Source organism: Oncorhynchus gorbuscha, linkage group LG06, assembly GCF_021184085.1.
Source record: "Oncorhynchus gorbuscha isolate QuinsamMale2020 ecotype Even-year linkage group LG06, OgorEven_v1.0, whole genome shotgun sequence".
Classification (NCBI taxonomy): domain Eukaryota; kingdom Metazoa; phylum Chordata; class Actinopteri; order Salmoniformes; family Salmonidae; genus Oncorhynchus; species Oncorhynchus gorbuscha.
Genome location: NC_060178.1, coordinates 73,403,558 through 73,898,759, shown reverse-complemented (window position 1 = coordinate 73,898,759; position 495,202 = coordinate 73,403,558). Strand labels below are relative to the sequence as shown.

The following is a 495,202-nucleotide window of genomic DNA, read 5'->3' as shown; positions in this document are numbered from 1 at the left end:
AGACACACAGGTATGACATTCTGTATTATCTGCAGACACAGACATACACATGTATGACATCATGTATGATCTACAGTAACCTCTGTTGACCTCAGCCCATCAAACACCACACAGGCAATAGAGCTTGACGTCTAATTACCCAGGCAGAACCTGCTTTCCCAGAGCTACAGTCAGAGCTCCTTAATTTGGACACATTGTAGCATGAAGGGCTGCCTTCTTGACAATCAATGAGATAACAATGTCTTATTTTCACCTATGCTACCCTTTTGTTTGTTGGGAGTTTGTTGGGACCCACACATTTGTAGGTGGATAACTCAGCTTGACTCTTCAACTTTCACCATTGTTATAGCTACTGTAGGTGTTACGTAACTTGAAGAAATGACTTTGTAAAAAAGGCAGGTTATGGGAGATTGTTCATCCAGCCCATCAATGATAGCTGTGTCTAGCTGCTTTACATTTGGGAGCAATGGTTCATAAAGCAACCATAAATTCCATCTTTCTGTCTTGGATAATCCACGTGTATGGATCTCCAATCCTCTTGTCTGTGATCTACGGCGCCTCGAAAAGGACACAAGGTGGGAGTAGTGTGGCAACAGCTATTTAATATGGTCAGCCGCAGCACTACCCAGTACATGGGATTAAGAACTTTGTGGCTGTGGTAACTAGTGATGACTGCACTGTAACTTCGGTCAGGGATGGTGGGATGGTTTTGCTGAATGAAATCATGGGAATTTCTATAGGTATATAATGCTATAGATTTTTGAGAGTCTATTTAAAATATTTACAGATGTTATTAGACAAAGTCAACCAGAGCAACATATAGCAGGGAGTTCCAATATGATCAGAAAACTACAGGAGGTTTATATTGCGGTTCTTGTCACAAACCGGTGCGCCTGGCACCTACTACCATACCCTGTTCAAAGGCACTTACATTTTATATCATGTCCATTCACCTTCTGAATGCCACAAATACACAATCCATGTCTCAATTGTCTTCTTTATTAACCTGCCTCCTTCCCTTCATCTACACTGATTGAAGTGGATTTAACAATAAGTGATCATAGCTATCATCTGGATTCATCTGTTCAGCCTATGTCATGGGAAGAGTAGGTTTTCCTAATGTTTTGTACACTCAGTGTGTATTCTGATTGAAGCCTCCACATTACTCTGTCAATATATGCACTGCATTAAACATCAAGTGAAGCTGAGTCATGTCTGTATCATTGCAAGGAGAGGTGGGTGTTGTACCCTCCTGCTGGTTCTTGGTTTGCAAGGAGAGGTGGGTGTTGTACCCTCCTGCTGGTTCTTGGTTTGCAAGGAGAGGTGGGTGTTGTACCCTCCTGCTGGTTCTTGGTTTGTAAGGTGATGTGGGTTGCTGTCCATCACCTTTATATTCCAATCACATTCTCTATCAGAAAGCCTATCATAGAATTATCAGGAGTCCATCCAGCATAGAGAATACTGAACACTGGCCAACACTATAACTCTACCTCAAGGCCAACATTCTGGCTCTAGTTCAGAGACTAAAATATAATTGATGTTGATCTGACAGAGTATTATGCTATACAAACTTAAAAACTAGAATTTAAAATACTTGGGTTCACTGACATTTTATTGTGTTGTAATTAATTATTAAAACTAATGTCAGTATGACTGAAATGTTTCCAAGGCGGTTTACCCTGAACAAATAAAGTAGTGTGTGGAATAAGTCATTTAAACAGTTATGTGGATGACATTATCCAATCTTATTGTCCAATCTCACCCAGTAGCATTTAAATGAGCCATGAAATGACATAGTTATCTCATCAGTGGGGCTGAAACCAATCTAGCCACGTATGGGTTACAAAAATACGTGCAAAACTAAAAGTGTAAAAATGGTCAATGCAGATAGTTAAGTAGTCTGGGTAGCTATTGATGAGTTATTTAGCAGTCTTATGGCTTGGGGGTAGACGCTGTTCAGGGTCCTGTTGGTTCCAAACTTGGTGCATCGGGACCGCTTGCCATGCGGTAGCAGAGAGAACAGTCCATGACTTGAGTGACTGGTCTTTAACCATTTTTATGGCCTTCTTCTGACACCGCCTGGTATAGACGTCCTGGATTGCAGGGAGCTTTGGCCCCAGTGATGTACTGGAACATACACACTACCCTCTGCAGCGCCTTGTGGTCGGATGCCATGCAGTTGCCATACCAAGTGGTGATGCAGCCAGTCAATATGCTCTCAGGTGTAGAACTTTTTGAGGATCTGCTGGCCTATGCTGAATCTTTTCAGCCTCCTGAAAATATTAAAGCCTATGTCATTTTGTCCTCTGTCCCTGGAATTGGGCCTGAATAGTAATTGACTTTGTGACAATCACTGTATGAACCAGATGCATAATTAGTATTCACAGTGCATGAAATTGAGGATAAAGTTTGGTAATTCGTTGAGTCTGTCGGCTGCTTAAAATTCCAGCCTAGAAAGGGAAAAGGAAAAGGGGAGACCTAGTCAGTTGTACAGCTGAATGCCTTCAACCAAAATATTTCTTCCCTCATTTAACCCAACCCCTCTGAATCAGAGAGGTGCGGGGGGCTGCCTTAATTGACACATACCATTATATTGTTTGAGCTAAGAAAACATATAACTTGCAGTGAATTAACTCAGCAATGTCATATGCATTGCATCTAATGATTACTCAGCATATGCCTCAGCCAAGGTTTATCTCAAAAAACGATTTAGTTGAGAAGTTTAAAAGGACATTATCTGCATGCAGCTTTTTATCAACTGCCAGTCTCTTTGTTTTGGGATTAATTAGTCATTTAACATTGGCTGCATTTACACTGGCAGACCAATTACATTTGAGTCATTTAGCAGACACTTGCCCACAGCAAATTACAGTAGTGAGTGCATACTTTGTCATACTTTTTTTGTACTGGTCCCCCGTGGGAATCAAACCCACATCTCTGGTATTGCAAGCGCCATGCTCTAAAAACAGATCCACACAAGACCCCAATTTTGATATTTTTTTCTCCGCTATTGGTCTTTTGACCAATCACCGATTTTTTCACAAATCTTTATCAAAGCTGATTGGTCAAAAAATATCAGAAGTGGGCTGCCTGTGTAAACTCAGCCAAAGTGTCCCATACCTTCAGTAACTATTCATACCTCTTGGATTATTCCACATTTTGTTGCGTTGCAGCCTGATTTCAAAATGTATTAAATTATTTATTTTTCCTCACCCATCTACACACAGTACTCCAGAATGGCAAAGTGAAAACATGTTTAGAATAGTTATTGAAAATGAAATAAAGAAATATTTAATTTACATAAGTATATTCATGTTAGAAACACCGTTGTGAATCTTTCTGGGTAAGTCTATAAGAGCTTTACGCACTTGGAACTCTTTGAGCTCTGTCAAGCTGGTGGTTGATCATTGCTCGACAGCCATTTTAAAGTCAAAACTGTAACTAGGCCACTCAGGAACTTTCAATGTTGTCTTGGTAAGCAACTCCATTGTATATTTGGCCTTTTAGGTGTTGTCTCCCAATGTCTGTTGGAAAGCAGACAAGCAAGTTTTCCTCTAGTATTTCACCTGTGCTTAGCTCTATTCCGTTTATTTTAATTTTAAAAACTCACTAGTCCTTGTCGATGACAAGCATACCCATAACATGATGCATCTATCACCATGCTTGAAAATATGAAGAGTGGTACTTTCAGTAATGTGTTGGATTTGCCCCAAACATAACACCTTGTTTTCAGGACAAAGTTAATTTCTTTGCCATTCTTTTTTTCAGTTTTACTTTAGTGGAATATTTTTTATTCTGTACAGACTTCCTAGTTTTCACTCTGTCATTTAGGTTACTATTGTGGAGTAACTACATTGTTTATCTATCCGCAGTTCTACTATCACAGCCATTAAACTCTGTAAGTGTTTTAAAGTCACCATTGGCCTCATGGATAAATCCCTGAGCTGTTTCCTTCCTTACCGGCGACTGAGTTAGGAAGGACTCTTGTATCTTTGTAGTGACTAGGTGTATTGATACACCATACAAAGTGCAATAAATAAATTCAGCATGCTGAAAGGGATATTCCATTTCTGCTTTTTTGTTTTACCCATCTACCAATAGGTACCCTTCTTTGCGAGGCATTGGAAAACCTCCCTGGACTTTGTGGTTGAATCTGTTTGAAATTCACTGCTCAACTGAGGGACCTCACAGATACTGTAATTGTACTGTATGTGTGGGGTACATAGATGAGGTAGTCATTCAAAAATCATGTTAAACACTATTATTGCACATAGTGAGTCCATGCAACTTATGTGACTTGTTGAGCAATCTTTTCTCCTGATCCTATTTAGGCTTCCCATAACAAAAGAGGTTAAATACTTAGACTCATGACATTTAATTTTTAAATTTTTAATACATTTGTAAAAATGTCAAAAAACATACACTTTGACATTATGGGGTATTGTGTGTAGGCCAGTGACAACATCTCAATTTAATACATTTTAAATTCAGAATGTAACACAACAGAATGTGGAAAAAGTCAAGGGGTATGAATACCGTATCTGGTCAGCCCAATGCTAACTCTGAATTAAAGGTTAATTGACATTGTGCTTTGCAGAAATGCTTAACAGACTCATGTCCTCGGTGGACAATAAGGAGAGTAATGTAGCGGAAAAGTTTATAACGTCGATTGATGTTACGGTTGCCCTTTCCATGTCATTTTAAGTGAATATACTTTTTGTTTGCTACCATTTTGGGGGATGGTCAGACATTTACCCATGACCCTTTGAGGTGTCAGATACTTTATTTTGTCATTCCATGCACTTAAGTTTTCTTCCGCCGATTTGGCGTGATTGTTGGAAGATGACTTTTTGGGTTTAGCACAATGAATAATGAATGATGAATGTGATTGAATAATGAATAATGAATGTGATTCAGTGCCTGTGTGAGTTGTCTGTGCTTCTCCTATAAAGTCCACTGGATCATGGGAAGCACCTCATGCCTTTAAAGCCCACTGCGGATAGACTGTGCAGCTCTGAGTATCAAGGAAATGAAACAATAGCTTCTGATACTTCATTAACTGGGTTCTTCTGAGACACCCTGTGCCAATAGAGTGAAATTATTCATGTTAAAAGTGTGTCATTGTGTTACATTTTGGACATGGTCACCTTGACAACACTACCCAGACTTACAATAGAAAATGACTGTCAGCATCAAAAGATTATCATATTTTCTCTCTTGTATTTCCTGCAATTCTTATAAATCATAGCAACTTCTATCCTACATGGCTCCATAGTAGTACTGTACTGGTGATTTAAGATGGCCAGTTACTGTAGGTTTTTTAATAGGGCACGTCTCAGGCGCCCACCAAAGTTCTCAAATAACCTCAAATGAGAGCAGCTGAGACCCAGGAGACTGATGAAGAAGCAGTGGTGGAAAAAGTACCCAATTGTCATACTTGAGTAAAAGTAAAAATACCTTAATAGAAAATGCCTCAAGTAAAAGTGAAAGTCACCCAGTAAATTACTACTTGAGTAAAAGTGCAAAAGTATTTGGTTTTAAATATACTTAAGTATCAAAAGTAAAAGTATGAATAATTTAAAATACCTTATATTGAGGAAACCAGACGGCACAATTTTCTTGTTTTTTAAAGTTACGGATTACGCATTTGTGTTTAGTGAGTCTGCCATATCAGAGGTATCAGAGATGACCAGGGAGGTTTTGTTGATAATTGTGTGAATTGGACCCTTTTCTGTCCTGCTAAGCATTCAAAATGTAACATGTACTTTTGGGTGTTAGGGAAAATGTATTATTTTCTTTAGGAATGTAGTGACGTAAAAGTAAAAGTTGCCAAAAATATAAATAGTAAAGTACAGATACCCCAGAAAACTACTTAAGTAGTACTTTAAAGTATTTTTACTTAAGTACTTTACACCACCGTGAAGAGCTCTAATGAAACCAAAGTAAAGACTACGTAGCTGCCACAGAGCTCACCATACTGTTGTAGGAAGGCTCTCCCTTTCATGCTAGGAGCTCTGTTTACTGCAAAAACTGTCACTGGGCTGACACAATTAGTTAAGTGGGCTTTTTCGCCACTCTGTAACATTTGCTAATAAGCAAAAATGTGTAAGTAACTTTTCTGGAGTTAAATATTCAAATTAGGTAACAACTGATTGGCTAGCCCTGAAAGGTTGGTGCTAACCCTGCTCCAGAGCAGTGCCAGCTAGACCTGAAAGGTTGGTGCTAACCCTGCTCCAGAGCAGTGCCAGCTAGACCTGAAAGGTTGGTGCTAACCCTGCTCCAGAGCAGTGCCAGCTAAGGTTGGTGCTAGCCCACTTTATGCACAAGAGTGTCTTAGCTCTGGCCCAAAAGCTCCCATAGCCCAGGGCATTGTGCATGGCTACTTATTCAATTTCTGAGTTCACCATATTTTGTTGCCATCTAGTGGATGTTTGTGTGGCTCAAAAGCTCAGCACTTCAGAAGCTGGTCTTAAATTATGTCAGTTTGACTTGAAATAAATAATATTAGCAATAATATTTTAGAAAAAAAGTGTATTTGCATTAAAGCTGCAGTGGACTATACAACTTAGTCTGGTCATGTAAACATCCATGCTATATCAAAGGACCATGCCTAATGTAAGAACAGTTTCATATATTATCCATTATTTTTGACTGATTCTATTAATCCATTAATTGATGTTATTGAATAATTGGGAAATAGAGACCTTCAGTCCATTGTATAAGTTGAATTTATGTGCTCTTTTCATTCAGTGCCACAGAAGAGCCATTGTCAATATAGTGATTTGACCTACTGGACTGTGGTCACAAGAAATACAACAAGCCGATACTACTTTACCTCTTTGTTTATACAGGAACAAAGAGGAGCTCCCAAATAAGGCTAAGGCTACATGACACAGGCAATTCAATTAATGATAATAAGCACTATGCAGTTCAAAAAAGTGGAATAGTTTATTTTCCCGTAAGTACGTTTCTCAATTGCTTGAACATTTCTCGAAACAGATTTCAGTCAACGTAGCCCACTAAACTGAAGTGCATTTACCAAACGCCACATTTCTCTTGTTAAATGCTCGAACACCATCAGAATTTAAAATACCTGTCACAAAATTGGAAATCAAATGATATTGATAAAAATCACCTTGTCCTAGAGAGATTTACACAATTATCAAAACATCACACCAGGGTAAGCCTACACGAAACACGGCCCTTATTTTAAGCATTTCTAATATCCCCTTTGGGAAAAATTAATGGTGGAAAAAACGATTGAACCATTTCCCTTTTTGACCAGTGGGTTTTATGAGTATTATGACTCATACTGTGGTACTCTATTGTGGGGGACATCTAAATGGCCCCTCCCATTACATGTTAATGCTGTGCTCATAACCAAGTGGGAAGGTGGTAATTTCCAGTTGTTACGAAGTAAATACTGGTTGGATGCACCGATTGGCTCATGGCAAATAAGATGCATCAAACATAAATTAAAATTACAGCTTGTTACAACTCTCGTTGGTAGAAGGAGACCAAGGCGCAGCGTGGTAGACGTACATCGTAACTTTATTGATGACACCAAACAAAATAACAAAATCAAAAAACTAAAGCGCCCAGTTCTGTCAGGCTCAGACACTAAACACATAACAAGATCCCACAACCTAATGGTGGGAAAAAGGGCTGCCTAAGTATGATCCCCAATCAGAGACAACGATAGACAGCTGCTTCTGACTGGGAACCACACTCGGCCAAAAACAAAGAAACACAGAAGACATAGAATTTCCCACCCGAGTCACACCCTGACCTAACCAAACATAGAGAGTAATAAGGATCTCTAAGGTCAGGGTGTGACACAGCTATTGTGCTCGCAAACAAATTATAGTGTTCAATACTATATGGGAGAAGTCAGACCTCAGAGATGTTAGATGAGTTTCGCACTAGTAATTACCGGTTGGAGGGGCGTTCAAGTGGATTTTTCCCAGTTGTATGTGGTAAATATCAACTTCTCACTTGGTTATGAACGCAGGATTATGCTCCACTATAGTGAGGCATGTAAAGACTGGTGACGTTCCTGCCAGAACTCACAATGCCTGGAAATGTGGTTAACATATCAGTTAACCATACCATGTGATATTGCAATCTGCCCGAGTGCTGCCTAGTCGACCATGTAGCACACAACAATTGGTTGATGCAATGCAATGTCTGCAATGTAGTCGGACAGGAACACGACCACTGTGTTGGTACACCTAATAGTCATCCATACATGAAAGACTCCCTGATCTTACCATAGACTTTGATTGACAGCTTTAGTACCACAAAGCCTGTTTTAGCATGGACTGCACCATTAAGGACATTCACGATTTTGAAGAAGTCAACTGGGTGGGATTTCCTTTTAAGGTTAAGGAAATATCACATAATTTAATCCAGGTCATCAGGAGGGATCTGCCAATTATTATACTGAGCAAATATTCCATGACTGCAGAAGGCAGAAAATCACCAACATTGCCTTTATACCCGTTCTGACGACACACTCCAGGTGGTAGTATGCACCTTTTCAGTTTGTTTACCGTCTCAGAAGTAGAAAAATATACTACTTTAAAATGGAGAAAGCCCTCAGTGGCGCTGCCCATGCTTTTACAGAATCCATAAAAGCACAGGTGCCATGAAGGGCCCTCTATCCACCTCTATGGATTTTACCATTTAGAAACAGGATGTCTCTAACCATTTAATATTGTGTTAGTGAGTTTGAAATGTTTTATATTGCTGTCAACATCTTTATCTCTCTCTCTCTCTTTCTCTCTCTGTCTGTCTTTCTCTCTCTCGCACACATGCACTCATGCATACACGCACAAATGCATGTACACGTGCACACTTTCCCTCACTCTGTCCATTGTGTGTTGGTGTCTCCCATCAGCAACTTCTCTTGTTCTCTTTTATGAATGGATAAATGGTCATATTCCAAGTATCAGGATCCCCAACAATGTATAGTGTGGAGACTCTACACTATACAATGAGCTAGACTAGGCTACATCTCAGGGCCTTCTCTGTTGTGGGGAGGTGCAGATAATTTGTGTAGAACCTGTGTTTCTTATTCATTTGCTGTATATAGTACTCTAATTATACTACATTTCATATAATTCAATGTTTGATTGTACAGTATGGTAGACATCTTCATCCAATCATTTTTTACTTTTCCTGACGCGACAGCAAAATAATTAATTGTGCTGTCACAAGAAAAATCATATGTGATAGGGAAAATATTCATTTAACTCATTCTATCGTTATAATTTCAACCACCCAAAAGAGAAACAACAAGAAAAAAATGATCTGGATATTATTAAACCGTGCCATGCTTTTGGTGTGAGGAAATTAGATTTGTGCTTTATCAAGGATCATTAGCCTCCAATTACTGCGGAGGCTTCTATCTGCAGACTAAGCTATGTCCTTATTTCACTGTGTCTCTCAAACAGGCAAACACTGAAGCAAAACACAAAAACTGTCTCTGAAGCCAAGGGTCTGTGGGGTCTGTTAACATGGCCATATCACTCACACGGACAAGTCATGCCCTCCTAGCCTCAGTTCTTTTAGGCCTAAATATAATTATCTGGTTGGTGATTGCAGTCTTTTGTGTTATTGCAACCATAACCAGGTCATACTGGAATGCTCATTCTTATCTTGATAACATTATACATAGACAAATATTTTCTGCAGAGAGACTGCAGGAATGTTAGTCCGCACTGGATAGAGGAGGCAGACTCAATGCTGCAGGATTGTTTTGAGAATACTGATTGGAATATGTTCAAAGATTCATCCATCAACATTGAGGAATTCACATCATTAGTCACAGGCTTCATTAGGTAATGTGTTGACGATGTTGTACCCACAAAAACAATCAGGACATACCCCAACCAAAAACCCTGGATGAAAGGAGATATCCGTACAATGCTGCGAGTCTGTACTGCAGCAATCAATGTCAGCAGAACGAATCGTGATGACTCAGTGGTGCGCATCGTGTACAAGGAAAGCAAGTATGAGCTCCGCAAATCCATTAGGGATGTAAAAAGACAATAGAGACAGAATCTTGAATTGATGTTCAACAACTCAGACTTGCGTCGCATTTGGCAAGGACTACAGACTCACAGAATACAAAGGCAAATCCCGCTGTGTGGAGCCCACTGAAGCCTCCCTCCCAGACGAGCTTAACACATTCTATGCTCGCTTCAAGGCAGACAATAATGAGCCATCCGGGAAGACTCTCGTTGCTCTGGACGACCGGTTGCTTTTGCTCTCTGAGGCTGACGTGGGGAAAACTATCAAAAGAGTGAATTCTCACAAAGCCTCTGGCCCAGATGGGATCCCTGGCCACATACTCAGAGTGTGTGATGGCCAGCTGGCAGGTGTCTTCTCAGACATCTTCAACCTGTCCATGTCCCAGGCTGTAGTCCCCACCTGCTTTAAGGAGACCACCATCGTTCTAGTGCCCAAGAAAAACAAGATGACATGCCCAAACGATTATCGCCCCGTCGTGATGACATCGGTCATCATGAAGTGTTTCGAGAGGCTGGTCATCGCTCACATCAAGGCCAGCATGCCAGGTACAGTGGACCCACTCCAATTTGCCTACCGCTCCAACAGATCCACGGAAGATGCCATATCCATTGCTAATCACACAGCTGTAACACATCTGGACGAGAGGAACACCTACGTGAGAATGCAAAACAAAGGAGTTGATTGTTGACTTCAGGAAGCAGAGGAGGGAGGGGTTATTGTCATGGACCAACAACACCACCACTCTTGTCAAGAGGGCGCAACAGTGTCTCTACTTTCTAAGGCGGCTGAAGAAATTAGGTATGGACCATCCCAGGTCCTCTCCAAATACTACCGCTACACCATTGAGACCGTTCTGACTGGTTGCATCACGGCCTGGTAGGTTAATTGCTCCGTCCACAACCTAAAAAACCTCCTCCAGCAGATGGTATATCACTGGGACCGTGCTCCCACTCATTCAGGACACCTACTAGAAGCAGTGCCTGGGGAAGGCACACAGCATCATCAAGGACCACACACACTCCAGCCACGAGCTGTTCCTTCGCTTACCGTCGGGTAGAAGTTATCGAAAGTGAGGTCTGATACCAACAGGCTCAGAGACAGTTTCTATTTACAAGCCATCAGACTGCTGAACAGCTGAACTGGACTGACCAGCTGCTCTGATTCTCCGCACCTTAGCACACAAACACTCACTCATACACACACACACACACACACATACACACACACACACTAAACACACATCACAACTGCTGCAGCCAAACTCTCATTATACTGCTCAGTTTATACACTGCCCCCCCCATTCCCCCTTCCCTAACACTTGTAAATATTGGACTATAAATTGTCTCTTCCTGTATTATACTTATGCTGTAATATTTATTCTACTGAGCCATTTATTTTATGTTCGTATTATCTTTTATTATTTGTTATTATTGTTGCATTTTCAAGAAGGAGCCTGCAAGTAAGCATTTCGTTGGACGATGTATACCATACCTACAGTATCCCGTGCATACGACTAATGTCAAGGTCCTAATATACACTACCATTCAAAAGTTTGGGATCACTTAGAAATGTCCTTGTTTTTGAAAGAAAAGAACACATTTTTGTCCATTAAAATAACATAAAATTGATCAGAAATACAGTGTAGACATTGTTAATGTTGTAAATGACTATTGTAGCTGGAAACGGCAGATTTTTTTATGGAATATCTACATAGGCGTACAGAGGCCTATTATCAGCAACCATCACTCCTGTGTTCCAATGGCACGTTGTGTTAGCTAATCCAAGTTTATCATTTTAAAAAGCTAATTGATCATTAGAAAACCCTATTGCAATTATGTTAACACAGCTGAGAACTGTCGTGCTGATTAAAGAAGCAATAGACCTGGCCTTCTTTAGACTAGTTGAGTATCTGGAGCATCAGCATTTGTGGTTTTGATTGCAGGCTCAAAATGGCCAGAAACAAAGAACTTTCTTCTGAAACATTATTCTTGTTCTGAGAAATTAAGGCTATTACATGTGAGAAATTGCCAAGAAACTGAAGATCTCAAACAATGCTGTGTACTAATCCCTTCACAGAACAGCACAAACTGTCTCTAATCAGAATGGAAAGAGGAGTGGGAGGCCCTGGTGCACAACTGAGCAAGAGGACAAGTACATTAGAGTGACAGCTTCATTAAACTGGAAGCTTCATTAAATAGTACCCGCAAAACACCAGTCTCAACGTCAATAGTGAAGAGGAGACTCCGGAATGCTGGCCTTCTAGGCAAAGTTGCAAAGAAAAAGCCACATCTCAGACTGGCCAATAAAAAGAAAAGATTAAGATGGGCATAAGAACACAGACACTGGACAGAGGAACTCTGCCTAGAAGGCCAGCATCCCGGAGTCGCCTCTTCACTGTTGACGTTGAGACTGGTGTTTTGTGGCTAACAACAGACCTCCATCCTATGCTAGCTTGCTACCGATGTCCTGGCTAGCTGTCTAAATCGCCGTGACCCCCAAACCAACCACTCCACTCACTGGACTCTTTTGATCACTCGACTAAGGATGCCTCTCCTTAATGTCAATATGTCTTGTCCATTGCTGTTCTGGTTAGTGTTTGTTGGCTTATTTCACTGTAGAGCCTCTTGTCCTGCTCACTATACCTTATCCAATTTATTAGTTCCACCACCCACACATGCAATGACATCTCCTGGTTTCAATGATGTTTCTAGAGACAATATCTCTCTCTTCATCACTCAATACCTAGGTTTACCTCCACTGTATTCACATCCTACCATACCTTTGTCTGTACATTATACCTTGATGCTATTTTATCGCCCCCAGAAACCTCCTTTTACTCTCTGTTCCAGACGTTCTAGACGACCAATTCTTATTGCTTTTAGCCGTACCCTTATTCTTCTCCTCCTATGTTCCTCTGGCGATGTAGAGGTGAATCCAGGCCCTGCAGTGCCTAGCTCCACTCCTATTCCCCAGGCGCTCTCTTTTGATGACTTCTGTAACCGTAATAGCCTTGGTTTCATGCATGTTAACATTAGAAGCCTCCTCCCTAAGTTTGTTCTATTCACTGCTTTAGCACACTCTGCCAACCCGGATGTTCTAGCTGTGTCTGAATCCTGGCTTAGGAAGACCACCAAAAATTCTGAAATTTTAATTCCAAATTACAACATTTTCAGACAAGATAGAACTGCCAAAGGGGGCGGTGTTGCAATCTACTGCAAAGATAGCCTGCAGAGTTCTGTCCTACTATCCAGGTCTGTACCCAAACAATTTGAACTTCTACTTTTAAAAATCCACCTCTCTAAAAACAAGTCTCTCACTGTTGCCGCCTGCTATAGACCACCCTCTGCCCCCAGCTGTGCTCTGGACACCATATGTGAACTGATTGCCCCCCATCTATCTTCAGAGCTCGGGCTGCTAGGCGACCTAAACTGGAACATGCTTAACACCCCAGCCATCCTACAATCTAAACTTGATGCCCTCAATCTCACTCAAATTATCAATGAACCTACCAGGTACCCCCCCAAAGCCTTAAACACGGGCACCCTCATAGATATCATCCTAACCAACTTCCCCTCTAAATAAAGCAGAAATTTGCTTCCTGCAACACTAACTCAAAAAAGTTCTGGGACACTGTAAAGTCCATGGAGAATAAGAACACCTCCTCCCAGCTGCCCACTGCACTGACGATAGGAAACACTGTCACCACTGATAAATCCACCATAATTGAGAATTTCAATAAGCATTTTTCTACGGCTGGCCATGCTTTCCACCTGGCTACTCCTACCCCGGTCAACAGCACTGCACCCCCAACAGCAACTCGCTCAAACCTTCCCCATTTCTCCTTCTCCCAAATCCATTCAGCTGATGTTCTGAAAGAGCTGAAAAATCTGGACCCCTACAAATCAGCCGGGCTAGACAATCTGGACCCTTTCTTTCTAAAATTATCTTCTGAAATTGTTGCCACCCCTATTACTAGCCTGTTCAACCTCTCATTTGTGTCGTCTGAGATTCCCAAAGATTGGAAAGCAGCTGCGGTCATCCCCCTCTTCAAAGGGGGGGACACTCTTGACCCAAACTGCTACAGACTTATATCTATCCTACCATTTCTTTCTAAGGTCTTCGAAAGCAAAGTCAACAAACAGATTACCGACCATTTCGAATCTCACCATACCTTCTCTGCTACGCAATCTGGTTTCAGAGCTGGTCATGGGTGCACCTCAGCCACGCTCAAGGTCCTAAACAATATCTTAACCGCCATCGATAAGAAACATTACTGTGCAGCCGTATTCATTGATCTGGCCAAGGCTTTCGACTCTGTCAACCACCACATCCTCACCGGCAGACTCGACAGCCTTGGTTTCTCAAATGATTGCCTCGCCTGGTTCACCAACTACTTCTCTGATAGAGTTCAGTGTGTCAATTCGGAGGGTCTGCTGTCCGGACCTCTGGCAGTCTCTATGGGGGTGCCACAGGGTTCAATTCTTGGACCGACTCTCTTCTCTGTATACATCAATGAGGTCGCTCTTGCTGCTGGTGAGTCCCTGATCCACCTCTACGCAGACGACACCATTCTGTATACTTCCGGCCCTTCTTTGGACACTGTGTTAACAACCCTCCAGGCAAGCTTCAATGCCATACAACTCTCCTTCCGTGGCCTCCAATTGCTCTTAAATACAAGTAAAACTAAATGCATGCTCTTCAACCGATCGCTACCTGCACCTACCCGCCTGTCCAACATCACTACTCTGGACGGCTCTGACTTAGAATACGTGGACAACTACAAATACTTAGGTGTCTGGTTAGACTGTAAACTCTCCTTCCAGACCCATATCAAACATCTCCAATCCAAAGTTAAATCTAGAATTGGCTTCCCATTTCGCAACAAAGCATCCTTCACTCATGCTGCCAAACATACCCTTGTAAAACTGACCATCCTACCAATCCTCGACTTTGGCGATGTCATTTACAAAATAGCCTCCAATACCCTACTCAACAAATTAGATGCAGTCTATCACAGTGCAATCCGTTTTGTCACCAAAGCCCCATATACTACCCACCATTGCGACCTGTACGCTCTCGTTGGCTGGCCCTTGCTTCATACTCGTCGCCAAACCCACTGGCTCCATGTCATCTACAAGACCCTGCTAGGTAAAGTCCCCCCTTATCTCAGCTCGCTGGTCACCATAGCATCTCCCACCTGTAGCACACGCTCCAGCAGGTATATCTCTCTAGTCACCCCCAAAACCAATTCTTTCTTTGGCCGCCTCTCCTTCCAGTTCTCTGCTGCCAATGACTGGAACGAACTACAAAAATCTCTGAAACTGGAAACACTTATCTCCCTCACTAGCTTTAAGCACCAACTGTCAGAGCATCTTACAGATTACTGCACCTGTACATAGCCCACCTATAATTTAGCCCAAACAACTACCTCTTTCCCAACTGTATTTAATTAATTTATTTATTTTGCTCCTTTGCACCCCATTATTTTTATTTCTACTTTGCACATTCTTCCATTGCAAAACTACCATTCCAGTGTTTTACTTGCTATATTGTATTTACTTTGCCACCATGGCCTTTTTTTGCCTTTACCTCCCTTCTCACCTAATTTGCTCACATTGTATATAGACTTGTTTATACTGTATTATTGACTGTATGTTTGTTTTACTCCATGTGTAACTCTGTGTCGTTGTATCTGTCGAACTGCTTTGCTTTATCTTGGCCAGGTCGCAATTGTAAATGAGAACTTGTTCTCAACTTGCCTACCTGGTTAAATAAAGGTGAAAAAAAATAAAAATGAAGCTGCCGGTTGAGGACTTGTGAGCATCTGCTTGAGTGTGATCGTATTTAATGCCCAGTAGTACTCATGAGCACATTTTATACATTCAGCTTTCTGTAGTTGCCCTACATAGGGACCGTATTGATAGACACAGCTTTCAACAAAGTCCTAACAAATTAACTATCTGCATGTTCTTACCCTAATCTGTACGGATCTGATACAAAAATCACAAGGAAAACCAAAATACTATATATAGAAATGACAAGTAGAATATATTGTAAAACCATGTCCCTAACATGAAAACAATGGGACGTTTGGGCTATACAGACCTAACACAAGCATCACAGAGAGAGGGATAGGGACAGCAGAGAGAGAGAGAGACAGAGTGAGGGGACCTGATTTAAACCCAGACTGCAGAGAGTGTTTGACCCTGGGGAATATACGTCATTGAAGAAGAGGGGGTCATCGGCACAAGTTCTCATTCTCATGACATAACAAGACGGATGATCCTGTGAGTGCTTTAGCTTAGCCCAGGCCAGCCTCAGACCTCCCTGTTTAGACACACTGCAAATTGAAGGCAGGACAGATGGCAGTGTTTCATAAACCCTCTCTGGCATGAGCTGCTCAGAGGATACGAAATCACATTTTCATCCTCATCGATGATCTCCCTCATGGTTGGCTCACAGAAGCTATATGACAGGATTTGTCTGAAATGGGTCTGACCTTGATTTGGTTTTGCTCTCTGCCTTCAATCACTAGGACTGAATGATTCTCTTTGGACTATCTGTCACGCCTTGGTCATTGTATTTTGTGTTTTCGTTATATATTTGGTCAGGCCAGGGTGTGACATGGGTTTATGTTGTTGTATTTCGTATTGGGGTTTTTGTATTATTGGGATTGCGGCTGAGTAGGGGTGTTGTATGGGCTTGGCTGCCTGAGGCGGTTCTCAATCAGAGTCAGGTGATTCTCGTTGTCTCTGATTGGGAACCGTATTTAGGTAGCCTGGTTTCGCTTTGTATTTTGTGGGTGATTGTTCCTGTCTCTGTGTAGTTTCACCAGATAGGCTGTAATTAGGTTTCACGTTCCGTTTGTTGTTTTGTATTTTGTATCGTTATTTCATGTATCGCAATCTCTTTATTAAAGACATGAGTAACCACTACGCTGCATTTCGGTCCGACTCTCTTTCCACAAACGAAGAACACTGTTACACTATCGTTATTCAGTAACATGCTTTTTGTTTGTCTACTGAACCTGGGTGAACATTTTGGTGTTTGCTAATATTTCAAAGGCCAGTGACTGATAATTCCCTAAGTGTTCATTTGCTTACATCTTTAAGCCTTTATATATGTGTTATGAATGACCAAAGGTGTCTGACTGTATAATAAGTACAGCGTCATAATATATACCTTAAGGCATTTATGTATGCGTTATAGTGACCAAATGGGTCTGACTTTATACTAAGTGTAATGTCATATGATACAAGGCATTTATGTATATGTTATAAATGACCAAAGGGGTCTGACTTTAAATGAAGTACAGAGTCATGCGATATAGAGTCTTTATGGATGTGTTATGAATGACCGAAGGTGTCTCAATTCAAACTAAAGATTACAGGACACTACACCAAGTGACAATAGATTATTAATATTCTGCTGATTTATGAAGGTTCTCTCATGATCCACAGGCTACTGTAGGGTGTGAGATGTATTTAAATTGGTTGCTGACCTGCAAAGCTTGTGTGTGTGTGTGTCAGAACCAAGATGTTTTGGAATAGTCCAACCTGAGACTGCCGCACCAGGTATTCCTCTTCTTTTTCCATGCTGGAGAGCAAGACTTGATTACAACCTGTTACATTTGTGCCAACATTTGATGGATGATCTTCCACCGGGGGAGTTGGTGAATGTGTCAAAAACCTGATTGTGCCCAGAACCTTGCGGCATGGATCGTTTTTGTTGTGTGCATGTTCGTGTACTGAGGAACATGTAACTTGGCTCCAGAAGAAAATACACTTTCATTGTCTTTAGGTTGGGGCTTTCATCAAGGTACAGTTGAAATCGGAAGTTTAGGTTGGAGTCATTAAAACTTGTTTTTCAACCACTCCACAAATTTCTTGTTAACAAACTATATTTTTGGGAAGTCGGTTAGGACATCTACTTTGTGAATGACAAAAGTCATTTTTCCAACATTTGTTTACAGACAGATTATGTCCCTTATAATTCACTGTATCAGAATTCCAGTAGGACGTTTACATACACTAAGTTGACTGTGCCTTTAAACAGCTTGTACAATTCCAGAAAATGATGTCATGGCTTTAGAAGCTTCTGATAGGTTAAATTACATCATTTAAGTCAATTGGAGGTGTACCTGTGGATGTATTTCAAGGCCTACCTTCAAAATCAGTGCCTCTTTGCTTGACATAATGGGAAAATCAAATTAAATCAGCCAACACCTCAGAAAAACAATTGTAGACCTCCACAAGTCTGGTTCATCCTTGGGAGCAATATCCAAACACCTGAAGGTACCACATTCATCTGTACAAACAATAGTACGCAAATATAAACACCATGGAACCACACAGCCGTCATACCGCTCAGGAAGGAGACACATCTCAAGACATCAGTCAGGCAGTTAAAGCTTGGTTGCAAATGGTTCTTCCAAATGGACAATGACCCCAAGCATACTTCCAAAGTTGTGGCAAAATGGTTTAAGGACAACAAAGTCAAGGTATTAGAATGGCATCACAAAGCCCTGACCTCAATCCTATAGAAAATGTGTGAGCAGAACTGAAAAAGCGTGTGTGAGCAAGAAGGCCAACAAACCTGACTCAGTTACCATGTGTTCCAGGAGGAATGGGCCAAAATTCACCCAAAATTCACCCAATTTATTGTGGGAAGCTTGTGGAAGGCTATCCGAAACATTTGACCCAAGTTAAACAATTTAAAGGCAATGCTATCAAATAGTAATTGAGTGCATGTAAACTTCTGACCCACTGGGAATGTGATGAAAGAAATAAAAGCTGAAATAAGTCATTCTCTCTGCTATTATTCTGACATTTCACATTCTTAAAATAAAGTGGTGAACCTAACTGACCTAAAACAGGGAATTCTTACTAGGATTAAATGTCAGGAATTGTGAAAAACTGAGATTAAATGTATTTGGCTCCAACTGTAAGTGTTCCTTGGTGTAATGTCGTCTCCAGCCTATTGCACACACAGCACATATAAGCCTGGGATATTAACCATTCAAAGTTGGCCTAAGTGGGAGTGATCATATAATTTTATAGGAGTGACCTTACTGAGTAAAGTATTTGTCATCGTTACTACTTAAGAGTCAAAAAGTGATTTTAAACCTAAACCTCGCAAATGAAGGCCAAGTTTGATGCATTTATCCACCAGACCTTCCGCATATTTGGGCAGAAGTGTCTGGGAACGAGATTAGGTGTAATGTGACTAACATGACATAATTTAAGAGCGCATACCATCCTTCAACACAACATGTCACTCTTTATAAAGCACATGTTTAATTCATATTCAACCTAGTGGGTTATGTCACATTTTACATGGTGATTATGTCACACAGTTATGTCACTTTTATGAACCCTTTATAAAGCATGACATACGGTTGTAAATGCTTTGTAACATGTTTAAAATGTGCTTATGTCATTACGTCACTTCACAGGTCTTTGAAATATTTTGCAGGAATTCTAAATATTTTGCAGCTTTTTAACAAACTTCTCAGGCCAAAATATTTCTCTGGACAAAATATTTTGTGGCCTTTTACCAAATTTCGCAGGCTTTTACCAAACTTTGAAGCCTTTTAAAAAACTTCACAGCCTATTATTTTGAAAGCTAGTTTGCCTCTTAGGGCCACAGTATTGAATACTTGCAGTAACAGTTTGTGGACGCATGAGGGAACCAGCGAGTAGGCAAACAGACTCTGTTATACTAACCAATGATTCATATATTATCTGGCTATGGTAGGGACAGATGGCAGAGCTGAGGGGTATACAACAAAGCAGCATAAAGGAGTTCGCCAGCTAACTTGCCTAAATATTCTGAAATACTTTTTATTTTAAATAAAGATAAGCTTGAAATGGGAATGGTCTAATAGACTCAACAAACAGAAACACATATATACAGTACCAGTCAAAACTTTGGACACAGCTACTCATTGCAGGGTTTTTCTTTATTTTTACTATTTTTTACATTGTAGAATAATAGTGAAGACATCAAAACTATGAAATAGTACATATGGAATCATGTGGTAATGAAGAAAGTGTTAAACAAATCAAAATATATTTTATATTTGAGATTCTTCAAAGTAGCCACCCTTCTCTTGATGACAGCTTTGCACACTCTTGGCAGTCTCTCAACCATCTTCATGAGGTAGTAACCTGGAATGCATTTCAATTCACAGGTGTACCTTGTTAAACGTTTATTTATGGAATTTCTTTCCTTGTAAGGAATAACGCTGGAGAATAGAAGCAGGTAAGGGGAGTTGACATTTAATTAGGAACGGACAAGCAACAGGACAGGAACAGCGAAACACAAAGACAGACAACAAACAATGCAGCAGCGGGGAACAGAGCTGACAAATATAGGGGAGGAAATAAACAGGTGATTGAGTGAGTCCAGGTAAGTCCAATATCGCTGAAGCACATGACAAAGGAAGACAGGTGTGCGTAAATGATGGTGGCAGGAGTGCGTAATGCAGGGCAGCCTGGCGCAGAGCGAGAACAGGCGTGACATTCCTTCTTAATGCATTTGAGCCAATCAGTTGTGTTGTGACAAGGTGTCAAGCCTGTTCCCGCTCTGCCTCTCCGGCACTCAAGGGTGCCAGACTACCTTCATTACATACACATGTCACTATCATTATACGCACCTGCGCTTCATCACCGGTCACCATCACACGCAGCAGTGCTTCATTGAACTCACCTGGACTCCTTTAAATTGTTGATTGCCTTTCCCCATGTGTTCCCATGTGTTCCTTGTATCAGTATTGTTGTTGTTTCCGTTGCCCTTGTCCAGACGCTGTCCGTATTCTGTTTCATGTCCGTAATTCATTAAATGTTCACTCCCTGTAGCTGCTTCTCGTCCCCAGCGTCTGTCCTCACACAAGGTAGGGGTTGTATACAGAAGATAGCCCTATTTGGTGAAAGAACAAGTCCATATTATGGCAAGAACAGCTCAAATAAGCAAAGAGAAACGACAGTCCATCATTACTTTAAGACAGAAATTGCAGCCCAAATAAATGCTTCACAGAGTTCAAGTAACAGACACATCTCAACATCAACTGTTCAGAGGAGACTCGAATTGCTGCAAAGAAACCACTACTTAAGGACACCAATAATAAGAAAAGACTTCATTGGGCCAAGAAACACGAACAAGGGACATTATACCGGTGGAAATCTGTACTTTGGTCTGATGAGCCCAAATTTGAGTTTGTTGGTTCCAACCGCCATTTCTTTGTGAGACGCGGAGTAGGTGAATGGATGACCTCCACATGTGTGGTTCCCACCGTGAAGCATGGAGGAGGAGGTGTAATGGTGTGAGGGACTTTAATTTGTTTTCAACAGGACAATGATGTAACACACCTCCAGATTGTATAAGGGCTATTTGACAGATAAGAAAAGTGATGGAGTGCTGCATCAGATGATCTGGCCTCCACAATCATCCGACCTCAACCCAATTGAGATGGTTTGTGATGAGTTGGACCGCAGTGAAGGAAAAGCAGCCAGCAAGTGCCCAGCATATGTGGGAACTCCTTCAAGACTGTTGGAAAAGCATTCCAGGTGAAGCTGTTCGAGAGAATGACGAGAGTATGCAAAATTGTCATCAAGGCAAAGGGTCGCTACTTTGTAGAATAATAGTGAATACATCAAAACTACAATTCTTCATTGTAGAAAATTGTAAAAATAAAGAAAACCCTTGAATGGTGTGTCCAAACTTGTGACTGGTACTGTATGTTTAGCTTTCTTAATTTATGCGAAAATCAACAGTTATTTCTTGTTGATTATCAAAATTAGCTGGCTAACTCATTGATCCTGTTTTGTAGTATACCCCTTAGATGATGATCTAGAAATGTATGTTCTGTACATCATGTGATGCTCTTATCTCAGCCCAGTGTCTAAAGAAAGGATCAGTGTCCACTGTGTAATTTTATACAAAACCATTGTCTTTTCATCACCATTCTAGGAAATACAGACATGTAAACACAAAGATACAATAGGCGGAAATATCATCTAGGAATATTTAGGATGAATGTAAGCTTACCTTTTTAGTAGCTGATTAATAGATAACTTTCCAAGTCTAATTTGCTCTCTTTCAGTGCTGGATGGTCCTGCCAGTAAAACAAACAGTTACACATGTTTTTTATTTGTATTTTTATGTTGAGGCTATACTCAGACATGGAAAACTGTACTTTTTTCCAGTCAAAGGTTCCTCTGTGGATTTTATATGTTCAGCCCCTACTCTTGCAATTACGTTAGCGGGCATCCATAATGATGTCCACAATCCAATATGGCTGCCACAATACCATTCAATTGTGGTTTAATCACCTGTATAACCGCTCTACATGTTTTAAAAGAGAGACAATTATTCAGATTTGTGTACTGTACTCATGACCTATAATCAAGACAATTTGTATGTAATTGAAGTGAGCTTTGATTCATTGCTAATCCAAAACGGCAGCCTAAATCTAACATGAGCTTCCACTGGCTCAGTGCATTCGTGATGCATATTGGTATGTTCTGGTGCACTCTTATGCTGTTTGGGTTGTGCTGGCACATTGTGTCTTCTAGAAAATCATGTCCACCATCCTGGCTGTCAGCCCTGGAGCTGCAATATACTGTATGTTGACTTGGTGACATTATGGTGTATGGGGAGGATGCAACCACACATAATGACAAGCGCATAAGGCAGGTGTTCACCACAATGAACAAACACAACCTGAGACTCTTAGACAAGAAATGCCATCAACTTAATGTGCCTTCACATGTCATAGGAATTGCAAATCTCCAATGTAATGTCAATGCCATCCTGAATCTCCCAAAACTGTCATTTATAAGCCCAATTCACCATCAATCCTCCCTTCTGGCAGTTACTAACAATTTTGATTTAAATGTTTGAGCCCACTTCTTTTCCTTGGAGACAATTATAATAACCACAACATTAAAAAACATGTAACTATGTATTTTTTGTCATGCAGGACCATACAGCACTGAATGCGAACAAAGTTGTCTAATCCTCAACTACCAAAAGTAAAGCTTAAATTCATCATAAATATTCATAGTTGATATTTCTGCCTATTGTATTTCTATGTTTACAGGTCTATATTTCCAAGGTTAATTAAGATATCCTTACACTAATTGTTTGTGTATGTATGGCAAACAACTGACTACTTGTTTTTAGTTATTTCAGAGCTTGCAATGTTGGGTAACATACATTTATGTGGCCCATGAGTTTAGAGGGTGTGTCACAATATCTATCACTTTAACCACTTTTGCAGTAAAACATTTTTACACCACCATCCATTTAATAAACTAGAGAAATCATAGATTTGAAAAAAACATTGTTGTGTTTTGTTATACCTCGGGTAGGTGCATCTACAATGGGCCTTTGCCACTAGCCAATATCGTCAAGGTCTTTCCAGCTAGGATGGCTCTTTTCCCCGATGTTACTTCAGCCCCACTCACAGCTGTTGGACAAAGAGGAACATTTTGGGATTAATTGAATTCAAAGTTCAAAGTTCTCTCTAATGTTCTCTCTAATGTTTTTTCTGGGCCTGCAATAAACATGCAATATAATGCAATTATCTCTGTGTTGCTCTGTTTCTAGCAACAGAGATACATTCCTCTCCTCCAAAGTACATTCACTTAGTGGAAAGTAATCCCCCCCAAACTAAATTGAACATGACCTCTTCAACATTTCCCAAGAGAATCTTAATCTTTTGTGTTTTATGGAAACAAATACTCATGTTTTTTTTACTAAAGCAATAAGTGACTTTTTACCATTGGCATGTGTAAGCAGCTTAATTATATCACCCAGAATAGCAATCGGAGGACAGGGCCTAATGATGATGACCATTTAGACTGATAATGCTACTGAAGGTGATGATGAACAAGGTCAGACCTGAATCCTCATTACAACTCTGAAAAATTATTCAAATACCACAGTGAACCATTTATGCTGGCTTTGTATTCTTGTTGCTTGGGTAAATTCCATTATGCAGCTTAGAATTTTTCTCACCCTGGTGTCAATGCAGAAATATTGATTGGGTCGCATAGACCCATCGCGAGGAAAATTAAAAAGAAAAATGTATATTGATTCTTGACAATTCGATTGAAACCAAAACAACAAATTTCATTTATAATTATAAAACTCACTCAACACATGTAGGCCTAGGCAATTTTATGGCAAACCAGTTACATTTTTATAATGATAGCTTATTTTCTTGGTCGAGTAGAAAAGGCTGAATCCATGGTAGGTTATTGTACTTGTTCAACAGCATCTATAATCAATCATCTTCCTGGCCTCAAGTCAAGTGTGTGCCATTTAAAACAAATTGAGATGAAATATATTAGCAGAGCCAAGGGAACTTGAGGTCAGTAACAAAGACAGGAAAACATTTATGCCACAATGGTTTGAAATTGCCCATGGGAAAATGATGTGATGTGATTGTGGTAAGGTTCTGTATAGGGACCATAGAGATCCTATTAAATCACTATAGTGGTATGTCATAAACCCACAAAGTTCCAGAATGGAGGTGAAAATGGCAGCCATGAAGGTCATGAAGAAATCTAAACCAGTCTAATCAGAATGAATGGCAGTAGAGGCATAATCCTGTAGGCATGTGATACATAAAAAATGTTGCAATAGAATTATTGTCAACCTAAAATGTGTCATATAATTATAAATACAGTTTATACGGGTTTTAAATACATTTTCTGCATATAGCCTCTAAAATATATGTAAACAGACCATAAATGTCAACATTTTTGTTTTCTTGGAAAGCTGTGAGTTCTATTATATGATACAACATAAGTAATTGTTGCATTTACAACCTGTCTAAATCCTATCACATCAACAGATTTCAGCCAGCTGTGAATTGACTGCATTTTTTAAAGATACACAATGCGGAAATCACCCCGCCATTTCCTAGTTGCTTAAATTCTCATTTTAGTTTGTGACAAAACAAGCAAGTATAGTGTAGAAAATCATTATACCATCTAAATCACTGTGAAATATTGTATTCTCAGCTGTTTGAAGCTAGTGTACAAAACGGAAAGTATAGAAATAGCACACATAGAACAGGTCTACCTCTTCTTAGACTTGCTTTCAATGCTTACATTTCTATGTGAAATTAGTCTTCACCCAGAAAGTTACATATTGCAGCTTAAAATGTAATGTTGGCATATTGTCAGTTCATTTGAAAAATGTTTGGAATCAATACTCTAAAACTGCCTGGCTAGCTATCTATCAAACTGTGCTGATAAATTCTTCAAATACATTATTTTACACAATATCTTATCACAGCACTGGTTAACCATGGTTGACCAACTCCCTGACCAAAATGGCTGACATTCATCCCAACATTAGCAGGTTTTTCGCAGTTCTAGTATTGTAATTCCCAGGTATACGTCAGGAACACTATCGCTCCATACAGCTGAATCGTGTAGCTACTGTCTCTTTAAATGCGTAATTTTGCACTGCTCATGCTCGGAGCTTTGTCCAGGAGTTTCACCGTTGAAAAACCAGCTGTGCGAGCATCTTCACGTAGGGTACTCGTGTTGTTATTCATCGGTGAATATCGCTCTCTCTGACAAGGATTAAAAGGATTTTAATGCAAATAACTCGTTATCTTCGGTGAATGCGCCTAACCTGGACGTGGGAAAAAGCGGAACGGAGAACGGTCAACTTGATCTATTTGTCCGGGTTGCTGCATTCTCCACCGCAGCGAACAACATCCAAAACCGACTCTTGCAATGGAAATAGGAATCCAGAACTAACATCAATCCTGTGACAAACTCTTTTCTTCCAGTTTTTCTGGAAACATTAGAATGGCGAACTTGAAAATTGCTTGGAAAATACTTCATTTAGAATAGGCCTACAACTTATACACAACAAATTTCTTTGGTTTTTTAAAATGGCTTCTTAGCCTGAGGGAATAACGGTGTGTGCATTCATTAGTTCAAGAAAGTTTAATAGGAGTGCATTAAAGTCAGTGCAAATTTGCAGGCTTCGTTGTCCGATGATGCTCTAACGGTAGTTGCCTGAGATGACTCTAGCAATATGCTCAGCTTTCAGAGTTATGTTTCTATAGCCTATAAATAAGCCTATTTGGACGTTGAGTGTAGTATGTATTATTAAGCTTTATGGCTATCCCATGCATACGCCCATGCTTTGTTTACAAATGATGTATTACCAATAAGTGACGTATAGTCGGTCACTCCAGCTGTTTAAGTGTGAATAAGGGAATCTTCACCAGAAAAGTAGACCTTTACCTGTTTCTAAAGTAGAATGGGTGGGGACTGCCGAGGAATGCGTCGACGCACATGGACTAAATATTCAAATACGAGACCCCAGGACATACAAATATATTTTGCGGCATTTCTTATGCTGTACTTGGTGTTTTACACCGAAGCATCAGTCTCCAAGTCCTGTGATAAAAATTGCTTCTCTGGGAAATGCACCAATGGGACTTGCGTCTGTGACCAAGGATGGGTTGGAGACCTGTGTCAACACTGTCAGGGAAGATTCAAGTAAGTATCCACAAATATAATGTTTCAAAGTAACATTCTAATGGAGTATTGGTTGGTTGTATCTAGACTACTATCTAGACTACTTTGTAACCTTTGGTCAAAGACAAATTCAACTAGACATTATTACAACCTCGGTCTGAAGTAGACAATTATTGGTATGCCGCTGATGCTTCAAAATCTTCAACCAATATCGAGAGCCATGACTCCATAACCCGGCACATTCCTTTGTTATTGCTCCCTGGCCACGCCACAATATAAAGTCTTTACATTTCCCGCAAGGGTGGTTTTTGTCCAAATAATTATCTCAGGGGAATCTTATCGATTTCCCAATCAAATAGGCCTAGCAGCAGTCACCTGTAGACTCAACAGATAAAGCCATGTTTTTTTGATCTTGTGATTGGGGCTTGCAATTGCTGTCATTTCATGGCAAACCTAACTGGAAGCTAGGTTGAAGATACTGTATCCCTGAAAACTGGATGCATCTAGGTGTTGCACACACCACTAAGGGTGATTCCTGGGACACACTATTTAAAGGAGAAGTTTACCCAAAGTCCAGAAACTCCCAAGTGATTCCACACATTGAAACTAGTTCAGTGGAGTTTGTTCTCTCCCTGTAGTGCTGTACTGAAACAACTGTCAAAAAAACGGGTTACGTTGCCGCATGTACACCCCAATACAATTGCAATCAGTCTATAACCGTCAACGATAATCAGAAATCAACCGATATGAATCAGACAGTGGGGCGGCGCCTGAAGCTAGGTTGAAGATAAACGGGTCACGTGACTCATGACGTTGCCGGATGTACACCCAATACAATTGAAATTGTTTCATAGTTATGGTGTGATGTACTGTAGATCGAATTGCACTCAAAAAAAAAACTTCCCTACTATGTGTCATATTAGCGTGCTATCCCGGGGTTAAAACACTTTTTAAAATCCATTAAGTACCTTTGACGAAGGGAAAGGACATCAGAAGATCTTCTAGTTTCAGTTACAGCACAATAAAAAATATCATTACAGCCTACTTGGAAATTACGATATGAAACGTTGATTTGAAGCTTCCGACCAACTAGTAGGTCAGGCGATGCCCCACTGTCTAATTCATATCGCGTGATTTCTGATGATTGTTCTCGACGATATCGACTGATTGGTTCTGTAAGGGGTGGGATGTAGGCCTAGCTCTGCTACACTGGCATTGAATTCACGATTCAGAAAGTGTGGGCAAATTCGCTGTTTTATTGAGCTACTTTTGTCAAAAGTACTATCTGATTTCAAATCTAATTTTATTGGTCACACACACATGGTTAGCAGATGTTAATGTGAGTGTAACGAAATGCTTGTGCTTCTAGTTCTGCCCGTGCAGTAATATCTAACAAGAAATCTAACAATTTCACAACAACTACCTTATACACACAAGTGTAAATTAATAAATAAGAATATGTACATTTACATTACATTTTACATTTAAGTCATTTAGCAGACGCTCTTATCCAGAGCGACTTACAAATTGGTGCATTCACCTTATGACATCCAGTAGAACAGTCACTTTACAATAGTGCAACTAAATCTTAAAGGGGGGGGGTGAGAAGGATTACTTATCCTATCCTAGGTATTCCTTAAAGAGGTGGGGTTTCAGGTGTCTCCGGAAGGTGGTGATTGACTCCGCTGTCCTGGCGTCGTGAGGGAGTTTGTTCCACCATTGGGGGGCCAGAGCAGCGAACAGTTTTGACTGGGCTGAGCGGGAACTGTACTTCCTCAGTGGTAGGGAGGCGAGCAGGCCAGAGGTGGATGAACGCAGTGCCCTTGTTTGGGTGTTTGGGTGTAGGGCCTGATCAGAGCCCTGTACATATAAATATATGGATGAGCGATGAACGAGCGGCATAGGCAAGATGCAGTAGATGGTATAGAGTACAGTATATACATATGAGATGAGTAATGTAGGGTATGTAAACATTATATTAAGTAGCATTGTTTAAAGTGTCTAGTGATACATTTATTGCATCCAATTTTTAATTATTAAAGTGGCTAGAGATTTGAGTCAGTATGTTGGCAGCAGCCACTCAATGTTAGCCACTCAGTCTGATCGCCTTGAGATAGTAGCTGTTTTTCAGTCTCTCCAGGTGTCCTGGAGGGCAGGTAGTTTGCCCCCGGTGATGCGTTGTGCAGACCTCACTACCCTCTGGAGAGCCTTACGGTTGTGGGCAGAGCAGTTGCCGTACCAGGCGGTGATACAGCCCGACAAGATGCTCTCGATCTGTTAGTTTGAGTGTTTTCGGTGACAAGCCGAATTTCTTCAGCCTCCTGAGGTTGAAGAGGCGCCTTCTTGACCACGCTGTTTGTGTGGCTGGACCATTTCAGTTTGTCCGTGATGTGTACGCCGAGGAACTTAAAACTTTCCACATTCTCAACTACTGTCCCGTCGATGTGGAAAGGGGGGTGCTCCCTCTGCTGTTTCCTGAAGTCCACAATCATCTCCTTTGTTTTTTTGACGTTGAGTCCGAGGTTATTTTACTGACACCACACTCCGAGGGCCCTCACTTCCTTCCTCCCTGTAGCCGTCTCGTCGTTGTTGGAAATCAAGCCTACCACTGTAGTGTCGTCTGCAAACTTGATGACTGAGTTGGAGGCGTGCATGGCCACGCAGTCATGGGTGAACACGGAGTACAGGGCTGAGAACGCATCCTTGTGGGGCCCCAGTGTTGAGGATCAGAGGGTTGGAGATGTTGTTACCTACCCTCACCACCTGGGGGTGGCCTGTCAGAAAGTCCAGGACCCAGTTGCACAGGGCGGGGTCGAGACCCAGGGTCGAGTTTGGAGGGTACTTTGGTGTTAAATGCTGAGCTGTAATCGATAAACAGCATTCTTGCATAGGTATTCCTCTTGTCCAGATGGGTTAGGGCAGTGTGCAGTGTGATTGTGATTGCGTCGTCTGTGGACCTATTGGGGCGGTAAGCAAATTGGAGTGGGTCTAGAGTGTCAGGTAGGGTGGAGGTGATATGATCCTTGACTAGTCTCTCAAAGCACTTCATGATGACTGAAGTGAGTGGTATGGGGCAATAGTCATTTAGCTCAGTTACCTTAGCGTTCTTGGGAACAGGGACAATGGTGACCCTTTTGAAGTATGTAGGAAGAGCAGACTGGGATAGGGATTGATTGAATATGTCCGTAAACACTCCAGCCAACTGGTCTACGAATGCTCTGAGGACGCGGCTAGGGATGCCGTCTGGGTCGGCAGCCTTGCTATTGTTAACACGTTGAAATGTTTTACTCACATTGGCTGCGGTGAAGGAGAGCCCGCAGGTTTTGGTAGCGGGCCGTGTCAGTGGCACTGTATTGTCCTCAAAGCAAGCAAAGAAGTTGTTTATTTTGTCTGGGAGCAAGACGTCGTTGTCCACGACCGGGCTGGTTTTCTTTTTGTAATCCATGATTGACTGTAGACCCTGCCACATATATCTTGTGTCTGAGCCGCTGAATTGCGACTCTACTTTGTCTCTATACTGACACTTAATTCTTGCCTCAATTCTTTGAGTCAAGAAATGTGTACTTTTTCACCTAAAACATTTGAGATGATTTTATATCATTATTTTATGAAGCTGACTGCCACAGCAGCGGAGATGGGTAACAACTGCACGTGTGCTCTCAGGGGAATCCCTTCTATGTAGAAACTGCACGTTATGCCCTTATCCAAAGATGCACATTTTCGTTGGCGGACAAGTGAAGACAGCGTTACACGTTAGTTATACAAATGAATCAAACAACCTACAAATATGTCTGACTATGACATACTCATGAGTGATGAAGAAAACAACTGGAGGTGCACAGATCGAACCTTATTTATTTGAGCCTGAGTATTCGGGTGAAGAATTGAGGCAAAGTAAGCTTCAGATGGCCCGCTGCTGCTCTTGCCACCTAAGACGCAACCCATCCCCAGGATCAAGACCGACTGGTCATGCAGTTGTGGCAATTGCGCTCCAATTCCTCAAAGGAGGAATATTTGTGCTGTGGAGAATTTGAATACGTGACTACAATTCTTACAAAAAGGGAGGATGATGATGAGGAGCAGTTCGTTTGCTTTTGCGACCACTGGGATTTTGCTGCAAACAAACTCTGGTGTCCTGAAAAAAACGAATGGGAGACGCACCCCTGTTCCAGCTGCCAAATGGACAGTTATCTAATGAGTAAGTAGCCAAACGTTATTGAATGATCGCTTATCGTAAACCTCTATGAGCGGGATCATTAGTGGGTCCATGTTTTCACATTAGCCCAAAACTCTATAGCCTATGTTTTATTTAACACCATGATTTTTGGGATATTCTATTCTGCAATGTAAGGTTACAGTGTCTATCTCTCTTACACTGATGTTCAGGATAACATGGTTTCATATTAGTTGATAACTGATATTGAAAGGTGATATGATACAGTCTAACTAGATAAGGCGGCCTAGGCTACTTCATCCTAATGTAAGCTAAATGCATTGGCTACAAATACTGGCATGTGATGAAGGATAACATGTCCAATATAATTATATAAATGCATATCAAACATATACAGTACCAGTCAAAAGTTTGGACACACCTACTCATTGCAGTGTTTCAGTTTCTACTCTTTCAAGGCACACCTGTTAATTGAAATGCATTCCAGGTGACTCTCAAAAAGCTGGTTGAGAGAATGTCAAGATTGTGCAAAGCTGTCATTAAGGCAAAGGGTGGCTACTTTGAAGAATCTCGAATATAAAATATTTTTTGATTTGTTTATCACTTTTTTGGTTACTACATGATTCCGTATGTGTTATTTCATAGTTTTGATGTCTTCACTATTATTCTACAATGTTGAAAATAGTTAAACTAAAGAAAAACACTTGAATGAGTAGGTGTCCAAACTTTTGAAATTAATACAGCATTGTAATATTATTAATGCATATTCAATTAAATTAATACAGCATTGTAATATTATTAATGCATTTCAATCTCCTTGCAGGGGATTAGACAGATTAACTGCAGGCACCAGATGCCCAAACTTCAACACTTGTCATTTTGAATAAATATTAACACTTAAAATAAATAACACAGTGCAATCCCCTGGGACAGAAAATCACATCTGAATAAGAAGAATGAGCTTCATAAGTTACAATGTCCTGACAAATCTGCACGATAAACAATAACATGGGTGAATCTATTTCTATATAACACTGTGATGTTGCACACTCCATAATAAGAACCTGGGATATGGTGACTATCCTAGTGGCTGGGAGGTTCCCAACAAGTTCTTTACATCTGCAGGGTGTCAGGGTGATATGTCCTTCAAGCAGAGACAAGGGGGGCGAAATTAACCTCTGCAATTGGTCCAATCTTTTTGTTAACAGGTTTGCATATTTTTAGGCTTGTTCAGTTGTTTACAGAAGAGTAAAATAACTCAGCCTCTAATTTTAACTAGTAACACCAAACCTAAAGTTAGGTAAACAGACACTGCATGCAGCTAGTTAGCAAGCTAGCTAAACAGACTCATCAACAGAATAAACAAATAACTTGGCTGGCTAGCAAGCCTAGAATGAACAGAACACAGCTGTCTGTTAAAAAAAATTGAGTTGGGCAGAACTCTTTTCTCCTGCCAAGCCAATGCAATGGAGTGCAATGTGATCAGGTTTCCCACTTCTTTCCTTTAAAACAAATGGGGAAAAAATATTTGCTACATGTCTTTAGCTGGCTAGCAAGTTCATTACTTCATGATATAAAAACACATTGCAATTTACACATTGCTGAATCTACGATTAGGCCTCGTTTGTTTAGTTGTTCATCTCTAAGCAGCCAATAAGCAGGACATTTAAGTCATTACATTACATTTACATTTAAGTCATTTAGCAGATGCTCTTATCCAGAGCGACTTACAAATAGGTGCATTCACCTTATGACATCCAGTGGGACAGTCACTTAACAATAGTGCATCTAAAACTTAGGGGGGGGTGAGAGGGATTACTTATCCTATCCTAGGTATTCCTTAAAGAGGTGGGGTTTCAGGTGTCTCCGGAAGGTGGTGATTGACTCCGCTGTCCTGGCGTCGTGAGGGAGTTTGTTCCACCATTGGGGGGCCAGGGCAGCGAACAGTTTTGACTGGGCTGAGCGGGAGCTGTACTTCCTCAGTGGTAGGGAGGCGAGCAGGCCAGAGGTGGATGAACGCAGTGCCCTTGTTTGGGTGTAGGGCCTGATCAGAGCCTGGAGGTACTGAGGTGCCGTTCCCCTCACAGCTCCGTAGGCAAGCACCATGGTCTTGTAGCGGATGCGAGCTTCAACTGGAAGCCAGTGGAGAGAACGGAGGAGCGGGGTGACGTGAGAGAACTTGGGAAGGTTGAACACCAGACGGGCTGCGGCGTTCTGGATGAGTTGAAGGGGTTTAATGGCACAGGCAGGGAGCCCAGCCAACAGCGAGTTGCAGTAATCCAGACGGGAGATGACAAGTGCCTGGATTAGGACCTGCGCCGCTTCCTGTGTGAGGCAGGGTCGTACTCTGCGGATGTTGTAGAGCATGAACCTACAGGAACGGGCCACCGCCTTGATGTTGGTTGAGAACGACAGGGTGTTGTCCAGGATCACGCCAAGGTTCTTGGCGCTCTGGGAGGAGGACACAATGGAGTTGTCAACCGTGATGGCGAGATCATGGAACGGGCAGTCCTTCCCCGGGAGGAAGAGCAGCTCCGTCTTGCCGAGGTTCAGCATGAGGTGGTGATCCGTCATCCACACTGATATGTCTGCCAGACATGCAGAGATGCAGACAGATTCTCGCCACGCCACCTGGTAGGAGCGACCTGTCAGGTAGGACGCAATCCAAGCGTGGGCCGCGCCGGAGATGCCCAACTCAGAGAGGGTGGAGAGGAGGATCTGATGGTTCACAGTATCGAAGGCAGCCGACAGATCTAGAAGGATGAGAGCAGAGGAGAGAGAGTTAGCTTTAGCAGTGTGGAGCGCCTCCGTGATACAGAGGAGAGCAGTCTCAGTTGAATGACTAGTCTTGAAACCTGACTGATTTGGATCAAGAAGGTCATTCAGAGAGAGATAGCGGGAGAGCTGGCCAAGGACGGCACGTTCAAGAGTTTTGGAGAGAAAAGAAAGAAGGGATACTGGTCTGTAATTGTTGACATCGGAGGGATCGAGTGTAGGTTTTTTCAGAAGGGGTGCAACTCTCGCTCTCTTGAAGACGGAAGGGACGTAGCCAGCGGTCAGGGATGAGTTGATGAGCGAGGTGAGGTAAGGGAGAAGGTCTCCGGAAATGGTCTGGAGAAGAGAGGAGGGGATAGGGTCAAGCGGGCAGGTTGTTGGGCGGCCGGCCGTCACAAGACGCAAGATTTCATCTGGAGAGAGAGGGGAGAAAGAGGTCAGAGCACAGGGTAGGGCAGTGTGAGCAGAACCAGCGGTGTCGTTTGACTTAGCAAACGAGGATCGGATGTCGTCGACCTTCTTTTCAAAATGGTTGACGAAGTCATCTGCAGAGAGGGAGGAGGGGGGGGGAGGGGGCGGAGGATTCAGGAGGGAGGAAAAGGTGGCAAAGAGCTTCCTAGGGTTAGAGGCAGATGCTTGGAATTTAGCGTGGTAGAAAGTGGCTTTAGCAGCAGAGACAGAGGAGGAAAATGTAGAGAGGAGGGAGTGAAAGGATGCCAGGTCCTATGGAGGCGAGTTTTCCTCCATTTCCGCTCGGCTGCCCGGAGCCCTGTTCTGTGAGCTCGCAATGAGTCATCGAGCCACGGAGCGGGAGGGGAGGACCGAGCCGGCCTGGAGGATAGGGGACATAGAGAGTCAAGGGATGCAGAGAGGGAGGAGAGGAGGGTTGAGGAGGCAGAATCAGGAGATAGGTGGGAGAAGGTTTGAGCGGAGGGAAGAGATGATAGGATGGAAGAGGAGAGAGTAGCGGGGGAGAGAGAGCGAAGGTTGGGACGGCGCGATACCATCCGAGTAGGGGCAGTGTGGGAGGTGTTGGATGAGAGCGAGAGGGAAAAGGATACAAGGCAGTGGTCGGAGACTTGGAGGGGAGTTGCAATGAGGTTAGTGGAGGAACAGCATCTAGTAAAGATGAGGTCGAGCATATTGCCTGCCTTGTGAGTAGGGGGGGAAGGTGAGAGGGTGAGGTCAAAAGAGGAGAGGAGTGGAAAGAAGGAGGCAGAGAGGAAAGAGTCAAAGGTAGACGTGGGGAGGTTAAAGTCGCCCAGAACTGTGAGAGGTGAGCCGTCCTCAGGAAAGGAGCTTATCAAGGCATCAAGCTCATTGATGAACTCTCCGAGGGAACCTGGAGGGCGATAAATGATAAGGATGTTAAGCTTGAAAGGGCTAGTAACTGTGACAGCATGGAATTCAAAGGAGGCGATAGACAGATGGGTAAGGGGAGAAAGAGAGAATGACCACTTGGGAGAGATGAGGATCCCGGTGCCACCACCCCGCTGACCAGACGCTCTCGGGGTGTGCGAGAACACGTGGGCGGACGAAGAGAGAGCAGTAGGAGTAGCAGTGTTGTCTGTGGTGATCCATGTTTCCGTCAGTGCCAAGAAGTCGAGGGACTGGAGGGAGGCATAGGCTGAGATGAACTCTGCCTTGTTGACCGCAGATTGGCAGTTCCAGAGGCTACCGGAGACCTGGAACTCCACGTGGGTCGTGCGCGCTGGGACCACCAGAGTAGGGTGGCCGCGGCCACGCGGTGAGGAGCGTTTGTATGGTCTGTGCAGAGAGGAGAGAACAGGGATAAACAGACACATAGTTGACAGGCTACAGAAGAGGCTACGCTAATGCAAAGGAGATTGAATGACAAGTGGACTACACGTCTCGAATGTTCAGAAAGTTAAGCTACGTAGCAAGAATCTTATTGACTAAAATGATTAAAATGATACAGTACTGCTGAAGTAGGCCAGCTGGCAGTGGGTGCGTTGTTGACACTACACTAATCAAGTCGTTCCGTTGAGTGTAATAGTTTCTGCAGTGTTGCTATTCGGGGCTAGCTGGCTAGCTAGCAGTGTTGTTTACGTTACGTTGCGTTAAAAGAACGACAATAGCTGGCTAGCGAACCTAGAAAATCGCTCTAGACTACACAATTATCTTTGATACAAAGACGGCTATGTAGCTAGCTACGATCAAACAAATCAAACCGTTGTACTGTAATGAAATGAAGTGAAAATGTGATACTACCTGTGAATGCGACCGGGTAGTTGAGTTCTATACAGAAGACGTTGGCTAGCGTTGGCTAGCTAGCAGAGTCACCTACGTTAAGGACGACAAATAGCTGGCTAGCTAACCTCGGTAAATTAAGATAATCACTCTAAGACTACACACTCTAAACCTAAACAACACAATTATCTTGGATACGATGATACGAAGACAGCAAAGGCAGCTATGTAGCTAGCTAACACTACACTAATCAAGTCGTTCAGTTGAGTGTAATAGTTTCTCCAGTGCAGCTAATCAGTGGACGTTAGCTAGCTGGCTAGTGAAGACTACGTTAGGACGGCGAAATACGATAATTACGCAATTATCTTTGATACAAAGACGGCTATGTAGCTAGCTGAGAAGAAATTGCTAAGATTAGACAAATCAAACCGTTGTGATATAATGAAATATAATGAAAAAGTTATACTACCCTCGGGAGCGAAGTGCAGATGCGACCACTCGCTCCAACCGGAACCGGAACCGACGATAGTTCACCTACTAACGTTAGCTAGCGATCACGTCCAACGTGTTAGCTAGCTAGCTAGTTTGGCAATGGGCTGATAAACAACATATGAAAGTAATTTGTTGAACATTTTAACATCATTTGGTGAATAAATAACTTTCTAGTTACATTTCGCGAAGTTCTCCTCATTATTTTTCTCCCAAGCGGGGACTTTGGTCCGTCATTATTTTGCAAGGTGTTATGGGATAGCCTTCCTAGCGAAGGATACATGGGATGCTGCCTTCATAATCGCCCGAAAGAAGGCACCTTAGAAGGCAGCATTTTAAGGTACCTTGGGATTGGGACAGGACAATTTTTACGTCCTGCCTAGAAGTGCTGCCTTTATCCTTGTCGATTGGGACACAGTCCATATCTCGTTCATATGCATGCTACACGCGCAGTGATGCAAGGTTGGCTGCAGGAGTATTTACTATTTCAAATTGCTACTAACCATCTTCTGCATCTCTCTGTATCTTTTATCGGAGAACAGTCAAATTTGGTGCCTTCTTCCCTTGATTTCCTGTGCAAAGTGCAGCCAGGGACCGAACACTAGCTTGCTCTTGCTGCCATCTCTTTTTCAACTTTGCGTAACTAACTTTACCTGTGATATGCCTAACTCTGTCAAGTTTCTCACCAGCGTCTTCTCCCCCCACCCCCAAAGCTCCATAAAAGGGCATATACATATTTCATGTAGCAGGGTCTCCCCCACAAGGGCGCACATATGTGGTTGCTACCCATCTCTGCTGTGGCAGTCAACGACATAAAATAATGATATAAAAATGTTTTATAACTCATTCTGCCAGGCGCTTCCAATAAAATAAGGAATTTGTCCACACTTTTTTGAACTTCTGAATCATGATTTCGCTGGCAACGGAGCTAGGCCGACATCTAGCAACGTCATCACGTGACCCGTTTTTTTTTGCAGCCGTTTCAGTACAGCACTAAAGGGAGAGAGAGAAGGAGGAGAGGGCAAACTCCCCCAAACAAGTTTCAATGTATGGAATCTCTTGGGAGTTTCTGGAATTTGGGTAAACCTGGGTACATTTTGGCATCCACATGCTTTCTATCCAAATCAGTTTGTGCATATATTATGATGACATTGTCACGTTTTGGTCTTCGGCACGGGATTTTTCATCTGCTTTTGCGAAAGTATTCGGCACCCTTGAACTTTGCGACCTTTTGCCACATTTCAGGCTCCAAACATAAAGATATAAAACTGTATTTTTTTGTGAAGAATCAACAACAAGTGGGACACAATCATGAAGTGGAACAACATTTATTGGATATTTCAAACTTTTTTAACAAATCAAAAACTGAAAAATTGGGCGTGCAAAATTATTCAGCCCCCTTAAGTTAATAGTAATATGCAAACGACTTAACACTCCCCATCTCTCTTTTTCCGAGAGCCCATCTGAAGTAGGATCCATGTCTTGTTTCAAACCACATATGATTAGAGGTTTAATCATGTTGTGGTAATGTTTTTGCTTGACTGGATGTTTCATCAAGGTCTGATCTCTTCTTTTTTATGCCTTGTGTTTTATAATGTGATATTAAGTAGTCATCAAATATACATTGTCAGTATTCATAATGACATGGCCATATCCATATTTGGTGTCAGAATGCTGAATGGACAGCGATACAGACGTCAAGTGCAATATGCTCATAAGCTAGGTCACAAGGTACTGATACTACTGATACTGAGTTAAGCTAAGCTACTGATACGGTTCTGCAGTGGCATCACTAAACAGCACTGCATTGACTCTGGTGCTCAATGCAGTTCTATCTCTGAGTCCACCATAATAGTCCACTTAGAATGATCTGCCAAGTCTAGTTCTGTAGTTTGGAAAAATTCTCAATTTCTGTAGACATCCATTTTATCGATCATGACGTTGGGCTTGCAGTGGGGCTTTTGGCAAGGCAAGTATTTAGACCCCACACCATTTCGTCGAGAAGGGGGTAGCTGCCGCTCAATATGACGGCCGGAGTATGGGCGAGTGGGTGTGTCGAAATGAAAGTAGTGGGCGTGTGGAAAGGAGTGGGTGTGTCAAGCGCTCTGCTATAGGTAAGACGATTTTGATAAAGTAGTGTTTTTTTTTTGTTTCTTACCATGCAACTAATGTACCTCGAAGGTTTGGACTTCTGTTTTGAAGCCAGAGGCTGAGTCGGAGTTATATTTCACTGTTAGTTTTACACAAATAATGGTAAATGTTCAGTTGTAAAACTGACAAGTGTTTTTATTTTTTATTAAAAGTACTGATGGTGTACTGTTGCTTCATGCGTTGTATACGTGTTCTTATACGTGAATGTCACCCTGATATTAGCCACTAGGTAGCTACTACCTACGCTGTTGCTGAAGAACACTATCTCGGTGTTGTTGCCATTCATGCCCTCCACATGCAGTAGTAGATTGTAGGCCTATGCAGTAGTAGATTGTAGGCCTATGCATGTATCAAGGTGACATGTAGATGGTTATCAATATTAGTTATTTCTTGTGTAGGTTGCTATCCTACTTTTAATAAAATTATGGGAGGGAAACTTGCCACGTCAGCTCTCGCCAGCGACACAGCTGTGATAGTCGCCCAGTAGGAACCACCTCAGGTCAGCAGGCACGTCGATACAACACCGGTGCACTGGTCGCCAGCTTATCGACTCATTGTGCAGCACAATCAGCCACACAAAATGGTCTAGATTGGCAACAAATCTGCCCAATTTGCTGATTTGCTTTCAATACACCGACTCCTTTCAACACACATCTGGTCAACATAATTGGGTTGCCACTAACCATAGTTCATTTTGCTCGGTGTGCGGTGCTATACCTAACAGTGGGCTTGGGTTTCAAAGTGCAAAGACAGTCCGAAGCGCATCCAGGTTCAACCGAGAACCCACCCCCTGGGTCCTCATTCATAAATTAAGCTATGGTGGGTTTTATGCATTTATAGTTTACAGTTGCACTTTCATATTAGTACATACTTTTCGTCATTTGAACTAACAATAGTTAGCTACCAATTGTCTGGACCAATTTTCTCAAAAGTGAACAATGTGTCATGCCAAGTTTTGCTTGCTAGCCAACCAACAACATCAATGCCATATTAAGCCAATCTACTAAATTTACATGAATCAAATATATAAACTGATCATGACTAGATTGAATCTAGTTCATTGTGATTGGTTAGTCAACATGCAATAATACCTGTATACTGTCAATCACTAGCTAGGCTTCCATCCAATTCATTTTCATGCAGATATTCTAGCATCTGCATAAAGAAAATATGTGCTTTTTCCCACCAGTGGAATGTTTCCACAAGATAGACTTAATGTGGATAAAAATCAGTGCGTGATGATGTAGTGTACACAAAATGTACTTTTTTGCTTAAAGGGAGACTTTAGGATTTTATCATTGAAGCCCTTTATTTACTTCTCCAGAGTCAGATGAACTCATGGATACCATTTCTATTAGAGCCCGACCGATAAATCAGTTGACCGATATTGTCGTCCAATATTGGCCTTTCACATAAATATTTGTATCGGCCTTTATTCAACAGATAAAGCACCGATATTATATACATAGAATAAACAAATGAGTATGCTCATTTTGTTAACATTTTCAATGCTTGCCTGTAGAGGGCGCTCTAAGAGCAGCTCATTGAACATCACTCAGCCCGAGGTCACAAAGTGAGAGAGATTTGCATGGTGGTTTGACGGTGATTAGCTTGCCACAGCCAGCATATTTAAAAAGTAAATAATCAAAGTACACTTCACCAAGCAAGCAGCCCTGTCCTCATAACATTCCCACTTAGTTAATTTTAAATGGCTAGCTAGCCAGCAAGATAGTTAGCTTAGCTATCTAGTGAGCAAGGTAGTTAGCTTAGCGAGCTAGCAATCTGTACTACTTATGTGCCAACACTCGACTGGCACCAAAGTGAACGCAAGTCCTTAATACAAAAATAACACTGTTACTGTCTGGGGATACTATGATAGCTAGGGTGCTTATTTAGTTCGTTTTCTGAAATATGCAATCTGCAAAAAGCAAGACAATTGACTCAGACCTATTAAGTCATGGGGCGGCAGGTAGCCTGGCGGGTAGGAGCATTGGGCCAGTAACCGAAAGGTTGCTGGATCAATCCCCGAGCTGACAAGGCAGGTAATTTTCTTAGGGCTGAGATCCCGCTAACAGGATCGATATGACAACAGCCAGTGAAAGTGCAGGGCACCAAATTCAAAACAACAGAAATCTCATAGTTAAAATTCCCTAGACATACAAGTTTTTCACACCATTTTAAAGATACACTTCTTGTTAATCTCACCACAGTGTCCGATTTCAAATAGGCTTTATGGCGAAAGCACCACAAACAATTATGTTAGGTCAGAGCCAAGTCACAGAAAAACACAGTCATTTTTCCAGCCAAAGAGAGGAGTCACAAAAATCAGAAATAGAGATAGAATGAATCACTAACCTTTGATGATCCTCATCAGATGACACTCATAGGACTTCATATTACACAATACATGTATGTTTTGTTCAATAAAGTTCATATTTATATCAATAAATCTCAGTATACATTAGCGCATTATGTTCAGTAGTTCCAAAAACATCTAGTGATTTTGCAGAGAGCCACATCATTATAAATGTTGATGAAAATACAAGTGTTATACATGGAACTTTAGATACACTTCTCCTTAATGCAACCGCTGTGTCAGATTTCAAAAAATCTTTACCGAAAAAGCAAACCATTCAATAATCTGAGTACGGCGCTCAGAGACCAAACAAGCCAAAAAGATATCCGCCATATTGTGCAGTCAACAGAAGTCAGAAATAACATTATAAATATTCACTTACCTTTGATGATCTTCATCAGAATGCACTCCCAGGAATCCCAGTTCCACAATAAATGTTTGTTTTGTTCGATAATGTCCATCATTTATGTCCAAATTCCTCCTTGTTGTTACCGCGTTCAGCCCAGTAATCCAACTTCATGACGCACGAGCAGACGAAAAGTCCAAAAGTTCCGTTACAGTCTGTAGAAACATGCCAAACGAAGTATAGAATTAATCTTTAGGATGTTTTTAACATAAATCTTCAAGGCATTCTGACAGACCTCTGACTCATTCACGTCTCATTCGCCCCCACTTCACAGTAGAAGCATCAAACAAGGTTCTAAAGACTGTTGACATCTAGTGGAAGCCCTAGGAAGTGCAACATGACCAATATCCCAATGTATCTTCAATAGGGAATGAGTTGAAAAATGACCAACTTCAGATTTCCCACCTTCCTGGTTCGATTTTTTTCTCAAGTTTTTGCCTGCCATATGAGTTATGTTATACTCAGACATCATTCAAACAGTTTTAGAAACTTCAGAGTGTTTTCTATCCTGATATACTAATAATATGCATATATTAGCAACTGGGACTGAGTAGCAGGCAGTTTACTCTGGGCACCTTATTCATCCAAGCTACTCAATACTGCCCCCAGCCATAAAAGTTAACCCACTGTTCGCCGATGACGTGGATGTGGATTTAAGGCAACCCACCACACCTCCTACATTTCAGTTGAAGGCATTCATTTGTACAACTGACTGGGTATCCCCCTTTCCCCATGTTCTTGTATTCATGATGAGATAAGTAGCTAACGTGAGTTGGCTTACATTAGAATGTATGACCAGTGCGGCAAGTATTTGCCTGCATAAATGTTTGCAATCATCAGTGCATGCCCTTTGCAGTTTAAATGTATAGCCGATACATTTTGTATTGGATAACAGTAAGGAACATGGGTTCTGTAAGAAAACATTGTCGTAAGGAAGTTAGCTTGTGTTTGTCACAATGTACTGTCATGGTTTGTGCTATCTGGAATCGTTATGACGTGCCTACCCCCATTGAAGTTGATGTTTAAAATAGTTAAGGGTTAAGGTCAGGGTTAGGTTAAAAACCCATATAGGTCAGGCTCTAATTTTTATGTCTCTGTCCAGTATGAAAGAAGTTAGAGGTAGTTTGATGAACCAATGCTAACTAGTGTTAGCACAAGCAATGGTATTCATTGGCTATCTGCTAGCACGCTAGTCAGCAATTATATTAGCGCTAGTTAGCAACATCCTTCAAACCGCACGCAGAGACATAGAAATGGTATCCCAGAGTTCATCTGACTCTGGGGAAGTTGATAAAGGGTCTCATTGCCAAGATCCTGAAGTACCCCTTCAAGATTTCATGTACCGAATAAAAAATCAAAAGTTCAATGTGTTTCCATTGCATTTTCAACTCTACTGATAGTTGTCACAGAAACTGGTGCATTAAATAGCAAATGTGCACCTGCACTCTAGCCAACAACTCACAGATAGTGCAGGTTGGCTAGTCTACATAATGAGATTAGGGATAAATAAATATTTTTATTTGTCAAACAGCAGTCAAGCATCGATCATCATGTCACCAGAATAAGACCCTCAATATTTATTGGAAAGCAGCATCAAGCTCATCCAATTTCCATCACAGTTGTTGTGTTTTTTTGTATGCAATTAAAACTGTGGATGGAAAAGTGGTTACTCAGGCGAATTATTTGTGTTTCTGGCTTCTTTAATTCTTATGGGCAGGTTGGACGGTAGCGTCCCACCTGGCCAACATCCGGTGAAATTGCAGAGTGCGAAATTAAAAAATACTAAATTCAAATATTTAACCTTCTTGAAAATGTATGTGTTATACATCAAAATAAAGCTAATCTAGCCGCTGTGTCAGATTTTAAAAAGGCTTTACGGTGAAAGCACACCATGCAATTATCTGAGGACAGCACCCCGCATACAAACACATGAAAATAATTTTTCAACCAGGCAGGTGCGACACAAAAGTCAGAAACAGTGATATAATGAATGCCTTACCTTTGAAGATCTTCTTCTGTTGGCACTCCAAAATGTCCCAGAAACATCACAAATGGTCCTTTTGTTCGATTATGTCCTTCTTTATGTCCCAAAAATGTCAATTTATTTGGAGCGTTTGATTCAGAAATTCAACTCGCCCAACATGCCTACAAAGTATCTAATAAGTTACCTGTAAACGTATTCTAAACATTTCAAACAACATTCCTAATCCAACCTCAGGTACCCTAAAACATAAATAATCGATACAAGTTAAGACGGAATAAACTGTTTCTAATACCGGATAAAAACAACGTGGAGCGTGCTCCTGTTCACGCTCACCAAAACACTAGAGTCCACTTGGAGTGACACTTACAATGAATAGGACTACTTCTTAATTTCTCAAAAGAAAAACATAGAACATTTTCTAAAGACTGTTGACATCTAATGGAAGCCATTGGAACTGCAACCAGGATCCTAATAATAAGGGTATCCCATAGAAACCTATTGGAAAATCCTATGACCTCAAATAATTTCCACCCTGGATGGTTTGTCATCGGGATTTCGCCTGCCAAATCAGTTCTGTTATACTCACAGACATTATTTTAACAGTTTTAGAAACTTTAGACATATCCTCGCTTCTGTGCCTGAGTAACAGGCAGTTTACTTTGGGCAAGCTTTCATCCGGATGACAAAATACTGCCCCCTACCCAAGAGAGGTTAAAGGCCCGGTGCAGTCAAACTAGATTTTCCTGTGTTTTTATATTTCCACACTATGAGGTTGGAATAATACTGTGAAATTATGAAAATAACGATAATGCCCTTTTAGTGTGTGAGTTGTTTAAAAATACGTAAAGCGTAAAAATCGTCTGTCCTTGGTTGCAACACTCACTACCGAGTTCCAAACTGCCTCTGGAAGCAAGGTCAGCACAATAACTGTTAGTCGGGAGCTTCATGAAATGGGTTTCCATTGCCGATTAGCAGCACACAAGTATAACAGGCTGACTACACCAATCGCGTCATGTGTGCGAGCGCGAGCGTTGCAAAAATAAATGTAGAAATCTATATTATTCAATTATTGCACCCACACTGCAAACCAATGAGCGTCTGCGTTGCCAAGGGCTTAAATAGAAGTCAGTTCTATTTGTAACGCAGATTGCGCTGCAAGTCCTCCCGCTCCCATCTCCTCATTGGTTTATAGAAGCAGGTACCCACTTGTCATCTCCTCATTGGTTATATCCACGTGAGTGACTGAAAGAAGAAATAGGTTGGTGGCGGTAATGCACCTAATTTATGAAAGTTGCCAATCACAATATAAAGTCAAGAGAAGAAAAAGCTAGGAAGGAGGAGAGAGGACTAGAAACGAGTCGGTTGACCGTTTTATGTGTGGATTAATTGGTGGAGTACAGGACCTTGTGCATTTCAGGTAAAATAACAACTCAATATTTATATCCCAGGACAAATTAGCTAGCAACAGCAAGCTAGCTAAATAGGACAAATTTGATAGCAAGTGCAAGCTAGCTAGCTAAATTGCCATAAATGTTTAATGCTTTTCAAACCTGTCCCCAAATGAATATAATTGGCTCAGAGTTTGTTTTGATATTTTAACCTGCGTGTCGTGATCGCGTTTGGTGTGGGGGAACAAAATACATTTATGCACAATGGCGCACGCTCGCAGCCGGTTTGGGTTCCGTGTAAGATCACCATGTGCAATGCCAAGCGTTTGCTGGAGTGTTGTAAAGCTCGCTGCCATTGGGACTCTGGAGCAGTGGAAACGTGTTCTCTGGAGTGATGAATCATGCTTCACCATCTGGATGTCCGACGTACAAATCTGGGTTTGGTGGATGCCAGGAGAACTCTACCTGCCTGAATGCATAGTGGCAACTGTACAATTTGGTGGAGGAGGATTAATGGTATGGGTCTGTTTTTCATAGTTCGGGCTAGGCCCCTTAGTTCCAATGAAGGGAAATCTTAACGCTACAGCATACAATGACATTCTAGACGATTCTGTGCTTCTAACTTTGTGGCAACAGTTTTGGAAAGTCCCTTTCCTGTTTCAGCATGTCGAGATCGGTTTGGAAGAACTTGATTGGCCTGCACAGAGCCCTGATCTCAACCCCATTGAACATCTTTGGGAAGAATTGGACTGCCGACTGCGAGCCAGGCCTAATCGCCCAACATCAGTGCCCGACCGCACTAATGCTCTTGTGGCTGAATGGAAGCAAGTCCCTGCAGCAATGTTCCAACATCTAGTGGAAAGCCTTCCCAGAGGAGTGGAGGTTGTTATAGCAGCAAATGAGAGACCAACTCCATATTAATGCCCATGATTTTGGAATGAGATGTTCGGCGAGCAGGTGTCCACATACTTTTGGTCATGTAGTGAACAAATTATTTTGGTCAGTTCAGAACAAATTCTTATTTACAATGACAGCTTACCCGGGAACAGTAGGTTCACGGCCTTGTTCAGGGGAAGATTTTTTTTAAACCTTTTTTACCCTCAGCTCGAGGATTCAATCTAGCAACCTTTCGGTTACTGTCCAAACGCTCTAACCTACCTGTCGCCCCAATTGATGGCTATACATTTTTTGTTGTTGCAGCAATTAGACCTACGGTAGATTACAAAACGTTCTCTGATATTGATCATCAATATCTACAGTGCCTTCAGAAAGTATTCACACCCGTGGACGTTTTCCAAATGTTGTTGTATAATAATAGTGTTTAACATGATTTTTGAATGACTACCTCACCTGTGTACCCCACACATTAAATATCTGTCAGGTCCCTCAGTCGAACATTGAATTTCAATCACAGATTCAACCACAAAGACTAGGGAGGTTTTCCAATGCCTCACAAAGAAGGACACCTATTGGTAGAACAAAAACATACACTGAATATCCCTTTGAGTATGTTGAAGTTATTAATTACACTTTGGATGGTGTATTTATACACCCAGTCCCTATAAAGATACAGGTGTCCTTCTTAAATCAGTTGCCAGAGAGGAAGGAAACCTCTTAGGAATTTCACAGTGAGGTCAATGGTGACTTTAAAATAGAGTTTAATGGCTGTGATAGGAAACACTGAGAATGGTTCAACAACATTGTAGTTATTCTACAAAACTAACCTAAATGACAGAGTGAAGAGAAGGAAGCCTGTACAGAATTCAAATATTCACAAACATGCATCCCATTTTCAACAATGTACTAAATAAAGTAAAACTGCAAACAATGTGTCAAAGAAATTAACTTTATGTTCTGAATACAAAGCTTTATGTTAGGGGAAAATCCATCACAACACACCACTGAGTACCACTCTTCATATTTTCAAGCATGTTGGTGGCTGCATCATGTTATGGGTATGCTTGTCATTGGCAGGGACTAGGGAGTTTTTGGGGGATAAAAAAAAACAGAACAGAGCTAAGCACAGGCAAAGTCCTAGAGGAAAACCTGGTTCAGTCTGCTTTCCAACAGACACTGGGAGACAAATTAACCTTTCAGCAGGACAATAACCTAAAACATGGCCAAATATGCACTGGAGTTGTTTACCAAGACAACATTACATTTTCCTGAGTGGCATAATAACGGCTTCGACTTAAATCGGCATGAAAATCAATGGCAGGACTTGAAAATGGCTGTGTAGCAATGATCAGCAACCAACATGACAGAGCTTGAATAATTAAAAAAAATAATCATCTGTAAATATTGTACAATCAAAGTGTTCAAAGCTCTTAGAAACGTACCCAGAAAGACTCACGGCTGTATTTTCAAGACATTTTCTACAATTTCTAAAAACATATTTTCACTTCGTTGTAATGGGTATTGCATGTAGATGGGTGAGAAAATATAATATATAATCAATTTTGAATTCAGGCTGTAACACAACAAAATGTGGAATAAGTCAATGGGTATGATTACTTTCTGACGGCACTGTATATTTCCCAAAAGGCATAATCGTGGAGATGGGTGATTAGAGGTTCCTAGACAAAATGAAGAAATCGCACATACATTATCCCAAAATGGTGTCAATTTGTCACAGGACCACGTCATATGTAATAGGGTTCTTTTGTGCTTTTTGCATCTCCCAACGAGATGTGACATTTCTGTGTGCATTACATGCATTCTGGGAGGAGTGTAGTAAGTCCTATGAATTATCTTAAATTGCAGTATTTTATGTATTTGGTTGTAAGTGTCACGCCTTGGTCACCGTATTTTGTGTTTTCGTTATATATTTGGTCAGGCCAGGGTGTGACATGGGTTTAAAATGTTGTGTTTCGTATTGGGGTTTTGTAGGCATTGAGATTGCGGCTGAGTAGGGGTGTAGCATAGGTTTGGCTGCCTGAGGCGGTTCTCAATCAGAGTCAGGTGATTCTCGTTATCTCTGATTGGGAACCATATTTAGGTAGCCGGGGTTTCACTGTGTATTTCGTGGGTGATTGTTTCTGTCTCTGTGTAGTTGTTCACCAGACAGGCTGTATTAGGTTTTCACGTTCCGTTTGTTGTTTTGTATTTATTTAGTTATTTCATGTATTGCGATTATTCATTAAAGAACATGAGTAACCACCACGCTGCATTTTGGTCCGACTCTCCTTCAACAAACGAACGCCGTTACAGTAAGAGCAGGTATGAGCATTTTCATATCTGTAACCAATGGTTCTCCTCAATTTCTTCCTTTTAGCTCTGTTTCCCATGTTTCCCTTATGGGTTCTGAACCATCAGGTATTTTTGACAAAGGGTACTTAATTGTTACCCAGAAAGGATTTGATATTGAGATAAATTTAAAAAAACGGCTGCTTTGGACCTTTAAAAAACGATTAATCCAATCGGTGTCCTTGGTCTTAGTGATTTGCTCAAGGGCTTATACATGAGACCAACTTTACCATATTATCCTGGAGGCATACATACACACCCAGTCTCATTACTCTGCGTGAATGATATCAACTTTAAACAATGAGAAATTAAAATAGACAATAATTTGTTTAGCTTCTTTATATTCTGTGGCAGTATGAAATAGCAAACATAAGATGAATTCGGTGATTACATTTGTTTACTTCTTCTTTGTGGCTCTCTGGTGAAACAGTAACATCCATTACTGTCGTTAGGTTTAGCCAACCTGTACTCTATGGCTTAGCGGTGTGTTGAGTAGATTCCATGATCTGGACATGAGCAAGTCCTCGTCTCGTTCTCAACACTTTGTGTACTCGTATGCGTGCTGAAATCTTCGCCCACCGTGGCGTATAGCACCGACCACCGGGCGAAAGGGTGTGAAAAGCGTGTGTCCCGTGGTTCATGGCTGACTACCTGTATAGATTGAGTGGAAAATAGTCAATTCCTACTCACACGTAAAGTGCTGTGATTGATAATGAACACATTACTTATTGCTGGCAGATTGAGTGTGAAAGCCTCTTAAAACTGGTCAACGTGATTGGAAATAGTGAATATTTAGGCTTATTTGATTATGAACATTGATCAACCATCCCTGAGTGTAGAGTTGGCTTAGGGGAGGGTCTGCAGATTTTTCCTTTAGTACAGGCCTTGATTGATGGGCTGTATTGGCCTAATGTGAGGAGTTGAGGGAATCAGCACCTTTGCATCATCCAGCAACTTTCACACTTGGACCATTTGTCATCATCCTCTGGACTCTATTTAAAAGGAAGGGTAGACACTACTGGGTCACACTTGTCAGATATTGTTGAATAGATTTGGATTGGGTTAAAACCTGCATGTCTATCATCAGGATGCAAATGACAGCACATTTGATATTTAAAATTAAACGGCCCAGGCAGATGATGTGGTCCTTCTGTAGCTCAGTTGGTAGAGCATGGCGCTTGTAACGCCAGGGTAGTGGGTTCGATCCCCGGGACCACCCATACGTAGAATGTATGCACACATGACTGTAAGTCGCTTTGGATAAAAGCGTCTGCTAAATGGCATATATTATTATTATTATTATTATGTGGTTACAATGAATTAAGGTATTTGCTGCACTAAATACATTTTTTTTATAAAAAGAATTGTGGAACTATTTTAGTGCTGTAATGTTACTTAGGCCTATTTGCATTATTTACCTTGAAACTACTGTGAAATAACTGTAATTACTGTCATATTTCTAAATACCAACCGTTTATTATCTAAGGACAACTAAATTGAGTAATCTTAATCTAATTTAAATGTAATCCATTTTCAGCAGAGGATGCTCTTTACCTCAATCTTTTAGGATTTAGGGGTCACTGGTCCAGTTTTATGTGGGACTAGTACTGTTTGTGGAGGGTAATGCCAATTCATGTGAGAAAGGGATACTGAATCTAACCTGAGTGTGGGGCGCTGAAGAGGGATTCTAGGCAGCACATTGATTTAATGAAGTGCCACCATCTATATCCAGATGAAAGCTGGTCATTTCATCCCATTCAAACCATTGAGTTTGTTCATGCTCTCAATCAAAAATGTTTTGTCCTTACATTTGCCCTGGCTGATTCTATGTCCACACTGTCTGTATTCAAGTTTTTTTGTTTGTTTTGTAAATCTCCAGATTTTAATGTCAGAAATGGCAAGTGTATAGTTCCTATCTGGGGTGAATCTCTATTGGACAGACGAACGTAACATCATCTGACGCAATAATGCAATATTTTTGTTCTGGGATTCCGAGAGCATCTGATTCATTAGGGTGAATCAAATAGTTTAGTGGATTACAACAAGTTCATTATCAGTGGCAAATAGGGAAGTTGGAACTGCACAGATGCTGTGTGAGGTTCATAAAAGCTTAAGTGCCAATCAATGAGAGACAGACAGATGCATGAAAAAAACATGTGGTTCATCCTTACATTGACTGTGCTTGACGTTAGAGTGGTTCTATTGTAAATCAGTAAAATATGTGAGTTATCAGAGTGGAAACGGCTTGCTTTGTTTTGTCTATTGATTTTGATATCTGTGCTTTTTATGGCACTGCAGCCCTCTCTAGTCTGTTTCCCTGAGTGTGACTGTCTGACTGTCCCACAGGCTGGATGCTGCAAACAGATCTTGCAACTTGCAGCAAACCCATACATGAATTATTTCCACAAACAAACATAGTTTCAACCGAGATGCTGCCAAAAACAAAATTCAGGCTACGAGCACTCGGTGGCATCCTAAATTTAAAAAATGCAAGCTCATACTCTTACAGCCTGATAAAGAGGTTGAATTAAGTGTATGTATGGTTTTGAATGCAGGACAAAAAAAATGTCTCTGCCAGTTTTGCACATCTGGCAATGAAGCACTTTTGTTATTTTATTCTCTGTCCTCTTATACATTTGAAGTTGGAAGTTTACATACACCTTAGCCAAATACATTTAAACTCAGTTTTTAACAATTCCTGACATTTCATCCTAATAAAAATCCCCTGTTTTAGGTCAGTTAGGATCACCACTTTATTTTAAGAATGTGAAATGTCAGAATAATAGCAGAGATAATGACTTATTTCAGCTTTTATTTCTTTCATCACATTCCCAGTGGGTCAGAAGTTTACATGCACTCAATTAGTATTTGGTAGCATTGCCTTTAAATTGTTTACCTTGTGTCAAACATTTGGGTAGCCTTCCACAAGCTTCTCACAATAAGTTGGGTGAATTTTGGCCCATTCCTCCTGACAGAGCTGGTGTAACTGAGTCAGGTTTGTAGGCCTCCTTGCTCGCACACACTTTTTCAGTTCTGCCCACACACATTTTCTATAGGATTGAGGTCAGGGCTTTGTGATAACCACTACAATACGTTGACTTTGTTGTATTCAAGCAATTTTGCCACAACTTTGGAAGTGTGCTTGGAGTCATTGTCGTTTGGAAAACCCATTTGCGACCATGACTGATGTCTTGAGATGTTGCTTCAATATAACCACACAATTTTCCTACCTCGTGGTGCCATTTATTTTGTGAAGTGCACCAGTCCCTCCTGCAGCAATGTACCCCCCCACAACATGATGCTGCCACCCCCGTGCTTCATGGTTGGGATGGTGTTCTTCGGCCTGCAAGCCTTCCCCTTTTTCCTCCAAACATAATAATGGTCATTACGGCCAAACAGTTCTATTTTTGTTTCATGAGACCAGAGGACATTTCTCCAAAAAGTATGATCTTTGTCCCCATGTGCAGTTGCAAACCGTATTCTGGCTTTTTAATGGTGGTTTTAGAGCAGTGGTTTCTTCCTTGCTGAGCGGCCTTTCAGGTTATGTCGATATAGGACTCGTTTAAATGTGGATATAGATACTTTTGTACCTGTTTCCTCCAGCATCTTCACAAGGTCCTTTGCTGTTGTTCTGGGATTGATTTGCACTTTTTGCACCAAAGTACGTTCACCTCTAGGAGACAGAACACGTCTCCTTCCTGAGCGGTATGATGGCTGCGTGGTCCCATGGTGTTTATACTTGCAAACTATTGTTTGTTCAGATGAATGTGGTACCTTCAGGCATTTGGAAATTGCTCCCAAGGATGAACCAGACTTGTGGAGGTCGACAATTTCTTTCTGAGGTCTTGGCTGATTTCTATTGATTTTCCCATGATGCACTGAGTTTGAAGGTAGGCCTTGAAATACATCCACAGGTACACCTCCAACTTACTCAAATGATGTCAATTAGCCTATCAGAAGCTTCTAAAGCCATGACATACTTTTCTGGAATTTTCCAAGCTATTTACAGGAACAGTCAACTTAGTGTATGTATACTTCTGACCCACTGGAATTGTGATACAGTGAATTATAAGTGAAATAATCTGTCTGTAAACAATTGTTGGAGAAATTACTTGTGTCATGCACAAAGTAGATGCCCTAACCGACTTGCCAAAACTATAGTTTGTTAACAAGATATTGGTGGAGTTGTTGAAAAACAAGTTTTAATGACTCCAGCCTAAGTGTATGTAAACTTCCGACTTCAACTGTAGGAAAATGTGAGGTTTACGAGTGGACATATATTTGAGGCGATTGCCTCCTGCTTGGCCCATGTTTGCCTATACTCTTTACACACTTTACTTTTCCCTCCTTTTATCTAATCTCTTCTTTCTCTCTCTCTTTTTCTCTTTCTTTCTTGACTCTACCCTGGTGATCAAACGGTTAGTTTCACCAAAAACCTATTGCTCATATTTTAAAGTGGTATAGTTTGAAAATAAATAATTGCTACAGAACCAGTAAATGTGTTTCCTTTTCCTCTAGTGAATCTGCAGTACATTGTGCACTTAGCGAGGGATAATAATATTATGATCTTTCAAAGGAAACTTCTGATATGGGGGATTCTAGGCCTCTGGTCATTTAAACTTGCCTTTTCAAGACTTTCCTAATTAGATTTTTATTTCCTGAATCTCATCTCACTACAAACATGCTGAGTGCATTCATTTAGTTCATTTATTTGTCAAGCAGCACTTGCTGGTGTCACGTGCACTGAATTTATCAAACATTGTACAAGCCGTTGAACTCGGAACACTGAACTCAGAAGGGAAGATTCAAGTAGTTATACATCTCTATAGTAGCTGTACTAATTATAACATCATTCCCACAGAAATCAAATTCCTTTTTGACAAGAATATGGGAATCATAAAGATATGGACACAATGTTAATCAGAGAGCATCCTGGTGAGGGGGAACGCACAGTATCTTAATTAATGAATCTAGATAGCCGGTCTGCTTGTTACTTTCCCCTCACCATGCCTCTCTCCATTCCCTCGCCCCCCTCTCTCCATTCCCTCGCCCCCCTCTCTCCATTCCCTTATCCCCTTCCCTCCATTTCTTATCTGCATTTCTAGAAGTTGTTGTAAGCTCTGAGGAGCACCATAGAATCTCTGTGATGTAAATAGCCAAAACGAAACGGATATTACAATCTGTATTCTTTGCTGCACCCCCCCCCCCCTTATCTACTCTATTTGCATTTGTTCCTCCTCAGTCCCTCCAGTCCTGATGTGCTTCTCTAACTTAGCTCGGGACGTGGAATTTGGAAACGGATCAGAGTGTGAAAACTGCTAGAGACCTCATGCATATGTAGCCAAGGAGGGGTGAAGTATCCAAAACATGAAGGCCTTCTTTCCTGCACGGACAGCCTGAACAGCTCTGAGAGGAGGGATTGTAAAAGTTGTTTTGAGAACACGACACTGTATTTATAGAGCAAAGAACATCAAGCACTTCTTTTTACACAGCCTCTCAGTTTCCTCAGCATCCAAACCCTCTGGGGGCTTTCTGAAAATGGTGTCACATACTGTATACAGGCGAGGTGGTGAGAAACATCCCTGCACAACATAACTACTGTACAGGGAGTGTGCACGCAAATAGTACAAGAACATTGCACATGACCCTGCTCGCACCACATCAGGATGTGGCCTCTGAATATGAACACAGTTAGGGCCTTTCTAGATTCATACATACCTCTGAGACTTCTAAATGAGAATGGGCTTCTCTTCTACATCCTGGCTTACTGACAAGCCCCTCAGAGCTCCTTCCACTAGACCACATTTCATAAATGCACTGTATTGTATCGGGCTGCTGTGCGTGTCTTATAAATACTGGAATATACTGAATTGAATGTTGTTTTTGTACAATGCTCATGACATTACAAACAGAGTTCCCTCGTGGTCATTTAGACACGGCTATGATGTGGGGGACTGAACCATTTGATGACTGAGATACTAGAGACTCAACATCGAAACCACAAACACCTGGTTCGCCCCTCCAGGATTACCTGTAAAACGGCATGATATTAAAGAGCATGTCTGGTATGAATATAGCCATTTTGGTTTTTGATCCCTGTGGATCAAGATAATCGTCTCTCCCAATGGCATCCACAGTGATGAAGCAAATGAAAAGAGACACATTTCATTTGAAATAAACCTAAATGTCTGACCAGATCTACTGTAGAAATGGCTTGCCTGTCCTAGGAACAGTTAATGTTTCCCAAACTTCTGTTAAATGGTTGATGGGCAATGGCTGTCCTGGTGTTCATGTGCATACTTTAGGGAGAGCAGGCGTAGGAGTCTAGTTTTCACAGGCGTATCCTACATATTTTAGTTGTCTGAGAACACAGGAGTGACCTCTTACATCACCAAACATGTGTTTCTCATACACAATGTGTGTGTGTGTTGTGATTACTGTTATGCATGTTTAAGCCTCAGGCGGGGTACAGTGATGACGCAGCTGATAGTGGGTATTTTTCTGTGCACAGTGAACTGAAATTGCCACTGTGTTAAGCTGAGCTGTGTGTTTGAAGGGTGGGGTGGGGGAGAGCTGGATGGCCATCTGTCCAGAGAGTGAGGTAGCCCTTTCCTGTAGTTGAATGACTGAGTGCCCTCTAGTGGCCTTATGGGTGGAAAGTTATTAATATATTTCATAATTAATAAATGTGATATGTTTTTTTAATTTCAGAAAATCTGGTATTTCTATGTCAAACGCCTTTGTTATATTTCAGTCTTTTGAGATGTACACTACCGTTCAAAAGTTTGGGGTCACTTAGACATTTCCTTGTTTTTGAAAGGAAAGCTATATTTTTTGTCTATTAAAATAACAACAAATTGATCACAAATACAGTGTAGACATTGTTAATGTTGTAAATGACTATTGTAGCTGGAAACAGCAGATTTTTTAAATGGAATATTTACATAGGCGTACAGAGGCCTATTTATCAGCAACCATCACTCCTGTGTTCCAATGGCATGTTGTGTTATCTGATCCAAGTTTATCATTTTAAAAGGCCCCTTTTGCAATTATGTTAGCACAGCTGAGAACTGTTGTACTGATTAAAGAAGCAATAAAACTGGCCTAAAGACTAGTTGAGTATCTGGAGCATCAGCATTTGTAGGTTCAATTACAGGCTCAAAATTGCCAGTTTCTTCTGAAACTTGTCAGTGTATTCTTGTTCTGAGAAATTAAGGCTATTCCATGCGAGAAATTGACAAGAAACTGAAGATCTCATACAACGCTGTGTACTACTCCCTTCACAGAACAGCGCAAACTATCTCTAACCAGAATAGAAAGAGGAGTGAGAGGCCCCGGTGCACAACTGAGCAAGAGGACAAGTAATTTAGAGTGTCTAGTTTGAGAAACAGATGCCTCACAAGTCCTCAACTGGCAGTTTCATGAAAGAGTACTCGCAAAAAACAAGTCTCCACGTCAACATGGGGCGGCAGGGTAGCCTAGTGGTTAGAGCGTTGGACTAGTAACCGGAAGGTTGCAAGATCAAGCTGACAAGGTACAAATCTGTTCTGCCCCTGAACAGGCAGTTAACCCACGGTTCCTAGGCTGTCATTGAAAATAAGAATTTGTTCTTAACTGACTTGCCTAGTTAAATAAAGGTAAATAGAGAACAGTGAATAGGCGACTCCAGGATGCTGGCCTTCTAGGCAGAGTTGCAAAGAAAAAGCCATATCTCAGAATGGCCAATAAAAATGTAATATTAAGATGGGCAAAAGAACACAGACACTGGACAGAGGAACTCTGGCCAGCATCCCGGAGTTGTCTCTTCACTGTTGACGTTGAGACTGGTGAGGGTTGCTGATAATAGGCCTCTCTAGGCCTATGTAGATATTCCATAAAAAAATCAGCTGTTTCCAGCTACAATAGTAATTTACAACATTAACAATGTCTGCACTGTATTTCTGATCAATTTGATGTTATTTTAATGCACAACATTTTGATTTTCTTTCAAAAACAAGGACATGTCTAAGTGACCCCAAACTTTTGAAAGGTAGTGTATATAAAGTGTAATATTGGGATGCATAACCATGCGTGCAAGGTCTATACTTTTGTTTCAAAGTAGATTTGTTTAAGACTGCCAAGAAACACTGTGTGACCCTGATTTATCCCACTGCAGTAAAAGGTTAATCCTGCTATGATGAGAGAGAGGGCCATCCCTCATGTAAGAATAGACACACACACACACACACATACTTGGAACTGTGTAACTTATGATTCATGCTCTCCCTATTTTCCCAGAGACTAGAAGGCCAGGAGGCTCCAACGATGTCACTATGTTTTCTATGACCGTCACCATCACAATGGGATTACCATGAAGAATGAGAGAATGCTTGTTGTGATTTGAAAAGTGGAACAATGTGGTCTGCTTTCTTTGTAAGATGTTTGTGTCATGCAGGTGAAAGAGGACCCAAACGCGACTTAACAGAAACAGAGTTTATTAATGTTCAAAACGGAATAACTGAAATCCTCTAGATTTGTAGAGGGGAAAACAACTGGAGAAGCGGCCACAGACTGCAGGTCGCTTCGGGTAGGCGCAGGCCGTAGTCGACTGAGACACCTGCTCACACGCAGCGTCTGATGAAGGCACAAAACACGACAGGACAGGGTGATACACAATCACGGCAAAAAACACGACAGGACAGGGCGAAACGCAATCACAGCATGGTGAATACAAAACAAGGAACCGACGGAACAGGAACGGATCACAAAGGAATAAATAGGGAGTCTAATCAGGGGAAAGGATCGGGAACAGGTGTGGGAAGACTAAATGATGATTAGGGGAATAGGAACAGCTGGGAGCAGGAACGGAACGACAGAGAGAAGAGAGAGCGAGAGAGTGAGAGAGGGAGGGGAGAGAGAAGGATAGAACCAAACAAGACCAGCAGAGGGAAACGAATAGCATGGGGAGCACAGGGACAAGACATGACAATAAATGACAAACATGACAGTACCCCCCCACTCACCGAGCGCCTCCTGGCGCTCTCGAGGAGGAACACTGGCGGCAACGGAGGAAATCATAGATCAAACGGTCCAGCACGTCCCGAGAAAGAACCCAACTCCTCTCCTCAGGACCGTAACGAAAAACGATAAAAAGGGAAACTAGGGTACTACTCTAAAAAAAAATGAGAACTAGGGACAGACTGAGACACAGCAAGGGCAGGGACAAGAACAGGAGAGATGCGATGGCAGGGAACAGACTGAGACCCAGCAAGACCAGGAGCAGAAGCAGAAAAAAATTACCAGACTTCTTCTGCGCGCAGTCTGAACACGCAGCCACGAAACGGCGCGTGTCACGCTCCTGAGTCGGCCACCAAAAGCGCTGGCGAATAGACGCAAGAGTGCCTCGAACACCGGGATGACCAGCTAACTTGGCAGAGTGAGCCCACTGAAGAACAGCCAGACGAGTGGAAACAGGAACGAAAGGAGGTTACTAGGACAAGCGCGCGGCGACGCAGTGTGCGTGAGTGCTTGCTTAACCTGTCTTTCAATTCCCCAGACTGTCAACCCGACGACACGCCCATAAGGAAGAATCCCCTCGGGATCAGTAGAAGCCACAGAAGAACTAAACAGACGGGATAAGGCATCAGGCTTGGTGTTCTTGCTACCCGGACGGTAAGAAATCACAAACTCGAAACGAGCGAAAAACAACGCCCAACGAGCTTGACGGGCATTAAGTCGTTTGGCAGAACGGATGTACTCAAGGTTCTTATGGTCTGTCCAAACGACAAAAGGAACGGTCGCCCCCTCCAACCACTGTCGCCATTCGCCTAGGGCTAAGCGGATGGCGAGCAGTTCACGGTTACCCACATCATAGTTGCGCTCAGATGGCGACAGGCGATGAGAAAAATAAGCGCACGGATGAACCTTATCGTCAGACTGGAAGCGCTGGGATAGAATGGCTCCCACGCCTACCTCTGAAGCCAACCTCGACAATGAATTGTCTAGTGACGTCAGGAGTAACGAGGATAGGAGCGGACGTAAAACGTTCTTTTAGAAGATCAAAAGCTCCCTGGGCGGAACCGGACCACTTAAAACACGTCTTGACAGAAGTAAGAGCTGTGAGAGGGGCAGCAACTTGACCGAAATTACGAATGAAACGCCGATAGAAATTAGCGAAACCTAAAAAGCGCTGCAACTCGACACGTGACCTTGGAACGGGCCAATCACTGACAGCTTGGACCTTAGCGGAATCCATCTGAATGCCTTCAGCGGAAATAACGGAACCGAGAAAAGTAACGGAGGAGACATGAAAAGAGCACTTCTCAGCCTTTACGTAGAGACAATTCTCTAAAGGCGCTGTAGAACACGTCGAACGTGCTGAACATGAATCTCGAGTGACGGAGAAAAAATCAGGATATCGTCAAGATAGACAAAAACAAAAATGTTCAGCATGTCTCTCAGAACATCATTAACTAATGCCTGAAAAACAGCTGGCGCATTGGCGAGACCGAACGGCAGAACCCGGTACTCAAAATGCCCTAACGGAGTGTTAAACGCCGTTTTCCACTCGTCCCCCTCTCTGATGCGCACGAGATGGTAAGCGTTACGAAGGTCCAACTTAGTAAAGCACCTGGCTCCCTGCAGAATCTCGAAGGCTGATGACATAAGGGGAAGCGGATAACGATTCTTAACCGTTATGTCATTCAGCCCTCGATAATCCACGCAGGGGCAGGACATTGCAGAGTACCGTCCTTCTTCTTAACAAAAAAGAACCCCGCCCCGGCCGGAGAAGAAGAAGGCACTATGGTACCGGCGTCAAGAGACACAGACAAATAATCCTCGAGAGCCTTACGTTCGGGAGCCGACAGAGAGTATAGTCTACCTCGAGGAGCGTGGTCCCTGGAAGGAGATCAATACTACAATCATACGACCGGTGAGGAGGAAGGGAGTTGGCTCGGGACCGACTGAAGACCGTGCGCAGATCATGATATTCCTCCGGCACTCCTGTCAAATCGCCAGGTTCCTCCTGAGAAGTAGGGAGAGAAGAAACGGGAGGGATGGCAGACATTAAACACTTCACATGACAAGAAACGTTCCAGGATAGGATAGAATTACTAGACCAATTAATAGAAGGATTATGACATACTAGCCAGGGATGACCCAAAACAACAGGTGTAAACGGTGAACGGAAAATCAAAAAGAAATAGTCTCACTGTGGTTACCAGATACTGTGAGAGTTAAAGGTAGTGTCTCAAATTTGATACTGGGAAGATGACTACCATCTAAGGCAAACATGGGCGTAGGCTTGTCTAACGGTCTGAAAGGAATGTTATGTTTCCGAACCCATGCTTCGTCCATGAAACAACCCTCAGCCCCAGAGTCAATCAAGGCACTGCATGTAGCACCGAACCGGTCCAGCGTAGATGGACCGACATAGTAGTACAAGATCTAGATGAAGGGACCTGAGTAGTAGCGCTCACCAGTAGCCCTCCGCTTACTGATGGGCTCTGGCCTCTTACTGGACATGAATTAACAAAATGTCCAGCAACTCCCGCAATAGAGGCACAGGCGGTTGGTGATCCTCCGTTCCTCTCTCCTTAGTCGAGATGCGAATCCCTCCCAGCTGCATGGGCTCAGTCTCAAAGCCAGAGGAGGGAGATGGTTGCGATGCGGAGCAGGGAAACACCGTTGATGCGAGCTCTCTTCCACGAGCCCGGTGACGAAGATCTACCCGTCGTTCTATGCGGATGGCGAGAGCAATCAAAGAGTCCACATCTGAAGGAACCTCCCGGGAGAGAATCTCATCCTTAACCACTGCGTGGAGTCCCTCCAGAAAACGAGCGAGCAGCGCCGGCTCGTTCCACTCACTAGAGGCAGCAAGAGTGCGAAACTCAATGGAATAATCCGTTATGGACCGTTCACCTTGGCATAAGGAAGCCAGGGCCCTAGAAGCCTCCCCACCAAAAACTGAACGGTCAAAAACCCGAATCATCTCCTCTTTAAAGTTCTGGAATTTGTTAGAGCAATCAGCCCTTGCCTCCCAGATAGCTGTGCCCCATTCTCGAGCCCGGCCAGTAAGGAGTGAAATGACGTAAGCAACCCGAGCTCTCTCTCTAGAGTATGTGTTGGGTTGGAGAGAGAACACAATCTCACACTGCGTGAGAAAGGAGCGGCACTCAGTGGGCTGCCCGGAGTAGCAAGGTGGGTTATTAACCCTAGGTTCTGGAGGCTCGGCAGGCCAGGAAGTAACAGGTGGCACGAGACGTAGACTCTGGAACTGTCCAGAGGTCGGAAACCTGAGCAGCCAGGTTTTCCACGGCATGGCGAGCAGCAGACAATTCCTGCTCGTGTCTGCCGAGCATGGCTCCTTGGATCTTGACGGCAGTGTAAACAGCGTCTGAAGTCGCTGGGTCCATTCCTTGGTCGGTTCCTTCTGTCATGCAGGTGAAAGAGGACCCAAACGCGACTTAACAGAAACAGAGTTTATTAATGTTCAAAACGGAATAACTGAAATCCTCTAGATTTGTAGAGGGAAAACAACTGGAGAAGCGGCCACAGACTGCAGGTCGCTTTTTTCGGGTAGGCGCAGGCCGTAGTCGACTGAGACACCTGCTCACACGCAGCGTCTGATGAAGGCACAAAACACGACAGGACAGGGTGATACACAATCACGGCAAAAAACACGACAGGACAGGGCGAAACGCAATCACAGCATGGTGAATACAAAACAAGGAACCGACGGAACAGGAACGGATCACAAAGGAATAAATAGGGAGTCTAATCAGGGGAAAGGATCGGGAACAGGTGTGGGAAGACTAAATGATGATTAGGGGAATAGGAACAGCTGGGAGCAGGAACGGAACGACAGAGAGAAGAGAGAGCGAGAGAGTGAGAGAGGGAGGGGGAGAGAGAAGGATAGAACCAAACAAGACCAGCAGAGGGAAACGAATAGCATGGGGAGCACAGGGACAAGACATGACAATAAATGACAAACATGACAGTTTGTAAACACTGTATGTATCCATCTCTGTTCAGTGTACCCACTGCTTATGTAGACATATAAATCAAATTAGTACATTAGTTTATTTCTCTGCCTTGTGTGAGTATAGCCATGGTGAAATCTCTTTCTGACAGACGCCTTCCGTCTCTGAAGGAGGTATTAGTCTTCTCTGATGGTGGTCTGTCTTGAGCTCATCAATTGAATAGCTATTACAATGTGGGCATTCAACATGTAAATGTTGGCATTCCTTTCTCTTCCTAAATGGGAGTTTGACAGTGGTTCTGCCTACCATTCTCTGGTCTGTCAGTGTCTGTGTCAGTCAGTCTTTGTTAGTCGTGAAAGAGCGTCTGCTTCAGTGTGGAGTCGCTTCCATCAACAGGGAATTAGAACCATAGAACCCTGCACCTCACAATGGTTTTCTCCCCCAGTCGATGATGTCATGCCAGTTTTGGCATGCTCCACAAAAGCAGAGCGATCAATGATAATTTGTCCCAATCGTAGCAATCCCAGTCCCCCTGCTCTTTATGCTATTCACCAAGAACAATAGGCTGAGCAGATCAATTAAGTGCCAGGTGCAATTGTGGTGTGAGATTGTCAAGTAAGATGAATTGTTATCCTTCTTTAATGGACCAGGCCAATTATTAAGATGCAGAGGGGGAAAATAATCAATTTAAATAAATGTCTGCTACAAATTGGGGTCATTTGGTTTGCCCTTCCCTCTTGCACAAATGATTATATTCTGAGCCAGTGAAGTATCCGTGGAGGTGCTAAGAATTGTCAGCAATTTGTATTGAATTAATTTGTCTATCTGTAGTTATAGGTTTCATTGTGTATTTTATGTCAATGTCATGTGTGTGTGTGGGAGAAATTGTTGAATCTGTGTGGGACTGTGTGTAGGATGTGAGGGACACTTTGGGATTTTGGCAATGAGGCCCTTTATCTACTTCTCCAGCATGATAGCAGATACCCATAGACTTCCAGTCATTGCGCTAAGCCTAGTTAGCAGTGGCTCGGAAACTAGCTCTAACTTCCATCATACCGGACATAAAATGGTATCCACGAGTGCATCTGACTCTGGGGAAGGAGATAAAGGGCCTCATTGCCAAGTATCCCTTTCATTTTGTGTGTGTGTGCGTGTGTGTGTGTGCGTCTATTTGTCGAATCAGCATCTGTTTGTACATGTACTGAGTTAGGTTTAGTCAGTTGAACTGTAGTTTGATAGATTGCACAGCATTGCTGTAAATGTCTCCCCGTGTGACGTCTCTAAGGGAGGTATTACGCACTTCAACTCCTTGACCGTTGGCGTTGTCAAGCTGTGTCTCAGTGGTGTCTAGGGCAGAATGTTCACTCAGTGTTATGGATTCTGTGTGTCCCTGCTGGAGTTGTTATGGTTTGCCTGGCTGAGTGCATCTCTCTCTCTAGGAACACATGGGAACACCAGGGAGTGGAGTGATGGTTCATGTAGGGTTCACAACAAAACCTGTGATTGAACCGAGTGCGCTGTGATTACTTCAGCTTTTTTGGGGATTTTCTTCCTTCACCCCCATGCCCTGTCTGTCATTTGATCTCTCTCTCTCTCTTTCTTACTCTCCCCATCTTTCTCTCTCTCTCTCACCCTCTATTTCTGTCTTTCTCTCCCTGCTGGATGCGTTTAGTTGTTCCTTTTCTGTCAAGCTGCACTAATGACCACTCATGAATGCACCCTGGAAAGCAGAGTCCACACCCCCATTTCAAAATGGCTCTTTTCATAACTGATTTCATAACCCAAGCATTTGCTGGGTGGCGGTGTGTGGGTGTGGTGGTTTAAACTACACAGTGTGGTTTGATTATTTTACTTAATTTGGGTTATTTGGCCGTGTTCTTTCCTGGGTCTGCTCATGTGGTTTATTTTTCTTAGCTGCCTCTAGCTATGTTCTGACTGCTTAGTTAAGCTGTGGGAAGAGTTAAGTCACCAACACCAACATTGTGTGAGAGAGGCTTCATGGCTATGATCCTTTCCATATAAAAGGACCCATGAGCACCAACAAATTCATATTGCTCTTAATCTCTCACAACCTATAATTTCAAACATTGTGTGACAAGATGACAAGAGGAAAAGGCACCAGAAAAGGGGGCGCTAAGCAAGATCATTTGGATGAGACAGACAACAGACCAATGCCAACATCGCTGACCCACAGGGAGTTAGCTGAAGATGCTAGCTCCCAAGAGCTCCTTACAGAACCCACTCAGAGTGACCTACTGGCTGCTATAAACTCACGAAGGTGGACACAAGGTTGGCTGATATCTCAGACTATTGGGACTTTGACAGAAACTGTGAAGGCAATCAAGGTCAGGGTGCATGAGGTCGAGCAGACGACAGTTGATCAGGAGGCCAGGCTACAGGACATTGAGAAACAGTGCAAAATGTTCAAAAATGACGACAAAGCCCTGAAAGCCCAACTGGAAATGCTCGAATCGCATTCAAATCAAAGTTTATTTGTCACGTTTGCCGAATACAACAGGCGTAGTAGACCTTACAGTGAAATTCTTACTTACAGGCTCAAACCAATAGTGCAATAAAGGTATTAGGTGAACAATAGGTAAGTAAAGAAATAAAACAACAGTAAAAAGACAGTGAAAAATAACAGTAGCGAGGCTACATACAGACACCAGTTAGTCAGGCTGTTTAAGGTAGTATGTACATGTAGATATGGTTAAGGTGACTATGCATATATGATGAACAGATAGTAGCAGTAGTGTAAAAGAGGGGTTGGTGGGTGGCGGGACACAATGCAGATAGCCCGGTTAGCCAATGTGTGGGAGCACTGGTTGGTTGGGCCAATTGAGGTAGTATGTACATGAATGTATAATTAAAGTGACTATGCATATATGATAAACAGAGAGTAGCAGCAGCGTAAAAGAGGGGTTGGGGGGGACAAACAATGCAAATAGTCCGAGTAGCCATTTGATTACCTGTTCAGGTGTCTTATGGCTTGGGGGTAGAAACTGTTGAGAAGCCTTTTTTCCCTAGACTTGGCACTCCGGTACCACTTGCCATGCAGTAGTAGAGAGAACAGTCTATGACTGGGGTGGCTGGGGTCTTTGACAATTTTTAGGGCCTTCCTCTGACACCGCCTGGTGTAGAGGTCCTGGATGACAGGCAACTTAGCCCCAGTGATGTACAGGGCCGTACGCTCTACCCTCTGTAGTGCCTTGTGGTCGGATGCAATCCAGGATGCTCTAGATGTTGTAGCTGTAGAACCTTTTCAGGATCTCAGGACCCATGCCAAATCTTTTTCATTTCCTGAGGAGGAATAAGCGTTGTCGTTCCCTCTTCATGACTGTCTTGGTGTGTTTGGACCATTCTAGTTTGTTGTTGATGTGGACACCAAGGAACTTGAAGCTCTCAACCTGCTCCACTACAGCTCCATCGATGAGAATGGGGGCGTGCTCGGTCCTCCTTTTCCTGTAGTCCACAATCATCTCCTTAGTCTTGGTTACGTTGAGGGATAGGTTGTTATTCTGCCACCATTAGTATTGGAGCTGATACCGACACTGCTGGGGATATAACACTTCAAAACGCCCTTCCTGATCGGCCGCACAAATAGATCACAAGCTACGAAGCCGGCCTAGTGTGCGCGACACCAAGGCCATTCATCGCACAGCTGCACTACCCACATACCTGGGATCTCATCCTCAAACTGGCGAGTCAACATTTCCCCCTTAACTACAAAGGAGCAAGGGTGTCTTTCTACCCAGATCTTACTTTAGAGGTAAGGAACCAACGGAAAGAGTATGATGAGTTGCACAATTAATGCAGGGCGGCCAGCATCCGATATGGATTGCTCTTCCCAGCCCGGTCCAAGGTGACTGGCGAGGGATCAACACGTATGTTTTACACCCCAAAATATGCCGAACTGTTCTTGGCAAGCAAGCGCCCTGTCTAAGAATCCAGAACTGCTGAAGTCAGCCGCCTAAGAGGCCAAATACAGGCCAGAACTGTGTTTGAATATCCTGCCAATGTCTTTTCCATCAGAAGATCAGACATTGGGAATTACAATGATGGGTGAAATGTTATTGTTTATTTAGCACTGTTTAGCCTATCATGTTTTATTCCCACTCCCCCTCTAATGTGAGAGTGAAGTGTTATTTTTATGTTTTATACAGTACCAGTCAAAAGTTTGGACACTTACTCATTCAAGGCTTTTTTCTTTATTTGTACTATTTTCTACGTTGTAGAATAGTAGTGAAGACATAAACTATGAAATAACACATACAGTTGAAGTCGGAAGTTTACATACACCTTAGCCAAATATATTTAAACTGAGTTTTTCCTGACATTTAATCCTAGTAGAAATTCCATGTTTTAGGTCAGTTAGGATCACCACTTTATTTTAAGAACGTAAAATATCAGAATAATAGTAGAGAGAATGATTTATTTCAGCTTTTATTTCTTTCATCACATTCCCAGTGGGTCATACGTTTACATGCACTCAATTAGTATTTGGTAGCATTGCCTTTAAATGGTTTACCTTGTGTCAAACATTTGGGTAGCCTTCCACAAGCTTCTCACAATAAGTTGGGTGAATTTTGGCCCATTCCTCCTGACAGAGCTGGTGTAACTGAGTCAGGTTTGAAGGCCTCCTTGCTCCTACACACTTTTTCAGTTCTGTCCCCCCCCCCCCCCCCTCAATTGTCTATAGGATTGAGGTCAGGGCTTTGTGATGGCCACTCCAATACCTTGACTTTGTTGTACTTAAGCCATTTTGCCACAACTGTGGGAGTATGCTTGGGGTCATAGTCCATTTGGAAGACCCATTTGTGACCAAGCTTTAACTTCCTGACTGATATCAATATATCCACATAATTTCCCTCCCTTACGATGCCATCTATTTTGTGAAGTGCTCCAGTCCTTCCTGCAGCAAAGCACCCCGACAACATGATGCTGCCACCCCCGTGCTTCACGGTTGGGATGGTGTTCGTCAGCTTGCAAGCCTCCCCCCTTTTTCCTCCAAACATAATGATGGTCATTATGGCCAAACAGTTCTATTTTTGTTTCATCAGACCAGACATTTCTCCAAAAAGTACAATCTTTGTCCACATGTGCAGTTGCAATGGTGGTTTTAGATAGAGGTCGACAGATTAATCGGAATGGCAGATTAACAATCGGAAATCGGTATATATATTTTTTATACCTTTATTTAACTAGGCAAGTCAGTTAAGAACACATTCTTATTTTCAATGACGGCCTAGGAATGGTGGGTTAACTGCCTCGTTCAAGGGCAGAACGACAGATTTTCACATTGTCAGCTCGGGGGATCCAACCTTGCAACCTTACAGTTAACTTGTCCAACGCAATAACGACCTGCCTTTCTCTCGTTGCACTCCACAAGGAGACTGCCTGTTACGCGAATGCAGTAAGCTGCTAGCTAGCATTAAACGTATCTTATAAAAAACAATCAATCATAATCACTAGTTAACTACACATGGTTGATGATATTACTAGATATTATCTAGCGTGTGCTGCGTTGCATATAATCTGACTGAGCATACAAGCATACAAGTATCTAAGTATCTGACTGAGCGGTGGTAGGCAGAAGCAGGCGCATAAACATTCATCCAAACAGCACTTTCGTGCGTTTTGCCAGCAGCTCTTTGTTGTGCGTCAAGCATTGCGCTGTTTGACTTCAAGCCTATCAACTCCCGAGATGAGGCAAGTTTAATTGAAGTGAAATGGCTAGCTAGTTTGCGCACGCTAATAGTGTTATAGTCCTATAATTCCTATAATAACTACAACCTAAAACTTCTTACCTGGGAATATTGAAGACTCATTAAAAGGAACCAACAGCTTTCACATGTTCTCATGTTCAGAGCAAGGGACTGAAACGTTAGCTTTCTTACATAGCACATATTGCACTTGTACTTTCTTCTCCAACACTTTGTTTTTGCATTATTTAAACCAAATTGAACATGTTTCATTATTTACTTGAGGCTAAATAGATTTTATTTATGTATTATATGAAGTTAAAATCGGACGATTAATATCGGCTTTTATGGTCTTAAAATAATCGGTATCGGCTTGGAAAAATCATAATTGGTCGACCTCTAGTTTTAGAGCAGTGGCTTCTTCCTTCCTGAGTGGCGGTTATGTCGATATACGACTAGTTTTACTGTGAATATAGATTATTTTGTGCCTGTTTTCTCCAGCATCTTCACAAGATCCTTTGCTGTTGTTCTAGGATTGATTTTCACTTTTCGCACCAAAGTACGTTCATCTCTAGGAGACAGGACGCGTCTCTTTCCTGAGCGGTATGACAGCTGTGTTGTCCGATAGTGTTTATACTTGCGTACTATTGTTTGTACAGATTAACGTGGGACCTTCAGGTGTTTGGAAATTGCTCCCAAGGATGAACCAGACTTGTGGAGATCTACAATTCTGGCTGATTTCTTTTGATTTTCCCATGATGTCCATCAAAGAGGCACCGAGTTTGAATGTAGGCCTTTAAATACATCCACAGGTACACCTCCAATTGACTCAATTAGCCTATCATGTCAATTAGCCTATCAGAAGCTTCTAAAGCCTGGAATTTTAAAAGCTGTTTAAAGGCACTTAGTGTACAGTGGGGCAAAAAAGTATTTAGTCAGCCACCAATTTTGCAAGTTCTCCCACTTAAGAAGATGAGAGAGGCCTGTATTTTCATCATAGGTACACTTCAACTATGACAGAGAAATTGAGAAGAAAAAAAGATCCAGAAAATCACATTGTAGGATTTTTAATGAATTTATTTGCAAATTATGGTGGAAAATAAGTATTTGGTCAATAACAAAAGTTTCTCAATACTTTGTTATATACCCTTTGTTGGCAATGACAGAGGTCAAACATGTTCTGTAAGTCTTCTCAAGGTTTTCACACACTGTTGCTGGTATTTTGGCCCATTCCTCCATGCAGATCTCCTCTAGAGCAGTGATATTTTGGGGCTGTTGCTGGGCAACACAGACTTTCATCTCCCTCCAAAGATTTTCTATGGGGTTGAGATCTGGAGACTGGCTAGGCCACTCCAGGACCTTGAAATGCTTCTTACGAAGCCACTCCTTTGTTGCCCGGGTGGTGTGTTTGGGATCATTGTCATGCTGAAAGACCCAGCCACGTTTCATCTTCAATGCCCTTGCTGATGGAAGGAGGTTTTCACTCAAAATCTCACGATACATGGCCCCATTCATTCTTTCCTTTACACAGATCAGTCGTCCTGGTCCCTTTGCAGAAAAACAGCCCCAAAGCATGATGTTTCCACCCCCATGCTTCACAGTAGGTATGGTGTTCTTTGGATGCAACTCAGCATTCTTTGTCCTCCAAACACGACGAGTTGAGTTTTACCAAAAAGTTATATTTGGGGTTTCATCTGACCATATAACATTCTCCCAATCTTTTTCTGGATCATCCAAATGCTCTCTAGCAAACTTCAGACGGGCCTGGACATGTACTGGCTTAAGCAGGGGGACACGTCTGGCACTGCAGGATTTGAGTCCCTGGCGGCATAGTGTGTTACTGATGGTAGGCTTTCCTAATAATTGCTCCCACGGTTGATTTCTTCAAACCAAGCTGCTTACCTATTGCAGATTCAGTCTTCCCAGCCTGGTGCAGGTCTACAATTTTGTTTCTGGTGTTCTTTGACAGCTCTTTGGTCTTGGCCATAGTGGAGTTTAGAGTGTGACTGTTTGAGGTTGTGGACAGGTGTCTTTTATACTGATAACAAGTTCAAACAGGTGCCATTAATACAGGTAACGAGTGGAGGACAGAGGAGCCTCTTAAAGAAGAAGTTACAGGTCTGTGAGAGCCAGAAGTCTTGCCTGTTTGTAGGTGACCAAATAGTTATTTTCCACAATAATTTAAAAAATAAATTCATCAAAAATCATACAATGTGATTTTCTGGATTTTTTTTCTCATTTTGTCTGTCATAGTTTTTTTTTTCTTTTTTTTTTCTTTATTTAACCAGGCAAGTCAGTTAAGAACACATTCTTATTTTCAATGACGGCCTGGGAACAGTGGGTTAACTGCCTGTTCAGGGGCAGAACGACAGATTTTGTACCTTGTCAGCTCGGGGGTTTGAACTCGCAACCTTCCGGTTACTAGTCCAACGCTCTAACCACTAGTGTATCTATGATGGAAATTACAGGCCTCAAATCAAATCAAATCAAATTTTATTTGTCACATACACATGGTTAGCAGATGTTAATGCGAGTGTAGCGAAATGCTTGTGCTTCTAGTTCCGACAATGCAGTGATAACCAACAAGTAATCTAACTAACAATTCCAAAACTACTGTCTTATACACTGTGTATAAGGGGATAAGGAACATGTACATAAGGATATATGAATGAGTGATGGTACAGAGCAGCATACAGTAGATGGTATCGAGTACAGTATATACATATGAGATGAGTGTGTAGACAAAGTAAACAAAGTGGCATAGTTAAAGTGGCTAGTGATACATGTGTTACATAAGGATGCAGTCGATGATGTAGAGTACAGTATATACATATGCATATGAGATTAATAATGTAGGGTAAGTAACATTATATAAGGTAGCATTGTTTAAAGTGGCTAGTGATATATTTATATCATTTCCCATCAATTCCCATTATTAAAATGGCTGGAGTTGGGTCAGTGTCAATGACAGTGTGTTGGCAGCAGCCACTCAGTGTTAGTGGTGGCTGTTTAACAGTCTGATGGCCTTGAGATAGAAGCTGTTTTTCAGTCTCTCGGTCCCAGCTTTGATGCACCTGTACTGACCTCGCCTTCTGGATGATAGCGGGGTGAACAGGCAGTTGAGGTGAAAGGAACACCACACACTTTCCCTCTTTCTCACTTTTTCAATTCAGTGGATTAAAAGGATTAAGTGGGAGAACTTGCACAATTGGTGGCTGACTAAATACTTTTTTGCCCCACTGTATGTAACCTTCTGACCCACTGGAATTGTGATAGAGTGAATGATAAGTGAAATAATCTGTCTGTAAACTATTTTTGGAAGAATGACTTGTGTCATGCACACAGTAGATGTCCTAACCGACTTGCCAAAACTATATTTTGTTAACAATACATTTTTGGAGTGGTTGAAAAACTAGTTTTAATGACTCCAACCTAAGTGTATGTAAACTTCCGACTTCATATAGTAACCTAAACTTCCGAATCATATAGTAACCAAAAAAGTGTTCAACAAATAAAAATATATTTTATATTTGAGATTTTTCAAGGTTTTTTGAACTGTTCTCAAATTAATGAACCAATGACGTTAATTTGGGAACACATTTCTTGTTAACAAAATATAGTTTTGGCAAGTTTGTTTTGATATTTTAACCTGCGTGTCCTGATTGCGTTTGGTGTAGGGGGACAAAATAAATTCATGCACGATTTCGCACGCGCACAGCCGGTTTGGTTTCCGTGTTAAGCTGGATGCCACTATAGAGGTGAAAGGAACACCACACACTTTCCCTCTTTCTCACTTTTTCAATTCAGTGGATTAAAAGGGGTATGCTAGGTGTTCTCTCTGCCTGAAAGAGATCAATTAAGCCAACAAAGGGTATCATGCTCTGCTGGCACATTGTAGAACAGATGTCCACAGGCAGAAAGTGTATAATGTGCAGTGTAGCCCAAAGATATTGCTTTTGTTGTGTTGAACTTGACAGTAACACGTGAGTGAGGGGGGGATTATTACATTTTTACTCAGTGAATGTTATTTTTGCACACGTAGCCTTGTGCATAGTGGCCACTATAGAGTATAATAGAGCAAAAATAGAATGCCTGTTTGTTTTATTCTATTTCTACGTAAGATGTTTTTTTTTCCCAAGTGCACTATTTAGATGTGTGTGTGGTCACACGCGTTCTATTGTAAAGGCTGTCCATGGCTAACTGCAATATTAGTGTATTGTTTTTTCTCAAGACTTGAGTGTCATTTGCATTAAAGTCTAGGCAACAAATACAATTTTTTAGCTGTGAGTTAGGTTCACTTTAACCACTTTTTTTTAACCACTTTTTATTTTACACACACGGACTGATCATATTATTTGTTTAATTAGTTAAAACCTGCATTTCCCCCTGGCAGGGATTTTTTTTTTTCATGTTTCAGTGCAGAAAAAAAAGTGTTTCCTTTTTGTGCCCTACCCAGTTTCCATCGCTGATCTATATACACTTGAGTGTACATGTCACACAGCCAGGAATGGTGGGTGTAGAGTCAAGTGCAGAGAGCAGAGGATAATGTGGGAAACCGAACTTTATTGCGGTATCCAAAATAAGCGGCCAAAACAACAGGCGATAATCAAAACTGGGCAAAAAAAGACAGGGACCACAACACGCAACAAACCTCAACCAACAGAAAACAAGCCCGCACAAAAGCAGGCAGGCCTAACAGGCTTAATAGTCCTGAATCAAAAACTCAAACACGAAACAGGTGCAACCAATAAGACATAACAAACAGAAAAGGAAAAGGGGATCTGTGGCAGCTAGAAGAACATGCAGGGGAGCCACCTTCGGTGGTAGTCGTGACAATACAAAACATTAGGAACTACTCTTTCCATGAAATGGACTAACCAGGTGAAAGCTATGATCCCTAATTGATGTCACTTGTTAAATCCACTTAAATCAGTGTAGATGCATGGGAGGAGACGGGTTAAATAAGGATTTTTAATGGATTGTGAATGTGCACCATTCAGAGGGTGAATGGGCAAGACAAAATATTTCACTGCCTTTGAACGGGGTATGGTAGTAGGTGTCAGGCGCACCAGTTTGAGTGTGTCAAGATCTGCAACGCTGTTGGGTTTTCACGCTCAACAGTTTCCCGTGTGTATCAAGAATGGTCCACTACCCAAAACGACATCCAGACAACTTTTTAAGGTTTAATGTCACATGCAGTACAGTGAAATGCCTTTCTTGCCAACTCAAAACACACAATGCTATAATAATGTATAACTAGAAAAAAACATGAGAAATAAGAGTAAGAAATATGAAATACACAAATAAGTAAGTAAGCATACTATATACAGAAATCAGTTCCAATACCATATTTACATGTGCAGGGATACTGGAGTGATTGCGATAGATATGCATATGGTTAAGGAGACTGGGCGTCAGGATATAAGATCAACAGAGTAGCAGCAGCTTGCATGTGAGTGGGTGTGCGGATGTGTAGAGTCAGTATAAATTTATTTGCATATTATGTGTGACTGAGTAAATTATGGAGTTTGTGTGTGTGCTGGAGTGACTGTGTGTGAGTGTGTAGGGCCCTGTGGGTGTCCATAGAGACAGTGCAAATATTGAAATAAAAGGTCAATGAAGATACAAGGTAAACTCAGCTATTTTGTTAGCTATTTATCAGTCGTATTGCTTAGGGATCGAAGCTGTTCAAGTGCCTGTTGGTGTCAGACTTGATGCACCGTTACCTCTTGCCTTGCGGCAGCAGAGTAAATAGTCTATAGGTTGGGTGGTTGGGGGACCATTTTAACTTGACACAAATGTGGGAAGCATTGGAGTCAACATGGTCCAGTATCCCTGTGGAATGCTTTCAACAACTTGTAGAGTCCATGCCCTGACAAATTGAGGCTGTTCTAAGGGCAAAAGGGGGTGCAACTCAATATTAAGAAGTTTTATATGTAGAAGCATGGAAATGTAGGCTAATATGAGGAGGAGAGTCTCATGCATGTAAATGGTTTACTCCATGTCAACAGTGGAGTGGTCAAATGACCTATGACCCTATTTAAAATACCCCTTTCCTCAGTTGACTGATCACTGAGGGTAGTGCAGACACACTTGTTAATTGTGTGTGTGTGTGTGTGTGTGTGTGTGTGTGTGTGTGTGTGTGTGTGTGTGTGTGTGTGTGTGTGTGTGTGTGTGTGTGTGTGTGTGTGTGTGTGTGTGTGTGTGTGTGTGTGTGTGTGTGTGTGTGTGTAATGCATGTGAGTGTCAAATTATTCTGTATTTACATTTGACAATGTCATGGTATTCCTTTTTGGCTTTGATGATTTGCAAACGCTTGCCTAGTTTCAGACCTTGAATGAGCTTAAAGTACCAATTAAATCACTTTGACATGTTTGCCCAAGTCTCAGCCTTTGTTTGCCTGGAATTGCTGACACCAGTGGTCAACGTTTCTCTTTCCACGGAAACCATGCGTTACTCTTTTTTATTCCAGTGTCTTGTTTTCTCAGTTCAGGACTTGATTGAGATAAATTATAATTTTACTGAAAATTCTATGAATTATATTGTATGAAGACAGTGTTGGTTTTCCTGCCTGAGTTCCTTTTCTAAAGGGTCTGCAGTGATCTAAGGAGTGTGTGGGGCATACAGTACAGTATGGGACGCCAACCCTTTAATGAAATCAGGAGGAGGCTGACGACAGCGGATAGTGATTTCAGTTGGCATGAATTCCCCATGCAGCTCTAAGAGGCCTAAACACGATTGAGTCCTAATGAGGAGCATATGTGATGGGGCCTACCAGCAGGACTGAGTTAGGAGGAGATGCCTATTAGTCTGGCATTGCTTTCACAGACCCTCCCTCCAATCTTAGCTCTCCTCTCTAAGTCTAAACAGATGTCTAACATTCTGATCCGGAGTCAGTAGTTGTTTAGCACATAATGGATTGGGTCAGGTTTGGGTTAGGAAGAACTGATCCTATATCAGTGGTGTGCTCAGCTCTGGTGAAACTGAATGCAGTTCTCCATCATAGTCCCAGGACACATTGATTTATCTGGCTCTGTAAATGAAACTATTAACTGACTGACCAGGTTGTCTCTCTCTCTTTCTCTTTCTAGTGACACACGCGCACACATGTGCACGCACACACTTTTTGAAGAGTATGTCTTTCTGTGGTATACACATGTGCGTTTTTATACACCTCACCAGATGCTAGACGTGTGTTTAAAAAAAAAACTTTATTTAACCAGATAGGCTAGTTGAGAACAAGTTCTCATTTGCAACTGCGACCTGGCCAAGATAAAGCAAAGCAGTTCGACACAAACAACAACACAGAGTTACACATGGAATAAACAAACATACAATCAATAATACAATAGAAAATCTATATATAGCATGTGCAAATGAGGTAGGATAAGAGAGGTAAGGCAATAAATAGGCCATGGTGGCAAAGTAATTACAATAACAATTAAACACTGGAATGGTAGGATGTGCAGAAGATGAATGTGCAAGTAGAGATACTGGGGTGCAAAGGAGCAAGATAAATAAATACAGTATGGGGATGAGGTAGATTAGATGGGCTATTTACAGATAAGCTATGTACAGGTGCAGTGATCTGTGAGCTGCTCTGACAGCTGGTGCTTAAAGCTAGAGAGGGAGATATGAGTCTCTAGCTTCAGATATTTTTGCAGTTTGTACCAGTCATTGGCAGTAGAGCACTGGAAGGAAGGAAATCGGCCAAAGGAAGAATTGGCTTTGGGGGTGACCAGTGAGATATACCTGCTGGAGCGTGTGCTACGGGTGGGTGCTGCTATGATGACCAGTGAACTGAGATAAGGCGGGGCTTTACCTAGCAGAGACTTGTAGATGACCTGGAGCCAGTGGGTTTGGCGACGAGTATGAAGCGAGGGCCAGCCAACGAGAGCATATAGGTCGCAGTGGTGGGTAGTATATGGGGCTTTGGTGACAAAACGGATGGCACTGTGATAGACAGCATCCAATTTGTTGAGGAGAGTGTTGAAGGCTATTTTGTAAATTACATCTTCAAGGATCGGTAGGATGGTCAGTTTTACGAGGGTATGTTTGGCAGCATGAGTGAAGGATGCTTTGTTGCGAAATAAGGAATCCGATTCAATTAGATTTCATTTTGGATTGGAGATGTTTAATGTGAGTCTGGAAGGAGAGTTTACAGTCTAACCAGACACCTAGGTATTTGTAGTTGTCCACGTATTCTAAGTCAGAGCCGTTCAGAGTAGTGATGCTAGACGGGCGGGCAGGTGCGGTCAGCGATCGGTTGAAGGGCATGCATTTAGTTTTACTTGCATTTAAGAGCAGTTGGAGGCCATGGAAGGAGAGTTGTATGGCATTGAAGCTCATCTGGAGGTTAGTTAACACAGTGTCCAACGAAAGGCCAGAGGTATACAGAATGGTGTCGTCTGCATAGAGCTGGATCAAAGAATCACCAGCAGCGAGAGCAAAATCATTGATGTATACAGAGAAGAGAGTCGACCCGAGAATTGAACCCTGTGGCACAGAGAAGTAGTTGATGAACCAAGCGAGACAATCATTTGAGAAATCAAGGCTGTTGAGTCTGCCAATAAGGATGTTGTGATTGACAGAGTCAAAAGCTTTAGCCAGGTCGATGAATACGGGTGCACGGTAATGTTTCTTATTGATGGCGGTTATGATATCGTTTAGAACCTTGAGTGTGGCTGAGTGTGCCATGACCAGTTCTGAAACCAGATTGCATAGCGGAGAAGGTATGGTGAGATTCAAAATGCTCGGTAATCTGTTTGTTAACTTGGCTTTCAAAGACCTTAGAAAGGCAGGGTAGTATAGATATAGGTCTGTATCAGTTTGGGTCTAGACTGTCTCCCCCTTTGAAGAGGGGGATGACTGAGGCAGCTTTCCAGTCTATGGGAATCTCAGACGATACGAAAGAGGTTGAACAGACTACTAATAGGGGTTGCAACCATTTCTGCAGATACTTTTAGAAAGAGAGGGTCCAGATTGTCTAGCCCGTTCAGATTTTGCCGCTCTTTCAGAACATCAGCTATCTGGATTTGGGTGAAGGAGAAGTGGGGGAGGTTTGGGTGAGTTGCTGTGGGGAGCGCAGGGCTGTTGACCAGGTTAGGGGTAGCCAGGTGAAAAGTATGGCCAGCCGTAGAAAAATGCTTACTGAAATTCTCAATTATTGTGGATTCATCGGTCGTGACAATGTGTTCTAGCCTCAGTGCAGTGGGCAGCTGGGAGGAGGTGCTCTTATTCTCCATGGACTTTAGTGTCCCAGAACTGTTTTGAGTTTGTACTACAGGATGTACATTTCTGCTTGAAAAAGATAGGAAAGCTAAGGCTAACTGCCTGTGTATATTGGTTCCTAACTTCCCTGAAAATTTGCATTTCATGTATTCGATGCTAATGCAGAACGCCACAGGATGTTTTTGTGCTGGTCAAGGGTAGACAGGTCTGGAGTGAACCAAGGGCTATATCTATTCCTGGTTCAAAGTTTTTTGAATGGAGCATGCTTATTTAAGATGGTGAGGAAGGCACTTTTAAAGAATTACCAGGCATCCTCTATAGAGGTCGACCGATTATTATTTTTCAACACCGATACCGATTATTGGAGGACCGAAAAGCCGATACCGATTAATCGGCCGGTTTTAAAAAAATGTATTTGTAATAATGACAATTACAACAATACTGAATGAACAGTTATTTTAACATAATATAATACACCAATACAATCAATTTAGCCTTAAGTAAATAATGAAACATGTTCAATTTGGTTTAAAAAATGCAAAAACAAAGTTTTGGAGAAGAAATTAAAAGTGCAATATGTGCTATGTAAGAAAGCTAACGTTTCAGTTCCTTGCTCAGAACATGAGAACATATGAAAGCTGGTGGTTCCTTTTAACATGAGTCTTCAATATTCCCAGTTAAGACGTTTTAGGTTGTAGTTATTATAGGAATTATAGGACTATTTCCCTCTATACCATTTGTATTTCATTAACCTTTGACTATTGGATGTTCTTATAGGCACTTTAGTATTGCCAGTGTAACAGTATAGCTTCCATCCCTCTCCTCGCTCCTCCCTGGGCTCCAACCAGCAACACAATGACAATTGGCGCACGCTAACTAGCTAGCCATTTCACTTCGGTTACACGAGCCTAATCTCGGGAGTTGATAAGCTTGAAGTCATAAACAGTGCAATGCTTGACGCACAACGTAGAGCTGCTGTCAAAACGCACAAAAGTGCTGTTTGAATGAATGTTTACGTGCCTGCTTCTGCTTACCACCACTCAGTCAGATACTTAGATACTTGTATGCTTGTATGCTCAGTCAGATTATATGCAACGCAGGACACACTAGATAATATCTAGTAATATAATCAACCATGTGTAATTAACTAGTGATTATGATTTTTTACAAGATAAGTTTAATGCTAGCTAGCAACTTACCTTGGCTTACTGCATTCGCGTAACAGGCAGTCTCCTTGTGGAGTGCAACGAGAGAGAGGCAGGTCGTTATTGCTTTGGACTAGTTAACTGTAAGGTTTTAAGATTGGATCCCCTGAGCTGACAAGGTGAAAATCTGTCGTTCTGCCCCTGAACAAGGCAGTTAACCCACAGTTCCTAGGCCGTCATTGAAAATAAGAATATGTTCTTAACTGACTTGCCTAGTTAAATAAAGGTATATAAAAAAAAGACAGATTCCGATTGTTATGAAAACTTGAAATCGGCCCTAATTAATCGGCCATTCCGATTAATCGGTCAACCTCTAATCCTCTACTGACGGGATGAGGTCAATGTCATTCCAGGATACCCCGGCCAGGTCGATTAGAAAGGCCTGTTCGCTGAAGTGTTTTAGGGAGCATTTGACAGTGATGAGGGGTGGTCGTCTGACCTTGGACCCATTACGGATGCAGGCAATGAGGCAGTGATCGCTGAGATCTTGGTTGAAAACAGCAGAGGTGTATTTGGAGGGCATGTTGGTTAGAATAATATCTATGAGGGTGCCCGTATTTACAGATTTGGGGTTGATCATTTGTGTGAGATTGCGGGCATCAAGCTTAGATTGTAGGATGGCCGGGGTGTTTCTAGGTCACCTATAAGCACGAACTCAGAAGATAGATGGGGGGGAAATCAATTCACATATGGTGTCCAGGGCACAGCTGGGGCAGAGGGTGTTCTATAGCAAGCGGCAACAGTGAGAGACTTGTTTCTGGAAAGGTGAATTTGTAGAAGCTTGAATTGTTTTGTTACAGACCTGGATAGTAAGACAGAACTCTGCAGGCTATCTCTGCAGTAGATTGCAACGCCGCCCCCTTTGGCAATTCTATCTTGGCGGAAAATATTATAGTTAGGGATGGAAATTTCAGGGTTTTTGTAGGTTTTCCCAAGCCAGGATTCAGACACGGCAAAGACATTGGCAGAATGTGCTAAAGCAGTGAATAAAGTAAAATTAGGGAGTAGGCTTCGAATGTTAACATGCCTTAAACCAAGACTTTTACGGTTAATGAAGTCAACAAATGAGAGCACCAGGGGAGTAGGAGTGGAGCTAGGCACTGCAGGTCCTGGATTAACCTCTACATCACCAGAGGAACAGAGGAGAAGTAGGGTAAGGGTATGGCTAAAGGCTATACGAACTGGTCGTCTAGCAGTTAGCAGAGAGTAAAGGGAGCAGGTTTCTGGGCCCGATAGCATAGATTCAAGGCATAATGTGCAGACAAAGGTATGGTAGGAAGAGAGTACATTGGAGGTAAACCTAGGCATTGAGTAATGATGAGAGAGATATAGTCTCTAGAGACGTTTAACCTGTTAAGACTCTAGGGGCAGTATTTCATTTTTGGATAAAAAGACATGCCCGTTTTAAGCGCAATATTTTGTCACGAAAAGATGCTCGACTATGCTTGGAATTTATAGTTTTGGAAAGAAGACACTCTGACGTTTCCAGAACTGTAAAGATTTTCACTGTGAGTGCCATAGAACAGAATCTACAGGCAAAACCAAGATGTTTGAGTGACCAGGAAATCAACAGGATTTCTGGAGGCACGTTTTCCATGATCTCCTTATATGGCTGTGAATGCGACAGGAATGAACGGACACTTCCTATCGTTTCCCCCAGGTGTCTGCAGCATTGTGACGTATTTGTAGGCATATCATTGGAAGATTGACCATAAGAGCCTACAATTACCAAGTGTCCCGCACGGTGTCTGCGTGGAAATTGGTGCGCAAAAGTCAGGTACCAGTATTTTTCCATCCGAATCAGAGAAGAATGCACGCTTCCAGGGAAGGGATTTCAATGAAGAGATATATGACAAAACACCTTGAGGATTGATTCAAACAACGTTTTCCATGTTTCAGTCGATATTATGGAGTTAATTCGGAAAAAAGTTTGACGTTTAGGTGACTGAATTTTCGGTTAGTTTCGGTAGCCAAATGCATAGTAACAAAACAGAACGTTGTGTCCTACACAAGCATCTTTCAGGAAAAACTGGACATCTGCTATGTAACTGAGAGTCTCCTCATTGAAACATCTGAAGTTCTTCAAAGGTAAATTATTTTATTTGATCCCTTTGCTGGTTTTTGTGAATGTTGCGTGCTAAATGCTAACGCTAAATGCTAAGCTAGCTATCACCACTCTTACACAAATTATTGATTTTCTCTGGTTCTAAAGCATATTTTGAAAATCTGAGACGACAGGATTGTTAAGAAAAGGATAAGCTTGAGGATAGGCATATTTATTTCATTTAATTTGCAATTTTCAGAAATCGCTAATTTTGCATTATGGTAATGAGCTTGAGGTTGTAGTCACGATCCCGGATCCGGGATGGGGCGGACTAAGGTGATTTCATCACATATATGGGAGGTGGAACAACATGGTTGGTTAAGGCATATTGAGCAGGGCTAGAGGCTCTACAGTGAAATAAGACAATCACTAACCAGGACAGTAATGGACAACGTACTGTATATTGGTATTAGGGAGAGGCATGCGTAGCCAAGTAAACGTATGAGTCCAGTGAGGGGTTGGGCTGGCTGGGGACACGGAGATTCTGACAGTTAGCAGGCAGGGGCTAGCATGCTAGCATAAGGGCCTTAAATGGATGTTGCGATGGGGGGGAAGTCTGTTTTTGCCTCCTCGTGCGGTGACGTCGATAGACCAGTCGTGGAATTAGTAGGGTTCCAAATAGCAGAGGGGTCCATGTCCAATTGGCAAAATGGGTATAGTGGTCCAAGAAACTGGCTGATGGTTCAGCTAACAGTCCAATATGCTCTAGATAGCTAGCAGGTCGTGGTTATCAGAATGGGCCTTTAGTGGACGTCGCGCCTCGGGCAGATTATGTCGGTATTCCAGTCGTGAAGGATCGGCGGGTTTCTGTGCTTCAGGAGTAGCCCAGGAGCCCTAGCCGGGAGATGGGTCTAGCATGGGCTAGCTCCAGGCTAGTTGGTGCTTGCTCCGGGACGGAAACGTTAGCCAGGAGTAGTCAACCCGGGTTGCGGTTAGCTTGCTGCTATGATCCAAATGAAAAGGTTCAGAGTTTGCGGTAGTTATCCGGGGATATGGAGAGAGAAATAGGTCCGGTATGCTCTGGTTTGAAACGCGTTGTACGAACTGGCGAGAGCTTTCCGAGCTGAAGGTTAGCTGATGACCGCTAGCAGTGGTTAGCTGACTGATAGCTGTTAGCTAGTTAGCTAGCTAGCTTCAGTTGAGGTATTCCAGTTCGGAGGTAAATAGAAATACTTTAGGAAAAAAACAGATCCTCAACACATTGGGTGAGGCGGGTTGCAGGAGACTATTTTGAAGTTGAGGTTTTGGAAAAATATTAAAAAGAATGTGAAGACAAAGATATATACATGGGACAAGACAAAGACAAAGATGTCTAACTGCTACGCCATCTTGGAATCAGAAGTATGTGTTAATGAGGATTTCGACGTCTCACACGTGTTTGTTGTTTTGTTGCATCTGCTTTGTGTTCAATTACTATTGCAGTCTTCCTCCCTCATCATAATCCCTAGTGTGTTTAGGATTTTACAATAATATCAGTGTAAAATATATGTAATTGTGGGAATATTTTTAGCACAAGGTACTGTTAAACTACACAAGGCTTTTAAGTTAAACCTCCCTATGTAATTTTCCTTCTGTGGGCTGCGTGTACACTGTGGGTAATAATAGTAGTAGTACTATAATGAAGGGTCTTTCTGTTCTCACATACCATCCAACGTCATCACACACACACACTGCTGCAATGAGGATTATTTCTGTCTTCACAGTCATGCCTGCATCAACAGCAAAGTGGTAGACCAGCATTTAAAGGCTGGTAGACTCTTTCTCACCCACACTAATGCAAGTTTGTGCACTGGTGGACACACATACACAAGCATGAGACTCCAGTATGTTTTTTGTCTTTCAGTTAATTTTGGACCGATTTCACTGTTCAGAAAAGAGTGGGTTACTCTGTATGCTGAGTTGGGTGGTGGTTCTTTAAGTGGGTTATTTTCACCTGAGCAGAGGCTATATACAGTTGAAGTTGGAAGTTTACATACAGTACGTCTTAGCCAAATACATTTAAACTCAGTTTCACAATAAAAATTCCCTGTGTTAGTTAGGATCACCACTTTATTTTAAGAATGTGAAACGTCAGAATAATAGTAGAGTGGACTATTTATTTCAGCTTTGATTTCTTTCATCACATTCCCAGTGTGTCAGAAGTTCACATACACTCAATTAGTATTTGGTAGCATTGTCTTTAAATTGTTTTACTTGGGTCAAACATTTCGGGTAGCATTCCACAAGCTTCCCACAATAAGTTGGGTGAATTCTGGCCCATTCCTCCTGACAGAGCTGGTGTAACTGAGTCAGGTTTGTAGGCTTCCTTGCTCGCACATGCTTTTTCAGTTCTGCCCACACATTTTCTATAGGATTGAGGTCAGGGCTTTGTGATGGCCACTCAAATACCTTGACTTTGTTGTCCTTACGCCATTTTGCCACAACTTTGGAAGTATGCTTGGGGTCATTGTCCATTTGGAAGACCCATTTGCGATCAAGCTTTAACTTCCTGACTGATGTCTTGAGATGTTGCTTCAATATAACCAATCCTACCTCATGATGCCACCGATTTTGTGAAGTGCACCAGTCCCTTCTGCACCAAGTACCTCCACAACATGATGCTGCCACCCCCGTGCTCGACGGTTGGGATGGTTTTCTTCGGCTTGCAGGCCTCCCCCTTTTTCCTCCAAACATAACGATGGTCATTATGGCAAAACAGTTCTGTGTTTGTTTCCTCCGACCAGAGGACATTTCTCCAAAAAGCACGATCTTTGTCTCCATGTGCAGTTGCAAACCGTAATCTGGCTTTTTAATGGCGGTTTTGGAGCAGTGGCTTCTTCCTTGCTGAGCGGCCTTTTCACAATGTCCTCCTTTACTGTTGTTCTGGGATTGATTTGCACTTTTCACACTAAAGTACGTTCATCTCTAGGAGAATGCATCTCCTTCCTGAGCGGTATGACAGCTGCATGGTCCCATTGTGTTTATACTTGCATACTATTGTTTGTACAGATGAACGTGGTACCTTCAGGCGTTTGGAAATTGTTCCCAAGGATGAACCAGACTTGTGGAGGTCTACACATTTTTTTTCTGAGGTCTTGGCTGATTTCTTTTGATTTTCCCATGATGTCAAGCAAGGAGGCACTGATTTTGAAGGTAGGCCTTGAAATCCATCCACAGGTACACCTCCAATTGACTCAAATGATGTAAATTAGCCTATCAGAAGCTTCTAAAGCCATGACATCATTTTCTTGAATTTTCCAAGCTTTTTAAAGGCACAGTCAACTTAGTGTATGTAAACTTCTGACCCACTGAAATTGTGATACAGTGAATTATAAGTGAAATAATCTGTCTATAAACAATTGTTGAAAAAATGGCTTGTCATGCACAAAGTAGATGTCCTAACCGACTTCCCAAAACAATAGTTTGTTAACAAGAAATTTGTGTAGAGGTTGAAAAACGAGTTTTAATGACTCCAACCTAAGTGTATATAAACTTATGACTTCAATTGTACCTAAACTGGTATGCCATCCAGCCCTGGAGTTTCCTCTGGCCTAAAGGCTTTAATTGCATCAAGAAGTTCCTCCTCTGCAATTTGGCCCTCACACATGATATTTGTAATTTCCCTAAGTGCACGAGGGCAATTATTTGTAGTGTGACTTCCTTTTTACGACCCATTGGGGTACATTATATTATAATCTCCCTCTCTGAGGTAGAGCTCGATAGATTAGTATATATAATTTCGAAGAAGTGTGGATCATCATTATTTGGACCATATAGATGAGTTATTCAAAACTGTTTATTCTCCAAAAGCATATTTAAAATCAGCAACCTTCCTTTCGGATCTGTTTGAACAGTTTGCACTTTGGGAGTGAAATTGTTATTAATTAATATCATCACCCCTATTGAGTCTCTTTGCTCATGACAAAAATATATTTCTCCCTCCCAGTCCTTTTTCAATACAACCTCATCTGTGATTGTAGAGTGAGTTTCCTGTAAACAATAGATATTATATTTCCTCTCTTAGCCAAGTAAAGACTGATCGTCTTTTTTTACAAGTCATTACAATTATATCTAGCAATACTTATTTCACCACTTACCATAATTTAAATTATAGTTACCAAAATATGTGCCTGTAAACTCACTACCAAAAAGTACCATGATGATCAAGCTGCTAGACACCCTGAATTTATCAATTTATCCAATACTACCAGAATCAATGTCTGACATTATCCATGTAGCTGCACCATAATATATGCACTGCTAAACATATTATAGCTGCAACTAACTCTAAGTAAACTGTCTTCCAATATCCTTCCCACGAAAGACTTCCCAAAATCCCAGAAGGGGGTGTTGTCCCTGATGCTATCATACAATCTCCATGCCCATAACGCACCTTTAGCATCCTAAAACACACCTTCAACTGCCGATTGGCGTGGCCCAGGTAAAACATACCTTCAACCGGCGAATGGCGTGTGTTTAACCGCCGATTTGCGTGGCCCAGGTAAAACACATCTTCAACCGCTCACAAACGAACTGTTTGCAGACAGTAAGATACACAAACGAATAGTGTAATTATAGAACACTTGTGGATTTATATTAAGAAGCAAAGTGGAAAGCAGCATTGACCATGAAGACTCGCTGTGAGTGAATGTGACATGAGTGGTTGTTGTGAGTTGTGGATGAGCAAAAATGTCTCTTTGAGTGACATGCGGTGGGGCTTGTGTGTGTGTGTGTGTGTGAGGGAGGAAGGAAGGAAGGAAGGAAGGAAGGAAGGAAGGAAGGAAGGAAGGAAGGAAGGAGAGAGACGATTCAAGTAGCAAATGGAGTAAACAATAAAAACTGACATTACACTTGGTGGAGGGGTGTATAGTGACGAGAAGTTTGGCTCTTTTTACTAACTCTGATCCCCCCCCCCCCCTACTTGTTCAGTAAAAACAACGAATGTTTCGACTAATTTTATTGATTTGAGCCAGTAATGCCCAGAGCATGCAGGACCCCCTAACGGCGAACGGTGAACTTAAAACTGATTCTACAAGCCTCCAGTTCATCATGAGGTGTTTATTGGAGATATCATTTGTGACTGAGACTTGTAAAAGTGTGCTTTAAACAATGTACATGTGTTGATTGCTAGGCATACAAATAACACACATTTTTGATACATTTGAAACAAGGACTAGTTGTGGCTGCAACTGGTCTTGATTGTGAACGACTCTTGGTGGAATGCATTACTTGACAGCCGTGAGGGTGATAAGCACAATATCGTTTGCGAACTGCAGCACCCCAAATGATTTGTTCTTGGGTTCGAGTTTGTTGAGCAGAGACAGTGTGTATGTTTTGGTTCTACAAAGCTGTGTCCATCGTAACATTCAATAATTAATGAATTGCATTTATTCTTGCACCATGCAATCAATTGACAGTGCTAAACATATATGTTTCTTCTCTATGCTGTTATTGCTGCCTGCAGCATGATCTATTTTACAATTGTTGGTTGGAGCATGTCTCCGGAGCTGCTGAGCCAGAGGAATGCATATTAATCCAGCTGTAGTCATTGCGGCGAGCAGGGTCATCACAAGTTACCACAGCCACAAAGTCTTAAACCCTGCCTGTTTCTACAATTTATGTTATTGAAATCTGATTTTAAATCTAACCTAATCTTAACCCTAACCTCTGCTAACATTTGGTCTAACCCTTACCTTCAATTAAATTAAGACCAAAAAGTGAACTTTGTGGCTGTGGTAATTCATGAAAACCGGCCAGTAGGTCAAAGAAACAACAAAATGAACAAGTCACACAGAAAAAAAATCATCATGACTTTCGAGTCAAAAAGAACAACTCGTTCACGAACTGCACATGACTAGTGGTGTAACACATATAACAAACAAAACATTTAAATACTTTTATACAAGGTCAGATAAAACCCCAAACAGGTCCCTGCATCAATACCGGTATACTGTAAAATATGTAAAATAGTAAAATAATCTATCCTGCCTAGCCCTAGGGAAAATACTTATTTTCCACCATAATTTGCAAATAAATTCATAAAAAATCCTACAATGTGATTTTCTGGATTTTTTTTCTCATTTTGTCTGTCATAGTTGAAGTGTACCTATGATGAAAATTACAGGCCTCTCTCTTCTTTTTAAGTGGGAGAACTTGCACTATTGGCGGCTGACTAAATACTTTTTTGCCCCACTGTATTGGTTGAGGGTGAATGGAGGGGCTGGTCAGATTCGATTCTATTAACTTAAGCCTGACCTTATTTTTGAAAAGAATGTCAAAGCTATGCCGTTTCTCTTCCTGGGGTCTGCAGATGAATGAATTGCTGCTGTAATGCTGCTGGACCATGACAAGATGTTTGAGACCTACAAACATCAATCTATCCTCTTACTGCCCCATTTACACTATTTTTCATGATTTTAATAAGGATGCCTGGACGGATGGTCAAGGTTATTTACACAACGGGTCATCCATCATCCCTTTGTCTGTCTCTACTACATGCACTCACATGCATGTACACTCACACACTTGCATGCACACTCAAAATCATGCAGTGATTATGATAATACCTTCACTGAATCTTCACCCTCTTACACTGCTGATCAAATAAAATACATCTGTATTTGACACATGCACCGAATACACATGCATGCTTACGAGCCCCTCCCAATGCTGCAGAGTAAAAAAAAATGTAAAACAGAGGAATAAAATTAACAAGAATGAAGCTACTGTATATACAGGGAGTACCTGTACCAGATCAATGTGCATGGGTACGAGGTATTTGAGGTAGATATGTACAGTGCCAGTCAAAAGGTTGGACACACCTACTCATTCAAGGGTTTTTCTATATTTTTTATTATTTTCTACATAGACAATAGAATAGTGAAGACATCAAAACTATGAAATAACACAAATGGAATCATGTAGTAACCAAAAAAGTGTTAAACAAATCTAAATATATTTTATTTGAGATTCTTCAAAGTAGCCACCCTTTGCCTTATTGACAGCTTTGGACACTCTTGGCATTCTCTCAACCAGCTTCATGAGGTTGTCACCTGGAATGCATTTCAATTAACAGGTGTGCCTTGTCAAAAATTCCTTTGTGGAATTTCTTTCCTTCTTAATGCATTTTAGCCAATCAGTTGTGTTGTGACAAGGTAGGAGTGGTACACAGAAGATAGCCCTATTTGGTAAAAGACCAAGTCCATATTATGGCAAGAACAGCTCAAATAAGCAAAGAGAAATTACAGTCCAGCATTACTTTAAGACATGAAGGTCAGCGAAAACAGAACATTTCAAGAACTTTGAAAGTTTCTTCAAGTGCAGTCGCAAAACCATCAAGTGCTATGATGAAACTGGCTCCCATAAGGACCGCCATGGGAAAGGAAGACCCAGAGTTACCTCTGCTGCAGAGGATAAGTTCATTAGTTACCAGCCTCAGAAATTGCAGCCCAAATAAATGTTTCACAGAGTTCAAGTAACAGACACATCTCAACATCAACTGTTCAGAGGAGACTGAGTGAATCGGGCCTTCATGGTCGAATTGCTGCAAAGAAACCACTACTAAAGGACACCAATGAGAATAAGAGACTTGCTTGGGCCAAGAAACACAAGCAATGGACATTAGACCGGTGGAAATCTGTCCTTTAGTCTGATGTTGTCAGGACCCGGTTACGAACCCGGGTCTCCGGAGTGAGAAACAGTTCCTTAACCAACTGAGCCACGAATAGTCAGCAGAACCCAGAAGATGAGGCAGATACAGCAGTACTTGAGACGGTGTATTTAATGAAGTAAAAAGTGAAGTTCTTCAGGAAAACATGTAACTCCACAACCTCAAAAGGAATCCTACAAGAACAAAGGTAATCCTCCAAGACAAAGGTAAATCCACAAGGTGGAAGGTAAAGCACAAAAAGCCTCAAAAGATACTCAAAAAACAACCAAACAAGAACAAAAAACAGAATTCCACAAGAGAGTCCACCGGGATCAACAAGAGTTCTCAGAGTACTAGGGCTGGGTGCTAACATACAAACACAGAGCAAAGAACTGAGGAAAACAAAGGGTTTAAATACAATCAGGGGAAACGAGGCACAGGTGCAAATAATAATGGGGATCAAGGGAAAACAAAAGGTCAAAAGGCACAATGGGGGCATCTAGTGACCAAAAACCGGAACAACCCTGGCCAAATCCTGACAGATGTGTCCAAATTTGAGATGTTTGGTTCCAACACCCATGTCTTTGTGAGACGCAAAGTAGGTGAACGGATGATCTCAGCATGTGTGATTCTCACCGTGAAGCATGGAGGAGGTGGTGTGATGTTGTGGGGGTGCTTTGCTGGTGACACTGTCAGTGATTTATTTAGAATTCAAGGCACACTTAACCAGCATGCCTACCACAGCATTTTGCAGCGATACGCCATCCCATCTGGTTTGCACTTAGTAGGACTATCATTTGTTTTTCAGCAGGACAATGACTCAAAACACACCTCCAGGATGTGTAAGGGCTATTTTGACAAAGGAGAATGATGGAGTGCTGCATCAGATGACCTGGCCTCAACCCAATTGAGATGGTTTGGGATGAGTTGGACCGCAGAGTGAAGGAAAAGCAGCCAACAAGTGCTCGGCATATGTGGGAACTCCTTCAAGACTGTTGTGGGAACTCCTTCAAGTTATTTAGGCAAGTTACCTTGGTGTTTTTGGGAACAGGGACATTGGTGAACAACTTGAAACATGTTGGGATTACCAACTGGAACAAGGAGAGATTGAAAATGTCAGTGAATACACTTGCCAGCTGATCTGCACATGCTCTGAGAATGCGCCATGTTATTCCGTTTGACTTTCATGCAGGACTCAGTGTTTCCCTCGAAGCGAGCATAAAAGGCATTTTGCTCGATTGGGAGTTCTGCTTTACTGGGCATCTCACGGCTGGGTTTCCCTTTGTAGTCCGTTATCATCTGCAAGCCCTGCCACATCCGACGAGCGTCAGAGCCGGTGTAATAGTTTTTCACCTTCCTTTTATATTGTCCTTTTGCATGTTTAATGTCTCGTCTGAGGTCTTGGCGGGCTTTCTTGCGCTTATAAGCGGTAGCTCTAGCCATTAGCCCAGCATAGATAATGTTTTTTGGTTTGGGTACGTTCGTATAGTCACTGTGGAGACAACATCGTCTGTGCACTTATTAATGAAGCCCGTAACTGATGTGGTAAAATGATAAATACTATCGGATGAATCCCGGAATATAAACCGGTCTACTAGCAAAACAGTCTTGTAGCCTCGAGAAAGGGGCCTCGTATGTGTGGTCTAGAATTGTTGTGCCCCTAGTGGCACAGGAGACATATTGGTAGAAGTGAGGTAGAATGATTTTAAGTCTCCCCATGTTAAAGTCTCCACCTACCAGAACTGCTGCTTCTGGGTGTGCTTCTGGGTGTTTGTTTATGGGCCCATACAGTTCGATGAGTGGGGTTGGCTTGTGATGGGATGTAGACAGCAGTGATAATTATGGACGAGAACTCTCTTGACAGATAAAAAGGTCTACAGCTTATCAAGAGGTATTCTATATCAGGTGTGCAAAAGCTCTAGATTTTCTTCACACTGGAAGCAGGGCAACAGTTGTTGATTATGAAGGCACACCCCTCCCCCTTTGGACTTGCCTGAGGCTGCCATCGTCCGATCATCTGATGTATCATACAATACACACACGCACACACACGCATACACACTCTCAGCGGGAGCGCGATTAACATATCTCTCCATCTTCACTAGCAGACACAGCTATGGGACCCTGCTACTGTACATGTGTGTATTAAGTGAACAATGTAGCAGTCACCCATGATTCATTTATCATTGTCTATTCACAGGACTGCAATAGCCTGGAGGAGACGGGTGTTTGTGTACAATGTATGCAAGTACAGTACCATATCTCTATTAGATAACAACCGTTATGGAGTTTTTATGGCCGATGCTGATACCGATTATTGGGGGTCAAGGAGGCCGTTGGCTGCTATTTTATGTCGATATTAAATGTCATTCAATTTGAAAATGTTGATGACAACATTTCCCAGAGACAGCCATGTATGAAATAAATGTGACTTTGGTAAAAAAAAACAATCTTAACAACATAATGGTAATAATTGTATTTGAATGGTACATCTCTTGATAAACATGATAAATTAAGATGGTATAGGCATACTCACAACACAGCTGAATGCATATTCAATAGGAGTGTGTGCATGGGTTGCGTTATAGAGTTTTATTTTGGCTAATCAGTGGAGTCTATTGTGGTACAGATGACAAAAATATATTTTGTCAGGGCGCATCTCTAAACAAGTCAGCTGCCAGGACGGAACTCTAGTTCAGCTATCTGTCAAGAAAGGGGCGGGTTGTAATTTGATTCTACTGATACAATTGGATAGAGCTAGGCTGTAACTCCTCTCCCCTTCACATCTCCTCACATCTCTCTCCATCGCTCATATCACTTGCTGCTGTTTACTGCTACTATGATAACTAGCTCAACGGTGAAGATATTTGTTACCAAGCAATAACATGCAAAATATCTAGTAAGGAGTGCGACGGTAGGAATAAATCTGAAACGACGATGCACGTTCTGTCTGAATTCCTCAAATCTGCCCATAGTTTGAGAAGTGAGAACGCACGCACACGCTGATCTACAGCTTACTTGGTCCATAAAAATGCAAGAAGATTCTTAGGTAGCTGAACCTATTGACAACCTTTTTTTCTTATTATGACAATCTAATCCAACTATCCACCGTCAATTTACAGATACGATTGTGGCTGGTCAGATCAGCACATCATTAACTAACTGCCCTGTATCATTAGGATGCGCCTTGGCTGCTAACTGTACTGTATCTTAATGATACGGGACAGTTAGCAGCCGATGTGTAGCCTGGTGGTACGGGACGGTTAGCAGCCGATGTGTGACCTGGTGATGCAGAACAGTTAGCAGCCGATGTGTAACTTAGTTATACAGGACAGTTAGCAGCCGATGTGTAACCTAGTGATACAGGACAGTTAGCAGCCGATGTGTAACTTATTTATACCGGACAGTTAGCAGCCGATGTGTAACCTAGTGATACAGAACAGTTAGCAGCCGCGGCGTAACCTAGTGATACAGGACAGTTAGCAGCTGCGGCGTAACCTAGTGATACAGGACAGTTAGCAGCCGATGTGTAACTTATTTATACCGGACTGTTAGCAGCCGATGTGTAACCTAGTGATACAGAACAGTTAGCAGCCGCGGCGTAACCTAGTGATACAGGACAGTTAGCAGCCGCGGCGTAACCTAGTGATACAGGACAGTTAGCAGCCGCCGCGTAACCTAGTGATACAGGACAGTTAGCAGCCGCCGCGTAACCTAGTGATACAGGACAGTTAGCAGCCGCCATGTAACCTAGTGATACAGGACAGTTAGCAGCCGCCGCGTAACCTAGTGATACAGAACAGTTAGCAGCCGATGTGTAACCTAGTGATACAGGACAGTTAGCAGCCGCCGCGTAACCTAGTGATACAGGACAGTTAGCAGCCGCCGCGTAACCTAGTGATACAGGACAGTTAGCAGCCGCCGCGTAACCTAGTGATACAGGACAGTTAGCAGCCGATGTGTAACCTAGTGATACAGGACAGTTAGCAGCCGATGTGTAACCTAGTGATACAGGACAGTTAGCAGCCGATGAGTAACCTGGTGATACAGGACAGTTAGCAGCCGAGGTGTATCTTAGTGAAACAGGACAGGTAGCAGCCGATGTGTAACCTGGTGATACAGGACAGTTAGCAGCCGAGGTGTATCTTAGTGATACAGGACAGTTAGCAGCCGAGGTGTATCTTAGTGATACAGGACAGTTAGCAGCCGATGTGTAACCTAGTGATACAGGACAGTTAGCAGCCGATGTGTAACCTAGTGATACAGGACAGTTAGCAGCCGAGGTGTATTTTAGTGATACAGGACAGTTAGCAGCCGATGTGTAACCTGGTGATACAGGACAGTTAGCAGCCGATGTGTAACCTGGTGATACAGGACAGTTAGCAGCCGAGGTGTATCTTAGTGATACAGGAGAGTTAGCAGCCGATGTGTAACCTGGTGATACAGGACAGTTAGCAGCCGAGGTGTATCTTAGTGATACAGGACAGTTAGCAGCCGAGGTGTATCTTAGTGATACAGGACAGTTAGCAGCCGATGTGTAACCTAGTGATACAGGACAGTTAGCAGCCGATGTGTAACCTAGTGATACAGGACAGTTAGCAGCCGAGGTGTATTTTAGTGATACAGGACAGTTAGCAGCCGATGTGTAACCTGGTGATACAGGACAGTTAGCAGCCGATGTGTAACCTGGTGATACAGGACAGTTAGCAGCCGAGGTGTATCTTAGTGATACAGGAGAGTTAGCAGCCGATGTGTAACCTGGTGATACAGTACAGTTAGCAGCCGAGGTGTATCTTAGTGATACAGGACAGTTAGCAGCCGATGTGTAACATGGTGATACAGGACAGTTAGCAGCCGAGGTGGATCTTAGTGATACAGGACAGTTAGCAGCCGATGTGTAACTTATTTATACCGGACAGTTAGCAGCCGATGTGTAACTTAATGATACAGGACAGTTAGCAGCCGATGTGTAACCTAGTGATACAGGACAGTTAGCAGCCGATGTGTAACTTATTTATACCGGACAGTTAGCAGCCGATGTGTAACCTAGTGATACAGGACAGTTAGCAGCCGATGTGTAACCTGGTGATACAGGACAGTTAGCAGCCGATGTGTAACTTATTTATACCGGACAGTTAGCAGCCGATGTGTAACCTAGTGATACAGAACAGTTAGCAGCCGATGTGTAACTTAGTTATACAGGACAGTTAGCAGCCGATGTGTAACCTAGTGATACAGAACAGTTAGCAGCTGATGTGTAACCTAGTGATACAGAACAATTAGCAGCCGATGTGTAACTTAATGATACCGGACAGTTAGCAGCCGATGTGTAACCTGGTGATACAGGACAGTTAGCAGCCGATGTGTAACTTATTTATACCGGACAGTTAGCAGCCGATGTGTAACCTGGTGATACAGGACAGTTAGCAGCCGCGGCGTAACCTAGTGATACAGGACCGTAGAAACTATTACACTCAACTGAACGACTTGATTAGTGTAGTGTTAGCTAGCTACATAGTTGTCTTTGCTGTCTTCGTATCCAAGATAATTGTGTAGTTTAGAGTGTGTAGTCTTAGAGTGATTATCTTAATTTACCGAGGTTAGCTAGCCAGCTATTTGTCGTCCTTAACGTAGGAGATACTGCTAGCTAGCCAACAGCTAGCCAACGTCTACCGAATAGAACTCAACAACCCGGTCGCATTCCGCTTCGCTCCACAGGTAGTATCACATTTTCATTTCATTTCATTACAGTACAACGGTTTGATTTGTTTGATCGTAGCTAGCTACATAGCTAGCTACATAGCCGTCTTTGTATCAAAGATAATTGTGTAGTCTAGAGGGATTTTCTAGGTTAGCTAGCCAGCTATTGTCGTTCTTTTAACGCAGCGTAACGTTAACAACACTGCTAGCTAGCCAGCTAGCCTCCGAATAGCAGCACTGTAGAAACTATTACACTCAACGGAACGACTTGATTAGTGTAGTGTCAACAACGCAGCCACTGCCAGCTAGCCTACAAAGTCAACAATGCAGCCACTGCCAGCTAGCCTACTTCAGCAGTACTGTATCATTTTAATAATTTTAGTCAATAAGATTCTTGCTACGTAAGCTTAACTTTCTGAACATTCGAGACGTGTAGTCCACTTGTCATTCTAATCTCCTTTGCATTAGCGTAGCCTCTTCTGTAGCCTGTCAACTATGTGTCTGTCTATCCCTGTTCTCTCCTCTCTGCACAGACCATACAAACGCTCCACAACGTGTGGCCGCGGACACCCTAATCTGGTGGTCCCAGCGCACACGACCCACGTGGAGTTCCAGGTCTCCGGTAGCCTCTGGAACTGCCGATCTGCGGCCAACAAGGCAGAGTTCATCTCAGCCTATGCCTCCCTCCAGTCCCTCGACTTCTTGGCACTGACTGAAACATGGATCACCACAGATAACACTGCTACTCCGACTGCTCTCTCTTCGTCCGCCCACGTGTTCTCGCACACCCCGAGAGCTTCTGGTCAGCGGGGTGGTGGCACCGGGATCCTCATCTCTCCCAAGTGGTCATTCTCTCTTTCTCCCCTTACCCATCTGTCTATCGCCTCCTTTGAATTCCTTGCTGTCACAGTTACCAGCCCTTTCAAGCTTAACATCCTTATCATTTATCGCCCTCCAGGTTCCCTCGGAGAGTTCATCAATGAGCTTGATGCCTTGATAAGCTCCTTTCCTGAGGACGGCTCACCTCTCACAGTTCTGGGCGACTTTAACCTCCCCACGTCTACCTTTGACTCATTCCTCTCTGCCTCCTTCTTTCCACTCCTCTCCTCTTTTGACCTCACCCTCTCAACTCCCCCCCCCTACTCACAAGGCAGGCAATACGCTCGACCTCATCTTTACTAGATGCTGTTCTTCCACTAACCTCATTGCAACTCCCCTCCAAGTCTCCGACCACTACCTTGTATCCTTTTCCCTCGCTCTCATCCAACACTTCCCACACTGCCCCTACTCGGATGGTATCGCGCCGTCCCAACCTTCGCTCTCTCTCCCCCGCTACTCTCTCCTCTTCCATCCTATCATCTCTTCCCTCTGCTCAAACCTTCTCCAACCTATCTCCTGATTCTGCCTCCTCAACCCTCCTCTCCTCCCTTTCTGCATCCTTTGACTCTCTATGCCCCCTATCCTCCAGGCCGGCTTGGTCCTCCCCTCCCGCTCCATGGCTCGACGACTCATTGCGAGCTCACAGAACAGGGCTCCAGGCAGCCGAGCGGAAATGGAGGAAAACTCGCCTCCCTGCGGACCTGGCATCCTTTCGCTCCCTCCTCTCTACATTTTCCTCTTCTGTCTCTGCTGCTAAAGCCACTTTCTACCACTCTAAATTCCAAGCTTCTGCCTCTAACCCTAGGAAGCTCTTTGCCACCTTCTCCTCCCTCCTGAATCCCCCCCCCCCCCCCTCCTACCTCTCTGCAGATGACTTCGTCAACCATTTTGAAAAGAAGGTCGACGACATCCGATCCTCGTTTGCTAAGTCAAACGACACCGCTGGCTCTGCTCACACTGCCCTACCCTGTGCTCTGACCTCTTTCTCCCCTCTCTCTCCAGATGAAATCTCGCGTCTTGTGACGGCCGGCCGCCCAACAACCTGCCCGCTTGACCCTATCCCCTCCTCTCTTCTCCAGACCATTTCCGGAGACCTTCTCCCTTACCTCACCTCGCTCATCAACTCATCCCTGACCGCTGGCTACGTCCCTTCCGTCTTCAAGAGAGCGAGAGTTGCACCCCTTCTGAAAAAACCTACACTCGATCCCTCCGATGTCAACAACTACAGACCAGTATCCCTTCTTTCTTTTCTCTCAAACTCTTGAACGTGCCGTCCTTGGCCAGCTCTCCCGCTATCTCTCTCAGAATGACCTTCTTGATCCAAATCAGTCAGGTTTCAAGACTAGTCATTCAACTGAGACTGCTCTTCTATGTATCACGGAGGCGCTCCGCACCGCTAAAGCTAACTCTCTCTCCTCTGCTCTCATCCTTCTAGATCTATCGGCTGCCTTCGATACTGTGAACCATCAGATCCTCCTCTCCACCCTCTCCGAGTTGGGCATCTCCGGCGCGGCCCACGCTTGGATTGCGTCTCCTCACCACATCTCCTCACCACACGCTCTCACCACTGGTGTCCCCCAGGGCTCTGTTCTAGGCCCTCTCCTATTCTCGCTATACACCAAGTCACTTGGCTCTGTCATAACCTCACATGGACTCTCCTATCATTGCTATGCAGACGACACACAATTAATCTTCTCCTTTCCCCCTTCTGATGACCAGGTGGCGAATCGCATCTCTGCATGTCTGGCAGACATATCAGTGTGGATGACGGATCACCACCTCAAGCTGAACCTCGGCAAGACGGAGCTGCTCTTCCTCCCGGGGAAGGACTGCCCGTTCCATGATCTCGCCATCACGGTTGACAACTCCATTGTGTCCTCCTCCCTGAGCGCTAAGAACCTTGGCGTGATCCTGAACAACACCCTGTCGTTCTCAACTAACATCAAGGCGGTGGCCCGTTCCTGTAGGTTAATGCTCTACAACATCCGCAGAGTACGACCCTGCCTCACACAGGAAGCGGCGCAGGTCCTAATCCAGGCACTTGTCATCTCCCGTCTGGATTACTGCAACTCGCTGTTGGCTGGGCTCCCTGCCTTTGCCATTAAACCCCTACAACTCATCCAGAACGCCGCAGCCCATCTGGTGTTCAACCTTCCCAAGTTCTCTCACGTCACCCCGCTCCTCCGCTCTCTCCACTGGCTTCCAGTTGAAGCTCGCATCAGCTACAAGACCATGGTGCTTGCCTACGGAGCTGTGAGGGGAACGGCACCTCAGTACCTCCAGGCTCTGATCAGGCCCTACACCCAAACAAGGGCACTGCGTTCATCCACCTCTGGCCTGCTCGCCTCCCTACCACTGAGGAAGTACAGTTCCCGCTCAGCCCAGTCAAAACTGTTTGCTGCTCTGGCCCCCCAATGGTGGAACAAACTCCCTCACGACGCCAGGACAGCGGAGTCAATCACCACCTTCCGGAGACACCTGAAACCCCACCTCTTTAAGGAATACCTAGGATAGGATAAAGTAATCCTTCTCACCCCCCCCCCTTTAAGATTTAGATGCACTATTGTAAAGTGGCTGTTCCACTGGATGTCATAAGGTGAATGCACCAATCTGTAAGTCGCTCTGGATAAGAGCGTCTGCTAAATGACTTAAATGTAAAAATTAAGAAGCTAACATTACACTGCAAATCATATGGCTCGTTGGTGCATGTTCAAAATGATAACCAACTAACATTAGCGAGCTACAGTGCCTTCGGAAAGTATTCAGACCCCTTGATATTTTTCTACATTTTATTACGTTACAGCCTTATTCTAAAATGGATTAAATTAAATAAAACATACTCAGTAATCTACACACAATACCCCATAATGTAACGTCTGCTTCCAACTCACACTCTCAATCCCCTGAACGCAGCTCACTTTCCAGCCCACTTTCTAGCTCCCACTCTCAAACACATAGATCCCCTGAATGCAGCTCACACTCCAGATCCCAATCACCTGAATTCTGATCACCTGTTCACACACCTGTATGTCATTACCACACACTATTTAGTTAAGTTCTTTGCACCCCATCATTGTGAGGTATTGTTTGTTTTGATACACATTCTATTTGGAGCTTTGTTTATTTTCGTATTAGTCTTCACTAACAACGCTTTTTTGCCTATACCCTGCCTGTACTTTGGCCGATCAGATTTCCTGTCATCAACCTCTTGCCTGATCTCCCGGACTACGCTATTAGCCTTTTCCTTCCCTGTTACCTTTTGGGAGTAAAATACCTTATTTACATAAGTATTCAGACCCTATGCTATGAGACTTGAAATTGAGCTCAGGTGCATCCTGTTTCCATTGATCATCCTTGAGACGTTTCTACAACTTGATTGGAGTCCATCTGTGGTAAATTCAATTGACTGGGCATGATTTGGAAAGGCACACACCTGTCTATATAAGGTCCCACAGTAAACAGTGCATGTCAGAGAAAAACCAAGCCATGAGATCGAATAAATTGTCCGTAGAGCTCTGAGACAGGATTGTGTCGAGGCAGAAATCTGGGGAAGGGTACCAAAACATTTCTGCAGCATTGTAGGTCCCCAAGAACACAGTGGCCTCCATTCTTAAATGAAAGAGATTTGGAACCACCAAGACTCTTCCTAGTGCTGGCCGCCCGGCAAAACTGAGCAATCGGGGGAGAAGGGCCTTGGTCAGGGAGGTGACCAAGAACCTGATGGTCAGTCTGACAAAGCTCTAGTTCCTCTGTGGAGATGGGAGAACCTTCCAGAAGGCCAACCATCTCTGCAGCACTCCAACAATCAGGTCTTTGTGGCAGAGTGGCCAGACAGAAGCCATTCATTAAAGGCACATTGGAGTCTGCCAAAATGTACCTGAAGACTCACAGACCATGAGAAACAAGATTCTCTGGTCGGATGAAACTAAGATTGAACTATTTGGCCTGATATGCCAAGCATCACTTCCAGAGGAAACATGTCACCATCCCTACAGTGAAGCATGGTGGTGGCAGCATCATGCTGTGGGGATTTTTCAGCGACTGGAAGACCAGAATCGAGGCAAAGATGAATGCAACAAAGTACGGAGAGATCCTCGTTTAAAACCTGCTCCAGAGCGCTCAGGACCTCAGACTGGGGTGAAGGTTCACCTTCCAACAGGACAACGACCCTAAGCACACAGCCAATACAACGCAGGAGTGGCTTCGGGACAAGTCTCTGAATGACGTTGACTGGCCCAGCCAGAGCCCGGACTTGAACCTGATCGAGCATCTCTGGGGAAACCTGAAATAAGCTGTGCAGCGACGCTCCCCATCCAACCTGACAAAGCTTGAGAGGATCTGCAGAGAAGACTGGGAGAAATTCCCCAAATAAAGGTGTGCCAAGCTTGTAGCGACATACCTAAGACGACTCAAGGCTGTAATCACTGCCAAAGGTGATTACAACACTGAGTAAAGGGTTTGAATACTTATGTAAATGTGATATTTCAGTCAAATAAATCCTGTTTTTGCTTTGTCATTATGGGTTATTGTGTGTAGACTAATGGGGGGGGGGGGAAACGATTTAATCAGTTATAGTATAAGGCTGTAACGTTTAGAAAAAGTCAAGGGGTCTGGATATTTTCCGTAGGCACTGTATGTTGGCTATTAGATCTTATCTGATATCTTTGCACCATGTTTATCGAGCCAGCTATCTAGCATAGTAGCTAATATAGCTAGCTAGTTAACACCACAGATAAAAGGGTTATCGCAATCTTTGCTAACAGGTAACATAGCAAGTTAGCTTGCTTATTGCATGCATGTCACGGCATGTTGACATAAGCCTTATTATTAGTGAATTAAACAAAACTAATATTTGCGACAGGAGTTGTATTTTGGACACTGTGTCAATTCATCCGTTTCTCAATACTGCACCTTTCAGTTGGAGAATGAGCTAGCTTGCTGCTGCTGCAACTTCCCCCAGCTCCTCTGCATTGTGCAGTGCTCGTGGCTCAGGCAGTGAGTGGCGGCTGGCATAGCAGCAGTTTTGCAATGTAGAGGGACTATCGGCAATGCCGATAGAGAAGGGCTGATGGCCGTTAGACTTGAAAAGGTCAATATCCTCCCAATATATCAGCTCGGTCGTTCTCTAATCTCTATAGATGCTATGTGACAGTAAGGGAGCTGTCCTGTGACAGTAAGGGAGCTGTCCTGTGACAGTAAGGGAGCTGTCCTGCTCCGTCCCCAGAGAAAGCAGTTGTCTTGAACAGGGGAGTATTTTTTATTGTTTTTTTTTAACAGGGGACGACGTTGTATAACACTTGAGATGAGGTCACTATCAGCTGACTGGACACTCACTAAGCTCTTTGTCCACAAGCTAGATCTGTCTTTGTGTGTCTGTTTGTGTGTGTATGCGTGTATGTATACTTACCCTTGGGTGAAAGTTTTCACAAACTTGGACTCTCTATATGTTGAACAATATAATGCATTTCTGTTTTCCTGATTTTTTAAGTGTTTTTATTGGTTGAAAAATAGAGAGGGAAGCATGACTGTGCTTTATTGACACTCATGATAACGACAGAGTGACCAGATATTTAACTATAGGGATTTGCATATCAGTCTTCTGTATCATTCATTGTTTCAGAGACATTTGAGGAATTTTATAAATCTAAGTAATGGTTGATTTTACTCCTGTTTATCCATACTGTACACCTCTCCAGCTACTGCTTACAGAAATCAAAAGAACAAAAAGTTCCCACATAGACTCATTTCACACTCTGTATATCTTCCTCACGTGAACCTGAACTATGGGCATGCTCTTCCTCCATGTGATCAGACTAGGTCTAGATAGTGTCAGTATGCATGAGGCCTCTCTTAATACCATTTCCCTCTAGTGCCAGGCTGTATTAATGAGGTTATCTAACTGGTCCTGTTCACCACTTCTCTCCGCTTCTGCCATGTAGTCTCTCTGGACTCATGAATTAGTACAAGAGCCCTTGTGCAGTGTGGGAGCAAGTCTTTGATCTGCTTCTGACAGAGAGACAGGTCAGTCAGAGCTCCCTGAGTGGGACAGGTATGCTCAGAACACTGAACACAGCCCAGGAGAGAAGAAACATGGAGTGTTGCTACCAAGTAACAAGCAGAAAGTACTGTAGCTGATTGAAAATCTGTGCATCATGAACAATTTGCTATAATTGTGCAGTGAGGAAAGTTGAAGGAGGAGAAGTGGTAGGGGAGAACGCAGCTGTGAAGAGAGTCTGACTCAGCGAGAGCAGAGAGTTGGGAGTAAACTAATGGTGAGGTCACAGGATGATGTCTTCTCTCCAAGGAACCAGAACCTTTTAAATTAGTCACGTGTGGACTAGAGGTCAGAGGTCATATAGATCAGCACATGCTTCCTGTGGTGTCACTAGGTTAGCGGGCTGTGATAGGCTACTGTATGTTACAGTATATCCTTCCCTGTTCTCCTCTGCAATAGATATTTGTCACAGTCTCTTCTGCTCCCCCTCCCAGTCTGTCGGTGTGTCCTTAGGGAAGTGAAACCAACAGGGATTTTCCACTTCTTTTCCAGGTCAGAATGTGTGTGACAGGATCTGTTTCCCAGAAAGCAAGTGTGTGTGAGAGAGAGATAGAGGAAGGAAGAGAGTGACAGTGAGCGAAGAAGAGAGCATAGCAGGGGGGATGATGAAAAGAGATAGTTACTTTACCCACACCACCTGAGGAACTTGCATTTCTAGTCTGAAGTGTCAAGGGATTCACACCGGCCGCTGTGCATCTATCTGCTACACACAATCAATTATTCACTCAGAGGAGATTAATATTTCATAACGGTTGACTCGCCTCCCATACCTCCACTCCTCTGCCTTTTTTATGTGTCTCTGTTCTTGTGGAATTCTAAAAGGAGGAGGAGAAGCACTTTGGTTAAAGCCTCCTCGTCTTCCTGCGTTCTGTGGGAGAGTCTGCTGCTGGTCTAATCTTCTAAAGCTACCTCGCTGTGAGAACTCTGTGTTGGGTGTTGTGGAATTTTGCGTTTGCATTTTGAGTGGCTCAGGTTCTCAGGCGTTTTTCAAAGACATTCCAGGTCCACATTAAAGATGTATGGGCCTCCACACTTCACTCCAATTTGAGATGCACTCGTTAAGTCCTAGTAGCATTTCATGCTTATAAGGCTCAGCCTTAGACCCCTCTTGACAATAGGCCTGAATGTGGTCAGATTGGCACATGATTGAAGTCTAAAAAGTCTGACCATTTATCCTCATGTCCTTCAAATGCTCTTTAGAAAAACGATCAATGTGCTTGTCCAGGTTAAGGGTTTAACACTAAAGGAAAGAGCATAGGACTATTAATGTACTGCTATCTGTATCATTATACTCTCCACGATGTCTGTTACCTGCATGGAATACAGTATGAATTGTGCCTTTGATGTCTCCATCATGACTGCAGGCGGTCAGTAATATATTCCTCCCAGGCTCAGAGTAGAAAACACTCACCTACACAATATCTCTCTCTCGCAAACTGACATTACACCAATAACATAAGAGTTTCATCTGAATATTTGAGCTTGTTGGTTGTAGTCTGTTTGGATTGGATAAGAACTGTGTAGTACAGCAATCTGAGCTCTGCCTTCGAGATAGATGAATAGTTCTATTCCAATCCCTGGGATTAAAGTGAGATAGAGTGTGAGAGAGATAGATAGAGAGTGAGTGTGAATGAGCGGTAATGAGAGTGAAAGAGAGCTAGAGTGAGAGAGACCCAAACATAACCAGGTGGAAGCTCACTCACTTGGCGGTATTTGTAAGTATGCCGCCTTGGAGTCAGGCTGCGCTGCAATCTGTCTGTTTTACAGGGAGACATCACATTTGCCCCTCAAGGGCCTTGATCCAACTCCTGTCATGAGTGGTATAATGTAGCGTTGTTTGGCCTATCTTGGCTTAGACAGCGCCTGTTTATAGTCTGTCTGTCTGTCTGTCCGTCCGTCCGTCCGTCCGTCCGTCCATGTGTGTGTGTTCCTCATCCTACCCCTGCCACAGGCCCTGAACTGGTTGTCCTGGATGACCTCTGCCAGATGGGTTGTACTGTCAGTACTAGCTCCTAGCTCAGACACGCAACGCAATGCAGCTTAGTTTGGGTTTTTGCTAGTCTAGTCGCTCTGCTGGCTCTCGGCCACTTTCTCTCTCTTTCTATCTCTCTCTCTGACTCTCTTTAACTTTCTTTCTGTATAATTCCCTGGAGATGCCTTTGAAAATGTAACTGTGTAAAGTGCAGTTGTCGTTCTGTCTCCGTCATGCCACTCAGTAGGGGGTTCGCTAAATTCACTCCATGCTGAATGTACTCTCTGCATGATTCCAGACGTGTGTGATTTCTGTCAGTTTGCAGAGCGGTTCCATTAATGCATATTCTGCTGTGCATCAAGGTTGTTGAGAAGTCATTGGTGTTGTGTCTTCTACATGATATGTTGTGACATAAGGTCATTGTGATAAGGTCTCGGCTCTGCTGATATGTGAATATGAGAGTCACTGCTCAACCTTAGATCCCCTACAACGCACCCCCTAGACACACACACACACACACACACGCACACGCACACGCACACGCACACGCACACGCACACGCACACGCACACGCACACGCACACGCACACACACACACACACACACACACACCGTGTAGTTGGAGGGTTTGTGTTCTAGGCTGATGCCAGGGAGTGATGTGGCTAGGTGCCAGATGACCACAGTGTCCCAGGTTCCCAGCAGTGAGAATGCTATGTCAAATACTGGGGACATGTCAATGTCCTGAAGACATCAGCTCCTGGCTCTCCTTCAATAGTCTTCTGTTTTGTCCCATTACATCAGGGTGAACTGAAAATAGCATTGTCTAATAATCTCTATAGGGATGTGTGGCTGAAGATGGAGGTAATGTCCGTTAAACAGGGTAGATGCTTTCTGAATGTGAAAGCTAAAGATTTTCTTTTACACTCTTGTATTTTATCTTGTGGTTTCAGTCAGGGATGGTTTAATGCAGGGGCTTAGCAGGGCTGAAGCCCCTGGGCCCAGGCCCGTGGGGGGCCCAGGCCCGTGGGGGGCCCAGGCCCGTGGGGGGCCCAAGAGGAAGCAACATTTAAAATACATGTACATTGGGGCAAAAAAGTATTTAGTCAGCCACCAATTGTGCAAGTTCTCCCACTTAATTTTCATCATAGGTACACTTCAACTATGACAGACAAAATGAGAAAACAAATCCAGAAAATCACATTGTAGGATCTTTTATGAATTTATTTGCAAATTATGGTGGAAAATAAATATTTTCTCATTTTGTCTGTCATAGTTGAAGTGTACCTATGATGAAAATTACAGGCCTCTCATCTTTTTAAGAACTTGCACAATTGGTGGCTGTCTAAATATTTTTTTGCCCCACTGTATGTTATTATGGCTTTAGTATAACGGGGCTTTTTCTTCAACAGTAAATTTACCACGCTTCAAATTGCATCTTGCGCACAGATTTGTTTACAGAAAATTATGGCCCTGGTTTCAGTGTAATTGGTTGAGATGGTTGTTGGGATTGTTGTTCAGTTAAGGACTCCTTAAAGCAGACCCATATCTGTCCCGTAATTCCCCATTTGAAATGAGGAAGGGCCTCAATGTGATCACATGTAGAGAACGCCAACGCACAAACAGACACTCAAACACACACCTTAGACGATACTTAATCACAGGAAATGTACTGTAGCTGCACCACATTGATGGGCTCATATGATAGATAGGTTGGAGTAGTTTTTCATTTATATGCACATAAAATGCAGCAGGCAAAACCACGGCTGACAAGTTTGTCTCCCTCCCCGTCTCTCACCATGCTGAGTGCCATTCTATTATGTGTTCCTACTCAGCCAAGAGATGCAGGTGTTTTTCCTGGTGATGTTTATTGGCCTCATATAATAGATTTGATATGCTGGCCAGTTTTCTTATTCATGATGTATAAGGTGTAGTGTATGATTGTTGTGCAGAGGGAAAGGAGTATAATAACAGAGTGTCTTATTAGTAGGCCTAATTGGGACAGTCCATGTTGCAAATGGGACAACATTTCTTCATTCTCGCCTATTTGGAGTTTGAATTAAGCTTATAGCCTCTAGTGACTGAGGGAATAAGGGATAGTTAGTGTTAGCTATCTCTAGTCGGCTGTACCCCTGGCATTTTTCATCCTATAGCTTATTCTCCATCTTCTTTTTAAATAGTGACCCAACTGTGAACCTATCTATCCATCCCTCTCTCCATGTAGTAATTGCTGCTTTTCACTCTTTGCTAGGTTAACAGAGCCATCGGGTTCCCTCACCGATGGACCAATCAACTACAAGTACAAGACCAAGTGCACCTGGCTGATCGAGGGCTAGTAAGTAGCTCTTTCTCTCTTTCCTCCTCCCGCCTATCGCTATTCATACCCCCTTTTCTCTACATTCCGTGCAGTACGAATTCATTCTTAGACTGATTAACGTCATTGGTCAATGGTCTTAGTGTTAAATTCTTTGTCTAATGTAAAGAATCCTGGTCAGATGTGGGCATTTGTGAAGTTCTAGGCACCTCTGCGGCCCGTTTTAAACCATGTTCTATGTTCTGTCCTCCAGCCCAAACGCTGTGCTCAGGTTGCGCTTCAACCATTTTGCCACGGAATGTAGCTGGGACCACACGTACGTCTATGACGGAGACTCCATCTATGCACCTCTGGTCGCAGTATTCAGGTCTGTGATCATACTCTACGTAGATACATGTTTACTCTCTAGTATGCGCGTCACTGTGCATGCATGAACACCAAATACTGTATACCTCCAAAGCCTAATTTGTGCAGAACACATGCAGCTAAATCATACAGAGGATTGTAGAATCTACACGTACTGCAACACCCACAGAAGGGATTCAGAATGCTGGCTAGCTGAAGAGGAATTGTTCTCTTTCTGCAATATACTGTAGGTAACGAGTGGGTGTTATCCATGAATCAATTGATTCATATTCTACATTTAGCTTGTAGGTGTTCCTCCTCTCCAGTTTTGAGAAGCAATGTTCTCCACCCACCTAGCCACCCTCTCCCCCCTTCCCTTTGAACAATAGGTCCACAATGTAATTTTATCCACTGGGGGTCCTTCACCATTGACTCTCCCCTGGTCCATCAGTATTGGCTGTGTGGTTTTTGTGTTGCGCCTAGGAGCCTGGGTGTGGTCCTCCCAGTGGGGACTCTGTCTGACTGCTGGTAAACAGATTATCTCCGATAACCTTGATGTGGCTTTGCTGTGTGTACTGTGTGTGCTGTGCTGTTCAGGCCTGAGCCTGATCCTCCATGCGATAGAAGGATCGATCCCAAGGAGAGAAAGGAATCACTTTCTCCCAATGATGTAGTGAGGGAAGGGGGGGTTGTCATGGTGACAGCAATCCCAGCTCAGCAGTCAAGGGTGACTGGGTGATCATTTACCCAGCATGCTTTTGGAGCTTAGTATGCATTTGTGTTTTGTGTGTGTGTGAATACTCCATCATTAATGTACTTTTCTTCTTCTCCCACAGCGGTCTCGTTGTCCCGGAAACGAGAGGGAACGAGACTGTTCCGGAAGTGGTAGCCACCTCTGGATATGCACTGTTGCACTTTTTCAGTGACGCTGCCTACAACCTGACTGGATTCCACATCTCCTACTCGTGAGTGGCCCCAGCCAATAAACACACTTTACATTTACAAAGTCCTCACCTCTACAGTACATCACCATTGGGGAAGTCTCTGTCTCAGTAGCAGACAGTGGGATGATTAAGAGCCATATCCCCTTTAAATTGTCTTTCCTCTCTATGTGTTCCTGCACACATAAAACCTCAGACCACATCCCAACCTCTCTAGGGTCTACAATGTCTGTCACAGGAGTCGCTGGGGAACACCATTACAGCTAAGGAGATAACACCCATTGAGACACGAGAGACGTGTGTGTGTGTGAGATTCTGAAAAAGTATTTATTGGGTTGCCTCACAAAGCAGCAGACTAGAGTCTAGCACAGCCTCAAGGCCTCCAGCACAGACATACTCCATGTGGCCATAAAGGTGTTGCCATAGCAACGCTGCTGTCACAGCCCTAAACATTATCGTCCCCCTGTTGCTGAAAAGCCCATGCATTATCCTGAATCCTTGACTTCTGTCTCTCTGTCTACTGTACCCTCCCTTTTTCTCAATTATTTTGTCTGTATCTCTTTCACGCTTCTTTCTAATTCTCTCTGGATTCCTCTGTATCTCACTCAATCTGTTCTGCTCCCAGAAAAATAATGCTTCAATGGATGTCAATCACCTCTGTTAATCAATCATTCTGTCAGCTATTTGTCTTTCGTCAATTATTACAATGATGACCTTTCCAAATGTACATCCCCCCCCACCTCTCTCTTTTCTGTGTCTGCAGGGTCAACTCGTGCCCCAATAACTGCTCAGGCCATGGGAAATGCAGCACAGGGAACTCCATCGCCAGCCGGGTGTACTGTGAGTGTGAGAAGTATTGGAAGGGCGAGGCCTGTGACATCCCCTACTGCAGGAACAACTGTGGCAGCCCCGACCATGGCTACTGTGACCTCACTGGGGAGAAAAGCTGTGTCTGTAACGACAGCTGGCAAGGTGGGGCTAGGGCCATGGTTATTCTAACATTGTGTCAAGGTTGTCACCATGGTGTGGTATCTTCATGGTGATTTATAGGGTTCATTCATTCTTTCTTCAATGACAAAGGTAAGTTCTTTGTGTTCTTGTAGATTGAGTCACACGGCTATTTTCTGGCTGACAAGAGAACTGCGAACATAGGTGCACAGAGACCATGTCTCATTTGCTACAGTAATACAAGCTGACACCCGGTGTGTTCAGCAGACACTCTATGACAGTCTTTGTTTATATGAAGAGAATGGGGTCATGTTGACACGTTTTAGGATCCACGCGAGCTGTTGGATAATGTCCAACACTCTTTCGACAGTTTGACAGCTGGAGCCTTTGATGTTGAGTATCCCATGCTCTAACAATCTAACCTTGAGGTGATGATGGAAGACCATAGGTTTCTTCATTCTCTCTGAACTATAATCCAACCGCCTTATTCATACATGCTACACTAAAAATATAATACTTGCTATATATAGTCTACCACAGTATGAGTCATAATACCCAATAAACCTAGCGGTCAAACAGAAATGGTTCCAATTGTTTTTCCACCATTCATTTTATCCATCGTGGATTTTGGAAACACTTCAAATAAGAGTTGCGTTTCATGTCGGCTTATCTTGGCGTGAAGTTTTGATAATCATATGAATCTCTCTCGGACAAGGTGACTTTTATCAGTATATTCACCTCTATTTACTCCTCAAAAATGTAATGCTAATTAGCTGCTAATGTGGCTATCATACAGAATGACAAATGCCTGTCTCAAGCTTCACGTCACTCACCAGGGCCATGATGATCTGGAAAAGACTGCCGAATCGAGGCAAAGGTAAGAATCTCTGGATCTTATGTGAGCTACATTTTGTAATTAATAAATTGGCTAAAGTTGATTAAATTGACAATTCTGTTAACTGTCTTGGGCAAGTTTGACATTGAAAATGCCTGTTATCTAGCTAGCTACAGTAGATCATGGTCAGCTAGTTAGCAACATTAGCCTGGCTAGATGGCTGCAGATTGTCTAGCCATTTTAAATGCATGAGAAATTCATAAAAACGAGTTTAGCTTTCTTTAGCTAGACTGTTGGTTTATAAAAGCCATCTAGTTAACTAACTAGCTAACTTAGATGATGAAGCTAGGGCTAGGCGTTCTTGATGATAATGTGTGTTTGTGTCTATGGGTGAGGGGTGGGTAGCCTAATACCGAGGTGTATCCTAGCTATCTACATGATTTAAGTCTGGCTTTTTGACAGGTTTCAGAGATGGACTGATCTCTAGCATCCTCTCGAGTCAACAGTGTGTGCTTACTTTACTGCAGGAAAACATTGATATGTTAGCTGTTTCCCTCTGGACAGCAGATCATTAGTATAGCTTGTAGGCAAGGTTATGTAACCTTATTTAGTCCTACCTGCTGTGGTGGGTTTTAAATGATTGTTTTTGAGGTAGAATTACTGTCATGTTATTGATGCCAAATTGCTAACCTTACTTGCACCTTCTCTATTCCAGAACCAATGGGTGTGCCTGAGTCTTATCACCTCTCAACTAGGTTAGCTGTTTCAACCTGGAACAGTATTCCAGGTTTATATATAGCACATGCTCCACTCTCAAGTTGAACTTGTTGACTGATGCCATGGTGGCGGCTGCTAAAAAGAAGGTAGCAGCTGCGAACCAGAAGACTGCATCCTGGGCAGCCCTGTTCCACACCTGCCCTGTTTGTCAGGTGAGTAGGATTGTTTTGTATTGTATGTGCCTTTTTAGGTTCCTCTCCATGTGTAGACTATTGTACTGGCCTGTGTGGGACAGTCTTTCATGTGTAGTAGTTTGTTGTATCGTATTGCTTAGTTTATCATTTGTGTCAACTTTGAATTCAAACTAAAGCCACAGATTGTTAACTTCCTCCATGTTGTACTTGACCTTTATAGAGGCAGACCCGAAGACATTCAAGCAGCACTTTGAGAGGAACGATTCCAAGTCTCCAATGGCCCCGGTACTGGTTGATGTGCAGGCCTATGTAACCACACACTCAAATGGACCTACAGCTGGGGCAAGATAGTGTAAACCACCATGTTGTCAACTAAATGCTGTCCTCAATGCTTAAGTTGTATTGTCAATGGCTCAATTTGTGGAATTCTGTGATCACTCGTCGTCTTTAATGTTATGATTATCAGACACACGATGACCAGGATTTGAGCGCTGCAACTGAGACGGAATGACGTCAAGGGACACGCTGAGACCCTGAGTATGACAGGAGGTGGGCCGGATATTTGTAACAACGATTTCAAAGGGGTGCAGGCACACTAGCACTCCATTTTTATCTCTATTCCATGACCAACCTTCTCTCTAGCTACCCCTTATTCCACACTATGCCTTTTATGGCCCAAGGTGCCTCAACTTTGGGCACTTTGGAACTTTCCATCTTATCTCTATAAACGCAGCCTACCTTCACCCATTTTCCCTATGCTGCTTTCTTCCCTTGTTGTGCTTCTGATTTGATAACATCTAGACTCAGTAACATGTTTAAAAGTTTTGTGGTGTACTGTTTCGCTACCCTTTTCTCCTGTGTAGTGCTGTCCTCCTGCTTTTTCCTGGGGTTCAGACTGAATGCAGCTCACAAATGACAGCAGCAACATGTACCTGTTCAATTGACAAGCAGGGTGTTGATATAGCTGTGTTTAGAGATGGCTTCCTTGTTTTGAGTGTTAATTGTGTTTCTCACTCTGCTGGAGTTGATCTAGTGTTTTCTATAAAACCTACCTTACGCATGACATTTGTCCATTTGTAACTCGCCCATCGCAATCACAATATGCTGTTTTATATTTTGTGCTGGTGTCAGCTAGGGATGACGTGCAGGAGTTTGCAGGGATTTGTAGTCTTGTATGATGTCGACTTTGATGCTAATTAGCCTTTTCGAACCTGAGAGTAAACAGAGCTGAATATATTGATGAAAGTCACCTTGTCCGAGGTTTACATGGTTATCGAAACATCACGCCAGGGTACGTCTGCACGAAACACAACCCTTATTTGAAGTGTTTCTAAAATCCACAATGGATCAAATGAATGCTGGTAAAAACAATTGGGACCATTTCAATGTTTGACCGCGAAGTTTTCTGGGTATTATGACGCATCCCCTGTGGGGCTCAATTGTCTGTTCACCAAGAGGAGAGACCTTTATATTCCATGTCTGCCATCTAGTGGTAATGGAGGTTTTGTTCTCACTTGAATACTGTATGTTTTGGTGATGTATTCATACACATATTTACTCTACTTTGTTCATGAGTTTTCATCTAACCTCATGACCGAAAACAGGCATTGTTCTTAATGTCATAACCCTCTGGAGTCTTCAGTGGTGTTATGTGGACTGTGTCCATGTGCATTCCATAGGAAGTGCATCCCTATTGATAAAACTAACACAAATGTGGTTGTATTGGACATGTGAGGCATGCACTTCTATGTTTCCGTTCCACTCCCTGTATGATCTGGATGATTCCGACTGTGTATCTCTTAGTTGGGCAGGATATCAACCCTGATAACATGGTATTTAACCCATTAGATATCAATGACGCGAACAATCAATATAATGATTGGGTTGATCCTGGCATAAATGTCCTGACTATTACCAGAAATGTTAAGCAATTTAACAACCTGTAAAGAGGCCACCCGATTCTGACATTGGTAGTTTGTTTCATTGATATCCTTGTGTCAACCTTGGATTGAATTAATATTGAAGATAAACGTGTTTTATATTGGGTGATTTACGAGAAATGTATTTAAAAGTGAGAACCACTCACTGCTTCTGATTTCAGCTATCTGTATCCCCTCATTTATGATCCCACAAGAGTGACCAGTTCATTTTCTCATGCTTATTGATCATAGGTCAGTAAAAAAAAAAGTTGTATAAAGTTTTTCCTGAATTCTGCAAATTACAAAAAGTATCAGAACAAATGTACTCACCTACTTCGGATATCCCCAAAAATATATTTTACAAACAAATTCCAAGAGTCCTAAAATAATATGAAGTCATCTTGGAAAATCGTCAATCAACTGTTGAGTAAGAAAATGCATCTCCAGCTATCCCATCTTCATTTATTGTTGGAAATAAGATCTATAGTGATCCTGATGGTATTTCATGTGAATAACTTCTTTATGAATGTGGGTTCCTCTGTCAAAGAAATGGAAAAAACTGATGGAAATCCCTTCGATAACATTAAGGGACATTTCCCTTCTCTGCTTCAGTTTGATCCTCCTGATGTAATGGAGGTAATTGGTAACTTAAAGATATCAGCATTGGTGCCTCTTTGGTGAAATCAGTGTCTTCCTTGATTACAGAACCTCAAAAGTATATCTTCACCAAATCTGGTATTGTACCTAACGATTAGGAAATTGCCAAAGTTATTCCCCGGTATAAATCTGAGGATCCAATAACTTTGACAAATTAAAAATATCTATATATCTGGACTACCATGTTTTTTTAAATCCTAGAAAAATAGCTGTATAAGAGAATGTTCAAATATTTAATTCAACACTATTGAACACCAATATGGTTTTTGTAAAAACTACGCCACATATGGCCCTTTTGCAACTTGTGGATAAAATCTGTACAGACCTTAACAATGAATACACTCTTGGCATCTTTTTAGATTTATCCAAATTGTTTGACACGGTTGATCATGAAATATTACTTTCTAAAAAAAATATTGGACACACTTACTCATTCAAGTTTATTTATTTTTTAATATTTTTATTTGTACTATTTTCGACATTGTAGAATAGTGACGACATCAAAACTATGAAATAACACATATTGAATCATGTAACAAAAAAAGTGTTAAAATCAAATATTTTATATTTGAGATTCTTCAAAGTAGCCAGCCTTTATCTTGACGACACCTTTGCACACTCTTGGCATTCTCTCGGCATTCTCCCATCTCCAGAGTTTCTCTGTGGAGATGGGAGAACCTTCCAGAAGAACAACCATCTCTGCAGCACTCCACCAATCAGGCCTTTATGGTAGAGTGGCCAGACAAAAGCCAGTAAAAAGGCACATGACAGCCTGCTTGATGTTTGCCAAAAGGCACCTAAAGGACTCAGACCATACGAAACAAGATTCTCTGGTCTGATTGAACTCTTTGGCTTGAATGCCAAGCATTGGGGCAGCAGGGTAGCCTAGTGGTTATAGCGTCAGACTAGTAACCGAAAGGTCGCAAGATCAAATCGCCAAGCTGACAAGGTAAAAATATGTCGTTCTGCCCCTGACCAAGGCAGTTAACCCACTCTTCCTAGGCCATCATTTAAAATTCTGAATTAAACACTGAATGGAAAAACAACAAAAGAGAATGACCGAAACAGTTCTGTCTGGTACAGAATACAAAAACAGAAAACAACTACCCACAAACACAGGTGGGAACAGGCTATCTAAGTATGGTTCTCAATCAGAGACAACGATTGACAGCTGCCTCTGATTGGGAACTATACCAGGCAAAACACATAGAAATACAACACACAGAACAAAACAGAATGAAAAACATAGAATGCCCACCCCAACTCACGCCCTGACCAAAGCAAAATAGAGACATAAAAAAGGAACTAAGGTCAGGACGTGACAGCAGCAAAGTGATGAAATCTGTTGTTATCATCAGAAAGATTTGTGGTTTGGTTCATCAGGCTTACATCCTAACTCTATACCGATATCTCATTTACTGTAGTATTGCCTGGGCCAGTACATATGCCTCCTTCCTACACAATTTACTCATCATACAAAAGACTAGCCACCTCACTAATTACCTGGCTCCATCTGCACCTTTGTTTAAGAAACTCACTATATTGTCTAATTATGACATTAATGTACCCCAATTATGCACTTTCATCTACTTTCATCTTCAAACACTCATACTTCCCAGACAGTTTACCTAAACCCTTCAATGGATTCTTCCAGGTTCTTTCTGAAATCCATCTATATGACACAAGACACTGCGATAACTTTCACCCTCCCCACCTGCGCACCTCACATAGTCAATTCTCTATCAGATACAGAGGTACCACACTCTGGAATTCTTATCTTTACTTTGCCAAAACCTCATCATCCCTCAATCTGGGGGTCAGCCTGATGAACCAAACTACCCAATAATCCCCTCCATGTATCCTATCTCTCTCTATCTCTTTCTCATACAAACTCAATCAATCAAACATGGTATACTGAGTATATAATATACAATTATAATTCATATGCTTTGTTTAACTGATTGAACACACTTTTGTACTTTTACCTGTGGTGTGGCTCATCACAAGCCTTTTGGGCTTACAACCTCACCTGTATTATCTGTACTGTTTTGTCTTTCACTTATTTTCCTTGGTGCAAATAAATACAACATACAACATAATACTTCATCCTTACAGTAGAACCAACCAAGCACCTCTCAATGAGACAGAGCCGGTGCCACTGCTGTTTTACTAGTTGCTGGTCATTGATTATAATACACTAATGAGGTTTTCTCCACTGATGTATTGGGTTAGACAGCGTGCTGGCCCATAGACCCGATCACATCCACCCATTCCACTGTCTGTCCCCCACTCTAATAGAGGCCAACAGAGGCCAATATCATCGGTACTTCTCAAAATTGGGTTTGTTGAATCAGTCCCTCCCTCCTGATTAAAACCCCTAATGGTTCTGCCACCAGTTGGCCTCTGGGTGGTGGGGTCCTGTTAGCATTTGAGGTCTTCACCATCATGGCTGACCCCCCTCATGACATAGGCTGTGTTATCAGGCCCTTCACCAGCAGGTGGTGCTGTGGTGCTGTGTATTGAAGTATTTTTGATGACTCTTTCGCTACAAACACACCTCATGTATTTGTAGGTATTTGTCATGTGTTTGAGTCATGTGTTGTCATCCTCTCCAGGTCCAGACTGTGCTCTGTCAGTACCATCCACAGAGTCTTTTTGGGTGATGCCCAACGTCAAGCCCTTCGGACAGTCTCTGGGCAGGGCCTCCCATAAGACTGTGGTCCACGGGAAACTCATGTGGGTCGTTGGAGGATACACCTTCAACTACAGCTCCTTCCACATGGTGCTCAAGTAAGGCACTGACTGAAGAGAGGCCTGGAACTGTCTGTCTTTCTGGCTGTGTGCCTGTCTTTCCCCCTCTTTCTCTTCATCTCTCTGTGTCTGTTATGCAGGTGAATGAGGACCCAAAAGCGACTTGGCGAAAACAGAGTCTTTAATCCAGTAAAGTAAATCTACAATCATAAAGCATAATTCCACTCGTAATGACGAGAACAGACTGGAGACTCGATCATGAACTGCAGGTTGCCTCGGGAAGGCACTTGAACGTAGCAGACTCAGACACCTGCTCACCACGCAGCATCTGAGGGAAACACGACACGACAGGGCGATACACAGACACAGCACGGTGAACAATAGACAAGGATCCGACAGGGCAGAAACGGAAAACAAGGGGAGAAATAGGGACTCTAATCAGGGAAAAAGATAGGGAACAGGTGTGGGAAGACTAAATGATTGATTAGGGGAATAGGAACAGCTGGGAGCAGGAACTGAACGGTAGAGAGAAGAGAGAGAGGAAGGGAGAGAGAAAAAGGGGAACGAACCTAAAAAGACCAGCAGGGGGAAAGCGAACAGAGGGAAAAGCAAAATGACAAGACAATATAAGACAAAACATGACAGTGTCTATTTACCTCATATATTTGTCTCTCTCCTTCCTGTCTTTTGCCTTCTCTCTGTGGGTCTTTTGCTCCAAAACTCTCTGTCTCTCTCTCTCATCTCGATTACTTCATCTCTCTTTGTCTCCCTTTCCCTGTAATATCTCTCTGTATCACTAACTTCTCCCTCCACTCTATCTATCTATTTGTTGAATGTTCCCAGGCCTGACTCTTTTTTCCCCTCTCTGCAGTTATAATATGGAGAGCAGCACTTGGGATGTGGTGCCAATCAATAGTGGTCCTCTGCAGAGATATGGCCATTCTCTGGCTCTCTACCAGGTAAAGCAGCTAATGGTCACAGCCCACTATCAGGGTGGATGTGTTCCTTCCATTTAGCTTTCTGTCATCAACTGGTACCATACACCTATATAGGGCTCTATACATCTATATACTGTAGGGTTCTCTCTCCGACTCTTTCTGTTTCTCTGGGGTTTTCTCTCTCCTTCACACATAAACTGTGTACATTTTATATAGGGTTCTCTCTGTCTGTATGTCTGTCTCTCTCTCTCTCTCTCTCTCTCTCTCTCTCTCTCTCTCTCTCTCTCTCTCTCTCTCTCTCTCTCTCTCTCTCTCTCTCTCTCTCTCTCTCTCTGTGTGTTGGGTGAGGGAGCTAAGAGGATTGCCTCCCTGGGTCTGAGTAGAGATAACATTGCAGTAAGATTTATGTGGGGACCTCAGGGTTTGTCAGAGAGCAGAAGGGCTGCAGGCTTTGCTTCGGCTAACTGACACTTTGTCTCACTAGGGGAAACAAGCATGACCACGTTTAAAAGGCCTGCTCTGCCTCTTCTCCCCTTGAAACTATAGGAGTCTGTCTGAATGACCCTCCCTGTTAAATAGAAAGGCTGCCTCTGGCATGTATGCGTGACATTAAACTCTTCCTTTACTACTAAACTTGATTTTATATTTGATGTCTTACTATGATTGCTGACCTAAGGCGATTCAGCTTTGCTTACGTGAGTTGATTGGGAGTAGTATTTACAGCTCAAAGGTTATGGCTAGAAAGACTGAGAAGTTTATTTTGGAACGACTCACTACATTACTTGCAGTTTAGAATGCTTTAAAATGGTACCTCCAAGGAAGACCTCACTAATTGTTTTGTCGTTAAAAAAAGCTGCACATACTAAAGGTTCCACATATTAACATACTTCCACTTACCGGTTTTAGAGCCTAAGCTGCAGTCTGTGTTTGGGACAGAGGTTGATATTTTTATTGTAGAGTAAAACAGCCATGAGTTCAGACAGAGGAAGGCGCGAAGCGAGAGAGATAACTGGGCCCAAATTCTGTCTTCTCCAGCAAGCGGCATTCTTTCAATTTTTTTTCTCGCTTACCCAGCGTGGAATTTTTGTATGGAGGTCAATGAGAAGACCTGTTATGGCTTATTTGATTGAATAGAAGTTACGTACCGATTATGTTGTTACGAGTGTGTTGATATAAGTAGGAATGGATGAAATATATTTGTGTGTTCACCCATCTACACACAATGCCCCATCATGGAAAAGTGAGAATATGTTTTGAGACATTTTTTTAAATGTATTGAAAATTAAAAACTTAAATATCTCATTGACATATGTATCCCTGAGTCAATCATTTGTTGAATCACCTTTGGCTGCGATTACAGCTGTGAGTCTTTCCACACCTGGATCAACATTTTCCCATTAATCTTTAATAGCAACTCCAGTATAGATTTGGCCTTTTATTTTAGGTTATTGACCAGCTGAAAGGTTAATTAATCTCCCAGTGTCTGGTGGAAAGCATACTTTTTTATTCTGTCACTCTGTCAATTAGGTTAGTATTGTACAGTAACTACAATGTGGTTGATCCATCCTGTTTTCTCCTATCACAGCCATTAAACTCTGTAACTGTTTTAAAGTCACCATTGGCCTCATGGTGAAATCCCTGAGCGGTTTCCTTCCTCTCCAGCAACTGAGTTAGGAAGGACGTCTGTATCTTTGTAGTAACTGGGTGTATTGATACACCATCCAAAGTCTAATGAATAACTTCCCCATGCTCAAAGAGATATTCATTGTCTGTTTTTAAATGATTTGTTTTACCAATCTACCAATAGGTGCAAGGCATTGGAAAGCCTACCTGGTCTTTGTGGTTAAATCTGTCTTTGAAATTCACTGCTCGACTGAGGTACCTTACAGATAATTGTACACTCAGAGGCCAGTTTATTAAGTACACCAACCCGTGACCAATCCTATCCAAAACTGCAAATGAATGGCGCTGATGGGTAGACTACCAAACTTGCTAACGGCCCCCGCTAATGGCCTGGTACTCAGTGCTCTCTGGAATTAGAATAATATGAATGATGAGGACAAATGGTGATTGCTCCAAAAGGGAGCCTCGGACCCAATATGCATGAATTCATTTTAAAAAACCCCTTTGAATGTACCTAAAGAACAACCGGTCGGATCCCCGTAAGGGAAGATCTGAAAGCCAATTGTTTTTGCTACTTTATTAAATTGAAGCCAGAAAGAGAGAGCGAGAGAGCGAGGCACAGAGGGAGGATCTGTAGGTTATTAGGGAGTGGAGGCATAGCGGTGTCGGTGTGTAACCTGTTTGCTTTTGGTCCCTGTAGCCTTTCTTTATCATTTCATTTTGAATTCTGTCATTTTAATTCCATTGTCCACTGATTAGATATTGCTAACTTGCTAGCCACACAAGCTGAGCGGCAATGCATTTGAGCGCATGCCTTTTTTTTTGCAACCTTTTCAAGGTTGCAACATATAGTCCCATCATGAAACCCATATGTTTTGATTTCGAAGACATTCCCAGGTTTATAGGCCTTTTCACAAATACATAAATAGTGGATACTATTCTGATAGTTGAGGCTGTATTAAATTGATGTATTAGACCTCTTTAAATGTAGATGTGCCGAAGGCGCACATCATCAGCTTATATAGAAGTCCGGAGATGATAAACATGTTGATGTTAATTAACGGTCTATTACCATGAGACCGGCAGTCATTTGCGTGACAATTACCGGCTGACAAAATGTCATGACTGCCCCTCCGTAGGTATGATTGTTGGTGCCAGGCACGCCGTATCCAGTTGCTCAGAAATGGCTGTTTAATGCCTCACAAATTATCGAAAGGACAGGCTACTTTGACACTGACAAACTAAGAATCTGAGATCAATAAAAACAATATTGTCTCTTGAATCCATCAATAGCCTAGGCCTAGTCGTGTGGAGACACACATATTATAGTCCTAAAAAAGCTTTCCAGATTCACTGACTCACCCAATGGTGCGCAGCTCACTCACCGGCGATGGCCAATGCGCTCTTGCCAAAAGCTTATCTCTCTTGTTTTACTTTGTAAAACAATGCTGTTCGCTCAATAGGCCTATTTAATAGGCCTATAACCGTCAAAGTTTTGACTCTGGTGTGAATACTATTTCTGGATTTGTGCAAACATTTCTAAAAGCATGTTTTCACTTTGTCATTATTGGTTATTGGGTGTAGATGGTTGTGAAAGAACATATATTCTATCCATTTTGAATTCAGGCTGTAACACAACATTTGGAATAAGTAAAGGGGTATGACTACTCCTTGAAAGCTGTGAGTGTGTGCATGTGTGGACAGTCATGGCTGTGTGCCCACTTCTTCACTATACCCCTATCTTTCACATGTTCCATTCATGTGCTTGCTTTGAACACACTTAGCCCATCAAGTGTTCCTTTCTTAGTCACAGTGGTGTACCTGCACCACTGGTGTCTCCAGGTGTCAATTCATCAAAAACAGAAAACTTTCCGGGAAATGGAGGAAACGTCTCTATATTAGACATTATGGCAGTAGAGACGTATTTAGTTGTACCTGTCTAACTCCCTCTCCTTCACTCTATTCATTTCCTCTGTGGGTGTGAAGAGCCCTGTTTGACCGCTGTTCTTCAGCCACCGGCCCCAAATACGGAAAGGAGCAATCCACAATTAGCATATAAATGGACACCTACGAGCTAGTGCAGCACAGAAATCAAGCCAACAAACCACATACACACACACACACACCCCTACTCTCTCCCCTCCATACACACCATCCCCCTCACGTCTATAATTCAAGAGTCCTCCATCTACCCTGAAATATGTCATTCTTTTCTATCTCCCCTCTAAGGATTGAGAGATTACCGTAAGCATCTGTCGCTGCTAGGAATATAGGCCGTCGCTCTTGCCCATTATCGATTTTATAATACCGACCGAAGCAATAGCTCATCATTACGCGTGCATTCAGATCATATCGTTTATATAACATCCCCTGCTTGGCATTCACATTTTGTATTCACAAATAAAAAATGTCACCTTCAATAAAAGTCCCACTTTGTCGGGAATCGAGCTTCTGAGGGAGGCGTGGTAGAAACAGAAGCGTGGTGGTTGCTGCTCAGTGTGTGTTTGGTACTGTGTTTTGTGCACTCCTCTTCCTCCCCCTCTGCTTCTACTACAGAACTCAGACCTTGAGAGTGTGAGAGAGTAATCTCTCGTGGACAGAGGCATGTAAAATGAATGGTATTGAATGGTATTAGGCTCTGTCAACAGGCTGTGGGAATGCGACGACTAACGAGGAACTTCGTTCCGGTACGCTGATTCTTCGGCACTGATCATTTGGACAAATCACGATTTCGCAGGTGCTCGCATCTTTCGAGTTTCGGAAGGGGAGGGGACGTTTGGCTCATAGACTAGCCTGAAACTTGCATAGTATCTTTCGTGTTAATATCTTTCTCCTCACATCTCTCCCCAGAACTTACTTAAGCATTTTACACAATTATGCAAGATTTTACTTCTGTTTTTCCGAGATTAGTGAAACGTGATTCAGGTGGGTGCTGCAGTGCGTGCTGAGGTAATTTACAAGTAAGATAAGCAGATTTCCTTGACAGAAAATACATTGAGGCGCTTAAGGCAGTTGGTTCCCTGGTGGGATGTGTTTGTGGCCAGGGATACGGTATAATTGGCCCCGTGCTGTGTAGCAACACAGTGTATCACCTGTGCTAGGATGTTCCCTTCTATGTTTCTGTGATGGTGGAGCTCCTCTAGGTTGACTGTACAGTACAATATGTTGCTTTATGGTTAGGAAATGGAGAGTTGCAGTAGCGTAGTAGTCTGCACTGTAAAAACAGCATGCCATAGCATGTATGACTGTATTGCTATCTTAGATCACTGCAATGGCTGTAGTAGGTTTTTAGTTGCATATACTCTAAAAGCCTTTAGTTGCATAACTATCAGGTTAAGGTAGTTGATTGTTATCTGTAGTATCAGGTGATTCAGTGGTTGACTGCCATGTGAGGCTATAGCAGCCGTCTTTCTTATTGATTGTTGGTGTTCACGGTGCAACGTAGCTATACCAAGTGTGTGTATTTGGGGGTGTATTTGGGGTCCAGCTCCCACTCTGGCAGAACCGATACACACTATGGAGAAGCTCAAGGTCCTGCAGCTCAATTAGACACACACACACACACACACACACACACACACACACACACACACACACACACACACACACACACACACACACACACACACACACACACACACACACACACACACACACACACACACACACACACACACACACACACACACACTGTCGCGCATACTGAACACAAGCATGCACAGAGCAGACATATTGTCGAGGGCAGTCGGTGATAGAAACCCCTTTAATCTAGTCTGTCTTTACAAATATAAACACAATCTCTAACACATATTCTCTGTCATCTCATGTCTGATGTTTGCCCCCCTCCTCAGGACGACATCTACATGTATGGGGGGAAGCTGGAGGCCGGTTCAGGCAACGTGACAGATGAGCTGTGGGTCTTTAACATCCCCAGTCGAACTTGGTCCCTGAGGACCCCGAGCAGCCTGGTCCAGGGACAGCCCTACGCCGTGGAGGGACACTCCGCCCACCTGGCTGAGCTGACCAATGGGGACCTGGTGATGATGATCATTTTCGGCTACTCACCCGTCTACAGCTACATCAGCAAAGTGCAGGAGTACAACATCAGTAGGTCCAATAATGGATGTATGGATGAATCAAATGAAGGAGTGAATGAAGTCTGTCCCTCCATCTATTCATCCATTGATCTCTCTTGTATGTCTTCTTAACCAATTGATTTGTCTCAGTCTGACGTTAATCAATCAGTCCACCCTCCATTAGCCTGCTATATATCTGAGCCAAGAGAATCAGAGAATTGGGTTGTTAAGTGGGGTTAACAGCCATGATGAATATTCCCCATTTTTATTTTATCTTTAACCATGCAAGTCATTTAAGAACAAATTCTTATTTTCAATGACGGCCTAGGAACAGTGTGTTAACTGCCTGTTCAGGGGCAGAATGGCAGATTTGTACCTTGTCAGCTCGGGGGTTTGAACTTGCGGTTACTAGTCCAACGCTCTAACCACTAGGCTACCATGAATGATTTACATTCCACATGTACCCGATGGCAGATTTCGGAGCATTCCAAAATAGGCAAGGAGACATCAACATCCGCAGATGACCTCAACAACGTTGTATTCATTTCATGGTGCTCAACGATTAGTACATTGTTGTTGGGGTCATCTTTGGGTGCTGCTGTCACTCATCTATTTATGGAAGGCTCAGGGTCTTTAATGTTTACCAAGATAACTCTCTTTTCCCATTAAAAAAACTTTTGTAGCACCATTACCTGCATAGTACTCTGTGGCAGTCTTATTCTTATGATGGCAAGTACACTTACTGTCTATATACAGACACGTATACACCCCACAGTATCTCACAGTATCTTTTTGATATTTTTTGTAAGATTGAATTTGAAAATTTATTAACAATACACAACATACACATACAAATGACAACATCATACAAACATCAACTACATCGCACCTGCCCAGACCCACTAGCTCACACCCCCATCTCCAGCTCACGCATCACTTTCCTCCATATGGCCTGAAACGGAACCATTTTGTTTCTCTCCGTAGCCCATGCATTTTCAATATTTAAATAATAAATCATTCGATTTTTTTTCCATTTTTGCTAATGATGGCTTATGATTGATTTCCAAGTTTTTAGTATACGTTTTTTCAAGACGATTGATAAGTAGAGAATCGTCTAACCAATCGGGTGTCTCACTACACCCCCAAATGCCATGTCTCCAAATACTTAGACAGACGGATTAAAAGTATGTTTACATTGTAATACTTCTGACAGCCAACTTTCTAGCTCCGCCCACAACTTCTGGAATTTATAGCATTCCCAGAAAGCATGGATTATTGAGTCATTATTAGTTTTACACTTAAGACACGACTCTGCTGTTGTGCTGTAGAATGTGTGAATGTTGTCTCTTGTATAATAAATTATATACATTAGCTTATAGTGGATTAAGTTTACATTTCCGTTAACTGTAATTTTGTTAGTTACGCTCCAACTTTCCCTCCATCATGTGCCAGCATCAGTTACTTTTAAGTCTTGGTTAGTTTATATTAGTTTATATTATTTTCTAAGAGATTGTCAGTTGGATATGTTCTCTGCAAGGTTTTGTAGATCTTCCGTATCATATGAACATCCTTTTCTGACTCAAATAAGGTTTTATCCGCTTGACTGCGTTAGAGTCAAGGTCCTTTGACCAGAGCTGGTGACCACTGTTGAACGCCTAGGTTTTCATACCAGCAGATGGCGCTAAGCTACAGTGTTTTGAGGAGTAACAATCAGGTGAATGCCTGCATTACGAAGCATTTCAGCCTATAGGAGATTCAAAGGCTGGACTGGGCTCACTGCAGCCCAGTCACATTAAATACTGTGGAGAGAGTTTAAGAGGGAGGGAGGGGACATCTACAGTGTTGGGTACTCCAGTCCTCGAGTACCTCCAATAGCACACAAAAAACACCTGATGGCTCTCTGGTCATTAAGAGGAGGTGGCACCTAGGCAAGACCTTCTAGGAGAAGATAATTAATGTGCCTGAGTTCTACAGGAAACTCACTTTATTACCTCCCTCTCTCCCTGCTCCTCATCTCTCTCCCCTCCCCTTACCTCTCCCTCCCTCATATATCTCTCCCCTATCCCTCCCTCTCCATCTCAAACTAGTCCCCCCCCTCAAACAGTTTTTTTCCGATAATTAGTTTTATTTGGAGCACTATGGATATTGTGATATTTCATTAAATTTAAAGAGTTGTGTCACCATTTAGAAAGTTGAGTCTACCTTTTAAGTGACTTTCTATAAGTGAAAGGAAGAAGGAAATAGTTTGTAAAAAGAGCTCACCTGACAAACTGTCAGTAAACTGTTTGACCTTCCCTCATTATCTACTTCTCACTTTCTCTATTTCCCTTCACTTGTGGGATTTGGGAGGTCTGCTTCTCAGTGTACCACATGCTCTGTGGCCTCCCCCTCTCTCCAGCTCTCCCTCCATCTGTCACAAGGGGACTTGAAGTACATGGTGGAGCAGCCCGCTGGCTTGGTTTGGCTCCCAGAGTCAGCCTTTTACACACACTCTCACTTGACACACCCAGCCACGCACACTCACGAGCATGGACGCTTATTTTCCATACCGTATGTCTCAAAGCTGATCCAATCATGTTGTCCCACTCACACTAAGATGTACTTCTCCTCTGCCTCTCTGTCACACAGGGACAAACTCCTGGCAGGTCCCTGAGACCAACGGGGCCATCGTCCAGGGTGGCTATGGCCACAGCAGTGCGTATGACAGCTCCGGCAGGTGCGTGTACGTCCACGGGGGCTACAAGGCCCTGCCTGCCAACAAGTATGGCCTGGTGGATGAGCTGTATCGCTATGAGGTGCAGACCCGGACCTGGTGAGTGCTATTAGGTTGGCAGAACGTGTCTGTCTGTCTGTCTGTCTGTCTGTCAGCATGTCTGTCTGTCTCTCTCTGTGTTTGTGCTTGTATCAGCAGATGCATTATCACTTGAAAGTTCACAGGCTGTAACAATTTACCAGTCCTGAGAAAACTGTGTAAAATAAGCCTATTTTCCCCAGTGCCCCAGTAACATTTATTTGCTAAATGTCGAGTGTACAGACGTTTGGCGTCTTACATTAGGTAGATGTTTAACACAGAGATGCTTGTCTTGCCTGTGTTCAGACACTGTGTCTAGACGCTCAGTGCTGGACAGCTGAAAGGCAGATTTGTCAAAGCACACTAATGCAATAGTCAGCATTGTGTTGCGAGGGGGTACTCATTATGTCCACATACCTAGACATTCAGCGCCAAGCACATGAAAGATACAGAAGGATGAGCTAGAGAGATTCACAGTGAAGCAGAGATTGTATACACAGTGTGATATGAAAGGAGGCCTCCGCTCAACCTTGACGGATGGATGAGCGACAGGGGAGGGTACGCCCTTTCAATCTTCCCCCGCTCTCTCACTGTCTCTCTGTTTCCCATCATCCAGACTGTCACATATCCCTTGGGTTTGACAGTGACCAGTGTCTGTCTGCATGGCCAGTGTCTGTCTGCATGGCCAGTGTCTGTCTGTCTCTGTTGATCCTCAACTGGAGTTCTGTCTGTCTGCCTTTCATGTCTCATGTCAGTTGTATATTCACTGTTAACTTATTGAGGCAGTTGATGTGCCCTCTTGACAAAGCCTGCTGACACATAGCACACAGTTTATTGCAATCGGTCCATTTATTTACAGTCGGTAGGTTGAATATACACTGAGGCTACTTAGGCAGAAATGGAATTTGGAGTTGTCAAACCCTCTCAGAACTAGGAAGTCTGTAAACCCCTACATACTCTATCTGTATCTATGGATAGTACAGTTGACACTTAGGCAGACGGTGGGGACTGTGCACTTTGACCCTTGCAGAGGAGATGGGAGAGGATGAAATATTCCTGTAGAGTTTTGTGTGTGTGTGTGTGTCCATGGTGCCACATTATGGATGACGTCTGTCTGGGTATTTGACCTGGCCTATGGAGTGTGACCTTCAGACCAACTGTTCACTTGCATAAACCACATGACCCAGGCTAGCCCACACACTGCTGTAATCAACACCCAGGGATGGGCACACACGCACGCACACACTTATGCATGCACGCAAATACATGCTCATAATTGACACGTTAAAACATTAGCATGGTGACTGTGTATGTGTGTTTGTGTGTTTGTGTTGACAGGATGATCCTGAGAGAGAGTGGTCTGGCACGGTACCTCCACACTGCAGTGCTGAGCAATGGGGCTCTGCTGGTGTTTGGAGGAAACACCCACAATGACACGTCCCTCAGTAACGGAGCCAAGTGCTTCTCGGCTGACTTCCTGGCCTACGACATAGGTAAGGACCAATCATATGCATTCAGACAAATCATAGGTAATAACCATCCCCTCCTCAACTGTTTTTGGTATGATGCAATCCTCATGTTTTGAACTGACTATATTTGACACCTTTGTGCTGAAAATACAAGTTACCGGTTTCAACCTCCAGGCATATGGTACATGTATAAATGTTACACACTCAATACATATACATACATAGTCAAGTATAATCAACCCCAACCCCCTACCATACAATACCACACATTCCTCCATGCGGACATCATACATGTGATCTTCATTGTCACCAGCATGCGCCCACCCACCAACTCCCATCAGAGTTGACCCCTGACCCCTAAAGCCACAGTTGTCATTTGTAATTTTCCACTGTTAGTTGCCTCCCAGGCCTGGACCCACACAGTGAGTGTAACCAAAGAAGAACTGGCAGGTGACATTCTGCAGCCTAAGGGAAAGTGTGTTCACTGACCTTTGACCTCAACAAACAACAGCATTAGCCTTAGGCTGTTATGAAAGTCAAGTGGAAGTGTAAAGCTAAGATAACTTTCCATAGGGGTGAATGCACAGCCCCAATTACCTGAGATAGAAGATCACGTTCTATTGTAACAGTGACAGTAGACATCCTTTAAAAAGTGGAACTAGCTCAAAAACCAAAAGTTATTCATAACCACTCATGATTAGGGCTGTGGCGGTAATGGCATTTTGTCAGCCGGTTATTGTCATGCAATAACCGGTTATTGTCATACTGCCGGTTTCACGGTAATTGACCTTTAATTAACATAAACCCGTTTAGCATCTCCAGGCCTCCACACATACAAGCCACTGATGCTCACCTTCGGAACATCTACATTTTTTTTTAAAGTACAAAAAATCTATTGAATAAAACGTAAAATAAATCCATTATTTATTTTTAGACCGGTCTAAAGAAACATTATGATATGGAGAAAGTGTATTTCAGAAGAACCAAATGTCAGTCGGCCTACTATATGTTATTTGGCTATGCGCCATGCCATTGGCTAGTTCATTTAGCAGACAAGATATGCTTATGAGTCCCGTGCCATTATTTTATACTGTATGATTTTATTGTAAGAATAATATAATTGAACATAGCTGAATAAAATAGAAAAATGATATTTTTCTCATTCCCGAGTGAGTGCGCATATGAAGTGGCTATGTTGAGCTCATCACACTCTAGCGACTCCTTGTGGAGGACCGGGCACATGCAGGCTGACTTTGGTTGTCAGTTGAACAGTGTTAAGGTTAAGCGGGCGGGCGGGTGTTAAGAAGCGCGGCTTTGGGATAAAAAAGGGGGTAGAAATTAAAATTAAAATAAAGCTCACCCTGTTCTTTCATCAAGTGATCATATTTTCACCCATCAGACTATTCTCAATTTAATATTGTCTCTATTAATATGTACAATTTGTTTCGATATAGAATGGCCCATTATCAAATGGGTGGGAACAGGGGCAGGGAAAAAATACATTAAACTAAATCATGCCAGGTAGACTACTCTGGTTTTATAGGGGAGCAGAAATAGGCCTAAATATAGTAGCATCTGGGATCCTCATATTTTTATTGGCAACCCTCAAAACTCTTCTTTCACACAGGATTGCATATAGAAATGTCTGGGCTTATAAGAACAGTTGTTTCACTCACATATTTCACCCAAACTCTGTATTGCCATGGGCTCTCCAACCATGTTTCTGCAACTACCCAGCACCTAATTTGGGAAACCAAGTGAAATCTGTTCGGGAACATCGAAACGTACTGTTTATTGGCATATGGATGTTCTACATGCAACGTCTTAAATGTTTTGAATGAATTGTCACCTTAGAAAGCGCTGTCCAATTCGTTGTGTTTGGCTTTGCCCATGTTTTCCACAGTTTCAACCTGTTGTTGAACTTCTTTCTTCAAATTGATCGATCACAGTGAAGTCAAAACATTTAGCCTGATGATGAGTTTTAAAAGCATGATGCTGTTTTGATGATAAGTGTTTGATGTGATTTTCCATTGCATTTGCATTGATGTCAGAGTGGTTAGAGGGACAATAGAACCATGAGTACCAGGCCATTAGTGACCTGATGGTCGTTATGGAGTTGTGTACCACCAACGCATGTCCAGAGTGCATAAAAGGAGATAACCGTGACTCAACTGTCACGTGGAATTTGACTGTGGTCATGACTTATGACTGCCGGTGTGGCGGTAATACGGTCATGATAGATTATTCATTACCCCCTGGTCAAATAAAGTTATTTTGCCCTCTTTGATGTTAGTAAGCTATCCTCTGCAAGATATGAAAGGGCGGTTTAGTACTAAAGGTTTAGAGTTATGTGTGGGTGTGTACATGTGCGTGCCTTCCTGTGTGTGTGTGTTTGGACTACTTGGGGTTTTACTCGAAATCTCGGGATGTGAGTTACAGCTCACCTTTCAGTGCTGACAGTAATACAGTGGGGATCATTAACGCCCCATAAAGAGCTGCAGAATGGGAGCCGGCCAGATGGCGTCTGCTCTTTTATGAATATTTGTTTTGAATACAGTGACTCTGCAGGGGCATTACAGGACATTCAGCACAGGGGGGGAGGCAAGGGAGGAGGAGAGGGATGCGTCCTCAAATCTCGACAGCCAGCCCTTCCCTGACTCTGTTCACCAGCCACCCTTCAAGTTTTACTGCACTGAGAGAGCAGGGGATGGTTGATGGAGAATTCAAATAGAGCGATGGAGACAAAAGAAATAGCAAGATTGGTACGAGCAAGAGAGAAAGAGGAGACAACATTAAGTCAATGAGTCATTAAGGTAGTAGATGTAGCAATGCATTCAAAGAAAGAAAATGCATTAAAGCGGAATGTTTATCCGCTAATTAGAAGATGTAGCAAATCCAGATAAGGACGAGATGTTTGAAGAACTTGACTGTAGCTTTCTCCAGCAGTCATGGAGGGTCACTGCTCAACTTTCATTCTTAGTCATTTTAATCGCCAGTCCAATCACCTTGAGTAGGCCACTCCCAATGGATACAAAGTCCAATGTCACTTTTATGATCCGAAAGCAACTGATTGTTTTATGTTCAAGGTGTTAGGCTAGACTGATGCTTGGCTTGGGGAATGTGGTCTAGACTCTTCACTCAAGCCCAGGCAAAACCAATCTATGTGATTGGAGCTCCGTTATATAGGCCAGTGTTTGGCCAGACATGGCCTCTTGGCGACCTGTCATTCATTATAGTCCCTGAGGACTGGGTTGTCAATGGACATTGTTGACTCATTTCATTACAGAGCCAAATTAACAATCTCCATTATCAGCCTCTTATAGAGAGAACAGGTTTGCGGAAGGCATTTTCTCTGTATTGCTTTTATAATAATTGAGCAATTTTTCTTATAAAACATGTCTGAACCTACTATAGACCAAAACATAGCTATAGTGAAGGTTGCTTCTTACTCAAGTATTGCTGAAAGACATTGTAGCCTACTACAGTACATATGAGATGTGTCAACAGGTTTCTCTAGTTGAATGTGTTAAAAGTCTCATTTATTAGTTAATGGACTGATATGACTTCCTCTCGTCTCCGCTCGTCTCTCTGTGAGCTAATTAATTAGTTCCACCTGTGGAAGAGGCCTCACTCTACCGCTCCCTCTCTCTATCGGCCCCGCCACGCACGCTGAGAGACGGTTTTAAGCGCTAATTTGTTTTTGTTTTTCTCTGCTAACCTTGGAGGGGGAGAGCGTTATTAGCTTTTTGTGTTTTTCTTCTGCGAGAGATTTAATTCAGGTCGACACAGATGGCAGTTTTAATTTGCGTTTAACCCGCCCCCCCCCTCATTACCCCATCTTCATACTTCTAATTAGATTTGGGGGAAATGAACTCTAATTAAAAATGTTTTGTCCCCACACCCCCTGAAAGGCAACTGGCAGCGCTGTCTTCAACAAAAGTGACCTGTTTATATTGGAGCTCCAGACAGTGTCTCTCAAAGCAGCCCCCGACCACAAAAACACATTTCATTAAGTTTGCCATTTGAATGAGTTTGATTTCCCCATCACTCTCGACTCTGGTGCAGATTTGGTCTGCTGATTCTCCTGTCATCTCCCCCGTTCTACGTGTACATTATTCATGGTTCCTCTGCCAATATCCTGGGAGGAAATGAAAAAGGGAGACCGTTGTGATAAGTATCAGTGAGTTTCATTATAGAGAGTCATCTCCAGCCATCTCTAGTACACCTCAGGTGGTTGGAAGACCCAATGGGCTGTCTGTCAGTGCATGTCTGGGGTATGGATTCACTCTAGCTCCAGGCTTCAGGATAGGTAGTAGGCCTCAGATAGTGTTAACGTCAGGATTCCAATTTAACCACTGGTGGTCTGTCACAAAAACCTATTTTGGTCTGTCCCTTTAGCCACTGCATCACCTATGCACATCTCTATCTTATGCGACTATCAAAAAGTACCGTCGGTCTGACCAGCTGAGAGACAGTGTTAGAATGATTGATGTTTAAATGCGATCACACCATGACCCTGTCAGAGAGCAACTTGGTCTTACGGAAGTGATTACAGCGCCTTCTGATCTGGACTGGTGTTGTTGACTTGTCTTTCCCTTTAAACACGGTCCCAATTAGCCAAGCACTTGCGTGGTCGTTTGCAACCTGGCTGCACAATTAACTCCCAAGCACAGTTTATATTGGACAACTAATCTGGGTAAATGGCACATTTACATATTAATGCAATAGTGGACGTGTGGGTTGTAAAGCATCAGAAAGCTGTAAAATGAAATGCTAAAATACACGATCGTGATTGCTCTTAGAGCCATTACTCTGAACCACAGCCTAGAATCCCCAACAGACAAGATCAATGGATGGTTAAACTGGTTTGTGAAGTCATATTCAGAGGCAGCCACATAATAAACAATTCAAAGACATTATGTTAAGAGGTTGGCGTTTATACTCTCCGAGGATCCCACTAACAGCGAGGAAACTGAACGTTGTATCTCTCTCAATTTAACATGATTTGGCTCGTGATATTAACAAAGTGAAGAAATCGGCTTTGCCTACTATCATTTTCTCTCTGTTATTATTTGTTTGCTCTGAGCAGAATGGTAGATAATCACTGACAGACAAATTGTCTAGCTGTATTGTGGGCTGTGTTGTCAGAGCTGCTCCAGGTAGACTTGTTGTAGCCTACCCACGGATCAGTGCGGTACCTGACCGGGGTCCTAGGAGATTGGTAATCAAACTACCATTAAGGCTCTGTGTGCCCACCACCACCACCCCAGGATTGTCTAATAGCAGCTGCAGTGGATTCAACTTTAATTATGGTTATTTATGCAATCGTAAAAGGCATCTTTTCTAGCTGCAGTTAGTTGTTTATGATGGCCCTGTTTCTAGGGTATGGCCCCTAGTGCTCTGCTATGCTCACACACAGTGTTAATCACTGCTGGGCTTGACACACCCAGCCCTATAGGGGACCATGATATTCATACAGGCCATTCTCCACAGCCTCTGTTCAAAGGATTCTCATACGTGTTAATAATGTAGAGTTGACACTTCCATTGTAGATTATGTGTGTGTGTGTGTGCAACAGTGCAGACGTGGTGTGTGTGTACCCAGTCTCAGGTCTCACAGATATTCTGTCTCAGTGGCTCTGGTACTTACTGTATTCTGTGTTTCAATGTGTGCAGTAGGGTGGTATGGTACAGACCTACTGAAATGAAATCCAAGCAGGAAAGGAACACAACTCTTCCCCCTCAATCTGGAGTCCAGAGGGTTGCCTGTCACAGTTGCTTGAGTGATAGTATGAGTATGGTGTGGAGGGAGAGTCGCAGTAAATAACCAGAACAGCTCATAGGGCAGAAGCCTATCTCCCTTTTCTGTAGCATGAGGCAGCTTGATGTACAAGTACAACCCTCGGTAAAGGATGCTAGTCTATTGTAGGGCCTTCACCCCAATCTTTCTGCTCTGCTTAGCACTGCTTCGCTGAGTGCTAAGCAGAGACACATTAGGACCCATTTTTACAGTCTTTGGTATGACTCACAACCTTCCAATCTCAGGGCGGACACTCTAACCACAAGGACACTGAGTTGGTCTAGAGTCGCAGTGGAGGTATCAATTTTGGGTATTGCGGTTGTTTGCTTGATACACGTTTCTACTGAAGCAAAAACGGATCATGTGCATGTTTGTTCTTTTCAGCTTGTGATGAATGGAAAGTCCTGCCCAGGCCAGATCTCCACCGTGATGTCAACCGCTTTGGCCACACCTCTGTTGTCAGCAATGGGTCAGTCACTCACATCCACTATATTGCCCCTCCGTTACTTTGTTTGTTTGTTTTATCTCACAATTTCATGACATCAGTTTCCTCAGTGTTACCTGGTAATGATGTGTACTCTGAGTATTTCCTGCGTTGTGTTCTCGGTAACACTTCATTTGGATAGTTCATCTGTAGATACAGACTAGCAGTAACATTTCAACTATCTACTAACCCTAAACATAACCCTTGCCCTAACTCTATAACCTTAACCCTTACCCTTATTCTTAGCCTAATGCAAACCCTTACCATGACCTTAACAAGCAGTTGCTTATCAACAGCTTGTTTGTTGATGGTATGACCATTTGCAGAGCATCTATAGATGGATTATCAAAATAAAGTGTGATCGTGTTCTCTCCCCAGGTCCATGTATGTGTTTGGAGGCTTCTCTGGTGTGCTGCTGAATGACGTGCTGGTCTACACCCCTCCCAGCTGCCAGGCCTTCGATGAGGAGCAGCGCTGTGCCAACGCTGGCCCTGGTATCCGCTGTGTCTGGTTTAGGGACCACTGTGTCCCTTGGGACACCGGCCATGCCAACGGCAGCGTGCCCGCTCCCTTCTGCCCACCACGCACCAGTACGTGTTGCATGACATTGCTCTGTATTCTGTATTCATAGGATACATGTGTTGACACATTTTTATCGGCATATTTGTCATGGGGGAGGGTCGGTTTCGCTTCCCCCTCTGGTAGTTAGCTGACTAATGGATACATGTAGGGCTGTTGCGGTGACCGTATTACCGACACACCGGCGGTCACGAGTGATGAAGGCAGTCAAATGCCACGTGAACCTTTAGTCACGGTAATTAGGCTTCTCCAAGCTCTGATGCTGCTGATGGTCATTAGTAGTCTACCAAACTTGCTAACTGCCTGGTACTCAGCACTCTATTGTCCTTCTAATCACTCTGACATCAATGCAACAAAAAAATCTGCTGCCCCTGCTTCGGTACAGGTGCATGATAATGGTCCATTCTAAATCAAAACAAATTTCACACATGTATTATTTAGTATATGTAACGACAAGATTAAATCAAGAATAGTCTGATGGATGACAAAATTAACCTATCACTTGTGAATTATATATTATCTGTTGTGAATGATGCCCAGCATAAGAAAAAATTATAAAAATTATAAATCATATTCGCACACATCATGTAGTCTAGCCCATAGGCCTATATATTTTAATAAGGTTTGTATCAAAACTAAAGTGTCCAAATAACTTCAAATTAAGCACATAATCCGCTTTACAAGGGTTGTAGAGCCTAACTGGCATACATAAGCAGCGCCTGTTTGGGGAAGATAATTTTCACCATAAAAATGCACCTTTATAATAAAAGCATCACATGCATAATTGCATTTGTGGTCACTTTTGATAATGGTGTTTTCTGCTAATGGAACATTCGCGCTTATAGCCTACTAACATGTGCGCATTTCTGCATTTATAATGTGAAGAAATAGCCTCATAGTTTATCAACATTTTAAGCTAAACATTCTTATTCTATTGGTATTCATTTGGGATCTATCGAATCCCAAAACTATCTTTGGTATATTTATTTCTCACACAAAATAGAATGTGGACCTTTGTACTATGGGGGATAGTAGATTGACATAGGCTAGTGCTTTTGCTGTTCGTTAGGCCTACTGATCTTGTTGGCTGACAAAAAAGTAAATGTGGACATTTCTTCCAATATCTTCAACATGCACCTCGGAATTGGATAAGGACACGCTCAGTTGCATCTCTGATGTGTGGATCTTCACTTGTAGCCTGTGAGAAAGACCCGATCACGTGATGGAGCACGCAGCACTCAGGGTGAAGGGCACAGTGGCCACTGGCCATAAAACGGCATGTTGTTTTTTAAGGTACATTATGGCCACACCAATGGAATGTCGCCGTGAAATTCTAGGCATTATCAAGTGCTCGTCAAATTGTGAATGAGTGACTGATGTGTAGTGTGTACAGTTTGCGCACACAATTTCAAGCTACTTTTTTCAAATCATCATTAGTCGCATCATGTAGCCTTACAATGTATTAAAAATCAAAACATATAGCCCAACGTTTGTAGAACAACTAAAGTTACATTCATAACTCTAAATTAACCATATAGGAATACCTATTTCTTTGTTTCATGTGCGCACTCCCTCAAATTGTTTGGAGAAAATATTATTTATATTTTATTCAGCTTTATTAAATTGTATTCGTCATACTATAAAATAATGGCATGGAATTTTAAGCAAATCTTGTCTGCTAAATGAACTAGTGTAGCCCACAGCCATTTGGCATAGCCAGATCAGGACCGAACATAAGGACAACTCAGAGTATGCTATTCTGTTCTTCTGAAATAGACATTTTCTTCATATCATGCTTCTTTAGACCTGTCTAAAATAAATTATGGATTTATTGTGAAGGTGTAGGCTACATTACATGGATTTATTACTTTTTCAAATGTAGATGTTCCCAAGGTCTGCATCAGTAGCTTGTAGGCTATTTGTGGAAGGCAGGAGATGCTAATTGTGTTTATGGTAATTAACGGTCAATTACCGTGAGACCCACAGTTATTTGCTTGATAATCACTGGCTGACAAAATTTTGTGAACCCCACAGCCCTAGATACATGTTCTATAGTTGAGCCGTCCATGATGGAACCAATCCTCATTTCACATCAAACTCTCTTGTTCCTACCTGCCTCTTATACTGTGCTGTATGAATCATTACCCTTTTTGAGAGTAATAATAATTCTGATTCCTCGTAAGGCCTGTGTACATAGTGGTGGGAACAAAAGGTCAGGACCAACACAATTATCCCATTCGGAGGCAAATACAATTATGTTGGAAATACATTCACAAGGTTGCAGAAACACCTGTATTGTGTTTTAGAGTGTTATCGGAGGTGAATTGGACCGGTGATTAACTAATTAAATGACTAATTGATGACAGATTATCACACTGTTTATCCTCTGTCCTTCTCTATCCGTTCATTTGTCAGTGGCTGCTGGCATGGAGGGTGAGTTGAAATTGGCTCCACAGGGCAAATAGAAATGAAAGGCATATTGAGCTAGACCCATCTACCTTTTTGTTTTCCTACTGAGAAGGTGGTGTTGCAGGTGGCATTTTCATGTCAACCCTGTTGGTTTTTCACATTGTTTGTACCTCATTTTGTACATAATGTTGCTGCTACCATCTCTTATGACCGAAAATAGCTTTTGGACATCAGAACAGCGATTACTCACCTCGAACTGGATAAAGATTATTTCTTTAATGAGTCCAATGCAAAGGATACACTGCTTTGTCCGATCTACGATTAAGACTATCCTACCAATGGATGCTACGCTACAGGACTGTTTTGCTAGCACAGACTGGATGTGTTCTGGGATTCATCCAATGGCAGTCGCTCTGGATAAGAGGAGTATACCACCTCAGTCACTTGCTTCACCATTAAGTACATCCACGACATCATCCCCACAGTGACCGTACGTACATATTCCAACCAGAAGCCATGGATTACAGGCAACATCCGCACCGAGCTAAAGGCTCAAGCTGCCTCTTTCAAGGAGCAGGACGCTTATAAGAAATCCTGCTATGCCCTCAGACGAAACATCAAACAGGCAAAGCTTCAATACAGGACTAAGATTGAATCCTACTACACCGACTCTGACGCTCGTCGCTTGTGGCATGGCTTGCAAACTATTGCTGACTACAAAGGGAAACCCAGCCACGAGCTGATGCGAGCCTACCAGACAAGCTAACTGGAAAGTGTCTTCACTGACATTCTCAACCTCTCTTTGGCCAAGTCTGTAATACCTACATGTTTCATAGTCCATGTTCCCAAGAAAGCAAAGATAACCTGCCTAAATGATTACACCCCTCCCCCCTGTCGGTAGCCATGAAGTGCTTTGAAAGGCTTATCATGGCTCACATAAACACCGTCATGCCGGAAACCCTAGACCCTCTCCATTTAATATACCGCCCCAATAGATCCACAGATGATGCAATCTCAATCGCACTCTACCATGCCCTTTCCCACCTGGAAAAAAGGAACACCGATGTGAGAATGCTGTTCATTGACTTCAGCTCGGCGTTCAACACCATAGTACCCAGAAAGCTCATCACTAAGCTAAGGACACTTGGACTAAATACCTCCCTCTGCAACTGGATCCTGAAGGGCCGCCCCCAGGTGGTGAGTGTATGCAACAACAACATCTGCCACGCTGATCCACAACACGGGGGCCCCTCAGGGGGGTGTGATTAGTCCCCTCCTGTACTCCCTGTTCACCCACAACTGTGTGGAAAAGCACGACTCCAACACTATCATTCAGTTTTCTGACGACACAACAGCGTCAGCAAACTAGTAGGCCTGATCACCGACAACGATGAGACAGCCTATAGGGAGTAGGTCAGAGACCTGGCAGTGTGGTGCCAGGACAACAACCTCTCCCTTAATGTGAGCAAGACAAAGGAGCTTATCATGGACTATAGGAAAATGAGGGCCAAACAGGCCCCTATTAACATCGACGGGGCTGTAGTGGAGCGGGTTGTGAGTTTCAAGTTCTTTGCTGTCCACATCACCAACAAACTATCATGGTCCAAACACACCAAGACAGTTGTGAAGATGGCATGACAACACCTTTCCCCCTCAGGAGACTGAAAAGATTTGGCATGGGTCCCCAGATCCTCAAAAAGTTTTACAGCTGCACCATCGAGAGCATCCTGACCAATTGCATCACTGCCTGGTATGGCAACTGCTCGGTTTCTGACCATAAGGCGCGACAGCGGGTAGTGCATATGGCCCAGTACATCACTGGGGCCAAGCTTCCTGCCATCCAGGACTTACATACTAGGAGGTGTCAGCAGAAGGCCCAAAGATTGTCAAAGACTCCAGTCACCCAAGTTGTAGACTGATCTCTGCTACCAACAGCTTCTACCCCCAAGCCATAATAATTGCCCGAGATGGCATAGCAGTTCAGACGTCTTTTGTCCTCGTCTTGTCGTGTCCTGTATATATATATTTACAACTTTTTTTCACATACATTTTATTTTTATTTTCCATCAACTCATCTTCAAAACACTCTCCTGCAACCCGCCTCACCAATTTATATTTATAAATAAGTATTATTTACCTCAAATCTGCAATCCTCCAAGAAGCTAGCCAGAAGCTAGCCAGAAACTCCAAGAAGCTAGCCAGAAACTAGCCAGAAACTAACCAGAAGCTAGCAAGGAGCTAGCTAGAAGCTAATCAGAAGCTAGTTAGCTTCTTTACTGGCAAATCGTTAGTATTCAGCTAACCACGGTTTGTGGTCATCAGCTATCCTTTAGCTCAAATCTATCGCCAGTTTTGTACGGCGCAGCTCGGAACGGAACATACCGGACCAATTTTTCTCTCCATGTCCTTGGATTTCAACTGCTCTCTGGACATTCATTCCCGGATCTCACAGCTAGCTAGCTGCTATCCGTGTGTATCTGCTCTCGTCGATTCCGGAGCAAACATCAATTACTCCGGAGCTAGCCAGCTCCGTCAATGACTCCTGAGCTCCGTCAATCACTCCTGGGCTGCAGTCACCTATCCGGACCCGTTTTTACTGCCTACGCGGAGCCCCACCGGGCTTTCACAACTGGACTGCCGATGTTATCTACCCGAAGGAGATCCGGCTGGCTCCTCCGTCGCGACGTTACCTGAACGCCCATCTGCGGCCTGCTAACCGTTAGCTGTCTTACCGGCTGCTCTCAGAATAGACAATCGGACAATTTATTTATTTTTATTATTATTATGTTTCTTCTTGGGCTTCTATAACTATATATTGTTTTTATTTTATTTTTTGTTGTTGTGTGATTTGGACTAATCCCCTCTACCACACGGAACCCCACTAATCTACTGACGGAACGCAAGAGGTGGCTAACAACAGACCTCCATCCTATGCTAGCTTGCTACCGATGTCCTGGCTAGCTGTCTAAATCGCCGTGACCCCCAAACCAACCACTCCACTCACTGGACTCTTTTGATCACTCGACTAAGGATGCCTCTCCTTAATGTCAATATGTCTTGTCCATTGCTGTTCTGGTTAGTGTTTATTGGCTTATTTCACTGTAGAGCCTCTAGTCCTGCTCACTATACCTTATCCAATTTATTAGTTCCACCACCCACACATGCAATGACATCTCCTGGTTTCAATGATGTTTCTAGAGACAATATCTCTCTCTTCATCACTCAATACCTAGGTTTACCTCCACTGTATCCACATCCTACCATACCTTTGTCTGTACATTATACCTTGATGCTATTTTATCGCCCCCAGAAACCTCCTTTTACTCTCTGTTCCAGACGTTCTAGACGACCAATTCTTATTGCTTTTAGCCGTACCCTTATTCTTCTCCTCCTATATTCCTCTGGCGATGTAGAGGTGAATCCAGGCCCTGCAGTGCCTAGCTCCACTCCTATTCCCCAGGCGCTCTCTTTTGATGACTTCTGTAACCGTAATAGCCTTGGTTTCATGCATGTTAACATAAGAAGCCTCCTCCCTAAGTTTGTTCTATTCACTGCTTTAGCACACTCTGCCAACCCGGATGTTCTAGCTGTGTCTTTTTCCTGGCTTAGGAAGACCACCAAAAATTCTGAAATTTTAATTACAAATTACAACATTTTCAGACAAGATAGAACTGCCAAAGGGGGAGGTGTTGCAATCTACTGCAAAGATAGCCTGCAGAGTTCTGTCCTACTATCCAGGTCTGTACCCAAACAATTTGAACTTCTACTTTTCAAAATCCACCTCTCTAAAAACAAGTCTCTCACCGTTGCCGCCTGCTATAGACCACCCTCTGCCCACAGCTGTGCTCTGGACACCATATGTGAACTGATTGCCCCCCATCTATCTTCAGAGCTTGTGCTGCTAGGCGACCTAAACTAGAACACCCCAGCCATCCTACAATCTAAACTTGATGCCCTCAATCTCACTCAAATTATCAATGAACCTACCAGGTACCCCCCCAAAGCCTTAAACACGGGCACCCTCATAGATATCATCCTAACCAACTTCCCCTCTAAATACACCTCTGCTGTCTTCAACCAAGATCTCAGCGATCACTGCCTTATTGCCTGCATCCGTAATGGGTCAGCGGTCAAACGACCTCCACTCATCACTGTAAAACGCTCCCTGAAACACTTCAGCGAGCAGGCCTTTCTAATCGACCTGGCCGGGGTATCCTGGAAGGATATTGATCTCATCCCGTCAGTAGAGGATGCCTGGATATTTTTTTAAATGCCTTCCTAACCATCTTAAATAAACATGCCCCATTCAAGAAATTTAGAACCAGGAACAGATATAGCCCTTGGTTCTCCCCAGACCTGACTGCCCTTAACCAACACAAAAACATCCTATGGCGTTCTGCATTAGCATCGAACAGCCCACGTGATATGCAGCTGTTCAGGGAAGCTAGAAACCGTTATACACAGGCAGTTAGAAAAGCCAAGGCTAGCTTTTTCAAGCAGAAATTTGCTTCCTGCAACACTAACTCAAAAAAGTTCTGGGACACTGTAAAGTCCATGGAGAATAAGAACACCTCCTCCCAGCTGCCCACTGCACTGAAGATAGGAAACACTGTCACCACTGATAAATCCACCATAATTGAGAATTTCAATAAGCATTTTTCTACGGCTGGCCATGCTTTCCACCTGGCTACTCCTACCCCGGTCAACAGCACTGCACCCCCAACAGCAACTCGCCCAAGGTTTCCCCATTTCGCCTTCTCCCAAATCCATTCAGCTGATGTTCTGAAAGAGCTGAAAAATCTGGACCCCTACAAATCAGCCGGGCTAGACAATCTGGACCCTTTCTTTCTAAAATTATCTGCCAAAATTGTTGCCACCCCTATTACTAGCCTGTTCAACCTCTCTTTCGTGTCGTCTGAGATTCCCAAAGATTGGAAAGCAGCTGCGGTCATCCCCCTCTTCAAAGGGGGGGACACTCTTGACCCAAACTGCTACAGACCTATATCTATCCTACCATGCCTTTCTAAGATCTTCGAAAGCCAAGTCAACAAACAGATTACCGACCATTTCGAATCTCACCATACCTTCTCTGCTATGCAATCTGGTTTCAGAGCTGGTCATGGGTGCACCTCAGCCACGCTCAAGGTCCTAAACAATATCCTAACCGCCATCGATAAGAAACATTACTGTGCAGCCGTATTCATTGATCTGGTCAAGGCTTTCGACTCTGTCAACCACCACATCCAAATCGGCAGACTCGACAGCCTTGGTTTCTCAAATGATTGCCTCGCCTGGTTCACCAACTACTTATCTGATAGAGTTCAGTGTGTCAAATCGGAGGGTCTGCTGTCCGGACCTCTGGCAGTCTCTATGGGGGTGCCACAGGGTTCAATTCTTGGACCGACTCTCTTCTCTGTATACATCAATGAGGTCGCTCTTGCTGCTGGTGAGTCCCTGATCCACCTCTACGCAGACGACACCATTCTGTATACTTCCGGCCCTTCTTTGGACACTGTGTTAACTACCCTCCAGGCAAGCTTCAATGCCATACAACTCTCCTTCCGTGGCCTCCAATTGCTCTTAAATACAAGTAAAACTAAATGCATGCTCTTCAACCGATCGCTACCTGCACCTACCCGCCTGTCCAACATCACTACTCTGGACGGCTCTGACTTAGAATACGTGGACAACTACAAATACTTAGGTGTCTGGTTAGACTGTAAACTCTCCTTCCAGACCCATATCAAACATCTCCAATCCAAAGTTAAATCTAGAATTGGCTTCCTATTTCGCAACAAAGCATCCTTCACTCATGCTGCCAAACATACCCTTGTAAAACTGACCAATCCTCGACTTTGGCGATGTCATTTACAAAATAGCCTCCAATACCCTACTCAACAAATTAGATGCAGTCTATCACAGTGCAATCCGTTTTGTCACCAAAGCCCCATATACTACCCACCATTGCGACCTGTACACTCTCGTTGGCTGGCCCTCGCTTCATACTCGTCGCCAAAAACACTGGCTCCATGTCATCTACAAGACCCTGCTAGGTAAAGTCCCCCCTTATCTCAGCTTGCTGGTCACCATAGCATCTCCCACCTGTAGCACACGCTCCAGCAGGTATATCTCTCTAGTCACCCCCAAAACCAATTCTTTCTTTGGCCGCCTCTCCTTCCAGTTCTCTGTTGCCAATGACTGGAACGAACTACAAAAATCTCTGAAACTGGAAACACTTATCTCCCTCACTAGCTTTAAGCACCAACTGTCAGAGCATCTTACAGATTACTGCACCTGTACATAGCCCACTTATAATTTAGCCCAAACAACTACCTCTTTCCCAACTGTATTTAATTTATTTATTTTGCTCCTTTGCACCCCATTATTTTTATTTCTACTTTGCACATTCTTCCATTGCAAAACTATCATTCCAGTGTTTTACTTGCTATATTGTATTTACTTTGCCACCATGGCCTTTTTTTGCCTTTACCTCCCTTCTCACCTAATTTGCTCACATTGTATATAGACTTGTTTATACTGTATTATTGACTGTATGTTTGTTTTACTCCATGTGTAACTCTGTGTCGTTGTATCTGTCGAACTGCTTTGCTTTATCTTGGCCAGGTCGCAATTGTAAATGAGAACTTGTTCTCAACTTGCCTACCTGGTTAAGTAAAGGTGAAATAAATAAAATAAATAAAATTAAGAATGGCCACCCGGACTATTTACATTGATAACCCCCCTTTGTTTTTACTCTGCTGCTACTCGCTGTTTATTATCTATACAAAGTCACTTTACCCCTAATGACAGTTGAAGTGGAAGTTTACATACACCTTAGACAAATACATTTAAACTCAGTTTTTCACAATTCCTGACATTTAATCTTCGGTCAGTTAGGATCTCCACTTTATTTTAAGAATGTGAAATGTCAGAATAATAGTAGAGAGAATGATTTATTTCAGCTTTTATTTCTTTCATCACATCTCCAGTGGGTCAGAAGTTTACATCCACTCAAATAGAATTTGGTAGCATTTCCTTTAAATTGTTTAACTTGGGTCAAACATTTTGGTTAGCGTACCACAAGCTTCCCACAATAAGTTGGGTGAATTTTGGCCCATTCCTCTTGACAGAGCTAGAGTAACTGAGTCATGTTTAGTGGCCTCCTTGCTCGCACACACCTTTTCAGTTCTGCCCACACATTTTCTATGGGATTGAGGTCAGGGCTTTGTGATGGCCACTCCAATACCTTGACTTTTTTGTCCTTAAGCCATTTTGCCACAACTTTGAAGTATGCTTGGTGTCGTTGTTCATTTGGAAGACCCATTTGGGACCAAGCTTTAAAGTCCTGACTGATGTCTTGAGATGTTCAATATATCCACATAATTTTATTTCCTTATGATGCCATCTATTTTGTGAAGTGCACCAGTCCCTCCTGCAGCAAAGCACCCCTACAACATGATGCTGCCACCCCTGTGCTTAATGTTTGGGATGGTTATCTTCATCTTGCAAGCCTCCCCCTTTTTCCTCCAAACATAATGATGATCATTATGGCCAGCACAGTTCGATCTTTGACCCAATGTGCAGTTGTAAACTTTAGTCTGGCTTTTTTATGGATGTTTTGGAGCAGTGGCTTCTTCCTTGTTTTACTGTGGATATAGATACTTTTAAAACTTTTTCCTCCAGCATCTTCACAAGGTCATTTGCTGCTGTTCTGAGATTGGTGCGAAAAGTGTGAATCAAAGTACGTCCATCTCTAGTAGACAGAATGCGTCTTCTTCCTGAGCGGTATGACGGCTATGTGGTCCCATTGTGTTCATACTTGCGTACTACTGTTTGTACAGAATATGGTACCTTCAGGAGTTTGGAAATTGCTCCCAAGGATGAATCAGACTTGTGGTCTACAATTTTCTTTCTGAGGTCTTGGCTGATTTCTTTAGATTTTCCCATGATGTCAATTAAAGAGGCACTGAGTTTGAAGATAGGCCTTGAAATACATCCACAGGTACACCTCCAACTTACAGAAGCTTCTAAAGACATGACATCATTTTCTGGAATTTTCTAAGCTGTTTAAAGGCACAGTCAACAGAGTGTATGTAAACTTCTGACCCACTGGTTACTTTGACTAACCTGTACCCCCCACATATTGACTCGTTATTGTTATGTAATTTTCTTGTGTTACTTTTTGATTGTATTTTTTTACTTTATTTTTTATTTTGTAAATATTTTCTTGAACTACATTGTTGGTTGAGGGCTTGTAAGTAAGCATTTCACGCTAAGGTCTACAGCTTTGTATTCGGCGGATGTGACAAATACAATTTCATTTGATTGTGTCTCTTGACCTGCTGTTCTCCAGTATTGTTTCTCTCACTAGACTTATATTATGTACACAGCATCCTGATAGAGAGGACAATGTTGGACAATGTCTCTGGCATTCTCTGTTCTGCTACAGTTACTACTGATCCTGAACTTGACCTCTATTTTTGACTGGGTTCTCTACCTCTGTTCCCTTTATAAAACTGTCTGTGTCGAGTGTTCCGTTTTTCTTTTTAAGCTGTTTTTTTTAACCCCACACCCAGACGGTGCAGACTAGACTAACTGTGTTCTGCTGTTAAACTGTGTCGTCCCCCATCCAGATAGTGAAGACGAGAGGTGCTTCAGGTTCTCTGACTGTGTCAGCTGCACTGCCAACACCAACGGCTGCCAGTGGTGTGAAGACAAGAAGTGCATCTCTGCTTCCAGTAACTGCACTGTGGTGAGTCTGCCTACAGGGGGCAGTAGTGAGATAAAACAGTCACAGCTAGGATTTTATTAGCAACAATTGTCAATTCATTACGTAGCATGAATAGTCAGGCAGCTTGAAGCTTGCCTTCTACTGAGTCACTACTTAACTCGTTGTTGTAGTGTACTAAGTCGCTATTATCTCACCTGCTTGGCTAGCAGTGTCAATCAGCCTAATGCTTGGCCCTGCTGGCTCCTCTGTGTGTGTCTATAGCTGACCCTGGAACTTGCGCAGCAGCATAGAGGTCCTCTGTCCCTGGCCCCTCCCCCGTCCATGCTGTCTGAACAACAGCTCTCTGTGTGGAAGCAAGGGGCAAAGAGGATGGGGCATGTGGGTATTCCATACTGTTGCAGGGGCTAATGCCAAACCATACTTTTCGGGTTCTGCCAGTGTACAAATTTCAGATTTATATGACACCAATACTATGAAGTAAATTCACCATAATAATAACTATGTAGATGTTTGATGTTTGTATACTTTCTTTGCAGTCTGTAAAGAACTTTGTCAAATGCCATGTGAGAAATGAACACATCTGCAGCAAGCTGGTCAACTGTAAGAGCTGCTCCCTCAACCTCCACTGTCAATGGGAGCTTCAGCAACAGGAGTGCCATGCCATTCCTGGTGAGACACACACACACACACACACACACACACACACACACACACACACACACACACACACACACACACACACACACACACACACACACACACACACACACACACACACACACACACACACACACACACTTCCAAAAACTCCAAACACACACACACACGTCTTCCAAAAACTCCAAACACACACACACACACACACACGTCTTCCAAAAACTCCAAACAAGCAAGAACTCTGCTTAGCTGACTACCTGTTTGATAGCTACAAGCAAGTTTGAATGCTTGGAGAACTTATGCTAATGTTTGATTCATTATAAACACTCTTGTAGCGTTTCCCCAGGGAAAACATGTTTTTCCCCTGTCTCTAAAGTGGATTTATTGCTCTCATTTTTCAAAGCTCCAGAAGGAGTTCAACACAAAAACACTCACAAACAAACACATACCCATGCACGCAGGCGTAAGCAGATGTGTGTACACACACACACACACACACACACACACACACACACACACACACACACACACACACACACACACACACACACACACACACACACACACACACACACACACACACACACACACACACACACACACACACACACACACACGTCTACATACCTCCAAATACAGTACATCCACAAATACACTCTCCTCTCCAGAGTGGTGACGGGATGTAGGCCAATTATAATTGTTTACTTGATGTTATGAAAATGGAGCCTCAGCTGACTCACAAATGAGAACCCAGTAAGTACAGCGCCTTCAGAAAGTATTCACACCCCTTTACTTTTTCCACATTTTGTTGTGTAACAATTTGGGATTGAAATGAATTTAATTGTCTTTTTGTTTTGTCAACGATCTACACAAATTATTAGTAAAAAAAAAATATTGAAAAAACCCCCCCACTAATATATTTGTATTTATTTTATTTCACCTTTATTTAACCAGGTTGGCAAGTTAAGAATAAGTTCTCATTTACAACTGCGACCTGGCCAAGATAAAGCAAAGTAGTGGGACACATACAACAGAGGTCCACATGGAGTAAAACAAACATACAGTCAATAATACAATGTGAACAAATGAGGTGAGATAAGGGAGGTAAAGTAAAAAATAAAAAGCCAGCGTGGCGAAGTAAATACAATACAGCAAGTAGAACACTGGACACATATACAGTGTATCTTGATTAAGTATTCAACCCCCTGAGTCAATACATGTTAGAATCACCTTTGGCAGAGATTACAGCTCTGAGTCTTTCTGGATACGTCTCTAAGAGCTTTGTACAACTGGATTATACAATATTTGCACATCATTATTTTTTAAATGTTTTCAAGCTCTGTCAAATTGGTTGTTTATTATTGCTAGACAGACATTTTCAAGTCTTGCCATAGATCTTCAAGCCGATTTAAGTCCAAATTGTAACTATGCCACTCAGGAACATTCATTGTCGTCTTGGTAAGCAACTCCAGTGTATATTTGGCCTTGTGTTTTAGGTTATTGTCCTGCTGAAAGGTGCATTTGTCTTCCAGTGTATAATGGAAAGCAGACAGAACCAGGTTTGACTAAAACCAAATCAAAATTGTGTCGAAATGATAATGGACCTATGTTCATACAGTTTATTGACTGTCCAGCTGGCTAATAATCCCTAGACAGTTAGGGACCATAGACATTCCCAAAACTATGAATGGAGGACACATTTTTTCAATTTTGACAGCAAGGAAATATAACACATTTCTAGTGTGGCCCTCCGGACCTCATTGAAGACCGAATGCGGCCTCCGGGGCACAATGTGTTTGACACCCCTGTTCTAAAGACTTTAACTCTAGCCACGTGTTTGTTACTGTTCATGTCAGTACTGCTCTGGTTGGACATCTTTTCAGCAGCCTTTTATGCTTGAAAAAAAGGGTTTCTTTCTTAGTCTGACGAAAATAATTTGATGGTGGTAACCATTATCCAACATTCATTGTAATCAGCGCAAGTCCCCAAAATATGCAGAGAAATTCCTGAGATGAAACTGGAGTTGTTTCTCCCTTATTCTCTGCAATTTGTTGCTTATTAACTAAGGTCTCGTCCCTCATCTGTGTAGTTTTTCCCACTGTTTGATGTGTCTGTCAGTCAGAGCACAACTGTATACTTGTGCTTGACAAACACTTACTTGTGTATTCAATCAGGGTACCCTGTAAGTCGCTCTGGATAAGAGCGTCTGCTAAATGACTTAAATGTAAATGTTTGATGCATAATCCATCATTTTCAATCTATATCTCAACTGATTGACTGACTGTTCTTCAATTCACACCATGAGGTCAGGGCCGGTCTGAGCGAGATTTGGTTTGGTGGCTCTCCACCTCATGGGCAAAACAGCGCTAGAGTTATTTTCCTGAAATTGTACACATTTTGCGTTGAGGCATAGAGAAAATGTTGCAGTTTTAAAAGACATCACATGCAATTCTACTCATTTTTCCATGGGGCGAAGAAGAAGATGTGCCATTTTAAAGATAATTTTCTGCAATTCTACACATTTCCAATGAAATATGCCATGTTCATATGATATCCGAGTGAGAGTGACTAACACAATCAACGGGGGGCCCCCTGAGAAAAAAACTGCTGATGCTCTACCACATTTTTTGTTAGTTAGAATGTGTTTTACTATTCCAATTCTGAACAGTAAGTTGAGATGCCGACTGAGTTCCTAATTTTTTACCAATCGACTGCTTTTATATTAGCGACATACTTGCTTATGTGTGAGAAGTGAGATGCATATCAAATGTAGTTGAGATCCTTGAGGGGTGTTGAGTCTTCCAGTTGTGTGAAGTCTGTTCACCATCCAATTGTGTGGCCCAACCCAGTCAGAAGCCTGGGTCTAAATTACTGTTCTCTCCCTGTCCACAGCTCAGCTCTGTGGGGAAGGCTGGCATCATGTTGGGGAGGCTTGCCTCAGGATCAACTCCAGCAGGGAGAGCTATGACAATGCCCAGCACTACTGTAAGAACCTGGATGGGAACATAGCCTCCCTCACCACCGCCAAGCAGGTGGACTTTGTACTGGACGAGCTGCAGAAGTACCAGCTACAAGAGAAGGTAAGGGAAACGCCTCTGTTTAAAATAGTGTGTTGTTTTAAACATTGTACTTTATCAAGGACTATCATATGGAATGTACTTTTCCATGTCGAAGGCCTGAGGAATGGCCATGCCAGACCTCATGAAACTTACCCCATGATAATCTGAAACCAAACATGTTGAACACATGTTGAAGTCTTAGCTTATTTACTGCTGAATCAGCCCACATCTGATCCAGTGTTTACATGTACATCTAGACTAGATTTCCATGATCCCAACCAAACTTAAATTTGTTTTTGCAAGAGTCACACTCCCTGTTTATATCCCCACCACACATGCTGACTTTTCCAGTGATTGCGCTGTCAGGAGGATATGCAGGAGCAAATATTTGACTGGTGTTTGACTGGTGCCATTCATTTAAAAAAATCGAGCAAGACGATCTCTCGCTATGGTTTTGGGGTGGAGTGTTTAAGCAGCTTCTGTTTGTTCTTTGAAGATTAACACTATTCTTAATAATAAAGCTCACCTTGGTTGTTTTAGGATGCAGAGGCAACAGTTTTCCCTCTCAGCTTTTTTTTCTGACAGTTATTTGGAAGTAGCTGATGCTCTCATTGGCTACAATAATCAGTTTGCTTTTTCCCCCAAGGAATTGATTATTTTCCATCCCAGTTGCGGCCTGTAATAGGAATTTTGAATTAAAGTGCATTTTAGTGTGCAGCAACACGTTTTTCAGGACTTGAATCACGGCAGTCTCCTTCGATTACTCAAATGTTATGCTCTCATAAATTTTTACTGTGTGATAGATCATAGCCGGTGTTAGCTGGCTAATTAACAATTTATTACAGGTAAAACTTTTGAGACATTATTGCCCATTTAAGAAATAACTCAAACACACAGACATTTTTAAAAGTCAAAATAAATACCTTAGTTTAATGACTCTGGCCTGCCTTGGTTTTATGGATTGGTGTTGGCTATAAGTCTGAGGTCGAGAACTTTCACTGTAATTATAGCAATTTTCCCAATGGTTTGATTTAAGATTTCACATAACCATTGCATGAATCAAATATGTATGATTTATGTTGAGAAAGGAATAACATGTTTTCATACTCTTAGTGTCCCCACATACTATGGAGAATTAGAAAGAATTCTTATCTTAGATTTCAGGATTTTAACCTCCCTTGCTCCCTTTTCTCTCTCTCTCTCTCTCTCTCTCTCTCTCTCTCTCATATTTCTTCATTCTTTCATCTTTCTCTTCCCCTCTTTCTCCATCCATTTTCTCCTCCCCCTCTCGCAACCTCTTTCTCTCCCCTCTCTGTCCTGTAGAAGTTAGCACCGTGGGTGGGCCTAAGGAAGATCAACATCTCGTACTGGGGCTGGGAGGACATGTCTTCCTTCACCAACTCCTCTCTGCAGTGGCTGCCCGGGGAGCCCAGTGACTCAGGCTTCTGTGCTTACCTGGAGAGGGTAGAGGTGGCAGGGCTCAAGGCCAACCCCTGCACCGCCACAACTGATGGACTCATCTGTGAAAAACCAGTCGGTGAGAGAGGGACTGGGAGAAAAAGGGATAGGGAGGGAGGGAAAGGGAAGGAGAGCTGAAGAATAATTAAGGTGATGGTGATTGAATAATAGAGACTAATTCTCAAAGGCACCTGTAACCCTTGTGAATTCCATGAGGCCTCCCTTGAACATGATTATCAAATTGTATTTGTCACACACATGGTTAGCAGATATTAATGCGAGTGTAGCAAAATGCTTGTGCTTCTAGTTCCGACAATGCAGTAATAACCAACAAGTAATCTAACCTAACAATTCCACAACTACTACCTTATACACACAAGTGTAAAGGGATAAAAAATATGTACATAAAGATATATGAATGAGTGATGTACAGAACAGCATAGGCAAGATGCAGTAGATGGTATCGAGTACAGTATATACATATGAGATGAGTAATGTGGGGTATGTAAACATAAGTGGCATAGTTTAAAGTGGCTAGTGATACATGTATTACATAAAGATGGCAAGATGTAGTAGATGATATAGAGTACAGTATATACATATGAGATGAGTAATGTAGGGTATATTATATTAAGAGGCATTGTTTAAAGTGGCTAGTGATACATTTTTTTACATCAATTTCCATTATTAAAGTGAGCTGGATTTGAGTCAGTATGTTGGCAGCAGCCACTCAATGTTAGTGGTGGCTGTTTAACAGTCTGATGGCCTTGAGATAGAAGCTGTCTTTCAGTCTCTGGGTCCCTGCTTTAATGCACCTGTACCGACCTCTCCTTCTGGATGATAGCGGTGTGAACAGGCAGTGGCTCGGGTGGTTGTTGTCCTTGATGATCTTTATGGCCTTCCTGTGACATCAGGTGGTGTAGGTGTCCTGGAAGGCAGGTAGTTTGCCCCTGGTGATGCGTTGTGCAGACCTCACTACCCTCTGGAGAGCCTTACGGTTGTGGGTGGAGCAGTTGCCGTACCAGGCGGTGATACAGCCCGACAAGATGCTCTCATTATTCTAAAGCTCAATCAGGCACTTCTGAATTAGAGAGAAAAGTTTACAATCATCATCATCATCATTAACAATGAGCCAAATTCACTAGAGAATTTAAAAGGGGACAGAGTGTTAGTGGAGAGATATTGTTTTAGGAAGAGCATCCTTATGACTGGAGAAGATCATAGCCTGGAGTGTTTGACAGCAGCGGTGTAAAGTACTTAAGTACAAATACTTTAAAGTACTACTTAAGTCGTTTTTTGGGGTATCTGTACTTTACTTTACTATTTATATGTTTGACAACTTTTACTTCACTACATTCCTAAAGAAAATATGTACGTTTTACTCCATACATTTTACTTGACAATCAAAGGTACTCGTTACATTTCAAATGTTTAGCAGGACAGGAAAATAGTCCAATTCACACACTTATTAAGAGAACATCCCTGGTCATCCCCATTGCCTCTCATCTGGCTAACTCACTAAACACAAATGCTTTGTTTGTAAATGATGTCTGAGTGTTGGAGTGTGCTATCCATACATTTTAAAACAAGAAAACTGCGCCGTCTGGTTTGCTTAATATAAGGAATGTGAAAAGATGTATACTTTTACTTTTGATACTTAATTATATTTAAAACCAAATACTGTACTTTTATACTTTTACTCAAGTAGTATTTCACTGGGTGGCTTTCACTTTTACTTGAATCATTTTCTATTAAGGCGTCTTTACTTTTACTCAAGTATTATAATTGGTTACTTTTTCTACCACTGTTTGACAGTGGCTGACCTTCCTTCCCATCATGGCCCCTCAGTGACCGACTGTCCCTCTCACGCATTCAAGGAAACTGGAAACACGAGCAGGCCCGTCTGACTCACCGTCTTATTTTGTCTGCTTTTAGCCGCACTGAACCGTGCTTGGACTCATTTAGGAGCCCAGAATAGCTGGGGAGCCGAAGAAAATGAGGCCTCAAATGTGCAGTTTTGGCCGCCGTACTTCCCATAGCGCGACTTTGCACTGACAGAGAGTGGAAATGGGTAACCAAAGACATCCTGCTGTTTCTTATTACTTTTCTGTTTCCTCCACCACTGAGGAGTTGTCTTCCACTTCGATACAACCTGCCGAAATCAGCTCAAATGATGGGGTCGGACTGAGGGAGGAAATTACTATTGTTTACCGTCTGCTCTTGGGTTAAATGACTCATTTAATATAATAAATGGTACATGAATGGTTATGGGTATACCTGCTGCAAAAATACTCTGTCCAAGGTTGAGATAAGATGTCTATATTTTAGAGGCAGTGCAAATGTACATAAACTCCCACAGATTATTTTTAGCATGACTTTTAGGCTGGGCACATACGTTATTTAAATATTATTTTATTTTCACCTTTCCACAGTGAGCCCCAATCAGAGTGCCCGCCCGTGTAAGGTGCCCTGCTCCCTGCGTACCACCTGTGCCAACTGCACCAGCCAGGCCATGGAGTGTATGTGGTGCAGCAGCACCCAGCGCTGTGTGGACTCCAACGCCTACGTCATCTCCTTCCCCTACGGACAGTGTCTGGAGTGGCAGACTGGAGACTGCGTCTGTGAGTATACAGGTCAAAATGTTCAGCTTCCACTGTGTGCGTATCTTCAACACAACCGCCAAAGGTATGCGGGCAAATAGATTATTGCAAAAAGTCTCTCGCTCTCTCTCACGCTCATGCTCACACTCACTCACACACACACTCTGTTCAAAAGAGTCACAGCTCCTGTGTGTTAGTAGTGAATTCCTCAGGGTTATTGTTGCTCCGTGAGATCAGACTCTTTTGGATGTTTGCGGACTCATTGTGCTCTACAGTCAGTCAGGTGCTTCCACTTCCCTAGACCCTTCGGTGTATTCCACCCTGGTCCCTGTCCCTGGGTACTCTGGGAACAATCAATAACGTATCGACGTGCATCCAACTCCATGAAAACCCTCGCTGTTAGTGTTTCCTTTGCTCTAAAAGCCCTCCGTTAAAAGGTCTGATCTTGATGTATAGATCCTGTTGTGTCAGATAACCCCCAGACTTTGCTGAGAGAGATAGGTGCACATAAACAGGATATGTGTTTTTCGCAGTGGCACTTTTGAAACTCCTGTCAAGCAGATGTTGGTACCAACAATAACACGTTGCGAGTTTCTGTTCTTATAGTCCGACGCAAGGAGCAAGATGCTGTCAGCAGTCTATGGATTCTGTTTTTACCACTTTTCGTCATGTGAACAATTAAACAAATAGGGAAAGAGCTTTCACCACATTTTGCCATGGTCACATAATTTGCTTGAACAACCCCCTCATTATACCACAGCAGCGACAGTATTCACAGTGCGTGACATTATGTAAAACAACAATGGTATGCACAATTAGGCCACATCCTCTCAGTGCCATTTCACTAGGGGAGTTTGAAGTCATTAGCATTCAGCTGCTAAGTGATGGTCAGTGTGCTTGTGGAGTATTCATATTATGGCCTGACATTTCTGATTCCACTAAACTCTCTATACAAACATCTATCGGTTCTGAGATTTGGGGAATGTAATTAGGCAAATTGTACTATTGTTTTTATTGTCCTCCAGAGTAATGCAACTCACGGAAGCCTGACAATATGGATCCAATCAAAATGTAAATCAGTTGATGTAGCGTCGGTGTGTATGCTAAGCCCATATCAGGCTTTTGGCTTCAGAACGTAGAGATAAAGAAATGTAGTGTAACAGAAAAACACAATGTGGCATTGTGCTAATGTGTTTTTGTTTTCAACATGTTAATTTAAAGGAATGTCATAGTTCGCCTTTGGATTATTTTATCAAGTTTAGGGGTTTTGTAGGGAGATAACAAATATACAAAATGTAATTATTATTCAACTCCATTTGTGTATGTTCTTTGCCTGTTCACTTCAACTGAAAATCCTTGCCAAGATTTTCCCCTCAAGGTTGCCATTTCCCCATCCACAGTATCTTTCCATATCTTTTTAGGTAGGTGGCTACTTGTGTTTTGGTTTTGAGGGGATATTGGGTGAAACAGGAAGCAAGATTAACTTTTTGGTGTACTAGCCAGTAGCCACAGGATGTATTTATCTTGAAAGGCCCGGGGGAGGTCAGCGACTCCAATCTGGCTGTGCTCCTGAAAGAATGTCCCCCTGAACACAATGTGATTCTGCTGCTGCTCCTGGAAATGGTCTTTCTCCGTGTTGAGGTCATATTTCAGCAGGTAATTAGAACACAGCCCGGCCCCTGCTCTCTTTAGTTAGGTTCAACACACACACACACACACACACACACACACACACACACACACACACACACACACACACACACACACACACACACACACACACACACACACACACACACACACACACACACACACACACACACACACACACACACACACACACACACACACACACACACACACACACACAGGCATCCGATGAGGGCAGAGCTCACTTACTTGCATCTCAGAGTGATTTTCCATCCCCATCCATCTGCCTGGCACACCACCCCACCCGAATCTCCAGCAGCATTAACCTGACCAACACTTGCATATGTCCATTTAGCAATCAACCATCTTCCGCCTTGCGCCTTTGAGCTCACACAGAATGCTATGTAGCAATGGAAAGAAATGTGGACCCAAATGCACTTCAGCTCAGCATGAACATAAAGGGAATCAGGTGCTCGACTGAGGGACTTGAAAACCCCCAAAACATTCCTTACTCAAGGACATTTCAACAAGTGACTATCCACGTAGCTTATGTTTTGGCGTAGCAATAGAACATCACTCTAGTTTCCCTACAGATGCTTCATTCAGAGATCTGTCACAGAGCAGGAGAAAATTCGTTAACAGTTTTTTAAAGATAAGCTGTTCCAAAGACAAGCCCAGATGCTTCATTCAGAGATCTGTCACAGAGCTGGGTTATGTTTATTTAAATAGTTCTCAACACACAATGGAAAAATACAGAATATTAACGAGGACAGGGTATGAACCTCCTGAAATATGAAGTAGATGTCAGAATGATGAAATATTTTGAGTTTGTAGCCCCATATGATCGCGTATTGAACTATAGTCTCTGGTATGAGTAAACCTTTAAAATGAGGGATTATGCTATTTGGTTCTTGCTACTTGGACTGGCATTTTCGCTTGAACTTTAAACAAATACAAGAGCCCTTTAGAAAGCCTTAAAAGCTGTTAGAGTTTAGGAAGATAATATTTCCACACTGTGCAAACTCTGCCTCTCTGAGGCTGGGAGAGGGAAGAGGAGAGCCTCTGTGTTTGTAATTGTGAAGCACAAGATTGTGGTTGGAGAAAAAGACAGGAGAACCTAGAAATGAATCAGCACCATGGTTGAATAATGCAACAGGGATAGACTCTGAAGCACAGCATTTGGGGAGAAAATTCAACAAACACTTTTTCTGCTTATGGAAATAGTAGCAAGCAGTTAAAAAACTCAAACTTCTGGCAAAAATGCAAATTCTACCATTCACTCAGCAAACTCCACACGGCAATGGAAGAGAACATCTTGGAACTTTCTCATACCTTTTGGTCTCTTATGGGTTCTTGTTGAGTTATCTTGTGTTTCCTACTTCAACGTGCTTCACAGCTATTTGTTCATTTCTTGTGCTCACAACCAGTTGACTTGTTTAGCTACTCCATGATGGCCAAACCTGAATAAACTATCTGAAAGGCCCCAGTCAGTCATTTAGATGTATGATGTATTATTATAACCAGGCTCTAACTATTGGATCACAAACAAATGTTTCCCTCTTATGCTCGACAACAAGTTAAAAGAAGGAAACTAACAAGTTCAATCTCTCAGATGTTGTCAAAGAAAACAGATTTAACTGACCCACCAAGCTCACCTCTGCTTCTGAATCCATACGTTATGGATGGAACATTTCTTTGTAAGCATTGAATGCAGTAAAACATGTCATTTCACATGGTTTGCTTGAATGTCAGAAGCACGAATACCAATGCATCCTCAATAGAGACTATGTTTCTGGAAAGGAACTCAATTTATTTAGGAAAGAAGCGGTCAAGCTAACATTTCAAGTTTTAAATCTTGTTGGTCGTACGTACAGGATACACATGGTATAAACCGCCCAACGAAATGCTTACTTGCAGGTTCCTTGTCGGCAATGCAACAAGAAGTAGTAATAATGTTAAGGACACAGACATAAAGTAAATGGATTAGTAGAATAGAATAAACATTTTAGCCTAGGTATAATACAAGAATGCATCATTTATAGTACAATATTTAAGATTGGGGGGGGGGGCGACAAGTGTTTGAATTGTGCAGATTCAGCCATAGTATAAAATAAAATAAAATAAAAAAATGACTTATAAAATAGTATTAGCAATAGTATAAACATATAAGAGTATAAGCTTATAAAGGAGGATGCAGGTGGTACTAATGACATAGCATTTATTGTGATGTGACTACTATGCTTCATCAAGGACAGGCGGTGGAGATTATATTTAGTCACTTTAACTAAATTGGTACTCTATGTACAGTGGGGCAAAAAAGTATTTAGTCAGCCACCAATTGTGCAAGTTCTCCCATTTAAAAAGATGAGGCCTGTAATTTTCATCATAGGTACACTTCAACTATGACATATAAAATGAGTTAAAAAAATGAGTTAAAAAAAATCCAGAAAATCACATTGTAGGATTATTAATGAATTTATTTGCAAATTATGGTGGAAAATAAGTATTTGGTCAATAACAAGTTTCTCAATACTTTGTTATATAGTCTTTGTTGGCAATGACAGAGGTCAAACATTTTCTGTAAGTCTTCACAAGGTTTTCACACACTGTTGCTGGTATTTTGGCCCATTCCTCCATGCAGTTCTCCTCTAGAGCTGTGATGTTTTGGGGCTGTTGCTGGGCAACACGTACTTTCAACTCCCTCCAAAGATTTTCTATGGGGTTGAGATCTGGAGACTGGCTAGGCCACTCCAGGATCTTGAAATGCTTCTTACGAAGCCACTCCTTCGTTGCCCGGGCGGTGTGTTTGGGATCATTGTCATGCTGAAAGACCCAGCCACATTTCATCTTCAATGCCCTTGCTGATGAAAGGAGGTTTTCACTCAACATCTCACGATACATGGCCCCATTCATTCTTTCCTTTACATGGATCAGTCATCCTGGTCCCTTTGCAGAAGAACAGCCCCAAAGCATGATGTTTCCACCCCCATGCTTCACAGTAGGTATGGTGTTCTTTGGATGCAACTCAGCATTCTTTGTCCTCCAAACACAACGAGTTGAGTTTTTACCAAAAAGTTATATTTTGGTTTGATCTGACCATATGACATTCTCCCAATCTTCTTCTGGATCATCCAAATGCTCTCTAGCAAACTTCAGACGGGCCTGGACATGTACTGGCTTAAGCAGGGGGACACGTCTGGCACTGCAGGATTTGAGTCCCTGGCGGCGTAGTGTGTTACTGATGGTAGGCTTTGTTACTTTGGTCCCAGCTGTCTGCAGGTCATTCACTAGGTCCCCCCGTGTGGTTCTGTGATTTTTGCTCACTGTTCTTGTGATCATTTTGACCCCACGGGGTGAGATCTTGCGTGGAGCCCCAGATGGAGGGAGATTATCTGTGGTCTTGTATGTCTTCCATTTCCTAATAATTGCTCCCACAGATGATTTCTTCAAACCAAGCTGCTTAGCTATTGCAGATTCAGTCTTCTCAGCCTGGTGCAGGTCTACAATTTTGTTTCTGGTGTCCTTTGACAGCTCTTTGGTCTTGGCCATAGTGGAGTTTGGAGTGTGACTGTTTAAGGTTGTGGACAGGTGTCTTTTATACTGATAACAAGTTCAAACAGGTGTCATTAATATAGGTAAAGAGTGAAGGACAAAGGAGCCTTTTAAAGAAGAAGTTACATGTCTGTGAGAGCCAGAAATCCTGCTTGTTTGTAGGTGACAAAATACTTATTTTCCACCATAATTTGTAAATAAATTCATAAAATAAATCCTACAAATGTCATTTTCCGGATTTTTCTTTTTCATTTTGTCTGTCATGGTGGAAGTGTACCTATGATGAAAATTACAGGCCTCTCTCATCTTTTTAAGTGGGAGAACTTGCACAATTGGTGGCTGACTAAATGCTTTTTTGCCCCACTGTATATGTACGTCAGAAGTGTCTTTGAAAGCATGGACATCTTAAAGCTTACTTACAGTACATAAATGTTTATATGGAGAGTAAATGCACCTCCATAGAGGCTTTTTGAGCTAACTTTGTCCTCTAAACTGACCAAACGCCCTCACCTTCTTGTTAAAGTGCCTATGCTGCACATGTTAGTGTTCAGTGAATGCATTAAGCGGACATAAATTGTGTTTGGCCCTGTGGGCTTTGATGTTGGGGCTATGGGATGAACAGACGTTTGCCTCTCCTTAGGCTTCGGGGCTTTACTCTTTGTCGTCAGCCAACCACCTGCTTTTTCACTTTTGTCAGACAGTCCGACGGGTTCCAATATGGCTGCCACCCGCAGCCCTCTCCCATCTCTGATAGACTGAACAAAGGCACGTTTGCTAAAATGTAATGCTTTCAAAATGTCACTCTTTGGTTGGAAGGCCTGAGTCAGAGTGCAGCTTTCAATAGATGACGTGAAGAGTGTGTACATGATAAAGGCTTACAGCACCATGATAAACACACTTTTTCAACTCAAGCCTTGAGAACATTTAGCAGCTCTTGATAACCTTGGCAGCTCTTGATAACCTTGGCAGCTCTTGATAACCTTGGCAGCTCTTGATAACCCCGGCAGCTCTTGATAACCTTGGCTCAATAACACTAATTTTCAATCCAAAAATACCCCATTGTCCTAAAGTTGGGAATCATTTCTCTCTAAATGAAAAACCGTAAATGAATCCCCACCCTCTAATCCATTAAATAATGAATAAGCTGGCTATTAGATTAAGAGTCAGTGGCTGTCTAAGAAAGTGTTGGAGAGCATTACCTCCCACTGCCAAGAGAATGAATTAAGTAATGAGTAACAAATGTCTACTTTATTTATGTGTTGTTTAGGTGGATGGATGTAACAGTGCTTACTTATACGACTGATTAATGTTATCAATAGCAGCCAAGTATTCTATAAGGGACTTTACAATGTGTCTAAATACGCTGAACAAAAGTATAAACAAAACGTGAAACAATTTCAAAGATTTACCGTTCATGTAAGGAAATCAGTCTATTGGAGAAAAAAAAATCCATTAGGCCATAATCTATGGATTTCACATGAATACATATATGCATCTGTTGGTCACAAATACCTTAACAAAAAATATAGGGGCATAGATCAGAAAAACAGTCGGTATCTGGTGTGACCACCATTTGCCTCATGCAGCGCGACACATCTCCTTTGCATAGAGTTGATCGGGCTGTTGATTTTGGCCTGTGGAATGTTGTCCCACTCCTCTTCAATGGCTGGGTGAAGATGCTGGATATTGGCGGGAACTGGAACACACAGTCTTACACCTCAACCCAGAGCATCCCGAACATGCTCAATGGGTGGTGAGTATGTAGGCCATGGAAGAACTGGGCCATTTTCAGGTTCCAGGAATTGTGTACAGATCCTTGCGACATGGGGCCGTGCATTACCACGCTGAAACATGAGGTGATGGCAGCAGATGCAATTGTGTTTGTTGTCTGTAGCTTATGCCTGCCCATACCATAACCCCAACGCCACCTTGGAACGCTCTGCTCACAATGTTGACACCAGCAAACCTATCGCCCACACAACGCCATCAGCACAGAACAGTTGAAACCAGGATTCATCCATGAAGAGCTCACTTCTCCAGCGTGCCAGTGGCCATCCAAGACTTCAGTTACGAAGTCGAACCGCAGTCAGGTTAAGACCCTGGTGAGGACGACAAGCTTCCCTGAGACGGTTTGTGACAGTTTGTGCAGATATTGTTCGGATGTGCAAACCCACAGTTTCATCAGCTGTCGTCTCAGACGATCTAGCAGGTGAAGAAGCCTGATGTGGACATTCCTGCAGTCAGCATGCCAATTACAAGCTCCCTCAAAACTTGAGACATCTGTGGCATTGTGTTGTGTGACAAAACTGCACATTTTAGAGTGGCCTTTTATTGTCCCCAGCACAAGTTGCACCTGTGTAATGATCCTACTGTTTAATCAGATTCTTGATATGCCACACCTGTCAGGTGGATGGATTTTCTTGGCTAAGGAGAAATGCTCACTATCAAGGATGTAAACACATTTTCTGTGTGTATGGAACATTTCTGAGATCTTTTATTTCAGCTCATGAAACGTGGGACCAACACTTTACATGTTTCATTTATATTTTTGTTCAGTGTAAATGTGTCTAAATATATTTTTCTCGGTCTCATTCTCCCCTTCTAGCTCAGAACTGTTCGGGCCTGAGGACATGTGGCCAGTGTTTGGATCAGGCAGAATGTGGCTGGTGTGGAGACCCCACTAACACAGGGAAAGGCCAGTGTATGGAGGGTTCATACCGCGGGCCCATGAAGAGCCCCTCCAGACAGACCAGAGAAAGGGAGAGTTCCCGAGACATGTTACTGGAGCCTGGTCTTTGCCCCAGAGATAAAGGGTTCGACTGGGCCTACATCCACTGCCCTGGTGAGTCAACACACACCCACACAGAGAAAAACGCATGCATGCATACACCTAGGTACGTCGACCCATGTAACTACGCTCACACAAAAACTCATTACAACTCCCATCATGTAGCACCTCAATGCAACCATAAATAAACATAAATACATTCACATGTTTATTTTATTCCTTTGGCTTCGGACATAAAGCTATACACCCCCTCCACATAACAACACTCATTGTTAATCTCTCTCTTTCCCAGCCTGCCAGTGTAATGGCCACAGTACCTGTGTCAATGGCAGTGCTTGTGAGCAGTGCAGGAACTTGACCACTGGACTGCAGTGCCAGACCTGCATGCCTGGTTACCATGGAGACCCCACTAACGGTGGGAAGTGCCAGGGTAAGTACAGTGATGGGTGCAGTGCAGCAGAGTGGAATGGAGGGGGCAGTGTGTAAAGGTTTTGGCTCAGATCTGTGCATCCTCCGTGAAGGACACTGTTTGAATGTTTTTGAACAACAGTAGAGCCAGAAACGACACATGTATTTCTGACTGTGTTGAAAGGTGTAGTAGACAGGCGCTTGAGCAGCTCTGTGTTTAATCAGAGTTCTATCAACTCCTACAGTATTTCAATCCTGTCCAGTGGTCACAATCGTTTTGAAATCTCTCAGTATGAAATGGAAAGAAGAGCAAGGTGAATAACGGAGAGGGCCAGAAAGAGGGATGGGAAGAAAGAGGATGGAAAGAGGAAACATATCTGTAGACTAATAGTGAGATAGAAAGTGAGTGAGCGTGAGAGAGAGGAAGGTGTAATAACATCATTCTCCGGCTGACAGATGTGCTTTTTCCCCGCGTGGCGCGTGACATTAAATCACATTTAATCATTTTCTTATTTCCTGAAGTTGACTGCAGCCCCCGCCGCTGGCGACGAGCACAGAGCCGTGTGCGTTTGATAGATGCGCACCCCTCTGCGTCTCCCGGGGATACGCTCACCCTCTCTCATACTCCCTCTCTCCTCCCTTCTGTCTTTCCTCCCTCCATCACCCTCCCTCCCTCCAACAGATTTAACGCTGTCATGATTAAATGCAATTTATTAACTCCCGTCCGTCAGTTGTATACCTCCCCACCACGGCCGCTTGTTTAACAGGCTGACTCTTGAGGAGGCTGTTTCACTCCTCAGTCTTGCAGGATAGAAAGATTTACCTGGGCATTAATGGCTCTAAGTCACTGATCTGTACTGGATTAGGCTCCAAATGGGATTTCTCTCCTCATGTCTTTACATTGTGGAGGGGCATGGGAGTTGGAGGAGTAGACATCAGACCGAGAGCGATTTGAGGGGGGGTGAGACAGCACGTCAACAAGGCATCAAGCTAAAATATGAGGAATGCGGAGCTGCCCTTGGAGTGAGAATGGAAGATAGAATGATAACGGGAGATGGCGGATAGACATGAGGAAGAGATTGCCTGGTCTGGTGTCCCCGGCCGTGATAGATGAAGACATTGTGCAATGTGAGAGGGGGAAGTGTGTGTGTTTGAAGGAGTGTGTGTGTATGCAGCACTTACATGGTGAGGACAATAGCCCTCCAAGACTCACTGACAGGTTCACCTTGTGGAGACACTGAAACCGTCTGCTCACCCTGTCCAGCCTAGCCCAGTCTAGCACCGCACAGTACGGTGTGGCTTGACTCGCTGCAACACACCTCTCTCTGGGGCTGAGAGTACTTTGAGTGGGAGAGAGAGAAACTCTTAACACTAGCCTGTGGTGGGCTGTGCATATGAATGGGCTTTTGAAAGAGACCAGCATGGTGACATAACATGTTGTGCTGTGGTTGTAGAGATTTGATAGAGCTTGGTGAGGGAATTTACTGTACAATAGCAAAACTTACAATACCAGACACTTTCTGTTGACTACAATACCAAAATGTCCAATACCAGACACATTCTGTTGACTGCAATACCAGACACATTCTGTTGACTGCAGTACCAAAATGTACAATACCAGACACATTCTGTTGACTGCAGTACCAAAATGTACAATACCAGACACATTCTGTTGACTGCAATACCAAAATGTACAATACCAGACACATTCTGTTGACTGCAATACCAAAATGTACAATACCAGACACATTCTGTTGACTACAATACCAAAATGTACAATACCAGACACATTCTGTTGACTACAATACCAAAATGTACAATACCAGACACATTCTGTTGACTACAATACCAAAATGTACAATACCAGACACATTATGTTGACTACAATACCAAAATGTACAATACCAGACACATTCTGTTGACTACAATACCAAAATGTACAATACCAGACACATTCTGTTAACTGCAATACCAAAATGTACAATACCAAACCCTTTCTGTTGACTACAATACCAAAAATGTACAATACCAGACACTTTCTGTTGACTACAATACCAACATGTACAAGTAAGGCATCCAGTGTTGCCTGACCCACTGTAAACCTGGTTGATGCAATGTGCCAAGGTTAGCATTTGCTCTTGTGTTATGGTAGCCATGACTAAATCTGTTTCTCCTTAACTACAGCTGTAGTAGTACTTCTGGTTGCCCTACTTAGTTCTCTGTGCCAGCGTAATAAGTCTGACTTCCAGTGTGTTTTTGTACGCTAACTGCACTGTAGGTACACAGTCACACAGAAGACACACAGGGAGCCCCAGCAAGCTGTTGGTGGTTGTTCTTTTAGTCTGCCTCTCTCCCCTTCTCTCCATATCTTTATTCCTCCCTCTCCTTGCATGAAGCCAGCACTGCAGAGTTCAAATCAAATGTTTTTTTATTGCTTTTGGATATGGCACACTGTGCAAGCCTGGTAAATGCCATTACAGACCGTAGTAGAGCCCCTTTAGCCAACTCGTCCTCCACAGGCCCGGAGTCTCTACATGTGATGTAGAGACATGTCTGTCTGTCGGTTGGTTGGGTGGTCTGTCTGTCAGTCTCTCGCTTTCTGTCGGTCTTTCTGTGTGTGTCCGTTTGTCTGTCTGTCTTTTTGTTTTTCTCTCTCCCTGCCTGTTTAATGGTCTCCAACCGTGAATGGCTTGTTGTTTTTCTGTTGTGGTTTTGTGCTTTCATTGACGCCTAAATTGCTCTTGAGGGGATTCATAAATTCATATTGTGTTGTTTGCCCGCGAACCTTTCTGTGTAATGGTATTCAAATCTTGCAGTGTTCCCCAAACCACTAAGATCTCATGCAGAATTATCTTGTTATTGCCTTTCATTAATCTTGCATGCAGGAGTAGCCTACTTCAACATCCTTTCCCCTTTTTTCTAGACTTTTTGGTTCACCCTCTCTCTTCTGCTTTCTCTTTCTCTCTTCATCTCTGTCGAAACACATGGGTTGTTCCATGTCATTTCAGCAAGCCATGGCCCCCACCATCTGATTGTTCTGAAATAGTTTCTGCAGTTAGAAACATTATTAGCATTATTAGATTAGCATTCCTGCACATTAGCTTTAGCACTTATTGGCGAAACAGAGAGGACACGTGTTATGTACCAAAAACAAGTATCATCTGATACCCATAGACTTCCAGTCACTGCGCTAACGCCAGTTAGCATTGGCTCTCGAAACTACCTCTAAATTCCTTCATACTGGACACAGAGACATCTCACTTGGACTCTTGCCAAAATTCAGAGGTATCCCATAAGGCACCAACCACTGCAAGTGGTCACCAATATCTTTTGAAGCTTGTAGCGTCATCACTGCAATAGAAAATGCGCTGAAAAAAGAAAATAAAGTGAAAGGAGGAATGAGTAGTGCTCCAGCGTTTTTCTAATTATTTTTATTTGAGATGTATTTAGGCAAATGCATTGTTCTAACAGTAAACTTTAACTATACATTTATAAATCCTTATCATTTAAAGGTTCAGTCATGAATTAACATTGAAGGGGGTCAAAATGATTCACACTTTTTTTACCTAATAGCAGGAACAGCACCATCTAGTGGTCAGCCTCTGGTAATATCAGGTTGTATGACAACTTCAATAACACATTTCGCTAAAAAGGGGAAAATAACCATCACCAAATTCACTGAGAATAGATACATAGTATGAAGAAGCAATACTCTTAGCCGCAGCTTCACACTAGTGAACTGATACTGTATACTGGCCATTGGGGTGGGCTTGGTGTGTGGTTTGGGTGGGTCCGTGGGTTGCTTTTGACCATTGCTTAATCATTATTAAGAAGAGGTTTGGTCCAAATTGCATGCTGGGTACTATATTAACTGACTATTATATGAATGAAACATATTGAAATGGCCAATTTTGGTGCAATCAATTAGCTTAATTTCTATAGAGTTCATATGTTCTTTCAACAAAATAATGTTGCAGGGATGCTTATCTTATCTGTTTCTAACCACAGAAAGGATTTCAGAACAATCTAAGATAGTGGATGTTGAAATCCTCTTTCTTGTGCTTTTTGAGATGGAACGACCCACATAGTACACACACACACACACCCTTTGGCAGTGGCGGGGTATAAATTAGTGGCTGTCATGTTGAGTGTGGAAGGACGCTGTTGTGTGTGAACCCATGCGGAATGTGAACGCTTGAGTCAGTGACTGTACATTTGTATTAATGCCTACATCATGTGAAAAAAAATGTGTGTATGCGTACCAGGGCCATGAAGGCGCATAACGGTAGAGCACCCTTCCCAGCAGCCTCATGCTGTCCAGTCAATCCCACTCCAGCGGCCGTATTTCTGGCCACTACACACACACACACACACACACACACACACACACACACACACACACACACACACACACACACACACACACACACACACACACACACACACACACACACACACACACACACACACACACACACACACACACACACACACACACACACACACACACACACACACAGCGCTCTGATCTGGAAAAGTAATCTACTGCTGTAGGATTGCATACCTGTTAGCCAACCTGATGTCGAGTGGTGGAAGTTGAATTATTATGCGTCTCGTTACCATGTCAAAACCGCAGGTCAAGTTTAACAGAAACATCAACCTGAGAGTGATGCCCTCCTATTATACACTAATCTGCTGAGTGTGGAGAGTAGGCCTGTCTCTCACTCTTTCCCTCTATATTCAAGACCTTATTGATGTCAGGAAGGTCATGAGCCTTTATCTGCCTTCATAGCCCTTGACCTTACATGATCATTAAAACCAGAATAGCAAGTCCCTTTTATCTCAACAAACTGCCGACTCCTCACAATCTAACAAAGGCAAGATAGAAGACCAAACCCAAACCCTCTTTACCAGAAAATGATTAGTTCTCAGAAGAGTTGGTTTCACGCTAAGCATTAAATAGCTATAGTCTACACCAGGCCCTCCCTAGCGGCACGTTTAGTTCTTGCCCTAGCAATACACAGCTAATAAATAATCAAAGCTTGATGATGAATTGGTTATTTGAATCAGCTGTGTAGTGCTAGTGCAAAAACCAAAACTTCCATCCAGGGGGGCCCCAGGACCGAGTTTGAGAAACCGTGGTCTATACAACCGGGTCATAGAGAGACATGTACGGGCTAAATCTGTCCGAGTGAGAAAAAAAGCTTTGCTGATATTTAGCACCATTCCTGTCTGGTTCTAACTTTGTTGAAGATGTTTAATTAGATGGAGATCCTCAATTGAAACACCAACAATCCCATCGGTGCCACCTCCCAAACAGGAGAATCTGGAGCTGTAATTCCACCATATGCTAGAGACACATACAGATCTCTTCTCAGGGCCAGGGGAGAAGCCTACTCGCTCACAGTGGAAATTCATGGATTCTAAAGTGCTTATGGTAGAAAACAGAGCCCGGAACGTTGTGTGGGTGTACAGTCACTTATTGAGGTTGCCATGTCCATTTAGTTTTTTTATCTAGACAATGTGAAAAAACTATTTAGGAAAGTATCTGGCGGGGGGCCATGTGTGCTTATTCATGATAATATATCATAGGTGTGTTACACTGGATGTGCGTACTTGTCCGGTTTCATGTAGCGTTTTAGGAACTAAATGCTAAATCACAGTGTTCAGATAGGCTATCTTAATCCTGCAACAGGAAATGTGAATTATGTAGATTATAATTAATGGACATTTTTTTAGGGGTTGATACTAGGGCAAATCAATAAATATTTTGTGGAAATTACAAACTTTAGATACCTTTTTCAACTTGAATACACCACTATTTGCATTTCCTGCTGCGCAGGACAATTTTCTGCAACAACAAAGTGATCAAATGACGATAGATCTGGTTTAGATTTATGAAGTAGGTAGAAAATATCCTTCCAAAAGTTATAGGATTAGACATAGCTTGATTAAAAACAGACATCGTTCAAAAAACAATGTAATTGTCTTCAAACAAAGATCAACATGCTCTATCAGAGAAGGATCAGAACAGCTTGCCCCTCCTCACTTCTCCATTCCTGCCCATCATTGCCTCCATTTAGTCTTTCTGGCATCTCCATTAGGGCTCACTGGACATCTTGCTGCCCCCCTCCTTATGTCATAGGCAATGCTCAGTGACACTTAATCATGTTTAGCCGGGCATCGTTTGTGATCCACATGGGTTATTAGGTTTACCTTCATTACTGAAGGATTTGTGAAGGTCGTGCTCTTTACAGACAGACCGCTCTACAATTACCTGTGTGTCGTCTGCCTAGAAGTCCTTTGTCAACCGGAGATAGAGATTTGGTAGGTCTATTTTAAATCCAGAATTTACCCTCAATTTCAGAGAAGATGGTTTATTGCGTCAGTGTCTCTGTTTGCAACGTGTGAGACCTGCACATACAGTGTTGCTGGTTTAGATTCCATGATATCAGAGGAAGGCCCAAAAAATTCTCAGGAGGACTCCAGTCACCCCAGTCACACTCAGACTGTTCTGTCTGGTACTGCACGGCAAGCGGTACCGGAGCACCAAATCTAGGTCCAAAAGGCTCCTCCAGCTTCTACCCTCAAGCCATAAGACTGATGAACAATTAATCAAATGCTCCATCCCCCTTTGTTTTTACACTGCTGCTACTCGCTGTTTATTATCTATGCATAGACACTTTACCCCTACCTACATGTACTAATGACCTCGACTAACCAGTACCCCGCACATTGACTGAGTACCAGTACCCCCTGTATATTATTACCAGTACCCCCTGTATATTATTTTATTTATTTTATTTTATTTAGTAAATATTTTCTTAACTCTTTTCTAAAAACTGCATTGTTGTTTACGGGCTTGTAAGTAAGCATTTCACGGTAAGGTCTACACCTGTTGTATTCGGAGCATGTGACAAAATACAATTTTATTTTATTTTATATTTTTACATTATATTTGAAGTGTGTTAATGCTGTTGTGCCAATACATCTCTTCAGCAGCACAGAGGAGGCTTAACTCAGGCGATCCTGAACACTAGGCACACCATGCTGCCTGCCAACATCAGTCAGTACAGTATAATCTCGCTCCTTTGACTGCTTCGAAGGACAGGAGAAAGGAACTGTAAAATGCTGGAACATTTACATTTCTGTGCCTGGTTCCAATTCAATTATTTTATTCATGACATGATTATTTGAACTTGTCATTTGCTGGCAGGCCTATGGAGATTAATGGAGAGGAGGTTGAAAGGCTGGCCGGGGAGATGAACAGTCAGAGGAGAGAACCAAACAGGCCTGCTGTGTCTTCAAAGACCTGCAAAGCTTTATGTTTACTAGGAACACACATGTACACTGAGTATACCAAACATTAGGAACACCATCCTAATATTGAGTGTCAAAAGTGTTCCACAGGGATGCTGGTCCATGTAGACTCCAATGCTTCCCACTGTCCTTTGGGTGCTGGACCATACCCAGGGAAAATTGTTGATCGTGAACAATCCAGCAGCGTTGCAATTCACCCTCCGTATGGCACACATACACAATCCATTTCTCAATTATCTCAAGACTTACAAATCCTTCTTTAATCTGTCTCCTCCCCTTCATGTACACTCATTTGAAATTGATTTAACAAGTGACATCAAGACGGGATCATACCTTTCATCTGGATTCACCTGGTCAGTCTGTGTCATGGAAAGAGCAGGTGTCCTTAATGTTTTGTACACTCAGTGTAGAAAGACCTCTGTCCCCCTCCTCACCCATACTCCAGATATAGTTACGGCAGGGGTGGAAGGCAAGCTCACCTGCTCTCCTGGCTAGTAAAAACAACTCAAATACCATTCCTGTTCTGATGGAACTCTGAGTGTTAGCAGGCCGAACCCTTCTAATGTTGCACAGTGGTGGGTGCTACATGCCACTACCGTTGTTTCAACTCCTCTTCAAATCAAAGAGATCAGTCAATAATGTTGATGCCTGGCTTTTGACACCTCAACAGATCAAGTAGGATATAATTCATGTTGAACCTCTGTCTCAGTGAGCCATTGTCCTGTCACGCCCCCTTATTAAACTCCTCTACCCTGATGTGTAGAAGTCTCAGCCTATAGGTTTTAAGGTGTAGTGGGTGTAGCTGAGGGTATATCAGCCTGGTGGTTCCTATAGAAACCTCCTGCAGTATTATTTTCCACTGTGGAGCTCCAGCTAAACAGAGGAAGATTTAAGTGTCAATTAGAGCGCTGACAAGCAGTGACGGCTGGCAGGGGTCAGCTCCTCACAATTTAAAAGAGACATGGAAAGGGAGGAGATGGGAGGTGGAGGGGATTGGGGAGAACAGAAAAGTGAGATGGGGGGGGGGTAGATGGTTAAGCGAGGCGTGCTCAGTGTAGTGCAAGGAAAATGATTTATTCCTTTGGATTGAGGTTATGTTGCTTTAACTTTTTGTCTTGTGAGGTGAATAGTAAATTGTCAATTAGAAGAAGTGCATTTATTACCATGGTCATCCATGAAATCAACTTGCCGACCAAGTACTAGGATCAAGATTTCAGTCAATGCTTTGGTCTCTATAGCTAGCTTTTCATCCTATTGATGACAGATGTTCATGCTAATATTCTTATTCCGCATAATGTTTCAGATAATTTTTTACTTATCAAATGTCAGCCAAGCATCGATCATTATGTCACCAGATTAAGACCCTAGATATTTATTGGAAAGGAGCATCAAGCTCATCAGGGGTGCAGGCTTATTCTCCTCCTGTACTCCCTGTTCACCCACGACTGCGTGCCCAAGCACAACTTCAACAGCCTGACAACACAACAGTGGTAGGCCTGATCACCGACAACAATGAGACCGCCTATAGGGAGGAGGTCAGAGACCTGGCAGTGTGGTGCCAGGACAACAATCTCTCCCTTAATGTGAGAAAGACAAAGGAGCTGTTCGTGGACTACAGGAAAAGGAGGGCAGAACAGGCCCCCATTAACATCAACAGGGCTGAAGTGGAGAGGTTCCAGAGTATCAAGTTCTTTGGTGTCCACATCACCAACAAACTATATCATGGTCCAAACACACCAAGACAGTTGTGAGATGGCACGACAACACCTTTTCCCCCTCAGGAGACTGAAACGATTTGGCATGGGTCCCCATTTACACCATCGAGAGCATCTTGACCGGTTGCATCACCGCCTGGTATGGCAACTGCTAGGCATCTGACCGTAAGGCGCTACAGAGGGTAGTGTGTACGGCCCAGTACCCAGTACATCACTGGGGCCAAGCTTCCTGCCATCCAGGACCTATATAACAGGCAGTGTCAGAGGAAGGCCCACAAATTGTGAAAGACTCCAGTCACCAAAGTCATAGACTGTTCTCTCCGCTACCCCCCCCTCTCTCGGTTTTTACACTGCTGCTACTCTGTCACGCCCTGGTCGAAGTATTTTGTGTTTATCTTTATGTATTGGGTCAGGCCAGGGTGTGGCATGGGGTTTTTGTATTGTGGTGTGTTTTGTCTTGGGGCTTTGGTGTGTATATATTGGGATTGTAGCTAGTGGGGTGATCTAGCAAAATCTATGGCTCTCTGGAGTGGTTCTCAATCAGAGGCAGGTGTTTATCGTTGTCTCTGATTGGGAACCATATTTAGGCAGCCATATTCTTTGAGTTTGTCGTGGGTGATTGTCCTTAGTGTCTTTGTTCCTGTCGCTGTGTTAGTTGACAAGTATAGGCTGTTTCGTTACGTTTATTGTTTTGTAGTGTTTGTTTATTCGTGTTTACGTTTGTTTCATTAAACATGGATCGCAATCTACACGCTGCGTTTTGGTCCGACTCTCCTTCACCACACCTAGAAAACCGTTACATACTCGCTGTTTATTATCTATGCATATTCATTTTACAAATGACCTCGACCAACTTGTACCCCACATTGACTCTGTACCGGTACCCCCTGTATATCGCCTCATTCTTGTCATTTTCTTGTATTACTTTGTGATTGGATAAGATTTTTTTTATTTAGTAAATATTTTCTTAACTCTATTTCTTGAACTGTGGTGTTGGTTAAGGGCTTGTAAGTAAGCATTTCATGGTAAGGTCTACACCTGTTGTATTCGTCTGTAACGACATTCTTCCTCCTCTTCTGAGGAGGTGTATAGCAGGGATCGGACCAAAACGCAGCGTGGTAAGTGTCCATAATGATTTATTACAAAAACAACTGAACACTCGAACAAAACAAAAAATAACGTGCATCAACGAAACAGTTCCATGTGGTGACAAACACTGACTCGGAAAACAAACACCCACAACTCAAAAGTGAAACCCAGGCTACCTAAGTATGATTCTCAGAGACAACTAACGACACCTGCCTCTGATTGAGAACCATACTAGGTTGAACTCAAAACCCCAAAATTGTGTGTTTCTCTGACTGCCCACCCCAACTCACGCCCTGACCATACTAAATAAAGACAAAACAAAGGAAATAAAGGTCAGAACGTGACATCGGCGCATGTGACAAATACAATTAGATTTGATATTTTATTTGTGCACTTTCACCACCCTGTGAAGTTTACCATAACTTATTTCATTTGTAGCCTAATGAACTGCATGCTTTCTTGATTCCTAGTGGGAGTACCACACAACATATCATCGCGTGACTCCAAGTTTACTCCTATATGATGGTTAGATGGTTATTATATCAATATTTGCACATAAAGGCGTTTCCACCACCATTTCTCCCATAATTAGTTTTACTGATACAAAAAGATCTCACTTTGTCTATTGTATTTTTCGGGGGTACATTTGCAAAGTTTACAGACACATTTGCTGTTTCTATCAGGCCTGTCATGACATTTTTTACCAACATGTAGGTTGGATGGAAACCTGGTTTATGTAACACAATAATTAAAACAACCACACAACACACATGGGGACCTAAAATGGATTTAGATTCAAAATCCTATTTTCCCTAACCCTAAAGGTGCGCTATGCAGAAATTGCTCCACCATTTCCCACCGCCAGTTGCTAAAATTCTAATAGATTGCCTAATTTTAGTTTGTGAAAAACAAGCAAGTATAGTGAAGAGGATCATTGTACCATCTAAACTGCTGTGAAATATATGTTCCATAACGTTAAATAATGTTTTGCTGTTTGAAGCTGGTGTACAAAACCGAAGGTAAATGACGCAAAAACGAAACTTAAGAATGGTAAGCATAGAAATAGAGCACATAGAACAGATCTACCACTTCTTAGACTTGCGTTCAATGAGAATGAAAGATCTATAACCTTTCTATATGAATTTGGTCAGGTAGCCCAAAAAGTTGCATATTGCAGGTTTAACCTGTAATCAAAATCCTAAACCCAATTTCTAACCTTAACCCTTATCCCCAAAGGTTAAAATAGCCCTTGTTCTAATGGGGACAAGGGAGCATTTTCCTTGTTTTACTGTCCTTCTGGGGCCTTTTTGTGATTTTTGGTTCCCACAAGGGTAGAAGAACCAACCAACACACACGCACACACCATTGTAGTGTACGTGCATTAGATCTGCTGTCTCTTACGCACAGATGCAGGATGCAGTGGGGTGAGAAATTGTAGGCTCTGCAGAGGCTTGCACGAGGAATGGGAAATATGATTTATATCAAATCCGCTCGTCGGTTAGAAGATTCTTTTTTTTGGTATCTTATTTTTGTGTTGTCAGCAGAAAATATGGTGTGTGATGCTTTTTCACATCCAATCCCCTCCCACGCATCAGAGTTTAGTGGCTCCTAATGCAATACTGTTTTCAAGGCATACTCAATCAAAAGAGGTTTTAGTGTGGTAAATAACTAGCAGTGACACATGCCATGTTGAATGAATGGATGAGCAGCCAAATGCAGGCATACCCACTGTAAATGTAATTGATCTAGCCAGGGAGCATAAGGGGTTAGGGTACTGTTCCACCTTGTTCGAAATCAATCCGTTTCCAGCAGGTGGCTTCAACTAGTCCTAGATGACTAGGAGTCTTAGGCTAGTTTCTCCCTGGCGCTTAATTGTGTAATTTATTATATTGAGTCCACTCAACCGGATTCTCTGGCCTGAATCAATGGCTGATTTTAACAGGCAAGGTTTTAAACAGGCAAACACTGAAGCCCTGTGAGCTGGTTACAGTGTTGAAATTAAATCTGCTAAATTGGCACTAAACTATTTTGAATCACATCAATGGGTTCTGCAATTACTTCTTAGTCCAGGATTTCTGCCCCGCAAAGCTACCTCGAAGACACTTTTTTTTCCTCCTTTCATTTTTAGAACTTAGTCATATGTGTTAACCTCAGCAAAAGGAGGGCCCTAGAGGGACTGACAGTGAATGTCATGAGACACCACTGCTACCTGTATGCCACCGTGCACCACACAGTGTTACACTATAGGGACACACAATCTAAGATGTGTCAAGTCTCACAGGACCAGAGTGTGCAGTATGGGAGGCTCAGGTGTGTCAGACCAGCCTTTGTAGCCAATCAGCTAGCTATCACAGCTTGTTGTCTCAGAACTTGGCTCAGAAGTGTGAGCTGCATTGTGTCTCCGCATTCTCAGAGATACATTGTGGTTTCTTCTGCTGGTATGTATAGATGTGTCAGTTGTTGAGAACTTTAGAAGCAGTCCCTGTAGACAACCACCGTTATGAAATAACAAGAGTAAAGTGAGGGTCAGGGCTGTGAGTCTGCTCACATGCATTCGTGTATGTACTGCACACTATATTTATGTTTCTGCAAGCATAGGCACAATAGTGTGCTTGTTTGTTCCTTGTCCGTTTAGGTTCATGTATATAGTTCCGTATGTATGTATGTATGTATGTATGTATGTATGTATGTATGTATGTATGTATGTATGTATGTATGTATGTATGTATGTATGTATGTATGTATGTATGTATGTATGTATGTATGTATGTATGTATGTATGTATGTATGTATGTATGTATGTATGTATGCATGTCTGCAGTAGACCCTGTTGTAGTGGTATTGAGTCAGTCCATACTCCCCACATCTTCCTGTCTAAGTGCTTATACAGCAGCTCCTGAAGCACACTGCTCTGCTCCTATTATGATAGTACATTTTATACAGATCCTAATTTAACCATAAATCATATCAGTGTCTGCCTGCACAGAGAGGAGAGGAGCTCTACAGCTGCAGGCCCTGTCTCTACAGCACAGCCTACAATAGCTAACCCCCTGTTAATACTATGCATACTAGACACTTTGGGAGTTTGACAATGTAGTCACAGAGCTATACATGCACCGGGCCAATGATCATTCATTCTATTTATCCAATTTCTATTTTCATTGTGACTGCTATCAGATTTTCCTTGCATATTGGCAATGTATCATACATCATCTACACTAAGCCGGAATGTTAGAACATTCTTAATGCTTACATTGAGCCAGAGTACTATATACAGTATTACATTAGTCCTAAACTGTCTGTGTAGCTAGGCATAATTCCAACTGAGTAAATCCCTTGTCTTACTGTTCTCAAAAACTTAAAATGCAAATATGGTATAGCTGAATCACAAAAATATATTTATACTTTTTTGTTTTTGGTATGACTGTGTGAGAGGAGGCATTTCATCTTGTGTCTGTGTGTGTGAACAAGTATCTGGTTATGGAAGTGTGGGATGTGTTTGAGTATGTTTGATAGCGTCTTTATGTTATGCTGTAGTACAGATACCACTAGGGCTGTGAGAGAGGGCAGTGTATCCTAATAAAATACCAAAACATCTCATTGTACAGAAAATACTAACTTTGCTGTCAAGGAAATAGTACCATGAAAAAAATATTTACTGAGAGCTATCTTACATGGTCTCTGTGTCAGCTTCTTTAATTGGGTCAGTTACATCTGATTAAAGATGAAAAAATACAATACATCTCTTTGTCAAACTTCTATATTTGGCTTTGTTCAAAAGAGGGAGGGAGAGATGGAGGGGGAGAGCTCCATTTGGGAATTTGCGCTGGGATGCACAGAGAGAGCTACCGCTCGTAAAGCATATGCCCCAAAGATAAAAAGCTAACAAGCTGCACTGCCTTCCAACACAGAATCCTCATTGTATTTTCCATGTTAATTCCATTATTTTGATCTCTCTGTGTTTCTCTGAAAATAGGACAGACAGTGGAAGTGAAGTGGCATGTCTCTACTGCTGCAGTAGTTAGTTAGTGGTGCCTCCTACAGAACAGCAGTATGGAGAAGGACGAGGATGGTCTAGTTTTTCTTTCCAGTGTCAGGGACATCACAGTGGACCCTAAGGGTCTGTCTATACTTTATGTATGAAAGTCGAGTTTTAATGGGATATTTCAATGTGTTGTTTTTGTCCTGATGATTCGTCACTGGAACTGTTTGTTGTTGGTTTTGGCAACGTTTCTGAGAGAGTGAAAGTATTTGCCTATGTATTTTAAGAACAGACTGTTAGATCTGGAGTAATACCTGCCAAACTTCTGTAAGGAGCTGGATGAGTCAGAGATCATGCTACATTCACAGATTCTCACTCTCGCTCTTGTGATTGCTCATATTTTTTCCTCATATTTTATCCATAGAAGGGTGCTTTGGATGAAGGATTATTGACATTTATTTGACATGGCATAATTGAGAAATACTTAATTAAAGTTAGACGATTTGTGATATTTTGGCTTACCCAGGCCTCATTTAAGACTCATAATGTTTCACAAATATTCCATCAATAAATTATTTCTCTCTTATGATTTAAGATACATGTAAAATACACTACATGGCATAAGGTATGTGGACACCTGAGCGTCGAACATCTCATTCCAAAATCATGGGCATTAACATGGAGTTGATCTGGGAAGGATTTCCACTATATGTTGGAACATTGCTGCAGGGACTTGCTTCCATTCATCCACAAGAGCATTAGTGAGGTCAGGCACCGATGTTGGTCGATTAGGCCTGGCTTGCAGTCGGCGTTCCAATTCATCCCAAAGGTGTTCGATGGGTTTGACATCAGGGCTCTGTGCACTCCAGTCAAGTTTTTCCACACGGATCTCGACAAACCATTTCTATATGGACCTCGCTTTGTTCATGGAGGCATTGTCATGCTGAAACAGAAAAGGGTCTTCCCCAAACTGTTACCACAAAGTTGGAAGCACAGCATTGTCTAGAATGTCATTGAATGCTGTGGTGTTAAAATTTCCCTTCACTGGAACTAAGGGGCCTAACCTGAACCATGAAAAACAACCCCAGACCATTATTCCTCATCCACCAAACTTTACAGTTGACACTATGCAGTCGGGCAGGTAGTGGTCTTCTGGCATCCACCAAACCCAGATTTGTCCATCGGACTGTCAGTTGGTGAAGCGTGATTCATCACCCCAGAGAACGCGTTCCCATTGCTCCAGAGTCCAATGGCGGCGAGCTTTACACCAATCCAGCCGATGCTTGGCATTGCACATGGTGATCTTAGGCTTGTGTGCGGCTTCTCTGCCATGGAAACCCATCTCAGGAAGCTCCCGACAAACATTTTTTGTGCTGACATGGCTTCCAGAGGCAGGTTGGAACTCTGTAGTGAGTGTTGCAACCGAGGACAGATCATTTTTACACGCTACACACTTTAGTACCAAGCAGTCCCATTCTGTGAGCTTGAATGTTCTAACACTTGGTGGCGGAGCCGTTGTTGCTCCTAGACATTTCCACTTCACAATAACAGCACTTACGGGCAGCTCTAGCAGGGCAGAATTTTGACGAACTGACTTGTTGGAAGAGTGGCATCCTATGACGGTGTCACGTTGAAAATCCCTGAGCTCTTCAGTAAGGCCATTCTACTTCCAAAGTTTGTCTATGAAGATTGCATGGCTGTGTGCTAGATTTTATACACCTGTCAGTAACGGGTGTGGCTGAAATAGCCGAATCCACTAATTCTAAGGGGTGTCCACATACTTTTGTGTAGTGTATATGTCAACAGCCCTTCCTCCAAAGGACCCTTCTATGGAATCATGTACTCACTCATATAATGGCTTGAGAGTATTTTGGTCTCATTATGCCCTCTCTGCCCCAGGTTACCTTGACCTCATTTCTCTGAAACAGCGTTCTATCCATTTCCTGTGCATTCTCTCGATCAGACCACTCAGAATGAGTAACTATAAACACACTCCCCAGTCCCATCATTTTTTGACATACACATGCAATTTCAACGGATAATTTTATCCCCAAGGTTTCGGGTCAGCATATATACAGAAGCTAACAGTCATGATTTAAACATTGACTTGCTGTAAACATTCAAACTGTATCTGCCTAATGTTGCTCTTGAGTGTGCAATATGTTTATATTCAATGCTGTTTTGTCCTCTGCAACTATCACATTGTGACTCACTGCCACTCCCCTCTGGCTAACCCAAGGTCACTGATTTTAAGGTTAGGTGAGGACAACAGTGTTGATCCCTTTGCCACCAGATAGTGGTGTTTAGACATGAACAGAACAGTCCAGGAAGATGTCAGATTCGCCCGAGAGCTCAGGCCCATGTTCAGCCCTGTCACTCTCCTGTCTGACTCACTGACTCATAGGTTTGACTCACAGGTTTGTGTTGTGCATCATTGTGAGAAGACTGACAGTGTTTTCCTCTTTCTCCTCTCTCCCCTGCTCTCCTCTTTCTTTCTCCTCCCTTTTGTTTTATTTGATCATGGCAGCTTGCAAGTGCAACGGACATGCCAATCTATGTCAGGTGTCGTCAGGGAAATGTTACTGTCAAACCAAGGGGATCAAGGGAGACCAGTGCCAGCTGTAAGTATGATGTATTTTGTCTTGGCACACTTCATTATCAACCCTTTTGCATCATTCCACCACAACAGCAATACATAGGATGATTTTAGCTCCAACCATGTTAATGGTATATCCCACTACTACTGTTTTGACCTGGTCGTCTCTAGCTGTGGATGAGATGTGGGGCTGTACGCACTCTGACCCTTTGAGTCTCACAGTGTCAGCAATTTGTCTCTATGTTAATTTGCGTTTAGGGCCTTAAATCCCAGGCTTTAGTACCAGTAATAGAGGTTGGCACAGGGGCCACAGCACCCACTGTGTTTGTGCCATCAGAGTGCCAGGCTGGCCTTCTGCAGCACTATAATACCCCAAAGTGCCTTCACTGGCGCAGTAAAGGCAGGGTGAAAAATGCTGCATCAATAAATCTGGGAGTAGAGGAGTGCACTGCTGCCACTGGCACTGTGGTGTTCTAATGAGGCCTACTCAACACTGGAAGGTGCCTGTGTGCGTGCGTGTGCGCACGTGCATGTGTGTGAGTTTGCATGCACGTGTCTTTGAGGGATTGAGAGATTGATGAAGAAAGTAAGTGTGCATGCATATATCGTGTAGAATAGTCTCTCTTAATCAAATCATGTGTGCATGTGTATTTTATAGCGGTGCTTTGAATGCGAGTGAATAGGTTTTGTTTTGCAAATGGGACATCTCTCATCATTACCATCTGACCTTTGCTCCCTTTACAGGACTGACATGCTGTGCAGTCTCCTGCATTGCTCACACGTGCATGCACACTCTCTATTAACCCTCTATAGTCTAAGCTGGCGGATGGGGGGGGGGGGTTGGTTCCAACATATGGAATTGTTTTAAGATGGTCATACCAACAATCATTTAGCCATTTGATTTAGAATTTTAAGTCCCTTTAAGTTATAAAAATATACAATATATACAAAAATCGGATGAAACATTGAATTTGGCATTAGTGCTGTTAGCCAATAGAAATAGTCCCCCCAAAAATCTAAAGGAACTTTGTTCTGCAGTGTCTGTCCTATATCTGAGAGAGATAAGAAAGATCAGGAAATTTTTGACATGTATTTATCCCCTTATTTTAGTCATTCAACCATCTCCATATATACTTCCATTCATTTTTTTAAACTGGTTCCCGGGGACCTTCAGATGCGTCTTGTGAGGCTTGAGGGCGTCCAATGGCAACACGGAGAACGCCATTGTGTTCATGAGAGTCTCAGATTTCCACAGAGTGGTCATAATGTACTGAACAAAAATATAAATGAAACATGTAAAGTGTTCCGTTTCATGAGCTGAAATAAAAGATCCCAGAAATTTTCCACATTTTTTTACATCCCTGTTAGTGAGCATTTCTCCTTTGCCAAGATAATCCATCCACCTGACAGGTGTGGCATATCAATGAACTGATTAAACAGCATGATCATTACACATGTGCACCTTGTGCTGGGGACAATAACTGGCCACTCGAAAATGTGCAGTTTTGTCACACAACACAATGCCACAGATGTCTCAAGTTGAGGGAGCGTGCAATTGGCATGCATGAAGGAACATCCACCAGACCTGTTGCCAGATAATTGAATGGGAATTTCTCTACCATAAGCTGCCTCCAACGTCGTTTTAGAGAATTTGGCAGTACGCTCAACTGCCCTCACAACCACATGTAACCACACCAGTCCAGGACTTCCCCATCCAGCTTCTTCACCTATGGGATGGTTTGAGACGAGCGACCAGGACAGCTGGTGAGACTGTGGGTTTGCACAACCGAAGAATTTCTGCACAAACTGTCAGAAATCGTCTCAGGGAAGCTCATTTGCGTGCTCATCATCCTCACCAGGGTCTTGACCTGACTGCAGTTGTAAAGCTCATCACAATTTGACTCTGGAGCAGTGGAAACGCATTCTCTGGATTGATGAATCTGGGTTTGGCGGATGCCAGGAGAACGCTACATGCCCAAATGCATAGTGCCAACTGTAAAGTTTGTTGGAGGAGTAATAATGGTCTGGAGCTGTTTTTCATGGTTCGGGCTAGGCCCCTTAGTTCCAGTGAAGAGAAATCTTAATGCTACAGCACACAATGACACTCTAGACGATTCTGTGCTTTCAAGTTTGTGGCAACAGTTTGGGGAAGGGCCATTCCTGTTTCAGCATAACAATGCTTCCATCCACAAAGCGAAGTCCATACAGAAATGGTTTCTCGAGATCGGTGTGGAAGAACTTGACCGGCCTGCACAGAGCCCTGACCTCAACCCGATCATACACCTTTGGGATGAATTGGAACTCGGACTGCAAACCAGGCCTAATCTTTCAACATTAGTGCCCAACCTCACTAATGCCCTTGTCCCAACAGCAATGTTCCAACATCTATTGGAAAGCCTTCCAAGTCCTAGTTTTTCCACCCATTTCAATGTAAACCAAATTGGATGTTTACAGTAGATTCATGACTCCTCAAATATGTTAACCTGTACAGTATCAAACTCGGCTACAGAAAAAGAGATTCAACGTGATATGATTAAACCATGCACGGAAGAAATTTTGTTTTTAATCCGCAAAACTGTTGGCGAATGGTGAACGGTCAGTAACTTGGAAAAATAATTCCTATTTTTCAGTCGTCCTTCACTTAGATACTTGAAGTGTCATGAGTGAGAGCAGTTGGCTTCCCGCATTGATTTATATTTGTTCTCTCGGTTGCCGGCACTGTGCGCGACTGCTTAATGTCAATTTCCAATCAAATGCTTTTGCCGTCAAAACGCTGTTTGTTTATCTGAGAGTTCTCAAAATGGCTGTGTGTAATGGAAGGCATTTATTTATTTGCCATTTTGATTATGAACGAGCAATTTCCCCTGGGCTGCCGGTAAGCGCCCCCATCCCCCTGCTTCAGCAGGTGTGCACGCTCTGGCGGGCTGCAATAAAGGAACCATTAGCAAGAGCAGGATGCCTGTGTCTGTGCGTGGGTGGTTTTGTTTTGTGCGCTTGTGGCATGCATGTATATGAGTTTATGTTTTTGTGACCAACTCTTGTTAAGTTATATAGTTCTATATATTTGTAGATATAATAAGTATAGTGAATGTATATTTATGTGTCAGTCATATCAGTGTGCCTGTTTGTGTTTTTACATGTGTGTGTGTGTGTCCAGAATGTGTGTGTTTATTGGTGTGTATGTGTATCAAGGTTTTGCGCCGGGTCCCGGGAAGAAATATTTTTTTTTATCGGACATTTCAGAAATTTACCGGTCATCCATATGCGTTGCGTGTGTAACCCATTAGGGTGTCCACCCACTCACTCAACGCCATCAATAAACAAAGGATATTGGCCAAATGAGCCACATTTACATGTGCTTAGAATCATCCTTTAACAAATGACAAAACACCATTCCTTGTGTTTTGATTTGTAGCATATGCGAAACTTCATAGCCTATTGTGTTTTACTTTCCTAAAACAAATGTCCAGCTCACGGTTCAGCGGTCTGAGATTTGAGCACTAAATGCATCAGGGCATTGCATACATAGGCTTAGGCGTCCACTGTATGATATAAACATAGACATATACACTACCTGTAACGTTCTTCGTCTGGAGATAGAGAGGAGGACCAAAATGCAGCGTGATGATTATCCATTTTAATAGAATACTTTAACAACGAACAAAAACAATAAACCGACAAAATTAACGAAGCTGAAACAGTCCCGTAACGTAAACACAGGAAACAGGAACAATCACCCACATCCCACAATACAAAACAGGCTACCTAAATATGGTTCCCAATCAGAGACAATGACTAACACCTGCCTCTAATTGAGAACCATATCAGGCCAAACACATCGAAACAGATATACAACATAGAATGCCCACTCATATCACACCCTGACCAAACAAAACATAGAAACAAACAACGCAAACTATGGTCAGGGCGTGACACTACCGTTCAAAAGTTTTGGTTCACTTAGAAATGTCCTTGTTTTTGAAAGAAAAGCAATTTTTTGTCCATTTAAAATAACATCAAATTTATCAGAAATACAGTGTAGACACTGTTAATGTTGTAAATGACTATTGTAGTTCAAACGGCAGATTTTTTTTATGGATATCTACATAGGCGTACAGAGGCCCATTATCAGCAACCATCACTTCTGTGTTCATTTCTAATCAAATCAAATTTATTCATATAGCCCTTCTTACATCAGCTGATATCTCAAAGTGCTGTACAGACATCCAGCCTAAAACCCAAAACAGCATGCAATGCTAGAAGCATGGTGGCTAGGAAAAACTCCCTAGAAAGGCCAAAACCTAGGAAGAAACCTAGAGAGGAACAAGGCTATGAGGGGTGGCCAGTCCTCTTCTGGCTGGGCCGGGTGGAGATTATAACAGAACATGGCCATGGTGTTCAAATGTTCATAAATGACCAGCATGGTCAAATAATAATAGTCACAGTAGTTGTCGAGTGTGTAACAAGTCAGCACCTCAGGAGAAAATGTCAGTTGGCTTTTCATAGACTATCATTAAGAGTATCTCTACCGCTCCTGTTGTCTCTAAAGAGTTAAACAGCAGGTCTGGGACAGGTAGCACGTCCGGTGAACAGGTCAGGGTTCCATAGCTGCAGGTAGAACATTTGAAACTGGAGCAGCAGCACGGCCAGGTGGACTGGGGACAGCAAGGAGTCATCATGCCAGGTCGTAATTTTTTATATTTTCTGGGTCAAGGTTTGGCTTTTTCAAGAGAGGCTTTATTACTGCAACTTTTAGTGAGTTTGGTAGAGAGCCGTTTGTTATGTTCAACAAGGAGGGCCAAGCACAGGAAGCAGCTCTTTCAGTAGTTTAGTTGGAATAGGGTCCAGAATGCAGCTTGAAGGTTTAGAGGCCATGATTATGTTCATCATTGTGTCAACACTTGAGTGTCTCTCTTGATCCTAGGTCCTGGCAGAGTTGTGCGACTCAGGACAACTGAGCTTTGGAGGAATACGCAGATTTAAAGAGGAGTCCGTAATTCGCTTTCAAATGATCACGATCTTTCCCTCAAGCCATCCTCTCTTGGGGAATGCTGCTTTTTAATTAGATTTTCGACAGTTTCAAAAAGGAATTTCAGATTGTTCCTATTGAAAAAGCAATAAAACTGGCCTTCTTTAGACTAGACTAGTTGAGTATCTGGAGTATCAACATTTGTGGGTTTGATTACATGCTCAAAATGGCCAGAAACAAAGTACTTTCTTCTGAAACTCGTCAGCCTATTCTTGTTCTGAGAAATGAAGGCTATTCCATGAGAGAAATTGCCAAGAAACTGAAGATCTCTTACAATGCTGTGTACTACTCCCTTCACAGAACAGCGCAAACTGGCTATAACCAGAATAGAAAGATGAGTGGGAGGCCCCAGTGCACAACTGAGCACGAGGACAAGTACATTAGAGTGTCTAGTTTGAGAAACGGACACCTCACAAGTCCTCAACTGGCAGCTTCATTAACCTCTCTGGGATATGTGGGACGGTAGCGTTTCACCAGGCCAACAGCCAGTGAAATTGCAGGGCGCCAAAATCAAAACAACAAAAGTCTCATAATTAAAATTCCTCAAGCATACAAGTATTCTACACCATTTTAAAGATACAAATCTCATTAATCCAGCAACAGTGTCTGATTTCAAAAAGGCTTTACCGCGATAACACCACAAACAATTGTTAGGTCACCACCAAGTCACAGAAAAACACAGCCATTTTTCCAGCCAAAGAGAGGAGTCACAAATAGAGATAAAATGAATTACTAACCTTTGATGATCTTCATCAGATGACACTCATAGAACTTCATGTTACACAATATATGTGTGTTTTGTTCGCTAAGGTGCATATTTCTATCAAAAAATCTCATTTCACATTGGAGCGTTACGTTCAGTATTTCTAAAACATGCGGTGATTGTGCAGAGAGCCACATCAATTTACAGAAAAACTCATCATAAATGTTGATGAAAATACAAGTGTTATACATGGAATTAGAGAGATACTTCTCCTTAATGCAACCCCTGTGAGAAAAAAACGTTACGGAAAAAGCAAACCATGCAATAATCTGAGTACAGCGTTCAGACAACAAAGCAGCCAAAAGGATATCCGCCATATTGTGTAGTCAACATTAGTCAGAAATAGCATTATAAATATTCACTTACCTTTGATGATCTTCATCAGAATGCACTCCCAGGAATTCCAGTGCCACCATAAATGTTTGATTTGTTCTATAAAGTTAATAATTTATGTCCAAATAGCTTCTTTTGTTAGGGTGAATCCAAACGCACGTTCAGGTCCAGCCGAACGTCGGACAATAATTCATAAAGTTATATTACAGGCCGTAGAAACTTATCAAACTAAGTATAGAATCAATCTTTAGGATGTTTTTATCATAAATCTTCAATAATGTTCCAACCGGAGAATTCCATTGTCTGTAGAAAAGCAAAGGAACGAGCGCTAAATCTCTCGTGACCGCGCCTCACGAGCCTGTGGCACTCTGCCAGACACCTGGCTCAATCCTCTCTCATTTTCTCCCGATTCATAGTAGAAGCCTGAAACAAAGTTCTAAAGACTGTTTCCATCTAGTGGAAGCCGTAGGAAGTGCAATTTGACCCCAATTACACTGTATATCGGAATGGCAAAGAGTTGAAAAACTACAAACCTCAGATTTCCCACTTCCTGGTTGGATTTTTCTCAGGTTTTCGTCTGCGTCTGCCATATGAGTTCTCTTATACTCACAGACATCATACAAACAGTTTTAGAAACTTCAGAGTGTTTTCTATCCAATACTACTAATAATATGTATATATTAGCATCTGGGACAGAGTAGCAGGCAGTTTACTCTGGGCACCTTATTCATCCAAGCTAATCAATGCTGCCCCTGTCACCAAGAAGTTAAATAGTACCCGCAAACACCAGTCTCAACGCCAACGACTTTCTGGGCTAACAATGTAAGAAATAATACATAAAAAACAAAATACTGCATATTTTCCTAAGGACTCGAAGCGAGGCGATCATCTCTGTCGGCGCCATCTTGCAATGGCCTTTTGCCACTCTGTATCTCAAATCCATATCAAATATCTTGTTTAAAAAAAAATAGTTAGTATTGAGCTCAAAATGGAGAGTTGAGAAAAAAAGCTGAAAGCTGAGAACATCCTTTCTCCACCCAAGTTGTTTTCCCCGCATTTGGATTTGAACATTTTATATACTATCAGAACACTTATTTTTCTCTCCCGGAGCATTTTCTTTCCTTGGGAAAGGAGAGAGTGGCTCGCTCAACACAGAAACAGGCCCCAACAAAACAGGCATAGTGGCAGGCAGAAAGACACTTTGATTACAAGAATCATGAGGATAATGTACTTTACTATTTGATCAAATCATGGTTTTAGCCTCTTAAACAAAATGGTCGCAGTCTGTATTCCTTTCTTGTGGGCTTTTCAGTACAGACATACTCTCTAACTTTCATTTTACTTCAATGAGGCCTCATCTTTTTTGGGGGGTTATTTTTTACCCCTTTTTCTCCCTAATTTCATGATGTCCAATTGGTAGTTAGTCTTGTCCCATTGCTGCAACTCCCATACGGACTCGGGAGAGGCGAAGGTCGAGAGCCGTGTATCCTCCGAAACACAACCCTGCCAAGCCACACTGCTTCTTGACACACTGCTCGCTTCACCTGGAAACCAGCCGCACCAATGTGTCAGAGGAAACACCATACAGCTGGCGGCCGCTACAAGGAGTCACTAGAGCGGGATGGGACAAGGGTATCCCAGCCGGCCAAACTCTCCCGTATCCCGGATGATGCTGAGCAAATTGTGCGCCGTCACATGGGTCTCCCCGTCGTGGCCGGCTGCAACACAGCCCGGGATCGTACCCGGATCTGTTGCCTCTAGCACTGTGATGCAGTGCTCTCTTGCTCTCTCATTCTCCTCAGCAGAGGCGAGGAGCAAGAGAATTGTGCTCGAAATCGGGGCTACAATTTGGCCAGCTGCAAAGTTATTTATCGGCTTTTCATTTATTGTATCGCCCAAAAGCCGGCGATGTGGTTGGGTTGTTCATTCTCTGAGGGGGCCTTTTGTCCTTTGCTCTAGAGTTGTCTCACAGTGCCTTTGTCTGCTTAGATCTGCAGTGTGGACATCAAGCTCACTGGTCCACTCTATGTAGGCTACAAACAAGCATGCACACAGGCACACACACGTGAGCTGGTGTACAATACATCTGATATATGTAGAAGGAAGTGTCCTTCCTGAATTTCCATTTACAAGATGAAAAGAGAGAAAAAAGGACCAATGCAGACCCACTCGCTAACAAATTACTTTTTTTTTTTTACACACAACAAAACAAACTGTTATGCAGACAGAAATACACTGGTATGGAGTGTTGTCTCTTCACCATTGCCTATGTATGTATGTATGATTGCCTGTTACAGCCCAAGAGCTGGGGACATGGTGCGTGGTGGGACGCTCGATTGGTTTCCAGTCACACATTGAGCAGGGAAATAGTCCTGGCTAGTCCTGGCCAGGGTCATGGGGTGAGCTCAGTGGGTTAGGGAGTTACTGTAGGGTCATTAGATCTAGGCCATAGAGCCAAATTTAACCAAGAAGGAAACAAAAACCAATTCCAGGACTTATCTCTACACCTGTCACGCAGCTGATGCTTTTCAAAATCTGGTGTGCTACACTGTTTAAAATTGTATTCATTCATGTGTGTCTGTTCAGATGTGTGTGTGTGTACAGTGTGTGTGTGTGTGTTTTGGGGTGGCAGATAGCAAAGAGGTTAAGACCGTTGGGCCAGTAACAGAACGGTTGCTGGTTTGATGCCTCTCGCCAACTAGGTTAAAAATATGTCGATGTGCCCTTAAGCAAGGCACTTTTCCCCAATTGCTCTTGTAAGTCGCTCTGGATAAGAGTGTCTGCTAAATGACTCAAATGTAAATGTGTTCAAATACAGTATGTGTGTGTTTGCGAGTATACCATGTATTCCTGTGAGCTTCTGCCTGCGTGCCCATGGACCAGCGAGGCAGAGCAATGTTTGATGGAGGGAGATGTGAGCCTTAAGTGGTGGACAAGGGAAATTTGCACTGAGCAAATAAATGTCAAGTTAAGTGCCTGTTGAAATTGCCTCCATGTGGGAAGCAGGCTGCATCCAAGCGTTGCTGTCGGGGAGAAAATAGGAAATAAAAGGCAGAAGAACAGCAGCCATGACAGATTTCAGAAAACACTATGATAATCTCTTCAGTTTTGGATCTACTGGATTGTCTCCATATAGAGCCAGCCTGAGGGCCAGAGTCCTTCCTACAGTAACACCTTAACCTGTTTAGCTAAGGTCTGTCCTTGTTTGAGCTTTGCTGCTAATTATCTTTTTCTTGTGTGTTTGTTTCGATTAGGATCGAGTACTCTGTGAATGTGTGTGTGCGTGCATTCAGCTGTATGATTGTGCATCCTAATACATGTCAGACATGCTTTTAAGTTATGTACCCAGTAGATCCCTTAGGTCCTCTGGCACTGGCCTTTTAAGTATCCCAAAGCCTAGGACCAAGAGTCATGGAGAGGCAGCCTTGAGTTACTATGCCCCCAGCCTCTGGAATAGCCTGCCAGAGAACCTGAGGGGGGTCAAAACTGTGGACATTTTTAAAATACAGTTGAAGTCGGAAGTTTACACACACCTGAGCCTAATACATTTAAACTCAGTTTTTCACAATTCCTGACATTGAATCCGAATAAAAATTCCCTGTCTTAGGTCAGTTAGTATCACCACTTTATTTTAAGAATGTGAAATGTCAGAATAATAGTAGAGAGAATGATATATTTCAGCTTTTATTTATTTTACCACATTCCCAGTGGGTCAGAAGTTTGCATACACTCAATTAGTATTTGGTAGCTTTGCCTTTAAATTGTTTAACTTGGGTCAAACGTTTCGGGTAGCCTTCCACAAGCTTCCCACAATAAGTTGGGTGAAATTTGGCCCATTCCTCCTGACAGAGCTAGTGTAACTGAGTCAGGTTTGTAGGCCTCCTTACTCTCACACGCTTTTTCAGTTCCGCCCACACATTGTCTATGGGATTGAGGTCAGGGCTTTGTGATGGCCACTCCAATACCTTGACTTTGTTGTCCTTAAGCCATTTTGCCACAACTTTGGAAGTATGCTTGGGGTCATTGTCCATTTGGAAGACCCATTTGAGACCAAGCTTTAACTTCCTGACTGATATCTTGAGATGTTGCTTCAATATATCCACATAGTTCTCCGTCCTCATGATGCCATCTATTTGTGAAGTGCACCAGTCGCTCCTGCAGCAATGCAACCCCACAACATGATGCTGCCACCCCCGTGCTTCACGGTTGGGATGGTGTTCTTTGCCTTGCAAGCCTCCCCCTTTTCCTCCAAACATAACAATGGTCATTATGGCCAAACAGTTCTATTTTTGTTTCATCAGACCAGAGGACATTTCTCCAAAAAGTATGATGTTTGGTCCAATGTGCAGTTTCAAACCATAGTCTGGCTTTTTATATGGTGGGTTTTGGAGCATGGGCTACTTCCTTTCTGAGCGGCCTTTCAGGTTATGTCGATATAGGACTCATTTTACTGTGGATATAGAAACTTTAGTACCTGTTTTCTCCAGCATCTTCACAGGGTCCTTTGCTGTTGTTCTGGGATTGATTTGCACTTTTCGCACCAAAGTGCGTTCATCTCTAGGAGACAGAACGCGTCTCCTTCCTTTTCTGAGGTCTTGGCTGATTTATTTGGATTCTTCCATGATGTCAAGCAAAGAGGCACTGAGTTTCAAGATAGGCCTTGAAATACATCCACAGGTACACCTCCAATTGACTCAAATGATGTCAATTAGCCTATCAGAAGCTTCTAAAGCCATGACATAATTTTCTGGAATTGTCCAAGCTGTTTAAAGGCAGACTTGCCAAAACTATAGTTTGTTAACAAGACATTTGTTGAGTGTTTGAAAAAACCATTCCAACCAGTGTATCTAAACTTCCAACTTCAACTGTTGATCTTAAAACACACCTTTTTCACTATGCTTTTTCTTCGGGTTCTTTTTAGTGTTTCAATTTTATTGCAATTTTTTTGTTATTTGTCCTCATGTTTCTGTTTTTATTTTAAGTGTTTTTATTCATTTTCCCCCCTATGAAGCATTGAGCAAAGGTAATCAAAGGTAGATACCTCTTCTTACGTGGTGAGTCTAATTAAGACTCCTTCCTATCAGACAGACAGACTGAAACTCAACAGTCTCCCCTTCCTTTCCTGCTTCTCCTGACACCTAGGTTATATCCGTGCTCCCCTAGAACCTTGGTCCCAGAGGAGAGCGAAGTAAACAGGCTCAGTTTCAGAGGTTTATTTTGGCACGGCTGTCGCCACCCTGCCATGCACGCTGTGTGGCCCAATGGGGTCATGGCATAGGTGGGTTTGTGCGAGTGAGAGGGGGAAGTTGGCTTTTTAAATAGATCCAATCTCCCATCTCAGCATTTACCTCAGCATGCTGCTCCTGTTACTGACATCAACTGATGCATGAACAGGCAAACCACACTCTCTCACACACACACACACACACACACACACACACACACACACACACACACACACACACACACACACACACACACACACACACACACACACACACACACACACACACACACACACACACACACACACACACACACACACACACACACACACACACACACACACACACACACACACACACACACACACACACAGGGCGATGGCACGCACCCACAGCGACCTTTAATCTTCAGACCTTCTGCCCTCTGTCACGGCTCACAGACAAAGCCGTGTTGTGGGTTCACAGAGAGTCGAACACTCTTCACACATCCTGTGTGTGTGTGTTCTGTTGTCTGGGGAAAAGCTGAGATTGTGGCAGCCTAATAGCAGATTAAGGGTCCCGAAGGACAGTGGTGCTTTTCTCTATGTCATCCCAGTCTGTGAGCGTAGGAGTGAAAGGCAGCCAAACAGACAGAAGAGAGACTGGGGAAGGAAGCCAGTGTGCTACACCCATCTTGGCACCATTACCACTTAAGCTACTTAACCAGCCAGCCCTAGCTGAGTGTTAAGTGTTCTCTGGGGAGATGGCGAGTGAGGCTGGGGGCCCCTTCTAAAGTCCCCGTGGTGCATCTTAAAATTGCTGTCATGTTCTTAAGATTAGCTGAGGAAAATATTTTTGCCTTGCCCTTGTGTAAGGGAAATACAATCGGTTCCACACTCGTATCCTCACAAGGCCTTCAACAAATAGAGGGACTGAGGCGTACAAACCAGATAACACCGCTGCGGCCTTTGTGTTTGAATTGAAGTCTTCTTGAGCTGTTTTGTGGGGTTATTGTTTACAACGCCCTCTATAAGAACAAATACAGAATGATAAAGCTCCGTCCTTGGCTGTGAAATATTCATTACTGCTACTTTATGACCCTCATACCAAGGGTTGGCCAGCCACTGAATGAAATCTGTTTTGTTATGTATAAGCACAGGACAGTGAGCATTGCCTACCTTATTTCGCTGTAACCACTGCCTGACTAGCCTTGCAAACCCTAGCAATTACGTTCTGAATCCATTTATTGACTCAAGGGGCAGATTTAACGATATATCACATCTGTTTCGATAGGCTTGTCAAAATAGTGGAGTATGTATTTACAAAGTGGCGGTTTTCCACACGCTTGCCCTTTCCAAGGTCTCCTCCTGGGTTTTGTAGAAGTTGAGTATTGGTAATAAACATGGGTCTTTGGACTGCAGTAATGACCCCTGCTTCGTAAACCAGACCATATGATCAAATGCCACCTACCACAATAATCATCACACCTGGTACTCCTGATTCCCCTCAGTCTAGTCTGCTTTCAATTCTCTTCCTGCATTTTGAGGACCTTGTCTTAGTATTTGAGTCAAGGCTGCCTGATTGTCTTGACAAACAGGGTCAAATTAAGGGTTGATGGAGTCATCCACACACCTGACTATTGTTTAATAGCACTTATTCAGTTTAGCGTATTTTTCAAGCCTCTGTAAAGTCCTACTGTAGCTGTCCTCTCTGTCTTTCAGTAGCGTTCAAGGTGTTCTCTAGCTGGGCTGTCTGTAGCCGTCTAACTCCCCTGCTGTTCAGAACACAGACAGACGGACACAAGGCCCCTGAGCAGAGAGGTATCGTCAGATAGGGCTATCTGGGGAAATCACCTCATCATATCAAGGGAGGGGACAGCACCAGAAGCAGCACACAGTACTGTCACCCCTGATACTACCTCTACAAACAGCCTCTCAGGACACTTTTCCCTGACACGCCCAAAATAACCCTCAGTGATGATGTTATTAACAGTCTGTGATGGCTTTGGCAAAGTGACAGATACCTTGTTAAGCTCATTGTTCTATGTCTTCTATTCTTCTTCCCCTTCTCTCTTATTGTTGCAGTTGCGACTCCGAGAACCGTTACCTTGGCAACCCCCTCAGAGGGACGTGCTACTGTAAGTATCCCGCCGCTGCAGTCACACCTGAGTCTCCATTGCATCTTTGTCCTCCAGATGTTGCCGTGGTCCTGATCAGTTGCAGCATACCACACATCTGCACATCTCTCTGACCTTTGCCGCGAAGTGAGTTGGCTAAGCAGATGGAAGCTTTTAGTCTGTGCCAGGCAGTATGGCAGCAATCGACTGTAAATTTGTCTGGTTCTAAACTTGATTTGAAAGATTTGTAGCTGGAGATGGTAGCAGGGTTTAGAGGGGCTTCTGTCTCCAGATGTCCGTGTCAGATCACTGGCCTCATATTGATTTTACTCATTTGCAGCAAATTGGTGGTTTTTCAAGTTAAAGTACATGGGGGAATATTTTACTCAAAACAGATGCTGGCATCAGCCGGTGGAATTTGGTCCACTGACCAGGGTTGTAAGGGTAGCTGATTTGGACAAAGTTCAAGTACTGTCACTTCCAATAGTAATCCTGTTGAGTGTAGTCATGCATGAATGTAGTTCTATGAGAGATGTTGTCAATTAAATACTAAATACACCTCTGCTGTTTTCAACCAAAATCTCAGCGATCACTGCCTCATTGCCTGCATCCGTAATGGGTCAGCGCTCAAGCGACCTCCATTCATCACTGTCAAACGCTCCCTGAAACCCTTCAGCAAGCAGGCCTTTCTAATCGACCTGGCCGGGGTATCCTGGAAGGATATTGACCTCATCCCGGCAGTAGAGGATGCCTGGTTGTTTAAAAAAAATGCCTTCCTCACCATCTTAAATAAGCATGCCCCATTCAAGAAATGTAGAACCAGGAACAGATATAGCCCATGGTTCTCTCCAGACCTGAATGCCCTTAACCAACACAAAACCATCCTATGGTGTTCTGCATTAGCATCGAACAGCCCCCGTGATATGCAACTTTTCAGGGAAGTTAGAAACCAGGCAGTTAGAAAAGCCATGTTTCCTGTAACACAAACTCGAAAAAGGTACAGTAAAGTCCATGGAGAATAAGAACACCTCCTCCCAGCTTCCCACTGCACTGAGGATAGGAAACTCTGTCACCACCGATAAATCCACTATAATTGAGAATTTCAATATGCATTTTTACGGCTGGCCGTGCTTTCCACCTGGCTACCCCTATCCCGGTCAACCGCACTGTACCCCCCCCACAGCAACTCGCCCAAGCCTTCCCCATTTCTCCTTCTCCCAAATCCAGTCAGCTGACGTTCTGAAAGAGCTGCAAAATCTGGACCCCTACAAATCAGCCAGGCTAGACAATCTGGACCCTTTCTTTCTAAAAATGATCTGCCGAAATTGTTGCAACCCCTATTACTAGCCTGTTCAACCTTTCTTTCGTGTCGTCTGAGATTTCCAAAGATTGGAAAGACAGTCTAGACCCAAACTGCTACATACCTATATCTATCCTACCCTGCCTTTCTAAGGTCTTCGAAAGCAAAGTCAACAAACACATTACCCACCATTTTGAATCCCACCGCATCTTCTCCGCTATGCAATCTGGTTTCAGAGCTGGTCATGGGTGCACCTCAGCCACGCTCAAGGTCCTAAACAATATCTTAACCTCCATCGATAAGAAACAATACTGTGCAGCCGTATTCATTGACCTGGCCAAGGCTTTCGACTCTTGTCAATCACCATATCCTCATCGGCAGACTCGATAGCCTTGGTTTCTCAAATGATTGCCTCGCCTGGTTCACCAACTACTTCACTGATAGAGTTCAGTGTGTCAAATCGGAGGGCCTGTAGTCCGGGCCTCTGGCAGTCTCTATGGGGGTGCCACAGGGTTCAATTCTTGGGCCGCCTCTCTTCTCTGTATACATGAATGATGTCGCTCTTGCTGCTGGTGAATCTCTGATCCACCTTTACGCAGGCGACGCCATTCTTTATACTTCTGGCCCTTCTTTGGACACTGTGTTAACAACCCTCCAGACGAGCTTCAATGCCATACAACTCTCCTTCCGTGGCCTCCAACTGCTCTCAAATACAAGTAAAACTAAATGCATGCTCTTCAACCGATCGCTGCCTGCAACTGCCCGCCCGTCCAGCATCACTACTCTGGACGATTCTGACTTAGAATATGTGGACAACTACAAATACCTAGGTATCTGGTTAGACTGTAAACTCTCCTTCCAGACTCACATCAAACATCTCCAATCCAAAGTTAAATCTGGAATTGGCTTCCTATTTCGCAAACAAAGCATCCTTCACTCATGCTGCCAAACATACCCTCGTAAAACGGACCATCCTACAGATCCTCGACTTCGGCGATGTCATTTACAAAATAGCCTCCAATACCCTACTCAATAAATCAGATGCAGTCTGTCATAGTGCCATCCGTTTTGTCACCAAAGGCCCTGCGACCTGTACTCTCTCGTTGGCTGGCCCTCGCTTCATACTCGTCGCCAAACCCACTGGCTCCAGGTCATCTACAAGACCCTGCTCGGTAAAGTTCCCCCTTATCTCAGCTCGCTGGTCACCATAGCAGCACCCACCTGTAGCACGCGCTCCAGCAGGTTTATCTCTCTGGTCACCCCCAAAACCAATTCTTCCTTTGGCCGCCTCTTCTTCCATTTCTCTGCTGCCAATGACTGGAACGAACTGCAAACATCTCTGAAACTGGAAACACTTATCTCCCTCACTAGCTTTAATAAGCACCAGCTGTCAGAGCAGCTCACAGATTACTGCACCTGTACATAGCCCATCTATAATTTATCCCAAACAACTACCTCATCCTCTACTGTATTCATTTATTTATTTTGCTCCTTTGCACCCCATTATTTCTATTTCTACTTTGCACATTCTTCCACTGCAAATCTACCATTCAAGTGTTTTACTTGCTATATTGTATTTACTTCGCCACCATAGCCTTTTTTTGCCTTTAACTCCCTTATCTCACCTAATTTTCTCACATCGTATATAGACTTATTTTTCTACTATATTATTGACTGTATGTTTGTTTTACTCCATGTGTAACTCTGTGTTGTTGTATGTGTCGAACTGCTTTGCTTTATCTTGGCCAGGTCGCAAATGTAAATTTGTAAATGAGAACTTGTTCTCAACTTGCCAACCTGGTTAAATAAAGGTGAAATAAATAAATAAATAAAAAATATTTTTTTTTAATGTTGATGCTAGTAGTCAGAATTGCTTAGGTCAGGAAATCATCAACTATCCCTTTGTTCAGAACAATTTGTTCATCAAAGTATCCCTTTGTTCAAAGCAATGCTTTCACTTACCTAGTTCAAAACTAACCATGTACTTTACATATACCACACACTACATGTAATTTTAACATTTGTTTCAATAGTTGATATTCAGAGCTATTAAAAAACACGAAACACCCACCATAAAAAAAACTGTGGACTGTCCTTTAAGTTCTTTAAAGGAAGAAGAGCAACCAGAGCTCTAGAACAACACAACCCTTCACAACATCAAAACACATCCAGATATATAGAAAACAAATCTCTATCTAAAAACACCAATCGGTACTGTCAACTATTGTTCTGTATTTGTATTGTCAGATTCTAACCAGGTTTAGAAAGGTTAAGTACATGCACCGGCATCACTCACTGTCGCCCCCACTGTCTTCTGTTACTCATGATAGATTGTCTGTTCAGCTGACTGGCATTATGTCTGAGTAAGGAGGGCACTAGGTGGCACCCTCGCTGTACAGTGTACCCACAGTTACCAGGAGGCAGTGGAGGACGTGGCTGTGGAGATCACTCCCAATCACTATGGTCACTCTGAGAGGTGTCTATCCGCCTATCTCTGTTTGGCTACGGACTGTGTCCCCTGAGGGACATGTCATATCCTGATCGTTCCCCTGCATCGGTTGAGAGGGTTCAAAGTCATTAGGGAGCAAATGGACAAGCTATCTGCTCGGTCTGTTTGAACATGGCCAAACAAGCACACGAATACTCTAAATGGCGCATTAGAAATACATTTGTTTCCTGTGTTCCTTTATCATACGCTTTTCTATCAAATAGAAAAGTGGCTGTAAATCATCTATTAGCATGCTGTTCAGATCTCACGGTGGACATGGAGGACAAATAAGAGCTCTATTTGAGGTCTGTGAGAAAGTGGGACTGAATTTTCCTCCTACATGGCATTTCAAATCTCCATAACAGGCAGGGTCATCAGCAAAGCTGTCGTTCACCTCAGAGGACTGAAAGGTCAGCCATGTTTGATGACTGATAGTGTTTTCCATTATGTCACAAGCGCAAAAACTTAGGCTCAAAGGTTAAGCCCCACTTAAGTGCTACAATTATGTCATAACCAATCAAGATTCAAAGCTTTTATCATGCTGTTTAGCTAATGGCTAGCTATTGTGAGTCAAGCCCTGCCTTTCCTAGAAGCATTACCAGTGCAGATGTGTAGGATTTGTTGGACATATAGGATGTGCGGATGTCTAAGCTGGGATGTGGATGTGAAGGTTAAAGAGACTAATTGGGCCAATTATGCCTAATGAATCAGGGCGACTGAAGGGTAGCACACACGTCCTTCTGGGAACTGAGTGTGACATCCTCTATTTGAAGGGATTGATGTTTACTTTGCACGTTCATTACATACTAATTATTTAACCAATTGTGACAAGGCAGAAATCTAGCACAATGACACGAATAATGATAGTGAGAGTAATGATGATGAGGAATGACATTTTATTAATGGAGATGTTGCTACTGTACTATTCTAACTACTAGTACTTCTACAACTACTTTATGTCTTCAATATGTACTTCTAATAATAGAACTTAGTAATTACTAATGGTAGGCCTAATACTACCTACCATTGGAAACTGATCTAGGTCATTCTTCCAATCAACGTGAAAATACATTGGATTTGAAAAAAGTATGAAGGGAAAGGGGGATACCTCATCAGTTGTATAACTGAATGCCTTCAACTGAAATGTGTCTTCCACATTTAACCCCTCATGTGACCAGTACTGTTTTCATCTCATTTCAACCAGAGTGGTAAACATTGAAATTAGGGTAAAACTTCAACTTAAATTCTTTGACTTAACCTGACTAACAGGTAGTTACATCAATCTAATATCAACATAATCATCAGAACTATGTATATGTAGAAATTGCGTAGACAAATTTGACATAGAAATGTTAAAAATATTTTTCATCCTATATTTAATATACTGTATGGTGGTCTGTGGAATGGCATATACAATGTCGACCACTACTCAACCTCATCATAAATTGATTAATTTACTTAAGTCCAAGTATTTAAGTAGAAATGTGTACAATTCTGGTTGAAATGAGTTGAAAACATGTCACCATACGTTGACAAATTACAATGAAACAACGTTGATTCAACCAGTGTGTGCCCAGTGGGTCCCCACTGGAATGTAATCATGGCTGATGCTAATGAGGAAGCTGGTCGTCAGTGGCTGACCAGGTTAGTGTGGGTAATGAGTTGCCCTCACAGTGGATCAGTGTCAGCTAGAAGGCCCTAATAAGAAGGAGCCACCAAGTGTGTCCCACCAGCCCCGTCACCCGCCATTACCAGCCTCAAACCCTCAAGCCCCTTATCATGAGAGGATCAGGCACTCTGCACTAAACACTATCTGACAGGCACTCTGCGCAGACGCCTAACCAGTGTCAGATAGATACCGTGAGAGAGATACTCTCCCCAGACGCAAGCACGGAGGCTTCTCTGTGCTGATAATCTCTACTTGCTAATTGTAGACTGGCTGTGTAGACTATGGTCTTGAACCTCGGTGTTGTCACGAAGAGTGTCTGTTCGACTCGACTAAGGGAATAAACTCCATTTAAACTAATTTTAGTTATACTGAGAAGACAACTTAATTGTACAATAGATGTCTGAGCATTGTCAGTCAAGCAGTTGGCACAGACAGCTGAGTAGTACCATCAGACAAGCTGAGTATTACCATCAGACAAGCACATGTTCATAGCTATTTTACAGAAGATACCTCCATTATAGGTGTCACTTTACCTGGGGGTCCAGAATAATCAAGGAAACCACTTCTTCTGAGCAAGTGTCCCGAGTGTAAATTCTCAATAGCTCGGTTTCCATGCGAATATTCTAAAATCTGCATAAAAACGATATGCGCATTTTCCCACCGGAGCTATGTTTCATGTTGCAGATAAAAAGGGTGTGTATGATGATGGTGCATATGAACAGAACGTTTGTGGTTAAATTCCCACGTACCAAATAAAATCAGTAAGTCAAGTTAAAAGGGTTTCCAGCGGGTTTTCAACTCTACTGATGGTTTTGTCACAAAACATGTTGCGTTATATAGCGAATGTGCCTCCTCTGGTCTTGGCATGTGCGCTAAAGTCAGCAGCTCACATATACAATGCAGGTAGGTTAGCCCACATGATGAGATTAATATGGACAAAAGAGTAAGATCAATTTTTTATTAGTCAAACGGCAGCCAAGCATTGATCATCGTGTCATCAGAATAAGACCCTCAATGTTAATTGGATGGGAGCATCAAGCTCATCACTGTGCACTTGTCACCACCCTGTGAAGTAGCCTGATAAACTGCATGCTTTCCCAAGTCGTAGTGGGAGGACTACACAACATATCATTGCGATTCTCCAAGTTTACCGCATGATGGTTATTTTTTCAGTATTTGCGCATAAAGGCATTCCCACCACCATTTCTGGCAGAATTAATTAGACATAAAGAAGGGGAAAGGGAATACCTAGTCAGTTGTACTGAAACAATTCATTCAGCTGAAATGTTTCTTCCACATTTAACCAACCACTCAAACGTGCAGGTTGACATCTATTGTCTTGTCCTGGAGGCAGAACTGAACAATTTCCCCTTAGATAGGCAAGCTGCAAAGTCTAAATAGGCTATACTGTAAAAATTCATGAAAACAAAAATGTGCTTTTTGGTCTTAATTTAATTTAGGCATTTGGGTTAGCAGGGTGGTTAAGGTAAGGTTGTAGGACTTTGTGACGGTGCCAGCTAATGACCACAATGCAGAGCTGCCTCCAGAACAAGATTCATGACGAAAAACTCTAACGTACACAAAAAGAACCCACCTTATCGTTACATTTTCTTTAATGTACTTTACTTGCGTAAAAAGGTTGGATGGAAACCTGGTTATTGGTGTTTTTTAACTAATTGCTTTCCCTCTGTACTAAGGCTATACATGCATTTATTTGTCTTTGAAGAAAGTGTTTCAAATGCAAGGTAATGAATAGTAACAGGCATTAAATTAAATCTCCAAGAGCATCCTGTATCACTTATATTGAATAGGGCATCATGCTGTTTCAACTTACCGGATGCAGACTTCTAAATATGAAATGACTTTACAGGTGAGATTTTGCTCTTTCTTTTAGATTCTGAATGAAGTTACAGTATGCTAAAACCATGACTTGTCTATAGCAACTTTAGTCTTGTGTAGCTCATTTGATGCTTACATTACCTTATTTAAGTTATATTTGTAAGGTCAAATGTGTGCCCAATGAACATGTACACATTTATGTAATGTATGCAAATAATTTAGATTATCCGAGGAGAAATTGTTTTGTTATTTCTCTGATGGGAGTTTTAATTTGCACTTGTTGCTTTTGCGTCACAGTGGCAAATATTATATCAGGCATGAAATCTAACATATTGAGACATGTTAGATGTTGAAAAGGATTGTGCAACTTGACAAGTCTTCCACTTTGTCCACTAATGTCATTGTTTTCAGCAGGGATTCTTTGAGTGGACACGGCATTTGTCTAAGTTTACTGTACATTAATAAGCACCATACACTGGTACCAAACACCCTAGAAACCTCACAATGTACTTTTTGAATTTCTCTGCACTTCTGTGTCCTCTTTACAGAGCATGTAGAACTGTTTGAAGTTTACAGAAGACCCTTATGGGATAAACAACACACAGCAACGTGTGTGCCCGAAGCGGGAGGGAGAAAGAGTCACGCATTGGCTTTGATCTGATATCTGCTAATTCCTTTAATTCGGCATGGCGACTAAACAAAATGCAACTGTTTGTCGAACATAATTTCCTTTCGTCTCGCTAAGGCTTGAAATGTGCGTTCTGAAAGGAAGTCAAATGAAGTCCTCTCTGAACTCAGCAGGAGTATTATTTTGTCGAGTTAGAACGATGATAAACAATTGTTTGTTCTTCTCACGTGGCTGATAAACAGCAGTTCATAGAAGCCGTGAAATGGGGAAGTGAATGGCACAGTGTGAGCTTCTGAGACATGTAGTGCATTCAGATGTCATTGACTAACTATGAAAATGGCATTTCCTCATAGTGAGTGGGGTTTGGTTGTGATGGTCATTGTGTTTATAGGCTTCGCAGGATGCACAACTCCAGTCCACAAGGACTGTATCCCTGCATTTTCAAATGGTCCCTGGCACTGAATTGATGAGTTCATATCATTGAATGCCCAGAGAGTGCACATACCTGGCCTCCTATGTCTGATCAAATTGCAAAAAAGGAAAACCAGCAGGACCTGCAACCACTTGAGGACCAGAGTTGGGTGCACATTTTGGGGAATATTCAGAGGTGGAAACTTGCCGTGGGAATTAACAGGAATATGTGGGATTAACTGGAATAAATGCAAATTAATATCATTTAAATGTAGATGTTTTTTTTATATTGGATATATTTACTATATCATCTTTTTTTTTACCTAGGCAAGTCAGTTAAGAACAAATTCTTATTTTCAATGACAGCCTAGGAACAGTGGGTTAACTGCCTGTTCAGGGGCAGAACGACAGATTTATACCTTGTCAGCTCAGGGATTTGAACTTGCAACCTGTGGGTTATTAGTCCAACGCTCTAACCACTAGGCTACCCTGCCACCCCAATATGTAGACAGAAACAGAAACATTTTACCTTAAAAGAAGTAGACATAATTGCAAATGATTAAATCCTTCCAATAGAAAAAAACAAAAACATTTTAGTTACGAATTTAACTTTAATTAAATGAGTTGACTCTTCACATGTGATGATTTCACTGAACAACAAAAGAAAAGGAATATAGAATGATCCCCAATGATCCATCACATCTCCCCAAAATGTTTTCAACATACATCTGTAAAATTATAGTCTAGAAACTAAAGCTTTGGTTGTCGTCCTCTCAGGCTTCCATGTCTTCTCCCTGGACCTCCTCAATGTCCACCTCTTGAACATTAGACTCTGAGGCCTCATCTTCACTGTCACTTTCCAACCTTGTTGAGGATGTCTCGTTGTCGGGCTCAAAAAGCCCAAAATTTGCCTGGATGGCCACCAAATTTTCAACCCTTGTATTGGTCAGCCTGTTGCGTGCTTTGGTGTGTGCGTTCCCAAACAAGGGCCAATTGCACTCTGAGGCGGCTGATGTTGGTGGGATTTGGAGGATGATGGAGGCAACCGGGGAAAAAGCCTCAGATCCACACAGTCCCTTCCACCAGGTGGCTGATGAGATATGTTGGCACGGCTGCGATATTACATCTCCATCCCAAAGCCCTTGCTTGGAAGTGTACTTCGCCATACTGCCAAGAAACTTGTCCTCATCCAGGCCAAGTTGGCGAGACACGGTAGTGATGACACCATAGGTCTTGCTGATCTCTGCACCAGAGAGGATGCTCTTGCCAGCATACTTAGGGTCCAACATGTACGCTGCGGCATGTATGGTCTTCAGGCAGATATCTTCATGTTTTTCAGAACTGCAGTTTCTTCTTCTGCAGTACGGATTTCTTCTCTTACATCTGCAAGCAGAGTATGATCATCAGACAGGATGGCATTGTCTACATCAATCCATGCAATGGCTACTGCTATAGGTTTCAGGAGTTTCAGGCTGCTTATCACACTCTCCCAAAATACATAATCCAGGAGGATCCTCTTGATGGGGCTGTCCATATCTGCAGACTGCGATATGACCATTTCTTGGAGACACCTTCCCCTCCAGGAGACTGTCAAACATGATGACAACACCACCACAACAGGTGTTGCTGGGCAGCTTCAATGTGGTGCTCTTATTCTTCTCACTTTGCTTGATGAGGTAGATTGCTGCTATAACTTGATGACCCTTCACATACCTAACCATTTCCTTGGCTCTCTTGTAGTGTATCCATTGTTTTCAGTGCCACAATGTCCTTGAGGAGCAGATTCAATGAATGAGCAGCACAGCCAATGGGTGTGAAGTGAGGGTAGGACTCCTCCACTTTAGACCAAGCAGCCTTCATGTTCACCTCATTATCTGTCACCAGTGAAAATACCTTCTGTGGTCCAAGGTCATGGATAACTGCCTTTGGCTCATCTGCAATGTAGAGACCGGTGTCTGTTGTCCCTTGTGTCTGTGCTCTTGTAGAATACTGGTTGAGGGGTGGAGATGATGTACTTAATTATTCCTTGCCCACGAACATTCGACCACCCATCAGAGATGATTGCAATACAGTCTGCTTTCTCTATGATTTGCTTGACCTTCACTTGAACTCCATTGAGCTCTGCATCCACCAAATGCTACGCCATCCACGATGGCGTAGCAGTAAGACGTGTGTTGTTTTGGCTCATGTAATATTCATTTTGTTTCTTTTTTTTGTTGTATATATTTCAATCTCTTTTTTCCATTTTCAAATCAAATATACCTTCCTGCAACCGTCCTCACCCAATGTGGTACGGATCTGCAATTTTTTCAAACTTTATAACTGGAACCTCCATCAGAAGCTAGCCATCAGCAGCTAGCCAGCTAATTAGCTGCTAGCTATTTAGTCATTGTTAGCCACTGCTAGCGGTCTTTACCTTTAGCTCAGATACCAGCCGCTTTAGCCCGGATAATACCTGCCAGTCTGCACAGTGCGATATCTGCCCTGAGCATATCGGACTGCTTTTCTCCACTATATCACCGGATTCCTGCCGCAAGCTCTGGACCATTACACTGGATCATCGCAGCTAACTAGCAGCTACTGAGTGGCTATTGTGGCTAACGCCCTTGGCCAGAAGCAAGCACCAGTTAGCCTCGAGCTAGCCTCCTGCTAGACCCATCTCCCGGCTAGCCAACGAAGTACTCCAACTACAATACATCTCTTGCCAAATGGCCTGGACCCTTTGTCGACACGGAGCCCCGCTGATCCATCACGACTGCTCTGCTGACGTAATTCGGCCGATGTGCTCTCAACTGGCCTCTGCGTCATGGATGTCGTTGAAGACCCACCTGCTTGCCCTGGCCCGCTAGCTTTCTGAACACCGTGTCTCCCACTCGCCTAGCGTAGTAACGGCTCCCTGTTTCATCTATTGCTGCTCATTGGACGCTATGATCACTCGGCTACAGAGCTGATGCCTGCTGGACTGTTCATTAACACGGTACTTAATTTTGTTTATCTGTTGGCCCCAGCCTCGAACTCAGGCCCTGTGTGTAGCTAACTGACCCGCTCTGCCCATTCATCGCCATTTATCCATTGTTTTTGTCTTAGCCGTTTACCTGTTGCTGTCTTACCTGTTGTCTTAGCTCTCCCAATCAACACATGATTGCTTTATGCCTCTTTCTTATGTCAATATGCCTTGTATACTGTTGTTAAGGGTAGCTCTCATTGTTTTGTTTACTGCGGAGCCCCTAGTCCCGCTCAACATGCTGTAGATAGATAGATAGCTCCTTTGTCCCACCCCCCACACATGCGAGACCTCACCTAACTTAACTGGTGCCTCCAGAGATGGAACCTCTCTCATCGTCACTCAATCCCTAGGTTTACCTCCTCTGTTCTCGCACCCTACCATACCCTTGTCTGTACGTTATGCCCTTAATCTACGTACACAGCTTTTCCTTCTGCATTTGCTGTAGTGAAATGTCTCCACACATCAGGTAGTGCCTTGTCATTTTCCTGTAAGGATTATAGAAAAATGAGTAAAAAAAACATACAATTCCATGTAAATAGTTAAGCAGTGAGATTAAACAACTCCTTTGTAAGATACATGTTTTAAAATGAAACATGGAAACAAATTAATTAACACTCCTCAGTTAGCAGGCTCAAGCAAGCTAAAACCCACATGGTAGCAAAAACTAACTATCAGAAATTGTTAACAAGTTAGAAATGATTTAAACACACTTTGCTGTAGGCTACTATTTACTAGTTAACAAAAAATAATGTATGTTGTATAAAATATATTCACACCACCCAGTATTGTAATCAAGACTAGAAATCATGTAGTCCTTGGCTCAGACAGTGTAGTAGTGTGTGCTCAATCTCATTAGTGTGCAAGATCTTGAGAATCAGCTGTACATGTGATGGAAGAATGCACTGTGTATGCAGAGGGTTGGAATTCCATTGAATTGGGGATAGTTTAACCAAAATATGCCATAAGAACTTGAATTGCCTTATGTGTATCCCACAAAAAAGGTTCACTATTGTAAGCAAATTCCAGGGCTTAACATCCCATGGCAAATTTCCAGTGAAAAAAGTTTCTGACCCTTTGCAACCCTAGTTGTGCACCCCTGGTGGAACCTGAACTCCTCTGAATAGTTAATAACAGTGATCTGAAGGGGTTAGTGAACCGTCCTGCTGAGCATATTGACAATCCAATAGAGACCGTCTCCCACATGGCTCCTCCTGGACTGTACCCTTTGAATCAAGGGCTGTCTTCTGAATGGAATCAGACAAGGTGACCTTCCTAGAGTCCTGCTGTGGTCCAGATGGTAAATGTTCCAAATCCCAGCATTACAGCCCATTGTGGCTCAGACAATGAGGCCCTGTCATTGAATAGGACAAACGTTTATAAAAATAGAACGGGCATTGAATCCCAGTGAATACTTTCTATTAGCCGTACACCCATGTCATATTGATCTTCCTCTACTCTTGTTTCCTAGTACAGCTTGTGCCGATTGAAATACTGCGTTATTGATATGAAATGGAAGGCAGTCACTTGCACTTGTTGTGGTCTGATTCCTGGGCAACTCTTCCGACGGGAGTTGTTCTGACTCTGTATCCCTGCACTTTAAGAATACATCCCTAATCTTCTGTTTGTCTCCCTGTCCCTGCAGACAACCTGCTGATTGACTACCAGTTCACCTTCAGCCTTCTCCAGGAGGATGACCACCACTACACCGCCATCAACTTCATGGCCACCCCTGAACAGGTCAGTAACCACACAGAGGGCTCCCTCAGTCATCCTGCGGGACGGTCTCATGTAGCCTTTCTGTTATATATGTTATGCATCGATTATGTAAAGAAGAGAAAACCCACATAAGTATTATTCCAAGTCATCATAATGTTGGTGTGGAATACACGTGTTCGACCTCGTTTTGTGGTCATATTTTACAGAGCAACAAGAACTTGGACATGTCGATCAATGCATCCAACAACTTCAACCTCAACATCACCTGGTCTATTGGATCAACAGGTAACTTGTCTTAGCTGATCATTTCGCCATAGTTTGGATCGGTATGTACTGTAGTAAATGTCAGCGTTTATTTGACTGTTTGACAACATTGATTGTGACTGACCACCTAGCTATAGTCACTAAGGTGGATATAACCCATTCAGCATCATACAGTGTACACCCCCGTGCACTACAGAATCCATTATAGGACATTTTAATACTGTACTAGTCACCTGAGATGGTAAAAATAAAATGTACAATCTCTGATGTACAGGATCTCACTCTATTTGTCATCTTACCCAGAGGGAATGGTGCCTTTGTTGTTCTGCTCAGTGTCTCTCATTAGACAATAATGTCTGTAGAGGAATGCCCCTTTTGAAAAATGCAGTGGAGATATTTTTAATTATGGTATTAGGGCATTTTTTAAGTGTTTTTGTGTGATTTCAATTAAGATAAAAACTTGCCCAGACTGTTCCCATGTTAAGGGCCCAGAACTCTTTTTTTTTTTACATTTAATTTTAAAATGTTTTACTTAATTTGAGAGGAAACTTCAGGGCTTCAGAATATATGTGCTGAACAATTACAGTGAGTCTGTGTTATGGCACTGATAAAGTAGTTGGGGTAATCTTTTATTAAAGCTGTCCCAAAGTCTGCCCTATTAGTGCAGTATTCTTGATAATGTCTTCAATTTGGACTACTTAAAATATACATGCATGTCTCTTTTTTGTAAAGGAAGTAGAATGACACTTTCCTTACATTTTTTAAAGCTTTATTTGAACAGATCAAGTCTCTGGATGGGAGTTACATGTGTGTTGACAGGTTACACCCACTCTCGCTGCTGGAATCTGTGCATCTTTCTTCTAAAACATCACTGTCAGTAGCCTGGCTACCCATTTCTACTCTCGACTGTCATCACTAAACGTGGTTTTGTTTGACTGGCGGAACTGTCACAGCGGTACCTATGCCCTCTGTACCTATACAGTTGAAGACGGAAGTTTAAAGTTTGCACTTAGGTTGGAGTGCAAATCAATCCTAGAACAACAGCAAAGGACCTTGTGAAGATGCTGGAGCAAACAGGTACAAAAGTATATTTATATCCACAGTAAAAACGAGTCCAATATCGACATAACCTGAAAGGCCGCTCAGCAAGGAAGAAGCCACTGCTCCAAAACCACCATAAAAAAGCCAGACTTCGGCTTGCAACTGCAAATGGGGACAAAGATCGTACTTTTTTAGAGAAATGTCCTCTTGTCTGATGAAACAAAAAATAGAACTGTTTGGCCATAATGACCATTGTTATGTTTGGAGGAAAATGGGGGAGGCTTGCAAGCCAAAGAACACCATCCCAACCGTGAAGCACGGGGGTGGCAGCATCATGTTGTGGGGGTGCTTTGCTGCTGGAGGGACTGGTGCACTTCACAAAATAGATGGCATTATGAGAGAGGAAAATGATGTGGATATATTGAAGCAACATCTCAAGACATCAGTCAGGAAGTTAAAGCTTGGTCTCAAATGGGTCTTCCAAATGGACAATGACCCCAAGCATACTTCCAAAGTTGTGGCAAAATGGCTTAAGGACAACAAAGTCAAGGTATTGGAGTGGCCATCACCAAGCACCAACTTCAATCCCATAGAACATTTGTGGGCAGAACTGAAAAGCATGTGCGAGCAAGGAGGCCTACAAACCTGACCCAGTTACACCAGCTCTGTCAGGAGGAATGGGCCAAAAATCACCCAACTTATTGTGGGAAGCTTGTGGAAGGCTACACGAAAAGTTTGACCCAAGTAAAAATAAATAAAGGCAATGCTACCAAATGCTAATTGGGTGTATGTAAACTTCCGACTTCAACTGTATGTGTGCTTGACCTTGACCGACTGTATTATCCTCTGTGTCCTTTCCACACTTCTCCCCCCTAGCTGGCACCATCTCTGGTGAAGAGGTGCCCATTGTGTCCAAGACCAATATCCAGGAACACAGAGACAGCTTCTCCTGTGAGAAGTTCAACTTCCGGGTCAACTCCAACATCACCTTCTATGTCTACGTCAGCAACTTCTCCTGGCCAATCAAGATCCAGGTGAGGTTCTGTCAGTAGTGATCTCACAATCCACAACTGCGTTACACCCCCACCCAGGGAGATACATTAAATTAGGTTTAAAAATATTTACACTATCGTTGAAAAGTTTTGGGTCACTTAGAGATGTCCTTGTTTTTGAAAGAAAAGACAATTTTGTCCATTTAAAATGACATCAAATTGATCAGAAATACAGTGTAGACATTGTTAATGTTGTAAATGACTATTGTAGCTGGAAATAGCAGATTCTTTATGGAATATCTACATCGGTGTACAGAGGCCCATTATCAGCAACCATCACTCCTGTGTTCCAATGGCACGTTGTGTTAGCTAATCCAAGTTGATCTATTGTAAACGCTAATTGATCATTAGAAAACCCTTATGCAATTATGTTAGCACAGCTGAAAACTGTTGTTCTGATTAAAGAAGCAATAAAACTGGCCTTCTTCAGACTAGTTGAGTATCTGGAGCATCAGCATTTGTGGGTTGGCCAGAAACAAAGTACTTTCTTCTGATACTTGTCAGTCTATTCTTGTTCTGTTCTGAGAAATTAATGCTATTCCATGCGAGAAATTGCCAAGAAACTGAAGTTCTCGTACAACGCTGTGTACTACTCCCTTCACAGAACAACGCAAACTGGCTATAACCAGCTGAGCAAGAGGACAAGTACATTAGAGTATCTAGTTTGAGAAACGGATGCTTCATACGTCCTCAACTGGCAGCTTCATTAAATAGTACTCGCAAAACACCAGTCTCAATGTCAACTGTGAAGAGGCCACTCCGAGATGCCGGCCTTCTAGGCAGAGTTCCTCTTCATTTTGTTATTTTATTGGCCAGTCTGAGATATGGCTTTTTCTTTGCAACTCTGCCTAGAAGGCCAGCATCCTGGAGTCGCCTCTTCACTGTTGACGGCTCAGGATATTGGGGCTCAGGATATTGAACTACCTGGACGAATGGCTGGTGGTAGCCGAGTTGAGGGTGCAGGTGCTGTTACACACATTCAGGCTGGTTTCCCATGTTCCGTCTCTGGGTTTCATAGTGAATCAAGAGAAGAGCTGTTTGACTACATCTCAACGCATTCTGTTTCTGGATCTTGAGTTAGAATCGTGCGTTCTTGTCCCTGCAGAGGGTGGCCGGTTTCCTGCTTTGCTTCGCCCCATTTTTACCTATTTGGGATGATGGTTTCTATGATCGCTGTGGTTCCCCTCGGGCTGTTGCAAACTTTCCAGCAGCGGGTGGTAGACACTGGCTTGGACACATCATTGCACCACCTAAACCCCTAGTCACTGTGGGTGTCATACCTATGTCATACCTATGTCATACCTATCATCTCAGCTCGATAGAGGGACCCGCGGTCGTTGTCGCTGGGGAACCCCATGGGTCGAGCTATTTCCCGCAAGGTGATCATGACAGACCTATCCCCCTGAGGGTGGGGTGCACTGTGCATGGGCCGCTCAATTCAGGGTTGTGGACACAGAGCGTGCCACACATCAATTACGTGGAGATTTTGGGAAAGGAGATACAACACCTGGTGAAGAGGGGTGAAAATGTATGGTGAAGAGGGGTGAAAATGTATGTAATTAATCAGTGCCTCTGGTTTATCACCTGTGGAAAGGAGGGCTTCTGGTGAGGCATGGTGTTCATTGGCCTTGTCAGGATTCCAATGTTCTTCAGTAGAGTAACGCTTAAAGTCACCATAGCTGTGCTGTACCTCATTTTCCTCCTTCAGGGAACAGTAGTTATAGTCATAACTGTTCAATCTCAGAGAACAATTGCTCCCTACAAAAATATGTGGGTTTTATACTTCCTGCAATGGATTTGATCGCTTGAGAGGACTGTTGGAAAACAATATCTGATTTAAACAATATCCGTCTCTCCAGAACATATAAATATGTGAAATGGCTCTAGAACTCTCGGTCTGTCTCTTTAAGGCATAAAGCCATGATAGGACCTTGAGCATAAACTATAATAAAACGTGTTTGGCAAAAATATAATCTTTAATGATCCGTGAGTTTTGTAGTGTCGCCATCAATTATTTAGGATTGCCTTAATACTGAGACAGCCATACAAAATATTCATGGTTTAATCTTATGATCCATAAAATTGAAGTAGACTTTGGCGGTGATATTTTAAGATATCTGTCACACCCAATGTTGTGATAAAACGAGCTGAAATCTGATTGAATGGACTGACTGCAAGTAGCATGCTTAGTTAATCAACACTGAGACACTCAAATAGTCCTGAGCAAAAAAGAAAGAAAATGGAGGTATTGGATATGCGATTATTTTCCATGGAGGGCCACATTAGAATACATTTGTGCCATCGCGGGACAGAATTATACATCATGTGTATGACTGTGTTGACAGATGTATCTACTGTAAATCACATCCAGATATGCTACTTATTTAACTTTTTTTAACATGCACAAAAATAAACCACATTCATGCTCTCCTTTTGGTAGGCATTTTCATTATTAAACATGCAATGCAGGTATAGTTTCTGACGTTGCAATGTGCAGGATTGCTGAGAGGTGAGAGTCGGTAAGAGCTGATCTATGCTGTGACTTGTTATATTTCATTACTGAAAATGTCTGTTCACATACATAGGTTGACCCAAACAGTACAGACATCTTCTGAGCATGACTCCTAATCTTAGGCAAGTTTTGTTCATCGAGAGATGCATAGAACCTCGTCAGTGACATTGTTTTGAATAGTTCTCCAATCACGGCATCAGACTGAAGATGGATAAGCTCAGGTTGAAGGTCTTTGGACACATTATCCACATTGAAGGTGAAAGGAGAGGAATCCAACAGCATGTCATTTTCCACCACTTTGAACTCCTCAGAACGACAAGAAAACTCACCGTTCAAAGCACGCAGCAGCGATGTATACTTCTCCCGCTGGTCATCTGATAGGGAACAGACTAGTAGTGTCGGAAGGTGGGTGAGATTGTTGGCTTCTACTTGGCGGGTCAGGTTGAGTAAATTTCCCTTGACGGCTTTGACAAGGCTGTACATCTGATGTGCAAAAAGGCCCTTCCCTAGTGTGGAATCCAGTTCATTCACGGGGGCCATGATGTTCACATTAAAAGCAAAATCAGCCAACTATTCTTTATCTTGCAGTTGAGGGAAATCCACATATTTTCCTTTCATTTGCAATCTCCGACTTCAGGTCCCGCACCCTTTTAAGCACCTTCCCCAAACTCAGCCATCTCACGTTTGTGTGGTAGGGGGAGATCTGCATTCCCCGACTCGGTCTCTTCCAACAGTGAGACAAACTGCCTGTGGTTTAAAGATTTCGCTCTTATGAAGTTTACCACTTTAGTGACTGGATCCACAACATGGCTCATTTCCAGAACACATTTCCAGAGCACCTCCTGATAAATAATGCAATGCAGGAAAATCATTTTCTGATCTGGGTTCAGCTCAGCTACTTGATCTTGTATCCTTTTCAAAAGGCCAATGTTTTGGCCATCAACGGTCACACTGGATAACGTTTTAAAACTCAGTCCCAGCTTTTCCACACACTTATTAACCTCCTCCGATAAATATTTCCCTGTGGTTGTGCTCTTCATTGACTGCACTGAAGCGAACTCCTCTGTAATTTCAAAGTCTGGGGTTATGCCTCGTAAGAATATCAACAACTGCGCCGTGTCACGTGCATCACTGCTCTCATTCAGAGCCAAAGAGAAATAGGTGCAATCCTTTACCTTGTCTTTCAACTCTTTTTTTTTCCATATTCTCTGTGATGTCATCAACACGCTGTGTCACTGTTTGTCTTGACAGGGAAACATTTTAAAACGGCTCTGTCTTGTCGGGGCAAAGTATTGCTGCAGAGTCAATTAAACATTCTTTTATGAATTCGCCCTCAGCAAATGACTTGCTATGTTTAGCAATTTTGTGGGACGATATATATATACTGTAGCTAGCTCTCGCAATTCCGTCGTTTGCTGAATGCAGTTTTGTGAAATGTTCTTGCTGCTTTTGCAACTGAGAAAAAAAACTATTTTGATGCACTTGCCCTTTGCTCAGAAGAAAAATTCCTATATTTCTCTGCATGCTTCGTCTTGTGCGGGACAAGTGCTCTCTTTGCACACTAAGCACACATCTTTCCCTGATACCTCAATAAATAAATATTTCAATGTCCACTCTTGCTGGAACACCCTACATTCATTGTCTACTTGCCTTTTCTTTGAACTCATTTTTGCGCAATTTCTAGCTTGCTACTATTTGTAACTGTGTCGTGTGTGTGTGTGTGTCAGCCTGTCAGTCACTGTCTGTCCTCGTGCAGTTGTTATTTATACGTGACTTCAAAATACATGTCCCACGAGCAGCGGGAGTTAAATCATTACACAAGTATTCATTGGACTTTTAGTTCGAATAGCAAATACGTTTTTCAAAAACTTTGAGCATGAGCATTATTCCGCGGGCTGTATTGAATCAGGCGAGCCGGCATTTGCCCAGACCTGTGCTAGACATATGTTGCAATGCAATATCTGAAAGAGGAGCTGCACATCTTCTGGGACTGTCACACACTCTGTAGCTCATATTTGGGATTTCTCTCCCGGTCCCCACTGCTTTTCTAGGTAATTAAATGTTTTCTTATTTTAACGTCTTAGCTTTCGGGGAGAGAACAACAGAGCAGCACCAGCTGGTTTTAGATGCAGCAACCAAACAGACAATCAAACAGATAAACATCACATAAAGGGGAATATCACATAAAGAATGTTAAAGGTGCTCTGGTAGTATTCCGATATGAATGTAGCAGTTGATTGCAGACTGTCCTGCAGCATGTGTTAAGGTAATCCGTCCATTGATCGGGGCTCATAAGTATTTCCCATAAATGTTGTTTTATCAGAGCTCTATACAGATGAGATGGTAACGTGAGAAGTTAATTATCATGATTATCATGAGCACTATCCCACAGCCGTATATAGAGCCATCTCAGTCGGACGCATTTTCGTCAGTAACACGAGACCAGGCCCCGCCGCTCTTATGACCTTGGTGGCTTCCGACACGGACACGGTAATGATGGGGAATTGTCCAGAGGATTTCTAATGGCCAGTCTCAATTATTAGTTATATATTGTTTTGCTCTGAAGTTTGGTTTAGTATGTAATGCAAATCCGATTTATATGAAATATAGTGATGTCTCACCCTCAGTGAATGGCACCACCAACATCTGTCATTTTATCTGACTGACTCTTTGTAACTGCGTTCGTTTGTTGAAGGAGAGTCGGACCAAAATGCAGCGTGGTGGTTACTCATGATCTTTAATAAAGAAATAGCGAATACATGAAATAACTATACAAATACAAAAACAACAAAATGGAACGTGAAAACCTATACAGCCTGTCTGGTGAAACAACTACACAGAGACCGGAACAATCACCCACGAAATAATAATAATAATAATATATGCCATTTAGCAGACGCTTTTATCCAAAGCGACTTACAGTCATGTGTGCATACATTCTACGTATGGGTGGTCCCGGGAATCGAACCCACTACCCTGCGTACACAGTGAAACCCCGGCTACCTAAACATGGTTCCCAATCAGAGACAACGAGAATCACCTGACTCTGATTGAGAACCGCCTCAGGCAGCCAAACCTATGCTACACCCCTACTCAGCCGCAATCCCAATGCCTACAAAACCCCAATACGAAACACAACATTAGGGGAATCCCGGGACTGAGGGGAAGCCCGGGACTGAGGGGAAGCCCGGGACTGAGGGGAAGCCCGGGACTGAGGGGAAGCCCGGGACTGAGGGGAAGCCCGGGACTGAGGGGAAGCCCGGGACTGAGGGGAAGCCCGGGACTGAGGGGAAGCCCGGTACTGAGGGGAAGCCCGGTACTGAGAGGAAGCCCGGTACTGAGAGGAAGCCCAGTACTGAGATGAAGCTCAGGCAGGTAGTTGGCTCCGGTAGATCCTGGCTGGCTGGCGGATCTGGAAGATTCTGGTTGACTGGCAGATCTGGAAGATCATGGCTGACTGGCGGATCTAGCTTCTCTGGCTGCTCCATGCAGACTGACAGCTCTGGCTGCTCCATGCAGACTGGCAGCTTTGTGCAGACTGACAGCTCTGGCTGCTCCATGTAGATTGGCAGCTCTGGCTGCTCCATGCAGACTGACAGCTCTGGCTGCTCCATGCAGGCTGACATCTCTGGCTGCTCCATGCAGACTGGCAGCTCTGGCTGCTCCATGCAGACCGGCTCTGGCTGCTCCATGCAGACTGGCAGCTCTGGCTGCTCCATGCAGACCGGCTCTGGCTGCTCCATGCAGACTGGCAGCTCAGGCTGCTCCATGCAGTCTGGCAGCTCAGGCTGCTCCGAACAGGCGGGAGACTCCGACAGCGCAGGAGGGAAGGAAGGCTCTGGCTGTGCTGAACAGGCGAGGCGCACTGAAGGCCTGGTGCGTGGTGCTGGAACTGGTGGTACTGGATCGAGGACACGCACAGGGGAGCTGCGGGGAGCTGCTACCGGAGGACTGCTATGTGGAGGTGGCTCTGGATAGACCGGACCGTGCAGGCGCACTGGAGCTCTTGAGCACCGAGCCTGCCCAACCTTACCTGGCTCGATGCCCACTCTAGCCCGGCCAATACGAAGAGCTGGTATGAACCGCACCGGGCTATGCAACCGCACTGGAAACACCGTGCGCTCCATAGCATAACACGGTGCCTGCCCGGTCTCTCTAGCCCCCCGGTAAGCACAGGGAGTTTGCGCAGGTCTCCTACCTGGCATAGCCATACTCCCTGTAAGCCCCCTGAGCCTCCCCAATACATTTTTGGGGCTGCTTTTCGGGCTTCCTTGCCAACTGTGTTCCCTCGTATCGTCGGCTCCTATCTCCTGCTGCCTCTGCTCTCCTACGTGCCTCCACCTGTTTCCATGGGAGGCGATCTCTTCCGGCCAGTATCTCCTCCCAAGTTTAACAACCTTTGCCATCCAACACGTCTTCCCATGTCCATTCTCCGAATAATTGATCCTCCTTTCGCTGCTCCTGCTGTCGCTGGCTGTTACCACGCCGCTCGGTCCGTGTGTGGTGGGTGATTCTGTAACGGCGTTCGTTTGTTGAAGGAGAGTCGGACCAAAATGCGGCGTGGTGGTTACTCATGATCTTTAATGAAGAAATAGCGAATACATGAAATAACTATACAAATACAAAAATAACAAAACGGAACGTGAAAACCTATACAGCCTGTCTGGTGAAACAACTACACAGAGACAGGAACAATCACCCACGAAATACACAGTGAAACCCCGGCTACCTAAATATGGTTCCCAATCAGAGACAACGAGAATCACCTGACTCTGATTGAGAACCGCCTCAGGCAGCCAAACCTATGCTACACCCCTACTCAGCCGCAATCCCAATGCCTACAAAACCCCAATACGAAACACAACATTAAAACCCATGTCACACCCTGGCCTGACCAAATATATATAACGAAAACACAAAATACTATGACCAAGGCGTGACACTCTTCTGTATCTATTATCATATAAAGACTTCCAGACCAGTCATATTGTTTTTCATTCTGGGATGTGGAGCCCAGGTCAGACTAGCTGTGTCCGCTTCAAAGTGTGTCAGATGGAAGCAGAGTTAGGCTGGTGAGATGTGTTGCCTTGGGTTTCTCTGGCTGGACTGATCTAATGACAAGAGAGAGATAACTTTCGCCACCAGGGCTATGATCCCTGTCCTCCTCTTTCTCTATTTCTCTTTCACATCCACTCTGGAAGGATTTTACTTGCTCTCTCTATCTTTTTTCTTTCTTGGACTCTCCTACACGGATACATACGGATTAATACACACTCTGAATTGAACTGAGACTCTCTCTTTGTGTCCTGCAGATATGGGGGCACACCAGTTGATTGAAAATAGTCTACAGTTTCAGAGAGAAGGGGTGGCTCAATTTCTGCTCTGAGGCACTCTATCTAAGAACTTAGATCAAAGTTTCCTAACAGTGTTTTATATGAACAATTCTAAACCTTCCCCCGTATATAGTGTGTGTCCTAGACATGTGTATGTCTCTGAAATACATTAGTTATGTGTTCGCTTATCTATTCTCCAAAGATGTTAACAAGTCCACTGGTCTCTTCCTCTTATGGTAGGAACTAGGTTGACCGTGACCATTTCAGTCCTCATTAACATTGCGAGTGTAGCCGTGTGCTCTTGTACCTGACGTGATGTTATTCACTGTGGCAGTGAGACTGGGTGTAAAGATGGATCCTCCTCCACTCTCCCGGTCATTGTCTTCTTTTTGGGCCATCACCATCCCAGAGGACCCCCTGAGCTATCCAACACACTGCCTGACTTACTGAGCACTATCCAACACACTGCCTGACTTACTGAGCACTATCCAACACACTGCCTGACTGACTGAGCACTGTCCAACACACTGCCTGACTGATCACTGTCCAACACACTGCCTGACTGCCTGAGCATTGTACAACACACTGCCTGACTGACTGAGCACTGTCCAACACATTGCCTGACTGCCTGAGCACTGTACAATACATTGCCTGACTGCCTGAGCACTGTACAACACACTGCCTGACTGCCTGATCGCTTTACAACAAACTGCCTGACTGCCTGAGCACTGTACAACACATTGCGTGACTGCCTGAGCACTGTACAACACATTGCCTGACTGCCTGAGCACTGTACAACACACTGCCTGACTGCCTGATCGCTTTACAACACACTGCCTGACTGCCTGAACACTGTACAACACATTGCGTGACTGCCTGAGCGCTGTACAACACACTGCCTGACTGCCTGAGCGCTGTACAACACACTGCCTGACTGCCTGAGCGCTTTACAACACACTGCCTGACTGCCTGAGCGCTGTACAACACACTGCCTGACTGCCTGAGCTCTTTACAACACACTGCCTGACTGCCTGAGCACTGTACAACACACTGCCTGACTGCCTGAGCGTTGTACAACACACTGCCTGACTGCCTGAGCGCTGTACAACACACTGCTTGACTGACGGTGCAATGAACAACACACTGCCTGACTGCCTGAGCGCTTTACAACACACTGCCTGACTGCCTGAGCGCTTTACAACACACTGCCTGACTGACGGTGCGATGTACAACACACTGCCTGACTGCCTGAGCGCTTTACAACACACTGCCTGACTGCCTGAGCGCTGTACAACACACTGCCTAATTGACGGTGCGATGTACAACACACTGCCTGAGTGCTTGAGCGCTGTACAACACACTGCCTGACTGCCTGAGCGCTTTACAACACACTGCCTGACTGCCTGAGCACTGTACAACACACTGACTGAGTGCCTGAGCACTGTACAACACACTGCCTGAGTGCCTGAGCACTGTACAACACACTGCCTGACTGCCTGAGCGCTTTACAACACACTGCCTGAGTGCCTGAGCACTGTACAACACAGTGCCTGAGCACTGTACAACACACTGCCTGACTGCCTGAGCGCTGTACAACACACTGCCTGACTGCCTGAGCGATTTACAACACACTGCCTGACTGCCTGAGCGCTTTACAACACACTGCCTGACTGCCTGAGCACTGTACAACACACTGCTTGACTGCCTGTGCGATGTACAACACACTGCCTGACTGCCTGAGCGCTGTACAACACACTGCCTGACTGCCTGAGCGCTGTACAACACACTGCCTGACTGCCTGGGCGCTTTACAACACACTGCCTGACTGACGGTGCGATGTACAACACACTGCCTGAGTACTGTACAACACACTGCCTGACTGCCTGATTGCTTTACAACACACTGCCTGACTGCCTGATTGCTTTACAACACACTGCCTGACTGCCTGAGCGCTTTACAACACACTGCCTGACTGCCTGAGCGCTTTACAACACACTGCCTGACTGCCTGAGCGCTGTACAACACACTGCCTGACTGCCGGTGCGATGTACAACACACTGCCTGACTGACGGTGCGATGTACAACACACTGCCTAACTGATGGTGCGATGTACAACACACTGCCTGACTGCCTGAGCGCTGTACAACACACTGCCTGACTGAAGGTGAGATGTACAACACACTGCCTGACTGACGGTGCGATGTACAACACACTGCCTGACTGCCTGAGCGCTTTACAACACACTGCCTGACTGACGGTGCGATGTACAACACACTGCCTGAGTACTGTACAACACACTGCCTGACTGCCTGAGCGCTGTACAACACACTGCCTGAATGCCTGAGCACTGTACAACACACTGCCTGACTGCCTGATTGCTTTACAACACACTGCCTGACTGCCTGAGCACTGTACAACACACTGCCTGACTGCCTGTGCGATGTACAACACACTGCCTGACTGCCTGAGCGCTGTACAACACACTGCCTGACTGCCTGAGCGCTGTACAACACACTGCCTGACTGCCTGTGCGATGTACAACACACTGCCTGACTGCCTGAGCGCTGTACAACACACTGCCTGACTGCCTGAGCGCTGTACAACACACTGCCTGACTGCCTGAGCGCTGTACAACACACTGCCTGACTGCCTGCGCGCTGTACAACACACTGCCTGACTGCCTAAGCGCTTTACAACACACTGCCTGACTGCCTGAGCGCTGTACAACACACTGCCTGACTGACGGTGCGATGTACAACACACTGCCTGAGTACTGTACAACACACTGCCTGACTGACTGAGCGCTGTACAACACACTGCCTGAGCGCTGTACAACACACTGCCTGACTGCCTGAGCGCTTTACAACACACTGCCTGACCGACGGTGTGATGTACACCACACTGCCTGCCTGGCTGACTGAGCGCTTTACAACACTGCCTGCCTGGCTGACTGAGCGCAGTAAAACACACTGTCTGATTGCCTGAGTGCTGTACAACACACTGCCTGACTGACTAAGAGCTGTCACTCACACTCTGACTGACTCTGACTCTGACGGACGGTGTCAGTAGTTACAATGACCGAAGGCTTGTTACACACTCCCCAACTAAGTGATCGCTCTCCCTCTCTCTCTCACACATGCACATACTTACAGACAGAGTAATACATACCTTTCACATTCACTTCACAGAGCGTAATCAGATCTGAAAGGAAACAACCTCCTAATTAAACACTCCTGAACACAGGGAATATGAAGTCGCTTAGTGTGACAGATGTCTGTGTAGCAATGTCACTTTCTCTTCACTAACATCTGGAGGAAGATGTGATAGGTAGAATATGTGTGGGTGTATACTATACTTGTTATTGTCTTTATACTATGTACTGTATATTGACATGTTGATATGTTTTTCACTACATATTTGTTTTTCAAAAAAATCCTGTTTGCATGCTGTGCTCTAGTCCTCCTCCACCTTCTCTCACATGAAACATTTCATTATTCATATGCCAATTAGTCACGAGGACAAATTACAGTGGTGACGACGGGATACATCAGAACACTATTTCTGTGATGTATCGCTGAGCAACAGCGGGAAGTATTTCTGTCCCAATTCTCTTAGGCGGGAAAGACTACTCTGGATGATGGACGCACCCAGCCCCCCTGTTAGTATGAGTGTGGCCCCTGTAGCCATATGACCTCACCCCTGCTCTCAGGGCTGGTTGGAGGGCAGAGTGAGCTGCTGATCGTATGTCCTTGTGGAACAGATTTAGATTGAATCTGTCAAGCTGACCTTGCACCTTCTGCCATGACATCACACTTTACAGAAATGTATTTTTTTTATTTTTTTTTATCTCCGATTTGTAGAGCCAGTCAATGGTAACTCAACTGGTCAAGGCAGTCTGAGATTCTTTGTTGCAAATTTTATTGGGACAGCCTCCATCTCTCTTATTTTTCTGTTTCTCCCTTTCTCTCTCTGATTGCCTGACCTACAGGCTACTCAAGTCATCTGTCTTATATCATCGAATCAAATCACATTGTATTGGTCACACACACATGGTTAGCAGATGTTATTGTGAGTGTAGCGAAGTGCTTATGCTTCTAGATCCGACAGTGCAGCAATATCTAACAATTCCACAACAAAACCTAATACACACAAGTATAAAATATATGGATGAGCAGTGACAGAGCGGCTAAAATACAATAGATAGTAAATAAAAGATAATGTAGGATACAGTATACATTAAAAACATATGAGGTGAGTAATGCGTGATGTAGACATTCTTAAAGTGGCGTTATTAAAGTGACTAGTGTTCCATTTATTAAAGTGGCCAATGATATCAAGTCTGTAGGTAGGCAGCCACCTCTCTGTGCTAGTGATGGCTGTTTAACAATCTAATGGCCTTGAGATAGAAGCTGTTTTTCTATCTCTTGGTCCCAACTTTGATGCACCTGTACTGACCCCGCCTTTTGGATGGTAGCGGGGTGAACAGGCATTGGCTCGGGTGGTTGTTGTCCTTGATGATCTTTTTGGACTTCCTGTGACATCTGGTGCTCTAGGTGTCCTGTATGGCAGGTAGTTTGCCCCCGGTGATGTGTTGGGCAGACCGCACCACCCTCTGGAGAGCCCTGTGGTTGTGGGCGGTGCAGTTGCCGTACCAGGCGGTGATACAGCCCGACAGGAAGCTCTCAATTGTGCACCCTTGCGAGGGTTAACACGTTTAAATGTTTTACTCACGTCGGCCACGGAGAAGGAGAGCCCACAGTCTTTGGGAGCGGGCCTGTGTTGGAGGCACTGTATTATCCTCAAAGCGTGCAAAGAAGTTGTTTAATTTGTCTGGGAGAAAGACATTGCTGTCCGCGACGGGGCTGGTTTTCTTTTTGTAATCTGTGATTGTCTGTGGACCCTGCCACATACGTCTCGTGTTTGAGTCGTTGAATTGTGACTCCACTTTGTCTCTATACTGACACTTTGGTGGTTTGATTGCCTTACGGAGGGAATAACTACACTGTTTGTATTCAGTCATGTTTCGAGTCGCCTTGCCATGTTTAAATGCGGTGGTACGTTTCAGTTTTGCGCAAATGCTGCCATCAATCCAAGGTTTATGGTTAAGGAAGGTTTTAATGGTAACAGTGGGTAAAACACCTCCTATACACTTCCTTATAAACTCGCTCACCAAGTCAGCGTATACGTCAATATTATTGTCTGAGGCTACCCAAAACATATCCCGGTCCGCGTGATCAAAACATTCTTGAAGCGTGGAATCCATTTCTATCTGCGCCATCTTATTCTAATCCACAGCTATTCATTTGAACGGTGTACTGTAGTACTGTACTTGCTACCTTCATGCATTTACTGCTGTGTATTCTCTGTTTTAACCTTTTTGACAGAAGATGAGTTCCCTATTACCAATTATTAGTTCTCAGCAGAACTACTCTAATCTTCTATATGGTTAGTTTGGTGTGAGTGAAGATAAACCTGTCAGGATTGTTAGTTTTTTTCTCTGTTTATTTAGAACCTAACGGATAACTAGGAAAAGCTCAAACCAAGTGTATTCATCCAATGGGTCAGACAGCTGAACACACAAAGACATGATCGCACCAGTATATGTGTATATATACCCCACTTTAGGTGGAGTTTCCTCCTTTCCTCTAAACATTACAACTTTGTTGCTAGGCAGGAAGTTAAGTGATGCGGGTAATAAACCGCTCCTTCTCCCTTCATTTGACCTGACCTCGTCCCCCATTCCTCACTAATCCACAGCTATCCACCCTTATCAGTGACCACAACCATGTGATTGCCGTTTCCCTTGCTTAGTAACATATCCCAAAATCCATTGACCCCACCATATGCATTGCTCCTACATATAACCCTTAACTTCTGGTGCTTTTCAAATTACAACCCAACAATTGTAACCAGACTGTGGCCCTTCTCCTTTCCATAGGATACCCGATGTCTAACAAAAACATGTTCTGACAGAATAGAAATGTTCTGCGTTCCCTTCTCTCATTCATTAACATGAATAGGAATATTTCATATTTCAAGTGTATAAGTTAGAACCCATCGAGGTGAACTCGGTATTCTCAGTGAACTGATGCCCTGGGCTGTAACATGACACCTGCTCACGTGTAGCACATTTTCTCCATCTCCCCCCGGCACCTCCAGAGTGTCTCCAGTGTCTGTTTAATGAAGGCTGTGTGTGTGAAGTCCTGGCCCTATCAATCGCCTACCCGGCCACCCCACAGAAATAAAGGCTGTATGAATCCTACCCTCTCATCGATTTGCGTCTTTCCACTGACTCCTGCATGGCCAGGCCTAATTCAGCTGATTAAATGGGTTTCAGTGAGGCGGCCATGTTGTTTCCCCGGCTCTGGGCACACTATTGGTCCGTGATTAGATTTTCTCCCAACACAGAGTCACTTATTTAGCCTCTCAGAGGACATCATTAAATAGAATGCCTTTCATAATGTAATTGCTGACAGGCACTGTGCGGTGTACCTCAACAGCCGCTCGCCTCCCGACAATGGGAGTGACAAAGTGTCCTTTATTGGATAAAAGGGAAATTGAAACGGCACATAAAACATAGCAGCATCTCTATCTGATGATGGTCTTATCAGGAGGAGATCCTCTTTCCTATGGATGTAAGAGGAGAGGCCAGGTTAAGTGCTGCCTGTTTAAAAATATGGGAAACAGAGAGATGTCACGTGGGCTATTAGTTCATGGATGTTGATTGGGTTATATGTGACTCAGTCATTAACATATCAACCGGAATGTAGAGGAATTATTTTGTAAGGAATTTTAATTATGATCTTGCAACTGGAACTCAAATTTGAACAATAGGGCTGTTTCTTTTCACTTAATTCTCAAATGTAGAACAAACCTTGAGGCTGGCATGTAAGATTGGTGAAATTGATTAGTTCACAGGGAAACTGTTTACATTCAAACACTGTTCACTTTACCAAAATAAATGTCTAACTGTAAAATTAACAGACAGACAAACAAATGAATTATAAAGGACACAGTCAGTCATAGGCCACTCAATGCATTTCTCTTCACCACAATCCCCGAGCTGACAAGGTACAAATCTGTCGTTCTGCCCCTGAACAGGCAGTTAACCCACTGTTCCTAGGCCGTCATTGAAAATAAGAATTTGTTCTTAACTGACTTGCCTGGTTAAATAAAAATAAACACTCAATATAAACAATATAATCCCTACATTGGTTTGGAGTTTATACAAGTCACAGCGGTCACTAAAGCTGCTACTGATTGTTTTGTCATTGGTGAGTGTTTTTGGGGAACCCTGTAGCTGTTGCTAGCTGCTGGGTAGCTCTCTTCCTGATACTCTGGACCCATTTGGGTCTGTTTTCGACCCGCCCCCTTGCAGTCATGTCAGTTCCCAGGGACAGGAACATGCACAAGCCTCTGGTGATGGCTGTTAGCGCGCAACAGGCTCTATTTGATATCAATGATGCTGCCATCACATTGGGAGAAGAGGGAGAAGTGAGTTTAGATCGGGGCTTTTTAATGTTGGAAGGCTGAAACACTTCTATTTTTCATCTTCTTCTAATAAAGATTTCAGACTTGGTATACCAGGTGAATGCAATTAACTACCAGGTAGAAATAACAAACAGAAGTGTTTCCTCCCTCCTGGACCGGACTTGAACAGCCCTGGTCTATATCCTGAGGATGCATTTATTGTAGCTGGGGATTTTAACAAAGCAAATTTGATGAAAACTCTACCGAAGTTCTATCAACACATTGACTGTAGTACTTGCGCAGCTCAATCACTCAAACACTGCTACTCCAAATTCCGGGACGCCAACAAGGCCCTGATCACAAATCTGATCACAACTCCATTTTGCTCCTCCCGTCCTATAGGCAGAAACTCCAACAGGACGTACCCATGCTAAGGACTATTCAACACTGGTCTGACCAATCTGAATCCACGCTTCAAGATTGTTTTGATCACGCCCACTGGGATATGTTCCGGGTAGCCTCTGAGAATAACATTGACAAATATACTGATATGGTGACTGAGTTTATCAGTAAGTGTATAGGAGATGTTGTACCCACAGTGACTATTAAAACCTACCCTAACCATAAACCATGAATAGATGGCGGAATTCGCGCAAAACTGAAAGCGCGAACCACCACATTTAAACATGGCAAGGTGTAACGCTTCTCGTTGGTGGAAGGAGAGGAGGACCAAAATGCAGCGTTGTAAGTGTTCGTCATGTTTTAATTGAACAAACTGAACACTATACAAAATAATAACGAAGAGAAAACGAAACAGTTCTGCCCGGTGAACAGACACAAAACAGAAAATAAACACCCACAACAAAAATGGGGAAAACAGGCTACCTAAGTATGATTCTCAATCAGAGACAACGAACAACACCTGCCTCTGATTGAGAACCATACAAGGCCAAACACATAGAAATATAACAACATAGAAAAAGGACATAGATTACCCACCCCAACTCACGCCCTGACCAACCTAACACAAAGACATAAAAAAGGAACTAAGGTCAGAACGTGACACAAGGTGACTGGGAATATGGCTGAATATAAAACAGTGTAGATATTGCCTCTGTAAGGCATTCAAACAGACAAAACGTCAGTATAGAGACAAAGTGGAGCTGCAATTCAACAGCTCAGACACGAGACGTATGTGGCAGGGTCTACAGACAATCACAGACTACAAAGGGAAAACCAGCCACGTCGCGAACACCGACAGCTAAACACCTTATTTGCCTGCTTTGAGGATAATACAGTGCCACCGACGCAGCCTGCTACCAAGGACTGTGGGCTCTCGTTCTCCGTGGTCGACGTGAGTAAGACATTTAAGCGTGTTAACCCTTGCAAGGCTGCCGGCCCATACGGCATCCCTAGTCACGTCCTCAGAGCATGCGCAGACCAGCTGGCTGCAGTGTTTAAGGACATATTCAATCTCTCCATATCCCAATCTGCTGTCCCCACATGCTTCAAGATCTCCACCATTGTTCCTGTACCCAAGAAAGCAAAGGTAACTGAACTAAATGACTATCGCCCCGTAGCACTCACTTCTGTCATCATGAAGTGCTTTGAGAGACTAGTCCAGGATCATATCACCTCTACCTGACCTGCCACCCTAGACTCACTTCAATTTGCCTACCGCCCCAATAGACCCACAGATAATGCAATCGCCATCGCACTGCACACTTCCTTATCCCATCTGGACAAGAGGAATACCTATGTTAGAATGCTGTTCATTGACTATAGCTCAGCATTCAACACCATAGTACCATACAAGCTCATTATTAAGCTTTGGGCCCTGGGTCTGAACTCTGCCCTGTGCAACTGGGTTCTGGACTTCCTGATGGGCTGCCCCCAGGTGGTGAAGGTAGGAAACAACACCACTTCTCTGATCCTCAGCACAGGGGCCCCACAAGGGTGCATGCTCATCACCTTGCTGTACTCCCTGTTCCATCACGACTGCGTGGCCACGCACGCCTCCAACTCAATCATCAAGTTTGCAGATGACACAACAGTAGTAGGCCTGATTACCAACAAAGATGAGACCGTTTACAGGGAGGAGGTGAGGGCCCTGGGTGTGTGATGCCAGGGGAATTACCTCTCCCTCAATGTCAATGAAACAAAGGAGCTGATTGTGGACTAGCAGAGGGAGCAGCCCCCCTATGCACATCGACGGGACCGCAGTGGAGAAGGTAGAAAGCTTCAGGTTCCTCTGCGTACACATCACTGACAAACTGAAATGATCCAATGACATAGACAGTGTGGTGAAGAAGGGGTGACAACCTCAGGGCGCTGAAGAAATTAGTGGCACCTAAAACCCTCACAAACTTTTACAGATGCACAATTGTGAGCATCCTATCGGGCTGTATCACTGCCTCGTACGGCAACTGCACTACCCGCTACCGCAGGGCTCTCCAGAGGGTGGTGCGGTCTGCCCAACGCATCACCGGGGGCAAACTACCTGCCCTACAGGACACCTAGAGCACCAGCTCTTTCAACCTTTCTCTCTCTCGCTCTCTTTTGATTTTTCTTTCTTGGACACACACACTCTTAATTTCACAGACTCACATTCACACAGTTACCCTCCTTTCCCCTCCCCTGTGTGATCCCCTGAACCCCTTTGCCTATCTCTCCCATCTCTTGTTGATAAGTTGAAATCTCTCTTTTACTGTAGTTTTAAACAAGCGGTTATTCGCCAGGCTTTGGGAATTGACAACAGCACAGTTACTTCACTCCCTCTCTGACCATCACATGAGGGCCACCGTAGGCCTGCAGTAATGACTCTTCTGTCTTAATCTGGGCCTCTGAGCCTTGGAGTCATATCATTCACTTCAGAGGCCTGTGACTTTCTCTTCCCTGTCCTCTCTTTCTTGGTTTGGTCTCACTCGTAGTAATTGCAACTCAAATAGGTTACTATTGAGCTTTAGAGGGCACTGTCACTCAATACATTCTTAGCCTCTGATCTCCAAACAGTTTGATTCTAGTAGAGAGAGATTGGAGCTGGAACACAGGCCTATGTTATGGGACTGAGTGTGTGTGGGAGAATTATCTTATTTATCATCTTATGTGATCTTTTGACAGTCCGCTATTCATTATTAATATAGCTGGCCTGCTATTTACAGAGGTGTGGACTCAAGTCTGACTTGAGTCACACATTTGATGACTTGAGGCTCGACTTAATAGAAAATAAAATAACTTGAGACTTGACTTGGACTTGGAGCCTCGACTCTCAGGACTCGACTTTGACTTCAGTCTAATGACTTGAAATTATCTGGCCAAATTACAATCACTAGCGTAGGCCTGCTGGTATTTGGGTATGCAATTGCTTGAAATTGATAATTTACTTATGAACCTTGCATTTGGAATTGGTTGTTAAAATGTATTATAATCAAAATATGTTATGGACAAAATTGTTAAAAGGGCTGTCTGGCAGCCTCAATAAATAGACAAAGATTTGTAGTTTATCAAGTAAATCCTGTTTGTTTACATTTTCTTTTACTAGACTTGAGTCTTGTCTTGGTCTTTAAATGCACGACTTGGACTTGACTTGATCCTTTCTACTAGTTGGGCCTCGACTTGAGACTTGGACCTTGTGACTTGAGACATGCTTGTGACCCAAAGAATAGTGACTTGCTCCCACCTCTGGCTATTCATCATACACGTGTTCCTATTCAGTTATGGCAAGGTAGTAGAATACCCCTATAAGCGGAACTCTTTCCACTTAATTTACATATTTTCACACTGACATATTTAAACAGATCTAATAAAACATTTCTATTCACTAAAACGCAAAGTTACGTAAACCTTTGAGCACTGTGATCATGTTCAGTTCTGCACTCCCCACTCGACCTGTTTATCGTGAGGCATTCAACTGCAAGCCCTTTTCACCTCACAGCCCTGGCTTTAATCCCAGCCCTCAGAGATCCAGAGCCAACAGAGATGTGGCTGGTTTTATGGCCATTTCCCTCCCACCTTCCTGCCTTGCTTTAAACCACAAACACTGCTCCTAGTGATCCATCACAGAACACACGCCATCAACTGGGCCTTCACACCAAACTGCATGCCTGCCGAAAGGGATCCGGCTCTAGCAAACTCACAGTGCTCCAATTTCCTCAAAGAGCTTTTTAATGGAACAGAGCAAAAGGCGGGCGAGTGCTCAGATTAAAAAAAACAACAACAGAAAAGTATTCTCTTTTATGATGGAGGGATTTTGTCCATGCAAGCAGTTGATGTCAGGAGGAGTGATGTGGCCCTGCCAGAGCCAACTAGACCTGGCGACGACGCTACCGCCGTACGTCTCCTGCAGAAGAGGGCCAGCTCCGTACTGCTTATCGATTGTTGTAGCTTTCCCAACTGTGGCTATCGTAAATTGAAGGGCCGTCCTCACCGGCGTGCGTCAGCTGTGATGTGTGCGGGGGGGGGGGTAATACTTGAGTGCATTGACTGTAGACCAAGGCTTCCATCTGATATCACCCTTAATGGCATGTCCCTCTGGACGAAAATCTGCCTTTCTCAATGTTTTTCATTGGAAGGCAATTTCACTAGAAATGTACATGCCAGTAAATCACTTAAACCCTTCCTCCTTTGCCAACTACCCTCTGAGGTATTCTTCAAAACATGGCCAGGTTTTTGACAGGTTATTTTTCCCAAAAAGCCATGTTTTTATGTCTTGACTCACCTTTTGTGTATAAGAACTAGAATGATCTACCAGAAACATATGGAACAGCACATATTTCCCTCTGTTCAATGTGAGGACATTACAAAACGACCATACTCGTAGCCCTTCTTTTAGGTCTACTTCTGCTCTTGGCTTAGTGAAAATATGTTAAATAAATTATGCCTGCAAACTTATCACATTTCTGTGAATGACTTCAGCGTAGAAATAAGCCCTTTTGACAACTTGTAGCTGAAGGCAGTGGCTTTGGATTAACAGCAGGCTCCGCGTGGACCAACATTCATTGTACAGGTATTGTCATGGGGAGGAGGGGAAAACAGAGTTGATCATTGGGACAAATGTGATAGTTTGTGACAGGCAGAACTTAGTTTGTGTGTGGTGGGGGAGCAGAGGGGACTTGGTGTATGTTACACATCCTTGTAGTTTATTTTGTGTGTCTACTGCCATTGTATGTACAGTACTGGACTTCTTCCACTTTGTCCAGTTAAACTTGGTTAAGCAGGCCAATGATAAACAATATAAAACTACACATTGTGGAATTTTATGCTGCATCACCGGGAGCGGCAGGTAGCCTAGTGGTTAGAGCGTTGTGCCAGTAACCAAAAGGTTGCTAGGTCGAATCCCAAGCTGACAAGGTAAAAATATTTTGTTCTGCCCCTGAACAAGGCAGTTAACCTATTGTTCCTTAGGCTGTCATTGTAAGTAAGAATTTGTTCTTAACTGACTTGCCTAGTTAAATAAAGGTTAAATAAATAAAAAATATCACTGCTTGATATGGCAAATGTACCACCCTTGACTGCAAAGTACTACAGAGGGTGGTGCGGACAGCCCAGTACATCTCTGGGGCCGAGCTCCCTACCAGGACCTCTATATCAGGCGGTGTCAGAGAAAGGCCCGATTGCCAAAGACTCTGGTACTGTCTGGCTCTTGGACCAACAAGCTCCGAGACAGCTACTACCCCCAAGTCATAAGCCTGCTAAATAGCCAGACTGCTAAATACTCAATAAATGGTACCCAAACTACACTTATATATAAAAAAAGTATGTAGACACCCCTTTAATTTTGTGGATTTGGCCATTTAGCCACACCCATTGCTGACAGGTGTTTAAAATTGAGCACACAGCCATGCAATCACCATAGACAAACATTGGCAGTAGAATGACCTTACTGCAGTGACTTTCAATGTGGCACCGTCATAGGATGCTTCATCAAATTTCTGCCTTGCTCTGTCAACTGTAAGGGCTGTTATTGTGAAGTGGAAACGTCTAGGAGCAACAACGACTCACCTGCGAAGTGGTAGGCCAGACAAGCTCACAGAATGGAAGTGCGGAAGCGTGTTTCTCTGTAGTGATGAATCACGCTTCACCATGTGACACTCTGATGGATGAATCTGAGTTTGAGGATGCCAGGAGAACGATACCTGCCCGAATGCATAGTGCCAACTGTAAGGAGGAGGGATAATGGTCTGGGGCTGTTTTTCATGGTTCAAGCTATGTCCCTTAGTTTCAATGAAGGGAAATCTTAACGCTACAGCATACAATGACATTCGAGACGATTCTGCACTTCCAATTTTGTGGCGAAGGTTTGTGGAAGGTCCTTTCCTGTTACAACTTGACAATTCTGGGTATTTGGTATTTAATTAGGATCCCCATTAGCTGTTGCAAAAGCAGCAGCTACTCTTCCTGGGGTCCACACAAAACATGAAACATAATACAGAATGACATAATACAGAACATCAATAGACAAGAACAGCTCGAGGACAGAACTACGTACATTTAAAAAAAGGCACACAGCCTACATATCAATGCATACACACAAATCTAAGTCAAATAGGGGAGAGGTCAGCTATCTGGATTTGGGTGAAGGAGAAGTGGGGGAGGTTTGGGCGAGTTACTATGGGGAGAACAGGGCTGTTAACCGGGGTAGGGGTAGCCAGGTGGAAAGCATGGCCAGCTGTAGAAAAATGCTTTTTGAAATTTTCAATTATTGTGGATTTATCGGTGGTAAGTGTTTCCTAGCCTCAGTGCAGTGGGCAGCTGGGAGGAGGTGCTCTTATTCTCCATGGACTTTACAGTGTCCCAGAACCTTTTTGAGTTTGTGCTACAGGATGCAAATTTCTGCTTGAAAAAGCTAGCCTTAGCTTTCTTAACTGCCTGTGTATATTTGTTCCTAACGTCCCTGAAAAGTTGCATATTACGGGGGCTGTTCGATGCTAATGCAGAACGCCATAGGATGTTTTTGTGCTGGTCAAGGGCAGTCAGGTCTGGAGAGAAACAAGGGCTATATATGTTCCTGGTTCTAAAATTGTTGAATGGGGCATGCTTATTTAAGATGGTGAGGAAGGCACTTTTAAAGAATAACCAGGCATCCTCTACTGACGGGATGAGGTCAATATCTATCCTTCCAGGATACCCGGGCCAGGTTGAGTAGAAAGGCCTGCTCACTGAAGTGTTTCAGGGATCGTTTGACAGTGATGGGGTGGTTGTTTGACCGCAGACCCATTACGGATGCAGGCAATGAGGCAGTGATCACTTGGTTACAGACCTGGATAGTAAGACAGAACTCTGCAGGCTATCTCTGCAGTAGATGGCAACACCGCCCCTTTGGCAGTTCTATCTTGTCAGAAAATATTATAGTTAGGGATGGACATTTCTGGGTTTTTGGTGGACTTCCTAAGCCAGGATTCTGACATGGCTAGGACATCCGGGTTGGCAGAGTGTGCTAAAGCAGTGAATAAAACAAACTTAGGGAGGAGGCTTCTAATGTTAACATGCATGAAAGGCTTTTACAGTTACAGAAGTCAACAAATGAGAGCACCTGGGGAGTAGGAGTGGAGCTAGGCACTGCAGGACCTGGATTAACCTCTACATCACCAGAGGAACAGAGGAAGAGTAGGATGAGGGTACGGCTAAAGGCTATCAGGACTGGTCGTTTAGTGCGTTCAGAGCAGAGAGTAAAAGGAGCAGGTTTCTGGGCGTGAGAGAATAGATTCAAGGTATAATGTACAGACATAGGCATGGTAGGATGTGAGTACATTGGAGGTAAACCTAGGCATTGAGTAATGAGAGATATATTGTCTCTGGAGACTTTTAAACCGCATATGTGGGAGGTGGAACTAAATGGTAGGTTAAGGCATATTGAGCAGAGCTAGAGGCTCTACAGTGAAATAAGACAGTAATCACTAACCAGGACAGTAATGGACAAGGCATATTGATGTTAGGGAGAGGCATGCGTAGCCGAGTGATCATAGGGTTCAGTGAGTAGCTGGGTGGCTGGAGACACGGCGATTCAGACAGCTAGCAGGCCGGGGCTAGCAGGTTAGCAGACCGGGGCTAGCAAGCTAGCAGAAGGGCTTTAGAGGGAAGTCTTGACGGAGTAAAGTCTGTTTGGCCTCCGTGTGTGGTGACGTCGATAGACCAGTCGTGATGGATTAGTAGGGTTCCGAGTAGCAGAGGGGTCCAAGTCCAATTGGGAAAATAGGTATAGTGGCCCAAGAAATTGGCCGATGGATCTATATAGCTAACAATCCAATATGCTTTAGGCAGCTAGTGGGCCGATGCTTGTGGATAGGTAATTAGGGCTGGTTGCGATGTAGAGGCCAGTTGAGTACCCCCTCGAGCAGATTACTTCGTAGTCCAGTCGTGAAGGATCGGTGGGGTTCCGTGCCCCGTACCGGTAGTAGAAGGGGTCCGGGTATTGTAGCCCAGGAGTTGCTGATGGGCCTCTTTAGTAAGCCGGGAGAAAGGGCCTAGCATGGGCTAGCTCCAGACTAATTGGTGCTTGCTCCGGGACCGACGTTAGCCAGTACTCGGATAGCAGCTAGCTAGCTGCGAAGATCCAGGTGAAAATGTCCAGAGCTTACGGTAGGAATCCAGGGATATGGTCCGGTATGCTCTGGTTTGAGTCGCGTTGTACAAACTGGCGAGATCCTTCCTAGCTAAAGGTTAGCTGATGACTGCTAGCAGTGGTTAGCTGACTACTAGCTAGTAGCTAGTGAGCTGGCTAGCTTCTGTTGGGGGATTCTGGATTCGAGGTGAATAATACTTTCGAAAAAAACAGGTCCGCACCACATTGGGTGAGGTGGGTTGCAGGAGAGTGTTTTGAAGTTGAGTTTTAGAAAAACTATTTTAAAAAGATCTGTGAAGAAAAATATATAAAAATATATATACACGGGACACGACAAGACGAGGACAAAAGCCGGCTGACTGCTTCTCCATTTTGGATAAGTGTTTATCCATATCTGCCTTGTACCTCTGCACATTGATCTGGTTCTGGTACTCCCTGTATATAGCTACATTTTCTGTGTATTTTATTCCTCTTGTGTTACTATTTTTTAGAAATGGCTCATGAGCAAGAATTTCATGGTAAAGTCTACCCCAGTTGTATTCGCTGCATTTGACAAAAACATTTTATTTGAAATTATACCTGAAAACATATCAACACGCCATTCAATATCCCCTTGCATGAGCTAACAAATGAGAAAATCACAATAGTTGAATATACCATTGAATAGTTTAGTCTCTCTCAGAGCTTTGGATTTACTGTATATTTGCCATATTCAATTGATCTACAAATCTGGGAGGTAGATTTAGTCATGCACCTCTCATACTAATCATGGAATGGGAGAGAACATTCTGCAGCTAAGGCAGTTTGCATCGCAAAGAAAAAGTAGTCGCCTTATGTAACTTATGTAAAGGATCATAGCAACCACTAGCCTTAGGTAAAGCAGATATTAATCACATGAGTCCTTGTTACATGTGTGGGTATGTTGTATAACCATATACAGTAATGCATTTATTTACACTAGCCAATCAGTAGCATAAACTACTATATTGAATTATTCTAGTGGGAACTCTGTCTACTTTGGTTTCTTGTCAACAACACATGTTTTATTGCAGTATTATCAATCTGTCCACTGTATGTAATGTATTCAAAGTATCTCACATCCTTCTCACATCCTTCTTTTCTCTGTCCTTTCTTCTATAGATCGCCTTCTCCCAGCACAACAGCATCATGGACCTGGTGCAGTTTTTTGTCACCTTTTTCAGGTACGTACCATTTAAATGGAACTAATAAGGCAAACAAATATGCAATTTCTCATGGTTAATCCCTTTCTGCTTAGTAAAAAAAGACAACAGACCTAATTATGTCTGCTGTCTCCAGACCATCTTCTGCCAGTCAACCAGTTTCACTGAATGAGCCGATCACATGCGTTGTCAGTGCTTAACTTGAGAGAGACCTTTCCGGAACAGGATCCGGCACCTCTCTGTCTTAGACTGTATATAAAAAAAAACATGTATGTCTATATAGGTATGTGTATATGTATGCATGCGTGTATGTATATATATATATATATATATATATATATATATATATATATATATACATACCCCAAAAAAGATATGGGGGGTTGGAAATGATGCAGACAATTACATTGATGGAAGCAACATTCTTTCCTCAATATTAAGCTGATCCACCCATTTAAAAAATACATTAAAAAAAGAGTTGATTTGGGTTGGGTTGGCCCGGGCTTATGCTTTGCGTAACATTGTAACCTATGTTTGAGACCAATGCATGGCCATGGTTGTGTGAGTAGCACGCCTGTATCTCTCACAGAACTTGAATTAGATTCACTTTCTATGATCTTTCTGTCTACACTGATGTACATGAGCCTTCAACTCACATCAATCCAGCATTGCATCATTTTGCCACAGGATCAACAACTTCTTTTCGAAAAATTGCCAAGCTGTGGATTGTGTGTAGCCCAATAACAAGGCATAGCCTACAGTTGGGAACGCGCAGCAAGTCTGTCAGTGCACAGCATGCAGACAAAACAGTCTTTTCACAATATTTCAAGTACAATCGCGGGAAAACAGGTTGGAAACCAAATGGTGCCTGCTGAAAGTAGAAGACACTAATCTGTCTGCCGTAGGCTAACAAAATATTTGATCAACTTCCAAATATTGTTTTACAAAGTAACAAGTTTTACAAAGTAAAACAAGAGTGAGATATAGGCTTTTGGCATGAATGTATTGGCCATCTCTGGCGTGAGCTGGGTGAGTCAGTGAAACTGAAAAGCATGTTTAGGACTATCATTTCCTCCTCATATTGTAGCCTACTGTATGTCTCCACACAATTATTGATGAATTCAAGGTCGTTTTTATTGATCTCAGATTTTCTGTTAGTCAAAGTAATTTAGATCATTTGTGTGGTATTAAAAAAGATTCTGCCTAAGTCTCCAGTCATGTGTAAATCCCTCTACTCTACGCCACGACACAAATGCAATGACATGCATGCAGTGCTTTATTATAAAGGTGATTTTTTTTTTCTCGTCCCTTCCGCTACCTCAGAGTTCCCCAGGTGAACCACCCCCACCCCCCCTCTCGCGCTCTCGGCAGCTCCTGATTTCCAAATTAAACACTGTGCATTGTGCTTCGTTAGCCATTTCAGCCTTTTCAAATAGTTCTTACACCAAAAGGGCATAATGTTAATTTTCACAATTTCATTATTATTCCAACCTCAAAGTGTGGAAATACAGTTGAAGTCGGACGTTTACATACATAGTTTACATAGGCAGCCACCAATTGTGCAAGTTCTCCCACTTAAAAAGATGAGAGAGGCCTGTGATTTCCATCATAGGTACACTTCAACTATGACAGACAAAATTATCACATTGTAGGATTTTTTATGAATTTATTTGCAAATTATGGTGGAAAATAAGTATTTGGTAAATAACAAAAGTTTATCTCAATACTTTGTTATATACCCTTTGTTGTCAATGACAGAGGTCAAACGTTTTCTGTAAGTCTTCACAAGGTTTTCACACACTGTTGCTGGTATTTTGGCCCATTCCTCCATGCAGATCTCCTCTAGAGCAGTGATGTTTTGGGGCTGTTGCTGGGCAACACGGACTTTCAACTCCCTCCAAAGATTTTCTATGGGGTTGAGATCTGGAGACTGGCTAGGCCACTCCAGGACCTTGAAATGCTTCTTATGAAGCCACTCCTTCGTTGCCCGGGCAGTGTGTTTGGGATCATTGTCATGCTGAAAGACCCAGCCATGTTTCATCTTCAGTGCCCTTGCTGATGGAAGGAGGTTTTCACTCAAAATCTCACGATACATGGCCCCATTCATTCTTTCCTTTACACGGATCAGTCTTCCTGGTCCCTTTGCAGAAAAGCAGCCCCAAAGCATGATGTTTCCACCCCCATGCTTCACAGTAGGTATGGTGTTCTTTGGATGCAACTCAGCAGTCTTTGTCCTCCAAACACGACGAGTTGAGTTTTTACCAAAAAGTTATATTTTTGGTTTCATCTGACCATATGACATTCTCCCAATCTTCTTCTGGTTCATCCAAATGCTCTCTAGCAAACTTCAGACGGGCCTGGACATGTACTGGCTTAGGCAGGGGGACACGTCTGGCACTGCAGGATTTGAGTCCCTGGTGGCGTAGTGTGTTACTGATGGTAGGCTTTGTTACTTTGGTCCCAGCTCTCTGCAGGTCATTCACTAGGCCCCCCCGTGTGGTTTTGGGATTTTTGCTCACCGTTCTTGTGATCATTTTGACCCCACGGGGTGAGATCTTCCATGGAGCTCCAGATCGAGGGAGATTATCAGTGGTCTTGTATGTCTTCCATTTCCTAATAATTGCTCCCACAGTTGATTTCTTCCAACCAAGCTGCTTACCTATTGCAGATGCAGTCTTTCCAGCCTGGTGCAGGTCTACAATTTTGTTTCTGGTGTCCTTTGACAGCTCTTTGGTCTTGGCCATAGTGGAGTTTGGAGTGTGACTGTTTGAGGTTGTGGACAGGTGTCTTTTATACTGATAACAAGTTCAAACAGGTGCCATTAATACAGGTAAAGAGTGGAGGACAGAGGAGCCTCTTAAAGAAGAAGTTACAGGTCTGTGACAGCCATAAATCTTGCTTGTTTGTAGGTGACCAAATACTTCTTTTCCACCATAATTTGCATATCAATTCATTAAAAATCCTACATTCTGATTTTCTGGATTTATTTTTTTCTCATTTTGTCTGTCATAGTTGAAGTGTACCTATGATGAAAATTACAGGCCTCTCCCATCTTTTTAAGTGGGAGAACTTGCACAATTGGTGGCTGACTAAATACTTTTTTGCCCCACTAGCCAAATACATTTCAACTCAGTTTTTCACAATTCCTGACATGTAATCCTAGTATAAATTACCTGTTTTAGGTCAGTTAGGATTACCACTTTATTTTTGAGATTGTGAAATGTCAGTATAATAGTATGGAGAATGATTTCTTTCATCTTTTATTTGTTTCATCACATTCCCTGTGGGTCAGAAGTTTACATGCACTCAATTAGTATTTGGTAGCATTGCCTTTATAATGTTTAACTTGGCTCAAACGGTTTGGGTAGCATTCCACAAGCTTCCCGCAATACGTTGGGTGAATGTTGGCCCATTCCTCCTGACAGAGCTGGTTTAACTGAGTCAGGTTTGTAGGCCTTCTTGCTCGCACACGCTTTTTCAGTTCAGTCCACAAATTTTCTATGGGATTGAGGTCAGGGCTTTGTGATGGCCACTCCAATACCTTGACTTTGTTGTCCTTAAGCCATTTTGCCACAACTTTGGAAGTATGCTTGGGGTCGTTGTTCATTTGGAAGACCCATTTGCGACCAAGCTTTAAATTCCTGACTGATGTCTTGAGATGTTGCTTCAATATATCCACATAATTTTCCTCCCTCATGATGACATCTATTTTGTGAATTGCACCAGTCCCTCCTGCAGAAAAGCACCCCCACAACATGATGCTGCCATCTCTGTGCTTCACGGTTGGGATGGTGTTCTTCGTCTTGCAAGCCTCCCCCTTTTTCCTCCAAACATAAGGATGGTCATTATGGCCAAACAGTTCTATTTTTTTTCCGTCAGACCAGAGGACATTTCTCCAAAAAGTACGATCTTTGTCCACGTGCAGTTGCAAACCGTAGTCTGGCTTTTTTATGGCGGTTTTGGAGCAGTGGCTTCTTCCTTGCTGAGCGGCCTTTCAGGTTATGTCGATATAGGACTCATAGGACTCATTTTACTGTGGGTATAGATAGTTTTATACCTGTTTCCTCCAGCATCTTCATAAGGTCCTTTGCAGAATGCATCTCCTTCCTGAGCGGTATGATGGCTGCGTGGTCCCATGGTGTTCATACTTGCGTACTATTGTTTGTACAGATGAACATGGTACCTTCAGGCATTTGGAAATTGCTCCCAAGGATGAACCAGATTTGTGGAGGTCTACAAAAAAAATGCTGAGGTCTTGGCTGTTTTCTTTTGATTTTCCCATGATGTCAAGCAAAGAGTCACTGAGTTTGAAGGTAGGCCTTGAAATACATCCACAGGTACACCTCCAATTGACTGAAATTATGTCAATTAGACTATCAGAAGCTTCTAAAGCCATTACATCATTTTCTGGAATTGTCCAAGCTGTTTAAAGGCACAGTCAACTTAGTGTTTGTAAACTTCGGACCCACTGGAATTGTGATACAGTGAATTATACGTGAAATTATCTGTCTGTAAACAATTGTTGCACAAAGTAGATGTCCTAACCGACTTGCCAAAACTATAGTTTGTTAACAAGACATTTGTGGAGTGGTTGAAAAATGAGTTTTAATGACTCCAACCTAAGTGTATGTAAACTTCCGACATCAACTGTATATATAAAACACAGGAAAATCATGTTTTTGACTGCACTGGGCAGTCAAAAGGTTCAGTCATTTGCTCCAAGAGCTTATTCCACTGTGTCTTGTTCATAGTGGCACATACTTCCTTCTCACCCACTGTCTTCTTTAGTAAGCACCTGAAGCATGCACTTTATCCACTTTTTCCCAGATGTAAGAGCTCTTTTTTCAATATGTCACTCTCTGTTCTGTTTGCTCTTATCCTGCCTTGTTAAGTTTACTTCAGTGATCAAGTGCAGTCATAATTATATTACAATAAATAAAACCTCCACAGAGCCCTGTGCATCAAGAGTCCTGTGAGATGCATCCAATTGCATCTCACAGCTCAAAGACTTTAGCAGATGCAGTATGTGCTGCCCTATGTGACCTCAGTTGATTAAAGGCTTTAGTCAAGGGGAAAAAGGAGTTCACGTGCGGCTATGTTAACATGGTTGTAGATGTTTCTGTGTAAATGTAAGCTATGCATGTGCATGTCACAGAGGGTACGAGTTTGTGGTCTTTGTATGTGTGACTGTGTGTGTGAGTGAATGCTTTGTGTGTGTGTGTGTGTGTGTGTGTGTGTGTGTGTGTGTGTGTGTGTGTGTGTGTGTGTGTGTGTGTGTGTGTGTGTGTGTGTGTGTGTGTGTGTGTGTGTGTGTGTGTGTGTGTGTGTGTGTGTGTGTGTGTGTGTGTGTGTGTGTGTTGGCTGTGCTCCATTGGTGTGTATAAGAGATGAAGTGGCAGGGCGGCAGAGCTGCGGTGCCCTGTGTGTGAGTCTGGCCCTGCAGGCTGAGGGCACAGCACACTGACATGATGGAGCTGGCACCACAGAGAGAGAAAGAGAGAGAGAGGGGAAAAGAGAGAGAGCGGGAACCAGAAAGGGAGAGAGGGGTCGAGAGAGAGACGAGGAGGGGAACGAGAGACAGAGTGGAGGAGTTCTTTTCCCTTAGAAATCAGTGCTTATCATAGGTGCTCTTTCTCCAATCCTGAGTTAGGGCAGTATGCAGTCATAGGTTTCACCGTCATTATCTTGTTTCAGGTACTGTAACAACAGTACAGTAATTTGATCATTTGGACATGATTTTTCCCTCTACATGCCTCTCTTTTAGCATATTTCTTCTGTTTTTCTGTTAGTATTTACATTTTACATTTAAGTCATTTAGCAGACGCTCTTATCCAGAGCGATATCTTCAAATGTTGAGTGACACTCTGGGTGTCTGTTCCTCTATTTTAGTGTTCATCCAAGCTACTTATATTTCTGCAATTATCTTTACTGTACAGTTCACCTGTCATCCTATCTGTCTGAACGTGTGTGTGTGTGTGTGTGTGTGTGTGTGTGTGTGTGTGTGTGTGTGTGTGTGTGTGTGTGTGTGTGTGTGTGTGTGTGTGTGTGTGTGTGTGTGTGTGTGTGTGTGTGTGTGTGTGTGTGTGACAATGCCACATGATCTCCTATATCCTAAATTACATCATGCATATCTTTAACATATGTACACTTGTATACATGAGACAGAAACGAGAGAGGGAAAAAAGATTGGAAGATTCTCGCCTAATTTCATCCTCAAACTAAACTCTCGACATGAAGTAGTATTCTAACAGACAACTGATTAACTTCGAAAAGCTAATTTGACCAGCTTTTCTTTGAAGAGTGGTTAAATAGTTTTTTCTCTCTCTCTTTCTCTCTCTCATTCACACTTTCCAGAGCGGTACCCTAAATGAGCAAGCAAAATTGGTGCAATGGAGTGTTTATGCTGCTTCTCCTTTTCAGCCCCAATGCTAATTGGTGACATTGCAGTTCAGTTTGGTCCAATTACTCGTTTCCTCTCTCTAAGTTGATTAGAAATCATCTCTCCTTCTTCTCTTGCTCAAGTTCAGCACAGAGACAATATACAAAGCTAAGTGGCTAATAAGCCTCTATCAGCTGTCCCAATTATTTCAAAATGGCTATCAACATTCTGTGCTGCTGCGACCCAAGGGATACTCCAGGCAGTTTGACAAACAACACTGCTTTGTGTGCTATTCTTTGTAACTGATAGAAAGGTAAACAAATTGGAATTGTGTTATCCACTATTTGGGCTCCCTTAGAAATCAGCCTTTTGCCATTCGGTGTGCCTGGGGGAATATCATTGCTTAACAGGTTGGTACTCTATGGTGTACAGATGGAATTGTCTTTCTTTTGGTCATTTGTGGATTGTGTGTGGAGGATTGGGTATCGATCTTGCTGCTTGCTGCTGGGTGATATGTTCTCCAATGGTTCGGATGATTGGACGTGTTATAAACCCCTTCCCCATGTTCATGTGATTCACAATACTGAACAACTAACCCTCAGCCCCTCAGTGCCCCACGTGAACACACACACAAACACACACATACACACAGTACCTTCAGAAAGTATCAATACCACTTGACTTTTTTTGCTCACCCATCTACACAAAATAGCCCATAATGACAAAGTGAAAACATGTTTTTAGGAATGTTTGCAAAGTTATTGAAAACTAAATTCAGAAATATCGAATTTACATAAGTATTCACACCCCTGAGTCAATACATGTTAGAATCACCCTTGACAGCGATTACAGCTGTGTCTTCCTGGGTAAGTCTCCAAATGCTTTACACACCTGATTGTGCAAATATTGTACATTCTTTCAAAAATCTTTGTGTGGACCAAACAATTGATTCTCATGCAAAATCATATTTTCCCTAACCCCTAACCCAATTGATCTCTTACCTTAACCTTAATCCCAACTCTTAATTCTTACCGTAACCCTAACCTTAACCCCAACTCTTAATTCTTACCCTAACCCTAATTCTGAACCTAACTGTAAACCTACACTTAAAATAGCCTTTTTTTTATGTGGAGACCAGAGAAATGTCCCCACTTGTTCCCCCCCCCACACACACATAAGATCAAAATGAACACACAAACGCAAACACACACACACAATGAAACATACACTTTATCCATCCCACTCAGCCCTCCCATCCACCCCAGAACTGCACATGGACCTCATTGGTTTGAATCTCATTGGTTGCGGATGACTTGGCTAAAGCTATATGTGTAAGAAACCCCAATAAACCCCCCTAATACCTCTTTAATAGTGACAGTTAGTCTTCACCTCTCCACATTAGTGCAGTAAGCCGCCCTGTTTGGGATTAATTGCAGGCTGAGTTAATAGATTTGATGTGGAATGATGGACTGTTACTGATTGGGCTTTGAAATATGGCCAAGCCAACGAGCGGTGTTGGAGGGGAGGAAGTGTCTGTTCCAAACAGTCCCAGTTATACTCCTGCCAGCAATATGGAGCTACAGCCATCATAGGGTTGTGTGAGACTTTCAGGATTATTTATTTATTTTCCCTACGTTTTTAGACATTGGTGAAGAAATTGGTCATAGCTTGACGTACTGTACGGTCATATTTAATCAAACCTGTCAAACCTGCACACACATGCAGCTATAGTAACAACTGTAAGTATGTACCATACTGTCAGTATATGGTTCACATCGCTAATTAGGCAAATTCCTCAGTCTGATAGTTTATGTACTGAACTAGTGGTTTTCGAAGAACACATGAGAAAGAGCATTTCCACAGCCTTTCAGCAGGCTTGGCTTGGAAATGTCACGCTAATTACAACTTAGCCCTTTACGATGTGGTCATTGCTTCTAAGCTATCTTCTAGCTGTACACGGAGGGCATTATGAAGATAGTGATTGTCTTGGACTTCTACACTACTTCCTGCCTTGGTGGTTTGGTTCTTTGGCCTCCAGGACTTATAAAAGCTCTGGTTGAAAGACAGGCTTTGTGTGATCTAATGTCCAGATGGCATTGGCATTGGGATCATTCTATGTGACATTGCTCTGTGTAAGATGGCCACTCTACTTGACCCACTCCATGGGTCCTATTGATCTCATGCTATTTCCCCATATTTCACTTGGTTTACCTCCGCAGTCTTATTTCATAGTATTCGGTGCTAGTAAGTCCATTTCCTAGTTTTCGGTGCTGCTAGCCCTTTGGTGGCCATTTTTGTAGTTTTCTCTAAGGTAAATAGACATGCAGCACTCTATGCAGGCACATGGAGAAGTGACAACTGTCAAGGCAACCAAATCTTCCTCAAAGTACAGTCGTGGCCAAAGGGTTTGAGAATGACACACACATTCATTTTCACAAGGTCTGCTGCCTCAGTTTGTATGATGGCAATTTGCATGTACAGAATGTTATAAAGCTATTTTCTAGCTGTACACGGAGGGTGTTATGAAGATAGCAATTGTGATCAGATGAATTGCAATTAATTGCAAAGTCCCTCTTTGCCATGCAAATGAACTGAATCCCCAAAAAACATTTCCACTGCACTGCATTTCAGCACTGCCACAAAAGGACCAGCTGACATCATGTCAGTGATTCTCTCATTAACACAGGTGTGAGTGTTGACCAGGACAAGGCTGGAGATCACTCTGTCATGCTGATTGAGTTTGAATAACAGACTGGAAGCTTCAAATGGAAGGTGGTGCTTGGAATCATTGTTCTTCCTCTGTCAGCCATGGTTACCTGCAAGGAAACACGTGCCGTCATCATTGCTTTGCACAAAAAGGGCTTCACAGGCAAGGATATTACTGCCAGTAAGATTGCACCTAAATCAACCATTTATCGGATCATCAAGAACTTCAAGGAGAGCGGTTCAATTGTTGTGAAGAAGGCTTCAGGGTGCCCAAGAAAGTCCAGCAAGCGCCAGGGCCGTCTCCTAAAGTTGATTCAGCTGCGGGATCGCGGCACCACCAGTACAGAGCTTGGTCAGGAATGGCAGCAGGCAGGTGTGAGTGCATTTTCACACACAGTGAAGCGAAGACTTTTGGAGGATGGCCTGGTGTCAAGAAGGGCAGCAAAGAAGCCACTTCTCTCCAGGAAAAACATCAGGGACTGATATTCTGCAACAGGTACAGGGATTGGACTGCTGAGGATTGGGGTAAAGTCATTTTCTCTGATGAATCCCATTTACGATTGTTTTGGGCATCCGGGAAAAAGCTTCTCCGGAGAAGACAAGGTGAGCGCTACCAGCAGTCCTGTGTCATGCCAACAGTAAAGCATCCTGAGACCAATCCTGTGTGGGGTTGCATCTCAGCCAAATGAGTGGGCTCACTCACAATTTTGCCGAAGAACACAGCCATGAATAAAGAATGGTACCAACACATCCTCCGAAAGCAACTTCTCCCAACCATCCAGGAACAGTTTGGTGACAAACAATGCCTTTTCCAGCATGATGGAGCACCTTGCCATAAGGCAAAAGTGATAACTAAGTGGCTCGGGGAACAAAACATCCATATTTTGGGTCCATGGTCAGGAAACTCCCCAGGCCTTAATCCCATTGAGAATTTGTGGTCAATCCTCAAGAGGCGGGTGGACAAACAAAAACCCCACAAATTCTGACAAACTCCAAGCTCTGATTTTGCAAGAATAGGCTGCCAACAGTCAGGATGTAGCCCAGAAGTTAATTGACAGCATTACAGGGCGGATTGCAGACTGTCATGTTTTGTCATAGATTGTCATGTCTTGTCCTTGTGCTTCCTCTTCTATTCATTTCCCCCTGCTGGTCTTATTAGGTTCTTTCCCTCTTTCTATCCCTCTCTCTCCCCTCCCTCTCTCTCTCTCTCTCTCTCTATCGTTCCGTTCCTGCTCCCAGCTGTTCTTCATTCTCCTAACTACCTCATTACTCTTTCACACCTGTTCCCTATTTTGCCCTCTGATTAAGTCCCTATTTCTCTCTCTGTTTTCGCTTCTGTCCTTGTCGGATCCTTGTTTGCTGTTCTGTGTCCTTGTTCCGTCCTGTCGTGTTTTTGCCTTCTTCAGATGCTGCGTGTGAGCAGGTGTCTATATCAGCTACGGCCTGCGCCTTCCCGAAGCGACCTGCAGTCTGTGGTCGCATCTCCAGTTGTTCCCCTCTACTGACTAGAGGGTTTCAGTTTTCCTGTTTTGACTTTACCTGTGATAGTATCCAGGATTATCGTTTTTGTTAAAGACTGGAATAAACTCTGTTTCTGTTAAGTCGCTTTTGGGTCCTCATTCACCTGCATAACAGAAGGATCCGACCAAGAATGGACCCAGCGACTACGGATTCTCGCAACTCAGCCGTCGAGATCCAGGGAGCGATGCTTGGCAGACACGAGCAGGAATTGTCTGCTGCTCGTCATGCCGTTGAGACCCTGGCCGCTCAGGTCTCCGACCTCTCAAGACAGTTTCAGAGTCTCCGTCTCGAGCCACCAGCTACTTCCTGGTCTTCCGAGTCTCCGGAACCTAGGGTTAATAACCCACCATGTTACTCTGGGCAGCCCACTGAGTGCCGCTCCTTTCTCACCCAGTGTGATATTGTGTTCTCTCTCCAGCCCAACACATACTCAAGAGAGAGAGCTCGGATCGCCTACGTCATATCACTCCTTACTGGACGGGCTCGGGAGTGGGGCACAGCTATCTGGGAGGCAAGGGCTGAGTGTACTAACGAGTATCAGAACTTTTAAAGAGGAGATGATACAGGTTTTTGATCGTTCAGTTTTTGGGAGGGAGGCTTCCAGGGCCCTGGCTTCCCTATGTCAAGGTGATCGATCCATAACGGATTACTCTATAGAGTTTCGCACTCTTGCTGCCTCCAGTGACTGGAACGAGCCGGCGTTGCTCGCTCGTTTTCTGGAGGGACTCCACGCTGAGGTTAAGGATGAGATTCTCTCCCGGGAGGTTCCTTCCATCGTGGATTCTTTGATTGCACTCGCCATCCGCATAGAACGACGGGTAGATCTTCGTCACCGAGCTCGTGGAAGAGAGCTCGCGTTAACGGTGTTCCCCCTCTCCGCATCTCAACCATCTCCTCCCACTGGCTCAGAGATTGAGCCCATGCAGCTGGGAGGTATTCGCATCTCGACTAAGGAGAGGGAACGGAGAATCACCAACCTCCTTTGCTTCTATTGCGGTTCTGCTGGACATTTTGTCATTTCATGTCCAGTAAAAGCCAGAGCTCATCAGTAAGCGGAGGGCTACTGGTGAGCGCTACTACTCAGGTCTCTCCATCAAGATCCTGTACTACCTTGTCGGTCCATCTACGCTGGACCGGTTCGGCAGCTTCCTGCAGTGCCTTGATAGACTCTGGGGCTGAGGGTTGTTTTATGGACGAAGCATGGGCTCGGAAACATGACATTCCTCTCAGACAGTTAGGGAGCCCACGCCCATGTTCGCCTTAGATGGTAGTCTTCTCCCCAGTATCATATGTGAGACACTACCTTTAACCCTCACAGTATCTGGTAACCACAGTGAGACCATTTCCTTTTTGATTTTTCGTTCACCTTTTACACCTGTTGTTTTGGGTCATCCCTGGCTAGTATGTCATAATCCTTCTATTAATTGGTCTAGTAATTCTATCCTATCCTGGAACGTTTCTTGTCATGTGAAGTGTTTAATGTCTGCTATCCCTCCTGTTTCTTCTGTCCCCTCTTCTCAGGAGGAACCTGGTGATTTGACAGGAGTGCCGGAGGAATATCATGATCTGCGCACGGTCTTCAGTCGGTCCAGAGCCAACTCCCTTCCTCCTCACCGGTCGTATGATTGTTGTATTGATCTCCTTCCGGGGACCACTCCCCCTCGGAGTAGACTATACTCTCTGTCGGCTCCCGAACGTAAGGCTCTCGAAGATTATCTGTCTGTTTCTCTCGACGCCGGTACCGTTGTGCCTTCTTCCTCTCCCGCCGGAGCGGGGTTTTTTTGTTAAGAAGAAGGACGGTACCCTGCGCCCCTGCGTGGATTATCGAGGGCTGAATGACATAACGGTTAAGAATCGTTATCCGCTTCCCCTTATGTCGTCAGCCTTCGAGATTCTGCAGGGAGCCAGGTTCTTTACTAAGTTGGACCTTCGTAACGCTTACCATCTCGTGCGCATCAGAGAGGGGGACGAGTGGAAAACGGCGTTTAACACTCCGTTAGGGCATTTTGAATACCAGGTTCTGCCGTTCGGTCTCGCTAATGCTCCAGCTGTCTTTCAGGCATTAGTTAATGATGTACTGAGAGACATGCTGAACATCTTTGTTTTCGTTTACCTTGACGATATTCTGATTTTTTTCACCGTCACTCCAGATTCATGTTCAGCACGTTCGACGTGTACTCCAGCGCCTTTTAGAGAATTGTCTCTATGTGAAGGCTGAGAAGTGCGCCTTTCATGTCTCCTCCGTCAAATTTCTTGGTTCTGTTATTTCCGCTGAAGGCATTCAGATGGATCCCGCTAAGGTCCAGGCTGTCAGCGATTGGCCCGTCCCTAAGTCACGTGTCGAGTTGCAGCGCTTTCTCGGTTTCGCAAATTTCTATCGGCGTTTCATTCGTAATTTCGGTCAAGTGGCAGCCCCTCTCACAGCCCTTACTTCTGTCAAGACGTGCTTTAAGTTGTCCGGTTCCGCCCAGGGAGCTTTTGATCTCCTCAAGAAGCGTTTTACATCCGCTCCTATCCTTGTTACTCCTGACGTCACTAAACAATTCATTGTCGAGGTTGACGCTTCAGAGGTGGGCGTGGGAGCCATTCTGTCCCAGCGCTTCCATTCTGACGATAAGGTCCATCCTTGCGCGTATTTTTCTCATCGCCTGTCGCCATCGGAACGCAACTATGATGTGGGTAACCGCGAACTGCTCGCCATCCGCTTAGCCCTAGGCGAATGGCGACAGTGGTTGGAGGGGGCGACCGTTCCTTTTGTCGTTTGGACTGACCATAAGAACCTTGAGTACATCCGTTCTGCCAAACGACTCAATGCACGTCAAGCTCGTTGGGCGTTGTTTTTAGCTCGTTTCGAGTTCGTTATTTCTTATCGCCCGGGAAATAAGAACACCAAGCCTGATGCCTTATCCCGTCTCTTCAGTTCTTCTGTAGCTTCTACCGACCCCGAGGGATTCTCCTGAAGGGCGTGTTGTCGGGTTGACTGTCTGGGGAATTGAGAGACAGGTAAAGCAAGCACTCACTCACACTGCGTCGCCGCGCGCTTGTCCTAGTAACCTTCTTTTCGTTCCTGTCTCTACTCGTCTGGCTGTTCTTCAGTGGGCTCACTCTGCCAAGTTAGCTGGCCACCCCGGCGTTCGGGGTACGCTTGCTTCTATTCGCCAGCGGTTTTGGTGGCCTACTCAGGAGCGTGACACGCGCCGTTTCGTGGCTGCTTGTTCGGACTGCGCGCAGACTAAGTCAGGTAACTCTCCTCCTGCCGGTCGTCTCAGACCGCTTCCCATTCCTTCTCGACCATGGTCTCACATCGCCTTAGACTTTATTACCGGTCTGCCTTCGTCTGCGGGGAAGACTGTGATTCTTACGGTTGTCGATAGGTTCTCTAAGGCGGCTCATTTTATTCCCCTCGCTAAGCTTCCTTCCGCTAAGGAGACGGCACAAATCATCATTGAGAATGTGTTCAGAATTCAAGGCCTCCCGTTAGACGCCGTTTCGGACAGAGGTCCGCAATTCACGTCACAGTTTTGGAGGGAGTTCTGTCGTTTGATTGGTGCTTCCCCAATCTAACGGTCAAGCAGAACGGGCCAATCAGACGATTGGTCGCATATTACGCAGCCTTTCCTTTCAAAACCCTGCGTCTTGGGCAGAACAGCTCCCCTGGGCAGAATACGCTCACAACTCGCTTCCTTCGTCTGCTACCGGGCTATCTCCTTTTCAGAGTAGTCTTGGGTACCAGCCTCCTCTGTTCTCGTCCCAGCTCGCCGAGTCCAGCGTTCTCTCCTCTCAGGCTTTTGTCCAACGTTGTGAGCGCACCTGGAGGAGGGTCAGGTCGGCACTTTGCCGTTATAGGGCGCAGACTGTGAGAGCCGCCAATAAACGTAGGATTAAGAGTCCTAGGTATTGTCGCGGTCAGAGAGTGTGGCTTTCCACTCGTAACCTTCCCCTTACGACAGCTTCTCGCAAGTTGACTCCGCGGTTCATTGGTCCGTTCCGTGTTTCTCAGGTCGTCAATCCTGTCGCAGTGCGACTGCTTCTTCCGCGACATCTTCGTCGCGTCCACCCAGTCTTCCATGTCTCCTGTGTCAAGCCTTTTCTTCGCGCCCCCGTTCGTCTTCCCTCCCCCCCCCGTCCTTGTCGAGGGCGCACCTGTTTACAGGGTACGGAAGATCATGGACATGCGTTCTCGGGGACGTGGTCACCAGTACTTAGTGGATTGGGAGGGTTACGGTCCTGAGAGGAGTTGGGTTCCATCTCGGGACGTGCTGGACCGTTCGTTGATTGATGATTTCCTCCGTTGCCGCCAGGGTTCCTCCTCGAGTGCGCCAGGAGGCGCTCTGTGAGTGGGGGGGGGTACTGTCATGTCTTGTCCTTGTGCTTCCTCTTCTATTCGTTTCCCCCTGCTGGTCTTATTAGGTTCCTTCCCTCTTTCTATCCCTCTCTCTCCCCCTCCCTTCTCTCTCTCTCTCTCTCTCTCTCTATCGTTCCGTTCCTGCTCCCAGCTGTTCCTCATTCTCCTAACTACCTCATTACTCTTTCACACCTGTTCCCTATTTTGCCCTCTGATTAAGTCCCTATTTCCCTCTCTGTTTTCGCTTCTGTCCTTGTCGGATCCTTGTTTGCTGTTCTGTGTCCTTGTTCCGTCCTGTCGTGTTTTTGCCTTCTTCAGATGCTGCGTGTGAGCAGGTGTCTATATCAGCTACGGCCTGCGCCTTCCCGAAGCGACCTGCAGTCTGTGGTCGCATCTCCAGTTGTTCCCCTCTACTGACTAGAGGGTTTCAGTTTTCCTGTTTTGACTTTACCTGTGATAGTATCCAGGATTATCGTTTTTGTTAAAGACTGGAATAAACTCTGTTTCTGTTAAGTCGCTTTTGGGTCCTCATACACTTACATAACAGCAGACGTCTTGAAAAAGAAGGGTCAACACTGCAAATATTGACTCTTTCCATCAACTTCATGTAATTGTCAATAAAAGCTTATGAAATGCTTGTAATTATACTTCAGTATTCCATTGTAACATCTGACAAAATTATCTAGGCACTGAAGCAGCAAACCTTGTGAAAATGTATATTTGTGTCATTCTCAAAACTTTTGGCCACAACTGTACATTGACAAACCTTTGGAAGAGATGATTACAATGGCCATTCAAAACATTGCTAAAGTATTTCTAAAGTATTAGTAGTGCTCACTTTAGATCAGGTACTGCAAAATGTCATTTGTAAAATGGTTAAAAGAACACCTAATCGTATGAATGATTCATAAATGATTAAAAAGTTGTGTGAATAACTATCTATATAGCATTTACAAATTTACAAAACGTAAGTATACTAATAAATACATGGCGAGCAAACTATTTATGAATGCCTTATAAATGGTTATTACTGAACGTTATAATAAAGCGTTAACAGATTGGTCATGTGACTGCCAGACCATTAAAATAGTCACTACCCCCTTGTGATGTCATGCCAGTTCTAGGCATTAATATATATTTAAAGAATAGTTTTGATTGTAAAGCTACATTTGTTCTTACCACCTCGTGGTACTGTTGTGAAATTATATTATATTTCATGTAAATACTAGAATGAATAGATAATGGGTGATGATCTAATTAAAATCACATTTACATTTTAGTCATTTAGCGGACACTCTTATCCAATGCGACATACATGACCAATTAGGGTTAAGTGCTAAAGAGCACATCGACAGATTTTTTTACCTAGTCTGCTTGGGGATTCAAACCAGCGACCTTTCGGTTACTGGCCCAACGCTCTTAACAGCTAGGCTACCTGCCGACAATTTATTGATTGATTGGGTGATTAATTGTGCTGTTTTCTCCTGCAGCTGTTTCCTGTCCCTGTTGCTGGTGGCAGCGGTGGTGTGGAAGGTCAAACAGACGTGTTGGGCATCCAGGAGGAGAGAGGTAAGTCATAGGTCAATCTCCTCAGCTGTCCTAATTTCTGGTAACCTTGGTGGCGTTCCAGGTAAATTACATTGCAGTTGCCCTGCTCACATCTACCAATGGTCACATGCCACATCATTTACTGCGCAGACGGGTATCAGATTACTATATCTTAGGATGTAGATGGATCTGGCGGGCGACTGGAATGTAGTCTGCCTGGAAATCGACCCATGAGCGGATCACACAGTACAACACAAGATTCAAACCCTCTTACTGGCACAAATGAGAGGGTGCTCTATTCTCACTAACTCAGACTCTGGGTTTGTGTCTACAAATATGTGTATGTTGTTGTGTTTGTCCCTGTCTCTGTGGGTTTAAACATAAATACATGATTTCCTATGCATTGGTAAGAGCTTCTGGTAGTCTATATGTACACTGAGTATACAATACCTGCTCTTTCCATGACATAGACTGACCACCTAAATCCAGGTGAAAGCTATGATCCCTTATTGATGTCACCTGTTAAATCCACAGGTTAAAGAAGGATTTTTAAGCCTTGAGACAATTAAGAAATGGATTATGTATGTGTGTGTGTGCCATTCAGAGGGTGAACACAAGATTGAAGTGGCTTTGAAGAGGGTATGGCAGTAGGTGCCAGGCACACCGGTTTAAGGTTGCCAAGAACTGCAACGCTGCTGGGTGTTTCACGCTCAACAGTTTCCCGTGTGTATCAAGAATGGTCCACCACCAAAAGGACATCCAGCCAACTTGACACAACTGTTGGAAGCGTTGGATTCAACATGGGCCAGCATCTCTGTGGGAATGCTTTCGACACCTTGTAGAGTCTATGCCCCAACACATTTTCTTTGTTCTGAGAGCAAAAGGGGGTGCAACTCAATATTATGAAGGTGTTCCAAAACGATTTCTTCACCTTTTCATGAACAATTGAACAGACCAGATCCTCAAAGACATTGACTGACCTTGTCTGTGACTCTACATGTCAACAAAGGTTGACGTTAAAGGTTAATGTTTTCATAATGGTAGTTGTCCCCCGATCACATTCTGTACCACACCCACTGTGTGCTGTTCACTAGTAGCTTCCCCTGCAGGCAAGGCTTCACCCCCCTCCCTCCCTCCAGTGCAAAGGCAACTCCCAACCCCCCCGGATGTTCTGAAGGTTGTGTTAATGTCGCCCGCTCTGCAAACACGACTCACTCCTTAACGAGCGGAGCGCAGCAATAAACAAGGCCATTCCCCTTAATTACTGCTCCTCATGATCCAATTAACTCTGACGGAGTGACGCTTAACGAAGTGGAATGGAGTGATATATCACTTAAAGCTGCAACAGATGCCACATCGGTTTCATTTGTCTCTTTTTCTACTCTTCTGTTTTCTTACAGGCCGCAAAATGGTGACATAAATACACGCATACCAATGTGCAACTTAAATAAGTCATGATTGGGCTTTTAAAATCAATAAAAACATCAGTGTGGATTTAATTGAGATGTAACATGCTCGGTTTCTGTGAAATCCATTGAGATTTGAAAAGAGAACTCCTATAGTTAAAACACTGGTGGTTTTGTCCCTCTGCCAAGGCTGCCACAGTTGGTGGTTTTCTCTTCATCAAATGCTGTGCTTTAAGATGGGTCATGGTTTTAATATCACAGAGGGGACAATTCCCGCCTGTTTTTAGCTCTGTCCTTTTATCAAAATGTGCATATCTTATTCGTCCATTTTACTTTCATATCTTGAGTTTCAGATGATTAAGTGATTTTTCTGTTAGTGGGAAAGTATTTTTTATTTTATTTAGCCAAGTATTTTATTTTATTTAGCCAAGTCTTTTTAAAGTTCTCTGCAACATTTAAATGATATCAAATATAGCTACTGTACCTGTACTACACACCTGTTTGTGCTTATGCGGCAGACTTAAACCCAAAACGCAACGTTTTATTCCATTATGAATGAATGGTGGTGACATCTGCAGTGTAGTGTAAAGTCTCCTCTTACCTGGCAACCCTGTATTTGTTTAGGCTTGTTTCCCAGTGAGAGCACACTTGCTTGTGGACACGTCTACATTATTAATGAGGAAGAGTCCCATGTCACAGAAGAGCTGCAATGCTGCATTCACTGTGTCTCACTCTCTTTGTGGACACTAACACTCCGCTTGAATGCAGGATGTCACCCATGGGGTAAAGACCAGGGGCACTGATATCGCACATATCCAGCTGCATTAGTTATTTTACTACATCCCATATATTACAGGTGGCTGTAGCCCAATTTTATGACCACGGTTAGAACAGAGAGGTACAGTTGAAGTCGGAGGTTTACATACACCTTAGCCAAATACATTTAAACTCAGCTTTTCACAATTCCGGACATTTAATCAGAGTAAAAATTCCCTGTCTTAGGTCAGTTAGGATGACCACTTTAGTTTAAGAATGTGAAATGTCAGAATAATTGTAGAGATAAATATTTATTTCAGCTTTTATTTATTTATTCACATTCCCAGTGGGTCAGAAGTTTACATACACTCAATCAGAATTTGGTAGCATTGCCTTTAAATTGTTTAACTTGGGTAAAACGTTTCGGGTAGCCTTCCACAAGCTTCCCACAATAAGTTGGGTGAATTTTGGGCCATTCCTCCTGACAGAGCTGGTGTAACTGAGTCAGGTTTGTAGGCCTCCTTGCTGGCACATGTTTTTTTTTTCAGTTTAGCCCACAAATGTTCTATGGGATTGAGGTCAGGGCTTTATGATGGCCACTCCAATAGCTTGACTTTGTTGTCCTTAAGCCATTTTGCCACAACTTTGGAAGTATGCGACCAAGCTTTAACTTCCTGACTGATGTCTTGAGATATTGCTTCAATATATCCACGTAATCTTTCTCCCGCATGATGCCATCTATTTTTGTGAAGTGCACCAGTCCCTCCTGCAGCAAAGCACCCACACAACATGATGCTTCCGCCCCGTGCTTCACGGTTTGGATGGTGTTCTTCGGCTTGCAAGCATCTCCTTTTTTCCTCCAAACATAGCGATGGTCATTATGGCTAAACAGTTCTATATTTATTTCATCAGACCAGTGGACATTTCTCCAAAAGGTACGATCTTTGTCCCCATTTGCAGTTGCAAACCGTAGTCTGGCTTTTTTATGGCGGTTTTGGAGCAGTGGCTTCCTCCTTGCTGAGCGGCCTTTCAGATTATGTCGATATAGGCCTCGTTTTACTGTGGATATAGATACTTTTGTACCTGTTTCCTCCAGTATCTTCACAAGGTCCTTTGCTGTTGTTCTGGGATTGATTTGCACGTTTCGCACCAAAGTACGTTCCATTCTAGGAGACAGAACTCGTCTCCTTCCTGAGCGGTATGACGACTGCGTGGTCCCATGGTGTTTATACTTGCGTATTAATGTTTGTACAGATGAACGTGGTATGCTCAGGCGTTTGGAATTGCTCCCAAGGATGAACCAGACTTGTGGAGGTCTACAATCTTTTTCTGAGGTATTTCACTGATTTCTTTTGATTTCCCATGATGTCAAGCAAAGAGGCACCGAGTTTAAAGGTAGGCCTTGAAATACATCCACAGGTACACCTCCAATTAGCCTCTATGTCAATCAGAAGCTTCTAAAGCCATGACATCATTTTCTGGAATTTTCGAAGCTGTTTAAATGTACAGTCAACTTAGTGTATGTAAACTTCTGACCCACTGGAATTGTGATACAGTGAATTATTAGTGAAATTATCTGTCTGTAAACAATTGTTGGAAAAATGTATTGTATCATGCACAAAGTAGATGTCCTAACCGACATGCCAAAACTATAGTTTGTTAACAAGACATTTGTGGAGTGGTTGAAAAACGAGTTTTCATGTCTCCAACCTAAGTGTATGTTAACTTCCGACTTCAACTCTATGTAGTTAAATACAAATAAATGAATAAGATGGATGTCAAAAAGCTAGTGTCAGAACTGTTCTAGCAACTGCATGCCGGTTGTCAGTTGAGGAATGGAGTGTTAGCATGTTTGTGTGTAAATGTCTCTCTCTCTCTCTCACTCACTCACTCACTCACTCACATTTTTGGAAGGGTTTTAGCTGTGTGCGAGGGTAGATGTTGGAGAGAAGTGAGGGAAAGGACAGAGGATCCATTACTAGACTGAGGTAAACACACACGTGTGCGCACATTGTCAGAAACAGTGGAAAGCAATTGTCTGACTTCAGTGCTGGCAGCTCATAACTTTGTGATTAACTACGCAGGAGTCTTCCTACCTACTTCCTTCATTACTCACCCTGCACCATCAAGCGGGAAATTAACAATGCAAATCAATGGAGCTGGATGCTGTCTTTTTATGATCTTCCTGTTTTGATGTTATTAATGCAGGAGTGATGAGATAAATTGTTGATGTTCCAGTAGGTGCTCGGGGACTTGGTCAATTGGACCAAATGGGGCTAATATATAATAGCCATTATTATTTTTCGGGCTCCAACGGTCGTTTCTGAGCAAGTTCTCATTTCTCTTTAAGATTGCCTTGTTAATATAATTTATAATGTGTTGTAAACAAGAAGTCTAGTGGTTGTTGTTGTTTTAAGCAGTTATATAAGTGACACAAAAAAAAGGAATATTATGAATTATACTCAGGCCCCTGGGGGAATCGATGCTGCATCACGGTCCTCTGACGTGATTAGAAGACTCCTTTGCTCCATGTAAACCGCATGTGCTTTGGGCTTCAGTAAATCATTAGTGTGAATAAAGCTTGTATGCAGTTTTATCTATATCAGTGTATGAATGTTGCATGGTATACAGGTTCCAAAGCAATATCACAGTACCAAAACGTCATGATACTTATGATACCAGCATTTTAGAATACCGTAGTACCATTTCATATGATACTACTACATTTTTCGTCCCTACCAATCTAAAGAACCCGCTGGCGCCTGTTATAAACTGTTAATGAATTCTGTTTTGTTTATAAATACAGTTGCATTTTATTTAAGCAACAGTCACTTTTGTATGTGCCGGTCCAATAATGTCCACTCCACTTTCAGGCTCATATCGTACCACGTGTGGTAACTGTAATCAGCCAGCCAGCAGTCGCATCCCATTCCAGCCATCACTCACCTGCTTCTCTCCGTCCGCTCTCCCTGCACATCTATTCCTCAAAGTTTTTTTTACGTGTAATTTAGCTGTGACTATGACTGGGGATGCAGTCCCTGATGAGTTTTCTTTGTTACATTTGTGCATTTGATACGTTGGAGCAAACCATGTCGTGGGCCGTTTTAAACTAATTCCAGGTTGCTAATTATTGGTTAGATAACAACAACCACAATCTGTCCCATTACCGAGCTGACAACTTTCTAACTTGGACAGTAGGTCCAGTCAAATCTGTTTGGAACATGAAGAAAGGAAAAAGGTCTGCTACTCATGAGATGTGCTTCAAAGGTAGGATTCATATAGGCCTAATGGAAGCCTAAAATATATAGACAATCTATTTCTCAGTGCCTTTCAAATCAAATCTAATCAAATTTGAGTTGTCACATACACATGGTTAGCAGATGTTAAATGCGAGTGTAGCGAAATGCTTGTGCTTCTAGTTCCGACAATGCAGTGATAACCAACAAGTAATCTAACTAACAATTCCAAAACTACTGTCTTATACACAGTGTAAGGGGATAAGGAACATGTACATAAGGATATATGAATGAGTGATGGTACAGAGCAGCATACAGTAGATGGTATCGAGTACAGTATATACATATGAGATGAGTGTGTAGACAAAGTAAACAAAGTGGCATAGTTAAAGTGGCTAGTGATACATGTGTTACATAAGGATGCAGTCGATGATGTAGAGTACAGTATATACATATGCATATGAGATGAATAATGTAGGGTAAGTAACATTATATAAGGTAGCATTGTTTAAAGTGGCTAGTGATATATTTACATTTCCCATCAATTCCCATTATTAAAATGGCTGGAGTTGGGTCAGTGTCAATGACAGTGTGTTGGCAGCAGCCACTCAATGTTAGTGGTGGCTGTTTAATAGTCTGATGGCCTTGAGATAGAAGCTGTTTTTCAGTCTCTTGGTCCCAGCTTTGATGCACCTGTACTGACCTCGCCTTCTGGATGATAGCGGGGTGAACAGGCAGTGGTTCGGGTGGTTGATGTCCTTGATGATCTTTATGGCCTTCCTGTAACAACGGGTGGTGTAGGTGTCCTGGAGGGCAGGTAGTTTGCCCCCGGTGATGCGTTGTGCAGTCCTCACTACCCTCTGGAGAGCCTTACGGTTGAGGGCGGAGCAGTTGCCGTACCAGGCGGTGATACAGCCCGCCAGGATGCTCTCGATTGTGCATCTGTAGAAGTTTGTGAGTGCTTTTGGTGACAAGCCGAATTTCTTCAGCCTCCTGAGGTTGAATAGGCGCTGCTGCGCCTTCTTCACGACGCTGTCAGTGTGAGTGGACCAATTCAGTTTGTCTGTGATGTGTATGCCGAGGAACTTAAAACTAGCTACCCTCTCCACTACTGTTCCACCTTAGCTTTCTTGGGAACAGGAACAATGGTGGCCCTCTTGAAGCATGTGGGAACAGCAGACTGGTATAGGGATTGATTGAATATGTCCGTAAACACACCGGCCAGCTGGTCTGCGCATGCTCTGAGGGCGCGGCTGGGGATGCCGTCTGGGCCTGCAGCCTTGCGAGGGTTAACACGTTTAAATGTTTCTAAAGTTGGTATCAGTATGTTTGTGGGAGAGAGAGTGGTGTGTTTATGAGTGAGAGGGTGACAGAGAGAGAGAAAAGTGTGTGTGAGAGGGTGGGACAGTCTAGGTGGGTCTGTTTACTGAAGGGTGAGGAAGGTTTCATGCAGTGTTTTCCCCTTACTGACACAATGACATGCAGATCATTATGCATGTGTATCACTTCCTCCCACTTCTCCAACCAAATCAAAGGTAGGCCTTTGCAAATATGAGCATTTCGCCATTATATGCAGTATTCTATTATACAGTGTGAAGTTAAATTCTATATGTGTTGTATTGAGTAGAAGTGTGAATATCAGTGACAGGTTTTTTGTGTAGCACATGCGCATAGCGTTCAGAAAACGGGAACAAGCGTCAGGGGGACAGGGCAAACAGGACGCTAGGCCACTCTGAATTTTGTCCCCGTGTAATTGCGCTACTTCTTGGTATTGTGATACTTGGCCTGGTATTGTATCGTTAGTAAAATGTTGGTATCGTGACAACCCCACAATGTATCCAGATCTTATAATGGATTCTTCCTTAGCTGTTAATTTTCTCTAAATCTAAAAGTACAACCTAAATTCGAGACGATGTTTTAAGTAGTTGAACATGTTATTAATCCATCCCCGTGAAAGTGACAACCTGACACATACGCATTTTCTGTCAAAAAACAACTTTATATGGAAGGAATGCTTTTGATTTGGCGGCCTGCGTATGCACAGTTTGGGGCGAGACTACCGTTAGACCCAGTGACGTGTTTCTGTGTATGAGCTTAGATACCCAACGTCGCCATGACATCGCCTACAAGCGTGATCAGTGATTTCCATTGGAGAAGCAGTTTTTTGCCTATCCTACTGTACTGTCTTTGGTAATACGGTAATGGCAAATGTCTCATTATTTGACTTGATTGCAATGTACTGACAGTTATATTGTAGCACTTTTCACAGTAGTGCTTATCATCTGTTAGCACATATCCTGGAGGGATTTTGTTCTAGCGAAGGTGAACATGGGATCTCTTCAGAGTTAATTATGGATCACAACCAGCAGAGAGGAAAATACAACTGGGCTCATGCTAATTACATTTCCAACAATAATTTTGGGATATGAGATCAAACCATCAAAACTACTTTGAAATTGTAATGATGATGCACAAGACAGCTTGTACAGACCTCTTTGATTCCCCTAATAGGGCTGCCCCTCTGTAGACTGGGGAAAAGCCCTATTTTGACAACTAACCTCATTAAGCTTGCTCTTCATCTCGCAATCAATAAATAAACAAATAAATAAACAAACAAATGAATAGATAATGGCTTTCTTATTTAATTGTCCATTTTTATGCGTTACTGTGGTAATAATTTGGTTGTCTGATGGCCATGTTAAGCAGCTTACTGCCATAAATTAGCTTTTTACATTAGCGTTGACTCATATTTACCCGAAAATATTCACACAGCTAAAATATGTATTGGGTTTAGTCAGATTGTAGAGTATGGAAGTGGCGCATATGTCTCTCACCAGCTCCCCTCTGAAATTACCATCTATCCCCCCTCGCCCCAGTCCAATGTAACTGCTATTCCAAACCACAGACAGATGTTGCCCAATTCTCTGATTAAATGCTGATTTATTCCTGTAATTTAGTTTAGCCGCTGTCGTCCTCAAAAGAGCAACATTAATTTTGTGGGCATAAATTAAACCATCATTTGTATGTGTGTGTATTTGTGTGCGTTATCATATTAGGTGAGACTTGTTAAGGCTGGGCACTTCTGACCTTTTGGTGTCGGTATGATAATTACCACAATTCCCCATTATATTTATTATTTTAAATTAGACTTTGCATAACGTAATTAACATATCGTGTCATTTCTTTGCTGTCATTATTGCATTAAAGTTTAGAGATATTCAGCTGTATGAGCTGCAAAAACATTCCATAATGAACAGAAATGTGATTAAATTTGAGGTTTTAAGGCTATTTATTTCTTAACTTGTGCCTGCTATTCTCAAATGAGCCAAATTTGAAAGCAATTACAGCTTCCAGTAATCACATTTAATAATTTAGATGTTTGATAGTCTAGTTATTGAAGTTATTATATTCTCCGGTAGTAGTGGAGCAGCCACCTATTGTGTTGAGAGAGAATTATTCTGATGAGAAAGTTATTCCCATAGCATATTCCCATAGGGCGGCGCACAATTGGCCCAGCGTCTTCCGGGTTTGGTCGGTGTAGACCGTCATTGCAAATAAGAATTTGTTCTTAACTGACATGCCTAGTTAAATAAAGTTTTATTTTTTTTAAATGCTGTGAGTTGAGGTGACTCTGAAGGCCTACGGTACTTGGCACGCTCTATAGACCTATCACTCTATGCAACACAGACCACAATCTCCTGTTGGACAGATTATGTTGTCTGGGCCAGTTGGCACCAAATCACCCTTACCCCATATTTGGCAGCCATTAATAGAGGTGGTAGATTAGGAGGGTTTAATGTGGCCAAGCATTGGCTCCCCTGGACAGCCTCAGTGTAAACAAAGCAATGGGATGAGCCTCGGTGCTGTGCTGCTTAACCTAGCCGCTGAACATCAGCAACAATCAGTCAGATAGGCTGCCAGCTATTCTGCGTGTCACCACAGCACTTGTACAGGCGGAGTCTAAGTCTAACCATCATTGTATTCAAGACAGAAAGATAATCCGTTTTCTTTCCATTTAGGGATAGATTCATCGGTCGATTTGGTTAAAACCACAGTTTGTCCTTTCATACAGTGAACTGTATTATACCACCACGTTAGCCAGTCTACCATATGTTCTCAGCCATAAATCACAATTTTTCATCAGAATGATCAGATTATACATAAGGCATAAGTGAACACAACCGAGTTTGTGTTAGTTTGTTTTGGGTACAACCTGTATGATCGATAGTTAGTACATTGTATTGGGGTATTGGCCGACGAGGACACAGAAGTTGGAGTAAATATGAGAGACAGGGACACTATATCAGTCTTCAAACCCAGCTGTGATGTTTGCGGGCCCACTGTGCATTAATGACTCCACACTATCAGCTCCTCACAGGTGACTGCTTTTATCATCTGACGGTAGATTAGTCTGAAGGTCCCCAGCTTCGCAGGGATCTGAAACGCCCGTCGCCAAACTCCAATGTCAATCTTCAAAGGAGCCAGGGACCCTGCGCCTAATGCTCTGAGGGACGTGGCAAGGACGTCTCCCTGGAGCCATAACGTTTATTTGTGTTTGTTCTGGTTTCATTTTTTTTTTCCTTCCCAAGGCTCACTTTTTGTAATAATATCCCCCTACACATTATGAGGTATGTTCTGACATGCTGATCCTTGTTGTCATGGTGATTGATGGTGGGGGTTGACTTCAGGCTGGTGTCATTTTATTTATTTTTGATCTTTTTTTTGGGGGGGGGGGGTAGATCAGCTTTAATATTTCAGGTAGATTATGGCTTCCATCAGTGTAATTGCCTTCATCATTTCCAATCCCCCGTATATTTTCTGTAAATATATACACATATACAGCGGACAGTGTTTTGACCCTTACAGCCTTGTTCTAAAATGTATTAAATACTTTTTTCCCCTCATCAATCTAAACACCATACCCCATAATGACAAAACAAAAGCAGGTTTTTAGAAATGTTTGCAAATGTATAAAAATCTAAACTGAAATATCACATTTACATAACTATTCAGACCATTTACTCAGTACTTTGTTGAAGCACCTTTGGCAGCAATTACAGCCTCAATATTCTTGCGTATGACGCTACAAGTTTGGCACACCTGTATTTGATGAGTTACTCTCATTCTTCTCTGCAGATCCTCTCAAGCTCTGTCAGGTTGGATGGGGAGAGTTGCTACACAGCTATTTTCAGGACTCTCCAGAGATGTTCAAGTCTGGTCTCTGGCCGGGCCACACAAGGACATTCAGAGACTTGTCCCAAAGCTATTCCTGCATTGTCTTAGCTGTATGCTTAGGGTCGTTGTCCTGTTGGAAGGTGGACCTTCGCCCCAGTCTGAGGTCCTGAGCACTCTGGAGCAGGTTTTTTATCAAGGATCTCTGTACTTTGCGCCGTTCATCTTTCCCTCAATCCTGACTAGTCCCCCAGCCCCTGCTGCTAAAGAACATCCCCACAGCAGGAAGTGGCCACCACCATGCTTCACCGTAGTGATTGTGCCAGGTTTCCTCCAGACGTGACGCTTGGCTTTCTAGCCAAAGTTCAAACTTGGTTCCATCAGATCAGAGATTCTCATGGTATGAGAGTCCTTTAGGTGCCTTTTGGCACACTCCAAGCAGGCTGTCAGTGCCTTTTATTGAGGTGTGGCTTCCGTCTGGCCACTGATTGGCGGAGTGCTGCGGAGATGGTTGTCCTTCTGGACGGTCTCCCATGTTGTCGTAACTTTACTTTCATTCATCTGATGACTGTTATTTATCTAATCAACTAACTTTCATTGTTTAATTGTTACCCAATTAAACTAATCATGTAACAATTAACTCATTAGCATTTGGGGCACCACGAGAGTGTTTCTTTAAAGTGTTACCATCTCCCGAATTGAACTCTGAAGTTCTTTATCTGTCACATCCATAAACAGTCAACTTATTAATCATAACCTTGTATCATATCATCATTCTGAACAGTTGTAACCTTGCATCTGCAAAAACCGAGCCTCACTTATAATTCAGTACTACACAAATTGGTTTAATTAAGTATTTACTAGCTAACTATATGGTAACACAGGATAAACATACACACTTAATACATTAAAACCATGTCCCTAGTGGACCGACAGCTCTAGGAATTTAGGAATGATAGAGGCCACTGTGGGCTTGTGAACCTTCAATGCTGCAGAAATGTTTTGGTACCCTTCCCCAGATCTGTGCCTCGACACAATACTGTCTCGGAGCACTACGGACAATTCCTTCAACCTCTTGGTTTTTGCTCTGATGTGCACTGTCAACTGTGGGACTTTATATAGACAGGTGTGTGCCTTTCCAAATCATGTCCAATCAATTGAATTTACACAGGTGTACTCCCATCAAGTTGTAGAAACATCTCAAGGATGATCAATGGAAACAGGATGCACCTGAGCTCAATTTCAAGTCTCATAGCAAAGGGTTTGAATATTTATGTAAAGAAGGTATTTCTGTGTTTTAAAATAAAACACCTGTTTTCACATTGTCATTATGGGGTATTGTGTGTAGATTGATTCAAATGTTTTATTTATTTAATACATTTTAGAATAAGGCTATAACGTTGCAATGTGGAAAAAGTCAAGGGGTCCGAATAGTTTCTGAATGGACTGTATAGATACATGCATACACATATATACATGGTTGGGGAGTAACGGATTACATGGAATCCGTTACATGTAAGGGATTACAAAAAAAACATAACTGTAATGCGTTACGTTACCAACAAAAATATTGTAATCAGATACTTGGAAAAACTAGATGATTACTTTGAGGATCACTTTTAAATTCAGATGTTAGCTGAGAAAAATATTTGACAGTTATCTGTTTTCTCAATGACATTCAAACAGTTGAGCGAGTCTGACCACAAGTCAGAGACCACGGACTATGCCTAATTAAATAAAGGTTAAATTAAATAAAATACAATACAAATGATGACACACAAATGTGTTTGATGGATTGCGGGAAAAGAGCAGGAGTAGGCTTTTGTAGGCTACAGTCCAAGCTATGTCTTGCAATGCTGCGACTGCTGTCAGCATCCAAAGATGATCAAATTTGAATAAACACTTGGAGGTAAGGATGACAGCAGTGGTGAAGTCTACGGAGATACGGATATCACTTATTATTGATATCTACATAGTGCATGAATCAAACTGCTGCTCTCTCATTTAGCTATTTGCGCGTTACGGATTGTGGTTGTTGTGGATGGCAGTTCACAAATCTAAGTGTGTATTTGAACCCAATAATGGTTGAATTCAAGAAGTTTAAGCTGCCTACAGTATCAATCATTGTTTTTGAAACCAGTAGACAGCAAGGGAAAAATGTGCTCTTGTAACAGCTGCATAGTGCGGATCCCAGCCTATGGAATAAAAGTTAGGCTTTTATTGCTCAATCTAATTCATGCTGATAAAATAAATAAATCCATAAGCCTAATGGACACATGCTCAAACTCACACACTTTTGATAGACTGAAAGGGGCAATCTGTAGTTGCTACATCCATTTTTGGACTTATAAATTATATATATTAATGTAAAGATATATAATTTAATAGTATCGTTGTATGTAGTAAAAAGTGATGGGTTAGAATAAGCATTCATAGCATTCGGCTTGCAAGCCTCCCTCTTTTTCCTCCAAACATAACAATGGTCATTATGGACAAACAGTTATATTTTTGTTTCATCAGACCAGAGGTCATTTCTCCAAAAAGTACGATCTTTGTCCCCAAACCATAGTCTGGCTTTTTTTATGGCGGTTTTGGAGCAGTGTCTTCTTCCTTGCTGATCAGACTTTCAGTTTATGTTGATATATGACTAGTTTTACTGTGGATATAGATACTTTTGTACCTGTTTCCCCCAGCATCTTCACAAGGTCCTTTGCTGTTGTTCTGGAATTGATTTGTACTATTCACACCAAAGTATTTTCATCTCTAGGAGACAGAACGCGTCTCCTTCCTGAGCGGTATGACGGCTGCGTGGTCCCATGATGTTTATACTTGCGTACTATTGTTTGTACAGATGAATGTGGTACCTTCAGGCGTTTGGAAATTGCTCCCAAGGATGTAGAGGTCTACAATTTTCTTTCTGAAGTCTTCACTGATTTCTTTTGATTTTCCTTTCGTGTCAAGGAAAGAGGCACTGAGTTTGAAGGAAAGCCTTGAAATAGATCCACAGGTACACCTCCAATTGACTCAAATGATGTCAATTAGCCTATCAGAAGCTTCTAAAGCCATGACTGTCACGGCTGGCTAGGTGTGTAGAGAGGAATCAGGTGCAGAGAGCAGAGAGGTCCAGGGGAAAGATGCACTTTAATGCGGCACCAAAAGTAAATGCCCAAACACGCAGGGCTCAAAACACTGACCAACCCAAAACAACGGGTAAAAATTAGAGTAAACTAATGAACCTCAGCACTTAGGCTTCTACTTCCAGCTTAAACATACTATATGCATTTTACGGACACAATCTATTTTACAATATGTATTTGTTTGTTTGTTTTGTATCCTATACCTCCGCAACCTTCAACCCCTCCCATCTATTTCTGAGGACCATCCAGTTTCTATTCGCCATATATTTTTTAACTGTGCTTTTTCACAAAAGTTCTGAACCCCTCCCGTTTATCTCTTAACACTTATTGCAGTGTAGTCACTGATAGGTTTGTTTACTTCTACTAGGGGTATCTCATAGCCTGCATACTTACAAGTATATACTCATAGTGGAGACACACAGCCACATTGAAGGTAAGGTGCAGATGTATGGCCTCGCCAGCATGCAGTCAGAGCTCTCTCACGCTGGACTAAAGCATCTGTAGAGGGCACTCTGTCCTCGTGTCTCATTAGTTAGAACACAGCCTGCCTCTCATACAGCTTGGCATCTACATGCTCGCTCTTGCTTGTTGGGATCATCATGTTCTGCGTCCGGTTTCAGTGATGAGGCGGTTTGTTGCTGTCAGACCGATTCTAAAGCTGTAAGCGCCAATAGTGTCGGCTGGCAGCATTTTAATGTGTGTGAATTTAGCCCGTGTGTATGTGTGAATGCACACACACACACCCACACACAGACATCGAGGGAATGCTGACACAAGACCTCTATCTTTGTCTCAATCTTATTTTTAATGTAGCAAACAACAACGTCCCCAGAGTCCCCTCTCCCCCCTTCAATCAGCTCTATTGCAAATAAAAAAGGACACAGCCTGGTTTTATTGCCACTATCTAATTTACCCTGCTTTACATCCTAGAAATGTCCTTACTGTGGCTGAATTTATTTCTGATTAGCTAGATGCAAATACATTTGTCTGGGGATGGAAATTGTGGTGGCTGCAGTTTAAATTATGTGTGTTTGTTTAGCAAGCAGGTTAGTGTTATGAAAATGGACCTGTTTCAAATAATGCAAAAGATGGAGATGATACAGTAGCTAACTTTTTTTCTTAAAAAGACAACAACACTGTTTTTAGCCATGTGTGTTTTAAAAGAAAATGTTTAATTGGATTTGTAATGACATGTTTGATGACTGATGACATCTGTCAAAACTAGAAATGTGAAAAGCGTATTGTTTAATGTCAGCATATGACAATGCCTAATTATCTGTGTATGTACAGTGCCTTCAGAAATACTTATTCCACATTTTGTTACAGCCTGAATTCAAAATTATTTAAAAAAAACATCTACACACAATACCCCATAACAATAAAGTGAAATCATGTTTTTAGAAATGTTTGCAAATGTACTGAAAATGAAATACAGAAATATGTAATTTACATAAGTATTTACTTTTTGCTATGCCACTCGAAATTGAGCTCAGGTGCATCCAGTTTGCTATGATCATCATTGAGATGTCACTACAACTTGATTGGAGTCCACCTGTGGTCAATTGAATTGTCTCGACATGATTTAGAAAGAAACACACCTGTCTATATAAGGTCCCAATGTTGACAGTGCATGTCAGAGCAGGAACTGCCACGAAGTCCAAGGAACTGTCCATAGAGCTTCGAGATAGAGATGTGATAAGGCATATACAGTATCTGGGGAAGGGAATAAAACCATTTATAGAGTGTTGAAAGTTTACAGGTGCACAGTGCTCTCCATCATTGGAAAAAAAATGGAACTACCCCAGACTCTGCTAAGAGTTGGCCTTCTGAGTAACCGGGCAAGAAGGACCTTGGTCAGGGAGGTGACCAAGAACCCACTCCTGAGAAAAAGGCACATGCAGCAAGCCTGGAGTTTGTAAAAAAAATGCACATGAAAGACTGAGATCATATGGTAAAAGATGCTGTGGTCTGTAACTCTTTGGCCTAAATGCAAAGCGGTATGTATTTGAGAAGGCCAGGCCCAGCCCATCACCCATCTAAAAAACCATCCCTACCGTGAAGCATGTTGGTGGCACCATTATGTTATGGGGATGCATTTCAGCGGCAGGGACACCAGCACCGACAGAGATGGCCGCTTCGCATTCCTAGGGAACTGTGCAGTATTTTGTTTTTTTACGTGTTGTTTCTTACATTGGTACCCCAGGTAATCTTAGGTTTTATTACATACAGTCTGGAGGAACTACTGAATATAAGAGCAACGTCAACTAACCATCATTACGACCAGGAATACGACATTCCAGAAGAGGATCCTGTATTTTGCCCACCACCCAGGACAATGGATCGGATCCCAGCAGGCGAACCAAAACAACGTCGCCGTAAAAGGGGCAAACGAAGCGGTCTTCTGGTCAGGCTCTGGAGACTGGCACATCGCGCACCACTCCCTAGCATACTACTTGCCAATGTCCAGTCTCTTGACAACAAGGTTGATGAAATCCGAGCAAGGGTAGCATTCCAGAGAGACATCAGAGACTGTAACGTTCTTTGCTTCACAGAAACATGGCTCACTCTAGACATGCTATCGGAGTCGGTACAGCTAACTGGTTTCTTCACGCATCGTACCGACAGAAACAAACGTCTTTCTGGTAAGAAGTGGGGCGGAGGGGTATGCCTTCCGATTAACGAGACGTGGTGTGATCATAACAACATACAGGAACTCAAATCCTTCTGTTCACCTGACTTAGAATTCCTCACAATCAAATGTCGACCGCATTATCTACCCAGATAATTATCTTCGATTATAATCACAGCCGTATATATCCCCCCCCAAGCAGACACATCGATGGCCCTGAACAAACTTTATTTGACTCTTTGTAAACTGGAAACCACATATCCTGAAGCTGCATTCATTGTAGCTGGGGATTTTAACAAGGCTAATCTGAAAACAAGACTCCCTAAATTCTATCAGCATATTGATTGTGCAACCATGGCTGGTAAATCCCTGGATCATTGTCATTCTAACTTCCGCGATGCATTTAAGGCCCTCCCCCGCCCTCCTTTCAGAAAAGCTGATTAAGAACTGAAAACTGCTGTTCACAAATGCTCTCCATCCAACCTCACTGAGCTCGAGCTGTTTTGCAAGGAGGAATGGGAAAAAATTTCAGTCTCTCGATGTGCAAAATTGATAGAGACATACCCCAAGCGACTTACAGCTGTAATCGCAGCAAAAGGTGGCGCTACAAAGTATTAACTTAAGGGGGCTGAATAATTTTGCACGCCCAATTTTTCAGTTTTTGATTTGTTAAAAAAGTTTGAAATATCCAATAAATGTCGTTCCACTTCATGATTGTGTCCCACTTGTTGTTGATTCTTCACAAAAATACAGTTTTATATCTTTATGTTTGAAGCCTGAAATGTGGCAAAAGGTCGCAAAGTTCAAGGGGGCCGAATACTTTCGCAAGGCACTGTATCTTTATGTACATATTCTTTATCCGTTTACACTTGTTTGTATAAGGTAGTTGTTGTGGAATTGTTAGGTTAGATTACTCGTTGGTTATTACTGCATAAGCATTTCTCTACACTCGCATTAACACCTGCTAACCATGTGTATGTGACAAATAAAATTTGATTTGATTTGACTGGGAGATTGGTAAGGATAGATGGAACAATGAATGGAGCCAAATATAGGCACATCTTTGATGAGAACCTGTGTGCAGAACTGTGCAGAAGTGATACAGACATCCAAGACGACTCTGTAAAGCTGAATTCTCCGCCAAAGGTGCTTCCACAAAGTATTGAATTCTTATTTAAATGAGAGATTTCTGTATTTTATTTTCAACACATCCAACACATTTTTTTCACTAATGTCATTATTGGGGTATTGTGTGTAGATGGGTGATAGAAAAAAATAAACGTGATCCATTTTGAATCCAGGCTGTAACACAACAAAATGTGGAATAAGTCAAGGGGTATGAATACTTTCTGAAGGCTCTGTACGCACACAGACCATCACACAATCAATGTCCCTTTCTCCCTTATGCGTGTACACACACAGAGACCCTCACACAGAGACTGTCCGATATAATATTCAGACAATATCTAGACACATGCATCAAACATACACTCTGAAAACCTGCTCCATCCCCATTGCATAGCTTCCCCCAGCTGCTCTTTGTGACTAGGAGGTGGACCACCACACCTCGCTTAATAACGCTTTATGCTTGTTTTTCGGAGTGCAGTAGGTTTCCATCACAATACACCAGACAATCATCCCTGCCTGAATCCCACTTACATCTTATTTTAGGATGATTTTAAAATGCCTGTGCCATTATGTGTTGTTACGTTTGAGTCCTGGTCAGGATGTTTTGTTGTTTAAATGAATGGCCGTACCTGTACACGGAAATACATCTCTCTGGTATACAACAGTGGCAATAGAACGTGATCTTGAGCTTGCTTTTTACAATTTGTGTTATTTGTGAGCAAGATTCATTTGGATTCTCAAATCTTTGCGTTACATACTGTATTTCCGTTCCTGGATGGTATACAGAGATTGCTAAAAGCTTTAAATGTAATTTCACAGCTCTGCAGTGCCTGATGCATCAATGATGCCCTGGAGTAATTGTTAACACTAGAAAAGCCTGGCCCCGGGGACCCTCTTCAAACCTATGATGAGTATTTTGGACGTCAACATTCTGACAGTCTAATAAATACATTTCATATATGCTATGACAAAAATAATAATTTGGTTGTGTTTGTGTCTTAGGTAACATTAGAATAGGAGAGAAAATGTATTTCAAAGAACACAATAGCATTTTCATGATTTCATTATTCTGTGTACAATGAAAAACCACTAAAACATCACAATTAGTGTTAGAATCCATTAAATTAACACCATCACAAAGATCATTCATTATTCATTCGTTAACGGCAGGTCTTGGGGAACATTATGAACCTAAGAAAATGCTTTCCAGTACTAATATATTATGCTTTCAGTTTTTGGAGTGCAAATGGAATCGTGGTAATTCTGCCCAAAAGGTATATTTTGAAATAGAGCTCAAGGGGTTTTTCAAGAGTTGTTTGGCAAGGATATGTGATTCAGAAACTGCAGAATCTGATCTCTGTTACTATATAGACATCAAAATGTCTTACCTGCTTGTGACTCTGAAGGAGCATTTGCAAAAGGAACTTTTTGGCAGTTCTTTCCGTGTTTCTGTGTCAATTCAAGCTGCACTGTTCAAATAAAATTGTATTGGTCAAAAACACGTATTTAGCAGATGTTATTGCAGGTGTAGCTAAATGCTTGTGTTCCTAGCTCCAACAGTGCAGTAATATCTTACAATTCACAACAATACACACATCTAAAATTAAAATAATGGAATTAAGAAATATATAAACATTAGATGAGCAATGTAGGAGTGGCATTGACTAAAATACAGTCGAATAGAAAACAGTTTATACATATGAAATGAGTAAAGTGGTATGTAAACATTATTAAAGTGACTAGTGTTCCATTTTTAAAGTTACCAGTGATTCCATGTCTATGAATATAGGGCAGCAGCCTCTAAGGTGCAGGGTTGAGTAACCGAGTGGTAGCCGGCTAGTGATTGCTATTTAACAGTCTGATGGCTTTGAGATAGATGCTGTTTTTCAGTCTCTCGTCCCAACTTTGATGCACCTGTACTGAGCTCTCCTTCTTGATGACAGCGGGGTGAACAGGCTGTGGCTCGGGTGGTTGATGTCCTTGATAATCTTTTTGGCCTTCCTGTGATATCGGGTGCTGTAGGTGTCCTGGAGGGCAGGCAGTTTCCCCGGTTGGAGAGTCCTGCGGTTGCGGGCAGTGCAGTGCAGTTGCCATACCAGGTGGTGATACAGCCCGACAGGATGCTCTCAGTTGTGCATCTATAAAAGTTTGTGAGAGTTTTAGGGGCCAAGCCAAATTTCTTCAGCCTCCTGAGGTTGAAGTGGCGCTGTTGCGCCTTCTTCACCACGTTGTCTATGTGGGTGGACCATTTCAGATCGTCAGTGATGTGTACGCCGAGGAACTTAAAGCTTTCGACCTTCTCCACTGTGGTCCCGTCAAAGTGGATAGGGGGGTGCTCCCTCTGCTTTTTCTGGTAATCGACGAACAGCTCCTTTGTTTTGTTGACGTTGAGGGAAAGGTTATTTTCCTGGCACCACTCCGCCAGGGCCCTCACCTCCTCCCTGTAGGCTGTCTCGTCATTGTTGGTAATCAGGCCTACTATGGTTGTGTCATCTGTAAACTTGATGATTGAGTTGGAGTTGCAGTCATGGGTGAACAGGGAGTGCAGGAGGGGGCTGAGCATGCGCCCTTGTGGGGCCCCTGTCTCGAGGATCAGTGGAAGTGGAGGTGTTATTTCCTACCTTCATCACCTGAGGGTGGCCCCTCAGGATGTCCAATACCCCGTTGCACTGGGCGAGGTTCAGACCCAGGGCCCAGAGCTTGATGATGAGCTTGGAGGGTACTATGGTGTTGAAGGCTGAGCCATAGTAAATGAACAGCACTCCAGCTGGCTGGAGTTAACTCGCTTAAATGTCTTACTCCTATCGGCCACAGTCCTTGGAAGCGGGCCGCGTCGTTGGCACAGTGTTATCCTCAAAGCGGGCAAAGAAGGTGTTTAACTTGAGCAAGATGTTTGCGTCTGCGACGTGGCTGGTTTTCTCTTTGTAGTCCGTGATTGTCTGCAGACCCTGCCACATACGTCTCACTTTGTCTCTGTACTGACATTTTGCCTGTTTAATTGCCTTACGGAGGGAATAACTACACTGTTTGCAATCGACCGTATTCCCAGTCACCTTGTCATGGTTAAATGCAGTGGTTTGTGCATTCAGTTTAATGCGAATGCTGCCATCTATCCACGGCTTCTGGTTTGGGTAGGTTTTAATAGTCACCGTGGGAACAACATCCCCTATACACTTCCTGATGAACTCAGTCACCTTGTCCGTTTGTATATCAATGTTATTTTCCGAGGCTACGGAACATATCCCAGTCCGCGTGATCAAAGACTCATCAGAGTCTTCATATACAATTTAACCATTGATAATATTCTCACCCATCAGACTATTGCCAATTTAATCTTGTCTTTAGGTTAACTCTATTATTATACAGTATGTGTGATATAGTTTAGGTGTAGTTTTGATGGGCCATAATCAGCTCTGCAGGCTGACTGCCAGTTAATGACTGGCGGTGAATGAAGGGCAGGGAAACTGATTCTAACAAAAATTATGTTAATGATATTAAGAATCTAACAACGACAGTGTGTTTATATAGACTTATTAAGGAAAAGTGAAGAATGGGGTGGACATGTATTTTCTATTGTTAAATAATCAGCTAGATGTGGGACCGGTGGTTAATTGGATTGTGGTTCCTGAAGTGTGAAGCTTAGAAACAGGATTAACAGTGAGATATCTGCATCCTGCTCTGCTAGTAACAGACTGTCCACTTAACGCTAAACCGCCTTCCTGTCAGACTGTTTTAACATTAGCCACTATGATCAAAGCATTCCAGACAATCATACAATTATGGTACAGCCCATATCCAGAGTCATACATATAGAATATCTAAATACACGCTTATCAACACGTGGAATTGTGACGTATGCAGTAGTGATGTGCGGGTTGAATAAAGAGAAAACACTGCCTTAAAAAAATCCATAAATGTGTAATTATTTTGTCATTTAAATCTATAGGTTACATTAAGGTTTTTCTTTCATTATTTTAGGCTACCTGGATTCGTGCATAAGCTTTAAGGCCTAATTGTATGCGTGCCGAATAGCCTACACGCCAATGGGCAGGTGATTTTGTGAACGTGCAGAAAAAGTTGACATCATACATGGAGATGGATGGCAGTGCCGGCTACGTTTTACGTGATGTTTGTGAGACGCTATACAAATTCGACCATGCAAGAAAACGTATCTCTTAAACTGACCGATTTTGATGGGAATATTTTTATTATTTTACTTAGATTGACACACGGTTGCGGGCCACGGATTTTCACTTTGTCACATATAGACGGACGGTTGCGGTTATTAGCCGTTTCAGGCAGGTGCGGGCGAACAAACAGCTGACAAACAAACAGCTAGTATGCAGTGATGCACTAAAATGCCAAACAAACATGCACACACTAACACGCACACACACTCAACTCCACACGTATCCACACTCACACACAAGCCCTCAAGGAGTTCCACTAGGAGGCCAAATTAGAATAGTAAAGATTTGACTGTTAAATGACTTAAAGCCTCCCACAGCCAGCGGCGAGAGAAATTAATGCATGTCTCAGATAGAGTAACGCTTCGACTAATTTTACATGAAAGCGGAGACTTTATCAGTTTAGCAAGGCTCATTCAAGCGTGTGTGAATCTGCATTTTGTTCCCCAGTGTCAAAGTGAAGCGTAACATTGGTGTCTTTGTGAGGCTATCACGGTCTCCATCATCCTCTTAGTGTCGGCTCTGCCGTGTTAGCACGCTGCAGGGGACCGCTGAGTTACTGTAGACCAGCGTCTCTCCTCCTGCTTCAAGTCCAGGTAGGCTGTGATGGTGAAAAGCGAAATGTCAGTCTATGCACTGGTTGTCCACTACAGCCACCGAGGCAGACCTACAGTATGTCATCAGCACCTTATTAGCAAACAGGGTTGTCTGTGGCAGGTTTGATCCGCTCCACACTTCAGGTGATGTTGTAGGTTACCACTGCCATACCCAATACACTGACTTCTCTGTGGTATGATGTAGCTCTCTCTCTCTCTCTCTCTCTCTCTCTCTCTCTCTCTCTCTCTCTCTCTCTCTCTCTCTCTCTCTCTCTCTCTCTCTCTCTCTCTCTCTCTCTCTCTCTCTCTCTCTCTGACTTATGCCATTTTTCCCCTTTCCTCTTTTACAATTGTAAAGCAGGGAAACATTCCTGCCCCTCCCCCCCATCTCTCTCCATCTTTCTGAGTGTTCCAACCATGTGAGGGCTGAAGAGCCCTTGCTCTCCTCTTCTCCAGCAGAGCGGTGACAGCTGTCGCGGAAACGAGTGTCGAGGAATCGAGTCCCCCATACCTGGTCCTCAGCGAGTCTCACGCCAGGAAGAGACAATTAGCGAGAGAGGTTCTGTGATCAGAGCGCATCCTGACTCCCTCTCGCTGGTCTCACACTCCCTCACCCTCCATCCTGCTTCCTCACCCACCCTTTCATGCTGCTTATCCTGTATATAAGGATTTGGACATGCAGGGATTCACTGGACAGACACAGGCTCAGGTCTGAAGTCAACTGTACACAGGGTATACATAGCTAACATGACCTCACCCTGCCCACTACTTCAACAGCTTTTCATCACTTTTTATCCCCCACTTCGCTCATGTTCAAGTACTTCTTCTCCTTCCTTTTGTTTTATTTGCCCTCCAGCCTCACCTCAAAGCACTTCTTTGAAGTGACTCATAAATTGTGTGTGTCTGTGATTTTTCTCTGGCATTGTTATTGCGCTGATGTTCAGTGTTCAGCCTGTTCCACAGAAAGAACATGATGCAGAGAATAGGTCATCTGAAGAGGCTGTATGGAGAATGCTCACGGTTCTGTAAACAGTACTTGTAAAACCCTAAGACGAGCGGTGATATTGACACACTTAATTAATTATGTATTTGAATAACTTAATGAACATAGCCATTAACATACTGCAGACATGTTGGCGGGTAGAGGTTGGCTTGTGGACTCAACAGCCTGGATGTCTTGGTGTAGCAGTAGTTCGGAGTAGAGGTTAAGGCTTCCTTACACTTCCCATCCGAAACCGTTTGGAAACATAGTATATTTTATTTTTTTGATATTTTTTGACGGACCATTCTGTACAGTATGCAATAGGTCATTGATAAATAGATCATCTCAGGGTCCGATTTTCTTTATTAGAGTGTGTTACCATCACCTAATCCTTCTTCTGTTTAGCCCTATGTAGAACTACTGCTGACTATTGATTGCTGTTTTTGGTTTTTAATAGTGAGGGATGTGCTGTTAATAGAGGATGTATTAGATGTCTCTGCCAGCTCTGAACCGTGGCTGCCAGCCATTTTCTTCTTTGTTGACCCTAGTGGTAATAGCTGGGGTCATTGCAAGGGGTGGGGGGATGGGGTTGATGCGATGTCCAACAGAAGTGGACAGGGCGTATGGGGATGTTAAACCGAACTCACCCAACCCCAGAAGAAAGAGAATGGTGTTTGTGTGTGTTGTATCTGTGCAGCCCCTGCCTGCATTGATGTTTACATGTATGGTAGTATTCAAGCGTTAACCAAATGTTTGTGTGTGTGTGTGCATGTGTCTTTGCGAATGTGTATTTATGTGGTTGTGTTATAAGAGGGGTCTATAAATCCAGTCAGAGTGCATAAACCAAGACAGATTTAATGACTAGTAAAATACGAGGGGCTACTTTAGATCCTGGATTGACTGTGTGTGGAGATGGCAGATGAGGTGGCTGATGTAAAAGGGTAACACACTTTTACCTTAAACAGTGTGTGTGCCCTGCCATATCCACCTCATTGGGCTAGCAAGAAATCAGGAAAAGGAGAGAGAAAAAGACAGACAAACAGACCGACACAAACAGAGAAAGAGACCGAGAGAGACACAGAGAGAGAGGGGTGGGGGCAGACAGAGAGGTGGGAGCAGACACTCTCCCAGACCTGTGGGACCCCTCCCCCCTGGACCCACACTGAGAGGACCCACACCGAGAGGACCTACATCCAGACCACAACACTACCAGCCACTTACACACCCCCACCCCAACCAATCAACACTCCCCCAAGTCAACCATGCCCACACCCCATTTAAGACCCCTCAGATCAGACCTATGACCCTCCTGTCCACCCCATGTGCCCCACCCCCGCAAGAGGGCCTCAACATGGAAGTCACTCACACACCCAGGCCGTGAGCAGGCAAACAGGCCCAACCCCCACTCTTACACTAGCCCAAGCCAATGGCATGTACCAGTTGCTCAGCAGGCTCTGCTCACACTTACTGGCCTGAGGCCAAACCACACGACCAACAACATTGGACACCTTATGGAACACAAATCCTTCACTATATCATCCTGGAATATCCCAGGCCTGAGGTAATCTGCCTTTGGCCTAAAGAGCAGGAACCTAGACTTCATCAAAGAAATCGGAAATACAGACATTGTCATCCTACAAGAAACCTGGTATAGAGGAGACTGATCCACTGGTTGCCCTCTAGGTTACAGAGAGCTGATAGTCCCATCCACCAAACTACCAGGTATGAAACAGGGAAGGGACTCAGGTTTGTATGCTAATTTTGTATAGAGCAGACCTAACTCACTCCATTAAATTAATCAAAACAGGAACATTTTACATTTGGCTAGAAATTCAAAAGGAAATGATCTTAACAGAGAAAAATGTCCTCCTGTGTGCTACCTATATCCCCCCACTAGAATCCCCATAATTTAATGAAGACAGCTTCTCCATCCTAGAGGGGGAAATCAATAATTTACAGGCCTAGGGACATGTACTAGTCTGTGGCGACCTAAATGCCAGAACCGGACAAGAACCTGACACCCTCAGCACACAGGGGGACAAACACCTGCCTGGAGGTGACAGCATTCCCTCCCCCATATGCCCCCCTAGGCAAAACGATGTCAACATAACCATCAAAAACGGGTCACAACTCCTGCAGCTCTGTCGCACACTGGGTATGTACATAGTCAATGGTAGGCTTCGAGGGGACTCCTATGGAAGGTACATCTCATCAGGTACAGCTCAAGGTACAGCTCATCTCTTGGCAGTAATACTACTTTATCACTGACCTCAACCCAGAGTCTCTGAGCGTTCACGGTCAGCCCACTGACACCCCTATCAGACCACAGCAAAATCACAGTCAACTTGAACAGAGCAATACTCAATCATGAGGCATCAAAGAATAAGGAATTGAGTAATATTAAGAAATGCTATAGATGGAAGGAATGTAGTTTGGAAACCTACCAAAAAACTATTAGGCAACAACACATTCAATCCCTTTGAGACAACTTCCTGGACAAAACGTTCCACTGTAATAGTGAAGGTGTAAACTTGGCGGTAGAAACTCTTAGCAGTATATTTGACCTCTCAGCTTCCCTATCAAATCTAAAAAATCTCAATTAGAAAGCCGAAGAAAATGAACAATAATGACAAATGGCTTGATGAAGAATGCAAAAATTGAAGAAAAAAATTTGAATCCTGTTCAACCAAAAACATAGAGACCCAGAAAACCTGAGTCTATGTCTTCACTATGGTGAATCACTAAAACAATACAGAAATACACTACGGAAAAAGAAGGAACAGCACGTCAGAAATCAGCTCATTGTAATTCCATAATCCGTAGAATAACCACTTCTGGGAAAATTGAAAAACACTAAACAAACAACAACACGAATAATTATCTATCCAAAATGGAGATGCATGGGTAAACCACTTCTCCAATATTTTTGGCTCTATAACAAAGAACAAACAGCAAAAACATATACATGATGAAATGCAAATCTTAGAATCAATTATTAAAGACTACCAGAACCCACTGGATTCTCCAATTACCTTGAATGAACTACAGGACAAATAAAATCCCTCCAACCCCAAAAGGCCTGTGGTGTTGATGGGATCCTCAATGAAATATACAGACAACAAATTCCAATTGGCTATACTAAAACTCTTTACCATCATTCTTAGCTCTGGCATCTTCCCCAATATTTGGAACCAAGGACTGATCACTCCAATCCACAAATGTGGACACAAATTTGACCCCAATAACTACCGTGGGATATGCGTCAACAGCAACCTTTGGAAAATCCTCTGCATTATCATTAACAGCAGACTCGTACATTGCCTCAGTGAAAACAATGTAGAGAGCAAATATCAAATATTCTTTTTACCAAATTATCGTACGACAGACCCCGTATTCACCCTGCACACCCTAATTGAGAAACAAACAAACCAAAACAAAGACAAAGTCTTCTCATGCTTTGTTGATTTAAAAAAAGCCTTCGACTCAATTTGGCATGAGGGTCTGCTATACAAATTGATGGAAAGTGGTGTTGGGGGAAAAACATACAATGTTATAAAACCCATGTACACAAACAGCCAGTGTGCGGTTAAAATAGGCAAAAACACACACATTTCTTCCCACAGGGTCGTGGGGTGAGACCCTCTTCAACATATATATCAACGAATTGGCGAGGGCACTAGAAAAGTCTGCAGCACTCGGCCTCACCCTACTAGAATCTGAAGTCAAAATGTCTACTGTTTGCTGATGATCCGGTGCTTCTGTCACCAACCAAGGAGGGCCTACAGCAGCGCTTAGATCTTCTGCACAGATTCTGCCAGACCTGGGCCCTGACAGTAAATCTCAGTATGACCAAAATGATGGTGTTCCAAAAAAGGTCCAGTCGCCAGGACCACAAATACAAATTCCATCTATACACCATTGCCCTAGAGCACATAAAAAACTATACATACCTTGGCCTAAACATCAGAGCCACAGGTAACTTCCACAAAGCTGTGAACGATCTGAGAGACAAGGCAAGAAGGGCATTCTATGCCATCAAAAGGAACATAAAATTTGACATACCAATTAGGATTTGGCTAAAAATACTTGAATCAGTTATGGAACCCATTGTCCTTTATGGTTGTGAGGTCTGGGGTCCGCTCACCAACCAAGAGTTCACAAAATGGGACAAACACCAAATTGAGACTCTGTATGCAGAATTCTGCAAAAATATCCTCAGTGTACAACGTAGAACACCAAATAACGAATGCAGAGCAGAATTAGGCCGAGAGGAAGTGAATCCCAAACCTTCCATAACAAAGCCATCACCTACAGAGAGATGAACCTGGAGAAGAGTCCCCTAAGAAAGCGTTGGGATTATTATGAATAAATTAATAAACAATATCCCCATTTTAAATAGAATTGTAACTAAGTAAACTTATACTCTGTTTTATTATATCTGATTAACAATATGAGTTCATAAGAAGGGATTGTGTGACACGGACAAGGAGTAATTAAAGTTAATGAACACCATTCCAACTCCAGGATAGCATCACAATTAGACCCAACCAAATCATGAGAAAACAAAAAAATAATTACTTGACACAGGAAAGAATCAACAAAAAAACTAAGCAAACGAGAATGCTATTTGGCCCTAAACAGAGAGTACACAGTGGCAGAATACCTTACCACTGTGACTGACCCAAACTTAAGGAAATCTTTGATTATGTACAGACTCAGTGAGCATAGCCTTGCTATTGAGAGAGGTCGCCGTAGGCAGACCTCACTCTCAAGAGAAGACATGCCCACAAAATGAGGTGGAAACAGAGCAATACTTCCTAACCTACTGCCCAATGTATATTAGAGATACTTATTTCCCTCAGATTACACAGATCCACAAAGAATTTGAAAACAAACCCGATTTTGATAAACTCCCATATCTACTGGGTGAAATACCACCGTGTGCCATCACAGCAGCAAGATTTGTGACCTGTTGCCACAAGAAAAGTTCAACCAGTGAAGAACACCATTGTAAATACATCCCATATTTATGCTTATTTATTTTCCCTTTTGTACTTTAACCATTTGTACATCGTTACAACACTGTATATATAAATATGACATTTGTAATGTCTATATTCTTTTGGAACTTCTGTGAGTGTAATGTTTACTGTTCATTTGTATTGTTTATTTCACTTATGTATATCATCTGCTTTACTTGCTTTGGCAATGTTAACATATGTTTCCCATGCCAATAATAAAGCCCCTTGAATTGAATTGAATTGAATTGAATTGAATTGAGAGAGAGATGTGGGTGTAGACAGAGAGAGATAGGCAGACAGACACAGAGAAAGAGAGAGACCTTTATTTAACTAGGCAAGTCAGAGATAGAGAGAAGGGTGGGGACAGACACAGGAAGCGAGACAGAGGAAGAGAAAGGAAGACAGACGGACAGACAAAGAGACAGGCAGACAGACACAGAGGAAGAGACAGAGAGAGGTGTTTATGAGGCAGACGGACAGACAAGAGAGGTAGACAGAGGCTCCTGCAGACTCAGTAACATGTAGAGAGCTGTGTATTGATCCCAGACAACATGCTGTAAATATGCAGGGTAATGAATGCAGTTATCGGCCTCACACACTGACTCAATCAATCACTGACTTTAGCCCTCTGTCTGTGGAGATTCACAGCTTGCCCTATTAGTGTAATTTCCCCCAAGTTTAGACAAAATCATTTTACCATATATAATGTTAAAACTGTATTGCATCAGTTTATTGTCCGTGTGCTTTGAGCCTATTTTGCAATTATAGAGTTGAAATTCAGAAGTGTGTTAAAATGTGTGTGTGTGTGTGTATACTGCATGCCTGTAAGTACATGTGTGTGTCCATACAGTGCTATATAAGCGCATACATGTAGATGGGAGTTTTCCGGTCAGTTATTTCAACAACCGACCCAACACTGAGTGCACAAAACATTAGGAACACCTTCCTAATATTGGAGTTGCACCCATTTTTGCCTTTAGAACAGCCTCAATTTGTTGGGGCATGGACTCTACAAGGTGTCGAAAGCATTCCACAGGGATGCTGGCCCATGTTGACTTCAATGCTTTACATAGTTGTGGCAAGTTGGCTGGATGTCTTTTGGGTGGTGGACCGTTCTTCATACACACAGGAAACTGTTGAGTGTGAAAAACCCAGCAGCATTGCAGTTTTTGACACAGACCTGTGTGCCTGGCACCTACTACCATACCCTGTTAAAGGCACTTTGTCTTGCCCATTCACCCTCTGAATGGCACACATACACAATCGATGTCTCAATTGTCTCAAGGCTTAACAATATTTGTTTAACACTTTCCTCCCCTTCATCTACACTGATTGAAGTGTGTTTAACAAGTGGCATTAATAAAGGATCACCCGGGCAGTCTATGTCATGAAAAGAGCAGGTGTTGCTAATGTTTTGTACATTCAGCGCACAAGGACACTAGGTGGATGCTGCACAGGACAGCTAATAACACTTCCCCATTATGAACCTTCCCCATTGGTGTCTTTAAGGCTGGGTGAGCATTGCTCTTCTACTCTGTAGTAGAGGGCTCTGAATGTCACATGACTGATTAGTCCAGTAATATAAACAGATCTCAGTGGCTAGAGTGTAATTTGCCACGATTTAAAGGGTGAGATGGTTTAAGAAGAATGTGGCTTTGCAAAATAATGATTGTTAACGTAACGTATTGGAACAGTTTAGTCTGGCGTAAAGGGCCCACTGTGTGCTATAAATGAGAGAGAAAACAGGATATTCTCATGAACCAACTATGGTGCTTTTAGCAATGGCGCTATAACTGGAGGGGGTTGGGTTTGTTGTTACTGGTGTGAGAGTACCTGTAGGGGTACAACAGAAGGTTGCTGGAAAGCCCTTGCTTGCAGCAGCATCAATATGCCTGTTCCATACTGTATTGGACAGTATTCAGACTCCCAATTTCAACAGTTCTCAGTTTCATATCATTACAACTGTCTATGTTTTTTCCTACCTGCACTTGTAGAAGTACTTGTCTCAGAGCAGACAATTTCGATAATTCTCTTGATTAGCCGAAAGTCATTATTCCTCTTGGAATAAGAAATGGAAACAGGTGTGTTGCTCCGATGACGGAAGCACCTTGACTCGAGGCGATCTCTATCCTCAATTCCGCTCTGCTTCATGGAGGCTGCTTGAAATTATGCAAAATAACGAACACTGACATCTGCCTGCTTCGATTGGTTTAATGAATTAAGCCAGCTGCTTAGTCTTTCAAAGCCTTTGTCCTCCGGTATTGAAGTTAGCTCCCAGGGTACTATTTGACAAGCACTGCCTTGAGGCACACAAACTGCCCTCGTCATTTTCAATGCCTATCAAAATAAGCCCCCCTGAAGGAAAACAGACATCTTTTTTTATCTCTCTCTCTCTAATAAATGCAACAGATGGGAAAAATAATGAATGGAGTTCAGGGATTTTGGTGGGAATTCAGGTGTTCTATTTATTGTCAAATTTCACTTTTCTTTTCTTAGAATGCACTTATATATACTGCATATATTTTCTAATGGTATCAGGTATTTCTTAATATTTTGTGTTAAAGAAAATTACATGTTCCACTTGCATAAATACTCTAGGTATATTTGCATTTATGAACATTAACATAAAGGGGTGGAATAGGGCTGCAACCACCAATAACTTGCCCTGTCTAGGCCCTGTCTAGGCCTACCTGCTCTGTTTAGGCCTACTTGCCCTGTCTAGGCCTACCTGCTCTGTTTAGGCCTACTTGCTCTGTCTAGGCCTGCCTGCTCTGTTTAGGCCTACTTGCTCTGTCTAGGCCTACCTGTTCTGTTTAGGCCTACTTGCCCTGTCTAGGCCTACCTGCTCTGTTTAGGCCTACTTGCCCTGTCTAGGCCTACCTGCTCTGTTTAGGCCTACTTGCTCTGTCTAGGCCTGCCTGCTCTGTTTAGGCCTACTTGCTCTGTCTAGGCCTACCTGCTCTGTTTAGGCCTACTTGCCCTGTCTAGGCCTACCTGCTCTGTTTAGGCCTACTTGCTCTGTCTAGGCCTACCTGCTCTATCTAGGCCTACCTGCTCTGTTTAGGCCTACTTGCCCTGTCTAGGCCTACCTGCTCTGTTTAGGCCTACTTGCTCTGTCTAGGCCTGCCTGCTCTGTTTAGGCCTACTTGCTCTGTCTAGGCCTACCTGCTCTGTCTAGGCCTACTTGCCCTGTCTAGGCCTACCTGCTCTGTTTAGGCCTACTTGCTCTGTCTAGGCCTGCCTGCTCTGTTTAGGCCTACTTGCTCTGTCTAGGCCTACCTGCTCTGTCTAGGCCTACTTGCCCTGTCTAGGCCTACCTGCTCTGTTTAGGCCTACTTGCTCTGTCTAGGCCTGCCTGCTCTGTTTAGGCCTACCTGCTCTGTCTAGGCCTACCTGCTCTGTTTAGGCCTACTTGCCCTGTCTAGGCCTACCTGCTCTGTTTAGGCCTACTTGCTCTGTCTAGGCCTACCTGCTCTATCTAGGCCTACCTGCTCTGTTTAGGCCTACTTGCTCTGTATAGGCCTACCTGCTCTGTTTAGGCCTACTTGCCCTGTCTAGGCCTACCTGCTCTGTTTAGGCCTACTTGCTCTGTCTAGGCCTACCTGCTCTATCTAGGCCTACCTGCTCTGTTTAGGCCTACTTGCTCTGTCTAGGCCTACCTGCTCTGTTTAGGCCTACTTGCTCTGTCTAGGCCTACCTGCTCTGTTTAGGCCTACTTGCTCTGTCTAGGCCTACCTGCTCTGTTTAGGCCTACTTGCCCTGTCTAGGCCTACCTGCTCTGTTTAGGCCTACTTGCCCTGTCTAGGCCTACCTGCTCTGTTTAGGCCTACTTGCTCTGTCTAGGCCTGCCTGCTCTGTCTAGGCCTACTTGCCCTGTCTAGGCCTACCTGCTCTGTTTAGGCCTACTTGCTCTGTCTAGGCCTGCCTGCTCTGTCTAGGCCTACCTGATTTGTTTAGGCCTACCTGCTCTATCTAGGCCTACCTGCACTCACCTGTGCTGTCTAGACTGCCACATTATCTACTGTTGTTGTCACGTTATGTGGCATAATTCAACAAGTGTGTCAATAGCAGGATAGCCTCAGATACATACTTTACATTGTTTGTGAATCAGACATAATATTAGACTATAATCTGAGTGTTCAATTTTGGAAGTTGCTTTCATTTCAGTGCATCCAAGGCCCGTTCGCCCCAGGGCCCCACACCTCCAGGGGACCCCCAAACCCCCATTTTTCTTTAGGTCAGGTCAGGTAGCATATGTGACTGACCGGCTTGATTTGGTCTCATGTAGCAAAATTTTGAAAAGGTGTTTTTTTACATTGGATAAAAGTAGAGACTCAGAGCTCTTTGTCTACATCCATTCAGCATCGTTCCCACCGTCTTGTGCTTTAGCACCACCCATCTCCTTAAGGATTCACATGTGAGGCTATGTACTAAACAACCAAAGATTTCAAGACTAAAGGCTGGTTTATACTACGGGTATGTTCGTAAATTTAATCTGGAGTACCAGAGTGTGCTCTGGGCGTTTTTAAACTCAGAGCGTTAACAGATTGTCCGTTCATAAATTCGGAGCGTTCAGACCGCACACTGGACGCTCTGGCCAAGGAGTAGGGTTGATCCTAGCATTCTGCCTTAACAACAGCAGTCAAGCACCCAAACTAACTGGCTAATGTTTAATTAAGCTTTTTTGCCAATGTTTACTGACCCCGGCCATATTTAATGGGTGTTGAACATTCGTACATTTGTCAGTGATTCTGAACTCTGGCAGATTCAGAAGAGAGTGCTCTGAAATCAGAGTAGATAGAGTGAATGGACCAGCTACGTCTATCGACAGTTGTCTCAGTGACATTATGAACATTATATTGAAATGGATACTTGCATAGTGGAATATTTTGTTTAGACACGTTGCTAGCTATCTAGCTAAACAATGACTCATAATCCCAACTCATAGCGTTACTACGCTGCATGAATCTGCAGGTAGCTAACCAACCAGGTTCAATGTTAGCTAGCTAACAATAGGCTATAACTAACAATTCAAATGGCTCTGAGATAGGAATAATATTACTACACAGATCATATACGTAATGTTAGCTAGCTAGCCAGCCACTTCAACTTGAAATTGAAAACGACTTTCTGACATAATTAGAAACGTGCAATATCTGAAAATGTAGCTAGCTAGACTATCTTACCCTATGTGGATCAACGCTTCACCCTCTCTGTCACGGATGCCAAGGTTGCCCTTAGTTTGAAGATGTAACCCGGAGACAGGTGTTTTATACAACAGCCTGTGTGTTCTGTGTTTTCTGTGTGTTCTCTTTCTGACTCCATCTGCATATTTACAATCAAATTCCAGAATTTGCTCCATCATACTCTAATTCCACTGAATTCAAAACCCGGTCATCCAGAAAGTGGAGAGCAACACTTATGCAGTTCTAGTATGTGATATCTTTTAAAAAAATCTGTGTTAGAAAGGAATGCCTACACATACTGTCCAGCTAATATTATAGTGTGCTACATGGCAGACCAATCCAAACTCATCTCTTGGGATGTCCAGCTCACTCATTACCTTAGCCAATCATGGCTAGAGGGTAGGTTTCTCACTTTTTCCGTGGCTTAACCAACTAGGCTCGTAATATAACAATTGTATTAGTATTTACAGATGGCATTACAGTTTGTTATTAACCATTAGCGACGAGCAATCCCGTATCCGGGAGCGTAATCATGGCCTCAAGTGCATTACCATAACGCAACATTTCCTATTCATGACAATCGCAAATGAAATGAAATAAATATATTCAAACACAAGCTTAGCCTTTTGTTAACAACACTGTCATCTCAGATTTTCAAAATATGCGTTACAGCCAACGCTAGACAAGTATTTGTGTAAGTTTAGCATGGCATAATGCTATGCTAGGCTGTGCTGGCAGCAGGCAACATTTTCACAAAAATAAGAAAAGCAACCAAATTAAATAATTTACCTTTGAAGAACTTCAGATGCTTTCACTCAGGAGACTCCCAGTTTGTTCATCCTGCTTGGCTGAGAAATCGACAGAGAAATACTTAAACTATAACGGCAAACTTTTTTCAAAATTTGCTCCATAATATCGACAGAAACACGGCAAACGTTGTTTAGGATCCATCCTCAAGGTGTTTTTAACATATGTATTCGATAATATATCTGTGGAGGCAGTTGGTTTCTCATAAGAAACGATTGGAAAAATGACTACCTCAGTATTTTACGCAAGGTTTTCTCTGGGCGACACCATGCGTCCACTTGCCCTATATGGTCTCTTACAGCCATTCTCCAATGGAAATCCCTAAAAAGACGTCACAATGCTGCAGACACCTTGGGGAAAACATGGAAAACGTAAGCTGACTCCTAGCTCCTTCACAGCCATATAAGGAGTCATTGGCATGAGGCGGTTTCAAAAAATGCGGCACTTCCTGATTGGATTTTTATCTGGGTTTCGCCTGTAACATCAGTTCTGTGGCACTCACAGACAATATCTTTGCAGTTTTGGAAACATCAGAGTGTTTTCTTTCCAAAGTTGTCAATTATATGCATAGTCGAGCATCTTTTCGTGACAAAATATCTTCCATTCCAAAAATGTCCGTGATAGCAACATTTGGGAAAATCAGCTTGCAATGAAGAGAACATGTTGCTCTTAAAAAGTCTGAAAATAAAGAAAGGTGGATAATGAGAATAGAAGTTTTAGGGAAGAATGGACAGAGAAATAGGCATTCTTACCATATTTCTCAGATGTCAAACATGAACACATCTTGTTTGTAAGGAAACGGTTTCTGTTTGAAAATAATAACATATTTGACATCCTTATGAATCTAAGCATGGCACTTTCAAAAGTTACCTTTCCACCCAGACAGAGACTCGACCAATGAAGAACGTTTTAAGCTTCAACTGCTGGCTACTCGTCCGTTGCTTAACCCAACAACAGAAGTGCTTCCCTAAAAGCTTCCTGGGTTTAAATCTTCTCTTTTCAGAAAATGAAAATCTCAAATAATAGGGACAGAATACGAAAGTCCATTTTTGGCCCTGGTTGTAACCAAACACACTAAGACCTTCCAAGACACTGAGGTATTTAAGGAGTGCATTGTGACAGTATTGGAGGGTTTGGTATACCGACAAATCTATGGATAGCATAATTGCTAATTTGGCCTACCTCTTTATTTATATATATATAAATATATATATAGGAAGAAATAGGCTCCAACAAAGCCCTCTTGTTGTTAGTGAAGTCTAATTAAAATGAAGACAATTGTTGAAATGAATTACTTTCAGCACCATTTGCTGTCCACCTCTGTTTGATTATGCCAAAGCCGCTCCATAGCTGATGTCTGCCCGCTTGCCTTTTTTAGTTGACTTTCTCCTGCACTCCCTCTCCTCAATAATACGTTCATGATTTAAAAGGTGTCTGTCTCATGACATTGCAATACATTTGGGCTCCATTCTAAGGCTACAGAAAAACCCCATAGGCTACTACTCTTTCTACTGCAGGCTACATAGATCTAATTTATGTTAAATTAATTTGATGGAGCGTTGGTAGGGAGCCGCAGCGCTGCGTTTCTCCACCAGCCCCCCGGAGAGGAACGCTGGGAATGGAAAAATATACATATTTTGTGCCCCAGCCTTTGGAAAGTGGGCACTGTTTATCATGGGGCTGAATCAGTGCTCACCTAAATAGCTGTCATGAGAAGTTATCATTGTTTTTGGGAGGAATAATGTGAGGTGTTATGCGTTGTTGGAGGTGCGTCTTGGTCATTTTAGCTCGAAGAATGCAACCCTCATCAATCTGCCAATCCAGGTGACTGCCTAATCCTGCCTAATCATAGATGTAAATGTACAATCCCTATTAAATGGCATCTCCTAGTCATACATATTGGTCATTTAACTTTTACAATGATTTACCTTTTATTGTGGCAACTCCGACCGCAAGGCACTACAGAGTGTAGTGCGAACGGCCCAGTACATCACTGGGGCCAAGCTTCATGCTATCTAGGACCTCTATACCAGGCGGTGTCAGAGGAAGGCCCTAAAAATTGTCAAAGACTCCTGCCACCCTAGTCATAGACTGTTCTCTCTATTACCGCACAGCAAGCGGTATCGGAGCACCAAGTCTAGGTCCAAGAGGCGTCTAAATAGCTTCTACCCCCAAGTCATAAGACTCCTGAACACCTAATCAAATCGCTACCCAGACTATTTGCATTGCCCCAACCTCTCTCCCCCTCTTTTACACCACTGCTACTCTCTGTTATTATATAAGCATAGTCACTTTGATAACTCTACCTACATGTACATATTACCTCAACCAACCGGTGTCCCCGCACATTGACTCTGTACCGGTACCCCCTGTATATAGTCTCGCTATTGTTATTTTACTGCTGCTCTTTAATTACTTTTTACTTTTATTTCTTATTCTTATCCATCTTTTGTAAACTGCATTGTTGGTTAGGGGCTCGTAAGTAAGCATTTCACTGTTGTATTCGGCGCATGTGACTAATATTTTTCTATTTTATTCGAAACACAACCAGTCATTACGTTTTCGTCTGATTGTCAAACAATCACTTCAAATGGCTCCGTTCTAAGGCTACCCGTCCACAACACATTTCCAGCCTCCAAAAAGTGGTGAATGGAAAGAGACATCTGTTACACAAAACACCAAAAAGTGTAATGCCATTTTGGCAACAGAATTAATTGCTCCACTGCTGTCCGCGCGTCTCAGTGTCGGCCACTCATCTCTGCCTTGGCAAAATGTCAGTGTTCTCGTCGAACCACATCACATTTTGGAGCGTAAGCTATAGGCCTACCACCCGTTTTTCAAGTCCATTCGCAGACAGACAGACAGACAGACAGACAGACAGACAGACAGACAGACAGACAGACAGACAGACAGACAGACAGACAGACAGACAGACAGACAGACAGACAGACAGACAGACAGACAGACAGACAGACAGACAGACAGACAGACAGACAGACAGACAGACAGATCATTCACTGCCAGTTTCAGCAGTGCAGTTCAATCACACACAGTCACGTTGACCCGCAGGTGGGGACACTGGCTGGACCCCTCCTCATGCAGAAGCCAGAGTGAAATGAGTGGGAACAGTAGGTGAGTATATACTGTAGTGTAGAGTGGTAGGGAAGTATCTAGTGGCATAGACTAGAGGCCAGACACCAGCAGCAGTAACTAACAACACATTAACCTCCTGCAGAGCCAGACACTGGTGTGAAGGGATGGAGGATAGAGGATACTGGGTATTTCTTAATCAAATTACAAATTGAAGGCTTTGTGGTACATTAGCTGTGGACTTTCTATGTGAGATATATGGTGAAAAGAGAGTGAGTGTGTGGCTTGGAAAACTCTTTTTTTCCTTCTTTTAATTACGTTGGATCTAATGATGCAGAGAGTTGTGCTCTCATCATTAGAACACAATGTTTGTCTATTGTTTGGGTTTTCTCTTTCAGTAAAAAAATGACCCACTGCTGTCCTATGATATTTAACTTTTCCAACTTTTGCCAGCTATGGAATAGGACGTTTATCAGAAAAACAATAACGGGAGGAGAGAACGGAGGGTATAGGAGAGGCATGGCAACCAACATGACCAAGAAGTTGTCAGGACAGAGAGGAGAGGACGAGTGATGATTCATGAGAAACTGAGCTGCAGCCATTTTGTGAAAAAAGGTTACAGAAGTGTCAATGCAGCCAGGTACCATTTTATTACTGCTTAAGATCATTCACAAACACTTAATAGTGTAGCACATATGCATTAGCTGTGAATATGCATTCCATTTAGACCAAACAAAAATATAAACGCAACAGAGTGGGACAACATTCCACAATCAACAGCCTGATCAACTCTATGCGAAAGAGATGTGTTGCGCTGGTTTTCTGATCCAAACCCTACCTTTTTTTTTACTGTATTCCCAGTATTGTGAAATGATTTGGGCCTAATGAATGTATTTCAATTGACTGATTTCCTTATATGAAATGTAAGAGTAAAATCTTTGAAAATGTTGGGTTTATATTTTTATTCAGTGTAATAATGTGGTAGCCTAGATCACTCAAGGAATAGTGCAGCTTTTTTTAAATGTACAATACTCTCAATTGTTTTCCATTCTGTTCACTTCTTGATTAAGCAGTCATTACGGTAAAATATGATTTGTTGTTAATTGTAACGATATATAAGCGTTTTAATAAAATAAACGGAGCATAATACAAAACAAGAAACACTAACATCACACCGACATGAAACTGAAACAGAAACGCCTGGGGATGGAACCAAAGGGATTGACATATATAGGGAAGATAATCAGGGAAGGGATGGAGTCCAGGTGAGTCTGACGACACGCAGGTGCGCTTAACGATGGTGACAGGTGTGCGCCATAATGAGCAGCCTGGTGACCTAGAGACCGGAGAGGGAGCACATGTGACAATAATGATATACCTGGTAGATGGATAATGAATAAATTGATTTGTCTCTCTGTTTTCGACATCTTTATGAGTTGGCCTTGTTAGATGATGGTATGGATCACCACGTCCACTCTGTCCACTCTCATCCTCAGTTAATTTGCAAAAGTGACAACATGAAACAGAAACAAATGCAGTCAAATTCCAAAAGGTGGAATGTTATTAACATTTTTCATAATTAATGAACATCATTTTAAAAACCCGCTGAAAATACTGTGTTTTTGTGTCAAATGGTTTTGTTATGTTTCAGTCATCTGTGATGTACATAAAGTGTAATATTGGGATGCAAACTCAAAATGTAATACATTCCAACTCTATATCAGACATGGCACAGATGTCTTCTTTTTCTAAGCCCATAACCATACCATGTGTGTGAGGTGTATACTTGTTTAAAAGTAGATTTCTTTAAGACTTTCAAGAAACATTCTGTGTGACCCTGATTTATCCCACTGCAATAAAAATGTATGAAACAGGGAATCACCAGAGTCAATAACGCTGTGACCATAACGATTCCTCAGCTTGGCACAAAATTAGTCTGATAGTTATTATTAATCATTATTGTCATTATCTTTACTGGCATATGTTGCCATTTGACATCCTTGACTCAATGGGTCATTGTTGCTTGACCTTATTGGATTGTGAAGCTGCCGTTAAATCAGACAATTTTAGCATGTGAAATAGTATACCTATATGTGAGAGGTCAGTGAAAGGTAGAGTGCCTTCGAAAAGTATTCAGACCCCTTGACTTTTTCCACATTTTGTTACTTTACTGCCTTGTTCTAAAATGGGTTAAATAAATACGAAATCATCAGCAATGTACACACAATAGCCCATAATGACAAAGTGGAAAACTAGTTTACATTTTTTTATTTATTAAAAACCGACTTACCTTATTTACATATGTATTCAGACCCTTTTCTATGAGGCTCAAAATTGAGGTCAGGTGCATCCTGTTTCCATTGATCATCCTTGAGATGTTTCCACAACTTGATTGGAGTCCACCTGTGGTAAATTCAATTGATTGGACAAGATTTGGAAATGTACACCTGTCTATATAAGGTCCCATAGTTGACAGTGCATGTCAGAGCCCAGAACCCGATGGTCACTCTAGAGTTTCTCTGTGGAGATGGGAGAACCTTCCAGAAGGACAATCATCTCTGCAGCACTCCAGCAATCAGGCCTTTATGGTAGAGTGGCCAGACGTAAGACACTCTTCAGTAAAAGGCACATGACAGCCCGCTTGCACCTACAGATTCTCTGATCTGATGAAACCAAGATTGAACTCTTTGGCCTGAATACCAAGCATCACGTCTGGAGGAAACCTGGCACCATCCCTACGGTGAATCATGGTTGTGGCATGCTTTGGGGATGTTTTTCTACGTAAGGGACTGGGAGACTAGTCAGGAGGCAAAGATAATCGGAGCACAGTACAGAAAGTTTCTTGATGAGAACCTGCTCCAGATCGCTCAGGACCTCAGACTGGGATGAAGGTTCACCTTCCAACAGGACAACGACCCAAAGCACACAGCCAAGACATGCTCCCCTGACTGTCCAACCTGACAGAACTTGAGAGAAAATCTGCAGCAACACTCCCCATCCAACCTGACAGAACTTGAGAGGATCTGCAGAGAAGAATGGGAGAAACTTCCTAAAAACAGGTGTGCCAAGCTTGTAGAGTCATTCCCAAGAATATTTGATGCTGTAATCGTTGCCAAAGGTGCTTCAACAAAGTACTGAGTAAAGGGTTTGAATACTTATGTAAATGTAATATTTCAGTTTTTTATTTTTTATAAATTAGCAACCTGTTTTTGCTTTGTCATTATGGGGTATTGTGTGTAGATTGATGAGGTAAAAAACAATTTAATCAATTTTAGAATAAGGCTGTAACGTAACAAAATGTGGAAAAAGTCAAGGGGTCTGAATACTTTCTGAAGGCACTGTATGCCACCATATACCACGACCAAATGGTTGACTTAAGCCCCTTCACATAGGTTTACAGGTGGCTATAGACAGTGAAATAGCAGCTGAATCACTAGCGATAAAGAGCTTGCAAGAAATGCAATTCTCTATACTTGTGCACGTGACATTAAAACTTGAAACCTAAAGGTTAACCGTTCGTAATTAAAAACCAAGCACACTGATCATTCTTTCGTCGGAGAAGCAAACCGGGTCGCTTCTCTCATGTCGCGGCGGTAATGAATGTGGCATTGACTAATTGTTTTGATATGTGAGTACCTTTATTTAAGTGAATATAGTTGAGTTTGTCTTATGTTGTCTTATGTTGAGAGTTGACCCTATTATACACTAACTTTGGGGCGGCAGGTAATCTCGAGGTTAAAGGGGCCGGTAACCAAAAGGTTATTCGTTTGAATAAATCTGACGTTGTAACCCCAATTGCTCGAGGGATGCTGGAAAACATTGTGGACCGTGGCTCTGACCTCAGTTCTCTGCGGGTGTCTCAGGTAGTGTGAAATAGGACAAATAAAGCACCTGTGTAGTGTGTGGTTGCTAACTTCCCACCTGGTCTCAGAGAGATTCCCATTGTTACAGTAACTGCTTGGTAATCTCATTTGACATGGGGAAAGATTTATGAAGCGTTTGCACCTGTTATTTATACAATGTAACCAACAATGGGAGCCAGCCTATCTATACGTCAACTTAAGTGATAAAGTGATTTAACCTTTTGTTCCTATTCCCTCAGGGAAAGAACAGGTGAAAACTTTCCTGTGCTACAACCGCTTCACAAATATGCATCAGTACATCCTCCTCATATCATGCCCTACCTGGCTGTCACACAACACTTTCAAACCTCTTATTAGCTTAGGCAGTAAAACAACACATTTAAACAAGAGGACTGTGAATATATACTGCATTCAAGTCCCAGTCTATTCTCCTGAGACCCCACATTATTTATGTAATTGTTTGTGGTGAAAAAATTGTGGCATTCAGGTGTCCACGACAGAGGACATTTTTTGATCCGATCTTATTTAGCTATTATTTAATGTGAAAAAATTATTACACAGTCCTCCCGACTCACTTATCCTGAGATATTCACTTACTAGAAACAATTAGAATATCAAACTCACAAAAAGTATCATTAATAATTACACACACTTCTTTTGAAATGTGCAAATTTGGACGGCATCCATTTTTTTAACAACCAGGAAGATACAGTTGTTATGGTCACACCCCCACATGTCCTGTCATTAAAAAGCCCAGAATATCCTCTCAAGGGACAACATGATGTAATACAGTGGCTTGTATGGCCTCAGAAATACGGACCAAGAACCGATGTCCACTAGAGAGGACAAAAATGAATTACTGGGTCTCAGTAGGATATTATTCATGTCCCAGGAGACATCACTCCCCTAAGAGGCCAAGCCTTGCCTTCACTTAAACATGTAGTGTTTTGTGTTTACGATGCTCCTGCCCACTCTGGTTTATCAGTTAGGCTCAGAGGTGAGCTGGAGCGATGGCGCCCAGTGTCTTGACCCTGTATGCCAGTGTTACGCCTGTGCTGGTCTGTGTTTGGCTCCCAAACAGAATGAAGAGGCAGCAGCAGCTGTGTGTGCAGCGCTGCAGATGTAAATAGTGGTCAAAGATCCCCCTCCCACGGTACCTTGGGTAAATTAGCAGCCGATCGCTACCATCTGTTTCTGTACCACGCGGAGCTGAGTAGGACAGTGGCGGGTTACTCTGAGAACTGGGAGGGCTGCCAAGGCGGAGGTGTGGGCGATATAGCCGCACCGCTCAGAGGCGTACCTACCCACATCAAGTTCGTAAATTAAATTAGAGCAGAACTAGGGCACTCGTAAAAACAGAGCAGTGGACCCAGTATTGAGAGTTCTGGTGTAGAATACAGTATGCTCTTTGACTCAGAGTTCTACCATGCCATCACTAGCCGGCTATTACCCGGCTACTCAACCCTCAACCCTGAGGCTGATGCCAATATACATAAACATGGAACACTAGTCAATTTAATAATGTTTACATACGGCTTTACCACTTTCATATGCATATACTGTATTCTATTCTACTATATGTTAGTCAATGCCACTCCGACATTGCTCGTCCTAATATTTATATATTTCTTTATTCCATTCCATTCTACTTTTAGATGGTTGTATTTTTGTGAATTGTTAGATACTACTGCCCTGTTGGAGCTAGGAGCACAAGCATTTCACTACACCCACAATAAATCTGCTAAACATGTGTATGTGACCAGTACAATTTGATTTGGGAGGTGTAGAAACTGAGGAGTGAACTACTGTAAGCTGAAGCTTGACGTGAAGCTCATGGAGGCTGTGTTGTTTTGTCTCCTCCATTATCAGGAGGAGATACTGTCACCACAGTTCCTCCATGGCTGGGAGGGGAGTCAGTGTTGTTCAAACACGCGCATAACAGTTGCACATACACAGTCTGCTTACCCATGAATCCACCTGCCTTGTCTGAAGGGGATGTCTATTGATCCCGTCTGTTGTCTGGTCAACTTTGTTGCCGTGACTGGAGCACTATTGTTTTCCATAGCCATAAAGTACAGTGGAAATCAGTGTGCGTGTTGGGTCTACGCCTTCACTTAGCTTAAGCATACCTCTAGCCTCACCTCATCTCTCCCCAACTAAGCGAAACTGTCTCACCTTCTCATCTCTTTGAAAAGTGAAAAGTGGAACTCAAGAGTGTGTTTTCATCCCACTTCACCCCCTGCTTGCATTTACTCTATTGTAATTTCCTCAGCTCACTAAATTCATAATTATAAATCTACATACCCATTATTGCACCCCAAACAAACCAACAACCCGAGAGCGAAGACGGAGACGAATAAGTATGGCATAATTGGCTTTAGCTCATTTTCAATCCATCAGTATGTTCAATATGCTCCCCCGCCTCAGAGCAGAGGATAGAGATGGTTACTGGAGTCTAATAGGCCTCTGCTCATTTGATCTCTGTCCATTGGGAGCAAGCCCAACCTCGTCCATTTCTCTGTGGTCTGGCGTGTGTTTTGTCTCTGCCTATAGTTCTGCCTTGTTCCTCCTCACACAACCGGAGGTCACGGCAAGTCCTTCCTCACCCACAATTACCCCAAACCAACCTTGCTCTGCTTCTAGATGCCGGCAGATGTCCGGAACAGCGATTGTAATGATCTCACTCTAGTTCCGGCTGGGCCTGGGCTCTAAACAGACCTCCACAGTCCCTCTATTGGATTAGCCCGATCAGGGTGACGCATGACACCCCCCGTCTCTGTCCCTGCTCCCGTCCTCGCTCACAGAGGACCCACTCCACCAACAGATGGACCGTTCAGACAGGAAGTCCATTTGGAGCAGCACTAACGGATCCAATACGTCCCTCCCTCCCCCCTTCGTCTACCTTTGTCTGGTGCCGCTGGTGCATTGGCTCTTAGCATCACAGACCTTTATCATAGCAGATGTCTAGAGAGAGAGTGAGACCAGTGAACTGTTACTGGCCAGCGAAGTGTAGCGCCCCTCTCTCACACTCACACGCCACCACAAGACCACCCTGCTCTCGGTGTGGTGATATCATAGCGGTGCTGCCATGGAGACTGGTCCTCAGAGGCAGGTATTGGCTAATGAGTCTTTGTGGTTGAGATAGAGGGTTGAGAAAGAGCAGTGAGGAGAGGTGAGACAGGGCGTGGCGTCTGACCCATGCTTCATTATCCTGGCAGTCTGGGTCTTCGGTGGGTGGTGAGCTGTAACGGACGTTTGGCAGGCCAGCCCCTCCTCCTTGGCACAGAGACAGATAGACAACAGCCAGCTGGACTGTCTAAGAGCCCAGGGGAGGAGAGTCTCAAGACTATTGCTTACCTGTTGAATACAGTCCATACACTGGCACATTAAACACTAATATCTGAATCAGAATAACTTTTCCAAAGTACTTAATGCACTTTCTGTTCTGGAGGGTGTTCTAGACCAGAACACTGGTCATGACCTCTCTCTCTCTCTCTCTCTCTCTCTCTCTCTCTCTCTCTCTCTCTCTCTCTCTCTCTCTCTCTCTCTCTCTCTCTCTCTCTCTCTGTCTGTCTGTCTGTCTGTCTGTCTCTGTCTGTCTGTCCCCCTCTCCCTCTGATCAACAGATGGAATAGCCCAATTATATTACTGCTGACGTCCGCTTGGTCTACTCCACGCTCTCTGGCAGCTGTGCAAGAGAGAGGACAAGATAGAGAAGGAAAGAGAGGAGAGAGAGTAGAAGAGAGCCTCTTTAATTAGCATGAGCTCTGCAACACCGAGTGCTAACATCTGCTCGTATCAGCCTGTAGTGTGGAATGAAGAGCTCTTGAAGAGGGCCCACTCTCTCCGACTTTCCCAGAGTCAACAGCACTCTCCCTCCCCTCATCTCAGCTTGGTGAAATGGCCGCCAAGTTATTGAAGGGCACTGAGCTCTGAGCTAGGTCAAGTAGAGTGAGTCAGACAGACTCAGAGGGGAGTTCACACACTAAATGGTCTTGGTCAATGTCCAGGGCATGCCCCATGTGAGATGAATGTGTAGCACTTTATTTATTAAACCGGTTCTAGCTTTGACAGAGTGTCTGTATGTGGCATGCAAGGTATGTATGTTCTATTCACATGACACAAGAGCATTAATTTTCTGCACGGCACCAATCCTGGCCATTTACTTCCTATACTGTGTGTTTATTGTCCTGGTTCAGCAAAGATGGGTTAGTAGGTCGTTTGAGGTTTTTGTCTTATGCTTTGGTCAATCTTTCATTTTGTGCTTTTAACGAGGTGGTTTTACAAGCGTACTGTGTCTTTTGACTCTAAGTCTAACTCCAAGGAGAAGCCTCTGTGTTCAGAGCATCTCCTTGATCAGATTGTATCCATTCTGACACTCTTTTAAGGAGCAGCACTAACACTCTGCACATTCCATGGAGACAGATGAACGGGGTCTGGGAATCTGAGACGGCGGTAGGACGTTCCGTTATTGCCTGCTGGGAGTTTCACAAGCAGAGTTGGAATTTGTCACCTTCGTTTCTATCCAATTATAGTATTGCTGGTACCAGAATATGATACAATGTTGCTCACAAAGACCTCTTGGACTCCCTATACACTGCCTCGTTAACTAGGTTTGACTTTGCACACCATAAAGTGTTATCTGTCGATGGAGTGGTAGCCTACAGCGCTGTGACACACACAGCTTCTTGTTCTTCTGCAGAAAAGGGTCCTAATTTGTCTACTGTACATGGTGCCCCACAGTGTACCAGACAGCAGACCCAGTTCGCTCCTCTGTCTCCTCTCTCTCCTCTCTCTCACCTGTCTCCTCTCTCTCCCAGAGCCGACATGTAAACACAGACAGATTAGCATGCTTACATAAACTCCCTCACAGTTAGACATTCCTTGTAGACATTGCCCTTTTTCTCCCCTCCGCTCTCACTCTTTCTCCACCTGACACGTTCTTGTGTGTTTTACTTTTAACCCCTATCTTTTGTGAACTACTTGTTCAGAAGAAATATTTGAACTCTCTCTCTCTCTCGCCACGCCCTATAGTTAGCCTGTGTGGATGGCATCTCTTAGCACTTCTTGGGCTATAGTCTGAACTAGTCGGAGCGAGTGTATACTTTGGGACTGTGTTTGTTCTTATGGTGGTGACCATGGAACCATAGAGCTGAAAGAACAGTGATGAGTCACTCCTCTTAGAGAACGGCAGGAAGGATCAATCAGCTGCTGAGTCCCACTCAAGCACTGTTTGCTGTACCCACGTCCCTCCTTCCATACTCATTCATATCAGGCATTCAGTCGTTTCCTTTTTTATCCTGATCTTCATCCATGGGGTGAACCTTTTCTTGTTCCTCTTTTCTTTCCCTCTGGGTGATGAATGCTCATCTGAGAAGTGGGACTTGTGGAGAGATGTTACACAATCATAGCAATTCCGTAATGCACTGAAGATATGTGCTTTAGAAGCAGCTTCTTAAGGTAGTGAAAACGGTACTATGGCTGAGTATGTTTCAGCTGAATCTGTTTTCCATTTTAGACCACGTCAACTTTTCTTCTTCTTCTTTTCTTCTTCTTCTTTTCTTCTTCTTCTTCTTCTTCTTCTTCTTCTTCTTCTTCTTCTTCTTCTTCTTCTTCTTCTTCTTCTTCTTCTTCTTCTCTCACTGTATATCTGTGGTCAGTGCTATGTCTGACCCAGAGTCTAACCTCTTTGGTCCCATATGGCATACGGTACAGTAACTTACGTGCATACTGCAAGAGTCCCTGTGCTACGGGTCTACCAGAGCCAGCATCAATGTACAAGTGTGCACCTGCTCCTTCTCCGTGTCTCTCTCCACGGGTCTGGAGTCACGCTGGGATGTTGTGTTGGGATGTTGCCTGGCTGCTCACTGTGGCTATGGAGGAATAAACAGACCTCCTCTTTTTCTGCAGATTAATTGGTATTCTCTCTGTCTCTCTGTCGCTCTCCCGCCATCTCTCTCTCTTTCTGGCTCTACTATGTCTCTCGCTATTGCTCTGTCTGTTTCTATCTCTCCATCGATGTTTATTTCTGGTTTGTACGTATACCCAGAGCGACAGAGCACAATGCTGTATTTGTGAATTTTCTTTTAGGTCTATGAGTATGGATATTTGGTTCATTGGAAGACTCTGTGCAGCTAGAATAGTCTGCCGTGTTTCACCAGCCGAGCCATAGCCTCCAAACACAACATTATTCCAACAAATTGTCCTAAGTCATTTTTCATAATACCGCTGTGTAAAATCTACTTAACAACAAAGATATTCCGGGAGCCTTCCACTCATCCTCTTGCCTAGACTAGCAGGCTGGTGGAAGTGTTTTCTATATCGTTTTTTTCACGGTCCATTGTTTTGCTCGGCGAAGTGAATCAGCGATTTCATGAGCAATGCCCTGAGGATAAGAACGTTACTGATACTTATCAGCTGGGATGCCGAAGCCTCCCCTGCTGGGTATTGTTTTCAAATGCTGCCTGTACTCTTAATTAAATGTAAAGGCTTGAGACTAATAATACGTTTAAGTGTCTCTTTCTCCAGAAGGACATGTGGAACTCACGTGAAGTATTATGATTTCAAATCATTCTTACCTCGGGGAAAGAAAGAAAAAGGTCCTCCCCTCCATCTCTGAACTAATCCCTACTTTAACAGTAAGAGAAGCATGTAGAGAAAAATAGACAAATTGTTCATGGCATAATGATCGAGAGAGCCAGAGAAATTGCCTGCCTGATCTCGTTTCACAGGGGGAAAAAGGGAGGGAAAGAAACCTAGCACGCGGTGCACTGAGCACAGAGTACAAAGATATATGTCCCCTCTAGAAAACACAAACACTAGTGTTATGCGTCTACAGTGCTAGGAGTATGCACAGCCTCCGATGAATATTGAAGTGAGGAAAGAAAGTTTTCATTAGCATTCGCACAGACTTAGAGAGTGACTGTCGGGGAACGTTGGCATATCTCTATGACTATGATAGAGCTGTAGAGACATTGTACTGGCTCCCCTTTTTTATCTGTGCAAATAAGTAAACTAATGTAAACTAAAACCATAGGAAGATGTGCGTCAGTCTTTCACTGTCTTGTAGTGTAATAGAGCAGTATTGGCTTGCTTACTTCCGAGACAGTTGGCTCCCTTCAATCTGATCAAAGTTTAATTGGGTGCACCGACCACTCAAGGCCTCACTTCAGAATATTTGTTTATTCTAACATTATCGACCCCTCCCCTGCCAACCCCCGGAGGTTTATAATTGTGCAGCAAAGGATGTTCTGTTTTTTTCCCTTCTTTTTAATTCCCTGGCACACCAAGCAGAAACAGGATGATCTAATCCAGCACTTACACAGCAGCTCTCTTTATTAACTCTATGCAACCTCCCAGCTCCCTGGATGAGGATATTGCTGGGCCAGGCCTTTCTCTTTCTGCTTTGGCCCCAGATAGCTATTGATTGGGGATTGATTGGGTGGGCTCCTTGTTAAATATATGTTGAGATGAAGCTGGGGGCTGGTGCTAAATCTGCTGAGTCATACTGTATTTCACAGGCTCTCTGCCCATTGATGTGCTGTTGGATCTGGGCCTTCTGTAATTGGATCAGTCCATGGCCTCCAGCTCTGGGCCGGCTTAGGTTCAGCCATAGACATCATCCCAGGTTGTGGTAATAGGGTTGTGTACTGGAGAAAAGAAGGGACGGCGTTGGTAAAAAAAAAAAGGGGGTACTACCTTATTTTTAAAGATAATTTAAATAGCAAGCCTCCAGCATGAGATGTGCAGATGACAACATACAGCATTTGGACAATGGTTCAAGGTTACCATCCACATCACCAGAGTAAGAGCAACGGGGTCTGAGAGACAGCGACATAAGAGGAAGAAGAGTGGTAATTAAACATTTCCCTGCATTACCATTGTGTGATCGAGCATGAAATAGAAACCTAGTCCAAGCCATTGTCGCCCACAGAAAGAGATGACCCTTGACACTTAATTTACATGTCAGGTGACTTTACCTGACACGGTTAATTTAATTAAAATGAGGTAATTTAACGAGGGCATCTGCGGGCTGTAATTGGCAGATGAACCCAGCCAACCAGCTGGAAGGAAAATTGCGCCACAGTCACAGTAAGGTCACGTCTGACAATTATGCTTGCTTCTGTGGCACATTTGGAAATTGATGGGCATTAATCTGCTATTTTGTTAGTTGGAGAGTAGGGCTGTGTAGGGAGCCGCTGGTGGCTTCCACTGGTTTCCAGGGGAACAGTGTTTATAATGCCCATTTAGTCCATTTAGCCATGTGTCCCGTTAGCATTAGCATCCCATCTGTCTCAGTCTCCCCCGAGAGCACTGGGGGGTGTGTGTGTATAAGGGGGTGTTTGGCATTGGCTCAGTTCTCCAAAGCTGTTATGTGGGTTGTTGATGGTGGCATCTGACAGGCCTGTCTCTTGGGTCTGGAGGTGGCACTAAGGACCGCTGCACTAGCCTGCCCTCAAGGGATGCTGTAGGTCAGGGTTCATCAACTAGATTCAGCTGTGGGCTGATTTGTCTCTATTATGTGTGGTAATGTAAATCACTTGGAGCTGATTTCACTGGGCTTTTTTGCAGTATTTTATGTCCAACACAATTTCTTTTGTGTGTTAAAAGTGGTATTAAAACCACCAGCCGCCAGTTGGGGAACCCTGCTGTAGGTCCTCTTTATTGATAACCACCTAGTTCTGACACACACACACACACACACACACACACACACACACACACACACACACACACACACACACACACACACACACACACACACACACACACACACACACACACACACACACACACACACACACACACACACACACACACACACACACACACACACCTTTGTGGGAATGCAGTAGGTTTGATCATCTGTCTGAGGGAATATTTAATGCTGTCTGTGCTAAGGAACCGTCCTCAGGATAAGTCATTTCAGATGGTAGGGTTTTAGCTGTGAGTGAGGGCAGGGGGTGGAGAGAAGTGAGGAAAAGGACAGAGGATCCATTTCTATTTCTTATACTGCCTCTTGTTCATATCTTAAAGGGCAGAAATAAGTATGTGACAGGACTTTAGCAGGAAAATGATTTTATCCAATTAGCAGGTCGTTACATGACTGTGTGAAAGTGGATCAGTGTGTACTCTGGTATACTTTGTCCAGTTCCATTAAACACAACAGTAGAAGAGCTTTCTCTGTCTCCCTCACATTATTATAATAATAATAATATATGCCATTTAGCAGACGCTTTTATCCAAAGCGACTTACAGTCATGTGTGCATACATTCTACGTATGGGTGGTCCCGGGGATCGAACCCACTACCCTGGCGTTACAAGCGCCATGCTCTCCCAACTGAGCTACAGAAAACAGGAGGAATGAGGAATGATTTGGCAAGGTCTCTGGGAAGGTAAATGTGTTGCATTGACTGTGCTCAGCGTACTGCTGTAGTTGACTACCAGAGGTTTCTCACTCATTATAGTGAAGCAACTGCCCTGTGGAACCTGCTCCTATTCACTTTGCTTAACATTCTGCCCTTCCAGTCCAGGCTGCAGCGTTTCTCGAATGTCTGTTGCAGGAAACCTAGTCAATCTCAAAGGTGTTCTTTTCAATTGTACAACACACTGTCACTGCTACCGTTGACTGGCTATGATGGTCATTGTTATGGAGACTGTTCCACTTCTCAGTCAATTTGCTTTTCATTTCAAAACATTTGTCCAAAAGCCACTTTTTCAAAGTTTAAACCCATTTATTTGCCAAAAGTGACTCTTCTAAGAACATGAAGCCCACTATGGGGTTTCATATTGCAGGTATATCTGTGCCTTTGTTTGCACAGATGAGATTTCTCACCCTCTTTCAACAAGTAGACTAATGTGCTTGGAAACTTTGCAAATACGGCGGAAATTATATTTGTTATCGCCTCTCGATATTATGCCCAGCGGCATACAGCGGAGGTGTGGGATGCAGGGAGTTTAGGACTCAACGGGTCTGGTTTAATAGTGCTGTATTGTTGTCAAATCACAGCCCATCTCAGGGGACCCCTCTCTTTCACTCCAATAGAAGGCCTGTTTAAATATTTCATGCCAATAACCGCCGCCTATCCTATCGCTCCTCTCATCCCAAGCCGAGCGTCAGCCAGAGGACGGGGGTTTAATAAGGAGATAATGAATGATTAATTGAAAGGATATCAATTGTGTCTGCGTCAGGGTAGAGCTCCAGCAATGTACAACGTGTTGTCTCCTGGCGGTCGTCAAGGGCAACATAATGAGGCGTGTGCACTTGGACACAGTCTTTAAAGAGACTTCCCTAGATCTGCTGTTACGGTGAGAAGATAGCAGGAAAGGAGAACATCTTTTTCCATTCTAGAATCAGATAATCATACTCATAGCTGCCATAATATGTGTTGGTGGACGTGTAAAACTTCAGTTTAAATACTCAGATCTTTATCTTTGTTTCCATAGAACCAGTCTGATGAGATTGAATCAAACATTAGATGGTTGTAGTATTATCCTCAACCCAAATGTCACTTTCCTCTTCGCCAGGGCTGTATTGATGAACACAGGGAGTCTCATTAAGAGTTGGACAGGTCTTGTTTGCAGTTCTCCTCTAATCACTGATTAAGACATGAATCAGGGTAAGCCCAGAGGAGGCTGTCATTGATTAAGTAATCCAGTTAGGATGCAGATTGGCAGGACCGCAGGTCCATCCTCTTCCAGCCATATATCTACTGGCTCTCACTGCAGCAATATAGCATGAGAAATGTCTTCTCAATGAGCTTGGCATTTCTACTACATCAGCAGTCTTTGTGTGTGTGTGTGTGTGTGTGTGTGTGTGTGTGTGTGTGTGTGTGTGTGTGTGTGTGTGTGTGTGTGTGTGTGTGTGTGTGTGTGTGTGTGTGTGTGTGTGTGTGTGTGTGTGTGCGTGAGTGCATACATGCATGCTCTCAAGAATAATGGTTTGCTGGACAAAAGCCAATCTCCTGTCAAAGCCTCTCTATACCCCCAAAATCATTACTTTGTCATATTCCATTTTTCTGATTCTGAAAATGGGTCAACTTCTGTAGCCAAAGCACAGATTATTATTATTTTATTTTTTTGGCTCCCACTGATTGAGATTTGCAGCTCAGCAGTGCCCCTCTGAAGGGTAGTGTTATAGGTTATAGAAGTTTAGTGGATATCAGAGTATGAATTTAGTAGACCTAGTCTACTCACGCTTTGGCCAGCTGCCATTTCACTCCATTTAAATCATTGAGCACTACTTGGAGCCCCATTGTCAGTCTGCTAAACAGCCCTCAAAATGTCCTATTGCAGGTACTTCAATGATGTTTGTTATTGTCTGTGCACACAGGAAAAACAGGTTTGCTTTTATTGGTCCAAAGTGTCAGTTCCTCTCCTCTGCCCCTCACCTCTCATCCCCTCTCATATCTGCCTGTCGTTGTTTACAGCATTCTGAAATTAATTAGGCGTTTAATGGGTCATTTACCGGCAGCCGATATAGATACCACCTTGTACTTCTTGACTTGTGAAGGACTTGTCAGGGGACATAAAATACACATGCTCTACCAGGGCACAGTATCCACTGGACTCACAGCCCCAGCCCTCCCGCCTTCCCTTTTATGATCGCCTCTCTGACTGTCCAGACCGATTAATCAAGCCTCTACTTCCCGACCTAGCTCACCCTGACCAGCTCACTGTCTCTCATGCCAACCCTGCGGTAGGGACAGGTTAGAGGATAGTGAGAAGAAGCTAACGCTAACAGACAGAGACACACTGCTCTGCTCCCTTTAACCATATACACCCCAGTGCTGTGCTAGTGGCATCAAGCTAGCAGCCATGCTAACAGACACAGCCATGACAATGCAGGACAGGTTAGTGTTCCAGGCAGACTAGAAATGGACAGGTTACACATCGCTACATGCCATAGCGCTTGAGTGAGCTGTAGTGTTCTGTTACTTGCCTGCAGACACTGGCACTATGTGGTAGGTTGCGTTAACTAGGAATGCCGAATACATTTCAGACATGGATCCTGTGATAGTCAAATCACACAGACACCCACCACATGTCAGGGTCAAGGATCAAGGGTTATACTAACTTAAACCTGCAAACATAACTCCTACTCTTTGGACAAAAGACTTGTTGACTGGTTATACAAACAGACTCCAGCCTATGTCAAAACATTTAACACACATGTACTACCTGGCACAGATATTCCATCTATGGCATAGTGAAAAACTATGCACCTCTGGTTAAGATAGCGTTATCAAGGTCTAAGTCTGATCCAAGTGGTATTCCTTCGTCATTGCAACAACGTTTGTATAGTTGATATACAGTATACCCCATTACAATTGCCCAGTAGGGTATGTCTCTAGCAGGACTTTCTACTGAAACTCAATGAGGAAAACATTGATGATGTAAGACCAACATTATGCTTAAGCGCTCTAAAACAAGTGTGCTTTACATAGAACAAGTGATTACCCCCAAGCTAAAACACAAGGAACACTAGAAACAATAGCCCAATAACATTAGCCTACTTTATTGAAGCCGAAAACGTGTAGGTGTTTGGGTGTATGTGTGGGTATATTTGTGTGTGTGTACAGTCATATACATGAGAGGGAGGTGTGAGTGTGCTGGTTCTGAGCGATTAGTGCTTTTTGAGGTCGGTTCGATTATTAAAATATAATCACGTTTTTCAATTTTAAAAAATGAAATAATAATCTTAACATTAAATATACTATGCATTATGTGGGTTGAATGCAGAATAAAACAGTCCCATGATGGTAGTGACTGCCCATTGCTGCTTATCACTTATTAACCATCATTTATTCACATTACTTTAATACAATATTTCAGTTGTTGTGTATATTAGATTTGTTTTATTTGATGACTTTATTATTTAATTCCAAGTCATCATCTCATCTTTATAAAGCTGCTGACAAAATCACTATTTTGTAGTTTTTCAACAACTGCATACTTTTATGATGGCTGAATACCAACTATCAGTCATGTATTTTCAGATAGCGGTATCTCGCGAAGCAACAGCTGCTCTCCATATCACCTCACGATCGCACATTCTTCTCTCTTCCGTAGCAGGCGTGAAAGAAACACAGACCCAACAAATAGATGCGCAATGGATTATGGTCATTGTAGTTAATTATCACGTTTTATGCTCTAAACTATATAGAATATTGGCTTGTTGGAAAATACAACTCCCTACTTCATCGCACAGTTCAGGCTGGATCTAATTCATCTCTAGAGAGATGTCCATGTTATTTAGCTCACAAAATGTTTTAATTTTTTTAAATTCAAATACTTGAACCAACTTTGGTCAATTAGCTTGGCTCCTGTGTGTCTGTGTGGTCCCTATCCAGCCAGGCCCTGCTTGGCTCCTGTGTGTCTGTGTGGTCCCTATCCAGCCAGGCCCTGCTTGGCTCCTGTGTGTCTGTGTGGTCCCTTTCCAGTCAGGTCCTGCTTGGCTCTTGTGTGTCTGTGTGGTCCCTATCCAGCCAGGCCCTGCTTGGCTCTTGTGTGTCTGTGTGGTCCCCATCCAGCCAGGACCTGCTTGGCTCCTGTGTGTCTGTGTGGTCCCTATCAAGCCAGGCCCTGCTTGGCTCCTGTGTGTCTGTGTGGTCCCTTTCCAGCCAGGTCCTGCTTGGCTCTTGTGTGTCTGTGTGGTCCATATCCAGCCAGGCCCTGCTTGGCTCTTGTGTGTCTGTGTGGTCCCTATCCAGCCAGGACCTGCTTGGCTCCTGTGTGTCTGTGTGGTCCCTATCAAGCCAGGCCCTGCTTGGCTACTGTGTGTCTGTGTGGTCCCATTCCAGCCAGGTCCTGCTTGGCTCTTGTGTGTCTGTGTGGTCCATATCCAGCCAGGCCCTGCTTGGCTCTTGTGTGTCTGTGTGGTCCCTATCCAGCCAGGACCTGCTTGGCTCCTGTGTGTCTGTGTGGTCCCTATCCAGCCAGGCCCTGCTTGGCTCCTGTGTGTCTGTGTGGTCCCTATCAAGCCAGGCCCTGCTTGGCTCCTGTGTGTCTGTGTGGTCCCTATCAAGCCAGGCCCTGCTTGGCTCCTGTGTGTCTGTGTGGTCCCTATCAAGCCAGGCCCTGCTTGGCTCCTGTGTGTCTGTGTGGTCCCTATCAAGCCAGGCCCTGCTTGGCTCCTGTGTGTCTGTGTGGTCCCTATCAAGCCAGGCCCTGCTCAGCTCTTGTGTGTCCCCACTATTGTTCCCACTCTGTCTCTGTTTGTGTTTGTTTTCTTCGGGGTGTTTGGAGCATACGCTGATAAAAAGCCGCTCAGCGTCTGACTCAAACAGGCTTTGTTCATCTGCCACTTCCTCATTAATTAAGTTTTCCTCCCTTCTCTCTTCCCCTCTGCCCCCCCCCGCTGTTCTTCTCCTCTGGTCCTCTTCTCTCGCTCTCTCTCACTCCCCCTCTCTCTCATTCCCTTTCTCATTTTTGTCTACAGCAGCTCATGCGGGAGCGACAGCAGATGGCCAGCCGTCCCTTTGCCTCGGTTGCCGTGGCGCTGGATGTAAGCGTCGGCCAGGAACAGGAAGAGCTGCTGCAGGGGCAGGTGGAGGTGGGTACCTAACACATCTCATTAGCATATTGTTGTCCACCGCGATGGTGATATCGTGGAATACAGGCTTGGCACCGAGATCGCCCACAGTATCCTCTGTTGTGTGTAGACACTGGAGCGTGGGTGTGAGAAAGCAGGGTTTCATGACTTGAAATGCAAAACATATGTGGCCAACTTAAACAAATACTGAAGGCACTGTAGGAATTCACACAACAAAGAACATATCAAGAGGTTAGCGTGGCCATATCCGGAAAAGCTAGTTTGTTAAGAAATATGAACATTCTGAAAACCAATTCCTTTTCTTGCTGTGTCCCCAATAACATGGGTTAGGTCCTTTCATGTTATCCTTTTCAGCACCGTTCCAGCAACTATGGTGGATTCATAACCAACCCAGCGCAGTACAGCTCGGCTAATCTTGGCTCGGCTAGTCTCAGTAGTATAAAAAGGGTAGAACTAGTTTGCCTCCTATATATGACTTCCTGAATTGTGTTCCCACACACCCGCTATGGGTATTGCGTATGATCTGATAATCTACCTCTGAAAATCCTTAGTGGTTTTGTGAGTTTTCCAGGTCTTTGCTTCATAAAAGATTTACCGGCTCTACCACAAATCTCTGTAACAGCTGCCGCCTGCCGGCCAGTCCACATCCGGCTTTAATGGAATTGATAGTGAGTGTCAGGGGGGGCAAAGTATGCTCTGATAATGCATTATTCCTGGTATACCTATTAATATAGTAGATGGTAGTATTATACTGCATGGGCACATAACCTATGTTAGCAGTAAGCCCTTAGAGGAGTGTTTTCCCCCATAGCTAACAGCATTCATCGGTGTCCAACCCAAAATAGTGTTTGTTGTTATTTTCCTGTTTCTCCCATTTTGAGCTCCTGAAGGTGAAAAACATTGAAATGGAACGGTATCTTCACGTAAAGGTTAATTAAGTAACATCTGGTGTTGCTCCACAGAGACTAATTAGCATAATTGCATAGTAAATAAGAAAATTGTGTACAACAGTGTACTTGCGGGAAAATAAGTGGATTCATAATCGGATTTCATACATCATTTACACAGTTACTGTGTAAAAGCAAGTTCTGGACCTGTGTTTTTATGTACAGGTGTATTTTGGCCAAAGCCATTTGCAAAAGGTGCACAGGAGGGCTTTTCAAATGTTTACTCTGCATTTTGATATGCTGATGACATTTTACTAGCAGCGAAAAGCGTGGAATTGGATTAAAGTCCCAAAAACTAGAAACGGGGCTGCAGGAAGGGTACATACAGCATATCAAAAAATGACTGGATGCAGTGTTGTGTTTGTATTTAATGGACATACACGTGAGGAGGTTGGCACATGTTGCCTTACCTGTCCTCTGAACAGATGGATAACACAGTGGCTTAAGCCCTTTCTCAATGACCATGAGTGGAGCAGTTAGCTAATGTGCGCTAAGTGGAGGTTTTTCACACAGCTTCTAGGCGCTGGTAAAACTGTATTTCACACACTGTTCTGAATTATGCTATTCAGAACATGCGAGATGAACTTAAGAGTGTTTCAAAGATATTCCCTTTCCTGAGAATCTTCAAAGAACCAGCTGCAATTATTGACATCTGGTAAAAGTCAGGCAAACGAGCGACCGTCTGTTATTTACTCAGAGAAATACAGTACACCATTTTTGTTTCAAAACCGGCATCTGGTTAAGATGAACAAGACAGCGGTCATTGGAGGCATGAATTACTAACATATGTATTGGTTTAACATCATCTATGTGCCTGCAAATTGTCTCTAAATGGTTGCAGAAAATCAGACAAGTATGCAATGAAAAACCGCACAAACATAAGTTATTTCCTAATGTCATCAGAGTGGTCTATGGAAGACAAGCGATCTAAAGTAGAGACTATGAACGAGTAATGTAAGTAATGTGGCTTGTCATTATAAAGACAGACAATAGCGGTATCAACAGAAGACAATCAAACCAAATCGAACATCCAGTGTTGGGTATTTTGCCTTGGCCTGGGTCTGTAGTATTGAGGAGACGCCTTGCCCTGTGATCCAGGTACATCAAAGTGGAGAGATTCATTGCGTAGGTGTGTAGCCTGAGGCCAAAGGTGATTAAAATAGGTCCTGGGCTCCAATCATTTCTCCCCTACCCTCCCCTGCCGTTGATAAAGGATGTCTGGAGCAGTTATTATTCATCGGTGACCTGAGGGCTCTTTAGTCCCCAGACTGCTGTAAAACCGGCCTGTTAGACCACACCAGATTGGACCTGACAGGTAGCTTACTAAAACACCCACAGCCCTTACACACACACACACAAACACCACACCTAGATCCTGTTCATTGTCTCTGAACTGGAGTGAACGGCATGGAAATGGAAGTGGTACACAAATACCACACAGAATAAAACAGCTGGGTTGAGTTCCTGCACTTACTCAGTAAAAAACAATCTAATCAAATTGTATTGGTCACATACACGTGATTAGCAGATGTTATTGCAGGTGTAGCGGAATGCTTGTGCTTCTAGCTACGACAGTGCAGTAATATCTAACAAGTAATATCTAACAAATTACACAACATATACCTAATACACACAAATCCAAGTAGGAATGAATTAAGACTATATACATATGGACGAGCATTGTCAGAGCGGAACGGGCTAAGATATAGTAGAATAGTATAGAAACAGTACAGTTGAAGTCGGAAGTTTACATACACTTAGGTTGGAGTCATTAAAATGTGTTTTTCAACCACTCCACAAATGTCTTGATAACAAACTATAGTTTTGGCAAGTCGGTTAGGACATCTACTTTGTGCATGACGCAAGTCAGTTTTCCAACAATTGTTTACAGTAAAATTATTTCACTTGTAATTCACTGTATCACAATTCTGGTGGGTCAGAAGTTTACAAACTAAGTTGACCGTGCCTTTAAACAGCTTGGAAAATTCCAGAAAATTATGTCATGGCTTTAAGAGCTTCTGATAGGCTAATTGACATGATTTGAGTCAATTGGAGGTGTACCTGTAGATGTATATCAAGGCCTACCTTCAAACTCAGTGCCTCTTTGCTTGACATGGGAAAATCAAAAGAAATCAGCCAAAAATTGTAGACCTCCACAAGTCTGGTTCATCCTTAGGAGCAATTTCCAAATGCCTGAAGCTACCACGTTAATCTGTACAAACAATAGTACGCAAATATAAACGCCATGGGACCACGCAGTCATCATACCGCTCAGGAAGGAGACGCGTTTTATCTCCTAGAGATGAACGTACTTTGGTGCGAAAAGTGCAAATTAATCCCAGAACAACAGCAAAGGACCTTATGAAGATGCTGGAGAAAACTGGTACAAAAATATCTATATCCACAGTAAAAACGAGTCCTATATCGACATAACCTGAAAGGCAGCTCAGCAAGGAAGAAGACACTGCTCCAATCCAGCCTTAAAAAAGACAGATTACGGTTTGCAACTGCACATGGAGACAAAGATTATGAAACAAAAATAGAACTGTTTGGCCATAATGACCATCACTATGTTTTGAGGAAAATGGGGGAGACTTGCAAGCCAAAGAACACCATCCCAAATGTGATGCACAGGGATGGCAGCATCATGTTGAGGGGTGGTTTGCTGCAGGATGGACTGGTGCACTTCACAAAATAGATGGCATCATGAGGTAGGAAAATTACGTGGATATACTGAAGCAACATCTCAAGACATCAGTCAGGAAGTTAAAACTTGGTCGCAAATGGGTCTTCCAAATGGACATTGACCCCAAGCATACTTCCAAAGTAGTGGAAAAATGGCTTCAGGACAATAAAGTTAAGGTATTGGAGTGGCCATCACAAAGCCCTGACCTCAATCCCATAGAAAATTTGTGGGCGGAATTGAAAAAGTGTGTGTGAGCAAGGAGGCCTACAAATCTGACTCAGTTACACCCGCTCTGTCAGGAGGAATGGGCCAAACTTCACCGAACTTATTGTGGGAAGCTTGTGGAAGGCTACCCGTAAAGTTTGACCCAATTTAAACAATTTAAAGGTAATGCTACCAAATACTAATTGGCTGTATGTAAACTTCTGAGCCACTAGGAATGTGATGAATTAAATCAAATCTGAAATAGATGATTCTCTCTACTATTATTCTGGCATTTCACATTCTTAAAACGAAGTGGTGATCCTAACTGACCTAAGACGGGGACTTTTTACTAGGATTAAATGGCAGGAATTGTAAAAAATGAGTTTAAATGTACTTGGATAAGGTGTATGTCATCTTCCAGTTGTATATACATATGAGATGAGTAATGCCAGATATGTAAACATTAAGTGACTAAGATACCGTAGAATAGTATAGAATACAGTATATACAAATGCGCTGAGTAATGCCAGATATGTAAACATTCCTTAAATTGGCCAGTAATTCCTAGTCTATGCTTATAGGCAGCAGCCTCTAATGTGATAGTGATGGTTGTTTAACAGTCAGATGGCCTCTCGGTCCCAGCGTTGATGCACCTGTACTGTCCTCGCTTTCTGGATGATAGCGGGGTGAACAGGCAGTGGCTCGGGTGGTTGATGTCCTTGATGATCTTTTTGGCCTTCCTGTGACAACAGGAAGATAGGGGGGTGCACCCTAGTAGCACGCCACACAAGCGTTGTCAAGAGTTGAACGACATACGCACAAAGACAACCAGTTTTATTCTAAGGGGAAAAGACCCCAGTCTTGAGCCTATAATAACCATAACCAGTGAACTACCCATCTCGGAGGTAGATCACCCCCCCTCCCCCTCCTCTAAATCTAATCACGGTGCTCCAAATGACTGGGCCACAGAATAAAACAAGAGGTAACTCATCAGCATCAATCACGTACCTACCAGATCCATAACATCCACGTAGCGTCGTAAAGCTGATGAGCCTACAGGAACGAGCATCTGTAAGACGCCCGGACACATCTCGCCTTCCATCCCAGAGTGATATATGGCGCCGGGGGTTTTCATAATGCTATTTAAAGGGGAGAAATGAATCAATTTTCATATCTAATGTTTTAATGCGCTGTATTTATTTTCCAATCTTGGGGATTTAATGTGCTGGGGCGGAGGGTAATGAAAGGAGCAGCGAGGAGATAAAGAATATTTATGACACCTGGGAGAAATGGGCTGTGTTTGGAGCCTTTTACTTGTGTGTTTTATCAGCACCCACAAAGCCAATGATCTCATCAGAGAGAGAACAAGGGGAGAACACAGATGGAATAAACCTACATCTGGAGCTACACGTAGAAATACATGAAAGCACCAACAAAAACACACATTTACACACTCACACACCTTCCATCATTGTCAATTATTAATTGTACATACAGTACCAGTCAAAGGTTTGGACACACCCACTCATTCAAAAGATTTGTATTTGTGCTATTTTCTACATTGTACAATAGTAGTGAAGACATCAAAACTATGAAATAACACATATGGAATCATGTAGTAACCCAAAATGTATTAAACAAGAATTGTAGATTTCATTTGCCGGGTGGCGATGTGGATGTGGTGGTTTAAACACCAACATTGTGTGAGAGAGGCTTCATAGCTATGATCCTTTCCATATAAAATTACCCATGAGCACCAGCATGTGAACTTCATAAGAGCATGTCAAATTGGGTGTCAAATGAAAGCTTTGTTGCATGTTGAAAGGAAGACATGGTGGGGGGGTGCTAGAGAGCATGCTATGGAATATATGGATTGTTAGAACTCTGCTCAATTGTTAAACAAATTCATATTGCTCTTAATCTCTCACAACCTATAATTTCAGACATTGTCTGACGAGGAAAAGGCACCAAAATAGGCGGCGCTAAACAAGATAATTTGGACGAGACAGACAACAGACCAATGCCAACATCGCTGACCCACAAGTAGTTAGCTGAAGATGCTAGCTCCCAAGAGCTCCTTACAGAACCCACTCAGAGTGACCTACTGGCCACTATAAACTCATGAAGGTGGACACAAGGTTGGCTCATATCTCAAAGAGTATTGGGACTTTGACAGAAACTGTGAAGGCAATCAAGGGCAGGGTGCATGAGGTCGAGCAGATGACAATCGATCACGAGGCCAGGCTACAGGACATTGAGAAACAGTGCAAAATGACAACAAAGCCCTGAAAGCTTGACTGGAAATGCTCAAATCGCATTCTGAGAAATGGAGACCCACTGAATTTGTATCGGAACTGATACCGGCACTGCTGGGGATGTAACACAAAACGCCCTTCCTGATCGGCCGAGCACATAGATTACAAGCAACAATGCCAGCCAAGGGAGCACTACCAAGGCCATTCATCGCACAGCTGCACTACCCTTTATACCTGGGATCTCATCCACAAGCTGTCAAGTCAACAGTTCCCCCTTAACTACAAAGGAGCAAGGATGTCTTTCTACCCAGATCTTACTTTAGAGGTAAGGAACCAACGGAAAGAGTATGATGAGCTGTACAATTAATGCAGGGCGGCCAGCATCCGATATGGATTGCTCTTCCCAGCCCGGTCCAAGGTGACTGGCTAGGGATCAACACGTATGTTTTACACCCCAAAATATGCCGAACTGTTCTTGGCAAGCAAGCGCCCTGTCTAAGAATCCAGAACTGCTGCGTCAGCCGCCTATGTGGCCAAATACAGGCCAGAAATGTTATTGTTTATTTAGCACTGTTCAGCCTATCATGTTTTATTCCCACTCACCCCCCTAATGTGAGAGTTAAGTGTTATTATTTTTAAAAAGAACTTGTCATAGAGACGGAAACGCCCCTTTCTGACCCAAAGGTATAAAACATGTGAATTATGAATTTACAAAGCAGACTCAGTGACCACGTGCTACAGCCAAGGTCAGAGTTAGTCGCAACCCCAAAACGCAACACGAGGTTGAAGAAGACAAAGGAACCTTTTAACAATCTATGCTATGGATGAGCTATGTCTAAGGGGGTGAATTCAAGCAGGACCACCCGGTTACCACACTCAAAGGAATCGTGTGTCTGAACTGCTTTCATTCCTATACTGGAGCCCTGAGCTACATGTAGGGACGGACTGGGAATGAAAAATGTCCCAGGACTTTTTGACTCTGACCGGCCCACCACCCCCTCAGCGATACACCACCACCCACAGAACCCACGCCACACTTTATGTTAACAAGATTACTGAACAATATTTATAACAATAACTTTAGTAAAATCGATGTAAAATAGAACAAGGGGAATGTGTTGCTCTTAGGAGGAGGCTGGCTGGAAGGAGCACATATTGGCACAATGGCACTGGCAGCAAGGTGGCAAGAATCTCTGTAACCATTTGACCAGTAAAATAAATAATACAGGAAGACATGTGTTGGTGAAAAGACCGGTGAGTAGCCAAACCATAGAATGATATAAAAATATACATATTTCCTACCTCAGATTAGCAATTTCTGCAGCAGCTCACTTCTCTCAGCAATGCCATCTATAACCAGGTAACTGTCCAGGTTCGTTAAAACATCTCGCTCAGTAGCCATGAGCATAAAAGCCTCCAGGTGCTGTTGAGATAGAGTGCTCCTGAGCCTACTCTTGATGAATTTCAGAGTAGAGAAGCTCCACTCACAAGCTACCTGGATTACTGACAGGGTAAATAGAAACTTGTAAGCAAGGCCCAGGATGTGGTATGCGTCGGTCAATAGGTTGTACTGACTAAGAATACGGTAGCAACACACTGGACAGTCACCATCTCCACCTCATCTTCATTTCCTTCAGGTTCATGATCCTCCATAGTCCTGGGTGTTTGTTCTTCAAATCCCGATTGTTTTAACCTAGTCCACTGTTCTGCCAGACTCATGAGCTCACTCTGTAAATTGGCTACCGTTGCTCTGCTGTCAAATTTGATCAAACATTTGCTTAGTTCTTGAAGGGCTGTCTGTGGAAGGTCACTGGCACTGGATGGTAGCTGACTACATTTTTAGGGTCCAGAAGAGCCATGTCGGCATACAAAGTGCCATTACTCAGAAATCGCAGATGGAGGCTATCTATAACTGTATCCAGAATTTGATTATGGACACCAATCCCGTATGCACTCTCTGCCCCAGTAAAATATTCATCTTGTGCCATAGTTTTCTTCTTTCGAGCCCTTTTTGTTGGCTGAGTGGTCTCTAACTCCAGCTCTGTTTCCTCATCCCATTCCTGCAACTTCCTGTTGGCCCACTGAACAAATGTGTCTGCAGCTGCCTTGATTTCTTTCAAAATCTCTTGCCATTCCTTTCAGCTGCTCCTCTATAGACACAAACATACGATGCGCAGACAGAATGTCCATTCCACTTGTTTGAAGATATTTTGAGACTGGTGATGTGACCTGAAATTTTCTGAGTAATGTCTGAGCTGTAAGTATTGTTTCATACTTCAGCAACCCCTCAATGTATCCTTGTGCCTTGACCTGTGCCCCCAAAAACCTTTTTTAAGGCACTGTCTTTAGCCCACCAGCTTGTCTCTCCAATTGGAGCAAGACTTCTGTGTCTTAGGTCCTTGCTCTCCTTTTCCCAAAATGTTCATCCTCTGGTAGGATTCACAGAAGAACACAGCTATGTTGTTAATGAGAGAAAAAAGTGACCCACTTGCCAAGATACTCTCTGTTGTGTCTGCCAAAACAATGTTCACAATGTGTGCATAGCACCACACATGCACTTGATTGGTGGACATTGCAGAGAGCAGGGCAGAGAAACCTTTATTCTGGCCTTACTGGAGGCTCCATCAGTGGAAATGCCAATGCACTTGCTGATGTCAAGCTTCATGTTTTCCAGTACTTCACTCCGTACCTGGAGGAAGTATTGTCCGGTGGATGCCTCGCATTTCACCACAGCCACAAGCCTCATGGATGACGTTCGTCACATATCTGACTATGACAGAGCTTTGGTCTTGTGTTGTAATGTCCTGCGTAGTGGAAATCTGAACCTAAAACATACCAGGTTCCTGGAGTTCACTTGCTATGGTGGCCTGCATTGTGTGTTGGATGGTGGTAATCGTGTTGATAATAGAGTAATTAGAGAGGCTCTGCCCCCTCTTGACCCAGACTCATGCAGTTATTTTTGCTTTTCTCTATGCAGGCAGTGAGATATTCTTTCATACACAGGTTGTGCTTTCCCAGCAGAATGATCATCTCTAAAACGTTGCCATGGTCAATGCTGCTGTCATCTAGCGTATAAGCTGCTTCAGACTGCATGCCTCTGTCGCTCAGACCTCTCTTGCTTATGACTTTAACAACATCTATAATGCGCTCTAGCACTTGCCTTCTTCTGCGCACTTGCTCTCAATGAGCAGACATCTGAATGCCGATGACCAGGCTCTAAAAATGACCTTTGGAGGACCTTAGCAAGTAGGCCTCAGCATAACCTCTATGCATAATGCTCCTCCAATCCATGTCCATGTTTCAGTCTGCCATTCCATTCATGAATGGGCTGTTCTCTGTAGGCTTTGAAATGCAATACAAGTGAAGCAGAATAAAGCATGGTTGTCTTCACTGTATGATAGCCACTTCCTGTTGGTCCCATCACAAAAGAAAACCTTCTGCACCACAGACTTTTCACTTTTGTTGGGGGTGGAAACTAAAAAACATATCTAGGTCCCCTGACTTTGGCCTCTTAATATAAAAGCAAATGGGTTGACAGTGGCATCCTGGCTCTGGCACATTCTACATCTGTCCACTGCAGATGCACTATTCTCAACCTGGATGAGTAATTAGTATAAATTAATATATTAATTTATTATAACATTAAATAAAAAGTATAATGTTACTATAATAGTATAATGTTAGTATAATGTTAATATATTCATTATGTAATGTTAGTATATATATATACTTTCATATAATAGTATACTATATACCACTAGTATAATATTAATTCCAATTGGACAATACAGAAGTTTTAAGAAATACACAACCAACATTTATAATTTGTGTAAGTTTTGTTCCGTCATTAAATCCTTGTGGAAGAAAAATAATCTACATTGGTGGTTAGTCTCTAATTTGTTAAATGCTAAGTACTAACTTATCAATAATCATAACCATTCATGCATAACAATGAGTTCAACATTTCGAAAGTTTGCTGTAGCATGTCAACCTTTTTTTAATGTCCCGCCCCATCCAGGCTGTGATTGGTCGGTTCACGAAAAGTGACATTGACGAGCGCTTGTTTCAACAAAAGGCACGATATAGCTAAATAGCCAGCTAGCCAAACCCAAACATTGCTTATCTTATCCCTATTGTCTTCTATCTTACTGCTTCAGCTGCAAAACCTTGACTAACAGTTGAACTAGAATCACTGGGCTCAATGGGCTGCTCTCTCTCCTCTCTGCTGCCAGTGCCTTCAGGCTCGCTAGGCTGAGATGATTGACTGCTAACGGCGCCAAATTAATAATTTGTTATTTAAAACAATTTGGCTGCATCAGCCTCAAGGGACTTCAACCTCTTCCCTCTGAGCTCTTCAGCACCATCTTTATGTTTGTTGTCTTTTTGTTTGTCCATCTTGCTCCACTCCAATATTTATTCAAATGTCACCACTTAACAACAATGGGAAAGGGGCGGGTCCCAGGTGAAGTTAGAATGGACTGGACCAAAAGTAATTGGCTGGGAGAGAGAGGCTGACAGATTTAATACCCAACCACAGTGGCAGTGGGCCAGCAGCCCACTCGCCTGGGCCAGTCGGACACATAGCACGTGGTTATTTTTATTTAAGCGGGGGCTGGGGTTATTTATATTTTGTGTTGCATCAGACCCAATTGTCAAAACTCCCAATGCTCCAGCTGGCCAGTCCGTCATTGGCTACATGGCTGACTGTACTCAGAAGACCCCATTCAGAATAAGGGCGAGGAAACAGACCACTAAGAGAAAGGACACTGTCATAATGTGGACAATCAGAGAGTTACACCCGGTAACCAAAGATGTGCCGTCATCAGAGGAGAAGTTGAACCCGGTCCACGAAGACACCCCATCGGAGATCTTCGACAAGTAATTACATCATTATATTCTGAACCATAAGAGCGGCAGTTCGGGGCAAGGTGTTAGGGCTAAACTAAGCATAGTTTACAAATGTATCCATGTGTGCTTTTCTCTTGTGCACTCTTTCTTTTTCTCTCTTTTTAAATCCCCATTTTGTGTCATATGTGTCATACTGTTCTAATCAATGGCCTAGACTGTGTGTTTTTGTATGTGTATCTTATATTATCATTTTAGCTTGTTAGTAAATAAATCATCAACTCAATTGGTGTGGTACGGCCTCATTTAGTGGGACTCGGGTTTGTGCAGATTCCCAGATTATGAGACGTTCAGGTTGAGACTGTAGAGGAAATTAATTCATTAGTGACTGTTGTAAAATTGATATTCTGATATTCTTGAGTTAATTTGGGAAATGGAAACTCAATAAAAACAAACTTTCCCATGGTGCCCCAGGTTACTGAGTTAATGATTACCTGAATCATTTAATCACGTAATTATAAACAGTTAATGATTTGATAAATAGCAGTCGTCACATTAATCAATACAATGTCATGACACCTTATACAGCTCATTGAGTGTGGTCTTAGTGCCAGCATCGGTTTGTGGTGGTAAATAGACGGCTACGAATAATAGTTCGATAGATAGATGAGAACTCTCTTGGTAGATAGAATACCTCATGATAAGTGTAGACCATACTATCTCAGGCGAGCAGAACCTTGAGACTTCTTTAATATTTGACATTGCGCACCAGCAGTTATTGACAAATAGACACACACCCCCGTCCCTCGTCTTACCAGACGCCAGACAGCTCTATATTATCTGTGTCTTTGTTCACCTACGTCTCGGTGAAACATAAGATTTTACAGTTTTTACTCTCCCGCTGGTAGGATAGTCTTAATCTTAGATCGTCTAGTTTGTTTTCCAATGATTGCGCATTGGCCAATAGTATGGAGGGAAGTAGTGGTTTAGCTACTCGTCAGCTAATTCTTACATGGCACCCCGCCCTCCTCCCCCTTTTTCTCCATCTTTTCTTCATGCTGATGACGGGGATTTGGGCCTTGTCAATATATCCTTTGCATCAGACTCATTAAATAAAAAATCTTTGTCCCTTTGTGAATAATCCCTGTTCTCATGTGCTCTTTTTGGTCATAAGAGATGGTAGCAGTAACAATATGTACAAAATGAGTTACAAAAAATGCAAAAATAAATAAATAATTAGTATATTTGGTTAGGAGCCCGTAAATCGGCAGCCATCCCTTCTGGCGCCATTATATTATATCAATCTAAGCTCGCCATACACTGTGTACTGGTGGGAAATGGGGACAATTCAGCAGTGAAAAATCTTCCTGGATGGTATTCTGCTTTCAGTTTCTGGTAGAAACCTATCGTACTGCTCTGTCTCTCTCTCTCACTCACCCCATAGCAGTTTGTTTAGTTGGAAACAGCAGGTGGGGACGTTTTTCCTTGTTGGAGAAATGTTGCTTGTCCCAGCGTAAACTTTGAGTTGTAAGCTCCTCTGTTGAGCTTCTTCTTTCAAAGGGAGAAATACTGTAAGAACGAACAATGCAGAGTTTGTTCTTGGCCGATGTGGAATCTTTTCTGTTAAATGTACTTAGTGTTACCCTTTTGGACGGAATTAATTATTTCCCTCAATATTTCAGTCACCAGTTCACAGGCCTTCCATCTAACTGTGGTAAGCCTGCCGTGTCATATTATGCTACGCTAGCCTGTCACAGTACTGCATTTCAAACACGTTTCCTCCTTTACTCTAAAATGCCTCCCAGATCCAAGCCCCATAAAGGGCTCACATGAAACGTCCAAAAATAACGCCTTCAGTCCACTGCCTTCTCTGGAGGACCTGCACAGTGTTCACCCCTGCTTTACAAGCTCCTCTACAGTCAACCTACAAGTCAGCCAGGGAGAGGCTCTGAGAGGATCAGTGAGACGTGTAAGACGAGCCGACCCATCCATCCCCCATACCCTCTGCATTTCTTCACATATCCCTCCCTTGCCTCACTCCTCCTCCGGAGTGTAATGGTTAGCCTGTCTCTTCTCCGGCTGTCTCCGATTTAGCTGACCCATCAAACGGTCACATTAAGTCTGAAACATTGGATAGATTATTTTCATAACGCTTGGCTTTGTGTTTGAGGCGAGAACAGGACAGAACAGATCTGATTTACACCGCCGGCCTGAGCTGGGTACCAGATGTACTGCTGTTCCGTTGTTAGCGGATGTAGAGAGAGTGATAAAATGGAATATGTGGACTGTTCTGACAATGCAGCAAGTGTCAAACAGAATCACCTATTAGCACAAGGACAACAACATGTCATTCTGCTAATGGCTGTGCAATTGACACTGTCTTTGTGATAAGAGGAAAAGTCAATAGGCTCTGTCATTGTGTAGTGAGGCTGGGCAGGTTGACATTGACTCACACGTCAAATAAAATAAAATTGTATTTGTCACATACGCCGAATACAACAGGTGTAGACTTTACCATGAAATGCTTACTTATGAACACTTTCCCAACCATGCAGATTTTAAAAAAGTTTGAAAATTAGCACAAAATCGTAAATACCTACCACAATAAAATAACAATAATAAGGCTATATGCAAAGAGTACTGGTAAATAATCACCTAGCTGTGGGAACAAGTTAGTTGAGGTGATTGGGGGTAATATGTACATGTAGGTAGAGTAGGGGTAATAGTGATTAGGCAATCATGATAGTTAATAAACAGAGTAATATATAATATAATATATGCAGCAGCGTGTGTGTACAGTCATGTGTGCATGTGTGGGTGGTGGGTCGAACCCACTACCCTGGCGTACAAGCGCCATGTGTGAGCTACAGAAGAGTGCAGCGTGTGTGTGTGTGTGTGTGTGTGTGTGTGTGTGTGTGTGTGTGTGTGTGTGTGTGTGTGTGTGTGTGTGTGTGTGTGTGTGTGTGTGTGTGTGTGTGTGTGTGTGTGTGTGTGTGTGTGTGTGTGTGTGTGTGTGTGTGTGAGCATATGTAGTGTGTGTGTATGTGTGTGTTGGAGTGTCAGTGTAGTATGTGTGAGTGTGTGGGTAGAGTCCAGTGAGTGTGCATAGAGTTCAAGAGAGTTCGTGGGAAAAAAAGAGGGTCAATGCAAATAGTCCAGGTAGCCATTTCCTTAACTGTTCAGCAGTCTTATGGCTTGTGGGTAAAAGCTGTTCAGGAGCCTTTTGGTCCCAGACTTGGTGCTCCGGTTCCGCTTGCCGTGAGTTAGCAGAGAGAACAGTCTATGACTTGGGTGGCTGGATTATTTTGACAATTTGTAGGGCCTTCCTCTGACACCGCCTGGTATAGAGGTCCTGGATGGCAGGGAACTTGGCCCCATTGGTGTACTGCGCCGTACGCACTACCCTCTGTAGCACCTTGCGGTCGGATGCCAAGGAGTTGCCATACCAAGCGGTGATGCAGCCAGTCAAGATGCTCTCAATGGTGCAGCTGTATCATTTTGGGGGGATAAAGAAGGCCTATGCTAAATCTTTTCAGCCTTGCGGTCGGATGCCAAGGAGTTACTATACCAAGCAGTGATGGAGCTAGTCAATATGATCTCAATGGTGCAGCTGTAGAACGTCTGGGGGATCTGATGGCCTATGCTAAATCTTTTCAGCCACCTGAGAGGGAAGAGGTGTTGTTGTGCCCTCTTCACGACTGTGTTGATGTTTTTGGATCATGATAGGTTCTTAGTGATGTGGACACTGGGGAACTTGAAGCTCTCGATACCGCTCCACAACATGTCCTTCAATGTGAATAGGGGCATGCTTGGCTCTCCTTTTCCTGTAGTCCACGATCAGCTCCTTTGTCTTGCTAATGTTGAGCGAGAAGTTGTTGTACTGGCACCACACTGGCACCTTCCTATAGGATGTCTCATTGTTGTCAGTGATCAGGCCTACCACGTCATGTTGTCTGCAAACTTAGTGATGGTGTTGGAGTTGTGGAGGGGACTAAGCTGTGTTGAAGGTCAGCATGGCGGATGTGTTGTTGCCTATTCTCACCATCTGGGGGTGGCCCATCTGGAAATGCAGGATCCAATTAGAGAGGGAAGTGTTTAATCCCAGTGTCTTTAGCGTAGTGATGAGCTGTAGTCAATGAACAGCATTCTCACCTAGGTGTTCCTCTTGTCCAGGTGGGAAAGTGTGATGTGCAATAGAGATTGCATCATCTTTGGATCTGCTGAGTCGGTATGTGAATTGGAGTGTGTCCAGGGTGTCACAGTGTGTCCAGGGTGTCATGGATGATGGTGTTGATGTGAGCCATGACCAGCCTTTCAAAGCATTGCATCGGCTACCGGGAGCATGATCACACATGATCAGCACTGAACGGTGCTCTCATGCATTGTTCAGTGCTGCTTGCCTCAAAGCAAGCATAGACTGGGCAACTCCTGGCTGGGTTTCCTTTTGTAATCCGTGATAGTTTGCATGCCAAGCCACATCCGATGAGTGTCAGAGCCGGTGCAGTAGGATTCGATCTTAGTCCTGTATTGACGCTTTCCTTGTTTGATAGTTCGTTGGAGGCCGTAGCTGGATTTCTTATAAGCGTCCGGATTAGTATCCAGCTCTTGAAAGCGGCAGCTCTAGCATTTAGCTCTGTGTGGATGTTGCTGGTAATCCATGGCTTTCGGTTAGGATATGTATTTACAGTCACTGTGGGGACGACGTCGTAGATAAACCTATAAACAGTAGAACCTCTGGGACTCGAGGGGCCCCCATTCTGACTGCAAAATTCTAGCAATGTAATTAATATATTTCATATATGCTGTCCCTAAAATCGTCATTGTCTTGTGTTCATGAAGGTGTTAACCTCTCTGGGATATGTGGGACGGTAGCGTCCCACCTCGCCAACAGCCAGTGAAATTGCAGGGCGCCAAATTTAAAACATACAAGTATTTTACACCATTTTAAAGATAAACTTGTTGTAAATCCAGCCACAGTGTCCGATTTCAAAAAGGCTTTACGATGAAAGCACACCAAATAATTATGTTAGGTCAGTACCGAGTCACAGAAAGCAGAAATAGAGATAAAATGAATCACTAACCTTTGATATTCTTCATCAGATGACACTCATAGGACTTAATGTTACACAATACATGTATGTTTTGTTCGATTAAGTTCATATTTATATCCAAAAATCTCAGTTTACATTGGCGCGTTACATTCAGTAATGTTTTGCTTCCAAAACATACCGTGATTTTGCAGAGAGCCACATCGATAAGAGCGTCTGCTAAATGACTTAAATGTAAATGTAAATCAATGTACAGAAATACTCATCATAAATGTTGCTGAAAATACAAGTGTTATGCATGGAACTTCAGATAAACTTCTCCTTAACTTCTTGGATATAGGGGGCGCTATTTTAATTTTTGGGTGAAAAACGTTCCCGTTTTAAACAAGATATTTTGTCACGAAAGGATGCTCGACTATGGATATAATTTACAGTTTTGGAAACAAAACACTCGTTTCCAAAACTGCAAAGATATTGTCTGTGAGTGCCACCGAACTGATGTTACAGATAAAAATTCAATCAGGAAGTGCTGCATTTTTTGAAACCGCCTCATGCCAATGACTCCTTATATGGCTGTGAATGGGCCACGAATGAGCTTAGGCTTTCTGTCGCTTCCCCAAGGTGTCGACAGCATTGTGACGTATTTGTAGGCATATCATTGGAAGATTGACCATGAGAGACTACATCTACCAGGTGGTCGCTTGGTGTCCTCCGTCACAATTATTGCGTAATCTCCAGCTGCAGTATTCTTCCGTTTGCTTCTGATGAGAAGCCAACTGCCATCACTGATAGATTATCGAATAGATATGTGAAAAACACCTTGAGGGTTGATTCTAAACAAAGTTTGCCATGTTTCTGTCAATATTATGGAGCTAATTTTGAAGAAAGTTTGCCGTTGTAAGTGACTACATTTTCCGGTCTTTTTCTTAGCCAAACGTGATGAACAAAACGGAGCTATTTCGTCTACACAAATAATATTTTTGGAAAAAAATAACATTTGCTATCTAACTGAGAGTCTCGTCATTGAAAACATCCAAAGTTCTTCAAAGGTAAATTATTTTATTTGAATGCTTTTCTTGTTTTTGTGAAAATGTTGCCTGCTGAATGCTAGGCTTAATGCTATGCTAGGCTATCAATACTCTTACACAAATGCTTTTGTAGCTTTGGTTGAAAAGCATATTTTGAAAATCTGAGATGACAGTGTTGTTAACAAAAGGCTAAGCTTGTGTTTGAATATATTTATTTCATTTAATTTGCGATTTTCATGAATAGGAAACGTTGCGTTATGGTAATGAGCTTGAGGCTATGATTAGGCTCCCGGATACGGGATTGCTCGTCGCTAGAGGTTAATGCAACCGCTGTGTCAGATTTCAAAAAAACTTTACCGAAAAAGCCAAGTCAAGCATGTTTTAGAACACAGCAACATGCCAGTTGCGGGTGCCTCCTGTTACAGAGTAACCAAAACATCCACTCCAACCTATGGAAAAGAATAGAATAGAATAGAAAATATTAGGATTATTTTCCCACAGGAAGAAATTACACGTGTTATACAGAAGAGGATAATGCATGTTATAAATGTATCTATAAATGGTAATGCGTATTATGTAATATTGACATACAGTACCTTTGGTTGTAGTGTGTAATAGTATCTGGTTTTCTCTTTATTGTGTCTCAGTCACTGGCAACTGTTGGGTGCATGATGCTCATGACAGAAAGGTTCCATCTGGCCTTGCATTGGTATAGTGTGAGTTTTGTCTTGTCATTCTTCAGCACCGTTGTGGAGTACAACGGCTGTGCAATTGCCTTATTTTGCGCAGAGCGAGCTCACATATCGCTTTGTTCATGGTACCTACTAGGCTTGTTTTATTTGCTAGCAACTTGTTCGCCAATGACAATGAAGTGAAGAAATTGTCCACGCTGACATTTCTCCACTTGCCAGCGTAAGGTCCCACAAGCCTCATCACCACATTCTCCGACACGCGCTCACCTGCTGCCCGTTGTAGTTTTTCCCAAAACAGTACCGTCCCCACCGTTTCATTTGGTGGTGGTGTGGGCACCTGCTCAGTACATACTGTTCTGACTTTTTTGTGCTTAGGCCTCGGAGGGGTAGGTTCAGGCTGAGGCTCATAATCAGAAGAATAATCATCAGAGATGTCATGATTTATTTATTTTTTATTCCCCACCATCTAAGTAGTTTTCATTCAGATCTTGTAGCAGCGCTAATGCAGCATGTGCATCCATTCCTCTTCGTCTTCTTGCCACTGTAAATTATACTATAGACAAGGGTAGACTGATAAGACTGCTTGGATTTGGTGCACTAATATAGGGTACAAATCACTTTGAGATTAATAATCAGAATATGCCAATACAATCGAATGTCCCGCCCTGTTCTTCATTCACAGTTGGTGATTATATAATTATGCCCTACAGTCGGGAGAAGGAGGGGCAACGTGGGAAAACCATTCAAATAATGACATGCTCTCATAAAACTGGTTATAACTCCAGTTCTGTTTTTGATATCACGATTCTAACCACGGTAGTGTGTTTTTATCTAGGAAAATGAAAGGATGGAGCAGGGCATGACTTTAAAAATGGCAGAGTAATAAAATAAATAAATTCATGATCAGTCAAAAGGACTGCTTTAGCTGTTCTAGTGAGTTCCCATTGCATGATGCCTAATATCACCTAACCCTAACCCATGGATTGCCAAAGTTATTTCATCCAGTACAACGTTATTGCCAAACTCTACTTGGATGGTTATATGTGTATCTCTGTGTATCTTTCAATGATACTCAGTGCCGCTCGATCCAGCGTAAGCCTGATGTGTTCAACCATTGATGCATATGAATCTGTTCCTGAGTAGACCTCCATCTCCATTTTATTGCCTGTACGGTCATCACATGCAATCAGCCTACGGTGGAACTGCTATTAGCAGATGGAGCACAATAGTCCTGTGGATCAGGGGTTATTGTTTGATTGCTTCTAAGTCCTGCATTAATCAGTCCATTAGCTTGCGCTAGCTGCTGTTGTGTGCTTACAGCAGGGCCATGTCAACAAGGTGGAACTAATGGGTCTATGCGTGCAGGCAGGGTTATGACAGATATGGTGGGTATAACGATTGACGTCAACTGTTCTGAGCTCTCAAGAAGAGCAGTAAACACAGGAAGTGGTGCTCGTGCGTCACTCATGTAACCTTTGAGACACAACGTGGGAGATTTTGGTTATGCAGATTATGTGGTGCTGTTATCCAAATAGACCACATTGGTTGAATAATCAGATTAAAGGGCCCTTTTGACACTAGGGCTGCTTGTCAAAAACTGTTCATTGAGCATGCATGGCATATCATATTTCCTTTATCACTCGGACTGTACTAACTTTATTGTCCTCCATTTGATTGAATCCCCTTGGTCTTCATTAAATCCAAACACATTTGGCATGAAAACCTTGTCACAATTGCTGGCTTGAATAACACTTCACAGACTGAAATGCCATTCTCTCATTTGTGAGGAGATTTGAAGGCTGAGGCTGAGGCCAATGCTCTGAAGTAGGGTAGACAAACACACTTTCATTCAAGCCTTCTTGGATTTGCAATCTCTTATCAAGGCCCTATTGATTACTGTGCTGTTCTTGATGTGGCCAGATTACGAGATACAGTTGAAGTCGAAAGTTTACATACACTTAGGTTTTTCAACCAATCCACAGATTTCTTGTTAACAAACTATAGTTTTAGCAAGTCGGTTAGGACGTCTACTTTGTGCATGACACAAGTAATTTTTCCAACAATAGTTTACAGTCAGATTATTTCACTGTATCACAATTCCAGTCAGAAGTTTACATGCACTAAGTTGATGGCTAAGTCATGGCTTTAGAAGAAGCTTCTGACATCTAATTGACATCATTTGAGTCAATTGGAGGTGTACCTGTGGATGTATTTCAAGGCCTACCTTCAAACTCAGTGCCTCTTTGCTTGACATCATGGGAAAATCTAAATAAATCAGCCAAGACCTCAGAAAAAAATGTCTAGACCTCCACAAGTCTGGTTCATGCTTGGGAGCAATTTACAAACACCTGAAGCTACCACACTCATCTATTCAAACACTAGTTTGCAAGTATAAACACCATGGGACCACGCAGCTGTCATACCGCTCAGGAAGGAGAAAAGTGCAAATCAATCCCAGATCAACAGCAAAGGACCTTGTGAAGATGCTGGAGGAAACATGTACAAAAGTATCTATATCCACAGTAAAACGAGTCCTATGTCGACATAACCTGAAAGGCCGCTCAGCAAGGAAAATACCACTGCTCCAAACCCGCCATAAAAAGCAAGACTACAGTTTGCAACTGCACATACTTTTTGGAGAAATGTCCTCTGGTATGATGAAACGAAAATAGAACTGTTTGACCATCGTTATATTTGGAGGAAAAAGGGGGAGATTTGCAAGCCGAAGAAAACCCTTCCATCCGTGAAGCACGGGGGTGGCAGCATCATGTTGTGGGGGTGCTTTGCTGCAGGAGGGACTGGTGCATTTCACAAAAAATAAATTATGTGTATATATTGAAGCAACATTTCAAGACATCAGTCAGGAAATTAAGGCTTGCTCGCAAATGGGTCTTCCAAATGGACAATGACCCCAAGCATACTTTCAAAGTTGTTTCAAAATGGCTTAAGGACAACAAAGTCAAGGTATTGGAGTGGCCATCACAAAGCCCTGACCTCAATCCTATAGAAAATGTGTGGGCAGAACTGAAAAAGCATGTGCGAGCAAGGAGGCCTACATCCTGACTCAGTTACACCAGCTCTGTCAGGAGGAATGGGCCAAAATTCACCCAACTAATTGTGGGAAACTTGTGGAATGCTACCCGTAACATTTTACCCAAGTTAAACAATTTAAAGGCAATGCTACCAAATACTTATTGAGTGTATGTAAACTTCTCACCCACTGGGAATGGGATGAAATAAATGAAAGCTGAAATAAATAATCTCTACTATTATTCTGACATTTCACATTCTTAAAATGAAGTACTGATCCTAACTGACCTAAAACAGGGCATTTTTACAAGGATTAAATGTCAGGAATTGTGTAAAACTGAGTTTAAATGTTTTTTTGGCTAAGGTGTATATTAACTTCCGCCTTCAACTGTACATGAACATGGCATTTATAGCTAGCTAGTAGAGAGCTTCGTTTAGAAAGATCCTGTCGTACTGAATTAGATTTTTTTTTAATACAAAGCGTGCAAAGTAAGACATGGTGTCAGAGTAAAAGCACTAAAAGATGGATTTTACTGTTCCTTCACCTCGAATGGACGGGGGGTCTATAAATTTACCCGATGCATGGCGTAAGTTCAAATTGCATGTGGAGCTAATGTTCACATGTCCTCTGAGGGAAAGAGGAGAAGAGGAAAAGTGCAGCTAACTGCTCCTGTGTATCGGTGAAAAAGAGAGATATTTACAACACATGGACACTTACCGAGGCTGAATCAAATGTACTGAAAACATACTATGATTGTTTTGAATCATATGTTTTGCTAAAGACCAATACGTTTTCGCTAGGTACAAATTCCATTAAAAAGTACATGAAGCTAGCAAATTGTTTGAACAGTTTGTGACTGAGCTGCGTCTGCTTGTGAAAAAACAGAGACACAGACCCCAAAACGCCCCAAAACGTGGATATTGTGGATAAAAAGTGCATGGCGAACAGAGAATGGCCCAGCTAAAGGCTAACAATGTACTAAATGTAATCACTTTGCTAAATTGTGCAGAGCTTACCGTGGGAAAACAGTACACACAGTGAGTGAAGATGCTGATGAACTGCTTATTGATTCAGTAACACAGAAAAGTCATATCAGAGACAGAGCAAGACTTTGTTGACATTGAGATAGGAGCACAAGGCACATAGCTAAAGTTCAAACTATACACTGTTGCACAAGTAAACATTATTCCTCTGAATAAGTGCCGCAGCTTGACATCTGCGTGTGAGCTACAGCCGACCACACGGAGACTGACTGGTTATAGTGGTGAACAGCTCCCAGTAAAAGGCACATGCACACTTTCAAATGTAAATACAAAGAAAGTGACATGTTGGACTTTTACATTTTTGACACTCAAGCACCTGCAGTGCTGATGTTTTTACAGGAATAGGACTATTCCCAGGAGAATATACCATTCATTTTGACACAACCCCTGTGTTCTACCTACATAGAAAGATTCCCCTTGCTCTCCGTGCCTGTCTGAAGAAAGAGTAGGAGAGCATGGAGCAATCTGATATCGTCACAAGGATACAGAGCCAACAGATTGGGTAAACACATTTGTGGTGGTGGAGAAACCACGCACAGGTAAGCTCAGAGTACGTCTCGACACAAGAGACTTGAACAAGGCTATCAAATGCCCCCATTACCCCTTACCGACGCTAGATGGCATCACAGACAAGCTAGTGGGAGCACGCTACTTCAGTGCTACTGGACAATCAAGCTCACAGAAGAGTAATTTAAGCTCACAATGTTGAACACACCGTTTGGACACTACAGGTTTCGTCGCCTGTCTTTTGGAATTATCTCAGCCCAAAATGAGTTTCAGCGAAAGATCAACGAGGTGTACGAAGGCCTCGACGGAGTTGTGGAAATTGTGGATGACATCCTTGTCTATGGTCAAACCAAAGAGGAACACGACAGAAACCTCCATGCAATGCTGCAAATGTCCCGCGAGAGAGGAGTCTGGCTCTATCTGGAGAACAGTACAGTCGGAGCTTCAGAGGTCAGCTACTTCGGACATCTTCTCACAGTGAATGGAATCAAGAGAGTTCCACAGAAGATCTTAGCCATGAAGGAAATCGAGCCACTTAGAACCGCGCAGAGCTGGAAACAATGGTTGGCATGGGCAACTACTTAGCCAAGTTCGCACCCAGCCTCTCCAATGCTAATGTACTGCTGTGTCAGCTGCTAAAGCAGTCCAGTGAGTTCCTCTGGGACAAGCAACACGACATTGCTTTCCAGAAAGTTAAATGCTTGATAACGAGAACCAGGACCAATCATTGCCTACTACGACCCCAACAAATAGCTCAGACTCCAAGTTGATGACTCGAAGTATGGAATAGGTGCAGTGCTACTGCAAGAAGGAAAGCCCATAGGCTACACTTCCAAATCTCAGACAGACTGTGAAATCAACTACGCTCAAATCAAAAAGGAGCTGTACGCCATTCTGTTTAGATGTAAACGTTTCCATCAGTACGTCTATGGACCACAAGTCATAGAGGAATCCGACCACAAGCCCCTTGAGTCAATCGTGAGGAAACCAAGGCTACAGATAATGATCCTTCAACTACAAAAATACAACTTCACAATCACTCACCGTCCAGGCTAAGACATCCCTGTCGCAGACAGCAACTTACTAGTTTGTGAGACAAAACTGAAGGAGAGCCAAGCAGAAACAGAAAATGACACACAACTCACATAGCTGAGGAACGTCATACAGGATGGATGGCCTGAGGAGAGGACAAAATGCCCTCCGAGCATCTCATAGTTCTGGAACCATTGTGATAAACTATCACAGATCGACGGAATCATTTTCAAAGGAGAGAAAATCATCATTCCTACCAGTCTCAGAGACAAGATTTTGACTTAAGATCCCTACTGGACACATGGGTATAGAAAAGTGCAAACAGAGAGCATTGGATATTTTATTTTGGCCACGAATGTGCAAACAAAAAGAGGACATTGTTGGTAAATGCCCCACCGGTCTTGAACGACTCCCCTCAAACATTAAAGAATCAATGTTACCTCACTGTATCTCAGACCGACCCTGGCAGGGCGTGGCAACCGATCTGTTCACCTGGAACAACGAGGATTACATCATAACAGTGGACTGCTACAGCAGATACTTCGAAGTCAACAAGCTTCACCGCACCACATCTGCAGCTGTGATCCACAAGCTGAAAGCAGCCTTTGCCAGGCATGGCATTGTAGAGACTTTAATATCTGACAATGGCCCCTGTTACAAATCAAAGGAGTTTGAATCTTTCACAAAAGCATGGGAGTTCACACATGTCACCACAAGCCCACATTACCTTTAAAGTAATGGCCTTGCTGAAAAATATGTGCAGACACTCATGGACAAAGCAAAAGCAGACAAGAGAGACTCCTACATCAGTTTTGTTGAATACCGCAACACTCCAGTTGACAACTTCAAATCACCAGCCCAGCTGTTGATGAGCCGCGGGCTTCGCTCAAACCTTCCCAGCACCAACCAGCAGCTGTGACCGGAGGTCGTCAGCTACATGGAAATGCATGCAAAACGTGCACAGAGACAACAACAGCAAAAACGATACTACGTCAGGTCAGCTAGACCACTGGCACCACTGAACGATGCAGAGTCAGTTAGAATCCAGGAGCATGGCTACTGGAAACCAGCAGTCGTCATTCAGCGAATTGACACTGAATATTAATATGTGTCAACATACTGAATTGTAATTGGTTGCATTATACTGTCGTATCATTCTGCGCTATGATTGGTTAAAACCACTCAGGCCATGAGGTCATTACTTCAGTTTATCATGGCCGGAGACACATGAACATGCCAGTTATAGCTAGCTAATAACGAGCTTAGAAAGATCCTGTTGTACTGCATTGTATTATTTTGTACAAAGCCTGCAAAAGAAGAAAAAAAGTTATTGCTGTTGGTGTGATCACCAAGGACTAACTGTGAGTGTGAGAGAGAGAACAGTGTGAGTGTGAGTCAATTTTTGGGGGGGCTTTCTCCATCCATTCTTATCCCCTCCATCGACAGTGAGTTTAGTGTGGCTCTTTTGTGTTTACGCTGAATTGCTTTTTAGGGTATAGCCCATGAGACTATTAGAAAACCCTCGACGGCTATGGTATACATTTTCTTTACCGAATAAATTAACAGTTTTTAGGAAAGAATCCTCTCGAGTGAGGACAAATATACAGTTTATGGGGCTGCATTTCTACATGACTTGGCATGTAGTCATTTTGTTTCCACCTTGCGATGCCTGTGCAGCATATAATCAGCAAACTCATGAGAGGAATAAACAAATGTGGTGTTAGTTTCCACATTTTGTTTTGGGGCTGTGTTGTGTTTACCGGTACAGGTGTATGACTACGCATGAGCTCACCAATTCTTTCCTCATCAGGATATCTATTCTTCTCTATTAAGACTTTTTCTTATTTCTTAATGATAGGTGTTTATTTGTTTCCCCTCAGCTTGTAATCAATATCTGTGTGTTCTGAAAGAAGTAAAAATCAATAGTGAATTTGGAGCAAACATTCTGAAATAATGGCCTTTCTACCGTTATGGAGCATGGGAGCCTCTCTCGCCTCCTCAGCCGACACTGAAGCACATCTGAGGTCTCAGAAAACACATTAATCATACCCATTAATAGTGAGGGGGGAAAAAATGAAAGATATACTCCACCTCTCGAATTAAGAATCAAAAAAATGTTTGGCTTTCATGAAGCATTAGAGAGATGATTAATTTGTTGTCTGTGGATGAGAGGGGCTGCAGAATAGCCTCTTTGTCCCCTCAGCTCTGATTACAATGGAAATTTGCAGCAGCCTTTGTGGCCGGGTAGACAAATTGTTTTTAAATATCTATCTGCAGTGGCTAATGAATCCGTCTACCGAGACGGCGCTCTGGTACTCTGACTTGGGTGTCGACCACAACAAGCTCCCTGAAGACCTCAGCTTTCTGAGCCAAGAGCTGGGCCACACTAGGGGAGGCAGACTGGGTGGATGGAAGTTTTCTCCCCAGTTTTCTTGTGATGTTAGAGCCCCCAAGAGGTGCCATGTACACTTCAGGCTCACATGACGAGTTGGATGAGAGAGTTGAGAAGTGTTGTGTAATGTAGCGATGTGGTGCCTACTCACTCACTTAGTAGACTGTTGAGTCAGTTTCCCCTGCTGCTGACTGATTCAGTAGGCAGCAGCAGCCTGGTTAACTCTGAATAGGAACCTTGAGGGAAGAGAGTCTGCTGCTATAGTAACCTTTTTTACTGAGACTGATTCACTGGCGCTCCACACATTAATTACACTACCCACTGACATCCTGACTGTAAGACTCATATTGGTGTCTGATTCAGAGCTTTACTATGTGACTGAATCAGAGAAGTGCTTGACGTCTGTCTCTGATTCACATGAGTGATACAGCTCAGATTCATTCTGCTCCTTGAATTTTGATTCAGAGCAGTAGGCCTACTATGAACCAGGTACCAGTGTTGGACTTAACACCTTTTGGAGGTTGAATCTGTAGAATGTATCCATCTGATTCATAACTTGAGCCCTTAAAGCACAGCAAATTATTAACTTTACAAACAGAATCATAGCCAGATCAAACATCCAGTTTGATTCAAAGTGACTCACACAGCTGTACCACTCCAGTCAGCCCAGCATATCGCTCCACAACAGCGCTTGAATGCGTTGCAGTGGCCATATGTGGCTGAGCCACAAATTAAAGACTGATTGAAAAGAGGATTTTGACGCCTCATCAAAGCCCTAGACATGTTTGTGTTATGTCTGCTCTGTTCTTTCAGCTATAATAAGTCCTAGCGTCACTTCCCGTACACTGGCAAACCCAGCAGAACCACTCAGTAAACACCACCACTAGCCGATGTTCCTGCGCAGTGTGTGTGTGTGTTGAGCTGTGTGTTTCCCCCAGCTCAGCATTGACAGGTGTGAGAGGGAGCGTGCCAGAGCCCGTGGGCGACGATCCCAGCCAGGCGATGCCAGTGTGGCAGGGGCTTGTCACGGCGATGAGAGCGTCTGCTGTATCGTGGGCCTTGTTTATGTCTTAGTTTTGTGAACCTTCTCAGACAGCAAACAGGTGTTAATAAGACGTGACACTGAGTTTAGACTGCGTCAACTGGCGGAGGAGGAGAGGGATGGCTCTTTTCATCGTAGATCACAGATTTGGAAGATTAAGGCAGAGATGTAGTAATGTTTCTTTTGGTTCTTAGACCTGTCTTCCTGCTACTAGTTTCTCTGTTCAGAATGCCTCCCCTCGGGCTATGAATAGATACCAGGCTGAGAGTAGATTCCATTGCAATAACATTAGTGTACTAAATGGTAAACACTGGGATGAAATTCAAAGAGAAGATGGTTATTTTTTTCTCTGACAAATATTCAGATGAGTTATTTTGTGCATGTAGCCCATTATGTGGATTCAGCCAGAACCACTGTCTCCCCTTGTGCCCTAGAGAATTCAAAACATTCTCCTATTTGGTATTTTCTTAATATATGAATAATGATGTTTAGCGATCAGTAGTAAGGTGTGTCAAATAAAATAAAATGTTATTTGTCATACGCGTCGTAAACACCAGGTGTAGACTAACAGTGAAATGCTTACTTACAGGCCCTTCCCACAATGCAGAGAGAAAGAAAATCAAGAAGTTTTAGAAAAGTAAAACACATAATAATACTAATAATAATAAATACACAATGAGTAACGATTACTTGGCTATATACAAGGGGTACCATTACCGAATTGATGTGCACGAGTACCGGGTAATTGAGGCAGATACTGTATGTACATATAACTAGGAATAAAGTGACAAAGAATAAACAGCAGCAGCGGCAATTGTGATGAGGCAAAAAAGTAAATGCAGATAGTCCGGGTATAACTATTCGACAGTCGTATGGATTAGGGGTAGAAGCTGGTCAGGGTCCTTTTGGTTCCAGACTTGGTGTATCGGTGCTGCTTGCCATGTGGTAGCAGAGAGAACTGTCTATGATGGGTTGCTGGAGTCTTTGACAATTTTTAGGGCCTTCCTCAAACATCGCCTGGTACAGAGGTCCTGGACGGCAGGGAGCTCAGTCCCAGTGATGTGCATGGCTGTATGCACTACCCTCTGTAGCGCCTTGCGGTCAGATGCCAAGCAGTTGCCAGTCAGTCAAGATGCTCTCAATGGTACAGCTTTAGAACTTTTTGAGGATCTGAGCGCCCATGCCAAATAATTTCAGCCTCCTAAGGAGGAAGAGGCATTGTCTTGCCCTCTTCACGACTTTGTTGGTGTGTGTGGACCATGTTAGATCCTTAGTGATGTGGACACTGAGGAACTTGATGCTCTCGACCCGCTCTGATACAGCCCCGTTGATGTGAATGGGGGCGTGCTTGGCCCTCCATTTCCTGCAATCCACGATCAGCTCCTTTGTCTTGCTGACGTTGAGTGAGAGGCACCCCTGAGGGGCCCCCGTGTTGAGGGTCTGTGTGGCGGATGTGTTCGCTGCCTACCCTTACCACCTGGGGGCAGCCCATAAGGAAGTCCAGGATCCAGTTGCAGAGGGAGGTGTTCAGTCCCAGGGTCCTTAGCTTCATGGTGAGCTTTGAGGGAACTATGGTGTTGAGTGCTGCGCTGTAGTCAATGAACAGCATTCTCACATAGGTGTTCCTCTTGTCCAGGTGGGAAGGGGCAGTGTGGAGTGCAATAGAGATGGCATCATCTGTGGATCTGTTGAGGTGGTATGCGAGTTGGAGTGGGTCCAGGGTGTATGGGATGATGGTGTTGATGTGTGCCGTAACCAGCCTTTCAAAGCATGTCATGGTTACAGATGTTAGTGCTACATGGTGATAGTCATTTAGACAGGTTACCTTGGCGGGTATGACAGACTGGGTCAGGGAGAGACTAAAAATGTCAGTCAAGTCACTTACCAGTTGGAAAGAGAAAAGGGAAAGGGCATACCTAGTCAGTTGTACGACTGAATGCCTTCAACTGAAATGTGTCTTCCGCATTTAACCCAACCCCTCTGAATCAGAGAGGTGCGGGGGGCTGCCTCCAAGCATGCTCTGAGTACTTGTCCTGGTAATCCATAATCCGCCCTGCGGCCTTGTGAATGTTAACCTGCTTAAAGGTCTTACTCACATTGGCTATGGAGAGCGTGATCACACAGTCATCCGGAACAGCTGGTGCTCTCATGCATGGCTCAGTGTTGCTTTCCTCGAAACGAGCATAGAAGACATTTAGCTCGTCTGGTAGGCTCACGTCAATGGGATAGTTTGCAAGCCCTGTCACATCTGACGAGCATCAGAGCTGGTGTATTAGGATTCAATTTTAGTCCTGTATTGACGCTCTGCCTATTTGATGGTTCACCTGAGGGCATAGCAGGATTTCTTATAAGCATCCAGATCAGTGTCCCGATCCTTGAAAGCAGCAGCTATAGCCTTTAGCTCAATGCGGATGTTGCCCATAATCCATGGATTCTGGTTGGGACTTCGATGCACTTATTAATGAAGCCGGTAACTCGTGGTAAACTCCTCAATGCCATCGGATGAATCACGGAACATATTCCAGTCTGTGCAAGCGAAACAGTCAAAATCAAATAAAATTGTATTGGTCACATACACATGGTTAGCAGATGTTATTGTGAGTGTAGTGAAATGCTTGTTCCTCCGACAGTGCAGCAATATCAAACATGTAATCTAACAATTCCACAACTACCTAATACACACAAATCTAAGTAAATGAATGGAATAAGAATATATACATATACAGTTGAAGTCGGAAGTTTACATACACCTTAGCCAAATACGTTTAAACTCAGATTTTCACAATTCCTGACATTTAATCCTTGTAAAAATTCCCTGTTTTAGGTCAGTTAGGATCACCTCTTTATTTTAAGAATGTGAAATGTCAGAATAATAATTGAGAGATTGATTTATTTCAGCTTTTATTTCTTTCATCTAATTCCCAGAGGGTAAGACGTTTACATACACTCAATTATTATTTGGTAGCATTGCCTTTAATGTCTTTAACTTGGGTCAAACGTTTCGGGTAGCCTTCCACAAGCTTCCCACAATAAGTTGTGTGAATTTTGGCCCTCCTTGCTCACACGCTTTTCCAGTTCTGCCCACAAATCTTCTATGGGATTGAGGTCAGGGCTTTGTGATGGACACTCCAATACATTGACTTTGTTGTCCTTTCACCATTTTGCCACAACTTTGGAAGTATGCTTGGGGTCATTGTCCATTTGGAAGACCCATTTGCGTTCAAGTTCAAATCAAATTACATTTTATTTGTCACATACACATGGTTAGCAGATGTTAGTGCGAGTGTAGCGAAATGCTTGTGCTTCTAGTTCCGACAATGCAGTAATAACCAACAAATAATCTAGCTAACAATTCCAAAACTACTGTCTTATACACAGTGTAAGGGGATAAAGAATATGTACATAAAGATATATGAATGAGTGATGGTACAGAGCGGCATAGGCAAGATGCAGTAGATGGTATTGAGTGCATTATATACATATGAGATGAGTATGTAAACAAAGTGGCATAGTTAAAGTGGCTAGTGATACATGTATTACATAAGGATGCAGTAGATGATATAGAGTACAGTATATACGTATACATATGAGATGAATAATGTAGGGAACATTATATTAGGTAGCATTGTTTAAAGTGGCTAGTGATATATTTTACATAATTTCCCATCAATTCCCATTATTAAAGTGGCTGGAGTTGAGTCAGTGTGTTGGCAGCAGCCACTCAATGTTAGTGGTGGCTGTTTAACAGTCTGATGGCCTTGAGATAGAAGCTGTTTTTCAGTCTCTCGGTCCCAGCTTTGATGCACCTGTACTGACCTCGCCTTCTGGATGATAGCGGGGTGAACAGGCAGTGGCTCGGGTAGTTGCTGTCCTTGATGATCTTTATGGCCTTCCTGTGACATCGGGTGGTGTAGGTGTCCTGGAGGGCAGGTAGTTTGACCCCAGTGATGCGTTGTGCAGACCTCACTACCATCTGGAGAGCCTTACGGTTGTGGGCGAGCAGTTGCCGTACCAGGCGGTGATACAGCCCGACAGGATGCTCTCGATTGTGCATCTGTAGAAGTTTGTGAGTGCTTTTGGTGATAAGCCGAATTTCTTCAGCCTCCTGAGGTTGTTTTAACTTCCTGACTGATCTTTAACTTCCTGTCTTGAGATGTTGCTTCAATATATCCACATAATGTTCCTGCCTCATAATGCCATCTATTTTCTGAAGTGCACCAGTCCCTCCTGCAGCAAAGCACCCTCACAACATGATGCTGCCACCTCCGTGCTTCACGTTTGGGATGGTGTTCTTTGGCTTGCAAGCCACCCCCTTTTTTCCTCCAAACATAACGATAGTCATTATGACCAAACAATTCTATTTTTGTTTCATCATACGATTGGACGTTTCTCCAAAAAGTATGATCTTTGTCCGCATGTGCAGTTGCAAACCGTAGTCTGGCTTTTTTTATGGCGGGTTTGGAGCAGTGTCTTCTTCCTTGCTGAGCGGCCTTTCAGGTTATGTCGATTTAGGATTCGTTTTACTGTGGATATAGATACTTTTGTACCTGTTTCCTTCAGCATCTTCACAAGGTCCTTTGCTGTTGTTCTGGGATTGATTTGCACTTTTCGCACCAAAGTACGAGATGAGCGGTATGACAGCTGCGTGGTCCGATAGTGTTTATACTTGCGTACTACTGTTTGTACAGATGAACGTGGTACCTTCAGGCATTTGGAAATTGCTCCCTATGATGAACCAGACTTGTGGAGGTCTACAATTTTTCTACAAAAATTGTGGAGGTCTACATTGTTTTGGGTCAGCCTCTAGAATCAGTTCAAATGCCCAGGGTGGTTCGGACAAAGGACCCGCTTCGAGAAAGTTGTATTCCTGGTCGTAGTCCTGGTAAGTTGACGTTGTTCTTATATAGTTCTTCCCAGCTGTATGTAATAACACTTAAGATTTTCTGGTTAGCACCCACTTCATCTGCTTAGCACCCACTTCATCTGACCACTTGAGTGCGTCACTGATTCTTCCTGTTTGAGTTTTTGCTTCTAAGCAGGAATAGGGAGAATGGAGTTTTGGTCAAATTTTCTAAATGGAGTGGTTTGTGTGTTGTCAAAAGGACCACATCATTGACCCTCCCCTTAAAATCCTTGACTTGAATAAGAGTTTTAGAATCATGGAGTATTGCTGGAGGACACAGAGACCAAACACAGTAAGAATTCATATTGACAGGAATTGGGGAATGCAGAGAGTTAAAGAGAATCTCTCTCTCTCTCTCTCTCTCTCTCTCTCTCTCTCTCTCTCTCTCTCTCTCTCTCTCTCTCTCTCTCTCTCTCTCTCTCTCTCTCTCTCTCTCTCTCTCTCTCTCTCTCTCTCTCTCTCTCTCTCTCTCTCTCTCTCTCTCTCTCTCTCTCTCTCTCTCTCTCTCTCTCTCTCTCTCGTCAATTCAGTTCAAAGGGGCTTTATTGGAATGGGAATTAGCAAGTGAAAGAAACACTAAACAAAAGTGAGAAGACAAAATAATATCAACAAAAATTAGAAATTAACAGTAAACATTGCAGTGTTATATTGTCAGCTACAGTATGTACAGTGTTTTAGCAATGTGCAAATAATTGTCGTACGAATAGTAGGGGAAGATACAAACACTGATAAATATTGGTGGTATTTACAATGTTGTTTGTTCTGCACTGGTTGGTTGCCCTTTTCTCATGCCAACGGGCCACAAATCTTGCTGCTGTGATTGCACACTGCAGTATTTAGCTTAACAGATATTGGAGTTTATTTGTTTTCCAATTATTTGTGGGTCTGTGTGATCTGTGGGAAATATGTATCTCTAATTTTGTCATACATTTGGCAGGAGGTTAGGCAGTGCAGCTCAGTTTCCACATAATTTTGTAGGCAGTGTGCACCTAGCCTATCTTCTCTCGAGAGCCAGATCTGCCTATTCCGGCCTCTCTTTTTCTCTCTCTCTCATTTCCTCTGTTCTTCCTCGCTCCTCTCCCTATCTCTATTGTGGAATGTTGTAGTCTCACTACTCTCACACACAATCTGACCACGCCTCTGTGGCAGAGGCTCCTCTCCCTACTAAACAGATGCAATTAGTCAGACAAAACATACACACACACACACACACAAGCATTTACGCCATGCATTTTTTCATTTCCATTGACCTGAAATGTTTAGATGGGTCAGACAAAGCCCAGTTAAAACACTCACAATAAACTAACACATGGCTAAGAAATATTGTAGATCTAATATAGAGCAGCATTTGATAGTAATGAAGAGCTGCTGGATCAACCCTCCTGTTTAATTTTGCCTGCACAGATGCTACAGCAGTGAGCCAAGGAGCCTGGTTGGAGAGCAGAGATTTTGTGACCTGCTGCTTCCTAAAGAGGGATGTCAAATGGATAAGTGCACTGGTCAATGGCTTGTGAAATGTGCAGAGGGAGCCACGGCTTTCTGATCAGCACCATTTCCTCCTCCCCGGCATTCTCCCCAGGGTGGGAAGAAGGGGTTTGAACATGGCAATTTTCTGCTCTGCGGGGGTAGGCATGCGTGCCTGGACTAATCCTCTCAAGGGGCGCTGCAGAGGGGTCACTCTCCAAACCCTAGAGGGGCTACTGGTGAGCTTTCTACAGTATTTGTGTCATCATAATGTCACAGTTGTATGCCACCTGAGGGGAATACAGCATAGGCGATGTGTGTGTGTCTGAGCATTCTTTGTTAAACTTTACCTGTGCAGACCTGCTATAAAAACCTAGAGTAATGTAATATTTCATACATTATATCCGGTTAATTTCATGTCATTGTTATATCATGGCTTGGATCTCATGGCTTTGATGTTATGATAGTGTTATAACAATTTAATTGCAAGATCCTTACAGTTGAATGATACCAGATGTTATGGGCAAGTCTTGTTTTCCCACTACTCCATGTTCCTATTTGATTTATGAGGGCTATTCTAATTAGCCAGTCTGTCTGAATTTGGCCTCTTTCTACTGACCCTATTACTGCCACACCGGTGACCAGGAGTCTTGACCACAGTCAAATGCTATGCTTCGCCAAGCTCTGATGCTGCTTTTGGTTCTTAAAGGTCTACCAAACTTGCTAACTGCCTGGTACTCAGCACTCTATTGTCCCTCTAATCACTCTGACATCAATGCAAATGTTTTCGAAAATCAAATCAAACACTTTATGACAGCACGAGTTTATGTTGCGCAACATTTCTATAGGCTATGCAATTGCGTTTTGATGGCCTCTTAAAAAGAGGAGGATCCTATCAGCTTCCAATAGGCTAGGCCTACTATATTTATTTCTCAACTTTCCTAATATTAAGTACATTGCTTCAATTTACAACAGGAGTATAGCCTACCTGGCTGGTATGAAAATGAACTTACGGAAAAGCGTTCTCCATTCCCCATTTAAGTGCATAGATGACATATACGGGTGGTCCTTCTGTCTGTAGCTCAGTTGGTAGAGCATGGCACCTCTTTAAGGAATACCTAGGATAGGATAAGTAATCCCTCTCACCCCCCCCCCCTTAAGTTTTAGATGCACTATTGTAAAGTGACTGTTCCACTGGATGTCATAAGGTGAATGCACCAATTTGTAAGTCGCTCTGGATAAGAGCGTCTGCTAAATGACTTAAATGTAAATGTAATGTAACGCCAGGGTAGTGGGTTCGATTCCCGCGACCATCCATATGTAGAATGTATGCACACATGACTGTAAGTCGCTTTGGATAAAAGCGTCTGCTAAATGGCGTATATTATATATTTTGTCTTCCTGTTCCGAGACAGGTGCATGATAATGGTCCATTCTAAATCAAAACTAATTCCACACATATACTAAATAATATATGTAAAGACAAGATTAAATTAAGAATAGTCTGATGGGTGACAATATTAGCCTATCACTTGTGAATGTTGTGCAGTAAGGCAAGAAACAGCGCTAGCCTTTTTTTCCTCAACCTTTTCAAATCATAGTCGCACACATCATGTATTCTAAAGTGGCCAAATAACTTCTTAAAATTAAGCACATTAATCTGTTTAACAACCAGCGTAGAGCCTAAATTGTCAGGATTTGGCCAGGGTTGTTCCGGTTTTTGGTCACTGGATGCCCCCATTGTGCCTTTTGACCTTTTATTTTCTCTTGATCCCCATTATTATTTGCACCTGTGCCTCGTTTCCCCTGATTGTATTTAAACCCTTTGTTTTCCTCAGTCCTTTTGTAATGCTCCGGGTGTCGTGGGTGTGGAGTCAAATGCAGGAGAAAGAGTTCAATGCTGTGCGTCTTTTACTAGCACCAACGCACCACAGGGTGCTCACAAAAGTAACGTTCCCAAACACAGGGAATCAAAAAGTACAATGGAAAAAATCACGACTAGGCACTAACACATACCTCTACAAGAGAGCCGAAGGTTACATAGAAATAATCCCGCACAACAACCAGGCGGGCCGGCTGTCTAATAAAGACAAACTAATTAAACATGAACAGGTGCTACCACTAAACATACAAGGAGGGGGAGGAAAAACAATCAGTGGCAGCTAATAGGCCGGTGACGACGACCGCCGAGCGCCACCCGCCCGGGAAGGGGAAACACCCTCGGTCGGACTCGTGACAGTAACCCCCCTTGACGCGCGGCTCCCGCAGCGCGCCGACACCGTCCTTGAGAACGCCCCGGAGGATGAGGTGCAGGGCGATCCGGATGGAGGCGATGGAAATCCCTCAACATGGATGGATCCAAGATGTCCCCCACCGGTACCCAGCACCTCTCCTCCGGACCGTACCCCTCCCAGTCCACAAGGTACTGCAGGCCCCTCACCCGGCGTCTTGAGTCCAGAATGGCCCGGATCGTGTACGCCGGGGTCCCCTCGATGTCCAGAGGGGGGGAGGGACCTCCGGTACCTCACTGTCCTGCAGGGGACCAGCTACCACCGGCCTGAGGAGAGACACATGAAACGAGGGGTTAATACGATAATAGGAAGGGAGTTGTAATCGATAACACACCTCGTTTATTCTCCTCAGGACTTTAAAGGGCCCTACACACTGCGGACCCAGCTTCCGGCAGGGCAAGCGGAGAGGTAGGTTTCGGGTCGAGAGCCAGACCCTGTCCCCCGGTACAAACATGGGGGCCTCACTGCGGTGGCGGTCAGCACTCCTCTTCTGCCGTCCACGCGCTTGTCGTAGAGATTCCTGGACGGCCCTCCAGGTCTTCTTGGAGCGCTGTACCCATTCCTCCACCGCAGGAGCCTCGGTCTGGCTCGGATGCCATGGTGCCAGGACCGGCTGGTACCCCAACGCACGCTGAAAAGGGGACACGTTAGTAGAGGAGTGGCGTAGTGAGTTCTGAGCCATTTCAGCCCAGGGAATGTATCGTGCCCACTCCCCTGGCCGATCCTGGCAATACGACCGCAGAAACCTACCCACCTCCTGGTTCATTCTCTCCACCTGCCCATTACTCTCGGGGTGATAACCGGAGGTCAGGCTGACAGAGACCCCCAAGCGTTCCATGAACGCTCTCCATACCCGAGACGTGAATTGGGGGCCCCGATCAGAAACGATGTCCTCCGGCACCCCGTAGTGCCGAAAGACATGGGTAAATAATGCCTCCGCAGTCTGTAGGGCTGTAGGGATACCGGGCAACGGGAGGAGACGGCAGGACTTAGAGAACCGATCCACAATCACTAGAACCGTGGTGTTCCCCTGAGACGGCGGAAGATCGGTCAGGAAATCTATGGACAGATGTGACCATGGCCGCTGTGGAACGGGGAGGGGTTGTAGCTTCCCTCTAGGAAGGTGCCTAGGAGCCTTACTCTGAGTGCACACTGAGCAAGAGGAGACATAACCCTTAACGTCCTTAGCCAACGTAGGCCACCAATACCTCCCCTGAAGGCCCCCCCACTGTCCTCGTCACCCCAGGGTGACCTGAGGAGGGTAGGACGTGAGCCCACCGAATCAGTTTGTCCCGAACACCAAGCGGCACGTACCTTCGCCCCGCTGAACACTGAGGAGGCGCGGGTTCAGCCCGTAACGCCCGCTCGATGTCCGAGTCCACCTCCCATACCACTGGGGCTACCAGCTTTGAGGCGGGAAGGATGGGAGTAGGTTCGGTGGACCCATCCTCCGTGTCGTAAAGGCGGGACAGTGCGTCAGCCTTCACGTTCTGCGAGCCCGGTCTATAAGACAAAGTAAACCGGAACCGGGTGAAGAATATGGCCCACCTTGCCTGACGTGGGTTAAGTCTCCTAGCTGCCCGAATATACTCCAGATTCTGATGGTTGGTCCAGATGAGAAAAGGGTGCTTAGCCCCCTCAAGCCAGTGTCTCCACACCTTCAGAGCTCTAACCACCGCTAGCAACTCCCGGTCCCCCACATCATAGTTACGCTCCGCTGGGCTGAGCTTCCTTGAGAAGAAAGCGCAGGGGCGGAGTTTTGGTGGCGTACCCGAGCGCTGTGATAGCACGGCACCCACCCCAGCCTCGGACGCGTCCACCTCCACTATGAATGCTAGAGAGGGGTCCGGATGCGCCAACACGGGCGCATCAGTGAACAGCGCCTTCAACTTGTTGAATGCTCTGTCCGCCTCTGCTGACCACTGCAACCGCACCGGGCCCCCCTTCAGCAGTGAGGTGACGGGAGCCGCTATCTGGCCAAAACCCCGGATAAACCTCCGGTAGTAGTTGGCAAAACTCAAAAACCGCTGCACCTCCTTTACCATGGTTGGAGTCGGCCAATTACGCACGGCCCTAATGCGGTCACACTCCATCACTACCCCCGAGGTGGAAATGCGATATCCCAGAAAAGAGACGGCTCGTTTAGAGAACACGCATTTCTCAGCCTTGACGTATAGGTCATGCTCCAGCAGTCTACCAAGCACTTTGCGCACCAGAGACACATGCGTGGTGTGAGTGGCCGAGTAGATCAGAATATCATCGATATAAACAACCACTCCCTGCCCGCACAGGTCCCTGAGAATCTTGTCTACAAAGGATTGGAAAACGTCTGGAGCATTCTTTAACCCATACGGCATGACGAGGTACTCATAGTGGCCGGATGTAGTACTAAATGCGGTTTTCCACTCGTCTCCCTTCCGAATACGCACCAGACTATACGCGCTCCTGAGATCCAGTTTTGTGAAGAACTGCGCTCCGTGGAACGATTCCACCGCCGTAGCGATGAGAGGTAGAGGGTAACTATACCCCACTGTGATGGCGTTTAGACCTCTATAATCGATACACGGACGCAAACCTCCCTCCTTTTTCCTCACAAAAAAGAAACTCGAGGAGACGGGTGAAATGGAGGGCCGAATGTACCCCTGTCCCAGCTACTCCGTGACATATGTCTCCATTGCCAACGTTTCCTCCTGGGACAGCGGGTACACGTGACTCTTGGGAAGCGCAGCGTCTACCTGGAGATCTATCGTACAATCCCTTCCCGGTCGATAAGGTGGTAATTTAGTCGCTTTCACTTTACTGAAAGCGATTGCCAAATCGGCATACTCGGGGGGAATGCACACCGTGGAACCCTGGTCTGGACTCTCCACCGACGTGGCACCGATGGAAACTCCCAAACACCTTCCAGAACACTCCTCTGACCACCCCTGGAGAACCCCCTGTCTCCACGAAATTTTAGGATTGTGCCGGGCCAGCCAGGGAGTCCCCAGCACCACTGGAAACGCAGGCGAATCAATAATTTAAAAAACTGATACGCTCCCTATGATTCCCCTGCGTCACCATGTCCAGTGGGACCGTGGTCTCCCTGACCATCCCTGACTCTAATGGCCGGCTATCTAGGGAGTGCACGGGGAAAGGAGAATCTATCGGCACCAGCGGAACCCCTAACTTAAGGGCGAGTCCGCGATCCATAAAGTTCCCAGCTGCGCCTGAATCGACTAGCGCCCTATGCTGGGAAGAGGGAAAAAAGTGAAGGAAAGAGGTTAAGACAAACATGTGGCCAACAAGGGGTTCTGGGTGAGTTTGATGCTGACTCACCTGGGGTGACCGAGAAGCGTTCCGCCTGCCATCTCTACTCCCAGACGGACCCCCCCAGCACCGATCAGACGTGTGCCCTCTCCGACCACAGTTGGTGCAGGGAAGGCCTCCTACTCCGGTACCCCTCGGCGTAGCCCCTCCCAACTCCATTGGAATGGGAGCGGAGGGGCCGGGTGGTGGAACGCACAGAACCCTCTCTGAACGCCCGCGGGCAGCCAGCAGATTATCCAGTCGAATGGACATGTCGATCAGCTGATCCAGTGACAGAGTGGTGTCCCGACACGCTAACTCCCGGCGGACGTCCTCTCGGAGACTACACCTGTAGTGGTCCATAAGGGCCCTGTCGTTCCACCCAGATCCGGCTGCCAAGGTCCGGAACTCCAGCGTGTAATCCTGGGCGCTCCTCTTCTCCTGCCTGAGATGAAATAGTCGTTCTCCCACCGCTCGGCCGTCTAGAGGGTGATCAAACACGGCACGGAAGCTGCAGGAAAACTCTGTGTAGTGCTCCCGCGCTGAGTCTGGGCCATTCCAGACTGCGTTCGCCCACTCCAGAGCACGACCCGTGAGGCAGGAGATGAGGACACTCACCCTCTCTGCTCCTGAGGGAGTGGGTCTGATGGTGGCCAGGTATAGCTCCAGCTGAAGCAGTAACCCCTGGCAACCCGCCGCCGCTCCATCATAAGCCCTCGGTAGCGTCAGACGGAGGGTGCTGGAGTCGGGAGATGGGGAGTCCGTAACCGTGGGTGCCGAAGGTGGAGAGAGGAGACCACTCCTCTCCCATCTGTCCATTCTCTCCATCACTTGATCCATCGCGGATCCGATCCGATTGAGGACGGTGGTGTGGTGGAGAACCCGTTCCTCCATCGATGGGAGAGGGTTGGCTGCTGCTCCTGCTGACTCCATTCAATCTGATAGGTGCGGGATTCTGTAATGCTCCGGGTATCGTGGGTGTGGAGTCAAATGCAGGAGACAGAGTTCAATGCTGTGCGTCTTTTACTAGCACCAACGCACCACAGGGTGCTCACAAAAGTAACGTTCCCAAACACAGGGAATCAAAAAGTACAATGGAAAAAATCACGACTAGGCACTTAACACATACCTCTACAACAGAGCCGAAGGTTACATAGAAATAATCCCGCACAACAACCAGGCGGGCCGGCTGTCTAATAAAGACAAACTAATTAAACATGAACAGGTGCTACCACTAAACATACAAGGAGGGGGAGGAAAAACAATCAGTGGCAGCTAATAGGCCGGTGACGACGACCGCCGAGCGCCACCCGCCCGGGAAGGGGAAACACCCTCGGTCGGACTCATGACACCTTTGCTCTGTGTTTGTATGTTAGCACCCAGCCCTAGTACTCTGTGAACTCTTGTTGATCCCGGTGGACTCTCTTGTGGAATTCTGTTTTTTGTTCTTGTTTGTTTGTTTTTGAGTATTTTTTTAGGCTTTTTGTGCTATACCTTCCACCTTGTGGATTTACTTTTTTGTCTTGGAGGATTACCTTTGTTCTTGTGGAATTCCTTTTGAGGTTGTGGAGTTACATGTTTTCCTGAAGAACTTCACTTTTTACTTCATTAAATACACCGTCTCAAGTACTGCTGTGTCTGCCTCATCTTCTGGGTTCTGCCAACTATTCGTGGCTCAGTTGGTTAAGTGACTGTTTCTCACTCCGGAGACCCGGGTTCGTAACCGGGTCCTGACACTAAATGGCATAAATAGGCTGTATGTGAGTTTCAAGTTTGGGGAAGATAATTTTCACCATAAAATGCACCTTTATAGTAAAGCATTACATGCATAATCCCATTTGCGGTCACTTTTGAGAATGGTGTTTTCTCGCAAATGAATTGTAATTTGGAACATTCATGTCACGTTCGCTGGAATAAATTTTGTACCAAGGCGCAGGGTATGTTGAGTTCCACATAATTTTAATGATAAAGTGAAGCTTAGCAAAGACAAAAACAAATAAACAATAAACTAACAACGAACCGTGACTACAGAGATGCTACATGCAATAACTCAAAACAATATCCCATAACACACAGGTGGAAAAAATGCTACTTAAGTATAATCCCCAATCAGAGACAACAATAGCCAGCTGCCTCTAATTGGGAATCGTGCTAAAACACCAACATAGAAAAAACAAACTAGAACCCCACATAGAAAATATAAACTAGACTAAACCCCTAGTCACGACCTGATCTACTCTACCATAGAAAATAAAGTCTTTCTATGGTCAGGGCGTGACAATTCACGCATATGTGCTACTGCTGTGTGCGCATTGTGGCGCTTATAATGTGAAGAAATAGCCTAATAGTTTATCAATATTTTAAGCTAAACGTTCTGATCTGTTGCATCAGCGTCATTGCTTTTAAAAAGTTTTTTTGATTCGAGTGGTTGTATTAATTTGGAATCGATCGCATCCCACGACTGTCCCAGACTATGTTTGGAATATTTATTTCTTGCAGTGAAGGACAAGTTGACCAATAAAATAGATGAACATTTGTACTTTGGGGGATATTAGATTGATATACAGTGCATTCAGAAAGTATTCAGATCTCTTGACTTTTTTTCACATTTTGTTACGTTACAGCCTTATTCTAAAATGGATTAAGTTATATTTTTTCCTCAGCAATCTACACAGAATACCCCATAATGACAAAGAGAAAAACAGGTTTTAGAAATGTTTGCAAATGTAGTAAAAATAGAAAACAGAATATTTACAAACAGTTGAAGTTGGAAGTTTACATACTTAGGTTGGAGTCATTATCATTTTTCAACCACTCCACAAATTTCTTGTTAACAAACTATAGTTTTGGCAAGTCGATTAGGACATCTACTTTGTGCATGACACAAGTCATTTTTCCAACAGTTCTTTGCAGACCGATTGTTTCACCAATAATTCACTATATCACAATTCCAATGAGTCAGAAGTTGACATACACTATGTTGACTGTGCCTTTAAACAGCTTGGAAAATTCCAGAAAAATTATATCATAGCTTCTGATAGGCTAATTGACATTATTTGAGTCAATTGGAGGTGTACCTGTGGATGTATTTCAAGGCCTACCTTCAAACTCAGTGCCTCTTTGCTTGACATCATGGGAAAATCCAAATAAATCAGCCAAGACCTCCACAAAAAAATGGTAGACCTCCACAAGTCTGGTTCATCCTTGGGAGCAATTTCCAAACGCCTGAAGGTACCACGTTCCTCTGTACAAACAATAGTACAGAAGTATAAACACCATGGGACCATGCAGCCATCATACCGCTCAGGAAGGAGACTCGTTCTGTCTCCTAGAGATGAACGTACTTTGGTGCGAAAAGTGTAAATCAATCCCAGAACAACAGCAAAGAACCTTGTGAAGATGCTGGAGGAAACAGGTGTAGTATCTATATACATATATATATCTGTCACGTTCTGACCTTTATTTCCTTTGTTTTGTCTTTATTTAATATGGTCAGGGCGTGAGTTGGGGTGGGCAGTCTGTTTGTTTTTCTATGTTTGGTTTCTGTTTCGGCCTAGTATGGTTCTCAATCAGAGGCAGGTGTCGTTAGTTGTCTCTGATTGAGAATCATACTTCGGTAGCCTGGGTTTCACTGTTGGTTGGGGGGTGTTTGTTTCCGTGTGAGTGTTTGTTGCCACACGGTCCTGTTACGGGTTTTCATTTTCATCACATCGTTTATTGTTTTGTATTTCAGTGATCAGTTCATTTTTAATAAATCGTCATGAACACTTACCACACTGCATCTTGGTCCGATCCTTACTCCTCTTCAGACGAAGAGGAGATCTGCCGTTACAGAAACACCCACCAACCAAGGACCAAGCAGTGTGGTAACAGACAGCAGCAGCAGCGGCAAAGTACACAGGACTCCTGGACATGGGAGGAGATTCTGAACGGCAAAGGACCCTGGACTCAGCCAGGGGAATATTGCCGTCCCAAAGCAGAGCTGGAGGCAGCGAAAGCAGAGAGTCGCCGGTATGAGGAGGCAGCACGGCACCGCGGCTGGAAGCCCGAGAGAAAGCCCCAAAAATGTCTTGGGGGGTGGCACACGGGGAATGTGGAGAAGCCAGGTAGGAGACTTGCGCCATCTTCCCGTGCTTACCGGAGAGCGAGAGGGACCGGGCAGGCACCGTGTTAAGCGGTGGAGCGCACAGTTTCCCCAGTGCATGTGCATAGCCCAGTGCGGTACATTCCAGCTCCTCGTATCGGCCGGGCTAGAGTGGGCATCAAGCCAGGTGCCATGAAGCCGGCTCTACGCATCTGGTCTCCAGTGCGTATCCTCGGGCCGGCGTACATGGCACCAGCCTTACGCATGGTGTCCCCGGTTCGCCAGCACAGCCCAGTGCGGGCTATTCCACCTCTCCGCACTGGCAGGGCGACCGGGAGCATTCAACCAGGTAAGGTTGAGCAGGCTCGGTGCTCTTGAGCTCCAGTGCGCCTGCACGGTCTGGTCTATCCAGTGCCACCTCCACGCACCAGTCCTCCGGTGGCAGCCCCCCGCACCAGGCTGTCTCTCCATCTTCTGCCTACAGGTGCTCTACTGTAGCGCTAGAGCCTTCCTCCTCTCCAGCACTGCCAGTGTCTCCCGTTTGTCCTGAGCCGCTAGAGTCTCCCGTCTGTCCCGAGCCGCCAGAGTCTCCCGTCTGTCCCGAGCCGCCAGAGTCTCCCATCTGTCCTGAGCCGCCAGAGTCTCCCGTCTGTCCTGAGCCGCCAGAGTCTCCCGTCTGTCCTGAGCCGCCCAGAGTCTCCCGTCTGTCCAGAGCCGCCAGTCTGTCCTGAGCCACCAGAGCCGCCAGTCTGTTCTGAGCCGCCAGAACAGCCAGGAGCCGTCAGCCAGCCAGGAGCTGCCAGAGCCGCCAGCCAGCCAGGAGCTGCCAGAGCCACCAGCCAGCCAGGAGCTTCCAGAGCCGGCAGACAGCCAGGAGCTACCAGAGCCCTCTACCAGCCAGGAGCTGCCAGAGCCGCCAGCCAGCCAGGAGCTGCCAGAGCCACCAGCCAGCCAGGAGCTGCCAGAGCCGCCAGCCAGCCAGAAGCTGCCCGAGCCGTCAGCCAGCCAGGAGCTGCCAGAGCCGTCAGCCAGCCAGGAGCTGCCAGAGCCGTCAGCCAGCCAGGAGCTTTCCAGAGCCGCCAGCCAGCCAGGAGCTGCCAGAGCCGCTAGTCAGCCAGGTGCTGCCAGAGCCGCCAGTCAGCCAGGAGCTGCCAGAGCCGTTAGCCAGCCAGGCGATGCCAGAATCGCCCTTCACTCCAGAGCTGCTGGAGTCTCCCGCCTGTCCGGCACTGCCGGAATCTCCCATCCATTCGGGACCCCTTTCTAGGGTCCCCAGTCCGATGTCGGCGGCGCGAGGCTCGTCGGGTTTAGGAGGCCACGGAGGCGGACAATGAGGCGGAGAACAACTGTGGTGAAGTGGGGTCCACGTCCCGCGCCAGAGCCGCCGCATCGGACAGTTTCCCACTCAGACCCTCCCCTATAGGTTCAGGTTTTGCGGCCGGAGACCGCACCTTTGGCGGGGGGAGGTACTGTCACGTTCTGACCTTTATTTCCTTTGTTTTGTCCTTATTTTGTATGGTCAGGGCGTGAGTGGGGGTGGGCAGTCTGTTTTTTTTCTATGTTTGGTTTCTGTTTCGGCCTAGTATGGTTCTCAATCAGAGGCAGGTGTCGTTAGTTGTCTCTGATTGAGAATCATACTTCACTGTTCAACTGTTTCACTGTTGGTTGGTGGGTGTTTGTTTCCTTGTGAGTGTTTGTCGCCACACGGTACTGTTTCGGTTTTCGTTTTCATCACATCGTTTATTGTTTTGTATTTCAGTGTTCAGTTCGTTTTTAATAAATCATCATGAACACTTACCATGCTGCATCTTGGTCCGATCTTTACTCCTCTTCTGACGAAGAGGAAATCTGCTGTTACAATATCCACAGTAAAACGAGTCCTATGTCAACATAACCTGAAAGGCCGCTCAGCAAGGAAAATGCCACTGCTCCAAACCCGCCATAAAAAACAAGATCCCGACTCTGTGGAGATGGGAGACCTTCCAGAAGGACAACCGTCTCAGCAGAACAGAACTCCACCAATCTGGCCTTTATGGTAGAGTGACCAGACGGAAGCCACTCCTGAGTAAGAGGCACATGTCAGTTTGCCAAAAGGCACCTAAAGGACTCTCAGACCATGAGAAAGGAGATACTCTGGTCTGATGAAACCAAGATTGAACTATTTGACCTGAATGGCAAGAGTCACATCTGGAGGAAACATGGCACCAAGCATGGTGGTGGCAGCGTCATGCTGTGGGGATGTTTTTCAGCGGCAGGGACTGGGAGACTAGTCAGGATCGAGGGAAAGATGAACAGAGCAAAGTACAGAGAGATCATGAAAACCTGAGATTGATGAAAACCTGCTCCACAGCAATCAGTACCTCAGACTGGGGCGAAGGTTAATCTTCCAACAGAACAATAACCCAAAGCACACAGCCAAGATAATGCAGGAGTGGCTTCAGGATAAGTCTCTGAATGTCCTGAGCCCGGACTTGAACCCGATCAAACATCTCTGGAGAGACCTGAAAATAGCTGTGCATCGACGCCCCCCATCCAACCGGACAAGGCTTGAGAGGTTCTGCAGAGAAGATTGGGAGAAACTCCCCAAATATACTGTAGGTGTGCCAAGCTGGTAACGTCATATCCTAGAAGACTCGGGCTGTAATTGTTGCCAAAAGGGGCTTCAACAAAGTACTGAGTAAAAGTTCTGAATACTTATGTAAATGTTACATTTGTTTAAATTTTTATAAATTTGCAAACATTTCTAAAAACCTGTTTTTTCTTTGTCATTATGGGGTTTGTGTGTATATTGATGAGGGGAAAAAATATTTCATCAATTTTAGAATAAGGCTGTAACCTAACAAAATGTGGAAAAATACTTTCCAAATGCACCCATCGAGAGTGCTTTTGCTGTTTGCAAGGCCTACCTATCTTGCTGGATGACAAAAATTCAATGTGGAGAGTTCTTCTAACATCTTCAATACGCGCCTCAGAATTCGATAAGAAGGACGCGCACAGTTGCGTCCCCAATGTGTCTGTCTTCACTTGTAGCCTAATTCGGAGCTGAGATGCCTGTGAGAAGGACCCGATCACGTGATGGGCATTGGCTAATAAGAATTGAGATATCTGAGAGAGCCATGTGAGTGAGAGGAACTTCAGAGCAGTGTGATTGGTAGCCGGGAGAAGGGAATTATAATTATTATATTCACCACGAGGGTGTAACGGCCACTTTTCCCGTTAAAGGCATGGAAGGGAATCAGATTTGTTTTTTAAACTTAACACCAGGTCTGTACTAAAGACATTGAACTCCTTGCTCTTAACCTACGGCCATACTACCTGCCACAGGAAATAAATCAGGTCCGACTATTTATTGTTTACAAAGCCCCCTCTGCTGACACCCAAATAGCTGCTGGCTTGATTCATGACCTTGTATCCCAGACTGAGTCGCCTGAAGCAGTAACGCTAATAATGGGAGACTTTAACATGCGCAGTCTATCTGAACATTTTCCATCATATTAGCAATATGATACATGTCCTACCTGAAATGAAGCCTGTCGTGACCTCTGTTATGGTATCATCCCAGGTGTGTATTTTTCCAAGGCACTACTCAATCTTTGGAGTTCGGATCATAACATGGTTCACCTTATCCCAGTCTACAAATCATGTTTGCAGCAAGAGAAGGCTAAAAAGGTGGAGATTAAAAGCGGGACTCCTGAACCCCTCCAGGATCGTTTTGAGTCCACTGACTGGGCAGCCCTGGTGGACAGCACAATGACCTAGAAGAGATAGTGGATACTGTCTCTGAGTACATTAGTTTCTGTGAGGATTTCGTTATTCCCAAAAAGAAAGTCAACATCTTCCCCAATAATAAACTGTAGGTAACTCGATAATTAAAAAACGAGTGTTTAAATCAGAAGGCAGTAAAGAGGAAAGGAAAAATATTCAGAGGATACTCAAAAGCAAAATTAAGGAGTGCAAGGCAGTATACAAAGATACATTTGAAAACTTTTCAAGGACAAGGACAGTAGGAAACCACAGGCTACAAACCAAAGAGACATTGTATGACCTTCGAAAATGACCCTGCTTTTGCTAATGATTTGAACTGTTTCTATTGTAGGTTTGACGTATGATTTTACATTGCAACAGAAAGTGGCCTTGGACAGTATAGACAGCATACCAGCTGTTGATATACAGATCACTGTGAATGACATCAAACAATACTTTCAACGTGTCAACCCACGAAAATCATATGGTCCACAAGGCATCTGCAGACCAGCTCGCATTACCGTTCCATAAGCTGCTCCAGCTGTCACTGAACAGTGGGATAATTCCAGACTTATGGAAGAAGTCACTAATTGTCCCAGTGCCTAAAAACAACAGGCCAAAAGAAAATAACGATTTACACCCTGTAGCCTTGACATATGTACCTATGAAATATTTAGATTTTTTTTTTCAAAAACAAATTATCTCTGGTCTCCCATCCCAATTAGACTCAAACCAATTTGCATACCGTTCCTCCGGGGGTGTTGATGATGCGTTACTGGTCATGCTGAACAATATCTACGAACATTTAGAAAAGGCAAATAGCCTAGTGACAATTGTATTAATTGACTTCAGTAGTATGTTTAACACCATCCAACCCCACCTACTGGTGGATAAGCTGGTGAATTTGGTTGTCAACTCTCTACTGATCAAGTGGATTAATAGTTTCCTTGTGAACCGTACTCAACATCTAGAATGGTGAATACGGGAGCCCCTTGAGGTTGCATACCTTCCCCGATACTGTACACAATGTACACAAACGATTGTCGAGCCTCTGACTCATTCCACAAATTGTTTAAATATGCAGATGACACCGCTGTTCATGGTTTGGACTGAAATGTAATGGCTAAATTCATCCAAACAAAAGAGATGGAAATTGATTTCAGAAGGAACAAAATTCCACTACCTCCTACGAAAATCAATGGGGAATCAGTCCATAGAGTGACCACATAAGTACCTGGAATCAAAATATACAAACATCTGAAATTCAATGGCTGTGCCTTTGCAAAGATAAGGAATTTGCAACAGAGAATGTTTTTTGAATGCAAACTCAACCATTTTAATGTCGACTGCCATATCTTACAAATGTTCTATAAATCTGTCCTGCATAGTCTGCTGTCCTTTGGTCTGATATGCGTGTTTGGAAACATGGGAGTGTAAGACCAAGTCAAGCTTCAGCACTTGATCAAGATGGCTGGAAGGATCATTGGTATAGATAAAGAATCAAACATCATGAGCTGGCGCAAACCCAGAATTTTTTGGTGTGTGGAGTTGCTGACTAAAGGTGAATAAATAAATTATCAAAATAAAGAAAGTCACACACTCCATATATAAACTCCCAGTACTTTATTTGGTATTTAACGAAACGTTGGTAAATACTCAATATATTACTGGGAGTTTATATATGGAGTGTGCAACTTTCTTTATTTTGATAGTTTATAGATCAAGAATCAGCCACCAACCTGTACATAAAACTCGAAAGCATTTTGCAGGAAAGTACTCATCCCATTCACTCAAAACTCAGTTACAGCAGCAGCTGGACAAGGGAAAAGAGACTTCTTCAAAAGAAAAGCAAAACAGATAGATAAGGGGACTCATTTATTCCAACAGCAATTAGGCTGTATAGTAGATAGTCTTTTGGGACCCTCTAGTATACAGCATATTGCACCTTCACCTTAAAAGTGTAGCTAAAGGAATTTTAATTCATTATGTTGTGTCATTTCTGTGTTTTCATGTTTTATGTACTGTCTTTTTAAGCACATGCCAAATGAATTTCCCCTTGGTGGGATAATAAAGTTGATCTGAATCTATTTTAGTCAGCTGTGTTCAATTGCATTCTTCATACTATAACATCAAATAATTCCATGGAAATCTAAGCAAATGTTGTCTACTAAATTTACTAGTGTAGCCCACAGCCATATGGGATAGCCAGATCAGGACCTAAGATAAGGACAACTCAGAATGTGCTATTCTGTTCTTCTGAAATAGACTACATTTTCTTCATATCATATTTCTTTAGACCTGTTTGAAATAAATAATGGATGTATTGTGAAGGTGTAGGCTATATTAAATGGATTTAATAGGCTTTTTAAAAATGTAGATATTCCAAAGGTCTGCATCAGTGGCTTGAAGGCTATGCGTCGAAGCCAGAAGATGCTAAACCTGTTTATGTTAATTAACGGTCAATTACGGTGATCACGCTCTCCGCAGCCGATGTAAGACTTTCAAAACAGGTCAATATTCACAAGGCTTTAGGGCCAGACGGATTACCAGGACGTGTACTCCAAGCATGCGCTGACCAACTGGCAAGTGTCTTCACTGACATTTTCAACCTCTCCCTGTCTGAGTCTATAAACCAACATGTTTCAAGCAGACCACCATAGTCCATGTGCCCAAGAACAATAAGGTAACCTGCCTAAATGACTACCGACCGGTGGCACCCCCATCTGTAACCATGAAATGCTTTGAAAGGCGGCTCACATCAACACCATTATCCCAGAAAACCTAGACTCACTCCAATTTGCATACCGCACCAACAGATCCACAGATGATGCTCTCTCTATTGCACTCCACACTGCCCTTTCACACCTGGACAAAAGAAACACCTATGTGAGAATGCTATTCATTGAGTACAGCTCAGTGTTCAACACCATAGTGCCATCAAAGCTCCTCACTAAGCTAAGGACCCTGGGACTAAACACCTCTTTCTGCAACTGGATCCTGGACTTCCTGATGGGCCAAACCCCCCAGGTGGTAAGGGTAGGTAACAACACATCTGCAACGCTGATCCTCAACACGGGGGCCCCTCAGGGGTGCGTGCTCAGCCCCCTCTTGTACTCCCTTTTCACTCATAACTGCACGGCCAGGCACGACTCCAACACCATCATTAAGTTTGCTGATGACACAGCAGTGGTACGCCTGATAACCGACAACGATGAGACAGCCTATAGGGAGGAGGTCAGAGACCTGAGCGTATGGTGCAATGACAACAAGCTCTCCCTCAACGTGATCAATACAAAGGAGATGATGGTGGACTACAGGAAAAGGAGGACCGAGCACTCCCCCATTCTCATCGACGGGGCTGTAGTGGAACAGGTTGAGAGCTTCAAGTTCCTTGGCGTCCACATCACCAACAAATTAACATGGTCTAAGCACAACAAGACAGTCGTGAAGAGGGCACGACAAAATCTACTCCCCCTCAGGAGACTGAAAAGATTTGGCATGGGTCAGATCCTCAAAAGGTTTTGCAGCTGCACCATCGAGATCATCCTGACGGGTTGCATTACTGCCTGGTAAGGCAACTGCTCGGCCTCCGACCGCAAGACACTACAGAGGGTAGTGCGTACAGACCAGTACATCACCGGGGCCAAGCATCCTGCCATCCAGGACCTCTATACCAGGCGATGTCAGAGGAAGGCCCTAAAAATGGTCAAAGACTCCGGCCACCCTAGTCAGAGACTGTTCTCTCTGCTACCGCACGGCAAGTGGTACCAGAGCACCCCCCCTCTCTTGAATGCTGCTGCTGCTCTCTGTTATTATCTATCCATATTAATTTTAATAACTCTACCTACATGTACACATTACCTCAATTCCCTCGACACTGGTTCCCCCGCACATTGACATAGACTCTGTACCGGTACCCCCTGTATATAGCCCCGCTATTGTTATTTACTGCTGCTCTTTAATTATTTGTTATTCTTATCGCTTACCTTTATTTTTTTAGGCATTTTCTTAAAATTGCTTTTATTGTTGGTTAAGGACTTGTAAGTAAGCATTTCACTGTAAGGTCTACTATACCTGTTGTATTTGGCAGATGTGACAAATAAACATTTATTTTATTTGATTGACAATCACCGGCTGACAAAATTTCATGACCGCCACAGCCCTAATCTTGCCTCATCCATCTCTTGTCATGTTTGTAATTTATTGTCATGTCTTGTCCCTGTGCTCCCCATGCTATTCGTTTCCCTCTGCTGGTCTTGTTTGGTTCTTTCCCTCCTTCTATCCCTCTCTCTCCCCCCTCCCTCTCTCACTCTCTCGCTCTCTCTTCTCTCTGTCGTTCCGTTCCTGCTCCCAGCTGTTCCTATTCCCCTAATCATCATTTAGTCTTCCCACACCTGTTCCCGATCCTTTCCCCCTGATTAGATTCCCTATTTATTCCTTTGTGATCCGTTCCTGTCCCGTCGGTTCCTTGTATTGTATTCACCATGCTGTGATTGCGTTTCGCCCTGTCCTGTCGTGTTTTTGCCGTGATTGTGTATCACCCTGTCCTGTCGTGTTTTGTGCCTTCATCAGATGCTGCGTGTGAGCAGGTGTCTCAGTCGACTACGGCCTGCGCCTACCCGAAGCGACCTGCAGTCTGTGGCCGCTTCTCCAGTTGTTTCCCCTCTACAAGTCTAGAGGATTTCTGTTATTCCGTTTTGGACTTTAATAAACTCTGTTTCTGTTAAGTCGCGTTTGGGTCCTCTTTCACCTGCATGACAGAAGGAACCGACCAAGGAATGGACCCAGCGACTCCAGACGCTCGTTACACTGCCGTCGAGATCCAAGGAGCCATGCTCGGCAGACACGAGCAGGAATTGTCTGCTGCTCGCCATGCCGTGGAGAACCTGGCCGCTCAGGTTTCCGACCTCTCTGGACAGTTCCAGAGTCTACGTCTCGTGCCACCTGTTACTCCCTGGCCTGCCGAGCCTCCAGAACCTAGGGTTAATAACCCACCTAGCTACTCCGGGCAGCCCACTGAGTGCCGCTCCTTTCTCACGCAGTGTGAGATTGTGTTCTCTCTCCAACCCCACACATACTCTAGAGAGAGAGCTCGGGTTGCTTACGTCATTTCACTCCTTACTGGCCGGGCTCGAGAATGGGGCACAGCTATCTGGGAGGCAAGGGCTGATTGCTCTAACAAATTCCAGAACTTTAAAGAGGAGATGATTCGGGTTTTTGACCGTTCAGTTTTTGGTGGGGAGGCTTCTAGGGCCCTGGCTTCCTTATGCCAAGGTGAACGGTCCATAACGGATTATTCCATTGAGTTTCGCACTCTTGCTGCCTCTAGTGAGTGGAACGAGCCGGCGCTGCTCGCTCGTTTTCTGGAGGGACTCCACGCAGTGGTTAAGGATGAGATTCTCTCCCGGGAGGTTCCTTCAGATGTGGACTCTTTGATTGCTCTCGCCATCCGCATAGAACGACGGGTAGATCTTCGTCACCGGGCTCGTGGAAGAGAGCTCACATCAACGGTGTTTCCCTGCTCCGCATCGCAACCATCTCCCTCCTCTGGCTTTGAGACTGAGCCCATGCAGCTGGGAGGGATTCGCATCTCGAATAAGGAGAGGGAACGGAGGATCACCAACCGCCTGTGCCTCTATTGCGGAGTTGCTGGACATTTTGTTAATTCATGTCCAGTAAGAGGCCAGAGCCCATCAGTAAGCGGAGGGCTACTGGTGAGCGCTACTACTCAGGTCCCTTCATCTAGATCTTGTACTACTATGTCGGTCCATCTACGCTGGACCGGTTCGGGTGCTACATGCAGTGCTTTGATTGACTCTGGGGCTGAGGGTTGTTTCATGGACGAAGCATGGGCTCGGAAACATAACATTCCTTTCAGACCGTTAGACAGGCCTACGCCCATGTTTGCCTTAGATGGTAGTCATCTTCCCAGTATCAAATTTGAGACACTACCTTTAACTCTCACAGTATCTGGTAACCACAGTGAGACTATTTCTTTTTTGATTTTCCGTTCACCGTTTACACCTGTTGTTTTGGGTCATCCCTGGCTTGTATGTCATAATCCTTCTATTAATTGGTCTAGTAATTCTATCCTATCCTGGAACGTTTCTTGTCATGTGAAGTGTTTAATGTCTGCCATCCCTCCCATTTCTTCTGTCCCTACTTCTCAGGAGGAACCTGGCGATTTGACAGGAGTGCCGGAGGAATATCATGATCTGCGCACGGTCTTCAGTCGGTCCCGAGCCAACTCCCTTCCTCCTCACCGGTCGTATGATTGTAGTATTGATCTCCTTCCGGGGACCACTCCTCCTCGAGGTAGACTATACTCTCTGTCGGCTCCCGAACGTAAGGCTCTCGAGGATTATTTGTCTGTGTCTCTTGACGCCGGTACCATAGTGCCTTCTTCTTCTCCGGCCGGGGCGGGGTTCTTTTTTGTTAAAAAGAAGGACGGTACTCTGCGCCCCTGCATGGATTATCGAGGGCTGAATGACATAACGGTTAAGAATCGTTATCCGCTTCCCCTTATGTCATCAGCCTTCGAGATTCTGCAGGGAGCCAGGTGCTTTACTAAGTTGGACCTTCGTAACGCTTACCATCTCGTGCGCATCAGGGAGGGGGACGAGTGGAAAACGGCGTTTAACACTCCGTTAGGGCATTTTGAGTACCGGGTTCTGCCGTTCGGTCTCGCCAATGCGCCAGCTGTTTTTCAGGCATTAGTTAATGATGTTCTGAGAGACATGCTGAACATTTTTGTTTTTGTCTATCTTGACGATATCCTGATTTTTTCTCCGTCACTCGAGATTCATGTTCAGCACGTTCGACGTGTTCTACAGCGCCTTTTAGAGAATTGTCTCTACGTAAAGGCTGAGAAGTGCTCTTTTCATGTCTCCTCCGTTACTTTTCTCGGTTCCGTTATTTCCGCTGAAGGCATTCAGATGGATTCCGCTAAGGTCCAAGCTGTCAGTGATTGGCCCGTTCCAAGGTCACGTGTCGAGTTGCAGCGCTTTTTAGGTTTCGCTAATTTCTATCGGCGTTTCATTCGTAATTTCGGTCAAGTTGCTGCCCCTCTCACAGCTCTTACTTCTGTCAAGACGTGTTTTAAGTGGTCCGGTTCCGCCCAGGGAGCTTTTGATCTTCTAAAAGAACGTTTTACGTCCGCTCCTATCCTCGTTACTCCTGACGTCACTAGACAATTCATTGTCGAGGTTGACGCTTCAGAGGTAGGCGTGGGAGCCATCCTATCCCAGCGCTTCCAGTCTGACGATAAGGTTCATCCTTGCGCTTATTTTTCTCATCGCCTGTCGCCATCTGAGCGCAACTATGATGTGGGTAACCGTGAACTGCTCGCCATCCGCTTAGCCCTAGGCGAATGGCGACAGTGGTTGGAGGGGGCGACCGTTCCTTTTGTCGTTTGGACAGACCATAAGAACCTTGAGTACATCCGTTCTGCCAAACGACTTAATGCCCGTCAAGCTCGTTGGGCGTTGTTTTTCGCTCGTTTCGAGTTTGTGATTTCTTACCGTCCGGGTAGCAAGAACACCAAGCCTGATGCCTTATCCCGTCTGTTTAGTTCTTCTGTGGCTTCTACTGATCCCGAGGGGATTCTTCCTTATGGGCGTGTTGTCGGGTTAACAGTCTGGGGAATTGAAAGACAGGTTAAGCAAGCACTCACGCACACTGCGTCGCCGCGCGCTTGTCCTAGTAACCTCCTTTTCGTTCCTGTTTCCACTCGTCTGGCTGTTCTTCAGTGGGCTCACTCTGCCAAGTTAGCTGGTCATCCCGGTGTTCGAGGCACTCTTGCGTCTATTCGCCAGCGCTTTTGGTGGCCGACTCAGGAGCGTGACACGCGCCGTTTCGTGGCTGCTTGTTCGGACTGCGCGCAGACTAAGTCGGGTAACTCTCCTCCTGCCGGTCGTCTCAGACCGCTCCCCATTCCTTCTCGACCATGGTCTCACATTGCCTTAGACTTCATTACCGGTCTGCCTTTGTCTGCGGGGAAGACTGTGATTCTGACGGTTGTCGATAGGTTCTCTAAGGCGGCACATTTCATTCCCCTCGCTAAACTTCCTTCCGCTAAGGAGACGGCACAAATCATTATTGAGAATGTATTCAGAATTCATGGCCTCCCGTTAGACGCCGTTTCAGACAGAGGCCCGCAATTCACGTCACAGTTTTGGAGGGAGTTCTGTCGTTTGATTGGTGCGTCCGTCAGTCTCTCTTCCGGGTTTCATCCCCAGTCTAACGGTCAAGCAGAGAGGGCCAATCAGACGATTGGTCGCATACTACGCAGCCTTTCTTTCAGAAACCCTGCGTCTTGGGCAGAACAGCTCCCCTGGGCAGAATACGCTCACAATTCACTTCCTTCGTCTGCTACCGGGTTATCTCCGTTTCAGAGTAGTCTGGGTTACCAGCCTCCTCTGTTCTCATCCCAGCTTGCCGAGTCCAGCGTTCCCTCCGCTCAAGCGTTTGTCCAACGTTGTGAGCGCACCTGGAGGAGGGTGAGGTCTGCACTTTGCCGTTACAGGGCACAGACGGTGAGAGCCGCCAATAAACGCAGGATTAAGAGTCCAAGGTATTGTTGCGGCCAGAGAGTGTGGCTTTCCACTCGCAACCTTCCTCTTACGACAGCTTCTCGTAAGTTGACTCCGCGGTTCATTGGTCCGTTCCGTGTCTCCCAGGTCGTCAATCCTGTCGCTGTGCGACTGCTTCTTCCGCGACATCTTCGTCGCGTCCATCCTGTCTTCCATGTCTCCTGTGTTAAGCCCTTTCTTCGCACCCCGTTCGTCTTCCCTCCCCCTCCCGTCCTTGTCGAGAGCGCACCTATTTACAAGGTACATAAGATTATGGACATGCGTTCTCAGGGACGGGGTCACCAATACCTAGTGGATTGGGAGGGTTACGGTCCTGAGGAGAGGAGTTGGGTTCCGTCTCGGGACGTGCTGGACCGTTCGCTCATCGATGATTTCCTCCTCCGTTGCCGCCAGGATTCCTCCTCGAGTGCGCCAGGAGGCGCTCGGTGAGTGGGGGGTACTGTCATGTTTGTCATTTATTGTCATGTCTTGTCCCTGTGCTCCCCATGCTATTCGTTTCCCTCTGCTGGTCTTGTTTGGTTCTTTCCCTCCTTCTATCCCTCTCTCTCCCCCTCCCTCTCTCACTCTCTCGCTCTCTCTTCTCTCTGTCGTTCCGTTCCTGCTCCCAGCTGTTCCTATTCCCCTAATCATCATTTAGTCTTCCCACACCTGTTCCCGATCCTTTCCCCTGATTAGATTCCCTATTTATTCCTTTGTGATCCGTTCCTGTCCCGTCGGTTCCTTGTATTGTATTCACCATGCTGTGATTGCGTTTCGCCCTGTCCTGTCGTGTTTTTGCCGTGATTGTGTATCACCCTGTCCTGTCGTGTTTTGTGCCTTCATCAGATGCTGCGTGTGAGCAGGTGTCTCAGTCGACTACGGCCTGCGCCTACCCGAAGCGACCTGCAGTCTGTGGCCGCTTCTCCAGTTGTTTCCCCTCTACAAGTCTAGAGGATTTCTGTTATTCCGTTTTGGACTTTAATAAACTCTGTTTCTGTTAAGTCGCGTTTGGGTCCTCTTTCACCTGCATGACATCTCTCCCCCTTTTCACCTCTCCAGCTAGAAAAGCACAAGCTGTTTGGAGATCCATTATCACTCAAAAGGGCATTACAGGGAATTCATTCCAGATTGCCTTGAGATGTGGGTACAAATCGATGGTGATTAAAACTTTGCTTTCTGCTGCCTTGATCTTATTTTGGGCTTTTGCCTTGTTAGGGTAAGTCAGGTGACTAAATGTTACGTGGCTGTTGGCTGAATCTTTCATCATGGCCCTCCTGGTGTAGGATAAGACAGAAACAAGGTGGCTTTTGGTGTCTGGCTTTGGTTAAAGGGTTTATTTTTTGCCTTGTCAGAGCAAACCAGCCAGGTGATTAAGAGTTGTGTGAATGTAGCAGGGATGCCTCAGTGTCTCCTTCTCTGGGATACAAAGTATTTTGAAGCTGCTTCTACACAGGTCTGGTTCCTAAGTTAATTAAGCAGTGACTTTGAAAAATGGGTCTCAAAGAAGCATAGAGGGTTTAAAGAGTGTGTGTGTATGTGTTTGTCTTAGTCACCAGATCTCAACGTACTTGAACACTTATGGGAGAATCTGGTACGGTGCCTGAGACAGCATTTTCCACCACCAACAAAACACCAAATGATGGAATATCTATTGGAAGAATGGTGTCGCATCCCTCCAATAGAGTTCCAGACACTTGTAGAATCTATGCCATGGTGCATTAAAACGGTTCTGGCGGCTCGTGGTGGCCCAATGCCCTATTAAGACATTTTATGTTTCCTTTATTTTGGCAGTTACCTGTATGTAAGTGCTTCTGTAGGCATACTGTATATGGTAGGCCTATTCAGCAAAGTAGTTCATGTGAAAGGCATGTTAATGAAAGGGTGACATTATTATACCCCAGCAGGTTCTGCATTGTGTCGAAAAGTTGAATATGCTCTGAGAGTAATCTGTTATCCTTTGTGCTGGGAATGCATTAATTCAACCTGCCCGATGATCAAAGTCACACACACACACACACACACACACACACACACACACACACACACACACACACACACACACACACACACACACACACACACACACACACACACACACACACACACACACACACACACACACACACACACACACACACACACACACACACACCTGCGTATGATGGCATTTCATTTGGAAGGTGGGGAAGATTTGATTTGTTTTGAGGGAGAAGATTTAACAAGGCATTTGGTATTCATCAGCTTTTGATTAAGTGGGATGGTTTGAGCTGTCTGAATCAGAGACGACAGCTTTACGTTCCTGCCTGTGAGGTACATTTTTACACAGCAGACATATATTTGCATGATTCTTCTCTCTGATTGGCTCGAGCAGTTCACCTTTTTTCCCTAGCTGTTTATGGCATCTGAGGGGATGTGCATGTCCACTGACAAGTGACCCACATACACTACATTAACTCTAGTAGGGGACAGGATATGACCACACGCATCTTAATTACCAAGCCCAGATCACTATCCCCTCCCTCTCTAAAACCCACAATTCCTCTCATACATATTTCACAATGTTTTCTGTCTTTTCCACCCCTCTCTCTCTCTCCATTTTTGCTTCTCTTCCCATACTGTAGACGTTGTTATACCATGGCCCTGTTTTCCCCTCCTCTCCTCCATCTATCTATTACCAACTAGGAGCAGCGTGTTTCTCAGTGGACACCCTCTTCCATCACTTTTACTATTCACCACTTAGTACTGATGGCCCCTTTGTATCGCTGTTTGTAAGAGCCTCTTAGTGACTGCGCCTTTGTCTACATCTAGTGTGGCTAACGAATGCTAACGCTACCTGAAAATTGATGTTGGCTGGAGGCTGTGCAGAGAACTCTCTGAGTTGAAGGAACTCTGGTCTAACAGAATACTAACAGAACTCAAGTCTTACAGAATAGATATGCAAGGTGCACAGGGTAGGTGGTTGAGAAATTAGGGAGAGAGAGGTGACAGAGGCATCTTGAGACACTGTTAAAATCATCTATTTTACTGTTTTATACTGCATTCTCTGTGTTTTGGAGGGAGTAAAATAGACCCGCCTTGTGACTTTTTTCAACCCTGTGTTTATGTCAGAGTTGATCAATCCAACAGGGATCTAACACCTCTTAAGCACATTATTATAAGAAAACCGCCAAAGCAGAAAGGAATAGTAAAATAGGACTACAGCAGAGAAAGGTTAACCTCTGCCATCATTCACACTGCCTAGCAAACTATTTAGCCATCTATTCCTCCCACCTTTAAGTGCATGGGAATTGACCACTTTTCTCTTGGAAGGGACAGCTCAAACCAAGTTTTATTTAGTTGGTGTGAGCCAGGAGACAAGAGAGGAATGGGAAGAGATTGGATGGGTTAGCCATTTTACAAGCTTCCTCCTGGAATGCCTCTCTCTTTTTCACTTTCTCTCTCTCAATCTCTCTCTCTTAGTTTCTCTCTCTCCATGTGGGGTGAAAGGGAGGAGAATGATCTAAGAGCTAGAAGAAACCCTTACTTCCTCAGGGGAAGAGGGAAACATAATGGGCAGATATGGGACAGTGGATTCAAGTGGTTTGCCCCTTCTACAGTGTCAAGGTGTGCCTTTATACAGTAGCACTACTATGTGGTATTCTTTGTCTGTCGCGGTCCTTTATAATGTCAAAGTTGAATGTAGTGTTAGCCCCCCCCTCAGGCTCTTTCCAGTGGAAAATTCCCCCACTTCAGATATGAAAGACTAATGGAGCTGAATGTCTCTCAAATTCTCCTCAGGTCAGGAAATACAGTTAATGCTATCTCCTTTTAGTGTTGCATGCTTGTAAAAGCTTTTCTACTGTACAGCTCAGCAATCTTTCTCTAGTCCGAAATGGCTGCCAGAAGTCTCACCCTTACCCTCACCCTGGCCCTGCTACTTTCTCTCTCTCTGCTCTACTTCCTTGTCCTTACTACTTAAGCTGATTAATTTAGGAGGGGAGCCAGGAGGGGGGGGGGGGGCTGTAAGTCGCACACTACTGTCCAGGACAACTTCTTCACTTACTCCTCCACTCTTTTAATGCCACTCATCTTGAAGGTGTCATTTTAATAGAATACCTATTAATGAGGGTTGAAATTAAACGGACAAATATGTGTGGCCGTGCGGCTGCGGGGAGATGTACGGCCCTCTGAAGCTGTCTTCCAGGAAGATAAATCAGTGTTAAAGATGCCTTTTAAACAGATGAGACACGGCCAGAGTAGGGTTTCCTCTGTCCTCCTTCTCCTGGAGGAAACCCTATGAGAGATTGCAGTACATTTCTAACTACACTGTCGAAATATCTGTGCCTAGTTGCATATCACTGTAACTTTTTGAATGATGTGATGACAATCTTTTTAGATTTGTTAGCGTTGCCTTGTGAGTGTGTGTGTGTGTGTGTGTGTGTGTGTGTGTGTGTGTGTGTGTGTGTGTGTGTGTGTGTGTGTGTGTGTGTGTGTGTGTGTGTGTGTGTGTGTGTGTGTGTGTGTGTGTGTGTGTGTGTGTGTGTGTGTGTTTGTGTGTGTGTGTGTGTGTGTGTGTGTGTGTGTAATTGCATGCTGGCTAACGGTTGTATCCGCTCAGTCTGAGGGGAAACGAGGAGCGTCAGGTCCAGTCGTTTCCTTGAGGAAATATACCAGCTGAACGAATGTGTATGTGTTTTCAGAGGTCAGGATCAAAGGAGCCAGTCCCACACCAGGACACATACTTTCATGACCTTTCTCCATGGACAAAAAGGTGCTATACAAAATCAAATAAGTAGCTGGATGGTCCATGTTATTATTATCTTAAAACAATTATGTGTTAGGGTAGTAGATATAGAAGAATGGCTCAGACTCTAGGGCGTTAAGTCATGCTACATGAATTTGTCCATTTCATGAATGCAAAGTTCATGTATAGTAATGTAGTGATTGCAGGGTGCACAGGGTTGAATATATATATATACTATTCTGTACATTTGGCAAACATATGTTAGTAACACTCAACACTGACATGTGAACGTGTCGGATGTATTTTCTTCTGCAGAAATGCCATTCAAATGAGCTGCTTGTTCCAGACCCCTGTAAGACAGCTTCAGTTACGAGGTTCTGCCAGGTTCCTCTAGCACCTGTTTCTCTCTGACGCTCCAAATGGAAACACATCATCATGGCCACTAATTGTTGTGTTGTGTTTCTCGGCTCTTTTAATTGGTAGCAGTGTTGCTTGCGGCCGTCGCACTCTAATAAGAACCTCCTGGATGTGGCATAGTGTTGCACTCTGTTCTACCAGAGATGGCTCTTTACGTGAACCTATTTCCTCTTTCAGAGAACTGGCAAATTGTTTGTTTCTTAATGCCCCTAAACACAAAACAAACATGGGAGGCGCTACCCTGTAATTATGCTGTATGCTTCGGCACTTAAACCTATTAGCAATGGGGCCTATGGAAGGGAAGGGGCAGGGGGCAGCAGGCTTTGGTAGTGTGGTGTTAGTGGGCTTTCTGTGTCGTGAGTCTATGTGCATGCGTGGGTGTGGGTGTAATAGAGGAATTGGGATGGATAGGCACTCTTTCAGATGTGCACTGCGTTGTTGGGGCTATTACATTGTCCCTGTGACTGCTGGTTTGTACTTGCCATTTTGATCATTTTTCATTGTTTTTATGTTTGGACTTAATTACAGACCACTTGGTAGGGCATCTCACACATTGTACTCCTATCAAGCACCTCTCTTTCTCTCTGTCTCTCTCTTGGTCTCTCTTTTCTCTCTCTCTCTCTCTCTCTCTCTCTCTCTCTCTCTCTCTCTCTCTCTCTCTCTCTCTCTCTCTCTCACTCTCACTCTCTCACTCTCACTCTCACTCTCACTCTCACTCTCTCACTCTCTCTCTCTCACACTCTCACTCATTCCCCTTTAATTGACTTCATATTTTGTTGTGAAGAAAGCTTCATATGTATTTCATTTTAAGTGCCTGTAGAATGGTCTCCATGACTTCTGTGATAGAGGAGGTGAGAGAGGAGAGGAGAGCTACAGGGCTGGAGCAGAACAGAGAGTATTCGTAAGTTCAATGAGGGAAGAGTGAAAGCCCAAAATAAGTGAGGGGAGCAGAGGAGAGGGAAGAAGACCAGAAAATAAGAGCTAGCTCTAGACTATGTTGTCCTAGCATCACTTCTGCATCTCCCCCTGCTACTCCTCTTCAGCATCATTGTTGGAGCCACCTGTTTCCTCTGTATTTTTCTCCTGAACGCCCCCCTGCTGTGCTTCTGTTCTGTGTTTGAGAGCTGTGCGTAGCAGCAAGGCACCGCGGAGGACGATCAAGTGACAGCGTCAACGTCTCATCGCTTGGTTTAATCATCTCACAGCAGGGACCAATGTGCCTTAAAGCTGAAAGGCGGTGTCTCTACGTGTCTGTGTTTTTGTGTGTGTTTGAACATCCAATGACATACTACAGGAAAATCATTTACTGCCTTTGACAATGTCTAGGTACAGGGTTGACACAGCAGTTGTAAGTGATGATGAGTTGTACTTTGAGAGTGGAAAAAAAGAAGAACACATTTGCTAAAGTGTAGGATGGTTGTTATTTTGGCCTCCGTGTTGGAATGCTTCTGGTGGCAGCAATGACACAGGATTTGGGGTGTACAGTTTGTTTACACACACCCCGCCTCCTTGACAGGGGCAGGTTTGATACCCTCTCCTTAGAGAAAGTGAGGCTGGTATCTTGAGGCATGTCCTGAGCTGAGCATGGCTTTATGGATGTGAATGAGTGTGTGTACAGGGTCTGTCCCTCAACTTGCCTGAGTAGAATGGATGGGGCGGCTAGGGCTTAGGGGAGCGGAGGAGAATACCTCCCTTGCTCCTGCTGTGCCCTCCATCCATCCATATTCATTACTCTGGCTTCAGGTAGAGCTCTAAGGGCTGTCAGTCAGCCCGCTCCCCCGTGTGTGAGATCCACATCTGGGGGGAGATTGGAGCAGGGTGAGGTTGTGTCCTCCATCCCCTGGGCTTCCAGCCTAACTCAAATAGATGTCCAGTCAATGATGTAGTACATGGTGGATTCTGCTGTTCATTTCCATACTGGATCCATGCATATATACGTTACACGTTTTGTCTATGCGTGTAACAAGCAACGTTTTAGAGAAACACAACCGTTGCAATGTTCTCTTAGAAACAGTGGGAAAATGTGGTGTGTCTATATCTGACGTACCACTTTGTGATGGGATTTGGGAGTGTTTATTGATTGACATACTCCTTCCTTCCTCTCTGTGCAGGGTGTGCCCAAGCCTATAGCAGTGGAGCCATGTTGGGGGAGCAGGGCCGGCGTACTGACCGTCCTCTTGTGTCTGCCCAGACTGCCTTCAGGAATACCCCCACCTGGCCAGTCTGGTAAGCATCCGTCTCATCTCCACTCACTGTCTATATTCTAGACCAGGCCTTCTCCCTTTGGTTATTAAAAGGCACCCACATGCTTCAGATACCACTATTTTCCTCTCCCATTTGAGATATAAAACAAAAGAAAGAGAGCGAGAGAAAGAAAGTTCAATTTAGAAAATCTCTCTCTGTCTCCCTACCGGTTCAAGACTTCAAGAGTCTCTCCAGACAGATGCTAACTGAAGCATGACATATTTGAGATGTGGAGACTCTTCTCCTCCCCAAACCTCCCTTTCTCCCCTTCCTCCCTCACCTATCCCCTCTCTCTGTTAGATCCCAACCCCACCTCCCCTTTATCACAACTAGAACCCAATATCTGCCAGAGTATCTATTTCTCTACTTCTGGCAGTTCAATTTGGAAATCCGTGTACCATCTGTGTTTGGATGGACACAGATATACCTGATCTATCAACTATTAGGGGCTTTGTTTTGAGAGAGACAGAAAAAGCCATGTTATACCTGGAGGAATTAACAGGCTGTTGGATCGATTGTTCCCTCCAATAGGTTTTTCAGCAGAGGCCAGATGAGCTCATGTTTCTCCTAAGAGGATCTGTGATATTTCAGAGGTTCTAAATATGCCGCTGTGCTGTAGGTAAATGAATAGGGAGATGACCATTTGAATGGCACCCAGTGTCACAGAGATGCGCTCGGGAATGCTTTAGAACTTTTAGTACTGTCAGCAGCCATCAAAATATCACTTTCCCTCTGTCACTCATATACGCACCCACACATTATCTCTCTCTCTCTCTCCCTCTCTCACTCGCTCTTCCTCTCCCTCCACCTCTCTCTTTCTCCCTTTTTCTCACGCTTTCTCACTTATTTTATTTCTCTCCTTTTCCTTTTCCCCTGAAGCCCAGGGCTTTCTGAGAGGCTGCTGTCGGCTCATCGTGTAGGTATAATACATGAGCTGAAATACGAGCAGGTGTAAAAGTGACTGCAGCAGGAAGCTTGTAAAAGACAGCTAAAATTAAGCACTTTGCAAGGCATCAGGTTCTCATACTGGGAAAAGCTGCTTGCATTACATTTAGAGGAGCCTTTAAAGCCACCAGGTACTGGGCAAATAGTAGGAGCTGATAAGTGCAGCCAGTAAGTACAGGCTACGGTATTGGCTACACATGCTGGGTAAATGCATACTGTGCAGTATGTCAGATCCTGCATGATTTCACAGTTCTTTTTTGTGATAGTTGCGGGCAAAAAGGCTTGATTTTGCTACAGAAATTCTGACATTTTGGATGTCAGTTTGCGAAGATTTGTGTCCAAGAAATGCTCCGATGGGTGAGGCGTTTGTTGACCTGTGTCTTGATTGAAAAATGTTCTGAATTAAAATTGTGTTGATTGCTCGTTTGGTATTGCGGTGGTCGAACAGTTTTATTCTGTAATATTGTGGTGATTAAGTACTTTATATGCATATCATACATGGAACTATAGAAATAGAACCGTCACTCTGCAGTAAGTGCTGAAGCAGTGCTGTGACACCGGGTAGAGAAAGAGAGAGATGTGGTCAGATGCCATAGGGGCTTTAGAATCCCTGAGCAGACAAGGTACAAATCTGTCGTTCTGCCCCTGAGCTAGGAAGTTAACCCACCGTTAACCCAGCAGTAGATACTGTATATTACAGTGAGCTATGTCGAGAATCCAGTATATAAATACAGGCGGTGTGTATAAACAGTGATTCAAAAATGCAATGTACTATATGAAAATCATATACTAGATATATATATATATACACACACTATATGAAAAAAAATGTAATGAGCTATATGAAGAATATGGTATATGAAAAAGATTCCGGTATATACAGTAATCTAGTATATAATTAAGAATCCAGTACATTAATACACAGTGTGTATAAACATTAACAAAAATGCAATGTACAGTAGTAGATACAGTATATTATAATAAGCTGTATGAAGAATACTATATATGAATACACAGTGTGAAAGACAGTATAAAATAAACGGTCCAGTGTTTAATGTCTCTATATACACTGAGTGTACAAAACAGGAACACCTGAACATGTGAAAGCTATTGATGTCACATGTTAAATCCACTTCAATCAGTATAGTTGAAGAGGATGAGACAGGTTGAAGAAGGCTTTTTAAGCCTTGAGACAATTGAGACATGGATTTTGTGTGTGTGTGCCATTCAGAGGGTGAGTAGGGAAACAAAAGATTCAGGTGCCTTTGAACGGGGTATGGTAGTAGGTGCCAGGGGCACTGGCTTGTGTTAAGAACTGCAAAGCTGCTGGGGTTTTTACACTCAACATTTTCCCGTATGTATCAAGAATGGTCCACCACCCAAAGGACATCCAGCCGACTTGGCACAACTGTGGGAAGCATTGGAGTCAATATGGGCCAGAAGCCCTATGGAACGCTTTCGACACCTTGTAGAGTCCATGCCCTGACGAATTAAGGCGGTTCTGAAGGCAAAAGGGAAAGTGCAACTCAATATTAGAAAACTGTTCCTAATGTTTTGTACACTCAGTGTATATGGGACATCAGCGTTGGCTGTGTGTGCATATGTTTGTGAGTATGGGTGTATGTGATTGTTTATTTGAGTACGGAGTCTGTGTGTTTGAGGTGTGTATGAGTGAGTCCTTCTTTGTCTATTACTTATTACAGGAGTATGTCATGACGTTGGCCTGGGGTTAGGTTTATGACAGTCATAAATACCTCTTCCCCCCGTTTTCCTCTCTCTACCCTACTGATGTTACATTTGCAAACCCTTGGTTAACAGAGACTCTGGGAACATCAGAAGGTGGGGGGAAATGAACAATATTCTGGTAATCCGACCAATTTAACATATGCGGTGGTACTTAATGAATATGATGTAATCATAAAGATATAATCAACAGGTGTTTTATACAACAGCCTTCTTTCTTAGTTCTCTTTTTTGGACTCTCCAAATTTGGCAATCTCTCTGCTTCCCCCGGGCATTCCACTGGTTTCAAAACACGATAAACTTCTTCCATGACAACGACACCGTTTCTTCCCCACGATTGTCATCAGAAGACTCCACAATGACTGGTTTGATAAATGTTTTGAACTAAATCAGGGATTTCCTCATTGTCTGATTCATGGGGTGGCAGGTAGACTAGTGGTTAGAGAGTTGGACTAGTAACTGAAAGGTTGCAAGATCGAATCCCAGAGGTGACAAGGTAAAAATGAGTTGTTCTGCCCCTGAACTAGGCAGTTAACCCACTGTTCCTAGGCAGTCATTGAAAATAAGAATTTGTTCTTAACTGACTTGTCTAGTTAAATAAAGGAAAAATACATTTCTTTTCAGAATCAGCATGGCACAATCATCCTCTAGAAAGTAGTCCATCACCATGGTTTCCCACTGAGCTTTGTCGATAGCGCTATTAACTTCAAGGCAGCAATGTTGAGAGCGGTAGCTGTAACGGCTCTAATAGCGCTGAACAGACAGGAGACTCCAGTAGCGCAGGAGGGAAGGAAGGCTCTGGCTGTGCTGAACAGGCGAGGCGCACAGAAGGTGCTGGAACTGGTGCTACAGGATTGAGGACACGCACAGGAAGCCTGGTGCGGGGAGCTGCTACCGGAGGACTGATGTGTGGAGGTGGCTCTGGATAGACCGGACCATGCAGGCACACTGGAGCTCTTGAGCACCGAGCCTGCCCACTCTAGCCCGGCCAATAGGAAGGGCTGGTATGTGCCGCACCGGGCTATGCACCCGCACTGGAAACACAGTGCGCTCCATAGCATAACACGGTGCCTGCCCGGTCTCTCTAGCACAGGGAGTTTGCGCAGGTCTCCTACCTGGCATAGCCATACTCCCTTTAAGCCCCCCCCCCCAATAATTTTTTGGGGCTGCTTTTCGGGCTTCCTTGCCAACCGCGTTCCCTCGTATCGTCGGCTCCTATCTCCGGCTGCCTCTGCTCTCCTTAGTGCCTCCACCTGTTCCCATGGGAGGCGATCTCTTCCGGCCAGTATCTCCTCCTAAGTGTAACAACCTTTACCATCCAACACGTCTTCCCATGTCCATTCTCTGAATAGTTCATCCTCCTTTTGCTGCTCCAGCTGTCGCTGCCTGTTTATATCTTCCCACATCGTATACTCCATGCCTCTGCTGTCCATAACGTCCTCCCTTCGCTGCTGCCTGTTAACACGCTGCTCGGTCCGTGTGTGGTGGGTGATTCTGTAACGGCATTCTTCGTTTGTCGAAAGAGTGTCGGACCGAAATGCAGCGTGTTTGTTACTCATGATCTTTAATGAATGAAAATGAAACGATACATGAAATAACTCAATACAAAAACAACAAACGGAACGAGAAACCTATTACAGCCTATCTGGTGAACACTACACAGAGACAGGAACAATCACCCACAAAATACAAAGCGAAACTCAGGCTACCTAAATACGGTTCCCAATCAGAGACAACGAGAATCACCTGACTCTGATTGAGAATCGCCTCAGGCAGCCAAGCCTATACAACACCCCAAATGAGCCGCGATCCCAAATACTACAAACCCCAATACGAAAAACAACATATAAACCCATGTCACACCCTGGCCTAACCAAACATAACAAAAACACAAAATACAATGACCAAGGCGTGACAGTAGCAACACTTTTTGTCACTCCCTGATCTGTTTCACATGTCCTTGTGATTGTCTCCACTCGCCCACCTTCCCCATCTTCCCCATTATCCCCTGTGTATTTATACCTGTGTTCTCTGTCTGTTGCCAGTTTATCAAGACAACCAGCATTTTGTCTCAGCTCCTGCTTTTCCCCAGTCCCTCTTTTTCTCGCCCTCCTCGTTTTGACCCTTGCCTGTCCCAACTTTGAGGCCGCCTGCCTGCCGTCCTGTACCTTTGCCCCTACTCTGGATTACCGACTTCTACCTGACCCTGTTCCTGCCTGTCGTCCTGTACCTTTACCCCAACACTCTTGATTATTGACCCCTGCCTGCCCAACCTGTCACTTGCCTGCCCCTGTTGCAGTAATAAACATTGTTACTTCAACACAGTCTGCATTTGGGTCTTACCTGAAACGTTATACTTTTTCAGTTCTTTGTGACATCTTTCAATAAAGCAGCAGTAGATAGGCTTATCCACACGTACTTAGCAGCTCATGTTATAGACAGAAGCATGCTACATGGCAGACCAATCCAAACTCATGTCCAACCCATCCATTATCCTAGCCAATCATGGCTAGCCGGAAGGTTCCTATATTTGGCTAAACCAACTAGGCTCAATATTTAACAGTTTTATATTTACAGATGACATATGATTATTTTATTGAGGCATATGAAAGTTCACATGTTCCAGAAGGCATTTCTGCCCATATTTTGATTTAAAAAAATAATAATAATCAAATGCCTCTTCTGTGAAGTAGTGACGTGTGACATACACCTAGTTTCTTGAAATGGGTCACAAATGGTCCCTTCACACAGACAGTGTAGTGAAGAAAGTGCAACAGTGCCTCTTCAACCTCAGGAGGCTAAATAATTTAAGTTTGACACCTAAAATCCTCACAAACGTCTACAAATGCACGATTGAGAGAATCCTGTCAGGCTATATCGCCGGCTGGTACGGCAATGCACTGTCTGCAACCGCAGGGCTCTCCAGAGGGTTGTGCGGTCATCCAATGCTTCATCGGGGGCACACTGCCTGCCCTCTAGGACATCTACAGCACCCGGAAGACCAAGAAGATAATCAAGGACCTCAGCCGCTCGAGCCACAGCCTGTTCCCCCTGCTAGCATCTAGAAGTAGGAGACAGTACGAGTGCGTCAAAGCTGGGACCGAGAGACTGATAAACAGCTTCTATCTCAAAGCCATCAGACTGTTAAACAGTCACCACTAGCCGGACTCCACCCAGTACCCTGCCCTGAACCTTAGTCACTGTTACTAGACCGGCTTCCAAACGGTACTCTACCCTGCACCTTAGAAACTGCTTTGCCATATGTACATAGGGTCATTGAACACTAGTCACTTTAATAATGTTTACATACCGTTTTACTCACTTTATATGTATATACTGTATTCTAGTCATGGCTCATCAGTATGTATATTCATATACTGTCCATACTATCTATACAAACCATTATATACAGTGCATTCGGAAAGTATTCAGATCCCTTGAGATGTTTCTACAACTTTTTTGGTGTCCACCTGTGGTAATATCAATTGCATGGACATGATTTGGAAAGGCACTCACCTGTCCAAGCCATAAGGCAAAATCCAAGCCATAAGGTTGAAGGAATTGTCTGTACTGCTCCGAGAAAGGATTGTGTCAAGGCAAAGATCTCGGGAAGGGTACCAACAATTTCTTTAGCATTGAAGGTCCCCAAGTACACCGTGGCCTCCATCATTCTTAAATGGAAGACGTTTGGAACCAACAAGACTCTTCCTAGAGCGGACTGCCTGGCCAAACTGAGCAATCGGGGGAGAAGGGCCTTGGTCAGGGAGTTGACCAAGAGCCCGATGGTCACTTTTACAGAGTCCCAGAGTTTCTCTGTGGAGATGGGAGAACCTTCCAGAAGATCAACCATCTCTGCAGCACTCAACCAATCAGGCCTTTATGGTATGGTATTTCACTGCACCCGCTATAATGTCTGCTAAACTGTGTACGCGACCAATAAAACGTTGATTTTGATTTGAACAACTTTGATTTGAGAACCTGAATTCAAACTTTGAAAGAAAGTGACAGCCTCCTCACTACATTTGTGGTGGTTCAGAACTCTATAGCAGGGTTAGCATTAGTTTTCAGTAATCTGCCTTTACAAAATGAAAACCATAAAAAATCTGTTTTAAAACATTTCACCTGCGTTTTATATTGAAAGTCAGTTTTTTTTTCTGCTTAAATAGAGTAATAAGGGGCATGCAACTATAGTTTTTTTTCACACAAAATACATTTGTGCAACATATTCATCAGGAAATAATTTATCAGATGACAACAGTCGGCTGCAGCTGCACATGTCAATCAGCTGTCATGATGTTGCCATCTTCATATATATATTGATTGCAATTGTTCCCGAATGAGTGAGCGTTCATGTGTAAGGGATTAGCATATTAATTGTTATAATTAACCTTGTAGGGACTTCTTAGTCGACCCCCCCCCCCCCCCCCCCCCATTGCCCCTTTGTCTAACAAGCTGCCATGCCGGTTCAGCCCACTAGGGCACATTCTATCATTTCATGTAACCATATTTACTGTTTGTTTATGCATTTCTGTGAATTACTTAGTAATAAATAAATGATTTAAGACAGTTGATGTATGGATGACTCATAGTGAAGACTGGGTTAGTCCAGATAACCAAAATTTTACGACGTTTGGAATGAGACTAACGTGAGGTAAAATAAATAAATCATTAATCAGAAGACGATTGATCAGATATGAAAATATCTGAAAGGTTATATTGGAAAATTATACATTTGTAATCTGAATACTTTCCTTGGTGCCCCTATTTCCTAGTTAATTACAGGTACACGATTAATTACTTTGATCGCGTTATACTAATTACTGGGAATCTTTGATAAAACGGTCTTCAATTTAATGACAGTAAAGACACGACACAGCATCCAATGAAAAAGCCAGGTATTTTTGCAAAAACAATGCATGACCATCGTATTTCTAAGGCATTTATGTAGCCAGCTATATTTCCTAATGTTTTGCTTGAAGTTAATATTTCAATTTAACTTGCTGCCGGAAAGAAACTACACCTGAGGAAAGTACATGGAGAAAAGAAGTCTGCACGTCAGTCAGAGTGCTGTCTGGTAATCCAATGACTCGACCAAAAATATTTCATAGAAGTGGAGAAGTGCAACTGAAGCACAAAATTAGTCCTTTTACATTCATGATCTGGTGCGAACCCTGACTGAACCGAGCTGAATTTACAATAAGAATAATTTTAAATCTGCATTTACAAAACGCAGTAAGTCATTTTTTCATGGTTTTATCTTTCCTTTTCTGCGTGAAAAACTCAGAATCCTGCGTTATCGCGACACCTGCGCCATATTAATCCGCCTTTTAGGATCCTGACGGTTTCTCCGATTTTGGGATTAAAGTGCCTGGATGTTGCGAGCCTGGGGTTTGTATGCTGGGTAGAGCAGTGCACAGTCCTGTCTGGTACAGAGCTCAAACACATTGTTCTGTAATGCTGAGATCAGCAGAGCTGAGGCTCCCAGGATAGCACAGGTGGATAAAGGGCTCATCTTCATAGGAAAAGTTACTCAGAGGAGTTCCATACCAACCATATCCATACATAACACCGTGGAGGAAATGTCACATTTCAACTCCATCCTCTGCAAGTAGTAGAAGTTTTAGTTGTATTAATTGTTGTCTGGTATAGACAATCTGCCTGCACATACACACACACACCCACAAACATGCCGAATGCACATGTGTACACACACACACACACCTCTCCACAGGCATGTCTGTGTATAGAGATTACAAGCTGGTGAAGCAGTCGACTTCTCTAAGCCCCCTGTGTGTCACTGGCTTTACAGTGCTCTGCCGAGGAGACCAGAAGAAGCACCAAATCCCTCCACTCTGGAGTCTATCATTGCCCATCTCCCAACACAAACACACTACTAAATCTGTCTAAGTCAGGGGAGCGGTGGATCTAACCAAGCCTAATGTATTCCTTCAGTCCAATAGTTGAGTGAGGGGCCATTGTATTAATCTGCTTACTCTACTTCCAACCTACTGGGACTAGCTGCTTAGTGAGGAACTTCCCCTGAATGTAGGGAAGTTGGTTTCAACATTCTAAAATGTCTGAGAAAGGGTGTGTACTTTTAAGTCAGGCTTCTCAGACATACTTACTATACAGCTGGAGCTAGATTGGCACCTGGATAAAATATCCAAAAGACACAGACATCCTCCTATTTGCTGAAGGGACAAAGACATACAAACAGATGGATGGACGTCTATATAGCAGCCATCTCCTACTCTAGTCTTACTACCTCATCTTTCACATCATGTCTTAATTCTTTACCTGCTCCTCTTTCCATCATCAGTCTTCTCTACCTTCTCCCTCATTGTTGGGATTCCCCTACAGGATGAGATGTCAGGACAGGGAAGAAAACCATCTCCCTGCCAGATACCAGCATGTTCTTAGGAGTTTAAACATAGTCTCCATACAAACACAGCAATCCTGTTCTCATCAACAATAACCTGCCTATTCAGGAGAGATCTGTTGAGTGAGTGCGGTCCGAGGTAAGAAGAGAGTCGCTAGTGAAAGTCTACACACCCATTGCAGTCTTCACATTTTGCTGCCTTAAAATGTAATCTGCCAAACCTACAGATTTACACAACCTACTCCACATTTTCAGTGAAAGAAAAAGTAAATAACATTTTCTAAATTAATAACAAAAGAAATTAAGATGTGTTGATTGCGTATGTCTTCACACCCCAGAGTTAATACTCGATGGAAGCACCTTTGGCAGCAATTACAGCTCAGACTAATTGTGTATAGGTTTCTACCATCCTTGCACAACTCTTAGGGCAACATTGTTATTGTCAAAATTGTGTAACGGTGCACAATTGCTCTGCCATTTCCTGGTTACAAAAATTTGAATAGTTTGCCTAATTTCAGTTATGTGGAAAACGAAGCAAGTATAGTGTAGAGAATCATTATATAATCTGAACGGCTGTGAAATATATTTTCCATAACCCAAAATATTGTATTGTTAGCTCTTTGAAGCTTAAAAATGGGAAGCAAAGAAAGTGCACATAGAACAGATCTACCACTTCCTAGACTTGCATTCAATAAGAATGACAGATCTATAACTCATATTTCTATGTGAATTCACCCAAAAAGTTACATATTGCAGCTTTAAGCTCAGTAAATCAAATCATATATGATCATGACTGCGACTGGATCATTCAGGAACACACCACCCCTTGGAAAGCCATTCTGGTGTGTCTTTGGTATTTAAGTTTGTGCAATTGTCCTGCTGAATAATAAAACACATTGTATTTTTTCAGAATACGATGGGTGTTCCTCTAACTTTTTACCTGGGCTCCCCAGTTCCAACCAGTGACAACCCATTACCAACCTACTATCACAAATTATTGTGACATAGACACTAATTACTTATGCAAAATTTCCTGTCCATTACATGATTTAATATACTGTGCCTTTCAATCACCGATGAAGGCAGTAGGTTACTTAAGACAGAAACGATACAGGGGAGGTTGGTTGGGGAGGACGGGTGGGCGTATAACGCAAAGGTCTAGCAACCCAAACGCGTGTTCGAATCATTTTAACTAATTAGCAACTTTGCAACTAAGTACTACTTTTTAGCTACTTAGCTAGCATGTTACCTAACCTTAACCATTTAAATACCCTAACCTTAACCCCTAAACCCTAGCCAAGCTAATGTGAGCTACAAAACATTTTAATTCTTTATGAAGAAAATGTTCTACTTGACACAAATGCGTTAGGAAGAAAATTGTGTGGTATACATGAAAATTGTGTGGTATACATGAAAATTGTGTGGTATACATGAAAATTGTGTGGTATACATGAAAATTGTGTGGTATACATGAAAATTGTGTGGTATACATGAAAATTGTGTATTCAACACAATGCGTTATGAAGAAAATCCTGTGGTGGACATGAAACATGTACTTTTTTGTTTGCCTGTCACGAATTTCAAATAAGTCATGTGTCTATTTCACAATAATCTGTGATAGTGTGTTGCCATTACATGACGGTGCCACCTGGCAATACCTGAAAATACAGAGGTTCACCAACATTGATTTCACTCCACATTACTGATCTGTATGACAAAGTGAAAAGGAAGCCATCCAATCTTAGTGCAACAAGGCCATTAAGTAATACTGCAAGACAACACAGCAAAGAAATTCACGTTTTTGGCTAAATTAAAACTGCAAGTTTCAGTCAAATTTAATACAACACAGAGCGAAACCCTCTGTATTTTCAAGTATTGTGGTGGCAGCATCATGTTATGGGTATGCTTGTCATCGGCAGGGACAAGAGAATTGGTCAGGATCAAAAAACCCACAGTCTTCTGTAAATCTTACCTTGGGATATATGTAGTTACATTTTTCAGAGGGACAATTGCACACGTTACTGACAAGACACACCAGAATGGCTTTCCAAGAGTTGTGAATGTTCCTGAGCGGTCCAGTCTCAGTCCTGACTTACATTTTTGAAGGTTTGAATATTGCTGCCCATAAATGATTCCCAATCACATTAACTGAGCTTGAGCAATTTTGACAAAAACAACAAAGTTGGTAGAATCTTATACAAAATGATTCACAGCTGTAATGGCTCCCAAAGGTGCTTCCACCAAGTATTAACTCTGGGGGGTGAAGACATACACAATCAAGACATTTTTGTTATTTTTATTTTTTATTAATTAGGAAAATGTTCTGTGTAGATCTGTAGTCGAAAAAATTCTAATGTAATCCCTTTTTGCATTTCATTTTAAGGCAATAGAATTTGAAGACTGTGCAAGGGGTGTGTAAACTTTCACTAGGCACTGTAAGTCTCCCAGTCTCAGTTCAATGTGGCATTGGTTTATAATTCTCTTGAAGTTTCCCAAGCAAGCGATGGAAAAATGGAGGAAAAAACACAATCAGGATCCCAGTTCTCTCCTTTTCTGCTCTCCTGACCATCTCTCTATCCGCCGAGCTGCCACCATGACACCCTGTTTCCCATCACAGCCTCGTGGTCCGGTGGCCTTGGCTTTTTCTAAGCTCGTTAAACTAACATACGCTGCTGAGTGTGTCGAGGAAAGATAATGCATACAAAATAAAGATATGATTGCTCTTTTTTTTCTTAATATTCTTTCTTAATCCCTTTTCCTTTTATGTCACCATTATTGGGAATGTAAGGGTATGGTGTTCTGTTTCCAGGCATAGTGTCTATTCACATCCAGACTCAGGGCTCTCTTTATCTTTCTGACCTACAGTGCAGGCTGGGCTGGACTACAGTGTTGTCCAGTTATTCTGAGGGTATCAAAGGCATCATCTTGTCTCCTACTGTTCCCCCTGCGCAGTTGTGAGTGGAGAGCTTTTTGACAGTGGTATGAGCACCAAGTGGGAAGCAGAGGTTATTCACCCAGAGTGGATCTTCTTATGTGACTCTTTCATTCACTCCTTGTCTCAGATAATATCTGTCCTCCAGGTTTGGGTGATTAGGATTTAAAAGACTGGTAATAAGTATATGTTTAACAGATTTAACAGGATTTAGAAACAATTCAATTCAGTTACAATATGAACTGACTTTGAGATGAGGCTTGCACATCTGGTCAACATTGTCAACCACATTGTCTGGTGAAGATACACTACATACGAAAGTATGTGGACACCCCTTCAAATTAGTAGATTCTGCAATTTCAGCCACACCCGTTTCTGACAGGTGTATAAAATTGAGCACACAGCCATGCAATCTCCATAGACAAGCATTGGCAGTAGAACAGCCTTACTGAAGAGGTCAGTGACATTCAATATGGCAACATTATAGGATTCCAACAAGTCAGTTTGTCGAATGTCTGCCCTGCTAGATCTGCCCCGGTCAACTGTAAGTACTGTTATTGTGAAGTGGAAATGTATAGGAGCAACAACAGCTCAGCCGCAAAATGGAAGGCCACACAAGCTCACAGAACGGGACCGCCGAGTGCTGAAGCGCGTAGCGCTTGCAACACTCACTACCGGGTTCCAAAGTGCTTCTAGAAGCAATGTCAGCACAATAACTGAATCTGGGTTTGACAGATGCCAGGAGAACGATACCTGCCCCAATACATGGTGCCAACTGTAAAGTTCAGTGGAGGAGGAATAATAGTCTGGGGCTGTTTTTCATAGTTCTGGCTAGGCTCCTTAGTTCCAGTGAAGGGAAATATTGACGCTACAGCATACATTGACATTCCACATGATTCTGTGCGTCCAACTTTGTGGCAACAGTTTGGGGAAGGCCCTTTCCTGTTTCAGCTTGACAATTCCCCCGTGCACAAAGCAAGGTCCATAGAGCAATGGTTTGTCAAGGTCAGTGACCTGCACAGAGCCCTGACCTCAACCCCATTGAACACTTTTGGGATGAATTGTAATTCCGACTGTGAGCCAGGCCTAATCATCCATCATCAGTGCCCGACCTCACTAATGCTCTTGTGGCTGAATTGAAGCAAGTCCCCGCAGCAATGTTCCAACATCTAGTGGAAAGCCTTCCCGGAAGAGTGGAGGCTGTTATAGCAGCAAAGTGGGGACGAACAACATATGAATGCACATGATTTTGGAATGAGATGTTTGACAAGCAGATGTCCAAATACTTTTAGTCATGTAGTGTATCAAACTAGGCCAAGGTTTTCACAAGGATTCTCACTCTTAATGACGCTATTAGACTAATGGGGAACCAACAGTAGCTCATGGAGAAATCCTGCCTGGTCAGCAGAAATACTAAAAGCTAAACTTGAAAGTCAAGCAGCTGTAAGCTGTGTGAGAAAGTGATAACTGTAACTCTACTCCTTTATTGTCATGCAGAAGACACTCATTCTATTAGATTTCATTACAAGCGGTCATCAGAATAATGTGCTTGTTCTTCTTATTTAGTTTGAGTTTTATTTAACCTTTATAAAAAATAAAACAAATTCAAGAAAGACCTGGCCTTTTTACTATATTTCTCTTCACTGAAACCCTCGTCAGATCTTAGTATCATAGTATTATGTCCCATTCCTGTTTGATTGAAAATAATATGTATTTGGGGTCCCTAGTGCTAGAACGGCCCTTCCTGTTCCAAACCACTTTGTACATCAGGGTTAGTGATCCAGCAACCTCACCTGACAAAACAATTCCCTTAGTAGGTTGCATTAGCAGGGACCGCCCTTCACCTCCACTCACCTGTATCCTGACTTGATTATGTTGTCCAATTAATTTGATTTGAGATGCATATCTCTGGTTATCCAGAAGGCATTGGCTTTAATTAGCATTCATGAAAAATGAGCTATTTGGTTGTAAGCCAGCATTTCCCAAACTCGGCCTGGGGATCCCAAGGGGTGCATGTTTTGGTTTTTGCCCTATCACTACACAGCTGATTCAAATAGCCAAACCTTGATGATTAGTAGATTATTTGAATCAGCTGTGTAGTGATAGGCTTTCACCTTTGGTTGAGTCACCAAATTGGCATCTATAACGATAACTTTTTCATGAAATGTTTTTAGTTTTCTTTGAAAAGCTTTAATTTAGAGTTTTAAAAAAGTGTTACTTTCAAGTGTGGAAAGTTTGTCTTTCAAGAGTTACATGTAGTGGTGGTTTCTATCCAATAGTAGTGATGGCTTTGGATGTCAAGGTCAGACATATTAGCTGCAGTGTTACGTGTAGTGATTGCTATAGAAAAAGTGTCAGGTAACAGTGTTGAAAAGGATCTGGTTGTGATTTGGAGTGAAAGGGCTGACAGGTAATCTAGTCTGGCTCCACTGACCAGACATGTCAGGCTGTAGACTAAGAGTGTCAGCTCAGGCTCTTTTCTCTCCTCCACTCCCACTTTGTCCCTCTATCTATACCTCTCTAACTCAGACATCTTGTTCTGTAATCAGTGCTGAGGGTTGGCCTCCTGTCCGTGGCGGCGGGAAAGAGCACTGAGGCGATTGTTGCCATGCCTACCTAAGGGGCACAGTGGCTTGGCCACACACATGCATAGGCACACTGCGCGCACTCACACGTCATTGAAAGTAAGCATTTCACTGTAAGGTGTACGCTTAAACATGTAGAGTTTTTCCTTGTTTTTGTCTTTAGTTTTTTGGTCTGCATACAAGGAAATTTACTTCCTGTCCTAATGAGTATACTAGTCAAGCCTACCGCTGTACAGAGGGCAAGCCATACTGAAAATCCATATTAACTACAGTAAGCATCTGGTGTCATTGTGTTCTCCACTTTTTTTGTTGCACTGTGGAGAAAATAGCAGACCATCAGATTGTTGTTTTGAGAAAAAGAACAGCCCATAGCAGCCTAGAGAGGTATAGAGCTATGCTTCACTGACATGTAGTCCCTCGTCTCCTGCTGAACTCTGATATGTGAGGGCTTGGGCAGGAGTTGGGGAAGCGTTTCTGGGAGTTGGGAAAGGGTTTAAGCGGGCGGGAGACAGCGAGCTAATTACTGTCTGCTGTGTTTTACTTTGCCACACTGCAGTGTGTCTTCTTTGAAGCTCACCTCCCTTCTTCTGTCTCTCTCCCTCCTCCCTTTCCCTTTCTCCCTCCCCCATGTGTTTCTCCCTGTAGGCATTGCCATCGCCAGTGCCCTGATTGACACCTCGCAGCAGAAACCTGGAGACTTCAAAGATAAGTATCATGGCCTGAAGAACCGCAAACTGCACGCAGTAACACATCAGGGGACCTGTGTTTGAACCGCCTGACCAAAAGGGGAGCCTGAATGCACCTGAAAGGACCGCGAACGCTTCTGTTTTCTGATGACTTCTTGCTCTATTTTTATCAGTCTTTCAACAACACGGCGTGTTGAAGTGAACCTGGTGATAACAGAATCCCTTTATTGAGATGTTGAGTGTCAGCAAGCAAAGTGTGCCTCATCCCCACGCCCTGTAATGTTAGTTTTTTTCCCAGAGTGACTTGTCTGCTTTCTGGTTGGATCTCTGCCCAGCCCAGCTGGAGGGTTCTGGACATCCCATTGGCTCTCTGCCAGGAAGTTTGTCGTCTGCACTTCCTCCCTGTGAACACATCTCCTTAAGAGTTCAGGAAGAGCAGGTCGCCACTGGAAGTTTGAATGTCATGTGACATGAGTCTGAAAGAACAATGCCAAGGGCCTCTTGCTGGTGAGATGTGTGCTCATTTTGATACAAAGATAAAAGCTCTTTTATGTTTTATTTTAATGTATGTTCTGCCCAAGTTCAATCCAGGCTAGATGAACAGAGCAGCGTATGGGTCTAGATAGAATAGCTTGTGACTTGACTATAAGGTTGCCTCACTCTGAGGTAATGTATCCTGTGCTGAGGATTCCTCCCATGACTTAGCCTACCAGCAGTACAGCATGTCATGGCCTAAGGAAGAAGTCGGATGCAAAGAACAGCGGGGAAAAAGGAAGAAAACTGGTATCAGTATTGAAACATGCCTGTGTTTGTTATGTTTAACTTCATTGTCAAAGAGCAATGGCATAACATTTAGAATGGCATTTAAATGCATGTCCTCTCCATGTGTCATATACAGTCAGGTCCAAAATTATTAGCACCCTTGATAAAGATGAGCAAAAAATACTGCATAAAATGAATAATACATAATACTGAGCTATATTGTATGTATATATAAAATAAAGGTAAATTATATGATTTTATACTAATACAAATGCTCATAGAAAGAGTTTAAGTAATGAAAAACATTCTCAAAAAGATAGGGTCAAAATGATTGGCACCCCTGTTTTGAATACCTTTTAATACCTATTATAATAATACTCAAAATAATATATGCCAAAGTTACTTAGTCGTGTGTGCATACATTTTCATATGGGTAGTCCCAGCGGGAATACACACAATACTTCACCTTGCAAGGATAATATGAGATTGAAGAATACATTGGGAGGTATTTTAGACCATTCCTCCATAAAGGATCTGGAAAGATTCTAATCTGCTGCCCTTTTCAATTCAAACCACAGGTGTTCGACCACAGATTTCCTGAGACAAATGACCATTGCAAAATGTTAATTTTGTGGTCAATTAACCATTTCTTTGTGGAATTTGATGTGTACTTCGGGTTATTGTAACGGCGTTCGTCTGTTGAAAGAAGAGAGTGGGACCGAAATGCAGCGTGTAGGTTACTCATGACTTTAATGAAAGAATCGCGGTACATGAAATAACTGAAACTAAATACAAAAACAACAGAACGGAACGTGAAACTTATTACAGCCTATCTGGTGAATACTACACAAAGACAGGAACAAACACCCACGAAATACAAAGCGAAACTCAGGCTGCCTAAATACGGTTCCCAATCAGAGACAACGATAAGCACCTGACTCTAATTGAGAATCGCCTCAGGCAGCCAAGCCTAACAACACCCCTAATCAGCCGCGATCCCAAATAATACAAACCCCAATACGAAACACAACATATAAACCCATGTCACACCCTGGCCTACCCAAACATATAACAAAAACACAAAATACAATGACCAATGCGTGACAGTTATTGTCTTGCTGGAAGACCCACTTCGAGCCAAGTTTCATCTTCATGTCAGAGGCAGCCAGGTTTTTGGCTAAAATGTCCTGGTACTAGGTAAAGTTTATTATGCCATACTTAATAAGGGTCCGAGGACAGGTGGAAGCTAAATAGCCCCATAACATCAAAAATCCACCTTATTTTACAGTGGGTATGGGGTTATTTTCTGCGTATGCATCCTTCTTTCAACGCCATATCTATATATATATATATATATATATATATATATATATATATATATATATGAAAAAATAGAGCTGTGGCCACGCACACTAGTGGTAGATTTGATATATATATATACTCGTTAAACTAAATCTCTTTGCCTGAGCAATTGTATTAGTGTAAAATAATAGAAGTAGAAACGTTTTTTTGCGTAAAATATAGCTCAGTATTTGTATTTTCTGCTCATCTTTATCAAGGGTGGCAATCATTTTGGACCTGACCGTATGTCAAGATGTTTCAACATATTTCTCAGTATCCGTCAACACGTATACTTTATACATATCAAGACTCCTTGATTTATTTAAGTATAGATTTAGAGCACAAAATCATATCTTAGTTGCTACTCCTTTTTTTTGCCATATTTCATTGTGATTGTGTATGATTGTGTTTCTAAGGGAATGACAAGGGCATACAGTCATAAAACAAGTAACAACAAATTGTAGCTCTAATGTTTTCTTGTACAGTATGTTAATAAGACAAAAACCAAATTATTAATTTAACCTCCATATCCAGGTCAATTAATTTGTGTAACACACTAACTCAGCTTGGATCCTGCAACTCTATTCAGCCAATACCATTCTCAGTTCCATGCATGCATATTTTTGGCATTTGGGCTGTTTGTTTTCTCTGTATGACTTTGAAGTTTGTTGTGTTTACACTTCTATCCGAAGCATCCTATGTTCTGTGTCACGCTTTGTCTTGTAAATCATTGTAAACAAACCCTAATAAATTATCACACTTTTAAATGTACATAGGAAATGTAGAAATGTGATAAATCTAATGTTTTCCAGTCAGGTGAACTACATGTAATGTATTTTACACAGATCTGTTGAAATTTGTATGAATGAAGAGCAGCTCACCTCATTATTTTGTTCATTATGGGCATATTATGTAAAGTTACAATTAAACATTTTGATGCTTCTTCATACTGTGATTAAAAAATGCCTCTTTTTGTATTTTTTTGTCTCTCAATTCTCAAGCTTTATTGATTTGTTGCACCGGATGTCAATTTGATTGGCTTACAAGCAGAGAGTACTTAAAGATACTGACATCGGACACCTTGAAAAATCCGCCAAAAGGATGTCTTGGTTTGATCGCTCAGATATAGAATGTGTGTTGATTTTGATATGTAATGTGTCTTATGCGACTTATGACACTTTCAAGACTAGGGGCTCTATTCAATCTGCGTTGCATTTTGCGCAATAGAAATGTAAAGGTCGTTAAAGTTGAGCCGACATACATTGCCTTCGGAAAGTATTCAGGCCCCTTTACTTTTTTCACATTTTGTTAGGTTACAGCCTTTATTCTAAAATTGATTCAACTGTTTTTTTCTCTCATTAATCTACACACAATACTCCATAATGACAAAGCAATTTTGAATATTTGTTATTTGTTAACAAAAATAACCCCCCAAAATACCTGAAATATTGACATTTACATAAGTATTCAGACCCTTTACTCAGTACTTTGTGGAAGCTCTAGATCCTCTCAAGCTCTGTCAGGTTGAATGTGGAGTGTTGCTGCACAGCTATTTTTAGGTCTCTCCAGAGATGTTCGATCGGGTTCAAGTCCGGGCTCTGGCTGGGCCACTCAAGGACATTCAGAGACTTGTCCTGAAACCACTCCTGCGTTGTCTTGGCTGGGGGTCGTTGTCCTGTTGGAACCTTCGCCCCAGTCTGATGTCCTGAGTGCTCAGGAGCAGGTTTTCATTAAGGATCTCTCTATACTTTTCTCCATTCATCTTTGCCTCGATCCTGACAGGTCTCCCAGTCCTCGCCGCTGAAAAACATTGCCCCAGCATGATGTTGCCACCACCATGCTTCACCGTAGGGATGGTGCCAGGTTTCTTCCAGACGTGATGCTTGGCATTCAGGCAAAATAGTTCAATCTTGGTTTCATCAGACCAGAGATTCTTGTTTATCATGGTCTGAGAGTCTTTAGGTGCCTTTTGGCAAACTCCAAGTGTGCTGTCATGAGCCTTTTACTGAGGAGTGGATTCTGTCTGGCCACGTTACCATAAAGGCGGATTGGTGGAGTGCTGCAGAGATGGTGGTCCTTCTGGAAGTTTCTCCCATCTTCACAGAGGAACTCCATCAGGTTCTTGGTCATCACCCTACCAACGCCCTTCTTCCCCGATTGCTTAATTTGGTCGGGTGGCCAGCTCTAGGAAGAGTATTGGAGCACTGTCAACTTTGGGGCCTTATATAGACAGGTGTGTGCCTTTACAAATCATGTCCAATCAATTGAATTTACCACAGGTGGACTGCAATCAAGTTGTAGAAGCATCTCAAGGATGATCAATGGGATATAGGATGCAACTGAGCTCAATTTCGAGTCTCATAGCAAAGGGTCTGAATGCTTATGTAAATACATGTTTTACTTTTTTATATGTGTGTGTGTGTGTATATATATATATATATATAAACCTCTTTTTGCTTTTTCATTATGGGGTATTGTGTGTAGATTGCTGACAATTTGTGTTTGTTTAATCAATTTTAGAATAAGGCTGTAACTTAACTGTGGAAAAAGTCAAGGGGTCTGAATACTTTCCGAAGTCACACGGGAAAATTGCCTTTAATTTTAAATCACGCTGTGATGTTGAACTTTCACAATACAGATTGAATAGACCCCTTATATTTCCTCAAACATTTTCATTGAATCTCTAATGTTTGTATACTTGAGTAATCAGAGAATTGTGAAGACATTTTCATAGGGCATGGGGAGTGTAGATCTTTAAAGAATTCCCCTAGGTTCAAACTTAACAGTCCACCATCCAATGATACATGAAAGGGCTGCATACTGTCAATACTCATGCTGTCTTCGCCATTAGTAAAGAGAGATAAGTGGTGCACTTTCCTGCCATTTTAAATACAACTGGTTTTCTCAAGATAAAAGACTGTCTGTGTTGGAGTTAACTCCATGCTAACAATTCAATCAATAGAAGCAGACTGCAGAGTCTCCTGTCCCGCTCTTACAGTAAAAGGCCAAAGAGACCTAGGCTGGGATTCAATCTGATTGTGCGTTATACAGCGCTTGACATTTAACGGTCATTTCTGATTAAGAGGACATGTACTAATCAAAAGGGGACCATCTGGCTCTCCCGGTAGTTTGGTTGGTGCATTAAACCGGTGAATTCAGATAATTAAAAAGGTGTGATGGGTCTGCACTCCAAAAAGATGTAGCATAAAGCTTTCTTATATTTTACATTTTTAGATGTTATTATTCTTTTCACTGCATCAGGAATAGTGTGCATCTGATTTGACCAATATGTTTTTGCTAAATCCTGATCGCTACATTCACCACTCTATTTCACTTCACGTATCAGTCTGGCATTCCTCCTTGCAGTTTGAGCCTACCTGTATTGAGGGGCCTTCTTCAAAACTTACTTGTCAACAATTGAATCACCTTCATCCAATCAGATGGCACAGTATTTGTCTACATTGCTTTTTATCATAAGCCCTTAGAGGACGAGGTGAACCGAGAGGTTTTACTCCGCACAAAATCTGTCCACGAAAATAAGCCCACAAAGTGAGGAATTTATGTATGGACGTCGAAATGCAATTGCTAATTTACTACCTGAAGTTTCGTAATGGTTGACTTGTTACGAATACACTGATATGTGGACATGTAGTATTTCGGCAACTTCTATATCGGAGCCTGTTGTATAGAGATAGATAGAGGACTCATCATGGATATACGTTTTGGCATGGACATTGCCATTGATGGCTTCCACCTTTTTAAAGTAGTCAACTGGGTGGGGATTCCTATGAGTTGGGAGCAATCAGCCAATGAAGAAGAGAATTGACTACTTTAAAATGCAGATGCCCATGATGAGCCCTCTATCTATCTCTATGCCCTGTTGTTCAGAAGCGTATCTGCCATCTCATTGGCTAGAATGGTCCCCTTGAGGACATGTATTTCCATTGTTAAAGCGGTCACTTGAATATCTTGTCAATATAATAGACAATATTTGCTTAAACGCATTCTCTGTTTCTCAGAGGGCACTGATTAGACCAGCCATTTTTTTGTTGTCTATTCCAGCTGCCCATTTATTGAGAAAGTCACACGCATTTCTACTGTGAATATGCTGTAGCTTTGACATACAGTATGCCACCCTTAGCAACCATTATGTTTGAAGTGTGTCTGCAACTATAGCATCTCCTAGTGTACTCGCTCATTCACACCATTTCATTCCCCCCCATCACATTCTCCCTCTTAATGGACCCTGACCAGCTGGCCACAGTCACCTCAGGGTCAGGGTCAACCGACCCGCATTCACATGATTGATGCCACTTCCAGACCTCAATCTTTATGGTATTATGTTCCAATTGCGTTGGGTAATTTCCACTTCTTATGGTAAATGACTGTGCAGGGCCGGCCGTGTTACAAAGCACATGGTTGCCCCCTGGACCCTTACACCCACAGCTCCGAAGCTTGAGAAGAATGGTTCTTCTATCATCCAACCCTGACCACTGTCAATAGTGCTCTTCACCACAACAAAAGGAGGCCTTCTCCTCACATCGGACCAAGAACAAAGAGAAAGGGGGAAAAAGTAACTGTAGTGACATAAATTAGTATCTGATGAGATAGAAAAGATGGTAAAAATGATGGGAAAGTATGGCTCTTTGGCCTGTGTGGGAGGGAGACTTCTATGTCACAACTTTCCTGATACAAGACTGCCAGTGAGTAGTGTCACTGGTTCATGCCATCGGAACGGGTTTAATCTGAGTCAATTAGTTATACATTTTCTCATACGACCTACCATGCATTAATGTGGAATTACAAGTTAATTTGTGACCCACGATCATTTAGATCCGTTTATCTTTACAATATCATAATTTGAAGGGGCGTACAGTACAATTCTAAACTAGCCTCATAATTACATAGGGATTATAAAACAGTGGAATAATTATAGCTTAAACATTTATTAGTATTCATAAACCATTTGTCCAAATGACATAAACTGCCCATGGGGGTTTTCAGTGAGCTAGAGTGCCTTCAGAAAGTATTCATACCCATTTGACTTATTACACATTTTGTTGTGTTACAACCTGATTAAATTGGATTAAATCGTTTTTTTTCTCTCACCCATCACGCCATACCCCATAATGACAAAGTGAAAACATGTTTTTAGAAATGTTTGCAAGTGTATTGAACATTAAATACATAAATATCTCATTTACATAAGTATTCACACTGCTGTGTCAATGTTAAAATCACCTTCGGCAGCGATTATAAATGTGAGTCTTTCTGGGTAAGTCTCTAAGAGCTTTGCAAACCTGGATTGTAAAATATTTACACATTATTCTTTTTTAAATTCTTCAAGCTTTGTCAAGTTGATTGTTGATCATTTCTAGACAGCCATTTTCAAGTCTTGCCATAGATTTGTCAAGCCAATTTAAGTCGAAACTGTTGCTAGGCTACTCTGGAACGTTCAATGTCATCTTAGTAAGCAACTCCAGTGTGCATTTGGCCTTGTGTGTTCAGTTATTGTTCTGCTGAAAGATGGACTTGTCTTGAAGTGTCTTTTGGAAAGCAAACTGAACCAGCTTTTCCTATGGGATTTGCTTATGTTTAGTTCTATTCCGTTTCTTTTTTATCAACAAAAAAAACTTCTTAGTCCTTGAGATGACAAGCGTACCCATAACATGATGCAGCCACAACCATGCCTGAACATATAAAGTGGGACTCAGTGATGTGTTGTGTTGGATTTGCCCCAAACATAACGATTTATATTCATGACATAAAGTTAATTTCTTTGACACATTTGGATGTTTTACTTTAGTCTCTTATTGCAAACAGGATGCATATGTTGGAATATTTGTATTATGTACAGATGTCCTTCTTTTCACTCTGTCATTTAGGTTAGTAGTGTGGATTTAACTACAATGTTGTTGATCCATCCTCTGTTTTCAATCACAGCCATTAAACGATGTAACTGTTTCAATGTCACCATTGGCCTCATGGTGAAATCCCTGAGTGGTTTCCTTCCTCTCTTTGGAGTGACTGGGTGTATTGATGCACCATCCAAAGTGTAATGAATAACTTCATCATGCTCAAAGGAATATTCTGCATTATTTTTTTTGTTTGTTTACCCATCGACCAATAGGTGCCCTTCTTTGCGAAGCGTTGGAACACCTCTGTGGTCTTTGTGGTTGAATCTGTGTTTGAAATTCACTGCGCACCAAGTGAGTCCATACAACTTATTATGTGACTTGTTAAGCAAGGTTTTACTCCTGAACTTATTTAGGCTTGCCATAACAAAGATGTTGAATACTAACTGACTCAAGAAATTTCAGCTTTTCAATTTTTGTAATTCATTTGTGAAAAATGTCTAAAAACATAATTACACTTTGACATTATGATATATTGTGTGTAGGCCAGTGACAAAAAAATAATCAATTGTAAGCAAAAGTATGTGGACACCCATTCAAGTTAGTGGATTAGTCTATTTCAGCCATACCCATTGCTGACGGGTGTATAAAATTGAACACATAGCCGTTCGCAGTAGTATGGCCTTACTGAAGATCTCAGTGACTTTCAATGTGGCATCTTCATAGGATGACACGTTTCCAACAAGGCAGTTCGTCAATTTTCTTCCCTGCTAGAGCTGTCCCGGTCAAATGTAAGTGCTGTTATTGTGACGTGGAAACGTCTAGTAGCAACAACGGCTCAGCCGTGAAGTGGTAGGCCACACAAGCTCACAGAACACAGAACTCACAGGACCGCTGAGTGCTGAATCACGTGTTTTGCGAAAATATTATTTGTCCTCGGTTGCAACACTCACTACCGAGTTCCAAACTTCCTCTGGAAGCAATGTCAGCACAATAATTGTTTATTGGAAGCTACATGAAATGGGTTTCCATGGCCGAGGAGCTGCACACACGCCTAATATCACCATGCACAATGCCAAGCTTCGGCTGGAAACACGTTCTCTGGAGTAATGAATCACGCTTCACCATCTGGCAGTCCGACGGATGAATCTGGGTTTGGCAGATGCCAGGAGAACGCTACCTGCCGCAATGCATATTACCAACTATAAAGTATTGTGGAGGAGGAATAATGGTCTGGGGCTGTTTTTCATGTTTCGGGCTACGCCCCTTAGTTCCAGTGAAGGCAAATCTTAACGCTACAGCATTCAATGACATTCTAGACGATTCTGGGCATCTAACTTTGTGGCAACTGTTTGGGCAAAGGCCCCTTCCTGTTTCAGCATGACCATGCCCTCGAGCAAAAAGCGATGTCCATACAGAAATGGTTTATTGAGATCAGTGTGGAAGAACTTGACTGGCCTGCACAGAGCCCTGACCTCAACCCCATCGAACACCTTTGGGATGAATTGGAACGCCGACTGCGAGCCAGGCCCAATCGCCCAACATCAGTGCTCTTGTGGCTAATTGGAAGCAAGACACCGCAGTAATGTTTCAACATCTAGTGGAAAGCCTTCCCAAAAGATTGGAGGCTGTTTTAGCAGCAATGGCTGGACCATCTCCATATGAATGCACATGATTTTGGAATGAGATGTTGGATGAGCAGGTTTCCTCCTGCTTTTGGTCATGTAGTGTACTTTCTGAAGGCACTTTACAGAAACCCCAATGTGACATGTTTATTAATAGATGTGAACTGATGCCCGAGGAAAGTGACTTGAAATGTTTATCTTTTCAGTTTTTATATCTTTTTAAGTAGCTTCAGAAATTACTGGCACATTTGTGGATATGAATAATCATCTGACGACGATGCTTAAAACCTGTTTCCCCCTTACTTTTTCACAGACTAAATATAATACCAGCACCTTTTTAGAATAGACATGTTCTATGCAAGGCCAGCTTCAGAGGGGTTGGGTTAAATGCAGAAGACATGTTTCAGTTGAATGCATTCAGTTGTACAACTCACTAGGTATCCCCCTTTCCCTTCATACAATGTTTGTTTCAATAGGACTTCTTTGAGAAGCCAGCTCATCTAGTTCACCAAGCTCCTCCTTAGACCAGTATTATACAATATTATTTTGTTAGTCTATCTAAGCCTTGATTATTGCCTGAAAAAATGTTTTCAAGTACTTCAGTTTATAGTCCACTGTTTTCTCGAAGTGCAGTTAACGGTCATATCCCTAACCAAGGTTCCTTGAGGTCAATAATATGCAATGAAGCCTCAAGGTTAGGTCAATTACCTAACGTAGTAGACGTAAACAAAACGCCTAAAGCTAGATCCCCTACATACTGGTCTTCACAAGAAGAAGAAAAAACTGTCTGGGGAGGTTCTCTTCTGCACTGTTCAACCAATCCAGTAATTGTGGAGGAGGAGTTATGATGGAGTGTCACATTATTAACATCCAAAAGCGGAAGTCTCTTTCCATTTCGGCAGAGGCTCGAGTCAACAGACTAGTCTTTAGAACTTCTTAATAAGCACATCTCCAATGTGAAATGCAGTTTTACTCTCGCTATCAAAAATGTTATTCCCTACATTTAGGGGAACTAATGTTCAATATCTTTCTTTTACAGTTCCCCTTTTTGCTGGAGGGCTTTAATTTCAAGGTTGTGCATTGCATTTGTTTGACATTAATAAAACATTTTCTGTTTGTCTGAAAGGGCATTATCCTCCTTTAGCCCATGCCATTTCCATCTTTTCTCTTTTACAGGATTTGATTGGAAATATTGTGCGTGATGGGAGCCCTAGTTACATAACATTGGTGTTATGTTTTGGAACACATTCCATTCAACCTCAGCTGATACATATTATTCTCAGAAATCCAGAATTAAAAATCGTGCAAAATTGCTTCAGGTGCTCGATCAATGTTACGTGCATCTGTCCACTAGAGATTAGGGTACGTTGTTTTGTCTTCTGTAAGAGGACTGGATGAATATAAAAGCCACATATCAACCAAGCACTTGAACTTAATTGTAAGAGCTGATTCTCGCCACCAAACCAGCAGGAACATCATCAGTGCATCCTTCCAACATCACTCAGACAGTCCCATTTCAATGTGTTTGTCACAGCTGCTGCTGCATTCTGTCAAAGTCTGTATAACATGTTCTAACGTATTGTCTCAGATTCATTATTTCTGTCCACGAATAAAATGCCTGCAAGAAACATACTTACATGGAGTACCAGCTGGTATACTGTTGAAACAACCACACCAGTGACATTTTGAGTTGATTTCAGAAAAAAACTATGTAACAACATGTGATGTAATAATTGTGAAGCATTCCCTAATCTGTGGGATTTGAAAGGTCAACCCCGTTGGCTGTCTTTCTACCCCATTCCAGCTAAACAACCCCCTCCTAGTATGGTGTCCAGAGAAAGGCCATACAGCCATTACATACTATTTCCTGCTCCATTGTGGAAAAGTGCATGCATGAAATTGACCCTCCCTTCTCAGTATTGTACTTTTTAAAGTTTATCTGTTTTTTTGCGATTCGTGTTTTGTTCCTAGAGTATTTCAAGTGGGATTGACTTGAATTTGTCCAGAGGTGTTCTGAGAATGTTCCCTAATCTAGGTCCAGGGCCAGCGAACAGTCAAACACTTTCAGAACTTTCTTATGTTTCTTATGAACTTTCTTATATCTCCCTCTCTAACTTTAAACATCAGCTGTCAGAGCAGCTTACTGATCAGTGTACCTGTACACAGCCAATCTGTAAATAGCACAACCAATTACTTCATCCCCATATTGTTATTTATCCTCTTGCTCTTTTGCACCCCAGTAACTGTATTTGCACATCATCAACTGCGCACCTATCACTCCAATGGTAATGCTAAATTGTAATTATTTTGCCTTTACGACCTATTTATTGCCTTACCTCCCCACTCTTCTACATGTGCACAGACTGTACATAGATATTTCTATTGTGTTATTGACTGCACGTTTGATTATGTGTAACTCTGTGTTTTTGTTTTTGTCACACTGCTTTACTTTATCTTGGCCAGGTCGCAGTTGTAAATGAGAACTTGTTCTCAACTGGCCTACCTGGTTAAGTAAAGGTGAAATAAAAAAAATATTTAAAAAAATGTTTGATTCGTGACACGAAGAGAATGTTTTCCTTTTGACATTGTCAGACATTTTCCCCAAATGTCCTGGGAACATGTGAGCTGTTTATCTGACATGGTAAAGCCAAGGCTGATGTCCTCACCTGGAACCGGTCTTCATCTCAGCATGTCATAGATAAACTATTATGTGTCAACGGTCAATCTTTTCAGCACAGCTCCAGATTCCACAGCTCACACAGTTCATTCTCGGGTACCAGACAATGGCTACACATGTCTATTTATGCAGACAGATTCACCGTACTTGAATCAGTGCTCTCTATGGCTGCGTTGACCAATCACATAAGATCTTTTTGCATTAGATCTTTTTCAGAGCTGATGTGATTGGCCAAAAGACCAATTAGTGGAAAGAAATACCTGAATTGAATTGGGCTGCCTGTGTATGTTTCTCTCTCTCAGTCTCTGTGTTTGCCTCTCTCTAAGTCTCTGTGTTTGCTTCTCTCTCTCTCTCCCTCTCTCTCAATTCAATTCAATTCAATTCAAGGGCTTTATTGGCATGGGAAACATGTTTTAACTATGCCAAAGCAAGTGAGGTAGACAACATACAAAGTGAATATATAAAGTGAAAAACAACAAAAATTAACAGTAAACATTACACATACAAAAGTTTAAAAACAGTAAAGACTTTACAAATGTCATATTATATATATATACAATGTACAAATAGTTAAATGACACAAGATAAAATGAATAAGCATAAATATGGGTTGTACTTACAATGGTGTTTGTTCTTCACTGGTTGCCCTTTTCTCGTGGCAACAGGTCACAAATCTTGCTGCTGTGATGGCACACTGTGGAATTTCACCCAAAAGATATGGGAGTTTTTTTTTCTTTCTCTCTCTCTCTCTCTCTCTCTCTCTCTCTCTCTCTCTCTCTCTCTCTCTCTCTCTCTCTCTCTCTCTCTCTCTCTCTCTCTCTCTCTCTCTCTCTCTCTCTCTCTCTCTCTCTCTCATACAGCCAGCAAAACAGGGTTATAACAGGCCACAGAATAACCCCCCAAGGAAAAAAAAACAACCTCATTGTTGGATGAGTCAACATTTTAATTATCATTTTATACAATAGATTGTACATTTTCAAAGGCTATAAGTAACGTGGATAGCTGAGGGATTGTTTGTTTCCAATCAGTATAAACATTGCAGTTCGTTCTCATTTAGTTAAACAACCAATGTGATGCAGATGAATACAAATACTCCTGGGGTATTTTATGTCTTCACCTGCCACTTAGTGGGCTCGTTATTCCCCCCCCCCACAGATTCCAACACATTCATCCTCTGTCTCTGTGAAATATCAGCAATCTAACTGCAGATACCAATGTGTTAAACCACCCAGCTGCCTCGGACCCCATAGATCAAATGATAGTCTATATCCTTTATTGCATTTCCTATCAACCATGCGATATTATGAACTTTAACCTCTGTGTACGGTCCTATATGCTCCTTACTTGTGCAGGATGTAGCAGTTTAATAAATTAAGGCCAAAATAGTAGAAGACAGAAAAATAACAGGGTATTTACCAAAAAAACAATATATTTAGGCAACAGCATAAATGTAACTGTGGTAGAATATTTGTTTGCTTAGGAAATACAATAGGAGAGCTACATTGATATCTTCATTTACATTAGTTCCTTCATATGTTTGTGGGCAAGTACGTAGCTTGTTGTAAAACAAAAATGCTATTGTTTAATTTGATGTATTTTACAGGGAATCTGAATCTGATAAAATTGGTCGAATATTTGTTTGCTCAGGAAAAACAATAGGAGAGCTACATTGATATCTTCATTTACATGAGTTACTTTATAAGTATTGTGGCAAATATATTGCTTGCTGTTAAACAAAAATGCTATTGTTTAATTTGATGTATTTTATAGGGAATCTGAATCTGATCAAATTGCTCACGGTGCTCCTGAATAGAAGATTACAATCAGACATTTCCAGTCCAATTACTGTTTCAATCAAGTACATACATATATAATTTTAATGCCCAGTAAATAACATGTAATATATATTATGTTTTGAAAAGCCACACGAACCCAAGCAGCATGTCATAAATGCTTTAAAATGTCCGAAGGCTAAAGTAATTTGCTGCACATGCCACATGTAAGTGTGAGGTGACTGTGTGTTGGGTGGTCCACATGAGCAAATTATTACTTCAAATGTATCTTTTTATTTGCACATTTCATTTGAGAGTTAAATATGATTATGTTACAAGTTTGATACTTTCTCAGCGATTCTCAGGAGACATACAAAATGCTACAATATACATACATGTTCTGCGTCAGCTGGACTCAGATGCCAATCGTTATTTATAAGCCTTCGCTCCAATAAGATTGATCGTTTTATTGGGAAGGCAATATGACAACACATTGAGCAGATGTATGCTAGCCTATTGAATGATTGTGTGTAATTACAGTGTGTACACAACAAACCTTTGATCATGAGAATCAATCTCTCGTGAGCTGATACAATTCTTAATGTCATCATCTGTACGGCTGTTGCCAAGAGCTCCACAGCTCTTTACGATGCTTACAAGAGCAGTCAAGAGTCCAGCGCTCACATACTCATTCAGGTAGGAATGTGTCTACCAGAAACCCTACATCCATTCCTCCCTTTCATCCAGTATAGAGAAAATATGTCAAACTACTTTGAAAGACCAAAACAATGTCCAATTCCACCATGTACAATCACCATATCACCCAACCTTTCAATCAAATAGCTCCATGTACATTTTAGGGAGCCTTTACATGTGGGTGTGAGTGTGTACTGTATGTGTGTACTGGTCTTTGCGTGTGTGCTTTTTGCATGCGTGTATGAGCCTGAGCTACAATGTCAACGTGAGCTTTTAATATGTGTGTTTTGCTGCAGCAGGCTGAGTTGGTGACACAAACGTGGCACCCAACAGAATACGGGGTTCTTTAGCCAGGTTCTAAAGCCAAGATTTTGTGGTCTAGCCATCTATACTGTCTGAGCTCTGTGCCAACATAGCTCCATCCACATCTTCAAATTCTTTCTTCTCAAATGTGAAAGGATGGCACACACCATATCAAAACACACACGCACACCACAGAAGATATATATTGAAAAAGCTGCCTACCTCATGTAAACCATTGCGATCAAAGTGATGGGGAATTTTTGCCTCCGCCTCAACACACAAACTCACTTGGATAAAAGCGCCTGCTTAATGACAATACCATTATTAATACAATAGATCCCATGTGACGGACTCGTACCAGGAACTGCCCAAAAGCCACCAGCCATTGTGTATTTGAATGTAGCAATGCATTCTCATGATCGCCCAGTGACCGACATAGAAGCTTTTCCCTTCATAAACAAAAACGAGAGAAAACAGAGCAAAACTGAGCTACACTGAGATCACTTTAGCACACTTCAACGTAATGCTTCTTCAAACTAGAATTAAAAAAGGAATCAGAGAGAAGGGAAAGAAAAATACAACAGGTGTACTGGGAACAGAGAATATCATTTCTTCTTTATACAAATTGAGTCTGTCCATGTTTTTGAAATGCAGCATGGCTACAAGACTGCTGCGGGGTCGAGCGCTGCCAGGGTGCAGTGTAGCAGCACGGCCAGCAGGAGCAGCAGTGAGTATAGGTGTGCCTGAGATGACAGCAGCCCGGCTGAATTCCTGGAGATGGAGTTGGATATACCGGGGTCGTCGATCTGTGGGTCCTGTGGAGGGAGGGACAGAGAATTGAAACAACTTGACAAATCATAAAGATCAGTATTTCCCTGGTTGCATCAAAAACCTCCATTTAAAGTGTCCACATTCATGATCTCTTGGGGCTACACGCAAAACACTATATCAAATACACATTTTCAATGAGAGAAAGGTGACATAATCCAAACCAAATTAGAAAGTCGTAATAACACCACCAATGTGTGATTAAATTGGCAGACAAGACTGGAAAGTTGAAAAAAATAACTTTGTTTTAAGAACTAAAATGCCGGGGTGGCTCTGTCATATCCATGTGTTGCTTTGGAGGTGAGATGAAAAGCTCTTTGATGCACTAATGAATTGCAGAGCTGAAAAGGGGCCATGTCTTCGCAGGCTGTTTGAACCTGCCACTGCCTCCTTAAATGTCACTCCATGGAATAATGCAGCTTTATTATGTACAATGACATTTACTGAACTTTGAAGAGCACTAGATAAGCAATGCTCACATTTCAGCCCAGAGGACTACAAAGACCATGGGCATGTGTGCAGAAGAGGTCGCCTTGACTTCTTTATGTGGGTCTGTGTCATGAGGTTAGGGTCCAAGTAGTAATTACCTTAGTCTTTCCTCTTAATTGAAAATCTACACTACTGTTCATACATGGTTTTACATAGATCACGACTGATTAGGTAGGACCTACTCACATTTTCTGGATAGGTCATATGGTCAGGAAAACCTCCTGGTCTTAGTCATGACGAATTGTTAGTTGATAGTTATGGCTTAAAGTTAATATTTCTTTCTCAAACAAGGTTCATTAGAATAATCAAACTATGCTCTCCACTTACCACGCAAAGCACCCCATCAATTGAGATGTTAGACTTCAGTTTCTGTGCCTGTAAAACCAAGAGAAACATGGTCAAAACCACCATACTGTGTGTAGTAGGAATTTATGCGCTCGTCAAAGTGATTGTAAACAGTGATGGACCATGGGTAGTGCTCAACATCAGTGATTTGTTGCTTTGGAATAATATAAAATATATATGCCATTCAGAAGGAGCTTTTATCCAAAGTGACTTAGTCATGTGTGCATACATTTTTGTATGGGTGGCCCCGGGAATCAAACCCACAATCCTGGCATTGCAAGTGCCATCCTTTACCAACTGAGCCATACAGTACCATTTTCTACTGAAATACATGTCGTCATTGATTCTCATACAGTTTTTCGATTCAGTGGTTACAGATGATTTCCCGGACCAGGTTGTATGAGGAAACGTCTCTGGTCACAGTTAAATCTCAGCGCTTTTCCACTTGTAAGTCCTTTTATTTATAATGTGCCTCGAACAACAGCTTGGCTGTTCTAGGTAATGTCGTATGATGAGGCCGGTCATCTGGTATTTGCAGGACCTCAAGTGGACAAAGACCTTGAAGGGAAACCGCTGTGGCCAACAGTGAAACAAAAGTGATGATTTACATGACAGGGTTGCGTTCAGTCCCCTATGTGAGCCAGTCACTCTAATGCTTTACAATACTTCCTGTTTTCCATTTGGTGGGAGCTAGAAAAAACTGTGTGTGCATGCGTGTTTTCCTGTGTGTGTGTGTGTTGTGGGGATGTAGGTCTGACAGTAGAATATACTGAACAAAATTATTAACGCAACATGCAACAATTTCAACGATTTTACTGAGTTACAGTTCATATAAGGAAATCAGTCAATTTAAATGAATAAATTAGGCCCTAATCTATGGATTTCACATGACTGGGCAGTGGCACAGCCATGGTTGGGCCTAGGAGGGCACAGGCCCACCCAATGGGGAGCCAGGCCCAGCCAATCAGAAGTAATTTTTCCCCACAAAAGGGCTTAATTACAGACAGAAATACTCCTCAGTTTTATCAGCTGTCCGGGTGGCTGGTCTCAGACAATCTCGCAGGTGAAGAAGCTGGATGTGGATGTCCTGGCCTGACGTGGTTACACGTGGTCTGCGTTTGTGAGGCCAGTTGGACGTACTGCCAAATTCTCTAAAACATAGCTGGAGGTGGTTTATGGTAGAGAAATGAACATTAGGTTCTCTGGCAGCAGCTCTGGTGGACATTCCTGTAGTCAGCATGCCAATTCCCCAAAACTTGAACATCTGTTGCATTGTGTTGTGTGACAAAACTGCACATTGTAGAGGACCTTTTATTGTCCCCAGCACAAGGTGCGCCTGTGTAATGCTCATGCTGTTTAAACAGCTTCTTGATGTGCCACACCTGTCAGGATTATCTTGGCAAAGGAGAAATGCTCAATTGCACTAACTTTTTGTGCATATGGAACATTTCTGGGATCTTTTATGTCAGCTCATGAAACATTGGACCAACACTTTCCATGGTGTGTTTATATCTTTGTTCAGTATAAATGAAAATCCAGGCCGGTTTCTGTTACTGCAAGTATCACCCCTAGAGCCATGGGGAATATGGCACAGGGCAGGCATGATAATGCAGTAATTCAGCGAGTCTGGACTATTACAAAGTGTTTATGTGGAGTAATATGTACTTTGTGAAGATAACACATTAACACCAACCAACTTGGCAATTCAAGTTAGACTGATAACTTGTCCTGATCAGTGTAATGTGGGAGTGCAGAAGACAGTGCGAGGGTGTGTGGATTTGGCTGGGAGTTGGATGGGACACAGTAGAGGGATGTTTGTCATTGCCCACTGAATGGAATCCAGAGCTGTCGCACAATTAATTTCTCTCCCGCTGGCCTAAACCATCAATTAGCTTGACTGGGCATGCTGTTATTGTTTCATACTTCACCATGTATTATCTACGGGATTTCATGGGGAGCGGAGGAGAATCAGACCTGTATCCTTTACGAGTACATGCGTATGTATGTGTAGGGTGTTGAATACCAATAACCTGCAACCGGATTATAACCAAGTAAAACATTTTCTATAACAATTTATGTAGTTCTGTCCTTGAGCTGTTCTTGTCTATCCATGTTCTGTATTATGTCATGTTTCATGTTTCGTGTGGACTCTAGGAAGAGTATCTGCTGCTTTGGGGATCCTAATAAAATACCAAATACCAAAGTACAACCTGACCATGATGTTACAAAATATGTCTTTATACCCAGTTTCACCCACTGGCGATGTTGATACAGAAATGCTGTTTGAATATGGTTGATACAGACTTGTCTAAAGGCAGCTAAGCAATTTTCATTTGAGTTAACTATTCATAAGTAAAACTGAATCCCCTCTGGGGTTCACAGTGAATAATCTGTTTTGCTGCTCTTAACTGTCAGGCCCAGGTTGGGGAGCGCTACAGGCCCTGCTGGGCTCAGCAGCAACACAACAGACTCTCCTTGCTATTGTTCCTGGTGCTGAGATACGCTGGGAGCCACCTGACTTTGTTGAATCTCTGACGTGGGACAAAAGGCATTTCTGCCTGCGCCACTTTCAATCCACACAAAGAGAGGCAAATCGTTCTCACCGGATACAAGACAAAGAGAACCCTTTCTAATTCAGTTTGAAGCTTAAGGTCACAAAGAAAAAAAAAAAATACTTCCTGGCAGTTTGAGGAATACACAGTTGAGCTAAATTTGATTTGGGAAAATATATCAAATGAAAGACAAAAAAAAAACATATTTCAAGCTGCTTACGTGGGAAGTTCCAAAGTTGTCTTTTGGCTAGAAGTCTAGTGGGGTCCTGAGTCATTGGTTTTGCACAAGTGCTACAGCTGTCTGCCAGTGCCAGTATAGAGGGTTTGTAATCGATGAGGAGAGGAGAGAGGAGTGAGTGTTCTGACAGGCCCATCCCCTGAGTGTGTGATTAGAAAGAGCTTGTCTGCCTCCGACAGCCGTTCCTGCTCAACACACGCTACAGAGCAAACAGGGCTAATACAGGAACACACACTCTCATTAACTTCAGCTTGACACGCCACGCGCACAGCGCCAACAGCACTAACTCGCCAATACACCAGCCTCATTATCAGCTTAGTGTGTGTGTTGTGTGTGTGTGTGTGTGTGTGATGTGAGACAAATACACATTTGCTAAAACCATACAATAGTTTTGCATGCGCATCTGTGTAGGAAGGATGATTGCCTCCTGCACTTGTGTGTTGTGTGATGTGTGTGTCCTTGCGTGTCCGTGATGTGTCCGTGATGTGTGTGTCCGTGATGTGTGTGTCCATCTATGACAGAACCCTGGACAGACCTAATACTGTGAGCTTCCCAAGTCTGAACATTAGAGTCAGTTCCATCACATTGCTGATATACAACTGGGTTTGCTTTGTTGAAGCCATTCACACTGATCAAGGTACAATCTTAGATGTTAATCTCAATAACCATCAACCACCCTAACAGTGTGCTCTGATCCAGCACCAGTCTTTGTCCCCTGATGTAAATGTAAGATCCATCTCCAGCAGGTCATCTGAGCCAGGACATCATCGCAGAGATAACCCCCGCTCCACCCCTGGGCCTGCACACTATTTATCTGCCATACAGGTCAATCTGGGTAATATATCCTAATCTGTACTATTAGCATATGAATGCCCTATCAAATGGTGCAGGCCGAGCAGCCAGGGAAACGCAGGACCTCATCAGGCGAGGGGTCGGCTGGCTGGCGGTCAGGCTAGCGGTCATCCATGTTAATGGGAGCTGGGTGGCAGTAGGTGATATTTAGATCAGACCACACGTCACCTTGTCGGTGACACCACTGTGCCTTTTTTACAGAGGTGAATGAAGCCTGCACACTGGCCATGTGTGATTCTCCAGGGCTCTAGATTATGTGTATGCTGTGTATGTGATGGAGTACATCTAGTGTGTCTGCTGTTGAAGTGAGTGTTTGAGCTGCAGTGTGTAGCAGGATGTGCTGACTGACTGAAGGACAGTGTCTAGCTATGAGAATGACTCCACTCAGTGTCTCGCTATACCACTAATAGGCCAGGATAACAATTCAATATAGGTGCCTCAGACTCCTATACAACTGTTAGTCCATTACAAGTTAATGCAGGCTCTGCTGAAAAAAAACAGTATTGGTTCTCAAAAGGGCTACCCAGCTAGCATATAATGTTCTTAGAACCATATGTTTCTCAGAGTTGGGTGAGAGTATGGTTGTCCTGTGGTTATTTTGCATACAACCTTCCCACAACTTTCTGGGAATGGTGTAGGATAGCCGCTTGGTTTTGGAAAATGATCTGCACATTTAAGGAACTTAACAACAATTTTTTTTCTTGCCATTTAATTATTTCATTAATGTTATTGGAATGTTCTCCAACTGGTTTGACATTGGGAATGTTTTCAAATTGTTCAGAGAACGTTAAGAAACAACGTTCTTCTGTGGAAATGTCAGTACTTCAGCATAAACACCCATTCGGCACGCACTGTTTCAGTTTCAATTTACTCAATATTTTTAACAAAAACGGACGACTGTAACTAAGGCCCGGGAATGTCAATGCAATCAAAGGGCAATGATCTCAAGTCAGTTATAATGTGGTTAATAGGCTAGCGCACATGTGTCAAACAAGCCCTGTGGACCAACTAGGACACACGTAAATGAGAATAAATGAGTCAACAGTTAAGTCATCTACTTTATGAAATTACCACGCTCCCATCGGTGAGTCAACTTCTATTGCGATACTATCCCGTGTCCCATGTCCCGTGCAGCGGAGGAAAAGTGTACAGACACATGCCACAGTCCTAGCTAGGCTACTAAAATGTTGTAGTCTGGCTTTGGTTTTTAAAGCTTGACAATGAATACCCCCCCCCAACTAAAAAAAAACCTGTGACAAATCACAATGCAAAGGAGAAATATGTAGCCCTATTACAACTACAATACACAATATGTAAAAATACTATATAGAGCATCCTATGTACATAAGTGAACATTAAGGGCCATATTTGTTCTAATAAATCAATGGCCAGTTAGTTCATTCATTTTTACAAAAAAAATCTATGTCTGGCCTGGGAATTCAATGTGTTTTTTCAATTTGGCCTGTGTGCCGATTGAGTTTGACACCCCTGGGCTAGCGTATCTATTTATGTAGCTAGCTATTTATTTAGCAAGCTAAAAACACAGATCCTTACGTTAGCTGGCTAACTAACTGCTGGGAGGATGTCAAGTCATTGGAGGAGTGGGTGAGTGACCAACTTATTTTGGTGGCTACAGTTGTGAATCACTTTGCTAGCTAACTAGCTTGAAAGACTGTTATCCACAGTTAGCATACATCTTATTTGTCAATCAAATGTAATTGGCATCGATAAAATAAATGGGCAGGCAGGCAATTTCCCATTCAGTTATCAAAACAGAGCTTAAAAACATAGTAAAACTTTCTCAGAACCTCCCTGCAACCTAAGAATAAATGTTCCCACAACATGCAAAAATGTCACTTCTGTTATCAAAATGTTTTTAAAAAAATGTTACGTTTCACCAGTCAGGAAACTTATGGCTTTGTTCTCAGAACCAATTTTCAAGGAACCAAATGTGCTGAATAATCTACAGATTTGTTCTACCTCATTAAATCAATATTGCTTAAATTAAGCCAGTGCCATCTTAAAATAGTTCCCTAAGAATAGATGCTGGGCCGTAGGCCCCCAGGACAGGAGATCCATGGGGCATGAAATCACTTCTTGCTGTGTGTCATAGCTGCTTGAGCCCTCACCTGCAAGCTGCCACAGAAGTGGTAGAGGGACTCATCTCCTGTGTTGAGATGGTTGGTGTTTGTGGCAGCATCCAGTGAGTTGGGGGAGCGGTCCTTAGCCTTCTGGGAAGGAGTGGTGGTGGAGGTGGTGGTCTGCACCGGAGGCATGGGCTGCCACACTCCCACGTCTGTCCCGTTCCCAAACGCGTGGATGGCTTTGCCTACAGAGAAACCAGACTCTGTGTTAGACTACTACACCAATGTTGCATTGAGAGAAGAGATTGAGAGAGAAAGTATTAATTTTTCCACATTTTGTTGTGTTACAGCCTGAAATTGAAAATGTATTAAATATAGATTTTGTTTGATTGGCTTACACACATTTTTTAATTTTTTAAAAACAAATTAAATAGAAATCAAAAGCTGAAATGTCTTGAGTCAATAAGTATTCAACCCCTTTGTTATGACAAGCCATTAATAAGTTCAGGAATAAAACATGTGTAACAAATCACAATGTTTGTAACAAGTTGCAATAATGGAGTTTAACATTATTTTTTTGACTACCTCAGCTCTGTACCAAATGCAAGACAGTGAATGTTCCTGAGTGGCCGAGTAACAGTTTTGACTTAAATATACTCGAAAATCTAACGCAAAACATGAAAATGGTTGTCTAGCAATGATGAACAACCAATTTGACAGAGCTCAATACATTTTTAAAAGAATACTGGGCAAATGTTGCACAATCCAGGTGTGGAAAGCTCTTACAGACTTAACCCAGAAAGACTCACAGCTGACATATTTCTATGTTTAATTTTCAATACATTTGGAAAAAAAATTAAAAATAGGTTTTCACTTTGACATTATGGGGTATTGTATGTAAATATATTTAATACATTTTGAATTCAGGCTGTAACAACAAAATGTGGAAAAAGTCAAGGGGTGCGAATACTTTCTAAAAGTACTGCATAAGGATAGAGGTGGGCCTTGAGGGTGAAGGAGAAGAAGCAAGATTGTGAATGCAGATTATGCCAAATTTATGTGCAGCATATATCAGTTGCGTTCTGTGCTGTTTAAGATATTTTTTTAATGAGCATGGCCTTATTTATATTATAGCATTTTGGATGACTGTCATTCATATTCCATTCACCCAGCTCAATGGAACATTGATAGGTGTAGGCTACTACTCAAATGTTCCCTATTCACAGCATGAGGTTGCTACAACCTAGCCTATGTTAGGTTGTAGCAATGTACTGTGGGTGCACAGGTCGAGAGAAATTAGAGTAATCAAGGTGACAGGCATTGACACTTTCAATACCGCATTGCACAGTCTTGCCTGCATCTAGATGATCTAGGGCGTAATCATTAGTCGAACAGTTGCAAACAATATTTTCACGTATGTTTATCCCCGTTTCGTTCTGTTTGCTTCCATTGAAAAAAACGTTCAATAAAATCACCGGAATGAATACACCCCTGATCACATGCAAATACAGTTTACTTTCATAGCAATCACATACAAACAGCATGATCCCATTGAATGTATAATTCCTCCTCCTCTCATGTTTTATCTTTGCTTGTGGACTTCAGTGCACAACACATCAGCCGTTCGTGACCAGGCCAAACAAATATTCTAATCAAAAACTTGATATCATAACCACTAACCACAGCTTACATTGTTGTCACCATATTAGCTAATGTCAAAGTCAACATAGCTACTAGAACTAACGTATTAGTAAACCTGCAACAATCATGCAGTAGAGTGTAGATACCTTAGTAAGCAGTTTAGCAGTGACACTGGTGGGCCCCAGTGACGATACATTTATAAATCTAAAAGGTTACCTTGACTTGGAAGAGTTCTAGTGTTTGATAGCCATAGCCAGCTAGCTAACATAAACTCAGCAAAAAAAAGAAATGTCCCTTTATTAGGACCCTGTCTTTCAAAGATAATTTGTAAAAATCCAAATAACTCCACAGATCTTCATTGTAAAGGGTTTAACTTCTTTAGGGTAGGGGACAGCATTCTGAATTTTGGATGAAAAGCATGCCTGCTACTCGGGCCCAGAAGATATGATATGCATATAACTGGTAGATTTGGATAGAAAACACTCTAAATAGTGTCTGTGAGTATAGCAGAACTGATTTAGCAGCGAAAATCTGAGAAAAATCCATTCAGGAAGTAGTTGGGTTTTGTAGTTTTCTATTCAATGCAATACAGTATCCATCGACTTAGGACTCCATTTGCAGTTCTTATGCCTTCCACTAGATGTCAACATTCTTTCGAAATTGTTTCAGGCTTGTATTCTTATAAATGAGGGAATAAGACCAGTCTATGAACTTTACGGATACAATTTGGATTTTTTTGTCTGATTTTTTTGACTGAGTTTGAGCCTGTGGATTACTGAAGAAAACGCGCTAACAAAACAGAGGTTTTCATCGAACAAAATAAACATTTGTTGAGTAAATGAATCTCTTCTGATTGCCACCATATGAAGATAATCAAAGATAAGGGATTAATTTGATCTCTATCTCTGAGTTTTGTAATGCTTCTGCTTGGCTGGTTACTGTTTGTAATAATTTATCGACTGGGCTATGTTCTGGGCTAGGTATGTTCTGGGCTAGGTATGTTCTGGGCTAGGTATGCTTTCGCCAAAAAATATTTTATAAATATGACACTGTGGTTGGTGTAACAAGAAGTTCATCTTTAAACCTATGTAAAATATGTTTTGTTTTCTGAATTTTTATAATGAGCATTTCTGTAATTGAATTTGGCGCTCTGCAACCTCACTGGATGTTGGCCAGATGGGACGCTAGCGCCCCACATACCCTAGAGGGGATAAACACTGTTTCCCATGCTTGTTCAATGAACCATAAACAATTAATGAACATGCACCTGTGGAATGGTTGTTAAAACACTAACAGCTTACAGACGGTAGGCAATTAAGGTCATAGTTATGAAAACTAAGGACACTAAAGAATCCTTTCTACTTACTCTGATAAACACCAAAAGAACGGTGCCCAGGGTCCCTGCTCATCTGTGTGAATGTGCCTTAGGCATGCTGCAAGGAGGCATGAGGACTGCAGATCTGGCCAGGGCAATAAATTGCAATGTCCTTACTGTGAGTCGCCTAAGACAGCGCTACAGGGAGACAGGACGGACAGCTGATCGTCCTCACAATGTAACAACACCTGCAGAGGATCAGTACATCCGAACATCACACCTGCGGGACAGGTACAGGATGGCAACAACAACTGCCTGAGTTACACCAGGAATGCACGATCCCTCCATCAGTGCTCAGACTGTACTTTATGGCATTACTCAATGACATTGACCCCAATTTCAAATTCACTATTGAATGTGACATTAATTAAACCTGTTCATTACCTCAATATGTGGATTGAGATATCAAATGGAACCCTGTTTGGAAAATAAATGGACAGAAATACTCTATTACAGGGGGACAGCTTCCACCTGAGCCATTAAAAAGAGGACTTCCAAGAAGCCAGTATTTCAAACTGGGCCGTACATGCCACTCCACAGAGGACTATCAAGAAAAAGCAGCGGAGATGCGCAATAGGTTTCTAAGTGGCTACCCTCCACAATGTGTGGATGAAAAAGACCCACTAGAGCTATAGAACACTGTAATTTTAACGATGTACGCTGAGAGTCGGGAAGCAAGTTCAGGGAGTGAATACATTTAATTAATAAATGAACAAACCAAGAAACACAAACAGAGCACCGACATGAAACAGGAACAATGACAAGTGGGGAAGAAACCAAAGGGAGTGACATATATAGGGCAGGTAATCAAGGAGGTGATGGAGTCCAGGTGAGTGTCATAATGCACTGATGCCCGTAACGATGTTGACAGGTGTGCACCATAACGAGCAGTCTGGTGACCTAGAGGCCGGAGAGCGAGCACACATGACAGTAATGTTCACCACCACATATACTTTGAACTCATGCAAAGTGGGAGATGCTGTCAAGAAACACTGGCATGTTTTATCATCAGAACCAGCTTTACCTGCTGAATTTAAGAATCAACCACTTATAAGAGAGGTTGCAATTTATGCAATAATTTGGCCCATGCCAACTGCCAGCCACAAAAGAAAATCAGCCAGGCTCTTTCATGCCCTCTTCCGAATGGTAGCTACACATGCAGAGGTTGCACAAGGTGCAACAATATGATGAAGTGTGAATATTTCTGCCACCCACATACAGGAATACGGTTCCACATAAATGACATTATTATGTGCTCCACCACACATGTTATCTACATGATTAAATGTTCATGTGGGCTGTGTTATGTAAGTAAAACCTCTCGTTCACTCAAACAGAGAATCAGTGAACATAAAAGATCAATCAGGAGAAACGACAGGGATTACCCAGTCAAAGGACATTTTAATGACCAAAAACCTGACATTTCTACCTAGATTTTGTGGCACAGAGAAAGTTAAGATATCAGACAAGGGAGGTGATATAAATAGTACTCAGAGCAAATAAGAATGTTTTTAAATTTTCACCTTCCAGACATTTTTCCTAAAGGTCTTAATGATGAAATGCCGATGTATGTTATGTTGTAAATGTGAACATGAATTAATGCCCCCATTTCAGATTACTCTGGCATTTTTCTTGCGCTGTACCCAAGGATTTATGAGAACTTGCTTGGTGGGTCGATGTCCTGATTGTAGTTTTACAGACGTGTTTAATACGCTTTATGTACACACGTTATTATAATATTCATGAAATGCACATTGTTATTTTTGGTAACATGACTTATTTTCCCTCGATTCCAACCCCATTCAATGCATGGAAAGGATGTGGGTTGAGCTATGTCTACATAAGGATGCAAAAAAAAGCCTCTATGTCACGTCCTGACCTTAGTTCCTTTTTTATGTCTCTATTTTAGTTGGGTCAGGGCGTGAGTTGGGGTGGGCATTCTATGTGTTGTTCTATGTTTTTGTATTTCTGTGTTTGGCCTGGTATGGTTCCCAATCAGAGGCACCTCTTTATGGTTGTCTCTGATTGAGAACCATACTTAGGCAGCCTGTTTTCCCACTATGATATGTGGGTAGTTGTTTTCTATGTCTGTGGTTTCCATACAAAACTGTTTCGGTTTTCATTTATTTCTCTTGTTTTTTTGTAATCTGTGTTCAGTTTAATAAATACATTATGGACACTTACCACGCTGCGCATTGGTCCGATATTTCATACTCCCCGTCAGAGGAAGAAGAAAATCATTACACTCTAAGGCCTTGAGGCCGATACCTAAAGCTTTTTAAAGAGCAGTAATACTATCAAGAGCAGTGTGTGGGTTTCTTCTTTTTTTCTCATATTATTCAACTGTTAGCATGTACCTGAAAAAAAGATAACTCCCATGTGCGAGTGCCCTTTGAATTTTTAAGAAAGTAAAAGTGAAAAACATACAAAATATAGCTAGCTTTCTCTCTCTCTGTCACACCATTATTTGCGTTGTTTGTTTCTGTTTTGTTTGGTCAGTGTGTGATATGAGTGGGCATTCTATGTTGTATGTCTAGTTTGTCTATTTGTATTAGTTTTGGCCTGATATGGTCCTCAATCAGTGGCAGGTGTTTGTCATTGTCTCTGATTGGGAACCATATTTAGGTAGCCTATTTTGTATTGTGGTTCATGGGTTATTGTCTATGTTATGTTGCATGTTAGCACAGTGTTTCTATAGCAGTCACGTTCGTCTTGTTAGTTAGTTTGTTTTGTTTAGTGTACTTCGTGTTTTTCCGTAAATCTTTGAAGTATGCATTCACATGGTGGTAACGGCCAGCAGCAGCGGCAAAGAAAGCAGGACTCATGGACTTGGGAGGAGATTCTAGATGGCGAAAGACCCTGGGCACAACCAGGGAAATATCGCCGCCCCAAAGCAGAGCTGGAGGCAGTGAAAGCAGAGAGGCCCCGGTATGAGGAGGCAGCATGGCAGCGCGGCTGGAAGCCCGAGAGGCAGCCCCAAAAATGTATTTGGGGGGGGCACAGGGAGAGTGTGGCAGAGTCAGGAGTCAAACCTGAGCCATCTCCCGCTGCTTACCATAAAGAGCCAAGGATGGAACCAGAGCCGGTCAGGGCGGAATTGGAGGTGAGCGAAGCAGAGACAGTGAAGGAGTTAATGGGGAGATTGGAGGAGAGAGTTATGAGGGAGGTGCTGTGTTGGTGCCTGAGGCACGACATCCGCCCGACGGAGCGTGTCGGGGATTTGATGTCACCTGGGTCAGCTCTCCATACTCGTCCTGAGGCGCGTGCTAGCTGTCTGGTGAAGACTGTGCCAGCCCCACGCACCAGGCCTCCTGTGCGCCTCCCTAGCCCTAAACGTCCGAGCCGTGCTTACCATGGCGGGCGTTGTACTGGTCAGGCACCGTGTTATGCGGTGGAACGCACGGTGTCCCCAGTACGCGTGCTTAGCCCAGTGTGCTACATCCCAGCTCCCCGCATCTGCCGGGCTAGGGTAAGGATCCAGCTAGGCCGGATGGTGCCAGCCCTGCTCTCAAGATCTCCAGTGCGCCTTCATGGTCTGGTCCATCCAGTGCCACCTCCACGCACCAGCCCTCCGGTGGCAGCCCCCTGCACCAGGCTTTCTGTGCGTCTCCAGAGTCCAGTACGCCCTGTTCCTCCTCCCCGCACTCGCCCTGAGGTGCAGGGAGGAGTACCACAGTACCACCAGTGCCGGCACCACGCACCAGGCCTACAGTGCGCCGCTAGAGTCTCCCGTCTGTCCTGAGCCGTCAGAGTCTCCCGTCTGTCCTGAGCCGCCAGAGTCTCCCGTCTGTCCTGAGCCGCTAGAGTCTCCCGTCTGTCCTGAGCTGCGAGAGTCTCCCGTCTGTCCTGAGCTACTAGAGCCTCCCGTCTGTCCTGAGCCATCAGTCAGCCAGGAGCCGCCAGAGCCGTCAGTCAGCCAGGACCTGCCAGAGCCGTCTGTCAGCCAGGATCTGCCAGAGCCGTCAGCCAGCCAGGAGCTGCCAGAGCCGTCAGCCAGTCAGGAGCCCTTCAGTCCGGAGCTGCCCCTCGGTCCGGAGCTGCCCTTCAGTCCGGAGCTGCCCCTCAGTCCGGAGCTGCCCCTCAGTCCGGAGGCGCCCCTCAGTCCAGTGGGTCCTTTAATTAGGGTCTTAGACCCAAGGTCGGAGGCGAGGGTCACCACTCTAAAGAGGCCCTTGAAGAGGGCAATGACTATGGTGGAGCGGGGTCCACGTCCCGCGCCAGAGCCGCCACCGCGGCCAGGTGCCCACCCAGACCCTGCTTGTTTGTTTCTATGTTTCTTTCCATGTTTTGTTTGGTCAGGGTGTGATATGAGTGGGCATTCTATGTTGTATGTCTGTATGTCTAGTTTGTCTATTTCTATGTGTTTTGGCCTGATATGGTCCTCAATCAGTGGCAGGTGTTTGTCGTTGTCTCTGATTGGGAACCATATTTAGGTAGCCTGTTTTGTATTGTGGTTTGTGGGTTATTGTCTATGTTATGTTGCATGTTAGAACAGTGTTTCTATAGCAGTCACGGTCGTCTTGTTAGTTTGTTTGTTTTGTTTAGTGTACTTTGTGTTTTTTCGTCAATCATTAAAGTATACATTCACACCACGCTGTGCGTTGTTCTCCTCACTACGACGATCGTGACACTCTCTCTCTCTTGCTTCTCCTTCATTTTTTAATAAATGAATTTGTTCAAAACTGTTAAACTATTGTATTTCCCTATGAGTCAACTACAAACCACATTTTATACACTGCAGTGCTAGTTAGGTGTAGCCTATGTTTCAGTACTAGATTCATTCTCTTATCCTTTGATTGGGTGGACAACATGTTAGTTCATGCTGCAAGCGCTCTGATAGGTCGGAGGATGTCCTTTGGAAGAGAGATAGAGAGAGAGAGAGAGAGAGAGAGAGAGAGAGAGAGAGAGAGAGAGAGAGAGAGAGAGAGAGAGAGAGAGAGAGAGAGAGAGAGAGAGAGAGAGGAAGAGATAGAGAGAGAGAGAGTGAGAGAGAGAGAGAGAGAGAGAGAGAGAAAGAGCGAGCGAGAGAGAGAGAGAGAAAGAGCGAGAGAGAGAGAGAGAGAAACAGAGAGCAAAGAGAGAGAGAGAGAGAGAAACAGAGAGCAAGAGAGAGAGAAAGAGAGAGAGAGAGAGAGAGAGAGAGAAAGAGAGAGAGAGAGAGAGAGAGAGAGAAAGAGAGAGAGAAAGAGAGAGAGAAAGAGAGAGCGAGAGAGAGAGAGAAAGAGAGAGCTAGCGAGAGAGAGAGAGAGAAAGAGAGAGAGAAAGAGAGAGAGAAAGAGAGAGCGAGAGAGAGACTACATCTAAGTCCAAAACAAAAAGCTTTTCATAAAGCCATTACTGGAGTAAAACACTATCCATTATTAAGTAATCTTTTCCAAACACTATGGAATAGGTGGGAGAGAACAATCAAATTATATGGAATTACACTGGGGGAAAAACTCTAGTGAGTGTGCTTTAGTTTGGCTGAGCTGAGGGATATGAATATGTTAGCTAGGGACATAATAATAATAACAAAGTGATGATGAGGCTGTTTACCCTATCCATTGGTGTGCTTACAACACACCTGGTCTATCTATGAAGTAAAGCAGACAGGGAGATCTGAAGATAGATGGATAGGTGTTATGTACCTCTTTCCCTACTCTTTTTTGTGTGTTTGTTTTAATTGTCAGCGCATTTAGGCTGGAATCTTCTAGGGCTGTAAAGGTCTCTGGCACCGCCACACCTCTCAAAGGCTGGCTGTGAGCGAATAAATTAGAGCTGATTTCATTATCTTGCTGTGAAGAAAGCGGGTGTGCCTCTGAGCCTATCCTAGTGCCCTAATGCTTGGTGCTAGCACAGCAGCGGCCTGATGAGCGTATTGAATTTGTTGATGTGGTCTTTTACGGAGCTTTGTTCTCCAACAAAGACTAATTAGAGACACAGCATTAGACTGTGTTGTCTGTCACGACTGATGAGGTGCTTCTCTTGTTTGGGCTCGTATTTAGGCATAAAGCTTGTGCTGTGAAACATGAGTTTAGCTCCCATTTAGCTCTAGCTCTATGTCAGAGGTTTCAATGGAGTTTGAGGAACCCTGCTGAAGCAATCAGCCGCAGTTGAGAAATTCTGACATGTATTACCTACCAGTCAAGCCCCTGAGAATACATACCATATACACCCCTAATAGGATGAGTGTTTTCCTACAGGCGTTGACTACAAACTGGACACATAGAAACTGTGTCCTGTTCTTGCTGACAGATGCGAGTGGGGTTGAATACTGGGCCTTTACTCTGCAAACACCATGTCTAAGCAATGTTAGAATCCAGACACACAGTGTAGGCCAGGCAGGCTGTTCCAACTGCACAGGAATGCAGTGTTTGTCTTACCCAAAGCAGAGAGAAGATAGAGCACAGGGAATAAACACAGGGAATATCACACTGTGTGCAAACAGCCCCGAATCTGCAGAATCTGCTACTTAATCGTTTCCCTGACAGGAAAAAAGTAATTTACCCGACCTTCAACAAGTGCAAACAGCAAATGGGTAAACATGATATCATATCACTCAGTGACATTTGCATCAGCCAAAACACTGACAGACTGAGGCATTAGTGTACAGTGGCCCTCTGTTGAGCCAAACAAATAGGCCCAGGTGCGGTAACACCACATTCAAGTAGTTAACCATTAACATTGAATTTATTGCAATAGTCCAAGTTCTTGGGTTTACTTTGCCTAGTCATATTGAACCAATATGTCATCAATCAGTATAGGGATTGGAATTGCTACTGAAGAACACAGTTAAAGGGAGTAGTTCAGTCAATCCTCCCCTCTCTTAAAAGAGAGATGGTTTTTATAGGAGAGGTAACAAAAGCTAATCTCAGTTTTTTTTTAAACTAGGAGTGAGTGCTTAGAGGTTGCATAAAGGAACCATGCCACTGTGCCCACTGGAGGTCCATTCATGCTGTTGGCCAGAAGAATAGCGCCATTACTGCTCTCCTAAGTGATTTCTCAGGGGCACAGAGGGAGGATGCACCAAGGGAATTTATGGATTGGTGATAATTCTGCCGGTTACTCAGTGTGACCTCTCTGTTAGGATATTCTTTGTCACAATGCTACTGCTACCGGCAAATGAACCACCAAGAACTCTATATGCCATTTAGCAGAAGTTACTCTACTCTTCCTCCTTTTTAGTGATGTAACAACACTGTAATGCATTTTTTTTTACCAGGTAAGTTGACTGAGACCACATTTTCATTTACAGAAATTACCTGGGGAATAGCTACAGGGGAGAGAAGGGGGAGGATGAATGAGCCAATTGCAAACTGGGGATGATTAGGTGGCCAGATTGGGAATTTAGCCAGGACACCGGGGTTAACACACCTACTCTTACAGTAAGTGCCATAGGATCTTTAGTGACCACAGAGAGTCAGGACACCCAATGACCCATCCAAAAGACAGTACACTACACAAGGTAATGTCTCCAAGCATTGCCCTGGGGCTTTGGGATATTTTTCTTTAGACCAGAGGAAAGGGTGCCTCCTACTGGCCCTCCAACACCACCAGGTCTCCCATCCAGGGACTGACCAGGACCAACCTTGCATAGCTTCAGAAGCAAAACAGCAGTGGAATGCAGGGTGGTATGCTGCTGGCATCCCTATTGTCATCGCTGAACAACGATGTATGACAAATACTGAACCACCATCACTGTACTGGACTAAAGAATGGTGTGAGAGAACAATAGTAATTTACTCTGTTGAGGGTGTTGTGGAATTATCAGAATTTGTTGGTAACATTTGTAAGATGTTTAATATTCATCAAATGTGTGTAAGTTACTTCTCATAAGAATGTATTTTGTTGTACTATAGTGGTGGCCATTGGCAGTTATCTGTTCTATGTCAGGACTAAGTTGCATGGGCCGCTGAGAGGGGAGAGGTCAAAGTGTCATCATGTGTAAACATATCTTATACTCCCTACCTTTCCCAGTGGGGAAAGGAGGGTTTGCAGTGTCTGGAATCATTCTATGCTCCCTCTTATGTTGTTTCTATCTTAACCTATAGCCTCACCCCCTCTCCATGAGTTTGTCCAGGAGTTTGTATTTTGAGTGGGTTGTATCTAAATGACAATTTCATATATGCCTGTTGATATGGAGGATTTGGTTTATGGTTCTGGGGTTTGGGACAGGAGACAAAGCTGAACGATGAATTATGTCTATGCTGTCTGACTATGTGTGTCTTTGCTATTAAAAGGAACTTGCATTGTAAAGGGGCTCTCGGAAGATTCACTAGGAGACACTGAATTTATCTGAGAGTCACAGGATTGTGATAAGAGCTCATATAATTAAAGATGGATTTTTATAACTAACTCTGACGTGTGTGTGTGTGGTTTGCTCCCATGATTAGGTAAATAGAGGAAATTTCCACGACAAGGGAAATTCAGTTGAGGATCCTTAACCAGGAAAACTATATGCTTAGCATGAGTAGACACAATTCAGCAGCTACGCTTTGTCTACTAATGCCTTCTAAAAGAGACTAGAAGGCCCACTGGTTAAGGGCATGGAGCAAGGCTCTGTCACAGCTCCGGAGCCACACCAGCACTGACGGGTGTGTGAGAGTGCATCTGTCACTGTGTGTTAGTGCCGTCTCAGCTTAATGAAATGGGAGAGTAGAGGAAGATAGAGAGAGCGAGTCTACTACTATAACTTTTATTTATTATTATTCATATTGCTATTGTTGTAGTTGCTGTTAATGTTAATGTCATTACCACTTCTACTACTATTATTATTATTATTTATGTATTACTGTTAGTCCAATCATTGCTGTTATGTACATACTTTGGCAATGTAAGTCATTTACAGGTTTTCTCAATTGCTAAAACACTAAAACCCATTGGCTGAACAAAGTTCTCAGTTGCCTGGACTCATTTAGCAAATTATGCAGTCTGTTGTCAATACCTTAAACCATTTCACATGGTAAAACACAATTTGCAGATCTCACTTAAGACTTTTCAGCAAAACTCAAAACACATTCTCAAAACACATTCTGCACTCTAATGCACATGTCATCCATACTGGTAAACACAAGTGGCAACAATCAAATACAAATAGAGAACACATGTCATTCATTGAACACAACCACTCAAAATTGATTTAACCTGTTTCAAATGATGCGACACAACCGATATAAGCCAGTTCAGAGAGCAAACAGGTTGTTGAAGGTGGGAAGGAGAAAGTCTGAGAATGGATAGAAGAAACAATGTGAGAGGACGAGGATGAGTTCGTATGCGAGGTGGGCGACGAGAAGGAAGAGGAGGAGGAAGGAAAGAAAGAGGAAGAGGAGGACGAAGAGGAAGACAAAGAGTGGAAATATCTGATGAAATTCGAGCAAGTTATAGACCATGTTCTTGTCCATGGACTGACAATGAGGCGAGCAGGACTTAGAGTGCCGATTTTCTGTGTCCACCATAGTAAGGACATTCAGAGAAGAGAACAGGTACAGGATACTACTGTATTTTTGTAATTGCAAATTTACTGTACTACACTATATGCAGCTGTTTCTATATGTATGTATTGTACTGCATGTATTGTACTGCATGAATATGTTTTGTAACTGCACAACTACTTTTTGTATAATTGCAAGGCTGCCACATGCAGGTGGAAGGACAGCTATATTCACTCGGGAGCAAGAGGCCGTTATAGTTGGCATGGTCCTTCAAGATAATGCAATACGACTCAGAGAAATCCAGGAACGAGTGATACAAGACAACACACACTTCCAGGGAATCGACAGTGTGAGCATTTACACAATTGACCGTGTCCTCCATCGTAACAGGATGTGAATGAAACAAGTATACAGAGTAACTTTTGGGCGCAACTTACTAAGGGTGAAAGAATTGCGAGCTCAGTATGTGCAAGTAAGTGTACATTCAGAAACATTTACTGTAATCCAGATTGTCTACAGTACTAACACATACTATGTGAATGACATTACTCTTCAGTACATACAACGTATGTGAATCAGAAGCCTAATTGTACTCTACAGTATAGCACTGTCTCTGTACGACTTACAAAATCCTACATACAGTATATTGTATTTCTACACAGACAATATTTGACTTGGAATCCTTGGACAGACCCCATGAGTTCATCTTTGTCGATGAAGCAGGCCTCAATCTAACAAAGAGGAGAAGGAGAGGCCGAAACATGATTGGACAGTGGGCCATTGTTAAAGTCCCTAGTCAACGAGGTGGCAATGTCACAATCTGTGCTGCTATCAGCAACCATGGTGTTCTACATCACCGTGTTACACATATAACACCCAGCACCTTCTAAGATTTATTGCAAATCTAAGAGATATTTTATTTGAGCAGCAGGTTCAAGAGCAGGGTCAAGAGCTAAATGAGAATCCCATTCCCACCTATGTGATTGTGTGGGACAATGTCAGTTTCCACTGAGCTGCTCACGTAAGGGAGTGGTTTAACATCAATGGGCAGTTTATGAACTTGTACCTCCCTCCATACTCGCCTTTCCTGAATCCGATTGAGGAGTTTTTCTCCTCTTGGAGATGGAAAGTGTACGATAGACAACCCTACACCAGAGTATATCTGCTGCAAGCCATGGATTTAGCCTGTGGTGATATAGGTGAGGAATCATGTCACGGCTGGATACGGCACACAAGAGGCTTCTTCCCCCGTTGCCTCAGGAGGGACAATATTGCTTGTGATGTCGACGAAGTGCTCTGGCCTGACCCATCCCAAAGACAAGAAGAAGCACATTGATCACATGTTTACTCCTTTGATTTTTGTCCCTTTTAGTATTGTATACTGTAGTACAGTGCATTGTAGGCTGTATACTGTACAATGGACAAATTGTATGGCCCTGAACATTGTGCTTTCCATTTATTAACAGTACTGACTGCTCAATAGATTTTGACTGGTTGCAGGTTCATATCAACAAAGAACAAGAATTACAATATCACAGAGACAACGGACAGGTTTGTGAGATGCAGGGTACAGTACTGTAAAAATAGGCGCACAAGGAGGAGGAAGAACAGAAAACAAAATTGCAAAGAGCAAAGCAGAGTAGTAATTTCTGATCAATTTTGAGCTACTATGATAGAACATGTTTTCGTTCATCAAAAGACAATGATGGAAAAATATGAATATTTTTTTAGATTAAAAATGTCCTTCTCCTTGACAATTGTATGTTTTGAACAACATGTTTTCTATTTTACGGTTTATTGTTTACTGACTGCCTGAGAGTGTATATCATTTTAATCACTTTGTTTATGATTTGAGATCAGTGTTTGATTTTGAACACAGGTAAAACTGTTTTGAGGCGAATGTTTCATTTTGCGAAGGGAGTCAGGGGTTATGTAAATAGTGATTGAAGATGAGGTTTTGTGTTTAATGTTTTCAGGAAATGGAGCAAGGTTTCAGAAATGATATTTTAGCAATTGAGAAAAACTGTAACTTTCCATGTCAATAAAGTCTATTGACTTGAATTAGAGAGAGCGAGAGTGAGAGACAGTGAAGGCCCAACCATGCCTTGGCATCTCTGAGGAAATCAGAGGCTAGGCTCTCTGCTTGTGCCATCAAACCCCTGAAACGTATCCAGAATGCCACAGCCCGTCTGGTGTTCAACCTTCCAAAGTTTGATACATGTCACCCTGTTCCTTCGCACTCTCCACTGGCTCCCAGAACTGCCCCTCCCTACCTGAAGTCTATGCTCAATACTTCCACTTCTCTTTTCTTACTAGCACTAAAAAGTGTTACTTACTATGACAGTGATTTGTAGTCATCTTACCTAGCTACCTTAAGATGAATGCATTAACTGTAAGTCCCTCGGTATAAGTGTCTACATGACAAAAATGTACATTTTAAATGGGATAGAGGGAGAGATGGACACAGTTTAATTCGGAAAAACTTCACAGGCTCTTCCTGGATGTCTTGAGGAGCCCAGAGACATGTAGTGACAGAGCGAAACACCCCGAATAACCACAGTAGCTTGACCTCTCAATCGTAGTTTTGGAAATCACAGACCAACACGGTAAAAAGTGAGATGACGATGTTGTTAATCTGAAGTGTTTATACTGATTGTAATGATTGAAAATTACGCTTTGATATGTTCAACCTAATCTATTCACTTCGCCTGAAATCAAATAACAAATTCGACAGATCAATGTGATTTTAAAAAATTGAATGAACATTTCCAAGGACTCTATATACATCTGTATTGCGGAAGTTCAGCTTTACAGTGTGATTGAATTTCAAAGGCAATTTCTCAATGTTTAGCGGAGACCGCATTCACTGAAAACACTGCATGTGTCAGCTCAATTGGAAATTTCCTTTACATTTCTATCGCACAATCTCTAACCCTTCAGCGATACAGATTGAATAGAGCCCTACATTGCTTTCAACACCTCAAGCATCAGAAGAGTTGGATGTGTGGCTTATTGGGGGTGAGGCTTTGAGTTTATTTTTCTCCACCCGTGAGAGTGGTCATTCCGGTTCATGTGGTCTGTTGTAGTTGTTATTTAAACTTAAACCTGTACACTGCCAGCCTATGTAATGATACTTGCATATGAGCATGTGATACTAAAGAGCATGATAAGGTGTATATGTTACAGTGGTCAATGCTTGGTTATGATAGTGTAGCTACTAAATGTGAATATTTTTGGAAACATTATTTCAAGTTATTGAACAAACTTAATTTCTTGATTTACAGGGAATTTATTTAATTGCTTGTACCCTAATTGAAGACATTTGGATTGGTAATTCCAAATAAAAATTTGAACAAGATTAAAAAATGGGTTGTCTTTACATGACATTGCCACAGATACCTCCAGAACATTCCTTACGCACACCCGGCCCCTATTCCCACTGATTGTACTTGTATATATGTGCCCTTTGGTTTCCATTGGGCTGGCGATTATTGTTACAATGTCCGTTGGTGCGTGTGAGTACCTGTTCTGTGTGTGTTTTGGCTTTTGTGGATTGCGCAGATGATTACGGGTCTCGTCCCATGTGTTAATCATTGTGCGGGTGTGTTATTTATTCGAGGTACTCCTCGCTCTTTTTGTTTTGGGTTTCTACCCTGCGTTTTGTTACGTGTTTGTTTGGTCTTCGTCCCTGTGCCTTTGCACGGCACTCCGTAATTTGGGCTTAATAAAAACCCGTATTACGCATTCCTGCCCGTCTCCCGAATCCTTCATGCCAGCGTGACAGAAATATTAGTTTGTATAAGTTATAAGGTTTTGAACCAAAGTGTAAAAGTAAGCTACGTGTTGAAAGAAATAGGTTGCAACTTGAAATACGGGTTTGGTAATCAAATAAAACATTTGGCATTGAATCATCTTTCTGGTTTCAATAAATGTAGTATTTTTCAATTGAGAAAACCTAACTCCTTTAAGTTTCAAATGGAAAATCATGTAGTATTTTCTAGGCAGGAAAGAATGTGGGGAGGGTGCCCAAATCTCCTTACAAATCATGAGTTTGAGTAGACAGGGCTTAAAAACAATCCCTTCAGAAACATGACATCGGTGGACACACCCAAATGAAAATATGCTATAGTGTCACGCCCTGATCTGTTTCACCTGTGCCCTGATTGAGAACCATACCCGGCCAAAAACAAAGAAATACAAAAACATAGAAAAAAAGAACATGGAATGCCCACCCTAGTCACACCCTGGCCTTACCAAAATAGAGAATAAAAGCCTCTCTATGGCCAGGGTGTGACACTGTAGGCAGGTAGGTAGGTCTGAACAGATCTTGGCGTGTAGGTTTCTCACTTTTTGGGTAGCACAAATTAGGATATAGGGGAGGGGAATGGATTGGGAAGATGCAAATTAAATACTGTAGTATTACTATAAACTGCAGTGCTTTTGAGGACATTACCATAGTTTTCTATTGTATACAACAAAATTCTATAGTAAGTACTACACATGATTGAGGGATACTACAGCGTGTAGTATTTTATTCAACAGCAGCGGTTCTCAAACATCTCCTCGGGGACCTCCAGCCATTTAATTTATTTGATCTATTCCAGGGCTAGCACACCTGATTCAACTTGTCAACTAATCATCAAGCCCATGACTAGGCGAATCAGGTGAGCTATTTCAGGGATGAAACAAAATAGTGAAATGTCTGGGGTCCCAGGGGAGAGGTTTAAGAACCACTGTTCCACAGTATACTACAGAATTCTATAGTAAGTACTATAGTATTCTATAGTAAATAGATGTAGGCAATGTGTTCATGTGGGAAATGTGCAGATTGCTAGGCTAGTTCTAGCCACAGCCAGTCAGTGGTTGTAAGCATGCAACGCTGACGTCATGGCGCAAGCAAACGACTCACGATATACACTCATTGAAAATATCCTCCACCAGCGCTAGCCCCCGAAAATGTTTACGGCAGGACATGAACAGATAATACGGCTTTCCCAATGCCACCCTTTCCTCTCTGACAAACTGACATTGGTCTAATTAAAGACATGTATGATGAAACATTTGTACATTGTTGGAAGAAACCCATCTGTCTAGACAGACCAGGGTTCCCAACTGGTGTCCCGCGGTTGATTTCATTTGGCCCCCAAAGCTTTCTGAGCAATACATATATATATATATATATATATATATATATTGTCACGCCCAGACCTTTTTTTTCTTTATTATTTGGTTAGGTCAGGGTGTGACAAGGGTGGTTTGTGTAGTTTTTGTATTGTCTAGTTTTTTTTGTATGTTTATGGGTTTTTTCCCTGGTCTAGGTGTTTATAAGTCTATGGTTGCCTAGATTGGTTCTCAATCAGAGGCAGCTGTTTATCGTTGTCTCTGATTGGGGACCATATTTAGGGAGCCATATTCCTTGGATAGTATTCCTTGTTCTGCACTAGCCATATTGCTTCACGGTTAGTTTTGTTGTTTTGTTTAGTTCTGGTCAGTGTTCTCTCTTTAATTAAAGTGTGATGTTCGCTTACCACGCTGCGCCTTGGTCTCCTCTTTATGACGACCGTGACATATATATATATATATGTTTTTTCTTTGTACATAAAAGACTGTAAACACACCAGCAAATCAGCTCCAAGTGATTTTCATTTTGGAAATCTGTTCCAAAGTATTCCCATGCAAAATATGAGATCATATATAAATGTAATCAATGTTTGAAATTATTATGTTTTAGTCAAATATATCTGTTTAGGCTTCAAGATGTCACTTTGCAGTCTGAAAATGATTTATAATTATGTTCCGGCCCTCTGACAAAGGAAAGGGGGATACCTAATCAGTTGTACAACTGAATGCATTCAACTGAATTGTGTCTTCCGCATGTAACCCAACCCCTGAATCAGAGGTGCAGGGGGCTGTCTTAATCGACATCATTAGTGCCCAGGGAGCAGTTGTTGTTGGGGGTTAACTGCTTTGCTCAGGGACAGAACGACAGATTTTTACCATGTCGGCTCGGGGATTTGATCCAGCAACCTTTTGGTTACTGGCCCAACACTCCTATCCGCCAGGCTACCTGCTCAATATCTTTTTATTTATTGAGGCTAAATCAAGTTGATGATCCGAGAAAGACTACTCAATGGCTTTCTTTCTCAAAACTCAAACCCAAAAGCAATGGGTCAAAAAGACTTCAATGACACTGAAATTCCACTAAAGAAATGTCTCTATTGCGATAATGCTGTGTTGTGATCATTTCCACATTGAGAATAAATGTATTTATAAAACACTATCTCTATAATACAGTGAAAATAAACATATGCACAGGGTCAGTGAGAGCATGACTATATTGGGTACTACTGGTTTTGACAGAAATAAAGCGCTGAGAGACAATGCCATACCAATAACACAGCAGAGGAAGTTGAGCTGTGATTGCACAAAGAGAAGCACCACAGCCATGGATCTGCTATCTCCAGAGGCCTGACACCTTGTGATAGTGAAGCAGCCGTATTTATTAAAGGATGAGAGGATGGAGAGGGAGGGAGGGGAGGTAGGTTAATTAAAGCTGCCTGATATGTGAAAGGACGGTCATAGAGTTAGAAGACAATGCCCTGGTTGCTGATCTGCACTATGCGGATATTGGAACCCTTTACTCACACACACAAACATATATTCACGTGTGCAGGCATGCACCCACACAGCCTTATCGCTGTTTCTTCCTCCTCTCTCTCTCTGCTTTTCTGCTCCATCGGCAAAGAGCTCACAGGAGAGATGGAGTATCACTTGGGAGAGAGGGAGGATGAAGGTGAGAGGGGGATGAACAATTGTCAGGAGACCCACAATGAAAGGGTGGAGGAGACAGGAAACTGGTAAGAGAATGAAGCGGAGAGGACAGGAGGAGGCTGGTCAGTCACTCACGGAGGCAGGTGTTGTCTGTGAAGAACTCTGTGAACTTGTCACACTCCTCCTTGCCATTGCCACTGCTGCTGCAGTCACAGTAGGGAACAACACTGATCTTAGGAGAACGCAGGTAGTTGGGTGTCATCACTGTACCTATAAGGAGGGGGGAAGAAACACAGTAGATTACTTAAAGAAACAGAGTTTATCTACCATATGGTTTTCTAAAGACATGTTCTTCTCTGTGGCAGACAAAATAGTTTCCACCTCCCATTTCCCCAAACCATCATGCAATGTTGAATCCCTATCATACTGCAACTGTTAGCCCCTCAACATTTCAAGCTAGATTTTCATCCAATTGTCTGAACAACATGTAACACTGGAATCATCATGGAGTATTTCCAAAGGCAGTGTGACAAATAAGGTTTCTTCCTCTTTGTAGGAAAGTAAATAGCTGCAGTCAGAGATTTCTTGCTTCCTCAATGCATTGTTCCTCTACTGGCGTCCGTCCAAACAAGCCATTTTTGTTTTGCAGCAAAATGAATTGCCGTTTTGCTGGTTGCTGTGTGTACTACAGCTGTACTACTATCTGCTACAGCTGTGCTAGTACGGGCAATGTGATGGCTTGAGCTAGGATGGGTCCCCCAGCACACAGAAGCAGAAGATAAAGGAGACTAATCTTCTCTACAGACTTTCCGCCTCTTTCTTTATCTCTTTCACAAGCTCATTCTCTCGCCCGATTGCATTTTCTACAACTATGAGTCTTGGTTTCCTTGGTTTCCTCTGAACAATGAGCTAATTTCATCAAATGATGTGAAGGGGCATGAGGAAGTGGTGTGACGTTGGTTTGTGCTGTGCTAGAGCGAATATGGGAAAGGGATTCTCTGACAGATGACCATAGCAACAGGAATGGGATCCACTCAGGGGACAGTATAAAGATTCAGTGAGAAAATGAGACCATAGGAAGACTCATCAATGTGTGAGGAAAAGTTTACCAATAGAGACGGGAGAGACTCACCGATAAGGCCAGAGTAGGAGAGCAGGCAGTCAGCGTAGTTCTCCTTAAGACAGCCAGAGAGAGAGCGTGGCTCAGACTGGCAGTTGGCAAAGAAATCAGCCAGACGGGACCTGAAAGACGCAACAAAAACAGTGAGTGTATCTGAACTTTCATATCTCTCTTATAAAGCGAACCGTCACAGTCAAATAGACAACATCAAAAGCACTCGTACTGATGCACACCCACGCACACACACACACACACACACACACACACCCACGGACACACGCCCACGGACACGCGGGCACGCAAACTCACACACATACACAGCATGGTTGGGTCTGTGTTGACTATACTCTGTGATACACGTCCCATATGGTGAAGGAGCAGCCAACAAGTATGCCTGGTTTTATAATCCTTCCCCACAAACAGAGAGGAGCTCTGGATACCACTCATGATGGAGTTGGGATGCTAAGTACCACCTGGTGTTACACCTTTGTTGAGAAGGGAATGAGAGCAGGAACAATAACATTTTGCTAAGTGAAGAGTTAGAAAATAAGAGAAATATGGAGACAAAGAGAGAGAGCGAGCGAGCAAGCGAGAGATCGAGAGAGAGAGAGCGAGAGAAAGAGTTAGCGAGAGCGGAGAGAGAGAGAGAGAGACACTGCACAGCCCTGAGGCTGGAATCGAAATGGAACCAATTTATTTGCACTAATGCCTCCATTTAATCCCAGACAGAGTGCTGTAGCTCTAGAGGCAATGGCAGACGTCACTCATTGAGTCCAGTCTGTTTCGCTGCATTTCAATACAGCCTCTATTACTGCCAATGATACACAGGCCACTTATCCCAAACACATCCAATCCCCTGCCCAGTTATCCTGGCCTGAATGCTGCTATATGACAGCTAAATGAAACACTTAAGGCAGAAAAGACATGCATTCAGAAAGAGAATTGGAGTGTTTCACTGCTTAACCTGAATACTCTCTGTTAGTGTAGGTAGATTTAGTGTTTGCTTATATGCATTACATGTTGAATGGTAATGGTTTATTCCTGATGCAGTCTCCCAACATAGCATCCAGTTATCTTAACAGGTTTGTTTATGGTGTTTTTCACAGCTTTTATCAGCGCTTGGTATATTTCCCCACACCTCGAAGGTATGATAGCAACCTCCATGCTGTGCTAACTTGGACACCCCATCACTTTGGTGGTGGGCTAGGACCTGTATTCTGTAGCACCTCTTCACATTACAGAGGATGCTATCTGAAAGACGGCTTGGGGTAATACACTGTTTACTTAAATGTAATTTTAACCCTACACTGACATTGGTCAGTCTGTGTTGTAAATGTGGAGTCAGACACGTGAGACTATGTGATTGTTTGCTATGTTACATGTTTGATGCTGTTGGTCTTGCAAGATGCCTGTGTACTATATTACGTACTCTGACAACTGTTTATCCTAGTGTACCTGCAGATGTAGTTGGTCTTGCAAGAGGCCTGTGTACTATATTACGTACTCTGACAACTGTTTATCCTAGTGTACCTGCAGATGTAGTTGGTCTTGCAAGAGGCCTGTGTACTATATTACGTACTCTGACAACTGTTTATCCTAGTGTACCTGCAGATGTAGTTGGTCTTGCAAGAGGCCTGCAAGGAGAGACAGTTGGGCTTTTCCTTGTCCTCATAGGAACAGACTGGTACAATGGTTTGGCGCCGGCGCTCGGAGCAGGCCGACTGATCGCCGGCTGGACAGGAACAGAACAGCATCCCGTAGCTGTGCTTGGGTGGCACCTTGTCAAAGAACTGCCGCAGGGCCTTGTGGCACTTGCGCTTGTTGCAGACCTCCGCAGTGGAGACACGGCTGGTGCAGGGGCTGATGTAGGCCGAGCGGTACTTCTTACAGGTGTCGTTCAGGTTGCAGGCCTTGGCTGCGTTCAGGCAGTTGTTTTCCCTCGTCACCGCGGGCTCGCCTGTCATAAAAAGGACAACAGGGTAAGTTCAGTTTCCATCATCTCTAGATTCGTAATCTATTGATTGATATAGATTGATAACACTGTCTATAATATGAACCGGATTGAACCTAACTGAATTGAGAGAGAGTTAGACAGAGTTATGCATCACTTGACCAAACTAATATTTGAGAGGATGGAAAAAATAAGCAATATGTAAATACTTTAGGAACCTTGAAAATTTCCCCCATAATGATCTCTTCCTGGCCGTTGCTGATTGCTATCAAGCCGCCCATTTATTGCTAACCCTGTTTCTCACCCTAAATCAAACAGTGCCCCTCCTCTTGGCAGCCCTGCAGGCCAAACAAATATGCAGCTCTCCTGAACGTCGGAGTCATCAAAGCATCCGGCGCCACGGCCTGCTCATCTGTCAGGTCTCACTAATTGGCAGCTTTCTTACAGATCCCTCATTAATTAACATTTCAAGAGATTTTTGGGAAAATGGTGCAACAACAGCATTTTTCGGCAATAAAAAATGGGAGCAGTTGGTTGGTGGAAGTCTGCTTGAGACGAGTGATGCGTGTCACGCTCAGATATTAGTGTTAAGAATAAGACTGACACTCTCACACTTTTGATTTCAAAGGAAAAGAGAGGAAAGAGAGACAACTGCTAGACACAAAAGTCTGTGAAAATTAGAGTAGAGTACCCCTGCCACACACTCCCTCCACAGTGAAAACACTAACACACTGTTTCTGGTGCTGTAGACAGGAAGTGCCTTCTCTAAAGGTCGTAGATGTGCATTCAGGGTACCCGATGGTCCCTGCGGCCAATCCCACATGACTGGCAGGGCCGGTCTGGCCAGCTGGGGTTCACTGTGACCTTTCACTGAGATCTGGAAGTTCTCCTTCACTCAGTCTGTCTGTGCTGCTCTGCTCTACTCTGCTCAATGACCAGACACATACATTCTGTCTAGAGAGAAGTACTCTACAGCTGCCTGGGAGATGCCTCTCCTGTCATCTGCTGGCCCTGAAGTCAGTCAGTCTGTCTAACACCAATAATAGGACAGCAGCCAAATGAGGACAGACCTGACCAGACATCCTCCCCCTCCTGTGTCCCTAAAAGGGCCTTTGAGTTCTGAGTTATGTTTGTCTATGTGAGCATGTGAGAGTTTATACTGTATTAGCATGTGTGGACCTGTGCATCTGTGCATCTGTGTGTGTCAAATCAAATTTTATTTAATACAACAGGTGTAGACTTTACCGTGGAATTCTTACTGACAAGCCCTCTCCCAACAATGCAGAGTTAAAAAGTAAGAAAAATGTGCATTAAAAAAAGGAAATAGTTACACAATAAAGTAACAAATCAAATCAAATTTCTAATCGAAAGTGAGTGTTCATAGAGCCGGTACAAGAGAGTCAGTGTGTATCTGCGTATGTGGGTGTCATGTGCCATGCAGCTGTCCAGTTACTCAGTCGTCGGTCTCCTCTCTCCCACAGAGGTAGGCTGCGGTGTGTCAGGACCCTCTCCACATCCCTCTCTGCTGCACCCCTAGTGTCAGAGAACACATCTGCTGAACCCCGAGTACGTTGCTGGCAGATGGCACCGTCTCTCAGGCAAACACACACACACACACACACACACACACACACACACACACACACACACACACACACACACACACACACACACACACACACACACACACACACACACACACACACACACACACACACACACACACACACACACACACACACACACACACACACACACACACACACAAATCATCTATCCAGCTAAAAGTGTTTGCCCCATACATCCCTTCCTGCACATGCTCCCCTCCCATTGTCTCTCCCTTTCCCCCCTTACAGGCCCACACAGGGCTGGGGCCATCTGGTCTCTTCATATGGAGCTGGAGCCCCCCAGCAGCTTTTGTTACCGATACAGCCTCAAATTGATTATCATGTCGCCTGTTTCCTCCAACCCCCTCCCTAATTTCAATTACCACGGGGCTCTAGGTCGAGTAATGACCTCTTCCTCCTCCTCCAATCCACAGGACAAGAAAACAAGACATAATATTTTGGGAATGTTCCCTCCTGAGAGATTGCTATGTATAATGTATGTGCCCAAAAATCTTTGTCATCTTTACATTTGTCTTTATCTGTTGTTGTTTAGTACTGTCTTGTGGCTAGCGCATGACTTGCAGATTATTGTAGACACACCAACCAGGATTAAGGTTTGTGACAATTTGTGACTGTTTTGGTAATCAGTGGCTTTATTGCATTGCTCCGCTTCTTGACATCTCAGTCGTCCAGGCAGGTCCTACAGGCCCTAATTTTGTCGCACCTGAACTACCGCCCAGTTGTGTGGTCAAGTACGGCAAAGTGCGACATAGGTCAATTGTAGTTGGTCCAGAACTGAGCAGCACGTATTGCACTTAGATATACACAGAGGGTCGAACGTCAGTAACATGCATGGCAGTCTCTCCTGGCACAAAGTTGAGGAGAGATTGACTGCATCACTATTGGTCTTTGTGCGAGGTGTTGAAGGTAACCAAACTGTCTGTTCAAGCAGTCGGCACACAGTTCAGACACTCATCAGTACGACACAAGACATGCAATCAGAGGTCTCTTCACAGTCCCCAGGTCCAGAACAGAGGCTGGGAAACACACAGTATTAAAGAGCCATGACTACATGGAACTCTCTGCTACCCTAGGTAACTCAAACTAGCAATACAACCAGATAAAAAAACAGATAAAAGAACGACTTACAGCACAACAGGGACTGTGAAGAGAGAGCCATTTTTATATATTTTGTATTGTAATTTCCACAGTATTATTTATTTTTATAGGCAAGACAGTTAAGAACAAATTCTTATTTACAATGACGGCCTAGGAACAGTGGGTTAACAGCCTTGTTCAGGGGCAGAACGACAGATTTTTACCTTGTCAGTTCGGGGATTTGATCCACCAACCTTTTAGTTACTGGCCCAACACGCTAATGGCTAGATTACCTGCCACCCTGTTATGTAGTTGGGCTTGCACAAATTCGTGGCTTGTGTGATCTGGAACAGCTCATAGGGTAGGAGCCATCATATATTATGTATACTATGTTATTATATTATGTGTACTATGTTATTATATTATGTGTACTATGTATTTTATGCATTTTATTTTATTTGTTTTGTTTCCTGTTTGGACCCCGGAAGAGTCGTCACTACCTGTTATTCGGAATTTTTGTTATTTTATTAGCATCCCCATTAGTTGTTTTGAAAGCAGTCATGAAGCATGACATAATACAGAATATTAATAGACAATAACAGCTCAAGGACAGAACTACATACATTTGAAAATTGCACACATGGCCTACAAATCAACACATGCACACAAAATATCAAGGTCAAATAGGGGGAGGGATTTGCCGTGAGGTTTTGCTTGGTCTGTTTTTTGAAACCAGGTTTGCTGTTCATTTGAGCAATATGAGATGGAAGGGAATCAATGAAATAATGGCACTATATAATACTGTACGCTTTCTTGAATTTCTTCTGGATTTGGGGGCTGTGAAAAGACCCCTGGTGGCATGTCTGGTTGGTAGGGTAAGTGTGTGTGTCAGAGCTGTGTGTAAGTTGACTATGCAAACAATTTAGAATATTCAAAATATGAATGTTTCTTATAAAAATAATAAGTGATCCAGTCAGTCTTTCTTCAACACTGGAATGCATAGTATTTATATTAGCCCCATGATTACAATGAAGAGCAAGACATGCCGCTCTGTTCTGGGCCAGCTGCAGCTTAACTAGGTCTTTCTTTGTAGTACTTGACCACATGACTGGACAATAATCAAGATAAGACTAAACTAGTGTGTTGTCAAAAAAGCAGAGCATTTCGTTATTATGGAGAGACCTCTCACCCATCATTACAACCATTGAAACTATATGTTTTGACCATGACAGTTTACGATAGTCTCTTCAACTTGTTCAACAGACATACCATTCATTACCAGATTCAGCTGAAGCTTAGAGTTTCTCGTCTCCTAGGCAATCAGAAATTAGTACCAGGAGGTGTGCTCTTCACCCTTGCAAGGCAATTAGTATTAGTACATCAGTCTCCACAGTTTGTTCATCGGCAGCCATGTGAGTGTTGGTCTCATCGCAAAACTAAGACCGTCGCCAAAACAAAGATAGTAATTGCCAATTTGTTCTGCAGAGTTTTTCGAGGAAGGAAAGAGTGGAAGGCTCCACACCACTCTCTCACACTATTTTACCTAGTTATTTTCAGATGATCTCATATGTGTGTGTTTTCTATACCTGTTCGCTCCTCATCCGGTAGGCTTTACAGACAGGCCCACCACTTGACTGCAACTTCTGCCTCTAACCATAGGAAACTCCTTTCCACCTCCTCCCTCCTTAGTCCTCCACCCCTTCCCCTCCCTCTCTGCGGACAACTTTGAAAAGAAGGTTGATGACATCCGCTCCTCACTCACTCAACTGATTGAGTCCACTGGTTTCATTCACACAGAACGACCCTACGCCTTGGTCTCTTTCTCCCCTCTCTCTGCAGATTAAATCCTGGAACTAGTGAGGTCCGGCGGCCTGACAACCTGCCCGCTTGACCCTTACCCTCCTCCCTTCTCCAGACCATCCCTGTAGACCTTCTCCCATTCCTCACTTACCTCAACTCATCCCTGACCATGACTGCATTCCCTCTGACATCAAAATGGCACGAGTTGCTCCCCTCCTCAAGAAACCAAAACTCAACTCCTCTAATGTCAAAAACTACAGACCGGCATCCCTTTCTTTTCTTTCTAAAACACTTGAGCACGCTGTCTCTGACCAACTCTCTCTTGTTATCTCTCTTTGGACGATCATCTTGACCCTAAACCAGTCAGGCTTCAAGACGGGTCACTCAACTGAGACTGCTCTTCTCTGTGTTACCGAGGCTCTCCACACTGCCAAAGCTGACTCTCTGTCCTTTGTTCTTCCTATCAGCTGCCTTTGACACTGTGAACCATCAGATCCTCCTCTCCACCATCTCAGGGCTGGGAGTCTCAGGCTCTGCACATTCTTGGATTGCATTCTACCTAGCAGGCCGCCCCTGCCGGGTGACTACTGTTGTCCCCCAGGTCTCGGTTCTAGACCCTCTCCTCTTCTTTCTATACACCAAGTTACTCTGCTCCGTCATATCCTCACATGGTCTCTTCTATCATTGCTATGCAGATGACACTGAACTACTTTTCTCCTTGTGACACCCATGCATTTCTGCGTGCCTGGAAGATATCTCAGCTCGGATGTCGGCCCACTACCTCAAACTCAACCTTGATAAGACGGAGCTGCTCAAAGACCTCTCCATCACGGATGAAAAAGGTGTCCCCTCCCAGAGTGCAAAGATCCTTGGCTTGACCCTGGACAACACCGTGTCATTCTCTGCAAACATCAAAGCAGAGACTTGATCCTGCAAGTTAATTCTCTACAACATCCATAGCGTACAACCCTAACTCACACAGGAAGCGTATGTGTACACCTGCTCGTCAAACATCTCATTCCAGTCATGGGCATTAATATGGAGTTGGTCTCCCCTTTGCTGCTATAACAGCCTCCACTCTTCAGGGAAGGTTTTCGACTAGATGTTGAAAAATTGCTGCTGTATGAACCTCGCTTTATGCACGGGGCATTGTCATGTTGAAACAGGAAAGGGCCTTCCCCAAAATGTCACCGCAAAGTTGGCAGCAAAGAATTGTCTAGAACGTCATTGTATGCTTTAGCGTTAAGATTTCCCTTCATTGGAACTAAGAAAAAGAGCCCCAGAACATTATTCCTCATCCACCAAAATGTACAGTTGGCACTATGCATTGAGGCAGGTAGCATTCTCCTGGCATCTGCTAAATCCAGATTAGTCCGTCAGACTGCCAGATGGTGAAGCGTGATTCATCACGCCAGAGAATGCATTTCCACTGCTCCAGAGTCCACCACTCCAGCCGACGCTTGATATTGCACATGGCGATTTTAGGTTTGAGTGTGGCATCTCGGCCATGGAAACCCATTTCATGAAGCTCCCAACCAACAGTTATTGTGCTGACATTGCTTCCAGAGGCAGTTTGGAACTCGGTAGTGAGTGCTGCAACCAAGGACAGACAATGTTAATGTGCTACACGCTTCAGCACTCGGCAGTCCTGTTCTGTGAGCTTGTATGGCCTACCACTTCACGGCTGAGCCGTTGTTGCTCCTAGACGTTTGCATTTCAGAATAACAGCACTTCCAGTTGCCCGGGTCAGTTCTAGCAAAGCAGAGAGTTGACGAACTGCTCTTATTCATTGACAAACTAATAAGGTCCCACAGTTGACAGTACATGTAAGAGCAAAAAACAGGAATTGTCCATAGAGCTCTGAGACAGGATTGTGTCGAGGCACAGATCTGGGCAAAGGTACCAAAATAATTCTGCAGCATTGAAGGCCCCCAACAACACAGTGGCCTCCATCATTCTTAAATTGAAGAAGTTTGGAACCACCAAGACTCCTAGAGCTGGCCGCCCGGCCAAACTGAGCAACAGGGGGAGAAGGGTCTTGGTATGGGAGGTGACCACAAACCCGATGGTCACTGACAGAGCTCTAGAGCTCCTCTGTGGAGATGGGATGACCTTCCAGAAGAACAACTATCTCTGCAGCACTCCACCAATCAGGCCTTTCAAGTAAAGTGACCAGACAGAAGCCACTCCTCAGTAAAAGGCACATGACAGCATGCTTGGAGTTTGCCAAAAGGCACCTAAAGGACTCTTAGACCATGAGAAACAAGATTCTCTGGTCTGATGAAACCAAGATTGAACTCTTTGGCCTGAATGCCAAGTGTTAAGTCTGGAGGAAACCTAGCACCATCTCTATGGTGAAGCATGGTGGTGGCAGCATCATGCTGTGGGGATGTTTTTCAGGGACGGGGACTGGGAGAGTAGTCAGGATCTAGGCAAAGAAGAATGGAGCAAAGAACAGAGAGATCCTTGATAAAAACCTGCTCCAGAGCACTCAGGACCTCAGACTGTGGTGAAGGTTCACCTTCCAACAGAACAACAACCCTAAGCACACAGCCATGACAACGCAGGAGTGGCTTCGAGAGAAGTCTTTGAGTGGCCCAGCCAGAGCCCGGACTTGAACCCGATTAAACGTCTCTGGAGAAACCTGAAAATAACTGTGCAGCAACACTCCCCATCCAACCTGACAGATCCTAAGAGGATCTGCAGAGAAGAATGGGAGATACTCCCCAAATACAGGTGTGCCAAGCTTGTAGCGTCATACCCAAGAAGATTTGAGGCTGTAATCGCTGCCAATGGTGGTTCAACAAAGTACTGAGTAAAGGGTCTGAATACTAATGTAAATGTGATATCGTTTTTTTCTAAAACCTTGTTTATGATTTGTCATTATGGGTTATTCATCCCTTAAACACCTTTATGTACCCTGGCTGGGCCATTAGCAATCAGCGGATGATCAGAGAGGGACTTGATTAAACCAAGGCTTCAATTACACCCTCCATATGGATCGTATACATGTCCACCTGTATATAACCTGCACCTCAGTGGGTGTGCCAGCCATGATGCAGGTGACTGGTGATATAACCAGAGGGTAAATAATCAGTGGATTCATAGATAATGATCCGACTCTAAAGAAGGGAGTCATTAAAAAACACATTCCCACACAAATCATGTGTGCTTCCCTATCTGCTAGCTTTGGGGAGTTGTTTGCTGTACAGACACAGGGGCTCAAGTGGAACTAATATTACGTCGGAGGGGGGGGGGGCTATACAGACACAGACAGTGCGGAATCACCCGAGCGTAGAGGGCATGGAACACAGCGATGAGATGGTATTATTGGATGCCAGAAGTAAATTGGGTTTTTTAGGTTCTTGATTGAGTATCAATTGAGTGGTTCTAGTTAATTGTGGGCAGGCAGTGAATGGTGGAGGACAATGGGGAATGATGTTGAGCTAGTGAAGCATGTGATGAGCTGTTTTGAGTGTCCATAGCAAGGAGTCAACTGAGATTGTAGGGGTTAGCATCAGGGTAATGAATTTGTCATTGTGATGATGAGTGTACAATGCCACAGTATGAGTCCATGAACCTATGGAGCAACCTAGTCGATGGTGGTATCAATGGAGTTTCCTGGAGGTCTGATGAATTATAAGGGGTGTTGCCCTGTACTGAAAGACGGCATGATGTCTGTGGCATCACTGACGGATTTTAAATGAGTTTTAATCTGCTGTGATAATTTGTGGTGAGTCATGTACATACTCGCAGTCACTTAAATGAGTGTGAGGATGTGTGATAACTTCTAAATGGGAGTGAGAAGATGTCAGCTTTGATGATTTGTGATCAGTTTCATCAGTGTTGCAGTTCACGGCGCAGTATTCAATGCTGTGTCCAGCCGCTCTATAGTGATATTTATAAAGTGTCTCTCGTCAGTCTCTCCTTTCAATTATCATTGCTTTAAGTTACTCTGCTCACCACTTTAATGGTCTGCGACTGAAAGTGCCTGACAAGCAGAAATGAATGAGAGGAGAAGAGGAAGCCCCCAGGTTTACTCATCTATTTTTCCTTCTTCTCTGGTGCTTAATAAGCTCCCTGTTTCTTCCGACTATGTCCCATTGCAATAAACCCACATACCAGGGCAGCAAACATGATAACTCACAGCCCATGTAATTGATCCCTGCAGTGCCTCTCACTCTCATCTCTACCCTTTCACTCACTCTCTTTCCCCTCTCTCTTGCTCATTCCTTTCACTATCCTTCTTTCCAGATGGACCACCCTCCCCCCCCCGTACCCTCAACCCTCCCTGGTCCCATGTGGGAGTGGTGGTCCTCGTTGTGAGGACAGACTCTGTTACTCTCAGATATTGCATTACACAGTGAAGTTCTACTGTGGCCTTTTTTCATTAACAATCAGGTGGTGTAGTGATCAGGCGGAAAGGAGAACCTCCTCTGGGAGTGGGCCACAAGGAAACAGCAGGGTACAGGGTCCTTTAATACAAATACTACCCCCCTTTCTTCCCAAAGCCTTTCGACAACCCAGTCCCACAGCCCCCCAATTCACTCCTTATGCGAAACCACCAGCCACCACACAGAGATAGATGGGGATATAATGACAAAAGAATTCTGCTTATTTCTTGGCGCGTACAAGCCTCTACTCCACAAACACAATGTATGCTGTGAATGTACTGTATTCTACACCACACCTCCAGACCTGTCATTATGATTTACAATAGTGGTACCAAAGTGCCAATGAATTTGTTACACTGCGGCAACACCAGGGAAAGTTATTGTTGGTAGATTTATTTTATTTATTTTTATTGGCCTATCCACCCCCCACCCCCTCTCGTAGGACAAAAGTAACTTTGTTAAACATTTTTGTATTCACAGTTTTTTTTTGCTATATACACACACAACCGTTGAAATGTTTGTGGTTACTTAGAAATGTCCTTGTTTTTGAAAGAAAAGCACGTTTTTTTCTCCATTAAAATAACATCAAATTGATCAGAAATACAGTGTAGACATTGTTAATGTTGTAAATTACTATTGTAGCTGGAAACAGCTGATTTTTTAAATGGAACATCTACATAGGTGTACAGAGGCCCATTATCAGCAACCATCACTCTTGTGTTAGCTAATCCAAGTTTATAATTTTAAAAGGCTAATTGATCATTAGAAAACCCTTTCAATTACGTTAACACAGCTGAAAACTGTTGTTCTGATTAAAGAAGCAATAAAACTGGTCTTCTTTAGACTAGTTGAGCATCAGCATTTGTGGGTTCGTTTGCAGGCTCAAAATGGCCAGAATCAAAGAAATTTCTTCTGAAACTTGTCAATGTATTCTTGTTCTGAGAAATGAAGGCTATTCCATGCGAGAAATTGCCAAGTAACTCATACAATGCTGTGTACTACTCCCTTCACAGAACAGAGCAAACTGGCTCTAACCAGAATAGAACGAGGAGTAGGAGGCCCTGGTGCACAACTGAGCAAGAGGACAAGTACATTAGAGTGTCTAGCTTGAGAAACAGATGCCTCACAAGTTCTCAACTGGCAGCTTCATTAAATAGTACCTGCAAAACACCAGTCTCAACGTCAACAGTGAAGAGGCGACTCCGGGATGCTAGCCTTCTAGGCAGAGGTCCAGTGTCTGTGTTCTTTTGCCCATTTTTTATTTTTATTGGCCAATTTGAGATATGGCTATTTCTTTGCAAATCTCCCATTTGAACTCATCACACCAAAGGACAGATTTCCACCAGTCTAATGTCCATTGCTCATGTTTCTTGGCCCAAGCAAGTCTCTTCTTATTATTGGTGTGCTTTAGTAAGGGTTTCTTTACATCATTTCGACCATGAAGGCCTGATTCACGCAGTCTCCTCTGAACAGTTGATGTTGAGATGTGTTTGTTACTTGAACTCTGTGAAGCATTTAAATCGGGCTGCAATCTGAGGTGCAGTTAATTGCCGATTTCTAAGGCTGGTAACTCTAATAAACTTATCCTCTGCAGCAAAGATAACTCTGGGTCTTCCTTTCGTGGTCCTCATGAGAGCCAGTTTCATCATAGCGCTTGATGGTTTTTGCAACATAACTTGAAGAAACTTTTAAAATTCTTGAAATTTTCCGGATTGCCTGACCGTCATGTCTTAAAGTAATGATGGACTGTCATTTCTCTTTGCTTATTTGAACTATTCTTGCCATAATATGGACTTGGTCTTTTATCAAATAGGGCTATCTTCTGTATACCACCCCTACCCCCACGCATTAAGAATTAAAGAAATTCCACAATTCCACAAATAAACTTTCAACAAACTACCTCATGAAGTTAGTTGAGAGAATGTAAAGAGTGTGCAAAGCCGTCATCAAGGCAAAAGGTGGCTACTTTGAAGAATCTCAAATATAAAATACATTTAGATTTGTTTAACACTTTTTTGGTAACTACATGATTCCATATGTGTTATTTCATAGTTGTGATGTCTTCACTATTATTCTGCAATGTAGATTTTTTTTTTTTAAATAAGAAAAACCCTTGAATGAGTATGTGTCCAAGCTTCTGAATTGTACTGTAATATTCACACCCCGAGTCAATACTTTGCAGAAGCACCTTTGGAATCGATTACAGTTGTGAGTCTTTCTGGGTAAGTCTCTAAGCACTTTCCACACCTGGAAAGATTAATTAATCACGCAGTGTCTGATGGAAAGCAGACTGAACCAGGTTTTCCTCTAGAATTTTGCCTGTTCTTAGTTCCATTCTGTTTATTTTATTTCCTGAACCCCCCCCCCCCCCCCCAGTCCTTAATGTTTAGAAGCATAGCCATTACATGATGTAGCCACCACTATGCTTGCAAATATGGAGAGTGGTACTCAGTAATGTGTTGTATTGGATTTTCCCCAAACATAACACTTTGTATTCAGGACAAAAAGTGAATTACTTTGCCACATTCTTAGCAGTATTACTTTATTGCCTTGTTGCAAACAGGATGGATGTTTTGGAATATTTGTTTTCTGTACAGGACTCCTTCTTTTCACTCTGTCAATTAGGTTAGTATTGTGGAGTAACTACAATGTTGCTGACCCATCCTCGGTTTTCTCCTATCACTGCCATTAAACCCTGTAACTGTTTTAAAGTCACCATTGGCCTCATGGTGAAATCGCTGAGCGGTTTCCTTCCTCAACTGAGTTAGGAAGGAAGACTGTATCTTTGTCGTGATTGGGGGTATTGATACACCATCTAAAGCAGTGGTCACCAACCGGTCGATAGCGGTTGACTGGTCGATCTTAAAAGCATTCCTAATCGATCACCAAACATTTCTGTAGAAAAACCAACGATAAAGACTTGCACTCCTTTAAATGTTTTATTTGTGTTGAGGTGTTGATTCAGAAGCCCTGTGCACCAGGTAGGGAAAGTGTTCCCATTTTGAACCATTTCATTTGCTTGAAAAGACAAACTCCACCTGCCCGGCGGACCAGGAGATGTGTGGCTAAATCCAGTGTGCCTACTGTGCTGGCCAATCTGATAGCTCAAATCATAGTGGCTACAGATCCCAGCTCCCACAAGCTCCCGGCAAAGCAAAGTTTGAAACTAGCCTACGTGAGATGTCATTACTTTTAAAACCATGACCAAAGAGAGACTGTCAAAGAATACAGCAAAGAGCAAAGAGTTTTTATTCAGCGCTGTCATCAGTATTTTATTCAACACTAGTACAAAAAAGTACTAATGATTATTTTTCTTTGCAGCAAAATCTCCAGAGCTGATATCGTTGTATGCCCCATATACAGTATATAACATTCTGTTGGTGGCAAGAATTTTGCATAATAATTTAAATTGAACAGCTCTTCAAAGTGTTGAATCAAGCGTTATTTTGTGTTTTAGTTCATACACCATGGAACGGTACATCGAAAATCTCTTCTCAGCAAGTTCGCAAACTGTATGGCGCAGCTGTCAATATTTTTGTCCTTTCAATTTATGCCACTCTTTTTCAGCAATTTTTTGTCTTTAGTATATGGCAGACAAAGAAGTTCCCTACCTTCTCGTCCTTCCTCTTGCCTTCTCCATTTTTTGTGGTAATGTTGCAATCAATTGCTTGTAACTTTGGATTGAGTAAGCTTGTTGGTCAATAATTTGTTTTTCTGGTGCCCTTTCAGGCTATGAATTGTGGGTGGTTGTCTGTGGGAGAGTGTATGATTGTCTTGAGGCTACAAGCATAACTATCACTTTATTATCATATAACATACCAAGGTTTTTCATATCAGTAGGACATTTTATAGATCTGACCTAGAACAGGTGGATCATTCCTTGAAATGTTTTCCTATATTTCATCACGTGAAAATACAGTAACTTGGATGTTGTCTGATGAAAGTTTGTTGCAATATATTTTTTCGGGGAGTGTAAAATGAAAGCTGTGCACCATTTCTGTTATATGGTCTGATGGTATTGAAACCAATCTCAGTGCCACCTTTCAGAATCGATAAAGAATGGCAGGGTGTAGATACTGTTATGGAAATAGGAGAGCCTGTCCCCTCGTGTTTGGATCATACGGGCATAATGATTATTTTAGCTCAGAGTTGACAGCCATATGACATGGCTCAGTTTAGGCCCAAGTTGGATATCGTCACATAACACCACGTTTGCATCTGCCAAGTGTCAATCATCACATTGAGCCCCGATCGCTTTAGGAAGGGGACTTGTGGTTACATAAAACCACTGAGTCATCATCGCCTGCTCAAGAACAGTTCAGACATTCTGGATCATAACACAAAATCATCTAAGATTTAAAGTGCATTCGGAAAGTATTCAGACCCCTTGACTTTTTCCACATTTTGTTAGTTTACAGCCTAATTCTAATTGATTAAATATTTTTTACCTCATCAATCTACACACAATACCCCATAATGACAAAGCAAAAACATAATTTTATACATTTATATCAAGGCACTTCTCACCCGATCGCTCAGTTTGGCCAGACGGCCAGCTCTAGGAAGAGCCTTGGTGGTTCCAAACATCTGTCATTAAAGAATGATGGAGACCACTGTGTTCTTGGGGAACCTTCAACGCTGCAGAAATGTTTTGGTGCCCTTCCTCAGATCTGTGCCTCGACACAATCCTGTCTCGGAGCTCTACGGATAACTCCTTCGACCTCATGGCTTGATTTTTGCTCTGACATTTACTGTCAACTGTGGGACCTTATATAGACAGGTGTGTGCCTTTCCAAACGATGTCCAATCAATTCAATTTAACACAGGTGGACTCCAATCAAGTTACAGAAACATCTCAAGAATGATCAATGGAAACATGATGCACCTGAGCTCAATGTCGAGTCTCATAGCAAAGGGTCTGAAAATGTATGTACAGTAAATAGGGTATTAATTATTATATTTTTACACATTAGCAAACATTTTCTAAAAACATGTTTTCGCTTTGTCATTATGGGGCATTGCGTGTAGATTTATTTGGAAAAACATTTCTTCATCAATTTTAGAGTAAGGCTGTAACGTAACAAAAGGTGGAGAAAGTCAAGGGATCTGAATACTTTCCGAGGGCACTGAATAATATGCATGTTGCGATGTGATACAACAATTATAATGTTATATAGTACGGATTGGGTTGGCAGTTCCTATATTTTCAGTCAACACAGACTGTATGTCAAAGTTGAACTAATGCAAAAACAGCTTATTCAAATGAAGGATGAAATTAGTTTTCACAGAAAACAAATATTTGTCATATGCATCAAACATGATATTCAAATGCTAGGATATGAATTAATAATTAGATACATTCAATGTAAATACATCTTCAAAGGAATCATGTTGGAGATGGAATCTACACGTAGGGATAATAAATTAATAACATTTAATATTTTTATAGCCTGAAGGACCCTTGTTGTCTTTGGCTGAGGTTATTGATCTAAATTGTTGTATTGTTGAGTTGGTATAAAGTAACTTATCATTGTAACATGGTGGGTTTGGAAAATAACAGCCGATAAAACAACTTTCACCATGCTGCTTTGCAATGAGCACATCCATCACATTTGCTTCATAGTGTCCAAAGATCGGATGACAGACAGCCCAAAAGTTTCCCTTCTGGGACAGCATCATAAAAGTAGTGACATTTGGAGACTTTTAGCTGCAAAACAAAGTTTCCCAACTGTCACCCACTATAATTGGCTATGGTGATGCAGCATCAGGCTGAATCACCATTCACAAAGCATTGTGGACTGGAGACTGTGATTGATGATGTTTATTTTCTAAACTGTGTCTTCAACACTTTAAGTGCATATGACCCAGTTCTTTGGGCGATACATTTTTAATTAAACATCCAGTGTGCCAAAGTCTGCAGTGAAGATGGATAGTCCCTACTCTCAGATTCCTGGCAGGTGGAGCTGAAAAACGCACATGGGAAAAAAACAGTTCAGTTTGGCAGGGATATGGAGAGAAGAGATAGAAAGTGTATAGAAGTGTCCATATAAGGAGAACTGAGTGCTACACTGACTCCAAGACTGCTGACTAAGGAGGATAAAAGAGAGGGATGAGGATGAACAAAGACAGGGAGAGAGAAAGGGAGAGAGAAAGAGAGAGGGAGAAAGAAACGGAGAGGGAGAGAGTGTGAGTGAGAGGCAGGAAGCTGAGCAGACATGATCCCAGCACAGGGCATCAGGATGGGGCTGTTTTAGACGACCCATGTAAGGCTACTGCCAGAGTGGCTCACCCCGACAGAGCAGATATGGTAGATAGGAGAGCTAATTGCAGGAGATATGTGATCCCCGTGAATCTGTGCCGCTGTACTCTCGGCTGCGCGATGGCCTCAGAGTGTGGATCAGATCAAAATCCGGAGGCACACCATTTCCTCTACTCTCACACGGCAATTCCACTGAAACCTCACCGCTATTGTATTTCACAGCACAGACTTTTGGAATCCATTTCTCTGCCACAAAAATATTGTCCTCTTAAAAACAAACAAATAAATGAAGCCGGGAGTCAGGGACACATCCTGTTATTCCCATAGTACTCCTCTCTGTGAATGTGAGAGGTACAGGAACGACCCATGAGGTCATTACTAAATGAGATTACCTAATGACTTCACAGGCAACCAGCCTGGTACAGGGCCATTTAGAGACATAATTACTTCCCCCGTCATTATTTTGAAACACTAGAAAAGTCATCTTATGTTGAGGCATAGCTTAATCACATTGTCTGACTGTTTTAAAAAGCAGGGGGGGGGGGGGTCCAGACATCTACCAAGGCCATTGTGATCAGAAAACCAACCATGTAGCATTTTCATGCACTAGAAGAAAACCAACTTGTGTTGTCATGTGCAGGACTTAATATAGGGCATCCTTTTACAATGATGTGTTTAAAGTATGGGTTCTATTCAATCTGTATCGCGGAACTATTACAGATTGTTCAATAGAAATGTTTAGGTAATTTCCGATTGAGCCGACATATGCAGCGTTTACAGTTTATGCAGTTTCCGCCATCGCGGGAACATTGGCTTTCAATTTCAATTGGCAAGGGCGCTGAACATCCACAATGTGGATTGAATAGAGCCCTAAATCAGGATGTGTGTTCCTTTCTATCCATTAGGGGAAGGACTGTGGGAAAGTAATGACACATCAGTAGAAAGAGACAAGAAGGACCACTCTCTACAGAATAAATGAATGTAGTTGTCAACTTCTCATTCTTCATGACTAGGATGACACTATTTTCATATCTGGACCGCTAACTCATTCCAAAGTAGTGTTCACCATAAAGTTTTAAGTTCCCTCCAACTTAGTAACAGCGAGGTAACATCTATTCAACTGTCTCAAAATTATAATGGAAGGAAAACTGAACAGAAATTTCATCAAGCTACTGTCATGTTAAATTAAAGTTTAAAAAAATATTTTTTTACTATATAATCTGTGAATCCATCTCTAAGGCAACTCCAACTAAACCTTTAGTCAATGTCATAAATGAAGACGGCAACAATACACGAGTTGAGAAGCAGTCTCTTCAGGAATTGGTGGTGTTTGAGGTTGAGCCATGGGCAGGTAAGTGGTGGTTTATGGGGATTCATTACAGGCCATTACAGCAGAGGTTACACAAGACAGGGGGATGTTTTTATCTGCAAACACATAAAGAACAGACATCCAATATTTCTGACATCCCAGGAATGAAAGCATCTATCCCTTGTGGCTGTGAATCAAAGACGACATGAACTGCCAAAATAATGGAAACGAGGGTTGGAAAGTTTATTGAAAGCATGTGCCTTCTTGTCACAGGTATGGTTCCTGAGTTAATTAAGAAATTACCATCCCATCATGCTTAAAAGATAATGGGCACGCCATTATTTTGGTTACCATGGTGGTTATGCCTCCAAAGGATGACAATACCCATAGGGCGCAAGTGGTTATTGAATGGTTTGATAAACCTATGTAAACCATATATGCCATGGCCATCTCAGTCACCAGATCTCAACCCAATTGAACACTTATGGGAGGTTCTGGAGTGGCGCCTGAGACGGTGTTTCCTACCACCATCAACAAAATACCAAATGATGGAATTTTTCGTCGAAGAAATCACTCCGATAGAGTTTCAGACACTTGTAGAATCTATGCCAAGATGCATTGAAGCCGTTCCGGCTCATGGTGGCCCAACGCCCTATTTATGTTCGTGTTTCCTTTATTTTGGCAGTTATCTGTATGTGTACTATCCACATCGACGTGACAGTAGTGGAGAGGGTGGTAAGTTTTAAGTTCCTCGGCGTACACATCACGGGCAAACTGAATTGGTCCACCCACACAGACAGTGTGGTGAAGAAGGCGCAGCAGCAAACATTTACAGATCACCGCCTGGTACAGCAACTGCTCCGCCCACAACCGTAAGGCTCTCCAGAGGGTAGTGAGGTCTGCACAACGCATCACCGGGGGCAAACTACCTACCTCCAGGACACCTACATCACCCGATGTAACAGGAAGGCCATAAAGATCATTAAGGACAACAACCACCCGAGCCACTGCCTGTTCACCCCACTATCAGCCAGAAGGCGAGGTCAGTACAGGTGCATCAAAGCAGAGACCGAGACTGAAAAACAGCTTATATCTCAAGGCCATCAGACTGTTAAACAGCCATCACTAACATTGAGTGGATGCTGCCAACATACTGACTCAACTCCAGTCACTTTAAAATTGGAAAAATGTATGTAAAAAATGTATCACTAGCCACTTTAAACAATGCCACTTAATATAATGTTTACATACCCTACACTACTCATCTCATATGTATATACTGTACTCTATACCATCTACTGAATCTTGCCATCTTTATGTAATACATGTATCTGTCACGATCGTCTGAAGAAATGGACCAAAGCGCAGCGTTGTGAGAGTACACAACAAAAACTGGAAATAACAAATGACCGTGACGCTTACGAGGGCTATAGTGCCACTAACAAAGATAAATTCCCACAATAACTAAAGGGAAAAAGGCTGCCTAAGTATGATTCCCAATCAGAGACAATGATGGACAGCTGTCCCTGATTGAGAACCATACCCGGCCAAAACATAGAAACACAAAACATAGAAATCAGAACATAGAATGCCCACCCAAATCATGCCGTGACCAAACCAAAATAGACATAAAGACATAAAAAGGCTCTCTAAGGTCAGGGCGTGACAGTATCACTAGCCACTTTAAACAATGCCACTTTTATATGTTTACATACCCTACATTACTCATCTCATATGTATATACTGTACTCGATACCATCTACTGCATCTTGCCTATGCCGTTCTGTACCATCACTCATTCAAATATCTTTATGTACATATTCCTCATCCCTTTACACTTGTGTGTATAAGGTAGTTGTGAAATTGTTAGGTTAGATTACTCGTTGGTTATTACTGCATTGTCGGAACTAAGAGCACAATCATTTCGCTACACTCGCATTAACATCTGCTAACCATGTGTATGTGACAAATAACATTTTATTTTATTTGATACTACTATTGAGTAAGGGCTGAAAGATGATGATACAAATCACCTCAACTATTTACAGTTGAATTCGGAAGTTTACATACACTTAGGTTGGAGTCATTAAAACTCATTTTTCAACCACTTCACAAATTTCTTGTGAACAAACTATAGTTTTGGCAAGTCAGTTAGGACATCTACTTTGTGCATGACACAAGTAATTTTTCCAACAATTGTTTACAGTCAGATTATTTCACTTATAACTCACTGTATCACAATTCCAGTGGGTCAGAAGAATACATACAGTAAGTTCTGTGCCTTTGAACAGCTTGGAAAATTCCAGAAAATTATGCCATGGCTTTAGAAGCTTCTGATAGGCTAATTTACATCATTTGAGTCAATTGGAGGCGTACATCCGGTATTTCAAAGCCTACCTTCAAAGTCAGTGCCTCTTTGCTTGACATCATGGGAAAATCAAAAGATATCACCCAAGACCCCTGAAAAACAATTGTAGACCTCCACAATTCTGGTTCATCCTTGGGAGCAATTTCCAAACGCCTGAAGGAATCTGTACAAACAATAGTACACAAGTATAAACACCATGGGACCACGCAGCCGTCATACCGCTCAGGAAGGAGACACATTCTATCTCCTATAGATGAACGTACTTTGGTGTGAAAGGTGCAAATCAATCCTAGAACAACAGCAAAGGACCTTGTGAAGATACTGGTGTTATGCAGGTGAGTGAGGACCCAAAAGCGACTTAACAGAAACTGAGTTTATTCAAGTCCAAACAGAAAATAACAAATCCTGAATCCTTAACAGGAAATGTCCAAACGGGGATAACAGAAATCCTCTAGTTTGTAGAGGGGAATAACAGGATAAGCGGCCACAGACTGCAGGTCCCTTCGGGTAGGCGCAGGCCATAGCTGACAGAGAAACCTGCTCACACGCAGCATCTGATGAAGGCAAAACACGACAGGACGGAACAAGAACACAGCACAGCAAACAAGGATCCGACAAGGACAGAAGCAGAAACAGAGAGAGAAATAGAGACTTAATCAGAGGGCAAAATAGGGGACAGGTGTGAAAGAGTAAACGAGGTCGTTAGGAGAATGAGGAACAGCTGGGAGCAGGAACGGAACGATAGAGAGAGAGAGGGATAGCGAGAGGGAAAGAAACCTAATAAGACCAGCAGGGGGAAACGAATAGAAGAGAAAGCACAGGGACAAGACATGACAATATATGACAATACATGACAACTGGAGGAAACGGATACAAAGGTATCTATATCCACAGTAAAATGAGTCCTATATCGACACTACCTGAAAGGCCTCTCAGCAAGGAAGAAGACACTGCTCCAAAACCGCCATAAAAAAACAAGACTACACTTTGCAACTGCACATGGGAACAAAGATCTGACTTTTTGGAGAAATGTCCTCTGGTCTGATGAAACAAAAATAGAACTGTTTGGCCATAATGACCATCGTTATGTTTGGAGGAAAAAGGGGGAGGCTTTTGCAAGCCAAAGAACGCCGTCTAAACCGTGAAACACCGGGGTGGCAGCATCATGTTGTGAGGGTGCTTTGCTGCAGGAGGGACTGGTGCACATCACAAAATAGATTGCATGAGGGAGGAAAATGATGTGGATATATTGAAGCAACATCTCAAGACATCCGTCAAGAAGTTAAAGCTTGGTTGCAAATGGGTTTTCCAAATGGTCAATGACCCCAAGCATATTTCCAAAGTTGTGGCAAAATAGCTTATGGACAATAAAGTCAAGGAATTGGAGTGTCCATCACAAAGCCCTGACCTCAATCCCATAGAAAATTTGAGGACAGAACTGAAAAAGCATGTGCGAGCAAGGAGGCCTACAAACCTGACTCAGTCACTCCAGCTCTGTCAGGAGGAATGGGCCAAAATTCACCCAACTTATTGTGGGAAGCTCGTGGAAGGCGACCTGAAATGTTTGACCCAAGTTAAACAATTTAAAGGCAATACTACAAAATACTAATTGACCCACTGGGAATGTGATGAAATAAATAAAAGCTGAAATAAATCATTCTCTCTACTATTATTCATTTCACATTCTTAAAATAAAGTGGTGATCCTAACTGATTTTTTAAAATCCAATTTTTACTTGGATTAAATGTCCGGAATTGTGAAAAACTGAGTTTAAATGTTTAAATTTGGCTAAGGTGTATGTAAACTTCCGACTTCAACTGTATATCTACTTGTCTCAAGATATTTTAACCATAAAGAGATGGCAAATCACAATTTCAGTGGCAGGGGGATTTATTATGAAGCTATGTTTGGGAGTAATTCAGTCAAATGTAATGATTGACAGATGAGTGAATCGACAGAACGGTCTAAATAATTCCCATAATATAATTTAAGGATGATTTTGAAAGATCAGACAACACAGAGTATTGTACGTAGGTGATCCCATCACAATGTCCCACTGGAAGGTGAATTGATTAAATATTCTTCAGTGAATCAATAACATTGAGCAACATTACATAATGATTACATATCACTAGCTGGTTACAATGCAGCCAGTAAACCCTACCATTGACCCAAGTCCACCTATTTGGTTTGTGTGAAATGTGATTCAAACATCCATAATACTCCACAGTACCCCTACAATAATGAGTACAGCAAAATAATAATGTCTCTCATTTTCAGAGTAAATTTGAACTGTAAGACATGTCTGTTCATCAGTGTGGAACTTCGGCCCTAGCTGTGTGGGCCTTTGGGACGAGCCGTCCCACAGTGCAATACTGTAAGGTACCATGATATAACTGCAGCAGTGGGCACCTCATCATGGCTGGAGCTCTCCAAGGACACTATTCTTCAGAGGAGGAGAGAGGGAGGAAGGGATGAGGGGTGAGAGGAGGGGTGAACTACTAAGGCTCAGTAGAGATGAATAGCCTGCTATCCTCCATGGGAAAGTGTAATGTGAGGACAGAGAAGGAAAAAGAGAGATGGAGGAAGGGGGAGGTTATGTGCTAACTTGACGAGGGAACAGCAAATAGTGATACAGAATAACAGCCTTGGACTACGGGGGCTGAGCTCACAACTGTGACAATTGCACAGCTGTAAGATTTAGGGCAAAAGTGAAGCCCCTGATTTGACCAGCAGGAAGTATCATGTCTTGTTTGCGAGTTTGCTGAAGAGAACCTGTTATTGTTATTGTACAAAGGAATTCAACAAAACAAACTCAGTGAGAATCCACTCGTACTTGAACCTCGATTTCTGGCTTTCACGCGGTCATTCTGAAAGTTAACATGTTTCTTGGAAGTGTGGCAATGTGAGACGTGGTTTTGCTTGGTGCTTTCATTTGCTCCTACTTACAGGTCATCTTGGCCTTGTGTGTTCAAAAGAGAAGAGAACAAGAGAGACAAGGCAAGATTAAAGGCAAAAAGAACGGTCTCTTTGTTGAGTTCATCGATGCAGTTCTGCATTGCTTGTTCTTTGGGGTTTTAGGCTGGGTTTCTGTATAAGCACTTCGTGACATCTGCTGATGTAAAAAGGGCTTTATAAATACATTTGATTTGATTTGGGAGAGGGAGAGAGGGAGAGAGAGAGAGAGAGAGAGAGAGAGAGAGAGAGAGAGAGAGAGAGAGAGAGAGAGAGAGAGAGGGCTAGAGAGTCCACAGAGCAACTCCACACAACTAAGGGGCTTTGATTTACACTAAGAGCTAAGTGACTGGGTCTAGTGATGTATATTTAAACACCCATATGCTATTTCATAAAGCTATCTCAAAGTTGAAAGAATCTATCCTCCTTTAATCTGCATGTTTGTGTGTGTGGGTCTATTCTATTTAGCTTTGTAGAAAGTAGGTGTTCTATAATAGAGTGGGGTGTATGAATTGAATGGACCAGAGAGTGTTATCATGCAGGATGTGAATGCAACAACACAACCTGAAACAAACCTGAAACAATTACCTGGTCAAGATGTTCACTCACTCAAGCCACTACTAGAGTTGCAGCATTGAACATTATACACACTTTAAAGAGTCGATTCCCACACTGATTTTTAAGCAGTGCTGGAGATGATTAAACATTTCAGCCAGTCCATTTTCTAAATTTGGGGAAATTACCAGCGCAATATAAGGGTTAAACTCTCTAAATTCTCCCTTCCTGAACAGCCTAGTTGTGAGATCTGTGGATATCTATGTGTTTTAGGTGCTGAGGGGCTGTAGTCCCATTACAAGGACGATTAATAATTGATTTCTTGGGTTGATTGTGGGGGAAAGCACGCTCCGTCCCAGCTCTGTCTCACATTATTGATTTGGAATGAGCTGTCACTGAGCCAGGTGTGAGATAGAGTGGCCGTAAAGGCCGGTTTGTGTGTGTGTGTGTGTGTTTGTGTGAGCATGCAGTTGTTTTTCTGCGCATGTGTGTGTGCGTGAGTGCATGCATGTGTGAATGTGCATCTGTGTGTACATGCAGGTGTATTGTGTGTGTGTCTGCACACTTCTTATGTCTGCAGGCCTTTCCAACAGTAATAGCAACATGGCAGCATTTGTCTTCGTTGTGTGTCTTGATTGAGAGTTGCTGAGCCTTTACCTACAGCCACTATGATGAAGAACCTCATATTGGACTCAAATGAAATGACCCTGGCTAGTCAAGAGCTGTACCGATGACAAAGTCGTTGTGCTGTTTTATGGTGCCTCGGTGGTTTTATATTCATCCATTGCTGTGGAAGTGACTCCACTTCCACCACAGGGGTGAAAGGTCAAGATGTGACTCTAGTTTGAGATCATTCAGACAGAGGACAGAGGAATCATTCCAGAGTATCTGCTATGAACAAACTCAAAAGCAAGGCAGGGAGAGGAGAATTACCAACCATGGCACAGAGCAAACTGGATTTCAAATGGTGGTATTATAAAGCACATAATAAAACCTAAGCCAACGTCTATCTTAGCCAAGGCTGTGAAATTAATTTTACCCCGGGGGCCACATTTGGTCTCAACAAGGTTCGGTGGGCCACACTGAAAATTGGTTATATTTCCTCGCTCTCAAAAATAGTCCTCTATCCACATTTTGGGGACTTTCCGATTCTCCCTGACCGTACCTTTCATTTCAATGATTATTAGCCAGCTGAACAGTCAAGAAACTGTATGAAAGTAGGTACATTATCATTTCTACACAATTTCGATTTGGTTATAGTAATTTTAAAGTATAATTCAAAACACCCACGGGCCAGATTGGACCCCTCATGGGTCGGATTTGGCCCGCGGACGGTATGTTTAACACCTCTGATGAAAGTTCTCTAAGCTCCCCTCCTTAAAGGCCAAACACTAAACTCAAAAACTATGAACACACTCTTCAATGTGTTTACTTCACACAGAGTTTATTTGAGGTTTGCTCAGCTACAGTATGGCGTCTTCACTGATTGTTGAAGTAAGATGATGGAGAGCTTCTTTTGATCGGTGTTCCTGCAGTGTTCCTGCAGTGTTCCTGCTGGGACCATTAGGTGAGCTGACATGATTCCCTGTGGGTTGGAGGGGAAATCCCGCTGCTGTGACTGAAGGCCGGAACCATCCCAGATCTCCTACTCTTAGTTCTGTTCAAACCACTCCTGTCTTTCATCACCTCTGCCTTTTGAACACAACATCAAACAGACAGGGGCCTCGCTTGACTTGGTCTGCTTTGCAGTGTGTGTTGTTCCGGCATGGTTAGGTACATGAGTGGAGAGACTCAGTAGGCAGCGTAAAGTCTCACTTGATCTTTAAAACAGGCTATGAATGGTGGTATATACACTGTAACCAACTGACTGGGAAACCAAACCACCAAATAATGATGAATTGATGAAGATGAATTGTCATGCACAACATTTATTTTATTAAGCTTGTAATGCATCTTTGAATATGTGTTTAGAAATACCTAATGCATACAACACAGCTTCGGTGACACCCCCGTTGTCCATAACTGTCAGATACACGATTATATGGTAATTGTGCCAGCACTACCACTGAAGACGTAAGAAACACTACTAACACAAAGGACATCTACTTCAGCCAGATTCCGCAGTTCTTGAATCCATCCACCACTTGAGCTCGGGTAAGTAGGCTACAGTTGCTGCAGTCATATGTTATTTGTAACTTATTTTGTACATAAAGTTTCTGCCACTGTGTCTTATGACCGAAAAGAGCTGATATCAGGGCAGCGATTATTCACCCCGTACTGGAGGAATTCTTCTTCTTCAACGAGTCGGACTAGAAGGATTTACTTCGGATTTACCCTCATCCCCGTCAGTCGCAGGAGGAAAATACGGAGATATCGTGGACAATGGTCCGGGTGCCTTGTAAGGATCCGTCGCCGAGAGGGTAATCTACCTTTACCATTGGTCCAATTAGCCAACGTACAATCAATCAATAAAAAAATAGACAAATTACGAGCATGTATATCCTACCAACAGGACATTAAAAACTGTAATATTTTATGTTTCACCGACTCATGGCTGAACAACGACATGAATAACGTACAGCTGGCGGATTTTAAACTTTTTTGGCAGGATAGAACAGGCGCCTCTGGTAAGACAAGGGGTGGCGGTCTGTGTATATTGGTAAACAACAGCTGGTGCACAAAATCTAAGGAAGTCTCAACGTTTTGCTCGCCTGAGGTAGAGTGTCTCATGACAAACTGTAGACCACACTATTTACAGAGAGAGTTTACATCAATATTTTTAATATATAGTTGAAGTCGGAAGTTTACATACAGTTAGGTTGGAGTCATTAAAACCCGTTTTTCAACCACTCCACAAATGTCTTGTTAACAAACTATATTTTTGTCAAGTCGGTTAGGACATCTACTTTGTGCATGACACAAGTCATTTTTCCAGCAATTGTTTACAAACAGATTATTTAACTTATAATTCACTGTATCACAATTCCAGTGGGTCAGAAGTTTACATACACTAAGTTGACTGTGCCTTTAAACAGCTTGGAAAGTTCCAGAAAATTATGTCAGGGCTTTAGAAGCTTCTGATAGGCTAATTGACATAATTTGAGTCAAATAAAATTTTATTTGTCATGTGCGCCGAATACAACAGGCGTAGTAGACCTTACAGTGAAATGATTACTTACAGGCTCTAACCAATAGTGAAAAAAAGGTGTTAGGTGAACAATAGGTAAGTAAAGAAATAAAACAACAGTAAAAAGACAGAATATATACAGACGTGAGGCAATAAAAGTAGCGAGGCTACATACAGACACCGGTTAGTCAGGCTGATTGAGGTAGTTTGTACATGCAGATATGTATAAAGTGCCTATGCCCTTATGATGTACAGAGAGTAGCAGTAGCATAAAAAGAGGGGTTGGCGGGTGGTGGGTGGCGGGACACAATGCAGATAGCCCAGTTAGCCAATGTGCGGGAGCATGGGTTGGTCGTCCCAATTGAGGTAGTATGTACATGTATGTATAGTTAAAGTGACGATGCATATATGATAAACCGAGAGTAGCAGCAGCATAAAAAGAGTCTATACTGTTGCTTCATGCCTTAATATTTGCTTGTAAGCAGGAATTAGGAGGATAGGATTGTGGTCGGATTTACCAAATGGAGGGCGAGGGAGTGCTTCATACGCGTTTCTGTGTGTGGAGTACAGGTGATCTAGAATTATTTTCCCTCTGGTTGCACATTTAACATGTTGATAGAAATTTGGTAGAACTGATTTAAGTTTCCCTGCTTATACTGCTGAATGAGTGTGGTCTTAGTGCCAGCATCTGTCTGTGGTGGTAAATAAACAGCCATGAAATGTATAGCTGAAAACTCTCTAGGCAAGTAGTTTATTTATCACAAAATACTTTACTTCAGGCGAGCAAATATTTCCTTAGATTTCATGCACCAGCTGTTGTTTACAAACATGAACAGACTGCCCTACTCGTCTTATAGACTCAACCTGTTCTATCTTGCCGGTGCAGTGTATATCCTGCTATCTGAAAATAACGCGAAAACCCCCCACATAATAGCACAATTGGTTGGGCGCCCGTAAAACTGCTGTCATTTCTTCCGGCACTGACTGGAGTGTACCTGTGGCTGTATGGATATATTTCAAGGTGTACCTGTGGATGTTTGTCAAGGCCTACTTTCAAACTCAGTGCCTCTTTCCTTGACATCATGGGAAAATGTAAATAAATAAGCCAAGATCTAAGAAAGAAAATTGTAGACCTCCACAAGTCTGGTTCATCCTTGGGAGCAATTTCCAAATGCCTGAAGGTACCATGTTCATCTGTACAAACAATAGTACGCAAGTATAAACACCATGGGACCACGCAGCCATCATACAGCTCAGGAATGAGACACATTCTGTCTCCTAGAGATGAATGTACTTTGGTGCGAAAAGTGCAAATCAATCCCAGAACAACAGCAAAGGACCTTGTGAAGATGCTGGAGGAAACAGGTACAAAAGTACCTATATCCACAGTAAAACGAGTCCTATATCGACACTACCTGAAAGGCCGCTCAGCAAGGAAGAAGTCACTGCTCCAAAACCGCCATAAAAAAGACAGATTACGGTTTGCAACTGCACATGGGGACAATGATCTGACTTTTTGGAGAAATGTCCTCTAGTCTGACGAAATGAAAATAGAACTGCTTGGCCTTATTGACCATCGTTATGTTTGGAGGAAAAAGGGAGAGGCTTGCAAGCTGAAGAACACCATCCCAACTGTGAAGCAGGGCTGTGGCAGCATCATGTTGTGGGGGTGCTTTGCTGTAGGAGGTGCTTGTGCACTTCACAAAATAGATGGCATCATGAGGCGGGAAAATGATGTGGATATATTGAAGCAACATCTCAAGACATCAGTCAGGAAGTTAAAGCTTGGTTGCAAATGGGTCTTCCAAATGGACAATGACCACAAGCATACCTCCAAAGTTGTGGCAAAATAGCTTAAGGACAACAAAGTCAAGGTATTGGAGTGGCCAACACAAAGCCTTGACCTCAATCCCATAGAAAAATCTAATTTTCTGACATTTCACATTCTTAAAATGAAGTGGTGATCCTAACTGACCAAAGATAGGGAATGTTTACTAGGATTGAATGTCAGGAATTGAGAACAAAATTACTTTTAATGTATTTTGCTAAGGTGTATGCAAACTTTCGACTTCAACTGCACCACCGTAGACCAATGCTGGCACTAAGACGGCACTCAATGAGCTGTATATGGCCATAAGAAAAGAGGAAAACGCTCATCCAGAGGCAGTGCTCCTAGTGGCCGGGGACGTTAATGCAGGCAAACTCAAATCCGTTTTATCTAATCTCTACCCGCATGTTAAATGTGCAACAGAGGGGGAAAAAAACTATTGACCAACTTTACTTGACACAGAGACACGTACAAAGCTCTCCCTTGCTCTCCATTTGGCAAGTCTGACCATAATACTATCCTCCTGATTTCTGCTTACAAGCAAAAACTAAAGCAGGAAGCATCAGTGACTCGGTCAATAAGAAAGTGGTCAGATGAAGCAGATGCTAAGCTACAGGACTGTTTTGCTAGCAAAGACTGGAACATTTTCTGGGATTCTTCCGATGGCATTGAGGAGTACACCACATCAGTCACTGGCTTCATCAATTAGTGGATCGAGGACGTCGTCCCCACAGTGACTGTACTTACATACCCAAACCAGAGGCCATGGATTCCAGTCAACATCCGCACTGAGTTAAAGGGTAGAGCTGCTGCTTTCAAGGTGCGGGCCTCTAACCTGGAAGCTTATAAGAAATCCTGCTATACCCTCCTACGAACTATCAAACAGGCAAAGTGTCAATACAGGACTATATCGTACTACATCGGCTCTGACGCTTGCTGGATGTGGCAGGGCTTGCAAACAATTACAGACTACAAAGGGAAGCACAGCCGCGAGCTGCCCAGTGACATGAACCTACCAGACAAGCTAAATCGCTTCGAGGCAAGTAACACTGAAACATGCATGAGAGCACCAGCTGTTCCGGACGAATGTGTGATCACGCTCTCCGTAGCCAATATGAGTAAGACCTTTAAACAGGTAAACATTCACAAGGCCGCAGGGCCAGATGGATTACCAGGACGTGTAATTACCAACTGGCCGGTGCCTTCACTGACATTTTCAACCAGTCCAACTGAGTCTGTAATACCAACATGTTTCAAGCAGACCACCATGACTCCAAAACCATCATCAAGTTTGCCGATGACACAACAGTGGTAGGCCTGATCACCGACAATGATGAGACAGCCTATAGCGAGCAGGTCAGAGACCTGGCCGGGTGGTGCCAGGACAACAACCTCTCCCTCAACAAACGAGATGATTGTGGACTACAGGAAAAGGAGGACTGAGCATGCCCCCATAATTCAAGTTCCTTGGTGTCCACATCACCAACAAACTATCATGGTCCAAACACACTAAGACAGTTGTGAAGAGGGCGCAACAAAGCCTATTCAGGAGACTGAAAAGATTTAGCATGGTCCTCAGATCCTCAAAAGGTTCTCCAGCTGCAATATCGAGAGCATCCTGACTGGTTGCATCACTGCCTGGTATGGCAACTGCTCGGCCTCCGACCGCAAGGCACTACAGAGGGTAGTGTGTACGGCCCAGTACATCACTGGTGCCAAGCTTCCTGCCATCCAGGATGTCTATACCAGGCGGTGTCAGAGAAAGACCCTAAAAATTTCCAAAGAGTCCAGCCACCCTAGTCATAGACTGTTCTCTCTGCTACCGCATGGAAAGTGGTACTAGAGCGCCAAGTCTAGGTCTAAAAGGCTTCTTAACAGCTTCTACCCCCAAGCCATAAGACTCCTGTACAGCTAATCAAAGGGCTACCCAGACCCCTCTTTTACGCTGTTTATAATCTATGCATAGTCGCGTTAACTCTACCATGTACATATTACCTCAATTACCTCGACTAACCGGTGCCCCCGTACATTGACTCTGTAACGGCACCCCCTGTATATAGCCACACGTGTTATTTACTGCTGCTGTTTCATTTTATTTGTTACTTTTATTGATTTATTACTGTATATTTTACACACTTTTTTTGTTTAAAAAAACCCTTCTTAAAGCATTGTTGGTTAATGACACCTGTTGTATTTGGTGCATGTGACAAATACAATTTGATTTGATGTAAGTAATAGCTTTTATGCATTAGCAGACTTATTGTTAAGAACACTGGTGTCCTGAAGTAGTGGCTGACGTTGCACAGACTTCACCGTGATGGTAAAACCATTTTGTTTTACAATATAGATCCTTATCTGTTTAAATTGTGAACATACACACAGAACATCTCAGTCAGTAAAAAGCCCAGGTCCATCCATCACACCCCATAACAGGGCTCCATCTCTGACACTAATAAAATAACACTGTCCTGTCTCCCGACGGAACCTGTGGATTGGCTATGATGGAGGAGCTCGGGAAATGACTCCCATTGTGTTAACCTGGCTTGATCCCTGTGAACCCAGAGGGAGGTGAGAGAAGACCGGTGTGGACTGTCACCGAGACACAGTCCAGATGTTCCACATTCCTCACCCTGAGGGAAGGTGTTCTCACCCCCAACATGCTGCTGTTATGATGAAGGATAAGAGCTCCATGGATGGGTGTGCATGTGAACCACAGCATTGGTCCACAGTAGGGCCCAGAGGTTTTACAGGTAATGTCATGTGGTCAAGGAAAACTCAGAACAACATACTGCTGTGCTTGTTATGCCATTTAATAGGCTACATTCTCACAATATTGGTGGAAATTGCTGGCCATCACATCTCAAATTAATGTTGAGTGATAAGAAATATGCTTCCATTTGTGACTCATCTCTTCACTTCTCCAGTGCTGAGAAGCACTTCAATAATAATTGGCCTTTGGACATCTATTAAACTGTCCCTTCCCATGTTTTCCAGAGGGCCTCCCGAGTGGCTCAGTGGACTAAGGCACTGCGCTGTGGTCTAAGGCACTGCGTCGCAGTGCTAGCTGTCCCATTAGAGATCCTGGTTTGAGTCCAGGCTCTGTTGCAGCCGGGCGTGACCTTGAGACCCAAGTTGGGTGCACATTTGGCCCAGCGTCATCTGTGTTAGGGGAGGGTTTGGCCGACAGGGATGTTCTTGTCCCATTGTGAACTATAGTGACTCCTGTGGCAGGATGGGCACAATGCATGCTGACATGGTTGCCAGGTGTACGGTGTTTCCTCTAACACATTGATGAGGTTGGCTTCCTGGTTTAGCGGGCATTGTGTCAAGAAGCAGTGCAGCTTGGCTGGGTTGTGTTTCAGAGTACGCACGGCTCTCAACCTTCTCCTCTCCTGAGTCTGTACGGGAGTTGCAGCGATGGGACCAGACTGTAACTACCAATTGGATACCACAAAAAAGGGGTAAAAAATAAAATATTTTTCTAGATACTAACTTTCTCATATAACCTCCGGCTGTGAAACATATTATATAGTCTCCTCGCTCTGCGGATTTGAGTTTTCCTGGAAAGAAGGATAGACATATAGACAGCTGTGATGGAGACTGAAAGTTCAGCTCTGTAGGGTTCCCATGCAAGGCAAGCGCCTGCTGAGCTATTGATGCATGTGAGCATCTGTGTGATGGGTAATAATGGGTCCCTCTCTTTCTAGAAACACTTACAGGTGAGCTGGGGTGAAATGGACTAGGCCATCCATCAGCACTGGCAGGTAAGAGATGGGCAAGTGTTGGTAGGGGTGGACATTGAACACAACCAGGAGGGGAGAGTAAAGACATCCATGTGTGTGCACACGCACACACAAACACCCATGCATGCACGCGAAGCGCACACACATTTTTTGTTGTTGACAAAATACATTTACACTCATACGCACATTAGAGTCGTTTGGGTTTGCTATATTTGTGGATAATTGGAGATTCCTGAAAAGTAGAATATGATGTAAATGTATAGTAAAGCAGAGCATACTAATATGTGTGGAATGTTATTAAGACATACATCTATATTAAGTGAAATAACATGTCTTTCTCCATGGTTCATTGTGCATCCTACCTTCATCTTTTAGATTGGCTCTACATTATTATTAGAATATTACTTTATTTGAGCAAGCACTGCTTCATTAATTCAATTGAAAATGACAATAATGGAACAGTGAGTGAATTATTCACTTTTAAACATTGCCAACGCATTATTAGTCCATAGACATAAATATTTAAAGCACTTGTGCATTAATTAAATGCAAAGCAACCACACACAACTGCAATATTAGCACACAATAGAATTCATTCATTGGCCTTAAACAGCTGAATCCCCTCTCTAACTTCATGTAAAAACAAAAATTCTCTGACACTGATATTTTTAGACAACCATCAGCTGTCTATTAACCTGGGGCATATCTAAGAGAATGACATGTATTATTCACTGATGTTAATATTGTAGTGGCGTATCAGGGACCATATTTACTAGGGAAATGCATTAAAATAACCAGAGTATAAATTGGTATCTCAGCTGTGTTGTGCTGTGTACTGTGTGTATGTGTGTGTGCACATGCATGTGTGTACCTCTTCTCACACACACACACACACACACACACACACACACACACACACACACACACACACACACACACACACACACACACACACACACACACACACACACACACACACACACACACACACACACACACACACACACACACACACACACACACACACACACACACACACACACCTTTTCGGTTACTGTACCACCAAATTAATTTTTGCCCGGAGTACACCTGAAGTACCCCCTCATGTGCATTCTACCAGTAGACCTATGGTCTCATGAGACTTTTCAAGTACCCCCTATGGATAGGCCAAAAACCCAGAGGGGTGCTTGTACCCCTGATTGGAAACAACTACTCTAGATCATGGAGAATTCCAGGAAGTGATGTTACTTTTTAATCAGCCTTTTCATCTCAAAATCCTTTCAATGGTGCAGATGGTATTAGAGCACACCTATCCTACTATTTCTCTGTAATTTGCAATAGTTGCTACATTACTTATTCAACCCTTTCCTCTTTCAGTGTAATCCGTTTTGCTCTAAGACAATAACTCTCTTAAAAGGGCAATCAGCAGTTGCTACATCCATTTCTGGACTTCTACATGAATGATATGAACCCATTGATTTTTGAAGAATATAAGTTGTAATTTGGAATTTGGAATAACTGTCGTACCCAATCAGAACCCTATAAGCTTGTTTAACTCAAATGTTTGTAAACAACATAAATGTAGACAAACACCATATAGCCTCAAAACTATAATGTTGATAACATGCATGATCAGTCCTTGCATCATTAGCTCTGTCTCTGAATTTGACACTAGTTACATTTCTCCCGCCCCATCGCTCAGCTTTTTACGGAAACAGGGGCGAGAAGGACACTTTGTTATTGTTTCTACTGCTGATTGCCACTTTAAGATGTGAATCCGTGTTGTTAGGTAACAACACTTTTATACAACACAGACTTTCACATCCAGCAATATCAACGGGCACAGAACTGAAGCAACGGTAATCATCAGAAAGATTATGTTAATTTCACATTGATCTGTCCTTTGTGTTTCACATACATGATTTCACGTACAGATGTAGGATCTTAATGTGATCACATTTTTGTTGCTGAGAATTTTCCTTCACTGCAAGAAATGCAAATGAGCTTTGTGATTTGCATACATTCACTGAAAACCCACACTAACACACGGTTATATTAACAGTATTGCACTTTTCATGTAGTCTAATTTTCGACTGCTTATAGCCTAACCACCGATCAAGCAACATTATGGACTAAACGTTCAAATCCTGTTGCTGCACGATTATTTTGCCGGGACAATACGGGTCAAATTAAGATCCAACTACTGTAGTGTCTCTCACATGCAATTGGATGTGTTTACCATGGATGTGTTTATCCGCGGGTGAAAGTGACTAGGGCATTTCACATGCTATTGGATGACTAACGTGTTAGGCATGTTCTGACCTTGAGAGTCCAGTCCTCTTTGCTAAAGTACTGCGATAGCTCCAGGTGCAACAGTGTTTTCCTAATGGAAATATTTCTGTTTAATTTCCAACTCATTTCTCTCTGCCTCCCTAAGTGGATATGTTAAATATTTTGGACCTAAGGATATTTGACTCCTCTCAGTTCCGTTTTATCTGACTGCATGGAGAAATGAAGGGTGGCTAATTGGGGAACTTGCTCATGTACTGATTATTTGTTTGTGTGTGTGTGTGTAAAAAAAAGGGAGAGAAAATGTATGTGTAAGAGAATGCGTCAACATTTGTGTGGGCTCCCGAGTGGCGCAGTGGTCTAATGCACTGCTTCTCAGTGTTAGAAGTTTCACTACAGTCCCGGGTTCAAATCCAGGCTGTATCACATGATTGGGAATCCCATAGGGATATTGGCCCGGCATTATCCGCACAATTGGCCCAGCATCATCTGGGTTTGGCTGGGGTAGGTTGTCGGTGTAAATAAGAATTTGTTCTTAATGACTTGCCTAGTTAAATAAAAAATGCCAGTGTCAAAAAGCATACTATGATTCTGGGGTGTAGGGTGGACACAACATAAGGATGTACGTACAGTACGTTTGTGTGCACATAAATAATGCTGCCATTAGGCCTGTCCACTGAGCTGATAACAGCATTACAGGACACATTTAACATTCGTGCCGCTTATTTTTACAACACATCTTAATTCAAGGGAAATCAATGCTTAATAACCTAGGAAAATGTACATTTTCTGTTTTACCATCGCCAGCAGCTTAGTAATGCACCCTTGGGGGCTAGACTTTCAATTCGCCTCATTGGCAGTAAAAAAAAAAAAATCTCAACCAATATAAAAGACACATGATTAGTGGGAAAGAATGAAATGAGGCGAATCGACTGTTCAACTGGGTCATAGAAGGAGATCTAAGAGTGAAGCAAAATCCTCACATAGCCTAGACAGATGTATTGCCAACCTCATAGGTATTCTGACAGTGGTTACATGTGATTTCATAGTATGTGTCTTCACGTATCAAAGTGCATATGTGTGTTCGGACATGCCTGCCTGTTCAAGTGTGTATCAGTCTAGAATGTGTCTACCTACTGTATACAGTCCATGCATCCTCTCCTGTTCAAGCGTACATGTGCCTGCTAGCACCTGTAGCCATGTCACTTCATCATTGGCGTGGGAGCCCTACTCAGCCCTGTGCTAGATGGATGGGACTTCCTGGGCTAAGCCCCCATAGTGAATAGTGAAGGCTTGGCCTGCTGTGGTTTAAACACTGCCGGATGAGGAACTTAGCTTAGAGGAACAGGGATGAATGCTTCCAGGGCTTAGGAGTCTTCATCTTCCTGCTACATACACACCAGCAGCAGCAGCAGCAGCAAAATCACTTCGTCTTCAGAGAGACGACACTCAATTATTATCAGCCAGCTCTTATAAATGCATATACGTTCTTATTGCCAGTGGGCTGATCTCTACCAGCCGTGATATTAAATCCATCAGTTTCCCATGCTGGAAAAAGTATTATCCCTCCTCCAATTCTCAGAACCCTCCTTTACAGGGCAGTCTTTTTAATTACATACATAACTTCTCCCTGCCAAAAGCACTTCTCTATCGCCTTGACAACTCAGGGAGCACTCTGAAAAATCTATGTCTGCAACTGGCCCGGTGTGTAAGAGAGTGGAGGAGACATTTTTTGCGTGTGTGTCTGGGAGAGATGGGAGAGGGAGAGAGGAGGAGGAGGGGGGGTGTTATGTACACATTCCTCTGAATATATATGTGCATGCCCATTTGTATTTAAATATTGCTCTGTGTGAATGAGAGAGATGGAGTGATGTAAGAATCTATGAGAAAACTTGACAAATACCTCTGAGGCATACAAATCTGAGAGATAGTCTCTGCCAAGCTTATTAACCAAATCCAACTGCTCCACTTGACATATACAGTTCTATCGGAAAGTATTCTGACCCCTTGACCTTTTCCACATTTTGTTACATTACTGCCGTATTCTACAATTGATTAAATTAATACAAGTTCTCAGCAATCTACACACAACACCCCATAACGACAAAGCGAAAACATTTGTAAAAAATGTTTTGTGCAAATGACCAAGAAGCTGATGGACACTCTGACAGAGCTCTAGAGTTCCTCTGTGGATATGGGGGAAACTTCCTTGGTCTGATGAAACCAAGATTGAACTCCTTGGTTTGAATGCCAAGCATCACGTCTGGAGGAAACCTGCCACCATCCCTACGGTGAAGCATGGTGGTGGCAGCATCATGCTGTGGGGATGTTTTTCAGAGGCAGGGACTGGGAGACTAGTTAGGATCGAATAAAAGAAGAACAGAGCAGAATACAGAGAGTTCCTTGATCAAAACCTGCTTCAGAGTGATCAGGACCTCAGACTGGGGCGAAGGATCAACTTCCAACAGGACAACGACCCTAAGCACACAGCCAAGACAACGCAGGAGTGGCTTCGGGAGAAGTCTCTGAATGTCCTTGAATGGCCCAGCCACAGCCCGGTTTTGAACGCAATCGAACATATCTGGAGAAACCTGAAAATAGCATCCAAACTGACTGAGTTTGAGATGATCTGCATAGAAGAATGGGAGAAACTCCCCAAATACAGGTGTGCCAAGCTTGTAGCGTCATACCTAAGAAGACTAAATAAGCCAAAGGTGCTTCAACAAAGTACTGAGTAAAGGGTCTGAATACTTACAGTACCAGTCAAAAGTTGGGACACACCTACTCCTTCAAGGGTTTTTCTTTATCTTTAATATTTTCTACATTGTAGAATAATAGGGAAGACATAAAAACTATGAAATAACACATATGGAATCATGTAGTAACCAAAAAAGTGTTAAACAAATCCAAATATATTTTAGATTTTAGATTCCACCCTTTTCCTTGATGACAGCTTTGCACACAGGTGGTATTGTCTCAACCAGCTTCACCTGTAATGTTTTTCCAACAGTCTTGAAGGAGTTCCCACATATGCTGAGCTTGTTGGCTGCTTTTCCTTCCCTCTACGGTCCAACTTACCCCAAACCATCCCATTGGGTTGAGGTCGGGTGATTGTAGAGGCCAGGTCATCTGATGCAGCACTCCATCCCTATCCTTCTTGGTCAAATAGCCCTTACACAGCCTGAAGGTGTGTTGTGTCATTGTCCTGTTTAAAAACAAATGATAGTCCCACTAAGTGCAAACCAGATGGGATTGCGTATTGTGGCAGAATGCTGTGATTTGGGCATTTATTTATTTGGGCTGCAATCTGAGGTGCAGTTAACTCTAATGAACTTATCCTCTGCAGAAGAAGTAACTCTGGGTCTTCCTTTCCTGTGGCTGTCCTCATGAGAGCCAGTTTCATCATTGATGTTTTCTGCGACTGCACTTGAAGAAACTTTCAAAGATCTTCACATTTTCCAGATTGACTGACCATTATGTCTTAAAATAATGATGGACTGTTATTTCTCTTTGCCTATTTGAGCTGTTATTGCAATAATATGGACTTGGTCTTTTACCAAATAGGGCTATCTTCTGTATACCACCCCAGCGTTGTCCGGGTTAGGGGGGCTTTACATGCGCTCTAGCGACTCCTTGTGGCGGGCCGGTCGCCTGCAGGCTGACCTCAGTCGTCAGGTGAACAGTGTTTCCTCCGACACATTGGTGCAGTGGGTGTTAAGAAGCGTGGTTTAGCGGGTCATGTTTTGGAGGACGCATGACTTGACCTTCGCCTCCCAAGTCTGTTGGGGAGTTGCAGCAATGAGACAATATTGAAATTGGGGAGAAAATGTGGGTAAAACAATTCTTTACAAAAATTATTATTACACATATTGGACTTCTAAACATATACCTCCTAAGATAATTCTAATAGAATACAGACCCACCCCTAAGCTAAACTTTCACTGACTTGCTTCTCGTCCACTACTGTGGCAAGAAACCAAGAGGTCCTAAAAGTAAGACTCGGTGTGGCTGTCAGCCTCAAACATTTCCCCACTATGCACTCATCATTTCTCCTCTCCACCACAGGAAAAACAGCTATAACTACTGAGACCTTAATGACCGTGACATTTGTCTTTCAGACCATAAAGGGAAGGAAAACGTACTATAAGATCAAATGGAAATTCTGGCATGGTCTTACAGTAGACTTTATGAATGATTGATGACCCAGACCACTATCTGGGAGTAATGTAGGGAAAAGTTTTAATAAATAGGAACTATCTGTCTTTAGGTAATGATATGCTATTAATCATTCTCCCAACTAACAGTTATCACAAGGTTATAGGCACGCCGACCACTTCCCCGAAACGACATGTTCCAAATGATAACGTATGCGTACGTGAAATCCTTCATAACCCATAACCCTCTATGGTACTGTATCTCAGAGGGTAATGCAAACCTACAGTATAGTTACAACAATAGTTACAACAAATATACAGAATTACCTGAACTACCAAACAATGTCGGAATAACCTGCATGTTAGAAACTGCATGTGAACAAATTCATGTTCCTCATAAATAAATACAGTTTCAAAGGTAACTTTATTTACCGTTCTACCTGGGGCTGGAGAGAGTAGTGGAAGAGAGGGAAAACTTGACTCATCTGATGTTAAAGTAAAGACCAGTTTTAGGACGGCATGTTTCCTAAAGGAATTTCCCCTAGAGAAGGAGAGAGAGAGAGAGAGAGAGAGAGAGAGAGAGAGAGAAGAGAGAGAGAAGGAGAGAGAGTGAAGGAGAGAGAGAAGGAGAGAGAAGGAGAGAGAGTGAAGGAGAGAGAGAAGGAGAGAGAAGGAGAGAGAGAGAAGGAGAGAGAGGGAGAGAGAGAGAGAAGGAGAGAGAGAGAGGAGAGAGAGAGAGAGAGAGAGAGAGAGAGAGAGAGAGAGAGAGAGAAGGAGAGAGAGAGGAGAGAGAAGAGAGAGAGAGAAGGAGAGAGAGAGAGAGAGAGAGAGAGAGAGAGAGAGAGAGAGAGAGAGAGAGAGAGAGAGAGAGAGAGAGAGAGGAGGGAGAATGAGAGAGAGAGAGAGAGAGAGAGAGAGAGAGAGAGAGAGAGAGAGAGAGAGAGAGAGAGAGAGAGAGAGAGAGAGAGAGAGAGAGAGAGAGAGAAGGAGAGAGAGAAGAGAGAGAGAGAGAGGAGAGAGAAGAGAGAGAGAGAGAGAGAGAGAGAGAGAGAGAGAGAGAGAGAGAGAGAGAGAGAGAGAGAGAGAGAGAGAGAGAGAGAGAGAGAGAGAGAGAGAGAGAGAGAGAGAGAGCGAGTGTGTGTGTGTGTGTATGTGTGGGGGATTGTTTGTTTTGGTCATACTACAGTGGAAGGATGCATGTCTATTCCTCTAACTCCTACCTGAGAACCTGTTAAAAGCCAATGGCTTTCAGTGGACAAATTGTCAGCGTTTAATCCGACTGATTCACAGTGTGATACTTTTGAAATAATCTCTTTACATAACTTCCATTGCATTTTAATGTATTCCTAAAATGCCTGCATCTAATATCAATTTATTCTTTACCCCAAAATAATACTAACACTTCTGACATCACATCAAAGCTCCCCAAAGTAAATCTAATTGGATGTTTTCGCGTCAGGACCAATCGTAACAGTCATAATGGAGAGACGGCTCTCTGGGGCAAGAGGAGTACCTATGCATTTACTCCCTTCATTTGGTGTCTGCAGCTGCGTGATGCCTGTTGACCTGTCGGCTGCCTGCCTGGACACCGTGCTGCCCTCGCTCTACGCTGTGCTGCTGGAGGATTATGTACTCAGTCTGTCAGTTCCGCTAGGCTAGCGCTGCTGTGCTTCGATCCCAAGCTTTGTTTGATTGTTTGCTGCTCGATGTAGTGAAACGCAAGTGCAGACATATCAGGGTTGTTCACAGAGCCTTGCCTCCTTCCTCACTCTTGTACACGCTGCATTTAAACATACCCTGTCTCTCCTCTTTTTCTTACAAAATTAGGGTTGGCCACAAAATAATCTTATTTTGGGTTTAAAAACCACTCCAGGCCACACTTGAACACCTAAACCTTGATATAAAGTGTGAAGAAATTATAATGGACCTACAGCGTCTATGTTCAAATAACTGCCATTTTCTGGGCAGATTATTATTTTTTTGATTAACAAATCAAGCCAAAATGTTTGCCCATCCCTGCTCAAAGCCATATTATCTATCACTTTTATATAGCAAAATGTTATGTATAATAGATACTGTATTTACCTTACAGAGAAAGCATCACAGGCAACTCTGCGAAATTACTGCAGTAAGTGACATTTTGAGGTAAAAGGCAATTGGTGTGTGTGCACAAGTGTAGAATGTCTAGATTTTATGGTGTATACTTTTGAAGTCCTTGATACCACATTTCACCTTCCAATATAACACACAGGGTTTCTAAACCGGGAGATTTCACAGGGCAAATTTAAGCAGTTATGTTGGTATGTGTAGCTAATATATATAATATATGCCATTTAGCAGACACTTTTATCCAAAGCGATTTAGAGTCATGCGGGCATATATTTTACATATGGGTGTTCCCGGGAATTGAACCCACTACCCCGATGTTACAAGTACCATGTGCTACCAACTGAGATAGGTTACCAACAAGTTAATCTACCACCAGATGGTTCCTCAGACAGATGACCAACATCATCCAGCAGGATTGTCTGAGAGCTGAGAACAGGAACAGGTGCATGCTCTGATTTCCCTCCAATAAAACTCGCCATGTCTCTCTCTCATTCCCGCTGACACATTCAGACAACAGACCCTGCTGTTGCTCTTCACGCCGGACTTCTCCAATTAACTCAACCAACCTATATGCCCCTAAGCACTGTCACACGAGAAGCTATTGGAGCTTTGTGAATACAACTCAATTTGTCACAGGGCATAGTGCTAAATAAAATGTGGCTTTTGAGTGATTTATTGCTTAGATTGAAAGTTGAGTGCATGGCAGAGAAGCAAAGAGAACATGCCTCATAAGTCAATTAAATGGAATTGTATTTGCAAACAAATCCCATGTGTTACCTTCCCCCCGTTTATCTTTATTGAAATTAAGTCCTAATGCTGGGTGAAAAAATATCCCTCCCTATTTCTTTCACCTTATCGTTGGTTGAATGTGTATGGGGTAGTCTGGGATAGTGTGCTTCTGCAGGGGTGAAAATGCTCGTCTCCTCTCCGGTAAACACATTCAAATCCAATGTAGTGTTGTGGACTGTTTCATGCGCTTCATCATTGGAGATGCCATTGCATCAGTTGGTCAACTCCCACTGGTATTGAGCCTGCATATCATGGCTGCCAGGGACACGTTTAACTCATAATCATATGAACTTCATATATGCATATATAGAGAGACCAGTTCAGTTATCGAATAACTATATTTAGGTCATAAAATAACATTATGGATGTTCTTACGCAACAGGATAATTTAATAAATTAATTAATCTGATTATACATCAGCTGTTGATGTGAATTAATTCCATACAAAAAGACTAACAATCTCAAAGTGAGTGTATACTGTAGAAAGATATTAAACAAATTTCCACATGTAACGGAATTGGATTCTTTGGTACCAAAGTCCTAAGCGCATTTGTGACAAGTACATTTCAAACTTGACTTCCCCAGTTAAGACCTAGCACCAGTACTTTACATGTAAATCTAAAAGTTAAGCATGCAGCCCACACATATTTCCCAAAGCGCCAGAGCAAATCCAACTTGCCAGCCTGTATTTCCCTGCTATACAGGTCACTTCAAAATGAGTCACTCCCATGTAAGAATGAATAACAAACGCACAAGTAGGCAGATGGCCACTTCTCTCCATTCTCATTCACTGCCTTCTCAACAGGTCACTTTTCTGACGAGGTGCTTGAAAGTTAATAGATCTGCATGAGAGTTGTAGCAGCACAAATATCACTGTGGTGCCTTGCCAAACTGCAGCTGTCGCGCCAGACACGCCGCAATCACTGCCCACTGGGAGCCATTTGGGGAATATTGCTTTGCCTATCATTCAGTCAGCAGAAAGGCACAGCGATGCAGCGATGGGAAACCAGGGCTGGCAGTCTATTGAGGTAGTGTGCGTGCCAGTCGTCATCAATGATTTAAATAGAAGAGCTCCACAGGCAAGCAGGCAGGACCATCCGGGGCAGTCCACAGCTCAGGAATAAGGCTCACCGTGAGCCTCACACAGCTACTATTCCATAATGTCTGGGACAGGGCCAAAGCCTCATACTGCACGCACACACACACACACACACACACACACACGCACACACGCACGCACGCACGCACGCACGCACGCACGCACACACACACACACACACACACACACACACACACACACACACACACACACACACACACACACACACACACACACACACACACACACACACACACACACACAAACAATCACAAACAATGCCCCTTCTACTCTCCCTCACCCCTCTTGTGAATAATATATGACGTACAAGCTTTAAAGGCCTGCTCAGCCACAGCCCCACCAGATGAAGATTTAAACTTTACTTTGAAGCGTTCAAATAGACTGAAAATACAGTCTGCATACAGAACTGCTGTCTGTTGGTAGGCCTACCTTGGTCACATTGCTCCTATAGACCACTGATTGTAGACATAGGTGTTCCATGATCAAACTATTTTTGGATTCAGTATTCAAGACTGATGCTATACTGATATTTAAGTACAGCCCTTTATTATTTATGGTGTTATGCCAATTCATGTTGGACACAGAGTACATATCCTCAATGAATATCAACTTGTTCCCGGTGAAAACCTGCAGTTTTCCACCAAACTTGACCATGTCCTTACAATGGTAGTTATGTAAAAAAAACATCATATAACAACATAACTTCACTACCCTTTCAACCTGGACTCAGGGGTAGATGTAACATAGTAAAAGTAAATCCGAGACACTCCAATTAGTATGATGTGTTAAGCTTCGTAGGGTATGTACTGTATTAATTTGTGAATGTCCATCATCCATTTCGTATGATGTTAGGAATTGCAATCGTACAATATGTTACGAATTGCAATTTGTACCATATGTTACAAACTCCAATTTGTTGCGGCTAAGGTGGCTAACGTTAGCTAGGGGTTAGGAGTTAGGTTAACGGTTTAAGGTTACGGTTAGGGGAAGGGTTAGCTAACATGCTAAGTAGTTGCAAAGTAGTTAATATAATATATAGGGTTAGGGTTAGCAGACGCTTTTATCCAAAGCGACTTACAGTCATGTGTGCATACATTCTACGTATGGGTGGTCCCGGGGATCGAACCCACTAACCTGGCGTTACAAACGCCACGCTCTACCAATTGAGCTACACAGGACCACCAGTTAAAAAGTAGTAAATAATTCCTATGTTGCTAATTAGCTCAAATGCAAAAGTTCTCCGTGATGAGATTCAAACACGCAACCTTTGGGTTGCTAAACGTTCATGCTATACACATACCCATCCACCCTAACCTACCACCGAACTTTCCTTAAGTAACCTTCTGTCTTATACCATACAAAACGTGGCATATCATCCTAATTTGAATGTCCTGGATTTACCTTTACTATGTTGCGTCTAGTCTATGCAACCAGGCTGTCCCTTACCCCTCAGGAATTAATGTTGGTCGCCATTCACAGCCTGAATTCTCTCAATGCTCTAAATCTGGAACATTTATTTAATTAATTATTGTCTTTTATTTCAGTCACCTGTGGGGAGGCAAAAACTCATGCATGCGTGGCTAATGTTTTGCCACCAAGTCCTCCAGGCTTTTTTGGAAGGTTCTGTGACCTGTTTAGCTCTTTCATTCTGTCTTCATGTACCAATCGCAAATGGCCGGCAATGACATAAACAGTACATGAAAGAGTGGGAAGCGGAGTGGAAGGCCTAACAGCAAACAAACCCACCAGTATAAACCACTTGGAATATTCATACAGGACCCGAGTCTTTCTCTGGAGCTAGGGCCCGGGCTTTATTTTATGCCAATAGTAGGGGTGCAACAGTACATCTATTTGTACCAAACTGTTTGATACAGGGACCTCGGTTTGGTCCTTGTGTTTATAGTTGCAGATATGCACTCATTCTCAGTGGTTGAGAATAAGTGGTTTCAGCACCTCTTGTACTGAGCAACGTTACATAAACAGTACTTGAACAACGTTACGAACTTCCCTCTTGTAGGCCTACCCAATCTATATAAGCAAACCAAAGCCAAAGTTTTCAATGCGCTTACTTAACAGTAAAAGCCCCATCACATTACCCGGCGTGGGATATGTACCATGCTACAGACACGCACCTTTTATGAGAGTCACAAGTGAGCATCTGGCACTGAAGGAGACAGTGTTATGGTGCATTCGTAACTAAGTAGGAATTGGAAATTGGCCACATGACTGGGAAAAATCCACTTCAACGGCCCTCAAATTACTCGTGGGAAATTCGTCTAGCATTCTGAGCACACACCTCTACCACATGGTGACCTCTGACGACACCTACTAAGGAAATGGCCTCTATAACAGCATTTTCGACAGATAAATGCAACAACAAAACAGTATTTATAAAAATACATCTATTTATGTATTTTTTAACTCTATAATTTGTTTACAAGCATGATAGCTTACCTTTTAGTTATGGTTGACAGAGCTTGTTGGCAATTAATGCCATTGTGAATGGTATTATATTTTCCAGCTGTACCCGAACCGAACCGTGACCCCATAATATCACCGAACTGTGGGTTTGTTGAACCGTTACACCCCTACTTAATAGGCTGAATTTCATTTCCCTGACAAAGTACAATATGTACACTACAAAAGTATAAATATTAACACTATCAAATAACTATATTTACACTCAGTCTGGAATCTGGGTGAGCAATATTTTCTTTATTGAGGATAGTCTAAAACACAAATGAATGGAATGGTATTTAAAAATAGTGTTGAAAGAAACACATGTCTGATTTCCCAAGCATTTCCCTAGAATTCAGGGGTCCCCAAACTTTTTCCTGTGAGGGCCACATAAAGTTTCCCTTCTCTGATGGGGGGCCGGTGTCAGTTTGTAACAGAAAAAGTGTGACGATCGTAGGGGAGCTTAAACAATTTATTGTTTTCCAGAAAGCCACACATAACCAAATAACCCTTTCCAGGTTCTTTACAGAAAAAAGTCAGGAAACAAATAACACTATTAATGAAATAAATAATAACTAAATAACCCTCTCTGAGTTCTTCACAGAAAAAACAGGAAATAAATAATAACTAAATAACTCTCTCTGGGTTCTTCATAGAAAAAAAAGCCATGGAACATTAACTTTCTGTCGTGCCATGCACAATCTTAACAGATAAAAGTTCAGCTCAGTTGTCAGAGCAGAATCTCTCTGACACATATGAGCAGTCTCTTAAAGTTCTTGTGTTCCTTCCTTATAATCCTTTTGTAGGTTCCAGTAGGCTTGTAGACACCGCTGTTTGCAGCTCTCTCTCATCAACTTCCCTGTGAAAACCACAAAAGAAGCAGGTTGAGAAACTGAACTAAGTGATACAGCACCTACACAGCACAATACATTTCACTACTAGTATGGTTGTAAAGATGGATTTTATCCCAGTAGATTTTATTATGATTATATTTGTTTATGCTCAGAATGACTCATTCAAGTCAGAAAAGTGAGCTTACCTATGTATGTTCATCAGTGTGAACTGTGGGTCTGCATCTGGCTGGTGAGACGTTGAATATCAGGTTCCATTCTAGTTACAGCCAGTCTCAAGCACTGATGCAAATGTTCATCTGTCAATCTTGATCTCATCGGGGTTTTCAGCAATTTCATGCGAGAAAAGGTTTTCTCGCAGATATACGTGCTGCCAAAAACTGTGGACATTTTCATTGCGTGTTTTTTGATGTTTGGATATGTGTCGTTTGGGAGGGCGGCATAGAAGTCAATGAGACTGTTGGGCTTGAATGCGTCTTTCAGAACATCACAGTTCTGTAACACAGCCAACTCAAACTGATATGAAGGCTGGGCTTCATCAATGTCGGCATCTAGGGCCTAGATGATCTGTATATGAGGATTTTCAAAATCATATCAAAGTTAACTATGATTTACCATCCATTCTGATATAATATCCCTTTCTCATGGTTAAAAAAGCAACAACCTCATCAGGATATGCTACAAAACATCCACACAAAAAGTGCATGTACCCTGTTGCGAACCCAACAGGATGTGATGCTTTAAATGACAAATGACCCAAAACAATAAATATGTTTTAATAATGTGATTAATATTTCCAAAACTCTCTTTACGGGAAGCACACAGCCTCATTCATATTAACTTCAACAATGACTAACAACATTCCGGGGATTTGAGTTTTTAATTAATCTGAATGTGCATCCCTGAGGGCCCTGGCTCTCGCTCACTCACACACTTGGCAGAGTTATTAAGACAGCGCCACTGTAAGCCACTGAGAAGTGGAGATAACTTCACACACTCCCTGCTGAATCCAACACCTATCAAAACCAAATGATAAGGCTGAGGCACATTTAGCAGGGCTACTGCACCTTCAATACCCTGTCAGACAGTTATAATCCCTGGCTATATTATCACTGTCTCTGTTTACATTTAACTAGTAAAGTGTGACATGTTTTGCCTCTTAATCCCATTAAATCAAATGCAACAACACTGTTTTCACACCCACAGTGTTCCAGTATAAGACAACAAACACTGGCGTGAAACTGTTTTTATTGGATAGCTCTTGTTATTTTTGTAGATCATTATGGAAATGCTCCCTCCTCTCATGACTGTGGTTCATTTATTGTCTGCTGAGTGAGATTAGTCAAATCCCATATGAAAAAAAGACTATAGTAGTCATTGTAGCGTTTTTGAGTATACACTATAGTTAATAATGTAGTGTTTGAGGATTGTAGTATACTGTAGTATTTACTGTAGTGTTTTGCAGACATTACTGTAGTATTTACTATAATGGTTTTGTTTTTATTATCTTTGACATAGAAGGGGAGGAGTTGTCCTACAGGAAACCTACTGGAGAAATACTACAATAGCAAATGTTCCATAACCTGTAGGTAGGTAGGTAGGACTGGGGTCTGAACGGATAGTTCAGAGATTCTGCTCTTTTATATAACCTGTAGTGAACATAATATATGCATTATTGGGGGGAAGGAATGGGCAGTGTATATGCAAATTAAATGCTGAAGTATTTACTTTAGTTTAAAAATTGTCATGTTTTTGCAGAATGTAGTGTTTTTGTGGACATAGTAACTACTACAGTGTTTTTTTGCTGATAATACTGTTGTATTTACTGTAGTATTCTACAGTATACTACAACAGTCTATAGTAAGTACTTCACATGATCGAGGGATACAACAGTGTATAGTATAGTATTCTATAGGATACTACAGTTTACTATAAAATTCTATAGTAAGTACTGTAGTATTCTATAGTCAACTGTAATATATATATATATATATATATATATATATATATATATATATATATATATATATATATATATATATATATATATATATATATATATATATATATATTTATATATTTTACAACCAAACACTTCATTGCATTACCCTGATTAAGGTATTGAGTTTTAGACTGAGGTTTGTTTGTGGGAGAGTGAATAAGTTAGGTGGAATTGCTTTGATCTAAAGAGCACAACATCTTATTCACATACAATGCCCCCTCCCCCAGCTGGTACATTGTGATGCATTTGTTTGTGAGCATGTGATGCATTTGTTGCAGATTTGCCTTCATGAGGGTTTATAAATTGTATGTATTCCAATTGCTCAGTGTGAGAATGAACCAGTATTTTGGCACTTCATACAGTGAGTGGAAGCGAGTTATGACCCCCAGGTCCTCCTGAACGCTCAGTCTGATTCAGCCTCTCAGCTTCACTGATGTGATCAGCCCTTCAGCAACACAGAGAGCAAACACGACACTGGGTGTGGGTATTGGTGTTTGGTGTGTGCACGTGTCTGTGTGTGCGTGCGTGTATGTGTGTATGTGCTAAGAAAATAGGTGGGTAATTGCTGATTGACGTTTAAGGTGAATCTAACGCTCCCTATATTTTGCATGCACACACCACTGGTCTTATCCACACACAACCATTGAGAAAACCACATCAAATATTTACACTGGTAATCTTTCTAATACTATGGGTATGTAAAATGGTCCAGGGTAGTAAAGCATGACATCTCCCCATCCTCTCTCTCTGCTCTCCAGGGCTTGAGCATAGACCGCGTCTGCTCTAAAACTATTTTCCGAGGATGCTACAATCCTGCTACACCCAGAAAACTATTTATCTTTGGGCTGGATAATATGGAATAAAGTTGACATACTGTAACTTTGTGTTATAATCTTATTGATATTTGTTACAAACCCCTATTATAAAAAAGGATAGAACGGTTTCATTCCAAAGCAGTCTACAAATCAACCACAACCACAAACAAATGCAAAAACGCATCTCATTGACTCCTGATAAGCCTTCTTAACCCACCCACCCACCTCTCTCTCTTTCTTTGTTTCTTTGTTTCTTTGTTTCTTTGTTTCTTTCTTTGTTTCTTTCTTTGTTTCTTTCTTTCTTTCTTTCTTTCTTTCTTTCTTTCTTTCTTTCTTTCTTTCTTTCTTTCTTTCTTTCTTTCTTTCTTTCTTTCTACATCTCTCTTTCTCTCTCTCTGTCTCTCACACTCACACACACACATGCATTCACACACGCACACGAATACACACACACCTTTACACACAAACTTCGTCACGTGCATCCTGTATGTCTTGAGGTTAATTACCCAGAATTGCCCAATTGGGATGAGCTCTCCTGTTTCTACTGGGGTCCTTCACTGCTCGGCCCCTGCCCTGGGGCCCCCTCCCTGTGGGCACGGTGACGGGGCCGCTCCAGGGGTTGCTGCTGACCCCTTCCTCTGCAAGAGACGCGCTACATTCAGGACCAAAGGATGAATAGAGCTCACAGTTCAGTGGACCAGGGGAGAGGGGACAAGCCACACTCAGAGGGTAAAAAGGACATTTCAGAGAGAGGAATGTCACTGGGCGGGCAAAGGGAAAGGAGTTAACGAGGAATACAGCTTGCTTAGGTTAGTGGAAGGTTTGGGACAGTACAAAGGAGAAGAGGAGAGGTTTTGCAATGGGCTGAATTTTGCTCAGGGAGTATAGTTCTTAAAGATAGCTGGTTGACAACAGACTATTTCTGGTTAATCTGGTAAAACCAAACACAAGGAAAGATGCTATGTCCAGGGTACTGCCCTATTAATTATGTTACATAACATGAGATATAGGTCTATGGCGACTACACAGGTATATGTAGCATCTTTGCAGTTTATATTTATATTTTGAACTCTCAAAACAATACCCACTCGCAATACTCCTACTCATATCCCACTCATAAATTGTTGATATACGGTACCTGGTGGCAAAGTAGTAATACTACAATGCTAGCTATATCTACTCAGGGTATTTTAAAGCTAGGCAGCTTCAGTTATCTTCACATTCCAGCTCAGGCTTCATCCGTATTATGACTGTGGATATTGCTTGTCCGCTGGCTGCTAACTCTTGCGAGCGGCTAGTTGAATGCTGAACTCTTCATTGAGACAATGCTGAGACATCAATCGAGGGCGAGTCAGTGCCACATTTACATTTTTTCCCGAAATCAACATGAAAGAAAAGTTATCTTTTATGTTCAGCAGGCTATGGTATGAAATAGGAAGTGATGTTTTTATATTATTATGTATCGTTAATGCCATCTTTGGTGTGCTTTGGTGCACAAGCACCTTTTTTCCCACTCATGTGATACGGTGACTTCAGAAAGTATTCACAACCCTTGACCTTTTCCATTTTGCTGTGTTACAGCCTGAATTTAAAATTGATTAAATTGAGATTTTTTGGGCACTGGCCTACACACAATACACCACAATGTCAATTTTTGTTCTAATTAATTCCAAATAAAATGCTGAAACGTCTTGAGCCAATAAGCATTCAATCTCTTTGTTATAACAAGCCTACAGTAAATGAGTTACATAATAAGTTGCATGGATTCTGTGTGCAATACTAGTGTTTAACATAAACAAAAATCATGACAACCTCATCTCTGTACCCCACACATAAAATGATCTGTAAGATTCCTCAGTCGAGCAGTGAATTTCAAAATTAGATTCAACCACTTCCGGCAATGACGAAGCTCTAACAAGACTCGTCTGCGTAGCGTCCTCAAACTTTCAAAACATTTTAAGGCATTTTGACACAGTTTACCTATTCGTTAATAGTGAATTGGAAGTTAAAACATCTCTATTATCGCCAAAACAAAAGGTGCCCAATATGTCAAAGCCTCAGACGAGGCATGGAAAAATGACCCCATGTTACAGTCCTTCTTCGGTCTCGGTGGATGCTAGCTCGGAAGAAGCACCAGCATGGTTCAGAATGGAGATGGACAAGGGTTTAACAAAGATCCAAGAGACACTTTCTGAAAGCCTCAGCAAAATTGATGTGCTGGTGGATAAGCTCCACGAAGACCAGAAAGTCACAAAGGGATGAGTGACAAAGTTAGAAAAAGACCATGCTGACCACCAGGGTGCCATCCTGGACGTCCACGAGGACATGGTCCCAAAAATACAAGAAGTTGAAAGACACCATCTCTAAACTCGAGGATGAATTTCATATTATGAACATTTCCAACTGCACTCAAATTTGAGACATCAAGGTTTCCCGGAGGCCGTGGAGGGAAGAGACGCAATCTCCTTTCTACTGGAATGGATTCCCAAAATACCGGATCTACCCCCTTCTGCGCACCCACGGGAAATCGAGAGGGCCCAGGCGGCTGCCTGGCCAGGTTGCACCAAGGGCATTTGTCATGACATTTCTACTGTACCAGGACACTGTTCACATCCTCTCTGCTGCCCGAGCAAAGGGAGAGCTCAAGTATGGAGATGCCAGAATCATGATGGCTTTCTCCCCACTGAAAAGACTTCTGTGTCAGGCTGGCTTGGTATATGGCATGCGGTACTCGGCAACTTTGTGGATCGAAACCAAGAATGATGAGCACACATTTGACTCTGTGAAGATGGCTGAAACATACATGAGGAAAGAACTCCCTGACTTGTACACGTCAAGATGGATGGGTTCCGCTGGTGTACAGCAATCTTTACGTCATACAACAGATTCTCAATGGGATTGAGGTCTGGACTTTGACTAGGCCATTCCAAGACATTTAAATGCTTCCCCTTAAACCACTTACATTTCACTTTAGCAGTATGCTTAGGGTCATTGTCCTGTTGGAAGGTAAACTTCCGTCCCAGTCTCAAATCTCTGGAAGACTTAAACAGGTTTCCCTCAAGCGCCATCTTCATTCCCCTGTCCCTGCCAATGAAAAACATCCCCACAGCAAGATGATGCCACCACCATGCTTCACTGTGGGGATGGTGTTCTCGGGGTGATGAGAGGTGTTGGGTTTGCACCAGACATAATGTTTTCCTTGATGGCCAAATAGCTCAATTTTAGTTTCATCTGACCAGAGTACCTTCTTCCATATGTTTAGGGAGTCTCCCACATGCCTATTGCGACCACCAAAAGTATTTGCTTATTTCTTTCTTTAAGCAATGGCTTTTTTCTGGCCACTCTTCCGTAAAGCCCAGCTCTGTGGAGTGTACGGCTTAAAGTGGTCCAATCAACAGATACTCCAATCTCCTCTGTATAGCTTTGCAGCTCCTTCAGGGTTATCTTTGGTCTCTTTGATGAATCTCTGATTAATGCCCTCCTTGCCTGGTCTGTGAGTTTTGGTGGGCGGTCCTCTCGTGGCAGGTTTGTTGTGGTACCATATTATTTCAATTTTTTTTATAATGTATTTCGGTGGGATGTTCAAAGTTTCGGATATTTTTTTATAACCCAACCCAGATCTGTACTTCTCCGCAACTGTGTCCCTGACCTGTTTGGAGAGCTGCTTGGTCTTCATGTTGCCACTCGCTTGGTTGTGCCCCTTGCTTAGTGGTGTTGTAGAATCTGGAGCCTTTCAGAACAGGTATAAATCAGTTGAAGTCAGAAGTTTACATACACTTAGGTAAAATTTCTTGTTAACAAACTATAGTTTTGACATGTCGGTTAGGACATCTACTTTGTGCATGACACAAATCATTTTTACACCAGTTGTTTACAGACATATTAGTTCAATTATTATTCAGTGTATCACAATTCCAGTGGGTCAGATGTTTACATACACTAAGTTGACTGTGCCTTTAAACAGCTTGGAAAACTCCAGAAAATGATGTCATGGCTTTAGAAGCTTCTGATAGGCTAATTTACATAATTTGAGTCAATTGGAGATGTACCTGTGGATGTATTTCAAGGCATACCTTCAAACTATGTGCCTCTTTGCTTAACATCATGGGAAAATCAAAAGAAATCAGCCAAGACTTCAGAACGAAAATTGTAGACCTCCACAAGTCTGGTTCATCCTTGGGAGCAATGTCCAAATGCCAGAAGGTACCACGTTCATCTGTACAAACAATAGTACACAAGTATAAACACCATGGGACCACGCAGCTCTCATACCGCTCAGGAAGAAGACGCATTCGGTCTCCTAGAGATGAACGTACTTTGGTGCAAAAAGTGCAAATCAATTCCAGAACAACAGCAAAGGAACTTGTAAAGATGCTGGAGGAAACAGGAACAAAAGTATATATATCCACAGTAAAACAGGCCCTATATCGACATAACCTGAAAGGCCGCTCAGCAAGGAAGAAGCCACTGCTCCTAAACCGCCATAAAAAGCCAGACTACGGTTTACAACTGCACATGGGGACAAAGATCGTACTTTCTGGAGACATGCCCTCTGGTCTGATGAAAGAAAAATAGAACTGTTTGGTCATAATGATGCTTGCAAGCCAAAATGACGATTGTTATGTTTGGAGGAAAACAGGGGATGCTTGCAAGCCGAAGAACACCATCCCAACTGTGAAGCACGGGGGTGGCAGCATCATGTTGTGGGGTTGCTTTGCTGCTGGAGGGACTAGTGCACTTCACAAAATAGATTGCATCATGAGGGAGGGAAATTATGTGGATATATTGAAGCAACACCTCAAGACATCAGTCAGGAAGTTAAAGATTGGTTGCAAATGGGTCTTCCAAATGGACAATGACCCCAAGCAAACTTCCAAAGTTGTGGCAAAATGGCTTAAGCAAGGGGGCTTACAAACCTGACTCATTTACACCAGCTCTGTCAGGAGGAATGGGCCTAAATTCACCCAACTTATTGTGGGAAGCTTGTGGAAGGCTACCTGAAACGTTTGACCCAAGTTAAACAATTTCAAAGCAATGATTCCAAATACTAATTGATTGTATGTAAATGTCTGACCCACTGGGAATGTGATGAAAAAAATAAAAGCTGAAATAAATAATTCTCTCATTTCACATTCTTAAAATAAATTGGTGATCCTATTTGATCTAAGAAAGGGAATTTTTACAAGGATTAAATGTCAGGGATTGTGAAAATCTGAGTTTAAATGTATTCTGAAGGTGATACCCCTGCCACAATGCATGAGTTTTTGAACAAACTCAATTTACAAACTTTAACTGATGAGGATTGAGAGCACTTTGGAGAAAGAGACTACATCCGAGGAAATTATGGAATCCATTTTCAATACTGCTGGGGGAAAATCACCAGGCATAGACAGATTGCCTATTGAATTCTATTGATCCTTTTTACCCAAACTAATTGAGCCTCTTTGCAATAAGTTTAATTATGCCATAGAGACAGGATTGCTCCCAGACACAATTGAACAGGCACTGATCACAGTTTTGTTAAAACCTGGGAAAGATCTGCTAATAATATCAGAAGTTTATTTAATATTTTGCATTATGTAGAAAATGACCAAGAACCTGTAGTGGCGGCTTCATTAGATGTGGAGAATCAAGCTACATGTTTGAAGTTTACAGAGGATGAATATTGGACCTAAGTCTGTATGTCTGATTAGATTACTAAACAAATGTCCAGTAGCTCAGATCCTGACTAATGGAACGGTTTCCTCAATGTTCTCTCTATCACATGGCACAAGACAGGGTAGTCCCGCTAGGCCTCCACTCGTTACCTGTATTAATGGCACCCGTTTGAACTTGTTATCAGTATAAAAGACACCTGCCCACAATCTCAAACAGTCACACTCCAAACTCCACTATGGCCAAGACCAAAGAGCTGTCAAAGGACACCAGACACCAGAAACAAAATTGTAGACCTGCACCAGGCTGGGAAGACTGAATCTGCAATAGGTAAGCAGCTTGGTTTGAAGAAATCAACTGTGGGAGCAATTATTAGGAAATGGAAGACATACAAGACCACTGATAATCTCCCTCGATCTGGGGCTTCACACAAGATCTCACCCCGTGGGGTCAAAATGATCACAAGAACGGTGAGCAAAAAAATCCCAGAACCACACGGGGGGACCTAGTGAATGACCTGCAGAGAGCTGGGACCAAAGTAACAAAGCCCACCATCAGTAACACACTACGCCTCCAGGAACTCAAATCCTGCAGTGCCAAACGTGTCCCCCAGCTTAAGCCAGTACATGTCCAGGCCCGTCTGAAGTTTGCTAGAGAGCATTTGGATGATCCAGAAGAAGATTGGGAGAATGTCATATGGTCAAATGAAACCAACATATAACTTTTTGGTAAAAACTCAACTCGTCGTGTTTGAAGGACAAAGAATGCTGAGTTGCATCCAAAGAACACCATACCTACTGTGAAGGGTGGAAACATACTTTGGGGCTGTTTTTCTGCAAAGGGACCAGGACGACTGATCCGTATAAAGGAAAGAATGATTGGGGCCATGTATCGTGAGATTTTGAGTGAAAACCTCCTTCCATCAGCAAGGGCATTGAAGACGAAACGTGGCTGGGTCTTTCAGCATGACAATGATCCCAAACACACCACCCGGGCAACAAAGGAGTGGCTTCGTAAGAAGCATTTCAAGGTCCTGGAGTGGCCTAGCCAGTCTCCAGATCTCAACCCCATAGAACATCTTTGGAGGGAGTTGAAAGTCCGTGTTGCTCAGCAACAGCCCCAAAACATCACTGCTCTAGAGGAGATCTGCATGGAGGAATGGGCCAAAATACCAGCAACAGTGTGTGAAAACCTTGTGAAGACTTACAGAAAACATTTGACCTCTGTAATTGCCAAAAAAGGGTATATAACAAAGTATTGAGAAACTTTTGTTATTGACCGAATACTTATTTTCCACCATAATTTGCAAATAAATTCATAAAAAATCCTACAATGTGATTTTCTGGATTTTTTTTCTCATTTTGTCTGACATAGTTGAAGTGTACCTATGATGAAAATTACAGGCCTCTCTCATCTTTATAAGTGGGAGAACTTGCACAATTGTTGGCTGACTAAATACTTTTTTGCCCCACTGTATACCTTATATTAACACACGTAAAGCTTTGGTCTCATAAACAACCCTTTCATAGAAAAACACTTTAAATATATGGATTGAAGTCTGTAACCAAACAGAAGGGCATAGATCTAAACCCAACAAAATAAGAAACGCCCTCTCACTGTCAACTGCATTTATTTTCAGCAAACTTAACATGTGTAAATATTTGCATGAACATAACAACATTCAACAACTGAGACATAAACTGAACAAGTTCCACAGACATGTGACGAACAGAAATGTCCCTGAACAAAGGGGGTTCAAAATCAAAAGTAAAAGTCAGTATCTGGTGTGGCCACCAGCTGCATTAAGTACTGCAGTGCATCTCCTCACCATGGACTCCATCAGATTTTCCAGTTCTTGCTGTGAGATGTTAACCACTCTTCCACCAAGGCACATGCAAGTTCCCGGACATTTATGGGGAGGATGGCCCTAGCCCTCACCCTCCGATCCAACAGGTCCCAGATGTGCTCAATGGGATTGAGATGCGGGTTCATCGCTCGCCCTGACATTCCTGTTTTGCAGGAAATCACGCACAGAATGAGCAGTATGGCTGGTGGCATTGTCATGCTGGAGGGTCATGTCAGGATGCGCCTGCAGGAAGGGTACCACATGAGGGAGGAGGATGTCTTCCCTGTAACGCACAGCTTTGAGATTGCCTGCAATGACTACAAGCTCAGTCCGATGATGCTGTGACATACCGCCCCAGACCATGACAGACCCTCCACCTCCAAATCGATCCCTCTCCAGAGTACAGGCCTCGGTGTAACGCTCATTCCGTTGACGATAAACGCGAATCCGACCATCACCCTGGTGAGACAAAACTGTGACTCATCAGTGTAGAGGACTTTTTGCCAGTCCTGTCTGGTCCAGCGACGGTGGGTTCGTGCCCATAGGCGACGTTGTTGCCGGTGATGTCTGGTGAGGACCTGCCTTACAACAGGCCTACAAGCCCTAGCATGGTGTTTTGTGTAGGTGGAAGGAATAATGGGGCATTGTCTGTGGCATATTTTGCTGATTGTAAAAACAAATGTGAATAAATATATTGTTAAAAAAAGAGAAAAGATTCAACCAAAACGACCAGAGAGGTTTTGCAATGTCTCGCAAAGAAGGGCACCTTCTTTGAAAAAAGTGGTCAAGGGCACTGCGTCGCAGTGCTAGCTGTACCACTAGAGATCCTGGTTCGAGTTCAGGCTCTGTCGCAGCCAGCCATGACTGGGAGACCCATGGGGCGGTATTCAATTGGCCCCACGTCGTCCGGGTTAGGGGAGAGTTTGGCCTGCAGCGATGTTCTTGTCTCATTGCACACTAGTGACTCCTGTGGCGGGCTGGGTGCAATGCACGCTGACACGGTTGCCAGGTGTACGGTGTTTCCTCCGACAAATTGGTGTGGCGGACATTGTGTCAAGAAGCAGTGTGGCTAGGCTGGGTTGTGTTTCGGAGGACGCATGGCTTTCGACCTTCGCCTCTCCATACGGGAATTGCAGTGATGGGACAAGACTGTAACTACCAATTGGATACCACGAAGTTGGGAGAAAAAGGGTAACAACAAAAAAGGCAGACATTGAATATCCCTTTGAGCATGGTGAAGTTATTAATTACACTTTGGATGGTGTATCAGTACACCCAGTCACTACAAAGAAACAGACGTCCTTCCTAACCCAGATACGAAGCAAACAGCTTAGGGTTTTCACCATGATGCCAATGGTGACTTTGAAACAGTTACAGAGTTTAATGGCTGTGATAGGAGAAAACTGAGGATGGGTCAACAACATTGTAATTACTCCACAATACTAACCTAAATTACAGAGGGAAAACAAAGAGTCCTGTACAGAATAAAAATATTCCAAAGCATCTTGTTTGCAATAAGGCAATAAAGTAACTGCAAAGAACATGGCAAAAAAATTAACTTTATGTCCTGAATAGAGGTTGTTAAGTTTGGGGCAAATCCAACACAACACGTTACTGAGTACCACTCTCCATACCTTCAAGCATAGTGGTGGCTGCATCATGTTATGGGTATGCTTGTCATCGGCAAGGACTAGGAAGTTTTTGGGGGATAAAAAGAAACATAGAGCTAAGCAAAGGCAAAATACTAAAGGAAAACTTGGTTCAGTTTGCTTTCCAACAGACACTGGGAGACCAATTCACCTTTCAGCATGACAACAACCTAAAACACAAGGCAAATATACACTGCATTTGCATACCAAGACAACATAGAATGTTCCTGAGTACAGTTTTGACTTAAATCGGCTTGACAATCTATGGCAAGACTTGAAAATGGCTGTCTAGAAATGATCAACCACCAGCTTGTAAAATTATTTTAAGAATAATGTGCAAATATTGTACAATCCAGGTGTGTAATAGAATATTTAATCAGTGATGAAAGGGATCTTTGCAAGAGGGAGGGAATATGATTTCATTGGTCCTCAACTCACGGCTCAGATACTTCATTCAGGATAAGTGGAGTTACTCCTGAGTTAGCCTGACCCAGAGCAGGTTAGTACTGAGGGATTCATTGCCATTGAAATGTACCTGGCTAAAAGGTGAGCCACATTTGTGTGACCAGTTATCCCAAGTTGAACTCAGAGTTGACCAAAGTTACCTCGCTAACTCCTCGAACCTGATTTGTAGTATAGGACTCAGGAGGACAGGGGGATGTTTACTGCAATTTATACTTTCAACAAAAGTAAGACATGTATGGATAACATCCACAGTATTTAGCCTACAAATGCCAGCTCACGATTGTCTGGTAATTTGGTAAGTATACATTCAAATGATCGATTTACACGAACTAAACCCAAATGGAAGATCTGAAGATGTCACACCCTGATCTGCTTCACCTGTCTTTGTGCTTGTCTCCACACCCCTCCAGGTGTAGCCCATCTTCCCCATTATCCGATATGTATTTATACCTGTGTTTTTTTTGTTCGTGAATCCAGCGTTTGTTCCCCTGCTCCTGCCTGTTTCTTGCTCCTGTTTCCTTGTCCTTCCCGGTTTTGACCATTCTGCCAGGCCTGACCCTGAGCCTGCCTGCCATTCTGTACCGTATCCTACCTTACTGGATTATTGACCCCTGGCTGCCCTGACCCTGAGCCTGCCTGCCATCCTGTACCTTACCCTACCTTACTGGATTATTGACCCCTGGCTGCCCTGACCCTGAGCCTGCCTGCCATCCTGTACCTTACCCTACCTTACTGGATTATTGACCCCTGGCTGCCCTGACCCTGAGCCTGCCTGCCATCCTGTACCTTACCCTACCTTACTGGATTATTGACCCCTGGCTGCCCTGACTCTGAGCCTGCCTGCCATTCTGTACCTTACCCTACCTTACTGGATTATTGACCCCTGGCTGCCCTGACCCTGAGACTACCTGCCATTCTGAACACTTTGCACCATCTCTGGGTTAATGACCCCTGCCTGCCTTTGACCTGTCATTTGCCTGGCCCTGTTTAAGGAATATACTTTTTTTCTTTGACACTGTCTGCATCTGGATCATACCTTAAACATGATAGAAGATGAGACAGGGGAACAAATGCTGGTGGGTTTCACGAACAACGAAACTAATCAACTGGCCATCCCCCTTTGTTTTTACACTGTTGCTACTCACTGTCTATTATCTATGCATAGTCACTTTACAAATGACCTTGAATAACCTGTACCCCCGCACATTGACATTGACATTGACTCTGTACCCTCTGTATGTAGCCTCGTTATTGTTATGTACATTTATTGTGTTACTTTTTGATTGATTAGATTTTTTTTACTTTAGTTTATTTAGTAAATATTTTATTAATTATATTTATTGAACTGCATTGTTCGTTAAGGGCTTGTAAGTAAGCATTCCATGGTAATGTCTACACCTGTTGTAACAAATAACATTTGATTTGGATTTGGAAATTAGAATGTGAAAAATTTGAATCTATGTATCAATGCCCTCATTTAACATACTTGAGATCAAGAATGGCACAAAGCCAAAAACAGCTGGATACTGGAGACTTATATTTTCATGGATGTTTTCCAGGAAAGTTTCTTGACTAAAACTGTTATTAAAAGGGGGAGGGGGGTTCTCTCGAGACAAGTACTGCAGCACAAATGCTCTGTACAGTCAAAAGACTACTAATATTACCAGCCATAACTGTATTGTTAGGGGATTGGAAAAAAACACAATAAGTCAATGGGAAATATCATTATACTCATGGTAATGTCATTCTTTTTAGGGCAATATCGGTCGAAATATTACAAATAGGGAGGTTCAAGATCCTCGTAAGACATCACATTAAAATGGAGGGATGTATTGCAAAAGGAATTGCAAAATGGCATTATACTGGGAAAGTTGGGTTACTGTGGATGAAAATCCAACACTTGCAGAAAGAGTAAATCAGGACAACATATATAATTATTTAACTACCTGTACCGTACATGTGAGCGAAAATAGTTCTAAGTAGCGTCAAAGTATTGTTGTCCGTTACTTTACTCCAATCAGGAGAGGGGTGTTAGAGTTGACTTTTCTTTTTATAAATAAAAAATAAGGGGTTTAGAATTGATGCAAACAATTAAATTGATAGAACTCAATCTTTCTCCAAAATTAAAGCTGATCTACCACTAAAAACAAAACATTAAATCATGATTAAAAGAGTCAGAGACACACAGACAAACCCTCTGTCATGTTTGTCATTTATTATCATGTCTTGTCCCTGGAATATTTGGTTCTTTCCCTCCTTCTAAAAGCTGTTCCTACAAATCAAGTCTTCCCACAGCTGATTAGAAATTCCTTTGTGTTCCGTTCCTGTCCCGTCGGTTCCTTGGGTATTCACCATGGTCGTGTTTTTGCATGTATCGCCCTGTCCTGTCGTGTTTTTTGCCTTCATTGGGAAAGGTGTCTCTGTACTATACAACTCCAGTACTGGATTTCTGTTACTGTTTGGAACCTCTGTTTCAAATTATGTGGAATGGATTTGCTGCAGCTGGGAGGGAGATTTCAGTTAATTCAGTAAAACAAAACTGTACTATTTTGTATAAATTGATTCCTTTCTGGACATGTTCCAAGTCAGTATGACCTGTTATCCTGGCCTCATAAAAACATACTGGCAGCCCTCAATCTAGTAATGAGTTCCAGAACTTTAAAGAGGAGATGATTCGGGTTTTTCCATACGGATTATTCTATTGAGTTTCGCACTGAAAGTTCATTTCCCTGCTCCGCATCGCAACCATCTCCTCCTCTGGCGAGAGTCTGAGCCATTGGACCAACACATTTTTATGCCAATCAGGAAGGGGGTTGAGAAGTTGTTTTCAGAGTATCAGATTTGGACCCCTTTAACCCTCACAGTATCGAGTTGCAGTGCTTTTTATTTTGATTTTTTATGGTCATCACAGCTCTTAAATCATGAAAAAATAAGGGGTTTCCCGAGGGATTCTTCCTGGGCGTGTTGTCGGTTAACAGTCTGGGGAATTGAAAGACAGGTTAAGAAGCACTCACGCACACTCCGCTTCCGCGCTTATGTCCTACCTCCTTTTCGTTCCTGTTTCGAGAGTTCTTGCAGTGGGCCACCTCCAAGTTGTCATCCCGGTTTCGAGGCACTCTTCGTCTCGCCAGCCGCTTTACCATCTTGTGAGCGCATCAGGAGGGGACAGTGGGCTTGTTCGGACCGCGCAGACAAGTTTGATGCAAATGATATTTGATTTTTTCTCCGTGACTCGAGAAACAATTAAATTGATAGAACTCAATCTCTCCAAAATTCCCACACCTGCGATCCTTTCCCCTGATTAGAGTCCCATTTAACTTGTTTAGTATTCACCACATTGCGTTTCGAGTCCCTGTCCTGTCGTGTTTTTGCTGTGATTGTGTCATTCAAGATGCTGCAAGGTGTCTCTGTCGACTACGGCCTGCGCCTACCCGAAGCGACCTGCAGTCTGTGGCCGCTTCTCCAGTTATTCCCCTCTACAGACTAGAGGATTTCTGTTATTCCCTGTTTGGACTTAAATAAACTCTGTTTCTGTTAAGTCGCTTTTGGGTCCTCTTTCACCTGCATGACACCCTCTTGGAATAAAAAACAAACAAACAGCTAAAAAGGGTTAAACATCTACATGTATACTATATATACAAAAGTATGTGGACACCCCGTCAAATTAGTGGATTTGGCTATTTCAGCCACAAAGGTGTATAAAATTGAGCACACAATCATGACATCTTCATAGAAAAACATTGGCACTAGAATGACCTTACTGAATAGTTCAGTGACTTTCAAATTGGCACCGTCATAGGATGCCACCTTTCCAACTGTCAGTTCGTCAAATTTCTCCCCTGCTAGAGCTGCTCCGGTAAACTGTAATTGCTGTTATTGTAAAGTGGAGAAGCAACAACGGCTCAACGTCTAGAAGCAACAACGGCTCAGCTGCCAAGTGGTAGGCCACACAAACTCACACAACGAGATCGCAGAGTGTTGAAGAATGTAGCTCGTAGATATCGTCTGTCCTCAGTTGCAACACTCACTACCGAGTTCCAAACTGCCTCTGGAAGCAATGTCAGCAGAACGACTGTTCGCCGAGAGCTTCATGAAATTAGTTTCCAGCCACACACAAGCTTAAGATCATGCACAATGCCAAGTGCTGGCTGGAGTGGTGTAAAGCTTGCCGCCATTGGACTGGAGCAGTGGAAACGTTCTCTGGAGTGATGAATCACGCTTCCCCATCTGGCAGTCTGACAGATGGATCTGGGTTTGGCGGAAGACAGGAGAACCCTACCTGCCGAATGCATAGTGCCAACTGTAAAGTTTGATGGAGGAGGAATAATGGTCTGGGGCTGTTTTTCATAGTTCAGGCTAAGCCCCTTAGTTCCAGTTTAGGGAAATGTTAACGCTATAGCATATAATGACATTGTAGACTATTCTGAGCTTCCAACCTTGTGGCAACAGTTTGGGGAAGGCCCTTTCCTGTTTCAGCATGACAATGCCCCCGTGCACAAAGCGAGGTCCACACAGAAATGGTTTGTTGAGATCCATGTGGAATAACTTGACTGACCTCAACCACATCGAACTCCTTTGGGATGAATTGGAATGCTGACTGTGAGCCAGGCTTAATCACCCAACATCAGTGCCCGACCACACTAATGTTCTTGTGGTTGAATGGAAGCAGGTCCCTGCAGAAATGTTCCGACATCTAGTGGAAAGCCTTCCCAGAAGAGTGGAGGCTGTTATAGCAGCAAAGGGGGGACCAACTCCATATTAATGCACGTGATTTTGGTATGAGATATTCGACGAGCAGGTGTCCACACACTTTTAGGAATGTACTGTATGTACTTAAAGGTCTTGCCCATCCAAGAAAAGTATCCTATGATAGAGTATGTACGCCTTTGCATAATAATCAATTGAATCCTAACCACTGAATGTTTTATTTATTGTACCAAACAACTACAATAGACCTGTTTTTGTATGAAGCCAGTGAATATTTCATCAAACATGGTTACTCACGACATCTATCTGACTTTATACTGACACCTCACTGTTTGCAGTATGGATAATTGGCATGCATCTGGGCAGAAAAGCAATAGATGTAGCTGGCACATGTGGCGCCCCTGCTGATTCGAGCTGTCAGGAGCGTTGATTAACTGTGATGAATCACTCTCCCACTTTATATCCAATCAGAAACCTCCCAGGAGGACTCCATTCTGGTCACCTTTAACTAAATTATTTTTTGGCTGCATAGAGCTAGCGGCAGGGACAAGGCTGCAACCTGATGCTGCTGTTAGCATTATTCTGCCATTAAGCTGCAGCTGTGAGAGTAATGTCTGGAACGGTGTCTGTGTATTAAGCAGCTAAAGCCCCTCGACCTGTGGCTAAATCCTCCGTGTGACTTGGAAGGACAGCTATGGACTTTTGGATGAAAGTCAAACAGACAGACAACAACAGACATCCAGGAAGTTAGGTGGTATTTTAAGGAGTATTAAAAATCTTTATTGAGATCTAATATTATAATCAGTCCCTACAGCAGCGTTCCCCAAACTAGGATTCGCCTGATTTGGAAATGGAGTCGCAAGAGAAACTTGTTCTTGGTTTATAGAACCGAATCGTTAAGTCCATAACTTCCGGTAGCCACTAGATGCGGTTGTAAAAAACTGAGCGGTTTCTGTGGCTTTTTAACAGTTTCATCTACTGAAAGATAAGACTCTGAGGATCACATCCATGTCTTGTGTTTCCTTCTACAATGCCCACAAGGACTCATTAGAACAGAGTGGGCAAGACCCGACACTTAATCAGACTGGGGGGAAAGGAACATTATCAATGAGGATCTTATTTTCTACACAGAAGGTCACAAAAAAATGATTGCCTGTGTATCTTTTGAACTTCCCAATACCTTTCTGATACATTTCAGCCACTTCAACACTTGCTTCTTTAAGATTGAAATATTGTCCAAAAATGCTGCCAGATGGATTTGTAATAGACTGTCATAGCCCCAATTAAACGAGTAAACATTGGCTATTGATTACATCACATTCTTTACATGGTGGGTTCATGGTGCAAACATTTTTGGGGACCCCTGCCCTACATCTTCTAAGACGGACAATGAGAGTGGAGGAGTCAAGACAACCCTGTGGAGAGTCCCGACTCCTCCAGACCGATGTGCATTGTGGAACCGTATACCTGAGCTCCAGCAACATAGGGGTTATCCTTTGATCCAGTCCAACAGAAGAGCTCGGGCGAAAAAAACTAATCAATAGTTTTCTGTACTCACAGCCTCAGGTTTCTATTTTAACATGCCTGGCTATTGATTAGCTTTCAGATGAGAAGTCTCCCTACGACATTACACTCTAGGTGGATTTGGGAGTCTTTAGCGGAACAAAAAACCCTTGTAAAGTAGGAAGGAGGCAGCAAGGGAACGTTAACATAGAACACCTATCTCAGTCAGTGCTCACTGAGGAGGCTGAGGCCACAACTCTAACAGATAAGAGTACAGCTGTACCCCAACATCAAAGGCCCAGGCTTGGCCTGTGATTGACACATCCTGACACAAACAGCCAGACGGGGGAAATGGAGCTGCTTTATCAAAGTAGCCATTTTAATGACATTTGTTTGTCAGGTGGCAGAAGGAATATTGATATGGAAATGTTACCATCAAAGACATCTCCTTTTTATATTCTCTTTCTCTCACACAAACATTTTCAGTTGGGGAAAGTACAGAGAGTCAAACACCAAAGCAATAACATTGAGAGTGGTTTTGGTTGGTTGGTGGAATCTAGGGTTGGAGCTGTCGTAATACTTCTCCCAACACATCAGAAAGTGCAGAGGTACTCTTGAGTCCAAACAACACAAATACTGTTCTCCCCCATTCCTCTCCCTCCTCTCACTCTATAAGAACCCAAGTGGCAGTCTGTCCTCATTCACTGCTGGACTCCGAGTTCATTATAAGAGTGGCATTCCAACTGCAGTGAGCTGTGTTGACAGGCTCTCAGCATCGGTGCTGTGTGGTCCATCTGCAAGGTTGGGACTACATGGGTTTTCACACATACACAGCTCAAAGACTTCAGAGAGAATCCTTTAAATGCTTTAAATGCCACTTTTGCATGTTTATGTGCTGACCTCATAATCAGCATCATGATCTGTCATCAGCTTAAACCACAAAAACATAATGGGGAAAGGTCATCTACAGGTTTTAGAAAATAATGGAGTGATGTAGAAACTCATCTTTATTCATAGTAGCACTTCTCAGATTTTTTGATGTCCTTATCCTTTTTTCACCGCTACCTCATCATATAGGCAATTTCAGTCCAGCCAGCCCATGCTGCACAGAAGACTCTGTTTTACATTTTGTGTCACATTTTACCACGGGTTTCATTTTTCTTATTGGCGCACTGAACACTAAATGACAATTGGCTGACATTTAAAAGGGGCTTTATCTACAGAGTGATTGTACCATAGCTATATCTCTGTGGCGATAAGCCAGACCATTTTGAAAATTTCTCCCATTTCCTCAGTTTAAAGCTACAGTACATCAACAACTCCTTTTGGTTTAGACTTTGAAGAGTTAACCTCCAATGTTATTCCACTCATACAGCAAACAAGCGTTTTATTATTATAGTTCTAAAAATCGGGGGGGGGGGGAATATTTACATTGGTCAGTATGAGAGGCTCCAGATCAGTGAGTGTTCAACACTAGGGTAATATGAAACTGTGCTGTGTATTCATCCATTTCCTCCACTGCTTGCCTCTTCAGCAGGGGCAAATGGTCTGGGAGTAATGCAAGTCCACTTGAATCTAGGAGAAATGGCCTCTCACTGCCTTCTCTATGCATCAGTGCATCACAAGATGGCAAACTGGGGGGCGGAAAAGGAACAATTTTATTGAATTCTCTTCCTCTATTCTCCATTACGTTCTTGCTTACGCTCACACACATGCAAACGCACACAAAGGAATGCACAAAATGAATTCAATGATCTGGTACTTCATCCATGAGCAGGTGCACTGTGGTGAACTCTGCATGTAATTGAACGATGTGTGACTGTGTGAGTAAACCATTTACTTTCAAACATATTTAAAGAAGGGCACATCCCTTGAATGAGATGACTCACCATGTCTGTCTTATGACAGCAGTTACGGCTTTTGTGACCATTGACACAGGAACTACTCCAAACTTAGTATGTTTCACCTATACCCTAGCCTGGCGCACAGGCAACAGCATGACACTTCTTGATAATGAGAAGCAATGAGCTCTGCAGGCAGTGGAAGCCCAGAAGCATTCAATGAGCCATTTAATAGAGTGAAACAGACATCAATATAGGTAGTTCCCACTGAAAGAAACTTAGGGTTTCTATGACGAAATGGAGGGGGAAATAAAAAAGATGCACCGCTTGTATTAAAAGAAGAAGTAGAAAAATACAAAACTCAGCTCCAGCAAAGAATCATGTTGTGGTCTCTGATGTTATACATTTGCAATCTGCAGATTTAATTTGTGTTTCAAGATTTTGTAACTTTTTTGAGCTCATAGTATTCTCAATGTGAATTAAATGGCAAATGTAGATCACATCAAAATGTGATGATACGTTCTGTTCCTGGGATGTACACTCTCTCATGTGGCAACTTCCACCACATTAAGAGACTGACTTACTCATACTTCAAAGTGACTCACCCTGACTCATCGTACGGCTAAAAGCATTCTATCTGCCCGGAGAAAATATTTGAAAATAATTAAATTAAACTTAGAACTGTGTGCTGTGCACAAACTTGTGTGTGTGTGTGTGTGTGTGTGTGTGTGTGTGTGTGTGTGTGTGTGTGTGTGTGTGTGTGTGTGTGTGTGTGTGTGTGTGTGTGTGTGTGTGTGTGTGTGTGTGTGTGTGTGTGTGTGTGTGTGTGTGTGTGTGTGTGTGTGTGTGTGTGTGTGTGTGTTCATGCAATCAGGCTCAGTGCTCTCCACATCCTCCTCACACATTTATGCTGCTGTTCTAATACTATTCTATTATTTTCTCTTAATAACAATTAAGGACACCCAGTGTTCTTTAAGGCAGCTGTGTACCTTATAAGCTTCACGGATATTGTTCCAGCTTTATGTCTGGTTTAGTCCTTCGGAGGCCTACAGTACCCAGAGTAGAGGTGGGAATACAGACTGTAGGGCCTGGGGGTGTGTAGGAAAGATCAGGAATAAACCTCACTATAATCAGGAGGGTGCATAGGAGAATGCCCAGAGTGTCACTGGAGATTATTAGGCTCAGGTCCCAAGCAGGGGCCTATTACAGATTCATTACATCTCACAATGTCTCCCTTTGTTCCTTACTATGAATCAGTCGGCTGATCTATGAGTCCTCTAAGCCTTACTGAGACAGCCATGTTATAGGGCTGTCTGGGAGTAGGGGTTGTGAGAGGCACTGTGTTGACCTAAACCTCTCTGACACCCGTTCTGTCTCCCCTCTCACCCTTATTGTCTCCTTCTCACCCTGCCTGGCCCATAAATCTCTCATGATGAGGTGGAATGGATGATCTGTGAGACCTGTCGCTAAGAAAGAAATGTGCAACCGTCAATCAACATAAAGAGCTTTTCAAAAGGGAATAAGAAGCACCTTCAGATTCTGAGAGCTTTCTCATAAATCTCTCAGGTTCTGGTAGCTCAGAGCGGAAAATGTCTGGGGCTGTTAATATGAACTATGCTCCTAATATGAACTATGCTCCTAGGCGACAAATGGAGCATTGACATTTGGCTGTATTCTAACTAACATATACAATGGCTTTTGAGCCATTTCCACTTTTCTGAAATTGGAGTCATTGTTCTGGAAACGTTATTTGGATGTCTCTTATTTGCCCAAGCACTCTTCAGGTTTCTGCTGTTTATGTCTCTATCACAATTGATGACAAAATTGTCCCATTTCAATGTGCTTATTAAACTAATCTCAGACTCTCTTATTCCCCATCACTAGCCACACAATATGCCACCTCACGCGCACTGGATGGGAGTTCCTCATAACAAAGACCAAGGCATCAATGGATTGCGCCTATGTGATCGAAAATAAGGGAGAATATTGCCATCTAGAGGCGGCTCATAAACTACCAATGCGCAGATCGAATTGTTGACAACGATGTGCGATTTAAACACAGGATGTATGATTTAAACACACCCCAATAATCTATGCTCCAACGTGACGCATTTTTGTAATTTTACCAACTCCACACCACCACACTGTGTTGAGCTCTCATTGGACACTCAGAACTATAGATCTCCATGCAAGATCACTTACAATGGGCATGCATTTCATTGGGGCGAAATAGGGAAAGTGTGAGGATTGTAAAAATGTTTAAACACAATTCCACTAAGAACATGCACAGCCAGCATTTAATCTGTATACTTTCACAAAGAAGCCAGGCGTCCATCCATGAACTTCGTACTAAGTGTCACAATCGTAAACTCTTAATAAATCCATGTCCTTACCTGAAATAATGGGGGCCAGTCGGAACATGTCAGACAGCCGGCTATTCATGGTCTCGTAAGGGGAGTCCTCCAGGAAATCGTTCCCTGAAAGGAATAATGAAATACAATGTGATTTTTAACATACTCCTGCAGTCTTAATAGGCATGTAAATGTTGCAGACAGATACACTGAGAAAAAAAACACAACATGTAAAGTGCTTTCTCTCAAATGTTGTGCACAAATTTGTTTACATCCCTGTTAGTGAGCAATTCTCCTTTGCCAATATAATCCATCCATTAAACAGCATGATCATTACACAGGTGCACCTTGTGCTGGGGACAATAAAAGGCTATTCTAAAATGTGCAGTTTTGTCACACAACACATTACCACAGATGTCTCAGATTTGAGGGACAATCTAATTGGCATGCTGACTGCAGGAATGTCCACCAGAGCTGTTGACAGATAATTGAATATTCTGAAACAAAGCTGAAAATGTTCCTGTTCTTCCATGGCCTGCATACTCACCAGACATGTCAACCACTGAGCATGTTTGGGATGCTCTGAATTTACATGAGTGTTCCAGTTCCCGCCAATATCCAGCAACTTCACACAGCAATTGAAGAGGAGTGGGACAACATTCCACAGGCCACAATCAACAGCCTGATCAACTCAATGTGAAGGAGATTGGTCGCGCTGCATGAGGCAAATGGTGGTCACACCAGATACTGACTGGTTTTCAGATCCACATCCCTACTATTCCCAGTTATGTGAAATCTATAGCTTAGGGCCTAATGAATGTATTTCAATTGACTGATTTCCTTATATGAATTGTAACTCAGTAAAATATTTGAAATTTTTGCATGTTGCGTTTATATTTTTGTCCAGTATAGCTAGATAGAACAATTTCATTTAAAGAGAATGCACATGGGTTATTGTTTTCACTAAATGTTTATGAGCTACCATGGGCTGTGTTTAGACACTAATTGATATTTCGACCCATCAGATCAGCTCTGAAAAAGATCTGATGTGAAAAGATCTGATCTGATTGATCAAAAGACCAGTTGGTGAAAAAAATATCAGAATTGGGCTGCCTGTCTAAAAGTTACCTTTACACAGACAGCCAAATTCCGATATTTTTTCCACTAATTGGTATTTTGATCAATCACATCAGATCTTTTCACATCAGATATTCTTCAGAGCTGATTGGTAAAAGGATCAATTAGTGAAAAAAAGATCAGAATTGGTCTGCTTGTGTAAACACAGCCTAAAACAGCCATGCAAATACACATGGGATGGGTATCTGGGTCAGTCAATGTCCATGAAGCCCAACAACTCATTAGCCTACAGTTGATTAGGTATAGTGGTCAGTTGCACAACTGAGATCCCATTCTGCCCCACTGGACACTGGGATTAAGCAGTACACTTTTTTGTATATGATCAACTCCAAGATAATGAGTGCAAAGTGCCTTTACACTCGATTCATTCCAAGAGATGTCTTAAGGATATTACCTTTCCCAGTATGCACTGGCGGGAAAGTTCACATACCTAATAATGTGGTGTTTTCTTACTGAATCGGTTTTTACTTTAGCAGTTTACATGGTCCAGTAATACATTAGGCCTAATCATACAGCAGGTCTGGGATTTAAAAAAAGATATATTAATGTATAGACTTCTGACAATTATTGTGTGCTTGCTGTGTTGTAGCTAACTGTAATGATAGTGCATACCTTGCAAAGTCTGATAGATTCCCCAATAAATGCGAAGGCAGTTCTTCTCTTTCTTCATGCCCCTTTTACACCTGCAGTTGTACAGGGGGCTCTGCTTGACTGCGTCTATGGCACTCCGACATTCGTCCTGCGCCTCCAGTCCAGCCACCATGCTAAAGTTTCTCTCCTTCCCTCCAGCAACGCACTGTCTCATTGTCCGATACTTGGTACTGCATCCTTGCTCCTTCATACACTGCTCACTCGCCTTGACACAATCGAGGCGATTGGGACCAGAAAGAGCATTCTCCTGGGCATACAAAACATCTGCGGAGAGAATAAATAATTATAGGCTAATAATAATAATCATGTTTCTGTCGTGTATATGTTAAATATTGTAGACAATACGCGATTTGGTCTCAATAAATATTCAGAGATTATTAAACTAAATTAAAGCAGTTTTAGATATTGAAATATTGATTGTATTTACACAACTCCAAACAATTAAGGTGACAATAACAACAACACAAACATCTCCATAGACTACTAGTCAAATACTAGCGTCCAATGCATTTCATAGCCTATCAATTTGTGCAACAAAAAATAAGCAAGTAAAGGATAAGTAAAGTTATTAAATATGACGCACATGTTTTTGCAACGTCGGCTGTAACAAGGGTAGGCCTATATAGGTTATGATAATGAATTGTCACGGTCTTTAGTTGTGTCTAGTTCAGAATTAGAACTCAATTGACTTCGATTAGTATACATGAGCTCGTAATTGACTTTTCACTAGTCTTTGGGCATGACACGCATTTGGATGGCCCATTTCGCTCCATAATGACCACCAATTTTGCTATTTATTTAACTCAGCTGGCCTCTAACTGATTATCATTGTCAATTTACAAAAGTAGATGATATACTGTATATTTACACTAGGCATTTGTAGTGTATATTAATCATAGGCCTTGAAACTAAAACTTACCTAAAAGAGGCAGAACGACATAAAGAGTGACGAAGATCATTGCGTATCTATCCGTGCGATGCCTTGTTACAATGGAATTGATAGAACGTCTAGAAAAAAAACTTCGTGCTTTTATTCCAATCTATTCAAATCCATTGAAAACATCGGGGCATGAGGTCCGACATTCGGAACACATCCAGCTGACTTCATGCGTAAAACATTCCAACCCAAAAGTACTCCAATTTTGCGGCAGGCAACCGAAACCATCAACCACAGAATGATTTTCTTTCCGTGGAAAAACTAAACAAAAGACAACGATAAGATATCATAAGGAGACAAAACGAACGGGCCAGAGTGCTCTCGGAACTCCAGCTCGTAGGATGCCCGCGTGTGTCTGAGCGCGCGACGATGCTGTGCTCAATAGTGCAGTGACCACAGCCTGGCAGCAGCAGCAGCAAGACAGAGGAACTTCTGCATTTCAACGTGGATTTCGGTGATGACAATTAGATACATTTTGTTATTAAACTTTTTCAGGCACATTTTCTTTCTGCAGTTGGCATACAGTGTTGATGTGTGGATAAATGAATGCGAGTAAGCTATTGTCTGTGCGCAATAAATGAATTGCACACATGACACGAACTGTAGGCTTTTTTGTACACTCTATCCTAAATCAGTCTATGACACTATTTGCAATATTTGTTATTGTTATTCTGCGCTCAATTTAATAAAACATAACCTAGTGTCTTGATTAATTTCTTAGGACTAGACTTCTCCACTACAATCTTCAATATTCCATTATTCTTGGGGTCACAGAGTTCATGGGTTCAACATTTAAACGTAAAACATATGTTATGGGAATATCCCATGTCAAAACCAAAGCTGCTATCGTCGATCAAAACGACACACTAATTTTAGCGAAAGACAAAATACAAAATTACATTTCTTGGTGGACGTGTGCATTTTCTAACCAATTCGATGAAAGCCTGTGTTTGTTCCTTTTTCCACATTGAAAATCGAATCAGATCGTCTCGTATCAATGCTGCCGTATGCGCATGCATGATGCGCGTTCGCCACCCATATGGAACGTGGAAAGAAAAATGAGACGGAGCCTAAATTGTCTATATGCTGTGCTGCTCACAGGGCCAACGATGCACTAGGCATTCCATAATTGGAGAACAGTGTGGAGCCGTCAGTGCAGCCAGTCAATCCACTGTTGACATCGAGTAGCCTATAAAATGGTGAGCATGGGTGAATATCGCCATCTATTGGTTTAAAAAAAGCCTCAAAATGCACCTGATTGTAAATAATGCTATCACTATGCCTAGCCCTAGACGTGGCTAATGTAAAATGAAACTAGGCTATTCAAATCAAGGCTATTCAAATAATTCAAATGGAGTGGTTTGTGATCATTAAAATGTTAACATTTCATTAGGCCTATTAGGTTCATTTGACATACTTTTCCATATTAGATCTTTTTAACTGTGGGCATTGAATAACAACGAGATAGGCATTCCATGAATAAATGAGACATAATCCATGCCATATTGGACCGAATCAACCAACAACAATGCTCCCCTCAACTTCACTATATCAACTGGACTGAATCCTTTAATACACAAATGGGAAGCTGAGAGACGAGAGCCATAAGCATTGATACAGATAGTGTGAAAAAAATAGACAAGGTGTCCTCAAGGCCAAGCGAGATGTCAG

At 43.0% G+C, this 495,202-nt stretch overlaps 2 protein-coding genes across 3 annotated transcripts; one reads left to right on the top strand and one right to left on the bottom strand.

The window, feature by feature from the left end:
* The first annotated feature begins 25,536 nt into the window (after positions 1-25,536).
* LOC124038304 (attractin-like protein 1) lies at positions 25,537-380,038 on the top strand. Its single transcript, XM_046354014.1, has 30 exons — positions 25,537-26,570; positions 103,415-103,498; positions 103,731-103,844; positions 104,659-104,787; positions 105,527-105,735; positions 112,649-112,823; positions 113,656-113,743; positions 119,197-119,452; positions 122,050-122,233; positions 123,551-123,705; positions 129,865-129,949; positions 130,343-130,554; positions 141,586-141,704; positions 141,945-142,061; positions 142,220-142,352; positions 145,233-145,420; positions 146,723-146,936; positions 149,290-149,478; positions 157,265-157,501; positions 157,740-157,877; positions 174,489-174,582; positions 187,971-188,023; positions 200,987-201,081; positions 201,267-201,345; positions 203,242-203,399; positions 228,433-228,494; positions 244,915-244,993; positions 300,610-300,723; positions 363,071-363,185; positions 378,433-380,038. The coding sequence occupies exons 1-30, from the start codon at positions 26,329-26,331 to the stop codon at positions 378,555-378,557; spliced, it is 4,242 nt and encodes a 1,413-aa protein (XP_046209970.1). The 5' UTR covers positions 25,537-26,328; the 3' UTR covers positions 378,558-380,038.
* An 11,623-nt stretch (positions 380,039-391,661) lies between these two features.
* Positions 391,662-494,002, bottom strand: gfra1a (gdnf family receptor alpha 1a). 2 transcript variants are annotated; one of them, XM_046354012.1, is made up of 10 exons: positions 493,514-494,002; positions 492,556-492,858; positions 490,849-490,932; positions 471,296-471,427; positions 422,815-423,166; positions 421,222-421,331; positions 420,225-420,359; positions 400,938-401,137; positions 395,149-395,196; positions 391,662-394,319 (listed from the first exon to the last, which is right to left on the bottom strand). In XM_046354012.1, the coding sequence occupies exons 1-10, from the start codon at positions 493,551-493,553 to the stop codon at positions 394,164-394,166; spliced, it is 1,560 nt and encodes a 519-aa protein (XP_046209968.1). In that variant the 5' UTR covers positions 493,554-494,002; the 3' UTR covers positions 391,662-394,163. The 2 variants fall into 2 exon arrangements, with proteins under 2 accessions (XP_046209968.1, XP_046209969.1); XM_046354013.1 differs by lacking the exon at positions 471,296-471,427 and having other exon boundaries at positions 493,514-493,995.
* Positions 494,003-495,202: the final 1,200 nt, after the last annotated feature.

Coding starts and splice junctions, on each gene's coding strand:
- LOC124038304 (XM_046354014.1), top strand. CDS start 26,329: ATGGGTGGGGACTGCCGAGGAATGCGTCGACGCACATGGACTAAATAT. Junction 104,788..105,526: donor GGATTCCACATCTCCTACTC/GTGAGTGGCCCC, acceptor CTGTGTCTGCAG/GGTCAACTCGTGCCCCAATA. Junction 201,346..203,241: donor CTGGTCTATTGGATCAACAG/GTAACTTGTCTT, acceptor TCTCCCCCCTAG/CTGGCACCATCTCTGGTGAA.
- gfra1a (XM_046354012.1), bottom strand. CDS start 493,553: ATGATCTTCGTCACTCTTTATGTCGTTCTGCCTCTTTTAG. Junction 490,933..492,555: donor AATCTATCAGACTTTGCAAG/GTATGCACTATC, acceptor TATTCCTTTCAG/GGAACGATTTCCTGGAGGAC. Junction 395,197..400,937: donor ACTTCTGTGGCAGCTTGCAG/GTGAGGGCTCAA, acceptor TTGGTTTTACAG/GCACAGAAACTGAAGTCTAA.